Source organism: Delphinus delphis, chromosome 6 (genome assembly GCF_949987515.2).
Source record: "Delphinus delphis chromosome 6, mDelDel1.2, whole genome shotgun sequence".
Lineage (NCBI taxonomy): Eukaryota > Metazoa > Chordata > Mammalia > Artiodactyla > Delphinidae > Delphinus > Delphinus delphis.
Window position 1 is genome coordinate 74,916,292 of NC_082688.1, and position 576,716 is coordinate 75,493,007.

General features: G+C 41.7%; 6 protein-coding genes across 9 annotated transcripts; 2 read left to right on the forward strand and 4 right to left on the reverse strand.

Annotated features, from left to right (window-relative positions):
* Positions 1-29,206: 29,206 nt before the first annotated feature.
* TEK (TEK receptor tyrosine kinase) lies at positions 29,207-132,983 on the forward strand. Of its 2 annotated transcripts, XM_060014862.2 has the most exons (23): positions 29,207-29,371; positions 72,676-72,987; positions 79,973-80,083; positions 80,959-81,111; positions 84,376-84,507; positions 84,983-85,123; positions 87,822-87,950; positions 91,253-91,404; positions 93,371-93,515; positions 98,192-98,353; positions 100,162-100,296; positions 104,019-104,306; positions 106,100-106,399; positions 114,403-114,557; positions 116,093-116,303; positions 118,601-118,711; positions 121,052-121,242; positions 121,794-121,907; positions 126,948-127,018; positions 127,983-128,023; positions 128,900-128,996; positions 130,550-130,649; positions 131,492-132,983. In XM_060014862.2, the coding sequence occupies exons 1-23, from the start codon at positions 29,320-29,322 to the stop codon at positions 131,564-131,566; spliced, it is 3,378 nt and encodes a 1,125-aa protein (XP_059870845.1). In that variant the 5' UTR covers positions 29,207-29,319; the 3' UTR covers positions 131,567-132,983. The 2 variants fall into 2 exon arrangements, with proteins under 2 accessions (XP_059870845.1, XP_059870846.1); XM_060014863.1 differs by lacking the exon at positions 79,973-80,083 and having other exon boundaries at positions 80,977-81,111.
* A 966-nt stretch (positions 132,984-133,949) lies between these two features.
* On the reverse strand, positions 133,950-178,622 carry LOC132427422 (RNA exonuclease 1 homolog). Its single transcript, XM_060014865.1, has 12 exons — positions 177,500-178,622; positions 173,554-174,719; positions 173,037-173,126; positions 170,484-170,691; positions 169,888-170,006; positions 151,919-152,015; positions 146,971-147,071; positions 142,214-142,329; positions 139,538-139,676; positions 136,810-136,930; positions 134,536-134,756; positions 133,950-134,058 (listed from the first exon to the last, which is right to left on the reverse strand). The coding sequence occupies exons 1-11, from the start codon at positions 177,678-177,680 to the stop codon at positions 134,680-134,682; spliced, it is 2,415 nt and encodes an 804-aa protein (XP_059870848.1). The 5' UTR covers positions 177,681-178,622; the 3' UTR covers positions 133,950-134,058; positions 134,536-134,679.
* An 8-nt stretch (positions 178,623-178,630) lies between these two features.
* On the reverse strand, positions 178,631-187,818 carry EQTN (equatorin). The gene is given in 5 exon segments (XM_060015352.1): positions 178,631-179,302; positions 179,305-179,450; positions 179,928-180,081; positions 184,226-184,312; positions 187,716-187,818. Coding segments are annotated over 5 exon segments (630 nt in total). The 3' UTR covers positions 178,631-179,162.
* MOB3B (MOB kinase activator 3B) lies at positions 187,457-418,968 on the reverse strand. 3 transcript variants are annotated; one of them, XM_060014867.2, is made up of 4 exons: positions 418,668-418,966; positions 342,092-342,708; positions 248,673-248,875; positions 187,457-187,829 (listed from the first exon to the last, which is right to left on the reverse strand). In XM_060014867.2, exons 2-4 carry the CDS (start codon positions 342,507-342,509, stop codon positions 187,818-187,820), a joined length of 633 nt encoding a protein of 210 aa, XP_059870850.1. In that variant the 5' UTR covers positions 342,510-342,708; positions 418,668-418,966; the 3' UTR covers positions 187,457-187,817. The 3 variants fall into 3 exon arrangements, with proteins under 3 accessions (XP_059870850.1, XP_059870849.1, XP_059870851.1); XM_060014866.2 differs by lacking the exon at positions 187,457-187,829 and adding an exon at positions 215,417-216,848 and having other exon boundaries at positions 418,668-418,965; XM_060014868.2 differs by lacking the exons at positions 187,457-187,829; positions 248,673-248,875 and adding an exon at positions 215,417-216,848 and having other exon boundaries at positions 418,668-418,968.
* On the forward strand, positions 413,268-414,410 carry IFNK (interferon kappa). The gene has a single exon (XM_060014861.1). It carries the CDS (start codon positions 413,385-413,387, stop codon positions 414,006-414,008), a length of 624 nt encoding a protein of 207 aa, XP_059870844.1. The 5' UTR covers positions 413,268-413,384; the 3' UTR covers positions 414,009-414,410.
* Positions 418,969-437,679: 18,711 nt separating the features above from the next.
* C9orf72 (C9orf72-SMCR8 complex subunit) lies at positions 437,680-456,230 on the reverse strand. Its single transcript, XM_060014869.1, has 10 exons — positions 455,746-456,230; positions 454,557-454,616; positions 450,996-451,091; positions 450,212-450,276; positions 448,850-448,922; positions 446,971-447,087; positions 443,868-444,103; positions 441,460-441,517; positions 439,968-440,077; positions 437,680-439,862 (listed from the first exon to the last, which is right to left on the reverse strand). The coding sequence occupies exons 1-10, from the start codon at positions 456,187-456,189 to the stop codon at positions 439,676-439,678; spliced, it is 1,446 nt and encodes a 481-aa protein (XP_059870852.1). The 5' UTR covers positions 456,190-456,230; the 3' UTR covers positions 437,680-439,675.
* Between the last annotated feature and the right edge of the window lie 120,486 nt (positions 456,231-576,716).

Sequence of the window (576,716 nt, forward strand, 5' to 3'; positions counted from 1 at the left end):
ATTGTTTTCTTTCTTGACTGCTCAGAACCCTTAATGTGCTAATGTGCAATAAGTTCAAGAAGAGTATATACTATTAATATTAGGGTCTTTTTTTCTGAGTAGTGGGATTGTGGGTCTTTTCATCTTCGTTGGACTTCCTGATACGTTCTCAAAATTTTCTGTGATGAACATATAATACTTAGACATGCAATAAAAATTCAAATAAAGTCATATATACAGTTAGTACTTTAACTTGTAGAAAGGACATATGATAGTTAAGACAACTCTGTAGTCATTGAACTAGAACTGAACCAGTCTTTACCCAGAAAGGAAGTAGGAGGAAAACTGCCTATTCATTAGATACATGCATTTGCATTATAACAATGTGAAGTTTGGCAGAAAAAAATTTTGAAAATTTCTTGAAAAAAGCAAGTTTCTCAACTTCCATTCTAAATTACTCATATATGATATTTGGGGAACATAATTGAGCAGGATTTCTTTAAACTAAAACGTGTTATCTGAGGGAAATTCTTGACTAATGTCTCTTCCTTCCTCTCAGAGCTTTTCAACAAATCCAACAAGAATATTCTCTCTGCTAGGATAGACCTGGAGGCTACTATCTGCATGAACCGGCTCTTCCTCAGTCAGTCACATTGCTCAGTGAGTTTCATTCCTGTTAAAATAACACCTTGTAAGTCATGTGGAAAGAAGCTGCAGACTGAACAAACATGCTGAATAGTCTTACTAATGAACGTCAACATGGGAAAGCTAGCAAGTCTTTGTTTTTCCCATCCTTATCTTTATCAGTAAATAAACATGAGTTCTTTATACTCTTTTTCACTAATGGGAGTCCCTGATTTGGACCATATTCTGGTTTGTGTTAATGTATAGAATTCAGGCAGGGTGAGAGGATTAGAGCATGGAGTAATGCTGTTCACACTAGAGATGAAAGAAGATAGACGATAATAGAAGCTCCAGGGGCTCTTGCTGTCCCCCTGCCCAATTTCTCTGTTGTTCTTTCCTTTAGCTATATGATTCCAGCATAAATAACCTTAATAAATTAGAATGCTTAGGCTTGAAGTAAGAAGAAATCAAGATGGACTACTAGAGAGTACCTTTTTAAATAAAAGCAGGTTGTGTCTTTAAATTGCAGATTCATCGTTTGAGAACTGAGATTAAACATCTTTAAAAAGACCGGTTTTAATACAAAGGTAGAAAAGTTAGGAAAGACAGATAAACAAAATGAAGAAAATAAATTACTTCTGATCACACTAGTCTCTAGATGTGCATCTATGTGTCTTGTCACACATACCTATTTTGCATTATATACTTATGTATTTTTAATAAAATTAATATACTGTTCTTAAACTTACTTTTGCTATTTATAGTTTTGCAAACATTTGTTTGTGTCATTATATATTCATGTACAACAACATGTTAAATTGCTGCGTATTATTTTATTATAGGAATACTTTCTGAAAACAAACGCCATGTTATTGAATGAAGTTTAAGGGGTGGGGTTAAGTGTAAGCTTTGACTAAGGTAACTGAGATTGAATCACAGCTCCACTACTAACTTGTCATATGACCTTGGGAAGTTACTTAGTCTCTGAATTTCAGTTTCTTCATCTATAGAATGAAGTAGTAGTGCTTAACTCATAGGATTGAGTCAAAGTGTATGCAGGGTCCAAGGCTTTTGACACAAAAGGCTCTCAGAAAGGTGGCGTGCTTAGCAGTGTGCAAGAGTGCTTGTTTTCCTGCACTCTCACCACTACCTGCGTTTTCCAGGTTGACGTTGCACTACCTCATTTGTTTTAGTTTTTTTAAGTAAACCAAACTGCCTCCATTACTACAACTAGAAACCTTGTGTTTTAATCAAGAAAGCACAATGCAGAATGTGTTTTCATACTAAAAAAAGAAAACAAAATATTTTAAAAACTATTAAAAATATTTATTCATTATAACTTTGTAATAACAAAAGCTTAATGCTTACTGCTTATATTTAGAAGATAATAGATTATACTTTGCTGCCTCAATATCTTCTTTCATAACATATTGTAATGAATTGCTGCTCTGAAACCTGACTGTATAACCTTAAGGGGCATAGGAATAACCTGTGTATAAATAACCTAATCAGTAAACAAGGCTGTTCTGCCTGGTCACTTTATCCTCCTCGAGGTCAGAGTGATTACACATAAGGAGAAGCTGTGTCATGGGAGGGAAAATAACACCCATTGGAGAGTCTAGTATAGAACAGAGTTTGGAGGAAGCATGAGTCAGAAGGATTTGAGTGGTCTCCTACCTAAAAGAGGCTTAGACACACTAGATGAGCACTTCACAAGAAAAATATAAAAACTAAAATGAGATTTTCAAAATCAACTTGTTTTATTTCAAAATCTTTTTGTAAAACGGTATTCTTACCATGATAACAACATAGTAATACCATGGAAGAAAGCAAACTTAATTGATTAGAATTGTATTTGGCATAGGGTCAAGAAAGAACTGCTACTAGCCAAACTGAAATATTATTTTTCTGTTGTCACTTTCAACAGATAAACTCACCCTATTAGAGGAAGTCTCAAATGACATGACGGTGAAAATATTTGGAAGGCAGCTATGCTCATCACTATACCACCAACGCTAAAGGTGAAAATATTTATCTGATACAGTCCATGAGCTCAACCTGAATTTTTTTTTTTATCAAAGGAAACCACAGTTCATTTTTAAAAGCCTCTCTCAATCTTTAAACAGCTTCTTGTTAAAATGAACTTTCCCTCTGTTTACTGGAGTGAGGGAGGGCCACCTTAGAGGCCAACGATTACCACTCCATCCCCGCCCCAGCCAAGGACAAAGCAAGGACTTTGTGTCTCAGGATTAGGGGAAATGGTTAAGAAGGAGAGGAAGAGAAAATTGCTTTTCCAGCCTCTCTGACTTCCCATGTAGCCTACAGAGAAAAGCAAGCATCCCTTGGGAGGAAATAACAAAAGTGCCAAACAGTAGATGGATGGATGAAGCCTAAATCCCTGCAGAGTACCAGAGCTCTTGCCTTTGTAAGCCACATAAGCTCTGTCCCTTGCTCATGGTGGTTATCAGAAGGCCAAATGGACATTTACTACCAATTGGCCCTACCTCCCTGGGGGCCTCTAGCCTTGAAGATGTTCCTTGGCTCAGTTCCTTTTTCTGCCAGAAATATCAAAGTCAGAGAAGGGGGGCTGGTGAAGCTGTAAAAGTCCAGTTGCCTTGTTTCCTTTGTCTGTGGCACACTTGAGGTAGCCAGTTAGACCATAAGAGGTATCCATAAGAGACCCTACGAAACAGCTAATTGAAAGAGGTGTCAGGTAATAGATAAGCAAGCTTCTTACAAAAGCACTCACCACTGTATTATCTCTAAGGTGCCCCCACGTCAGCCAAAAAAAATGATAAAAGGCCTCCATAAAATAAACATTCAAAGTTTCTGTGATCCAGTATCTTTTTATTGAGCACAGATTAGATTTCCAGGACAGGTTTTCTGTATCACATACTCTGATTTGTCAGACTTTTGATTCCTAAGAAATTTCTTGACCTCACTGTGCACTGCCATCCCCCTCCCTAAACAATAAGCTCAACAAGCCATATCTCTTAATTATCTTCTCAGTAAGTATTAAGGTATGACCTGATGAAAAGAATTTTTTAAAGAGTATATTGGATTGATTGTCTGGAATTCCATACCAAGCTAATGTTTTGACATTATGTGATCACAGCCTCAGAAATGTAAACAGAAAGGACATTTCCAAATAAAGACTGGAGAGGAGATTTAGCACTAACACATGGCATCTCAGTAAGGAAAAATCGCTGGAATTTTGACTGCCACACGGGTCAGACCCTTTGTCCTGTCATCTGACTTTATCCCTGTTTCATCCATGGTGCTAAAAGCATCCACCATATAAGCATAATAAGTCATTTCTTTAACTTTCCTCATTGAAGCAGCCGTCTGCAAAGATTTTCCTCACTTACTAGAAGAAATAATCCCCCTTCATATAACCCAAGCTAGTCATACACTTCCTGTGGATCTTTCCTTCACACCTTTCTCTTCTGCTTGTACATAATGATTGAGGAATGCAGCATAATGGAAAAGGCATGGGACTTTGAGTTTGAAGAAGCACCCATGCAGCTCACTAGCTGAAGGACTTTGGGCAACTCATTCAGTCTCCCTGAGCCTATTTCCAGGGTTATTATGAGACTCACATGTATCTAATATGTGTGAAATTACGTTAGTGTATAAAATACTATATAAATAAAGTAGTAGTTACTATATTCCTTTCACTTGTACCACTACCTGCATGCAAACATCTGCATCAGTACCCATTCTTCCCTCTCAGAAGCATAATTGTCCCTTCTCAGAAGCATGTCTTAGAAGCATAGTTTCTAAGTCTTTCTAGAAGTCCCCTCTCTATTCAAGACTAGTTCCTACACTGGTGCTCATCATATCCAGTCCAGATTCCTTATGAATCTTCCTTTATTTTCTATCTTTCATCCCCTTCCTCCTATGGCTTTAGCCTTTCCTCCATTGATTTCATCCTCTCAATGCAGAAACACGTTCATCTTCCGCCCATTATTTTCACATTTGAAGTTCTTAAAAGACTAGTTTACTTCATACCCCAAGCTTTTTTCCAAACACTACTCCCTCTACTCCACTGAAATTGCTTTTGTTAACGTAACCAATGCTATCTTTTTTTAAAAACATCTTTATTAGAGTATAATTGCTTTACAATGTTGTGTTAGTTTTTGCTGTATAACACAGTGAATCAGCTATATGTATACATACATCCCCATATCTCTTCCCTCTTGTGTCTCCCTCCCACCCTCCCTATCCCACCCCACTAGGTGGACACAAAGCACTGAGCTGATCTCTCTGTGCTATGCAGCTGCTTCCCACTAGCTATCTATTTTACATTTGGTAGTATATATATGTCCATGCCACTCTCTCACTTTGTCCCAGCTTACCCTTCCCCCTCCCCATGTCCTCAAGTCCATTCTCTACATCTGCGTATTTATTCCTGTCCTGCCCCTCGGTTCTTCAGAACCATTTTTGTTTGTTTTTTTTTTTAGATTCCATATATATGTGTTAGCTTACAGTATTTGTTTTTCTCTTTCTGACTTACTTCACTCTGTATGACAGACCCTAGGTCCATCCACCTCACTACAAATAACTCAATTTCGTTTCTCTTTATGGCTGAGTAATATTCCATTGTATATATGTGCCACATCTTCTTTATACATTCGTCTGTCGATGGACGCTTAGGTTGCTTCCATGTCCTGCCTATTGTAAGTAGTGCTGCAATGAACATTGTGGTACATGACTCTTTTTGAATTATGGTTTTCTCAGGTTATATGCCTAGTAGTGGGATTGCTATCTTAATTACTAAAGTTAATGGACTCTTAGGTTTTATTCCAGTAAAACTTCTGTGTAGGGTTTAAAATTAGTAACCACTACCTTCTTGAAACTTTGTCTTCCTTTGCATTTTGTGACATCATTTTCACTTAATTCTTCTACCTTTTTGTCTACTCTTCATTCTTTTCCCAGGCATCTCTTCTGCTTCTACAGGAGGCTTAGAGAATTTTAACTTGCCAAATTGAATTCTTTCTTCTTGGCTATTGGAATTATCTCAAAGAGTCCTATGTGTCAGGCTGATTTCATACTTTGATAATGATTTTGTGAATAAGATAACTATATAATGAAAATTGGATCGTGACTACTTATTTCCCATAGACTTCTAAAGTGTCACTAGATGTAGATAAATTTTAGTACAACCAATGAGTTCAGTTGTGGCCTCATCTAAAGGTAAAAAAAGCTGCAGTAGCAGCAATGAAAACAACAAAAACACCATTATTAAACATTCCCTGAATGCTATTGTTATTGTAAAGTATTGCAGTCATTTGAGCATCTTGTCCTCATCTGGTACTATTGGGCCACAAGTATTTTCTTCTCTCTTTAAGGTAGGCACCAGGTGGTAGGAAGAACTTCTCACTCATTTCTACTAAACTATGAGGTCTTTCACCAGGCTGTAAGCTCCCTGCAGACAGGGATTATGTCTTAGTCATCTGCATCCTCTCTGCCAAGTGGACCACTTGGCACATAAGCTCACAGTAAATGCTTATCGAATTGAATTAGTTTGGGTGGGTTACACTAAGCCAAATTGAGAAGGCATGAGAGTCGCTTTGGAAAGCAGTTTGAAAGTGTCTTAAAATGGTAAACATAGAGTTACCATGTGACCGAACAGTTCCACTCCTAGGTATAGGTACCCGGGAGACTTGAAAACATACATTCACACAAAAACTTGTATACAAATGTTCTTAGCAGCATTATTCATAATAGTCTAAAAGTGGATACAACCCAAGTATCCATCAACTGATGAATGGATAAATAAATTGGGGTGTATAAATATACACAATGGAACATTATTCGGCCATAAAAAGAAGTGTAGGGGCTTCCCTGGTGGCGCGGTGGTTAAGAGTCTGCCTGCCAATGCAGGGCACACGGGTTCGTGCCCCTGTCTGGGAAGATCCCACATGCCGTGGAGCGGCTGGGCCCGTGAGCCATGGCCGCTGAGCCTGCGCGTCCGGAGCCTGTGCTCGGCAATGGGAGAGGCCACAGCAGTGAGAGGCCCGCATACCGCAAAAAAAAAAAAAAAAGAAAGTTTAGATGAACTTATAGGCAGTTCTCAATAGGGATTTATTTTAACAGCATGATTTTTTGGACACTTAGCAAATTATCAAATATTGTTATTTAATAGTGTGTGAAATAGGCTGGGTTACACAAAAAAACTTACATTGCAGTCTGCTACCTCTTGAGCTCTGCATGAAGCTCTCCCTGCCCCCTTCCCAGCTATACTCTGGCTCCCCAGGCCTTCCTCTCAACCTCACAGATTTCTGGCACTAGTATCAGCAGAGGAAAGACTGAGGATGAAGGCAAGTGGATTAAAACAATGGGGAAGGGAAGAAGACAGAGTAGGCGAAGTACCTTGTGACCTTAAAATAACGAGCCACATTTTCCTGTGTGTCTGGTGAACTGTCTTTAAAGACAATTCCAAAAAAAAAAAGCTATAAAAATGTTTAAAGGCAACATCCTTCAGCTAGGAACCTGCCCTACCAAGTTGGCTGCTTTGAAGCTCAACACACATCTGAATTTAACTGAAAAGCAGATTTCAGTACGTTTGGAAGGTGAGGAATGGGAGTGAGGTGAGGATTAGTCTTACTGTTTGAAAATCATTGTTTATAACTCATATTACAATCTATTGAAATAATTGATAAAAGAAGTAGTGTTCCCCCTGCTCTCAGCTATTATAAAAAATAATCAGGTCTTCTTGGTTGAGATGGAAATAAATTTCCAATTTTGTTTATTCAGGGTAAAACTGTGCTGTGTGCCTGTAAACTTTTCAAAAATTTTCAGTTTTTTACACGGAAGCAACAACATAGTGAATGAGCAGAGAGTGAAAACTTCATTGCAAGTAAGATTTCTAAGTAGCTGTGGTACACAGAATTAAGATTTTGATATCCTAATCCCCAGAACCTGTGAATATGTTACCTTAGATGGCAAAAGAGACATTGCAAGTGTGATTAAAGATTGAGATGGGAAGATTATTCTGGATTATCTGGGTGGACCCAGTGAAATCACAAATCTCCCTTTGAAAGGGAGGCAAGAAGGTCAAAGCCAGAGAAATAAAACATGAGGGTTAGAAGCAAATGTTGGAATGATGTACTTTGAAGGTAGAGGAAGGATCTATGAGCCAAGAAATGCAGGCAGCCTCTGGAAGCTGGGAAAAGAAAGGAAACAGAATCTCCCCAGGGCCTCTAGAAGGATTTAAACCTAAGACTTCTCAGACTTCTGACTTCCAGAACTGTAAGATAATAAATTTGTGTTGCTGTAGGCCATTAAGCTTGTGGTAATTCACTACAGCCCAGATTTATGCAACATATGCCACAACCCTCTGCAATTACTTTTTCACCAATTATAGTTTCCATCCTCATACTTATTTGTCATAATTTCATTGCCAATAGCAGGAACTTCTAATGGTGTGAAGTCCATCATATGCGGAAAGCAAAACGTATCTGTATATATAAAGCCAAACATACCAGCAAGTAAGGCTGCCTGTTTTCATTTATCAAATTCATTCAACTAATGCTTATTGAATAAAGAAGTGAACAAGACCAACAAAATTTCTGCCCAGATGGAACTTACATCCTAATGGAGGAATAAACAAACAATGCAAGTTCATGTGGTGATAACTTTTCCTGGTAAATGTCAATACTGGCTGATACTGGAAAATTAAAGTGTCTCTTTGTAAACCCAACTGCCAAGTTCATGAACCCTTTACTACCATAAAATATGTTTTTCCTGAGGCATTCAAGTAAAACCTCCAGGGGTTCTTCAAGACATCTCATCTATTTCATATCAACTTTCTCAAACTTTATGGGATAATCAATTTCTAAAGTGATTAAAGGCATAAGTGAATACCACAGCTTCTGTCCCTAGGATCCATCTCTAGCCTAAATGTGGTGTTCTGACCAACATCCCAGAATAACCCAGGACTGTTTAGTCTCACATTGGCTCCAGAATGTCTGTATGAGAGGGCCTTAAGGATTGTAATTTCATTGAAAGTGTGGCTAGGAGACTTGTCTTAAAGCTGTATTTGACTAGCAAGCACACTGTTTATTTGGGGAATAGTGATATAGATTGGGAGTGGAATTCAAAAGCTTCCCCTAAGCTATTCTTTGGTACTGCCACTACAACACAGGTAAATAGAGAGCTGAAGAAGATCTAGTTACTGCCATGGGCAACTTGGGAGAAGTTCTGGTCCAAATGAAGGGAAGGTTGAGTTCAAGGGAATCAGAAAGCATAGTTAGCTAGACATATGGCATGTACCAACCAAGTTCTCTTAATGTGCTGCCTTTGCATTACTTGGGAGTAGAGCACCTCCCAACAAAATGTGGAAGTATACTTTTCTTACCTTTATGCCTGAAATAATTAACCAGTAACTATCTCAAGTGACTATAAGTGATATTTAATGGAACTGCACAGGTAGTTTCATACTATCTATGTTTTTGCCCAACAAAATTAAACTCCAAGTAGGAAGTAAGTCTACATGCAAAAACAGATTTAAAATTAAGAGACATCGTTCAGGGACTTCCATGGTGGTCCAGTGATTAAGACTCCACGCTTCCAATGCAGGGGGCCCGGGTTTGAGCCCTGGTCAGGAAACTAGATCCCACATGACGCACCTAAGACCAGCGCAGCCAAATAAATAAATAATTACAAAAAAAAAAAAAGAGACAGCCTTCATTCCTTTATTTCCCTTAACTTTTATATTCAATTTAACAGCAGCTTCTAAAACTTTATCTCCAAAATATCACCTGTTTAGTCTATTTATTTTCATTTCTTTTATTATAATCCCAGTTCAAGCCACCATCATGTTTTAGTTAGACCTTAACTTTGTTCAGTTAAGGTCTAAGCAAAAGTTAAGGTCCCTTGCCTCTCTACAATCCATTCTTCAAGAGCAGCCATGATAATACTTTTGATTTTGTTGAAAAAAATTTAAAACTCAGCAAATACAAAGAATTTTACAACAAATGCTAGTGTACTCACCACCTGGAATTAGTAAGTTATTAATATTTTGTCTTTACATATGAATGACATTACAAATATGATAAAAATAGGTATTACATGTATGGTGATGTCGTGTTTGTTTCTTTCTTCAGCCCCATAGCCCAGAACTAATCACCACCTTAAATTTGGTGTTTATCCCTCAAGGCTGTTTTTATACCTTTACTTGATATATGTGTTTATAAACAAAATATAGAATTATTTTGTATGCTTAAAACATCTATATAAAAGCACCTTCTTTTTTTCGACTGAACATTACTTTGTTGAAAGCTGTCCATGTTTATTCTTACAAATCTTGTTTATTCATTTTAATTGCTGTGTATTGTATTCCACTGTATGAATAAAATACAACCTACTCTTCAGTTTTGCTACTGATTGATGTTTAGGTTGCTTTATATTTTTCTCTATTACAGTGCTCCAGTGAACATCCTGGTATGTGACTTTCTGTGCTCATGCATACAACTTTCATTACTTGGGTGTAGAATTGCTAGATCATAGGGTATGCATGCACATTTTCAGTTAGCTCTTTCCAAGGTAGTTGTGCCGATTTACAGTCCCACCAATCAACTCCTGAACTTGGTATTTTCAAACTTTAAATTTTTTCAAATTGTTGTTTTAATGGGATTTCCATGATGACTAGTGAGGTGAAGTATCTTTTCACGTGACTCTTGGATATTAATTTTTCTTTTTCTGTGAATTATCTGTTCATATCTATTACTTATTACTGTTTTGGATCCTAATTATTTACACCATATATAGTTTAGTTATATCTATATCTATATATTGATATGTATCTCCCAAATATCTTCTCTCAGTCTATGCCTTATCTTTTCACTTTATGTAAGATGTTATTTGTATTTCAAAATTTTTAATTAAAGTAATTTTTTAAATTATTTCATTTATTTTTTATTTTTGGCCATGTTGGGTCTTCGTTGCTGCGCGTGGGCTTTCTCTAGTTGTGGCTAGCGGGGGCTCCTCTTCTTTGTGGTGTGCAGGCTTCTCACTGCGGTGGCTTCTCTTGTTGCGGAGCACAGGCTCTAGGCGCATGGGCTTCAGTAGCTGTGGCACACAGGCTCAGTAGTTGTGGCTAGCAGGCTCAGTAGTTGTGGCACATGGACTCAGTAATTGTGGTGCACGGGCTTAGTTGCACCGTGGCATGTGGGATCTTCCCAGACTAGGGCTCGAACCTGTGTCCCCTGCATTGGCAGGTGGACTCTTAACCACTGCGCCACCAGGGAAGCCCCTAACGTAATATTTTTAAAACACAAATTAGATCACAGTCTTCCCCTACTTAAAACCTCCAGTGACCTCCCACTGCTAAACATTTTGCCTTGACCCACAAATCTGTTCTTCGTGATCTTGGGGAAGCCTTTTCTGATCACCCAGTCGAACACAGCCCCCCTCCTCCCACCCGGCAACACTATTTACATCATCCTGTTTAATTCTCTTCCCGGCACGTATGTTTTTATCTCTTCATGGTATGTTCTTAAGTGTTTGATTAATTCCCCCCACCACCACGCCCCGCTAGCCTACTTCAACCCAACTAGAATTTGAGCTTCATAACAGACGGGACTTTGTCTTTTTTACTGTGGTACCCACCAGTGCCTTGAACAATGCTAGTGCACACTTAGGTTTTTATTAACAAAATGAAACAATGACCTTACCATAATTCTGTACAGTTTGTAGTATATATTGGTATATAATAGAATGTGGACCCATCCTCAATAATGCTTAGAATAATGCTTTGTATATGGTAGGTTCTCAACAGATATTTTTTGATAAATGGATGATTGTTTTTGTCATTATCATAAAATTCTGAATTAAGAAACTTATGCTCAGTGTTAGATAATAAAAAAAAAGTGTTGCATAGTGAACAAAACTAGATAAGCAGCACTCATCATAGCATTTTTCTTGATGGGATTTCCTTCTTTCCAGATATACTGCATATCATAGAAGCCCTACAACCAGACTTACATCAGCTAAGAGGTTTGGGATATCACTACAACAGCCTCTCCAGGAGAAGAAAGGGTTACAATACAGAGGAAATCTGGTTTCAGAACAATGGGGAACACATATAGAATAGTGGTTAAGAGCATGGGTTCTGGAGGTAGTCAAATCCGGGTTTTATTCCTGGGTCTGCCACTGGTTAGGGTAACCCAGGACCACCTACCTTCTCTAATCCTCAGTTTTAGCAACTGCAAAATAAGGAAAACAATGTCTTCTTTATAGCATATAGATGAAATGAACTGATACAGTAAAGCATCTGCACAGTGCCTGCCACCAAAGTGCTCAATAAATAGTAACAGTTAATATTATTAAATGGAAGTTATTATATATTCCCAGATGTTATATAATGGAAATACAGAGATTTTAACTTTTAATGACATTTTAAGACTACAGTCTGGTTATAATGTACTGAGGAATACTTTTTCACTGTAAGAACAAATTGCCTTAGATGATTTACTTCCTGTCTTGACTTCTAGTTTTCATGGATGAATTATTATAGATTTGTGCAAATTTCAAGCAATATTGACTAAGCTTTTTATTTTTAAAAGTTCATTACTTTACTGATACATTTATATAAATGTACATAACATTTTAGATAATGCATAAATGTGATCATATACATGTTTTCATAGTGAAGTTTTTTTTAAATATCTCTCTCGCCCTTCTTGAGCCTCTTTACACCCCATTCCCATAGTAGCCCGTGTTAATAGCCTAATATGTATCCATCCATTTTTTTCTCTTGATTTATACAATTCTGTGCAAACCTATTAATTAATATACTTATATACCTATGCAAATACAGGGTTTTTTGATTATTAATTTAAAAAATGAGACCATATTCTCAAGCATGTTGCTTTTCTCACCCAGCAATGCCCAGAGGAACAATTCACTTGGGTATAATGTGAATTCATATTTTAATGGCAATACAATATTCTATGATTTAGATATAACATTATGTGTTCAGCAATCCCCCAACTGCTGAGCATTCATTTTGTTTCCATTTCTGGCACTACAAATTGTGCTACAATAAACATATTTATATGTCTTTATCTACTGATGTGTTTATTTCTTTGGGACAGATTCCGAGGAGAAGGATTGCTAGGTTGGAGGACATGTTTATTTTTAATTTTAATAGATACTGACAAATCTTTTCTACCAACAGTAAGAAATGTAAAAACATTTTGTGTCACTTTTACAGAAAATGGCACTTGTACATAGTAGTGTTGTAGCAATAAATGTGACATCTTTTTTTAAAAAAAGAACAATAAACTTCTGGTAAGGAAGTTTCAAACAAAAGAAGCATTCCATTGGGCTATGTCCTCCTTTTTTAATTACTGTAATTGGGAAGTCGAGTTGGGTAGGGGATGGGGGCAGGGAGCAGGAGACTTGAAGAAGAAAGGGTGGTGAAATAGAAATCCTTCCACGTTTACTTTCATCAATAGGTGACTTTCCCCTCCGCAAGTGGGCTGTCCTAAAACAGGATGTCTGAGCATCCTGGTAATACACGGTCATATGGCTGTTACACACTTTTTCTTGCAAGTTCAGTGGCTTCGTATTCTTTTGGCTAAATGTTTTGTGGTGTACAGAATGCTGAAATATAACACTTAAACATTTTTCACTAATTTCCTCTGGTAAGAAGATAGTCCATCATGTGAAAGTTTAGATGATGCTATCAAGTCCTTCAGGAAGTTCAAAGTTAATTGCTCAGTTCACTAAATTTATAGTGTATCTTTGTAGGGAGTAGAATAAAATACCATCATTTACTTATTGGAATGAAAAACATCTTGATAAATTTATCAAACTGTTCCTGTTAATAGGAAGAACACTAATAGACGCTAGTTAGCATTTTGAAAATTTCTCCTTTAGTAATTTCCATGAGGAAATGTGAGTTCTGTGCATAGTAGATATATAATGAGTACGAAATATTTATATACTTAATTTGCACATTTACTTTAAAAATATGATAGAAAGATGAAAATTGGCTAAAAAGGAAACTGGTCAAAATGGTAAAAACTTAAAACTGTAAAACCTCTTTCCTACATATCAGCAGGAAAAGAGCCTGATTAATTCATGGTCAAGTGAGCTAATGACAAAAGATAGCATGAAGATGAAATTTGAAACCAAGTAGATATAAAATTTAAATTATTGCAAGAATAAATCAAACGCTCCTACAAATATGTTTCATTAAACATGAAAATATAGTTTTCAACATAATTTTGTCGAAGTATTCTTAGCTTGCTTTCTCAACACATTGAGAAACTTAGATAATGAGAATACTACCTTAATTTCTTATCACTTTCGTTTTCTGGCTTCTTGCATTATTGTACTTAAGATGAGAGCATTCTGGAAAATATTTATATTTTACTGAGAAATTTGTCAACTTTTAAAAGGACTAAGAGTCGATTTTACAGTTTTTAAAAAATATAACATTAACTCATAATAAGTGGTGATATGTTCATGAAAAAAGCGAGAGATTCTTACTCTATTCCTGCAAAAAGGGGCAGGATATGTAATATTCTTTTTCAGTACCGTTGGGATTGTCTTTCTTCGTCAGCTCTAGGTTTGGATAAGCTCTAGGCCTGGTCTTCATCAGGTTTCCACTGAACTGAAGAGAAAGGAGTGAAGGTACAACCAGGCATATCTCACAGAGTGGGAGTGGCTAAGAAGTACCATATCTCTTCTTTTAAGTCTAAATCTGCAAAGAGGATAATGATTAGAGGGTAGTTTAAACTATCAAGCCAAGGAAATGCACACACCTAATACCTAACTGTCAAAGGGACGATTCACAACTTGGTTGCATAACTGGAGGAGAAAAAGAATATTTGGGATTAGAATAAACAAACATATATACAAACAGTTGTACGAGATCTGACAAAACTCCAAGCGGTTCTTCCCATAATTTGGAGGATTTTTTAAGAAGGGTGCCTAGACATCCAAAGCTTATCTAATAACAACTCAAATTCAACACAAATCAAGCAAATTATCTTCCTAACCTGCTCCTCTGCTTTTGACGCCTTTTCTGTATGACAGAGCCTATTAACTGTGTTCTATTTATAGTTTGTATTGTGTTATTCTATCTGTATTTTTAGAGAAATCAGAACAGGAAAACCTCACTGAATTAATTCTAACAAATTTTATGTAATATAACCTCTCCAGACTTCAGTTCCTCATTTGTAAATGAGGAATCAAGCCATGTAGGTCAAAAGAATATAGAACTTCAAAACCAGAAACATCTGTTCATACCCCAACTCTGCCACTTACCATGTGTGTTGTCTTGGAAAATTTTAGCAGCTTATCTGCATCAGTCTCCTTGTTTTTACATTTTTTGACTTAATGATTTATCTGATAATGTTTCCATGTTTGCTGACATATTGAAGAAAGTTAAATATTAGCTTTAAGAGAGCCATAAAATTAGTAGACATAGATTGCATAGCTTGTATATATTGTAGTGTTTAAAAAAAAAATTAGAGTTGAAAGGCTCCTAGGAAAGTGCTTCAATCCACTTGACTCTCTCCACAACCATGTTCCTGACTGCCTCTAGCTGCCTCCACCTGAAATGTCCTCCTCCCCATGTCCGTTATCTATTTTCTAGCCTCACTTCAAAGCCCAACTCAAGTCTCATCCTCTCACTGAAACCATATCTGAATATTTCAGTGAAAATTAAACAATAATTGAAATTTCTGTAATAACAATACTTAAGTTCATTATGTATTTCCACCCTTAGCAATGTATAATAAACTATTTGTTATCCACGCATGACTTGTGCTTAAATTATTCATTCTCTTATTTACTTCCTGTAAACTGATTGAAAGTCTACTACATACTCTGAGGTCTAGGACTTTATGTAATGTTTCTTTGTAAAATGGGAATGGAAATTCCTATTTCTTAAGGTTGTGGAAAATTGAATAAGATAACATATATGTAAGTGCCTGGCCTGTGTTATGATTTAAATGTCTTTTTTCTTTATTTTTTGTCAACAGCTATTTTCTGAAAATTTTTAAAAAATGGACTTCTTAACTTGTTCTCAAAAATTAAGGATACCCTATGAAGAAAGCAGATTTCTTTCTTTGTCAAAGGAAACATATTGTAACTACCCCGTCATTTTTATTAGAGTATTTCGGTATCTACTTGGAGATGTCCCTTGAAAAGGTGTTCTAACTTTATACATTAATAGAATTCCATGATCTAATGTCTGGAATACTGGGACAAAAATAGTAAGGAGACTCCTTTTTCCCCACTTCCTTATGTGAGGTTGTTTCATACAATTGTAATACAGTTCGATTCTTTTGTTACATTCTGTATGCATTCTGAGATCCCCTGGCCTTCTAAACAATTTTTAAAAATTTGCATGCAGTAAGGTTCACTCTTGGTTCAGTAAAGTTCTATGGGTTTGACAAATGCACAATGTCATATATCTACCATTACTATATCATATGGAATAGTTTCACTGCCCTAAAAATCTCCTGTGCTACACATATTCATCACTCTCTCCAAACCCCTGGAAACCACTGATCTTTTAACTATCTTTATAGTTTTGCCCTTTCCAGAAGGTCATGTGATTGGAATCATATAGTATATAGCCTTTTAAGACTGGCTTTTTTAATTTAGTAATTATGCATTTTAGATTCGTCCATATCTTTATGTGGCTTGAGAGCGCCTCCTTTTTATCACTTAATAGTATTCCACTGTATGGATGTATCTGAATGTTTAAAAAATAGCATCCTGCTCTTGCTTCATGCATGCAGTATCTTTTCATGTATTTCTTTTTTATTGAAATATAGTTGATGTACAATGTAATGTTACAGGTGTACAATATAGTGATTCACAATTTTTAAAGGTTATACTCCATTTATAGTTATTATAAAATACTGGTTATAGGTTTCCCTGGTGGCACAGTGGTTGGGAGTCCGCCTGCCGATGCAGGGGACGCAGGTTCGTGCCCTAGTCTGGGAAGATCCCACATGCCGCGGAGCAGCTGGGCCCATAAGCCATGGCCGCTGGGTCTGCGGGTCCGGAGCCTGTGCTCTGCAACGGGAGAGGCCACAACAGTGAGAGGCCCGCGTACCACAAAAAAATAAAAAAATAATAAAAAATAAATTAAAAAATATATATATTGGTTATATTCTCTATGTTGTACAATATATCCATATAGCTTATTTTATACGTAGTAGTTTGTATCTCTTAATGCCCTACTCCTATATTGCCCCCCTGCCCCTTCTCCCCACTGGTAACCACTAGTTTGTTCTATATATCTGTGAATCTGCTTCTTTTTTGTTATATTCACTAGTTTGGAGTATTTTTTAGATTCCACATATAAGTGATATTGTACAGTATTTGTCTTTGTCTGTCTGACTTATTTCACTTAGCATAATACCCGCCAAGTCCACCCATGTTGTTGCAAGTAGCAAAATTTCTCTCTTTTTTATGGATGAGTAGTATTCATATATATATATATATATATACATATATGTATATATAAAACACATCTTCTTTATCCATATATATTTCTGATATTCATATAATCCTTTAAAAATTTTTTGCCATTTCTTTCTTCCTTAGTAGTCTCTGTTTCTGCCAAGATGCTTTTCCTCTGGCCTTTCTGTAGGCCTGTACTTTTACATTAAAGGCTTTCTGCAAATATCTGTTTGTCCTGGCTGGCTGTTTAAGAGTGGGACGTCAAAAAACTGACTGGAAGCTCTGAGCATGAGTTCAGTGTGTTGCACCTCTCTGCAGCAAAACTAACGGAATGGTTTTGTTGGAGGTGCCCTACTGATATATCCGTTGGAGAAATATCAACATCTTCAGACTTATTCACTAGGGCTGGTCAGATTTCCCAGAGATCTGATGAACTCCTGTGTGGAGAATAAACTTGCCAGCCTTCTGTGAGACAATGGGTGAAGAAAGCCCAAGGTCTAAATTCAGTTCAGAACTTTAGCTTAATCCTACCTGCTGTCTACAACTGTATGGTCCAGAGAACCTCTCTTTTATACCTCCTCCAGAGAAAAAGACCTCTTTGACACCCCTGCCCCAGTCTTCTATGTGGTGGAAAAGGTATGTTTACTCCACTGTGTGGAGAGGAAGAGGAAATGCGTCAAGGATCTAACTGTTGTGTGGGTTTTGGGGGGGGGGGTTTGGAACGGCTTTATTGAGATATCTATGTACTGTACAATTCACGTATTTAAAGTGTATGATTCAATGGTCTTTATTATATTCACAGAGTTGTGCAGCCATTACCACATCAATTTCATTTCATTTATTATTTATTTGAAGTATAGTTGATTTATAATGTGTTCATTTCTGGTGTACAGCAAAGTGATTCAGTTACATATATATATTTTTTCATATTCTTTTCCATTATGGTTTACTACAGGACATTGAATATAGTTCCCTATACTATACAGTAGGACCTTGTTGTTTATCTATTTTATATATAATAGTTTGTATCTGCTAATTCCAAACTCCTACTTTATCCCTCCCCCACCCCCTTTCCCCTTTGGTAACCATAAGTTTGTTTTCTATGTCTGTGAGTCTTTCATAAATTCATTTGTGTCATATTTATTTAATTTTATTTATTTATTTATTTATTTATTTTTGTGGTACGCGGGCCTCCCACTGCTGGGGCCCCTCCCGTTGTGGAGCACAGGCTCCGGACGCGCAGCCTCAGCAGCCATGGCCCACGGGCCCAGCTGCTCCACAGCATGTGGGATCCTCCCGAACTGGGGCACGAACCCATGCCCCCTGCATCGGCAGGCGTACTCTCAACCACTGCGCCACCAGGGAAGCCCTGTGTCATATTTTAGATTCCACATATAAGTGATATCATATGGTATTCGTCTTTATCTTTCTGACTTACTTCACTTAGTATGATAATCTCTAGGTTCATCAATGTTGCTGCAAATGGCATGATTTCATTTTCATGGCTGAGTAATATTCCATTGCACCACATCAATTTTAGAATGTTTTCATCACCTCATAAACAAGCCTGAGTCCTTAGCAGTCACCTGCCCGACCATTCCTCTCATCCTCCACTGCCCCCACTACCCCAGACCTAGACAACCACTAATCTACTTTATTTTTCTATGGATCTGCCTAGTCTGGACATTTCATATAAATGGATTCATACAATATGTGGTATTTTGTGACTCGATGCTTTTATTCAGCATAATGTTTTCAAGGTCTGTGCATGTTCTAGCATGTATCAGTACGTCATTTTTTTTTTTGCCAAAAAATTCCATTTTATGGATATATCATATTTTATTCATTTGTCAGTTCATGGTTTGGGGTTGTTTCTACTTTTTGGCTATTATAGATAATGCTGTTATGAATAATCATGTACAAGTTTTTATATGGACATGTTTTTATTTCTCTTGGGTATATACCTAGGAGTAAATTGCTGGGTCACATGGTAACTCTGCAGTTAACCCTTTAAAGAACTGTCTGCCTGTTTTCCAAAGTGGCTGCACCATTTACATAATCACCAGCAATGTACAAGTGTTCCAATTCTCCACATCCTAGACAATACTTGTTATTATCTGACTTTTCCATTATAGCCACTCTAGTGTGTGTGAAGTGGTATCTCATTTTGTCTAACTGGCTTTTAAATATACATTCAACTAGTCCTAATTCCACCTTATCCTCACTTCCAGAGGTATAGGTAGTCACTAACTTACCATCTTTTAGAGGTTCTGCAGTGTATATTGCTTTCCCCTCCACCAATCACTAAGCAGTAGCATGTCTGTGCTTGTTATATCAGGTAACTCTGGCTCAACAGTTTTCCAGCTTCTGAAATGTTGTGGTTTCTGCCTTCTCTCCCATTTTCTTTGGCTGGTTGGCTTTATATCCTTGAAGAATTCATTTACTCTATTTTAATGATTTTGAGAGGGAGGAGTAGTTCTGCATATGATTAGTTCACCATCTCTAAACTGGAAATTCGTTTTCAATTCTATTTGCCTATTGAAGTTTTTTGTTTGACGTTTTGAGGAGAATGAGGTTTAACAAACATTTCTTGTTTCTAAAAGAGGCAATCGAGGCATAAGCCACACTTGAGTAAGACATTACGTTTGGGAATAAATGAAAACAGAAGTATACTTGAAGTATTTATGATGGTTCTTTTCTCTTATGATCATTTAAAAATTATATGCACAATTACTTATATTGTTTCATCTTTTAAATGAATCACTGAGATGCATTATTTCAAGCTTCATATACATGATGGCTATTAACTTCCTTTTTAAAGCTTTAAGAATATTAATAGTAATATTTATTTTGTACATACTCTATCCCAGGCACTGTGCTAAGCATTGTATATACATTATCTCATACAGTCTTTATAACAACCCCATAAGGGGAGTACTTTCAAACTGCGGTTACAGATAAGGAAGCAGAGGCTGAAATATCTAGTGCAACATACTAGGAAATGGTGGGCTTAGTCCTTTATGCTTGTTTTTCTTATCTCGAGCCTTGTTCTCAACAATATGCTGTGCTGTACTGGGGAGACCCTTGCGTATTCAACTTATAGACAGTCTAGGTTGGTTAAATCTGCCATAGCATGAATTGTGCGTGGGTCTGTAGGTATTATTAATATGTATCTACATTTTAAATTAAACATGTATACATGATTAAATAAGTTTTTGGTTAAACAGGATTTTTTCCTGCTTTGGATTTTCTGTCCTTTAAGCCAGGTTAAAGTATAGACAATTATCATCAATTAATATTATTAACTTAATGTGATGCGGGAATGCCAGTTTCAGAAGTCATTTCAAATATGGGCTTTCCGGTGTCAAGAAATTTATAGCACAGACAGACTCTTATGTCCCTGACTTAAAGCGTATTTTGCCAAATGCAGGGAAAAAAAGACCCCCTTACTTAAAAAAAAAAAAAAAGTTTCTATTTTGAGTTGTTTTTTTAAATTCTTCATTACAATTTTTGTTTGTTTGTTTCTGTATCTGACAAGAAGGACTATGATTGCTATCTCAGTGGGTGGGTGTGACTGAAGAGATGATCTAAGATAATCTAAGGTTAATTTTGTTCTCTTTCTCCATCTCTTTCCCATTTCACTGAAGTGATTAAGAGAAAGAGCTTTCAAGACAAAGGGAAAACTTATTATAAAGGCCCCAAGGCGGGGAATGGCTTATGGGGCTATGAGTTTAGAATATTCCAGGAACAGTGAGGAGGCCATTGTGCCCAAGTGCAGAGGGCAAGGGGAGGGCGGCTCCTATAAAATTGGAGAGGTTGGCAGGATGGCTCATGCAGGGTATGGCAGGCCGCGCCAAGAGTCCACAATACAGAGCCGATGAGTAGTCATGAGTCACAAAAGGCAGGGGCCTTCCATGGAGCAATGCCAGGCAGAAGAGAGTGCCTCATGACCCCACTACTTCATCCCCAAGGAAGCAAAGCGAGAGATTTGGGCCTGAGTGTCTAGCAGTTTTCCAGGCAGTTTTAGAAGTCAAAGAATTACGATTTAGTTATTTTACAGTGAGATGCCTGTATTCCTGACTGGCCTGGTGTGGGTAACTTCAGTTTCATCTGTGGACACATATATGTGGACATTATAAATCTTATATGCAAAAAACAGACTTTTCAGAGACCTTTTCCTGGACATTTAACCCATCAGTGCTAATGGCACTGAATTGAACAAACTTCTGCTTATGTAGGAACTAGTTAAACCACCTTTATTTGGTTTTCAAATAAAGGTATCAAAATAAATTTCTCCAAACTGGAATGTCTCCTGAATAGAGTTTAAAGGCTCTGTATTTAATGTTTCAACTCTATAAACCTTTGTAAAAATAGCTGCTGGAGATACATAGGATATGATTCCTGTTCTCAGGGAGCCCAGAGTCTAGTATAAGAGAAAGATGGGCAGACAGTTTTCTACAATGAAGCATGGTAGATTTATTTCCCAGTAGAGGCCAATTCAGCTTTTTCTACAGTTGTCACATGTGGTTGTTGATGTTTTTAAATCTGTAAAAAGTGTGGGTTATATCTGATGATGATGATACCGATCATCATTTTCAGGCATTATGCTAGATGCTTTACACAGATTAAATGTTATTTCCAAAGAGAAGCCCCTCCCCTACCTTCCCCCATTTAGCACATGAGGAAACTAAACTTCAGAGACCTGAGTTAGCCCAAGGTGAAACAGCTAGTGTGTGGGGTCTGTGTTGAGTCCTAGGTTGGCGATTCTAAAGCCCCATACTTCCTGCTTTTCTACCAACTCCTTAAAAATTGGTTTCTGTGATGTGTATATGGATTGAATCAGAGACAATTTGGTAAGTACTTTACCACCAACCCTCTAAGGACATTTGCACTGGTTTTGTTTTGAATGGTCAAACTGTTCTCTGAAACATGGACCCTTCTGTATTCATTTACCAAAACTTCATTAAGTATCTGTGAGTGAAGCACTGTGCTAAATACTGGAGATACAAAGATGACTACGACATGGTCCTTGCCTCTGAAGAACTCAGCCTAGAAGGGAAACAAGGAATTGTAAGGCAGATCGACAGTACTTTGCTAGAGTCATTGCAAAACCTCTCTTCCTGCCTCTCAGAGGCCTATCACACTCCTCTGCTCATCTCCTTTCTGCATCTACTCCTTATGGTCCAGGCTGCTCTGCATGCCATCTGGGTGAGCTCATTAATCCCCATGGCAATGCTCAGATTTCTCTCATGAGTTTCATACCAATGTATCCACTGCAAACAAAGCATCTATCTGGACTTGGCTATCCCATACCCAATCCAAGCCCACGTATCTATAATAGAATTCTATATTGAATATTTTGTATTTCCCCACAAAAGAACTTCATGTCCTCTGGCCCTTTCACAGTGAGTACTACCAGGTTCATATTGTTATGCAAAACAGCAACCTTGGACTTATCCTAGTCTCCCTCCTCTCAGTCAACCCCAAACAGTCATTAAAATTAATATTTCTATCACTTTAACACTTGTCATTCTTTCTACTTCTGATGCAATTATAGCCTTAATTCAGACTTAACGATCTTTAAATACCACACTGCAATAGTCATCTATCATGAGTTTTCCTGGCTTTAATCTCTGCAAATGTAACATGTCTATTGCTCTCAGAGTGATCATCCTAAAATGAAAATTTAGTCATAGCACTCCTTGATTTAAAACCTTCTATTTCCCTTTGTTATAGACCTTAGTAGGGTATATCAAACCTGGACCCAGTTTGTTTAATGCACCTCGTCTCAGGCTAAGCCCTTTCTCAGGCTTATTTCAGCCTTGCTCAATATTACATTTCCCCTAACATGGTATAGTATTTTATACCTTCATGTTTTGGCTCAGACTACCGGTCCATTTGTCAGAAATGCCTGTCCTGCCCTCCTCCATGCCATTGTCATGGTTCACCTGGTAAACACCTTAGCTTTCAGTACCTAGCTCAAAATTTACTTCTTCTGTATGGCCCTTTTAGGCTATGAATAATTAAGTAACTGTGAAGAACAGAGAATAAGTCTACTGTGATAAATTTCAAAAATTACCACAATATCAAAGTAGATTTCAGAACAATATTATCAGAGATAGAGATAGACATTAATTAAATAAATAAAGATAAGTGAGTCAATTTACAAAGACACATACAATCCTAAATATGAATGAACCTAACAAATAACCTTTAAAATACGTGGAGAAAAATTGATGGAATTTAAAGCATAAGTACAAATCCATAATTATAGTTGGAACCTTTAACATTCTGCTTTCAGAAACTGACATAAGAGGTAGAAAAGAAATCAGTGGGGATAGAGAGGACCTAAACAACTCTATGAACCAACTGGACCTAACTGTAATTTTTGGAATAATCCAACCACCAAGAGTAGAATACATATTCTTTTCAAGTGCACGTGGAACACTCACCAAATATACCATATTCTGGGCCATAAAACAAACCTAAACAAATGTAAAAGACCTGAGCCCCTGCCTAAGGGGCTTATAGTCTATCTGGAAAGATGCCATGTGTGCCAAGGAAATATCAGGAGAAGAAAAAAAAGAAAAAAAAGCCATGAGAATTGGTGCGTCATGTCCTCAAGGATCCCAAAGCAAAGACTACTACAACTTTTACTGCCAGTACCACCCTTTGGTATTTAACCACACAGTGTCTGATTTTGTTATTTAACTTTTCCTGTTTTGAGGCATTGTCACCATGGCTGGGATTGTATAATTGTGAGCTTCCAGAGCAGAGACCACATCTTCTCTCTGTGTCTCTTCCTACAACAATTAGTACAGTGCTTGCCACTTCAATGCTCAAAAAAAAAAGGTTTAGAGTAAATGGGGTTCAGAGAGGGTCAGGTATTTTCCATGGCCATCAACTCCGCTCCAGACCAGAGTGGGTGTTGCCACTTTAACTGTGGTGTTCTGGCTGAAGACCAGGACTTAATTGTTGATGACCCTTCCTTTTCTTCTAGCCACCGTTAGGTGCAGTGGTTTCACGAAAAAAGTTCACGAAAGTCCTTAAGAAGACAGATGTGATGACTCTGGAGCTTCAGTGCCCACAGCCCTGCAAAAGGCAGAGCGCCAGCGCTGCACTGCCAGAAGTCAACACCCCACCCTGTTTGCTCACCTCCTGGAGGCTGTGGTTCACCTGCATTCTGTTTCGTATTTGCCAATGGGTGTTTTAAGGTACCTCCTACTGCCCTGGGTCCACTGTCTCAAGGATTTCCCCCTAATCATCTTCATTTGTACATATATATTCATTTCTATAATGCTGAAATTCTAGAAATTATAAAGAAAATAAAAATGATCAGTTTTTCAATAACCCAGAAATAGTAACTTTTAACATTTTGTTGTGTATTTTATACATATATAAGTATATAATATATAAATATATATATAGAGAGAGAGAGAGAGAATGTATGCATGTGTATAAATTTCATGCTGTCCAAACTGTTGTTTTTCCCAATCAATAATACAGCATAAACATCCTTACATCTTTCCATGTCAGTATGCTTCCATCACAACATTTTGACATTTGTATGGGATTTCTCCGTGTACCACGATTTATATTAATAATCCATTTTTGTTGGCTATTTAGATTGTTTCCAGGTTTTGATTATTATCAACAATACTTCTGTAATGCCCTCACACATAAATGTTGGGCACATCTTTTATCTGGGCTTGGGTTATATCATAAAAGTGGATTTTCTGGGCCAAAGGATATGCATCTAAGACTTGCTACATATTTGTGATCGTGGCCTCTAGACAGGTGGTACCAGCTTATAGGAACATTGTATAAGTTATTTTCCACACCTCTTCACATTTTAAATTTATCCATTGCTATTTTGATTAATCCATCTCAAAGACTTTCAATGTTTTCTGTAGATTATTTTTTCACATATTAAGTACAAAGGGCAGAGACTAGAAAATGAAATATCAGCCAAGTGCCTTGTTTCTCTGAATATTTTGTTTGCTTGTATATTGGTTTGTTTTTCTTTTTTGTGCTGCTATAAGTGTGTCTGGAAAAATCAAATTAAAGTAAGCTGAGTAAGCTTGACTAACAAGGAAGCCCCTTTCACTTCCCTGGAGCATGGCAGTGGGGTGCCCCCAGATCCTGATGTTATTACCACTATTTCGGAAGCACAATGATAAATGTCTGCATTTATCAGTGTCATCAAACTTTTCCATTATCTGTCAAAGTTTCATTGCAAATACTTTCCTAAGGTCTGGGCATACCCTGTTGGTGTTTGTGATGTTTGCCACATTTCTCTTTATCTACTTTTTTGCACGTTGTGGTCTAAAGATGAACTATGAAAAAAAAGAGCCAACTTTGCAAAAATTGGAGGCCAAGAGACCAGGATTCTGATACTACCCAACACTAAGCAAGTTACTTAGCCTGTGTGGGACCTTGTTTCCTCATTGCAAATAGCTCTATATAACAATCCAGGGGTAGTGTGGTGGTTGTAGATGGGGAAGAAACCCATAGAAAGCCTTTATTAAATATGTACTTGTGCCAGATACTATGTATATATTATCTCATGAATTAGGCATTATTGTCTTCCATTTTAAAGATGGGGAATCTGAGGTTCAGAGATGTGAATTAAATTGCCCTGGTCATACAGAGAGTAAATTACAGCTATAACATGTAATCTAGGTTTGCCTGTCTCCAAAGCGTTCTCAAGGTATGAGTATATAAGTAACAATGGGAGTCTGTTCATTCATTTCTTTTTTTCTTTTTTTCTTTGCGGTACGTGGGCCTCTCACTGTTGTGGCCTCTGCCGTTGCGGAGCACAGGCTCCGGACGCACAGACTCAGCAGCCATGGCTCACGGGCCCAGCTGCTCCGCGGCATGTGGAATCTTCCCGGACCAGGGCACGAATCCATGTCCCCTGCATTGGCAGGCAGACTGTCAACAACTGCGCCACCAGGGAAGCCCTGTTCACTCATTTCTTAATTCATTAATTATCTATTCAAGACATACTGTGACCTTCCAGGCACTGTGGTCAGATCTGGGAATTCAGTGGTGAATAAATTAGATATGTTTCCTGCCTCATGAAGATATCAGTCAGCTGGGGGAAAAGAGACATTAAAAAGATGAAGACACAAATATATGATTACCAATAGTGATTAGTACTGTGAAAAAAAAGGACAGAGTGTTGGGATGGAATAACAGGGAAGACCTGATTTGGATTGAATAGGTCAGGGAAGACCTTTCTGAAATTGAGACCCAGAAGATAACTAGGTGTTAATCAGGCAAGAATGGGAAGAGCCTTTCAATATTTCTGGGTGGATGGAGCTGCTGAGGATAAAGAGCTGATCCAGCTGGTCCCCACCAAGGCTCTTCAGGGGATGAAGATGCCCTGATGATGACCACAGCCAGCTTTGTAGAGAAGGGTTGTGGTCATGTCCAAGTGTGTGGTATTTCCTTAATACATTATGTATTGGGGAAAGTCCTGTCCAGACATGGAAATGGCCTCTCCCTTCCCTTGGAAATCCTGGCATGCCATCCAGTTGTGCAACTTCCCAACCTGTTGCCAATCAGCTCTGCTGACCTATTGGCCTTGCACTTGGTAGTGAAGCTCATATTGTTATTCCTCAATAGGTTCTCCATGTTCTAAGATCCATAGGGCAGAAAGCTGGAGCAGAGCATGTCTGGACACTTTTGTCCACAAGTTATCTTCGCTTTACACCTGGAATTTACATGCCAAAGATTCAGACCTCCCACATGAAAGTTGCTTAGCCTTTTGACTAGCTGTATAATCATAGGCTCAGGAAATCCAGCAGTACTTGTTATATGGCATCAATATTCTGGATAACAGTGAGAAGGATTACATGGAATAATATTTCTGGATCCTGGAAGATGAAGTTAAGCTACATGGATCTTTGGGATAATGAAGAAATAAATTAAACTGAGCAATATTTCTGGATTACAGAGAGAAGAGTGAAATTGAGTCACTCAACCTGGATAATGGAGGGAGGAAGGACCTGACTCACAGTTCTGGGTAAGAGATCATTCTGGATGATGTGGAAGGATGAAGCTGGACTGCTTTTGTGGATAACAGAGGCAGGCAGTGCAGGAAAGGACGCAAGGTAACAACACATTCAGCCCACAAGAACCAGCAAAAAGGAGAGAGCGAGAGCAATGATGGCTTCCTTGTTTGCCCATCAAGCACAAACAGGGGAAGCTGTGCCTGGGAAGGCAGGTTCCCTGGGGTTGGTTTGTTTCCAAGGTCTTCCTTCCACAGCTGCTCCACATGGCCTGGGGCCGGTGGACCTCACAAAGTCCCAGATACAATGTGCTTAAGTAGATCACTTTGGTGACCCCCTCAGGCTTTCACAGTGACGGATATACAAAGCTAACATCTTCTTTGAACTGCCCAGATGAAAGGTCCTAGGAATCAACCTGGAGATGCTGAGAGTCGGACAGTTTAGTCATTTAGGCTATGAGGTGTTACAATCAGAAGGGAAATTAGTCATATCCAGTCTAAATCCTTCACTTTACAGTTGAGGAAAACGTGGCCTAGAGATGGGAAGTGAATGGTCCAAAGCCTCACAGGCAGATCATGGCAGAACTAAACTAGAACCCAGAATCCCTGACTCCTAGTCTGGTTCTTTACGGCCAAACTTGAAGCCATCTCATAGGAATAGAGAATGGCATTCTGGAGGAAGCTTTTAGGACTGAAATCAGAGACAGAATGGAAAGACGAAAGGAAGTGAATACGTTAACACAATTAATGAAAGCCTTCTATGAATTAGACACAGTGCCAGATGTTTTTACGGATTTTTAAACCTCATTTAATCCTCTCAAAATCCCCTTGATGGAGAGATTTTTGTCATTTTATAGCTGTTGAAACTGAGACTCACACTTTCAGTAACTTTTCTCAGACCACACATGGCTGAGCCAGTATTTGAACCCAGGTGTGCATGAAAACGCAGCCTGAGCTTTTTTACCTCAGCTGCCATCAGTTGGTTCTTGAGATCATCACTGATGTGATAAAACATGGGACAGAAATCAGGCAAGACTAGGAGCATCTGCGTTTTCCTGTGGTGAGTAGGAAAAAGGATCAGACAACTCTTTCCTCCGGCATGAAGGCGAGGTGATGACTGAAGTATCGGCTCTCTATGCTAAAGTCAGAATTCGTATTTTGGTGAAATTGTCATCTGGATAAATTTAGGGCCTCCGATTTCATTGCAGGTATGGTTACCCCAGTGGTTATTTTCCTTTTGGCCTATGTACTCTCTCTGCTCTTATGAATAATATTTTTATCCCAATCTAATCACTTATAGTATTTGGTTTTTACACAGGTTATTTTTAAAATTTTGGATACAATTTTCTTCTGAAAGTAAGTTGGCCAGTAACCACGAAATCCCTCTTAGTATTACTAAAACCCTTGTCTGCCAATTCTTTAAGAAATTAGATCATCTTCAGATGAATTGTTAATAAAAAATTAACACGATGGCCAGTAGCATGGATATCTTTGGGCTCTTGGCCAAAAGATAAGCCATCTGTGTGTAAGAAAACAGGCTAACAATTTTGGACTCTGGTCTCTGTGGCCACAGTGAGCATTGACCTCACTGTTAATTACCCAAATTAATTGTTTTTAGGGGTTGTGTTCTCTCATCACGAAAACTTCTCTTCCCAATTCAAACCATGTGGGTTAAAGCAAGAAAACAAAAGCCAAAACTGCTCCCCACACCCAAAAACCCCTTCTGTCAGGGCTCCCAAGTAGACCCGGGAGAGCCGTTAGAGGGCTGAGAAGGGCCAGTCATCAGCGCATACCATACATAGGTGGAGGGCTTGTTATTCTCAGTTTCCCGCCTAGGAGAGGATACCCCTATTGTTTCTGAAAGTGCTGACCAGGACCCACACTTCCAACTAAAATTCCTCTATCCCTCCAACAGCAGCAAAAGCAGCAGCAGAAGCAACTGCAATAGATAAGTGTTTTGATGAATTGCAAGATGGATAGGGCTTACAGTGCCCCCAGCCTTGCTGATACCAAATGCCTTTAAGATACAGCTTTTCCCATCCTAATCTACAAAGGAAACAGGAAAAAGGAACTTAAAACTCCCTGTGCTCAGACAGAAATGAGACTGTTACAGCCCGCTTCTGTGCTGTTCCTTCTTGCCTCTGACTTGTAAACAAGACCTAGTAGGACATGCGAATGGAAAGTCACAAACCTCTGGGTGTTTGAAAGGATCCTTGGGACCTCATGCACATCTGTGGAAACTGGATGGAGAGATTTGGGGAAGCATGGATTCTTTAGCCGGCTTAGTTCTCTATGGAGTCAGCTTGCTCCTTTCTGGTAAGGTTTGGCTTTATTATCTTTAAAAACTATATTTTTAACAGAGTTAGTGATTCTGGGCTCTCTCACCAATGCTTAGTGCTGGTTAACAAGGGGCAGCTGTGGCACAGGGATTGTTTCTCCATGAGTCTCCGTTTAATATATGTAAGGATTGACATGGAAAGTCCTTGTAGCATGAACTGATTTTTCTAGAGTTTCTCTTCTGGATTATTGCCCGCTGTGTTACCACAGACTCTGTGAGGACTGATTAGGTCACTTTATTTGAAGAGACGCGCTTACCATAGTGCATTATTTTACTGTTCCTCATTCTAGATTGTTTCCTTACTCTATAGACAAAGAAGAAACCTGGCTTTACCTGCTTCAAAGAAAATCTTCAGTCATTAAAAAAAATATCAAATTCATGCTGAGAATGATTCGGACTCACTTAAGGCATTGTACAGATTGACATTTTTAAATGAGAACAAAAATGCTTTTCTATAAAGATTTCGTATTTGTATCCTATTTCAATCAAAGCAGTCAAACGCTAGGCTTTTTGGTTTTTATCTTATAGTTGGGGTCAGGGAGATTAGGGCTATATAATTTTTGTTTTATTTAAAAAATATTTGGCACATAGTAATTTGTAAAGTCTTTATTGGCCCAATGAAATGAAAGTTTAAGCAATTACCCAGATCACTGGGCACAGGAGAGTAACAAAACCTATTGTGGGTTTAAGGAATGGTTGGCTTGAATGTTTTTAGATTTAGGTTGTCTGTTGTTCAGATTCTCTAGATGGCGGCGTGGCTTATAGTTCACTCACCCTATGAGATACCTATGAAAGTGGTATCAAATCACAAAATACAAATAACAACTATAATGGCCATCAATCTCTCCCCTTCAGTTTGAAAGCATTTGAATGATTGTAATGAAAATAGAATTGATATAGGAAATGAATTTGGGAAAATTTACTGAACTTAATGGTGTGGGCTATATTATATTAGTAGAATTTGATCCAAGTATCCATAAGTATCTGCTAATTATTTTATATTTTTCATATGTTTGCAATATTATATTATTAAATATTCAAAAAATTAAGCAAATAAGATAACAGAATTGCATGTTTGTTCATAGCTCTTCAGTTTGTTTTCAGTGATCAATTATATTGAGGATTTAATAATATTTTAAGACTAAGAATGTGTAAACTGCTGAAAATGAAAGATTATCTGAGATAGTTTCAGTATGTAGAAATTTTTTATATTCATGTAGAAATAATGTTGATTTCTCCAAAAATATGCATCTTGAAGCCAAATAGTTATCATAATTCCATTTTCGGTTTGCTTTTTTTCTGTGTGACATTTATCAGTAACATGAAATCTGGAACTGCTTCTACATCAGGGATTATAGTCATGCAAAGCCCAGGGGTCCACAGCTGCTCTGAGATACTTTTTAGGTTAAATAATATACACACACAGAGACACACACACTCTGTTCTAATTCATCTTTTTTCCCCATAGTGACCATGTTATGGCACTTTGCAATATAGGCTTAGAAAAGATGTCATAAAATCAAACAAAAAAGTTATGTGGCAAAATAGTTACTCTGTGTCTAAACCAAAAGCACAGCACTAACTTAAGCAGGGTGAAGCCCAAAGAGAGGGGTTTCGTGCTCTTGTTGAAAGGAAGGGTAACCCCGGCAAGGTTGGTTTCTGGAGTAGGTCTGTTGTGCTAAATCCTAACTTAGATTTTCCATCTAAGCCTCCATGAATATGAATACTGAAGGCCTGATAATTGCAACAACAAGAATCCAGCATGATTATGTCTACAGGCATAGGATCCCATTCTTCAAACCAAACTCCACTGGTAGACTACAGTAATGGAGCAAGGGGCTCATGACTTATGGATTTCTCTCTCTAGTCTAGTGGGTTGTTCGTCCTTCCTTTTTTCTGAACAAATAGAACTGAAAAAACTATCATATTTGCCTCAGTGAAGGTGACTCTGGGTGGTAGATGCTAACCTATAAAAGGGTTGGAGGAGGTATATAGTTTTTAGAAGGCTTCCCTCAAATCCACCTAGATTCTGGTAGATTCCCTTCCCAAGGGCAGATCATGGCCAATACCACCTTAGAAACAAGTTCTAAGAAACGTACTAGATTTTCTCTACTCTCTCATTCTCACCAAACCAGGCTGCTCTCTCAAAGAGAAAAACAAAATAAAACGAGTCACTCTTTCTGCTTTATCATAATATGTCCTTTGTGATCAACACTGATCCCATGTGAAGCCTCAAGTAGCATGCCTTCATGCCTCTTTCCTGTCTCATGTGACATTTTAAGTAACAACCTGGGTTCAGAGATAGTGGATATCTTGTCTGGAGTGGCAGAGGAAATTCAGTTATAAGGTCAGGGAAGTGGTCCCAGATGGAACCTCCTGATTAGGGCTGGTCTTAGAAGGCTAGTTATCAAGTCTGAGTAATCAAGGGTGGAGGCATAGAAGCTGGGAACAGAGACACACCTGGGAATTATTCTCAGAAGGAGGAGTTTTGCTCCCTTCTCAGATGCTCCCTCCTAAACTTTGTTTTTGTTGGGAGCTCTCAGCATTTCCCTTTCAGCCTTACCCTGGGAGAGCTTCCTTCGAGAGTCTAGTCCTTCTAAGACATCTCTCCAGGAGGGAAGAACTCTTCTAATTTCATCCAGAAGACTATGCTATATCCTCTGGGGGATTCAGATGGGTGAGGTCCAGTTTTTTCTGACATTATCAATTCATCTCCTGGAGCTCTGTGTGTGATTGTGTCACCAGCTTATTCCCTGTAGATGGCTTATTGGTAAGAGCACAGAATCAGGATTCAAATAGATTTGTCTAGGCTGGAAGGGTGAACCAAACCCAAAAGATAAACAGATAAATGTCAAAATAGATAAATGTCAAGTTATGCATTTGGATTCAATAAATAGATGACGTCTGTTCAATGTGAGAGAGACCTGGTTTGCTGAGAGTTCTAGTGAATGACATCCAAGTTTTGGTGATACACAAAATCTGATGAATTGCAAGGAGCCAATTTATAGGCGCCAAAACATGCTTTACTTGCTAAAAAGGTAACACGTAAGCTGTAACCGTTTGCATAGTAAAGATATAGGGTCAGAATTAGAGATGGTAATCACTTCAATCTGCTGCTCAAAGCACATCCATTAAACACTGAAGACACTGAAAAGCTTGACAGCAAACATTGTAGGCAAATGGGAAGGTAAGTGCTTTAGAAACTTTGTCATATGGGAACATTTAGTCAGGAGAGAAGAGATGAAGGAGCAGCATTTTCATGGGTTTCCACATAGTAGACACCATAGATTGACACTGTATTTTGTCAGGTCTAGGATCCAGGGGTGGAGGGAGTTGCACAAAAGACAGAGTTTAGCTTTGTTGATGGAAACCTTCTAAAAACTGGATCACTATCCCCCTGGGGAGTGAGTTCCCACACTGGGGAGGGTTCGGGCATGTGTTGGGTGATCGATAGTCTTTAGGAATGTGAAAAGAAAATCCTTTTCATTTCACTACCTGTGGCTCCTCACCGACCACTTAGCAGGTAGATAAAGGTCAGAAGAGCCACTAGATCTTTGCCCACTGAAATCAAACTGAGTTTGTTTTCTGAATGTGGACCCAGATATGGTCACTTTATGCTGAATTGTAACTCAGTTAACATGCCTTAGGAGAAGAAAAACCACATGCACCTGTGCTATTATGACTCACTTTTGAAGACACTGCTCTATGAGGCTGAGGTGGATCTCATCAAGAAGGCAGGAGAAGGAGTTAAGAGTATAGATTGTGAAGTCACACACCTGGGATTAAGCTCAAATTGGATGACCATGGGCCAGTTATTTGATTGTTCCAAAGCACAGTTTTCTCATCTTTTACATTTGAGAATACTTTTTTCCCAGAGTTGTTATAAGCATCAAGTGTGATAATGCATGTAAAGTACTCAGCCAGGAAGAACTCTCTTAGTAAGTGAAGCTAGTGTAATCAAAAGAGAAGAGTTGCTGTGAGGACCATTGGGCTCATTCAAGACCAGTCTAATGTTTTCCAGGTGTGGGGGAGTCACTTACTACTCTTAGAAGCATTCTCCTAACAGACTTCAACATAAGCCAGTTTCTCAAATTTTGTGCTGATCTCTCCCCACTCAACAAGCCAGAACACTTGGCCTACTCTCTAGTGCTTTCCTTCACGCATCCCTGCTCACGGCTCTTCTACTTCAACCAGGCCCATCTCCACCATCTATGCATACTTTCCCCTTGGCTCTTGTTCATGCTGTTCTATCCATTTGGAAATGACACCCACCATGTTCAGTCTGCAAACAAAATTCAACTTAGTTTGCCTAGGCCAACTCTTCCTCGTGTTCTTCCCCTAATTCTGAGTTCCCTTCCCACACAGGCTGCGCGTTTGAGCTTTAGACACATAGGTTTAGCCCAGTTAACCTCTAACATTGTTGACAACAGATATTATTTACTTCTTATTCTCCGTAGTGCATGGAGTTTGATATGCCATAGTAAGAAAATTTTGGTATACCATGGCAGACCTGACAAAAAGAGGGAAATCGATTGTTGTTGTACAAAGGGCTTTTAAACATTGAAAGGATAACAATAAGAATCAATTTCATATATATTGCAAGTAGTATTCACTCATATCTTAAAAGGTTGGCTTATGTTAAATATCTGATGTAAATAAGGTCAAAAGAAAATCCCTTATTTCCCTTAGGTGTGAAACGTAAAAGATATACTCATGAAAGTGGGTTTAACAAGATTTTACATAATATTAGGTATTGTATGATTGTTGAATATTACTTTAAAGATACACATAGTTTTATTCAATAGACATTTATTGAGTTATTGCCCACCTTTCATTCATTCATTCAGTCACTTAACTATCATTTCAATCAATGAAGACATACTGAGGACTTACTTTGCACCCAGTACTGTACTGGATACCAGGAATGAAAAAAAGGATGAATTATTTTTTCCCCTTGCTACACTCACATCTTAGTAGGAAGGATGACTATAGGCATATAAATTGTAAGATGCTATGATAAATAATGTAGTAGGGGTATATCAAAATCTAGCTTCTCAAGAGCTATAAAAAATGTTTATTGGCTTCAATAATAAAAGCAACTTTAAAATCCAAATTAAACATAAATGGCTAAAAACATATAATGTCAACTTCATTAATTGCTAAATTTAATATGAATAAAATTTATATTGAAAATAATCTGTATGATAGATTTTCCTCACTTTGCAAGAACTCCTAAAAATGAATATTGCCAAAAATTATGGCTAGTGTAGTTATCAGTTACTCATAGCCAAATGATTTTAAAACTAAGTAGATAAAAGGGAAAAGAGAAGAAAGAACTTCCCATCAGAGGGAGCAGGTGGTGTGAAATAGCTGGGCAAGCTCAGGGAAGTTGAGTAAGTCTGGAATGTAAGGAGGAGGTGGTGACTTAAGGTTGGGTTCAGATCAGGAAGGGCCTCATAGGCCATTTTAAGTCATTTGTACCTCTTTCTGTACACATGGAAATTTAGTATGGTGTTTGTTCTATCATATCTGATTTATGTCTTGGAAAATTCACTCTGATAATATTCTGAAGCAGGTATCGACATGGCAGAGAATTAGGCCTGGACCAATCTGGCTTCCCAACACTCCACGCAAGGGAGGCTTAGATGAAGAAGGGGTTTGAAAGTGTTTAGGAGGTGAAACTGTAGGGACTGGTAATTGGTTATATATTGGAGGTTGTGGGAAGTGGGGTGAATAAGCACTGCTCCCGGCTTCTGGTTTGGGTAATGGTTCTGCCATTCTCTGTGTTGGGAAACATGGCAGAAGGAACTGCTTGGTGACAGGCTGGCATGAAGCAAATAATTATTTTGTACATGTTGATGTTGAATTTCCATGTTAAAGGTGGATATGTAGCAAAATTTGGCTCTCTGGGTCTGAAGCTCAGAAGAAGAGGGTCGGGCAAGGGATTGAAACATAGAAATCTTTGTTTATGGTAAGCGAAGACACGGGTCGTGTACCAAGACTTATGTGAAAGGAAGAGAAAGAGCAGATAGCCAAGGGTTCTACGAAGAAGCAGTCAGGGAGTTGCCAGGAGAGGCAAACCCAATCAGATTCCTTCCCTGGGATTTCAGAGAATTGGTGTTGTGGTAGCTAAGGAAGGAGAAAGTTTAAAGAAGGGGACAGTAAGATGGGGAGAGCAGAGTGACAGCCTCTGGGCTTGGCATGGGGGCACAAGACTGCAGGTGTGTTATTTTACAGAGAGCCAGCTGCACTGACAGCATTACCGTGCCAGAACTGGAAGGGTGTCAGAAGATCAGCTAGCATCACTCCCAGCCTTCAAGAAAGGGAATGTCTAACGTTGCCTCCCTTATTTCTGGAATTTTAAACTGATAACTCGATTCCCACCGGTCTAGCCAGACTGTTCCTCAACTCGCATCACACGTGCAGAATGTTTTTTAGATTGAGCCTTGTGTGCTTTCCTCTACATCCTTCCCCCACCGCCTCCTTTTGTCCCTTCAGGATTCTGACCATCCTTCTCCCTGTGTTTCTTCCCGAAGGCTGCAGGGGCAGGTGTGGAGACATGGATCTGCCAGATGGGCAGAGTCCTGACTCTTTTCAACACATCTGTTGATTAGAGGGAGTGCGTTCCCACTGCCTAGTGGTACCATGTCTAACGTGGTACGCACATTACGTAACAAAGAGAGGGAGAAAACCTAAAGATGAGCAAAAGGAGCCCATTAGGCAGCCAGCTGAGGGGCATGTGGGTGGCTGCTGTTTGCTCTGCCTGCCCAGGGCTTGACCAGTGAGGTGTGTGTGGTGGTCACACCCATCTCAGCAGATCTGTCAGCTTTCCCGCTTTTGTTAGAGGGTGATATCATGCTTCCTGGGGGGAGCGCTGGAAGACAATGCTCGGCCACTTTCCTCCAGATACAATAGGCGGAGTCAGGAAGGCAGTATTGACATTGCTGGGGCTGGGAAGGCACTCGCTGCTCCGTGGCCGTCAGATGGTGAACCAACTTAACCTTGGCACACAGAGCCTGGGTTGTGCAAGGCGTCTGGCTCCAGAGCCAAAGGGGACTCCACCCTGGTGACAGGAGTGCTTTAGACATCTGGGAATCTGGGATGGGCTTCGAATTCTGATCCCTGTGTCAAAAACAACCGCAAAACAATAATAGTACCAGGAATAACAAAAATGGCAACCATCTGCCGAACGTCGCTATGTGCCAAGTGTTTAATATGATTTTTCAAAATTCTTCTCCTTTATTTTATTTTTAGTTTTGTTATTATTATTTTTGGTCGCACTGCGCAGCATGCGGGATCTTAGTTTCCCAACCAGGGATCGAACCTGTGCTCCCTGCAGTGGAAGCATGGAGCCTTGACCACTGGACTGCCAGGGAAGTCCTAATATGATTTTTAATATCTCACTACAATCTCACACAACAGGTATTATTATTTGTTTGTTTTGTTTTAAAAATACATGGTGACACTGAGGCTCACACAGGTTGTAACTTGACTAAGGTTAAAATGTTGTGGACATTCATTATTTGGGACTGCCTAACATTCCTAGTTTTCAAAAGCCACCATGCTTTCCCTCCATTGATGGGACTGCCAATCACTGATCAGAGTGTCCTGTCCATCAGAAGACAGCGGTCGGTTCAGATGGAGGGTGCATGACCCAGTAGGGCCAGATAGACTCTTCTCTGGGAATTTATGAGCAAGATGTTCTCTTTCTTCAGTGAAGACACTGTTTACCTGGAGCCGCCAGCTTCCCTTGGCACTTGAAGCTAGTATTTGATAGGAAAGAATGATGACAGAGACAGAGAGAACAGAACCCAGACAGGCACTCTGAAATTATCTGAGCCCTGGATCCAATGTTTTTAGATTGGAGACGCATCCCTGCCCCTTCCAGTTATGGGAGCCAGCTGGCTTTATTTGCTAGTGCTATTTTGAGTTGTTTTCTGTCTCTTGAAAATGAATAGTACTGAGTGACCACACGATCTCAGTAGGAATGATGGCAGCAAGAATTAAACTGAGGGCTTCTCTGGTGGCACAGCTGTTAAGAATCCACCTGCCAATGCAGGAGACACAGGTTCGAGACTTGGTCTGGGAAGATCCCACATGCCGCGGAGCAACTAAGCCCATGTGACACAACTACTGAGCCTGCGCTCTAGAGCCTGCAAGCCACAACTACTGAAGCCTGTGCGCCTAGAGCCCATGCTCCACAACAAGAGAAGCCACCGCAATGAGAAGGCTGTGCACCACAACGAAGAGTAGCCCCGGCTCGCCGCAACTAGAGAAAGCCCACACACAGCAACGAAGACCCAACGCAGCCAAAAATAAGTTAATTAATTTATTAATTAAAAAAAAAGAGTTAAACTGAGAATGACCTGAACCCAAATCCTGGACTCTTTCAAACACTTCACTGTGTTCCAGCTAGTGCTTCATGGTCACCTCAGGCTGGTTTCCAGAAAACGAGACTGATAACAATACTTATTTGTGTAGTTTTAGGGGAAGATTTTAAAAGATACTACTTAAAATTACTTAGTATGGTGTGGGTACATGATGTGCACTCAATAAAAATCAGATGTTCTTAAATTGTTTACTTCTAAACAAAGCTGGAGGATCTTATGTCACTTTATGCCAATCTTTTCAAAGCACATCTCCATCCATGAGGGCAGGCAACTCCTATTCTATGCCAGATGGAGCTCCCTGGCTTCCCTTGGGATAACTCAGCATTGGTACCCTAAGCCTGGCCTTGTCTCAGGGACAAAGAGAGAAAAACTTAGAGCTGTGCGTTCTTGGGTTTTTGCTAAAAATCTGGAGTGCAGGTGAGGGAATTCCTTCCCATGGCCCTACCAGCTGGCAGGATGGTGCTCCCGACTTTTCTCCTGCCAGCCCTCAATTTCCTGTTTTCTCAGGTCTTGACTAAACAGAGGCTCTAGGATGCTTTGCCCTAGATTGTTCCCACCTCATTTATTCCAAACCTATTAATTCCTAGTCCTTGAAAATTTTCTGTGGCATTGTCAATTCCCAGTGCAGTGTGGTTCACTTCAAGCTTATTATTGAATTTTTGGACCCGTCCTGGAGTACCTGTGTGTATGTGCGTGTGTGCGTGACCATAGCTCTGCTCATATTCCACCACCATCTTGCCTTTAATTCCTCCTCCTCTTAGTCTCAATTCCTCTCTGTGTTCAGCACCTCTTGAATCTGGAAGGCACTTTCTAATCTTCCAGAGTTGATTGAAATACCCCCTATTTTGCTATTCATTGCTACCACTCCAGAATCAAAGAGCAAGGTGGCGGTGGTAGTTGGTTGTGGTCAGCAACTTTTCAGGAGCCAGTCTTGCCCACCTCACCAGGCTCTTGTGATTCTTAGTCCCTCAGGCTACACTGGGGGTGTATTCCAGTCATTCCAGGATCTTTGCAGTTTCTAAAACTACACCTTCAAGCATCCAGGCCTTTGTTCGAGCCCTGGTCTGGGAACACTGTGTACCCTGTGTACACTGTCCCTTCTGCCCAGAATATCCTCTTCACTTTCTTTTCTTCACCTGACTTATTCATGCTTTGAGATTTATATCAAGTGTCATTTCTTCTAAGAAGTCTTCCCTAACCTTCTTGCATGGATTAGGTCCCCGCCTTAGCCTGAATTCCACCAAAACAAACAAACAAAAAACCCGTGGACTGAGGCAAAGGCATATGTGCAGGTAGATTTTTGGGAAGTGATCCCAGGGAGCAAGAGTGAGGGACTAGGGGAATGGAAGTGTACAAGCATGTGTTATCAGGTTGGCCACTGCCTCAAATGCCTGGTGCTCCAGACCTTTTGAGGAGCCTTATGAAATGAGACTCAAGGGCATTCATCCATTGCTCTCCTCCCCTTTATTCAAGGGTCATATAGATGCAAGAAGCTGATAAACTACTGCTGGGGTCCTATGCTGTTGTGCCAGAGAAAGTCCCAAGGGAGGAAGTGAGATATCCTCCCACGGGCTTTGTGTGAGTTACTTTGATATTACACCTGCTCAAAGCTTGTGGAGCTCTGTTTAGCTGCGGCTGCAGAAGCAGCTGAAGCAAGCCCTGGAATGGGGAAGATTTGCATTGGTGCCCAAGAGGTGCTGGATACAGGCACCCTTGTTCTTGTCTCTGCCATAGTGCTTAGAATATTAAATTACAATTTACAGTTTACTTGATGGTTTGCCCACTAAGCTATGGTCTGTGTTTGACATATCAGTAAGAGAAATGCTTTAATAACTTGTTTTGCATTGGATTAAATGTTCTGACCTAGTGCTTTCCTAAGTGTGCTACCTATACTACTGCTGGCCTGAAAGATCATTTAATGTGGTGCTTGGAAGAACATTTTTCATTATAAAAATTATTTGTCTATATAGATGTATGTGTGTATGTATCATATCAGTCATGTAATTTAATGAGTACTTTGGCATTATTTGAGGCTAAGGAAAAAAATAGATGAGTTAATTTAAAGAGAATGGTTAATAGAATAATTGTACAAGGCTCCTATAGACTCAGCAAAAATCATGAAAATGACATATTCATCAGTGCAGTTTAAGAGACACCGCTCTGTCACTGAATGACAGAGCCAATCCTTTTTAGGACTCTTTTGTGTGTGTATGTTCAAATAAAAAATAGAAAAGTAATTTGGGCACATAATTAATACTATCCTAGTGACATGGACTAAGTGGAAGAGAGTCTCTTGGTAATCAACCTGTCTCAAAAGACTGTCTTGGACTCTAATATTGCTCCTCTCAGGAAACCTGGAAAGTGGACATTTATTAATAAATTACAGACAAGACCTAGTTTACATGTTGGGCATACTGAGTGTTCCTCAGAAAAGGCCCAGGTGCTTCCCTGGTGGCGCAGTGGTTGAGAGTCCGCCTGCCGATTCAGGGGACGCGGGTTCGTGTCCCGGTGCGGGAAGATCCCACATGCCACGGAGCGGCTGGGCCCGTGAGCCATGGCCGCTGAGCCTGGCATCCGGAGCCTGTGCTCCGCAACGGGAGAGGCCGCGGCAGTGAGAGGCCCGCGTACCGCAAAAAAAAAAAAAAAAAAAAAAAAAAAAAAAGGCCCAGTAGTCAGCCAGGAAAATAGTAGGCCATGCCCAAAGTAGAGGAATGGATAGGTCAGTTATATGCATTCATTCAAGCTAACATTTACTGAGCTCTTTCTATGTTCTGGGAATCTGCTGGGCATTAGAGTTACAAGCATGGTTAAGAGAGGGCTCTGACTTCAGGTGGCTTTTAGTCTGGTGGGTGAGAAGCTCTGGTCTGTTAGAGGCAGACAGTGCATGTTGGAAGCATCGAGGCTGGAGGGAGTCATTCTGGAAGAGAACAGGAGTCTCACTAAGAGGGTGACATTCGAGAAGAATTACGCTTTGTGGAAAAGCAGGAGCGGAAGTGAGGAGGAAAGGTATTCTGGGAAGAGGAAAAAGCATGAAAAATGAGGAATAAAAAGTTTAAGAAATGTTTGTGCAGTGGTTCTATGTGGCTACCCTCTAGGGTACAGGGAATAAAGCTAGGGAGGTGGGCTGGGAAGAAGGTAACTTGGTTTGAGGTTGGCTGAGTGGGCAGGGCCAGAGTCAGTTATGGGAGTTGTCAGGATATAGGATGAAGCTGTGTGAGGGAATGACACTGCCCAAGAAGAGGAGAGAGGGTGGTTCTGGGAACACCTCTGTCAAGGGCTGATGCGGGTGGAGGAAGAGGAAACTGAAGGCATTCAAAGAGATAAGCCAAAGGAGGAGGGAGTTTCAACTATGTAAAAACTTACAGAGGCAGGAGCCAGCGTAAGGAGAGAGACTAGAGAATTTAGCAACTAGTTATTGTTGCAAGGCATTTTCAGTGGATGGCAGGGCTTGGGTTGAAGAGTAAGGGCGAGGTGAGGAAGTGGAGTAAGTAAGCATAGATTCCTTTCTGAGAGATGTCCCATGGCACGGCAGCTTCCTGTTTCCACGTGCTTTTCTGTAAGCCTGATTCTAGGGTGATTTGGCAGGAGAAGGGGTGAGGTCTTCTCTGCCATTGTTGGTTCAAGGTACTAGGAGAATATGCCAAGGTTTGAAGGAAGTAGAGAAAAACCTCTTCCATCACAGACATTCTCTCCTTCCCATGGATGTTGTCCCCAAGTTGCCTGAATTAGATAATTATTTTAATTTCACAAATACATGGTAATGGAGGTACATGGAGGTACCACACACTGTTACCTGGAATGAGAAATATTAGAACAGTCAAAGACTCAAAAGATGATCTAGTCCAGTGTTATTGAATTGTTTTCTCATAATACTAATTCCAAGAGAATCATTGAATCCCCCCCCTTTTTTTTTGAGTATCACATGGAGCTAATGTTTGATACCTTAAGAAATGCTGGTTTGATTCAACCTGCTCATTTTATAGATGCCGGCACTGAGGCCCAGGGAGTTCAGCACTTTGCTCAAGCTCACTCAGCTCATTAGAGGCTGTCTCTTCACTTTAACAGGGAGTGTGGAAGGCAATATAAATTAGAGCTTAATGCATGTACTGTTTGGTCAGACTGCCTGGGCTTGCATTCCAGTTTTATCATTGAATTGGTTAGCTATTGCCGTGTAACAAACTACTCCCAAAACCCAGTGGCTCAACCAACATTTATTATCCCTCGTAAGTCTTTGTGTGATTCGCGGCTCGCCTCATCTGTGTTGAGCACAGCTCTGAGGTTCTGCTTCAGATTGCAGCAGCTGGTGCAGCTCTGCTTCTTGCTGCACGTATGTGGGTTGTCTGGGTGACTCTGCTCACATGTATCTCATCCTTCTTGGATCAGCCCAGGGGATGTTGTTCTGATTGGTGATATTAGAAACACATCACCATTAGAAACAAAACAGCAAATGAGTCTTCTTAAGGCCTAGGCTGTGATCCAACACACTGTCATTCCCAAAGTCAAGGTTCGGGAACTACACTCTGCCCATGATGAGGCCAAAGCAAGGGTTTGATACAAGGAGGGCTGAAGAGCTGGGGCCAACAATTTGATCTACTATAGCCGCTACTAGCTTTGTGCTGTGGTGCAAGTTACTTGACTTAACCTGTAAAATAAGCATCGTAATAGCACTTACCTCTTGAGATTTTTTCTGGGGGTGGGTGGGGATTAAATGAATTAGTTCATGTAAACCATTTAGAACAATACTTAAACTTAAATGCTAGGTAAATATTAAGATCGTTACTAATTTTATCCATCCACCCATCACCATCCATGGGTGATGGAGGATATTTGGGGTGTTTGCCACCGGAGCAGCTATGGAAGGGTTCGGGTTGACTTGATACACTGGCTCGCATCAGCCATTCTCCACTAGCAGAAGGGCTCAAAGGAGTGACCTTCTGAAGGTCCTCCAGATCACTCATCTATAAATTCCTTTCTTTTGCTTATAAGTGCTTAAAAGGCAGCGTGGGCTGGTTTTGTGCTGCTTCGTTCTCCCAGCCCCCTCCACCCTGTGTCTCTCACACCCAGAGTCAGCAGACCTTTTCACACAAACCATCTGCCAAGAGGTGTGGAACTGGAGCCAGAAACACACAACAGCTGCAGGAGCTCAGCCATATTCAGAGGCCTGTAGTAATCTCACAACAGTCCTAGACACAGCCCTGACCACTGCCTGACTCTAGAGTACATAAACCATCAGCAGAGTGTAATTCCATCGTGAGTAATACGTGAATTCTGCCAGCTGCTTCTGGAATCAAACAAAAAACAGTGTTTTTGCCAGCTGGAGGGAAAAAAAATCACCATTAATTGCATCACTGTCTTCTCAGGAAGGCTGGGAGAGCCAGTGACTCAGCCTAACTTCGCTAGAGGCCCTCTTCCTCTCCTAGAGGTCCATGAGTTCAGAACCCTCACCAAGCCCCTCTTTCATCTTCACCAGGTGGTGTTATGAGCACCGACTCTGGGGGCAGATGAATCTGGGCTGGAGCCCCATTCAGCAATGTGATAGCTATGTGACCTCAGGCAAGTCATTTTCACCTTCCTGTGGAAGGGGGATAATAATGTTACCGCACTGAAAAGTTGTGAGGATTACATAATACATGTAGGTCAAATGCTTAGCCAAGCGCAGGTTCATAAGAAATGCTCAATGAATATTAGCTATCGTTATTTCTTCTGAATCTCTGTGCCACTAGCTCTTTGCTCCTAGGAGCATCCTGTCTCCAAGATGCTGTATAAACGTTACTATGTTCCATGCCATCCCATTTCAACCTATCTCATTTCTTCCTAACCCATTCTAGTCTTTAACAGTTTTTGAGCTCCTACTCTTTGCCCAACCCTAGGTCAGCAGATATAAAGTCCGTGCTGCTACGGAGGTTCCTGTTGGGATGTGAGTTGCAGATAGACATATAGTAGATTCTTGTTATTCGTAGTAGTTGTATTCTGTAAACCACCAAAACTGGGTTAGATTTCTACCAGCTGCAACATTTTTGTCACCTGATCAATACATAAACCAGTTTTGCATTTGTTTCTTCTGCCAAAAAAGCACAAAAATGTGAAAAAGTGGCACCAAATATACCATCCAAAGGACACTGGTTTACAGTATGAGAGCCCAGTAGAACGATGCGTTGTTTCACCTCAGTCTGGAACAGATGCATCTGAGGACTCAGGGTTTTCCCTGCTTTGCACATGTGTTCAAGTGACTGGGAAGGCACCGAGAGTGTGGATTTTGAGGCTGTAAATAAATTATAGGCAAATTCACAGATATGGAATCAACAAATGATGAGGATCCACGGTTGATACAAATGCCTAAACGGCTCAAACTGCAATAACGTTTCCATGGAAGTACAGGGGAAGCACAGGAGGGAAAGCAAGCACAGATTCAGTCTGGGGCAATCAGGGTCCTCTGGCTGGAATCAGACTTTCAGACGCAGGAGGGTGTTTCTGACAGCAGGCAGTAGAGGTGGAGGTGTGACGGGATGGAACCATGTGGCAGGGTGCAGCCAGCTCAGCCAGACGGGCTCGTGGGGGCAGGATTTCTGCCCCTCCAGCACTGCACTGTGTAGCCCAGATTTGACTGGATGGCCTCAAGCCTTTTCTTACTCTCATCCTCTTAGAAGCAAGACTCAGCACTCTGAGACACCAAACAAGGTCCTGAAACGATCCAACTTTGTCGATCAGCAAGTAACAGAGAGCTTTTGGTGGGTCAAAGGAGAAGATGATTTGTGTTGTCTAGTGTGCAGAATAATAAATTCACGAGCAGATGACTCTCTGGTCCTCCGGCTAAATTCCTCTCCAGCTCCTAGCCTCCTCGTTTCTCCTCCTTACCTCCCTCTGCCTCTACTCTTCCAGGCAATTCCACTTTCACTGCCGTTTGCATACAGCACTGCAAAACAACAGCCAGCTAGCCGTCTGGCCCCTTCTCCTCTGGAATCTTAGCAGAGGCCCTGTATTGTTACTCAAGCCTGGCTTTCGGGAGTTTTTACTACCCTCCATTCCCTACTCCAAGGGGATTATCCAAGTATTCATCCAGTAAACTACTTCCTCCATATTTTGGCACAAGCAATAAAGTACAAGGTCCCAGATGAGTTACCACTCCCTAACACTGCCCCTGCCGGTCATTCCTGACAGAATAAGGATTTTCTTATTGTGGACATATGATTCATGGTTTCTGCAGTTTTTAAAGAGCCTAGTTCAGGTTGTAGCCACAGTAGATATTCAATAACTGAATAGATTTCTGCTAATCTGATGCTTTGGGGGAAAAGATACATTTTTGTCATGTTTTCTTCCACAAAACTGATATGTAATGTTAATTACTGTAGTTTTCTTATATATTTCACAGCAAGGTTTTGTAATGTTCATCACATTAAGTTCTAAACATTTCTTCCTAATAATTCTCATCAAAAGATATTGTTTTCTAGAACCTACAAAAGAACGGATATATGTATATATATAACGGATTCACTTTGCTGTACAGCAGAAACTAACACAACATTTTAAATCAACTATACTCCAATAAAATTTTTTTTAAAAAATGGGGTTAGCATATACTGGTCTACCCTGAGTTTGAGGACCAAATGGAACTATTTGTGAAGATACCTGTAAATGATACGTACAATAAATATAAGGTAGAATTCAAAAAAAGAGATTGTTTTCAAAACTTAACAAAATAATTATGAATTTTATCATGAAGAATGAACAGGAGGAATAGTTGAGAAAGTTCTGGGGAAAAAAAGAATAAAGAGCTTGGGAATAGCTCTACTAGATCTTAAGGCAGAGTATAATAGTGTAATAACAGTGGGGTACAGGCCAAGGGTATAAGCACACAAATCAACAGACTGGATAGGCCAGAACCAAATCTGAGTTTATATAAATTTTTTTAAATAAATTTATTTTTATTTACTTACTTTTGGCTGCGTTGGGTCTTCGTTGCTGCACGCAGTCTTTCTCTAGTTGCGGGGAACAACTTGGTTGTGGCGAGCAACTTGGTTGTGGCGCGTAGGCTTCTCACTGTGGTGACTTCTCTTGTTGCGGAGCACAGGCTCTAGGCACGCGGGCTTCCGTAGTTGTGGTTCGCAGGCGCTAGAGCGCAGGCTCAGTAGTTGTGGCTCACAGGCTTAGTTGCTCCGCGGCATGTGGGATCTTCCTGGACCAGGGCTCGAACCCGTATCCCCTGCATTGGCAGGTGGATTCTTAACCACTGTGCCACCAGGGAAGCCCTATATAAAATTTTAATATCCTATAAAGGACACAGATCAGTGGAGAAAGGAATAATAGCTCTGGGAAAATTAGTTTTCTGTTTGGAAAAAAAGAATTGTTTAAAAAACCCATCTGTTACCATATACCAAATTCCAAATGGATTAAAGAGTAAATGTAAAAAAAATCAAGCCATCAAAAGAAGAAGATGGAAGTGAATATTTGTTGACTTTTCATATGGGAAAGGCCTTTTTATGTTTAAAAACAATGGAAGAAACCACAAAAATAGAAATCAATACATATAGCTTCATAAATATGTAAACTGTTAATCCAACCATAAGCAAAATTAAAAGGCAAAGAACGAAAGAAAAATACTTGCAACAAATATGCTCTATAAGAGATTAAAATATTTCCATAAAAGAAGCTTATTGGAATTGATAGAAAAATATCAAAACATCAATAGAAAAAAGAGAGGAACAAATAATTCACAAAAGGAGGAAATGCAAATGGCTAATAAGCATGTGAAAAAGTTCACCCTCTAAATTAAAATAAAATCAAAGTAAGATACTATCTTTGTATATCAACTTAGCAAAGTTTAAAAAACAAAAGAGAATACTTAATAATACATGGCTGGGGTTGGTTAAGTGTTCACTCTCATACACTGTAGCTTTTTAGATAAAAATGTGGCACTGTAAAGCAAAATGTTGTAATAAGATCTAAAATATTATCATAGGAGTAAGTAAAAATTCAAGATAAATTGTAGTTGGTTTTTACCATACAAAAAAATTATATATGTTGGTTTCTGCAATTTCTCTTTATATATGTTCTGGGAAAAAAAGAAAGGATGTATATCAAAATGTTAACAAGAGTAACAATGTTCCTTTCTAACCATTTCTCCTTTCTCACTATGTTTGGATAGGCCTGATCTGGTGTTTTAAGAAGGATTTCATAATAAGGAGATATATTTTAAAGTAATTTATATTCTGAATGGTCTAAAGGACCATTAAATATATTATTTTTGTGGTTTTAGAGATACTCTGTTGATTTTTATTATTAAATTGTTATCACCTAACAGGATAAAAATAAATATAAAAGGACCCATCTTTATCAGGACTGCAATCTATTTTGAGTCATAAAATGTTTGTGATTGTAAAGATGTTAATTAATGCTGAGTTATTACAGAAAAGGGATTCCAGAAACAATCTCTTCCTTGGACATTTTTATTGGGACATGCAGATGGCTTATTGAAATAAGGCCAGGAAAGACAATGAGAAATGTTTCTTTCACAGTATTCAGTTGATTTTTTTTTTACGTTTATTTCTTTTATTTATTTTTGGCTGCGCTGTGTCTTCGTTGCTGTGCGCGGGCTTCCTCTAGTTGTGGCGAGCAGGGGTTACTCTTCGTTGCGGTGCGCATGCTTCTCATTGCAGTGGCTTCTCTTGTTGCAGAGCATGGGCTCTAGGCACGCAGGCTTCAGTAGTTGTAACACTGGGCTCAGTAGTTGTGGCTCTCGGGCTTTAGAGTGCAGGCTCAGTAATTGTGGCTCACAGGCTTAGTTGCTCCACAACACAGGGGATCTTCCCAGACCAGGGCTCGAACCTGTGTCCCCTGCATTGGCAGGTGAATTCTTAACCACTGCACCACCAGGGAAGCCCTATTCAGTTGATTTTTAAAGTTTGGGAATAAAAACTACTATACAGATTAAAACTCTGGGTAGTTATTCCAAATTATAGCATTTGCTTTAGCTTCCTTAAAGATACATATTTTTCTGATCACAAAAATAATTCATGTTCATGTAGAAAAATTCGGGGACACAGAAAAACATTTTAAAAATCCAGCCACTATAGTTAACTCAACACACTTCTTAATGATATAGGATATATATCATATCTCTCTGTGTATATATATGTATGTATACATGTGTGTTTGTATATACAGAGAGAGAGACAGAGAGACAGATTTGATTGTTTGGTTTTAACATCTGTTAATTATCACCTTTAAACATAAACCCAGTTGTGCAAACTCCCTTTTGTCATGGGGACTGAAAGAGAAAAATAAAGGTCTCAACCACGGGATCATTGACCATAAGCCGGAAGAGACCCCATGGAAAGTGAAGTCACAGAGCTAACCCAAGTCTTCTGATGCTGCCACATTACAATCAAGTAGTGTATGAAACAAATACTTTCCTCTTATCCCTGGACCTCTTCTCATTACTTGACTTAACCCTGAGAGATGGAGTGAGGATTCAGGGAAGTGTGAGGGATGAGGATTTAAGTATCGGAAATGGGATTTGAGTGTCACACACACACTCTTTGTTAGTAAAGAAAAGCTATTATTTGTTAATAGAGAGAAGAGTCATGACTTGTTTTTAGGGTCATGAAATAGTTGGGAATGTCCAAGAATGCCTGGTGTCAAAGGGCATCTTTCAACGTGGTGTGACTTCTGGCTCTGTCTTTAGCTCTCCCGTCACCATCTTCCTTAACAACCTTGGGAGCCACCGTCAACTGAGATTGAGTAAGCTGAGGGATGCAGCCCACCACTGCTCTCCACAGTCTTCCACCATGGCTTCCTTTGTAATTTTAGTGGCCATGTGACATGTCCAAACCCGAGAGCCAGTATTCTCAGCTTATTGCTGCTCTTTGGTATTTATATCAAAACTAATTACCTGAGTACATCTGATTTTCTACCAATCTCCCACTAGGCTGTAGGCCAGTGGCTTTCACACTTGTGTTATAGAGCTCTGGGTGTTCCAAGGAGGGGCCATGCGGCTGCCATAGCTGGTGAGGGTGCAGACTGTGCCTGTCCGTCTCTGGGCCCTACGCCTCTCCTTTGCCCCACCTTCACCCAGAGTAACTCTACTCTATTTAGTTCACATATTATCTTCTCTATGATATGACATTTGTTAAAAGTATGTCTTACACAAAAGCACTTTAGGGAACCGCTGGCATAAGCTGTAGGATTTGCTCTGGCAAAACAGCCCAGAGCTGGGAGTGATAGACCGGTATCATGTATGAGGAATTATTGGCTAAATCAGTAGTGGCTCAAAGTACAGGTCTTGAAACTGAAGTATGAGCTGTGGCAAGCTAGTTTGTTTCTTCTATTTGTTGTAGACTGGAAACAGGATAATCATGCCTATGTAAAGGCTGGTAAGGTGTTGAATGGAGGTTTGAGACTCTTCTAGGAGTAAAAGGGATGCATCTTAAGTCATGAACTTTGTAACATTGATTTTTGTCAGTGTTATGTTGAAGTTTGTTTGCTAGAGAGCAGAGTTTTGGGTGGATGAACTGTTATTGCATGGATATTAATATTATGTATACTTGAATTAGAGAGTTAGCATCGTCTCATTTACTCTGTGAGATGTACTGCCTATAAACCTGAAGTTTGGGAATTCCTTGGAGGTCCAGTGGTTAGGGCGCTTCCACTGCAGGGGGTCCGGGTTCGATCTCTGGTCGGAGTACTAAGATCCCGCAAGCCTTGTGGCAGGGCCAAAAAAAAAAAAAAAAGAAAAGAAAAACCTGAAGACTCTTGGGGGAGATTATTGAATGTGTGATTATTTCTTTTTAAGTTGACCATTGGAGCGTTCCTCCCTTTCAAACGTTAAAATTTTGAAATTAGCCACACTAGCCTCAGCAATCAGGTTTTAATTTCAAGTACACGCAATAGAGCAAACATTCTGGCTTCCTTTGAATACATTGTACGTTCTACCGTCCAAGAACTAAAGTCAGTTTAATCCAATTTTTGACTCCTCTAGCAGCCAAAATTAGGAGAATCAAAAATTCTATTTGAAACCTAGGACTTTAGCAGATTAGTCACATTTTAAAATTCTGAATCCAGGGATTTTGGACTTCAGTTTGTAGAACACATGATCAATCTTGTTTCCCACTGATGACTTTAGACTATAAATGTGTGTCATTTTTAGATGGAGTCAGATTTCATCATTAAAAAAAAACCACAGATTAAAATTTTATGGCCTCTACTAGAAGTCAAGTCCATTTGAAGAGCTAACAAATGAAGATGGGAGCTTTAGCAGTGCAGCCCAGAATGCCAGGACTTGGATGGAATGTAGTTCCCGGCGTCCAGAGACCAATCAGGCTAACTGAGCTCATTTCTTGCCCATGTTTGTGTTGCTTCTCTCGTGTGTTACTACATGGAAAAAAGGATGTGAAATACATTTTAAAAAGGATCCTTGTGCTACTCCACCATTATTGTGCTGGGTAGTATTCATTAGCTCACTCTCGGGACCTCATTTCCTTTGGATATAAGATGAAAATAATACTAAAAATGTTAGCTTTTCCCTGTGATTAGCTCTGCAGGCAGGATCACACCTCAGGAGGATACAGTTGTGACTACTTTGCAGAGGAGCAAACCCCATTTCCTCTTCATTAGTCCCACAACTTTAGAAAATCGTAAATCATTATCCTCACTGTTTATTGACCGTTCCACCATTTGCCACACACATCATTCATAAAACTTACAAAAGATTTTTTCATAGTGTGTAGATCTATACATTTATTAATCCTCAGTGATGTGCTTGGAGGTAAGTATCATCACCTCCATTTTCCAGATGACCAACCCGAGGCACAGAAGGCTACGTAATTTGTATATGGTCCTGTGTTATACAAGTAATACGTGGCAGATCTGGGGTTCACACCCAAGGTGATTGATTCCCTAGCCTCTGACCACACACTGCATCTCTCTGCTGCTCAGCCATGCTAAGCTTCCCAGCGCTCCACTGCAATGTGATCTGCTCTGAGATAAACATAACCCTGTGCAGGGCACATGGACACACAGAAGGCAGTTCTGACACCTCAGCATGATGAAAGACACTACTGTAAATCCAAGGCTTAGTGTGTAGAGCACAAGTCACTTGCTTTCCTTTCAAAGAATTCAATTTTTTAAATGTTTATCTTGTAACTTTGTGTATACAGTATACCACCATCCAGAGATAGCCACGGTTAACATTTTCTAGATAAGATTGAATTTTATATCTCTCCCTGGGGAATTCAAATGCCCTCCTCCAGGTTTCCCCTGGAATTCCCAGTGCACTTACATTCCCATGGTTGCCTCCTACACTGAGCTCTGGCTTCAGTTTTGATTTAAGTAAATGCATGCACTCCCTTGCTCGCTTCTACACGTGTGGTCTCTGTTGAACTTGGTGTCAGCCTCGACATGTAGCTCAGCCTTTTACTTCAATTAAAAATAAAAATGGCAACAATTTTTTCTGCATGCAGACAGACACACAGGTACAGACAGACATAATCACAAACACAGAGGCATGCAGACAGATAAGGCATTGTGAGTATAACGCATGTAACTCCTGAGTTGAGAAAAAGATGAGGTTTGCACTGTGGCAATCCAAACGACTCCACCACGAATATCACACTAGCCTATTTATTAAAGTCCTTCAGCTGCCCATCATGCTGCTTGGCCTTTATCTTTTCTTCTTCTCTTTCTCTTTGTGTCACTCATTGGGTTTATGTTAAATTTATAAATTAATTTAGGAAGAATTATCATCTTTCCAAGATTGTGCTTTTCCCCTGAAGGATACAGAACATCTCTCCATGTCTTTAAATCTTTTTTATCTTTGGTAAAATTTCATAGATATTTTCATATAAGTCCTATACATTTCGCGTTGGGCTGTTAAGTAATAAGTGATATACTAAGGCAATTGTGATACACTAAACCATTCTTGCCTTCTGAGGATAAACCCATAGTATCTGTAGAAGATTCATTTAATAAACTGCTGAACTGATTTGCTAATATTTTGTTTGGGATTTTTTGCCTTTTCACAAGTGAGATAAGGAGTAGTTTTCTTTTTTCAGCTATTTTATGTTAGGTAATAGGATTTTACTAGCTGTAAAGAACTGGTAGCTTTCTATTAAAAAAATTTTTTTTTTTGCATTACATAAACTCATCAGCAAAACCAGCTGGCCCTGTGAATTTTTGATGAGATAATTCAGGCTTCATAAGTTTGAGTTTAAGGATTTATATTTCCTAATCATTATATATATATTTTTCAAATTTATTAGCTGAGAATTATACATGAGATTTTCTTATGATTTAAAGCATCTTTTCCACAAGAGCTATTTTACTTCTTGTTTTACTCTCAGTTTTAGTTTCTAAATAGATTTCAGAGGCTTGCTGTTGTAAATTTTACCCACACCAAGGACCAGCTCTCGGAATTCTCCTTTTTCTATTTTTAAGTTTATTAATATTCTTATTTAGCGTTAGTTTTTCTTTCTCCCTGACTTTCTTAAGTCTTGTTAGTTCTTTCACAAATGTTTCCTGAGTACATTTCTTGGTTTTTTAAATACTCATTAACAAGAAAAGTGTTTAAAGCTATAAATTTGTCTCCAAAAGTAGTTTTGGACTCATTGTAGCAGTTTTGAAAATAGGGTTCTTAACAAGTCATGTGCTTTTTTTTTTTTTTTTTTTTTTTTTGTGGTACGCGGGCCTCTCACCGTTGTGGCCTCTCCCGTTGCGGAGCACAGGGTCCGGACACGCAGGCTCAGTGGCCATGGCTCACGGGTCCAGCCGCTCCGCAGCATGTGGGATCTTCTCGGACCGGGGCACGAACCCATGTCCCCTGCATCGGCAGGCGGACTCTCAACCACTGCGCCACCAGGGAAGCCCCCCTCATGTGCTTTTCAGTTATTTTTTTTTGAGAATTAATGATTATTTAGAATACTGCTTTATGATTTTTAGCGGGTTGATTTTCTTTTTTGTTGTTCAGTGATATGTTGTTAAACTTGATTTATTGTGTGTGGTGTGGGATTGTTTTGTTGTGATTTGGGATTATTGCAAAGACAGTTTCCCTTTGTTGGACTTCACTGAGGGGTGTGTGTGTGTGTGTGTGTGTGTGTGTGTGTGTGTGTGTGTCTAGGATAGCATGAGTTACAGCAGGGCTGATATTCCACTGAGTAGTACTGGTTCATCTGTACCAGCTGTTAGAAGAGTGAAATACTTCTGTGCCATCTGGTAAATAACTGCTGCTTGGGTCTCCTAAGTTCCCCTTGATCTGCCACTTTGGCTGCCTAAGTCACTCCCTCAGGACCTCTGGACCACTTCACAATTCAGCAACTAAAGTGTTAATATCTGGCCCATCAGGGTCTTTCAGAACCTTTTTCACTACCCAGATCAGTGTTCATGGGCCCAGGTTGGTAAATGTTTTGAATATCACCTCTGAGCCATGCCAAGTTAAGTTAAGCAGGTTCAACTATACCTGTTTGGTCTAAAAGGTCTACAAATATAAAATAGTGCATGTGATTTCAGTTGCCCTTTCACTTCATAGACAGCTTGGTCCCTGTTCTGTGGCTTCTCATGCTCCAGTTGTGACCCCCGTGTTTGGAGGTAAATACTTTTTGTGCTGCCTGGTTCCTGAATTCCAGCCAACTGCTTTATCTGGTTCTAATCAAAGCAACAGTGATCTGTCCCAGTGCTGGAGGAAAACCTAGCTGTTATATTTGTGCATAGAAGATATACTTCCACATTATCCTTCATGACCGATTTAAAGGATTGTCAAGAGTAGTGTCATGTATACACAACTTTTACCTTTGCCACTGATCTTTAGGACTCTCACTCCTATTAAATGTGTTGCTCCATTGGATATACTCAATTTTGATAAGTACTGCAGGGGTGATTGGGGAAGAAAAAGGCAAATCCCATATTTTAATGTATAGAGTTATATATATCTGAAAGATACATATATAACTACACATATGTCTAATTATTACTAAATTGTAGTTTGATTTTTAGTCAACTTCATCAGTCAAAAAAATTTTGTTAATTAATTAATTTATTTATTTTTGGATGCGTTGGGTCTTCGTTTCTGTGTGAGGGCTTTCTCTAGTTATGGTCAGCGGGGGCCACACTTCATCGCGACGTGTGGGCTTCTCACTATCACGGCCTCTCTTGTTGCGGAGCACAGGCTCCAGATGCTCAGGCTCAGTAGTTGTGGCTCACAGGCCTAGTTGCTCCACAGCCTGTGGGATCTTCTCAGACCAGGGCTCGAACCCATGTCAGATTCTCAACCACTGCGCCACCAGGGAAGCCCCATTAGTCAAAATTTGAGAGAGGTATAAAGCACAGAACTATTGTGCTTTTCTCACATTCTTTTTGCTTTTACCAGTTTTTTTCTGTATTTGATTCTATATGATTTATAGCACAACGATGCATAACCACTATGCTTTCATTATGGTCTTTACTTTTTATCAGTCTATGTAATAGGTTTTATCCCATTCCATGCCTTCTATCCACTTGTCTGAAACTAATACTGTTACCTTTGTTTTCTTCTCTTTCATCATTTTTTTTCTTTTCATTTCTTGATAAGTTCTTTGCCCATATCTTTGTTTTCAAGGTTTTGTTTTAAGCATCATCTTGGAAGGTTTCATTTTTTCTGAGAGTATTTGTCATTCTATAGGTGATTTTAAATATCTTTAAATCACAGATAATATGTTTAATCTTAACGTCTGACATTTGGTTTTGTACTTTGATTTTTTTATATACTTTCCTGCTGTTTCCTTTTAGTCTTTTATTTTTTCCTGTCGTTTGCTTACTGGGTCTACATTTTGTTTACATTTATCTTCTCTAGTCATTTTTGGCGTATGCCTCCTGTTTTTTATTTTATTAGTGGTTTACCCTTATGTTTTTCAAAAACACTCTTTAACCTATACTTCTCTGTTTATAACAGTAAATAGTGAAACCATACTTTGAACATCAGTGTATCAGTGAGGGACTCAGCACATGTTAACTTTCTCTCCTCCTGCCTTTTCCCTTCAAATTCTTTGCCACCTTAATCCGGAATTTAAGATCCAAGTTACTTTTTACAGCATATATTTTTAATTTTAAGAGGAATTTCTGACATTAAAAATATTTTAACAATGAAAATTCATTTTCTCTATCTAATCCTATTGGTCTTTGTGGTTACTAGGTGCTGACAATAGGTAGATTGACAATCTTGGTTAGCACTGTAGGTATTTGAAATTCTCTCTCTCTTTTTTTTTCCCCCATGTCTTTAGGAGAAAGTTGAGAAAGCCTACATCAAAGGTGCTAGTCAGATGTCATTTTAAAGCTGAGATCCAGACTTCATTATTAAGATATACATTTCCATTTCACGATGTAATTAATTAAATATCACCTCACATTTGGGTACCTTAAATTCCTTTGTTTTCTTTAATTTTGTTCACTAAAAAAACAGGTGTAGTGGGTTTGAATTTTCAGTTACAACAGTCTGCCGACTTGAACTTTATTTTTTGAACTGTGCAAAATAATAGAAAATAAGTTCCTATTACCATTGAGATTTGAATTGAATCTTGGAAGAGATTGGAATTGAACAGATAAATATATGTAGGGAAGGTCATCCTCGGCAGAAGGAACAATGTCATCAACGGCTAGGAAAGGAAAGCCTGTAGAGCATTTGGGGCTAAAGAGACAATGGCACCAAAATTTTGCAGGAGTTCAAGTGAGAGAGAATGAGGGTGTGAAAAGGAGTTGAATGTGAGAGATAGTACTGAGCTAGAATGGGCAGAATATGGTGATTATCCAATCACTGTAAACAGTGAGGGAGAGAGGGTTGTGGACAATAACTCAGAGTTTTCAAGCATCTGTGGTTAGAAAGATGGAGACTTAAGAGATCAGGAGAGAGAGAAGGTGAAGAGAGGGGAAGATGCCGAGTTCATTCTAGACATATCGCAGTTGAGACGCCTACCTAGGTGAACAGGAGGCCTGTTTATAACATGTTTTATAGCTGGGAAGAGGTTGGAACTAGAGACCGAGACTTGGAACAGGTGATAACTGAAGTCTTGGGAGTTGGTGAGATCACTGTGAAGATGGAAATGGAGTCTTCCATAGTGCTGGTCAAGCTATAATCTCTGGGCTAAGGCCATGGCCACATGCTGAGTCTTGGCAAGAAGGATGAATGGGAAATTAGATCCAAAGGAAAACTGCTATTTAAGATTCATAGGCTTACACTTTTCTACTGGGATGATCAAGGTACTAAGGCAAATGTATACCCAATCAAACAGTGCATACATATGAAGAACCTACTGTGTCAAGCTCTCTATCAAGGAAAAGGAAGACATGAGTTCTAACACTGTTCCGGATGTTTTACATTTAAGATCTCATTTAGTCATCACTGTTGCTTATTTTGTCTAAGTCAGTTTCCTCATCTGTGATATGAGATATAAATGACTAATGCACATGGTCATTGTGAAAATGAGGTACAACAATGTATTTAAAGTATCCACAAGGTGGTAGGTACTTAATAATTTATAGCTCTTATATTACGACTGATAATTTTAGGAATTATTTATGTGTAACTGACACACTGCTATTGCAAAGCAGAACTAGCAAATACTTGATAGCAGTCATTTGCGAACTGTGCTTCTTAAAGAAATAGCCTGTCTAGGGAGGTGCCTGAGGAGCTGTCAAGGGTGGGGGGAGCAGGTACCAAGCTGGGCTCCTGTCTCCCTGCCGAGACACAGGAAGCATGGTTTTATCTGGTTAATTCTCAGACCTCAACACAAAATTTCATTTACATAAAGGGAACGACTGAAACATGAGCGATTCTTGAAACGCGTATAGACCTGAAGGTACAAGAGGAAGGAGTGGTTCTCAAACCCTGATAGAGCAGTGGCATGAGAAGACCCCCCACCAAGTTGTGGCTTCTGTAGATGGCTCAGTGGGGTGGTGGAGACCTGGGAGAATAAACACCCTGATCACACTCGCCTACCACCCTCCTGTCTCCATCTGGATCCCCCTTGTAGCTGAACCCAGCGGGTCACAGGTAACCTCCACAGTCCCAGAGCTGGGTGGAGGAGGTTGGAGAGCAGCTGGTGAAGGGCACCCCTTGTCAAAATGAAGAGAAGAAACGGAGCATGTCTTGGGCTTAGAAAGCGAGACTCTTACCCGATGGCGTTTACATTTTATACTAACTTTGACTTGAAAATGGACCCAGCCTATGCCAAGAGTATCTGACTCAAACATGTAATGAAATTCCCTCTTGGCTTTCATGTTTTTGGACTGTTTTTCCCTCAAATGACTGCACAGACAGGCTCTGTCTCCTTGCTGCCAGAAAAGTCTCAGTCGATCTTAGATTGTCTACTTGGGAAGATAAAGGAGGAGCTGTTTTCCTAAGCCATTAGTGATAAACTCCCAGGCAGCTGCTGTATGTAGGATCGTGGCCTGTCACACTGCCATGCCTACTAGATATCTGTGCAGTCTGTAAGACAACAGCCTCTGCCCTGTGGCATCTGGGAGGCTCCCCAGAGTGTGTGAGAGCATGAGCTAAGCCTTGGAGGCTAAGCAAGTGTTCGCCAGTTGATGGGGAAATAAAAGAAGCATTGGAGGAGGGCTCATGCAATGCAGTTAAGCAGTATGGCTTGTGCAGATTCCAAGGACGATTCCTTGAGAAGAGCTCCCAACATGTTTGGAATGATGTCATTGCCACTGTGGCCCAAGGAGATGACACTAACTATGATACTCAGGGTTTTTCAAGAAGCCTCTCTTAACAAAGACACATAGATTAGCACCTCTTGAGACATTCAGGCCTGCAGTTTGATAGGGGAAAAACTGACATAAATTTTATAGTTGGAATTCTACCTGGCAAATGAATCTGTACTTTGGAAGTACGCAAGATTTTTTTTTTTTTTTGATGGAGGGGAGGGAATATGGCCTCACAAGCTGCTTCCCAAATAGGAGACTTCCAGTCACAGAAATAATTCAGGTAACGCCCAGAGGACAGTAGATTCCAGAATTGTAATAAAGGAATTCCTAAACTAAATGAAATGAGGCTAGAGGGTCCCTGAGCCCTCTTTCACTACTGAGCTAAGATCATGACCCCATTGGTTAGTCAGTGGTGGGGGTGGTGCTTCAGAATACAGAGCTACTGTCCTGCTCTAAGAGTAAAGTGAAGCAAAGTAGAAGAGCTATAGACTGTGCAGAGGGTCACTTTAAAAAAAAAAATTTATCGGAGTATAGTTCTCACTTTTATTTATTTTTTTAGTACATGTATTTATTTATTTATTTAATTTATTTTTGGCTGCGTCGGGTCTTTGTTGCTGTGCGCAGGCTTTCTCTTGTTGTGGTGAGCAGGAGCTACTCTTCCTTGTGGTGCACGGGCTTCTCATTGCGGTGGCTTCTCTTGTTACGGAGCACAGGCTCTAGGCATGCAGGCTTCAGCAGTTGTGGCTCGCGGGCTCTAGAGCACAGGCTCAGTAGTTGTGGTGCACGGGCTTAGTTGCTCCGCGGCATCTTTCTCAGTTGCTTTCGCAACTAGGGCTCGGACCCATGTCCCCTGCATTGGCAGGCTGATTCTTAACCACTGTGCCACCAGGGAAGTCCCTAGTTCTCACTTTTAAAGATGAGGAAGAAAATGTAAGGAAGTTTCTCTGGTCCAGGGACATGGTGGGAGGCCTTTGGGCTAGGTCAGTGGTCTTCCCGAGGGTTAGCTGGCAGAGGGCCATGGAGTGACAGCTTGTGTCCATCTCTGAGTAGCCCCCTCATCTCTCTCTCCAAGGCTCCCTCCACACCACCAAGCTGGTTGTGAAACTGCTTTTCCAGAATCACTTGCATGTGCAGAGATTTGGTTTCCTGTTAAGGTCAGTCCTGTAAGAAAGGGGGCAGCAATCAAAGGATTTTAGAAGGAAACACAGGGAATCTTCCTTAGCTCATGATCAGCCTGTTTCCTGCTCATGTGGGTTTGAAGTGTGTGGGAGGGTGGTCACACAGCAGGACACAAAGCCATTAGAAGTTCTTCCTTCTGTGGGTGACTTAGCTCCAAGATGACTTAAAAATTAAAACAAACAAACAAACAAAAAAAAACCCTTCCTCTGGGGCTAACACAGACCATATTTTCATACAGATTAACTTGATCAAACTGGCTTCATGTCATGCTAATACAGATAGCTCTTTACACAAATGTCAATGATTTAGGGTTTCCCTGGTGGTGCAGTGGTTAAGAATCCGCCTGCCAATGCAGAAGACAAGGGTTTGATCCCTGGCCCGGGAAGATCCCACATGCCATGGAGCAACTAAGCCCGTGTGCCACAACTAATGAGCCTGTGCTCTAGAGCCTGTGAGACACAACTACTGAACCCGCGTGCCACAACTACTGAAGCTCACGTGTCTAGAGCCCGTGCTCTGCGACAAGAGAAGCCACCGCAGTGAGAAGCCTGCGCACCGCAACAAAGAGTAGCCCCCACTCGCCACAACTAGAGAAAGCCCACGTGCAGCAACGAAGACCCAACACAGCCAAAAATAAATAAATAAATATTTTAAAAAGTCAATGATTTAGAGGTTATTCTCCCATTTTACAGATGAGGAAAATGAGACAGAACGTCAAGACCAAAGCTCTTAACTACTCCACTATCCTGTTGATGGTGCCAGGCTAATAACAATTCACAGAATTGTCACCTGGGTTTAAGATGTACTACTTTCACTATATATAAAATAGATAATTAATAAGAACCTATTGTATAGCACAGGGAACTCTACTCAATACTCTGTAATGACCAATGTGGGAAAAAAATCCAAAAAAGAGTGGATATATGTATATGTATAACTGATTCACTTTGCTGTGCACCTGAAACTAACACGACATTGTAAATCAACTATACTCCAATAAAAATTAATTTAAAAAAGAGTCAGTAAACAAAGATCTTTTCAAGATAATTTACATCAAAATTTAGTCAAAGGAGCATTCTTGGACTTATAATTAAAATTCCAAAAAGAAAAAAAAGATGTTCTACTTTCAATTACTGTTGATTTCTTCAAATTCAACTTAAATATATTAAAAATATGCACGGTCTGTCAAACACAGTGCTTGGTGCTAGGAGCTAGAGATGAACAAACTAGAGGTCTTTTCTTCAGGGAGCTCACTGTCTAAGGAAGGAGACAGATGTGTAAATAATTAAGCAAAAAACTGCCATTAGGTTGATTAGTTGCATGTGTTTTTATAATAAAAGTCTTCATTTTAATATTACAAAAGAGAGACAATACTAAATATGTAAAACAATAAGTGAACATCTGCCCTTCCTCCTCACCCCACCCCTGATCCCTGAGCCTGGCAATTTCATTAGCCAGAAGTACCACTACTGGTGTGTGACTTCTAGGCTTTTCTCAATATTTTGACAAAAATGAGATCAAACATACTGTTCTGCATCTTTTCTTCACTTAATATATCAAAGGTATAATTCCATGCAAACATAATATTCAATTAAATGTATGAACCATCATTTATTTAGCCGTGCTCTCATTCATGAACTTTGTGTTGCTTCCAGTTGAGGCTGTAGGCTGCAGTGAATATTCTTGCCGTATCTTTGCATATCTGTATTGGTAATTATGGAGGATACCTTTTTACTATAATTTTAAAAATTAAAATACAGTTAAGTTATGTTGTGTGTACAGCTTTATGAGTTTTTGTTTTTGTTTTTGTTTTTGTTTTTTTGCGGTACGCGGGCCTCTCACTGTTGTGGCCTCTCCCGTTGCGGAGCAACAGGCTCCGGACTGCGCAGGCTCAGTGGCCATGGCTCACGGGCCCAGCCGCTCCACGGCATGTGGGATCATCCCGGGCCGGGGTACGAACCCGTGTCCCCTGTATCGGCAGGCGGACTCTCAACCACTGCGCCACCAGGGAAGCCCCAGCTTTATGAGTTTTAATGCAGCTGCCCCCAAGTTAGAATAGAGAACAATTCCATCACCCCCTGAAATCTTTTTTGTGCTGCCCTTTTTAGTCACATCTCTCCTACTCCTAATCCCTGGCAACCACTCATCTGCTCTTCATCCTATAGGCTTACCTTTTCCAGAATGTTATATAAAGGCATTCATACAGTATGTAGCCTTTTTATATTGGTTCTTTTACTCAGCATAATGCCATATTGTTGCAAGTATTAATAGTCTAACCCCTTTTTATTTCTGAGTAGTATTCCGTTGTCTGGATGTACAACGGCTGTTTATGCGTTTGTCTGTTGAAGAACATTTGAGTTTCTCCAGTTAGGGGTGATTATGAATAAATGGAGCTGCTATAAACATTCACTGTATGAACATAAATTTTCATTTCTGTAGGGTAAATACATAGGAGTGGGATTGCCGGGTGATGTGATAAATGTATAGTTAACTTTATAAAAAATGATTAAACCATTTTCCACAGTGACTGGACCATCCATTTTACATACCACCAGCAGTGATTGAGTTACAGTTGCTACATATTCTAGCTAGCACTTGGTATTGTCAGAGTTTTTCTGAGCCTTTCTAATGGGTGTGCAGTGGTGTCTCACATGGTTTTAATTAGCATTTTCCTAGTGGATAATGATACTGACCATCTTTCTGTGTACTTATTTGCCATCCACATATCTTCTTTGGTGAAGTGTCTCTAATCTTTTGCCCATTAAAAAAATTGAATTGTTTGTTTTCTTACTGTTAAGTTTTGAGAGTTTTAAGATATATTCTGGATGTAAGTTGTTTGTCAGCTATGTTTTCTCCCAGTCTGGAGTTTGTATTTTGATTTTAACAGTGTCTCTCATAGATCAAAGTTTGAAATCTTGATAAAATCCAATTTATCAATGTTTTTCTTTACAGATCACACTTTTGGTGTCATAGCTAACAACTCACTGCCTAACTCCAACATCATGAAGATTTTTCTCCCATATCCCAAAAGTTTTATAGTTTTACATTTTACATGATCCATTTTCATTTAATTTTTGTACAAGGTGGGAGGTTTTAGTTTAGGGCTTTTTTTTTTTCTGGCATATGGATGTCCAGTTGTTCTGACACTATTGTTGAAAAGACTAAACTTTCTTCACTGAATTGTTAGAAGATCCATTTTTGATATGAACCAGTGTAATATGTGTATAGTTTAATCATTAAAAGAGTGGGTTTTGAAATCAGTGTGCCTAAATGTGAATCTCAGTTCTACCACTAATTACCTGTATGACAATGACCAAGTATTTAACCTCTTTTTGTCTTAGTCTCCTTTTCTGTAAAATAATCTGTAAAAGATAATCATAGTGCCTATTCCATAAGGTTCCACGAGGATTAAGTTATTATGTTACACACATGGAAAAGTGCCTGACATATAATGTGATGAATTAGGGTTAGCTTTTATGTAACTTTACAACTATAGATTTGCAAGCATGTCCCAGAAATGCATTTCCAAGGAGTGTTAGAAATATCGTGACCCTTTTTTCCAATTTACTACAGTTGCCTATTTGTGTATCTTCCTCTGTGAATTACTACTGATTTATTAATTTATAGAATTTACTTATGTATTATACATATTAACTCTTTAAGTTTTATCCATAACAATATTTTTCCCATTTGGCCTTTTTATCTATTACACCAATGGTGTAAACCTTCCTGTTTATCTGCTAGCACTAGATATTATGACCCTCTCTATTGTTAGTTAATTTGATAGACGAATGATGAGATGTCCTTTTAGTTTGTGTTTTGGGATTTGTAGTCAAGTTAATTATCATTTCATATGGTAATTATTGTATCAGTTAATTTTTGTTGAGTAACAGTCATCTGAAAACGTAATGGTGAAACAACAAACATTTATTATATCTTAGATTCTGTGGGTCAGCTGGAAAGTTCTTTGCTCTAGGGTGGATTGGCTGATATCTGTAGTCAGCTGATGGCTTGGCTGGGGCTGGATGGTCTAGGATGGTTAATGCACATATCTGGCATTTGGTCTATTGGGCCTCAGCTGGAATGGCTCATGTGTCTATCATGTGGTCTCTCATCCTCCAGTGGATTAGTCTGGGCTTTTCCTCATGGTGGTCTCAGGGTCCCATAGAGCAGTAGGAGGGGGCAGGCCCAGGGGAAAAGCACTTTTTGTCACATTTGCTAATGTTTCATTGGTCAAGGATAGTCTCATGGCCAAGCCTAGATTCAAGGGGTAAAGAAGTAGATTTCACTTCTCAATGGAAGGAAATGCAAATTATTGTGACCATTATATTTCAATCTACTGCAGTTGGCTATTTATTTTAGAAAAGATTTTGGCATTTTCTATAGTGCAATCTGTCAGTGTTTTCCTTTGTGGATTTGTGTATATTCATGCCTTTGGATGGCCAGACTGTAAGCTTCTTGAAGGCAGAAACCATATTTTATTCTTTTCTTCGTCCACAGAAGGCAGCATAGGGCCCAGCTCATAGTACTTATTAAGTAAGTGCTTATTGAATAAATTCACTCATCGAAGGCCAGGCTTGCTTGCTTGCTTATTTATTTATTTATTCATTTATTTATTTATTCCTTCATCCGCGATTATTGAAGAGCTGTTATATGCCAGGCACGGTGCTAATTGCTAGAGATACAATAGTGGACAAAGGGCAAAATAGAATTCTCTTGTGGTGTTTGGAGTGAAGCATTGTGACGGGTTATGGAACTTAGTGAGACATGGGTTCAAATTCTATTTGTCTGTCGCTGGGCATATTACAGAACATCTGTGAGTTTCTTTTTTTAACCTATAGAATGGAATATAAATCCCTTCCTTCAAGTGCACAAAGAATTCAAGCGCACGAAGTTTGTAAAACACCTTGCATAGTACCTATTACGTAGTCTGTAATAAACAGTGTTATCTTTCTTCCCGACACGGTATAATCTGAAGCCTGCTGAGAACGCTAGCCCTCTTTCTTTGTCGGTCTCTTCTTAGAAATGATCGTGGTCCTGAACTTCTCCCATTACAGACTCACTTCTTTGGTTTGCTCTTCTGATAGCTCTCAGAGTTGTCACTTTAAGCTATTCTTAAATTCTTCTTCTCTTTTTTGTGCAAGCAGATCAACCCAAATTGCCTTCCTTATTGGGATCTGGAGAACAGGGAACTTAGGAGTTAAAGAGCTTGTTGAATTCTGTCTTGGACGATAGAGATATTTGGTTGTGGGAGTGAGTATGTACGTCTGTGCACATCTTTTGGCAGCACAAGGGAGAAGGGAAATTGGCAGGTGATTGAAGCAGAAGAACCCAGAAAGAGAAGGTGGCCTGGCTCCAAAGATGGATTCCTCTCACACCAGATAAATTTGCTGGCAATGGACAAATACGATTCAATTAGAGAGCATCCCTCTCTCGGGGCGAAATGACAGGAAAGATTATAAGGCAGCATTGTAAGGCTTGCGGGGATTTACGAGGTGGGCAAACCTCATTTCTGGGAATTCCCACTCTCTCTGTCCTGTACCCTTCCCAGCTTTTTGGCTGCCTCTCCTCAATGTCTTCTCTCTCTTGGCCCAGTTTCTGCCAAGCTCCAGGATTCTTCAGGTACCATCCTGTCAAAATGATGCACATTCCAAATTCCCTCACATTAAAGGTTTGTCCATTTACCCTGCTACCCCGGGGTGACAGAAAAGGCCCTGGGGAGAAATTCACACTTGAGGGCTGGCTTTGCCATTAGCCTTTGTGTGACCACTGGCCAGTCTCTTTTCCATGGGCCTCAGTTTGCCCTTTATAAAGTGGGAGGCTTGCACCAGGCAATCTCTAAAGTCTTTTCCAGTTTAAACAACCCTTGATTTGATGGTGCCATGCCTCCTCCAGCCCCGCCTTACAGAAATGGAGTTTTGCGTGTAAGTGTGCATGGGTGCTGGGCATTTAGTGAAGTCACACTCTGTGGATGCTGTGTCTACTCCTGTATAAAATAGAAACTTGCTTGCTGACTGGTGGCAATTCTGATGTTCTAACTAGAGCATGCGGTATTTATCCTGGATGGAAAATTTCTGGCGTTCACCGGGTGGTGGGGTGGGATGCTGTCTCCTCCGGCAGTCAGTCGACGAGGATCCTGTTTGTCAGGGAGGCGGGGATGGGAAATGGGCATGCCCTTGGGGCAAACAGGCTTGGAGCAACTCCTGAGTGAGAGCAGTTTGTTGTTAGAGAGACCCAGCCTAGTCATATCAAGGGTGTCCTTGCCTAACTCCCAACTGTGCATGTAAAAAGTTAGCAACTTCCTTTGGGTATTTCCAGGCTTGTGCATGTTGGTATCTTTTCGTTAATTGCCCACTATCTTCTCGGAAGGAAATTTGAGGATGAAGTTATTGCTCAGAGACTTATTACATACATAAAAGTATCCTAGAAACAAACAAACAAACAAACAAAAGATTAAAATATTGAAAACATGCCTGGGAACGGGATTTCTTCTGGGAACGCAAGAAGGGAGAGGAGACGCGAAAACTACTTTAACATAGAGTTGACACATAGAAATGGTGCCAGTAGTTCTTAGAATCCGATAAAAAGAAATTAGTGTCAACTTTAGGATGTTGACCTTAACCAAGAGAGAACATTCTAGTGGTGAGTCCTATTAAACACTTACTCATTCTTCAAATCCTGCTCAGTAGTTACCCTTTGGGGGAAAACTTTCCTGACTCTCTTCTCATATCCCTTTCGCTTTGTTCTGGTAATTCCAACTCTCCTTCAGGTGCCAAATGTCACTTCCTCAGGGAGCCTTACCTGATTCCTAAACCATTTCTCCACACCAGCCAAGTTTGATTAAGCTCACTGTTATGCTATCCCATAGCACCTTATAATCCTCTCTCATGGTACCTATCATGGTTCCAGTGTTATATTTATTTATGTGATTGGTTTGCCATATCTGTCTTCCACATTTGCCTGTAAATTACATACGGGTTGAGATCAGATCTGTTTTATTCATTGTTGTGTCTCCAGGGTCCAATACAGTACCTTAGCACATGGGAGGTGCTCAATAAATTTGTTAACAGATGAGTAGACATATGAGTAATTTAATGAGTTTCATTTTTTTAAACTGAAGAGAATTCTCCTTTTCTGGACACCATAAAAAATAACTAAACCAAAATCCAAACAGCTCCACCAAATAATCTTGGATAGTTTTGGGGATGTCTTTGCTTCTCTGCTCATTGTCAGGGCCTTGATTTCAGAAATGCTTTTGGCCAAGACCTTATCAGTTCATTGCCAATCCCCTGATTTCAAAAATACTTTTGGCCAAGGTGTAGTGCTCATTGCCATTTGACATATTGAGAACTCTAAGATATCTGCTGCTGTTAGGAAGCTGAGACAACCAAGGACACCTTGGAAAAATTTGAAACATAGTCAATGCCAAACTTCCAAGAAATCATACAGACAGTTGTTCCGAAGACGTGATACGTTGTTCCAAACACATATTAGTGAAACTCCACCCGACAGCACAATTCTGAGGTAATAAGAAGCGCAAGGGAATAGCCACACTCTGCAGTAATTTAACCTGCTTTTTCCGCTTGGCTGGCAAGTGCTTCAAAGGTTGGGGAGCTGTGTTAATCAGAACTTGCCTCTGCAGCTGTGCTGAACTTGAATGTGGAGGGAGGGGCGCAGCAGACTAATTGGAGTCAGCACCTTGTGAGGCAGGGACGTATTTTCATTGCTATTTATTCATTTAACCTTTCATTTTCTTCATCTGTAAAAGTAAAATTGTTAAAAGTGATGACCTTTGAGGTTTTATATGTTTTATTTAAGCAAATTCCTTTCTCCCAAATGAAAATTTATGTGGAGCTGAAATATAAAACAAACAGATGAAAGTTGAGCTGCTCAGTGAGAGTGTGTATGTATGTGGGGACATCTGGAATGCGCTCTGTTAATTTCACCTCCGTCACTCTCAGAAAGATCTGGAATACCTTTTTTAGAAAATGAGAAATAACAGCTCCTTGAAACACAGTTTGAAAAGCATGACTGTGTCTCTCATTTCTAATTCAGTTTGGTTCTAATTCTATTTGGTTCTATGGGTGTAGATTTAGGTCCAGAGTCCTTTCTATGACTGTTTTTAAAGAAAGATATTTCCATGTCTTAGATGATGGGTTATTATTCGAAGTGTCATCCTAAATTAGAAATCAATCCCAGGAAAGAATCAGGGTTATCTTGAAGCAAAAGGACAGTTTTTTTGTTTGTTTGTTTTTTTGCGGTACGCGGGCCTCTCACTGTTGTGGCCTCTCCCGTTGTGGAGCAATAGGCTCCGGACGCACAGACTCAGCGGCCATGGGTCACGGGTGCAGCCGCTCCGCGGCATGTGGAATCTTCCCGGACCGGGGCACAAACCCGTGTCCCCTGCATCGGCAGGCGGACTCTCAACCACTGCGCCACCAGGGAAGCCCTAAAGCACAGTTTTGTTGTTCTCAAGGTTTGCAAACCAGGGACGCTGCAGAAGCCACGGTTGGGAGAGTCATAAGGGAACTGGATGGCCCTTGCAGCCTGACCACAAGTTTTAGATGATTGGCTGTCATCCAAGCTTCTCATTAGGGGCTTTTCCAGGTAGGACCTTAGCAGAATCAGAAGTCCTTATAGGGTTTTTTTGTGTGTGGTTTTTCTAAGAAAGAATTACGTGACTCAGTCCCAGGTCTGTCGTGACTGCCTGGCTCCGTTTTATTTTTGGTCCCTGTCAGCCACACCTGGTCCATTTTCTGTATTCCTTCTTAAGGGATTTCTCTTATTTTTACGTTTCCTCAGGGGGTGTTATTTTATTTTTACAGAAGCAATACTGAGTATAAGGAAACCTATATGCAGGGACTTCCCTGGTGCTCCAGTGGTAAAGAATTCACCTTCCAGTGCAGGGGACGTGGGTTCGATCCCTGGTTAGGGAACTAAGATCCCACATGCTGTGGGGCAACTAAGTCCACGCAACACAACTACTGAGCTGGCGCGCCTCAATGAGAAAGAGAAAATCCACACACCACAACTAAAGAGAAGCCTGCGCGCCACAACTGGAGAGAAGCCTGTGCGCCTCAATGAAGATCCCGCGTGCCGCAACTAAGACCCAATGAAGCCAAAAAAAGAGAAAAAAAATTACTAAAATTAAAAAAAGAGACAATCTATACGCAAAAAGAAGATTTAAGCAGCATTTTGTGTTCACCACAGTGAGATTTAGTGAGAAAATGTTACTGCAAAATGTTAGATGCTGTTCAGTACAACACACAGAAAACATAATGAGCAGAACAATGTTGTAGGATATTGTTGTGCTTCAACTGTGATGAACAGTCATTTGTTAACCCAATAGCTGCTGTGTTACATTGGCCAGTATCTCCTTACAAACAAGAGACACTTTTATGCAAATATTGAAAAGTGTTTGTGAGATCTTTGCTGAGGAAAAATAATATCAATCCCCAAAACACGTTAAGATGTGTGAAATTCCATATGCATCTTACTTACGGCAGACTCTTAGTCTTGATGTTAGAAGTGTGAATTGAACTAATTAATGAATTTGATCCAAGCTCTTCAGGCTGTGGTTGTGGTGAAACAACTCAAAACCGGTCTGCAGTAGGACTTGGAGAGGAAGTTTTGTAGTGGAAGAAAAGGTGTTGGTGTGGGGACGGATAGCTGTGCCAGCCCAGGTGGGCTCTGTCTCTTGGCGTTTATTCTCAGGAAAATGTCACCAACAGCAGATTCCTGGGTAGCATCAGTCACGCAGTAGCAGTTACACCTCTCACTATGCCAGTAGCAGAACCCTTTTGAGAAGCCACAGGCTACAATTGTACCTGTGGCAGCAGGGCCTCTGCTTCTCTCTTCTTTTTGAAAGGTGAAGTTTGGCCACTCTCCTCCCCCCTTTTCTTTTCTTTTAACCAATTTTTTTCTCAGCATTGTGGAGCGATGTCACATTTTCTATTACTAGTCCAAAGTTGAGAGGAAAAGAAAATGCATTATATGGATGTGATCCAAAAAGATTTGGAGTGAGTGTAGGGATAAATGATGAGAGACATATATATTTCTCTGGTTCTAGGTTCCCTTGCAAATGCACCTTTTTAAGGGAAGAGCAGTTAACATTTACTTTTTTACATTTAATTTTTATGTGTAGATAATATTCCAATGGTTCAAAAACATTGTATACATTACGTATACAGTGAAAAGTGTCGTCCCCCCCCCACCCCCGCCCCGGTCATTGTCCCCCCCAATGACCTCATTCTCCCCTAATGGGTCACCCTTGTTCTTAGCTTCCTGTATCACCTTCCAGAAATTCCCTGGGGCATATGCAAACAAGAACAAATACTGATTCTTGTTTTAGGAAAGCAAAACAGATGATTTTTAAAATTCATTCCAGGAACGTGGTAAGTATTTCTTCCTGTATCTAAAACTCATGTACAAAATTCTTCTGATATTTTATTGTAAGTGGCAGTACAAAGGACAGAGAACTCATGGGTGGAAGAGTGCTTCCTGAAACTGACATGCTGAATAAGGGTAGCAAAGTGTAGTCAAATCCAGACTCTCAGAGTATACAGTTTCCCTTTCTATCCCTGAAAGCAAAGGGAGAGAGCTGGGAGGAACAAAAGGAAAAATAAACTAGACCCATACCTAGAAATAATTTACAGATGCAGTGTGGTTGTCTTTTCAAATCAACTGCTTTTTCTATCATTTCCTAAAGTCATTAAATAAACCACGGCCAGTGCTAATGCGGTTCGGTGAGTTCAGAGCAGAGCCCTTGGTTTTGGCAAATCACTCAGCTGGCCCTAGAAATGGGGGTGGATCCCACTGGAGCTGAAAGAATTACAGTGTTTCCTTCCTCTTGATGACTCTCTCTGGGAACATGCCTGGAAGGAGTGAGTGTGGGAGATGAGGTGGTACTTACTCAGAGGCAGGGCTGGATGTGTGTGTGTGTGTGTGTGGACGGGTAACTGTGCTCTGGTGTTATTTTTGGAGGCTGTAATTCCACAGCTAGGTTTCCTAGCTCATTCTCTCTTGCGATGCTTTTCTTATCCTAACCTCTGTTCCCTCTCTTGAAATCCTAAAGTTAAACCAATGAGGCTAGAAGCAAGATAGATGCTTGAGGGTCAGGCTTGGGAACCCATTCTACTCAAGATTTCTTCCCTCAGCGTACTGAGTTAATATTACAAGAAAAATATTGCAACACCAACTCCTACTTACATTAAGACTTGACTTTGAAATTCTTCCTAGTGAATCAGGTAAAATGTAGCTCCTAATAGGATCATCCTCAAAACATCACTGAATACATCAAACATTGGCAAATGCCGTCAAAAACAAATTGTATGAGGACTTCATGGCAGACACAGTGCTTGGCATAAGTAGGTCTGGTAAATGAATACCAGTCTGCTCCAAATCCTCAGCAACCACTGATCACCTTTCTATAGCATTTTGTAAAAGCGTAACATTTGCTTTCCCCCCCTCATAAATTCAGTAATTATCAAAACAGTCTTTTAAATATGGGCAAAGGGGTCAGTTTAGACTCAGAAGGGCACTTTCATTTTTTAAAAAAATTTTATTGAAGTATAGTTGATTTACAATGTTGTGTTAATTTCTGCTGTACAGCGAAGTGATTCGGTTATACATATATATATTATTTTTATTTATTTATTTATTTTTTGCGGTACGTGGGCCTCTCACCGTTGTGGCCTCTCCTGTTGTGGAGCACAGGCTCCGGACGCGCAGGCTCAGCAGCCATGTCTCACGGGCCCAGCCGCTCCGTGGCATGCGGGATCCTCCTGGACCAGGGCACGAACCCGCGTCCCCTGCATCCGCAGGCGGGCTCTCAACCACTGTGCCACCAGGGAAGCCCTATATATTCTTTTTCATATTCTTTTCCATTATGGTTTATCACAGGATATTGAATATAGATAGTTCCCTGTGCTATACAGTAGGACCTTGTTGTTTATCCATCCTGTATATAATAGTTTGCATCTGCTAACCTCAAACTCCCAATCCTTCCCTTCCCCACCGCCCCTCCCCCTTGGCAACCACAGGTCTGTTTCTGTTTCATAGACTGGTTCATTTGGGTCATATTTCAGATTCCACATATAAGTGATATCATATAGTATTTGTCTCTTTCTCACTTACTTCACTTAATATGATAATCTCTAGGTCTATCCATGTTGCTGCAAACGGCATTATTTCATTTTTTATGGCTGAGCAATATTCCATGGGGTGTGTATATATATATACCACATCTTCTTTATCCATTCATCTGTCAATGGACATTTAGGTTGTTTCCATGTCTTGGCTATTGTAAATAGAAGAGAACTTTCATTTTTAACCTCATGTTTCAACAAGTGGGAGCCAAGTGAATTGGTGAAACTGAACTAGATCTGGTATAAAATTTGTCCATCTGTCCGTCCATCCATCCATCTAGCCAACAAATATTTATTAAGTCCTCTATATGCTGAGAATAGGTAGAATATTCCTATGTAAATCAATGCAAATAAAACAGCTTCAATTCTCATTCTAATGGAATGTATCATCTAGGAGGAGAGAGATCAAATAAAATAATCACAGACTGTGGTAATCTTTATGGGATGAGAGTGTGTAGATATTATAGATAAGATAGGTAAAGAAGACGTCCATGAGAAAGGCATTTAAGCTAAGACCCCAAAGGATGAGAGAAATTAGCCATGAAAAGAGTGGGAAAGAGCATTCCAGGCACAGGGATCAGCATGTCCAAAGGTTTTGAGGTAGGAAAGGGCATGGTATAGCTAAGGAACTGAAAGATCAGTGAGAATTTGAATTCCAGCTCTGACTTCAATAGCTGTGGAAGATAGAATAAGCTACTCAATCTTTTGAGCCCTAATTTCTTTATATTTAAAAATAAGATCATGGCGCATACTCCCAGGAGAGAATTTGATGAATATTAAATAAGATAACATGGAACATACTAGAATCACTTTACATCTACATAAAGGTCCCTGAGACTCCATTAGCCCTCATCACCCGCTGTGCTTGACCTTTCTAGTCTCCTGATCATTTTATGTAGACTTGAGAAGCAACCATCACTGGAGCCAGAAAACAACCTCCATCCCTGGTATTTCCACATTCACCAAGAGGAGAGAATAGGCACAGATTCCATTTGCTTATCTTCAAAACTTTGGAAACGAGAAGAGAAAGGGAAATAGAGAGAGGGAGAGAAAGAAAGTGAAATGAGAGGGTTTTCTTTTTGTAAATGTGCTTTATCACTTAGTAAATAAATCTTAAAAGTCAGGTAGGATTTTCTTTTTACATTTGGGAAGATTTGAGGTTTGGGGCTAGGTGTTCAGAAGCAGAATAAAGAGAAATGAAATAATGGTCATTGAGTGTCCTGTATATTGCAGACACAGTGCTTGGCAGGTGATGTAGTTTAACTCATTTAATCTTTACAAGAATTCTGCAAGACAGGTCTTATTAGGCTCATTTCAAAGATGAGGGTCAGAGGGAAATGTAGACTTCACTCAGTCCCTCCCTTAGCTTGCGGAATTTAATGTGGAATCAGGCAATACTTTGATAATGATGAGAGTCTATAAAGTTAGCATATGGTGTATGTCATTGACATATTTCTTTAGAATACATTATTATTGGGGTAGAACCACATTATCATTAATTGATCAATAATTAATGATAAATAATGATAATGCCATTATCATGAATTTGTCTCAATTCAGCAAACACTTACTGAATACTTAACTATGTCTCAGGCACTGTAGTGCATAAAGACACCTAGTGCACATCTTGTTTTGGGAATGGAGAATAACCGATAGTCCATTACAGCTAGGGCATGCAATGGGGCAGCAGTGGTTAGCAGGGTCTAGGTGATGAAGAGTCTTGATGCCATGGTAAAGAGTTTGGGATTTTGTCCAATGAGAGATAGGCACATGATCAGAGTAGCATTTTAGAAAGACGGCTCACACAGTTATTTTTAGACAAGGCTTTGTAAACACCAGCTTATCCTGTGGGGCCATGTTAATAACCTTCCTCATACACTATGTTCCGTCTTTTCCTTTTAGCAACAGTGGACGGTGCCATGGACCTGATCTTGATCAATTCCCTACCTCTCGTGTCTGACGCTGAGACATCCCTCACCTGCATCGCCTCTGGATGGCGCCCCCATGAGCCCATCATCATAGGAAGGGACTTTGAAGCCTTAATGAACCAGCACCAGGATCCACTGGAAGTTACTCAAGATGCAACCAGAGAATGGGCTAAAAAAGTTGTTTGGAAGAGAGAAAAGGCTAGTACAATCAATGGTGCTTATTTCTGTGAAGGGCGAGTTCGAGGAGAGGCAATAAGGATACGGACCATGAAGATGCGCCAACAAGGTAACGTGCCCCTTGGTTGTGGGCAGGTGAGGTCCACTGAGACCCACACCCGCCTCTTGTCTTGACAGCTGCTCACTCAGGCTGGGGATGAGCTGCCTGAGAGCATTAGAGATGAGAGATGATCTAGTCCAACTCCCTCACATACAATCCTTTCACTAGACCTTGTGCCTAGTTCATGAGATGAAATGAAATCTATCACATGTTCTCCTAAGGACTCCATGGTCCTGATGGAGATAGGAACATGTTACGTGTATATAATATGATTCACAGCAATGAAGACAAGTGTCCACCGCCAAACTATGGGCTATTTTGAGTTTTCTCATTGATTTTTCATTTGATTCCTTATTTGTTTTCTTGGCCTCTGAGTATTCTTAACAGAAGTAAATGTTTTCAGAGGAGAAATATGGTAGAAATAAAACATTAAGGGAAACATCTCTCAATAACTCAATTTAATTAGTTACTTGGTACGGTGGTTATCTATTGACATAGTAATGCTGTGTAACACACGACCAAAGCCACGGTGGCATAATGATAATGACTCATAGCTTGTGAGTCTGAGTCAGCTGCGTTGATAGGTGGCTGATCTTGACTGGGCAGCTCTCTCATGTGTGTGGATATTGGCTGGCTCTAGGCTTATTAGGCTGGCCCTGGTTGGGCTACCTTGGCTCTGTTCCACGTGACTGTTATCCGTTAGCAGGCTAATGTAGATATGTTCTCATGGAGACAGCAGGGGTGCAAGAGAGCCAGCGGAAACACACGAGGCTTCTTGAAACCTAAACTTAGTACTGTATACTCTCACTTCTGCCTCACTTTTATTGCCCAAAGCAAGTCGAACAGCTGAGCCTAAAGTCAGAATGGGAGGGTATTACACAATTACATGGCCACGAGTATGGATACAGGGAGGGATGAAGAATTGGGGCCCTTTTTTTCAGGCGACATGATTTAATTTTAGAAGTGGAGTACCCAGGCCCAGCTCACAGAACACCAGAACTTTTGAAGGAGGACCTTGAGAGCCTTCTGCAAAGGAAGAGTATTACTCCTTTCGGTGCCTCAAAAAGCAGTGATGTGATGGAACCCTTCTCCCAAAATAGAAGTGGGTCCTAAGCTGTATCTTTGGGCCAGTCCACCAAACTCATGGCAGTTGGAGGAGATGTCATTGTAAACATTATTTAATGACTCTGTTCTGCCCTAAGGCTCCCAAGTGTGGACAGGCAGGTAGACTTCTGGTGCTCTTGATGCTATCTGCTGGGACGAAGGTACAGATTCCAGCAGAAATGACCTCTCCTTGTTCTGACGGAAATGATCTGGCCCCTCACCCTCAGTCCCTTTCTCTGGGTTGGTTATTACTAAAATGAAGGGGTCCTCACCAAATTAACATCATCATAACCACACGAGACTGTGGACTGAGGATGTGTCATTTCATGAGACAATGACATTGTGAGCTCTTTAGGATTTGATTTTTAATTGTAAAATTGATCCAGATAAATTATGCACCTCTGCACATTTCTGACTGTAAGCTTTTTATACAGGAATCTGTAGGTTTTTTAGATTACTGCTTCTCAAGGTTAAAAATGCTTATAAAATCACCCTAAGGGTCTTGTTAAAATGCAGACTCTGAGTCAGTAGATCCTTGGGGAGAGTCCTGAGATTCTGCATTTCTAACAAGGTCCCAGGGGATAAGATGTTGCTGGGCTGAGGACCACACTTTGAGTAGCAAGGGGTTAGAGTCAGCCCCTAGCTGGGGTCTACCTGAAAATATTTCTTTGAATTTGCTAATGGTGGTAATTAAAAAATTTGAAGGCAGCAAGCTCGTTTTAAGATCAAAGTGATAAAATCATTATTCATCACAAATGAGGGAAAAGGCCCTCTTAGCAAAACTATAACATTCACCTTTAAATGGCATCAGGCGAGTGGGAAAAGTGCACAACAGAAATTCCCAGGAATGCAGCTCTCTGATGAGGGAAGAGAGGTTGAACAAAGGGATGTGAGGTGTGCCAAAGCTATCGTGGCTGAAAAGTCGGCTCTGTTATTTTTCACATGTGTCATTGGGATCTGACTTGTGTAAAGAGTTATGTCCTTCTGCTGATATGCCCACATTCTGAATGAAGATGATCTGAGATTTGTGCCCCAGTGATCTCACAGGTTTGACATGAGAAGTGCCCTTTCTGGGCTGTCCTGAAAATGTATAAATAAGAATCCGTAGAGCAAATTAAAACAGAATATTGGGAGTCAAAAACCAACCGTAGGGCTTCCCTGGTGGTGCAGTGGTTGAGGGTCCGCCTGCCGATGCAGGGAACACGGGTTCGTGCCCCGGTCCGGGAGGATCTCACATGCCGCGGAGCGGCTGGGCCCGTGAGCCATGGCCACTGAGCCTGCGCGGCCGGAGCCTGTGCTGCGCGACGGGGGAGGCCACGGCAGTGAGAGGCCCGCGTACCGCAAAAAAAAAACCAAAACAAAACCAACCGTAATGATCCCGCCAAAGTGAGAGTCCAGGTCAGCACAGGTAAAGCATAGTTTAAGTTCAGTTAAATGAGGCTAAGGCAGGCATGGATAGTGAGGAACAGTGAAGAGAAGATGGCTTTTAGACTCAACTTCACCTGAGTTTAATTCTTTACCACTTACCAGCTGTATGGCCTTAAGCAAGTTATTCAACTTCTATTGGTCTCATTTTTCATCATCTGTGAAATGGGTATAATAATATCTTCAAAAGCGTCTTAGGTTTTAAATAAGAGTAAGATGGTATATACAAGAAGCCAGCTCCCATGAGTGTAAGATTTGATTTACACAGTAGATATGTTCCTGAAAGCTCACTGTAAAGTGAGACATTGCAGAACAATTTACATAATAATAACAATAGCAGTTTGTAAATGGTGGGAATAGGATTTAATGCCAAGCGGTCTGGCTTCAGAGTCTGTATTTATTGCACTACCCTCTCTATATCACTCTCACTTACTTTAACCACCCACCCCAATTCTGAGCACTTGTTTTATAAAGTACAACAAACTCTAGTTGAAACCCCAAAAAGCAACCTAGAGCACAGAGATACGGGAGTGGATGTTAGCCAGACATGGGTTTGAGCCTAGCTCTGCAACTGCTGGTATAACCCAGCGCAAATTACTTACCTGAAATCATAGTTTGCTCATTTGAAAAAATAAATGGGGATAGAGACTTTACCACGTACATTTGAGAATCAAATGAAATCACCAACATTATCTGGCTCACAGTAAATGTTCAGTAATTGTCATTATTTAGTGCCTTGGAATGAGCAGTAATTTAGTGGGACTATTAATTTTGCTACTCAACTGTGGAAAATGTTAATATCATCTTTTAACATAATTATGGAGGTTTAGACAAAATAGAAAAATAGGAAGTACTTTCTCTCCTGTATTTGAATAACAACATCATCTCAAGCTGTTGAACTGATTTTCTTTTGTTGACCATCCAATGGCTGAAATACGGTGTAAGGAAAGTGATATCCTTTATGGTGAGTCAAGAAAACCTCCAACACTGTGTCTTCATGACGCTCTTAACTCCCTGTTAAAACATCAGGGGAACTCAGGAGTGCCCGCCTAGGGACACAGCAGGATAGGATAAACATCACTATATCCCTGCTTTGCTGCTGACTCGTGCATCTGGGGAGGAAGTGGAAAATCCATTTGAGTTGTGCCAAAACACAGCTTAAATTGGCTCACAGGCTCCAAATGGCCAAAGGGATTTTTATCAATGGCATCATCCAAAAAAGTCAAAAGCAGTTTTTTCAAACCTCCCTGCACATTGCATTTGGGGATAGGGAGGTATAAATGAAGTTTGGAATGTTTTCACATCTGAAGATCTATTACAGAGTGTTCCATCAGAAGAAACCTAGGTTATTTTTCTTCCTCTTTTCATTTGAGAAATGGCTTTGCTTTAAGAACATCCAATTTCCCAAACATGATTTGTGAAGTTGACCGAGAGGAGCCATTTGTATCTAAATAACTCAAATGAGCATGTTAAATGTATGAAGAAAATAGGAAAATTTGAAATCAGATTCATTCATCTATTCTTTCATTCCACAGTATTCTTTTTTTTTTTTTAGAATATGTTGGGGGTAGGAGTTTATGAATTAATTAATTTATTTTTGCTGTGTTGGGTCTTCGTTTCTGTGCGAGGGCTTTCTCTAGTTGTGGCAAGCGGGGGCCACTCTTCATCGCGGTGCGCGGGCCTCTCACTATTGCGACCTCTCTTGTTGCGGAGCGCAGGCTCAGTATTTGTGGCTCATGGGCCTAGTTGCTCCACGGCATGTGGGATCTTCCCAGACCAGGGCTCGAACCCGTGTCCCCTGCATTAGCAGGCAGATTCTCAACCTCTGCGCCACCAGGGAAGCCCCCCACAAGTATTCTTAAACCTCTATTTGTGCCACACATGGGAAACACAACAAAGTTAACATTTCCTGAATACTTATTATGTGCCTGACATCTCCCTAGCAATTTTCTACACATTGCTATGTAATTTAATCATTACCAAATGCATATCTGATGAGGACTATTATGATTTCATATTAGTAGGTAAGTCTTATAACTATTGTAACTAGAAGCATTCATATACCTGGTTTCCCGTGTTGGACCTGGGAAGGTAAACTTGGGTCTGATCCCTGTGTTGCCTTTCAAAACCGCCATGAGCCTACCCTCCTGGAATGCTCAGCCTCGTATGAGTGGGGCTGTAATGGGGAAGGACAGGGTATATGGAGGGCAGTATGACGGCACTTAACCTGGATTCCAGGATTGCGTAAGGCCCCTGGAGAAAGTGACATCTAAATGAAGACCGATGAATGAGTAGGACTTGCTGAGACACAGGGGAAAGGAAGGAGCAGAAGAGAAGGGAGAAAGTTCATGACTTGGACGTGAGTGATCATGCGATCTGTTTGAGGGACTGAGTACAGTTCAGCATGGCTGGAAGTGAGAGGTAAGGATGCCGGGCCCGGAGTAGGATGGGTCTGGAGGGCTGATGTCTGGAACAAGTGTGGAGCTCTTGAGTTTGTGTCTCAACTTTCACATTTATTGTTAGAAGGCCTTGGGAAGGGACTTGGTCACCCTTAACTCCATCTCCACACTGACAGACTGTGGATATCTGGTCTTCACAGGGCTGTTATGAAATTATACAAAATAACAACGGACCTAAAATGACATTATTACTCTCAGTTTTTATTTATCATTAAATTAAAGGAGACAACTGAAATTTAGCTCAATTGTTTTTCATCCATGAGAAGCGTCTTTGTTTATAACTTTTACTACCTTCTAGTTTCTTCTCCACCGCTTAAGGAATAAGTGAATTGTGTTCGTAGTTAAGGTCTGTGAGTTAATTAATCAATCCAAATGATCTCAAGCAAGTCATCCCATAACCTAGGCCTCAGCAATCTCATTTCTAAAAGAAGGTGTTATATGACCTATGAAAGGCCTCTGGAGCTGAGCTACCTGCTTCAAATCCTGGCTCTCCTGTGAGCTTGCTGTGTAACCTTGAACAGGTTACTTGACCTCTCTGGACCTTGATGTCCTCATTTGTAAAAGTAGGATAATTGTAGTACCTATCTCCTAGAGATATTATGAAAATTAAATATGTGTGAAGTGCTTAGAACAATGCCTGGTCAATAGGGGCTTATTGTTTTCATGATCCAGTCGAGTCACGTGACTATCAGTCTATGCGTACTGTGTACAGGTCGGACTCCTGTGTCATCAGGAAGCCCAAGGTGCAAGGCTGGCTTGTGGATGCACTTTCTTAGTCCTCAGCAGAGAACGATCCACCTAGAGCCATGAATGCGGGAGGTGGCCAGCTGGGTGGCAGGGGAACTCTGGTGCAACTGTGTTCCGACCCCCAAAACAGGGAGCTTAAGAGGCGCAAAGTCTGAAATAATAAAAAAAACCACAGAATGGGGAAAACGTAAAGCCACACTGGAGTTGAGCCGAGTGGAGAATCTCAGTTCCTTTTCAGAATACAATGCTGAGCGAGAAGTCCCACGGTCAGCTAAACAATCTTCACACAAAGGAGCAGAAAATATAAACAAACCGCAGAGAAAGGAACAACAGCCTGAAATGGTCAGATAGTTCTCACAGGAGCCTGAGGGCATGTCGTAGAGAGCAACAGCTGTTCGGTTAGATTGCTAAATGAAGCACCTCCTCAGGTGAGAGGGAGCCCCAGAAGGCGGCCCCGAGGTCCCCTGCCTGCCTTCCCTGCCACTCATGGCCACACTGCACGTGTCACCACAGCGGCGTGGCCTTTGTTTATATTTGGGAAGGATCCTGACCTCTTCTAAGCACCCAGGGGTTTGGCATACATCATTTACTATTCCTAACAACCGTTTAAGGTAAATACTTTTACTCCTAAATTACAGATGAGGAAGCTGAGGGGTTCAGAGGTGAAATAACTGGGTCAAAAAGGTTCAGTAGGGCTTCCCTGGTGGCGCAGTGGTTGAGAGTCCACCTGCCGATGCCGGGGACACGGGTTCGTGCCCCGGTCCGGGAAGATCCCACATGCCGCGGAGCCTGCACGTCTGGAGCCTGTGCTCCGCAACGGGAGAGGCCACAACGGTGAGAGGCCCGAGTACGGCAAAAAAAAAAAAAAAAAAAAAGGTTCAGTAAGTGGCAGAGGGTGGCCTTAAGCCCAGGACTGTCTAATTCCAGGGCTCACGGTGCTCTTTGATCTCCACCACTCTCCCTCTGGGTCCACCCCATGTCACTATCTGCACCACGGTATCTGTGTGGGAGTCTTCCAGGGTACTGTGCCCAGGTCAGCAGGCGCTGAGGAAAACAAGCAGATGTACCCAAAGCTCAGGTCCTTCTGAGCATGGTTCAGAGGCATCTTCTGCCTTCACAGTGTGGCTCTCTAAGCTCTCATGAAAACCAGCTGACTCCTGCCAAGTCATAGGCCTCATCTTCTGAGTCAAGGTTCATTTGTTCCTGGAAAAGATATATAACCTCATTTTCTCATTTGTTTTTTCTCTCTCTTTTAAAAGCTTCCTTCCTACCAGCTACTTTAACTATGACTGTGGACAGGGGAGATAATGTGAACATATCTTTCAAAAAGGTATTGATTAAAGAAGAAGATGCAGTGATTTACAAAAACGGTGAGTATGTGTTTTGTGTCATTCTGACACTGTTGTGCGAGACATCAGATAGCGTAAAACATACTGGGTCATTATCTTATTGCAGTCTTGGGGGCAGATGTTTGAAGTAAAGCTACTATGATGCAAGCTAATCAGATTCTATGATAGAAGCTGTCTTAGGTAACATGTTTGGTTACTTAAGTAAATTAAAGTAAAGATTTTTACACATTGTACATTTACAAATATACAGTATGAACTATGAACGTACAAGAACTATGAACGTACAAGAAAGTCCCATCATGATGTAATATGTGGGGTCTCAAATTCTGCCATGTAAAATGGGATGCTGTTTGGTTGCAAGGCTAAGGAAATGACCAGAGTGAGCCTGGAAAGCCAACTGGCAGGGGTTCTGGGGGTCCAAGTGCGCAACCCAAATCTGTCTGGGTCTGACTACGGTTTGGCGCCACCTGGTGGCAGTTTCCTGACGCCGCTGGAATATTGATGGAGACTTCTGAGTTCTGTGGATGAATGACTTACAGGTTGGAGTAGTGATTCTAGTTATCTCTTAATTGATTAGTTGGCAAGTTTACCTGACGTTTTCCCCAGCTTTGTCGGTGTGCCTCTCCCTGCAGAAGATGAGAAATTTAGGCTACCCTCATCTTCATGTGTTTGGTGGTAGATCCTATAGACTAACCTATGTGCTCCAACACCATACTTTTCTCAACGTTTGGGAGAGCATTCGATAGTTCAGCCTTTTCATTCTTCTCCCCCCCATCTAATACGCTAGAGCACATTTTCTGTATCAGGCCAGGGAAAGCTGATCAAGTGGAGGGGGCAGACAAGGAAACAGGAGTGTTTGAGTGAGACCCATTGTTCTCCACTTTTCTCCCTTACAGGTTCCTTCATCCATTCAGTGCCCCGGCATGAAGTACCTGATATTTTAGAAGTGCATCTGCCTCATGCTCAGCCCCAGGATGCTGGAGTGTACTCGGCCAGGTACATAGGAGGAAACCTCTTCACCTCGGCCTTCACCAGGCTAATAGTCCGGAGTAAGTGATGGTGTGGTTGTTAGGATTTTTAGTTGGAAGTAGCAGAAACTGACTCTGGCTACTTAAGCAAAAACCAGGGATTAGTTGAAAGTATACTGAAGACTTTAAAAAATCGATGGAAAAGCTGATAAGCAAATTCCAGAAAAGATCTTCCAGGGAAGATCTGGGGCTCAGCACCGGGGAGGGTGGGTGGACTTTAGGAGGCTACCATGACCCTAACTTAGCTTCAGTGATGTTTCTTTTACTTCTAAATGTTGAACTCTCAGGATGAACAATCAGATTGGCCTGACACGTGTCAGGTGTCTACTCGCCTAGACCAATGAGCTATAGACAAGGGTGGAGCCACATACTACATACAGAATGGTAATCACTGTGAGCTGGACAGTCTTCCCAAAAGGTGTCTGCTACAGGGAGATGAGTTGGGCCTTCTGGGTTGGCCTAGTATCTAGTTAAACCTTAAGTCTCCTGTAAATCCCAACTTTCCAGATCATTTAACTCTCAAATGTGATTTCTGTTTTCAGGTTTGAAAAATGCAAGAGTTAGAACTGGTGAAAACTTCTCCCCCATTATAACTATCAAAGTGGGTAGTAACTCTCACCAGTGGTTTTTACAAAAATTGATCTATAGAAAGCAAAAAATTTGCCCTGAATTTTCTCCGGTTATGTTAGGTATTCATGATATTAAATGTTCAGGCCTTCAGGTCTGAGTACTAGGGATGCCCTGTCATTCCTCTCATGATTAGCATCGCTAACTTGTGAAGAGTACTTATTTTGCTTTGCATTATATTTATGCATTCATTCATTCATGCAACAAATCCGTGTTGATTCTAAGTCTCTGCCAGGCATTGTGCTGGTGTTGAGAATACAAGGATAATAAGATGAATCACTGTCCCTTGGGTAATTCCCAAGCAGAGCAGGTACATACATAAATAGATAAACAGATACTGCGATATGAAAATAGACATATGAGAAGTGTGGTTCATCTAGTTTGGGCAGGTGAAATCCCCTTTCATTCCTCTCTACTCTCGGAGAGTCTGAATGGCAAGGACACAGGTTGCATTCATTTCATTAAGATGGTCTCTCCAGTGCGATATAGCACCATGTACCAGGGGCACTCATAGTCTGGGGTAAATTGGCAGATTTTCCAGCAATATCAAAAACATCAAATGTCGATATGTGGTAAAAGGTTTAAAGCTTTTTTTTTTTAAATGACAAAACAAACGTGACTTATCATAGATTTGAATTTTAAATTTCCCTGAAATTTTAAGATAAAGCAAAAGACTTCAAACACATTTTGATCTGCAGGTTGTCTCCTTTTCAGATGGCTAGAAGCACATTCATTCTCTTTGGCTCTTATTTCAATAAAACTGTTTGAGAAGCTCTGCTAATATCCAAAATCATTCTAAGAAAGTTTGAGTTGGGCCACAACCATCCTATTTAAAAGTACTTCCTTCCCTTTGACCTCTTTGATGTTTACCAAGAAATGCGGTACAGTTGAAGGCATTTTGTTCATTTCTCATAACTGTAAGGTATCTCTCCAGGTAGATTTGAACCCTAGGAATAGTCAGTGCTTAAAGATGTGTATTAAAAATCATACTGGTTATATGTGTAGGATTTCTTTTCGGCGTAAATTCTCTCCATGGCAAAAGATTTCTCGAAAACATTAAGTTTACAGGATTTCTCTCTGTATGCCACGGGTCTATGGTTTCCTAAAATACAAAACCACGAGGATTTTGAAGAAAATAACAGAAGCCTAACTGCATACTTGTTGCTTATCAAGGAACTCTTTTCCTGTCTTCTGCATCCCTCTAAGAGATCACCTTAAGTATCTCCTTGAGCTTAATCCCTTCCTCTTTCCCAGGATTAGGAGTGAAGCTGGGACTGGTCTTCAGATCGGTGCAGGGTTAGAGACATACTTTAATGTAACAGGAGAACCCCTTTCATCTCCAGTGTCTGCCATCATTAGTTTTCATCATGTGAAGATAATCTGTGCTCTGGCTCTCCAGAAATCACTAATTGTGCAGAAGTAGTTTTCCCTTTATATATTAAGGCACGTAAAGAGTAGCTTTGAGACATTTTGTAGCTTTATCAATTAAGTGGTTGCCTGTAAGACTGGGTCTGTGTTGACAGTCTTCCTGATTATTTTAGAGAAAATACTGATAACTAGGAGTTCTTGGCAAAAATATTATAAGCTGTAGGCACAGGTCCAGGTTTACCACCGCGAGACTAATATTCAGGGACAAAGACATTAGTTCCTTTCAGAAGAAAAATTAAACTAAATTCCTGACCACAAACAGTCACCCTACCCCGCTCCCCCTGAGCTTTCCTTATCAGAAGGTATCCTAAATAACAATCTGAAATCACCAAGTGCTGGAGAGAAAGAACCAGGAAATACGAATCTAGAAGCATTTTACCATTCTCGTACTTTCAATTTTGTATCTTGCTTCATTTCTTATATGTTTTCTACCTGAAAAATATTTGGGGGCTACTAGCTCCTGCTTCCCCTTTTAGCTGTCTTCTGTCTCCACATTCTTTATTTTTTTTAATCTTTATTTTATATTGAACTATTTACAATTTTGTGTTAGTTTCAGGTGTACAGCAAAGTGATTCAGTTACATATATACATGGATCTATTCTTTTTCAGATTCTTTTCCCATTTGGGTTATTCTCCACATTCTTTACACTGGAGGCTCCCAAACTCTGGCACGCCTCAGAATTATCTGAAACACGTGTGAAGCATAGGTTGCTAGGCTACCTCCAGAGTTTCTCATACAGTAGGTCATTGATGGGAGTCTGGGATTTGCATTTCTAACAGATTCCCAGGTAATAGTGATGCTACTCGTCAGGGGTCACACTTTGAAAACCACTGCTCTTGTCTCTAACCGTAACTGCAGCTCTCCAAACATGCCGTGTTTTCCTCCCAACCTAGCCTCTGCCCAGAACACGCTCTCCAGCCTTATCTTCTTTGTCACTAGTGGGTCCTGCAGATTCAACGCACATACCACCTCCTCTGAGAAGCCCTCTTTTATGCCCTATTCCAACCCTAAGGCAGAATTAGGTACTTCTGTCTTTGTCGTTATCATTATTTTCTATCACATGTCTGTTTCCCACATTGGACTCTTAGCTTTTAGAGAGCAGAGATTGTGTTTTATTTATCTTCGTTCACCAGTGCCCACTCACATGACTAACATGTATCAGGTGCTCAATAAAGCTTTGGGGAATGAAGTTGCTCCACTCACCATAGTCTTGTTTTCCTTAAAAAAAGGATGTGAAGCTCAGAAGTGGGGACCTGAATGTAACCGTGTCTGCACTGCTTGTATGAACAATGGGATCTGCCACGAAGATACCGGAGAATGCATTTGCCCTCCTGGGTTCATGGGGAGAACATGTGAGAAGGGTAAGTCAAAAGTGCTTGATGAGTAACCTGTGGATTTAAAAAGCCATTGTTGCTGGATCTAGAATTTTAGATCTGGACCCATTTGGGAATGGAAGCTAAATGGCCTCTGTGAGCCCATATGGTACCTTTGAGTAAATTCAAAAAAAGTGCCCTTTCTTAAAGGCTCTTTATTGTCAACCACTGAAAAGTTGTAATAAGTATACAAATCTACGACATCTATGGTGTGAACGCCTCTCCCTAGGTTTGTGCAGTACGCAAACTGCACTACTGGGGGCTGTGCCTGGAGTATCCTCTCTGTGAGGCAGTTTCATTATCTATAAAATGGGCCATAAGGGTGTGTTTACACTGACAATTCCACAGCTTACGTTGGATTATTTTCCATGTTCACTGGTCTAGGAGAGACCCTTAAAAAGAAGAATCTGCATTTTCAAAGGGCTGCATATTTGCCTCTGAATCATCTTTTTCTCACCCACAGCTTGTGAACTGCACACGTTTGGCAGAACTTGTAAAGAAAGGTGTAGTGGACCAGAGGGATGCAAGTCCTACGTGTTCTGTCTCCCAGACCCCTATGGGTGTTCCTGTGCCACAGGCTGGAAGGGTCTGCAGTGCAATGAAGGTATGTACCAGTCACACCCCTAAAGAGAAAAGGTTCTAGCAGGTATACCAAGGAGATCCAGCTTGCTGGAAATCATCATGTAGGACATACCTGGACTGCTCACTCAACTGTCTATTGCTGAATTACAGGGTTTTGAATCAAAGATATCTTCATCCAAAGTTAATTATGCTTTCATGTTAAGACTCTGGACCTCATAGAAAGTGCTTCTCATATACATCACCTGGGGATCTTATTAAAACAGATTCTGATTTCATAGGTCTGGACTGGGGCGTGAGGGTCTGCATTTCTAACAAGCTCCGAGGTGATGCTCTTGGTTTTCAGACCACACTTTGAGTTGGAAACCCATAGAAGATTTGTTATCTTCAGTGCATCATAAATATCATTGCTTTTAGGTCAGATCCAGGTAAGATTTGGGATTTGAAAATCGAGGAAGTTAAGGTCTTATCTTCCGTGGACCTTACACAAGCAATACTAACTTCACCTACTCGAAGATTCCTTCTACCCTTTTAAATATATATTTTCCCATTTGGTGAAGCTCAGAGGTATGTGTTTCCCATCTACTTTCCAATAAGCTTTTCACATCAACTATCACACAGTAACTTAACATGAACCTGTGGCCAAATATGCTAGACCTTCCCTAATAGATGCTAACCTGGTGGATTAGGCAGAGCTCAATGGTTTTAGTATTTGCCTCACAAAATCAGCTTTTTCCACAACTGGCACTGTTGGGAGCTGTGATGGGGTCTCCAGCCACTTGATAACAGTGCTCTAGGACAGAGCAGTTCAGTAGAAATAGAAACAAACCACATATGTAATTTAAATTATTCTAGTATCCACATTAAAAAAGTAAGAGAAACAGGTGAAATAATTGTAATATTTCAGTTGAAATAATTGTAATATTTCAGTTAACCCAATATATCAAAAATATTACCATAGCAACACGTAATCAATAGAAAAAATATTAATGAGATGTTTTACATTCCTCTTTTCATACTGAGTCTTTGAAATCTCAATTTGGATTAGCCATATTTTAAGAGCTCAATAGCCCTCCATGGCTATCAGCTACCATACTGGACAGCATAGCTCTAGGGGCTTAGAGTAAGAGGACAAAGAGGAGAGTTACACAAAAGTAAGCTTCAACTACCTGCAAAACCTCAGTCAGTTCCCTCTAAATGCTGTATCTGCCCCCCGTGGAACACTGAGGGAGGCTTAGCCGTAGAGGAATCCCACATGGTCTCAGAAATGTACACCTTAAAGTAAAAGGTGCCACCGAGTAGGGGTAGATCCAGTTCCTCCTTAAAGACTATTAAAAAATCATACACAAATTTTAAAAAACATGTGCATATATGAAAACTTTGCTAGGGCCCAGAAGGGTTACGTGCATGTGAGGAGTCTAGAACATAAGCTTCATTAACTTCATGGTGAATATGTCTCTAGACCCAGATTTATAGGAATACCTTTATTAACATTCCAGCCCACATCTGGCTCAAGAAATCACTAAGATTTTATGAATTGAGATATTTTAGTGTTCTCCCAGACTCCTTCCTTGGACCTACAATTACACGTATGTTAGACCTTTTGATATTGTCCCTTAGGTCCCTGAGGCTCCAATCGTTTTTTTCTTTTTCCCTATCTGTATTCTTCAGACTGAATACCTATTGATCTAGCTTTAAGTTCATTGACTCCTCTGTCATCGCCATTCTGTTGCTACATCCATACAGTGAAATCTTTATTTCAAATATTATGTTTTTCAGTTCTAGAATGCCTTTTTGGTTATGTTTTATAGTTTATATTTCTCTGCTGAGATTTCTAATTGTTTCATTTGTTGTGAGCATATTTTCCTTTACTTCACTGAGCGTAGTTATTGTAGCTGCTATTTCCAACATCTGGGTCATCCAGGTTGGTCTCTGTTGATTTTCTTTTCCCTTGAGAATGGGTCAGAATTTTCCATTTCTTCTTATGTTGATTGTATTTTGGACATTGTGAATGTTACATTGAGGAGACTTGGAATATGATATATTTCTCTGAACAATGTTGATTTTGTTTCATTATGTCCTGTCAGGCAATCAGCTTGGTATGACTCAAACTGCAAACTCTGACTCTCAGGCATCAACTCAAACTCAGTTCATTCCTTTTAGCCGTAGCTGGGTTGCTTCAAGTCTGCACTTAACATGTGTGGTTCTGGGGTCAGCCAAAGATTTGGGACTTCCTCCCTCGGCTCTTCCTTTCTAGATTTTCCCTCCCACTTTCCAGAGGCTGTAGTTGCTTTGACTCTGTCCTCTAAGATTCCTCTGTCTGTAAGACTACAGGTTTTCTTTGGAGTCCTAGCTTCCCCACACAATGTCAACTGTACCAACCATTAGACTAAAAGCTGACAATGGGGAGCACACCATTCTCATCTTCCAAATTTCAGTTCCCCTCAGAACCTGTGTGGTCCCCTCTGTCCCTCCTCCCATCACTCTTCAGTGCTTTCAGGTAGTTGTTTTTAAAATAGAGTTGTTATTTTTGAGAAGGGTGACCTGGTAGGAGCTTATTCAACTCTCCTGGAAGCAGAATTCCTCAACCCTTTAACTTCTTGGTAATTCAGATAATTAATACTACTTGGTAGCTTGGAGAAAAAAAGTAAAACTAGCCACCTATAGCCTGAGTTTTCCTCCTTCCCTATCTTAACACTGGTTTTTGATGTCTTTGTTTACAGCATGCCAGCCTGGTTATTATGGACCAGACTGTAAGCTTAGGTGCAGTTGCACCAATGGGGAGATGTGTGATCGGTTCCAAGGATGCCTCTGCTCTCCGGGACACCAAGGGCTCCAGTGTGAGAAAGAAGGTAAAGCAAGGTAACACTGTAGTCAGGGTCAGGTTCAGCATGTCTGAACCAAGGTCTTCTGGCATAATTCTTGCCCCACTAGCCCAAGATTCTTAAACTCCTTCTGTTTCCACCCTGAAGTAGGGAAGAATATATCCCATGTTCTAAAGGACAGCTTTCTGAATCTTTTCTATGGACTCTCACACTGGCCTTTCCACTAAGGAATAAACCATGTGTTCTTTGTAGCACATTAAGTGATAACTGGCCAGCTGAGAACTCTGCCTACCTCTTTTGCTCTCTTCTCTAGGACCAGCCTTTTCCCTGGATATCCACAACAGTGGAAGAATTATGTGGAAGGGATTTGGATAAAAAATATTTTTTAAAAGAAAGATATAATGAAAGGAAAAAAATGAAAAGTATTATCCTCAAAATGAAGTTTTAAATAATTCTAGTTCAGAATTACCGTAGAGCAGAAGTCAGCAAACACCCACAAACCAAATCTGGTGTACTATTTTCTTAAAATAAATTTATTTATTTCATTTATTTATTTTTGGCCATGCTGGGTCTTTGTTGCTGCGCACGGGCAGCGAGCGGGGGCTACTCTTTGTTGTGGTGCACGGGCTTCTCATTGCAGTGGCTTCTCTGGTTGCAGAGCATGGGCTCTAGGCACGTGGGCTTCAGTTGTTGTGGCTCGCAGGCTCAGTAGTTGTGGCTCCTGGCTCTAGAGCTCAGGCTCAGTAGTTGTGGCGCATGGGCTTAGTTGCTCCGCAGCACGTGGGATCTTCCTGGACCAGGGCTCGAACCCATGTCCCCTGAATTGGCAGCCAGTTTCTTAACCACTGTGCCACCAGGGAAGTCCCTTGTGTACTTTTTTTTAAAAAACAGTTTTATTGAGGTATAATTTTTATACCATGAAGTTCATCCCTTTAAAACGTAAAATTGAATGCTTTTACAGAGTTGTGCAACCAGCACCATAATCTAGAATGTTTTCATTTTACCAAAAGAAAGTGTGTACCTATTAGCAGTAACTCCCATTCTTTCCTCCTCCCAGCGCCTGGCAACCAGTAATTTACTCTCTGCCTGTACAGATTTACTTATTCTTGATATTTCCTATTCTATAAATGGCATCATACAATACACGGTCTTTTGTGGCTGGCTTTTCTCACTTACCATACGGTTTTTGAGTCTTATCTGTATTGTAGCACATGTCAGTATGTATCTCATTCCTTTTTAGATAGATAGAACATCTATCTGTTCTCATAAAAAAAAAGTATTGGAATACAGCCATGCCCATTTGTTTACAATATATCGTGTAAGGTTGCTCTTACACAACAGGGTTGAGGAGTTACCACAGAGAACATAGGGCTTGCAAAGCTGAAAATATTTATTACCTAGTCCTTTCAAGAAAGTTTGCTAACGCTTACCCTAGAATATACTTTTTAAAATCCAAAGAAGCATATTTTCAAAATTTAAAAATAATAAACATATATTACTTTTTCAGTCAAATATAAGTAACATATGTCCAGTGAAATCTACACTCAGAATAATAAGACATTTATGGACTTCTGCCTGTGAGTTTTAAAAATCAGAGCAAATATGTGGGGAAATACCAACTGTTTTCTCAAAGACTTTAGCTTGTCAGCTTTATACTTTCTCCTCTTCCCCAGCGTTTGGACTTTGTTACAGGGCGGGAATCTGGGAGGGTCTAGGAAGGGAAGGAAAGGCTGTGGGCCAGAACATGGATTGAAAGTGGGCAATGAACAAGCTTAATGATTTGAATTTTCTGCACCACTTCCTCCTTTCTGTTCTAAGGCTGATGTTACAAAAAGTGTGAGAATCTCAAACTTAGAACCAGGTTCCGGGCTTCTGGGGAGCAGCTCCCTTTCCCTCACACCCTCTTCCACCCTCTAGATGTTCTTCCACCCCCATCCAGCTGCAGAAACTGCAAGGGGACAATGAAGGAAAGATATGGTTTGAAAATGTCAAAGCACTTTGAAGAATTCCAATGGCAGTAATTGTGTAGGCTGAACAGTCTGGCAAATTTTCTAATCACAATCTCTCCAAGTCTGCAGATATATCAAGGAATTATCTTTGTGGCTATTAGATCCTTTTCCCTCCTGTTTCATACACTTTACCTGTTTCATTCTAGGCCTGAGAAATAGGATATCAATATAAAATATCAATATTGATGTGTTTACCTTGACCCACCACTGATGTGGAGCAGCATGTAGGTGACGGCTGTTCTTTTTTGCTGGAAAGGACTAAGCCACTTTTCCAATGTTTCCCTTATTTGCTTTAAGTGCATCTCCGTCTCCTACATTCTTTACTAAGCGTTGGACTGTTTTCAGTCATGTCTTACATTTAGTTAAACATGTTCCAAAATTCTCTAAGACCTTACAGTTCAGAATAAAATTGTTACATTTCAGAATTATTCATTCTCTACTCTGCAGATAACAAGCAAGGGCTCCTGATACCTTTGTTGATACCAGAGACATTTTTTCCTTTCCGTATTGGCAGCAGTATTTTTTATTTGGCTATTGATGGGAAATTGATTTGGGGGAGTTTTATTCCACTTTACTTCTTCGATGTAAATGTGAATATAATTAATCATCGGCCACTTGCAGACTTCCCAATTAATGAGACATCTCTCAGATATCAAAACTTGACATACTGTTGATCGGCAGTATTGGGGGCTTGCAGAGTGAAAGAAGAACTTTTGTTTTTGTAAAAAAAATTCCCTTATAAAGCAAGAGAGGGAGTGGACAGTAAGATCTGCAGAGATGTGGTGCTGATGACCTTTTCAATATTGAGACTGTATCTCCTAGGTCCACTGAGAAAGTACATCATTATGGCCAAAGAGTGTGAATTCTGGAGTCATAAAGATCTGAGCTTGGGCTTCCTTGGTGGTGCAGTGGTTGAGAGTCCGCCTGCCGATGCAGGAGACATGGGTTCGTGCCCCGGTCCAGGAAGATCCCACATGCCGCAAAGCGGCTGGGCCCGTGAGCCATGGCAGCTGAGCCTGCGTGTCCGGAGCCTGTGCTCCACAACGGGAGAGGCCACAACAGTGAGAGGCCCGCGCACCGCAAAAAAAAAAAAAAAAAAAGATCTGAGCTTCAACCTGAACTCAGAGCCTCAGTCTCCTCATCTTTAAAATGGGAACCACAATAGCACCCACCCCACAAGTTTATTACGTGATGATAAAACAATATAATATTTGCCAAGTTCTTGCCCAGTGCATGGCTTACTAAATGGTAGCTACTTTTATTATTTCTATTTCTGCTGTGTTAAAGATTAGATTTCACAGTGCTCTTTCCTTCATTCAGGCATGCCAAGGATGACCCCAAAGATAGAGGATTTGCCAGATCACATAGAAGTAAACAGTGGTAAATTTAACCCCATCTGCAAAGCATCTGGCTGGCCGCTACCTGCTAATGAAGAAATGACCCTGGTGAAGCCAGATGGGACAGTGCTCCATGTAAGAGTTATTCTTTTTCTTTTTTTTTTTTTGTAGAACAAATTATAGCCTTTTTAAAAATTGAAGTATAGTTGGTTTACAATGTTGTGTTAGTTTCAGGTGTACAGCAAACTAATTCAGTTATACATATATATTTCTTTCAGATTCTTTTCCATTATAAGTTATTACAAGGTATTGAATGTAGTTCCCAACAACAGCAAATCCTTGTTGTTTATCTATTTTATATATAGTAGTTTGTATCTGCTAGTCCCAAACTCCTTATTTATCCCTCCCCTTCCCCCTTTTCCCTTTGGTAACCATAGTTTGCTTTCTAAACCATAAGTTTGTTTTCTATGTCTATGATTCTGTTTCTGCTTCATACATAAGTTCATTTGTGTCATATTTTAGATTCCACATATAAGGGATATCATACGATATTTGTATTTCTCTGATTTACTTCACTTAGTATGATAAACTCTAGGTCCATCCATGTTTCTGCGAATGGCATTATTTCATTTTTTTATGGCTGAGTAATATTCCATTGTATAAATATACCACATCTTCTTTACCATTCATCTGTCAATGGACATTTAGGTTGCTTCCATGTCTTGGCTACTGTAAATAGTGCTGCAATGAACATTGGGGTGCATGTATCTTTTCGAATTGTAGTTTTCTCCAGATATATGCCCAGGAGTAAGATTGCAGGATCATATAGTAGCTCTGTTTTTAGTTTTCTAAGGAACCTCCATACTGTTCTCCATAGTGGCTGTATTCTTAATCTGACCTCCTTATACTACTAGATATTTTCAGTGTAGCACTCACCCTGCTAAAGGCTGGATTCCATTCATGGCTTGCATCCTCCTAAGCTAGGGTGTTGTTAGCTTTGACAAAAAGCAGAGGAGAGTTCAGCATAACCCATTTGACTCTAGATAGACCTGATCCCACACCTCCAATCCAGAAACTGTGATCCACGGAATCCCTTAGGTCTGAATACATACCTTGGGTCTCTGCCTCTGCACTTTGTCCTCACTGTTGGTGTCTACCACTGGGTAGGGTGCTATCACAACGTTCTTCTTTGCTGGAAAGGAATAAGCTACTTTTCCGATATGTTTCCCTTCCCTGTTCCAACAATCCCAAATGCAGCAGAGACAGGAACGACCTCAAATTTCTCTGTGTCACAAGTGATCTTTGGGAAATTGATGTATTTTCTTACCTAAGATTTTGAAATAGTTATCTTATTTTTCTCTCAAAGGTGACTGAAAATCAACTTGACCAGAAGGCAGGTCCAAATGACCTCTTGGGGGCAGGATATGTAGAATGTTCACACGTCAGATGTCCCTGATTCCACTCCAACAATCCTTTCGGTAGCAGAAGCCAACTGACCGCTTCCAAAATCTTGTTGGAGTATCCATGAGTTAGTGGAAGTCACAGCTACCATCTAGTGAGGGCTGACCATACTATACACATCTTACTTTACATTACCTGTCCCCTTTTTGCAGAAGTGGAAACTGGCTGCGTGAAGTTAAGTAACTAAGGAATTGGTCAAAAGTGGCAGAGCTGGGATGTGAACTCAGGTCCACGTGTCTTCGGAGCCCTGACTTTTTCCACAATACCATACTCGGCAGCCCCTCAAACACTTTAGGAAGCCATTTTGTCTTCTCACCCAGCCATCTCTGTATTGGACCAGAAAGGAACAAATGTTACCAGAAGCAGTTTAGAAGGACTTTGACTCTTTGCTTGGAAGTGTTTGCCCCACTCTCCCAAACACACAAATACAACAGCAGGATCTGCGAGGGCATCAATCCAACATAAACTTTCAGGGCTACTACAATAGCTTTGGAAATAAGCCAATGCTTATACAAGCATTGCAATGATCTTCTTAATCTCCCCTAGAAAACTCCTTATTTAACAATGCGATGGGGTCAGTGTTCGGAACCTTTGTGTTTATACCTATCTAGAAGCTTTTTTTTTCTTTTGACCTTTCCAGCCAAAAGACTTTAACCACACAGGTCATCTCTCAGTGGCCACCTTCACAATCCACCGGATCCTGCCCCCTGACTCAGGAGTCTGGGTTTGCAGTGTGAACACAGTGGCTGGGATGGTGGAAAAGCCTTTCAACGTTTCTGTTAAAGGTAAGGTCCATTTTCCAGGGAAAGAGCTTGTAACCTTGATGGTGCTGTGTTTATGTATCACTGGGTGCTGCTTCTAAATAGAAATGCTCTCTGACCACTAAAATACCTTTTGGATGTTCTCCAGGACCCTAAGCCTTAAAAAAAAAATTATGTGCATTACAATGGAAAGGAGGGATTAAGTTTATGACCTTTGGAGTTACATAGCCCTGGGTTTGGTTTTCATTGCTAACAGCTAGTAAACTTGGGTGTGGCCCTGAGCAAATGAATCTGACCTCTCTGAGCCTTTCTTTATTTGTAAACACAGCTTAGTTTATCTACCACTCAGGGTTATTGCGAAGATTTGTTAAATAGTGGAATTGTGTCTGGCATAAAGTGTCTGGTAGTGATTTTATTTTGTAAAAAGTTTAACTTTATCATTCTCGTGACTTCCTATTCGCTGTAGAGAATAATTTGGAGAATTTTCATTTTGAGGACTACTCACTTAATATGAAGCCCAGGCTATGCTATACAATTAACATGAATGATTTTCTCCCATATTCAGAGTTCTGAATATTCTTCCTACTATGAATTAGTATTTCAAAATTCAGAGTTAAGTGGATGTGTGTACCTTTGAGGCTTGCAGGGAAGAAATAAAGTGGAAGTAAATCCAAGTTAGCTTGGTTGGTGTACAGAGATACAACAGGGAATTTTAAATTTGGAAGTTACTTTTTAATTCATTTAGAGAAAAACACCTAACAACTCTGTGGTATATATTCTAGAAAGGCACTGAGCTAAGTGCTCATTCATCTTATTTAAATTTTATGAGTACAATGTACAGTAGTATTGTTATCCCCACTTTATCATTCAAGAAACAGGTTCAGAAGGTTTAGGTAACTCGTCTAAGGTAACACATCTGGCAAACAGCCAAGCTTAGTTTTGAACCTGGTCTTGACTCCAAACCCTGCATCATATTTTGTAGATCATTTTGCTTTCTGAGACTCTTGTGTTACAGATAAGGAAGCAAGATAACAGAAGCTGATTAGTATGTAAACTACTTCACTACCTGATTAGGAAGCTTTGGTTGTTCCCAGAGGTAATTTCTGTAAATGAACTGAATGTAATTACCCAGAATATATATATTTTTAAAAAAGGGCAAGAACAGTACGAGCATAAATACAGCCCCACAGAGTTGGATTCTCTGCCCTGAGAACCCATATAAAACACCTCAGAATCTTTAATGTTTTTTTGGATTACTGGAAAATCCCAGATCTATTTTATTCAGTAGGACATTAACACGATCAAAATAATTTCTTACATCATACATGTTCTTGGAAGAAAGGAAATGGTATACAGACAAGACAAATTATGTTATTTTTAAGCTTCTTGAAATGTTTGCTGCCCATGGGAAGTAAATAATTATAAGTAAAAAACCATGTTGCCAAGATTCAGAAGAGTTACTGATTCTAATTTTTATTTTTTAAATAAAAGACACAGCACACAACATCAGTGCACAGAAACCTCTCTAGTTCTAAGTCACTGGTGCCTCTTCACGGTCATATTGACAGATATAAGATGGAAATAGCCATTAGGTAAATTAAGCAGTGTCTTTAATCATAGTATTTAAAAAAAAAATAGATACAGAGATACAGTTGCCCTTCAGTATCTGTAGGGGATTGGTTCTAGGACCTCCCTGGATACCAAACTCCATTGATGCTCAAGTCCCTTATATAAAACGGCATAGTATTTGCGTTCAACCTACGCGCATCCTCCTGTATACTTTGAATCATCTCTAGATTACTTAAACAATAATCCCCCCTTATCTGTGGTTTCACTTTCCAAGGTTTAAGTTACCCACGGTCAACTGCAGCCAAAAAAATTAAATGGAAAATTCCAGAAATAAACAATTCATAGGTTTTAAATTGTGTACTGTTCTGAGCAGCATAATGAAATCTCACACTGTCCCACTCCATCCTGCCGGGGATGTGAATCCTCCCTTTGTCTCCTGCATGCCACCCATTAGTCACTTAGACGATGTCTAAGTTACCATATCCTCTGTCATGGTATCACAGTGCTTACGTTCAAGTAACCTTTATTTAACTTAGTAATGTGATGCTGGCAATTTGAATATTCCCTTACTGTGCCTAATTTATAAATTAAATTTTACCATAGGTATGTATGTACAGGAAAAAGCATAGTGTATATAGGGTTTGGTACTGTCTGCAGTTTCAGGCATCCACTGGGGTCTTTGAATGTATCACCTGAAGATAAGGGGGACTATTGTAACACCTAATACAATGTAAATACTATGTAAATAGTAACTATAATGTAAATACTTTGTTAATAGTTGCTGGCACATGGCAAATTTCAAGTTTTGCTTTTTAGAACTTTCTGGAGTTTTTTAAAATTTTCCCCCGAATGTTGATCTGCTCTTGGTTGAATCTGCAGATGCAGAACCTGCATACAGAAGGCTGACTGTACTAGACTTTACTACCAGAGTACATACTGGAGCAACCACTCTGGAAAACTGGCAATATATATTAAAGCTAAGCATACACCTACCCTGTGACCTGATAATTCTACGCCTAGGTTTATGCTCAAAAGAAATGAGTTCATATGTTAAAAACAAATAATCTTCAGTAATGTTCTGAGGAGTTTTATTCCTAATAGTCCAAATATCCATCACCATTAGAAAGGATAAGTAAATTGTGTTATATTCATATGTAATAGTTTGCTAGGGCTGCTGTAGCAAAGTACTCTAGACTGAGTGGCTCAAACAACAGAAATTAATTTTCTCGATGTTCTGGAGGCTAGATGATCAAGGTAATCTCACCTTGATCTGAGATCAAGGTGTTGGCAGAGTTAGTTTCTTCTGAGGCCTTGCTCCTTAGCTTGTAGACAGCTGTTTTCTCCCTGTATCTTCTCATGGTCTTCCTTCTGTGTGTGTGTCCTAATTTAATCTCCTTATAAGGACAACAGTCATATTGGATTAGGAATGACTGTAGACCTCATTGTAACTTAATTTCTTCTTTAAAGACCCTATCTCCAAATACAGGTACTGTTTATAGAGTGCAAGGGAGAAAGGAACAAGTCAAAAGAGACAAATGATATTGGATGAGGTAGGAAGTATCTAACGTGTCCCTTCATGATCCCTGCCTTGTGGAATTCATGACCTTGTGTAATCCCTTCCCGTTGCATGTGAGCTGGACCCAGCAACCCTCCTCTCATACAGGAAAAGTGATGTGCAGGGCTGGCTTCATGGGTTTATGACCTGTCCACACAGGGCCCTGCACTTGGTTTAATGTTCTGTTGTCTTCAACTTGAAATTTTATCTTTGAATTTCGTAAGTGAAGTCCAGTGACACAATGGAGCGTGCGCATGAGCAGAAGAGATAGACTCACTCTCTGTCTTCTTTCTTGGCCACCCCATTCCCATAAGTGCTCTCGATGACCCAGGGCCCAGGATTCTGGTGGACCTCTGACTCACGGGAGCTCAGTAAGACTCAAAGCAAGTTGGGCTACTTCTACAGTTGAATAAATGGGGGTACTGACAGCCTGACAAGATGTCCTTTCCTTTCAAACCAGAACTTGCTTAATATTGTGGACATACTATAAATCTGTTTATATATTGTGGCCCTTAGGAAGGCCACAAACCATTGTAATATCCAAGAATTTTTCTTTCCCCAAGAACCAATTTTCACCTTGTTGGGAGTGCTCTTTCAGTCCCATTAGGAATACATCGTCTTTGACATGGGGAGATTATTCTGGATTATCTGGGCGAGCCCACTCTAATCACAGGAGTCTTTAAAGACTGTCAGAAAGAGATATTACAATGGAAGAAGGGTCAGAGACACATGACTCTGTTGTCTTTGAAGTTGGAGGAAGGGACCATGAGTCAAGGAATACAGATGTTTTTTAGAAGCTGAAAAGAAGGAAACAAATTCGCCCTTAGAACCTCCAGAAAGGAACACAGCCCTTGTTAACACCTTAATCTTAGCCCGGTGAGACCCGAGAGACAGACAGACAGAAAGACAGACTTAGTCTGGTGGTCTAGTAGGAAGACTGGTATTCAATAATCACACCAAATTACTAAGAATAATAAATTCTGAAAATTGCAGTGAAGGAAAATGTTCTGTGGAAGGGTATGACACGTGAGCCTAACCAAGGTTCTGGGATAGCCCCTGTGAGGAACTCACATGAGAGCTGAGAGATGAATGATGAGTAAGAATTAACTGCAGAATCATGGGAGGTCTACAGCATTCCTTGCAGGAGAACAGCCTCAACAAAGAACCAGAGACAGAAAGGAGCCTGGTGCATTGTTAGTTGAATGAACTGAAAGGTCACTAGGACTGGAGGGTATTAGGTGAGGGAACGAGGAAGTTGGAGAGGAGGCAGGGGCTCTATCATCCCTGGCAGGTCATGGTATGAATTTTAGATTTTATTCGAAACGTAGTGGGAACCCATTGAAAGGTCTTGAGCAGAGGAGTGCTTGTATTTTAAGAAAGTACTTTGTGGATAGTGAGTTGGAGGGGCAAGAGCAAACCAGGAGATCACAGAGACGGCAACTGCATGGAATCTGAGCAGAGAACTCTAAGAGGGCTTTGTTGGGAGTGTAAAGGCACTCATCCTCTACCCCCATCTCAGAACAGCAGTAAAACCCCAAAGTGTAAGGACTGATCTGATTCTTGACACTTTATTTAGTTCTTCCAAAGCCCTTGAATGCCCCAAACGTGATTGACACCGGACATAACTTTGCTGTCATCAACATCAGCTCTGAGCCTTACTTTGGGGATGGACCAATCAAATCCAAGAAGCTTCTCTACAAACCTGTTAATCATTATGAGGCTTGGAGGCATATTCAAGGTAAGGTTTGGAAAGGAAAGGCTCCAGCTGGAGATGGGGCACCAGGAAAAAAAAATTTTTCCCCAAATATAGAAATCCTCTCTCCCAGTCCCAACCCTCTACCCCCAGTTAGGGGCTGTAGCAGTGGATTCCATTTCAGAGTATTCAAGAAGGAGTTGGGGGGCGGGGGGGTGGTCCTCTGAGTTCTGGGGCTATCTTTTTGGAAGTCATGATGTAAAATGGGACACAGAACACACCTGTGTCAGGAGTTACTATCTGCATCAATATTTCCTTTCCAGGCTTCTCTGGATCTCTAATCCCTTTTTGACTCTATCTTGCTTGGTCATGGTGAAAGATACAAGTTTATGCCATGAATAGGGTAACAGGAAAGTCCGGGGCCTGCAGGAAAGGCAGAGACTTAATTTGCTTACACCTGAGGGGTGATTGTTGCTGCTGTATCAAGTTGTTTATTCTTTTTCGTATTTGAGTCTTGCCCTGCCTGCAGGCTCCTAACTCACAGAGATTTTGAGAGGAATTTGGACCAGAAAGTTTGGGCTGTGGCAGGAAGAGGAGGGGATGTGGGCAAAGAGAGGTACATGCCCCTCCCCCAACTTTTGGGGAAAAAAACCCAAAATGTAATAAAATGTCAAAAGTTCATGAAAACAGTTACATGTATTTATTTGTAAATTAAATTTATTTTGAAACACAAATGACAATTCTGTTTGTTGCATGATGATGCAAAAATCACATTTTTTAAAAAAAGAAAGCTGAGCGTCACCTATTGAACCAGCTGCTTTAATCGCACCATCTTATAGCGAGACCTGCCGCGGTCATGCTTGTAGGGAATGTGCAGCCCGCCACCAATACTTTAGTCTCACGATGGCTGTGATTTCCTAAAAAGCGCCCTCTACCCATGAGATGTCGATAATCAAAGTTACAGAAAAGGAGAAGAAAAAGAGGGGTTTGGGCTTAATTATACTAGCTGATTTGGGTATATTGAATAATGTCTTGGTATCATTACTGAGCTCTTCACATTCTTTTGAAGATTCAGCCAAAATTCAGAATCCCAGCAACATAAGGCTGATTTGCTGGACTGCTGTTTCTGTTGTGGATGGCTAGGTATTTTTAAAAAGCAGCTTTTTAAAAAAACATGGTGTTCATAAGCCATCCTCTCTTTGTGGACATCTACGAAGTGGTCTTCTAAAAACCCTTAAACACAGTCCAATACGTTTTCTTACCGACTAGGAATTTATCATATGGTAAGGCAAAAATCTACCTTTGCAATATCCACAGAGAAACAGAGAGGCAAAATAGAATAGCTAAGGAGAAAAGAAGCATGTGTCATTTGCTTACGGGATCTATTTTCAAGTACTTCAGAATGCTTCATTTGTTAGGACATGACCATCACAAGTTCACTGTCTAGTCATTGGAAGCATACCCTCAAAGAGTCTCTTCTCTTGATAGGTTGATTGCCATCACTGTAGGTACTTGAAAACAGAGGTTATTTTATAGTATTCTAATTGAGTTTTTCCCCTAAATCTGATTGGTATTCCATATAGTTGAAGATTTGCGTGGTTTTACTCTACAAATGAAAAGACAAACACACTAGAGCAGAAATGTGTAAGTGGCACAGAGATACTTACATGAAAAAGCCTTATTTTCCTTATATTAGGAACACTGAGGCCCTGAAGATGGGATTGCCTCTCTGTTCTACCCAGACATTGTATTTTTAAAAACCAAACATTAGTTCACCTCACAATAAAAACATTCCAGTTTAAAGAATGTAAAAGATTGCCAACTTAAGTTTCCTGAACTTTCCCTCTTCTCAGTGACAAATGAGATTGTTACCCTCAACTATTTGGAACCTCGGACAGAATACGAGCTCTGCGTGCAGCTGGTCCGGCGTGGAGAGGGCGGGGAAGGGCATCCTGGACCCGTGAGGCGGTTCACAACAGCTTCTATCGGTCAGTTGAAGCAAACAGGCATTTATTCAGGAGCTGGGTGGGTGGGGGAGGAAGGGGAAAGAGGAAGGAAGACCAGGAAGGGTGGTGGTGGGTGAGTGGGATGGTGGTGGAAAGGGGTTTGCTTTTGAATGGGTGGGAAAGTGACAGGAAGGCTAGCAACTTGGAGCCAAACTGGTCCTTTATTTGGGCTGCACTCCTGGTCTGTCTCCCTGGGGGAGGGAGTCTGCAGCAATCCACCGGGACAGAGAAGGAAGCAGATGACCCTTCAGGAAGGCAGGGACATCCCTTAGGAGTTGGGATTTACTTAGCAGCAACTGTGCTCCGTCTTGGCTCCCGAGTTTTACCACCAGCTTCCTGTTTCCATCTTAAGGGCCCAAGACAGGCTCTTGTCACATACGTACTCCAGAAATCCCAGTTTATTTACTTTCAAAAGTAATTTCTAGTTTTTCGAAGTCATTCACGCACATAGTGAAAACATCAAATAGAATGAAAGGCTTTTACCTATAGAACAGCAGTTCTGGGCTTCCCTGATGGCGCAGTGGTTAAGAATCCACCTGCCAATGCAGGGATCACAGCTTTGAGCCCTGGTCCTGGAAGATCCCACATGCTGTGGAACAACTAAGCCCGTGCACCACAACTGCTGAGCCTGCGCTCTAGAGCCTGCAAGCCACAACTACTGAAGCCTGTGTGCCACAAATCCTGAGCCCACGTGCCACATCTCCTGAGCCCACATGCCACAACTACTGAAGCCCATGCACCTAGAGCCCACGTCCCGCAACAAGAGAAGCCACCGCAATGAGAAGCCCACACACCGCAATGAAGAGTAGCTCCCCCCCCTCGCCGCAACTGGAGAAAGTAGAGTCCCAGAGGGGTTAATAACTTGCCCATGGTAATGCATCAGGTACATTGCCATACTAGATCCTCAGACTTGATATCTTTTTGTTTCTCCTGGGAGAAGCAAAATATCCAGGTATTTTTTACCCGGGAGTCCAAAGGCACGATGTCCTTATCCCAGTTGACGAGTTTTCCTATTTTTAGTCCATTTACTAAAAGCAGAAGGATATGGAATGATTTAGTGAGAAGCTAGGAAGAGCATCAGGCTCTTCTGCAGGGGTTGTGCATCCCTAACAGAGACTCTCCCCTCCACACTCCCCACCTAGGGTTCATCTGACCAGCAGCATCCTTAAAGAACCAAATGAAACTCAGTAGCTACTCTGATGCTTGTAGAAACATTGCACAAGTAAGGAATGGCTTCCTGGGAACCCACCAGGTAGTAGATACCAAAAATAACACTGGAGACTACATATGACTTAGAGGATAAAGGAATCTCCATGACTATGATCCCAGGGGCCCCTCATATGTCATCAGGTTGCTGCTAAAAGGCGAATGGTAGTTAATTCTCTCTTAGAGCGGTGCTGATGAATCAAAAGGGGAAGGCCATAATCTGACTCAGATGGAAAGTATTTATGGAACAGAACATAAAACACTTCACAGACCCGTACTGTGCTGTCTTCAGCTCTCAGAATATGTTCCAGCCAGGATGTATTTAGAGATGTCTTGGAATCTATTTCAAAGTAGTTCTCAGGGGTGGGCGGGAAGGGAATTCTTGAAGGTTCATCTTTTCCCAGCATTTGAATTTTGCTGATGTTTGTTTTTAAATTCATTTGGCAGCTGCACTATTTATAAGTGTGTTGGTTGAGTGATAAAGGCTGGGAAGGCCGGGAGGGGAGGGGAGAGAAGATACTCTGAACACACGGCAGAGAGAGGGCAGGTTGGGAGGGGTGAAGGGTAAGTCATGCTCCCAAAGGGAGGGAAAGGACCATTTATGGGGTTGCTCCTCTGTACCAGGCACAGGCTTAGAAGGTTTACATGTTTGCTGCACACCATCAGTCCTCCCTCTGTCTGCTGTCATCGTAAGCCTATCTACCCACTGCAGGTGGCTTATTTCGGAACTTAAACTTTAGAGAAGAGCAAAAGGAGGTGATATCACCTCTCTCAATTTGCAAAGGTTATGGAGAAAAGACCAATAAGACCTGGAGCATAATACCCAGCAGGTGGCAGGACCTGATTACTGGTTCTCCCTCATCTAAGGGTGGTCAGAACTGACCAGTGAGAGTCCCTCTCCCATTGGGTAGAAACAGACCCTTCCTCTCACCTCTAACCAAGTTTCTCAACCTTTTTATTTTATTTTTTAATTTTTTTAAACTTTTTTTTCATTTTATTGGAATATAGTTGATATACAATGTTGTGTTAGTTTCAGGTGTACAGCAAAGTGATTGTTATACGTATATTCATTCTTTTTCAGATTCTTTATCTTATTTTAATTTTTTAAATGATCACCCTCTAAAGAACTTCTTAGATAGTTTTGTCCTTAAGACAAAATCTCTGTTTTGTCTTAATGTCTCTTCTGCCATGAATTGTAATACCACAGATCTGTTTATATATTGTGGCCCTTCATAAACAATTGTCATTATCTAAAATTTTCTCATACCCCAAGAACCAATTTTTGCCCCCTTAGGGGCAATAATGTCCCCACCAAGAATGCATGAGTAGAGGATCACTATTCTGTGTTTTGAAAATACTTTATATCTGAAGTTTAAAATATCAATATACTATTATTAACTGAAAATTTACAGATTCCTCCACTGTCCATTGGCCTAATATATTTCATGAAGGAAGGAAGGAAGAGAGAGAGAAAATGTTGACAGAGCCCCTAACACCTTCCAAGCATTTTCACCTTCACTATCTCATTTCTCCTCCTGAGTCTGGAAGATGAGTATTTTCATTTCATGCTACATGTGAACTCGTAGAGGTTATGAATTTTCCCAAGGTCACAAAACTAAAGGGGCATGCTCCTGCCTCTTTGATTTCAAAACCCATATTGTTTCTATTCAGTTACCTCTCTGGTAGCCCAGGTTCTTGGGGTCAGAGTTGGCGTGTGGTCAGAGTCAAACCTTGATGTGATCAGAGCAGTGCGAGGCCTGGCCCAGCCATCACAGTGTTGTCATGTCTGAAATTGTCCTTGCTAAGGGGAAGTAACCCTGAAATTGCTTTAAAATATATTACTCAAAATGGGAACAGAAACACTGAACCTACAACCTCAGAACCTTGGCAAATCCAGTGTTTCCATTTTTATCAGTTTCCTTCCTTTTTCGCCAGCTGTAGACATGGTTTTTACCAAGTGGTAAGCAGAGTTTTTTCTCATGTGTTTTAAGTTTTGGAGGGGCTTTTGTACTTTTTCCAATAAACTTTTAATCCCTTGGATGGCTATATCATAATTTATTAGAGCATTTTCCTATTTTGAGCATTTTGGTTTCTTATGATTGTCTGTTATTATAAATAATGCTGTAATGGACATCTTCATGCACCTAGCTTTTCGCTTCCTTTGAGTTGTTTCTTCAGGATAAATCCTTGGTAGTCAGACTATACTCCCAAAGTATATGATCATTTCTAGAGCTCTTGAAAAATATTCCCAAGTTGTCGTTCAAAGGGGTTGTATTCCTGTCTTACAGTTACTCAAGCTACATACTAGAATATTTTAAAGCTTTGCTATTCTGGTAGGAAAAAGGAAAAGTATTACATGGCTCCTAGCATGTGTTTCTTTGATAGCTTGTGAAAGTGTATATTATTCTAGGAGCCAGAGTTATTCTATAAAGCTGTCCTTTGGGGCTGTTGTTACCTTCACCCTATATAAAAACAATGATTATTCTGGTTTCTCCTAGGTCTTCCTCCTCCAAGAGGTCTCAGTCTCCTACCAAAAAGTCAGACCACTCTAAATTTGACCTGGCAACCCATATTTCCAAGCTCAGAAGATGACTTTTACGTTGAAGTTGAGAGGAGGTCTGTGCTCATGAATAGTGATCAGCAGAATATTAAAGTGCCAGGCAACCTGACTTCAGTGCTCCTTAACAATTTACAGCCCAGGGAGCAGTACATAGTCCGAGCCAGAGTCAACACCAAGGCCCAGGGGGAATGGAGCGAAAATCTCATCGCTTGGACCCTCAGCGACAGTAAGTACCTCATGATGCCCCAGCCTTGCCTGAATGACACTTGGCTGCTGCCATTTAGACTTAACTCCCGTCACTTCAAGTCTGCTTCTTAGAAACCAGAAAAGGTAGTTAGCTGTGAATGGAGGCTCATTAGTGCCCCCACCAACACATCAAATCATTTTAGCAACCTGTAATATATACGAACGCTTCATGTGTTTGGATTTGTGATAATTCAGGCAGGACTGTGCTAAAATTTACCTTTCCTTTCTATAGAGTTACTTATTAAGTAAATTAATAACATGAATAAGGTTTTCTAGGGCTTGTTGAATCTGTTATATGACAGTTTTTAGGATTGTTGCACACAGATGATGATTCATCTAATTCATCTAATCTTAAAAGCCAAAGAACTCTGCTTGAAAATCTTCAAAACAGACAATTCTTGGCATTACAGTACATATATATATATATATATATATATATATATATATATATGTATGTATACTTGAGAGTAATATATATTTGAGAGTAATAAAACAACTTTTCTTTCAAAATATTCTTCAGTTCAGGCTTCTCTCAATCTCATATTGGTCATTAAAAATGAGTTGGAACTTCTAGGGTTTCTTTGTAGAATTGAAAGCTTTTTCGTCATGAGCCAGAGAGTTCTATTTTGATTCACTGCATTAGAACTGTCTGTGCATTTTGGAGTCCTTGGAAAGACTAGGTGTTTCTGGGTCACACCAACTGTCACTTATGCTAGGATCCTGTGGTCTCTTGCCAAATCCCAAAGTCTGAAGTTCTTTTCTGCAGCTGAGTTGCCACCTCCCCAGTAACAGGTGTGTCAACTGGCTCTTGTTTTTCCAGGCACTCTCTTCTTGTATCCATAACATGTGGAAGTCTCAACGGTTTTGTCTGTGTTTAGGGATGTCTTCTTCATCTTTAAAAAATTCTGACATTTAGAAGTTATAGGACAATGCAGAGAATAATACAACAAAAACCTACATTTCTACCACACAGAATTAACAACTCTTAACATTTTGTCATATTTGCTTTCAGCCTTTTTGTGGAAGTAATTCCACAATACAGATATATCAAAATCCTCTTTGACCATCATCCCCAATCTAATTCTCTCCCCCTCTCCCCAGAGACAACCAAAATTATGAGTTTATTATGTATCTTTCCATTCAATGTTGTATAATTTTAATACATTAAGTACATCCATAAGTGTGCACATGCATATATAGTCTCCATCTTGCTTTTTGAATATGTCTGCTAAGTGCTTAACATATTTTCTAACAAGTGCTTAACACGGATAGGCCCTATGGACCAGTGGCTAACTACAGACTAATAGGAATCTTATTTCTTCTGCTTGAATCTATTTCTTAAAAGCTGTGTGACCTCAGCCAAGTCACTTAACCTCTCTGAGCCTCAATGCTTACAGTAAGATTGTTATGAGGAGTCAATGAGTTACTATATGGAAGGGCCTATATAAATGTCAGCTCTCAACATTTTTCTGTTTTCCTCAGTATCAAAAACAGTGTAATAGCAGTTTGTGGAGTAACAGAATTTCCGAGGTCTTAATTTAGTTTAAGGATGGCAAATATGTGATGTGTGTGTGTTGCCATTTTCCTGTCTGCAGCCACTTGTCAAGTCTGCGTCGAGTCCACTACCAACTGATTGGAGTCACCCTCTGAGATAACACTTACTAGCCATTCATGGTTTATGAGCTGATATTAACTCTCTCTCAGAAGCATAATAATCAAAGAGATGGTAATATATCTTAAGTAATATATTGTTTGTTTGTTTTAAATTTCTAGTTCTCCCTCCTCAACCAGAAAACATCAAGATTTCCAACATCACAGACTCCTCAGCTGTGATCTCTTGGACAATCCTGGATGGCTATTCTATTTCTTCTATCATCATCCGTTACAAGGTTCAGGGCAAGAATGAAGACCAGCACATTGATGTGAAGATCAAGAATGCCACCATCACCCAGTATCAGCTCAAGGGCCTAGAGCCCCAAACAGCTTACCAGGTGGACATCTTTGCAGAGAACAACATAGGGTCAAGCAATCCAACCTTTTCTCATGAACTGATGACTCTTTCTGAATCTCAAGGTTGGTAGAGTGGACAGGTATTTACATAGAATTATTTCTGGAGAGTATCAGAAAAGCCCCACTGTCTTACGATATTTACCCCATATTCGCATCATGTGACATAATGGGCTGGTAGGCGTCACCGTCTCTAAAGAGGTCCTTGGAATGAAAATGCCCCTTGGAAGGATAACCCGTTGATCTGTTATCTATCATGAAAACTTAGGTGAACTTAGCCCATCAGCACTCCCCATCCAGCAACTGAAGCTCTGAGGGATATGAATGTGATTCCATGCAGAAGGAAGACAGAGGACCCAGCTTAGTGGAGACAGCCCTGCGTGGTGCAGTGGGCGCTCCAGGAACCACACTCCACTCTTTCTCAGAACGAACCCTCTTTTAGCTTGGATGACACTATGGTAGTCCGAGTTTTCTTTTACTTTTCAGATCCAGGTTATGATGTCTCCACATCCACCGTTAACCCCCGCTCCAGAGAGAATAAGCCCTTTGAGATAGAGATCGCTCAGAGTGCCAAGCACACGAGGCCCAGTGTTTGAGACTTTTTGAAATTGAAATATAGTTGATGTAATGTACAATATTATGTTAGTTTCAAGAGCACTACATAGTGATTTGACATTTGCATATATTATGAAATGATCACCACAATAAGGCTAGTAATCATCTGTCTCCATACAAAGTGATTACAATAATCTTGACTACATTCCATATGCTGTATATTACATCCCCGTGGCTTATTTATTTCATAACTGGAGGGTTGTACCTCTTCATCCTCTCCAGTGTTTGTGATTGGTAAAACCTGTTGAATGTAATTAGTGAAAAAGGACCCCGGGGGTGGGAAGAACTGCAGCTCCTGGAGAGCCTTCCCTCTGAGGTCTGTCTGAAATTGCACTTCCTTGCCCTCTGTGCTATACAGCTTGTGCAAGGGAATGTAGCTAGAGGGACATTAGAGGGAAATGGTGATTTCTGCAAATTTATAATTCAGACCAGAGTATTTTTACAGAAAATGTTATAGCACTAAAAACTTCTTGGTTCTCTTGGGGCCTACCTAGGGCTTAAGAAATAAAATCAAGCAAGCCCTGTTCTCAGTGCTGATTCTTTGGAACATGTTTGAAATATGCAAGGAATGATGGGTCTGCCAATTATAGAGAATTGTATTCAATAGTTTTCACCTGACACTCCTAATAAATGCATAATTTCAATAGTTACTTGTGTTTTGGTAAAACATGTACAGGCCCTAAATCCAAGTTATAAATAAAACACTAAGAGAAAAACTTTAAGACAAGAGGTAACAAAACTAAACAACCCTCATCATCCCATTTCAGACATCTCTTTATGCACGTATAAAACAGAGATAGAAGGAAAGGTAGCTAATCACAAAAGAATAATTGTTAAAAGATAGGATCATGCTCTACATGCTGTTTCTCATAAAAATACATTGAATTTATCTTTATTTGAATTTAAATAAGGGAAAGAAGTGGAGGGGTTATACCATAGTCTTTAATAGTTATTTTGACCTGAGCCCAAAACTTAATGGTTTTTCCTCTCTCTCTCTTCTTTCCTTCCTTCTTTCTTTGTCCCATTGGTATCCTCAGGTTTTCTCTATCAGCTTTTTTTTTTAACATCTTTATTGTAGTATAATTGCTTTACAATGTTGTGTTAGTTTCTGCTGTATAACAAAGTGAATCAGCTATATGTATATATATATCTCCATATCGCCTCCCTCTTGTGTCTCCCTCCACCCTCCCTATCCCACCACTCTAGGTGGTCACAAAGCACCAAGCTGATCTCCCTGTGCTATGCAGCTGCTTCCCACTAGCTATCTATTTCATATTTGGTAATGTATATATGTCAAGGCTACTCTCTCATTTCGCCCCAGCTTACCCTTCCCCCTCCCCGTGTCCTCAAGTCCATTCTCTACATCTACATCTTTATTCCTGTCCTGCTCCTAGGTTCATCAAAACAATTTTGTTTTTAGATTCCATATATATGTGTTAGCATACGGTATTTGTTTTTCTCTTTCTGACTTACTTCACTCTGTATGACAGACTCTCGTTTGTTTGTTTTTATGGCTGAGTAATATTCCATTGCATATATGTGCCACATCTTCTTTATCCACTCATCTGTTGATGGACACTTAGGTTGCTTCCATGTCCTGGCTATTGTAAATAGTGCTTCAGTGAACATTGTGGTACATGACTCTTTTTGAATTATGGTTTTCTCAGGGTATATGCCCAGTAGTGGTATTGCCAGGTCATATGGTAGTTCTATTTTTCATTTTTTAAGGAACTTCCATACTATTCTCCATAGTGGCTGTATCAAGTTACATTCCCATCAACAGTGCAAGAGGGTTCCCTTTTCTCCACACCCTCTCCAGCATTTCTTGTTTCTAGATTTTTTGATGATGGCTATTCTGACCGGTGTGAGGTGATACCTCATTGCAGTTCTGATTTGCATTTCTCTAATGATTAGTGATGTTGAGCATCCTTTCATGTATTTATTGGCAATCTGTATATCTTCTTTGGAGAAATGTCTACTTAGGTCTTCTGCCCATTTTTGGACTGGGTTGTTTGTTTTTTTGATATTGAGCTACATGAGCTGCTTGTATATTTTGGAGATGAATCTTTTGTCAGTTGCTTCATCTGCAAATATTTTCTCCCATTCTGAGGGTTGTCTTTTCGTCTTGTTTATGGTTTCCTTTGCTGTGCAAAAGGTTTTAAGTTTCATTAGGTCCCATTTGTTTATTTTTGTTTTTATTTCCATTTCTCTAGGAGGTGGGTCAAAAAGGATCTTGCTGTGATTTATGTCATGGAGTGTTCTACCTATGTTTTCCTCTAAGAGTTTTATAGTGTCTGGCCTTACATTTAGGTCTTTAATCCATTTTGAGTTTATTTTTTGTATGGTGTTCTAATTTCATTCTTTTACGTGTACCTGTCCAGTTTTCCCAGTGCCACTTATTGAAGAGGGTATCTTTTCTCCATTTTATACTCTTGCTTCCTTTATTAAAGATAAGGTGACCATATGTGCATGGGTTAATCTCTGGGCTTTCTATTCTGTTCCATTGATCTATATTTCTGTTTTTGTGCCAGTACCATACTGTCTTGATTACTGTAGCTTTGTAGTATAGTCTGAAGTCAGGGAGCCTGATTGCTCCAGCTCCTTTTTTCCTTTCTCAAGATGGCTTTGGCTGTTAGGGGTCTTTTGTGGTTACATACAAATTGTGAAATTTTTTGTTCTAGATCTGTGAAAAATGCCATTGGTAGTTTGATAGGGATTGCACTGAATCTGTAGATTGCTTTGGGTAGTATAGTCATTTTCACAATGTTGATTTTTCCAATGAAAGAACATCGTATATCTCGCCATCTGTTTATATCATCTTGAATTTCTTTCATCAGTGTCTTATTGTATTCTGCATACGGGTCTTTTGTCTTCTTAAGTAGGTTTATTCCTAGTTATTTTATTCTTTTTGTTGTAATGGTAAATGGAAGTGCTTCCTTAATTTCCCTTTCAGATTTTTCATCATTAGTGTATAGGAGTCCAAGAGATTTCTGTGCATTAATTTTGTATCCTGCAACTTTACCAAATTCATTGATTAGCTCTCGTAGTTTTCTGGTAGCATCTTTAGGATTCTCTATGTATAGTATCATGTCATCTGCAAACAGTGACAGCTTTACTTCTTTTCTGATTTGGATTCCTTTAATTTCTTTTTCTTCTCGGATTGCTGTGGCTAAAACTTCCAAAACTATGTTGAATAATAGTGGTGAGAGTGGGCAACCTTGTCTTTTTCCTGATCTTAGTGGAAATGGTTTCAATTTTTCACCATTGAGGATGATATTGGCTGTGGGTTTGTCATATATGGCCTTTATTATGTTGAGGTAGGTTCCCTCTATGCCTACTTTATGGAGAGTTTTTATCATAAATAGGTGTTGAATTTTGTCAAAAGCTTTTTCTGCATCAATTGAGATGATCATATGGTTTTTCTCCTTCAATTTGTTAATATGGTGTATCACATTGATTGATTTGCATATATTGAAGAATCCTTGCATTCCTGGGATAAACCCCACTTGATCATGGTGTATGATCCTTTTAATGTGCTGTTGGATTCTGTTTGCTAGTATTTTGTTGAGGAGATTTGCATCTATTTTCATCAGTGATATTGGCTTGTAGTTTTCTTTTTTTGTGACATCTTTGTCTGGCTTTGGTATCAGGGTGATGGTGGCCTCATAGAATGAGTTTCAGAGTGTTCCTCCCTCTGCTATATTTTGGAATAGTTTGAGAAGGATAGGTGTTAGCTCTTCTCTAAATGTTTGATAGAATTTGCCTGTGAAGCCATCTGGTCCTGGGCATTTGTTTGTTGGAAGATTTTTAATCACAGTTTCAGTTTCAGTGCTTGTGATTGGTCTGTTCATATTTTCTATTTCTTCCTGGTTCAGTCTCGGAAGATTGTGCTTTTCTAAGAATTTGTCCATTTCTTCCAGGTTGTCCATTTTATTCACATAGTTGCTTGTAGTAATCTCTCATGATCCTTTGTATTTCTGCAGTGTCAGTTGTTACTTCTTTTTCATTTCTAATTCTGTTGATTTGAGTCTTCTCCCTTTTTTTCTTGATGAGTCTGGCTAATGGTTTATCTATTTTGTTTATCTTCTCAAAGAACCATCTTTTAGTTTTATTGATCTTTGCTCTCGTTTCCTTCATTTCTTTTTCATTTATTTCTGATCTGATCTTTATGATTTCTTTCCCTCTGCTAACTTTGAGGTTTTCTTGTTCTTCTTTCTCTCATTGCTTTAGTTGTAAGATTAGGTTGTTTATTTGAGATTTTTTTTTTGTTTCTTCAGGTAGTATTGTATTGCTATAAACTTCCCTCTTAGAATTGCTTTTGCTGCATCCCATAGGTTTTGTGTCATCGTGTTTTCATTGTCATTTGTTCCTAGGTATTTTTTGATTTCCTCTTTGATTTCTTCAGTGATGTCTTGGTTATTTAGTAGTGTATTGTTTAGCCTCCATATGTTTGTATTTTTTACAGTTTTTTCCCTATAATTGATATCATAGCGTTGTGGTCAGAAAAGATACTTGATAGGATTTCAGTTTTCTTAAATTTACCAAGGCTCAATTTGTGACCCAAGATATGATCTATCCTGGAGAATGTTCCATGAGCCCTTGAAAAGAAAGTGTATTCTGTGTTTTTTGGATGGAATCTCTTATAAATATGAATTAAGTCCATCTTGTCTAATGTGTCATTTAAAGCGTGTGTTTCCTTATTTATTTTCATTTTGGATGACCTCTCCATTGGTGAAAGTGGGGTGTTAAAGTCCCCTACTATTATTGTGTGACTGTCCATTTCCCCTTTTATGGCTGTTAGCATTTGCCTTATGTATTGAGGTGCTCCTATGTTGGATGCATAAATATTTACAATTGTTATATCTTCTTCTTGGATTGATCCCTTGATCATTATGTAGTGTCCTTCTTGGTCTCTTGTAATACTCTTTATTTTAAAGTCTATTTTGTCTGATATGAGAATTGCTTCTCTGGCTTTCTTTTAATTTCCATTTGCATGGAATATCTTTTTTCATCCCTTCTCTTTCAGTCTGTATGTGTCCCTAGGTCTGAAGTAGGTCTCTTGTAGACAGCATACATACGGGTCTTGTTTTTGTATCCATTCAGCCAGCCTATGTCTTTTCGTTGGAGCATTTAATCCATTTACATTTAAGGTAATTATTGATAAGTAAGTTCCTATTACCATTTTCTTAATTGTTTTGAGTTTGTTTTTGTAGGTCTTTCCTTCTCTTGTATTTCCTGCCTAGAGAAGTTCCTTTAGCATTTGTTGCAAAGCTGGTTTGCTGGTTCTGAATTCTCTTAGCTTTTGCTTGTCTGTAAAGGTTTTAATCTCTCCGTCGAATCTGAATGAGATCCTTGCTGGGTAGAATAATCTTGGTTGTAGGTTTTTCCCTTTCATCACTTTAAATATGTCTTGCCACTCCCTGCTGGCCTGCAGAGTTTCTGCTGAAAGATCAGCTGTTAACCTTATGGGGATTCCCTCGTATATTATTTGTTGCTTTTCCCTTGCAGCTTTTAATAATTTTTCTTTGTATTTAACTTTTGATAGTTTGATTAATATGTGTCTTGGCATGTTTCTCCTTGGATTTATCCTGTATGGGACTCTCTGCACTTCCTGGACTTACTTTCTTTCCCATGTTAGGGAAGTTTTCAACTGTAATCTTTTCAAATATTTTCTCAGACCCTTTCTTTCTCTCTCCTTCTTCTGGGACCCCTATAATTCAAATGTTGGTGCATTTAATGTTATCCCAGAGGTCTCTGAGACTGTCCTCAATTCTTTTCATTCTTTTTTCTTTATTCTGCTCTGTGGTAGTTATTTCCACTATTTTATCTTCCAGGTCACTTATCCATTCTTCTGCCTCAGTTATTCTGCTATTGATTCCTTCTAGAGTATTTTTAATTTCACTTATTGTGTTGTTCAGTATTGTTTGTTTGCCCTTTAGTTCTTCTAGGTCCTTGTTAAACATTTCTTGTATTTTCTCCATTCTATTTCCTAGATTTTGGATCATCTTTACTATCACTATTCTGACTTCTTTTTCAGATAGACTGCCTATTTCCTCTTCATTTGCTTGGTCTGGTGGGTTTTTACCTTGCTCCTACATCTGCTGCATATTTCTCTGTCTTCTCATTTTGCTTAACTTACTGTGTTTGGGGTCTCCTTTTCACAGGCTGCAGGTTCGTAGTTCCCTTTTTTTTTGGTGTCTGCCCCCAGTGGGTGAGGTTGGGTCAGTGGGTTGTGTAGGCTTCCTGGTGGAGGGGACTGGTGCCTGTGTTCTGGTGGATGAGGCTGGATCTTTTCTTTCTGTTGTGCAGGGCCATGTCCAGCGGTTTGTTTTGTGGTGTCTGTGAACTTATTATGATTTTAGGCAGCCTCTCTGCTAATTGGTGGTGTTGTGTTCCTGTCTTGCTAGTTGTTTGGCATGGGGCGTCTAGCACTGGAGCTTGCTGGCTGTTGGGTGGAGCTGGGTCTTAGTGTTGAGATGGAGATCTCTGGGAGAGCTCTTGTCAATTGATATTATGTGGGGCCGGGCAGTCTCTGATGGTCCAATGTCCTGAACTCGGCTCTCCCACCTCAGAGGCTCAGGCCTGACACCAGGCCAGAGCACCAAGACCCTGTCAGCCATGTGGCCAGGTATGCGGGGGGGAGTTTCTTGCCTTTTGGGAAGTCTGAGGTCTTCTGCCAGCGTTCAGTAGGTGTTCTGTAGGAGTTGTTCCACATGTAGGTGTACTTTTGATGTATTTGTGGGGAGGAAGGTAATCTCTGGGTCTTACTCCTCCACCATCTTGAAGGTCCCCCTGCAATAGGAGCCTCCATTGAAGATGCTAAACTCCACAAGAGCAACAGGTGCAGAGGCTTTTTTTTCAGAGGTTTTGCAGATTGTTTTTGTTTGTTTGTTTTCCTTTGTGCTTTGTCTAGTTTCAGTTTTTCACAGGGTGCTTCATGCAGAGGCCTTGCATCCGGCACTTCAGATCAGAGTGCGTAGTAAGAAAATCTCCATCAGCTCCTTAAAACAAGAAACAAGCCAAAGCAGACACTATGCTCTTTAGAGTTGCAGAGCTTTAAAGCTTTTCTAGGTGGTTAAATTGTGCAGGGAGGTTTAGTCACTTACCCAAAGTCATAGATCTAATTAGCCATTCTCACTCTTGCTCGGTAATGTTCATCTGCTTGGGCCTGTATTTGGAAGTGAAAGTTGAACAAAGGACAACAATTAGTGATTAGCATGTTGCCATTTTAAAAAAATGCCTTTTGCACATTTCTTTGAACTTAGAACAGCCCTGTGAGTCATCTCCATTGAGTTCCAGAAAATAAACGAGTAGCCCAAGGTCACCTAGCAGGGCTCAGGCTGGGCTCAGGCTGCCATTACACTCCCATTACACTGTGACTTCTCCCGCAGATGGTCTTGGCCTCTCTCTCTACCTAGACTAACCTGCTCCTTCTCCTGTGTTCTCCGGCACAGCCCCAGCAGACCTCGGAGGTGGGAAGATGCTGCTGATCGCCATCCTTGGCTCAGCGGGAATGACCTGCCTGACGGTGCTGTTGGCCTTTCTGATCATGTTGCAGTTGAAGAGGGCAAACGTCCAAAGAAGAATGGCCCAAGCCTTCCAAAACGTGGTATGTCTCATCTTCCTAATAGTAATAAGTGCAAGCCCACATATATGCAGAACCTTCATTTTAAAGATGTGGGTCAAAAATTTTACCTGTAAAGCAAATATTTCCCTTAGGCAAGTTTCATCTTTTCTTTGTCTTCCATTATGAAATGGGAGATAAATAGCATGACTATATGATTTCTTGTCCAAATCAGAACAATTCTAAGAATGAAAAGGTTGCTCTTAATAAGTATGCAGGAGACCAAGCCTAAAGCAGGACTACTGCCCCATCAGAAAGAGAATACAGTCATACTAGTAATAAGCCACCAGCGAGGGTAACCTTGTAATAGAAGGAACTGAACATTTTTGGTAATGAAGGGCATAAGGGTAACCAGACCTCAGAGTGATAGGTGATGAAGATTTGCACTAGACCAGTTTTCCCCACATTTCCCTGTTTCCAGTTTCCATTTTGTACCTCTAATACCTCTTTCAATTCTATTAACCCTCCTATATGTATGGATTACATATATGTGTGTATCTCCATTCCTGTGCACCCTTCGGTCTGCAGCCATAGTTCGTGGTGCTTGGCATGGCCTCTTTCTTTCATCTAGGAATTTTGACCAGTAAAAAGTTTAGAAAATCCTACTTTACCTATAGGCACCCTAGTTGAGTCCTTTGCTCTACTACAGCCTGAACATTTCTCTAGTTCGTGGTTTCAAGCTCTGTAAAATTAATCTGTACCCAACTTTATTGATTCTGTATATGAAACATTGAGTACAATTACATATTCCAAATGAGGTATACCTTCCTGTACGTGAGTCCCTGAGATTCCCTTCAGTACAGAACAAGGGAGGCTCTGTAGTCCGACTCCTTGCCAGAGCTGGCTCAACTCAGGCTGTCCCTGTAGAGGAAGGACCAGCAAGGGGGTAGAGAGTGCTAGAGCGCATCATGGTACTGATGCTTTGTCCTGATACCATCAGCAGCCACTGAAACTCAGGAGAAAAGGAGACACCCTGTTGGGTTTTGCTCTAAGCATCAGTCATCTTGGGGCCAGTGTCTGCGCCAGAGTGGGCTTGAGAGATTCTGAGCTTTAGGAAAAGTTGGAGAGAGTGAGTAAGAGCCAAGAATAGACCAAGATGACGCTAGGAAACAAAGCTCTCACAGAGGTGTGTGCTGTGACTGACCCAGATAGGTCTCTGAGCTCTTTTCCAGATCAGAACTCAACACTGGCTCATTCCACAGCAGAGTAGAAACTCAAGTGTGACTAACTCAGGGATGTGCTATTTCGTGGCATACATGCTGTTATCCTCCCCTCCCTCACCTCTGCAGACATAACTAATTGATTGTGGCGTGCTTTGCCACTGAGGCCTGTGGTCGTGCCCATGCAGCTCTATAGGCAGCCACTTCATCTGAGTGGGCCTGTTCAATGAACCCTATTTCCGTTTTCATTCTAGAATTGGATACAGTATTTCTTTTTTCACCCAGTGTGGGTACCAATCAGGAGGTATTATGTATCTTAAAATTATGAAAAGTCCTGACACAAAACCATTATTTTTCTAGCGGGAAGAACCAGCTGTGCAATTCAACTCAGGAACTCTGGCCCTGAACAGGAAGGCCAAAAACAACCCAGATCCTACAATTTATCCAGTGCTTGACTGGAATGACATCAAATTTCAAGATGTGATTGGGGAGGGTAATTTTGGCCAGGTTCTGAAAGCTCGCATCAAGAAGGATGGGTTACGGATGGACGCTGCCATAAAGAGAATGAAAGGTCAGTGCTTGGACTGCTCGAGTCAGCATTTTACTAGGGTGGGGGGACAGCTTGACTTCCTGTTGAATCTTTCCTCTAAGGTCTTACACTCTTTAAACAAAAAATTGGCGTGGTGTCAGGTAGAGCTGTTATGTGCAACTGAAGGTGATGTTTCCTTTGAGGGTCAGGATGTAAACATGAAGGCATAAGCTATTTAGATACTACTGTCATGATTCCTTGGGATGTGAGAATACAGATTCTCTGTCATACCCTGCTGACTCTGGGGGAGCATTATTTTTCTTAATCCAGTGGTTCTCAAAACATCCGAATCACCTGGAAGGCTTGTTAAAAAACCAGATTCTTCAGCTCCACCCCACAGTTTCTGATACAGCAAGTCTGGCGCAGGGCCACAGAACTTGGATTTCTAATTAGTTCCCATGTGATGCTGATTCTGAGGCTTGGGAGACCACACTTGGCAAACCACTATCTTCATGGTTTATCAGCATCAACATTCCTAGAAATATGGTTAGAAATGCATCTACTTGGGTTTCTCCCCCTCATGGTTCTACTGTATTCTAATTTCTGGGATGGCGCATGAAAAATCTGTGTTTTTAAGCTTGCTCAGTGGCTCTTCTGTACACTCGAGTTTGAAAACCCTTGATGTATGGTCACAGGAACTAGATCTTTTCCAGTTGTGTTCAAGACTGCTTGGGGGAAGAAAAAAAAAAAAAGAGACTGCTTGGGGCCTATCCCTTTCATCAGATCTTCTGAGAAAGCAGAAAGACTTGTTCCCTGGCAATACTAGCTGTCTTCTCTTCCGGGTGAAACGACTGCGAAGCTGCACTGTTGCTTTTACAGCACACAGGCTTGAAAAGTGGCGTATTAGAGCCAGCAATGTAGTTACTAGTTTCATTGGGCAGCTCCATAGTAAGGACTCTCTGAGGTTGCTGATGGGTTTTCCTTCTTTTTGACGGCAATATTAAGCCTAAGATGACAATTAACCCTAAATCTTTTCAAATCATCGTTGTTTTCCACATTGCTAGAAAACACTATGTCAGAAAATGAACAAAACAGAATAAACACAGTATCATTTATGCTTAGAGACAATAATGTTTCTAACCCCCCCCCCCCCCCACACACACCTCTTGCTTAGCATCCAGAAATCCCTTTTTCATTTTGCTACTTTAGTTACAGGGAGCTTTAGGAAGCAGTAAAAATAGTGAGAGGAGAGAGGGTGCAGAACTTGGTAGCATCAGTGTTTATTGGCATCTGACCTGAGCTGATTGTCTATCTCATGCCCATGTGAAGAGGTAGAATAGCTTAACAGGGCACCAGGGCAGACACTTTTTGCAGGAAAAGTCATGCATGCAAAGAGGGCAGCTACTGACAACCTTATTATAAAGAGCTTTGTTTTTTAAATGCTTCCAAGGTATTGACCCTCAGGTCCCTGTGGTATAAACAGGGTCCTTGACTTGGAATTGCCTACTTGTCAGCCTTATGGGTACCCTTAGCCCATATGAAACAATCCCATCATTTCCAAGCATGTTCAGGGATGCACATGGCTACCAGCTCCCTTCTCACCCTTTCCCCCAATGTTATTTCTTCAAAAAGCCATAATAGCATACTGTCACCGACTCAAGGCTGATCAGCCAGTTGTGCACTGGCCAAAGAGCTTTCTCTTCAGCCTGACTGGTGGTTCTCCCTCTGATCAAAGTGCTAGCGGACAGATGGAATGAAAGGAACAGAAATAAATGCAACCGTTTCCTGACTACCAAGCAACTTCTATGAAAATGTCATTGAGATTTGAGTTTTTTCAGTAGGACTGGTTTATGAAAAAAGTAAAGTTATCATAATAAAGCAAGGTGCGTACACTACTGGTGATGTTTCACTACAACTTTGTTTTTAATCCCTGAGCATATTTGTCTCTGGACGGTAGAGTTAGCTGGGAGAGCCAGAGTCTAAGAGCCAGATCATTTCCCTGGGTATTTGAGAGCTTCAACAGGAAAACTTCAGAGCAGTGGTTCTCAAGCAGGGGTGATTTTGCCCCCGGGGGGACATTTGGTGATTTCCGGATACATTTTCAGTTGGGCTACTGGTATCTAGTGGGTCAGGTCAGAGGTGCAGCTAAACATCCTACTTTGTACAGGACAGCCCCCAACAATAAAGAAGCATCTGCATTATAGTCATCTCTGATTTCTATACAGTTTTCCAGACCTAATGGTGGCTGAGTGTACCTGAAGGTTCTGGGAAGCAGAGGGGGGACAGTTGTTTCTGAAGAGGTGTAACAGAAAGGGATCAGTACTCTACTTTCTTCCCAGAATATGCTTCCAAAGACGACCACAGGGACTTCGCTGGGGAACTGGAGGTGCTTTGTAAACTTGGACACCACCCAAACATCATCAATCTCTTAGGAGCGTGTGAACATCGTGGTAAGATGCTCTTTTCCTGTCTTTCCTGCCAGATTGTTTTTTTTTTAAAAAAAAAAAACAGGCACATTCCATATTGAAATTAGGAAAGACAGTCATGTAAGATTGTTATCTATTTTTTTTTTAAGTTGCAGTTTCAGTCTGAATATCTGGTCCCATTAATAGATCGTGCTGAGATTTAGTATCTTTTTGAAGGTAGATCCCAAGGCTGAATCTTTTGGCCTCTGATGTGGTTCAGCTATTACTGCCCCAAAAGATCCATGGCTCCTACATGCCTCTACCTTTGCTAATCCAGAGGTTTTCTCAGCTACTACTAAGTGGATGGAGGCAGCCCTCAGCACCAGGAAGAGTGAAGTCGATTGGTTCTTGTTAGTTGCCTACCTTTTCATTTTCCCTCCAAACCCAAGGAACTGATATTCTGAATGTTAAATCTGTGAATGCCATTAATCTACTGTAATGTGAAAGCACTGGTGATGCTTAGGTTAAAATAATAATAAGCTTATAGCTAATAGGATCAATACTTTGTTTTTATCCAAAACAATGTCCTGTGCAATAACACTGAAGTTTTACAACTGTCCTATGTCACACATACTCTTAAGTCCAACTTATATGATTAATTCAAGTATTTACTATTTCCTATTGTAATGCGTGTAATTAGCTGTGAGTGAGTAGGTAACAAGAAATCTTTCATGGCTTTACCTCTGCTTGCTACCTGGGTTTGTAGGTCTAAATCTATGCTTAATCTTAATTTCTCATGGAAAAATTTGCTCCAACAAAAAAGCTCCACACAGTAATTATTTACAAACTTGACAACCTCTTGTTGACTTTGCAGCACAAATACCAACAATGGAAAAGAGACTACTTCCTTTTCCTCAATTTATTAAACTAAAAATACTGGTACTTCAAACAATATATCATTCTGTGATCCAATAAGGGTGTAATTCTGAAAGCCAGATCATGTCTCTTAGGTTAAATAATGAAGTAATGTCATTTATTTTTGAGCTATTTCCTGAGAACAGTAATCAGCATGGGACAGCAGTAAATGAAAGTTAAAAAAAAAAGAAAAAGAAACCGACAACAACAGAAGAATGTACATCTTTTAAAATTTTGCTCTCTCGTCACATTATTGGTTGGCTCTTAAAATTTATAATTCAGTAAAGAAGTGAGAAAGCGCATTCACACCAGAATTGAAGTATATCTTTCCTTATAGTACAACAAGATTCAGTGCTAGATTATTTTGTTGTTGAGAATTTCACTTTCTTAGAATATCTTTGAAGTTTAAATTCATTCAACATTAAAAAAAAAAACGAAATAATTCACCTTTAAAAGACAGTAAAACCACTTTACTTTTCATGGGCTCCAAAGATCAATGTTTTTATCAAAGCAGCTTACATTTTATTAAAAAGGAAAAAGGAGAAAGCAATTTGGAATAAAGATAAGACACCGCACCATAGTTTCCTCTAGGAACTATTTTGTTTTATTTTTTTCCTAAAAGGTTGAGTTTTCTGGTTTCTGTAAGCAAAAATGCAATCCCTGACACTAGACTCTGCTGACTAGTGACCTACTCAGCAATATAGTGACTTATTCCAGATTTTAGGGAGGAGCAGAAGGCAGGAGAGAGAGAAATTACCTGGTGTGGGTCCTTCTGCTATGGATATTGAATCATTGTTTTTTGATTAAAAAAAAAAAACCTCGGGCTTCCCTGGTGGCGCAGTGGTTGCGAGTCCGCCTGCCTGCCGATGCAGGGGACACGGGTTCGCGCCCCGGTCCGGGAAGATCCCGCGTGCCGCGGAGCAGCTGGGCCCGTGAGCCGTGGCCGCTGAGCCTGCGCGTCTGGAGCCTATGCTCCGCAAAGCGAGAGGCCGCAGCGATGAGAGGCCCGCGTACCGCAAAACAACAACAACAACAACAACAACAACAACAAAACGTCAGGAAAAGCTAGATTCATATTGGAATAACATGCCTGGCTCATATTAGGTTCTTGATATTCAATATTGATTGAATAAAAAAATGAAAGGTGATGTGGACTAGCTGTCTTCGATCGTCTGGAAGCAAATGCTTTGATTTCATTCTACTAGTGTCACCGAGTAGGTGACAGGAAGCCCTCTATGTTTGGTAGAGGTGGGGAGGGGAACCCCGAGAGCAAGCACTTTAAGTATTGCAGGAATGATGTCACTTGTCTTCCTCCTGGCCCCAGCATTACTGAGGTTGGTACCACTAGATGTGTAACTTTACGATAAAACAGAGGTTTATAAGCGTTTCCCGAGAATCATAGCACATCTTAGAAATATCACAGCAGCTTAGGGTTACCGATAAAGTGGTGCTCTCTCCCTTCCCGCACAGGCTACCTGTACCTGGCCATCGAGTATGCCCCCCACGGCAACCTCCTTGACTTCCTGCGCAAGAGCCGAGTGCTGGAGACGGACCCCGCGTTCGCCATCGCTAACAGCACCGCCTCCACGCTGTCCTCCCAGCAGCTCCTCCACTTTGCAGCAGATGTGGCCCGGGGAATGGACTACTTGAGCCAAAAACAGGTTCGTCCTGAGGACCTTGCTTTGGACATCTTTCCTCTGAAATTCTCTCTGGAATCAGAGTTTAGATAAGTTTGTATATTTGTTTTTGGTCGCTCTCTCTTCCTTAATTCCTTCTTACAATCTTCTAACTTTCATATCTTTGCTAATATTCCATCTCTTTATGTAGAAGTTCATGCCCAACACTGACGGTATGTTTATCTAGTGACTCTCATCATGTATATTTGGTGAGGAGCCTTCACCGATCTTAGCTTGGCATGGCTCTAAATAACGCACAGTAGCAGAGGCCATTCGTGGCAGCTGGAAGATTTCATGACCTGGTTTTTCTCCCAGGTTGCTCCTCCAGAGACATGTGGGTCATTCGGCAGAATCCACTCACTGAGCATTTAGGAGAGGAACTTTAAGGGAACTGGATTCTGGTGACTTTTGAAAACCCCTTTTCACACTGACCTCTCTGTTTCCCAAAGCTCTTGCCCCTAGGCAAGAAACAAAATGGAGTGAAAAAGCAAATGCGATGCTGAAAATACATGATTTTTTTTTTTTTTTAATTTCAGTTTATTCACAGGGACCTGGCTGCCAGGAACATTTTAGTTGGTGAAAACTACGTAGCCAAAATAGCCGATTTTGGATTGTCCCGAGGTCAAGAAGTGTATGTGAAAAAGACGATGGTAAGTTCAGAACAGACGCCGATGAGATCCTTTCCGGGGCACCCCTCCCTCTCCTGATGTCGTTTCTCTTAGAATACCATCTTTCTGTGACGACTGAGGCCTCTGACCGTTTTCCCCATTGGATAATGCCCTGGCCCAGCAAACATCCTTTCTCATTTTTGATTCCTAAAATGACTGGAGGGTCCACGTTTACCAATGAAGAAGGCCCTGTCACATGTGGCCAAGTAATTGAACGTGCAAGCCTAGTGCTGCAGGGACCCAGGTCTACATCCAGCCCAGACCCTGAGGTCTGGTCTCACTCAGAAACCTCTGGAGAGTTCCCACAGTCCCCTTTTGCACAGCAAACTTAGGAGGGGGAAAAAGACACTTAACATACCTTCTAAAACATCAAGGAAATCAATTAATGAGGTTCCTAAATCCCAAGGATGCTCTAGAGAGAAACCCGTAACTTCTAAAGGCTCATATAAGATTTCCCTCTTTGCCAAAAGTTCTCTGCTCACTTTTCAAGCCCCGATCAAATCCACTTTCACCTAATGATACCTAGTCTCCTAAACATTCATATTTTATCTTCAAATACGAGCTCCCGGGAGAACCTCACCACAGTGTTAGAAGAGAGAAGCTGGACCCATTCTGCTACTTTTGTCCGCCCTAGAATCATAAAGCCCTGGACGTGCCACATTCCTGGACATTAGTGCTGTGCCGACAACATGCCACCACCCTCTGCTTGCCCTGAGCGGGTGGGCAATGCAGGGTGTTGGGGGTGGCACACCCTGTAGTCTTTGCACGTGTTGGGTAGGTCCAGTCCACTGGCCTGGCTCTCCCAGCATTACCCGGGCTCAGCTTTCTTGGGATGACTCCAGTTCTTATAACATATAGAGGGTCCTTTTACTTTTGTGGGTACCAAATTGCCTCCTAGCAAGGCTCAGGCTTCTGTGTTTATCCTCAAGCTCAGGTTTCCTTTCTCTTCAATATCCTTATTTTAGTTACTGACAAGATAACACAGAAATAATACTCAAGAATGCTTTCGAGAGGAAATGGTCCACAGTTCACAACCTGGACACGATTAATTTATTTTATTCTTTACCTATTGCCTTCCACAGGCATACATTCTTCTCCATAGTTACAATCACAGTGAACCTAACCACTTTGGAACTTTCCATTCCCTTTTTGGATGAGGTTTCGAAGGTAGTCTTCTTTGGTTCTTAGAGACCACCATGCCCCTGGTCCTGTATACTTATTAACATCAGCACTTTTTGGAAGCCAGAGATGCCTCCCTGAGGGCTGGTTTCCAGGAAATATTTTTTTTTCCCTAAACTCTTCAGATTTGCCCCACTCAAAGCAGACTTTTCTCTGGGAAGGAGCTGGGCTGGTCTTAAAGAAGCAGGACCTACCACCACTCACGCATCTACTCTGGCTCTCCCCACTCCTCCTTAGAATCCTCTTACCTCCATCACAGAATCCCTCTCCTTCCTTCACTCTGGCGTGGGTGGGGCGGGGGTTTGCCCCAGATGAGGGGAAAGAGAGGTTAACACAGTTTAGCCCCGTAATCCACGCATCTTATTTGGTTGCTTTCCTTAGGCCCCCAAAGCTAAGGTTGGTTTTCTCGGCATTTCATCAAGGGTAGGGATTTCTGTATCTTGGGGAGCTTAGGAGGAGTGCTTAGAGGGGCAGAGCACTGGTAGGGCTCAAGTCTATCTCCCAGTGGAAGGGCAAAGTGTGCAGTGGCAGCATGGGGTCTGGGGAGGAAAAGGAGAGGGTGAGGGTAGGGGAAGGAAAGAGAAGGGATTGGAGAGGAGCAACCTCCCTGCAAGAAGGGTGCAGTATAGCAAGATACCACCTGAGGGCAGAGGAGCCACTTTCTCGGGCTTTTTTTTTTTTTTTTTTTTCCGGTACGCGGGCCTCTCACTGTTGTGGCCTCTCCCGTTGCGGAGCAGAGGCTCCGGACGCGCAGGCTCAGCGGCCATGGCTCACGGGCCCAGCCGCTCCGCGGCATGTGGTATCTTCCCGGACCGGGGCACGAACCCGTGTCCCCTGCATCGGCAGGCGGACTCTCAACCACTGCGCTACCAGGGAAGCCCTGGCCTATTATTTAAGTCAGAGATTTTCAATTCCTATTGCGCCTAGAGTCGTCTGGGGAAATTAAAAAAAAATACAGATGCTGAGTCCTACGGCTTAGGTATGCTGATTCAATTATTCTGGGGAGGGCATCCTGCATCAGTTTTTTTTTTTTTTAATTCCCCCAGGCGATGCTAATACTGGAAGTGTTGCAAACTAATGTACTTAAGTGATTTGGGGTTTTACTATCGTTGATTAATATTATCGATGCCGTCAGCATGGATTTATCTATTACTATAATGTTTCATGCTTGTGCTGGGTTTGGGGATAATATTCAGACACAGTGTTCTCCTTCAAAGAGCTCAGAGACACATAATGAACAATCGTAACAGTGGATGAGGCTGAGGAAAGTGCAGGTGCCATGGGAACTCAGAGGAAGCACACTGAAGCTTTACAGTAAATGTCAAATAGATATCGGAGATGTAAGAATGAGGTGGGTGACCTGGAGGACGTGGTATATACAAAAATCGAGAGGCAAAGGAAAGCATGGAACCTTGGGCCATTAAGTAATTCAATATGGCTGGAGTGTGATGCAGAAAAGAGGAAGAGTTAAAATGCTAGGCTGGAAGTTTCCAAGGGAGTGGAAAGTTCCAAAACGGTTAGGTTCACTGTGATTGTAACTATGGAAAAGAGTGTATGCTTGTGGAAGGCAATAAGTAAAAACTAAAATGCAAGGTTGGAGTTAAAACGCAAGTGGGGATAAGGTCCTGAAGAGCTTTGGATGCCAGCTAAGGACTTGGGGACTCACCTAAGCATCGGGGATCTTGTGACAACAGGGACATTAAAGAACTTTAAGGAAAGGAACCACATGGTTGTACTTACCATTTAGAGTGATTGTGGTGTGGAGAACAGGTCATTAGGGGGTGAAACTAGAGGCTGGGAGGTCTGTGGAGAGGTGGTTTCATCAGGCAGGAGATGATGGTGGCCGGCACCAAGGTGATAGCAGTAGGGACAGACACATGTGGGCAGATCCAAAAGCAGTCAAATAAAAAAAAAGGAAGAAGTGTGCATGGAAATCAGTCATTAGGAGGTCCGGCGTCTGAGGTCAGCTGGTTGGGAGTAAATGAGAGCAAAGACCAAACAGGAAACGGAGACAACTCTTTCCATTCCATAGCTGTGAAGGGGAAGGGAGAAAACCAGGTGACAGATGGGGTGGGGTGGACATAGAGAGAAGGGAGGCGTGGATGTTGAGGAGAACACTGAAGATGTAGATGTGAGAAAGGATCCTTTTTTAAAAAAAGAGCAGTTTTAGGTTCACAACAAAATGGAGAGAAAGAGGTACAGCGATTTCCCATATACTCCCTACCCCACACATGCATACCCTCCCCCATCATCAACATCCTCTGCCACAGCGGTACCTTTGTTACAGCCAGTGGACCTGCACTGCCGCGCCATAATCACCCGAAGTTTATAGTTTACAGCAAAGCTCACTCCCGGTGTTGTACATTCTATGGGTTTGGAGAAATTTATAACGACATATGTCTTTAATGACGGCATCTTACACATTTTCACTGCCCTAAAAATCCTGTTTTCTGCCTATTCACACCCCAAACCCGACCCCACCCCTAGCAACCATGGATCTTTTTTTGAGAAAGGATACTTTTATATGTAAACCTTAAAGTACAGGACAACCATTTGGGATTTATGGTCAGAAAGAGCTTCAAAATAGTGCCAGTAAATAAAGAACTGGGAGAGAATTTCACATTCAGGAGTAATCCCTGGGATCCAGGTCAGGGCTGGTCTCATGGAAGGGGAGTCTGGGAGAATGCCTGCTCTGGTTTTGAGGGGGGCTAAGATCCCCTAAATACTCCTGATTTTGCCCCACCCACTGGCTAATGTAAGCTGAAATGCCACTGTTAGAGCTTGGACAGATCTCTGGGAGGGAGGGATCCATCTCTCAGTAGGGTTCATATATTCCTGGGGTGGGTCGAGAGGAAAGGAACTCAAATTCATAGCAAATTTGAGGAAACTAGGAATAAAGCTCAGAAGTCAAACTTCACATTTTCCAGTCCACATCTCATTTTCCCCAGCCTGGACTCAGTAAGCCAAGAAAGGGGGCAAACCTGGAGGGAGTCGGGGCCAGGCACCCAAAGGGTGAGCAGGTGTCTCTCACCCTGTCTCCAAACCCAGTGCACGTGGCACTGGCTAGAAGTCATCACCTCCTCTGTGAGTCACAGGCACACTCTTCCCTTTGGCCTGAAATGCTCTTTCCTCGCCCATCCACCTGATGGTGCCCACACATCTTACAGAACCGAACTCATGTGTCCCCTCCTCGGGAAACTCCTGCACAATCCCCTCCAGGCACACGCGGTCTCCTGGCATCACTTTAGCCTTTCCTGCGTTATAGCTTACTTCTCAGTTCCTAGGCCCGTCTCTCCTTTCAGACCTCTGAGTGCCTCTGACAGCCACAAAGGGAATAACTGAGTGACTAGCAAAAGGACACACACCGGCTTCCCTGGTGGCGCAGTGGTTGAGAGTCTGCTTGCCAATGCAGGGGACATGGGTTCGTGCCCCGGTCCGGGAAGATCCCACATGCCGCGGAGCAGCAGGGCCCGTGAGCCATGGCCGCTGAGCCTGTGAGTCCGGAGCCTCTGCTCCGCAACGGGAGAGGCCACAACAGTGAGAGACCCGCGTACCGCAAAAAAAAAAAAAAAAAAAAAAAGGGTGCACACATCGTTATTTTTCTTTATATGAAACTGTGGTATTGGCCCCTTGAGGTAAGTGGGACACTCACACAATTTGCAGGTCTTTGAATTTAAAAGCACACTTGTGGGTGGGACATGGGCAAAACAGTTCCTGAGTCTGCCACGCCTTCTGTCTGGGGGCCTCCCCGTGGACTTGGGTGAGCCCCAGCTTCAGGCCAGTGGCGAGCCTTGGGAAGGGGCCCTGTCCAGCCTAAGCGGCATCTCACCTCGTTCTCTCCAGGGACGGCTCCCCGTGCGCTGGATGGCGATCGAGTCACTAAATTACAGCGTGTATACAACCAACAGTGACGTGTAAGTAAAGCCTCTCACTGCTGAGGGATTTTTTTTTTTTTTTTTTTTTTGTCCCAGAAAAATACCCATTCGACAGAGGTTTTAAAGAGAAGCAGGAATATCGTATCCGTCTGGGGAATAAAGCTAATCACTAATCCCAGGAAATCCCAGACTAAATGAAGCCACAGAGGGGACAGTTTTCCCTGGTGGCAGGCTTTGGGTTTCTTTCTGCATGTCGAGGAGTGACCTCAAGTGGTGAATTCCTCACCTCCAGAGGAGCAAGGGGCATCCCAGCCTTCCCATGGCTCCACTCCCCAGACTGGCCTCAACACAAGGACCTAGATCAGAGGTGGCGGCCCACAGTAGCTGCTGGGGGTCAGAGGTGGCAGGGATGGAAAGCAGACAGACACAGTGGGCACCATCTCTGCTTGCAGCCTGCGTGACAAGTCTCAGGCTGGCGGGGGACGGAAGGGTTGGGATTGAGGCCTGAGCCCTCTTGCTCAGGTTTCCTCTTTTCAGGAGGAAGAACTGAGGCCCAGAGTGTTACTGTGTCTTCAGTGTGTGCCTTTATATGTTCTCTCACATCATCTCTGCATAACTTTAAGAAATGGGTGTCCCCACTTTTGGAAGAATACACTAAGAGGCCTCAGGAGTTCTAGTCACTTGTCTCAGGTCACACGAGTATCAGGTGGCAGCGATGGGATCGGACACAGGTCTGTCTGGCTTAGAAGCTCCTGCTTTCCACCTTGCGTTCTCTACCTAAAGCGAGTGGGAGCTCCGGCAGAGTTAACACTGTTTCCCTGTCATAATCCTTCCATTGGCCGAAGAGGAGATACATGCATGCTGTGTGCAAGGCCCTAGCCTAGGAAACGGACATGTAACTTTTCCTCTTCTGACCTAGGCTTAGTCGCCCTGGCTCTCTGGGCAGAAAGTTGACTGGGCAACATGCGCGCTGATTATTGGTTTCTCTTTTGTCCCTCTGCAGATGGTCCTATGGCGTGTTACTCTGGGAGATTGTTAGCTTAGGTGAGTATCCACGTCTACCTACCGCGTGAGGCTCTAGGCAAAGGGAGTGGGCCCCTCCCGGACTCCTTTACCACATACTTTCATGGATAACGTGTACGCGGTGCCAACAGACGCCACTTGGGAAAAGAACCTTACGGGTTTCCATGTTTGAGTGTGTTTATTCCTGTGGTTCTCTTTAGGAAAGCCCTGTGTCTAATGTCATATTTAATACTAATAACCTGGTGGTCAAGAACTTCATTCTGAGTTGTCTCTGCTTGTGCACAGATGTCACAGAGCTGTCATAAGTTTACTTCTACAACTTGAAGACAGTATATTATGAAAAGACATTTTCTAAGGCCATTTAATACCATGTGAAAGTGCATGCCCAAAACCAGAAAAAATTCCCATAATCCGTTTTATGAATATTACACATGAAAAAAACTGGGAGGACTACACAGGATTTAAAAAATGTAGTTTTCTGCATTATTTTTTGTATTTTCCACAATAAACATGTATTGCTTTTCTAATTAACACTGATAGATAAAATAGGAATTGCATAACATAAATACAGACTTCCAATTAGGAAAAAGATCCATGTCATTGGTACAGTAGATGTGCTATGTGTAGACAGACTTGGGGAAGAGGAATAGCACGGGAAGGAAGGAGACTGTGGTGGATCCTCTGCACTAAGGAGACGCCGCCCGGGAGCACGGTCTGTAGCCGAAGTCCAGCTGTGACGTGCGGTAGGCTTGCCCCGGAGGAAGATCACACCGGGCGCTCCGCATTGCTTGACACACCCCGTCTTTCTCCCAGCCCCTTGGCTGTATAGCCTCAGGGCAGGAGATGCTGCCTTCTGCATCCGAGGGGGCTTAGGGCGCACCGTTTCCTGTCTTCCAGGTGGCACCCCTTACTGTGGGATGACGTGTGCAGAACTCTACGAGAAGCTGCCCCAGGGCTACAGATTGGAGAAGCCCCTAAACTGTGATGATGAGGTGTAAGTCAGGCCTCGCCCGGGGCCATTTTATCCTAACTTTCCCCCTGTACCTTTCTTGGACTAACTCTAATGAAGGAGCTATATCTGATACATGTACATATGTTTACCTATATGTACACACAGGCACGCACACACGCACACCCCAGAGAGTCAGAAACAAGGGGGTTCTTGAAATGAAGACTGTGATGCAATGGGCAGGGAATAACAGCTTTCTAGGCATAGAAGTCCAGGAGGAATTTAAGGTGATGATTCTTGGTTGAATCTTAAGGTTGAAATGAGAAAGGGCAACAAAGACAGAAAAGATCTGAAATAAATTCATAAAATTATCCACGAATAAATGTATGAAACCTTGAGACTAACTTTGGGGACAGAGATTTCAGAGCTGTTATATTAAGGAAGACAGATTTTTCTTCATAAAATCTTACTTCTATGAGGATTATTTTCCAGGAATAAGTATTCTTCTCAGGGGAATAATGATTATCCTTAGTGATGTTGCCATTCCCAGAGCTAACCAATGTAGTTGCTGCCTAACTGGCATGATTTGAAGAGTGCAAGGCTCTAGGCTGAGCAAATCATTTACCATCCAGACCAAGCCTCTTCTAAGAGTGAAATAGGGTGTTATTATTGTTACGGTACAAGAGATATAAAACTAGACCATCCTGGGAAAACCTGCATGTATTTGAACCATCATTGGACAAAGTCCCTAAAATCCCACCTTTTGAGATTCATTCCCTAAGGAGTGATATTTTCAGCCCTTATGAAACTTCTGTTAAACTACAAACTGTTCTATTGATAGAATCTCTCACACCCCAGGCTGATGGCTGAGAGCGCTCTGGGCACTACAGTTCCCCTCAGTCACTTGGTCAGCATGTGAAATCTTGAGCCCCATTGCCAGACGTGATTCTGTACATCTAGGGTGGGTCCCAGGAATCTGCATTTTAACAGTACAAGTAGTTCTGGCCACATTTGAGAAAGTACTGACTTAGACCAGCACTCCCTAAACTATGTGGAAAGTGTGAGACGTAAATAAATGACACAAGAGTTCTGTGATCAGTTATGTCTGGGAAGCTTCTAGGTTAAACCTGGTTAAAAAGGTTGTTTGTTTTTAATGGATGACTTCTCACGATTTTCCTGGGTCGATCCCTAAGAGGAAGATGCAATGGGTGGCATTTTGCAAATTTACTTGAGCACGGGGCCATTTAAAAAAATAAAACACTGACATTTTGAGAGGTGTGGTATTCCAAGGGACATGCTGCCCTAGACATGTAACTCAGTTCTTTCCAGATAATCAGAATAGCTGAGACCAAGATCCTGTGGGAATGGTACCTAAAGCAGGCACTAGATCTACTGGGAGAAGAAAGGGGACTTGGATGGGGAGATGGGAGGCCTAACAGAACCTTCCTAGGTGCCGTACTTTTGTCTTTTACTGGCTAAGCATGATGACCATGCGTTGGGTGGCTACATTCTCTTTTTTGCCATACCCTACACCTGCACCTGGCTGTGCCTAGGCCTGAAGCACAGTTGTAGACTTAACCCTTTCACTGTTTTCAAAGGTATGATCTCATGAGACAATGCTGGCGGGAGAAGCCTTATGAAAGGCCCTCATTTGCCCAGATCCTGGTGTCCTTAAACAGGATGTTAGAAGAACGAAAGGTGAGTATGGAGATCAAATTCTACATAAGTAGAATTCATGTGTCCACTGTGGTTAATAAAAAGTTGATACAAGTCAACAGGTTCCCCTGAGCATGACCCTAGGTGCTATAGGGACATAAAAGATGTGGACCCAACTTTGAGGAAGTTACAGTTTTGGAGGAAATAAGATTCCTATATAAGATACAGTCACACACAGTAGAACAACATATAGAACTGGCTTATTCGAGCTAGAAGGAATCTTAAATCTCATCAGTCATACAGCCTGACCCTTTAATGTTATAGAGGAAGAAACAGACTTAGAAGGGTGAAAAGTGACTTGCCCAAGGACAAACAGCAGGTAGACAACAGAGCGTGGTCTACAGGTTACTACGGGGAGGGTCAGGAATTCTATCAAAATTTCTAGAAAGTAGTTGTCTATACAGATCTGAGGTTCGAAAGACAAATCTAGGTTAGGGAAGTAGATGTTGAACGTCATCAAAACCCAGTTGGTAATTAAACCAAAGATGTGGGTGAGGTCACACAGCAGGAGATGAGAAGCAGACAGAGAAAGGGGCCTTAGAGGATGTGGGGCATGTCAGGAGGGACCAGTGAGAGACCATGAGAAAGAGAAGCCGGAGACTGAAACAAGTGAGAGGAAGCAATCTTACTTGCAGAAGGCAAGGGATGCTTTTCAGGAAGAAAGTTGTTAAACACAACAGAGGGAATGAGGACAGAAAACTACCCCCCCAAGTATCTGCATTTGTGTTGAAACAAGCTAAGGAAACCGGGGTATTACTGTAACTGCCCCTGGCGGAGGCAGGACTGAGCCAGTTTGTGTCTCTGAACCACTCTTGTTCTTCTAGACCTATGTGAATACCACGCTTTATGAGAAGTTTACCTACGCGGGAATCGACTGTTCTGCCGAAGAAGCAGCCTAGGACAGACCATCTTCAGCTGTATATTCTGTTTCCGCTTCGCCGGCATGAGAGACCCTTGAGACCTTGATGCCAAGCAGGCAAGCCTCTGTCAAGAGAGGTGACATGGAATATGGACGTGTATATAGATTGCTGTCTGTCTGGGACATTCACCGTAAGACCCCTGTGTGTGAATCTATAGTACCCTCTATTAGGACTGTATATACTGTGTTGAGTAAGAATGTGCTGGAATCAGAATGCCTGTTTGTGGTTTCATATGCAATAATATATTTTTCTAAAAACATGGACTTTACAGGAAGGTGTGAGAGTACAATTACTGTAGTGCATAACTCATTGTCCCAGATATTTTTGATATTTTTGATATTTACCTATATATTGGATGTTATGTTTTGCTGTGTAGAAGAAAATATTGTAAACCTGACCCTGATAGCACAGGTGAGAAAAGTAGGGGAAACGTATGAGTTCTTACAGGACATGGATTTAAGTCTGTACCTAAGCGATATAAAAGAGCTTCTTCTATCTCTAAATTTTCCCCCTCACCTGTAGAAGCCACCCCAATTTCATTCCGTAATTTGACAACTTTGTCAGGTGTTTCCAGAGCCCACAAGTCAGTCCAGAATGCTAACACTGAAAAACAGATTTAAATCTCGTTCCTTAGAAGCCTAAGAACTTTGAGAGAAGTATAAGTTTGATAAATTAATAGGATTTAGTTTTAGTTTCTTTGATAACATTGATGTGTTTATTAAGAAATTAAAATAGGAAGCTTGGAGTTAGTTATATTTGGGAGACATGTGACATCATATCAGATTAACATCCCTACCTGTACTGCACATTGTAAAAAGTTTTAGTTTTGATCATTTGTGAGTTTACCGTTTATACTGTAGGCACATGCTACACTGAGATCATATAGTAAGTGAATAAATGTCTTGCCTACCCATTTTGTCCAGGAATGTGTCTCATAGGTATTGCCAAACGTCTGTATTATACTTTTGAGAAAAACACCTTAAACACCTTAAATTATCATCCTCTACCTTGTTGGTAATATGCAGAGAGCAGTTGGTGGGTATATGCCACCAGACATATCTCAAGCTCACAAGATTAGAAACGTCTTCCAGAAGTATCCTACAGTCTAATCTGTTTTCTTGCACCTCTGGTAGTATTCCAATGTGAACTGAGGGCTTAGAACTAGAATCCCTTTTAATTGTGCTGCAATGTTAATAGTTCACCATACCGCATAATGGTCCATATTCCTGCCATCTGCTCAACTTTATGCATCAGAAACAATGACCAGGAAACTGTATTTGTCCCAAACGCTCTTCATCCACAACAGCATATGCAGTGGAGACACAACAAAAGCAAGACTGCTGTCGCAGCATTTATTTCATCAACTAAGTAGGGGCTCAAATGAAGAGCCATTGAAAGTAGGTCCAAATATATACATATATATACTATTTATATATATATGTATATATATATACGTATATATGTATATATATATATGTATATATACATAAATAGTTCCTTTTTGCTTTTTACCCAAATGTTGTGGAGATACTCCTGACAGCTCTTGGTTTGCAGGTACATGGAACTGAACAAGAACAAGGATGATCTGAAAAATGTAGATAATGTCTTCAAATTTTGCATGTGGCTTTGGAATACACAATAACAGCTGCTTTTTCTATAACAGCCTGACCTTCTTGATTACATATATTGAAAATACTTTAAATTTACATCATTACAAATTTACTTCACGTCAGGTGTAAGAGATGACTAAGGAAGTACTTACGGTATCAAGAAAAAGGAACTGGACTTCCCTGGTGGCACAGTGGATAAGAACATGCCTGCCAATGCAGGGGACACGGGTTCGAGCCCTGGTCTGGGAAGATCCCACATGCTGTGGAGCAACTAAGCCCATGCGCGACAACTACTGAAGCCCGCGTGCCTAGAGCCCATGCTCTGCAACAAGAGAAGCCGCAATGAGAAGCCCGCACACCGCAAACAACGAAGAGTAGCCCCCGCTCGCTGCAACTAAAGAAAACCCGCGCACAGCAACAAAGACCCAATGCAGCCAGAAGTAGATAATTAAAAAGAAAAAAGAGAAAGGAATTCAGTGATACTTAAGATTTACTTGTAAATTCAAAGTACCAGAGCAGCAAACCTGAGGTGTTTACTGAGGGCACGTCATCACCATCAACTTGAATTTACTCCTGGCCCAGAGACCGTACGATTGACAGCTCTGGGTCTCACCCCTACCCTTGGCAGAGAAACCTTTGTAGCTTTGTAGCATGTTAACGGCATTGATATTAAAGATTCATACTTACGCAAAGGTCAGTAGTCAAATTGAATAAAGTCATGTCATTTCCATGGGCCAGTTTCCACATTATCAAAAAGCAATTAAGAAGGAAAGAACCAACGCCTTAAAGGAAATTAGACAATTCCAGTACTGGGTATATCGGTTAGATTTCAGTGTGTTTAGAAGAGCCGTAGGACACTGCCTTAAAAAAAAAAAAAACTCAGTGAGTTGTTGATATCAAAATCAAGTAAGAATACAACAGTTAGATTAAAAACACATTACACAACAGCCAAATGACCAGAGCTTTCATGTTAATAGTACACTGAAAAGCTTACATTTACTTCCATAGCTTTTGTGAGGAAAATCTCCACTTCTATTTCTATATAGATGATCTAAAGAAAACTTACAATTTTGTTAGGTAAAGATGTTTCTATCTCCAAGCAGTATAATGGTTCTAAGTATTTAGAGAGAAAAAGGAATTTAAGTAACCTGAGAAATGACCTTTGTGAAAGTCCTGGACCCATTACTTCAACTTCAAACCATCTTCCACTGTTATTTGTACACTGCCTACGAAGATGAGTCAAATTCCAAAAAAACCTAATTCCTTCCCCCGCTCTCCCCCAGTCACAACTTTAGAAATCACTGTGGAAATTTAACCTTTAAAATGTAATAAATAGACCTCAACAGTGCTTTTCCTTCTCCTCTTCTCTTTGAAAGTGTGGAGAAACCTCATGTTATTGTAGACCAAACTCTACTGCCAGCAGTGAAGGCCAAGTAGTCACGGATGCAATGCAGAGGTTTAAGATATTCTTGGGCAAAGTGGTTACTTCTTTCCTTTCAGGTCGTCTTTTACCTTCCAGAGTTCCATGCAGGCGGTTGCATTTTCACTTGAATTGTGACCTCCAAATAGTATAGAATATAAAATAGCACATTAGACATAGACAACTCTGTGATGTTACCCACGGATAGTCTCAAAACGAAGTCTTGAGTTTGAAACAAAATTACCACTGGCCACTTATCAATATTTCATTATTTCATACCTAGAACAACCCCTACTGGTTGCTTTAGAAATGTTTTACATAAATCCAGATGAACAAGCATCTCCCTTTTTCTATGTGACCTGTCCTCAGTCATGTGGTCACTACATTGCTATGACTGGATAGCACATCAGTACCTTCTCCATGAACCTCGTTTCCAGGGAGATACACCAACAAAGTGACAGGTACCACTGAACGACAGCGATCTGACAAGAAGCCAGAAATAAGAGATGCTAGAAAAAGTACACCTCTCTAGACAAAGAGTGACCTTAGATACAAAATGACGTGGTTTTAAAAAGTAGGTGGGACTTCCCTGGTGGCACAGTGGTTGAGAGTCCGCCTGCCGATGCAGGGGTCACGGGTTCATGCCCCGGTCTGGGAAGATCCCACATGCCGCAGAGCGGCTGGGCCCGTGAGCCATGGCCGCTGAGCCTGCGCGTCCGGAGCCTGTGCTCCGCAACAGGAGAGGTCACAACAGTGAGAGGCCTGCGTACTGCAATAAAAAAGAAAAAAGTAGATGAAATCTAGCCAAAATATCAAGCCTACAGTTCTGGTGAAAATAGTAAATGACGTCTGAGATTAAATGAGAAAAATCATATGGACCACACTTCTAAAATGGTGTATTGTTGTTTATTTGTGTTATTCTGAGAGAACGGTGCTATTATATAACTTTTCGAAGATTTTGTTTTACATAGGGTATTTTTTGTTGTTAGGTGAAATATTTTTGTGTCCATGGTTCCAGACTGTTTTCAGTAGAACACACTACAAATTTTATAAGGGCATTTTCTGGGAACTTGAGATACGAATATTTTTAACAAAGCAGATAATGTAAATTAAAGATTCTCTGCAAGATGGTTTTGGTTAGTGTCTAATAGACAAAGAATGAAAGAGTAAAGACCATAAAGTAAAATCTGTATTTTGTACAATAAATGACATGATCAGCGGAGCATCTGTAGAAACATACAGCATTATAACATAATTTTAACATACTCAAAATTAACTTCCTTCTCCCTCTTGTGCAAAAGTGGGGCCTATGTGGGTATACATGAAATGTACAGAGTAACTAACCTCCATTCCAAGCCAGACATGTATCTCGTGCATATCACAATGCCACTAACAGGATAGTTGGTGGCTGTACTTGTTGTATTTGATTAACTTGTTTAATGTTGGGTATTTTTCATCAGAAAAACCAAAAAGGAAAAAAGTTCTGAGAGCAAAACCTCTGTACCAATCCACTACAGAGCAAGTGCACGCATGAATCTATTGAATTTGAGCTGTACTTCTTACGCAACGCACGCTATTTACCCTGGGTGAGATAACTTGGACCCAATCAATTTTAGAATCTCTTTAGGCTTAACGAAAATCACATATGAAAGGAGGTACAGGGCAAAATTTAGAATGGAATTAGATCTCTACACCAACAAAAGTGTTTTTTTTTGTGGTACGCAGGCCTCTCACTGTTGTGGCCTCTCCCGTTGCGGAGCACAGGCTCTGGACGCGCAGGCTCAGCGGCCATGGCTCACGGGCCCAGCCATTCCGCGGCATGTGGGATCCCCCTGGACCGGGGCACGAACCCGTGTCCCCTGCATCGGCAGGCAGACTCTCAACCACTGCGCCACCAGGGAAGCCCCAACAAAAGTTTTATGCATGAATTCCAAGGTCAGGCAACTTGGTGAACCATGATGCAGTCACCAGTCTCAGTTTAATTGCTGTTTTGATGCCTGTGGAACATCTAGGACCATACCAGGCAGTGAGCATGGAACACTTTTTACTTAAGCAGAAGCTTTAGGATTCTCTACCCAAGAAGAGAACCCACAGGGCAGCATTTCAAACAGCAGACCTTTACCATGAACCTCCTGATTTACTCTAGTCAGACTTAGGATCCCGATTTTTATCACGAACAAGCAGGCTCTTACCATCATCCTGAATGATTCTCCACAGGTAGTCGGCCACTAGACTTTTAAGGGATCTTTTGTGAGGTGAGCCTAGCCGATGAGGAAACATAACTGTCGTGTCCACAGCTGAAGTATGAATTAACTGTCAAATGAAAGAGGAAAACTCTTTAGACGTTCTTCCCAAGGAATAAGGAAACTGATGGCAGTAACTGTAGCAGCAGTAACTATGCTACAAAACCAAGTGACATGAGCAGTTACAACAGGCCAGTCACTAGGCACTTAACTTGGATTATTTCACTACAACCTGCAGAGTAACCTAGCAAGGTAGGTATGTTATTGTCCCTTTTTACAGCCAAGGAAACTGAGGCTTCGAGAGGTTAAGAAAGTTGCCTAAGCTGAGTCAGCAGGGTAGAAGGAAATCCAGTCTCAGCAGCCTGACTTCCAAGTCCACGTTCCTACCAAGAGAGCACCACCAGGGGGAAGCATGAGCTCAGAGGTGTTCCAATAATTACTGGCAGGGTGAGGGGCGGTAAAGGGTGAGCCAGGCCCCTCCCACCTTGTGACTCAGCGGAGGCACGGGGACACCTCACTCTAGTGCAAGTCCCATTTCAGTGGTTTCTCTGTCCCTGGGGAGGGAGCATGGACAAGGATTAGTCCCATCTACGTCCAAATTCCCTCTGCTTACACATGGAAAAAGGTGAATAAATTTTTCCTGATATTTAATAAAGTAGGAAGTAGTGATACAATAAGAGAAGGGTCAGATAACTGAGAGCCTAGACTGTCAGGTACCAGTTTGGATTCCTTGTTAGAAGAGCTGTACTTTGAAAAAGCGTTGAAGAAGATTAGCCTCAGGACAAGAGTAATTTAAAGACTGATCAAGAAGAGAGGGGTTGGGGCTTCCCTGGGGGCGCACTGGTTGGGAGTCTGCCTGCCAATGTAGGGGACACGGGTTCAAGCCCTGGTCCGGGAAGATCCCACACGCCACCGAGCAAATGGGCCTGTGCGCCACAACTACTGAGCCTGCAAGCCACAACTACTGAAGCCCGCGCACCTAGAGCCCATGCTCCGCAACAAGAGAAGCCACCGCAACAAGAAGGCCACGCATCGCAATGAAGAGTAGCCCCCGATCTCAGCAACTAGAGAAAGCCCGTGCGCAGCAACAAAGGCCCAATGCAGCCAAAAATTAAATAAATGAATAAAAAATAAATTTATTAAAAAAAAAGAAGAAGAATGGAAGTTTAATGTTTAGCACCTACTACCCCCCATCCATAAATGCTTTAAATTCTCACTTTTAATGTGTCAGCCACCTCCTGGACACTGGTTCCTGGCTGCAGAATACTGAGCACATGAAAGAAGGTGGTGGGGGAAATAGAGAAAAATAGAGAAATCTACGAGTAATCTGGGTGAAAGAAACAGACTGATTACAAGGAATAAAAAAACACAGTGGTTTCAAATTTTCTGGTCTGGGAGACAAGTGAAATAGAACGGTTCCTGGAAAATGGGAGAAGGAAAGTCATGGTGAGAAACTGAGTCTGAGACAAGCTGTCGCTGAGGTGACAGAAGGCCATCCCTGTGAAGAGCTTTCTTACAAAAAGCTTACGTCCCCAACTCTCTTTGCTCACACTTGGGTGGGGTCTGGTGCAAGCACATTCCAGTCTCATCTGTCACATGCAGAGACAACAGTGCTGTGTGAAACAACTATCTATACTAGGGTACCAGCTTTGCAGGGAAAGAGGTGGATACTCAGGAAAATTAAATGGCCTTACTGACATTCTTACACTAAAGAAGAACTAGCCCTTCTCGGCATGAAGGTAAGTCCTAGGGGTGGCTGAAACAAATAGTCAAGGTCCCCAAAGTTCTAGAGTTGCGCTGTGCAATGTGGTAGCCACCGGCCACACGTAACTATTAAAATTAAGTAAACAAAATGAAAAAATCGTTTTCTCGGTCATATTAGACACATTTTAAGTGCTCACTGGCCACATGTGACTAGTGTCTACCATATCGGTTAGTGAACACGTAGAACGGAGAGTTCTGTTGCAGAGCACTGTTCTAGATCGGGGGTGGCCACCAAACTCTCTCTTCCGAGTTCTAAATAGTTTAGGCTTGCAGGCCATACCACTTCTGTTATAACTACTCAACAATGCCACTGTAGTATGAAAGCAGCGACAGAAAATACATCCATGAGTGGGTGTGGCGGCTCTGTTCCAATAAAAGTATTTGCAAGAACAGGTGGCTAACATGGACCATAGTGTGCTGACACCTGTTCTAGAACATGGAGCAAAGAACAGACCATTTTAACCTGGAGTATTAAGGGGGAGATTTTCAAGTCTATCATGCCAAGAAAAATGAACATGCCATTTGATTTTGAGCCTACCTTACAGGTAGGCTTTATAAATCTACCTGACCTAATATGAAAAAGTATCTTCCAGGACGTGACTATAATAACCTATTAGATAAACGTAGCTTTACCCACTTGAATATTAAAGACAATGATCTAAGACCACGTCAAAAGAACGATTTTGGTTTCATCACAATTGATAATGGACTTTCGTTCTGATCTTGTTTAGCCAGATGACTCGGGCATCTTATACTTCTTCTGGTTTGTAAGAGTTGGACAAAGTCATCAGCATAGTGATTCTTATCTTGTTTTGTCTAAAAGGGCAAATCAAGCATCAGTGATAACACAATGATAATGACTACCACATTAACACATACAGTTTTATAAGAACATGAGCCTTTAACTCTTTACCTTAAGTGCATAGAGACTACCTTCAAAGCTATGTCCAATTAGTACAGTGTCAGTGCTGAACAGGTTCAACAAGGTGGCTTGCACATCACGGATTGAGGTTTTCGTGTCCTTCGAGTCATCTTCAACCACACCAGAAAACCTATCCCAAGAAGACACACAGTGCATGTAAGAGTACAACTAAGTAGATTTCATCCGTTATAGTTAGAACACATTACTGACTCAACGTGACAAACATTTGATGAACAGAACAAAGATCTTATTGTATGTCTGCCAACTATCCCTTTACTAGGTTATATTGATAAAACCTAGTAAAATTTATAATTTGGATCAATCATGTAAGGCAGGGGGAGACATTATTACAAGTTCATAAAGTTCCTTTGTGAACTCTCATCTCTGTATAATCTGAGTTTTGTCAGTTACAGTTAAGTAGTCTATCTCCCATTAAGGCAAAGCTAAAGATGAAATGTGAGAAGCATGGAAAAGCAGAAGGAGCCCTAAGCAGAGTCTAGACAACCTGAGTTTGAGCTATGCTATGACTATGCCATTTACTTATTATAGTTGATTTTCAACAAGTTGCTTAGCCTTCTGGTTTCAGTCTTCTCATCTGTAAAGTAGGGTCAATTACCAATCTTAATGGCTTATAAGGACCCAATGAAAATACATGCAAACAGTGAAAATACATGCAGAAAATGGACTATCCTAGTGGTTTTCATGAAGCACATACTAAAAGTAAGTGTTCAGAAATGTGGCTACTGCTGTGCTTTACTGCAAATTAGGAGAAAAGAGATAAAAATACTGCAAACGTATTTTCAATGTAAGCTGTATGTTCATAGTACTGTCTCCTGAACAAAAGATACCTGGCTCCATCATCTGGCTTAGTTAAGGAATGTGATGCATAATCAAATATTTGAATTAAGAGGGCATTATCATGGATGGAGTACTTGGGTTCATTTTAAAAGAATGCAATGCATTGAATCCTTTTGACTTTTTTTGTGTGTGTGCGGTACGCGGGCCTCTCACTGTCGTAGCCTCTCCCATTGCGGAGCACAGGCTCCAGACGCGCAGGCTCAGCAGCCATGGCTCACGGGCCCAGCCGCTCCGCGGCATGTGGGATCTTCCCGGACCGGGGCACAAACCCGTGTCCCTGTGCATCGGCAGGTGGACTCTCAACCACTGCGCCACAAGGGAAGCCCCCTTTTGACTTTTTCTTTTAAGATTCAAGTTTTTAATTTTAAAGCAAGACCTTCAGTTCTCATTTTGCTGCTATGAGTATCAGTAATTAGCAAAGCATTTCCTGACTTGTTCCAAAAAGGAGTTAGAAAAGATTCCGCTAAACCCATGGAAGAACGAGAACCAATAAGAGTACAGTAACTTTAAATATAGTACAATTTTGTTTGTCAGTTATAGCTCAATAAAGTAAAAAAAAAAAAAGTAAAATATAAAATAGATGGGGCTATTAGGATATGGCCAAAATGAGTACAAAAAGAAATCAAATGAGGTCAGGAGAGAGATTAGTAACAAAATGCATTATCTGATAACAGCAACTTTTACTGAGTTTTTATGTATACAACCATTTTTATGAACCATGAGGAAATTTAGGTTAAAAAATACTTGTTAGCAGAATTCTTTATAATTATTCTCAAAATTTATCACAACAACTTTTAATTCACTTGACCACCTTGCCTTACTGTGCTCCAACATTATGGACGTACACATATATAATATATATTATGTATACTATATATACTATAATACTATAAACTACGTACTATAGTATATAATGCATATAATATACACGTGTATATGTGTATCAAGTCATATTTGTTCATCTATACATATACAAATGTATGTATATATGTGGGCATGTATACACACACACACACACACGTCATATTAAGTACCATTGGAGAATTTGTTAAAGAAAATTGAATAAATACAATCACACCAGTAATTAACACTTCTAAATTTTCATTGTACAATAAGATCAATGTCTTCTATTTTATATTTAAATAGATATATTTAAATAAATATATAAATATGTCACGTCATATGGCTTATGTGCCTTTAGGAAATCCAATTCAATTAATCAATGATATTGTTGGGTATTTTATACGAGGTTTTTAAAAATAAAAGGCACATCTGTATCATACTATCTCAAGTTAGCATTGCATTTGGATCAGAAACATGTCCTACTTGAATAATAATAATAAAATAGAATTTGCACTGAACCAGTGTTCTGTATGCTATATCAAAGCTATGTATACTCAGTGACACGTCTACAGGATTATAGAAATTTTCATCTAATGGGAACAGTATGGTATTTTCAGAAGAAACTGATTAATGATTGAATGAATAAATGAATGAATAAATAACTTGTTCAATATTTTTGTCTGTCTCTCTAGCCTCCTACCTACCATTCCAACATGTAAACACCGTGAGTGCTGAGGCCGTATCTCTCATTTCGGGTTGTTACCCAGGGCCTAATACAGGGTCTGCATAATTTTAGCAAGGTACTCAACAGAACATGAATAGTTTTGAATAAACAAATTAATTAAAAGAAAACAGTGTTAACTCATGCTCTAAAGTTGAATCAAATAAAAGTACCTAGGCTAAAACTCAAAGTACATGTTGAATGTTCTATAATTTCAAAAACAAACCCCTGTGTATAATGCATACCTAGTGTTATAGTCAATGACTTCTTCATCTGGTTTCACAGATGTATCATAGCCCACCTGGAGGCTGGGATCAACCACTGTCACTTGAGTAAGTTCCAAACCTTTGGCTGTATAGCGCTATAAAGACGGAAATATCAAATTTAAACATCATATTGGGCAAACATATTTTAACATCTTAGATATCTTAAAGGAATATTTCTAACTGGAATATACAATCTAACCCAATCATTCAGTTTTGGTAACAAAAGCCAGTGTGTGGATCTGACGGTCATATAAAAGATGTTCCAAGCTTTAATTTTTTCCTTAATGTTGGTAATATTTCTGCTAATAAAAATAATTTCATTTTCTTGGCATAGGCTTTACAATTATTTTCATTAGAGATCAGTGCTATCCAAAAGAACCTTCTGTGAAGATGAAATGTTCTATTTCTGTCCTGTCCAATATGGTAGCCACCAGCCACAAGTGGGGATTGAGTATTTGAAATATGGCTAGTATGACTGACGAACTAAATTTTTAATTTAATTTAATTTTTTATTGAGGTAACATTGTTTTATAACATCATATAAGTTTCATGTGTACAACATTATATTTTGACTTCTATAAACACTACAGCACGCTGCACCACCAAAAATTTTGTTTTCATTCATCACCATACAGTTGACCCCCTTTACCCATTTTGCCCTCCCCCGCTTCCCCTCTGGTAACTGCTACTCTGTTCTCTATACTGACACGTTTGTTTGCTAGTGGATACCATATTGAACAATGCAGTTATAAACCTTGTTGAATGAAAAAAAAACATTTGATTTCTAAGCCAGAAACAGCTTTCATTGTCTGCAATTAAAAATCGAAGCTTAGGGCTTACCTGGTGGCGCCAGTGAGAGGCCCGCGTACCGCAAAAAACAAAAAAACAAAACAAAACAACAACAAAAATCTAAGCTTAAAAAGTGAACACTTCCCTTCTATATCTATTAAAATTAAACTCCACAAATCTGCTTTCCAAATATGTCACAGGGAACAAAAATTTAATTTTATGTTTTGTTAAAGATGACTGTTCACATGATGTTTGACACATACAAAGCACTTTGCCATATATTAGTGTATCTGATTCTCACCATCACTGTTGGGTTATTATTAACCTCATAATTTACATATTGGAGCATCCGGGAGACTTGCCTGATAAGCAGTGGAGCTTCCGAGGTTTCATGATTCCAAGTTCTGTTTTTCCCCTACTGTTTAGTATTGATTCTCATATGGAAGAAGGTAACTCCCTATAAACATTTTACTGTCTCTATAAAAACAATAGCTTTTTAAAAATTAAAGCTTTTATGCTGATTTGGGGGATAACAGTAGTATTCATAACATTTTCCACCCCTGTAATTTCAGCAACGTAATGAGTAGGACAAGCAGTGATTATATATAAATAAAAATTAATAAGTAAAAGAAAGAGGATCGTGGGCCAACTCCTGGCTCCATCACCAAGTGCAGGTATCCCACCAAGTCACTTAACTCTTTTCAGCTTCAGTTGCTTCATCTGAAAACGTGTGAACAACATCGCAGCACTGTGTGGGACTGAGAGAGAGAGCCTGGGAACGTTCCTTACACATGCATAAATAAGGCAAAACATACCACCAACGTACCACCTCACAATTCACGGCAAATACAACGTGATTCCCGCTGCGGGGTGGGAACTTGACAAAAGTCTTCACAAAGCCTTCTAGGTTTGCTTTTTGGTCCTGAACATGAAGCTGAAACGAACACTGCCAAATAAGTTACTGTATGTTTTGGCAAGAGCAACTAAGCTCATAAAAATTTCATCAACTGAAAATTAGTGGATTATACCAAATGCTTATGGTTTCCCAAGGTCTGCGCAGGAGGCAGCAACTCTGGTTCTGAAACAAGCAGCATTCTGGGGAACAAGCCCTACCTTGGCGACCTGACACCCGGGGGATCGAAGGACACCTTCACAACAGCTGTACCGCCTTTCTAAGCCACCAAGAACTGCAAACCACACGAAAAGTAAAAATCAAAACAAGGAAGCTTGACAAGGCGGAGTGGCTAACTCCCAGAGCGTCTCACGCACAAGGATCTTTAAGACTGCACCATGCAAGCGATCTGATGTAAAGTCTAAAACTCTGCATGGTTGCTTTTCTAGCTATTATGTAACAAACAGGAAACACTGACTCCTAGAAGCCGAGTTCTCAGAGGCTGCACTTTGAAGGTGAATTATAATTACCAGTGTCTTGAATGCCTTTCTCCCCTTCCTCCCTTTGCTTCCCCATAACGTGGCCGGGCCCCTCAGCTCCTCTCCTGATATCACTTCTTTATCTTGCTTTAACTCTACCTCAACCATCCTTTCAAAATATTCTCCTCCCTGACCTGCCCTCTGTGCTGAAGCCCCTGGATGATGGGCTCCGGCTACCACCCTCTCCCTTCCTGCATCTGACCCGAGGACATCACCCAGTTACATAGACTGAGACCGTAACAAAGATGTTGTCTCCAACCTTGGCTGGACCTCTGAAATCCCGACACCCTCTTCTTCCACTGCCTTGGCCAGACACTTCGCACATTTTCACAGCAACAAGCCTAAGCCTTCATCTCTCTTTTATCTCTCTCACATCTTCCATCTCACCCGTACCCTTACCTACCCCAAGCCCTTCCTCCCTCTGGCCCAAGGTAATGTTCTCCCAACTGTTCCCTAAAATCCCCTCTGCCTACAGCAGGTTTTGCACCAGTTTTCCCATAAAATGTGGTTAGATTAATCTTCCTCAAGCACATTTTTCATTACATCACTTTCCTCGAATGCTTCACTTCTACATTGCTAATCAAATGCAGATTTCTCAGGCTGGCACTGAAGACTCTTGCTTAACCAACCTTCTATTACCCATCCAATCTTGACATCTCACGCCTTTATCTTACCTTCTCCTGTGATGAGAAAGGGAGGCTGAGAACCAGTATTAACAGAGCATCTGTTAGAAGCCAGGAATTGGACATGTCAGCTCACTAAACTGCACACAAAGCTCATTCTATGAATGTGGAAACAAAAGCTCAGAGAGCTTCCGAAACCTGCTCAAGGTCTCAGAGAAAGTAAGTGGTGAAACAGCCCAAAATCTCAGGTCCGCCGGCTCCAAAGTCCCATTCTGTTCATTATGCTGTGTTGTCTAGTTATTCCACACAGTAGTTAATCTGCTACTTTTATTCTCCTTCAGTGTCTTCCTATTTTTCTTCCTTTTTGGAATTTACAGTCTCCCCACCCACTAAAACTAAGCCCTAAACACTTAAGTCAAACTTGTCTGATTTACTTTACTATTGATCCATTATTCTTATATTGATTCTATAATTCAATCACATCCACTGTTCCTCTCTACTTCCTCTGCCCTGCTTTATTTTCTTCATAGCATTTATTATAATAGCTTTCATATTCATTTCCATATCTACATAAATAATTCATCTGTTCACCCATCTATCCACGCAGATACTGACAGCCTGTATGCGTTAGGTACCATGCTAAGTGCTGGGGAGACATTCGGTCCCTCCAAGAGCTTGCAGTCTTTTGAAGATGGCAGATAAATCACTAAATCATTACAAAATGCAGTTGGGTGCTGTCAAAGGCAGTGACAGTCAAAGGCCCTCAAAGGTTGTGATAGAAGAGGGAGGACCTATTTTAGGTCACGGGGTCACGAAAGAACCTTGAGTAGGTCACATTTAAGCAGAGACCCAAAGGATGAGAAGGAACCAGCTGCGTGAAAAGGAGACAGCAGGTTAGAAGGCTCCAGAAAGTTGGCCAGTGTGATAGGAAAGAAACTGTGGAAAGGGTACAAGATAGCGGGCAGAGGCCAAATTCGGCAGGGTTGACAAAGTTATTGAAGAATTTTCATTAAAGCAGGGGAGTGATGTAAACAGAACTGTGATTTAAAAATTATTCCGGGGGTTGTTGGGTGAGAAGTAGCTTGGGGCGGGGGAGTGTTAAGACTGGGAGGATGCTGCAGTAGCTTGGGAAGGAGATGAGGGTCTTGTGGCCCTGGTGGGGGGCAGCAGAGGTGGAGAAGAGACACTTTGGAGGTAACAGAACAAATGGGACCTGGAAACTGCTGAGATGAAAGGGCGCACCAGGGAGTTCCCTGGCGGTCCAGTGGTTAGGACTCGGTGCCCTCAAAGCCGTGGCCTGGATTCAATCCTTGGTGGGGGAACTAAGGGCGCTGGCATAGGCAGAAAAAAAGAAAAAGGGAAAAACAAAACAAAGGCCTTGAATGGGGGGGTGTGCACCGAGGGGAGACAGTGATGACTGCACCCAGGTTTTTTGGTCTGAGTAGGGAAATAAAACATCTGAGTTGACTGTAGGGAATTTACTGTGCTGGAGAAGAAATGGGGGCCGGGCTGGGGGAGAGGAAGCAGTTGTTCATCCTCACTCAGTGCAGGGCAGGGGCCAAGGAACTGAAGCCGTAAGCAATTATTCTAACGCTGGCCCGTGAAAAGCAGGTGAAGTCAGGAGGTAGTTGATTGACCTGAGGTCTTAAACAGGCAGAAGAATCATCACAGCCATACTTCTTGAGCCAGCGAGCTCCAAAGTTAAGAAGTGATGGTCGGGAGTAAATGTTTGTAATGGAAACTTTTGAATCAATACAGTTTCTCTTTACTGGACTGTATTTAACAAATACACATTGAACTGAATACTTTATTCCACTTTTCTCCCCATCGCTTTGGCACCGGCTCATCAAGTAAATGAAATGGAACGACCAGACACCTGCCTTTATGACTCACCAGTCGGCCAAAGTGGTAGTGACATTCCTCTACGCTGCTGTGTTTGCCTGCAGGAGTCACGCCATAGATCTTCCCACATCGACAGCACATCCTCCTAGAAGCTAAAACAGAACGTGAAGTAGAGTTATTCATGAATAGATTCGGGGCGGGAAATGAGGACCTGCATGCAGAGACTTGCCTTTGCATTCCTGATCCTGTCGTGAGCACAGACTCAGTGTGATCTCCAAGTAACAGGAAAAGGAACAGAATTATGCAAAGGGGTACGTGCAGGTGAGCTGCTTCCGCATCCGGGCTGCCACTGCTCAAACAGGCATTCTCCCACCTGCTTCCAGAGTCAGCCCAACGCCAGGGGATTGTGGTTTTAGCAGCACAAGTTGACTGTCACCAACTTGATCTGTCATCAACTCTAGTACATAGTAACTCCTGAATTAGGACCCATGTCTTCCTTTTAGACACATAGTGATCTGTTTATTGTCACTGAGAGTGTATCTGGGCTTTTCACTAGACCCGTTTATGAATACTTGTTTTTATTAATGACCCTCAAACTGGCTCTGATGACGATGATGACAGCAACTCTTTTATTTGGGTGTCTGTTATGCGATGACGAGGCAGGCACTGCACCAGGCACTTCAGATGCACTATTTTAACGGATTCTCATAGCTACTGATGGGGCAGCTACCATAATCTCATTGTTCAGAGTGGGGAAGCCGACACTGGGAGAGTGACTCATGACTTACCCAGCACCCAGACCCAGATTCGCCTTTCTCCTTCAGAGCCCTGGTTCTTAACTGTTAAGTGTACTGCCTTCCAATGAGAGGATTTAAAGAAAGGCCAATGAAAAATATTTCTATAACTGCATTTCAAACTCTGATGGACCTAACATTTGACAGTTGTGTTAATGTTAAATATTCTCTTGCTATCTCTTTTCTGGGGGGAGAGGGAGTGGGATAAATATATTAACTAACTATGCCCAGTATTTGGAGAAAATGCAAAATAGTAAGACTCATTGGAAGTCTTTTTATAAGAATTCCTAGTGAAAGGGTATGAAGTATACGGAACACAGCACTGCCTACATATGTCTAGGGGTAAACGCAGAAGCTCCAGAGTCAGACTCCTTGGGTTCAAATCCTGGCTCTACCACTTATTTTCTGAGAGACCTTTGATAAATTATTTGACCTCTCTGAACCTTAGTTTCTTCATTTGTATAAATGGAGGTGGTAACAGTACTTACCTGAAATGGCTGCTAAGATTTAATAAAACTGATTACATAAATAAAGCACTTAGATACTGGGACTAAAATGAAACGGAAAGGGAAAGAAAATGAGATGCAACCATGTTTTTACCTGTAGCCTAATGATGCGGCCATCATTTGTGGCCATGGCTGGCCACAAATCTTCTTTCGATTAGAAAATGTCAGAACACTGGGACTTTTATTTTTCATATTTATTTATTTGGCTGTGCTGGGTCTTAGTTGTGGCACGTGGGCTCTAGTTCCCTGACCAGGGATCAAACCTGGACCCCCTGCATTGGAAGCGCAGAGTCTTAGCCACTGGACCACCAGGGAAGTCCCAGAATACTGGGACTTTTAGGGCTCCAGTCTCAGCGTGTAGAAAGGATAATTTTTGGACCCATATGCTTATGATCATTTACAAGAGTTTTTGTCATGCCTGGGTTTAAAAGAATATTTCCTGGTTTGTCAGGGTTGGGTTGGGGGTAGTTATTTTCACAGAACTGTGCTTCAGTTAGAAGGGAGCCTTTAAGATGTCTTAAAGAATAATTCCTGTGAGCGCTAAGAGAAAAAGAAAAGCTGTCCAATAAAATTTAAATTGCTTTTTTTCCCTTTTTAAGTAGTGGTAGGGTTAGAGTCTACTAACCCTTTTATGAAATGCTAGGATTCTGATTAACATTAAGTAAGACAGTAGTCTAAAAGAATCCAAGTCTTCGTGTCCTTCAGTAACAGCCACAACAAATCAATATTGTTCCCTGGACCACGTGATGTCCTAAGTTTTGGGTGAGAGATGGGAAAGTTAAAATTATATCAGTAATAGCTGGTGCATATTAAGCAGGCCGAAACCTGTTCTAAGCATGTTGATTTAAACTTTACATTAAGCCAGAATGGCAAGTGAACTGACTTCATTTTTACAGATGAGTTAGATGAGGCTCAGAAAAGTAAGGACATATGACCAAAGTCACACAGCACAGTTGATACATAAACCCAGGCCTTCTGGCTCGAAATCTTGCGTAACAGTTCTTAATACTCACTCAGATAAGAAAAGTACAAAAGCTTACAAGCAGGAGACAATGGGAACCCTGACGACTCTCACAAAGGCAAGATAGCTCAAGGATCTCTTCCCAACACCAGTAACCCAGTCCCAGATCCCCTCACTCTAATGAGCTCTCGAGAAAGTTTCTCTAATTTATTACTTTAGCAGAATTTACTAGACATGCTTTAGCAAACTCTTTTGTAAAACGAAAAACTGTGTTATGAGAAGTATTAAGAGATTCTAAAAGCATCTACGTTGTTTCAATTCTTACATGAGGCTTTTTTTTTTTTTTTTTCGGTACACGGGACTCTCACTGTTGTGGCCTCTCCCGTTGCGGAGCACAGGCTCCGGATGCGCAGGCTCAGCGGCCATGGCGCACGGGCCCAGCCGCTCCGCGTTATGTGGGATCCTCCCGGAATGGGGCACAAACCCGCGTCACCTGCATCGGCAGGCGGACTCTCAACCACTGCGCCACCAGGGAAGCCCCTGCATGTTCTGTTTCTATGTGCTATATTTAATATGAGAAAAAGTGGGGGGAAGCTAGAATGCCATGAAAATACTAATCTAAGAGATCTCATATATTTTAATACATGTATTTAAGTCTACTTAAAGTGCTGTACATTAAAAAAATGCCATAAAGGAATTACAGATGAACAGTTTTTACATTCTTGAGAATGGAACAGACTTTCAAAACATGACACAAAACCCAGAAACCAATAAAAAAGAGATTGATTACACTTTGAAAATAACCTCTATATTATAAAAAAAAGTATAAATAAGGCTGATGCACAAGTGACAAACTAAAGAAAATATCTGCAGTATTATTAAAAGAGAATATGAATAGGACAAATGAATAGGACAATTTATAAAGGGAGGGCAGAAGGATACAAAGAGCAAATTTAAAAAGAGAGAGAAATAAACATCTTCAACTTCGTAGTAATAAAATATATTAAATTAACTTTATTTTTTTTAATATACCTTCACACTCTGAAATAGGATAAATAAGAAAGTTTGGCAGGGTGTGAGGAAAACCACACACTCCACCACTAGTGGGCGATGTAAATGGACAAACCCTTTCTGGGGTAGTTAACAATATTTACCAGGGCTTCCCTGGTGGCGCAGTGGTTAAGAATCTGCCTGCCAATGCAAGGGACACGGGTTCGAGCCCTGGTCCGGGAAGATCCCACATGCCGTGGAGCAACTAAGCCCATGCGCCACAATTACTAAGCCTGTGCTCTAGAGCCCGTGAGCCACAACTACTGAGCCCGCGTGCCACAATTATTGAAGCCCATGCACCTGGGGCCTGTGCTCTGCAACAAGAGAAGCCACCGCGATAAGAAGCCCACGCACTGCAACGAAGAGTAGCCCCCACTTGCCGCAACTAGAGAAAAGCCCTCGCGCAGCAATGAAGACCCAATGCAGCCAAAAATAAATAAATAAATAAAATTGGAAAAAACCACAATATTTACCAATTTTAAACATGCAGACCCTTTCTGCTAGCTTCTCTGTGTATAGGAATTTATGCTAAAGATACATACGCTCGGGTTTAAGTAAATGTTAACGTGTTAACATCCTCACACATATTTATCACAGAATTTATACTCAAAAAAAATGTAAGCAATCTAAATACCCAAAGGCATTTAGTTCATCTACATTATAGATTCCATATAATGGAATATGTATAGTATAGGTTCTATACAACAGAATTTCATGCAGTCTTTAAAAAGTACCATACAGATCTAGATATGAATGTGGATTCCAGGTTAACTGACAAAAGACTTCTATGATACCTTACTGAGTAAAAAAAGTTAGACACACTGTATATAAAATGATTGTATTCATGAATATTATATATATCTCTGTAGTCATGTAAAGGAGGGTCTATATAAGAGATCTGGAAGATAGCTGTCTTTGACTGTTTTTTTAAAAGATGTTTTTCTGGGGCTTCCCTGGTGGCGCAGTGGTTGAGAGTCCGCCTGCCGATACAGGGGACACAGGTTCATGCCCCGGTCCGGGAAGATCCCACATGCCGCGGTGCGGCTGGGCCCGTGAGCCATGGCCACTGAGCCTGTGCGTCCGAAGCCTGTGCTCCGCAACGGCAGAGGCCACAGCAGTGAGAAGCCCACGTACCACCAAAAAAAAAAAAAAAAAAAGATGTTTTTCCGTATTATTAGAACTCATGCCACGTATTCTCAACTGGGGTGGTACTGCCCCCAGAGGAGTAAGGTTGGCTTTTGAGGAGTGAAAAAAATCTTAGATATTACTATAGTATGTGGCTCTACAAAACCCAATTTAACTGATAAAATATTATCCCTCAGTACTTCATTTTACTGGGGGTGAAGGAGGTAGAAAAAATAGGTTTATTAGGGGGACAATACTGATTTTTAAAAAGTTGAGAAGTACTGATACTATTCCACATGGAGGTGAATTACTTTTATAACCAGAAATCAAATTTAAATATATCACTGATAACCTCCTTCAGTGAGGTTATATTCACAACTAAGTTCAAGGCTAACTTGTTACTTTCAACAAAAAAATGCCACCTGCACGTTCGACTCAACAGAATATTTAAAACATACATTTCATTGAATATCTAAAAACAACGCTGTTAATGAAGAAAACACATTCAGTGTCGGGTGTTAATCACAACTTTTTATCTTATCACTTAATTGAAAAGACATTACCTTGGTCTCTCAGCTTCTTCAGAGTATTTCTTGCTATGTTCACATACATATTTCGATGGCCACAGCATTCATAAATGGCCTTTTCTTCTATTTTAGCCTAAATCACAAAGTGAACAATTAAATGAAAATATTAAACCCAAAGTCTATGAACAATAAATGTCATTTGCTACATAATGGATAAATATGGCAAAATACTTATCTAACTCAAAAGATGGGGGGAAATGGTGCCACAAATAATAAGCAACTTATTTTACATTCTACGTTTATGTTTTTTGAGAAGAAAAAAAAAGCAAACTTAATCCCATGAATGTAATCCAAGAACCAGACACTTATCTTCACAAACTAGAGACCACTGTATGTTTGCAGACAGTGCATGGTGCAAAGCCTCCACAAGCCTACAGTGTCATGAACTCATTTGATTCTCAAAGCAAGGCCCTAACGTATCAGAGGCACATACTAGTATTCTCATTTAAAAGGTGAGGACGCTAAGGCTCAAAGTGGCTAAATAATTTGCTTAAGATCACACAGCAAAGAAAAGACATGATTCTCTTTTCATTATCTTTCTTCTATAAGTTACTTTCCTAAACCCATTCACTACTATTTTTACACCAAAACTCATTAAGATAGGTCAGTAAAAAGGGATGAAATGAGAGAATAAATAATAAATTTTATTTATTACATTGTATATTTATTTAATACATTGTATATTATATTACTAATTTATTGTGCACCTAGTATGTACAGGTCTGGAATAAGCTCGTTAAAAGTTTTCTCATTTAATCTTTATTGTGATTCTATAAGTATCACCAATTTATATGAGGAAACTGAGACCGAAGGAAAGTCAGTATCTTGCTTACCGTTGCAGAGCTAGAAATGGAATCCGGGTGTGCTCAAGTTCCGAAGCCAAGACTCTCCTCACTACACTAAACCATCACAGAGAGAACACCATAGAGAGGTTGGAAGACAGTACAGAAGACAAGACAGGGATACAGAAAAAGACAAAGCTGGAAGAAAAAGGGTAACATTTCTCTTTAAGAGGCTCCTTTTTTGTTTCTTTGCTTTGCCATTATTCTGTAACTTATACAGAATCCTAGAGGAGACAGACTTCCGGAATGGTAGGACAAGAACCTTCACAAACTGTCCCACAAAAACAATACAAATACTGGCAAAACAACTAAAACCAACCATTTCAAAACTCGGAAAATTAACCAAAGCCACAGAAAAAAACCTGAAAATTGTCTAAGAGAAACTACTGAACCTCGGTAAGACAGTGGTGTCTCTAACATTTTAGCTTGAGGCTATTCCCACCCGCCTTTCTCCCCAGCTTAGTGGCATCATAGCTGCAAAAAATTGGCAGCCTGATAGCCAACAGAAAGGACAGAACTCTTTTAGAGCTACATTAAAGGCATCATCCCCAGAGCACAGTCAGTATTTTGTCCGAACAAGCAGCTTCCTGGAAAAATCTCTATCCCCAGAGTGCTGTGGGTATTTGATTGGACTCAGAGCTCAGCTCATGGGAGGAAAAAAAAAAAAACCTATCCCCAGAGTACTATCAAAACAATAGTAAATGGGTGGCAATATGGCAGCTACCTAAGGCTATGATTTCAGGTGGGTAAACAAGAACCTGCCTAGAAATTTAAAAGGAAATCTTGGAGAACTAGATTTTGAAACTTTGAAAAGCTCTGACATATTCTTAGGGTGTCAAAGGTGACCCAAGAAAGATCTGGGAAAAGAGAAGCTCCCAATAACTCACTAGTGGCTGACCTTGAAACCCTGCAGGTTTACAGGAAGTAAAAGCTAAGGCTGTCTTATAAACTGCAACAAGTTTGAAGGCATGCCTTCTCACATAGATCCTCTAGTGGGAAGGGATAAAAAGGGTGGAAGACATACAGACAAGGCATTTAAGAAACTCTTCTAACCAGTCATTGGCTGACCACTAAATTGTACTGACACAGGATGACTCCTAAAATAAATAATAAAAGAACTGAAAAAAAAATGCCACCAGAGGACTTAAGTGTCCATACACTGGAAGCAATACAGAATCTACAGAATTAGTTCAGAAAAGTCAGTAAGCAAGTAAGTAGCAACAAGAAAAACAATTACAAAAACCTAGCAACAAAATAAATACCTATCTGACCCTAGAGTTATTATGATACATTATTTAACTGTATAGTTATGCCACTAACAGGAAGCAAAAAAGCAGTCAAGAGAAAATGCTCCTGAGAAAGCCGAGATTTGGGACTCAGTAGACACAGACTTTAAATTAGCTATTGTAAATATGTTTAAAAAATTAATGGAATGATGTCTAGAGAATTAAAGGAAAGTGTGAAAATGATGTTTCATCAAATAGTACCAATAAAGAGAAATAAAAATAGAAAAAAAATTGAAGTTCTGGAGTTAAAAAGTACAAAAATTACATGAACAATTCACCATAGGGGCTCAACCCCAGATATGAGCTAGAAGAAGAAATAATCAGTGAACCTAAAGATAGACCAATAGAGATTATTCAGCTTCAGGAGAAGAAAAAAGAACAAGATAAAATGAACAAAGCCTCAGATGCCTGTGGGACACCATCAAACAAACATACCTATATTCACATAATGTGAGTTCCACAGGAAAAGGAGAAAGGAGCAGAAAAAATATTGAAGAAATAATTGCCAAAAACGTCCCCAATATTATGTAAAATATTAACCCATACATCCATGAAGCTCAACAAACTCCAAGTAGAACTTATTCACAGAGAGCCACACTTAGACATGTCACAGTCAAACTGATGAAAGTCAAAGACAAAAAGAAAATTTTGAAAATATCAATAGTAAGAGAAAAATGACATTATGTACAAAGGATCTTTAATAAGATTAAAGCTGATTTCTCATCAGAAACCATGGAGGCAGTGGAATGACATCTCAAAGTGTTGAAAGAAAAAGACTGTTAACCAAGAATTCTGTACTCAACTAAACTCTTCCTTACAATGGAGGAGAAATGAAGACATTCCCAGATAAACTCTCAGGGAATTTGTCATTAGCAGATCTATCCTGCAAGAATTGCTAAAGGGATTCCTTCAGTCTGAGAAGGACACTAGACGGTAATTTGAATCCACATGAAGAAATAAAGAACACTGGTAAATGTAACTTCACAGGAAAATATATGAGAATAAATATGTATTTGTTTGTAATTTATTTCTTCTTCATCTATTTTAAGAGACAATAACATAAAGCAAGAATTATAAAATTGAATTACAGGTTTTATAATATATAACGATGTAATTTATATGACAGTAATGGTATAAAGGAGGGGTAGAAAGAAATATACTGGAGTAAATTTTTGAATACTATTGAAATTAAGTTAGTTTTAGTTTGAACCAGATTGTCACAAATTAAGATGGTAATTGTAATCCTTACTATAAACATTAAGAAAATAATTCAAAAGATATAGTCAAAGAAATGACATGGGCATTTAAATGGTATACTAGAAAATATTTAACCCAAAACAAAGCAATAATTGTAGAGGAAATAAAAAGACACAAGACATAAAAATCACATTGCAAAATGGATGATGTATCAATAAATCCTACTTTATTAGTTATGAGTCACTGCATTAAATGTGAATGGATTAAACACTCCATTTACATTTGGAAGAATGGGGGGAAATATGGGTCAACTGTATGCTGTCTACAAGACACACACTAAATTCAAGACCAAATAGGTTGAAAGCAAAAGGAAGAAAAGAGAGATACTTTGTAAGCACTAATTAAAGATAGCTGGAGTGGCTGCACTAACGTCAGACAGTATAATCTTTAAAAGAGAAATTGTCACTAGAGACAAAGAGAGACATTTTATAATGAGAAGAGTGTTAATCTATCAGAAAGACATAATGACTATAAACAAATATGCATCTTATACCAGAGCACCAAAATACACAAAACAAAAACTGATAGAATTGGAGAAACAACAATTCAACAATCAGAAACTTCAATGCCACACTTTCAATAATGGATACAAGTCAGAATATCAAGAAAAAAATGGAATACTTCAACAAAACTATGAAGCAATTATACCTAATAGACATCTATTGAATATGCCACACAACAAGAACAGAATACATGTACTTTTCAAGTACACATGGGACATTTTCTAGGGCAGATCCTATGTTAGGTCATAAAACAATCCTCAATAAATTTAAAAGGACTGAAATCATACAACGTATGTTCTCTGACCACAATGGTACTATATTATAAATCAACAGCAGGATATTTTGGAAATTCATTAATATGTGAAAATTGAATTACACATTCCTAAATAATGAACAGGTCAAAGGAGGAATAAAAGGGAAACTTAGGGGAGAGACCTGCCAGATGGCGGAAGAGTAAGACATGGAGATCACCTTCCTCCCCACAAATACATCAAAAATACATCTACATGAATCCTGGTAGGGGACATTAGACTTCCAAAAAGGTGAGAAAATCCCCATGTAACTGGGTAGGGCAAAAGAAAAAAGAAAAGAAGAGACAATGAAATTGGGACAGGACCTGCCCCTCTGGAAGGGAGCTGTGAAGGATGAAAAGTTTCCACACACTAGGAAGCCCCCTCACTGGTGGGGACGGGACGGGGGAGCTTCAGAGCCTCGGAGGAGAGGCAACAACAGAGGTGTGGAGTGCCGAGGGAGAATCAGTGCTGACCAGCACTCACCAGCCTGAGACACTTGCCAGCTCACTTGCAGGGGAACGTGGGAGCTAGGTGCTGAGGCTTGGGCTTCGGAGGTCAGACCCCTGGGAGAGGACTGGGGTTGGCTGCGTGAGGACAGCCTTGGGGGGGCTGGTGCACCACAGCTAGCTGGGAGGGAGTCTGGGAAAAAACCTAGGCCTGCCAGAGAGGCAGGAGACCTTTGTTGTGGGGTGTGTGAGGAGAGGGGCAGCCCTGTCAGAAGAGCTTCTCTCTCTGTGTGCTCACAGATGGTAGGGCAAAGCCTACATGGGCACAAGCGTGAGCTGTGGCTGTTATCTCGGACCCCAGAGGCTGCTGCCACTGCCACCAAGGGTCCTGTGTGCAAGGCAGGTACCTGCCCACAACTTCCCGGCAGCCGGTGCAGCCTGCCACTGCTGAGGGTCCTGCGAACCAGGGCCAACGTCCCCGGGAGAATGCGTGGCGCACCTCCTTAGGCTCTTGCAACTTCACACCAGCCTCTGCCACTGCAGGCACTCCCCACACATCCCAATTATGACTGCTATATCCCTCTCCCCGCAGCCTGAGCAAGTGAGCCCTAATCAGCTGCTGCTTTCACCCCCTCTTGCCTGGATGGGGAACAGACGCCTAAGGGCAGCTACATGCAGAGGCGGGGCCAAAACCAAAGCTGAACCCCAGGGGCAGTGCGACCAAAGAAGAGAAAGGGAAGTCTCCCCAGGCAGCTCAGGAGCAGTGATCAAATCCCCGCAATCAGCTGGGTAAACGCTGCATCTGTGGAGTACCTGAATAGACAATGAGTGTTCCCACAATTGAGGCTGTGGACTTTGGGGACAACTGTGGACTTTGGGGGCAAGTACACGCAGGACTAAGGCCAGGTCAGAGTCTGAGCTGGCCCCACAGTGCCCACAATAGGTCCAGAGACCCACCTAGAGGTACCAGAGGGCTTCCTGGGGAAGCAGGGATTGTCTGTGGCTCACTATGCGGCCAAGGACACTGACAACTAAGGCCACAGGAAAATACCACTACTTTTTTTTTTGGTTCTGTTCTTCTTTTTTTATTATTATTTTTTTAATTTAACTTTTTAATTTACTTTTCTTTTTATGCTTTTATTTTTAAAATATATTTTACTTAATTGTTTTACCTAATTCTACTGTACTTTTATATTATATTGTGTTTTTTGCTTGTGTTTGTTATTTTCTTTCTTTTGCTTTGTTTTCTTTTTTAACTGTATTTTATATTTTTCTATTTTTACTTTACTACTCTGTCATTTTGTATTTTTTCCTTTTGTTTTCATCTTTCATCTTTACATTTTATCATTTTTGTATTTGTTTTATGTTTTCAGTGCCTTTTTTAGTTTGCTTTCTGCATTTGATTTGTTTCTGCTTTTATGTTTTTGTTAGTTTTTAGTGTTTGTTTTGGTTTTGGATTTGTTTATTGGTTTGGTTGCTCTCTTCTTTGTTTTCTCTTCTTTTGTTTTTCTTTTTGTGAGTGCCTGTGTGTATGTTTCTTTGTGTGATTTTGTCTGTTTAGCTTTGCTTTCACCATTTGTCTTGGGGTTTTGTCTGTTTGTTTGGGTTCTTTTTTGTTTTTTCTTTATGATTTTGTTTTTCTTCTTCCTTTTCTTCCACACCGTGTGGCTTGCAGGGTCTTGATGGTCTGGCTGGGGATCAGGCCAGAGCCTTGCGGGTGGGAGAGCCGAATCCAGGATGTCAGACCACCAGAGAATTCCCAGCCCCATGGAATATTAATCAGTGAGTGCTCTCCCAGAGGTCTCTGTCTCAATACAAAGACCCAGCTCCACCCAACGGCCAGCAAGCTCCAGTGCTGGATGCCTCACAGCAAACAACTAGCAAAACAGGAACACAACCCCACCCATTAGCAGACAGTCTACCTAAAGTCATACTAAGCTCAAAGACACTGCAAAACACACCACCAGATGCAGCCCTGCCCATCAGAGGAACAAGATCCAGCTTCACCCACCAGAACATAGGCTCCAGTCCCCCCAACCAGGGAGTCTACACAAGCCACTGAACCAAACTCACCCACTAGGCACAGACAACAGAAGTAAGAGGAAGTATGACCCTGCAGCCTTTAGAAAGGAGACCCCAGACACAGTAAGTTAAAATAAGACACAGAAATATGCAGCAGATGAAGGAGCAAGGTAAAAACCCACAAGACCAAACAAATGAAGAGGAGATAGGCAGTCAACCAGAAAAAGAATTCAGAGTGAGGACAGTAAAGATGATCCAAAATCTTGGAAATAGAATGGAGAAAATACAAGATATATTTAACAAGGACCTAGAAGAACTAAAGAACAAACAAGCAGTGATGAACAACACAATAACTGAAATTTAAAATACTCTAGAAGGAATCAATAGCAGAATAACTGAGGCAGAAGAATGGATAAGTGACCTGGAAGACAGAATGGTGGAAATAACTGCCGCAGAGCAGAATAAAGAAAGAAGAATGAAAAGAATTGAGTAAAGTCTCAGAGACCTCTGGGACAACAGTAAATGCACCAACATTACAATTGTAGAGGTCCCAGAAGAAGAAGAGAAAAAGAAGGGGTCTGAGAAAATATTTGAAGAGATTAGAGTTGAAAACTTCCCTAACATGGGGAAGGAAATAGTCAATCAAGTCCAGGAAGTGCAGAGAGTCCCATACAGGATAAATCCAAGGAGAAACACACTGAGACACATATTAATCAAACTATCAAAAATTAAATACAAAGAAAAAATATTAAAAGCAGCAAGGGAAAGGCAACAAATAACATACAAGGGAATCCCCATAAGGTTATCAGCTGATTTTTCAGCAGAAACTCTGTAAGTAAGAAGGGAGTGGCATGATATACTTAAAGTGATGAAAGGGAAAAACCTACAACCAAGATTACTCTACTCAGCAAGGATCTCATTCAGATTTGAAGGAGAAATCAAAAGCTTTACAGACAAGCAAAAGCTAAGAGAATTCAGCACCACCAAACCAGCTCTACAACACATGCTAAAGGAACTTCTCTAAGTGGGAAACACAAGAGAAGAAAAGGACCTACAAAAACAAACCCAAAACAATTAAGAAAATGGTAATAGGAACATACATATCAATAATTACCTTAAATGTGAATGGAGTAAATGCTCCAACCAAAAGACACAGGCTTGCTGAATGGATACAAAAACAAGACTCATATATATGCTGTCTACAAGAGACCCACTTCAGACCTAGGGAAACATACTGACTGAAAGTGAGTGGATGGAAAAAGATATTCCATTCAAATGGAAATCAAATGAAAGCTGGAGGAGCAATACTCGTATCAGATAAAATAGACTTTAAAATAAAGAAAGCTACAAGAGAAAAGGAGGGACACTACATAATGATCAAGGGATCAATCCAAGAAGAAGATATAACAATTATAAATATATATGCACCCAACATAGGAGCACCTCAATACATAAGGCAACTGTTAACAGCTATAAGAGAGGAAATAGACAGTAACATAATAATAGTGGGGGACTTTAACACCTCACTTACACCAATGGACAGATCATCCAAACATAAAATTAATAAGGGAACACAAGCTTTAAATCAGATAGCTTTAAATCAGACAAAAGAGATCAGATAGATTTAACTGATATTTATAGGACATTCCATCCAAAAACATCAGATTACACTTTCTTCTCAAGTGTGCATGGAACATTCTCCAGGATAGTTCACATCCTGGGTCACAAATCAAGCCTCAGTAAATTTAAGAAAACTGAAATCATATCAAGCATCTTTTCTGACCACAATGCTGTGAGATTAGAAATTAATTACAGGGAAAAAAACCCGTGAAAAACACAAACACATGGAGGCTAAACAATACATTACTAAATAACCAAGAGACCACTGATGACATCAAAGAGGAAATCCAAAAATATCTAGAAACAAATGACAATGAAAACATGATGACCCAAAACCTATGGGATGCAGCAAAAGCAGTTCTAAGAGGGAAATGTATAGCAATACAATCCTACCTCAAGAAACAAGAAAAATCTCAAATAAACAACCTAACCTTAAACCTAAAGCAATTAAAGAACCAAAAATACCCCAAAGTTAGCCGAAAGAAAGAAATCATAAAGATCGGATCAGAAATAAATGAAAAAGAAATGAAGGAAACAACAGCAAAGATCAATAAAACTAAAAGCTGGCTGGTTCTTTGAGAAGATAAACAAAATTGATAAACCATTAGCCAGACTCATCAGGAAAAAAAGGGAGAAGACTCAAATCAACAGAATTAGAAACAAAAAAGGAGAAGTAACAACTGACACTGCAGAAATACAAAGGCTCATGAGAGAGACTACTACAAGCAACTCTATGCCAATAAAATGGACAACCTGGAAGACATGGACAAATTCTTAGAAAAGTACAACCTTCTGAGACTGAACCAGGAAGAAATAGCAAATATGAACAGACTGATCACAAGCACTGAAATTGAAACTGTGATTAAAATTCTTCCAACAAACAAGCTCAGGGCCAGATGGCTTCACAGGTGAATTCTATCAAACATTTAAAGAGCTAACACCTATCCTTCTCAAACCCTTCCAAAATATAGCAGAGGGAGGAATGCTCCCAAACTCATTCTATGAGGCCACCATCACCCTGATACCAAAACCAGACAATGATGTCACAACAAAAGAAAATTACAGGGGCTTTCCTGGTGGTGCAGTGGTTGAGTCCGCCTGGCGATGCAGGGGACATGGGTTTGTGCCCTGGTCCGGGAAGATCCTACATGCCGCGGAGTGGCTGGGCCCGTGAGCCATGGCCACTGAGCCTGGGTGTCCAGAGCCTGTGCTCCGCAATGGGAGAGGCCACAACAGTGAGAGGCCCGTGTAACGCAAAAAAAAAAAAAAAAGAAAAAGAAAAAAAAAAAGAAAATTACAGGCCAATATCACTGATGAATATGGATGCAAAAATCCTCAACAAAATACCCGCAAACAGAATCCAACAGCACATTAAAAGGCTCATGCACCATGATCAACTGGGGTTTATCCCAGGAATGCAAGGATTCTTCAATATACGCAAATCAATCAATATGATACACCATAGTAACAAATTGAAGAATAAAATCCATATGATCACCTCAATAGATGCAGAAAAACCTTCTGACAAAATTCAACACCCATTTATGATAAAAACTCTCCAGAAAGTGCACATAGAGGGAACCTACCTCAACATACTAAAGGCCATATATGACAAACCCAAAGCCAACATCATTCTCAATGGTGGAAAACTGAAACCATTTTCTCTAAGATCAGGAGGAAGACAAGGATTTCCACTCTCACCATTATTTGACATAGTTTTGGAAGTTTTAGCCATGGCCATCAGAGAAGAAAAAGAAATAAAAGGAATCCAAAATGGAAAAGAAGTAAAGCTGTCACTGTTTGCAGATGACATGATACTATACATAGAAAATCCTAAAGGTGCCAGCAGAAAACTATTCGAGCTAACTGATGAATTGGTAAAGTAGCAGGACACAAAATGCACAGAAATCTCTTGCATTCCTACACACTAACAATGGAAAATGAGGAAGAGAAATTAAGGAGACACTCCCATTTACCACTGCAAAAAAAAGAATAAAATAAGTAGGAATAAACCTACCTAAGGTGCAAAAAACCTTTACTCAGAAAACTACAAGACAGTGATGCAAGAAATCAAAGATGATACAAACAGATGGAGATATATACCATGTTCTTGGATTAGAAGAATCCACATTGTGAAAATGACCCTACTACCCAAAGCAATCTACAGATTCAATGCAATCCCTATCAAATTACCAATGACATTTTTCACAGAACTAGAACAAAAAATTTTACAATTTGTATGGAAACACAAAAGACCCCAAATAGCCAAATCAATCTTGAGGGAAAAAAACGGAGCTGGAGTAATCAGGCTCCCAGACTTCAGACTATACTACAAAGCTACAGTAATCCAGACAATATGGTACTGGCACAAAAACAGAAATATAGATCAATGGAACAGGATAGAAAGTCCAGAAATAAATCCACACACATATGGTCACCTTATATTTGATAAAGGAGGCAAGACTATACAATGGAGAAAAGACAGTCTCTTCAATAAGTGGTGCTGAGAAAACTGAACAGTTACATGTAAAAGAATGAAATTAGAACACTCCCTAACATCATACACAAAAATAAACTCAAAATGGATTAAAGACCTAAATATAAGGCCAGACACTATAAAACTCTTAGAGGAAAACATAGGCAGAACACTCTATGACATAAATCACAGCAAGATCCTTTTTGACCCACCTCCTAGAGAAATGGAAATAAAAATAAACAAATGGGACCTAATGAAACTTAAAAGCTTTTGTACAGCAAAGGAAACCATAAACAAGAGAAAAGACAACCCTCAGAATGAGAGAAAATATTTGCAAATAAAGCAATGGACAAAGGATTAATCTCCAAAATATACAAGCAGCTCATGCAGCTCAATATCAGAAAAACCACCCAATCCAAAAATGGGCAGAAGACCTAAATAGATATTTCTCCAAAGAAGACATACAGATGGCCAACAAATACATGAAAAGATCCTCAACATCACTAATCATTAGAGAAATGTAAATCAAAACTACAATGAGGTATCACCTCACACCAGTCAGAATGGCCATCATCAAAAAATCTAGAAACAAGAAATGCTGGAGAGGGTGTGGAGAAAAGGGAACCCTCCTGCACTGCTGGTGGGAATATAAATTGATACTGCCACTATGGAGATCAGTATGGTGATTCCTTAAAAAACTAAAAATAGAAGTACCATATGACCCAGTAGGACCATATCCTACTACTGGACATATACCCTGAGAGAACCATAATTCTAAAAGAGACATGTACCACAATGTTCACTGCAGCACTATTTACAATAGCCAGAACATGGAAACAACCCAAATGTCCATCGACAGACAAATGGATAAAGAAGATATGGCACATATATACAATGGAATATCGCTCTGCCATAAAAAGGAATGAAACTGAATTATTTGTAGTGAGGTGGATGGACCCAGACTCTGCCATACAGAGTGAAGTAAGTCAAAAAGAGAAAAACAAATACCATATGCTAATGCATATATATGGAATCTAGAAAAATGGTACTGATGAACCTAGTGGTAGGGCAGGGATAACAATGCAGACGTTGAGAACAGACTTGAGGAGACGGGGGGAATGGGTGGTTGGGATGTAGTGAGAGTATCACTGACATAAATACACTACCAAATGTAAAACGGATGGCTGGTGGGAAGCTGCTGCATAGCACAGGGAGATCAGTTTGGTGCTTTCTGACCACCTAGAGGGGTGGGATAGGGAGGGTGGGAGGGAGGCTCAAGAGGGAGGGGATATGGGGATATGTGTGTGCATATAGCTGATTCACTTTGTTGTACGGCAGAAATTAACACAACATTGTGAAGCAATTATACTCCAATAAAGATGTATAAAAAAATAAAAGGGAAACTTAAAAGTTCTTTGAGATGAATGAAAATGGAAACACAACATAATGAAACATATAGGATGCACCTATAGTGCTTAGAGTAAAATTAATATTGTAAATCGCTATATTAAAAAGATCTCAAATCAGTAAATTTGCCTTCCACCTTAAGCAACTAGAATTTTAATGGGAAACTAAACCCAAAGAATGCAAAAGGAATCAAATAATAAAGATTAGAGTGGAAATAAGTAAAATAAAGAATTAAAAATGAGATAATCATAAAAACTAAAAGTTCATTCTTTGAAAAGATCAACCAAATAGATAAAACTTTAGCTAGATTGACCAAGAAAAGAGAAGGCTCAAATTATTAAAATAAATGAGGGCTTTCCTGGTGGCGCAGTGGTTAAGAATCCACCTGCCAATGCAGGAGACATGGGTTCAAGCCCTGTTCTGGGAAGATCACACATGCTGCAGAGCAACTAAGCCCATGTGCCACAGCTACTGAAGCCCGCATGCCCTAGAGCTTGTGCTCTACAACGAGATGTCACCGCAATGAGAAGGCTGTGCACCACAATGAAGAGTAGCCCCTGCTCACTGCAACTAGAGAAAGCCCACACACAGCAGCGAAGACCCAATGCAGCCATAAAAAAAAATAAATAAATAATAAAATCAATAATGAAAGAAGACATCATTATAGAACTTTCAGAAATAAAAAGAATTATAAAGGAATACTATGAACAACTATATGCCAATAAATCAGAAAATTTAGATGAAACAGAAGGGACACGTATAAAAAACCCACAGTTACTATTGCACTTAATGAAGAAAGGCTGAAAGTTTTTCTCCTAGAATGAGGAAAGAGATAAGCATGGCTCCTCTTATCACTTCTATTCAATATCATACTGGAGTTTATGCCTAGAGAAATTAGCCAAGAAAATGAAATAAAAGTACCCACATTGGAAAGAAAAAAATAAAACTCTATTTATAGAAGATATAATCTTTCATAAAGAAACTTCCAAGGAACTCAATAAAAATGATTAGAACTAATAAACAAGTACAGCAAAGTTGCAAGATACAAGATCAGAAATCAATTGTATTTTTCCACACTTGTAATGAATAATTTGAAAATAAAATTACAAAAACAATTCCATTTACAATAGCATTAAAAAGATTAAAACACCTAGGAATAAGTTTAACAAAAGCAGTTCAAGACTTGTACTCTGAAAAACTACAAAAACTGTTGAAAGGATCTAAAGATCTAAATAAATGCAAAGACATCCCATGTTCATGGCTCACAAGACCTAATATTGTTAAATGGTAATACTCCACAAATTGATCTACTGATTCAGAACAATCTCTATCAAAATCCTAACTTGATATTTTTGCAGAAAATACAAGCTGATCCTAAAAGTTATATGGATATGCCAGGGACCAAAACGTTCTTGAAAAAGAACAACAAATTTTAATAACTCACACTTCTAATTTCAATACTTACTACAAAGCTACAGTAATTAAGACTGTGTAGTACTGGCATGAGGACAGAAATAGAGATCAAAGCAAGAGAACCAGAGCTCAGAATTTATGGTCAGTTACTCTTATATTTACAACTGATTTCTAACAAAAATGACACAAAAATTTAATAAGGAAAAATAGTCTTTTCAACAAATGGTGGTATAACTGGATATCCACATTCAAAAGAATGAAGTTGGACCCACTACCTCACACATTATGCAAAACTCAGCTCAAAACAGATCATACACCTAAGTGTAAAAACTAAAACTTTCCATCTCTTAGGAAAAAAAAAGAAATAACTCTTTGTGACCTAGTTTTCTTACATATGATACCAAAAGCACAAGCAACAGAAGAAAAATAAATTGGAATACATCATGGTGAAAAACTTTGTGCTGCAACTGATACCATCAAGAAAGTGAGAAGACAACCCACAGAAAAGAAAAAATATTTGCCAATGTTTTATCTAAGAGACTTGTATCCAGAATACATAAACAACTCTTATAACTCAACAGTAAGAAGACAAATAACGCAAAATATGGGCAAAGGATTTGAATAGACATTTCTGCAAGAAGATATACAAATGGCCAACAGGTATATGAAAGTATGTTCAACATCGTTAGTTGGTAGGGAAATGCAATTCAAAACTACAAATGAGCTACCACTTCATACACACTAGGATAGCTAGAAAGAAGACAGATAATAACAAGTGCTGGCAAGGATGTGGAGAAACCAGAACCCCTGTATGTTGTTGGTGGGAATGTAGTGATATAGTCACTTTGGAAAACAGTTTGTTAGTTCCACAAAAAGCTAAATGTAGAACTAGCATATAACCCAGCAATTTTACTCCTAGAAATATGCTTAAGGGTAATGTTACTATTTGTCCACACAAAAACTTGTACACAAATACAAATAAACATTCTGTACAAATGTTTGTTATTCATAATAGCCCCAAATGGAAATAATCCCAATGTCCATCAACTAGTGAATGGAGAAATAAAATGTGTATATCCATAAAACAGAATATTACTCAGCAATGACACATGCTGTAACGTGGATGACCCTTGACAACATTATGCTAGGGGAAAACATTACGCCAGTCACAAAAGAACCACATATTATATGATTCCATTTCCATGAAATGTCTAGAATAGGCAAATAAATAGAAATAGAGAGTAAATTAGTAGTTTCCTAGGGCTGGGAGATATGGAGGAGTGGGGGAATGGCAGATGAAGGGTAAACGGTGTCTTTTGGGGGCGATGGAAATGTATTTAAATTAATTGTGACAGTGATCGCACAACCCTGTGAATATACTGAAGTTACTGAACTATATATGTTAAATGGATGAATTGTAGGGTATGTGAATCATATCTCAATAAAGCTGTTAATCAAAAGAATCCTTAAATTGACCCTTCCTCACTCCTAATGCATGAATCTCCTGTTGTGATGACAAGTTAGCTTATATCCCAAACACTTAGCAACTGGCAGCTCACTGTTTTGTGAATCTGTTTTATGGACAGCATATCAGTTACAAAGGTCTTTTTCATGTCGATCTGAAATCTGCCTCTTGTTTCAACCACCCATGGTCTTTTAAAATAACCTCCAGAGTCATCTGAATTCACCTCAGTCAGAGGAAGGGCAGCACAAAGCCCAAATCTAGTGCTCAGACATGTATTTGTCTAACAGTGTTTTAAGTAGAGATTTTAAGATAAAAATTATTGGAAGATTAGAAATCTGTACATTTTGAACTTGAATTTCCAAACTGCAATAATCAGATGGAGCCGAGAGGTATCTGCCCACCTTTAGATGGAACTTATTCTATCTACTAAGCCACCATCCTCACCACTCCACATTGGATTTTGAAAATATGCATGGGGTGAGAGCTACAGCTATTGCCACTGATCTGAAAGGTTTCAATTTGGGAAAAAGGTTTTGAGTAGGAACTGCAAATACAGGTGCTGCCAAGAAACCAGGCATGGCTTATAAATGAGTGTAGCAGGTATGCCTAATAGGGAGTGGTGGGGACTGTGGCTCACTAGACAGTACATAAAGGGGGAGACACAACTCAGATTAATAAACTACTTGCTTTGATATGAAATCTCAGGACTAAGACAGTTTTACCACTAAAAGTAACCAGGGGCTTCCCTGATGGCACAGTGGTTAAGAATCTGCCTGCCAATGCAGGGGACATGGGTTCAATCCCTGGGCTGGGAAGATCCCACATGCTGCGGAGCAACTAAGCCCGTGCACCACAACTACTGAGCCTGTGCTCTAGAGTCCACGAGCCACAACTACTGAGCCCATGTGTCACAACTACTGAAGCCTGTGCACCTAGAGTCCATGCTCCACAAGAGAAGCCACCACAATGAGAAGCCCGCGCACCGCAACAAAGAGTAGTCACTGCTCGCTGCAACTAGAGAAAGCCTGCACATAGCAACAAAGACCCAATGCAACCAAAAATAAATAAATTAATTTTTAAAAAAACCTGATGAATCTCCAACATAAAGAGTTTAATTATTAAAAAAAAAAAAAAGTAACCAGAGTACTTTTTACAAATTACCAAGACCAGAAAAGTAATTCAAGAGGGAGAAAAAAACTAGGTCCACAGCCTGGCTTCAAAAAAGTAGTGGAGAGAAACTGAATAAAATTGTTTGCTAGTTGTGCCTCATGAGTTCTTTAGTCAAAGTAATAGTTACTAAGAGTGTGTGTGTGTGTGTGTGTGTGTGTGTGTTTTCTGATAAATTACATTGTTTAGTATTGACCTTGTTAAAAGCCTCATCCTGTTTTATAAACTCCCAAATACTTCTCAAAAAAGAGGTTGACATAGCATTGTCTTACTTCATCAGGTACTTTGGACGAGGATTCTGATTCTCCTATGGCCCTTTTCTGATGAGCCACTTAATGTTTCAACATCTTGTTAAATATAAAATTGATTAGAGAAAAGAAGAATACATGTGTGTTCTGTTTAACATTCCTACTATGTGTATGAAAGTATAACTATCTTAGCTAAGTTTTATATCCAAAATTAAATTTAAAAATAATTTCAAGTTTTAAATTCATCAGAAGTAGAGTAAATGCAAGGCATAAATTATCTATACTCACAAAAGGGAGAAGGGGGACAGCTGCCTGTATGTCCACCATTATTAAGGCTGATCTGATTACTCATCTAATCCCTTTGCTGTTTCCATATCCAGATTCTTAGAACCATGGTTTGGTCCTCTGATCAGCGTATAAGAAGGTGTGCAGTTTACTATTCTTTTTTTTATAAATTTATTTATTTATTTTTGGCTGCATTGGGTCTTCGTTGCTGCGCGAGGGCTTTCTCTAGTTGCGGCGAGCGGGGGCTACTCTTTGTTGTGGTGCGCAGGCTTCTGATTGCGGTGGCTTCTCTCGTTGTGAAGCACGGGCTCTAGGCACGCGGGCTCAGTAGTTGTGGCGCACGGGCCTAGTTGCTCCGCAGCATGTGGGATCTTCCTGGACTAGGGCTCGAACCCGTGTTCCCTGCATTGGCAGGCGGATTCTTAACCACTGCACCACCAGGGAAGTCCCAGTTTACTATTCTTAAAACAAATATATGTCCCAATGCCTTTCAGTTACCTTTTCATTAAGAGAAATGTTTGGACTTAAATTTATGACAATCTTTGCATGTTCAATATTAAAACGATCCCAGCTAGAAACAAGGTGAGCATTCCTTTTGACGGACTTAAAAAGACTAAGAATTCTAGGATGAGTTAATCTACCTCACTTTTAGGAGGGACAAAGCCTTAAAACTGACCGGTAGTTTTCTGCTAAAGAATATTTGGTAAAAAGAAAAAAAAATCATTGCCACAAGTAGGGGAAAATTGACTAAAGAGGAAAGGTTGTATTATCATATTACTAGTGGGCATTATTTTCTAAAGGTCTGTCTCTCTGTCTCCTTGTCTCTCTCACATATGTACACATATACACCCCTCACTGGATGTGGCTTGAAAGGCATATTCCAATGTAAAACTTTTCTCTGAAAAACTCTGAGGCAGCTTAAATTAATCATAGCTACAGATATTTTAGGTCTGAAAAAATGCCTAATGTTTCCAAGGATAGGAAAACCAAATTAACCAAAAGTGACACACAGGCACACATCCCATGATAATATGAAAATAACTATATCTAAGGGTAACCAAAAAAGGTTGAAATTTCTCTTCAATAGGTTTGGCATTTATCTGAATTAGGGGTCTTCGGAGAGAAGAATATACCCACTCTCCAAGGGGCTCTATATACAGGTATATGATGGTAATTAGAAATAAAATTCTTATCTTCAGACTTAGTTTATAGTACCTTTACAGGAAAAGAAGCAATACTTTCCACAGGAATGTGTGATCTGTTTGGCTTTGCAGTTGGATTTTCCTTTGAAAGAGCTACATCCCCATGAAGGCTGTCTGATGTACATGAATTTTCTAAGAAGTTTAAAATGAATGAGAGAAAAAGGAAAAGGTAAATTTTAATGTCATTAGTCTCAGATGATGAGTTTATTTCAATCATCAACTCAAAGTTTCACAATGCTTCATTTATAGGCTTGATCTCTCTCTCTCTCTCTCTCTATATATTTTTTTTCTTGAAGAAAACAAAATGCAAACACAAAAGGGTCCCAATAACCACCTCCAGTATAACCTAGAACAAATTTAAATAGTTTATAAAGCAACTTGCTCCATGTAAGAATGCATGCAAAATACAACCTTTTATTGCCTAGCGTACAGAGATAAACAATATAAATGATTTAGATATCAAGCTAATCGTATTATTTCATGTAAAGCTCTAGGTGATTGACTTAACTATAATGGGGAATATATGGACTTCATAAGAAACATTTTTAAAATAAGGTAAAACCTCATTTATTAAATAAGTGAGTTAAAAAAAAGAAGATTTTCTCATACCTCCTGAGGCTTTCCTTTGGGTCTGAGAGGCTGGACATGCAAATGTATTTTTTTCCTGTTCTGAAGTAGCAGCAACAAAAGCCTGCCCACCCTTAATGGCAGCCATTATCTGCACTGCCTGTTGCTGGGCCTGAAGGATTCCAGTGTGACTAATTAATGGTGGGACTGGTCCCCTGGATGGGCTAGTGATCTCTTTACTGGTTGGAACCTATAGAGCATCAACATAAAACAAAAAAATCCTGATTTTAAAAATGGATAAGATGGATAATTTCACTTTCCTTTTGCACAAAAGCTCTTTGGAATTGACTACATTCACAATACTACATGTAGTCCGATACACACATAATTGGAATATTCCCAGAAATAAAAAAACTGAACAATTTAAGCATATAATTTAAGACATTTTTTTCTTGAAATAACAGAAAATTAAATCTTATAAGAAAATGACACTTTGTATGCAGGTAAAAGTGGTAATAAGACATATCCTAATGAAGTTATTGAAATTCAAAGTTAAGAAAAGAATCCATTAGGTAACCTGGCAGACGTATCAGGTGACCCATACGGGGAGAAATAGCAGGCTAGCATCAGACTTCTCCACAGCAACGTTCATTATGAGAAAAGAAGGGAACATATGAAAAAATGTTCAGCTTCACTAGTAATCAAAGAAATGTAATATAAACTAAGGAAATAAAATTTCACTCAGATTTACAGGTTTAAAAAATGATAATACCCATTTTTTGTAAGGTTTGTGGGAAGGGAACCCTGGAACACTGTGTAGGACTGTAAATTGTCACAACTCTTCTAGAAGGCAATATGGTAACATTTTTGTTTTTTTTTTTTCGGTACGCGGGCCTCTCACTCTTGTGGCCTCTCCCATTGCGGAGCACAGGCTCCGGACGCGCAGGCTCAGCGGCCATGGTTCACGGGCCCAGCCGCTCCGCGGCATGTGGGATCTTCCCGAACCGGGGCACGAACCCGTGTCCCCTGCATCGGCAGGCGGACTCTCAACCACTGCGCCACCAGGGAAGCCCGGTAACATATTTTTAAAATCATAAAAATCTTTATCTTCTTTTGCCCAGTTACTTCTAGTTGTGAGAATGTATTCTTAAAAAATTGCTGATGAAACCGACAATCATTTAAATATAAGAATTTGGGGGGAAGTTATATAGCACAGTAATGTGAAAACTAACCACCACATCACTTGCAATTAAAGAGAAACAAGGTTACCCTCCTAAAAACCTGTTTCATAAGAGAGAAGGGGAGAGAAACTAGTTTAGTAAATATAGTATCTGACCCCGGGATGCGCAGGTATTCACTATCTCCATTTCACAGATATGGAAAATGAAATAGAGAAATTAAATAATTTGCTCAAGCATGTTCAACTATTCTGTAAAGAACTGGAATTCAGGGTCTTATTTGCGACTTGGAAGCATAAAGTCTTTTTATGCCATGCAGAAGATTCTGCTGTCAGTATGTACCAAGTAAAAATAATACAGACACTAGAGCAGAGAAATAAAGTTTGGGTTAAATAGCACTTTTTAACACAAAAGTGTTAAAGGAATAATACTCGCTGCAGTGTTTGTACAGTTTCTTTACATGTCGTAAAAGAACTTCAGCATTTATAATATAAATTTACAAGAGGTTCAAATTGCTTTGAAAAACTACCGTCAATTCCCCTTACTCACGCTAGTTAAGTTCTATAGAGTCCCGCAAACAATGAACTAGCAAATACTGAACCATTACAGGTGAGTATCTGGTCACAGCAGTTTCATCAACCAATGTTTCATAACCTTGTTATATGCGTGTTGCTGTTTAAAGATACTTCATTTAGTATATAATGCTGATTCATCAACACTGAATTTGTGGTCAACAGCACTAATAACTCGTGCCTGAACAAAGTTGTTTAACACACATACATTTTCTCTGTAAGGCACAGCACAGCCTTCTTGCACCAAGGAACACTAGACAGCACTATACTTGGGGACCATTTTAAATAACAAAATCACCAACAAAACACACATTAATGCAGAAAACATGGCACCAGACAGACGCAGGTAAGGACCTTGGTTAACAGTATGACAGCTGAACAAGAAGTCAGTGTTGCCTTGTTCAAACTTAGTTGGGAACGTGCATGTTAGGCGATTCAATTCAATTTTTTTGGCCACTGCGCCTGTGTACAGAGGACCACAAAAGCATGAGTCTTGATTTTAAAGTTACAAATTAATTTTACTGAAGAGGCAAATTTGCAAATACAGAATCTGAAAATAATAAGGTTTGACCATATTAATTTATAGTTAAAAGGTCATACAAAAACAACATACCTTCTCTTAATGAAAACGTTAGATAATGGGGGAGAAAAATGAAGGTTTCAGAAAATGCTTACAAGTAGGCAAGAGATTTATTGACTGCCCACTTGCGCCCCCTAGTGGATAATAGGATAACAAGTACTGGAATATACTTAAAGCTTGAAATGACAAGGTAGGTAGTTCATAAACTACTGAGAGAGACCGGGAGGGTGGGAAGTGGGAGAGAAAGAGAAACAAAGTGACTCACATCAAACTTGGCAGTGTGTGCAATCCTCCTTTTCGGTCCAGAAATGTTTTGGTAATATTGCATATCTAATTCCATTTGCTTTCCTGAAGGCTAATGGGAAAAAGATAAGACTTATCCAATTTCAGGGTAGTAAAAGCAAAGTTATGTTTCCTGAAGAGCCACAGGAATCCAAGCTACAAAATGCCAGGCAAATTATTAAAAAATAATTCAGAAAAAATAATTTAATTTGGATAATCTGACATGCATAGATTCCTATAAAAGATACCTCTAATTTGGGAAATCAACTGTAAGTTACTGTACATAATACCAGGGTCTCTGGAAAATGTCAAGTCTGCAAGACATGATGGCTGGCCAATTACCAAGGTTTTGCCTTATTTTAATACATTATTAATCATAAGTATTAGAAATATATATAATAGATGTTATATATATTCTATAGAGTTTAGAATATAGAGAATATATATTTAAGGGAAACTCCTTTAGATTTAGGAAAAGGATTTTTTAAAAAGTGACCAACCTGCTTAGCAGTCTCTCCCTTACGAGCTTTGCTTCGTGTGAACTTATTGAAAATTCGAAGACATTCCTTCACAGTGTCATCAGCCTCAGAGGGAGTGTCATCTTCAGTACATTCCTTACCAAAATCAAATTCAACTAATCTCTTGTCTTCAAAAGTAGTGAAGTCTTGACTGTCGTCTGGTACTCTCAGAACTTTGTCTTTCACATGATTGTCTGAATAAGAGAACTGGAGTTGGCTTGGTGAGTATCGCCATTCAGTTTCTTCTTTCTGAGTATCATCAATTGTATTTACATGTCTTCTGCTCTTTGGATAACTTTCATTATGACTTTCCTTCTGTATTTCTTTGTCACTGAGAGGTGCACAAGTTATACTTCCTCCTGAAATACAGACATGCTTTTCCTCACCACCGAAGCTTTCCATCTTAGAAATGTGGTCTTTAACACCCCACAAGTTTATGTTAGTTTTAGTATCTAGTGAGGTTTTCAGGTGTGATTTTGGTGGTTCGAACTTGTTACTGTCATCATCTGTTTGTGTGGTTAGCTGGGTTTCATCTATTTTTTCCTCTTCTATACCACTGATCTGAAGATTTCTCTCCTCCAGGGGCGATACTTGTATCTTTTCATCCATATTCTGATATTTAAAGCCTCTAAATGGTTTAGATTTCTTAGAAGTAGGAATGATTGGAGGTACATCCATTACAAGGTCATCTTCATCAGAATCTTGAAGATTTATTTTAATTCGTATTGGTGAAACATAAGGTCTTTGGCTCTCCAGGGACTTGTGGCAATTTCCACCCACAGATTTTTTCCAGAAGTGCTGCCTGTCAGTCTCACCCTGCTTTGCTTTAGATGCCCCAAGAAGCCCTGCAGAATAATTGAGCAAGGGATCATATTCAAGGTCAGTTGCTGGACATCTGTGGTCCATCACGTACTTTCTAGGCTGACTCTCTTTGCTCTTTGACGGTTCATTCCACTGTTCTTTTGGGAGCAGGCTATTTTCAGGAAAACCTTGTCTCACAATTGTGTCACTCAAGGAGGCCACGGGGCTTTGCGATAGCTCTTCAAGCGCTAAAGTAAACCTGGAGAGCCTCTTCCACTTTTCTGCAACCTCAGCCTTGACTGACTCGATTTCTTTGTTGATTCTTTCCAATTCTTCCATAGTTGTGCCTAGTGTTGTTAATGGAAGATGAGTTTATCTTTAAACATCACTTAAGATGAAATGTGGACTCCAGAATATCCTGGACAATGAGTTTCCTATCACAAGGACATTAACTTTTCCAAACCCAGCCTTAAATGCAGGGAATTGTTGACTAACAGGTCAGTTCCTGGAATGAGAATGTCAACGGCTATCACTGATTAAGTCTTTCAAATGTCTAGCTCATTCCCATGACATTAAAGTACATTCGTGTCTCATTACTAGAGTAACTATACATCTGTGAGATAGGCCACGTGTATACATATTAAACTGTGTCAAACATGACACGGTTTGGATATACACGATTCACCTTATTATTTACCAAGCAGTGACAATTTGGTAATAGTTCAAATAGTCGAATGCCTCTTACACAGAACTGTACATAGTCTCACACACCAATATATCTCCTCTGTCACAAGAAAGTTTTTTAAAAACATTAGTTTTCTTAATTTAGTGGTTCTTAACATTCTCACTAAGGTCCCTGATATTCTACAGAATGCCTCAAACACCAAATTAAGCAAAACACACCCTTCCACAACCAACCAACCGTTAAAAAAACCTTAAACAAAATAAAAAAAATAGAACTCCAGGCCAGTTGGATCCACACTCCTGAGGAAACCCAGGATAGCGACAAGAGATCAGGCTGCTAGTCACGGCTCTTCACAATACCTGGCAGCTCCTTTCCTGACTTTTCACTAAGGAAATCCCCACCTCTTCCCTCTCTCCAAGATATACTTTCCTATGGAAATTATGGGATAATTTACATACTTCTCTCTTCGCCCAAACAAGAAATTTCAGATATGAGATGTCCAAATTACACTCGTTAAAACTCTGAATTTATTTTAGATAACCTACATGTTTTGATAACACACATGTGCTTCCTCTTTACACAATGAGCTTTCTCCTGGCTCGCTAGCGTTTCAATTTACCATTTGTTTTCTATTAAGAAATCAACTCTACTGCAATCCAAAACAACGTGTGTAACAAACGTGCGGGGCATTTTGATGGAGTAGGAAAAAGGCGAAGAGCCGGCACAAGAATGAGGACTATTCTATGTTCCAAACATAAACAAATGGCGCGAATTGCTTTTTAAATAAACTTGGAAAGGGGAGTAAACTCTGGGTAACCAGCTAGAACTGCATTTTGGCATAAGCTGGGTTTTATCTGGTTGCCATGATTCAGGAAAGGCTATTTAAGCAGTGCGTTGGGATGCTATTGAAAAAACAAACAAAAAGCTGTACTTTCCCTCCATGTCAGAAGTTTAAAACTTTTTTGCTCCATCAGAAGCTAGATTTGGAGGGCAAATTTTGAAGTCTGAGGCACACTTACAACCTTCGCTCAGGCTACAGGTGATTGGAAACAGCTCCTTCTGACTTGTAAATCCTCTTCGCCACAACCGGGGTCCCACCCCACCCATCACCTTTCCCCAGAGCCCAGGAAGCTCCTTAGAGTAATTCCATACTGCGGATGGGTGACAGGAAGCGAGGATAAAACCACACAAGACCACGCACGTGCATCTTACTGTGCATGCCTTTCTAGGATCCCGCGTTCCCAGGAGCTGGCATCACCGGTCCGCACACGCCGGTCCACAGCACACTCCTCGCCCTGCCTCCCTGGCCACGTGACTTTGGCCCCGCCCCGCTCCCCCCCTCCGGAGCCTTGGGGGCGGGGTGGCCACCCACGTAGAGCCGGCCTGGAAGCTGAGCTCTCTGTTACTGGGGCGGAGATTCTCTGCGGATGACCCGCCTAAGCCAACCATCTTCCCGAATGTCCCTGGGACGCCCCTGCTCCACGGTTTCAGGAACTGTGTGACCACCCAAAAGGCTCTCGAAGAACGTCCTCAAACAGGATCTTGCATAGCACCCTCACTGCTCGGTATATGTCGAACACACTTGACGTGGGAGGGGCGAAGTAAGAGGGACTAAGGACTAGCCCTTAAGGCTCCTGAACCTGGGTGTGCGATGCTGGGAAGATTTACTCTTGGGAACTCTTAACAACTTGGTTCCTCGTTCGAAGGCAAGTGCTTGTTTTCCTCTTGCCCATAATAGCCACTCTATAGGAATTGCCCTTAAGTAGGTAGGTGGGAGTAAACAGCCCTTTTTGAGGGCTGGGGAAGAGACAGATTATGGGCATCAGAGAAAGGAAATGCAAGGGTGTTTCGGAATGGGGGGAAACGAGTTAAAAAGGAACTGGTTTTATTTTGTCCTTTAAGAGGAAACAAACACCTCAGAGGTCCAGACAACCTGTTTAGGAAATCCAGGTTTAGTCATGGGATGGAGGGTCAGCAGGGGACAAATGAAAAGACACTCCTCCTCCCAGCACACATACACACCAGCCTGGGCTGTATGACCCTCTCCTCGCTTCTAGGCTAGGGGAGGGGGCAGAAGAAAGCGAACTTCAGTAAGGACTACCTGACATTCTTCATGCCCTGCCCCCAACACCATGACTGCACTTTACAATGCTACCTACAATGGTATGTGCGAGTAACGCCAACTGAGGATGAGATACCAATTTAAAAAATATATATAGTTAACATCCCTTTTGGCCCTTTTAGGCATAGTAAAGCCATGTTGAGTAATTTTCTCAAGGTACAGTACATTAGTACTGGAGACAACAGCAACCCTTACACCTCTTTCCAAGCAAGAAAATTCGTGGTCCCTTCCAAGGGTGGGTGGAGTAAAAAGGTGGGAACGGTTCGTAGCCAACCCCTCCCCAAGCCCACCTGACATTCTACCCACAAGCCTTTTCTCACCTATGGATTCAACATGGCTCCGCTGCGCTCCGAGCACCTCCAAGCTGCTGCCACGAGCTGCCTCACTCAGTTCCCACCGCATTTCCCGGTGCCTGAACTGGCAGCACAAACGCTGGCACCGACCCCCGGGGCTGTCAAAAGGGCATGGAAAATGGCAAAAGTAACCCACGGAGGGCAGCATGGGCTACTGCTCAAGGCCACCTCCTCTGGCTTCGAAAATTGTGTGCACTGACGGCAAAAGCACGCAAAGCTTAACACACACCCTGCTGCCTCTTCTCCAGCCAGGGTACCGCCTTATATAGTCCGTTGCTACTCGAAGGCGGAGCTTCGTAGCTTTCCCAGCCAATGGGGAGGTTGGGGCTGGCGTCAGAGGAGAAAATAATAATGACCTAGAGAACAGATGGTAGGGCCGCATCAGGTGGGTGTAGTGTGTGTCTGTCCTCCATGGGGAAGAAGGTTCATAAAGACCTAACCTACAGGTAGAGAAAACAATTTCCCAAGAGCTGAAAGGACCCTTGGATTAAGGAATCTCCTGCCTTGTGGATGCCTACCTTGTTCCTAAACAACATCCTTTGACTTATAATAAGTTTGGCTATTAACCTTCATGGATCATGGAGAGAACCTCAGCTGTGAAGCACATCTAAACTTTGCCTCTCTCTAGCAGGTGATCTTAGGCAAGGTATCTGACTTACCCGAGTTCTCCTTTCTTGATCTGTAAAATAAACTTGTCTTTCATAGGGTAGTAGAATTCAGTGTGCTGTAGTGTACCAAAGTGCCTAGCATAAAGTAGGTGAGAATTTAGGAGGACAAGTTCTTTCCCTTCCCATCATCAACACATATCCACAAAGGACCTGGTACATGTCCCTAAAATCCTTCCAGTTGAAACTGATTCCTAAAAGGGAAACAGTTCCCTATTCCATTGTTCTTCTTTGTAAACTGAAATACTCCTAGGATAGATAGGCTCATAAGTCACTGATGACTTCAATTAGTCTTTGAGATGTTTGCTTTTCTTTCAATAGCACATGCTGAGCCTGGGTGCTTGGGGGAAGAGAGAAGGAAGGGTCCTCCAGTTCTAAAAAATTCAGGGTCCATGGATCCCCCTCTAGGAAATTACAGGCTGGGATCCCTCCTTCCTTTCTTTTCTTCTGAAAAACAATGTTATCTCAAATGGTTATGGATACTTTAGAAGGTCCTAAATCTTACTGTCCTATGAGAGGACCCTGATGACTTGGAAACAATTGAAGAATGCTAAGAGTCTCTAGTACTAGTTTTGTCTCTTGATACGGCGCACCTGTTTTGCCAGTAAAACATGAACAGGTGTGTTTTTTTTTGCTTTGGTGGTGGGGAGGGGCATAGTTAGTAGTGATTAGCCTGAAAGTCCTCAAAATGCCCCCAAGTAAGGTAAAAAACTAAATGTTCTCATTTTAAAAACAACCAGCCTAGAATGAATACTTTCCTTAAGTCACTTTCCAGGATCAGTTTTACTTGATGAAGTTTTCCACACCTTATTTTCTTCTATTTCTTTCCATTAAATAGTTTTTATAGCTGAGAGATTTTTTATTGAATATGCCCTCCTTTTAAAACACCAGAAAGTTCGAAGGTCTCAGCAGAGTTTCCAAATCATAACATGAGTGTCACCAAGCTATTTTTTATGACAAAAAAATTAAAGTTGTCTATTCATCAGTGGGTTCCTCTCTCTGTTCCTCACTCTGAAGTCTGACTCATCATTCATGCCTGTCTCATCGGAGCCTGTGGATACCATGTCCATTGTCCTAGATTTTGACCTTGTGTCTGATTTCCTAATTCTGAAGAAGTGGTGCCCCCAAATGTGCTGCTCTCAGCAGTCTTAGAGAAAGCTGTGTCTGATACGCCTTCTAATGGATGAAAGTAAGAAAGAGTTGCCAGCTCTGGGTTGATAGAGTATTCACCACTCTGATAAGCTTTTTTATATCTGAAAAAAAAATACATACATCAAAAATTGTTTTTAATTGTGTACGTTTGCAGCTTGGCTTAGAAAAGCATCTTAAAGTGATATATGAATTCTATCCAATGTATTAGCTATTTATTATAACACTATATAAATGAATGAAAAATGTTAGACCCTACACAGATGTGCTATTTAGAACAGAGGTCATAGCCCTTTTGTTTCAAGGCTATTAAAAGAGAATGCATTTCTAGATTCTCTATATCCTTTCCAATTGACTAGGGTTGTTTCTATCTCTAGATGACCATTTAAAATATTGGGGAAAAGTCCAAGTGGGATATTCCCTGAGAAACAGCCCCATGCTCCTTTCCAAATAGGGGAAATGGAGCCAAAATGAATACCTTATGAACTTGGGAGTCACGTTTGCCTAGCACTCTACTAAAGAGAGCAGGTTGGGTGTTTCCTCTCATGTGTTTTAAAGACTCCAGAGGTCTGTAGACTTACTTCATTGTCTTCATTTTGTACATCACGGCACTACAGATTGCCAAGAGGATGACAAAAAGGAAGAGAGTCATCAACAAGAGGCCCAGCATTAACTTTAATTTGGCTTCCTGTAGTTCTGCCAGGTAGTCTTCATCTGTAGCATTCACATCAGAGTCTGAGAGGAAAGAAAGAAAATGCAATGGGAAAGAGTGACTCTGTTCGGCACGTTTTCCTGGAGGAATAAGGATCGCAAAGCAACTGAAGAGAAGCCTTCACCACCCGGAGTCTTCACTGAATTCTCCCCGCTACCCTCATGCAATGCAAAGGAGAAGGCTATAGGCCACTCCCTACGGCCAAGTACTCTTAACTTTTTTACCTTTCCCCTTCACAGCAATCTTGGGGGAGCTGTCCTTTGCTCCATTTTCCAGGATCACAGAAGTTTATGGATTTGCCCTTGGTACATAGCTAATAAGTGGCAAAATTTGGTATCAAACCCAGGTTACCAGATGTTAAAATATGTATCAGACTTCCTCCCTGAATAATATAAAAGAAAAACAATTCAAGACTCTGAAGAGATTGCTATTAAAAATGTGATGAAATTACACACAAGGGATTAGTCCTTCAAGAGAGGAAGATGCAATTCTACTGTTGGGACATACGTTGACTTTCTTTTAAGCTAAAAGGATGATGTACTACAATGCTTTCTCCACAAGGCTTAAGAACTGAATTTGCGGGCTTCCCTGGTGGCGCAGTGGTTAAGACTCTGCCTGCCAACACAGGGGACATGGGTTCAAGCCCTGGTCCCAGAAGATCCCACATGCCATGGAGCCACTAAGCCCGTGCACCACAACTACTGAGCCTGAGCTCTAGAGTCCGCGAGCCACAACTACTGAGCCCGCATGCCACAGCTACTGAAGCCCACGCGCCTAGAGCCCGTGCTCCACAACAGAAGCCACTGCAGTGAGAAGCCCGCGCACCACAACGAAGAGTAGCCCCCACTCACCGCAACTAGAGTAAGCCCGCATGCAGCAACAAAGACCCAACACAGCCAAAAATAAATAAGTTTATAAAAAAAATGAACTGAATTTGCCATTTTATTACTGTGATCAAATCTAGTGTACTTGATGTTAAAGAAATGGAAATTTAGTTGAATTTCTAAAATACATTATATAATAAAAATCATGTCTGGATCCAGAAACGTCAAAAGTCTTTTTACTAAAGTAATGAAAATATATCTTTACTGCCAAATTTTATATCTTCCTAAATATATGTCTGACTTAATAGGCATTTAATGGTGACTTTAAATAACCATGTTGCTATTTCTCTCCTTTCCCCCAACCTCCTACCACCCAAAAGTTCCAACGGTTTTCATGATTTTCTAGGTAATGATATTTTGGTAATAAGCAATGACAAGCTCCCATGTCTAACTCTCTGATATTTAAAAAACTTGTAATTGTCCAAGTGCAATCCTAGGCCAAGGGGAGTGAAATGTACACAGTTGTCAATGACTGATATCTTGACCCTGAGGGAGATTATTTTGGGAATAAACAAATTAGGTTAAAATGGACTGTGCTCCTGAATTGCTTTGCTATTCCTTAAAAGGGTGTTTGTAAATAGGTGTACTTATAGTACATTTTGTTTATCAAGGTGGTGGTCAAAACTAGAGAAGGGTTTGAAATTCCTAACCACTGGAAATTATAGAAAAGCGAATTACAAGTTTGGACAGCTTTTTTTTTTTTTTCCTCTAAGCCTCAGTTTCCTCATCAGTAAAATGGAGATAATACCAACTTTCATGGAGTTGCTGTGAGGGCTGACATAATAATGTATGTATAGTGTAGTATGTGCTCAATACGTAATAGAAAATCAGTGATGCTCATTTTAATTACTTGAAAAGACAAAATATTTCTAAAGCATTTGTCATTACTGTATATCACTTTTCTAAACAAAGAAGACTGACTCTGTTTTCTTGATGCACTGAAAGGCAAGTGGCTGTACTTGTCAAATAATCCAGTACAGAGTTGAGGTGACAGGCCTTAGATGTATTATCAGATGCTATTTCTTTTTCAATGTCTTTTTGTAGGACAGAGGTTTGGGGAAAATTAATATATTGCCTTGTTATGAAATGGAACACCAATGGAAGATATCAATAACAGGGGAAACTGAGCAGGGGGAATATATGAGAACTCTGTACTTTCTACTCAATGTTTCTATAAGCCTAAAACTGCTCTAAAAAAGTCTGTCAATTTAAGACAACTGCATCCTAAATATTGTTCACTTGCCTACTCCTTCATTTGGTTTACTGTTTCAGGAATATAAGTTACAAAACAGGAAGATGGAAATAGTCATCTGCAATGTGGTCATTGAAGAACACTGTTTAGGAACCATAACTTTCCTAAAACTGTAAATGTCCTCTCTGGTATGATGTCAGCCACCATGCTACCTTGTTACATATTCTATACCTTACTGAGGAAAACAGTATCACCATGTAGACACTAAAATGTGTGAAAGTATTTATGTATCCCTTTAATTGAAGTATTTTGTTCTCACTTGGAATTGGGTGAGAAAATTGATCTCGTTCGTTGTCCTCATTGGTGGTTGTATTTATAGCTGTTAAAACAATAAATTGGTGTTACGGTAAACAAACTTCACTTACTTTTGTGTGTGAATATGTGTGTGTGTATACAGCTTATTCTCATTGTTCATGGTAGTCATGGTTAAGCTATGTGAGCACTGAATTAGTGAATACTGAACCATCATTGTTCCTAAGGGAAATACAGGGTTAGGTTCCTGTGAGCCTCTGGTCACTACTTTTCATCAACCAATCAATATCTAACCTTGTTTTATGTGTGTGTTTCTGTTTAGAGACACTTTATTTAGTATATACTGCTGACTCATCAACATTGAGCTCACAATCAACAGCATTATAACTCACACCTACATGAAGCTTATATAATACACACACTTTTCTCCTAAGGTACATCACAGCCTTCTTGTGTTTAGGAACATTAAACAGCATTGTACTACTATACTTGGGGGGCATTTAAAATAGCAAAATCGCCAACAGAAAGCACAAAAATGCGAAACACCCAGCACTAAGTAGACCACAAAAAAGGAACTTGTTTAAAGCATGAGAGCTGAAAAAAGAAGTCCTTTGTTCTACCTCAGCTCGGAACAAGAGCATCAGGCAATTAAATTTTTTTTGCTACTCTGTGTGTGTCCACAAATGACTGTGAAAGTTCTGCAAGTGGAGGGTTCCAGATAAATTTTAGATACAGGTAAATTCACAAATACAGAATCTGCAAGTTAGAATCCACTGAATATGGTATATATTTCACATTTATAACACATGCATATATGTGTGTGATAAATGAATTCTATTTATACATGTATGTATATATAGATGATATGCATGTTACATTTATACATGCATACATACAACTTTGACAATCCTTTGGGGACCTGAATTATAGGAAGACAAGTTAGGGTTTTGGAATCTTTTCCATGGGTCCTGTGGTCTTCAATAATCCATTTCCTAAGGGAATTTGAGGTACCTGGTCTGTTTAAGAATTGGCTCTGTATGTCTTATCCCAAATGGCTCAAGATGTTGTCTGCTGTGTGCAAGCAAAATTCCCATGAGAGGTTTGTCTAATTAATGTATGCCCTTGAAATGTCCCTATCCATTTATGCCCCAAATTTTGGAATTGCTCAAAATATTTCGTTATTGTCAAGTAGCTTTATTAATAATTAGGCATTGCTGAGTCTGGCTTTTCCCAATATTGAATATTGTCATAGCCAGAAATATGCTCTCTTGCCTTATTTATTTTCATCCCCTTTTCCTTGTCTTCTTGTCTTTCATAGATATGAGCTATTGACACTTCAAGGTGAAAGATGTGGTATAGGTACTTTAGAGACTTTTAATGGCCTCCAGAGTCACATGCTGGCAACAGTTTTATCGATCAATAGTTACACTTGGTGGAAAGATGCAAAAAAGAAATAACATTTGAAGCTGAAAGTGCAAAGCAGAAAGAAGTAAAAATGTGGGTTTAAGAAAAAACAATTTTCTAGAGTCCTAAATTTAGTTATTTCATTTTTCTTTCCACACAAACCAAAAATATGAGGCTAAGAAATATAAGAACATCCTTGCCTTCTGAATTTATCAATGCAATGGCTATGGTGGAGTCTCCCTATTTTAGGAACTAAGACTCCCTGACGACATTAGCTCCACTAAGATCTTTTTCCTACCCAATACTCTGTAGTGCTATTTTGAAATCTTGCTTTAAGGGTGCTTCATATTTGCAATGGTACCTTTCAGTACATACAGTTTCTTAGAGAGAAATTCAGGTCAGTTGCTGCTCTCACAGATATTTCAGACCGTGTGTCATTTGGATTTTGTGTTGTAAACACATCTAAAAACATACGATCAAAAATTATCAGCAGCTTGCTAAGTCACTTCTTGTTCCTTTTACATTTTTCCTTACCAGATTTTTTTTTCTTAAAACGTATGCACTAACTAATTCCAAGAAAAGAATAATAAAAGTATTTGAGACATTCTTCAGCTACAAAATAACAAGTGGGGCAAGGGTCAAAAATAAAATTCATGGGGAAAAAAGCCAAACTAGTATCCTTATGCTAACTGACTCTTTCTGAAAAGAAATTATTAAGGAAATTACAAAAAAACATATATAGATGTATAATAGGTCCCAAAGGATTTGTAGATGTGTAATATTATCACTGTTTGTATTAACATTGTCAAATTTTAGCCAAGTAAGAAGCACTCACTTGCCCTTGAACCTTCTGTTAGACTGTAATAGTTCAGCTTAAAAAGCACATACTTCAATAACAATCAAGATCTCCCCAATACATTCACATTTACATATGCACATAAAGAATCCTGCTCTTAAGAGGTGTCAGTGAGGCTGGTTGTAATTCAAAAATAATGGACATACCCACCCAACCAGAGTCAAAGTAAATTGGATCAAGATGCCAGACTGAACATTCATATGCATGTCTCCCCTTTCTAAAATCTCGTGAAATGACAGAAAATTTTACACACATGAATGTATATGTGTGTTTAGTATATAAATAAATATATTCATTTCCCCAACACACACACACACACACACACACACACACACACACACACACACACACTGCCATTAATTTTGAAGAATTTCTGGGCTAGATCTATGGAGAAATAAAAGGAAATCACAGCTCAATATTCATGTTATGAGTTACGAAAGTATAAAAATTAAAACACTATGGTATTTTTGTAGGGAAAGACAGATCAAAGAAACAATAAAAAGGTAGCAACTGACCAATTTCAAATGGAATTTAGATTATATTAAATGTGAGTTTCATATCAGTAGGGAACTAGTGTTAGACAACTGGCAATCCTCCTTGAAAAATGTAAAATTTTATGCATATTTTATGCCATATACAAAAATAATTGGATTTAAGACCTAAGAGTTGGGCTTCCCTGGTGGCGCAGTAGTTGAGAGTCCGGCTGCCGATGCAGGGTACATGGGTTCATGCCCTGGTCCGGGAAGATCCCACATGCCGCAGAGCGGCTGGGCCCATGAGCCATGGCCGCTGAGCCTGCACGTCCGGACCCTGTGCTCCGCAACGGGAGAGGCCACAACAGTGAGAGGCCCACGTACCTCAAAAAAAAAAAAAAGACCTAAGAGTTTTAACCAAAATATAAAATTATCCAAAAATTGGGAAATAATTTAATATCTTGGATTGGATAAGGCCTACCTAAATAAGATACAAAATGAAGAAGAAATTAATCAAGAATTGATCTCATAAAATTTTCTCTGTGATTAAGATACCTAAATAAGTTTAAAGATAAGCAACAGCTTGGGAGAAAATACTTGTTACTTTTACCATAGAGAAAAGATTAATATACTAAATATAAAAAGAGCCCCTACAAACAAATGAAAATACAACCTAATAGAAAAATGGGCCAAGGATATGAACAGGTAAATCACAGAAGTAGAAATAAAAATGCCCAATAAATACAGAGAAAAATTCTCAGGTTCAAAAGTAATCAGAGTGCAAATTAAAACAGTAATGAAAAATTCTCACTTATTCACAAAATACGATTAACAATATTCATTGTATGTGATGTGATATTGTGGTGCATTCTTGGGGGATGTAAATTGGTAGATAAGTTTTGGAGTACAATTTGTGGTATCTATCAATATTTTAAAAGATTTATCCTTGATTCAAAAATTCCAGTATTAGGTATCTATCCAAAGAGAGATACATCCAAGTGTACATGAGAAGAATGTACGAGGGAAAAAACTGCACATAATCTAACTCTTTAATAAGATAGTGGATAAATTATGGAACATATTTTATGGAATAGTATATATCCATTAAAAATAATGAGGTAGATGTGAAAAGAGCTCTGGAGTTGTTAAATGAAAAAAGCAAGTCATAATATAATCCTTTAGTGTAAATATATGTGTGTGTGTGTAAGAAAGATTTTTTTCTTTAATCAAAATAATCATCAGGCTCTTGATTTATTTACCCTCTGGTAATTCAAAATAGAGGTACATCCTGAAAAGGAAATAACTGCATCATTTTGCATACAGTAGAGGCAGCCTGTGGTGAACAGACTGGATACCACTCCTGACTCTGCTTCTTCGTAGCTATGAAACCTGGCAATTGACCTCTCTGAGCATCAGGGATTTTTTTAACCTACAAAAGAGGACAGTGATTCACCAAAGAACATACAGAAATACAACTTACATATTATAATTTTCAAAGTACTTGAGTGTATGTGTATATCTTAATTGTATTTCTATTTTTTCTTTGATTAATATTATTAAAGATTCCAGGATAATTAGATTTAATCTCAATTATATTTAATTTTTAACAAGAGTTTCTTATGAATTTTTCACATTTTACAATGGTGGACCTTGTAAGGACATGGAAAGAAAGCCCCATACGATGAACGGTGAATAAATTGAAGTTCAGTGGACCTTCCAAACATCTCAAAGTCATCTTGTTATGGGTTGAATTTTGTTTGCCCCAAAAAGCTATGTTGAAGTCTTAACTTTCAGTACCTCAGAATGTGACCTAATTTGGAATTTAAGTCATTGAAGATTTTATTAGTTAAGACAAAGTCACATGCGAGTAGGTGGGCTCCTAATCCAAAACGGTGTCATTATTGAGAAGAGGGAAATTTGGACATGGAAACACAGAAAGAACTTGTGAAGACAGATGCAGCGATTGGAGTTCTGCTGCTACAAGCCAAGGAACTCCTGGGGCTACCAGAAGCTGGAAGATGCAAGGGAAGATAGTCTCCTAGAGGCTTTGGAGAGAGGCTGGCATGGCCAAAGCTTTGATTTTGCATTTCTGGCTTCTGTGAGAACTGTGAGAGAACAAATTTCTTTTGCTTTGAGCCCCAGTTTGTGGTATTTTGTTTCAAGAAGCCCTAGAAAGCTGACACACACCTCCAAATAAATTTTGGTTAACTCACCATAAAATTAGGTCAATTGTTACTAATGTGAACAAATAACCATACTGCTAATGATAAACCCTATGTTAATTATAGACAATTACCAAGAGAATCTTATTAAACTTCATAACACCTCATGGAAAAAGTTGTAGGAGATAAGGATTTCATCTCATACGCTGAAACGTCTATACGGTAAGTTAAAATTTAAGTAGGAAATAAAATGATTATAGGAGTTTTAGAGTTAAAATAAATCCAACCAATCTAATCAAAAATAAATCAAACCAGTCCAATCAGCTTTTGTATATGTATTGCTATTAACTTGAAAAGCTTACATTGTTTTATACCTTTATAATAATTGTCAGTTTTCTCATTAGCAGGAACATTCTCCTTATTTTCTTCTTCCACTTTATGTGGTTGTTCAGCCACAGGCTGCTCAGGTAAGGGCATCATCTCAGGCCCTGAAAAAAAGTATGACCAGAGATCAGAAATATGTTGATTTCTTTGACCACTTTCTTTTTCTAACTGCATTTTTTCACAAAGGATTTGAGTCAGAGATTTAAAATCTAAGTTATACCATATTTCCAACAATCAACTTTATATTATCCTATAGGAAATTGCCGCGGATTGTTGGAGAGGGTGTGGAGAAGAGGGAACCCTCCTACACTGTTGGTGGGAATGTAAATTGGTGAAACTGCTATGGAGAACAGTATGGAGGTTCCTCAAAAAACTAAAAATAGAGTTGCCATGTGATCCAGCAATCCCACTCCTGGGCATATACCCAGAGAAAACTATAATTCAAAAAGATGAATGCACCCCTATGTTCACAGCAGCACTATTTACAATAGCCAAGACATGTAAACAACCTAAATGTCCACTGACATATGAATGGATAAAGAAGATGTGGTATATATGTATACAATAGAATATTACTCAGCCATAAAAAAGCATGAAATAATGCCATTTGCAGCAACATGGATGGACCTAGAGATTATCATACTAAGTGAAGTAAGTCAGACAGAGAAAGACAAGTACCAGATGATATCACTGACATGTGGAATCTAAAATATGCCACAAATTAACATATCTATGAAATAGAAACAGACTCACAGACATAGAGAACAGACTGTGGTTGCCAAGCGGGTGGAGAGGAAAGGATTGGGAGTTTGGGATTAGCAGATGCAAACTAGTGTATATAGGATGGATAAACAACAAGGTCCTACTGTATAGCACAGGGAACTATATTTAATATCCTATGATAAACCATAATGGAAAAGAATATGAAAAAGAATATATATGTGTATAACTGAGTCACTTTGCTGTACAGCAGAAATTAACACCACATTGTAAATCAACTATACTTCAATAAATTTTAAAAAAAGATTGCTACGGACTAATTTTCTAGGATAATGGATCATGTTTCTTATCTGCTATTTTGATGAAAGTTTTATATGCTCACCTTCATCGGTGGGATCCGTACCACTAACCTCTGGGTGAAAAGCCCTGCATAAAATAATAAACAATATAAAATTCATTGGGAAAATGACGTGATTTATCCAGTGATCTACTGTGTCTCAGAGTTTCCTTTCTGTTGCCCAGCAGGTCCTATAACTAGCAGGGACATTATGATGTCACTGCCAAATGGAGATCAGAATGCTGGGGAGGAATTTCCAAAAGCTTTGTGATTCAGTCTTATGTCTTTATCTTTGGTCCTACAATAGTTTTTAGGTGTTTTTTTTTTTTTTTTTAATAAACCACTATAAGATTTTCTTTGAAAATTAAGAGTTATGTTTTCATGAGGTAATGTAAATTTTTGGTTCCTGGATTTTAAAGAACAATTAATATTGCTGATAGAAAGATGAGAACAGACCTTTTTGGTTTTCAAAGCATTTACAATACCGTATGCTCTTTTGGATAACCACAAAGTATCTCCTAAAAAACTAATCACATACCAAAATGCAATCCAAATGCCCTGCAAATTCTGGTTCATGGTCTATCTTAACTGTAATTCTTTTTTTTTTTTTTTTTTTGCGGTACGCGGGCCTCTCACTGTTGTGGCCTCTCCCATTGTGGAGCACAGGCTCTGGACACGCAGGCTCAGCGGCCATGGCTCACGGGCCCAGCCGCTCCGCGGCATGTGGGATCTTCCCGGACCAGGGCGCGAACCCGTGTCCCCTGCATCGGCAGGCGGACTCTCAACCACTGCGCCACCAGGGAAGCCCTTAACTGTAATTCTTTAGGGGAAAGTTTTTTGAAACATCCTTTTGGGGGAGTTTAAGACCTATATTCTTTATAGAATATAAAATATTTGTTTTGTTAAAAACATTTTATCAGTGAAACCCATCTTTTACCTCACATCATACAGATTGAGAAAATTATCTAACAGTCAGAAGAGGACTTAGGCCTGGATAATATTATCTATACATTTTTCATATAATAACTCATATAATAAGCAATAAAGGCAAGAAATCAAATGGACAATACCACCAATATTGCTCTTCATATTAAAGGATCACCTAACATCCCCTTCCTCAATTGTAATTATTATTGATGGAGTCTCTCAGCTCTAGACAATATTCATAATTAAAATGACACAAGCATCAGGAGAAAAAGCGCACAAGTTTAGAAAGACTTGAACGTTTTTTCAGTATAATGAAGGCTCACAAATGAAGTCCAGCCAGTGTGGCACTGACTGGGCATACCTGAGGTACTAAAGAGGAAACTCGGCAGGAGTCTAATTGCTTAAGAGGGTGAGAGGAAGCAGAGTGGACTTGTCCTAAAGGAAAAGATGGTTAGGATCACAGCCTCAGTCCTCAGTCAACCAAAGGGAGGTGGTCCTGTGTGTAGTACTGTTTTTCTTTTAGGTCCTCCTGCCCATTCTTCCGTGGGTGCTGGGAAGTGGAGAAGAGATGTGAGTAAAGAGCTAGCAGGCTTCTGGAGTCCGTTATTTTGGCATCTCCCTAACAGGGTGCAACATAGAAAAGGGGAGGTACTTGGAGCAAGCATGCCCCTGGTTGCCCTGAACCACTGCACAGCTTTGGCTGATGGAGCTCAGCCATGATGAAACTCAGCAAAAGTCAGAAGTTCCAGGGTTGGGGAGGAGGTGGCATCCAGTGGAATTACCAGTTGTTCTCTCTGCAGAATCCTCTTATATCCCTAGAATAGTTATGCTTATTTTCAGATGGGACAAACCCTCTCTACGTGTAATGGAACTGGTAGAGTGAATTGGTAGATTTTTTTTTAAACATTCGATTTTATGAAACTAAGTTTGTTGAAAAATTGATTCTAATTTTCCTTTGTCCCATGACCAGTACTCTTTCTAGAGTATATCACTAGTGTTATGGGTTGAACTGTGGCTCCCCACCCCCAAGTTCATATGTTGAAGTCTTAACCCTCCAGTACCTCAGAACATGACCCTGTGTGAGATGGGGTCACTGCAGATGTAATTAGTTAAGATGAAGTCATACTAAAGTAGGGTGGGCCCCTAATACAACATGACTGCTATTCTTATAAAAAGGGGAAAGTTGAACACAGACAGACAGACAGTCAGACAGACAGACAGACACACACACACACACACACACACACACACACACACACACAGGGAGAATGCCATGTGAAGATGAAGCAGAGATGGGGATGATGCAGCAAAAATCGAGGAACACTGAAGACTGCCAAGAAACTACCAAAAGCTAGAAGAGAGTCACAGGACAGATTTTCCCTTACAGCCCTCAGAAGGAACCAACCCTACTAACACCTTGGTCTCAGATGTCTAGACTCCAGAACTGTGAGTCAGCAAATTTCTGTTGTTTAAGCCACTCAGTTTGTGGTACTTCTTTATGGCAGCCCTAGCAAACAAACCCTAGATAAACTCTTTGGGTTCTTGGGAAGAGATTATGGAAACTAAAATTGAATGTCTCCTCACTGTATATCATCAGTTTAGGCTGTAGTTATCATTTCCATGAATGTAAATATTCTATTACTCAATAGAGTAAAAACTTATCTTTAAAAAAAGTGTATGTTTACTTTCTATATATTAAACTATATTTTATGCCTTTGAAGAATGCCCTAAGAAGGATCCATTGCTAATACTAAGGATGTCATTAGATATACTTTCTAATCTATGATTTTATTTTATTTCCTGTTTCTTGACCATGTCTGGATCATAAGCCCCTTCCATTTCGGTGTCTTCTCCAACAAGAGCACTGGGCCAGGAGCAAGAAGGAATATATTTGGGTCTTAGCTCCATCACTTACTACCTATGTGATCATGAGCAAATCATCTCTCTAACCCTGAATTTCCTCATCTGGAAAATAAGTAAATTAGATATCATACCAAGTAGATATTCGAGGCATTTACTGGGTTGAATTTATTTCCTGAATTTATTTACTTCATAAAGAATTTATTTACTTTCTATACAGATAATTGTTTTTCATGCCTAAAAGGATTAGCGCTGGTGAGATTTTCATATACACAGCTTTTTAAGAGGCATGACACACCAGTACCCTACTAGGAAAGTAAATACAAGTAGAAAAAGTGATGTAATAGAAGACACACAAACATTAAGAAATGAGACCATGTTGTAAAATGACCCCAAACGTATTTTAAAGACTGTCAGTTGAGTCACCCTAATCTTCGAGAGACTCCATTAAACGCAGGTAGTTCCACAAAACGTACATTAGTTGTTGCAATCCATGAACATAAGCCTCCAACCTTGCTTAAAATATTAATTTGAATATTACTTTCCTTAAATCTAAATAGTAAGTTTACACACAACATAAAATAAAATAAATGATTGGTTATATCATTGTAATTTTGTAAAACCAAGAACAATGAACTCTGCTTCATCAGAATGGTTAGGGAACTGAGGTTCTTTTTAACAGACTCTCAAACTAAACAGAAGTTACCATTTCATTCAGGATTGCTAATTTTCAAAGAACTAGAATCTTTCAATAAAATATAAGAAAGTTCTTTTGAACAGAATGTAATCTCTTTTCTCTCTTTGTGGGACTGTCAAGAATTTATAGTGCCCTCTGGGTTAAGTGAGAACCTTGATTATCAATGTGTACTTTTGTGTATCATTTTGAGTATCTGAGCTTCTTTTCCCCAGGTCCAGATCCTTTTTATTTATATTATTATTTTTATTTATGTAAAGCTTTTTTTTAGCTTCTAGATAAATAGAAATATTGAAGTAATGGTATTTTACTAACATGGTGACTCATGTAGTAAAAGAGAAATATCTGCTGATATTAAAACGTTGGGTTTAAAACCAGATCCTTCATTCACAACTTAATAGAAGAGGCAAGGGAAGACTGCATGGAATCTGGCCAGGCTGAAGTTGTTTAATTAGGTTGCTATTTAAAAACTGCCACTTAACCTAAGTCTTAAGGAGGTTGCTAATTAATAGCTATCCAAAGATTCAGGATAACAGGGTGGATGCATTAGGACAGAGGGACAAGAACATTGAGGCTGCTAAGCAAAGAGTGGAAAAACTGATTTACAGTGAGGTCTGGAAGTTTAACACTTCAAAGCTCAACAGTGCTGTGTAATAACGAAGTCCAAAGGGCCTGGCTTCAGATTGCTAAATTAGATTAGAGGGGAAGAAGAACATTGGCATTGGGATGTAAATTAAGTAAAATGAGAGACCATGATGTGTTGTCTGGGGCCAATGAAGCTCCCTAGGACGTGTAAGACTTGGAAATGAGAGGAACTGTGGGAAAGTGGTACCTTGGTCTTTCGTGAATGAGACTGGTGTAGAGAATGACAAGAGATGATGGTGGTGGGTAGGGTGGTAGAGAGTGGTATTGTTAAATGGCATAAACCTGGGAGGATAGGTGGTTTTGAGAGCACAAAAGTCAAGATATTGAAGAGCAAGAATGCCAACCACACCTCAAGGCACTGATATACACTGGGGTACATGAGATATAGGAGAAGGGGTTCTAGAAGGCTGCAGGGAAGAACCAGATCTCGGTGAGAAGTTGTACTCATACTGAATCTAGATGTTGTATTTATAATTTAACATTATAATATAAGCATTCTGACACACTTAATTTTAATATCTGTATAACATCCAATTCAGTGAATATTTATTACTTTTTTGGGTCATTTACCTTATCATTGGTTAGGTTGTTTCCAGTTTTCCTTATTACACACAGTAAAGTAATGAGCATATTTATAGCTAAATTTTTTTCAGCATTTATAATGATTTCATTTAGATTGTTCCCTAAATGAGGAATTTCTACCTTAAAGCATATGAACATTTCCAGGCTCTTGATACTCACTGTTCCACACTCATCTTGGATTTTCCCAGCCCCAGCCATGGAACCAAAACGTCATCTCTAAGAATTCCTGGTTCCTTTCAGGGGACAATAGTATCCACATGCCAAGATCTGGACACTAGATGTGTTCATTGAATCAGAACACCACTGTGGTCAGGTCCTCTCAGTGGACAGAGACAGGAATACAGTGTATGTACAAGTGTATATGTGTATGTAATATACGCATATATATACATACATATACTTACATCTATATTTATTTCTATATCTATCTATAGCAAAAACATGGGTTCAAACAGTTACTTTAATTTCAGACCAACACCTGTTTACATATTTATAACCCCCTTCTTTGATGGTGAGAAACCTGGCTTCCATTATACTTAATGGAGTATATTTACTTGTTTAATTTCTCCCTCCTCCCTGTGGTAGAGAATCAACCTTCCATTGCTGCTACCTCCCTCCCGCTGCCTAGATGCCCTTCACAACCCACACAGGCTCTGACACCCTCTGCCAGGCTGCTCTCCCAGATAGATGACCTCCTCACCCCACTGGCCTCTGCCACCTCATGGTAGGCAGCCCTCCTACATACATGCCTGCCTCATTTCACCTGGGCTCTAATACACCATGCCAGGCTACCTCCCACCTCACCCCTGCATGGATTCCCTCCCGATCCTGATTCGGTTCCAGTATTCCATACCGAGCATCCCTCCTCCTACTCAGATGCCCTTCTCATCCTGCTTGAGCTCTGACACCCCATTCTGGGCCACATGGCTCCCTCCACCCCACCCTGGCACATATCCTACTGTGAGTGACCCTACCTAAGGCTTTGGGATAGTAATTTTCAGGAAGGTGAAGGGGGAAGTGACAATGTACCTACTTTCAAATTTAGTTGACTCAGAAACATTCAGAACTACTGAACACTGTTGTTTTTTCTTTCTTCTCAATGGTCACCCTTGCCCCAAATCCTGCTCTAATTCCTTTCTCTCTGATCTTATATCTTCTCATTCAACTTGAAGTGATGATCCATGTTCACATCTTCAAAAGGGAAATTTACACAGTAAAAAGATTAAAGACACCAGAATAGGGTTTTCCTGGTGGTGCAGTGGTTGAGAACCCGCCTGCCAATGCAGGGAACACGGGTTCGAGCCCTTGTTCAGGAAGATCCCACATGCCACGGAGCAACTAAGACCATGTGCCACAACTACTGAGCCTGCGCTCTAGAGCACACGAACCACAACTACTGAAGCCCATGAGCCACAACTATGGAAGCCGTGCGTCTAGAGCCTGTACTCTGCAACAAGAGAAACCACCGCAATGAGAAGCCTGCGCACCGCAACAAAGACCCAACACAGCCAAAAATAAATAAATAAAGACACCAGAATGAATGAAAACTTGGGGGCCTCTAAACATACACTGAAGTTAAATGATCTGCCCTCCACAAAAGTGAGAATGTGAAGTTCACCTTCAAATGCAACGGGAATTTGAGCAGTGACCAAGCCTGACTCAATGAACAAGTTACCATGATATTTACACTTATTTTATGTGAACTTCAGCGCATCTTATCCCAGAAAGGATTTTAGAAAGTTTATAAGAGGTACAGAAAATAACGGCATAACATAAAAATAATAAAATATGGGGTGGGGGAGATAGAAAAGCAAGTTCAGGGACTCAGTTAAGCAGGAATCAGCTTTAAAAGGCAACTGTAAAGTCCCATGACCATGTTCAAGGTTGGCATAGAATTGGGTCTATCCTTCATAGAAAGAGATAATACAAAAAAGAGAATCTTGTCAATTATATTACCCATGGTGTTGAGAGAAATAAGAAACTATTTCTCAGAGAGTGGACCCCTATTCTTGGTGTTGGAATCAGACAGGCTCATTTTCTGTGTGATCTGGCCCCTGTTTACTTCTCTGGCTGTGTCTGTGCCACCCACCACCTCCCTCCCGGGGCCCCAGGCACCCTAGTGTTCCTTCAGTGCTTCAAAGAACCTGTTCCTGCCCGAGGGTCTTTTTCCACCAGGCCCTTTTGCTTGGAGGGCTCTTTTCCTTCTATTTGCTTGGCTGGCTCCAGATAAGCCTTTGTCGGTTGATTTGTTTGAAAATAATTTCTCCCATTCTGAGGGTTGTCTTTTTGCCCTGTTTATAGTTTCCTTTGCTGTCAAAAGCTTTTAAGTTTCATTAGGTCCCATTTTCTTATTTTTGTTTTTATTTCCATTACTCAAGGAGGTGGGTCAAAAAAGATCTTACTGTGATTTATGTCAAAGAGTGTTCTGCCTATATTTTCCTCTAAGAGTTTTGTAGTGTCTGGTCTTACATTAAGGTCTTTAATCCATTTTGAGTTTATTTTTGTGTATGGTGTTAGGGAGTGTTCTAATTTTATTCTTTTACATGTAGCTGTCCAGTTTTCCCAGCACCACTTATTGAAGAGACTGTCTTTTCTCCATTGTATATCCTTGCCTCCTTTATCAAAGATAAGGTGACCATGTGTACGTGGGTTTATTTCTGGGGTTTCTATCCTGTTCCATTGATCTAATTTCTGTTTTTGTGCCAGTACCATACTATCTTGATTACTGTAGCTTTGTAGTATAGTCTGAAGTCAGGGAGCCTGATTCCTCCAACTTTGTTTTTCTTTCTCAAGATTGTTTTGGCTATTCGGGGTCTTTTGTGTCTCCATACAAATTTTAAGATTTTTTGTTCTAGTTCTGTAAAAAATGCCATTGGTAATTTGATCAAGATTGCATTGAATCTGTAGATTGCTTTGGGTAGTATAGTCATTTTGACAATATTGATTCTTCCAATCCAAGAACATGGTATATCTCTCCATCTGTTTGTGTCATCTTTGATTTCTTTCATCAGTGTCTTATAGTTTTCTGAGTACAGGTCTTTTACATCCATAGGTAGGTATATTCCTAGGTTTTTTATTCTTTTTGTTGCAGTGGTGAATGAGATTGTTTCCTTAATTTCTCTTTCTGATCTTTCATTGTTAGTGTATAGGAATGCAATAGATTTCTGTGCATTAATTTTGTATCCTGTAACTTTATCAAATTCACTGATTAGCTCTAGTAGTTTTATGGTGGCATATTTAGGATTCTCTATGTATAGTATCAGGTCATCTGCAAACAGTGACAGTTTTACTTCTTCTTTTCCAATTTGTATTCCTTTTATTTCTTTTTCTTCTCTGATGGCCATGGCTGTGACTTCCAGAACTATGTTGAAAAATAGTAGTGAGAGTGGACATCCTTGTATTGTTCCTGATCTTAGAGGAAATGCTTTCAGTTTTTCAGCATTGAGAATGATGTTTGCTGTGGGCTTGTCATATATGGCCTTTATTATGTTGAGGTAGGTTCCCTCTATGCCCACTTTCTGGAGAGTTTTTATCATAAATGGGTGTTGAATTTTGTCAAAAGCTTTTTCTGCATCTATTGGGATCATATGGTTTTTATTCTTCAATTTGTTAATATAGTGTATCACATTGATTGATTTGCATATATTGAAGGATCCTTGCATCTCTGGGATAAATCCCACTTGATCATGGTGCATGATCCTTTTAATGTGTTGTTGGATTCTGTTTGCTAGTATTTTGCTGAGGATTTTTGCATCTATATTCATCAGTGATATTGTTCTGTAACTTTCTTTTTTTGTAGTATCTTTGCCTGGTTTGGGTATCAGGGTGATGGTGGCCTTGTAGAATGAGCTTGTGAGTGTTCCTTCCTCTGCAATTTTTTGGAAGAGTTTGAAAAGGATGGGTGTTAACTCTTCTCTAAATGTTTGATAGAATTCAGCTGTGAAGCCATCTGGTCCTGGGCTTTTGTTTGTTGGAAGATTTTTAATCACAGTTTCAATTTCATCCCTTGTGACTGGTCTGCTCATATTTTCTATTTCTTCTTGGTTCAGTCTCGGAAGGTTACACCTTTCTAAGATTTGTCCATTTCTTCCAGGTTGTCCATTTTATTGGCATAGAATTGCTTGTAGTAGTCTCTTATGATGCTTTGTATTTCTGCGGTGTCCGTTGTAACTTCTCGTTTTTCATTTCTAATTTTATTGATTTGAGTCCTCTCCCTCTTTTTCTTGATGAATCTGGCTAAAGGTTTACCAATTATGTTTATCTTCTCAAAGAACCAGCTTTTAGTTTTACTGATCTTTGCTATTGCTTTCTTTGTTTCTATTTCATTTATTTCTGCTCTGATCTTTATGATTTCTTTCCTTCTACTAACTTTGGGTTTTTGTTGTTGTTCTTCTTCTTTCTCTAGTTTCTTTAGATTTAAGGTTAGGTTGTTTATTTGAGATTTTTCTTGTTTCTTGAGGTAGGATTGTATTGCTATAAACTTCCCTCTTAGAACTGCTTTTGCTGTGTCCCATAGGTTTTGGGTCATCATGCTTTCGTTGTCATTTGTTTCTACGTTTTTTTTTTTTTTTACTTCTTTGATTTCTTCAGTGATCTCTTGGTTATTTAGTAGTGCACTGTTTAGTCTCCATGTATTTGTGTTTTTTACATTTTTTTTCCTGTAATTGATTTCCAGTCTCATAGCATTGGGGTCAGAAAAGATGTTTGATACAACTTCAATTTTCTTAAATTTACAGAGGTTTGATTTGTGACCCAAGATGTGATCTATCCAGGAGAATGTTCCATGTGCACTTGAGAAGAAAGTGTAATCTGCTGTTTTCAGATGGAATGTCCTATAAATATCAATTAAATCTATCTGGTCTCTTGTGTCATTTAAAGCTTGTGTTTCCTTATTTTCTGTCTGGATGATCTGCCCATTGGTGTAAATGAGGTGTTAAAGTCCCACACTATTATTGTGTTACTGTTGATTTCCGCTTTTATAGCTGTTAGCACTTGCCTTATGTATTGAGGTGCTCCTATGTTGGGTGCATATATATTTATAGTTGTTATATCTTCTTCTTGGATTGATTCTTTGATCATTATAGAGTGTCCTTCCTTGTCTCTTGTAACATTCTTTATTTTAAAATCTATTTTATCTGCTATGAGTATTGCTACTCCAACTTTCTTTTGATTTCCATTTGCATAGAATATCTTTTTCCATCTCCTCACTTTCAGTCTGTATGTGTCCCTAGGTCTGAAATGGGTCTCTTGTAGACAGCAAATATATGGGTCTTGTTTTTGTATCCATTCAGCGAGCCTGTGTCTTTTGTTTGGAGTATTTAATCCATTCACATTTAAGGTAATTATCAATATGTATGTTCCTATTACCATTTTCTTAATTGCTTTGGGTTTTGGTGGGTCCTTTTCTTCTCTTGTGTTTCCCACTTAGAGAAGTTCCTTTAGCATTTGTTGTAGAGCTGGTTTGGTGGTGCTGAATTCTCTTAGCTTTTGCTTATTTGTAAAGCTTTATATTTTTCCATCAAATCTGAATGAGACCCTTGCTGGGTAGAGTAATCTTGGTTGTAGTTTCTTCCCTTTCATCACTTTAAATATATCATGCCACTCCCTTCTGGCTTGTAGAGTTTCTGCTGAGAAATCAGCTGTTAACCTTATGGGAATTCCTCTTTATGTTATTTGTTGTTTTTCCCTTGTTGGTTTTAATAATTTTTCTTTGTCTTTAATTTTTGTCAATTTGATTACTATGTGTCTTGGTATGTTTCTCCTTGGGTTTATCCTGTTTGAGACTTTCTGTGCTTCCTGGACTTGGGTGGCTATTTCCTTTCTCATGTTAGGAAAGTTTTTGACTATAATCTCTTCAAATATTTTTCAGGTCCTTTCTCTCTATCTTCTCCTTCTGGGACCCCTACAATGCAAATGTTGGTGCATTTAATGTTGTCCCAGATGTCTCTTAGGCTGTCTTCATTTCTTTTCATTCTTTTTTCTTTATTCTGTTCCATGGCAGTGACTCCCACCATTCTGTCTTCCAGGTCACTTATTCATTCTTCTGCCTCAGTTATTCTGCTATTGATTCCTTCTAGTGTATTTTTCATTTCAGTTATTGTATTGTTCATCTCTCTTTGTTCTTTATTTCTTCTAGGTCTTTGTCAAACATTTCTTCCATCTTTTCAATCTTTGCCTCCATTCTTTTTCCAAGGCTCTGGATCATCTTCACTATCATTATTCTGAATTCTTTTTCTGGAAGGTTGCCTATCTCCACTTCATTTATTTTTTTTTTCTGGGGTTTTATATTGTCCCTTCATCTGGTACACAGTCCTCTGCCTTTTCATTTTGTCTATCTTTCTGTGAATGTGGTTTTAATTCCACAGTCTGCAGGACTGTAGTTCTTCTTGCTTCTGCTGTCTGCCCTCTGGTGGATGAGGCTATCTAAGAGGCTTGTGCATGCTTCCTGATAGGAGGAACTGGTGGTGGGTAGAGCTGGGTGTTGCTCTCGTGGGCAGAGCTCAGTAAAACTTTAATCCACTTGTCTGCTGATGGGTGGGGCTGAGTTCCCTCCCTGTTGGCTGTTTGGCCTGAGGTGACTCAGCACTGGAGGCTAGAGGCTTTTTGGTGGGGCTAATGGTGGACTCCAGGAGGGCTCATGCCAAGGAGTACTTCCCAGAACTTCTGCTGCCAGTTTCCTTGTCTCCATGGTGAGCCACAGCCATCCCCTGCCTCTGCAGGAGACCCTCCAACACTAGCAGGTAGGTCTGGTTCAGTCTCTATGGGGTCACTGCTCCTTTCCCCTCGGTCCTAATGTGCACACTACTTTGTGTGTGCCCTCCAAGAGTGGAGTCTCTGTTTCCCCCAGTCCTGTCAAAGTCCTGCAATCAAATTCCACTTGCCTTCAACGTCTGATTCTCTGGGGATTCCTCTTCCCGTTGCTGGACCCCAGTTTGGGAACCCTGACGTGGGGCTCAGAACCTTCACTCCAGTGGGTGGACTTCTGTGGTATAATTGTTCTCCAGTTCGTGAGTCACCCACCCAGCAGTTATGGGATTTGATTTTATTGTGATTGCATCCCTCCTACTGTCTCATTGTGGCTTCTCCTTTGTCTTTGGATGTGGGGCATCTTTTTTGGTGAGTTCCAGTGTCTTCCTGTCATGATTATTCAGCAGTTAGTTGTGATTCCAGTTCTCTCGCAAGAGGGAGTGAGCACACGTTCTTCTACTCCACCATCTTGAGCCAAATCCAGGTTCTCCTGTTCTTATATAATGCCTTGAGCTTACCCTTGGAGGATTCATCCTGATGATAAGGAGTTATTTGCATGCAAATAATGTTTCCTGATAATCTCCCCTTGCTAGAATATAAGCTCTGTGAGACCCAGTGTATCTTATTTACTGCTGTATCTGCAGACCCTTGCACATAGTAGGTGCTAAAATAAATGCTGAAAAAAAACTTCTGTGAGGCTCATTAATGAATTTCATAGGACTGTTTCTTATAACAAACCATTTTATAAGCTGAAGGACTGAGTGATTTGGAGACTAAGTTGGGGATATTGGCAAAAGGCCATCCTAATAAAAACTCATGGAGAACGTGCTACAGGCCTGGTAGGATTGTGCTGCCCTGTCCTTTGTCCAATGGAACAAAGAGAGCCTGGAAATGGACCCTGGTGCATGGTTCTTACAGACCTGCCCACTCTGCTTCCTAGGGTTGTCCTTCCGTACAGTGAGGGCATCAGGCAGGAGAGGTGAGGCAGCACAAAACTGCAGGTGTATAGCTTATTGTTTACGTGGACAGTATCCTGCACAATAGGTCTGCAGAACCCAAGCCATCCTGAGAAACATCAACTTTTTAATACATAAGTGAAATTCTTTCCCTTAAGGTCTGATCCTCTATCTGTTACACAAACTCCTCCCAAACTCCTCCCTGACACTTTTGCTCTGCACCGAATTACTGTTTACTTTGTATGCATGTGTCTTTCCACATCATAATAACATTTTAATGGAAGGAGGTCCCATTGTCAGGGCAACCAAGGGGAGCACTTGCTCAGTTCAGGCTCTACTGTGACTTAGATTCCTGCTTGCTCTTGGCTCACCTCACTTGTGTGGTTGCAAGGAGGTCAATATTCTGCAGTTTCCTGTTCTTTTCTCCTGTGTCCTGATGACAAACACTCATGCCTCTGAATTAATTTACTTTATTACTCCTACTAACATTAATGCATTCCCTTCCTCCAGATGAATACTGCAGAATAGTGTGCCAGCTGCCTCCAGGAAAGCCTGGCCAACACTTACCTTGTCCTGGTTCCATTCCAGGAGCTCAGAATGAGCATCTATCTACTCACAAGCTGCCATATCCTTTCTCTGATACCATGAAAAGGCCAATACCAGGAGAAATATATAGTGGTTAAGAGTCCTGGCATTGAGTCTGGTGATCTGGGTTCACATCTCTGCTCCTTTACTTACTATCAGTTGGACCTTGAGCAAAATATTTCATCTCTTTGAGACTCAGTTTTTTCATCAGTAAAGTGGGGGAAATGATGGCACTCACCCCATGGAGTTGTTATAATCATTGAATGAGATGTGGCATGTCAATCCCTTGGCACAGTGACTGGCACACAGTAAACAAAGCTTAGTTGTAAAGTCTAATGTCTTATTAGAAGTTTGTAAAGTAAGATGTGCCTTGAGAGAGGTCTCATAAAGAGACCACGAAAAGGGAATACAAAATACTACATAATACGATACAGTGTAAAACTTCCTTAAAATATTCTTTATCCAAATTTCTCCCCAACACTCCTTTAGTGTTTCCTAAAATAACTCTCTTCTTTATCATCCCACAAGCTGCATCCAATCAGCCTTCCTCCACTCTTTAGTTTATTTCCCCTTCCACCTTCCCTCCCTCCCCTCAATTCATACCTATTTATTTTTTTGTAAGAAGTACCATGCCATTTCTTATTTAAATTAGTTTATCCCTCCCCACTCTGAGGTTATTTTAAAAATAAACCTTTTTGTCCTAGTTCTTTCACGATTCTTTTTTTCACACTTAAACCTATGGTCTAAAGCATAGATTGGTAAATATTCTGTAAAGACCAAACAGTAAATATGTAGGTGCTTTTACTAAACCTGTACCAGAGGTGCTGTTTAGTGCAATAAGGCAAGAAAACAAAATAGAAAACGTAAGGATTGGAAAGGAAGAAACAAAACTGTCATTATTCACAGATGGCAAGATGGTTTACTCAGAAAATTTAAGAGTCTACTCAGTATTAGAACTAAGAAGAAAATTTGACCCAGGCCTTAAGGGGCTGGCAGTTTCACTCCTGTCTCTTGGAATATTAGCTCTGAAGCCCGGAGCTGCCACGTAAGGGGTACCTTACTGGAGACAACCCACGGTGAGGACCTGAGACTACATGCGGAAGGAGAGGGGCCCGGCTGAGCCCAGTCTTCTGGCCGTCCCTGCAAAGCATCAGGCACCTGAGTGACACCACCTTGGCTCTACCCATCAGCCCAGCCACCAGCTGAACCTCATCACGTGACTGCCATCAGTGGAGCAGAATTGCCCAGCTGGGCCCTGCCTGAGTCCATGACCCACAAAATCATGAGACAGGATAAGAGAGGTGTTGCTTTTACATCACTGTGTTGGTGTATTTAGTTATTCAGTAACTAAATATTCCAATAAATAAAATTGGAACCTTAAATTCAAAGAGATCACTCTCTGAGCACAACCTTTTCTCCCGGCCATGCTCTAATTCAAATGCTCCCGCCCTCCTTGTTCTTCCACCCGATGGGACTCTCTCATTTCCTGTCCTCTCTGCTTCCTCTGTATCTGGCAGCCCTCTACCCTCTCAACTTCTTCAATATCCAGCTTAGATCCTATGAGTTTTATTCTGATCAAGGATTCAGTTCCAGGGATGGAGCCAATAATAGTTCCTCTGGAAACATTTAGAGAGAAACCCAGACCCAGACTCTGGCTAGCATGCAAACTATCCTTTTTTAAAATAAACTTATTTATTTATTTATTTTTGACTGCGTTGGGTCTCCGTTGCTGCGCACAGGCTTTCTCTAGTTGCGGCGAGCAGGGGCTGCTCTTCGTTGCGGTGCGCCGGCTTCCCATAATGGTGGCTTCTCTTGTTGCAGAGCACGGGCTCTAGGCGGGCGGGCTTCAGTAGTTGTGGCACATGGGCTCAGTAGTTGTGGCTTGCGGGCTCTAGTGCGCAGGCTCAGTAGTTGTGGCGCACGGGCTTAGTTGCTCCGCGGCATGTGAGATCTTCCCGGAGCAGGGCTCGAACCTGTATCCCCTGCATTGGCAGGCAGATTCTTAACCACTGCGCCACCAGGGAAGCCCCCAAACTACCTTTATTGCTGCCTGTCTCCTACCTGAGATCACCTAGGGGTGTGGGTGGGGCGTACGGAGGCTCCTTAGCCATAGAGGAGGCTTGATTCCAGTTCTTGGTCCTCTAGGCAGGGGTGGGCTAGTGGCAGGGAAGGGAGGGTGAGGCAATCTCAGTAATCTTGAGGGCCTCAGGTAAAGGGAGCCATTTCCCACCTCTGGGGGCGGCCACAGCAGTTCTGTCCTTCAGGTCACGTGGAAGCAGTGGTAGCAGGTAGGGCGGGCTGTGTGCTCGTCCCCAGGCTGTCCTGGAAGGCAGGCTCCCTGTACTTCTTCTTACAGATGGTCAGGCCGGCAGGATCACAGGCGGAGTGGCCAGGCATTGAAAGGTTGTGCTACCCAAGCAATCAAGTGCCTCTAGGCATTCAGGTCTCGCCAGGAAAACCTGCCACCATCAGCACCAAACAAACTCACAAAAACAGCACGTGGCTATTTCAAACACCTGCGTTACAACCCCAGCGCATCAGCCAGCATGCCGCTGCAGGTGTAGACGCTTTCACTACGCTAGGGAAACCTGAAGGATGGGCTTTTATTCCCAGATCTACTCTTTCTCCTCTTTGGGTGTTGAAATGTTCTTTCTTCTATGAAATAAGGGTGAGGAGAGATGGTGAGGAGAGCATCCCTAAATCACTCTGTTGTTTCATATTAAACTTTCTAGGCTACGAAATCCAAAAAACGGAGGATGAGTGCAAGGGTTGTTGGCCATTCTTTCTAACTTGTGAGAAGACTGCCTCGGGGCCTCGCTAAAGAGTCTGGTTCCTGCTGGTGGTGGTGGGCTGCCAGGGAAGAGCACTGAGGGGTGGGGGGAAGGGCCACAGGTCTGGGATTTAGAAAGAGCAGCCTGGCTTCAGTTTGTGAAGAGTGGGAGGGGAGAGGGGATTTGGAGGCAAGGAGAGTGTCTCCTGGCTTTTGTAGTGTTTGGGGCACGAGGAAGGGGAGCCTAGGGACAGGCAGAGGCCGTGCCAGTGGAGGAAGAGGGGCCTCTGTGACTCTGAGGCTAATTTTCTTTTTTTAATTAATTGATTAATTAATTAATTTAGGCTGTGCTGAGCTGCATGCGGGATCTTAGTTCCCTGACCAACGATCAAACCCGCGCCCCCTGCAGTGGAAGCACGGATTCTCAACCACTGGACAGCCAGGGAAGTCCCTAATTTTCTAATAAGAGTTTGGTCAAATCTTTCCCCTAAGTTGCTGAATCTTATCTGCTATTTTGTCTTTCCATAATCTCATTGAAATAAATCTCCCCTTCAGGACAATCTAAGCGTGGTAGAGAAAAGGGCACAGTTTGGTTTCCAATTTTTCTGAATGAACACTTGCCGTTTCTGCTAGCCAGACTACATAGTCTGTTTTGGCAAAAGCTTTCCATTGGAACTAGCTGCTTTGTCCACTCCGTATTCACGGATCGGCTGTATTTGAACTCTAGCAGTTATCAGATGTCTCCTTCGTGTCCATAGATCTCTCCCAGCTGGCCTTAAGGCAAATCACATCTTAGTAGTTATCAGACGCGATTGGTACAAGGATGGATGCTGAAGAAGTGCACATAAATGGGGAAAATTATTTCTTCTCTAAGGGCTTCTGAACCCAGGGATGGGAAAAAGCAAAGACAGATGAGGGCACCCAGCCCAAAGCAAAGGAGCTGAGGCTTCCGTTCTCCTGCCCCAGTGAAATCTGCAAAATGACAGCATCTGTGAGTCCGTTACTAGGTTGACGAAGGGCCCTTGAGAGCGCTCAGCACTAGCAGGGAGGTGCTCGCCTGATGACTTGGGCTGAATTTCCCTATTTTCCAGTCTTGCCTGTTCCTTGGTATGTACTAGTCATCCCTGCAAGACTAAGTCTGATCAGAAAGGAAACTGTTTGGGGGACAACTGGAAGGTGTGAACCCCTCTGAATCAGAGGGGCGATTGTACCCCTGGCTGCTCTTCTGAAGCTGGCAGAGGCTGGGCTTCCGAAGCCAGGTTTTCTTCCCCAGGCAGCAGCTGGCTGCGCATCGGCAGCCGCTTGGGCATTAAGCCCACTTGTTTCCTCCCTTTGACCCATCGGTTTGACGATCTTAACTTTCAGGGGCATTTTCATCAGATTCACCCTTTCTGTTCTGTGCAGCAGGCATTCATCTCACCTGTGTAACTTCCTCATCGCTGCTTCCCCAGATTCCTCTGGGCTTTTCAGGGGTGACTCATGTTTTGACCCTCATGGTGAAAGAAGCTTTGTCACCAGGGTAGCAAGTGAACAAGGGAAAAGGAGGAATAACTTTTTAATAGCTGAAGTGTGTGTGTTGGAGCTATGTAACCTAGTGATGAAGAGCCGGGGGTCTGGAGACAGACTGCCTGGTTTCAAATCCCAGCTCCACCACTAACTAGCTGCATGACCTTGAAAAAGATTCTTGCCCCTCAACCTCAGTTTCCTCATCTGTAAAATGGGAATAATAACAATAGTATCTACCCCAAGGACTGGAGTGAGGATTAATTCAGATAATCAGAGTAAAATGCTTGGCACGATGCCTAGCACTGGATGAGAGCAAGGCCTCATCCCAGCTCCCCAGCCACTGCGCTCGGTCACCACATCTGCAACAGATTACGGATAGCTGTTGTCACCAATAGTTCCCTCAGGGAACAGTTGTGAGAAGGGGATGGGAGGAGATATGTCAAGTACCAAACACAGTGCTTGGCACAAAGTAGATTCTCAGTAAATTAATTCCTAGCCCTTCTTCCCCCCAAAATGTCCTCCTAACTCCCTTGAAAGCACTCAGCACACCCATTTGTTTCTAGTCCTTTCCCACACGTAACAGGAATCTATGAGCACCAGAGAATGTTCATGTAAAAATTCCCTTGTTTATTTTCTCTTCCTCTCGGCAGTGGGTGAGGGGCTTGGGTACCTTCCCTTCACGTGTCTCTATCTGAGTCGCTCCGAAGTCCTTTTTCAGTCACTTAGGAGAGAGAACGCAAATTTCAATGCAATGCCACGAGCCCAAGGGCAGCACAATCTTTTTTCCTGAATGTTAACGTGGCAATAACTTACAGCTTACAGCTCTTAGGAACTTTCTGGACTTGCAATTGTTTATTTCTTATATTTCAAATCCATATGCTCACAGGGTTTTACTGAATTCAATGTCTAGATAATGCCCTGTTAGTACTTAATACCAAAGCTACACCCGGTGTTTTCTGCACAACCTCAGGAAGCCCACGCTAAGGTTGGAAATGTGTTAAAAATTCTTCCTAGGAGTGTGAAATGGGGTTCACCTTTTGAATGAATTTTCTTTAACTTCCTTGGTTCAATTATTGCTGAATCTAATGATTTACTATTAAAAAAAAATACTCCCACTACTCACTCTTTTGACAAATGCTGCTATGTTTGGAGGTTGAATCATTTCACGGATAATATCCACGGAGCCCTAGGAACGGCAAGGTAAACGTCATTCATCTCATCGCAGCATACTAATTTCATCCAGCCTTAAAACACAGGCCAGCATTATGTCCTGACATATTAAAGATCTCCCGGTGGAACCAGGAACTTGTAAACATTTATGCTCTGCACGACTCCTGGTGACCTCAGAGGAAGCTGCATAAGTCAGGTGGATGGAATGGAGGCTGCTTTTCAAATTCAGTGTGTTTCCTATTCATTTCTAAATTAGCCCATGGAATACATGCATAAATAAATCCCTCAGCCGCTCTTTGCTCTAGCCTCTCGGCTGTATATTTCTAATAGTTCCTGTAACCACATATTTTACATTATGGCTGGAGAATTAATGCATTAATTTTTTTCATAGAGAAGAAAAAGCAAAAATTAACTGTGATAGTTTCTCAAATTTCTTATTGTCAAAGCTAATCTTCTGCGTTGGGTGTTTCTGTTTATTAACTCTTTTTTAAAATTTATTTATTTTTGGCTGTGTTGGGTCTTTGTTGCTGCACGCAGGCTTTCTCTAGTTGCGGCGAGCGGGGGCTACTCTTCGTTGCAGTGCGCGGGCTTCTCACTGCGGTGGCTTCTCTTGTTGCGGAGCACGGGCTCTAGGCGCGCGGACTTCAGTAGTTGTGGCGCACCGGCCCAGTTGCCCTGTGGCACGTGGGATCTTCCCGGACCAGGGTTCAAACCGGCATCCCCTGCACTGGCAGGCGGATTCCCAACCACTGAGCCACCAGGGAAGTCCTGTTTATTAATTCTTAAAAGTCTTTTTGTTTTCCTCTAAGGATGAGTGAAATGCATGCTTTTATTCTTCCCATTTCACAGCAGGGAGCAAGACCTAGAAGTTTCTTATGTACCATTTCAATTGATCATAGGAACACCCTGCTCCCAACCTGGGTGATTCCTCCTGGACTTGTGTCCCCTGCCCACTCAGGGACCTCATCGTGGCCTCTGGTCTTGGCCTCACACCACTCAACACTCTGTGGACCAGTTATTCTGATCTTCTTGGTGTCCCCGTTAGATCTGTTGTCCCACCTGATCTCTGACTAAGGGTCCACTCTGTACGTGTGAATGAACATCTTGTGAATAGAAATGCTTTCTGACCACAGCTGGACTGGTCACAGAAGCACTGCTACAATCACATTAACAAATGGCCAGGAAAGAAACTGAAGGCTGAAGTGCTATATGACGTGGCCACGGTATCTATGATGCCTCACGGTGGGGGGGGGGGGGTGACTCCTTTAGTGCAGAGTGTGGGCTCTGGAGCAGCCCTGTGTGACGTCACTCTCTTGCTTGTGATCTCAAGCAAATTACTTAGGTAACTCTGACTTTAAAATGGGGATACACATAGATAACCCACCTCATGGTGGCATATCTCATCATAACCCACCTCATCATGACCATTAAATGAGATAATCCAAGTAAAACGCTTAGCGTGTGCTAAGAGTATGCACTCAAATGTATACGTTTGGTGTTAGTAGCATCTAATATTATCATTATTATACATTGCTGTTAATTAATCTCCCTCTGACATCAGATCTTAATTAGGCACTTGTCTTCCATGTGAATTCATTCATTCATTCATTCATTCATCAAAGGTCTATTGAGCATCTACTATGTGCCAGACACTCTCCTCTAGGTGCTAGGTATACATCAATCAACAAAACAGAGATCCCTGATGACATGGAATTTGTACTCTAGTTGGGGGAGACAGACAATACACAATAAACCTAGTAAATAAATTACACAACATAGATGTTATGGGAAAAAGAAAATTTGCCCAGAGAAAGGGGGACTGTGAGTCTTGGTGGGCAGGTGTGACCAGCAGAGGCCCCAGTGAGAAGGTGACATTCAAGCAAAGACTTGAGGGGAGAAGGAATTAGACATGAGGGTATTTGGGGGCAGAGCATCTAGGCAGGGGAATGGCCAGCGCAGAGGCCATAAGTATGAATGTGACCAGCATGTGTGACACCAGCAAGGAGTGGAGGGAGAGAGGGGAACTGAAGGCTTTTAATCCGAGGCTTTGAGGAAAGAAGGGACTATATTCTCATCCACAGACCGGGCAGGGGTGGGCGGCCCAGTTCCTCATGTCCAGCCAATGTTAACTTCTCCCACCAAACTTCATCCTGTCTAAAAGACCTCAGCATCTTTGCCCTAAGTGAAATAATTAGCCTTTAGATAAATAAAGAAGCCACAATGTACGATTTTTCTAAATGCTGCTGCCTCTTATGGATGGATGTCCGCATGTAGTTTTTAGCAATACTAAATATATCATTGTAGAGACGTTACATGCACAGTTATGGAGAAACAGTTATCCAAAATATTGTTTCTGGGTTAATAAGCAGGATTCTGTTGATACCTTTGTGCCTCTATGTTCTATATATTTCTTGAAAATGCTTACACTCTTATCTTTTGCTGATTTGGTTATAGGTGAGGTCACATCTCAGTGATATGATACGATTTCCTCCGGAGCAGTTATTCAACTTAATCTACTATGCAGTAATATTTATAAGCTCAATCAAAGTTTAATTAGATTGAATTGGATGTCCTCATTTGGGTTTTAATTTATTAAGTACTGGGATTTTTTTTTGTCTTCATTAAAACTCAGTTAGATGATGAATGCTGCATTAAAATAAGAAGTTTCCGTTAAAATAACGTGTTCTGTTAAAATCTACTTCACCACGAAATAGAAAACTCAGATAAAATATGTAGTTGTTATAAATGACACTACGATTGCTTCCCAATGACAGTTCTTTATCATTTTGGTCACTGTAGCAATGAAGTCTGCTTGGAAGCAAAGTTGAAATTTAAGAATTTAGGATATTGAAAGATTGCATAGATTTAATGATCAGCTTAGCGTCCACGGGAAGCAAACTTCTTATGGGAGTATCAATTTTGCTGTTGTTGGGTGGAAGGACTGAAGGCATCTGGTTTGAATTTATTGTCTTCTAAGACAGTTTTCCATTTATTATCATTAATACAATGTAGGTTACTAGGGAGAATATGATAATACACCAGGTATTCAATGTGTTTGGGGATACATTTGAAAATTAAAATAGTGGTTTCCTCAGGGGCCTCTCTAGACATGGTAAAGCAGGGGCTGTGACCTGACATGCCTTAGGGGAGTGGCAAGAAATGTACATGAGTGAAGCATCCCAGTGTAAGAGGACAGTGGTACATTAGAGAGAAACTCCATCAAAATGGGTCCGCCACTTCGCAGCCGATTCCTGAAAACAAAAGCCTTGTGTGGCCAGATTTTCTGATTTTGTGAGAGAAGCCAGAAATTTTCATGTGTCAAATTTTCCGATTTTTTTTTTTTTTTTTTTTGTGGTACGCGGGCCTCTCACTGTTGTGGCCTCTCCCTTTGCGGAGCACAGGCTCCGTACACGCAGGCTCAGCAGCCATGGCTCACGGGCCCAGCCACTCCGCGGCATGTGGGATCTTCCCAGACCGGGGCACGAACCCGTATCGCCTGCATCGGCAGGCGGACTCTCAACCACTGCGCCACCAGGGAAGCCCAAATTTTCCGATTTTTAAACGTCGGTACCAGTTAAACAACAACAACAACTACAATCTTCGTAGGTCCAACAAAACACGCCTGCAGGACAAATTCCGTCCATAGCCCGCCTCTCTGTCACTTCTTGGGATACATTTCAGACAGTGGAACTGAGAAACAGAGAAACCCTTATGTGTGTGATTGAGTTCCAGAAATCTCGTTCCTCACTGCCCTGTGTCTAGAAATCACCTCGTCACAAACAGCTTTCGTCAGACATAGTATTCTATTGTTGCTATTAGGAACAGGGGCTACTTTTGGACTCATTTACAATGATTACACAGTGACTGTAAATGTACTAATATCAATAATATAGAAGTATATAGAATTTACATGTTTCTGCTTTTCCAAATATGTTAATATTTTAATCGTACATCAGTGTCCAAAAATAATTATAAGCTACGTAGGAACAAATCTAGGACCCCAGTTGCAGTTCATAACAATTCAATATACTACCCAAGGTCATATAGATAAGGTAGTGGCAAACCTGAGATTAAACCTCAGGTCTGTTTACTCTGCTTGATGAGTTTTTTCTATAATCTAGACTTATTACCTTTATATGTCAGGCTGTTACCAAACTTAATACTGAATCCTACTGCCAGAAAAAAGATGTACAACATTAATCTGTTGAGAAGCTACAGGATAGGCATGACACCCTCCCGGGAAAATTTGTAATAGAATAAAGGAACTTCTGCTAAAATACGAATATGGGCATGTGTTCTAAAATAAATTTTGAATTAGTTTTGTGTAGCGTGAACCTTTCTTTTCATTTATTTGTTCCAGGATCATTGCAGGATGAAGAATATGCTTGTTAAAGAAATAAAACAAACACATAAAAAAGACAAAATAGAAGATGGTTATGTGTCTTTTATTTGTAACATTTGAATTCCTAAGCTCACATAAAACTGATTTCATAAATATCCTTTAGTTTTATCTTGCATTTTAATTGTTTTTCATTGTTAGTCTTTTCTTAGAACCAAACCCTTAATTTAATCACAAATGGAACTAAAAATATGCTAAATCTTTTTTCTGATGCAATTAGAAAAGATACTGAAAAACTTTGAAATTAGAACATTAAAAGCTAGTAAAACAGCTTAACTGTCAGATTAGAAATGGACTCTTCCCTCTAAAAGTTACAAAAATCCTTATTTATTCATTGAAAACTGCTTACCCAGAATTAATAACTGCCCAGAGGGAAACAACGTGTTATAAGTTTTTTTGTTGATATATTTTTAAAAGCAGGGAAAAAAACCCCATTAGTTCCAAAACACGCTTTGTTTCACTAATTCTAGGAGAGAATCACCTATTTCATTAAGAACGAAAATGATCAAAGCACAAAGGACAACAGTATTAACCAAGTGACACATCAGATTCCTTTTAGTGATTTTGCCTTTGTACACATTCCTTGGTGGCTGTACTTTTCCTATGATATTTCTTGTTCTCACAGTGTGATACCCATAGGGTGTGGAAGCGGTGTAAGGTTAGAGACCATAGGAAGTGATGTGCTTCCATTAATGACCAGAATGACATAATCACCACAAAAAGATAAAAGAAATTCTATCCACGTCCCCTAATGCTTTGCCAATTAAAGAGGGGATTAAAACAAAATAACTCAGTGTGATCTTACAGGGAACGCTAAAGGTAGGAAGGAAGGAAGCTAAAGAAGAAAAGCAAAATGGCGGAACAGAATACAGATAAGGATTTAGTGCGGGCAAATACAATAGAAAAGAACATTTATAAGTGTATAAAATCAAGTCAAGAGTTAGCAAAGACACAACATAGTTTGGAGACAGCGTGCAGTAATTTCTTAATGTTCACTGCTAGGTACATCCATAATGCACAGTGACATGGAGAGCTTTGGGAAGGTTTCAGGCTCAAGTACAGCAATGTTAGCAGTGGGGCAACGAGACTTCCAAGAGAATTCCACCATTGGGAGATGATAAATGGAGGAAGGCTGAAAGACAACTGGTAACAGTCTTCAAATATTTAGTGGCCATGCAAATAAAGCTCTCATTTAGTATGTTTTTACTTATACAGTCTTTGGATCTTAATGTGGGATACTAAAAAAGGTGAGCTGAAACGCATAGATGATAGTTTAACTCAAGTTGAATGGAAGGATTTCAGATTGAATCTGGTCTGTGGGTTATACCAGAGGATGCTGCAGAATTTCTGTGCCTGAAGATCGTTGAGAGGAGAATTGGTTTTTCACCTGGAATATTATTGATGTGGTTTGGGAGGGTAGAAGGAATAGCTTAAGAAATCTCTCGAAGTTGCTTCCATTCATCCTGGCGCTCAGAAATGAGCAAACACCCCAGGAAGAGAAAATGAGAAATCTCAGAAGTAGAAACTGACTCCAGATGGGTATTTCTCAATTTTTTAAAATTATCATCCTCCTACAGAGCCTTTTTAGACATTTTATTCCTAATCATCTCCCTATCCCTACGGAAATTTAATACGACATATATACTTCACATCTGTATATGTACTATGGTCAGGCCATGACCCAGTGTAATATATAAGATTTCCTCCCCACCCAAATCAATTGTTGCACCCTTGGGCAATCACCATCAATGAAAATGCACGCTCTCTAAAATAAACCATCGGTCTGAATGGGAGGTCACTGAGGATGGGAGAAAAAAAAGTTATATATGTCTTAACTCTGGCTTCAGGGACCGCACAAATTCTCATTAGTCAGCATACTCATGCATTACCTGCAGAGGGAAACTTTTTGTGTCCTCTTCTGTTAAATGGGAAAAGATGAATTCTCTGTCACTGATATCATCTAACTGCAATGGCTGTAATCTTTTGGAGATCCTGGACCTCTTTGTGAATGTTAGGAAAGGAAAGCACATACGTACAGTCTCACACTCTATAAAATGTATGCACACGGAACTTCAGATCTTTATAATGAATTATGGGACTTTATAATGAATAGATCAGGCAGACAACACCTCAACCCACTGATCAAGCTTAATATTTATCATAAAAAGAGACAACTAGACATTATATGCTTCCTGATATGATGCAAAAGGAAAGAAACACATCACTTACATAGTATTCTTGCTAAAAAATGTTTAACCTGAATCTAATAATGAGGAAAGAATCAGAAAAAAATGCCAGATTGGGGAACATTCTACAAACAAACCAGCCAGAACTCTTTACTAATGTCAGTGTCATAACAGACGCACATACGCGCACGCGCACACACACACACACACACACACGTACACACACACCTCACACATACATAAAAGAAGGACTCTAATCCATTAACTAAAGAGAATGACAACTACGGGTATATGGATGTCATTGTAATCTTTCCTTTTTGAAATTTCCACTTTGACATTTCTCAAAAAAAAAAAAAAGAAAATCATCGATACATGTATTACTCAACTAAAAAAAAAAAAAGTGGGAAATGAGGGAGAGCGAGCCAGGTTAGGAGGAAGAAGCAAGATGTCAGTCTCAGACCCAGAGAGTAGGAGATGCCTGAAGAGATGCCAGGAGCTCAGATCTCCATTTGCCAGGAGAGGTACTTAGGATGTAGTCAGGCCAAAGAGATAAAAGATCGTCTGTAATGATTTTCTTCAGAATTTGCCAAACAAAGTTCTACGGGAATAGGAACAGTCTGTAATTAAAACCTAAGAGTGGTTTGCCAGCACTTACCCTAGCAGTGCCGATTAGCGCAGCGAGCAATACAACCAGGGGGAAATTGTTCCAAGAAGTTTTAAAAAACTCTGGATTTTTTTTTAATTGAGTGGAAATTGCATATGCACAAACAGTTAACAGAAAATAACCTTCAAAAGACTTCATAACAGAAGTCTTCAGAGTCCAGCATCCTACTTGATCAGGCATTATTGAAATACCGGAACTTCGTCCACTTTTTTTTTTTTTTTGTGGTACGCGGGCCTCTCACTGTTGTGGCCTCTCCCGTTGCGGAGCACAGGCTCCGGACGGGCAGGCTCAGCGGCCATGGCTCACGGGCCCAGCCGCTCCGCGGCATGTGGGATTTTCCCGGACCGGGGCATGAGCCCGTGTGCCCTGCATCGGCAGGCGGACTCTCAACCACTGTGCCACCAGAGAAGCCCAACTTAGTCAACTTTTTAATGCAAAACTCCTGTGTTTTCCATTGTGCAGAGCTTCAGAGTTCCTCCCAGGGCCTGGGCTCCATGCTGTCATTTCTCTGTCTCACTGCTCAACACTCCCACGTGGCACTAACTGCATCGTGCACGGGTCGGGAAGACGGGCTCATTTGTCTGATCTCCAGATGCTTAGGACAGTCAGATATCCTTTCAGCCAAAAATGATGCTGAGAAAAATCTTCGCCTATCTTGTCCTCTCGAAGTTACTTAGGAAGCAAAAAAACAAAAAGCAAAAAAGGTACGTTTGTTGTTGATCAGAGCGCAACAATATGGAGAGAGGTAGCAGCACTTGGATTCCATGAGACAACTTTGACGAGATACAAAGCAAGGGTCGGTTTGCCGGGTTAGGTCAACACAGAATGCCACGGTGCCCAGACAGTTCACCCTTTCTGTTTGGACCAAGAAAGACGTCATGCCTTTCTAGGCTCTCGCAGCAGCTCCAAATGGTTTTAACACATTACATGCAATGAAACAAAATCAGAGCTGTTGAGTTATTCTTTAATCAGTATTACATTGAAATGCCCTAATACATTCTTATCTACATCCCTCCACCAACTGCTATTTTGTCGAATTCAAATGCTCACTGGAAGTATCATCACCCCCTAGTCATAGGCTCTCATGACCACCACGGTTTTGCGAATGAATCAGAGAAGGCAACATTGCTTCAGCTAAAAGTCACTTAGCTTTCAAAAGGCAGGATGTAGCACAGAATGATTCTGTCTACTGGGATAGAAACACTGGGAAGGATGGGAGAAGGAAGTTGGCTCCAGCTCCACCGTTACCTTGGCAACTGTGGCCCCAGCATCCTCCGGGCAGAAATTAACTTTGTGCCATAATATCATAAGGCAGAGGAAGGGAGAGCGCAGAGGAAGAGGAAGAAAACATCGGCTGGATCTAGAAGCTCAGAGGGCCGTCTGGGGCGATTAAGAATCAGTGGGCGGGGCATTTGAGCTACAGGCACCAAATGACCCATTGTACTTTTGTTGGGTTTTTTTTTTTCCGCTGAAATTTCAGTATTGTTCGAAGATAGCCACCACACCCTTTAATAATGAACAAACACTGCACTAATTTGGCTCAGGGCGTCTGCTGATCATTCTTGGTCATTTATAACTTCCTTTTATTTCTCTCTTCGGGGAAATCAGGGGAAAAAAACATCTTGAACGGAAGAGACAAGGAATGGTGTGGTTATAAAAAGCACATTCTGTTGAGGGTGAACTGGTAACTAGTTAGCCTTAGGCTAGAGACCAGTCTCCTCCCTGCAATGAAAGTGTGCAGACCCTATCTGGGGCAAGACAAGCCGCCCCGTGGAGTGGTCCCTGGTCAAACTGCTTATGGGGGAAACTGCACTGATGCTGTGGGACGGACCTCCCAGCCAAGACCACGGCATCAGGGCCAGAGCCTGCAGGGACCGCACAGGAAGGCTTGTTAGAGAAAAACTGGCTGTGCGTCCAGAGCTCCAAAATTCACTGGGTACTCAGAAAACACGTTACAGAAAAGGCAGCCGGCTGACGAGACAGGTAAGTGGAAAAGTACAGGTAAGTATCTCAGTCTCAAAACCTGAATTCCAGTAAAGCTTAGGTGGCAGGTCACAGGCAGAACTGCGACACGCATGTAAGTGCAGAGGCTTCCTTCCTCCAGGATGGGTGAGGGGCCGTCCTTCTCTCCTGGCCAGGTCCACAGGTCACGGCTAGCAGCGCTCAGACGGTTAAGAGCACACGAGGTGAGCGGGGAACATCTCTCAGGAGTCACCGCCGGTCTCCAGCATGCCTGCTCCCGGAAGTAGGTGCGCCTTTTCAGCCAGGGAGGTCTCCCTCCTGCCGGCCCGGGACTCCAGGAGGAAACAGCTTTTCCTCTTTCTTCCGTAGGGTAAGATGGGGCGTTAGTGACACATCCTGCTCGTCATCTCTTTCTGGAAAGCAGGGGGAGAAGGATGGTTAGGAGTAACTATAAGCAGAGCAATGACTTGTTGAAGGATTCTGAAAATACCCTGGCAACCTCTGGAGCCTTTAAGCCAGAGGTTGCAAGCATGGCCCAGGAATAAGGCTCTGCATACAGATGTGTTCCACTGGCTGCAGGCTTTTTTTTTTTTTTAAATCAAAGCAATGTTTAAAAACCTCAGCTAACTTGCCAAAATTCCAGGTTGCTCTGTGTTTTGGAAAAATTGCAAGATCTGGAGCCACTGGGCAGCTGAGTTGAGAATTGCTGTCCTCTTCAGATGCAGAATACACTCTCCAGTTTGCCCTAGTCTCCACCACTCCCAGCAGTCTCCCCATCAGGAGTGAAGTATCACTTACTGGTTGATATGATCATTGGATTTAGACGGCTGTTTTTCTTACAGTAGAGCACAATTTCTCTTTACGTAAGTTTCAATCAAAGATGAAAAAATGAAGGATAGGTACAAGTCGAGAAAAGTGGGAGGAAGGACATTTCTTAATAGAAATGAAGACTATCCCAATGTGTCTGACAGTCAACCACAACCAGCTGGCCTTTCTATAAATGCTCTTGTGGGCATTTATAGATCCCAAATGTGCCATCTGTTCTCCTTCTCTGGGGCTCTGCACAGGCGAGACCCTTGCCCGTGGCCTGCTCCTACCACGCCCTGCTCTCTGGGCTAATTGCCATTCATTTTCCCAACTCCAGCAAGATGACTCTGATCTGCCTGGGAGACCTTCAGGCACTCCCGCCCCTCCCACTGTGCATCAGCCACGCCCCCCACCTGTGCCCACCTGGAGGCCTGCGTGCAAGGAGCCAGTTTGTACACCTGTGTGTGTGTGTGTGTGTGTGTGCGCGTGCACACACATGGGCGACGGGCATGTGGGTTAGCTCTACTTGTGAGCTCCAAGGTGTCAGGAAGAAGAAACCCTCACTAGCACAGTGCCTGGCACAGGGCAGCAGCTCCTCTTTCATCCTTAAGAATGTCCTGGATCGCAGGCTGGGAAGGAGACTTGTGCCTTGTGGCATTTAGGAGGACACGTTTCATATATTTTAGTTAGATGAATGAGCCGCTTCTGAGGTCCACCTGCTGCAGAGCTGACGCCAGCTGCTACCTCTCTTGCACGCTGACCCCAGCTCACCCTCCAGCGCCCCCTATCAAATAGGAAACATCTGAGTAACAGGAGCTTGCGAATAGGCGTGCCAGCTGCTCAGAGACTCGATTAGAAAACGATACCAATGTGCTGGCTAAAAAAATAACCAAATATACAGAACAGAATCTAGGTACTTTTGCACCCTTATAATATTAAGCAAGGCAATTATGTAGAGATACGTATATTGAAAAATTAAGTGACCATTTACTTATGCTCCGTACTTGTGCTATGGACCAGGTGCCTGGGAGATGAGGTCACTGTTCTCAAGGAACTACAGTCTATCAGGGAGAAAACAGTATAAAATACAATGACATAAATGTTAATATCTAGAGGAGGAGATGAGGCATGGTAGAACCCAATCCACCCATCCCACTCTGCCCTCACTACCACCCTGCGTGACCTCCCTGAGCCTTTGGGTCTTAGCTGAAGTGGCCCCTTTCTAGGGATACCCTTCCGAACCTCCAGGATAGGGCATCACCTCCTCTTCTGCTCTTCCATAGCACCCTTCTCCACAACCAGGATAGTCTTTCTGTTTCACTCCTGCCTCCTGGATTCATCCCTTGTAAGAGCCTGTAAGACCCACGGAGAAAAGGGCTGTGTCTGTGGTCTGTGCTGTGTCCCCAGTGCCTGGCAAGTGATGATGGATAAAATGTTTGTGCAATCCAGCAATGAATGGGCTCCCAGTGTCCTCATCTGTGAAGCAGACCAGTGATGCCTACTTGAGGTGAGTGGGAAGGTTAAAAAGTATTCATGGACAGAGTATGCATTCATTCCCTTTCCTGATCTCTCCAGAAGCACAAACATGGCAGCAGCCACTGTGTGCTGGGAAGACAGAGCCTTGAGAAGACTTCTCTGATAACGTACCCACTGAGATGGACTCCACAACCTAGAGGAGGAAGAGTCTGACAGGTGAGGGTGGGAGAAGGGGGACTGGAGAACAGGGGCTGTGGCTGGAGGGAAGCACAGTCGAGGTGGAGCCCGCCAGGGATCTGATGCTGCTGTGGCTGGAGCAGGGGGGCCGGGGCAGGATGGGGACGCAGGGGTGGGGAGACAGGTAAGCGCACAACTATTTGAAAAAGGACCCACGCACCTGGTGTGGGGGGATGGAAATAGATGATGACAACCTGAAAAGGAATTTGCTGTTCCTCTGTTAAGCTTCCAAAGGTTCTTGTGTTTTTGGTTAACTTTTTGTGACAGAGATGGGAAAAATTAGGTGGGAATTAGGTGGGAATACAAAGTGTGTGTGTGTGTGTGTGTGTGTGTGTGTGTGCGCGCGCGGGGGTGTGTGGGTGTGTTTGAAAGAGTGAGAGCAAGAGAGTGAAGGAGAGATCATGGGATGAAGACAACTTTGCCTTCATAACTAATTCTCATCATTATTTGCAATGGGTCAGGATTACAGAAAGAAAGGAACTAGCATTTGTTAAGCCCCTATGAGTTGCAGGTGCTTCAGGTGGTTATATTACTATCATTGCCTCTGTAAAACTTTGACAGAAGAGGAATTCAGGCCTCAGAGCAGAAGTGATGTGCTCAGGGTGAACAGGTATGGTGGACAGTGAGCTGCCGAGCTTAAATGGTAACAGTCGCTTCCATCAAACCAAGGTTTGCTGTTGTTTAGTCTCGGTGTCCCTCATGGCTCTACAGATAACACTTCATGTAACCCTTACCTGATCCCGTGAAGTAAGCTTTGCCATCCCCATTGGTCTGATGAGGAAACAGGCACAGAGACAGAGAATAACTTATCAAAGTCACACAGAAAGTGGCAGAAGTAGAGATTTAAATTCAGATCTATCTGGATGCAAAGGCCAGCTCTTTCCACTACACCACATGACCATGGTTTAAGCCTCTGAGACATTCTTATGAATATGCATCTGAGTGATATTGACTTATATTAATTAACAATTAATTGCAATCGTTCCTGAATTTTCAAAATGCCAAAGAGATAGGTTTTCTTTATCCAGACTGATGCCACTTTGAGTTACAAGTGCAATCGGTAAATACTAAAACAATTATGCCACTAAAAGACTATAGACACAAGAAATATGGAAGGCTTTTTTTTTTTTTTTTAAGGAAAGCAGAAGAGGGAAAAGATTGAGAGAGGATATGGGACTTAAGCAAAGCCACTGAGTTAGTCTGTGAAAAGCCAGGACCAGTGCTTTCCTCACCACACCGTGCAGCCTCAAATGCAGGAGAAAAACTGTTTACTATGAGGCCTCTTAACATTCTTACAGGGAATGAATGGTTGAAATAGGTCTGAAACTTGAGGAAGGACGGCTCAGTTGGATCCGCCCTGCAAAAGCCCACAAGCCTTCACAGCTGCATTCTAGCGATTTCCCACTGGGTGGCGCCAATGGGCTGGCTAAAAACCAACTGGTTCTGAGGAAAAAAACCCAAACCAAAAAAAAAAAAACCAGACAGGACTTCCCTGGTGGCGCAGTGGTTGGGAGTCCGCCTGCCGATGCAGGGGACACGGCTTCGTGCCCCGGTCCCGGAAGATCCCACATGCCGCGGAGCGGCTGGGCCCGTGAGCCATGGCCGCTGAGCCTGCGCTCCACAACGGGAGAGGCCGCAACAGTGAGAGGCCCGCGTACCGTAATAAAACCCAAAACCAAACAAAAACCAGACAATATTGGGTTCCATGGCTTTCCTCTTCATCACAGCCCTCCTGCAGGCATCCAGCAGTGCCAACACACGTTCCTTCCTATCGGGGAGAGTGGCTTAAACAACTCCTATGCAGTTTGCTCTGTAGGGATGAATTTGCCATTGCAGGAGTTATCTGAACCCACCATGTATTAAGTCCACTAAAGAACTCCAGCAGGCGCTTAAGAGGTTTCTGCAGAGGTAGTGTGAATTTTCTGAGAAATGTTCCTAAAGGCTGTATTTGGCTTGTACGTGAAGACTTTTCAAGCACCCAGATTTTTAAAAATCCATTCTTAAGGAAAGAGTAAGGTCAGGTTTTGGTTGTGCTCAGTCGGTACCATTGCGGCAGAACTCGATTCTGCAAAGTCCCTGATTCCCGACTCTCAGCAGAACAAAGTCCACACTCTGCAGCCTGGCAAACAAAGCTGTTCTTAACTGGATCCACCCACCCTGCTCACCTCCTGTTGAAGCCCGGCCCACTCACCACACCCATCAGGCAAACTAGACTCCTCCCCGTTCTCCAACAGCTCCGGTCTGTAACGTTTCTAGTAGCTTCTCATCGGCTGTTTCTTCCATCTGGCAAATGTTTTCTGCCCTTCTATGCCTGGCAAACTTTGATATCCTTCAAGGTCAGAAAGGGTTAATTAGCTCCCTTCCCGAGTTCCTCCATCACTTTGCACACACCTGCATCACACTGCTTTCTACCAGCACAGGAACTCACCATTTCATCTTGCCTGAATCTGAACAGACCCTTAAAACTTTGTTATATAGTAATATACGATGAGGGATATGTTGGTCAAGTCACATAACAGTATGTATGGTTTGATCCAATTATATTAGGAAAAAATATAAAGTATGAGTCCAGCATGATAAGTTTACCTCTGGGTGAATGGAATAATATATGTTTTCTATTTCTGACATTTGCCTTTTACATATTCTCTAGCTTTTTAGATATTTTTAATATACATGTAATTTTTCCTAAAAAATAAGCTTCAGTCATTTAAAAAAAAAGAGAGAAGTAGGGGCTTCCCTGGTGGCGCAGTGGTTGAGAGTCCGCCTGCCGATGCAGGGGACACGGGTTCGTGCCCCGGTCCGGGAAGATCCCACATGCCGCGGAGCGGCTGCGCCCGTGAGCCTGCGCGTCCAGAGCCTGTTGCTCCGCAACGGGAGAGGCCACAACAGTGAGAGGCCCGCGTACCGCAAAAAAAAAAAAAAAAAAAAAAAGAGAGAAGTAGACCAAATCTCCACATTGAAATCATAGTTTTGGAAATGAAGTTAAAATGATTTTGCCTAGTCTTTGTGGGGAACGGTGGTGGTGGATGAAATCAGCATATCTTCTGCATAAGATACTCAGCCACTTCTGATCTAAAACATTTAAAATTAAAATAGAGATCTTTGCTAGCATTTGAAAGTTTTATTTGTTCGTTTGTTTGTTTTAATATACATGGAACAAACTTGTGTGAATTCTACGAGTCAAATCTTCCTCTTATCTCTCAGTGTAGCCATTTTGAGAACTGGCCACGGAGGGAATAAACCGTCCAGAGAAGTAAAATGATTTATTCCGTGTCACGCAAATAATTTCTGACCCGACCAAGACTACAAAGAAACCAACTGACTTAGCTTACTACACCATACCATCACACATCCCAGTAATCGAATTTTCACATGGAAGAAAGAAAGAAATGTGATGTCTGCTAGGTGTCAGTCATCATGCTGGCATAACCATATGAATAAGTTAACATTAGGAATGATAAAATGAGCTCCAAAAAGGAGTGACAAGATCACAGGATCACGGACTATACTGTTCAAGCTGGGAGGACACCTGGATGTGATCTAGTCCAAGACCTTCATTCCAGAGATGTGAAGACCCGGCTGTGAGGGAGGAAGTGACTTGCCGAGGGTGGGACCACTGATAAATGGCGGCGCCAGGACTCCTGACCTGTGGACCCTGCACTCCATGTTGATTTCAGAGAGGCAACCTGTGTACACAAGGATTTCTTAAGAGTCACCTCAGTGTGCTTCAGGAAAATCCCTCTTGCATTACTGGCTCTCCTCCACGTAGACCTAAAACCTAAATGGCTCTCCACAGCTTTCAAACTAAGTCCCAACTCTAGCATCTAGCATTGGTGTAGACTACTCAACCACTCGGCCGTCACTCCCCAACTCTCCTTCTCTACCGTTGAGCCCACAGCAATGCTCCTCTATACGCTTTCCTTTGCTCCTCTCTTCCCAAAACACCCTTCTCCCAACTCCAGCATCCTTCGAGACCCTTGACCATTTTCCCCCCTCAGGAACACCATCTCCTACCCTCCCCACCCCGTCCCCAAGAAGTCTCAGGTAGTCCTCTTCTGCTTTCCCTTTGTGCCCATAGTACCTCTCACATTGTTCTATGACACTTTATCAATTCCTGGTTCCAGCAAGAGATTGCTCTGGAAGAGATGAACCATATCTTGTTTCTGTTTGGACCCTGGTGCACAAGGCCTGCCACATACAAGGGGCTGTAAAAATATTTGCTAATTAGACAAAAATCCAATGAAGATGAACAATTATTAGGTCTTAAAGGCCCAGTAAAACGAGAGGTAGAGGAAAATACAAACTGAATACCTACTATGGTGGAGGCACCTATATTTATTGTGTGTACTTCTTGCTCAAAACTCTGTGAAGTAGGCATTGCTCCTTCAAATTTACAGATGAGGAAACAGGCTCAGAGAACTGAAGTAACATGTCCAAGTTCACGCGGCTAGCCAAGTGGAAGGATAAGGGTCAGATCTGGTTGCCTCAAAAACAAAAACGAGTAAGCAGACTAAATACATCCTGTTTCTATTACTCCACTGGGAGGAGAAATAAAGAAAGGACTGAGGTTCTTAGTTTTTCTAGTGTTTTAACATATATTGGGCACAGAAGTGCTACAGCAACAGCATTTTAAAGCCAATTTCTTGTTTTTAATTCACCAACTTTCTGCTAATTCTGAGAAACAAGAAGGAGAAAGGGGAGGAGGAAATATTGGAAATAAAGCAATGATTTAGGAAGAACAGGACACAAAGGGACGAAAGGAAGGTGGGTATAGAAGGCGCAGCAGTGTGATAAGAATGAGAACACTGGGCCCAGCGCTTCGTGAAAATAACCTTTGTGTAAGCGGGTCCTTCCCACCACCAGCCACCACGAAAACAGGGTAGCTTGAAACACACAGCATATCGTTAGATGTGGCAGAAAGGGGGAAGTATTCAATCAACAGCCTCTCATCTAACAGAACATAGGTACACACACACACACACACACACACACACTTTCCTTCTCCAGTAATGGAGCTCCACCAACACATTTTAAAGGCACTATGTTAAGGTGATAGTTGCCAAAAAGACAAAGGAAAACGGTGAGTCCACCAAAAAGGGCCAAGGTGCGGGGCAGGGAGAGGGGGGCCGGGGGGAGGGGTGCTCCTTTTCTAATGTGCTTCCTCATGACCAACCAGCAGCACAGCCTCAGGGCCCCCCAGTTCCCGGCAGCCCCCTAAGCTGGAGCACGGCCACCCCTCACCTCTCCTCAGCCTCCTATCAGATGAAGACAGATTTGGGAAAGTAGGTTTGAACTGCAGCGTGAATTACAGGGACCACATTTCTGGCTGGGCTGGGGGGATGGGATATGAGTAAACCCTGTAACTGAGAAGACGTCTTCATTCCCGACAACTTGGTTAGGCCCCCGGCGGGGTTGGCAGCCAGGTCAGCAAAATGACTTTCTGCGCAGCCTTGCATCCTACAGATTCCACTTCTTAAAGACTTTAAAACCTCCAAGTTGTATCCATATTATCCATTTGTTTCTTTTGCTATTGGCTCTTTTCCCCTCCCCTAACAAGTGTGTGGATTGAAAATGTTGACCATCTCGAAAATTCCATTTCTCAAGGGTCTGCTCTCCCCACCACCCCATTCCAAACAAAGAGCTGCCGATGCCCATGCTAGGATTTCACCAGAACTACCCCTAACCCACCCGCCCCCTGGGGTCCTCAGCTCCTGACCATACCCATTTCCCTCTGGCCATCTTTCTACACCAGAGGTCAAGCAGATATTTTGCTATTTCCTTATCTCGGGATCTAACCCACGGGTAGCAAAGCAAGTCCCTTTGGAAACGGCAGTTTTCCTGGAGGAGCAGGGAGGATGAGAACCAAAAGAAAAGCGAGCTGGCATCAGCAAGGACGCTATGATGGTCAGCTGAGCCTCATGGGGCAACGTGGGGTGATTCCTGAGTGCAGGCAGGGACCAGGGTTCAACGAAGACTCTTCTAGCATCATGACGCTGTGAGAAGCAGGGCCACACCAGTGTCAGAAGGACTCGAGGAACCGGCACAGGTGGCTTTAGGGAGGAAGTGATGCTGTGCAAGGTACTTGATGACGGGGATCAAAATCAGTTGTTGTCTTCGAATCATCCAGTTTGGAGGACTCAGAATTTCCCATGATACCATGCTGCCTTGTGATTCCAACGTGTAGACAAGGCCAAAGGCCTACACTCTCTAATCTCTGCTGGTATCATCAGCAGCGCAGGCTGGAAAGCTGCTGCTGAACATCCAGAAACGCACAAAACTTGTTTCCACTTCCCTCCATCTCCTACCAGAAAAAGTCTCAGCAAATTAAGTGACTGCAGGACTCTGGGACCTGCCCCCCTCCAGCCTTGCACACACCTTGCTTCTGTTTGTTTCTGCACGAGAGCCCCGTTTCCTTAGCCTGCCCAGAACACACCTGTTCATCCTTTCACGCCCTGTGTAAGTGTCTCCGGATGGGAGACAGAGAACTCAGGGAAAGGGAACAGGCCTCAGGGGAAAAGGAAAGAGAGAAAGACGATCCCGGACGGCCCCAGGGCTGGGTGCTAAGAATGTGGCCTGGTGGTTAGCTCTCCCTCAGAGAGCGTCTGCCTTAGCTCTGAAGGGCAGTATTTCACTTCAAGGGGGAGCCCAGTAAAATACCAGGCTGTTTGCTGCAGGGAAATCCCTGGAACAAGAGAGAGGAGGAGAAAAGAAAAGCAAACAAGCAGGTACAAAACATCCCCAGCCACTCTCCTGCCCAATCCCTGTGGGACAGCTAGTCTTCAGAAGGTAGAAACAGGGGGGCAGCTCCTGCCACCCTTGGGCACAGGGCGGCCATGCATCTCACCCACCCAGAGGAGGCCAGCTCTCCCCTGCTGCAGTGTTTCTCCTCTCGCTTTCTAGAATCCACAAAGCTGCACCTATGACATTGACCTTTTCCCAAGTGCCTTGACAATTGCGGGGGGGGGGGGGTTGGGGGGAGAGCAGGTAATTCCATGGGTGGGGCCTCCCAGGGCAGGACTCTGTAAGGAGCCCTCGGTTCTGCCCACACTGTGGGGCAGAGCCAGTGAGGATGATTAAGCCTTTGCCTACAGCAGGGCCACCCAACACGCTCCCCAGAAACGCGAGCCCAGTGTAATCTCCTTGGGTGAACTGGACCATTCAGAGCTGGTTCCAGAGATCGAGATCGCTGAGGGTCTTCGCTTGTGAGCTGCCCAGGAGTCTGCGTGGTCCCACCCCTGGGTGCAGAGCACTTCCTTCTGCCCTCAGGGCCTCGAAGCCCTGAGGGTGCTGCTCTCCCCTGTGATCCTGTGGGCCAGGCTTCTGGGCCCGGAAGCTTCTGTTCCTAAGAACAGACAGACCACGGAGCAAAGACCAGGTGCCTCGGGCGAGAGTTGCGCACCTGGCCTGAACATTTTTAAAAACTTTTTTTCTTAACGTCGTTGTGTCTGTTAGACGGAGAAAGAATTCCAGGGGGAGACTGACACCAGCCACCTTAAACGATTTTTGGAACAAGGCTTTATACATATGAATAACTTGATGAATGAATAAATGAAGTAGTGCCAGGTCACCAAAGATGGGGCAGTAGTATCCCAGCCTTAATGAATCAACGAAAGTGTATTGTGCAGCTCACAGAGCAGTAGCTACACTTCCGGCCCTTCTTTCTATGCGCCAAACTGTGCTCAACGCTTTATACTCACGACTTCATTCAGTCCTTACAGCAGTCTCATGGGGTGAGTGGTACTATCCTCATTTTACAGACGACAGAACTGGGGTTAAGTACCTTGGTCAAAGTCACATCATTCATTAGGGTAGCCAAGGTTGAAACTTGCAAACCTGTCTTCCTAACCAGTCTGCTATGACCCAAGGCATCGCCCTGAACGGATCTTCACTCGTATCTGCGTGTGCTTTCAGCTGAGTCTTCGGGTTGGCAGCCTTATAAAACCAGCCCCTGCCGCCGGGGTGGCGGAGGGCAGTGTGGACGGGCCGGGGCCATGACCGGTGGAGCCGTCCGTGGGAGGCCCACGGCCAGGGCTGCGGACTTCCCTTGCTGGCATCCCCAGGTCTGAAGTCCTTTAAGGCAGGCAGGGCAGCCAGACTGCAAACGTTTAAAAAAATTCTCCCCGATTCAAGTATACACGTGATCCAACCATCACACAGAAATTAAAAATGTGCCTTCTGCATTCTCTTAGGAATGTGGGTGGCACGTAAGCCAAAAGAAATAAAAATAGAAACATGGCAGGCCAGACCACCCTACACAGGAAAGAAAAATATTTATTTGATTAATTCTGTTCCTAAACAGCAGCCCACATCACTGCCACAGAGGGCGGACCCCACGCGGGGGTGTGTGTGCACACGTATGCACGCCCCCACATACATGTATACACATGTATGGATGGATAAACACAGAGACCTGCCACCCACAGAGAATATTTATTCATACTCATGCAAGAATCAAACTGCTCTTCTTTCCCCAAATCCTGCAAACATTAAAAATAAGTCACATTATGTAAACACATTCAGTCTCTTGATTTACGCTTGTTCTTACAAGGGCAGAGCTGCATAGTTTTGGAGTTCTCTCCTTTAACCACAGGAGATGGGATACGGACGCACGGCGGGCTGCCTCATGGCGTATCATGAAAGCAAGAGAATGAATCGAAAACATTTCGTCATCACTGCATTTCTCGAGATCAACTCGGCAGACTGCTGCCAGCCCCCGATCTGCCACTCCGTGCTTTTTAACATCCTGATTTCTCTGCAGATCTACCAACCACGTCTTCCCCCATCCCATCCCGTCCCATCCCATCCCTCTCGCTGGTGCAGTGCTAGTTAACACTTGACCATGGCAGTGCTTGGATCCAGCCTGATTTCTGCTCAAAGCAATGCTACCTATAACCCAACAAGGCACAGTACTGGCCCTCTCTGGTGGTCTGCTGCTTCTCCCTCCTCCTTTCCATCTCTGCCTGCCCACCTCCTCCACAGCCTGGCTTGGGGTCCACACAGCCATGAGGGGTCTGCCTCCCTGCCTCCCATGCCCTGCATCTGTCAGCACAGCTGGACTGGTTTCTGGTAGATGCTACTTAAGCCCCTTGTTTTGGGATGAGCCACGGGTAACTCAATGCACGCACGCCCTTGGAGGGATGGGACAGATTTCAGCGTGGCCCAGTGCCCACCTCTCGGGTTGCCCGGTTCTCTGAGGACTGTTTGTGGGAAGGCAGGTAAGGAACTCCCCCCGCTTTGCTTCTGTCACTTGGCCTTTTCATGGGAGGCAGGGGTGGGGAGGGAAGAACACAGGCTGGGAAAGCATTCCCAGTCTAGGTTAGGCTGCAGGCACAGACTTCTAGTTATCCTGAGAGAAGCTAAACGCGTCCAGCTCTGGACGACATTCAAAACGCCCTGACGAAGCATCATTTGTCATTTCGGGTGTAACCTGAAGTTCAAGGGCATGAGTCCCGGGAGGAAGAATGTACTGCCCCTGGGGAAAACAAAGGATTCCATAGAAGAGGGTCAGCCTGGCTGAATTCACCACAGGACAGAGCTTGCCATCGCTTAATAAGACCTCTACTGTGTGTCTGATGAAAACATACGGAGATTTTTCTTCCTCAGTCAGCCTGTAATTTAGGAAATTTGTAGTTTCTTAGCAATCTCATACTTTTGGTAGAAACAAAGTATTATGTGGATGGGGTAAATAGACATGAAACAAACTTAATTTTCATTTTAATAGAATAAGACCAATTGCTAGGAGTTTGACTACCACCAACTGAAACATGTTCTCAAGCTCCCAAAGAGAGAAATGTAGCCTCCCCAGAGCTTTAGGGCCTGATCGCCATTTTGTGCCCCACTTTGTAACTTTCGTCTCTATGGGGTGGTCATTGTGCTTCCCCTATGGAGAAACTGAAACTTGCAGAGGTTAGTGAGGTGCCCAAGGTTACATGGTTAATACCTGGCAGAGCGGGAACTTAAACCAGTATCTGTCATTGACATCTTGTCCATGGGCCTTGGAATCCTGTTTTTCCTCTACTTCAGGGACCTGGAAATTGCAGTCCTTGGCCCCAATCCAATCCACACCTGTTATGTATGGTCCATAAGCTAAGAATGACTTTTACACTTTTAAACAGTTGGAAAAAAATCAAAAGAAGAGTAATACTTCCTGATGCATGAACATTATATGACATTTAAATTTCAATCCTCATCAATAAAGGTGAAGTTGGAACCCAGCGACACCCTCTGTTTATGTGTTGTCCAGGGCTGCTTTCCCATGTCAATGGCGGAGCTGAGTAGATGTGGTCCACAGGCCCAAACACTCGATATCTGGATCTTTTCAGAAAAAGTTTGCTAGCACTGGTCTGCACCCCATGGGTACCTCGAGCAGTGGGACTCTATTGTTTTAAAGCCCATGTGGTTATAAACGGTCCCCCAGCTGCCTTTCCAAAATCGACCTGGTCATAAATATCTCTCCTATCCTGGGACAGCAGTAATGCTACATCAGTAAGACTATATATAAAATAGATAACTAATGAGTGTAACACAGGGAACTCTTCTCAATACTCCATAATGACCTATATGGGAAAAGAATCTAAACAAGAGTGTATATAGGTATATGCATAACTGATTCACTTTGCTGTACAGTAGAAAGTAACACAACATTGTAAATCAACTATACGCCAATAAAAATTAAAAAAAAAAGAAAACGCACGTGAGATAAGAATGGAGTAAACTCTGCACGTGCCTGACTCCCTGATAACTAAACTTCGATGGCTTTCAGCGTATGAGAGGAGGAAAAGGGCTTTTTTTCTTATTCTCAGATTCCCAATTAATGAACCATGAAAACAACATGAATTTTACATAAAGGGAATGTGTTTTATAGGAATAAAGTAATTTTTACTTGTTAGGCCTCCTTCCTCACTTGGTCTTGATATTTGATTATGAAGCTGCAATTTTAGACATTTTAGCAACAGAGGTCATGATGTGCTATTGTCCTCCCAATGTGTTTTGCTCTCAGTATAAGAGGAAGTTGCCCAATGTATTGAAAGGTGGTAGGTAGTACCACTGCTTCAGCTGAGGAGAAATGAAAGCAGATATCTTCTTCCTTTGCATACTTTTTGTTCCCCTTTCTGGCCTCTATTGCACATACTAAAGACCTGGCTTATATGTGAAAACAAAATAAAATAAAACAAAAATGAAAAACCATACCTATCAAGATGAAGATTTCTGGAGATGGATGGTGGTGAGGGTCGCACAACAAAGTGGGTTACTTAGTGCCCATGAACTATACACTCGAAGACAGTTACGATGGTAAACTTTATATTATGTGCATTTTACCATAATTTAAAGTAAAACCAACCAAACAACAACAAAAAAGACCCCACAGATATCAGTTTTAGAAAAAAACAATTTCAAAAGCTTCAAGGAAGATTTTTATAGACAATTCCATTAAGAAAATGGAAAATAAAAAATCCCCAGGGAAGGGGTTTTGAAAGATTTGAAGCTTTTTCAGGAAAAAATGATCATTAGTGTGTGTTTGTGTGTGTGATTGCACACTTATGCTTGTGTGTGTGTGCTTTCAAGAAAACATTCATGTCAAAAGATGCTCAACATCATTAGTTATTAGAGAAATGCAAAGCAAAACTACAGTGAGGTACCACTTCACACCAGTCAGAATGGCCATCATCAAGAAATCTACACACAATAAATGCTGGAGAGGGTGTGGAGAAAAGGGAACCCTCCTACACTGTTGGTGGGAATGTAAATTGGTGCAGCCACTATGGAAAACAGTATGACGGTTCCTCAAAAAACTAAAAATAGAGTTTTCATATCCAGCAACCCAACTCTTGGGCATATATGTGGAGAAAACTATAATTTGAAAGGATACATGCACCCCAGTGTTAATAGCAGTACTATTTACAACAGCCAAGATGTGGAAGCAACCTAAGTGTTCATCAACAGATCACTGAATAAAGAAGATGTGGTATACACACACACACACACACACACACACACACACACACACACACACACACTCACACACACACACACACACACACACACACACACAATGGAATACTACTCAGCCATAAAAAAAGAATAAAATAATGCCATTTGTAGCAACATGGATGGACCTAGAGATTATCATCCTAAGTGAAGTCAGCCGGACAGAGAAAGACAAATACCATATGATATCACTTCTATGTGGGATCTAAAATATGCCACAAATGAACTTATTTACGAAACAGAAACAGACACACAGATATAGAAAACGAACCTATGGTTACCCAAGGGGAAGGGGGGGAGGGGTATAAATTAGGAGTTTGGGATTAGCAGATATAAATCACTATATATAAAATAGATAAACAACAAGGTCCTACTGTATAGCACAGGGAACTATATTTAATATCCTGCAATAAACCATAATGGAAAAGAATATATCAATATATATATAATATACATATATTATATATATATATAACCGAATCACTTTGCTGTACACCAGGAACTAACACAACATTGAAAATCAACTATACTTCAATAAAAAATAAACTAAAAAAAAGAAAACATTTATGTCCAATTAATTATATTCCCTCTGTTATTGCTATCAATATTGGAAATCAAAATGTTTTCAAGAGTCCTTCTATGTAGAATAATCTCAATCTATTAATGCAAAATACCAAGCACCCTTGCACCAGAAACAGAAATCAGAATAAGGAGTAACTATGTCTGGGAACCTCTTAGAGCTCTAACATCTTTCACCAGTGACACCAAAGGAAAGAAACCACACCCAGTGAACACCTATTAAGATTCTCCTGTCGTGTATGTACAAAGGCTGTTGTACCCGCCAGGGAGAGAGTGAGCTCCAGAAAAACAGCAAACCACAACAGAAACCTTATCCTAAAAATGGAATTGAGATCTGAGTAGGAGTGCCAACCTTAATAAAAAAGTCTTCCTCTTCAATCATTAGGTCGTAAAACTAAAACCAGCCTATGTTAGATGTGGGCAAACTTCGTATTTGACTCCTGTGCATTTGCCAATGTTTTTCAAAGATTAATAAGATAAAATCCTTTGAGCGTGTGCTGTGAGTACTGTGGGACTTTCTGCCAGTTCCCCAAGCTGAGGTGGTGTGTGGCGGAGTTTCTGAAGGCTCTACTGTTTGGAGGAAGCACATACAATAACAATAGCTGCTTACGGCCCGGGCCTGGCAGCGACAGAGTCAATGAGCTAAATGCCAACTGGAGATGACACTGGTCACGTCAAGTGAAGCCAGCGACAAAGGGACAGATGTGCTCTGTGTCCTTGCTGCCTGCTGCAGTGCAGTTGCTGCCAACCAGCCATGGTGATGGAGCTCAGAGCGGCATGGTGTGATGCTGACACCAACTCAGTCAGATGCCCACTGTCTCGTCTGCTTCAGACAAACCCTGTACACCCCCCAACACACACACACACACACACACACGCACGCACTGATGCTTCACTTCCTATGGTTGGAAGTGCTGGGCTTTCAAGATAAGGGAAAACTCTAAAAATAACTCTGGAAGTGTAGACACTGCCGATGTGTGTGTGGCCAGGTTGTAATGCGCCAGACCCCTCCTGCCCACTGCAGAATCTATATAAGGCAGGAAGGCAAAAAGATGGCGCCTAGGCAAATGGCACTCGTAGAAAGAGCTTGTTAGGTCTGTAGATATAAAAATAAATAAAATAGGGGCTTCCCTGGTGGCGCAGTGGTTGAGGGTCCGCCTGCCGATGCAGGGGACACGGGTTCGTGCCCCGGTCCAGGAAGATCCCACACGCCGCGGAGCGGCTGCGCCCGGGAGCCATGGCCGCTGAGCCTGCGCGTCCGGAGACTGTTGCTGCACAACGGGAGAGGCCACAACAGTGAGAGGCCCGCGTACCGCAAAATAAATAAATAAATAAATTAAATAAAATACAAGAACTGTTTGAATCAGTTGCCACCGTTTAAAATCCTGGTGAGGGACTTCCCTCGTGGTGCAGTGGTTAAGAATCCGCCTGCCAATGCAGGGGACACGGGTTCGAGCCCTGGTCCGGGAAGATTCCACATGCCGCGGAGCAACTAAGCCCACGTGCCGCCAACTACTGAGCTTGCGTTCTAGAGTCCGCGAGCCACAACTACTGAGCTCGTGAGCCACAACTACTGAAGCCCAGATGCTTAGAGCCCATGCTCCGCAACAAGAGAAGCCACCGCAATGAGAAGCCTGCACGCCTCAATGAAGAGTAGCCCCCGCTCGCCGCAACTAGAGAAAGCCCATGTGCAGCAACAAGACCCAACACAGCCATAAATAAATAAATAAATAAATAAATAAATAAATAAAATCCTGGCGAGTTCACTAGGTTCTTTTGATTTGGAAACAACGGGTTTTTACCCTCCACACACCCCGTACTCTCCAGGGAAACCATTAGCTGGCGTTGCGTGGTGGCTCCTCCCACAACTTGCTTTTTCTCACTACCTGCTTGTTAACTCATCTTTGCTACCTGCCTGGCCTCTGAAGGCTTTGGGTTTGGGTCATCTAGAGATATGAAACTTCCTGAGGCAAGGGTGGTGTCTTTTGAGCTGCGCCAACACTCAGCACCACCTCTTCATGCACTGTCATCTCATTTGAGTCATTCAGCAAAGCACGTTCCTCGGGCTCAGAGAGCTGAGGTATCATGACATTGGTCTCACAGCTGGATGCTGTTGAAAGATGGACAGAAGCTTGGGAATCATCCCGCTGCTGCAGATCATCAGAACCCATTTGAGTCACTGAGACCTCCTTAAGCAAAAATCCACCTCGAAAGGATTTCCTCAGCAGAGGCTGTGTCTGGGATTGGAAGTCAGACTGCATACGTTCAACCCCTGCCTCCCCAGACCTGTGTGACATTGGACAAGTTGCTTCACCTCCTTGCCTGACGTTCCTTCTCTCTTGAGTGGAGATAAAAACAGTATTTATCTCATAGGACTGTGTGCAGATTAAACGAGGTAATATATAAACATATCTCCTACAGCACCTGGGTCATAGCTTTACCCAAAATATTTCCCTATTATTATACCTTCAGAAGCTGAACATACCAAATTTTAAAAGTATATAGTTATTACAGACCATTACAGCATTCTTCTACGCTGAAATACTTTCATAAGACATAGACATAAATCACTACCGTAAATCTCTGTTTTAAAATAATTATACTATGAGAAATAAATGAAGTAAAGGGAAGGGCCGTGACAATCTATGTCATTCTGGATCCACAATGTGCCAGAACTGGAAGGAAAGCTAAGCCTTCCCTAAACCAGTGGATTAACAACTTCTTTTAGCAGCAGAAACCATTTCTTCAAATGCAGTCTCACACCGAAGCCATTAATGAGAGCAGTGTGGCAGCTCTGAGACCAAGACTGGCCTGTGACTGTATCCCCAGCACCTAGCCACGTGCCTGGAGCACAGGACCCTAGTAGCACTAAGGCTTGCGTGATGGGGGCTCTAACACAGGTGAGGTGCCAGGCTGAAAAGATGAAGTCTGGAGGGATAGGCTTCTAGGGTATGGTGACGATTGCTGCCAGTACGGGGTGACAAAAACACCATTGTGGTCTAGACAGGGTACTGGGTGTGGGGTTGATTCTGGGGGAAGGAATGGGGTGGGGAATAAGTAAGCCTGACTTAAGTAAACAAAAGTAGCAGGGCTAGATGCCATCTAAAAAACCCAAGATGAAGGAGCCACTTTTCAGCCAAGCATCTTGTTGAACTCCAATCCTGCCCAGAAATCTGGGAACAGATAATGTTCGTTTCAAAGTGTGATGCCTGGACCACTTGCATCAGAACCGCCTGGAAGCTTATTAAAAATGCAAATTCGTGACCCCCAAGAAGAATTACTCCATCAGAATTTCCAGTAGTAGAATCCATGCATTTACATCCTCCACGAGCTTCCCAGATGTTCTTGTGCAAAAAAAAATGTTTGAGAAGCACCATACTCCATCTCACTGGGGCTCCGCCACGGTGTCACCGAGAGCCATCGGGAGAGCTCTACTCTGCTTGGGCCCTACCCTTGGAGATTCGGATTTAATAGGTCTGAGGTGGGGCCTGAGAATTGAGGTGCTTTCTGAAATCCACCTTCCCCCCACCCCGCCCCTGGGTTGTAGGGCAGAGTGGTTTATAATCATTCACAACTGATTGCCAGAGGGGAGGGAGAGCCTCCTGTCTCCGTGACATGAATCACTTCCGTTATTACAACCAACTGAAAATTGCCGATATTCTTATTGGCCCTTAGAGATAAGTTGCTACTTTTCCCTTCGGTTTGTCTCTTTAACCACTCAGGCAGCAGGAAGACAAAAGTTTTCAGCAAAGACCTGTCAAAACATTGCTCTCACAAACACTGAAGTTGCTTTTAAAATATGCTGGGGATGCATTACCAAGCATACTTTAAAGTTTATCAAGGTATATTTTGTTTTTAATAAAATGCTTTATTTAAATGCACAGTTTGATGAGTTTTGATGGATATATGCTTCCAGGTACCACCTCAATTAAGATACGTAATATTTCTACCACCTCCGAGAAAATTCCCTCTTTACTCCTTTGCGATCAATCTCCCAACCCCACCCTTGGCCCAGGCAACCAATGATCTGCTTTCTGACACTGGATTAGTTTCGACTGTTCTAGAATTTGATATAAATGGCATCAAACAGTATGTACTTTATGCTGGGTTTCTTTTGCTCAGCACAATGTTTTTAAGATTCATCCATAACATGAATTATTAGTGAATTATATTGTTCATTGTTTCTTCTCTGTTTTAAAAATAAGTGCATAGGGCTTCTGGGTACTACTTCCAGAGAAAGAGCAGGTTTCCGGAACAAATTGAAAGGGAAGTGAGAAAGTAAAGACCATGGGCTTCCCTGGTGGCACAGTGGTTAAGAATCCACCTGCCAATGCAGGGGACACGGGTTTGACCCCTGGTCCGGGAAGATCCCACATGCCGCGGAGCAACTAAGCCTGTGCGCCACAACTACTGAGCCTGTGCTCTAAAGCCCGAGAGCCACAACTACTGAAGCCTGCGCGCCTACAGCCCGTGCTCCGCAACAAGAGAAGCCACCACAATGAGAAGCCCGCGCACCGCAACGAAGAGTAGCCCCCGCTCGCCGCAACTAGAGGAAGCCCGTGTGCAGCAAAGAAGAGCCAATGCAGCCAAAGATAAATGAAAGTAAAGACCATTGGCTAGATCGCCTTCTTCAAGGAGCTTGGCCAGGAAGGCGAGGAGGAAATGACCACACTGAAGTAAGGGGAGTTTTCACCTGGGCAGGTGATGTCTGGAGGAAGGAGCATGTGGGGGAGGTGGCAGTCCTGAGCTGCAGGATGTGGGAAATGAGAGAAGAAAGGGAAATAAACTCAAGTGTCAAAGACAAACATCACCAGTTAAAAAAAATGTTGGTCTCTGTGGTGGTTTAAAAATATGTCCATTTTTAAAAAAATTTTTATTGGAGTATAGTTGCTTTACACTGTTGTGTTAGTTTCTGCTGCACAGAAAAGTGAATCAGCTATATGTATATATATATTCCCTGTTTTTTAGATTTCCTACCCATTTAGGTCACCATAGAGCATTGAGTAGAGTTCCCTGTGCTATACAGTAGGTTCTCATTGGTTATCTATTTTATACATAGTAGTATGCCCACAAATTCTTTTCTTTTTAAAATAAATAAATAAATAAATAAATAAATTTATTGGCTGCGTTGGGTCTTCGTTGCTGCACGCAAGCTTTCTCTAGTTGTGGTGAGCAGGGGATACTCTTTGTTGCGGTGCGCGGGCTTCTCATTGCGGTGGCTTCTTGTGTTGCAGAGCATGCGCTCTAGGTATGCAGGCTCAGTAGTTGTGGCTCGCAGGCTCTAGAGTGCAGGCTCAGTAGTTGTGGCGCACAGACTTAGTTGCTCCGTGGCATGTGGTATCTTCCCCGACCAGGCCTGGAACCTGTGTTCCCTGCATTGGCAGGCAGATTCTTAACCACTGCGTCACCAGGGAAGTCCCATAAATTCTTAGATATTCCTCTTTTCAAGAGAGAGAAAACTTAATTTTCTTCCCCTTTCAGTGTGGGCTGGACTTAGTGACTCACTTCTGATGAATGGCAAGTGGTGGAAGGGTGGTTTGTCACTTTTGACACTAAGCCTTAGAGGTACTGTAGCTTCCATCGTGGTTGCCCTCTTTGGGGTCAGGGAGCTCTGGGAGCAACTGGCAGGGACCTAACGTGGTGAATAGTGAAGGGACATCATCTCTCAAGGAGAGGAGGCTTGCAGGACGAGCAGGACTTAGGAGATGTGGAGGCCGAGAGACTGGCATGTACTTATAACCTGGAGGTGAAGGGACATGGCTCTTTCAGGGAACTCTAGGAAGCTCCCTTTTGAAGCCATCTGTGTCTCTCTCTTCATCCAGATCTACCTGTATGCATTTATTCTAAATTACTGGTCCAGTTACACTCAGATTCACAACACAGTAGGAATCTACTAGCACTAACCTCATGAAACTCATACTGATTAGTACCGTGTTCTAGTTTGACATTATGGCCTAACTGGCCTTGTTGGTGGCTTGGATAGCTAACCTTTATGCACAAAATTATCTCATGGTAAGAGATGTCCTGAAGACCACACAGTGACTACAGAAGTCCTTAGGATAAGGACTGCTTATAACCTTATCCTCATGCTTTTATTGTGGTAAGAGAAGATATATTGTTATATTTCAGTAAGTAAAACCTTCCTGAATTCAAATCCCAAGCTAATACTCATTTGACAAAGAATCTACTCTTGTCTGCCGGGAAATTTGAACTAGTCTAGACCACACATAGCAGACAAAATTTGGCAGGCTTATTTATATATGGGCATCAAGCCATACTGACTGTTCACACGTTTATTCAAATGCTCACGAAGATAAATTAATTCCTGCTGTGACTGACATTCTGCAGCAATTTCCAAAAATGCAGACACAGTGAAATGTAATTACGATTTGTAATTGATTTGTAATTTACGAGCATTCCTGAGGCGCTGAGCAGCCGGAGATGGAGACCTAGTGAGAAACACTGAGCATACCGTTCTGAGTTTTATCTGTTTTTCATCTGTAAACTGGGAGAGAAGTGGTCTAGCAAAGAGAAGCAGACCATAATCAACGCTTAAAGAGCTAAATGGCAATGCCTCATTGAGGCAGCAGGGGGACAATTCTGAACACATCTGGCAGCCACTGGTGGGACAGGGTATTAACAGAGTATTGTAGGAGGTAACACGTGAGGCTGGAACCTCTTAGTCAGTGGTGTCCGACAGAACATTCCATGATGATGGAGAGGCTCACTATCCAATACAATACCCACTAGACATACGTGGCTTTCGAGCTCTTGAAAAGTGACTAGTAAGATTAAGAAACTAATTTTAGTTTTTATTTAATTTTAATTAATTTAAATGTAAATAGCCACAGGTGACCAGTGACTACTGTATTGGACAGTGCAGCTCTAATGAATGTGGTTTCATGGATTCTTTAAAACCAGGAGCTTCTTGAAGAATGGAGATGTATCTTACACTGGTGCTCAGCACATGTCTGACATATAGTAGGTTTTCAATAAATGCTTATTAACAGACCCTCAGTAGCTAGAAGAGGGCTGCCTTTATAATACGGAACGTAGATTGTTTAAGACTGTTTAGTTAGTATTTCCCAAAGGGTATTTCAAAGCCTTAGACCCACAAAATGCTCTGGAAAGAAAGAACTCCGTGATCAAATGTATCTGTATGTTCTATATCTTGCTTGGGGGATTAGGATACATGACAGGGTACTAAAGAAACTGGAGGGCTTCCCTGGTGGCGCAGTGGTTGAGAGTCCGCCTGCCGAAGCAGGGGACACGGGTTCGTGTCCTGGTCCGGGAAGATCCCACATGCCGCGGAGCGGCTGGGCCCATGAGCCATGGCCGCTGAGCCTGCACTCCGCAACGGGAGAGGTCACAACAGTGAGAGGCTCGCGTACCGGAAAAAAAAAAAAAAAAAGAAACTGGAATAGCTTTATTAACTCACTGTTTCGCCTAGTCATTTGACCATGAAACCCCGTTTTCACATAATACCTTTGACATCCCCTAGAACTAGTAGATTCTGGGAAAAATACTTTGGAGGATGCTGAAATAATGACAGGGTAAGAGGAAGACTTCCAATGAATTCCTTGAAAAGTAGGGACCCCGATTTCTAGCACATGGTCAGCAGATAATAAATATTTATTGAATGGTCTAGAAATGTCTCACTTCCAATCAAAATCAGAAGCAGTCTACAAACCATTCCCGCTCAGCAAAGGTAAAGAAAGAAGGCAGAGTGTGGCTGGCAAACCTAGGTATTCTCAGGCGGCCGTATTGGGTACCTGCCGAACTAGAAGATAATCTGACATGTATGAATTAGGGGTATGTAATAGCAAATTGGAACAGAAATAATAAGAGTTATTGAAATATACTAATATTTTAAGATCCTGTACTTTAAAAATTTAAACCAAGCAGCTAAACACTGAGAATTTGCTGTGATTTAGAATATCAACCCCCATAGAAAGGAATGACCAATCCAGAGATACAGGTGGTGTAAACGAGGATGAAGCATGGGTCCCTGGGGATAGGAGAAGAGAATGGTCCTCTCTGAGAAGAACAATGATAAAACAAGAACCTGACTGAGACCAGGACAGAAACATTTTCCTTAGTCACTTCTGGTCTTTAGTTTTGCTAGTGCCTTAGTAAGAAGGGATTGGAATTAACTCTAGACCCACACCATAGTTTCAGCTAAAAATTATTTGTAGTTATTGTACATACACTTACGCTTAAGTTTAATAAATTATATATAGGGCTTCCCTGGTGGCTCAGTGGTTAAGAATCCGCCTGCCAATGCAGGGGACACGGGTTCGAGCCCTGGTCCGGAAGATCCCACATGCTGCGGAGCAAGTAAGACCGTGTGCCACAACTACTGACCCTGAGCTCTACAGCCTGTGAGCCACAACTACTGAGCCCACGTGCTGCAACTACTGAAGCCTGCGTGCCTAGCGCCCATGCTCCGCAACAAGAGAAGCCACCACAATGAGAATTTCGTGCACTGCAACTAAGAGTAGCCCCTGCACGCTGCAACTAGAGAAAGACTGCGCGCAGCAACGAAGACCCAACGCAGCCAAAAATAAATAAATAAATAATAATTTTTTTTAAAAAAAAAAACACTGTATATAGACCATTCTTATGGTATGGGTTAATCTCTTTTCAATAAATCCTTCCTATTCTCTTTTGAAACTTGAAGTTAGAAAAAAACAAGAATCTCTTCAGATCTAGTTAGGTAAAGGAATCTAGATGGGAGAAACTCCAACCAAAACCGTCAGTCAAGATCATGGTACCCTCTGCAGTGAGGTGCCCAGACAAAGCCTGTCCCTGCAAGGCTGGATGCGTTCCATGTGTGTGATCCACAGACTTCGTCATGTGCTTTAGATCTGCCCACTTAAAACAGAGGCTTCAAAATGAAAAAAGTGTACCTATTATAAAGATAACGTCACCTCAGTGTTTACAAAGATGCTGAACTCCCCACTCCAGGAGTGATCACCCCACATCCAGGGAAAGCTTAATTGTTTAGCCCATGTGATTGTGCACATCCGCCTCCAACTACATTCACAGAAGGGATGCACCAACGCTAGCCTGTTCCTCTGAGCATCTCTGTCACCTGCGGACCGCCTTGCTCCTCTGAGCATCTCTGTCACCTGTGGACCACCTTGTTCCTTTAAGCATCTCTGTCACCACAGCTCTGAGAAGGGGGAGGAGAGGGCGCGGCCAGAGACGGGAAAGAGCTCACTCAAAACCCTTGGTCCTGGGCACACAGGCCACTTGTCATGTTTAGCTTTGGTCTTTGTTGGTAAGGCCTTTTAAAGCATAAGGTTTGATTTTTCTGATTATTATAAAAGTGATGCATGTTTGTTACAGAAAACTTGAAAAGTCCTAGTAGACACATATACAAAAGTATCACCCAAGAGAGTACTCTTGACTCTTTTTGCCATATTTCCTTTCTCTATGATTAGATGATTCTAGTAGACATACTAATAGACAGACATATGATTAGAGTGATTTTCCAATACGGTTTTGAATCTTGTTTTTATTACTTAATATTATGTGTTGTGATTTTCCCATGGGCATCGTATTCAACTCTAATTGATTATATTTTAGGCCCTGAAATAAAGCAGACCACATCTCACCCCTGACCCAGTTAAAAAACAAAACCAAACCAAAAACCAAAACCCAAAAACCAACCATCTCCCATCGTACAAACCAGAAGCGAAAGCTCACTGGACATCAGCAAAAGATGAATAAGTAGAACTCACAAAGACATGCAGCTGACATTGCTCCATTCCCGCTAAGGCAGCACAATGCCGTTCATTGAAAATAATCCCACATTCCTTTGCTATTTTTCAAACTGACGCTTTAAAATATGTCTGCCAAAGCTCCTAAAATGGTCTCTGGCAGGCTCTCCCATTCAGCTCTGGGCGTTTCGGTTGCCCTGAACGACCACCCCCAGCTGATGCCATGCTGGAGACAGACAGACAGATACACACACACGCACCACCTCACTTGACAAAGTCCCACGAATGCAAACTCAAGTCCAGCGACCCTCTGTGCCAGGTATACCCACTCTGCTGGCGTGGCGGGCTTTCATTCATGAAACTTCACTAAGCAAAAAGGAAAGTCACCTTGGACCAAAGACAATAAGGCTGTTGACATCCCGTGTCAAAGATCATAGTCTCAGTAAGTCAAGCCGGGGGGGACTCTTGATACGATCTCGTTCATATGTGGAAGACTGAGGTCCAGAGATATTAAGTGCCTTGCTCAGCATCAGACAACGAATGTGGTAACATAATAGTGGAAGCATCCTTGCAAAGGCCAAACTGCCAGGCTTCAGACTCCCAGGCTGAAGCTCTTTCTTCTTCAATGCCTGGGTCCATGTTGGAACCATCTGGCTGAAAGTGAAAGAACCCGCCTGACAAGAAGCAGCCCAGAGGCCTTTGCACAGATGGTGTTTCAAAAGAAAAGATCCTTTCAAAAGCCCCACAATGGCTCTTCATTGCTGGCTATTTGGGGGAGCAGCTCTGGCTCATGTGACAGGCTCTGCTTCTTTTCACCGTCCTGACCTGATCTGGCCAATCCTGGCTACTGCACTCACCCAAGCAGCTCCAAGGGAAGCGTGGGCACGACCTGGCCACCTCATACGGGAACGCAAGGTCATCACATGCCTGGGCTTAGATGGGCTGTGCTGGGTCTTTATGAGACAAGGCTTTCCAAGTCTTTGGTCTGCAAACTGTTGTTCATCCATCTGGCCCTGAAGTACCCATTTTTGAAGCAGTGGTTTTGGTGCTGAAGCCTAAGATCATTTGGTGTGTGAACCTCAGTCATTAGCCAGCAGGCACTGCCTACAGACTGGGGGGGGGGGGTGGGGGAAGCTTGGGCGTGATAACATGGCAGTAACGAGAATAACGAGGGAGGTTGAGAAACTGCCCACCACACCTGTTTGAAGTAAAGGTAATAAGTGTGGGGAACAGAGGAAACAATTTACGTGAAGAATGTAAGGGAACACCTGGAACTCAAGAAATGGAGCTATCGTTTATTTCCACAGCCACATGGTAAAAACTCAGTGATGGGGTGTCATACAGGGAAGTGGGAGGGCTGAGGAGTGAAGATGAATGAGGCTGAGTTACTTTTCTTTCCGTGAAGCCCTCCCGTATGAGGAGTCTCACTTCCTTCCCGTCTCCCTCTCCAAGGCTTCTTTCTTCCTTACCCCATGCAGCAGTGGGGAGTGTACGGCTGGGGCCAGGGTGGAGGCACGGAGGGAAAACTCAAAATCCAGAAACACATCACAGAGCTGAACAGTGTTGTCCCCGCTTTGTTCCACAGATCACAGTCTCCATAAGATGTCAATGAGTGATGACAAAAGAAAAAAAGATTTCAGCAGCTAAATGGGGGGCAGGGGGCGCTACACAAAACCGAACCAGTTTCTTCACTGGATGACTTCGCAAGGCCTTTGATCTACGATTGTCCGTCGTGAGTCTTCAGGGGTGGAGATGATGTAGCATTTCGAAAACTCATTTGATCAGGAAAAGAAAAACTTGTTTTCACTGGTTATTACTCGGGACTGACATTTTGAGGAATACTCTTGGCCAGTGCTGGTCCTTAGATCTTGCTTCTTTGCTTTACTTTCCCACCTCACTGAGCTGACCCCACCCCCCATCCTAGAGACTAAGAAGGGATGATGTGCTAACAATAGTAATTTTCAAATTTGAGAGTAATTGTCATCTAGAGTCGCGCCCCTCAGAGAGTGGTCTGGGAACCAGAAACACTGACATCACCTGGGAGCAAAATGAATTGCGCTGCAATCAGGGGTACCGGATCAGAATCTGCAGTTTGGCGAGATGCCGAGGTGATTCATACGCACACTGAAGTTTGCGATGCAGACCGAGGGTGCTTGGTACTGGGCACTAACCTCAATAATTCTGATTTGGGGTATCCAGGGTGAGGCCCGGGTACGCACATTTTAAAATACCACTTCCAGGACATTCTGATGCAGCTTGGTGTGTGGACCCCTAATGAGAAACACTGACTTAATTAAAAAGCTCCTATGGCCCAAGTGCCCTGCTACAGGGTAACCGAACAGCCCTGTGCTGCAGCACCTCTCCAAGCTAGGTGATGGTATAATCACTTTCATTGTTAGAAATAAGGAAATGGATCCCTGGAGAGAGAAGGTGAAACTGCTGGACCAAGGTCACCCAGGGGTCAGCAGGTGCCTTAGGGTGAACAAGGACTCTCCTGTCTTTCCCCCCCTGCCTCGCCAGGCTCCCTCGTCTTCCTCCTCCCTCATCTGCTCAGTATTTGCCAGCTTCTGTGTCGCTAACAGCCCTCTGAATCTGCTTTTGTTTTCAGTGAAAGGCTAACAAAATACTGCTGCTCTCTGTGCTTGCTAATGATAATCCTGATTAGCTCCATTCTGTCAGCTGACTCCCAGGCTGCCCAGGGCCAACAGCAGCCTGCTTATTCAATCAGGGCCTGGCCCATTTGCTAATTATCATTTGGGCTCCTTTTCTCCAACTGTGAACTTGCTCGAGTTCAAGTCATCTTCAGCTGTTGCATTTACATGAAAAATAGATCATTTGTCACGTCTATGCCTGTCAATGCTCCAGCCTCCCCCTCGCTGTTGGAGACCAAATGAAATCATGTATTTCTCTGGGTTCCCAGGCTGCTGCTGACCAGCAGGTCCCAACGGGAGCCATGAGGCAAACCCTGTGGACAGATGGACGTGCTGGCCTTCCTCACTGGGCTGCCAGGGTGACCTCTTCCCAGCTTCTGAATTCCAAGCTGTATTTCCCCTCAGAGGCCTGATAGGGTGACCAACTGTCCCCGTTTGCCAGGGACAGAGTTTTCCCAAGACATGGGATTCTTCTGTGCTAAATCTGGGAGGCTTGGTCACTGTACACCTGGTCCACCAGGACACAGTGTGAGAGCATTCAACATCCTCCTAGGTGATATAGTTGGAATCTGGATCGGGGAACTGACGGAGCTGGGGTCCCAGCTTTCTCTGTCAGGCCTGAGGCTGCACCCCTTTACTGCTCTGCACCTTATTTTGCTTTTAATCTCTACTGCTAATCTGCTAGCACGAAGCTTTATTTCCAACTGTGGATACGTGGAGGTCTGCAGGCATGTTCTGAGATGAGGGTGGCACCAAAGAAGGAATGACTAGTGTGTAATCCCTTTGAACGGGGATCATCCTCAAAGTACTCTTCCGGATTCAAAAACACACTAAGCATTTATTAGGTGCTTGGCAACACAGGCAATACAAGCGTATGTCCCGTTTACTCCCAGCCCTCAAAGAGTTGACAATCCTGTGGGAGACACTAATACAAATACAATGAACTATATCTGCTACAAGGCTACCTAGGGGATCCCCAAGATGGCAAAAGGCCATGGGAGCTGGGGAAGGGAGAATTAGGGTACCTCTGCTTACTGTATGACAGCCACTGTACACGCGTTATCTCATTTAACAGCCAACGTTTCTTAAGCACCTATCGTGTGACTAACCCATTTAGTTTTTACAATTCTATTATTATACCTATTCTACAAATGAGTAAAATGAGGCTTTGGAAAACCGTGCTCGAAATTGCGAGTTAGTGAATGAAGGGTCCAGGGTTTGAACCCAGAGAGTCTGAGCCTTGTGGTAAGCACTGTCTGAGACTGAATCTCCTACCCCTGTGGGGTGCTGTACCCTCAACACAACCAGTGCGTTGGGCACTCAGCCAACATCAGACAAAAGTAACAGGGCCGGCTGAGGAGCATGGCTGTGCGTGGCGGGAACATGGCGGAGAGAAACATGATGGGGGGCTTCTGCATCCTACACTGCGGAATCCCGAGGCATGAGATCGGGAATGTCCCACTGGAGGTGTGGCGACTCTGGAGCTGCTGAGGAAACTGGCCTGACAAGTGCTGCCCTTCTGACCCCTAGCTGCATTAGATTCTAAAGAAGGTACTAGAACATGAAGCCAAATGCCTGACTTTCATCATCCTTCAAGGACCAAAGATGAGTGACAGTCATTATTTTATATTTTTTTAGACTGCATTTGTCAATTCTCAAAAGCTTATCCTTCTTATACAATTAGAACATCTGAGCAACTTGCCTTGCATATATAGGGTACTTGATATATGCAAATCAAATACATATGTATTGATTTGATATAACAGGACTGATTTTAATACTACAGCATTGCAATAGTAGACTTGGAAGTTAGGTATTCCAGCACTTTCAATATTCTTAGTGGACATTGAACTGTGGTAAGATAATGACTGTCTTCGGAAACATTCTCAATCTTTTTCTGTTACTTTATAGGTATTGATTTGTGTAAAATGAATACATAATTTCAGACAGTTAAGCATTAAAAGCACTTGTTATTAATATGTACAAGCATTGAAATGAATCTCCCTGTAATTAAAATGAACAAAACATAAAAGTAGGCTGTTTCAAGCAAAATTTAAAGAACTATAAGCTTCTGGGAAAAAAATTGATATCCCTTCTTGCTCACACCTACTGTTAATAATTCCTGGTTAATCCAATCATAGTTTGTTCCCCATTCCCCAAAATAGGCTCTTATCTCTTGATAGAGTAAATGGGTTGTTCCAGCCCTTTCTGTGACTCAGACTTCAAGTCAGTTCCCAGCACTGCCAGGTGTTAGAATCCCTGGGGCCCTTCTTCAGTTGTAGAGAATACAGTTGACCCTTGAACAACGTGGGGGTAAGGGGCCCCGAACCCCCATGCCATTGACAATCTGAGTATAATTTATAGTTGGGCCCTCCATGACTGAGTTTCCTCTGTATCTATGGGTCCGCATCCACAAATTCAACTAACCTTGGATGCAGTATACAGCGTATAAGTGGACCTGTGCAGTTCAAACCCATGTTGTTCAAGGGTCCGCTGTAACTGAGAGTGCTCTGATGGCAAAGGAAGGCTTTATCTACTTGTTAACTTACACTCGGCTTTGTCCTCCAATGGCCTTCTTGCTTCCGTACGTAGATAAGAAATTAACATTCAGCTCTCTCCATCAGATGTTTCTGCTCCTTTAACTCAGAGAAACCCAAACTTGAGTGCTGAGGAGAGCCTCTTCCTTCCAGTGGACCTTTAGGGAAGGTGTCCCCCCTCCACCTGAACATGTCAACTGAAAGCAACTGAACCAAACTCCCCAGAAGGAGACCCATGTTCTCCTGGAGATCAGAGTGTTTGCTCCACCCTCTTCATTCACCTGCCCCTATCCACTCTGTCCTTAACATTTTCTGAAATTAGCTTTATCAACTCCTTTCAGGCCTTTAACTCCCTTTTGCTGTTTGCACAACCTTTTCTGTTTACCCACAACAGCCTTTATACAAGACAAATGAGCAAAACCTCACCATGATTATGTTCTAGTTTCTTTCCACACTACTCGTCCAACTGAATTCAGAGACAACTTAGTTCTTGCCAAGAGCTTTCTAGAAAGTGGTTGTGAAAGAAAATGAAGAAAATAAATGCTTTAGCCAATGATATATCTCACTTGTACCCAGCGAGTCTTGCTTTGTTCCACAACTCTTGAGTGACACACAGAAAAAATGGGTTTTTTGCCATGTATTCGCAAAGTGTAATTATAGATTTCAAGTTGAGAAACTCTAAAGGTGATATGTAAAATTCCCCAACATCTTCTTTGCCAGATACAGGCACTCTACTGTATTAAACATGTCTTTTGGTTTTTGCGTTTTGATTCTTGAATGCCCCTTCCAGGGCTAACCAATTTCTAGAGATAGTAGACAACTCATCCTTGAGCTGTTTACTCACCAATCAACACAAACCAACCAATCCAGAACGCACTTTCCCAACCACCTCTGCTATGGCCTCTTAGGGCTAAAATCCCTTTGGCCTAATCACCATAGCACCAGGTGATCAGCTAGGGGTAGCCCCCCTGCCCCAGAACCTGCTGAAATTACTCAAATTAGTCCATGTTTAGCCTTCTTACCCTGCCTCGCCCATTCCTTCCCAGGGAAACCACAAGAAAGGCTCCTGCCCGTGTTGTCCCTGACTAGTCTGCGTCCTTCCCCATGTGGTCCTCATACCATGGTATATACCCCCTTCTCTTGGGATCTGTCAGTAAAACAAACTATCTTTTCAATGGCAGTCATGTCTTTTTTTTTTTTTTAATTAGTTTTTATTGAGTAGAGCTGCTTTGGCAGTCATCTCTTGACCTGTTGGCCTCACCATACATAAACAATTTAGAAAACCTATATTTTAAAAACATGTACTTCAAGAGAAAGGAAGACAGGCTAGCAAAAGACCGGTCTGGCCCCTGTGCTCAGGCCGTTGTTCAAATGGAGTTGGATGAAATTTAGTTGTTCTGTCAGTTATATTTAGCAAAACTGCCACTTTTAACTGTTTCAGGAAAAAAGCATGATTTTACGATAAAGCACTGATTATACTGGATAAGACGGTACTAGATAGAGTTGCTAGGGAGAGCTGTGATGAGGGTACCATAGTATGATATATGTCACAAAAGATGTAGGGTTTCTAGCGGCCCTTGACTTCCAAAGCACAGTTTGAGTCCTACTGTAAAGATAGTCTATAAAGAAAATGAAAGGACTCCCCACTCACTTAAACAATAATAGTAAAGTTTTTTTAACCAAGTGTTCTAGATTCTCATATATTCCATTAAAACTGCATTGCAGGAGTTTCAGTATGAAAAGCAAAGTCCCCATGATACTGTATTCTCATCTCGGGCTCACCTCTCTCTATATCTCTGGAGTAAAAGCTACTCAAAAATAGTTTAACTTGACTTTATGTATCTAGAAGGTGCCTCCCAGTAGGTACTGAATATTTATTCACTGACTGAAGAAACGTTTCTTACTTTCTTTGGAAAACAGTGTAAGAGATGACATAGAGCTCAAAGATGCCCATTTAAGGGGTTAAGTGAATAGGTGACTGGTTTTGGAGCTGAGAATTAAAGCTACTTCCTCCGGCCCAAACCATGACAACCCCAGGGAGAAATGTAAGACCTCCGTTTGATGGCCGCGCACATCTTGGCATCTCCTGCCCTTTAGCTGGCCTCTAACTCCTGTCCAATTCTGCAATCCTCTGGTTAGGAGCTGGCCATCAGTTTGCACGGGCGAGGCAGTGTTCTGTGACAAGTGGCTGAGCTCCTGGGGTGACCTGGGTGCCGCCACTGCACAGTGACACTTACCAAGGGCTCCAGCTCCTTGCGGTCTATGAGGTTCATCTCAGTGACGAAGTAATAGAAGTGTTTGTAGCAGGTGTTGACGTGGGCCTCCGCGCCCATCACAATGACCCGGTCGAAGTGGTGGATGTAGACGTGTACGAAGACCCGGAAGAGGCGACACAGGATCTTCTTGCAGATCTGCAGGAAGTTCTTTGGGAAGGGAACACCTAGAGAAAGGGAAAAAGGGAACAAAACCATGATGGGGAAGCTCTGGCAGGCCCCGAGCACACGTGTGAGGCTGGAGAACAGTCCTGGACCCGGGCTTCTGGGCCAGCCTGCAAATGCCCAGCTGCATTGGACATTGTCTGAAAAAGTGGCTAAAATGGTGTTAAATTCAAACACCAACAACCACGAAAAGACCAAAAAAATGAACAAAGAGGGCCAGGTTTGTTTCTTTGGTTATATCTTTTTTGGTGCAGATAAACGCACAGAAATATTTATTTTTAGATAGAAACAGGCACTCTCGCTTCTTGCTTTTTTACTTTTCCCACTTTTTAGAGCCCAGGGAAGTTCCTTTTCCTCTTATCTCTAATGTAAGAAAACTGGTAGAAGGAGGGCGATGATCCAGGGAGACTGGCACTCCTTGACACAGAGTAATAGGGAGCAGTGAGGACTGCAGCAAATTAGAAAGCCGTTTCTCATCAAAGGAAGCAGCCGCTGCACAACTCAGTCAGTGGTGGCCAGATGGCGACAGAGGTCCGGGGCTACGAGATCTGGTTTTGCAAGATGATTCAGAAATCTGGGGTTCTGTATGAACTATCTGGAGTTCTTTTCTTTTTTTTTTTTTTTTGCGGCACACGGGCCTCTCACTGTTGTGGCCTCTCCCGTTGCGGAGCACAGGCTCCGGACGCGCAGGCTCAGCGGCCGTGGCTCACGGGCCCAGCCGCTCCACGTCACATGGGATCTTCCCGGACCGGGGCACGAACCCGTGTCCCCTGCATCGGCAGGCGGACTCTCAACCACTGTGCCACCAGGGAAGCCCTGGAGTTCTATTTTTAAAATGATAGCAATTAACCTGACATTTAAAAAAGAAAAAATACAGCAGGTCAAAACAAAACATCTTCCTAGGATAACTCGGCCTGCAGACTACCAGTTTGCAAATTCGGATCCAAACGTTTTCTGAGATACACTGTTTCTGAGGTGCGCAAATGCAACAAAACTTCATGGAAACTTTGCATTATACTTATTGTCCCCTCATCTCCTTGAGGGAAGGTAAGAGTTGGGGGTTGTTTTTCATAACACAGACTGGGTGAGGGGGCAGAGGAATCTCCCAGATTTCCTGTCTGATGACCACTACTCCCAGCTTGGTCAGAGCAACAAATAGGAGAATCCCAAGCCCACTTCCTTTCTGCCTCTCAGACACGGCTTAAACTCCTGGTCTTTACTCTGTTCTTAAGTAGTGACGTCATGGATTCCAAAGTTAAATACCTTTGAATTCCTATTCCGCTCCTTTTCCAGCCGTAGGACCACAGACAAGTTATTTACCCTCTCTGAGCTTCAGTTTCTCCATATGTAGGATGCAAGTAAAATTGCCAATTGTCCTGAGGATTAGAAGTGACACCCCTGTGACTTTTGTTTTTTTGTCAGTTAAGGAGGAGTCAAAACAAGGCCTTTTTTGCATGGCCAGGAGTGTCAGCATGACTAAAACCCTCCTACAGCGCCCAGGACAGAGTAAGCGCTTGCTAAAGGGAATGACACCTCCCCGGCCCCCGCTCTCTGCTTTGTAGATCTGGAACATCTAGCCGTTGTTATAAGGCAAGTAATTACCCTTATCAGGAAAAGGCAGACATGACCACCAGCCTCTTGGCAGAATTGCAGAGCTGCGCTCAGGGCATGTCCCTGGTCCCCAGCAAGCCTGGAGTTTTGCTGTCCGTGCCTCCACAGGGTCCCAGTGGCAGCTGTCTGGTGAGAGACACTCTGTAACGGGATCACCTGGGACACCGAGGACAGGATGAGCGACGGAACACAGCTGGCAGCTGGCAGAGGCAGGAATCTGCCTCCCCAGGGTCCGGCACTGATATTGGCTTTTCTTCCAAAACAAAGTGGCAACATATCAAATGAACCCAGGGAGAGACTTGGGCACAGCTTGGCAGCTGGCTGTCTGGGCAACAGATGCTGGGGGTTGGGGGTGGGGTGATGTAAAGCTGGCCAAAGGTGGAGGGCAGCTCCCCCCAGAGCGGATAGGTGTTTTCTCTGCTGAAGGAGGGGCCAGTGAAAACCACTGCTGCCAGCCTGGGAGACGGTCTAGAGGCTTCAAAGAAGCCTGAGATCCAGAGGTGATGGAATCCCCCATTATCCATATTCAAGTGTTGATTATGTTCCCATCAGAAGGGGAGTCCTGGAACCACACGGACGCAACAGCAGAGGTTGACATGTGTTACTTTTGCAACCTGTCCGTGATGTAGGTTTTACTAGTCCTGTATCACAGATGAATTAACACCAAGCACAGATTAACTCGCTCCAGGCCACTTAGGTAAACAGTGGCAGGGCTGGGATTTGGACCAAGTCAGCCTGATTCTAAAATCTAACAGATCTGGTTATGTTTGGAGTGTGACTCTCTCTGCCAAGGATAAAAGCACAGCTTAGTGCTAAATGCAACGAGGCATCTAGAGATTACTCTTTGGTGGCACAGAAACATAATTTTAAAAAAGGAAAGGGGTGAGGAGAGAAGGGTGAGAGAAGTCCAAACCCTTGGGAGCCACAGATGCGAGGTACTAAGCGGTCAGCTAATATTCTGAGGCCCCCAAGCAGAGATGTGTTTTCTCTGCTGGTGCCTTAGACCATGGACCTGGGACTAAGGGTAAAAGCCAACATTTACTGAGCGCGTAACAAGTCTAGGTACTATTATTGTTTCCATCTCATAAATGAGGAAACAGACTCAGAAAATTAAGTAGCTTACCCGGGTCACGCAGCTGGCAAATGGTGGAGGGGTTTGGACCCAGGATTGTCTAACTCCAAAGCCCATGAGTACCCGCTACTCTGAAATCTGGAGATGTTGCTCTGGGACTCTGCACACACTTCCAGCTCCCAAGCCCTTCCTTCCTGGGTGGCCTGAATCCCCCCAGGGGCGTTCACCTTTCACGTCACCAGCTGCTAGGGGACACCGGGGTGGGGGGTTTCAGCTGTGCCCTTTCGTCTGCTTGACCTTTAAAGCCGGTGCCCACACCCCACACACACTGACTGAAGGTAAGGCAAGATCTTGGACACACCAAGGATGTTCATGGCACTTGTTGGGTCCCTCTAGAGTGTCCCCAATCTGCATCCCCCCCACACCCCTCAAGTCCCTACGTCTGACCAGCTTTGAGCTCTTGGCTCTGCCCTCCATTCCACACCTGGTCTCTGGCCTTGCCTTTGACCTTGAACTTGGTTTGCTCTTGCCCCTCGCATTTGGGCTCTGGCTGGGAATGATCTTCACGGTATAGAGAAGAGCTGGTTTTAGAGTCTGGAAGACCTAGATTAAAATCCTAGCCCTGTAACTTACTAGCTGTGTAGGCAAGTGACTTGATCACTCTATTTCATTATAAAATGGAGAAAAACATTTACTCTCTAGGGTTCTTATAATAGTATCTGTAATGTGTCTGGCACGTGGTGGGAACTTTTGAGATGAAGTCCTACTTTTGTTATTTCCCACTTGAACTCCTTGGGTAGGTAGGACCCCAGCCTCAGATCTCTTGTCTCTGGCTGTTAAGTTGGCCCTGACTCTTCCACCATCCCCTTCCTTACATGTAATTCATTCTTCAAAGGTGAACATTGCAGGGCTTCCCTGGTGGCGCAGTGGTTGAGAGTCCACCTGCCAATGCAGGGGACACCGGTTCGTGCCCCGGTCCGGGAAGATCCCACATGCTGCAGAGCGGCTGGGCCCGTGAGCCATGGCCGCTGAGCCTGCGCGTCCGGAGCCTGTGCTCCGCAACGGGAGAGGCCACAACCGTGAGAGGTCCGCGTACCGCAAAAAAAAAAAAAAAAGTGAACATTGCAAATGGTTCAAGTAAGGACGTGCTCAGCATGCACCACAGTCACCCCCAGGCCAACTTGGGAAGCTGAGAAGTCCTAGGCTGGATTCGCAGGGAGCCTAAGAACCCTGGTGGGTTCTCTGCTAAGCCAGAGATAAAATCGCAGCTCATAGAGTGTGGGGTTAAGAATAAGACAGCTATGTGGCATTTGGGAAATTCATTCAATATTATTGATGGTTCAGGGTCCAATTCTACAGTTTGTATACTATCTTAGCCCTTTTCTCCCTTTCTCTCCTGCCTTCCAAGTGTTCAGATTTGTGTGTGTGTGTGAAAACTTTAAATAAACCATCAGAAGGTGGGAAGTGGAAGAGATCACCCCTCTGGATGTCCACCACTTTGGTGGACCCTGGAACTCTCATCCTGTGTAACTGGCCTCACGGAAGCAAGACAGGGTAAGACTCAGTGCTGATCTACTCCTTTCCCTGACAGGCTCCAGAGGGACCAGTTCATGAAAATTAATTTATCTGAGGGTTTCTTGTCTTCATGGTGCCGGTAAGAAGTATCTAATCTCCATTAAATAGCCACAGAAAAATGAACCCTGAGAGAGGCCAGATATGTGTATGTGTGATGTCATTTATTCCCAGTGAAATCCTGAGCAGTGATATTATTATTTTATTTATTTATTTATTTATTTATTTATTTAATGTAACTGTGGCTTAGTTCAGCTAAAGTGTTTGCCTGTCCCCACAGGTAAAAGGATGTAGGGTAGAGGTTTGGCTCCGACAACTCAGGCCCTTTCTTTGGTGTCCTGCAGTTACAGCTCCATGGCACAGCAAACCTCACTGTTAAGATGACCATTTTTTGACCTCCACTGAGCTCAGTACCTGGCTTGCAGAAGAAGCTCAAAAAAAATGTTTGCTTGTTTTCGATAAATCCAGGCTAACGGTAGGAAGAACGATAGGCTGATGAACCATCTCAAATGGACACTGGACTTGTTATCACGGCAGCCTGAACCTGAGGAGAACATGCAAGGCTCTGGGCAGAGGGCAGCCTATGTGTTCCAAGGGGCACCAATGACGCAGCTCAGGACTGTATCCAACCCCGTCCTTTTGTCCCTTCTGTTTCTTTGAATACATTAAGACACTGGGGACCCTCCACTTTTGTACTTCCCAAGGTCTGTGTTAAAAGTGACTAATTCTGGGAGGTCCTTAGCTAAGAAAAAGAGGATCGTGAGGTCAGGTATACTTGTCGAAATGCTGCTTTTATAAATGTTTGCAATACACCTAAGCATAGTAAAGGATCTGAGCATTCCTGTAGCCAAAAGTCCTATTTAACTCTGGAAGCTCCTTTTTCCTGTAATAGCTATTGGTTTAAAAGAGTCTGTAATCAGACTTCCCAGGTTTCATTTCTGGCTCTACTACCTATTAACAAGGTAACCATAGGCAAACGGCTTAGTATCTCTAAGCTGCAGTTTCCGCAACTGGAAAGAAACAGGGATATTTATGTTATCTGTAGCTCAGGGGGTTGTCGTGAGGATTAACTACACACACGTAAAAGGCTTTGCTAATACTTTGCAGATAGGAAGCACTCCGGTGCACTGTTAGTTTTAGTATCTCATTGACCAAATGTTCTTTGTAACATACTTTGGGATTAAATTCCTCCTGCATATTTTTCTTCAGGAGGGCAGTCTTGGTATTAATCCATCAGTCCTGAACGTGCAAAGAATTTAGAGTGGTAGGTACTCAATTAAGCCCTGGATGATATTTGGCTTTGCATTATTTTCTACAAATTTCTCATATTTATGTCTTGTATTACTGTAAGTTCCCTGAACAAAGGGACTGTTTTATACTTTGATGCCATCTTTAAAAGCACCTGGCACAGGGCTAGGTAGGGAACACTCATCATTCAAAGTTGAATCATAAGAGAGCAGTGATCTTATTTAGTCAAGATGTGAATCCATCATCGCCTATTTGGGGGAGGAGAAAAGCCTACAGCAGAAATGATAGCTTTTGCCAGAGTCTTGATATGGTCCTGGCTTGCAAGGCTACACAATGCTCTTCTATGGAGGGGAGCTCTGAGATGAAGAACATTTTCATCTAGCCTAGGGGGCGGGATGAAAGAATCTGAAACTCCTTTTTTTATCATTAAAACCTCCCTTTTTTACCTTTCAATATAGTTCTTCGGGGGGGTGAGAGTTAATTTTCAGTCACTGTACTCAATTAGAAAGTTAATGCCAGACAATATTAACCAGAGTCATAACTGAAATAGACGGCATATCTGAAGGGTTTGGAGTTAAACTTTGACTAGTCTTATAATAACCCAGACAAACCTTCCGACAATAATCTCAGACAGATATGTATTGATCATATAGAAAACAACCTTTAGAATAGGTTAGAGAGGCTTTTTTTTCTTTTTTTGGCCATGCCATGCAGCATGCGGAACTTGCCAGACTAGGGATCGAACCCGTGCCCCCTCCATGGAAGCGTGGCGTCTTAACCACTGGACCGCCAGGGAAATCCCTATAGAAAACAACCTTTGAACAGAAGGTCTCGACATGATTTGCAAGCACGATTGATCTCAGAGCCTCCCCTTCCTCTACCCTACCCTGAGCCACAGCCCCTGACTCTCAGATTCAAGCTGGGAAATTTCAGACTCCAACAAGCTGGCTCGAGATGAGAAGACGTGTTCAGATGAGCTTCACAAAGAGGTGATAGACATCTGGGTGCTCAAGGATAGATCTGGATGGCTCGGGGCAGGCTGTGTGGCTTGGTCTCTGCAAATGGGATCAGTGTGCTGAAAACGGGACCAGGCTGAACTCAGATTCCAGAATGAGCCCAGGGAAGATGCCTGGGCAGAGGTCAGAATCCCAAACCAATCACTCACATGTTCCAGCAGGAATTTGCTCAACAATTAGACTCAAAGCGAGACTAGAGTTTGCTAAGTTATCGGGCCAAGGAGGAGGCCAGCCAGAGAGTTGGGGTGAAGGCGGAGGGTGCAGTGAGCCTGTGGGGCTTGGAGCCCCTCTTGAAGGCCCGACCAGGCAGCTTCACGGCTCTGTTTCTGCTGCTGGGGAGGACCTGGTACTCAGCCGGGAACCAGCATCTGACAGAGCCCTGCTGAGTTTATGAATGTGTCTAACCACAAACTTTCTCATCTCCAAGCCACATTGAGTGCGAGAGCTAAATTGAGCATGGAATATAATCATTTCTCTGGGGCCCCATGCGGATTTGCCTTTCATCTCTGACTCGGTAACTATCCTTTCTCCCAAACAGAACTGAATAAAAATTCCAGTAATTTCTGAGCTTCAATCCATTTTCTTTCTTCCTCATCCCCTCCCCTCCCCTCCCTTTCACTTAGCCCCCAAATGCCCCATTCAATCCTTCCTTTTCAGGCACCTCTGGAAAAAAAAAACAACAAGAAGTTGTCTAAATGGCTTGTGTTTTTTTCTTTTATCCTGTTATGGAAGCTGCAAAAGGAGAGAGTCCCTCAGAGAATGCAGAGATGCTATGACAGGGCCACAGTTGGGAGATGGAGGTCCCAAAGTCAAACAAGACCCAGGCGGCAGTTTCCAAGCTAGCTGCTGCCCATTCTTGTTTTCATGGTTTTTCTCTGTTTTCTTCTGCAGAGAAAGCCAGATGCTTAGGGCTGAGCACCTGGTCTCTGACGACACTGGGTTGAACCTGGGCTGTGGAGCTCTGGAGAGCACGGCCTCAAAGCCTGTCTACAGGGACACCAGAGGACCGGCCCCAGAACATCCCAGGTTCCACAAGCAGCTGGCAGACATTCCCGCCTGTCGTTCACCTAGCTAACGCCTCTTCCTTCTGTACAGCTCAGCTGAAAGCCTCCCATCATCCCCAGACTCAGGTTGCCTGGCATGTGCCATCTGCTCCTGTAACTCTCCTGACGGCAACTGCACACTGATGCGTGTGGGTACCGGCTCAGGTCTGCCACCCGCTCCAGACTGTACGCTCCCCGAGGGTAGGGAGTGCATCCATGCTCCTCCCAGAAGGAGGCTTAGTGCCCAGAGCGGAGGTACACCAAAATCAAAGCTCAGAAAGGTGCGGGGACTGAATGGCCCGGGGTTTAGAGCTAGTCTGTGATGAAAAGGGGTCTGAATTCAAGTCTGTCTGATTCCAGAGCCTATGCTCTTTCCACTCTGCCAGGAAACTGGATGGGATTCTTACGGCTCGTTTCATCTCTTGCCAATCCAATCGGCAGAATTGGAGAAGCCAAATCTGTTAAAAGACGAAGGTGGAAAAGGGCATATTGGCTCTTACTTCCCCAAGGGCATGTGTCATTCGTGGACACTGGTTAAGCGTCTGGCTCTGGTGTCAATCACTGGTTTCAGATTCCAGCTGTGGAACTCCCCTGATACTTGCCCGGGAGTGAGTTTGCTAACTTCTAAAAGGCTCGGTTTCCTTATCTGAGGAATGAGGATAATTATACCTGGTATTTGGTGAGACTGGGAGGATTAAACACGGAGCCCAGGGCCAGCAGGCTTTCAGAGGCATTCGGCAAAAGGCCGCTGATGTTATTACTGCTTTAAAAGGTGAGACTCTTCCTCACTAGAGTCCAGGGTGGGGGAGGGCTAATGAAACGGCACAGATGGAGCTGCCTTTTCTCTAAAGGACAAACTCTTCCTGGAAAGCAGATTTGGAGCCAAGGTGATATATGGAAACAGCGTGTGAACTGTCCGAGGAGCTTCCACGTGACACGGGATGAAGCCTAATGCCTTGGCTAATCTAATCCCTTGGGGACCTCAATGGCATGTCAGTAACAACAACCAGAAATGCCTATCTTGAGCTCCTTCACACTGTCACTCCTGTCTGAGAGCATGTGTGCTGTCCTTTTGGTCTTTGGACGCCAGTACCAGGAGTGTGCATGTGAAAATCCCTCTACAAGTCATAAAAACCACTCATTCTCAATAGCTCATGAATAAAAACAACATCCCACACACGTGGGAAAAGAAAACAGGCCTCCTCCGGCAGCGTGGCTGAGAACATACCATTTCCAAAATACTTGCAAAACAAAACACAATTGGATCACAATGAAGAAAGAAAAAGAAAGAAAAGAAACCTTAACAACATAGACCCATTTCTTAAAAATCCTCTGCTCATAGTTTATTCTCTCGACCATTCCATCCACAGTCTCCTGCCTCCTGCAAAACGTATATATATATATTTATCTAAAGAAGCCTCATACTCTTGCTGATGAAAATTCAGCTTTGGAGGACCGATCCTTCTAAGCAGATGTTTTGTGTTATCTCAGTGCATTCCTCAAGAAAGTGTCTGTACACCATGCCAAGGAAAACAATCCTGTGTAGCAAGACTTTGTTCCTCTGCCTGAAAAAAAAAAAAAGTCCCCAAACAAGCTGACAGCTGCAAATGGTTAGAAATAAACTGGCTACTACTCTCTTCCCCAGCTCCGTCTGCCCAGTCCCAGCTGCCCCTCGCCCCAACCCCGAGTTACCCTCGGACCCATTATCACACTGGCTGGACCAAAAGGAGGGAAAACAGAATAGCAAGTGATGATACGTTCTAAACAGACTGTTAATTCTTTCAGACGTGCCATTTGCGAGGCGGAGGAAGTGCTGTTTCAGCCAGCCAAAGGAGCCTGCCTGTCACCTGCCCCTTCTTGTCCCCAGTGCCACTTCTCTGCTGCTGGAAGCTCCTTCATTTTTTTTTTTTTTTTTTTTGCGGTACGCGGGCCTCTCACTGTTGTGGCCTCTCCCGTTGCGGAGCACAGGCTCCGGACGCGCAGGCTCAGCGGCCATGGCTCACGGGCCCAGCCGCTCCGCGGCATGTGGGATCCTCCCGGACCGGGGCACGAACCCACGTCCCCTGCATCGGCAGGCGAACTCTCAACCACTGCGCCACCAGGGAAGCCCTGGAAGCTCCTTCTTATTCGCATCCCCATCTCCAGGTTGGCTGGCTGCCTTCCCTCGCTCTGTCCTGGCGTGGAGGTGGAAGTACATCAAGAGAGACCCAAGAAGACCTGAGAAAGGCATTCATTCACTATGGATTGGCAATAAAAGCCATTAAAGATGAACTCTAGCTAGTTCAGACCTGCCGCGTTTGCTGAAAATCAAATGGCCCAAATGAGACAGAGTGAGCTGAGAACATGGTATTAATGAACCTCATTAGAACTGGAAAGTCAGACAGAAGCACCAGCACTTTGATCATGAGCCCCAGTCAGAGCTTGCAAATGACTCAGCCTCCTGGTCGTGGATGATCTGTTGTGAGTATTTTCACAAATAAAACTTTTCTTTATTCACCAGCAGAATCTTTCTTCCATTATGTGCAGGGCAATGAAAACCCAGCCTTGTCTGAGATGTGGTGTATATGTATATATGTACGTATATATACACATACGTATACACAATGGAATATTACTCAGCCATAAAAAAGAATGAAATAATGCCATTTGCAGCAACATGGATGGACCTAGAGATTATCATCCTAAGTAAGTCAGACAAAGACAAATACCATATGACATCACTTATATGTGGAATCTAAAAAATAATACAAGTCAACTTACTTACAAAACAGAAATAGACTCAGACATAGGAAATAAACTTATGGTTACTAAAGGGGAAAGCAGGGGAGGGATAAATTAGGAGTACGGGATTAACAGATACACACCACTATATGTATAATAGACAACAAGGATTTACAACAAGGATTTATTTATTTATATTGAATATAGCCCAGGGAACTATATTCAGTATCTTCTAATAACCTATAATGGAAAAGAATCTGAAGCTGTACACCTGAAACTAACACAATATTGTAAATCAACTCAGGTTAATTTTTTTTAAATACAGAAAAATACCCACAAAAAATACACACACACACACACACAGAATACCAAGTCTTGTCCAAATAGTTTCTAATCTATAAACTTCTCTCCAGCCCCACTGCCGCTTCCCTAGCTCAAGCCACCATCACCTCCTGCCTGGTTGGCTGTGGCTCCCCCTTAATGGAGCTTCCTTTCTTTACTCTTGGATTTCTTCTCCTGTCCCCAGGCAGTGGCCTCTGAAAACCACTGTGCTATGGAAAGATCCCCCAGGGAACTGCTATTGGCCCACGTTTAACCTTGTCAAGTCCAAGGCCATAAGGCTGCAGTGAAAATTAATACCCATTTAACTCTTCACACCTAGCAGATCTCAGATGCATCTTTCTATTAACTTTTCACCCATACTGGGAAAGAACACCTCCTCAAATTGTATTTTATGTTTATATCGAAGCACCTATTTTCATATAAATAAAAAACTATCACGTAGGTCATTTTCCAGAGTTACTAAAGTTTGAAATAAGCCAGGATTGATTGAGAAACAAACAATCCTGGGATACATGATTGGGGAAGGCAGGGGAGAGGAAAAAGATAGCAAAAGTAATCCATCCTTTTGAGAAACGCCGGATCCAGAAAGAACAATGATTGGATCCAACTTGAGGGGTGCTTTGCAGAGCCAAAAGGGAACAGGAAGAAATTGATCTGAGGCAGGGATGTAACTGTTGGGGGATCTTCTCCAGACAGAAAAGGTGTAAGAAAGGAAAACTTGCCAAAGAAGTTCAGAGCAGACTCTGGATGCAAAGACCCACCCTGCATGAGGCTGAAGGGGATGAAAGTGGATGCAGATGACTCTTTGCATCTGAGCTCGAAGGGTTCTGGCAGGGACTGAGAAAAATTGGTGAGTCATCGCATTTGCATGTAAGACCCAATGAAGGTACGTTAGTGGGTTAGGGATGAAACCAGAAACGTAGCTTTTAAATCTGATCACTGGGTCAAAGTAGAGCTAAATTCATGGTCTGAACTGTATATCTGTAAAGTACTTACTTGAATATGGTCTTAACCAGAAATCACTTATTCAAATGCCTTCAAGGGTCAGAAAGGGACATAAAAGCGTCAAGTAGGCTGGCTGTAATACAATAGGGAATGGCACAGACTGTGACAACCTGGACAGTGCTTTATGCAGGAAAGAAAAAGTGTCTCAGCCTCAGCTAACTGTGTTGAGCAGGAATATGGGCCCAGGATTGCCAGAACTTCTGGTCTTTCAAGAGAATCGGAAGTCTAGATTCTAATGTGAACTCTCTTCATAGTTAAATGTTGGTAGTTTAAAAACATGAAAAATTTTTAAAAAACATTTTATTTTTAGTGTAATTTATTTTTACATAGTTAACTCAGCTTGGAAAAGTTGACTGTCTATGACAGCTTAATTTTTAAATTTTACGTTTAAAAATTTTTAAATTTTACATTACATTTTTAATTTACATTAAATTTTTTTTAATTTAAAAAATTTTTAAATTAAAAAATGTCTTGGTAGGAACGCGCACCTGCAACCTCCAGAGCTTAGTGTCCAATACCATTCTTCAAAAAGGGGAATCAGGGCCCCTTGGAGAAACAGCTGATTCTAGGGCTGGGGCAGGAAATGCAACAGAACACTTTGTAGTGCCAGAAAGAAAGGGAGTCCTCGATAAAAACACAACAATGGAGGTGTGTCCAAGGGACCCTGGAGGCAACCTGAAAGAGCTCCTGCAAGGCCAAAGCTGGAATTTGAGCAAGAAAATAAATGGAGTAGTACTAGATTATAACCGAAGGTATAAAATAAATACCCATGAGTCCAGACTGATAGAAATAAATGATTGAATAAATAAGTGGGGAACAGACAAATTGCAGCGGAATTCCGAAAAATTTACGTAGTTACTTTCCCCTGAAGAAGGTGGAACTCCTTTCCGTAGCCTTGACTGTGGGGTATGCCAGGTGACTTGCTTCCAAAGAGTGCAGTTTGGAAAGGGAGGTGGGAAGAGTAACTTTAAAATGGAGAAACCTGGCAGACACAACGTTGGCCAGGTAACTAAGGTCAATGCCATCACTGATTAGTTTCTTGGCATATACCTTTGATATGATGTGAGGAAAATGTCACTTCGGCTCTGTGGACTTCTGACCCAAAACCCATAACCCCAATGGAACCATGAGAAAAATATTAGACAAACCTAAATTCAGGGACGTTCTACAAAACATTTACCAGCACTCCTTTAAATTGTTGAAGTCCTCAAAAACAAGTAAAGTTTGAGAAAACGTCAGCTCAGAAGGGTGTAAGGAGACCTGACAACGAAATGTAATGTGGTATCCTAGATGGAATCCAGGAACAGGAAAAGGGCATTAGGGAAAAACTTCTAAAATCTGAATACTGTGTGGAGTTTAGTTAATGAAAATGCACTGATGTTAGTTCCTCATTTGTGACAAATGTCTTATACATGTAACATAAGATGTTCCTGACAAGGGAAACTGGATGAGTTATATGTGGAACTCTGTCTTATCTTTGCAACTTTTCTGCAAATATAAAACTCTTCTAAATACAAAGTTTATTTATATTAAAAAAAGATAACCACTCTGTGGGCCAAAAAATATTCAATAGGGTCCAGGGGCCATGAGTTTGTACCCTTTGGTTTATGCACTGACAATTCTACGTTTCCTGATAACACTCTCCGATCAGAACTGGCTACAAAATTTGCGGAGGCCCTTTTTCAAAAATTATAAAGAATTTCAAGATGGCGACAGCAAATATTAAACCAAGCATGGGGCTCTTCTGCGGGCAGGTCCTGTGTGACCATACAGGTTCCATGTCTGGGAAGCCAACCATTTCTGATACACAGCATAGCCCAAACAGAGCTATCCAGTTAGTAGTTATCCTTGCCAGATAAAACTCCCAGCACGTACTCTATTTGTCCATTAACTGATGTTAAAAATTAACAAACACATATATTTGGGGATGTGCTAGATATTAGAAATTTAGCAATAATCAGAGGAGCTAAATTAGACTGATAAATTATAAGGTCCCCTTATAATATAAGTGAACCCTGGCACTGATTGGACACTCTTGAGGTTCCTCCCCTCACTCTCTCTAATTTCTCCTGTTTCAACTGCAACACTATTTACTATAATGGGACTTCTGAAGAAAGTGCATTTTTAAAATTATAAAAATGTGGAAAAGCTTCATGAGGTTATTTTATAACATTTGCAATTAAAAGTTTCCAGTAAGTTGGCTCCTGAGAGAAACTTAATTTCCTGAGCACCTAACGGCACCAGATATTAACATATGTTAACATCATTCATTACCAATCAAACAAGCCAACAAACTCAGGAGTTGTTTCCCCTACTTTGCAGATGAGAAAATGGGAATCACCTGTAGCCAAGTGACACAGGTACTAGGTGATGGAGCTGGAATCTCAACCCAGATCCGTCCCACTGCAAAGCATATAACACACCCTCAAATAATACAACTAATACACCCTCTACCTTCATAATTCCTTTAAAATTATTTTAAAAAATTAACCTCACCTTCAAGAACGTACCTCTGAATAGTTTTACAAATCCTCAACTGAAATAAATTACTGTAAGGCCATTAGCCAATTTTAAGGTCCTTAATGAAACATGACTTTTGAGAAGAAAAGTCTGAGAGTTCAGGACATTTGTCTTTTGGAATTTGGTGGAGGTGGACAGGAAGAGGATGCAGGTGACTAAAGCAATTGCCTCTCTTGGACTTGAGATTCTGAAGCAGAGGTGAGAAACTGTCGGCTGCAGGCCAACCTTAGCCAGAAGGCATGTTTTCTTTGGACTACATAGTATTTTTGAAATGCTGCCAACATTTAGAAATTGGGAACTATGATGCAAATATTAAGAAGTCTGGCTTCTCTTGGAAAAACTCGAAAGACCTGGCACTAGTGGACTGAAATTCTCACACGGCAATAACTAAGTGATGTCTGCTCCCTGTAAACTGGAGATGCTGTACTTCCCTGGGCAGCTCCATTCATTTCATTCATTTACTTTGCCAGCCTAGACCCTTTAAAGAAAACATTGTGTTTCTCTGTGTGGAAGCAGGTAGTTAATACACTTTGTTTTGTTTTGTGAGGCCAGGTGAGGCTTGGTTGCATAGAAAATATCTATTGGCTATACTAGAAAACCATTACCCTAGGAACACCATCCTAGGGTACGTAATACGTCCCTGAGTACGTAATACTTTCAGATTCCATCTTCCTTCCAGGCCCCTCTGAGCCCTGCAGTGGGACCGTCCGCTTTCTAAAGTGCTCCATTTGACACGAATGTGCAGAAGGTATCATTTGCTTTTTTTCTGAAGGCAACACCACTGGGCACATTGATAGACAGACTCCTGGGGGTGATGGAAGCAAATGGGTTTGTGTTTTGCAACCCTACATCTTTTCTTTGGTAACCTTCCTAGGTGGTCCTCAAATTATGCAGGCTTGACTTTCTTACTGCCTGCATATTTACACAATACATGGACACCGCTAAACCCCCTTGGCATGGCACATTTGGTCTATTCTACATTTACTACCTACTGTGGTACCTTGGTGATGTCACACAGAAACACTGTCAGCCAGCTGTCACTGGAGGAGAGAACAAAAGCCCCACCCCATGCATCCTGAGAGGATCCTAGAAGCTCCCCCCGCCCGACCACTGCTGCCCATCCCCATGACAACCTTGCAGAGCAAGTGTCCCCTTGTCCAACGGCACCTCTCCCCATTCCTAGGAAGGTTCTCACATGTCCTGGCCCCAAAGGCATTAGCACTCTTTGGGACTGTAATTAGCAATTCTTATATGTTTTCGAGTTCTCTGAAAAAATCTCCTAACTTATAAACCTATGGTTTGTGTTTCAGACAGGTATTTGGGAACATAAGTTTATAAAAGTAGGTGACTGCCTCATTTCTTTTGCTCTAATCATATGAGTAATGTTTAAGAAAATTTAGAAAATGCTGTCAAGTAAAGATACCATTACAACCCATAATCCCACCAAGAAATAACCACTGGTAATATTTGGTATGTAACCTTCCATTCTTGTCTCTTTGCATATATATAATATATAGTTTTTAAAAAGTAAGATTAGGGCTTCCCTGGTGGCACAGTGGTTGAGAGTCCGCTTGCCGATGCAGGGGACGCGGGTTCGTGCCCCGGTCCGGGAAGATCCCACATGCCGCAGAGCGGCTGGGCCCGTGAGCCATGGCCGCTGAGCCTGCGCGTCCGGAGCCTGTGCTCCGCAACGGGAGAGGCCACAGCAGCGAGAGGCCCGCGTACCGCAAAAAAATAATTGTGGTCCCTGGACCAGCAGCACCGGCAGTCACTGGGAACTTGTTAGAAATGCACATTCCCAGACCCCAAGTTAGAGACACTAAATCTGAATCTTTGGGACTAGGGCCCAGCCATCTGTGTTTTAAGATGCCATCCAGATAATCCTGATCTGTGCCGATGTTTAAAGAGCACTAGCCTAGAATATTCCTTTGTGCATATTCCTGGCTCAAGGATACACAGCCTGCTTAACCAAACAGGGAGGCTCGCTGAAGAGTCACAGAATCTGGTTTCAGACTGGAGTCTAAGTCTCTTGCCTGCCACTTGCTAGCTACGTGATTTTGGGCAAGGGAATTAGCCTCTCTGAGGCTCAGTCTCACCTCATTAGGTTGTTGTGAGGATTAAATCGGGGGAAAAAAAAAAAAAGAAAGGTGTTTTCCAACATAGGTACAGCTTGATAAATATTTGCTATGATCATTGCCCATCAGAAATACCATGATAGTTTTCAGGAGGTCAGGAAGGCAGCTTTGGAGGTAGAGGAAGCCAAATGATCTGGAGGTTGACCATCCAAAACAGATGTTTATTCCCCGACTTTTCTCTAGTACAGTCTTGGATTTAGATCACACCAGCTGTTGGTGTGAACAGATGAGTCTCCCAAGATGAGACAATAAATCATTCTCCCAGGAGATGTCTTCAAACCGTGGAAGTGCTGAAGATATATGGCTAGAGACATGGGCTTGTGGACCTGAAAACTGCCAGGGGTGGGAGGAGGGGCACAGGAAGGGGACCCCGCCACCACCTAAGCAATGTTTTCAAATGGCAGCCATAAAAGCATCTGAAGGGCTTGTTAAAACACACATTGCTGGGCTGCACCCCAGAGTTTCAGCGTGTTTGGAGTGGAGTCCGAGGTTTCATGCTTCTAATAAGTTTCCCGGTGATGGTCATGCAGCTGGTCGGACCACACCTTCACAGCTAAATTGAAACCTAATGGAAGTGAAAGGCAACACTGAACTCTGCCCTATAAAAGTTTAAGAAAGGAAGTAATGTTCTCCAAGACTTTCACATTTCCTCTGTAAAATTTAAACTCCCCTGATGTACTATTTAGATTTGCCTCGGACAACTTTACAGACATGCTGATGGCCACGTTTTCATTTGAACGCTAGGTCCTTCGCAGGGGATTGGAGAGGTGGATGCACGGGCAGCCTCAGCCTTTGGTCCACCCTCATAGGCAGTGGGAGGGTGAAAAATCAATCATTCAGTTGTACCTCCTCCTCCCAAGAAGCCGACACATATTAATCACTTAGTATATACTAAGTGCTTGTATGCACATGTCATCTAGTCCTTTCTCCAATCCCGTGAGGTAGGTATTACTTGTATCTCAGTTTTACAGATGAGGAACTGAAGCTCAAGAGAAGTTAAATGTTGGACTTCCCTGGTGGCGCAGTGGTTAAGAATCCACCTGCCAATGCACGGGACACAAATTCGAGCCCTGGTCCAGGAAGATCCCACATGTCACGGAGCAACTAAGCCCGTGAGCCACAACTACCGAACCTGTGTTCTAGAGCCCACAAGCCACAACTACTGAGCCTGCATGCTGCAACTACTGAAGCCTGAGCACCTAGAGCCCGTGCTCCACAACAAGAGAAGCCAACACAATGAGAAGCCTGAGCACTGCAACAAAGAGTAGCCCCCGCTTGCTGCAACTAGAGAAAGCCCACGCGCAGCGACGAAGACCCAATGCAGCCAAAAATAAATAAAATAAATAAATTTTTTAAAAAAAGAGAGAGAGGTTAAATGTTCTGAACACACACAGTACTAAAGATTTTCAGAACTCAAATCTAAAAACCTTTGCTTTTCTCTTTCTGACCCACACAATGGGTAGAAGAGTCCTTGCTTGTAGGCTGAAAACCACGTGCACGGTTGGGAACGAACCAGGCATTGGTGGATCTGAGCTGGAGTGGGGCTGAGGTCATGGGAATGGACTTAGCATCAGGAAGTGGGTAAAGGGTGCACAGCCTAGATTCCTGCTCACCTGCCCTCCAGCAAGCTCTGGTCGCAGCCTCTGGAAAACTGAACAGGAGGGAGAGGTGGCCTTGACCCCATCCAGTTCCTCACACACTACCCTCAAGGATGTGGCTAGGATGATAACATCCATCCCCAGTGCCACTTCCAAAGGGATACTGCCAGGGTTTAGTTCCAGGAGCATCAGAACCACGGGTCAGCTTAGGTGAATGACTAGGGGGATGAGGGCTGGGGATCTGGTGTGCCAGAGTCTCTTCCCCTCTCACCCTGCTGGCTCACTCCCTGGTTTTCTGGTCCATTCCTCCAGCCGCTGCCAGTCCTGATTCACTCTCTGACCCAGAACCACACCTGGGGACCCACGTGCGTCTTTGGGGATTATATGATTGGGTAGGGACGGAGCCTGGTCATAAAGTGATAAGGGAAACTGAGGTCTTATCATATCGGGAGGCCAGGAGAAAACTGGAAAGATCAGGTTCAAACACTGAAAGGCTGTCATTTGGAAAATGAATGGGAGAAGAAAACAGCAAGCCACTCACCCAGGGCCACAAAGCTAACAAGTGCGGGAGAGGAATTCAAGCCCATTTCTTTCCGACTTCAAAGTCTGTTCTCTTTCCACTACTCTATTCTCTTTTGATGGCTGAAGGCAGTCCCTTTCTTCTTCCCTTCCTTCTTAAGATCAACAGGAAGACACACTGTTGTACTGCCAGAGGTGTCCAAAAGGGGGATTCATTGCCTGGGGTGGTGGTGAGTTCCCCACTCAGGGAGATGTTCAAGTAGAGGCCACTTGCTCGTGTTGTTAGAGGGGATCCAGGTTAAGAGAAGGTGGTTTCCACTACTGGTTGCATATGACAATCACCTGTGTTTGTTAATAGGCCAGATTCCCAGTCCCCCGTCTAGTCCCCTGGGTCTCAGGTGCAGCTCAGTTATAGCTAATTTTTCAAAGCACCTTTGGGGGCTCCAATGCAGCTTTTGGGAATCGTTGGGGTCTCCTTCAACTCTGAGATACTATGACCATAGTGACCGTGGTCTAAGAGAGGGCCAGCTGTGAGGTGTCAGTGCTGGTGTTAACGGCGACAACTATACTAGCTAAGTGTTGAGTGTTGACTCTGGTCCAGGGCTGGTGCATTACTTCATTAAATACCCCACGAGGCAGGCACTACCTTCATGCCCATTTCACAGATCAGGAAGATTAAGTTTCCTGCCCAAGGTCACACCACAAGTGGGTGGAGGAGCTGGGCTGTGAGTTCAGGCAGGCTGGCTCTAGATCTTCTCCTCTTAATCAGAGGAGGGGAAGGCACCAAAGGTGACCTGATCCAAAGCCATCCAGTCCACAGGTTCCATCCAGTCCGCAGGTTCTGAATAAAACCCACCAGCAGCTAATCTCCCAAATCACAAAAGTTCCACAGCACAGAAATGACCAAGAGAGTGAAATAGACTCTCAGACTATGAAATGACTATAACAGCTAAAAGTGTTGCAAAACTCTCAACGTATAAATGATAGGCATTTCTTTGGTCTTTGGTGTTGTATTCGACTTTTAACATTTAAACTTTTCAACACAGCACGAGTGCACCCCAGTAATTCCTACTGCTATTCCTTCACTCAAAAACAAAACGTGCTCCTTAAAAATGGTTTTATTGGGTCCTGGAATGTTCAAACAAAATGACATTAAGTATATTGACACAGTTAAAACATTAACCCTAGTGAAACTCCTGATGTGCTAATTCAACAGAGCCTGCCCAAGCCTTTCTGGGAAAAGCTGGGTCACCTGCTGTACCTTGGCCAAATCCTCACCCACCACGTGGCCTGGAGGCCAGCTTTAGCACCAGGAGTGCGACTTTAGTGCAGGGACTTTCTCAACCAAATATGTTCTATTTCCTCCCTCAGGGTCATCTCAGTCTTAGGAGAGTCAAGGGCAAAAAAAGGAGATGTGATGTCTATACTCTGAGTGCTGAACTCACAGGGGACTTTCCAGGTTACATGCCCTATTAAACTAACCCTCTCATTAAAGTTGACTCTGGGCAAAACTTTGGGAGGAACAGAGGAGGTCTTCTTACTGCCAAGCTCCTCTCCCCGCAGCATGGCTAATTACCCTTGTTCTTGCTTCCAGCCTAAGGTCCTTAAGCTATTCTTGCTTTTTTTTTTTATTTTTCTTTGTGGTACGCGGGCCTCTCACTGTTGTGGCCTCTCCTATTGCGGAGCACAGGCTCCGGACGCGCAGGCTCAGCGGCCATGGCTCACGGGCCCAGCCGCTCCGAGGCATGTGGGATCTTCCCGGACCGGGGCACGAACCCGCGTCCCCTGCATCGGCAGGCGGATTCTCAACCACTGCGCCACCAGGGAAGCCCCTATTCTTGCTTTTTAATGATCCTCTCTCTCAAAGTTCCTAGCGCTTTGTGAGAAAGGTTAAAACTCACTGGAAAGAGTTGTAACAGCTTGAATGGAGTCAACCGGTCGAGACGTCTGGGACTTTCCCCTCTGCCTAAGGAAGCTCAATTTATCCTGGGGCTGGGAAGAGGCAGAGCCGAGGTCACCTTTTCAGACCCAGAAATCACCTGGGAAACCAAGTCACAACCTCTCACCAGGCTCCTGCTCAATCGGGGTGACCTTTGGAGAGGCTCCTCAGCTGACATCCACGAGGTGTGGCTGAGATCAGTGTGTCTCAAACTCTTCACTGCGGGCACTGAGGTGCTGCCGAGCTAGCAGAAGGAATAAGAGATCTCTTCTCCCACCTATCCATCCCTGTCGATGTTCAAATTCTATGTAGGATTTCACTGGACAAAATTGGGTGACTTTCAAAGTCCCTTCCAGACCTAACATTCTATCATTCTGAGACTCTATTTCCCACTGAAATAGACAGCTGTCTCCCCAGCCCATGCTGATCTGAGGACTGCTAAAGGGTGGACACCTCTTCCCTGGAGTCCTGGGGGTATAAGTCTGTCCCTGCCAAGTGACTAGGAAGATGCCTCATTTTCTGCACATCCTGGCATCACACGGGACCCTCAAAGTCCCTGGAATTCTGCCAAGTGCCTATGAAAACCAAGCCAGATGCAGACAGCTGGGGTCTGGGTGGAAAAGCCACTTCAAGCAGCATACCCCAGGCTGGGCGCCTCAGGGCACTGGCTGATTTGTGATGGAATTAAAGACGTTTTCCAAAATTTCAGCCATGGCCCCAGAATGTTCCAAGCCCATGAGAAGGTCATGTGAAATTGGTGAGGGCTGGGCATAACCTGATAAGAGTGGATGTTCTCTAGTCTGAAGCCTTGGAGTCAGAAAGCTCTGAGTTCATAATTCTGATGCCCCTCATTCCAGCTCTGTGGCCTTGAGCACATGATTTCATCTTTCTGAACCTCAGCTTTTTCATAGGTCCAATGGACAATGAGACAGTTTGGCACAGTGTCTGGCACTGTAAATGTTCTTACCAGGTCAATGCCTGGGCTGCCTTAAAATGTGATGACTAATAAAATAAGCCAAAAAATTAAGGGGCTCAAAGTTACCCAGCTGTGTGGATGGATACCCATTGCTTAAGGTATCAGATCAATTCTCTTTCTACGTGGGCTTCTCTGCCTAAAGTCCCAGGCTCCCCATAACACGTGACACAGATTCAAATGTTTCTAGCTATTCCCAGGGGCCTGATTCACTCTTTGCACCCAGAAACTGGAAAGCGTGTGTATTGTTCAGAAGATCAAGACTAACCATCCCCCAAGTCCCCCACCCTCACTCCTGTGACTCAGGGCGAGACAACCGCCTAATAAATCAAGGCCCGTTATGAGCTCCTTCAAGCTGATTCACGCACATAGCTCCTTGGCTCCTACCTGGGCAGAGAAAAGACAAGACTGAGAATTCCCTGGACCTTGCCCTCCCAGGACGTGATAAAAACCTGACACGTGAGAACTTGCCGTGATCTGTGGTTCTCCAGTGTGCCATGAGAGATGAAGGGACCACTCATAATGTTATTCACTACAGGGCAGAACTGGCAGAAGGAAGGGTGCTTCCTGACGTTCCCCAGGGATGTGACATGACCAGTGACCCTATCACCCCCCAAACCTATTCAAAGCCCCCAAACAATATCATAGACTTCTAGGGCTTGGTGCTGTGTGGTCTTTATGTGTTAAACATACAATTAAACGGGTAAAACTTTAGTAAGGAAGGTACTGGGGGAGGGGAGAATACATTGATGAATAAGACAATAAGAGAACAGTGGAGCAGATGGAACAGATGTGGAGGGAGAAGAAAACGTCCATCAATTTCACCTACATGTGCCCGGAACCATTCAGGTCCTTTACAGCAGTGATCCTCAACCTTTTTGGCACCAGGGACCGGTTTCGTGGAAGACAATTTTTCCACGGAAGGGGGGTGGGTGGGCGAGGGGAGGGTTGGTTTCCGGAAGATTCATGGGCATCACGTTTATGGTGCACTTTATGTCTATTATTATTACATTGTAATATATAAGAAAATAACTATACAACTCACCATAATGCAGAAGCAGTGGGAACCCTGAGCTTGTTTTCACTTGCCACTCACTGATAGGGCTGTGATATGAGTCTGCGAGCAATTGATTTATTATGGTGTCTGTGCAGTCAAACCTCTCTGCTGATGATAATCTGTATTTGCAGCCGCTCCCCAGCGCTAGCATCACCCCTCAGCTCTACCTCAGATCATCAGGCATTAGATTCTCATAAGGAGCGCGCAATCTAGATCCCTCGCGTGCACGGTACACAGTAGGGTTCGAGCTCCTATGAGAATCTAATGCCGCCGCTGATCTGACAGGAGGCGGAGCTCAGGCGGTGATGCGAGTGATGGGGAACGGCTGTAAATACAGATGAAGCTTGGCTTGCCGGCGCTCGTTCACCTCCTGCTGTGTGGCCCAGTTCCTAACAGGCCACAGACCGCGACCTGTCCGTGGCCTGGGGGTTGGGGACCCCTGCTTTACAGGAAAGGCGGGAAGGTGAAGACGTAAGAGTGTGGATCTGGGATCCAGCCTGCCCACATTCACATCCCAGCACATGGTCACTTGGACGAGTTATGTGATCTCTCGGCGCTTCGGAGGTAATAAAAGAACCTCTCCCACAGGACTTCATGAGGATGAAACAAATTCATATATGCTGGCGCTCTCACTACAGAGCCTGGTGGGTAAGCTTTCTTGTTTCATCTCTCCATCTCATTTTGATCTTCATGAGGCCGGCGGGGTCCAAATTTTACAGTTGGAGAAACTGGAACACAAATAATGTATCTAGGGTCACGGGGCAGTAAGTGGAGGTTTGCGAATTCAAACTCGGGCTCCAATGATTCCAAGTCCCTTAGACAAACAACAGTGATTGACGAGGGTTTTGTGACAGAAGTGAGACAGCCTGTCAAAGGGGTGGACACAATGGGCCGCGGAGTCTCCAGAGTCAGGTCCAGAAAGGCAAGCAGGTCATTTACATGTGGGTGGGGGTGTAGAAGGACACCTAACTGTGGAAGCCGATTATTCTCCTTTTTAATCAGGACAGAGCACCTCTGTAAAGCTAGTAAGCTGGTACCTTTAAAGAGTATCTGGGAAATAGGTACCTAGGTACCTCTCTTGCTCAGGTGCTGGCGGACTGCATTCTTGATTTGCTATTGGGTAGGCCGAAAAGTTCGTTCGGGTTTTTCCGTAATGGAACTTTTCGGCCAACCCAATATTTATACTGTACTCTACCCCAAACATAGTGGGCATCTAGCAAATTGTTATGATTACCCATATTTGTTACCTTATGCTGGCCTGAGCTTAAATTTACATGTACTGCCCAGCCTTCCTTAAAGTTTGTCCTCATGGGGTTAGATGCTCCTTAAAACGATAATGTAAAGCAGGGGTCCCCAACCCCCGGGCCGCGGACCGGTACCTGTCCGCGGCCTGTTAGGACCCGGGGACGCACAGCAGGAGGTGAGTGGCAGGCGAGCGAGCAAAGCTTCATCTGTATTTACAGCCGCTCCCCATTGCTGCCCATCACATTACTGCGTGAACCATTCCCCCCACCGTCACCCCTGCCGCTCCATGGAAAAATTGCCTTCCACGAAAGCGGTCCCTGGTGCCAAAAAGGTTGGGGACCGCTGATTTACAGGACACCAAAGTTAAAGGAAATGCTGTGTATTCTATCCCTTTCCAGGAAAATTTCCAGTGTACATAAGCACCATAAAGGCTCTGAGAAATTCAACACTAAAGAAACCTGCTCTTTTTAATGCAGGGTTTCCTAAACCTACTTGGCCACAGAACCCTTTCCTAGATAATAGAAGATTTGGGGAATACTGAAATTGCTCAACTGAATTTTGACTTTCCTGCAAGCAGGGGATAATTATTCTCACTTTCCAGGTAAGGAAACAGAAACTCATCCAGTGGCTGGCAAAGCCACTGACACAAGCCCAAGTCTTTGCCTCTAAAATGAGAACACTCACATTTCCAAAACACCACACTGGAAAAGTCACCATCCCAGACACCATGTCTTTTGCTTTTCATTTTTTAAGTCTATAGGTAAAACTTAATGTTAGAAATAAGTGACTTGGCCAAAACCACAGAGCTGCTTAGGAGTGGAAAAGGGACTACGCCTACGTTTGCTAACTTCTTAAAAATCTCTAAACATAGAAACAAGCTACCATCAGTTGCCATGAATGGTTTGAGTGCACCCCTGCCTGAGCTAAGACATGGACCAGCAGCTGACATGCTGGCATTCAGGGTTAGTTCCAGGAATGGAACTGGGAGATCCTGTCCTTTCAGAGTTCAACAGCACAGATGATATCAGTCCATTCTTCCTGGCAATCAGCTGCTCACACTGGACTGATGAAAAAAAATCTGGTCATTGGGTAATAAAATCATCCTCATTAAAACGATTGTTCTGCCTTCTTCCATAGGAAAAAACAGTGGAAGCCAACGTGCTTTAGCACTGGAACTCACCCACAGCAACGCCCTCTCCATCAACAACTCCCTCCAGCATTTCCCTGGCACAGCTGAGCGTGGGACAGAAGCCTCCCCCAGGCCTGCCAAGTTCCTCCTAGCAGAGTCCCACCCCAGAATTCTGCCCAGAAGTAGCATCTGAAACAGAGGTGAGTCCTTCGGGCCATACTGCACAGCCTGTGCCCGGGAAGGGGAGCTTTGGTGAAGGAGGGAAGCTGACCCTGGTCCTCAGCTAGCAGCCCCCAGCCTCCAGCCCCTCTGCCAGATGATGTGTCACAAGATATGAAGGTTAATCAGGCAGCCCCTGTTAAGAGCAAGCGGGATGAGCATCTGTGGACCGCTAAGGGATGGAGACAGGCATCTTGCCCTAGAAATTACCATCAAGCCAAGACCGTTTAATTTCTGCTGCACAGACCTGCCACAGGGCAGGAAGCAGGACGTGAAGGGGAGGAGAAGGGAGAAAAGGGAGAGTCTTTAGAATATGTTTCCCTGAAGGTGTTTTCTAGCTGAGTTTCGTCCATGGGGTTTACCACACTCCTCTGAATTCTTACGTTCACATTACATTTTTTACTTTTTTAAAAAAATTTTTTCGCCATGACACTTGGCACGTGGGATCTTAGTTCCCTGACCAGGGAACGAACCCAGGCCCCTGGGTTAACCACTGGACTGCCAGGGAAGTCCCTCACATAACATTTTTTTAAAGCAAAGTAGGACATACAAAAGGACAGTGATTATTTTTTTCCCAGTTCATGTTAACTCAATAAAAAATGTACTCATCACTTCCAGAGTGTCAGGCTCTGCGTTAAGGACCGTGAGACAGTGACAATAAGATGAAGAAGGTAGGCCAGGACTGACATGGTTTTGAAACTGTATTCTGCAAGTGTTACAAAGGTGCCTGAGGGGCCGCAATGGGGTGTGGGGTGGTAAGATGCTGAGAAGCAGGGTCCTCTCGGGCTCACCCGCCCTCTGGCCTCATTCATCCTCTCCCCAAATTAGGTAGCTCCACTTTGATCTGTTCTCTACGTTTCTTTGCAGGGAGAGCTGTTGGGAGACCTCATTTCCTGATGTTTAGAAGCCCTTGGGAATATGTGAAGGCCCTTCCTGCAGGACCAGTCCGGGACCAGACTCTTATTAAGCATGCAAAGACAGATGCCAATGTTGATTGCCCTAAGGGGTTTCTGGCAGAGGAAACATACTTATGGTTCAGGGTTTGCTGGGAGCTAGGAGCAAGCTCAAGTGCTGGCTGGCCAGGCCTGGCACGGCCTTAAGCACCTAATTGCTTCCCTAGACAGTCTGCTGTGGCAGCTGTTGGGATAAGCCCCAGGGCACCGTGAGGTTTGGGTGCTTCTGGTGTCAACCATTTAATGAAGGGTGTCTCGGGCCTAGTAAGGTTTTCAACCTTGCAAGCTCCAGACACCTAACTGCTGTACAGACAAGCGCAAGAAGTAAGTACACGGACAGTCCATCCTGATGCTGCGTTTCCTTAGGCACGTGATGGTCACGGGCGGAAGACAGCACGTAGCGGGTGTTAGGGGCCCAGCAGAGTGTGGGAAATTCAAGTCCTGGCCCCGCTAGTGCCTCACTTGTGACCTGGGGCAGGTGACTTCTCTCTTTAAGCCTGTATTTTCTCAACCGTAAATCAGGGGGCAGTGATTGTTCCCATCTCATGGGATCTAGGTGTTAGATTATCCATGTAAAGTGATAACATAGTAGCTAAGTACCCGATACATCTTGGACATTTTTAGTATTATTATCATTATCATTGACACATCTGAGAGGAACAGCTCAACAGCGCCCAAGGAAATGTCCCTTCACAGCCATAGCCCATTTGATGGACAGGATCCGCAAGCAATGCTTGTCAAAATGAAAACGAAAGCAGATTGAAGCAACTGCTGTGTTGATGGGAATTCTCTGTCTTCTCAAGAACAGCATGAAGATTTTTTTTTTTTCTGATCCTAAGATGCATAAATGCAAGAAACTCCTCTCCTTAGAGAAATTCACCAGATGGAAGTTCTTTCCCAAGGAATTTCAGAATCTATCAATGTAGCACAAACGGGGTCAGGTGTTAACCCTGTATCAACTGTCATCACAAACTGTCATCACATTCTTGATGGCCCCGAAGGCCCAGTCAGCCCGAGTTTCACTGATGTTTTATTAGTTACAGGAATTGCATTTCAGAACATGTTTTGAAGGGAAATGTCATGAGCTTATCTTTCCAGGGACCAAGGCAGCAGTGAAAGAATCCGCTCATGACTCGTGTTACATCCTTCATCTAAGTGCATTTCCCTCTGCTATTGACGTGCTCCTGGAGGAGTTTTGGGAAAGAGTGTGAGCATTCATCCCTACTACATCACGAAAACTCAGCACACCTGTAATTTCACAGCTGCCTGCAGTTGCTACAGTGACGGAAATGTTTGTGTTGGCCTCTCCAGGCAGTTTGGAAATAGCAGCAAAAAGTGGAGGAGTTACTTCTGGGTACCAAAAATAAAGTTACAAGCCTGTGAAAATGAATCCCTGTGACTTAATGAAATCTGTGGCTTAAAGGTGTGTTTGCTAAGAAAATTGAAGTTAGATGCCTTCTTTAAACAGAACGAAAGGGGGTAAATGGATGAATAAATGAATGACTGTTTACTTGCGGTATTTATCATTGGTGGAAATTATAATTTCTCAAATACTTGAAACTATGGGAATTTTCTACCAAAGAGACTTTGTAAATTTAAAAGTCTAATTAATAATAAATATTAAAGATGATGCATCTTAGCAGGCAGATCATTTTACACCCACCTGACCCCGTGTTCTCTCCCATCAGATTCCCCATCCCCATTCCTTTGGAAAAACAGTCAAGTTATGAGGATGGACTTGGGTGGGGGTTAGAGTTCCTGGGTCTGAACCCAGCTGTTACTTAACTATCTGTGTGATCTTGGCTAAACCTTTACACCTCAGTTTCCTCATCTATAAAATGGGGATGATAATAATACTGCCAAAGTCACAGTGTTGCTGTGAGGATTAAGTGAGTTAATATTTTTAAAATCTATAGATCTGTGTGTATGGCACATTTCTGTATATAAGTTAGCTGCTATTACCATTATATTTATCATTATCATAATTTCCATCAGATTCTCCCATCCTTCCTCCTACAGGCTGCCCTAAAGTTCCCTACGTCAGCAACATTTACAGGAACATTTTCAGGCCAGAGGCGTCCTCTCCAGAAGATCATTACAGCAGCTCCTTAACCAATGACCTGTATTAACATTTCAGATTGATTGAAAGTCACCTGGAAAGACAGGGAGTTCTGAGAGGCTGGGATAGAAAAAAGTCCTATTCAATTAGGAATACAGTTTGTCCTGTGGCAAGAGGAACCACAAAGTGGTTAATATGTTGAAGGAGGGTCTTCTTAGGGGAGTGCTTCTCAACTGAGGATGATTTTACACCCGGGGTGACATCTGGCAATGTCTGAAGGTATTTTTGGTTGTCACCATTGCGAGGCCAGAGATGCTGCCTAACTCTCTACAGTGCTCAGGACAGCCCCGTAGCCCCAGCAAAAAGTTATCCTACCCGAATGTCAATAGTGCCAAAGTTGAGAAACCCTAAACTTTGGTAGATCTTGGATCGAAAAGCACCTTGGCCGCCCAGAAGCTTCCATCTTGGTTGGATATACTATGAACCTCCAGCTACCCAAGAGGTAGTCTAGTTTCCAAAGGCACCTGACCTACTTTAAAATGGTTTACAGGGGATGGTGCTCCTATAGTGCAGGAGTAATTTATTACCAAGCACTCCGGGTTCCCGGAGAGAAAAGGCTGAGGAGTGGGCTGCGTTCCTGAGCACCTAGAGAGTTTTCATTTCAGCACCGACCAGGAGGCTGTGGCCTTCAGTCATTTTAGTTCAAGCACTGAAGCATCTGCACGTAGTAAGTCCTGAGCCTTCAGAGATGGTTCTTCTTCAAATTTAACATGTCTAAAGCATGTCCAACTAATTCCTTTTCTCTCCCTCCCAAACATGCTCCTGCCCCAATCCTCCCCATTTTCGTAAATGCCTTGACCACCTTCCCTGCCTCTCAAAAGAGAAACTCCAACAACATCCTTCACTTCTCTTTCCCTCGCCCATCCATTCAATCTTCAGGCAGATCCCACTGCTGCCACCTCGATACAGACCTTGAACGCTTCCTCGCCTCTTGACTGCCACTGCCCTTGCCTGACCACTGTGAATAACTCCCTACATGGCCTCCCCATTTTCATCCTTGACAATTTCTAATTAATCCTCCATACAATGGCCTGAGTAATAAAATAATAATTAAGGGCTATGACTCTTGACATCCTTTGATAGCTTATCACTAATGCTTCAAATAAAATTCAAACCCCTGACCATGGCCTGAAAAAGCCTTATAGGAGGGGTTCTCAAAGAGTGGTCCCCAGACCAGCAGCATCGGCACCTGGAACTTGTTTGGAAACGCACATTCCCAGGTGCCACCCCAGACCTACTGGATCAGAAACTCTGGGGGTGGGGCCCAGCGATCAGGGTTTTAACAAGCTCTCTGGGGGACTGGGATGCGTGCTGGAGTTTGAGAATCATTGCTCTATGTGATCCGGCTCCTGCCTACGTCTCCCACCTCATCTCGTTCGCTTTCCTCCTTCCTGATTACACTCTGTCAAATGGGCATCTTGTCAATTCCTTGACCGTGCCAAGGTCTTTTCTCCTTCAGGTCCTTACATAGCCTGCTCTTGCTGCCTGGAACACATTTCCCATCCCTCTTTTCATATCTCCTACTCGGGTACTTCCTCTGACCACTCTTTCTAATGCAGATTTCTGTTTCCACCTTTAATTCTCTGTGGCTCAGACCTAATGGTTTTCTTCCCAGTACTCCCTATCACTAGTTGTTTCCTATTTTTATTTTCTGGTTTACTTGTTTTTGTTTTTTGGTTGTTTTTTGTTTTTGGCTGCATCCCATGGCCTGTGGGATCTTAGTTCCCCGACCAGGGATCGAACCTGTGTCCCCTGCAGTGGAAGCGTGGAGTCCTAAGCACTGGACCGCTGGGGAAGTGCCCTGGTTTACTTGTTTTTATTTGGCTCCTCCACTAGTTGTAACCACCACGAGGACAGGGCATGTCTGTTTTGTTTGTTAATGTATACACAGTGGATACTATAGTGCTTGGTACATAGTAGATGATCGATATGTTAGAGGCTTGAATTCACGCATTACCACCCTTAAGGTCTTTCCAGCAGAGTACAGGAAAAGAAAATATGTGGCATCTGTCCTCACTCCACCATCTGAATGAGGCAGACATGGCTATGTGGTCTCCAGACTTTTTCCCTCTTACACCTGGATATGGCCTCAGAATTTTTTATGATACCTTACTCTAAGCATCCAGTAAAAAAAAAAAAAAAAAATCAAAGTTGTTACTTTCAATAGAAGTGGAAGAGACAAGTATATCAAATCTCTAAACAATATTTCAAATAATTTAATTACTAGTATTATTTATGTACCAGACACTGCACTAACATTTCACAAGCACTATCTTAAGTCACATGAACACTACGTAGAATAATTATTATTCCCACTTACAGACGAGAAAATTGAGTTGTAAGATAACGTCATGTGCCCAAGTTCCCACAGTAAGTGGTAAAGAGAGGCTTTAAACACAGGACGGTCTGATTGTGACACCTGAACTCATTGCGGAATCCTTTCCCTACGGTGAGCATAATAGATGGTACAGGGCATGATATACCATACAGGACTGAGGGCAAGCACTGCAGCCAGGTTAAGGTAAAGGTGTCAAAGGGGGTTCAGGGGGACTTCTGAGGCATGAGTGAGTCAAAGGTGTGGAAAACAAAGAAGCAGGGAAGCAAAGACTCACCCTGTTCTCACTTACTCCTTTCCTAGAAGAAGTCTGAGCTGGGAAGAGAAGGACTCCAGTGAAATGTGCTCAGATCACAGGAAGACGTTCAGCTGAGCATGTTCTGTTCAGAGCTGCTGCTGCTATCCTCTCTCATCTCGGCCAATTCTTCAACAATAATCTGTTTTGACTATTGACAGGATACGTGCTCTCTGGAAAGTTTATTTGTACACATGCCTACTGGAGTGTGGTGGGCAGTGCTTATAAATTCTCCTGGGGAAGGAGGCAGGGCTCTTTTAGCTACACTCGAGCCCCAGCTAATCTGATTCATCTCTCCTGGGTCAGTAATCGCTTCATGTAATGAGCTAGGTTACTGTTAAGAAGTCTGAGTTCATATGAAAAATGGGATGGCAAGAAAACGTTTGGAAACCATAAATTATTAAAGTATTTTGAGAAAAGTAAGTTTATACTAAATATCCTCTCTGAGTGTGATCCAAAAAAAAAAAAAAAGAGAGAGAGAGAGAGTTTCTCAGCTGATTTGCACTGAAGGGAAACCTGCATCGAAGTAGAATTTATAGCACAACTTTTAGTTCCATGGTAACTGACTGATGTCACATACAGGATGGAGACTTCCCCGATGGGCCCAGGATTCAGCTTTGGACGTATCATATGTTTAGTTAAGCATAAAAGTGATTTCAAATTTAGGAAATGAGTCTTTTTTTTTTAAGATTAATTTTACTTAAATTGATTTTGGAAGGAAGTGCTTGAAGCAAATCAGATGGTTCTTTTCTAACACTGTAATCAGAAATGGATGTAGAAATCTCATATAATTCACAAAATTGAGCTTGACAGGATGCCATGTCTCTATGGAAAGAACAAAGAATTCTCAGCGCGGAGAAGAGATAATTTCATATGATCCAGTGCCTTTATATGAGAGTTCCTGCAAGTATTATTCCCAGATGAGTAGAATCAGCGTCCCCTCAAAGGCTGCTAAAAACTCAAATTTGGGTCCTATCCAGCACTACTGAGTCAATCTTTCGGGGCAGGGCTCTGGAATCTGCAATTTTAATGTTTCCCAAAGAATTCTTAATAGAAACCATTTCTGGTGGAATCTGAACAAAGAAACAGGAAATATTCCTTTATCATATCTGGGAGCACGTCATGGGAGCATCATTACAGCCTGATGAGAAATAAAGGCCATAATCACATACGGCCTAATGGCCCATAGCCTATGAGGAGTATAACAGGGTGCAAACAGGGGCATTTAAAATATTTGCACGTTTTACTTTAAGGGAAGCAAAATGGTGTAGCTAAACTTCTGGGTGTCAAAATCCAGCAAAATTGTAAAAATTGGGCAAGGGGAAATCAACATAAATTGTCTCCTTTATTTTGTCAACAAGAGCAATTTGAAAAGCCCCACCAACTCTATAATTTCATAAAAGAAAAGGCGCTTTTAACACCAAAAAAGAAATAAGCAGGAAAGACGTAATCTCAGAATAAAGGACAGCATGAGGCATTTGATACGATGTCCTTATTTTCTTCATTCTCATTTTGTCACAGAGAACACTGACTCTGGCACTGACATTTGGGAAGCTCTCAGGTAGTGGAGAGACCAGGGTTTCATAAAGACAAATACCAGTGCTAAGCTCTGTCCCTTGCTAACTGTGATTTGGGCATCACGTGCATGACCAATTTGTCTTTTGTCTTTGTTTGTTCATCTATAAAACAAGGATGAACATCATTGTGACCATTGCTGACCTAACATGGATTAATCAGCTGCCGCATGGAAAGGATGGAAGGGACTCAAAGCTGCCCTCCTCCCTTGGATTTCTCTTCCTATGGCTTTGCAATCTACCAAGAAGCCTGTTGGATGTGAGATAAAAAGACTTGAGATAAAGACTTGCTTGAGATAAAAAGGAGGAAAAAGGCCTGCTTCATTAATTGTTCCCAGCTTTTATGTCCATTTTTTCTTTTTTAGCTTCTCTTGCTTTCGATTATGACGGAATTTCACATTAGACAGATGCTCTGTTACTTGACTGTTACCAACAATCTGAAACTGCAGTTCTCTGCTTGGTTTGTCACAAAATGCAAGGGATGCAAGTAAATCCCTGCCAAACATCTCTGAAGTGTCTTTTTCCTTTCTTTTTTTTTGTTATGCCTATTTATGAGTAAATTATTTCTCCAAAGCAAATACAGTCTATGTGTCTATCTAGAAAGTGTGCAGAGGTGTGTGTGCTGAGAGACAGCGAGAGCGAGAGAGAGAGAGACAGAGAGAGAGACAGAGATAGAGACAGAGAGAAGTGGAGGGTGAGAAGGAGGGCTGATGTGCTGCATGACTCCAGGACCCCAGTCACACTGTATCCTCTATAAATGATGTCCCATTGTCAATCACGTCCCAAGGGGTTGTACAAAATGATGGACCCAGGCAGGGGGACACACACAGATAAATATTACTCCACCAACAGCTCAAACACAGCCCTCCAAAGGATTTAGTAAAATAGTTTCATAGCTAACGCTTTTTGAGTGCTTTCGTACCAAGCATTGTGCTAAACACTTGACCTGCACTATCACATTTTATCCCTCACGATAACCCTGTGATTATGATCCCCACTTTCTCTGTGAGGAGACCAAGTCTTAAGTGGTCTCCTGCCTACGATCACCCAGTTAGCTGGTCAATGGCAGAGGAAGAAATGGAGTCCATGTCTGGAAATCCAGAGCTTAAACTCCATACCAGTTTGCTAAACCACCCCTCCAAGCAGGAGAAAACAGAGAACGGAGATCTTGTTTAAAACTTGCAAATCTGAAAGGAGGGTTGTTTCCTCTTCTTTCCTTCCTGTTAAAAAGCAGTTGGCCAGGGCTTCCCTGGTGGCGCAGTGGTTAAGAATCCACCTGCCAATGCGGGGGACACGGGTTCGAGCCCTGGGCCAGAAAGATCCCACATGCCACGGAGCAACTAAGCCCGTGCGCCACAACTACTGAGCCTTCGCTCTAGAGCCCACGAGCCACAACTACTGAGCCCACATGCCACAACTAATGAAGCCCATGTGCCTAGAGCCCGTGCTCCACAACAAGAGAAGCCCGCACACCACAATGAAGAGTAGCCCCTGCTCGCCGCCCGTGCACAGCAACAAAGACCCAACGTAGCCAAAAATAAATAAATAAGTAAGTAAGTAAATAAAAAGCAGTTGGTCAGCTTTGGCTTATGGTTTACCTCCATGAACACAGAAAACAAAAGCTTTTTGGTTGTTTTTTTTTTAGGTAATTAGTGAGCATTTAACACATGTCAGCTGTAATTATAGCAGAGTGTACCAATTTATATTTCCCACAACAGTGCACCCATTTTTCTGTGCTCTTGTCTATGTCTGGTATTATCACTCTAACAAAAGCTTTTTGGAATAGCTCGTTCCTCAGTCCCCAGAGCAATGATGTCTCTGTTTTCCGTGCAGGGGCCTTTCGTACTTGAGGCTCTCTCAGAATAAGTTAGTCATTGTATTTCCTAAAGGGATGACCTCTCTTTCTTCAAGAAGTAATCGCTCCTGCCCTGCTGAACTGGACAGAGGGCAGTAGCCAAATATCCTGTCGTCAAGCGTCCTCCAGGGCAACGCTGGTGCGTGGTCCTTGTGGAAGTGGCTCTAATCTGTCACCGTATGCAGCTTTGCTAAGACTCACTTTATGAGCTACCACCAAGAGCTAATAAAACATGTCAGGAAGTCCCTGTAAGCTGTAAAAACATTTCCAAAGGTCACTGCCAACACTCTGGACTTCAATGACTTTTGAAAGGAAAAGAAAACAGAGGCAGAGGCGTAGAGTTCCAAAAGACAGAACTACCAAAAGAAGTGGCCCCAAATGGACCGTAAAGGCCGACATCTCCACGCTACATTGGCCATTGAATAAACTCTGCCCAGAAGGTGTCTCGATGAAAAGGTTCCAAAGCCAGCAAAGGGTGGTGGGGATAACGACAAGGAAGGAAAGCAGGACATCCCAGGCTTGATCTCACAAGAGGGGACTTTCCTTTCCTTCGTTATTTAGATTCAGTGCGTGGGGCATCTAACAGCCAGATTTACTTACATTTCCGGCACCTACGATAGACTCCTTTATAAGTAATGGTGTAAGTGACAGAAAAGTGATGAATTTTAGATTAACCCTAGCATATCAGGCATTTTTCTTAATAAATGCTTTTTTCTATTATAAAAGTAAACATACTTTTAAATGAAAATACTAAAAAAAATTAAAAAGGAGCAATAATCATGTCATGTTAAAAGTTTCACATTTTATGTTTTGGGAGCCATGCTTTGACATTTGGGATGACCAAGAGTCAGTGGTTCTCCTAGTCTAGAAATATTAACCATCATCAAGCATTCCATTTACAGCTGATGAACAGGGCCAGGCCCAGAGGAGACAATAATATTTTTATCCTGGCTTAGGAAATTTTAGACTTGAAATCTGAACTCGGTTTGGGGGGAAAAGGTCATCCGTGGAATCAGTAAGTCAGGGCGTCATCTTGTAGAAGCTCAGCACAAGAAGACCGTCGATTTGCTAGTCGCCCCAGAGTGAGGGGCAGGTTCTGTCCTGCTTCGGAGTGGCAGCCAGCCTGCTCTCGTGCACAGACTGTAGGTGGCTGTCCTTAATATTTTATGACAGGTTTCAATAGGGAGTGAACGGGAGTCAATTTCCTAAACATTACGACAGCTCAGGGAACTAGTCAATAACCGGAGATACCAAAGGGCTGAGCTGATCCTTCCCATTTGTCTTACTCTGTTTTCTTTCTTCTCTCTTATTTGCTAAGACAGGTAACATAGACCAGTAACAGGACTCCAGGCCCTGCAGCCAAATTGAGCAGAGCCGACTCCTGCTCTGCCCTACCTGCTTCCTGACTTCAGGCTGGTTCTCCTGCTTCTCTTAGTAGCACCTACACAGTGGAGGTAATGATAGGACTGGCCTCAAAGTGCACTTGGACAGTTCAAGGAGATACGCTTTTAAAGCTCTCAGCAAGCAGCTTGGGACCCAGTGAGCATTCAGTAAATGAGGGGTTCACCACATTGCGTGGCTGAAATGGGAGCTCTTGGAGCACAGGGGTCATGTCTCTTATTTCAGTTCCTGAGCACCAGGTGACGGGCACCCAAGGCGGGCATGGGAGGTGGAGGACTTAGGCTCAAGCAGGAGTGAATTCGGTTTGATTTAGTTCACTTTCATTTCCTGGTATAGTCTCCCTATTTTTTTCTTTTCCAAAATAGTAAATCACGTTTTCCCTTGATTCAAGCAGCTGTATTGTTGACAGCTAGTTGAGGCTGTCCAATTCTTTTATTTTCTTACTTGTTCTAGAAGTATTTATCTTTCTTATATTAGTTTTGAGAAGCAGCATTCCTTTCTCTCTTCCTCTTTTCATAGCTTTCCTCCCGGGGAGAACTGCTCTCCCCTCAGTTACTGGGGTTCTGGTGAGTCTGTCAATCTGTGACCCCCCAACCCCATGCCTACCCACCCCAATTGTCATATACGCAGGATCATCATTTCGCACTAGGGTTACCTGTTTCCTAATAAATCCTTTTTCCTACTCTGGTTCATCAGAGTCCGTTTCTGTGGCTTGTAACTAAAGGGCCCTAACTGATAGCTATCTTGTTCCTTCCTTTCTACTCAGGTTTCCTTTCTACTTCATGGATGGTTTCCCATATGTCTCCTTGACCATCTACCAACCAACTTAATCTCCTTCCGTGCAGAACATGGCAGCATTTAATCCATACAGTGATAAGGGTGACATCACCCCTCTTCTAGTAAGTTCAGCCTTCCTCTTAACTAGCACAGTGGCTCCATGAAATTCAGTTACCCTCAAGCAAACCTGAGTTTTTGCTGCACAAGATGTTAATGTTGGCATCCTAAGCACGCTAAGATGTAACTATTATCAACTTAACATGGTAATGCACAAGGAGAAGTAGCCGTCAGCTGCTCTATTCATTTTATAGTGGCAGAAAAGGAGGAGAGCCTTTTGTCCAAGGCCAAACTACCAGAGAGAGGACAGATGAGAATGCAGTCTCCCGATACTTGGTAAGGTGCTGTCGTCATCTTATTGGGCCACCTATAAGGAAATACTATTTTGGACCCAATCCAAATAAATGTTCTTTGTAAAGTAGAAAAGGCCTTTGTCACAGGACAATAACATCTACAAACCAGTCTCATAATAAAGACGTCTAAGAATGGTTCAAAAGAAACGGCAGGTAGGGAAGAAAGGAATGCAGGAAGAAGGGAGAGGGGTGTTAAGGAAAAACGCCTGATACTATTTCTTCTACAGGGAGACGCAGGATCCTCCAAAACAGAATCACTCCAAGTTGTCTGCCAGCCAACACATAGTGAACTTTTATGTGCAGTGAGCTGTTTTAAATTTGAGGGTTCTCTGCACACACAAAAGTAAGCATTGGATAATTGACCCAGAGCAATGAACCAATCAAAGAGTTCTTTATTTTAAATTCATATATGAAAAGTATTTAATTTTCTTTTATCCCCAAGGAACAAAAAATCATAGTCTCTGAAAACTCCCTGAATGATCAAGTGAAGGAAGTGGGAAGGGATATACACAAGCTTTAGAAATGCTGTGCATAACACATGCATAGTTCCCCAAATTGTTTGTTGATAACACTATAGAAATGTCATTATCCCCAAGTGTGACCACTGAAGGCACATGGAAATGATATGTGTCTTTAAATTTCTATGATCTAAAAATCTGTTCTGTTGCAAATATTTTCTAGACAGAAGTGTTGGTCATCATAGCATCTAGTGTATTAATTAGCCTAAAAATGAATGAAATTAGATCTGTACACTTGACTTCAACCATAAAATTAAATGTCTGTACAAGACAGTTGTAATTGACAAAAGGTAGGGCAGATACAGCTCTCTGAATTTTTTTGTTATAGGATCTAACTCAGAGAACTTCTAAATTCAGGGCTTTGAGAGATGTGGTTAACTGTTAAACACATAAACCAGGCTGGCTGTCAAAGACATGTCACCAGGCTCCCACCACACTTCCAAAGCAGACATCACCAACTGACCGCAGTGCTCATTTCCACTTAAGCCAGAGTCCCAGAGTCTTCTCAACACAGTAGAACAAACAGCCATAGCGAACAGGGAAACACAAAGAATCCTACTTACCATTTCTCTATTAAACTACGCTGGTACTCATGCCTGCTTATTCAGTAGCTGGAATTTCCATAGTTGTTATTTAGTAAGTTCATTAATTATGAACTTACTAAATGTATAATGAAGAACCACATGCATCAGTTACAAATGGCTCTAAAAATGTGCAGAATGCCTGGGCCATTCATTTCCTCTGATTCTCAAGAGTACACAGCTGGGCTCTGAGGCTCCCCAAACACTTCAATTATCTACCCTAGCACTTTCCATAACATCTCACCCAACCCCACCTCTACAACTGGAGTAAAAATATCATCAAGTAAGAGAGAGTAATCGTTTTTTCCATTTTCCAGCTCAGAAATGGATTTCTTTTCCTCTGTTCAAGACATAGCCCCTGACCTCTCCAATTTCATATCCTCCCCGAAATAAAACCCGCATGGCTGGTCTAGGATGAGACACTATGATTATGAGTCTTATAGGATTATTCAGCCTCCTCCACCCCAAAAGGTAAAGATTGATATCTTAACAATCTCATTTAATTCAAGGTTTTTCTTGCATTGAACCACAGCACATTTGGAGCTAATATATGCATTAGAAAGCAATAACCAAATAAATGAAAATCAATAGGATCTCCACTGATTATTACGTAAAGCAATACATTACAAGGGAATAAACCAATAACGCTTCAATATTTTGAATTTTCACTAATTCTGAGTGATTATCTCCTCTCCTTGCTCTGATGAGTATAAGTGTGTAAAATTTGACTACATCCTTTTTCTTGTTAAAATACACTTTTTAAAAAGTTTATAGAACCCTCAGAAGAAAATAATAATAATAGAAGCCTCCTGCTGAGAATTGCTTTTTATGACCAGATATTTTATAATTTATAGTAATTCTTTATGTGCAGGTAAGGGCTTCCGAAAGACTTGATATTTCATGAAATTAACTTGTTCTTTTAGAGCAGTTTAAATGTTTTCCCAGCAAGTGTACTTTATACCAGAGTTTCTCAGACTCGGCACCATTCACACGTGGGGCTGGATAACTGTCGCGAGAGGCTGTCCTGTGCACTGTGTGGACCATTTAGCAGAATCTACTTACTAAATGACAGAGCAGCCTCCCAGATGTGACAACCAAAAACTGTCTCTAGACATTGCTAACTGTCCCCTGGGGTGCAGAATCACTCCCAGTTGAGAACTCCTGCTTTAGGGTATTCATCTATTGCTTACTAACCTCCCCCATTTTTTGATAGATGATCCAAAGATAAATGTTATGGCATACCTCCTCCCTATTCAAAAGATTACCCTCCTGGATTATCTGAGTACAAAGCAAAGCAATTTTACATTCAATCACACAGCATCCCTGGGAGGAGTTCGTGTGTTATCTTCAATTCATTGTTGAGGAACAGAGTCCAAAGTCATACAGTGAGACAGGGACATGAGGTGTCTCCTGAAATGTATTCCCCTCCCATCCTCCCTCCCAGTATGGGCAGAGGGATCATCACCTCATCTATTGCCTTCTTTCCTGGGGGAGGCAAAATGTGCGCTGGAGGATTTAATAGTTCAGAGCAAGAACTAACAACAGCAATCAAGTCCTAGGTAATTTGGGGCAAGTTATCTCAGCTCTGAGAGCCTCAGTTTTCCTGTTCATAAAAACGAAGATAGTAATTCCTGGTTCTCGAAGCTGTTGCTCAGACTTGAAGAAAATAGTGCACATAAAGCATTTAGCACAGAATCTGGTATATAGGTGTGCATGACAAAAGCTAGGTCTTTCATTCCCTATTTATGAGGAATCTCAAACCAAGGCCACCACATGGTCCCATCTGGAAGCCACGTTGGAGACCAGAAGAGCTGGGTGCAAGGGCACATGTGCCCCCCTCCACGGATTTGGATGAACTGGGGAAGCTCAACATGTCTGAGAGGCAGAAGACATCTTTGAAGCGGAAATACTCTGTAACACTGCCAAGTCTTTCTACAAATAAATAATTGCGTGTCACTAAATGTTCCGAGGACTTTTTAAAGTCATGTACAATCTGAATTAAGGAAAAGAGACACCTCACATAAAATTTCTCTTATTGGGCTTCCCTGGTGGCGCAGTGGTTGAGAGTCCGCCTGCCGAAGCAGGGGACATGGGTTCGTGTCCTGGTCCGGGAAGATCCCACATGCCGCGGAGCGGCTGGGCCCGTGAGCCATGGCCACTGAGCCTGCGCATCCGGAGCCTGTGCTCCGCAACGGGAGAGGCCACAACAGTGAGAGCCCCGCGTACCACAAAAAAAAGAAAAAAAGAAAGAAAAAAAAAATTTCTCTTATTTTCACCTCGCCATCCCCATCCCTGATGCCAGTAGGTTGAACCGCATGGAAATTGCTGATATTCGACTATTTTTTATCTGCCAAATGGCACTTTCTTAGGGATGAGTCTAAATTTTTGGAGCGGGGGGAACAGACTACTTCAAATACCTAAAATGTTAGGTTCTCAAGTGGAGCTCAAAGAACTCATTCTTGGTTACGTTTGGAAAATTCCGAAGACGCCAAGCCCACGTGAGGTGTACTATTATTACGGGTGAACATTCTATTCTTCATCTTTCTTTCATAAACCCAAGAGGCTAATTTACAGAGCTTTCAAAAGACCCTCCAATAAAAGAGGCAGGTGCTTGATCCCAAATCCCAGCAAGGCTCTGAATTAATCAGAAGAAGAAGGAAGAACTCACCTGAAACTAATGCTAGGCTGTGACATAAAAGAGATGGCATATGTATGCTATCCTAGGGCAGGACAGGGAAGGGGTCACACGGCACACGACGGCAGGCAGAAATACAGTTCAGACCATTATGGGTTTGGGAGTAGTGAGCATCCCATCCTCCAGCTCACCCCTACCTGGATGCCCACGAAGGAGCAGAAAGTGCTGGAAAGTAGGATTAGAGCTCCAGGGAGTTGGCTGAAGGAGGCAAGTCACCGGATGGTTGTTCGAGAGTACTGCATATGCCGACGGTACCATGACTGATGTGGTCTGGAGACCCTTCCAGTAATACAAACCTTGAGAACGGTCTTGCACACCAGTCAGGAGGACAGAGTGATAGAAATGCAAACCTGTATATTCCATCCTAGTCCTTTTTCCAAGCCTCACTCCCTTACCTGACTGCCCGCAGATCTTCACCTTGATCTCGTATCAGGATCTGAAACTGAATATGTCCCTAGGCGAAATCATGCCCTCCTGCCCATTCCTGCCCCTGTATCATCTATCTTGATCAGTGCTATCACTACTGACTCCACCTCTAAAGTGGAAAACTTTCAAATCGAGCTCCAGGTTCTTTTTCATTCTCTGCACACATTTAAATAATTTTGTTCCAAGCGTGGCTTCGGCTCAGCCGCTTCTCTGGCTCCCAGAGCCACCACCCTGCATCAGGTACTTATGGCTCACCTGGACAACTGCGGCTGCCTCCCGCCTACCCTCTTCATCTCCCCTCACACCAGCCTCTGCTCCAAACTGCCTCGAGTCCTCGTCCCCAAAAATGAGCCTTAAAAACTTTACATTGGTTGCACGTTGTCCACAACACGTTTCCTTGGCTTTTTTTTTTTTTTTGGCCACTCCACACGGCACGTGGGATCTTAGTTCCAGGGGTCGAACCCATGCCCCCTGCAGTGGAAACGCAGAGTCCTAACCGCTGGACTTCCAGGGAATTCCTGTTTCCTTGGCTTTTAATTAAATGAGAATAATACATATAGATGACTGACTTTGTCTCTGGTAGAGAATAATGAATAATACTTATAATAATTATCAATTACACTGTTAATTGTAGACACAGATATTCAAAATCTGGCCCCAACCTAGTCTTATTACTGCTGCTCACCCAAGGCATTCACTTCCCCAACTGTACCGACTTCTAGTTCCATGAACTCAACAGACCAGTTTTCAATGCCATGATTTGCACATTCTGTTCCCTCAGCCTGGAATGCCTGCCTCCCTCCCCACTTTCTTCCTGAAATGCCAGGCAAATAGTTACTCATCTTTCAAGACTCAGCTCAAAAATCACCTCCGAGGTGAAACCTTCTCCAAAATCCTCAGGTGAAATTAGTCATTCCCTTTTCAGAGGAACACTTTCATGTCTCTGTTATAGTAACTCCCACATCTTACGGTGATGCATTGGTTTGCTGTTCTGTCCACGGTACAGTGTGCTGCTCATCTTCATATACCCAGGACCTGGCACGGAGCCCGAGTTTGAGAAGGTCCATGTAATGCTGGGTGAAAGGGATGGCCAGTGGCTTGAGCATAATGATGGTTCTTCTGGTGGTACATTAACTGTAGAAAGACAATTACTTAACGGGGGCAGCTCTTCTTGTATGCTTTCTATTCCCTCTTTCAGTGTTTCTTTAAGGATAGAATGACATGAAATATCTAGCTTAGCCTTCTGTGGAGAGGGCAGATGAATCTGAGGCCTAGAAGTAGGACTTCATGGGGTTCCTCTGTTCCCTTTAGCTGTGATACAAATTACCTGCTTTGAGAACTTGTGTTTTGATCTGTCCATTACAAGGAAGAGAAACCTATTCAAGCGACTTAAGTAAATGAGGCACACAAGTCACACAGCACAGGCCAACCATTGGTGGGCCTGGCTCAGGTCAGGTGTCCATCCTGGTCCAATCATCTGTGTCAAGGAGGGATGGGAGTCACATGGGCAGATGCCCTCTCATCTGGGGCTTTGAGCAGGGATGCATGATCTGAGAAGAGTCACAGGCATTATAGCCGTCTCCAAAGGTATATATCCCCAGGCCCCCTCTTGCCCTACACCTTTCTGTCTCATCCCTCATCCTCGATACCTGCGGTCTACTAGCATCCACAGTGCCAGACAGAGCACAATTAGGTGCAAAAAGTTAAACCCTCTTAGTACAATAATGAGGAATTAAAACCATGAAAGAACATCAAAGCAAGGAAAGCAAAAGAAAAACATACTGGTAAGCCGAAAGTTAAAAACGCACGTTGAATTTAGCGATCTATCTCTTATCTGATAGCAGATTTTGAAACATGGCAACCACAGTGATGCTGGGGGCTAAACTTTATTCCATCTCTCCTCCACGTAACAGGTGGGCATCATGCTCTACCGCCCCCCTCCAATGGCCTGGCACACAATATACAGTATTTCTATACCATAGAGAATACAGCACGAAAACTAGAGTCAGACAGACTGAATTCTGCCACTTCTCTGTGACCAAGAGAAAATCACCTAACCTCTTTATGTCAATGTATACAATGGATATAATAAAATCTATACAATGGATACAATCTATACAATGGATATAATAAAACCTACTTTGCAGGGTTCTTTTGAATATTAATGTTGATACTTACAAAGTACATCTTCCTATGCTTGGTATATAGGGAACAATCAATAAACAGTATTATGGTGAATCATATGAAGTTGACATTTTGGTAGATCAAACTGATATTATATGCTTCCTCTCTCAGAGGACTTTTTTCATAATTATTGTGTAATGGTATGTTTCCAACGTTAAACTACGAGCTCTTTGAGAGCACAGACTCTGCCCACCTCACTTCCCACATAAGCACTTGCCAGACAGTAGGTGTTTCATCTCTATTTTTTTAATGAATGAATATTGGTGACGATTGTTAAGACTGCCTCTATCTGGGACAATATAGTTCTTTATTCCATTGCCTGGCAAACAGTAGGGACACAATAAATGTTCATTAAAGGAGTGAATGGGCGAACAAGCAAATGAATTTCAAGCCTAAATATAGAAAGTCCAAAGAGACTATCAATCAAGTAAAACTGCTAGGAAGCAGGGTGCTGGTCGTGGCCGTCACAAAATACCAAGCGCCTTGACTTCCTTTCCACCTTTCCAGCAGGCTGTTTGGTGCTGTGGAGACACCGTCAGCATTCACTTGGTCCCCTGGGCCTCCAGGCAGTGAGAGAGGCAAAGTGCTGAGCTGCAGCCTGACAAGCAGGAAAGTTTAGGACCGTCGTGTGCAGCTTCCAGAAGCCTGCTGGCTTCAGTCTGCCCAGAGACAGCCAACAGCTCGCAGTTGTGCGATAAGCCTTTGTAGACAGAGGAAAGCCCCCCAGCCCCTCCACCCAGGCACTCTGTGTGGCTCATGCTACCTAAGGCAGTTTTTTGTCCGAAGAACATGCTTAGTTGATTCCCTGTACCCCTCATCCAACATTTAATCTTCTCTAGAGGAAAACAGATTAGAAGGGAGAATAGTCCGGGAAGAAAAACAAAAGAAAAGAACTGGTGTGTGGCCCTAGTGACAACCAGGAGAGCAAGAAAGAGCCTGGATTGATTGAGAAGAAAGGAAGGAGGGAAGGGAAGGAGGAAAAGGAAAAGAAAAGAAAGGAAAGGAAAAAAAGGGGAGGAAAGGAAAAGGAAAAGAAGAGGGAAGAAAAGAAAAAAGAAAACTAGTTACAGTGAAAACAGAAGATTTCACCCAGCCATACATCCACCTTTAAAATGTCAAGTTATATCTCCGGATTTTAGAATGAAGTCACTTTTAGAAGAGAGGAATGTTCTTCCTGGTTTTGACAACAAATAAAGGAGGAACAATAATATGAAAGGTAGAATGTAGTTACATTTGGAAGAAAATCAGTCACTTTCAATTATTTAAACTTCAGGAAAGCACAAATACACAAGCGTGGGGAGAAGGCAAGAAGTGAAGAATAGCCAAGGTCCACAAAGACAAACACACCAACGTTATCTCGAAGGTTCTCCGACACGCTTACTGCCTGATCCGCACTTTGTGTCATCTGGTCTGGGGAAGACAGAAGTGCCCGGCATTTCACATCTGAGATTAGAAGAAAGCCTAGAGCAGAACATCAGGGAACCCTGCCCAGATGAGGTTAAGGATTGTTGCTGTTTCTCAGGATTCGGGAGCTGGTCTTTTCAGCTCAAGCTACTGTTAACAGAAGTGTTACCACAGGATTATAATGATGGGTTTTGTTTGGTTATAAAGAGGGTCTGAGTCGTCCATCAGAAGAAGAGGAAACAACTCCCTGAGAGGTGTGGAGTGACTCACGCTCCCGTCTCGCTGGAATTCCAGTGGTCCATGGATGCAGGCCAAAGCGGGGCCCTGGAGGCCTGGAGAGCTTTGAGATCCTGGAGGGCAGGAGGGCCAGTGTTGGACCCTGCCTCTCCCTCTTCTTGGAGAAGCGCTGGGGGTGGGGAAGGCAAGGACGTCTTGTGCTCCCCTGGCTGCTCTCCCACCCTGGCAGACTTCCTTCAGCTCCAGAAGCACTGGTCACTTTCCCCTCTCCTGCAGAGCATGAAACCGGAAGTGCTCAGCTGCACAGAATGGGGACTGACTGGGCAAGGGGAATGTGGGGAAGGGCCCCAGGGACTATCTCTGGCAAGACACTGGGACCCTGGGGATGCTTACTTGCTTCCAATATTGCTTCCTCTCAACTTCTTTCCTCGTCTTTTCTCCCATTCTTGGCTCTGATCCTGAAACGTGAGCTCTATATTCTTTGACAACCTGTCATACCTACTTCTGGCTCCAGGGCCCCAAGCCCTGCTGCTGCCAGCCCTAGCTGGTACCCTCGCTGAGTGCTCACAGGCTTCCCCATCTCTAGAGGCTGTTTCTGGGCATTGAGCATGGTGCCTGGAAGGCCGACAGCTGACCAGTGCCCCAGGGCGTCCGGGTGATCTCTGGTCAGGGTTTACACAGCAGGCTTGAGTCTGAGCTTCTGAAAGAATGTGGTAAGCACAGAGTAGGACTTGTTAACCTTCTACCCCACGACAGCTGTACAGATCAATACAGAGGTGACTCGGCCGCTGGAATAATGCATGCATCACTTCTGAAACATCCCAGCAGGCTCCAAGTCGATAAGACAAACCACGCCGGGGGGAAAGCAAAAGTTCTCCTCCTCCTAAGAGAAATCTGCTTGACACTAGCCAGCATCCATTCACTAGACACGTAACAGAACAAACAGGATGTAGACTCCAGCCTGCCTGAATTCCCAGGAATCTACATTTCTGCCCCCAGATGGAGATGCATTTTCTATCAACACCTGAGCAAAAGGGGAAATGCCCAGCTTTCCCCTCCTTCAGTCTACTTACTCCTGGACCTGGGATGTTAGGGTTCCGTTAGCATCTGGTTACATGAAGCTGCATTTTCCCAATGTGTTATTACGCGTCGTGAAAGCATGTGGGAGCTCTAGCTGCAAGACCCACTGTCAGTCATGGGTCAGTAATCTCCACTGAGTGTTCCTCCTGCTGTGAACTCTCTGTGCCTGTTCTGGCTTAAGGTCCTGCTGGATGGGAGGCATCGAGAGGATGCCTCCCGGTTCTTCTCCCTCTGCCTGGCCCCCCAGCATCGCTGCCGGGGTGCGCATCTGCTCTGGGGAGCTCTGGGCTTAATGGATTTTTGCAGCGCTTCCCCTTCCTTCCTGCTACAAAGCTTTGGCTTAGCACCAAAGCTGCCCAGATCCCTGAAGACATGGCACCCTACCTGCCTCTTGAAACTCATCACCATGCTGCAGGCAGTGCTCAGCACTGGCCTATGTATGAAGCCCCCTGCTTAGTCATAACAAGCATCTTACTACCATTTACAGAGTGTCTACTTTGTGCTAGGCAGCGTGCAAGTGCTCTCTAGGCATTGCTGCATTTAATCCTCACATAACCCTGGCATAGGGCACTATCTTTCTTCCCATATTATGGTTGAGGAAACAGAGATCTAGGTTATTAACTTCAGTCAGGTCACATAGCTAGTAAGTGATGGAGGTAGAATTCGTCCATTCATCAGGTAACATTAAGCTCTTATTATGTGCCAGTCACCGTTGTAGGGACCAGGGATATATTATTGAACAAAACAGCCTAAAATTCCGGTCCTCATGGAACTGATTTCCTGCTGGGGTTTAAGCTCAAAGCTGTTTGATCTCAGAGCTGGGGTCAAGCTAGGGTTAAATTACACGACACTAGTTCAGAGGTGGTCACAACCACACAGAAAGAGTTGCTTTAAAAGGTTTGATCATAACCACAATGAGATAACACTTCACACCCATTAGGATGGCTATTATCAAAAAAATGGAAAATAACAAGTGTTGGCAAGGATGTAGGGAAATTGGAACCCTTGTGCGCTGTTGGTGGAAATGTAAGATGGTGCAGCCATTGTGGAAAAGAGTTTAGCAGTCCCTCAAAAAGTTAGACAGAATTATCACATGGCCCAGCAATTCCACTTCTAGGTATATCCCTCAAAGAATTGAAAGCAGGTACTTGGACAGATACCTGCACATCAGATACCTGTACACAAATGTTCACAGTAGCATTATTTGCAGTAACCCAAAGGTGGAAATAACCCAAATGTCCAGCAGCAGATGAACAGATAAACAAAACGTGGTATTTACATGCAATGGACTATTATTCAGCCTAAAAAAGGAATGAAATTCTGATACATGCTACAACAACATGGAAGAAGCTTGAAAACATTAGGCTAAGTGAAATATACCAGATGCAAAGGAACAAATATTAGATAATTCCACTTATATGAGGTACCTAGAATTGGCCAATTCATAGAGACAGAAAGTAGAGTAGAAGTTACCAGGGGTTGAGGGGAGGGAGGAATGGGGAGTTAATGTATAATGGGTACAGGGTTTATGTTTGGGGTGATAAAAAGTTCTGGAAGTGGATAGTGGTGACGGTTGAACCACACTGTGAATGCACAACACAGTGAACGCACTGATTTGTACAATTAAAAATAGTGAAAATGGTAATTTTTATGTTATGTGTATTTTACCACAGTAAAAGAAATATCAATAGATTTTTAAAAAAATTTTGATCATGAAAGAAATCAGCCTAAGAACGAGAAGACATCCGCCAATTATTGGGGGTTCTCAGGGTCTGGAGCACATGCCTATTCATTTCGTCATTTGATTTCAAAGTCAACAAACATTTCTACCCCAAGACACGTAGGAAAGAAAAGATGCCAGCTTCCCGCAAGGCCTCACTCACCTCATCCTTATCCGGCGGGGGCCATTTATCCCTAAACGTACAGGCAGTATAGGGCAAATGTAATAAATACAGTTCGACGAAGATGACAGCAAGGGAATACTGGAAACGGGCAAATTCGAGTCATCCGGTTCAAAAGAGTTTTTAGAGGCACCTGGCTAGGCAACTGCGTAGAAAAGAGGATTTTTGAATTTCTGGAAATTCTTTCTTTTTTAAGAGCACATTTGCTCTTGTGATAAATGCATATTTTGCATCTTTCTGGAAATAAGTACAGGCAAGCTGACTACTCAGGGGTTAACACTCTGACCCCAGCTTTGCACCTCCATTGTTGCCTGGTTGGTCTCTGGGCCAGGCACATCTACAAATAACACACAGATGTTTCCAAATCTTCCACATTTTCTAAGGTGAACATCACTAATCTGTAACCAGGAAAGAAACATAATAGCTTCATTTTAAAAGAAAGCCTACTGGCTTGGAGGAAGGGATACTACTGCAGTGGAGAAATCCAGCTCTATCTTGGTCCCAAAGAAGGTTCAAAATTTCTAGAAAGGAGCATTTAAGTGGTGAAATCAGCACCCTCTAATTTTTCTAGCAAAGCGCTTGCAGATTTGAACTAAACTTTTGGGATTAAAGTGTGGAGATCAGAAGCCAGTGTGAGGCCTTGAATGGGCAAGGGAGGCTGGAGGCGCAGGACAGTCATCATCAGAGTACACACTGTACCTATTTTTACCTATTTTTAGACTTTAAAAAAATTTATTTATTTATTAATTTTGCCTGTGTTGGGTCTTTGTTGCTGCGCACGGGCTTTCTCTAGCTGTGGTGAGCGGGGGCTACTCTTCATTGTGGTGCACAGGCTTCTCACTGCAGTGGCTTCTCTTGTTGCGGAGCACGGGCTCTAGGTGCATGGGCTTCAGTACTTGTGGCACGTGGGCTCAGCGGTTGTGGCTTGCGGGCTCTAGAGCGCAGGCTCAGTAGTTGTGGCACACGGGCTTTGTTGCTCCGTGGCATGTGGGATCTTCTTGGACCAGGGATTGAACCCATGTCCCCTGAGTTGGCAGGCAGGTTCTAAACCACTGCGCCACCAGGGAAGTCCTTATTTTTAGACTTTTAAAATGTCTGTGTATACTTCCTCGCTGATCGCCCTCAGGATTTGGCAGAGTCTTTTGAAAGTTTGAAACCATGCCAGTTGTATTAAATGAACCCACAGGAGGGGCCTTGCTCACACTTGAGGTGTGACAAATATAAATCAGTAAGTAAGTAAAGGAGAAGGATGAAAAGGCAGAGTACAGGGGAGTTTCAGGGCAGTGAAACCATTCTGTTTGCTACTGTAACGGTAGATACACGCACTATGCCTTTATCAAAAACCATAGAACTATAACATAGTGAACCCCAATGTAAACTATGGACTTTAATTAACAGTAACAAATCAATTTTAGTTCATCAATTGTAACAAATGTAGCACACGAATCCGGATATTAACAATGGGATAAATTGTGAGGCGGGGAAAGGGTCAGACCAGAACGCCCCGTATTATCTGCTTAATTTTCTGTGAGCCTAAAACTGCTCTAAAAAAAAAAGTGTTATTAATTAAGGGGGGAAAAGGCTGCCTATTAGCCCCAAGTAATTTACTATTCATGGTGTTTTATGCAATCTAACAAAGTAATATGAAACAATTCAGATAGTATGTGGCAGGATACCATGGAGTAAAGGTTATGAAAAAAAGTCAGCTTTGCCTTGAAATCTGCCTTTTTGATTAAAAATAAATAAAAACAATCAAATAAAACCAAGGAGGAGCAGAACCCTTATCCATGTCTAGTAACTCAGAATCCCAGGGAGCAGAGACAGGCTGCTTGGCCAGGTTCCTTTCCTCACTTTTTCCAAAGCAACGTCTTAAAAAATCCTAGTTGGGCTTCCCTGGTGGCGCAGTGGTTGAGAGTCCGCCTGCCGATGCAGGGGACACGGGTTCGTGCCCCGGTCCAGGAAGATCCCACATGCCGCGGATCGGCTGGGCCCGTGAGCCATGGCCGCTGAGCCTGCGCGTCCAGAGCCTGTGCTCCGCAAGGGGAGAGGCCACAACAGTGAGAGGCCCGCGTACCGCAAGAAAAAAAAAAAAAAAGTAAAAACTCCTAGTTAATGTCTAATAAGTGAGGGGACGGCTTCCTGATGAAGCCCCCATCTTCCCAGATTTAAAAGCATTATCACCACACAACAACCCCTTCTTGACATGTATTCTTTTTATATACTTCAGTGCCATGAGGAAACGTTCAGCACCACGAGTCAATTTTCTTTCTGTTTCTACAGCTTTTAGGGCTTCTTTCTTTACCTTTCCTCTGTTTCCTCTCCTTTCCTTCTTTCCTTTCCTCTAAGTTAAAGTACCAACTTCCACTTTCCCCAGAGCAAGTCTTATGGACTTACAGCCGTTAATCAAAAAGGAAGGCAAAGTTTTTATTTCTGTCACAGGAAGAGAATGAGGACGATCAGTCCTGAGGGCTAATGCAGCATCACCTCAGGATAAAAGTGAGGGTTACAGCCATCCTGCTTTAAACAGAAACGGTAACCCTGGCAGATTACCTTAGCTTATTACAGCCAGACACTAAGTCATTAGCCTGCAGCTGTCTATTCCTTAGTTAGATTCTGAGGACGCACATACACAGCCCATTGGTATATATACTCTATGGCAGCCCTACTTTTTGGGGAAATCACCCCTCTGTGGCTACAGTTGATGGAACCACGTACAGCAAAGAATGTTGCTCACAACCTAGTTCATTAAGTCATTAGCCACTGCAGTCACTAACCGACAGTGCACCCGAAAAGGAATTCAGGATGAAAAACAGGATGAGGTACTCTGTGCTTTGGAAAAATAGACCCCTCAGACAGGTGTATGTATATCTCAGGAACAAGTTGTTTTAAATAAATTTATTTTATTTATTTATTGTTGGCTGTGCTGGGTCTTCGTTGCTGTGCGCGGGCTTTCTCTAGTTGCGGCAAGCGGGGGCTACTCTTCGTTGTGGTATGCAGGCTTCTCACTGCGGTGGCTTCTCTCGTTGCGGGGCACGGGCTTCAGCAACTGTGGCTCGAGGGCTCTAGAGCACAGGCTCAGTAGTTGTGGTGCACCAGCTTAGTTGTTCCGCGGCATGTGGGATCTTCCCAGACCAGGGCTCGAACCCGTGTTCCCTGCATGGGCAGGCAGATTCTTTTTTATTATTTATTTTTATTTCTATTTAACATCTTTATTGGAGTATAATTGCTTTACAATGGTGTGTTAGTTTCTGCTTTATAACAAAGTGAATCAGCTATACATATACATATATCCCCATATCTCTTCCCTCTTGTGTCCCCCTCCCACTCTCCCTATCCCACCCCTCTAGGTGGTCACAAAGCACCGAGTGGATCTCCCTGTGCTATACGGCTGCTTCCCACTAGCTCTCTATTTTACATTTGGTAGTGTATATATGTCCATGCCACTCGCTCACTTCGTCCCAGCTTACCCTTCCCCTTCCCGGTGTCCTCAAGATCATTCTCTAGTAGGTTTGTGTCTTTATTCCCATCTTGCCCCTAGGTTCTTTATGACCATTTTTTTTTTTTTTTTAGATTCCACATATATGTGTTAGCATATGGTATTTGTTTTTCTCTTTCTGACTTACTTTGCTCTGTATGATAGACTCTAGGTCCATCCACCTCACTAAAAATAACTCAATTTTGTTTCTTTTTATGGCTCAGTAATATTCCATTGTATATATGTGCCACATCTTCTTTATCCATTCATCTGATGATGGACACTTAGGTTGCTTCCATGTCCTGGCTATTGTAAATAGAGCTGCAATGAACATTGGGTACATGACTCTATTTGAATTATGGTTTTCTCAGGGCATATGCCTAGTAGTGGGATTGCTGGGTCCTATGGTAGTTCTATTTTTAGTTTTTTGAGAAAACCTCCATACCGTTCTCCATAGTGGCTGTATCAATTTACGTTCCCACCAGCAGTGCAAGAGTGTTCCCTTTTCTCCACACCCTCTCCAGCATTTATTGTTTCTAGATTTTTTGATGATGGCCATTCTGACCAGTGTGAGATGATATCTCATTGTAGTTTTGATTTGCATTTCTCAAATGATTAGTGATGTTGAGCATCCTTTTGTGTGTTTGTTGGCAGTCTGTATAACTTCTTTGGAGAAATGTCTATTTAGGTCTTCTGCCCATTTTTGGATTGGGTTGTTTGTTTTTTTGATATTGAGCTACATGAGCCGCTTGTAAATTTTGGAGATTAATCCTTTGTCAGTCGCTTCATTTGCAAATATTTTCTCCCATTCTGAGGGTTGTCTTTTCATCTTGTTTATGGTTTCCTTTGCTGTGCAAAAGCTTTTAAGTTTCATTAGGGCCCATTTGTTTATTTTTGTTTTTATTTCCATTTCTCTAGGAGGTGGGTCAAAAAGGATCTTGCTGTGATTTATGTCTTACAGCGTTCTGCTTATGTTTTCCTCTAAGAGTTTGATAGTGTCTGGCCTTACATTTAGGTCTTTAATCCATTTTGAGTTTATTTTTGTGTATGGTGTTAGGGAGTGTTCTAATTTCATTTTTTTTTTACATGTAGCTGTCCAGTTTTCCCAGCACCACTTATTGAAGAGGCTAACTTTTCTCCATTGTATATTCTTGCCTCCTTTATCAAAGATAAGTTGACCATATGTGTGTGGGTTTATCTTGGGCTTTCTATACTGTTCCACTGATCTATATTTCTGTTTTTGTGCCAGGACCATACTGTCTTGATTACTGTAGCTTTGTAGTATAGTGTGAAGTCAGGGAGCCTGATTCCTCCAGCTCTGTTTTTCTTTCTCAAGATTCCTTTGGCTATTCGGGGTCTTTTGTGTTTCCATACAAATTGTACAATTTTTTGTTCTAGATCTGTGAAAAATGCCAGTAGTAGTTTGATAGGGATTGCACTGAATCTGTAGATTGCTTTGGGTAGTAGAGTCATTTTCACAATGTTGATTCTTCCAATGAAAGAACATCGTATATCTCTCCATCTGTTTGTATCATCTTCAATTTCTTTCATCAGTGTCTTTTTGTTTTCTGCATACAGGTCTTTTGTCTTCTTACGTAGGTTTATTCCTAGTTATTTTATTCTTTTTGTTGCAATAGTAAATGGAAGTGTTTTCTTAATTTCACTTTCAGATTTTTCATCATTAGTGTATAGGAATGCAAGAGATTTCTGTGCATTAATTTTGTATCCTGCTACTTTACCAGATTCATTGATTAGCTCTCGTAGTTTTCTGGTAGCATCTTTAGGATTCTCTATGTATAGTATCATATCATCTGCAAACAGTGACAGCTTTACTTCTTTTCCTATTTGGATTCCTTTTAATTCTTTTTCTTCCCTGATTGCTGTGGCTAAAACTTCCAAAACTATGTTGAATGAGAGTGGTGAGAGTGGACAACCTCGTCTTGTTCCTGATCTTAGTGGAAATGGTTTCAGGTTTTCACCATTGAGGATGATATTGGCTGTGGGTTTGTCATATATGGCCTTTATTATGTTGAGGAAAGTTCCCTCTATGCCTACTTTCTGGAGGGCTTTTATCATAAATGGGTGTTCAATTTTGTCAAAAGCTTTCTCTGCATCTATTGAGGTGATCATATGGTTTTTCTCCTTCAATTTGTTAATATGGTTTATCACATTGATTGATTTCCGTATATTGAAGAATCCTTGCATTCCTGGGATAAACCCCACTTGATCATGGTGTATGATCCTTTTAATGTGCTGTTGGATTCTGTCTGCTAGTATTTTGTTGAGGAGTTTTGCGTCTATGTTCATCAGTGATATTGGCCTGTAGTTTTCTTTCTTTGTGACATCCTTGTCTGGTTTTGGTATCAGGGTGATGGTGGCCTCGTAGAATGAGTTTGGGAGTGTTCCTCCCTCTGCTGCATTTTGGAAGAGTTTGAGAAGGATAGGTGTTAGCTCTTCTCTAAATGTTTGATAGAATTTGCCTGTGAAGCCATCTGGTCCTGGGCTTTTGTTTCTTAGAAGACTTTTAATCATAGTTTCAATTTCAGAGCTTGTGATCAGTCTGTTTATATTTTCTATTTCTTCCTGGTTCAGTCTCGGAAGGTTGTGCATTTCTAAGAATTTGTCCATTTCTTCAAGGTTGTCCATGTTATTGGCATATAGTTGCTTGTAGTAATCTCTCACGATCCTTTGTATTTCTGCAGTGTTAGTGGTTACTTCTTTTAAATTTCTAATTCTATTGATTTGAGTCTTCTCCCTTTTTTTCTTGATGAGTCTGGCAAATGGTTTATCAATTTTGTTTATCTTCTCAAAGAACCAGCTTTTAGTTTTATTGATCTTTGCTCTCGTTTCCTTCATTTCTTTTTCAGTTATTTCTGATCTGATCTTTATGATTTCTTTCCGTCTGCTAACTTTGGGGTTTCTTTGTTCTTCTTTCTCTAATTGCTTTAGGTGTAAGGTTAGGTTATTTGGGATGTTTCTTATTTCTTAAGGTAGGATTGTATTGCTATAAACTTCCCTCTTAGAACTGTTTTTGCTGCATCCCATAGGTTTTGGGTTGTCGTGTTTTCATTGTCATTTGTTTCTAGGTATTTTTTTATTTCCTCTTTGATTTCTTCAGTGATCTCTTGGTTATTAAGTAGTGTATTGTTTAGCCTCCATGTGTTTGTATCTTTTACAGACTTTTTCCTGTAACTAATATCTAGTCTCATAGCGTTGTGGTCAGAAAATATACTTGATACGATTTCAATTTTCTTAAATTTACCAAGGCTTGATTTGTGACCCAAGATATGATCTATCCTGGAGAATGTTCCATGAGCACTTGAGAAGAAAGTGCAATCTGTTGTTTTTGGATAGAATATCCTATAAATATCAATTAAGTCCATCTTGTTTAATGTATCATTTAAAGCTTGTGTTTCCTTATTTATTTTCATTTTGGATGATCTGTCCATTGGTGAAAGTGGGGTGTTAAAGTCCCCTACCATGGTTGTGTTATTGTCGATTTCCCCTTTTATAGCTGTTAGTATTTGCCTTATGTATTGAGGTGCTCCTATGTTGGGTGCATAAATATTTACAATTGTTATATCTTCTTCTTGGATTGATCCCTTGATCATTATGTAGTGTCCTTCTTTGTCTCTTGTAATAGTCTTTGTTTTAAAGTCTATTTTGTCTGATATGAGAATTGCTACTCCAGGTTTCTTTTGATTTCCATTTGCATGGAATATCTTTTTCCATGCCCTCACTTTCAGTCTGTATGTGTCCCTAGGTCTGAAGTGGGTCTCTTGTAGACAGCATATATATGGTTCTTGTTTTTGTATCCATTCAGCCAGTCTATGTCTTTTGGTGGGAGCATTTAATCCATTTACATTTAAGGTAATTATCCATATGTATATTCTTATTACCATTTTCTTAATTGTTTTGGGTTTGTTATTGTAGGTCTTTTCCTTCTCTTGTGTTTCCTGCCTAGAGAAGTTCCTTTAGCATTTGTTGTAGAGCTGGTTTGGTGGTGCTGAATTCTCTTAGCTTTTGCTTGACTGTAAAGGTTTTAATTTCTCCATCAAAGGTGAATGAGATCCTTGCTGTGTAGAGAAATCTTGGTTGTAGGTTTTTCTCTTTCATCACTTTAAATATGTCTTGCCACTCTCTTCTGGCTTGCAGAGTTTCTGTTGAAAGATCAGCTGTTAACCTTATGGGGTTCCTTTGTATGTTATTTATTGTTTTTCCCTTGCTGCTTTTAATATTTTTTCTTTGTATTTAATTTTTGATAGTTTGATTAATATGTGTCTTGGAGTGTTTCTCCTGGATTTATCCTGTATGGGACTCTGTGCTTCCTGGACTTGATTATCTATTTCCTTTCCTATATTAGGGAAGTTTTCAACTATAATCTCTTCAAGTATTTTCTCAGTTCCTTTCTTTTTCTCTTCTTCTTCTGGGACCCCTATAATTTGAGGGTTGGTGCATTTAATGTTGTCCCAGAGGTCTCTGACACTGTCCTCAATTCTTTTCATTCTTTTTTCTTTATTCTGCTCTGCAATAGTTATTTCCACTATTTTATCTTCCAGGTCACTTATCCGTTCTTCCGCCTCAGTTATTCTGCTATTGATCCCTTCTAGAGAATTTTAAATGTCATTTATTGTGTTGTTCATCATTGTTTGTTTGCTCTTTAGTTCTTGTAGGTCCTTGTTAAATGTTTCTTGTATTTTCTTCTTTCTATTTCCAAGATTTTGGATCATCTCTACTATCATTACTCTGAATTATTTTTCAGGTCGACTGCCTATTTACTCTTCATTTGTTAGGTCTGGTGGGTTTTTACCTTGCTCTTTCATCTGCTGTGTGTTTCTCTGTTTTCTCAGTTTGCTTAACTTACTGTGTTTGGGGTCTCCTTTTCGCATGCTGGAGGTTCGTAGCTCCTGTTGTTTTTGGCGTCTGCCCTCAGTGGCTAAGGTTGATTCAGTGGATTGTGTAGGCTTCCTGGTGGAAGGGACTAGTGCCTGTGTTCTGGTGGATGAGGCTGGATCTTGCCTTTCCGGTGGGCAGGTCCGCATCTGGTGGTGTGTTTTGGGGTGTCTGTGACCTTATTATGATTTTAGGCAGCCTCTCTGCTAATGGGTGGGGTTGTGTTCCTGTCTTGCTAGTTGTTTGGCATAGGGTGTCCAGCACAGTAGCTTATTGGTCATTGAGTGGAGCTGTGTCTTGGAGTTGAGATGGAGAACTCTGGGAGATTTTCGGGCAGGCAGATTCTTAACCACTGTGCCACCAGGGAAGTCCCAGGAAGAATTTTAGTGAACCCAGATCCTTACATCTTCCCATACATAGAAAAGGACTAAAATCATTAATTGAGATATCTGTTCCTTGTGACTAGCAATCATCTTTTATTGAAATGCGTGCTTGACTGCAAGTATTCTGTGGCCAAAAATTGTATATATACTAGCTTCTCATCCTACCTCTTTGGAGCAATTCTCTCAGAAGCTACTGAAAGGCTGTTTCCTGGGCTATTGTCCTCAGCAAGGACCCTGAATAAAACTGAAACTCACAACTCTTATACTGTGTGTTTTCCTTTCGGTTGACAGCCATGAGTGGACCAAGATGGACCGTCCATTCATGGTTCCTCCTTTGAAAGGGTCACTCTGAAGAGTTAGCCTTATCCATTTGTAGGGCCAAATAGCAAGAGTCTATTGGCCTTCTAACTAAGTGATAACATTCCTATCTTCTGTCTCCTGTTCCCTTCCTGTGCTTTGACCCTGGCAGGGTCCCAAATGGCAGTCAGTAGTGGGAGAAGAAGTAAATGCCGGAACAGGAGTGGAATCCTGCTTTATTTCTATTGATCCACTCCCCTGAGGCAAACAGCTCAATTGTAACTACCTTAGCATGGCAGAGAGGTGGGGGCAAAGCTAGGGGCAGGAGTCTTATCTTTGCATGTTATGATTACCTTGGATTGGACTCATTCTCATTACAGAATTGGGACTTTTTTGTGTGTGATCTAAACTGATGTAAGATTCTTATCACCTGAGAGAGACTAGAAAAGCCACGGCCTGTAAGAATTTTATCCAGGAACAATGGGAGGACCACCATACCGAATATATTTTTTTCAAAGGTGAAAAAGAATAAAGTCACATTTGGGTTACAGCATGAGTTATACCCACTAGAGAACCAGTTATGTACATGGCTTTGGTTTGTTTTAAAAAACTTACTCTTGGCTATTTTGAAGAGAATGGATTGGAGAGGGGGCAAGAGTGGAGTTGGGAGACTTAAAATTGGAGGGCACTGTAGTATTCTGGTTGAGAGATGATTACAGAAATGGCAATAAGGAGAGAGAAAGAAACCCGACACACATCGGAAGGTACAAGCAGTAGGACTGGAGGATAGATTCAAAGTGGGGGCAAGGGAGAGGGAGGCATCAAGGATTTGTCTAGGTTTCTGAGCAACTGGGGAGAAGATCTTGGCCGAACTGTGAGCTGGAGAACCCTGCAGGAGAAGCAGGTTTGGCAAAGGAAGGAGAGGAGGGCCCCCTAATAAATCCAAACTTTAGCAAGTTGCTGAGGCTAGTTTAGAACAGTCTTCCAAAGAGCTCTGGTTTCTTTGAGGTGTCTCAATGAACAGAAGGCCAATGCTGGAACCTGAGATGCATTTTTAAAACTGACATATGTGTTGGCTAGAGTCAAGCTTTCATTTAGCTTGGGAGCCACAAAGTATGCTGTGACATCTCTGCACCCTGCTTTGCTCTATAAATCTGGGCTGGGTTCTGATGGAGAAATACATATGATCTCTCTCACTGCTGCTTCCCAAGGGAAGGTCTTGCTTTTCAAAGCATCAAATGTTGGCTTATGCTTGCCGACAGAGGCCAACATCTACAGGTACCATTTAATGGCTTCAGAGGACCTCAGAGCATGACTGGGAATAACCATCATCCCTGGCAACAGGCAGAGAAACTGTACATTCATTTCCCAGTGTTCAGGGCAGAAACAACTGTCTAAAGCTACAAGGTCTCGGTGGATGCAAGCAGCTGGGAACCCGTGGGGCTCATTCATCTTAACACCACATCGTTACAGATGCTTGCAGCTGCTGAGAGCCCAGTCCGACACTCATGGCCTCCATTCATCTAGCACTGGGCAGTGGGATGACCCTGAAGATTCCCCACATGAGGCAAGACCCACCTCCAGCCTCAGCAAAGCTAACATGGGGATTAGGTTTAAAACATCATTCTTGAACGAAGGGCAGTTTTTCTTGGCTCCTCTACTGAGGTTATACTCCCTATGGCCTTGGATTTGGCGATAAAGAACCAGTTACACATGGTGTGATTTTCAAAGTGCTGCCTCACTACTTAAATCAGCAACATAAACATGAGATGACCTAGTCACAAGTTTTCTTCCTCCTCAATAAGTCAAATGCATGTAGGCCTTCCAAGCATCTGTTTGTAGGAACTGCTGTTCAGATCTCCAAAATTCTTAACCAAAATGAGGAAAAACAACAACAACAACAACAAAAACCTGCGAGAGACTGAACCAGTCTGACTGCCAAGGCTGAACAGTCCTCTAAGTATGGTTTTTAAGTCCTTTAGAATGAAGGAATTTTTATAAGACTGCTTTATGTGTACGCACAATCTGTAAAGACAAAATACCAGTTTTTTCTCAAACCTAGGCAAAAAGTGAAATTTTACCATTTGCTTTCAGAAAAATTATGACTTCACTAATGTCAATTTCCTTGGTTTGAAAATTGCTCTAAGGTTATGAATATGTCAACATTAGGAGAAGCTGGGTGAATGGTATATGGAAACTCTATGTCCTATTTTTGCAACTTATCTGTAAGTCTAAAGTAATTTCACATTAGAAAACAAAATTTTAAAAATTAGAACTTGGTTCTGTAGTCTCTGAATTTTCCCAACTATGACTTCTTACTCGAAAAGTGTTCTAACCCATCGGTAAATATATATTTATATATGACCATCTTTGGACGGGATCATGAAAAAATAAATGAGGTGGGCACATACATTTTACGTCAGTCTAAAGTTTGCAATAATTGACCCAACATGCCAGCAGAGCATCATCAGCTAACTGTGTAAGAAAAAGTCTCATTTTTCACTTTCAGATGGAAAAGGTCCTGGCTGATTCCAATGGATTTGGCTTTAGATCTGAAAACCACTGCATCCTCTGGGGAAAACCAAGCAGATGTGTGTCTGCTTTGCTGAAGTGCTGCCTTGCTGAGAAAAATACAGTTTCATCACATCTGGTTCTAAATCGCAAGATGAGTGGATTCTATCACTCATAAAGATTTTAATCTTCCGTTTCATGCACTTATTTATTTAGCTAACTCATGATACAAATATAGGATCAGATTTACTTTTCATATGCTGTCACCACTGAGTTATCTATATTTAAACTTGGTTGATATTTGGACTTGCAATATGTTTTTATCCTCTAATTATATGACAAAAATGTATTTTGTGTTAATACGCTATACTGATAGATAAAACTATTATGTAGCATATACAAATATTATTGGATTCTGAATAAATTTAATAAACTGTACTCACAGAAAAAAAATCAAGGATTTCTATTAAGAATTAAGATTTCCCTTCATGACCCTGAAGGACCTCGAGACTTATTCTAGGTATGCTTAAGAATCAGTTAATAAGAGAAATACAGTAAGTGGCATATCAGAGAAAAATGCTTTTCTTGGACTTGAATACAAGCAAATTTGGTGAAATGGCAATAACAGAGGGACCTCAGAGAACATTTGGTCTAATCTCCATGTTTGGGGATTTTAGGAAATTTAAATGACGGATGCTGAAAATCTGGGGCTGGTGTAGGTTACTAGACTTCTTTGACAATCTGATAAAGCTATAGACATTCTACCTAGAAAGTGCATTCTTAAACACTTTGAATATAATTTGGAGGGGTTTGTGGAACCCATGGAGTATTTTTTTTCTTTATTTTTGCAAAACAAAACAAAAGACAAGCACCACCATAAATCTGTAAATGTGTTTTTGACTGAATAGGCAAGGGAAAACTAAAGAAAGATATACACTAAATTGTTATCTTCAGTTACATCTGGAGTTTGGGATTGGGGTGGGTTGGAGAGAAAGAAAGAAACTTAATTTTATTGGAACTTTAGACACTGCTATTGGTTAACTTATTAGTACCAGGACATATTACTTTTGAAACACAAAAGCAGGAAATGAAGGAGTGAAGCAGGGAAGGAGGGGTGGGTGGAGGTTGGAGGGAGGGAGGGAGGGAGAGAGAGACCCTCTTTGGAATGAAATGATAAAGTTAGGTTTGAGTGATCTGATTGCAGCTCCTCTGCTGAAAGCCTTGTACCCCAGGCTCCAGGACCCAATAGCTCTTTTCTTTGGGAATTTACAAAACACCCTCTAAGCCTCTAGACTCCTTCTCAGAGTCCCCAGTGAGAAGGAAGAAGCCAGTACTTTGGACTCTCTTTACTATTAAAGAGATGGTGAAGGGAGCCATGTGTACTGAGCTCCAGCCAGGCACTTCGCATATATGATCTCCTGTGATCCTTACACAGACCCTTTGGGGAGAGAAAATAGGAAGGTCAACAACATACATCACTGACCCAGAGCCTGACGACAATAATAATCTCATCTATTCTGGGAGGCCTTTACCATACATGAGGGGTAACCTTGCACCCATTTTCCCTTCACAGGAACTAGAGGTATTCTCAGCTCCATTTTATAGGTGAGAAGTTGAGATTGCAGTCAAAGAGCTAGTTGAGAGCAGCAGAAATCACGCCCATCTTTTTGCTCACACCCACTGCTCCTCTCAAAACATGCTTGTTCCCCACGCAGCAGCTGGAGTGGTTCTTTTAAAAATCAAGGGAGATTACTTCACATCTCTGCTTAAAACCCTTCACTGACTCCCCATTGCCCTTAGAATAAAATTCGAAAACCTTACTGAGGCCTTAGATAATCTGACTTCCTTCAACTCTCCCCATCTCGTCACTGTAGCCACACCTTCTTGCTGTTCCTCAAACTTTCCAAGCATGGTCCCACCTCAGGGCCTGGGCACTTGCTCTTCCCCCTGCTTGGAGCGTGCTTTCCCCAATGTCCAAGGACTCTGTCTCTCATGCCATTCAGATGTTGTTCCAATATCACTTTCTCGGAGTGGCCCTTCTGCCATTATAAAGCAGCATTCTGTCACTCTCTAGTTACTGGTCTTCACAGCACTGATCACCAGCTGACATATTATAAATGTGATTACAGTGTGCCTCTCTCTTCCACTCAGCTATAAGCTCAAGGAGAGTGAAAACTTAGTGTTCATTATTCTCTGAATATTTATTTATTTATTTAGCTGCGCCAAGGTCTTAGTTACGGCACGAGGGATCTTCGCTGTCACATGCGAGATCTAGTTTTCTGACCGGGGATCGAACCCAGGCCTCTTGCATTGGGAAGCGCGGAGTCTTAACCACCAGACCACCGGGGAAGTCTCATGGGACCCTTTACTGCAGTGCTTGCACCTGGATAAATGTCCCCTCGAGCAACAGAATGCAAAGAAACTGTAAGGGCGTAGAAATAACTGCACGCATGCACAGTTGGGCCAAATTATGAACAAGATACAAAAAGGCCAAAATCCAACTGCCACTTCTGAGGTGCCAGGAGAAAAGCCAGGTACCACGCACGATCCCTGTACACAGCACCACCAGGGGGGTGAGCAGACCACCAAGCCACCCCTTCAGTCTTACCCATTGATCCGCGCCACCCCCAACCCCATTTAAGGCACCAGCTCACCCCAGCTCCAGGAGTGAGCAAGGGAACCCGTTACACGTTTTCACTCCCTCCTGCTGCAGCATGAGTCTCAACAAAGCCTTGTCTGAATTCCTCATTTGGCCTTTTATCCATTTCTATTGATTAAAGAGTCCAAGAACCCAGGTCGGTAACATCCCCAGTAAAAGTCAAAAAAGTGCCTGGAACCTGACAGGGGCTCAATCAATATCTGCCGAGTGATTGAATGAATAAATGCATAAATCAGTGAATGAACGCTACCTCTCCTCGGGGCAGTAAGTTACAAATGGAAAATGGTGGGACTGAATATTCAATTCAGCTTCAAAAACCTAAGCCTGAGCCTGCTCTCCAAATAGACGGCTGGCTGAGCGATTTACACTTAGCTTTCATTTCCCAACATTTCCTGAGTTCATTCATTTAATCTTTTCTGCATTAAAATAAATCAAGTGCCCGTCATTTCACGCATAAATTAAATTCAGTCCAACTCTACTACTTACTTATAGAGACTTTTACAACAGAGGTATTTGGTGAATGTGAAATACGCTGCACACTTATCTTGGTGTCGTTTCTCTAATTCTGCTGATGTAGTCTGACCTAGGTTAAAATTGGGCACCCTGAGAAGTTAAAGATATTGGTGGAATAGAACCAAGGCATCATATTTAATCAAGACAGCTGAAGACAGATTTTATCTTTTTGTTTTCACGCTTTTGCAATATGTAGTTTTATATTTTGCCAAAAAATTCAGGGGGAGTGATGCACTTCTTAAGCTTTTTGTATGACAATCCTTGTGAGATCAGCCTCTGATGAATATTAATAGCTTTGAAAAGATTGGATCTAGAAGAGATAATCCTAGGACTGGTTGAAGGATTCAACCGAGGACTTCACTAATTCTACTCTGTACATCACTAATTCTACTTTGCCTGTAAATTGCAGTTACAGAAACAATTTGTCAAGAAACACTGTACATGATTTTTTTTTAATTATTAAATGTACTTATAAAATTTTAAAAGATGTACCTTGAAAATTAGTTTTCTATGTCTTGAATCTCTAGATAGAAAAAAGATGGAGGTAAACTGCTGCTGGGTGTTGACAGGGTCAAGAAAACAGTGCTGTTCAATTACCATCTGCAAAGAAGTAGTATAAATAATCCTAATACTACTAAATAAGCATGAAATCTGAAAATACTACAGAGTTGAGGTCTTGCTTGTGTTCTGCATAGAACCAGAGAGACGACATAGGGAGTCAGAATGCCTGGATGCCATTCAGTCCAACAAGTATTACGGGAGTTAATCACGTGTCAGGCACTGACCCTGCCTGTGACTTGGGGTCAGTCATTTTACTGCTGTGGGCAGTTTCCTCATCTGTAAATTGGGCGTAAATCCTGCTCTACTGACTACATCTTAGTGATGAGAATCAAGAAGAATGAACTGCTAAGCATGACAAGTCTTCTGGCTGTTGTTGTTGTTATTATTATGATTGCAAGTAAATACAACAATTTCACCTGTTCTGTAGATATCTTTGGTTCTTACACATAAGATAGTAAGGACAATAATTTTTTTTTCTTTTCTTTTTTGTTTTGGTTTATCATAGATTTAAATCACTTCGTGTTCCAAGCAAGCAACAATTGATCTGACTATTGCTTGAAGACACTCTCACCTCTACTTATGCCCTGATCTTTGGAGAATATATGAAGTACTTAGTACGCAATATTTAAAGAGAAAAGACAATAAAGTTGGATTTATTATTACTGATCTCTGTTCTTCTTTTTAGAAAGCATAATGCTTGGGTCATAATACTCATCACATGTGTAATATCTTGTTTAACATCTGTCTTCACCACTGAGACTAGAAGATACGTGAATTGTTCACCAGCTCAAACACAGGGGCTTCACAAGGTAGACACAAAATACACACAATAAATACTTGTTTAACGAATGAGTAAGAATCTAACTCAGACTCTGTGCTTATAAAAGGAAAGTATCAAATATGAATCTAGAACTTACTACATGCCACCTACTTTCTAAGTGTTTTTGTATATATTAACTCACTTAATCCTTACAACAAATATATGAAGTACGTGCCAGGATGGCCACTTTACAGGTGAAGAAGTGAGGACCCAGAGAGGTTAAGTAACTTTCCTAACGTCCTATAGCTAGTAAGTGGTAGAACTAGGACACAGATCTAGAAGGCTGCTTCCAGAATCTGTACGCTTTACTCACTGCACTGATACAGGGTGAATGTCTGTGGACACTGTCTGTGTATGTGTCTCAAAGCTCCAGCTTCCTGACAGCTGATCATCACCCACATTGATTTAGCCTCTTGACATTCCCTATGTCTATGTATGAATGTCCTCTTAGATAAGAGAAGGAAAATGGGAAAAGAACATTTAGAAAGGTTTTTGTGGCTTATCAAAGACGCTAAGACTAAAGGAAAATGAGTAGGCTGATTTAGAGCTTCATCCCAAACAGTCATGACCATGTAAAGCCAGGTCCCAGGGCATGATGGCCAGGGAAAGACAGTTAATGTGGGGTGAGCTTAAACTGAAGGTCCAAAACCAATACTGAGGAACATGTTAAGTCCTGAGTGAGTCCTTCTTTCAAATGGCTTTTTGCCATCTTTCTCCCATTCTGCTTCATTTCTCATAGATTCTGATGTGAATCAAACCCCACAACTCTAGGAAGATGAACTCCGAGTGATTTCTGCCATTGCCAAACCCACAGAAGGAACCACCAGGGATTGGTCACAAACTGCTTTGGAACCCAGGACTGCAGCTCAGAAGGCTGGGAGCACAGCAGAGTCTTGGAAGATCATCATATGGAAACCTACAAAAGTCAAATTCTGATTATGGGCTTAGTAAGAACGTGCAATCTGGGTTGGCCACCAAGCAAGGCACATATCAGACTGGAAAGCCAATCTGTGAATTGATACGTACATGTTAAGTTCCTACCACTTGCCACAGATTGGGCCTCCAGGGTTATAACTGGTATATCCATGGCAGCCATCCATGTTCATGCCCATGAGAACCAGAATTCTAGAGAGGGCATCCTAGGCTTCCCAGGCCTGCTTCCTGCCGCGCTTCTCACTACAGCTGCATTTCTGCCCTGAGTTTCTGCTCACCAGCCTTGAAATAAATTTCTCCCCCACCACCTCCAACTTATTGTTTGTTGGCTTAAACTGCTTCAGGATAGTGTTTCTTGTTACAAAAAAAAAAAAAAAAAAATCCCTATTCAAAGTCACTGGGGACAGATTTGGTTCTAGAAGTCAAAATTTTTCAGAATTTAGAATGGTAACATGGTACATATACTGCCTGTTACATAACACCCCCGGCAGGGCCAGGGACAGCATCTTGGAATCAAACATGTTAATATCGTCACAGTGAAACATAAGAATGTTCATGCTAAGTTAAATAAATAAAGAATATAAGTAGCCTCATGCCAGATGAAAACACTTGTGGTTTTCAGACCTTTTCTGGATTCCAGAATGGCTGATAATGGGTTGTAGACCCATATTTATAACCCGAAGTCCAATACAGTGGGCTTTACAAACCTGGAAGTGGTCAGGGTGGAGTGGAAGACAGGGTTCAGTGTGTCTGTCAGAAAGCCTGTGGGCTTTTTCATCAGCCCTCTCCTCACTTCATTTCCCTTTCCTCAGCATCCTCCCCCCAAGGTATTCTCAAACTTGATGGATTTCAAGCATATATCTTACCATCTGTTCATCAGTCAAACTGCAGCTCAAAATGTGGGACTAGAAAAGGCACAGAATAAGGAAGGAAGACTGATGGGAAACTGACTTGTCCATTAGACAGCAGAACACTGGTACATCCAGCAGGAGGAAGAGGCTGATCTGTTTCTTTATGAACATCTTTTAAAAGTCTGATATTTACTCAGTGCTTACCGTAGCAAAGGACCACGTTAAGCCCTTAAATATAAAGCCTCATTTCATCTGTTCAGTAAATTTTAGGGGGTAGGTGTTATTATTACCCCATGTGATCTGTGAGGACACAGTGACTTAGTAAGTTTAAATAACTTGCCTGTAAGCGGCAGAACTGGGATTCCAACCTAGACTGTGTGGACACCGGATCCCACACTCATCATCTGTTTAATGTTGTGTAAATAAAGTCATCTACACTGAGTGGGTACTCAAATCCAGTTTCCTCAGTTACAAGCATCACTTAGGGAGGAAAGAAGAGTCATATGCTTTGTTGTTGTTTTGTTTTCATTTTTGCTTGGTATGAACAGGACAGGAAGGTGTGTGTGTGTGTGTGTGTGTGTGTGTGTGTGTGTGTGTGTGTGTTTGTGTGTGTTCATAGGTGGGGAGGAATCTCATGGAGAAATAGTTTTTCAAACCCTCATTGGTTGAGATACCACATATACTGGCAGCACTTGTGCACAGAGATCCAGGCAGGTGACCAGGATGCTGTGAAGTGAATCTCTCATTTGGGCACATAATTCCACTCCTGCGGGGTTCGTGAAGCTGACTTGAGAACATCAATGCCATTGCCCATCACGGACCTCTAGTTCATGTCTAGGCAACAGCTGCTGCTTCTTCAAAAGAAATCCAGGCTCAGCTGAATTCCGATCTCAGAATAATACATGACACTTTCCACTCCCAACTCAGAATTCAAGGGGAAAATGAGCTGCTCCAGGATCCCTAAGATTCATTTCCCAGCGTGCACTATTTCCTCTTCTGCAGCCTCCTACACCTAGAAGGGAGGCCTGGCTTCAATCAGAATAGTCTCCCCTCCCCCAAGAGTGCTTTGGAAACAAGCTCTCCAAGTTCATTACAAGCTCAGAGAGGTGGAGGGGAATGGGCAGGGACACTTGATTTTTCTTGCAGAATCCCATGCCTGTGTAGGCAAGACAGAATCTGCAAGCACACACTGGATTATCCTAGATGCCAATTTCAGCAGAGGAGTATCCAAGTTTGCCACAAGCAAGGGCAGAGTGAGTGCTACATGCTCCCCTACAAGCACATCTGGGCATTCCAGGGCAAGGAGAGCAGAAAGCCTCCAAGGTTTGACTTCTTGCCCATCTGGAAGAGTGGGTAGGGCAAGGAGTGGTGGAGTTCAAGGTCACTTGATGCAGCCCTGAGACATTGCTGCTTCCTTTTTTTTTTTCCTAGATCCAAAGCTAAGCCTCTTTGGTACAATCCACAGACTTCATGTTCCACAAAAGAAGAAACTTCAGTAACTGATAAGGCACCAATGTGCCAGCATCCCAAAAGAGCACCTGGTTATCTCCTAGGTAAAAGAAAACGCCAGTAAGAGTGAACACCTCACCTGCCAGACAATTCCTAGGTGGCCAGCGTCAGACATTCCCTCAGAGTGACTGATTTGAAGAGAGATGTCTACACAGACAAGCATGACCTTTTCACAGGCAGCTGCCTTTCTGCCCCAGCTCCTCAAATGGTGCCTTAATGTCAGTCTAGGAGTCGTGTCTTCCATAATTAGGTGTGTAAAAGACACTAATAGGGACTTCCCTGGTGGCGCAGTGGTTAAGAATCCGCCTGCCAATGCAGGGGACCCGGGTTTGAGCCCTGGTCCGGGAAGATCCCACATGCTGCAGAGCAACTAAGCCCGTGCGCCGCAACTACTGAGCCTGCGCTCTAGAGCCCGCAGGCCACAACTACTGAGCCCACGTGCTGCAACTACTGAAGCCTGCGCTTCACAGGGCAGGAGCCCATGCTCCACCACGAGAAGCCACCGCAATGAGAAGCCTGCGCAACGCAACAAAGAGTAGCCCCCCACTAGCCACAACTAGAGAAAGGCCGTGTGCAGCAACGAAGACCCAACGCAGCCAAAAAAAAGTCGCTAATAAAATCTCAGGTTTCCTAGCTAACTTGAGAGATGAATTTAATCCATTTGCTGGCTCTTATCCCTCTACCCTCAAGTTCAAATGCATAAAAGGAATGCAGAGAACAATAAAGATTCTGTTCATATTTTTTGCCTTGTCTTTGATCTAGTTGGGAATCTGTGTTCCAACACTGGGTGGGAAATGAATGCCACTGGAATTTCAATCTACCTGTCCAAACTTATTTCCCGTCATGCCTTTCAGGAACACTCACAGAGGTTGCCCTACCCACTCTTCTGCTTCGTTGGTTCAGTCTTTGCCCTCCCTCCTGGGGTCAGGCTCTCCAGCGGGCTTCCCAACCTAGCCCACCTGGCCCCATGTGGCCTAATAAGTTGGTTATTACATCTGTGGGCGTGGCCACCTAGCCTTAGCCCAGCCCACCATTTCTGGCTCACAGAGTCGTACCCCAACCCACCTCCAGTTTAGTAGCTCCATGTCACACTTTAGGTAAAATCCATCCTTTAATAGCAGCCACTGCAAACTGAACGTTTGGTCTCTATCCTTCTTAAGGGCTATCTATGCATTCAGCAGCTATTTATTGAGGGGGCCATAGAGTAGGCACTGTGAAAGGAGACATCGTGATGGAAAAACAGTGACCTTGTGATCAAGGAGCTCATGACCCAGTAGGTCTGTGCCTCTCACTCTTTGATGTGCACAGGAGCCACCTGGGGATATTGTGAAAATGAAGATTCTGTTCTAGCAATTTGATATGGGATGGGGTCTGAGATTCTGCATTTTTAACGAGTGACCCCAAAGCAAATCATACTTGGAATACAAGGTAACAGGAAAGTGAATGGGCAGGCAGAGGGGGTGCCCACATGGATACCTCTAACTTGGTCAGTGATATTGCAGCTGAGATTCAGGGGATGAATAGGAGTTGGCCCGAAATAGATGGGTTTGGTCTGTGTGGGGAAATGAGGGGTGGCAGAGGCAAAAGATAAAGTAAAAATGTCCAGTTTCCATTCACTGCAGTCCTAAAGGCTGAACAGAAGGAAGTGTTTCAAGATGATTTATCGATATGACTTATTGTCAGGGGAGATGCAACCTATCAAAGGTGATGGCTTCGGGGCACGTCTAAAATGACTGGGTGGTAGGCTCCAGGGCTCCCGTGCCAAAGATTCCTGTGCCCCAGTATTGCCACATATGTAGCATACTTAAGGGCACCGTGTGTGCTGGGACAATGGGCATAGCAGGGTAGATAAAGGACTGGCTGGGCTGACTTTGGCCCTGAGTCAAATCCTGGAAGCTTTGCCAAGCTCTGAGGAAGGATAGAAAGTCTCAAGAATGTCTGCGGCTAGGTTTCCCACCACCTGGTAGAACGGGGACTGTACTCAGATATAATTAAATTAAGGAAAATAAACATGACATTCCATGGATACTCCATTCACACTGAAGTCTGTGATTCACACACACTTAAGAAGTTTAAGGAATTCAAAATGGTTTAATCTGTAGGTGACACCATAAGCCGTTAGGAGACACTCTGGCTTTAGGTTCACACTACGGATGCCAGGGCACAAAGGGAAAGGCCCAGAGTAACACTCTGAGTGATTCTCACCAGCCCTAGGAACACCTCTGCTACACTCCCTTCAACTAACAGGTCTTGGTTGAGTTTACAACTTCAGAACAACGTTCTAAAATGAACCACTTGGAAAGCCCAGTTCGACACAGAGGTCAACACACCAATGAACTGCATAGGCCCTCAATGAGATGTGAGATCTTTGAAAATACCCCCATGGGAGGAGGTGGTATACACAGAATGACCAGCAGTCATTCTGGTCACTGTAGACATCCGCTGAAACCTGGTCTCTGAAGTCATCGGAGAGGCAAATAAGGGGGGAAACTCTTCTGTAATATTCTAAGCCCACTCAGAGCAATTCAGAACGGGAAACAGTTAAGAGAACGATATATCTTAAAACAATGAAAACCAACAGAAAACATACTCTTGGCAGCCAGAACATGATCCGTTTTCTCAGTCCGCCGTGGCAGTCTGTTAAGGGCAGGAGAGGGCTGGCTCTGGAGGGTTAGGACTCTGGGAAAAGGTGCACTCAGATGGATGTGGTGTCTGTTTCATGGATTCAAGCTTAAGCCAGCTCACCAGTGTTGCCCCTTCGCTGCAACAGGATTCCCTGCGGGGCCCCAAGAGTGTCACTTGACTTGTAGGAGCTCTGCAGAGCTGTTCCTTAAACTACCCCACCTGATCAACCTTTCTGGCTGTAGGGAAACATCCCTACTTACTCCCTGACTAGGTACCCTCACCATCCTCATCTTCAGCCAGGCACACCTTCTCAGGGTAGATGGTGAGGCTTGGAGAACGTGCTGAGACCACAGACCATGAAGGGCTGGATCTGAGCCCCCCCCACCCCCGGCCTCTTCTTTCCTTCTCAAGCAGCCTCTCTTGGTCTGTGACTCCTTCCTGACTCCCAAACAACAAGAAGGAAAGCAGGCCCTAGGGGAAATTATAGGCGGCAAGTGTTTACGGAGCATTTCAAACTGTGTTTCTTGAAGCTTTAAGGTTCCACTTCATGAGTGAAAGAAGCTACTTCATCTTGGAGGAGTGGGGGTGAGACTCTGAGCCTTTCACCCACCACGGCAGCCAACGCAGATCCAATTTTACTCATCTTATTTAAGGTTCAAGGCCTTTTGTTGGTTGGTTTGAAAAATATAAAAAGGCTTGAAACCAAGAAAACGGTGTGTCTGTATCAGTAACATCACACCATATGTTTTGTAGTTACAACAACTAAAGGGTTGAAGTCAAGACAAAAGCAAAGTGGGTCCAAGGTGGAATTCAAAGGAGATGGAAAATGTCTACAAGAGGTTATCACTAAATACAAAAGCTCATTGGACCAATGATTTTGCCTATTAAGTGAGGGGTTTTGTGGTAGCTGTTCTTAAGTATTTTGTGTGAAAGTAGGCACAATGACTCCTGGTTCCTGCCACGAACCCCTCCCCACTTCAGAACAGTAACTTTTAGCTTTCGGAACCCCTCCCCACTTCAGAACAGTAACCACATGGGTTCTGTCCCACAGTTTGTTAAGCTGCCGTCCTGCCTGCCAGAAAAAAAAATTTCCCAAAGATCAGATTTCACCTGAGACTCTTAGGCCCCAAGAATTTGGCCCCTGCTAATTCAGCAGTCATTTCTTCAATAGGTTCCTCCAGTTGAAAATGGCTGGGATTTTGTGCATGGCTAGCAAAACCGACTTCCGGGATAAGGGGAAAATTCAACTTTTTTTTTAAAGAGAGAAATTTTCATTTTTTAAGATGACTTTTCCACCCCGGAAAGGACATTCTCTATATTCCCAAAGGAGGAGATGCTGGATCACCCAACAATGAGAAGATAAACAAACAAATGCCAGGAATCACGTCCAAAGAATCAAAAGTTAAACAAACAACATTATTTTCCTCACTTTACTAGAGATTTGTGGTTTTATTTCAGTTGTGAAATCGAACTCCTGATCTCCTTAGAGATCTAAGTGATTTAATCACCACGTTTGCAGAGAGATCCCAGAAAGAACATGGAGACGGGGAAGGGGACAGATTAATCCTCCTGGCCGCTCCTTCCCCAGGCTTCACAGAATTCAGAGGGAGTGCAACCCCGTAAAGAGGACAGTACTTTCTAGAAAGACAAGACTTCCCTTGGGAAGGAAAGCTTGACCTCGAGTGGCAACAGGAGCTGACTACTGTGGAGAGAACATGAGGGCTAGTGATGTAAATCTTCCTTGCACACCAAAGTGCAACACCAATGACTGACAGCCACACAGCCCCTGGGCCTCTCCTCCCCACTCGCATCTTCTCTCGGGCCCCCTTCTAGTCTGGGTGGCGGTGACTGGGGGAGGTGTGAAGCTGGAAATGTAGTGATTTTGAAATGCAAAACTCTTGAGGCAGCCCCAGAGGAAGAGAAAGAACATTCTTTTCCAAATGACACCAAGCAGCCTGAAGTCAATTTATTTGCTCGGAAAAGGTCAGTAAAGTCAGGCTTTTCCCATTCAAAACTGTACACAACCGATCAACATGAGAGATAAACACAGTTCCATGTACCAAGAGACCCAAAACATGCACAAAATTCCCCCCAACTCTCTAGGGTGCCAGGCATGTGTCACACACACAGAAGAGATGAGTCTTTGGGCATCACAGTGCAGGGCAGTTTAAAACCGAGCTAAATCAGTTTTTTAGGACTGGAATAAATGAGCCCTAGACTGGAAAGAAAAGGTAACATTAGGAACAGTCCAACATCCTTTAGGTAATGTGCTTCACAAAAGCAAAAGACATCAGGCAATCAGCTGCCGTTTTCAGAAAAATAATGCTAGGACTTGCACAGCTAAGAGAGAAATTAATTAAGGGTGGAAGGCAGTCTATTCATAAAAACCGGTCCCAGAAGAAAGCAGTGGAACGAAGCTTTTACTCCCAGTCATTTCTGTAAAACTTATTTTGATCAACCAGCCAGATAGGAGCCCTCCTTCCGTTGCAATTCTATAAGATTTCTTTCTCTCTGTGAACTGAATTTCTTCCCCTGTAATGCAGAGGGAGTCATAATTGCATAACAGGATTGTTGCCTCATGATATACTAGAATAACCTGTACACCGAAGAGTTCTATTTAGTATTGTCATATTGGTACAGCTTTTATTTTTAATTTTCACTTTGAGGTGGTTAAGTTCAAGGGCAGGGAGCGCTTGGGGCAGTTCTGTCTGTGCCCTGCAATGCCTCACCCGGGCCCGGCCCATCGTAGGCATTCAATGCCTCTTTTGAAATGAACTGAATCCCAGCCAGGGTTGCACACCCCTGACCCTTGTCATGCCCTCAGAGCAGGCACTGTCATTGGCAATCCTTTTCCATAATCGAATGTCAGCACTTGAGAGGACCCTGGAAGTCGTCTAGTTTCATCCCTTTCTACCTAACAATACTGAGAAAAATGCAGAGTTCCCAACTTTTAAATAAGGGTGGGATTCAATTCTAAGCTATGCATTAACCGTTGTCCCTGGAGGATAACCTTCCTCCGCCCTCTCGACTTTATACTCTTTTGTGCAGGAAAAGGGGGTATCTCCAATTAAGGCTTCAAGGAGATGAGGGAGGAAAAGGAGAAAGGAGGCTAGTTTCCAACCTGTGCCCAAAACGCAAAAAAAATTCCCGATTATAACGAATGCTCAATTCATCTGGGAGACAGAGAATAATGCTAGGGAACAGGACCAGGGACATCCTTTTCTCTTCTCTGAGAATATTATCTTTCCTTTAAGAAAAATCAACACTTTCCTTTCCTTTCAGAATTTTTTTTTCTAAGTCACATTTGCTCTACAGACATAGAAAACAAAGCAATGGTTACCAAAGGGTTTGGGATTAACATATATACACTACTATATATAAAATAGATAAACAATAAGGACCTACTGTATAGCACAGGGAACTACACTGAATATTTTGTAATAACCTATAAGGGAAAAGAATCTGATAAAAATATATATATATGTATAACTGAATCACTTTGCTGCACACCTGAAACTAACACATCATTGTAAATCAACTACACTTCAATAAAAAAATAGATAAATAAAATTAAAAAAAAATCAGATTTGCTGATTTTTCAACCAGGCTTCTCCAAAATTTTAAATCAGAAATGGTTCCAGTCCCTCTCTCCCTTCTTTTCTAGCTCTAAACGCATTTTCCACCCACGTCTATCCCATTGCTGTGCCCCTCACCTGTCTTGAGCGGCAAGATGATTTTAAACTGAGAGGCAGCCACACATCTGGACACATAGCGGTGAAATCTCTGTCAGCTGTTCAGTGGGAATGGGGGTGCAAAGCCCACTGACTGTCACAGAAGTCAGAGATGCGAAAAGTCTCTCAGAAAAACCAACCTTATGCCTTCTGCCTTAAAAAAAGAGAATCATTCCTCTCACTTCATCATACAGCCAAGGATACCAAAAAAAGCCTGCAAAGCCCCATCTCCACCCTTCCAGTTAATCAAGTCTGAAAAAATTCCTGGAAGCAGAACAACTAAGGGAGGTTGCACTATGAATTGTCAAGGGCTTTAGAATTCCTGTGATTTACAGGGGAGAATGAAGCCGTTCTGCGCATGTTGAAGGTGCACGGGGTTCTTAATTTATGGTTTAGGAGTTGCAGGCTGTACTACAGCAGTAAGCCTACTACGCTACTGAATCACTGCCAAAGGTGACCTTTAATGGAGCCTCCAGAGGTCAGGCAGTCTTTTCTCTGCGAGGCAAAGAGTTCTTGGCTTCTGAAGGCTCTTTTCGTTGAACACAAAAGAAAACCACTTGAATGAGCACAAACTAATGCAGGCAGTTTGATGGAAGGAAACAAGGGCAGGAAATGTCATCCAGCATCACGAGGGAACGGCAATGGAACTGGCAAGTCAAAGCCCATAGTGTTTTCTTTTGTAAATAAATTTATTTATTTGCTTTTGGCTGCGTTGGGACTTCGTTGCTGCACGCGGGCTTCCTCTAATTGCAGGGAGCGGGGGCTACCCTTTGTTGAGGTGCGCCGGCTTCTCATTGCAGTGGCTTCTCTTGTTGCAGAGCACCGGCTCTAGGCGCGCACACTTCAGTAGTTGCGGCACGTGGGCTCAGTAGTTGTGGCTCACGGGCTCTAGAGCGCAGGCGCAGTAGTTGTGGCGCACAGGCTTAGTTGCTCCGCGGCATGTGGGATCTTCCCGGACCAGGGCTCGAACCCATGTCCCATGCATTGGCAGGCGGATTCTTAACCACCGCGCCACCAGGGAAGCCCAAGGCCCATAAGATTGATCCATCCTCTCTGAAGACGCATGGTAGCTTCCCGTCTGCTCGCTCCTTCTCCTTCTGTAGACGGATGATGAAATAAAAATTCCTATTCTAAGGCAAGTCCAGGAAAATGTAAAACATAAAAATTTTTCTCTGCCCTTTGGCCTCCTCTCTCCCCTCAACTGTGCCATGTGTGTCTGCATTATGCATTGACCGGACCCTCCCACTGGCAGAAACACCTGCTCAGCCATAAAGAACAACCTTCTCGTAGCACCACCAAGATAACTCCTTAGAAGGGAACCTTTCATAATCTAGTAAGGAGCCACGATGATCCAAGACTCACTACTTACTTTGTACACATAGACCTGGATTGTGCAAACTATCTGTGTCATTTAATGCACAGCCCTCTGTCTCTAAAACCTATGTAGATAACCGTGTGTTGACCTCTAACAGGCAGAACAGTTCTCGGGGCTTTCTGAGAAGCTGTTCCTGGGTTATAATCCCCAATTGGGCTCCAATACAATTTTCTATTTCTTTCTTAGATCGACTGATTAAATTTTTGTCGACTCCGACCTTCTCTGCTTTGGGAACTAGGAATCATGGGAGCTGGCTGGGCTCCGTGGGCCCAGACGTAGATCTGAATGTCTGTGGGAGGACAATGCTGCCTTACAAGTGTTTCTGACTCCCCTGGACTGTGGCCTGCGCCTCTCACTACGTTGATCTACGAAGTGCTTGTCTTTTCTGTGCTGAACTCACTTAGCCTTTCAGCACCCTACTCTCTGCAGCACTCTCTTTCCTCTGCTCCTGTGACACCACTCTCTCCGGATTTCCCTCCTAACGCTGACTTCTCCCCAGACTCCTTTATCAACATGCCCCCCCACTGAGTGTGATGTCCCTCAGGGCACTGTCCTAGACCTTTGCTCTTTAGACTTTAGACTCCCCGCCCTAAGTGATCTCAGCCACACCTACAGCTTCAATACCCTTTACTTGCTTCACCTCTTTCCTAAGTTCCAGACCTGTACATCCAACTTGCCCGGTCCATATTCCTACTTGGATGTCTCAGAGGCACCTCAGAATCAACTCAGCCAAACTTCCCAGCCCCTCAAAACTCCTCGTCCAACATTCTCCACTCAGAAAACGGCTCTACTTAGTTGTTCAAGCCAGAAACCTAGGAGTTACCCTCTATTGCTCCTGTTCCCTGCTTTGCCTCCATCACCCATTCTCCCTCCTACACCTCTCCAATCCATATAACCTCACACTTGCGTTTAAGCCCTCACCATCTCTTATCTGGACCGCTGCAATGAGCTCCTGGCCGGTTTCTCTACATCCATTCTGCCCCTCCCTCGTTCACTACTTTGAAATTTTGAGTCTTACCACGTCACTCAGCTGACTTCAGAGGCTTCCTACATCAGTAAAATGAAGTCCAGAGCTCTTCTCGGGACCTCCATGATTTCTTGCATGGTCTCCAAGGCCCCACTACCTATGTGAACGCATCACGTGTCACTCCTGCCTCACTCACTGGGCAGCCCTCACATTTCCCTTCTTTCAGTTCTTCAGAGATACCAGGCTTTTCTCACCTCAGAGCCTTTGCACGTGTTGCTCTCTCCTTCTGCCCACACCACCTCCCTACCCTGCCCTTTCCACCTTGCTGAGTCCCACTCACCCCTCCAGTCCCATCTTAAATGCCCCCTCCCTCTAACAGCTCCCCCGTTAGAGATGCCGTATGTGTGTTCGAGAGTATTTGTATGCCTTCGTATTTTGTATATTTGGCACACTGCATTTCCCTCTGCCAAACTTTCACACTTGTAATGATTCATTTCACTCGTTCATTCATCAACTTACACAGAGTCCCTGCTTGTGCCAGGCACTGTTGTAGGCACTGGGGTTGCAGCATAGAATGGGAGAGATTCCTGCACTCAGGGAGCTTCCATCCTTTGTAATGTTTCCCTCCACTATGTGAGTTTTAATTCCTCCAGGAGAAGGTCATGCTTGTTTTGCTGGCCGCTATGTTCCAGTGTTCAGCACACTAGCACACTGTCATGTGAATATTCAGTAGACATTAGCCAACTGTCTGATTGGCTTACTGAAGATACTACTGGGCACATAGTAAACAAATACATGTTGAATCAGACAAGTTCATTCAAGCAATCATGTCCACAGAAAAAGGTAATATTTCAGATTTATCGTGATGGTTTTCATTGTATCATTTTATTTTTAGTAAGGAATTATTGGTTCTCTTATTCCTGTTAACCAACATAAATGAATAAGACAAATTATTTCAGAATGAAAATAAAGTTAAGAAAAGCTAGGATGGCTGGAGTCCAGTGGGCAGGGTAAATGGTGCAAGAGGAGGTGGTCAGAAGCCTGCTCACAAAGCAATGATTTAGGACTTTTTTGTGGTTTCAGTGGGGAGATATTGGGGGTTTTTGTTTGTTTGTTTTGCGGTACGCGGGCCTCTCACTGTTGTGGCCTCTCCCGTTGCGGAGCACAGGGTCCGGACGCGCAGGCTCAGCTGCCATGGCTCACGGGCCTAGCCGCTCCGCGGCATGTGGGATCTTCCCGGACCGGGGCACGAACCTGCGTCCCCTGCATCGGCAGGCGGACTCTCAACCACTGCGCCACCAGGGAAGCCCAATATCGGGGTTTTTAAAGCAGACAATAAACATGATCTAATTTATGGTTTTTGAGAAAATGACCCTCTGCTATGTGAAAAATAGGCCAAATACTTTTGGCCCTCTTGGCATTAAGACCTCTTAGAAGACCAAAGACCACTATAGGAAAAAATAAAATTGTTTTGCTGTTCACAAATCTGACTTCATTGGGGGTTATTACATAATTTAAAAGGTATATGTTGACTTTAGTTCTTTTTGGTGAGTTTCAAGTCCTCACCTCCAGCAAGGGGACAAGTCTCTCATTGTACTGGACATTAGCCAGTTAAGGGGCCATAACTCTTATCAAGTCTGTTTATATATTAACATGAGATCTATTTATTTACTAATCATTGATGAATATGATCCGTTTGATGGACACTTAAAAAAAAACCAGTAGGCTCATTTCTGATAAACATCTCCCTTCAACGGCTACAAAGTACGTAATATTGTCACCAGAGCCTTCTTCTGAAATTCACCGATGCATCTGACATTTGTCACACTCATTATTTATGAGCAGTGATCTATGCAATAGAAGTGAGAGTCATCCTTAGGGACACACCTGCCAGTCTTATATTTGAAACTGCTTCTCTCCAAGGAAAAAGAAGATTTCTGTTTTCTTATGTCATTAAAAAAAAATGTATTGAGGTAGTTTTAGTCCGGAGCCCTCTTAAAGCGTGGTATAATGACTCTGCTAAATCCTACTGGAAATAAAAACACATCTAGAAGCTATGGAAGAACAGAAGTCACAAGTCTGTTTCTTAAATTAAGGAGATGGCCTGCTGGACCAGATGAATAGGGGCCTCTTGATAAGATGAAAGATATACCAGATGCATTCTCCTTTTCTTATTTAGTTGCAACACCATTAAGACATGGTGATGCAAGTCAGTTTACCTTTTAGAAGCCACATCCATAGACAGCAGTTAGCAGTAACCGTGTACAGAGCCAAGAGCACTGAAAATTCTTTTAAGTTGGTGCTTTTAAGGCACCGACTCTTAGCCCCTCAGCCTTCTGACGCCACTTCAGCTTGGGCAAAGGAGCAGGCCATTAACCTTAGAAAACACCTAAGCAGTAAGTTCAGGGCATTAGTGGCTAGAAGGGAATGGGATTCAAAGCCCTCTTCCTGCTGGAGTCTGGGAGCCCTCACTTGCTCCCTGCTAAAAGCCTCCCAGCCGGAGGCTGCAGCTGCAGAACTTCTGCTGCTGCATTCGTGGGAGGAGGCCCTCTTCAGTGGCAGGAGGTTGAGGAGCCCTGATAGACCCACGGAGACGAGGCAGGTGCTTGAGGCAAACTCAGGAGGAGGTAACCCAGGGAGCCCTGGCAGATGGCAGGGTGCTGGGGCAAGAGGGGGACTGCAAGAGGAATTAGGGGCTGGCAAATGGTCTGCATGGAAGGGGCTAGGATCAAATAGTGGGGACCCTGTTCCTGGTCTGGACACCAGAAGTAAGACTCTAATACGGCACAGCTGGGCGACAACGTGGGACACCAGTTTACAAATATTGGGATACCAGGTAGAGCCCTAGGTAAGAATCCACTTCCCAGTCTTGGAATTCGGGGTATGGGGTTGGCCCAATAAATAATACTGGGAGAGTCCATCTTGCCACTAAAACCTGTGAAGAAGGTCAGAGCCTCTGGTGGGTCCGAGCCTGTGGATGGGGTTAAACGCTCCAGCTGTGGGAGCAGAGCACTCTGAGGGGTGTGGAGGGGCCCCCAGGGGGCAGGCACAAGGACCAGGCAGGTCAGTCTTTGTATCCCACCCCTTAATACAGTACTTGGAATAGGCAGATGCTTAATAAGTAGTTATTGCATTATAACCCCGAACCTAGTTCTGAAACGTAGCTTTTTCAAGAAACTCATCCTTATGGATCTATTTATTGGGTCATTAAAAAGGTTCACTTTGGGGCTTCCCTGGTGGCGCAGTGGTTGAGAGTCCGCCTGCCAATGCAGGGGACACGGGTTCGTGCCCCGGTCCGGGAAGATCCCACATGCCACAGAGCGGCTGGGCCCGTGAGCCATGGCCGCTGAGCCTGCGCGTCTGGAGCCTGTGCTCTGCAACGGGAGAGGCCACAACAGTGAGAGGCCCGCGTACCGCAAAAAAAAAAAAAAAAAAAAAAAAAAAAGGTTCACTTTGATAACATCCCCTTTTCAAACTGTCCTGGAAAAGGTGACACTGTTTTATCTGAAAAACTTGAGCCCCACATTTGGCCGTATTTCTCGCGAGCCGACAGTGCCCCATGGGCCTTCCTCAAAGGCCAGCTGCTGGGGAACACGGCGGGGAAGAGGTGAAATGTACACCTGTGGCACCTGAAACAACATTGAGCCCAGTCAACCCTGTGAGTCATCACAGACTGATAAGGGCAGCCAGATTCCATGACTATTTTAAGAGTCAACATGTTTTACAGCTAAAACAATTTCATGGGCCCCAAAGTGTCAACTGTCTGAGGGATGGCAGAGAAACCATGGCTGAAAAGTCCACCCCTGCAGCAAGTCCAGAAACCTGCCTCTGACCCTGCCTGTCGAGGGCTCAGGGCCTCCAGGGTCCTAATTTCTGAGAGCCTCAATCACTTACTGGTATGTGCAGCTTCTCATATGGGAGAAAAAACATAGTAACTACTATGCAGAAATACAGTATTGACAATATTGTTAGTAATCATGTTAGCTGATATTAATCAAACGTTTTCGACATGCCGAGCCCCATGTATTACTGAGTCCTCACAGCAACCTTATGACCTAGGTCTCGTGGTGTTACAGGAGAGAAATAGGGTTAACAGACCAAGGAGTGGAAAGGGAAGGCAGTAAAAAGGGTCAGAGGGACTGCACACTGGACTGAAAGGTAGAAGTTGAAGACAATTATATTGTTCTGCTCATTTTCTCAATGTGGAACCCTAGGGCATTATAGGTAGCTAGCAGGCATACCCTCATATTCTTTTATTTTTTCCTTCTTTTCTTCCTAACCAGTGAGATTTTCACCTTGGGCACACACACACACACACACACACACACACACACACACACAATCAGTCCTCACTACACACATGAAAATTATTGAACCACCTTATCTGTCTCACCTTATTTCTTTTTTTTTTGGCTATGCATGGGCTTTCTCTAATTGTGGCGAGCAGGGGCTACTCTTCATTGCAGTGCATGGGCTTCTCATTGTGGTGGCTTCTCTTATTGCGGAGCACAGGCTCTAGGTGCGTGGGCTTCAGTAGTTGTGGCACGCAGGCTCCGTAGCTGTGGCTTGCAGGCTCTAGAGCGCAGGCTCAGTAGTTGTGGCGCATGGGCCTAGTTACTCTGGGGCATGTGGGATCTTCCCAGACCATGGGCTCAAACCCATGTCCCCTGCATTGGCAGGCGGATTCTTAACCACTGCGCCACCAGGGAAGTCCCTGTCTCACCTTATTAATGGGAGTGTTTGTCCCAGTGACAGTCTCCCTAGTTTCAGCAGACCATGAGTCAAACCCACATATTTAAGGCACAATGAGAAAGGAGCAAAGCCATGACTTGAAATATCTTATTTCATCCAGGCAGGATTTCTTCTGCAAAGGTCTCATGCATTGGTGTCATACAGAAGTCAAACGTTTTCCTTCTTCCAATTTATCCTTTCGTTTTTCTCCTCTCTCACTCAGTCTTTGAATATATTTCTGTCTTTGTGTTTATGCAAAGACATGCATGCACATGCCTAGAATGTGATATCTCAGAGGTCCCTGGGGTAGGGAAAAAACACAGTGGAGTCAGAAAGACTTGCTACAGGTCTTTATAAGCTATATGACCTGGGCCTCTCTGAGACTCAGTTTCCTCCTTTGGAAAAGAGGTAAAAAACACCTTTCTAAAGTGGTTGTAATGCACCTAACATATTATAGATACTCAGTAAATGGTAGACATCATTATTACATCAACTGCATAATATCAAAGCAGGATACGATATAATTTGCTCAGAAAGGCAGGTATGAGATTTGCCTCTGACAATCAGCAATAAAAACACATTTCATTTGGCCTAAGATGTTGTATAAACCCCATTCAAAAACTAGTCTGTCCACAGAGGGTAATTATATCTGTCCATTGGGGGTCGAAGCAATGTGGCCATGTCCATCTAAAGCTGATGGGTGGTCATCTCCATCAGTGTCCCTTGTCATGGAGCTCAGTTAATGCTGAATTCAATTATTCACACTGATGGAAAGAGCAGAATCACAGATAATCCAAAAGAGCAACTACTGTCTAAATCATTCATTTGCTTTCTTTTTCGTAACAGCTACCTTACATTATTACTTAGATCTTGGCTAATGTCAGCATTCTATAAGAATATGTATCAGGTGATGGTGAAAAGAAACTCATAACCTCTGTCACCCAGACAGAAAGCTCTCCTTAACTTAAACAGTACCGCATAAAATTTGCAAGGCAACTGGTGGTGGTCTACCACCTTGTATTGTATAGCACAATAATTATATCACAGCAATTCCACTCAAATTTTAAAATACTTCCTATGTACACATCAAGGACCACCAGTTAAGTCTAGTCTAGTCTGAACTAGCTCATTAGGTTAGTGTGGTCACAGTGTTAAGGAAATCAGAGGGTGCGTTTTTTTTTTCAGAGACTAATTACCATCTTTCTTTTGGTGGTCCTACAAAAGTCTGTGACAGGGCGCCTGCATGACTCTGAACACTAAGGTGAAAAGCCATCAGTACTGCTGGGTAAATGCCACAGAGACATGTGTCCTACCGATCAATGTGCCCTAAGAATCATCTTGTCTAACTGTCTTATACTATCACAATGTCACCAATGATACAATCATGATACAATGCTGTACAAGGGACACTGTGAAACCCTCAATGCAATCTTAATTTGTGTTCATTCAACCAAAATCGTCAAATGCCTACTAGGTACAAAGGACTGGCCTCCTCATTGCTTTACCTACAACAGTGGTTCTCAAAGGATTGTATGCGTCCCTGGGGGTCCTTTCACAGGTACACAAAGTCCTCCCCTTCCCAACTACATATCTGTGCAAAGCTGGACTTGAACCATAGATTGAAATGCAGAAGCAGATAAGAGAGTCCAATTGTTTTCTATGAACTTAGACATTAAAGAGATTTGCAGGGACTTCCCTGGCGGCTCAGTGGTTAAGAATCCACCTGCCAGTGCAGGGGACATGGGTTCGAGCCCTGGTCTGGGAAGATCCCACGTGCCGCAGAGCAACTAGGCCCATATGCCACAACCACCGAGCCCACATGTCATAACTACTGAAGCCCACGTGCCTAGAGCCTGTGCTCCGCAACAAGAGAAGCCACCATGATGAGAAGCTCTTGCACCGCAACGAAGAGCAGTCCCCGCTCACCGCAACTAGAGAAAGCCCGCACGCAGCAATGAAGACCCAACGCAGCCAAAAAAACAAATTAATTAATTTTAAAAATAAATAAATAAATAAAGAGATTTGCAAAAAGTAAAACAATGCCACTCTTCTTACTCATTTTTTTGTTTGTTTTGGGAAACAGTTATTTCTCATTAAAATGTTATTTATGTTAATATGTGGTGCATTTATTATTTTTTAATGAATTAATAAATATTTTAAAACTTCCCTAGTTTTAATTTCTAATATGATAACAATTGATAGCTATAACCCACATAAAACAAAAGATCTTTAGAATTTTCAATAATGTTTAAGAGTATGAAGGAGTTCAAAGGCCAAAAAAATTTGAGGCCACTATTCTACATCTATCTTACTTAAATCTTACAGCATCCCAATTCCCTTTCCCAACGTTGTCTTTACAGAACTCATCACTACCTAAAATTATTTCATACGTTTGTTATTTATCTGTTTTCTCCATATGCCAGTCATTCACTTATTTGCTCTCAGATCCATTCCCTACATAGGTTTCCCAGGCCCCTTTACCCCGGCAGGAGACTGGAGGAGGGAAGCAGACACCCAGGTATTTCTCCCATGGTCCTCCTTGGCCTCCAGCAGTGCTGCATCTTCTCCTTGGTTCCAATTCTGCTGAACAGGCCATGCTCCCAGCTCCTGCGGCACAGCCCCAGCTCCCAGGTGCTAGTCATCTCCTCCCCTCACTTGGTCTGTCCAATCCTAGGGAGTAGGAGCTTGCAGCTCTTGTGATTACACTGGTACCTCACCATCCCACTTTGACATTTCAGCTCTCCCCACACTTTGGGGAAAGGAACTTACCTCAGTTTCTTCATTTGAAAATAGGGAAAATGATAATGTCGACTGGGGCTGCTTTGGGGATTAGAAATAACATACACACAGGGAATGCCCTCAGAGTCCAGTGGTTAGGAATCGGTGCTTTCACTTCCAGGGCCCAGGTTCAGTCCCTGGTCGGGGAACTAAGATCCCGCAAGCTGCACAGTGCGGCCAAAAAAAAAGAAAAACACATAAAAGACCTCGCGTGCTGTTGGGCCCAGAATAGGTAATAAACGTTAGCTAATGTTATTATTATTACTGTACTTAAACTTCGGAATTACTGCCTGACATAAAATATGGAATCTGTTGATCTCAGCGAGGTATTCAAGTCTTGATTATTAACTGGCATTCTAATGGATGTGAAAGATTATTCTTTTTCCAAGATAACTACTGTAATTATGACATGATCAATAGCTTTTCTCAATTTTTATTCCAGTTGGAAAAGAAATTTACAGCGAATACTGCAGGAGAAATTCTCCTATGTCATGAAGCATTACAAACTGCAATAAATCAGTGGTCTTCCCTTTTTATATCACCATGAAAAGTAATAAAGCCCAAATGTATTCAGCACTTAATTCTCGACCAGGAACTCACTAAGAGCCTTGTGTGCATTATGACACTTAATTCTCACAACATTACAAAGTGGGTATAACTATTAATACCCCTACTTTCCACATGAGGAGACAGGCTCAGAGAGGGTCAGGGCTTCCCAAGGTCCCAAAGCCATGAGAGGAACAGATTTGAACCCAGGCTGATGATGAAACCTTACCTGTATACTATTTTTAGAAAGCAAAATAAAGCCATCGTAACACAGTCCATGTGTTAGGACAGTTACTGCTCACAGGGACTCTGGTACATATCATTAACATATTTGCTCACACTTCTTTTCAAAGACACAGAAAGACAGATGCCCTCAGCTGTAGGCTTGCCCCCACCCCCCACTTTGGGATGGTGAAATATGAATGGTTTATCTGAAGGCTGAAACTCGTAAATCCCCAACGTTCAACAACTTTCTTCCCTCTGTTCCTGGAGGCCATGGTAGGATTCCCTGGCTGGGCCAGGCGACCCAGAAATGTTGAAGGAGGTCACCCACAAGTAATTCTTGGTGGTCCTAAGCTGCTGAGGTTCCATTGTACTGCCACACCAGGCATTAGGGCTCTCTCACTTCAGCTGGCCCAGAAACCAGGCAGGAGCCAGCTGTTGCCGGCAGAATCCCGGGGGTGACGGCAGAATGAACGCTTGACTATCAACTGGAGATTCTCCCTTAATTCACCACTGCTCTCCAGTCCTAGGATCCCGGGCCAGACAACATAGAAACACTGAAAACCTATTGCTTAATGTGAAGAATGTTTCCTTTCCCTGAGAGAGAACTAACAACTCCAGTTCGTCTCTCCATGAAGACAAACATTTTAACTTCCAAAGGCCTGCTCTAAAGATCAATTAGACATTATCACTAAGGAGGTATTCACACACTAAAAGGATTCTTTGCCAAGCTGTCTTTAAAATTCTCTCTGAGAAATGAAAATATCAGCCAAATGACAGAAATTCAACTGCCTCACAATTTTCAGGAAGCTTCTGTTCTGTAATATGAACTATACAGCATGAGTCAATCAATTTACACTTACGTAGTAGTAATTAGTTCACCATGTGTCTACTTGATGCAGAGCGTTATGCCGGGTGCTGCACCCCGTAGCAGAAACAAGAAGGTGGGATTGGCTTTGTGCAGGCCTCATATGCTGTTCATGTGAACATCTTCTCAAGTTCCATCCGGGACCCACCTGGTTCCAGCCGTCAAGGCCAAGCTAAACATCCCATGAATGTTTACTATTTCTTCTAAAGGTTCCATAAGATATAGCAGAAGATGAAGGGCATGTGAATCGACTCCACGGCCAAATACTTGAAAGAAGTATGGATTTTCATCCTACCTTCTTTCCTTTCTTACCTTAATTCACCTGACGAGTCTAATTCATCACACTGATACCATGTGATACTGAGGGGATAACATCGAAAGCATACCTAGTCTCTGTCTCCACACTGTGCTAAGTATTTTAAATGTAGCACGTTATTTAATTATCTCAACAGTCCTATGAAGTAGATCCTTTTATATGCATTGTACAGATGAGCAAACGGGCCCAGAGAGTGAAAATTTTCTACTAAAAGTTGATAACTGGGATTCAAACTCAGGTCTAACAGAGACTAATGCTTTTGATCCTTTTTACCAACACCCCACCTTCCCAAACTGGCTCATCTTCCCACAGCATCCATTTCACCAGAAGACTTAAGAGAAAGACATGATTACATGAAGGAAAACATGGATAGAATTATCATTCAGAATATGAATTTAGCATGAGTTTTTTTAAGATGAAACACCAAAACGTTTTTATATGCAGAGGCCTTAACAGATACTACATGTCCTAAAACCTACAAAGGTCTTTTAAAAGAAAAGCTTGAGATTCACTCTCCACACGTGGAGATCTAGGGCAGGACAAAAACTCAACCTCTCTTCAAAATGACACTGTTTAAGGGTACCTTCTCTATCTAGAGGAGAGGCAGAGACTGGTGGGGAGGGCAGAGAGAGAAGGCCTCTGGTGTCAGGGCCGTGCTGATACGCCCTACTCAGATAAACAAAAACCTGTGCTCTTTAAATGTCAGCTGGCACATCAGTGCTCTTGGGCATCTCATCCTCACTTCAAGTGGCTTATGCAACTGTTCCTTCCAACTCCATGTCTGTTCTGGACAACAGTTCTGGTTAACTCATTTATCTCCATCCCACTGCATTGCCGGATGCGTTTCCACATCCCCTAAGGCTTAGGTGCTGAGCTGGTTGCCTATCCACGCAGCACTGACCTCCGCAAGGCAGCCTTCGTTGACTAAGGTAGGGCACCATGTCCACAAGCACCAACCGAGAGAAAGCAGCATATACCCCCCAACCCCCATTACAGCCTTTATTTTTCATCTCTGTTTTCCACTGAGTATCATATAGCCCAGTTCCCTTCCCAGCTGATGCTGAGATGTAACGACTTGTCATTTGAGATATGGCTCATTAAAATTACACAGCACGAGTAATGGAGACCTCAGTGCAGGTGGGGACAGCAGGTAACTAGCCTTAACTTACAGGGCAGTCTCTAGGCCCTCTGGGCTCCCCTCTCCACTCCTTTTCTCTACTGCTTCTTAGCACACTGGTGGCCCTCACCATTTTCCAGAGGTATCTCTTGGGATTTGTTGAGTGGGGTGGTTATTTACCAGTGTTCTTATTAACTCAGCCACCAAGTCACTGCAGTATTGGGTTAACAAGGCGGAAGTAGGGAACTGTGTCCCTCCACGAGACCATCAATTCGCCGGCGGCCAGCGGGGCTGAGGAAGAGTGGAGTCAGCTGTTTCTGCATGGTTTCCATGAATAGACGACTGAATACACTAGGGTAGCATCAGAATCTAGAGAAGGCAAGTTCTTACCGCGAGCAGAACTTTAAGAGTTCCCATCAGGGCTTCCCTGGTGGCGCAGTGGTTGGGAGTCCGCCTGCCGATGCAGGGGACACGGGTTCGTGCCTCGGTCCGGGAGGATCCCACATGCCGCAGAGCGGCTGGGCCCGTGAGCCATGGCCGCTGAGCCTGCGCGTCCGGAGGCTGTGCTCCGCAACGGGAGAGGCCACAACAGTGAGAAGCCCACGTACCGCAAAAAACAAAAAACAAACAAACAAAAAAAGAGTTCCCATCAGTAAGGACCCAGTTTGCATCGGATGCACCGCCCTGTGTGTTTTCACATCCTTCCCTGTGAATGCTGGGTTTATCGTAGGACATTTCCTAAAGAAGATTTAACATGTGATGCAACAGGTAGGGGTAAATCAAGGGTATTGTTGATTCTGAGCGAAGAACATCACAGACACAAGATGTTGGAGTAGCTGAGAGCACAGCCTGTAGAGTTGGGCTACTTTGGGTCTGAACCCTAGCTCTGCTTGTGTGACCCTAGGCACGTTACTTCATCTTTTTCATCTGCGAAATGGACCTCATAATACCTGCCTTACGGGGTTATTTTACAGATTAAACGATATGATGCAGGTAAAGCGTGGAGGGTAGTATGTATTCAGAAAATTGTAGCTTTATTATGATGCCTTCCCAACGAGTAAATTCTTAGGGGGCCAGTTTATCAGATCCCAAAGGCAAAACATGTTTCCAGAGTCTTAGAAAAACTTGCCAGTTCAAAAGGCGATCTTGGAGGCTTCATTCCTGGGCACTGAGAACTATTTCCCCAACCTCTTGAGAGGTCAAATCCAGGGCAGCTCACCCAGCACTGATTTTAATGAATGGCTTGTGTCAGATGTGACTAGTAAGCTCTCTCCCCTCTTCCCCAGCTAACCTGCACCCAGTCTCTGCTGAGGTTTGCCGGACTGACACTGGACGTGGGCACATTCAGTACGCAGTCTTCTGAAAACCAAGCAAAACGATCCTTCCCAGTAGCTTTCTGTCTAAAGGGTTAAGTGTTCATCCCTGACACCAGGAGTTGGTCTAGCTCCTAGAGAAACACTGAAATTTCCCAAAGTCTTGGAAGGTATTTATGACCCCCCTCAGAGAGCAATTCAGCAACGATTTTTTAAAAATCATGTTGATTCTCTTACAATGTGTCTTGCTTTTTTCTGGGGATACCGTTCAGAAATCATCTAGTGGGATCCAAGAGTTTTGGTTGACAGTTAAGTAGAAACGTATGCAGAGAGAGGCAGCTGACACACGTTTGTTTTTTAGCACCTCTTATAGGGGCTTATGGCTCTGGGCTGGGTGTTTTTACTCACACTGCCTCATTTAATCTTTACAACAGTCCCGTGAGATCAGAATCTTTACACAGAGAAACGCAAGCTCAGAGGTTACGTGTTTACCAATGTCACACAGTATCTTGTAATAGCAGAGCTAGTCTCTGTCTACAAGCCCAGGGCTAGTCCTACCACACTGTAAATATATTTTGTTGACGTACATGCTGTCTTACCAGTGTTACATAGATTTATATAAAAATAAAAAACCAGGAGGGAGACAATAGGAAAAAAAAGTTAAAATTTAAAGGCTAATTATAGACTCGGTTCCCCAACATCCCATGTCTGAAAAGCTCATCCCTATGGACATTTTTATAGCCTTATGTTTCCTGCCACAATATTTTGAGAGGATGAAACTCAGCTGTAGTCTCATGGACACACTCCTCAGGCATTTCAGGGGTGATTATTTAAAATAGGGGCAGGGCTTCCCTGGTGGCCCAGTGGTTAAGAATCCGCCTGCCAATGCAGGGGACAAGGGTTCAAGCCCTGGTCCGGGAAGATCCTACATGCTGCAGAGCAACTAAGCCCGTGTGCCACAACTACTGAGCCTGCACTCTAGAGCCCGCGAGCCACAACTACTGAAGCCCACGTGCCGCAACTACTGAAGCCCACGTGCCGCAACTACTGAAGCCCATGCCCCTAGAGCCCGTGCTCCACAACAAGAGAAGCCACCGCAATGAGAAGCGTGCGTACCACAACGAAGAGTAGCCCCCGCTCACCGCAACTAGAGAAAGCCCACGTACAGCAACGAAGACCCAACACAGCCAAAAATAAATAAATAAATAAATTTATTTTAAAAAAGAATCTTATTTAAAAAAAATAATAAAATAGGGACAAACAGAAACAAAGAAAAGAATCAGTTCTTTAAAATTTATACCGAAAATCAGCTTTTCTGAATTTTTTCCCACCCTAGACAACCTCCTAAAACCATGATTGAGAAGCCTTTCACCACGTGAAGGAAATTTGCAGAATACCGATTCATGCTATAAATGGTAGTGGGTGACAAGGGCATAGATTTTTGGCCACTTGAGCTCAAACCCTGACTTCTAAATGACTGATTAGCTGTACAACCTTGGGAAACGCTTTGCTTGTTTAAATGTCAGCTTCCTAACTGGTAAAATGGCATATTTAATTCATTCAGTTATTATAAGAATTAAGAAAGATTAACAGTAGCATGTATAGCGCCTGGCACTTAGCAAACTCAATACATGTGAGTTCCCTCCTGGCTTCTCTCCCTTCCTTTGCTTCCTCTGCTTGCTCTCCCCTTCCCTGACACCCATTTATTCTAAAACCATAGAGGTAGGTGAGATCATGTCATTATTTTTTAAATTCCTCCTGCTCAAAGACTTTTTAAAAACATGAGTTGGAGGAGCGCTAAGTTTTCCACTCCTTTTTTTCTGTCAGATGTGAGATTTAAGTCCTATTATATAACAGAAAAACAGGGAACCTGGGGGCTAGAACATAAAAATTAATGTAATTAGACAGGCAATGGAATTTGAAAAAGTGGGTGGCTGTGCTTTCTATTTTTCAAACGTTACCTCTAAAAGTGGCTAAAGAGATACAATCAAAGAGGAGGTGGCCCTTGCTTCTGAAGTTACTGCTGTCTTGGGAGCTTTTGCAGGAACATCTGTTGGCTTTTTAACAAAGGAAGCTGGGAAGGATCAAGGGAGACTGGAGGAGACTCTGGTTCACGAGGGAGCCACATCTGTTTGGTATTCTCCCAACTGAGAAGGCTCGACTTCTGAAATAGCCCGGGTATCCGAGTTAAACCAGAATCCAGAAACAGATGAAAGTTTTTCTTTCCTCCATGTTTCAATGGTAGAGATCAACAGCTGTTTACATCCTTTAATACCTAACTAAGGGTGAAGCCTTCACATCTGTCTGTATTTTCCGGTTCTAGTTCCTCGGATCACAGTGGGGAGGAGGGGAAGTTTCAAACCCTCCCAATTCCCAGGCAAGAAGACAGAAATATGCCCAGGATTCAACGCCGTAATGTGAAGCAGAACTCCCAAATTTCTCATCCACCCAGGGTCTGCTGTTGGCTGGGAATTCCTCTTTTACTTTATCCTGACAGACATCTTGATCATTTCCATGATAATGACTCATGGCGGCAGGAAGATCAAAAAGAAGGAAAGTAGGCTGGAATCAGGGGGAGGAAGAAGAGGAGGAAATGAATTCTCATAGAGAAAGCGGCTCCTACAAGGCAAGTTCTTGCAAAGACAGCAACAGTATTATTGTCTGAGGACGAATAGCAGAGGTGAGCAGGATACGAATGAAGACCCTCAGGGTGATGGTGGATGGTGGTGGTTTTTACTGACCCCTAACATTTTAACCTTGGAAAAGTTAAACAGACAAAATTAAACCCTGTGGAAGGCAAGGTACGGGAAATACCCAGGAATGGTGATAAAGAGATTCAGAGACATTTGTTTAACTTCACTTTGATCACCAGCACCATACACTTTATAAAGATTATTTTTCCATCCATCCATCCATCCATCCATCCATCCATCCATCCATCCAACAACTTATAAGGCACCAGGACAGGACTTAGTGCTGGGATATTCAAATGCATAAGACATATTCTATAATTTGAAGGGGCTTATATTCTAAAAGATGACAGTCTTCACAGAGGAGATGGTATAAAGTTCATTTTTTTAAAAAAATTTTTGGTCATGCCACACAGTATGTGGGATCTTAGTTCCCTAACCAGGGATCGAACTCGCGCCTCCTGCATTGGAAGCACGGAGCAGTCTTAACCACAGGACCACCAGGGAAGTCTGAGATGGTATAAAGCACGCATAAGAATTCACTAGAAGGGGATTCCAAAGGAGAGAATGACATGGATAAAACCGGAGAGGTAAGAAACAAACTGTTCCTGGGGAGGATGAAAAGCATTCTGGGTGGTTACAATAAACAAGAGGGGTGGGAGGAGCTTACCAAAAGTACAGATTCTTAGGCCTCACCTAAGAGATTCTGATTTAGTTGTTGAGGGGGAGGACCAAGGAATCTGCATTTTGAGAAGAAGGTCCAAGTAATTCTGATACAAAGAAAAGTTTGACAACTCTATATAGATGAACATTTCCCAAAAGATGCTAATAGTGTTCCATTAAAAAAAAAAAGAAGAAGAAGGTACCAGGTTCAAAATAAGATACACTACTTACTAACATATTCTTTTCTTGGAGATGTATAATGTACATGAGTATATTTAAAGTCCTGCAGTAAAGAAATCAATTTCACTCTGCATTTCCCAAATTTATTTTTCCATGGGAGAAAAAAGAAAATCACAGTGCACCTATTAAGAGCTCCCAATACACTTTTGTACTGTGCGGCACAGATTGGGAAGAGCTGAAATAGAGGATTCTGATCAGGTGAGTGTTCCCCAAGCACGCTGAATGGCTAAGGAAACCACCTAGAAAAAGAAAGCGAAATCAATCGCTCTGGGGGATCTGGCGGCATCCAGTGATTTCCTCCAAGCGAAGTCTAAAATCACCTATGATGTTCTATTTTCCAGGGAGATGGCCAGAAGCTTCCTCACTCTTAAGTAACACACCAGGCTCTGTGATGTTATTTCTGGTCAGCAACTCTATGTGGTAACCACAACTGCCAGAGAGAACAGAAGTGCCCAGAGTTCAAAGCGTCAAAGAAACAGAAGGGGAAGGGCAGCAAGGAGGGATCCTTGCCCACATTTATTTACCTTTACTGCCGTCGTATGTTCTGCAGAGTCATGGGCAGTTGCCTGTAATGCTTTTGGAAAAGACAAATTCCTCCCAGCTCCAGAGGAAGCCTCTGACAGTCAATGAAAGTGCAAAAAGACATGAACCTAGGAAACTGCTACTCCTCCAAGGCGCCAATTATACAGCCAGGGGAGTTTCTGAAACCTTCCTTCTTCCTCATATGCTGGTGAGCCAACCAAGGGGGGTTGTGCGGCCATACACCCCAGTCCCTGCCCTAACAAGGGCAGCAGAAAGTATGTGAGGAAACTGGACAAGTCAACACGAGGATTCTGAGCAGATTGGTTTGTGTGCTGAATGTTTCAAGATGGACATACTGCCCTAATCAATTTATATACATTTTTTTTCTGGTATAAACATAATTACTTCCATACAGCCCACTTCAACTTTCCATATGCCACATGGGGACACACATGCCCCATCTAAAGGTGATTTCACCAATGTGTTTCAAACACTTTTTTTTTTAATACCCCAACTATCTCAGAGCTTTTCAATAATATTTTCCAGCAGCATAAGTATTTTTTCAACCATTCCACAAATAGTTCCTGAGTGCCTAAAAGGTTCCAGGGCACCATGCTAGGTATCACAGGTACATCAGTGCAAAGAAGAGAATGCTCACCCTTAGTGAACCTAAGGCCCTAAAAACTGAATTCTGAATTCAACCTGCCAGGCTTGCAGATTCAATGATCAGCAGCATAAAGAAATATAAGAGATAGGAAAGGTCTGGTCTCTCCCCTTGAAGAATTTTATGGCTCAGAGCACAAAGCAAACAAAAGCATTTGCATTTCAGGTGTCCGGGTTGGTCTAGCAGCTACACAAGCGTCCAGAGTTAATAGTACAGACTGAAATTAATACCTATGATCAGGAGAGGGGAGAAAAGAATGCCAGGATCTTATTTCTCCAAAATGCTAACTGCCTGTTTGCTTGATTCCCAAACAAATCCACGGATTCTCACACTGGGATTTCTTACCCTGAGAGACGAGTACCAATAATTGCACCAGAGTTAATGTAACTAGCTAGTTACTTAGCTCCAAATTAAAAATTTTACCAGGAGCTCTGGGTGGGTTCGGAGTCTAATCCTAATGAAGCCAATAAGATCAAATCCAACTTTTCATCAAGCCAGTGTTTCCCACTATTTAGGTCTACAAAATAATTCTAAGTGGTCTACGAATGATTTTTTTTTTCAATAAGGTCCTTAGATCCGGAAAAGGAAATTGCTGCTATGTGAGTGATGGAATTTAGGGAAACACTGATATAGGTGCTATCCGGCATTCAAAGGCAGTCCCAGAAGCAGCCCCTGCAAACCTTCCAAGCTTGGGTGGGGAGTGACAAAATAACCAGGAAGCTGGTCATGGACTTACCCACACACGTTGGAAATATGTCCTCATTGTTGATCTGGACTTCAATCCAATCCATGAGAAGGTTCATGTACTGGGGGGCTGGCAGTGCAGTCGGCTTCTTGTACTTGAGGTCATCCTGCCACCGATACTCGTATTTGGGGCCCCCTGACATCACAGGGCAGGTCCGCTCAGTGCAGAACTCACAGATGGTACCGTAGATGAGGTTGATCCGATTGAAGAAGTCCACCACGTGCACCGCCACCCAGTCATTCTGGTCCTCCCCGCTGGGCAGCTGCACAGCTGCCCTCAGGTCCACGCCTGAGTTGAGGGATGCCTGAGCCCGTTTGTGGAGTTCAAACCTCTGCGTGCCAGGTTCAAATTTCCTCTTCGGCCGGAAGGTCTTGTCCTTGTTGAACACCTGCTTCAAGGCTATGGACATGGTCTTCTCCTTCTCTTCCTTCCCCCTGCAGGAAGCAAAAAGGCAACTGGGACTTTTCAATGAGAGATCACAACCCAACAGGGTTTTCCACTGCCAGCCCTCTGGCCCCAGTCTTGCGGTCTGCAGCTTTCAATCTCTTTTTAGACAGCCCCTTCCATCTTCCTCTTGAATGATTTCCAGGGGAACCTCATGTTTCTTCCTAAAGGCAGGAGAGAAAAGGGTCTCATTAGTGTCCCGTTTGCATTTAAGAAATGACAAAGGCTTAGACCTGACTTCCATCTCACTTCTGGCTGTGCCCACTTCCATCCAGGTATAAGGACATGGAAGTGAAGCCAAACCCCTGAGAATCCGGATTGGTGATCAAATCATATGACCAAATAGCCAAAGGAGGAAAAGTATCACACCCTTTTTCTTCATGGCCTTGATCAAATCTCTGGAACTTTTCCCTGTGTGATCATAGTTTCAATGGACTGCTCCAAGGTGTTAAGGATGAGCATGTTAGTCAATGACACAACCCCATATGCTCCTTTTTAGAGCATCTGCCCCCCCTGCCACTTGCCCCTATTGAGTAAGCATAAGGACACTACCCCCATCCTCCTGGATACAGCTGATTGGAGCAGGGTGGCTATCACACCCAGCAGGCTTCCCCGGGAATTTCGAATCAGGATCCAGCCTTTGTTAGGCTTTATCCCTGAGAAGTGATGAAAACTGGGTCTGCCTGACGCTATTTGCAATAGCCAAGACATGGAGACACGGAAACAACCTAAATGTCTATCGACAGATGAATGGATAAAGAAAATGTGATATACACATATACACATATATACAATGGAATATTACTCAGCCATAAAAAAGAATGAAATAATGCCATTTGCAGCAACATGGATGGACCTGGAGTTTATTGTACCAACGGAAGTCAGTCAGACAGAGAAAGACAAATACCATATGATATCACTTATATGTGGAATCTAAAATATGACACAAACGAACTTATTTACAAAACAGAAACAGACTCACAGACATAGACAGCAGACTTGTGGTTGCCAAGGGGGAGGAGGGATGGGATTGGGAGTTTGGGATTAACAAATGCTAACTATTATACATGTATAACTGAATCACTTTGCTGTACACCAGAAACTAATACAACATTGTAAATCAATGATACTTAAACAAATTTTTTACAAAATTGGGTCTGCTTGAGCCCTATTTGGACCATGTGTAGTACAGTTGAGAAAGCTGGTCTGCAGAGAGGGGAGGGAGGAAAGGGGGAGGTGTTGAGGAGAAGAGGGGGAAGAAGTGAAGGAGGAAGAGGAGAGAAAGAAAGATGCCATATGCACAGACAGAGAAACAGAGCCAAGGGCACAAGTGACCACAGGCAGAGGAAGACAAGAGAAAGAGAGACAGTGGGGAGAGAGTAGCTTCTTTTATTCTTGATAGCCTTATAGGAACTGGTTCCATTTCCTCTTGAAGCCTAGATGTGTTTCCAACCCTTGGGACATATACATTTTTCTTGAATTAGTCAAATATCTCATTTTACTCCAGCTAACTTGAGTGGGTTGTTTCTTTCTAAGAACCCCTAACTATGACAGCACTTATCACCCTTACAACATGCCATCCTTTACATCCTAAATAGTGCTTTGAGGCACTATCTGATGCAACTTTCTGTGATAACGCAAATGTTCTGCATCTTTTTTGTCCAGTATGGTACCCGCTAGCCACATGTGGCTACTGAGTACTTAAAGGGTGGCTAGTGTGACTGAGAAACTGAATTTTTCCTTTTATTTCATTCTAATTAATTAAATAATTGATTGACTTAATTAATTAATAATCCAAAAAGCCACATGCAGCTAGTGGCTACTATACTGGACAGGGCAGCTTTGAAGTCTTCAGTGCTCTCTTCTCCATCACCTCATTTGACCCTTTTAAAATTCTGGTGTGATTTATAGCAGATTCAGAATAGGTGTAGTAGATTTGTAGTAGGTATCATTATCCCTGGGTCTCCAAGAGATAAAATTACTTGCTGAACAAGGTCCCATAGTGAGTAGGGACACGGCTAGGATCGAAATTCACTTTTTGATTGCTAGCAAATGCTCTTTCCACGTAGCCTTACGTTCTAAAAAGTGATGCTTTTCAACCTGTCCCTCCTGCTGGTTCATGAAGCCCCTTTACCTACAGCTTCCATCCACGTATTCCCCAAAGACCACAATTATCGACTGCCTGGAAGTGCAGACGATGTCCTGTGGCCTGGAAACAGAGAGGAGATCACTGATCCATTCATGGGTCAAACCCTAGCAAAATGAGCCAACAGCTGTGGCCGGAGTCAGAAGAGTCCATCGTGGCATCAGTTAAAGTGGACTTGAAGCAGGATCCACTGATCCACTCCTCTGCTACGCCACACTCAGACACGGCTCAGTGATGCATTCAACCTTAAGTTATTCCGGCAAAACAAAAACCAAAACCAGCTAAGACATTCCGACTGCCTCTCACAGGCTCTGCGCTTCACTCAGAACTGCTGATTATTCAGCTGAATGCCTCTTCTGGCCACTCCCTGCAGCCTTGGTCGGCTCCCTCCCTCCCTCTTAAGCCCACCCTTCTTCCTATTAGGTTTTCACTGCAAGGCCATATTATCAGTGAGGTGTTCTTGTCCCTCCTCACCTGGCCTCGAGTGTACACACCCTCTCAAAGAGATCGGAAAAGCGGGTCATGTGACACCCTGCCTTTGGCTGTCGGTGAAATCACATTCATGGTACTTCAGAAGATCACCAGGAAGGTTATCACCACACAAACTCTGCACACTGTAGCAATCTCTTCTTCAAAAGAATACCATCCCAGGGGCTTCCCTGGTGGCGCAGTGGTTGAGAGTCCGCCTGCCGATCCAGGGGACACGGGTTCGTGCCTCGGTCCGGGAAGATCCCACATGCCGAGAAGCGGCTGGGCCCGTGAGCCATGGCCACTGAGCCTGCGCGTCCGGAGCCTGTGCTCCGCAACGGGAGAGGCCACAACAGTGAGAGGCCCGCGTACCGCAAAAAAAAAAAAAAAAAAAAAGAATACCATCCCAAAGCCTTAGCCTGCCTGAAAAGAGACTTAAGAAAGCCGAGGGCCTTCAAAGAGCATTTCCAAAATAAAAATATAAGCTAGAGGTTGGGAAGATAGGGAAAGGAGGACGAGAACGTTTATTTTCTCTTAAAAGAGACAAGTCCCTCTGTATCGCAAATGTTTAATTACCCAACAGCCACCCCCTCATGTCTCCAGTAAATAAGACTTGCTGTTCTGTTATTCTGATAATGAGGGTACCATCAATCAATTCCCACGGTGCTCAGAGCAATCTCATCACCTTACATGACCCTCGTTATCACTAATTCTGCTGTTTCCCCGGGACCTGGCATGTCTGGGTGCACGGACACCAAAGTGGAAACCTTCCTCTGTACCAGTGCCAGGCTCTCATGGACACTACCAAGTCCCTCTGGCACCTCTGTTGAGAGCGTGTGAATGAGACAGATAATCATAGCAAATCCCCCTAATCCCAAAACCCACCAGTGGCTGGTACTCACTAATATTTAAATGTAAAAAAAACCTTGTTTGAGCTTTGGGAATTTTTCTTCCAGAGATACTTAGAAAACAAACTTCAAGACATCAATCTCTTGAGATGGATGGGTGTTTATTCAAACTTTTAACCAGCTTTAAAGTCACTCTTCCTTTTTGCTCCTGTATAACAGGCTTACCTGAGGGAACAGTCATCTTTGTAAGTTTATTTCTCAACAAAGTCCCTTAATGTGCTGCTCTTGGCTACCATTTATTAAACTCTACTATGCACCAGATTTTTACGTATATTATTAACATTTTAATCCTCACTACAACTTTGCATGATGGATGATTTTATGACCGTTTTATATAAAAAGAAATTGAGGCTCAATCATATGAAATAATTTTGCAGAAATCACAAAATTAGTAGATGGTAAGGCTAAGTGTTGAATCCAGACCTCTCCAGTACTGAAATATATATGATTTTTTTCTCACTAAAGTTGCTTTAAAATCTCATGAACATCCTTATGTTTTCAAAGCCCCTTCACAGGTAGATGTCAAAGCCCCTCACAAGCCTGTAAAGGAAGCTAGAACAGGTGGTATTATTATCTGCATTTTACAGATGAGGAAACAGAAACTCCCATCTCCTAACGCTGTCCCCAATGTGTTCATCATTCTAACATGCTCAGACACGTCTCTCCCGGTCAAACTTTTCTGTCTAGAATAACGTTTTCTGGAGAAGGGATAGGTTGGTCAGTGGGCCCCTGTGTTTAAAGACAATGGCACTCCAGGATGGATAAAAACAAATTCATCACACCACTGAATGACTGAACAAAGAGGCATCTGTCCGTGTCTTTATCTGAGCGTCCGACGCTCTACTGAGGCAGGTACACAAAAGAGTTTTGAAGTAAAAAGGCAACAAGAAATCCATCTATATGGGGATATATACGTATACATATAGCTGATTCACTTTGTCATACAACAGAAACTAACACAACATTGTAAAGCAATTATATTCCAATAAAGATGTTTAAAAACAAAAAAAGAAATCCATCTAACCTTACTTTCAACCCAGAGCCCCAGCAGGACCCTTGCCCATAATTGACACTGTAGGCTTATTACATGGTTAGAGCAGTGCTTCTCAAATGTGAACATGGGATCTTGTTAAAATGCAGGTTCTGGTCCAGTAGGTCTGGAGTGGCGCCTAAGAGTCTGCGGGCCTAACAAGTTCCCAAGTGATGCCAAATCTATTGGCCCACGGATGACACTTTAAGTATCAAGGCCTGATCTAACTAAGAGAGCTTGCTAGAAATGCAGACTCTCAGGCCTCTCCCGAAACCTAGTACATCTGAACCTGAATTTCAACAAAATCTCAGAAGTATATGCTTTAAGGAGTACTGGGTTAGTGGGCTGCCCTACTGGCTGGGAAAGGGGATGACTAAATAAACTTCCGTTTGTTGTTTTGTCAACAGTTTGCTTCATAAACCTAGTTATCAGCTGAGTGTGCCTGCCTGTATGTGACAAAAACAATGAGAGACTCAGTGTTTTGAATACAATTGCCTTGACAGATAGTGACAGTGACCAGGTCTCTTGATCTGCATTGATTTGGAGAGCACAGCCCCAGAACCCAGGAGCTTCCCAGCGAAGACCTTGTCATAAATGCCAGGTGAACTGTGGCTGCTGCTCCTGCCATGGCAGCCTCAGGCACAAAAGCTGCTTTGGCTAAAGAAAACGTGGGACTAGCAACGGCACTGTCGTTATTCTCTGTCTTTGTCCAGTCTCCAGAAAGAAAAGAACAAGTCACCAGCTTTGCCCTGTGGCTAAAAACTATAGCAAATTCTATGTTATGAATAACACCCACTACAATGCTGGTTCTTAAGAAATGTTTGAAGCTAACTGCTCATTCAACCAATAAACCTTCACTAAAGGGCCAGGCACCAAGGACACAAAGTTAATTAAAACTTGGGCCCTGCCTTTGAAAAGTCCACAGCTTGCTGTCTAGTTTTGAGGTCAGTTCATGGGCTTTTGCTTTTTTAGCTGCAAAATTAAATGCCCCAACATGGATCATGATGGGATTCCTTCACGGTATTACTCAGGTTAGGAATGAAAAAGACAGTGAAGAGAAAAATTCTCTTAGATTTCAAGTAAACAGCATACATTTATTCAAATAAACAGCATAAAATTGACAGGCGCTCCATGTGTTCTCCATATTTTCTGCTAAATAGATCAATTATAGCAATAAAACATGTGCACTATAAAAATATGCAGAAAGCATTCAGCTGGGCTGCAAGGGAATGTTGACAAGGTAACTAAGCAACACTGGCAAGAAAAGTTCTTATTTTTCTTTTCCTACTGATGTCTTCTGACTTATTAGTTGAAAAATCAAAGACTCCTCACCAAGGATAAGGAAGAAATGAAACAGCTCTCCCATCCACTCCTGAGAGGTGCGTCTTCTTCAGCTGTGACCACCTCTAGAGACGTTGGAGGTACAGAAGGGCAGGCAGGACAGAAAGTAGAGGGCCCAGAGAGATATTAGTGGGGGAAAGGAGGTTTAATGTCTCCTCTGTGGGATGAAGCACTCCTCCTGGCAGGGCAATTCACTACAGGAAGGCCATGAGGAAAATGGGGGCCCCAGAAGGACCCCACATGAGGCAGTCCATGCCATCTTCATTGCTGGGGTCCCAGGAGCTAGGATGGTGCCTGGAACAGAGCCGACTTCACTGAATGTTTGCTGAATGAATGAATAAATGACAGTGAATGAAGAACCCTTTGCATCAAAGTGAAAGGACAAAGTGAAACCACATTGGACCTCCTACCTTTCATTATTTGGGGACTCCACCTCAAACTGTAAGTTCACTGCCTACGCACTGAGGTCAGATATTACCAACTGCTGGGCTGTCCTGAAAAGTCAAGACATCTGTCCAACTTCTCTCTCAAATGGGCTGTTCTTTCCCATGTGTTACCTAAAATTCCAGCTCTTCAGAATTAAAGAATAACTCACCTGATTTATTATCTTCCCACTATTTTTTTCTCTTTATGGCTAGAATAGTCCATGGAACCCTCCTCTCACACTCCAAATATTGAATAAAAGTAGATTAGGTTTTTATTTTAGAGGAGTGTGTGTGTATGTGTGTGTGTGAAAATAAATTCAATATCATCTAACCTTCTCAGGCTCCAATAAAAGGACTGTGCCTAAAAAGTGACTCTATCAACCTTTATGTAGTGTTTTACTCCTTCCTAGTCATTAGGTACTGTCTTTGCTCACAAAACAATCCAAAAATTGGAGAGATTCCTGCCTGAGAAGCCGTCTTGCCTTTTTCCTTTTTTTGGTCCAACTAATCTACTTCCTCAACTTTGAGCTGCCGTACTGTTGCATTTTAGACTAGTTGGGAGAGATAGCGCTGCCTCATTTTAAACTTCAAAGGCATGTATGATTTCAGAGCTTTAAAATGCCCAGGTTATTTCTGAACACAGATGAAATCAGTACAAACAGGTGCAGCCTTACAGAAGTCTGTTGCATAACCATCACTCCCCATCAATTTCTAGCTCTTCAATATCCATTCAAGTTGCATTCTCATTGTTTCATTTGCATATTTTAGTCACCAGGGTGGACAGTCTAGCATTAAAAATAGTAGTAAATATTCCAAAGATGAAAATATTGCATGCAAGCTGGTATACTGCAGTGGCAGCAACAACAGTGATTGATCAATGCACAGGTGTTTACAGCAGAGACCCACAAGGATTCTTCATTTCACAGACTCAGAAACATCACCATTCAGAAGAGGACATTTGGTGGTAAGAAAGAGTAAAAAGAGTGGAAGGATAGAAAAGGGTGGGATTTAGGGAATTTCCCGGTGGTGCAGTGGTTAAGAATTCACCTGCCAAAGCAGGGGACATGGGCTCGAGCCCTGGTCCGGGAAGATCCCACATGCTGAGAAGCAAGTAAGCCCGTGCGCCACAACTACTTAAGCCTGCGTACCCAGATCCCGTGCGCTGCAACAGGAGAAGCCACCACAATGAGAAGCCCGCGCACTGCAACAAAGAGTAGTCTCCGCTTGCTGCAGCTAGAGAAAGACTGTGCACAGCAATTAAGACCCAACGCAGCCAAAAATAAATAAATAAATTTCTAAAAAAGAAAAAAGAAAGACCTATTTGCTTAGTTCACAGTTTTTTAAAAAAAAAAAAAGAAAGAAAGAGAAGAAAAGGGTGGGGTTTACTTGGTGTGGTTAAATTTACCATATACTCACACTGTGCTGAAGAAAAGACAGACTTTTAAAAATATATTTTCTTAAAGAGAATAAAGGTCTCTTAAATAAAGTCCTTCCTGAGCCCAGCAGAGACTGGCTTAGATTCCCAGTAATGAGGGAGATGGCAAATCTCTGGTTCTACCTTGCATAGGGTTGATTCAATTTTACCACAGTTTTAAAAATAAATAGTGAAAGCAAAATTATTGCAAGATAAATGCTCAGTTGACCCATTTAATATTCATGAAAGGCATCCTAATTATTTTAATAATTTTTAAAGAAAAAAACTTCTCCAAGTTAGTAACCACTTGCTCTCTATTATTTCCAAATCTTTCAGCTAGCTAGAGAATACTTTTGTGGTTAGAAAAAAAATCTTATGATTTGAGACCATAATACTTAGGCAGGTGGCAGTAGAGAAATGGAGGATGAGGCGGTAACTACAGATAGAGTTAATTTAATTGCTGAAGTAAAAAAATAAGGCAGATAAAACATGTATTTTTACTTTGTAAAGCAAAGGTGTATACCAGCTGGTGTGATGTCACTCAGAACCTCCATCGGATACTGGGATAAAGGTCATTGTCAATTACCATTTCCTTCTTTCTCTTTGAGACAGGATATGCCAATTCTTTCTTGGAAAAGTCTTGCTTTAAAGGAAAAACATTCAAATTCAAGGAAGTTGGTTCCTGTAACTATCAACAGACTTATTTACTTTTAGGCACTCTAAGTGAATTTGAGTCTCAGGGTCTGGAAAATTTTTATCCCTGGCACTATGGAAATTTATGTATGACATCTGGAACCACTGCAAGAGATCTTTGAAGGGGGTTAGAGAACACAAAATGCGCTAGAAGACTGGAAATTGGAAAATCCATTTCTAATTTTCAAAAGAATACTATTTTAAGCTTGGTGGGATGGGTAAAACTAACACCAACTGCAGGCAAAATTTGGAGGCAATATAGCCCAGTAGCTAAGAACATAGCATCTGCAGGGTTGCTGTGGGAATTCCAGAGGGCACATTAGTTAAATGTTTGGAACACAGCAGGCACTGAGTAACGTGGTTGCTGCTATCATCGTCATCATCCTTTGAATCATATTATGACTCAAGTTTTAACAGAGTCAGATTCTAGAGATAGCAAACAGCCAATGAGAATGTTAGAATGGTTAAAATTCTACTCAACCTAATTACGTAAGAGTAACAATAACTAACATTTATTTATTGTGCAATTTATTTAAATAGAAAATTATGAGTTAGGTATTATTGTCCCCATTTTATACTCAGGGAAACTTGAGATACAGTGAGAGTAAAACTTGTCCCAGGTCATAGAAACAGTAAGTGGCCAAGCTGACTCCAAAACTCTCAACCCTAATTTAGACTGCCTCTCTAGACAGGTAGCTCACAAAAAAGACCAGAGGAACTTCTACGGCACATCTAAGGGGTTAGGGAAGAGGATGGGAGAAACACAGACCTAGCCCTATGTAAACGGTCATGTGCCAACCCCAATGATACATATTTCTTGAACTTTTGTGGTCTGGAGTCAGGTCCTGGCAATGACTCTGACTGGCTACATCTTTGGACAAGACACCCTTTATGAACCTCAGTTTTGTTTTCTTTAAAAATAAAGGTAAGGGCTTCCCTGGTGGCGCAGTGGTTAAGAATCCGCCTGCCAATACAGCGGACATGGGTTCGAGCCCTGGTCTGGGAAGATCCCACATGCCACAGAGCAACTAAGCCTGTGCACCACAACTACGGATCCTGCGCTCTAGAGCCCTCAAGCCACAACTACTGAGCCCACACGCTGCACCTACTGAAGCCCGCACGCCTAGAACCCGTTCTCCGCAACAAGAGAAACCACCGCAATGAGAAGCCCGCGAGCCGCAACAAAGAGTAGCCCCCGCTCGTGGCAACTAAAGAAAGCCGGCGCACAGCAACGAAGACCCAACGCAGCCAAAAGTCAATAAATAAAATAAATTAAAAAAAATAAAGTTGTGCACCACAACTACTGAGCCTGCGCTCTAGAGCCCCCAAGCCACAACTACTGAAGCCCGCGCACCTAGACCCCGTGCTCTGCAACAAGAAAAGCTACTGCAATGAGAAGCCTGTGCACCGCAACGAAGGGCAGCCCCCGCTTGCTGCAACTAGAAGCAAGCCGTGCACAGCTAAGGAGACCCGACGCAGCCAAAAATAAAACAAATAAAACATTAAAAAAAGATTCCCTAATACTTATAACACACTTAGCTTTAATATTGTGAAGAAGTTCTTGTATTTCTGCATGTAATAAAATTTAGTGCAATATTATTTCATGAATTTTGATATACCAGGGCAAATTACATGCTGCATGCCCTCCCAGTAATCTCTCAAACACTTGTTTTGAATGGAATATAAAAGTTTCTCATTTAAAATTTTTAAATGCTTTACATTTAATACAATACATTTGGTTTTAACCCAGCTATCATCTCTGTGTTGGTAACAGAATAACTTTCTCAACTGATTAGAACGTTACTCTTGTTATCAAACAGTGATCCAGCTGGAGGATTTAGGCTGCATCCCCTGAAACTCTCGAGAGGGAAAAGACAAACATCTACCTGGGAGCTTTTCAACTCGAGAGGGGAAACAGATGGACAGGAGGATAATGCTGCGATAAAACTGAGACAAATAATTAATGATGCTATCCTCTCTACGTTCTTGAACACATCCACAGCTAAAAAAGAGGCTGGAAATAAAACTGAATCAAACAAGTAATTGTAAACGATGTGGCCACCTGGAGGACGGCACAGAGCCCTACCTTTAGAGTCAGAAAGAGGTGGGCTTGAGTCCAGACTCTGCCCCTTAACGAGTTACTCTCCTGGGCTAAACCCTCTCTCTTTGAGCTTCAATTTCTTCTTTGGTTAAATGAGGGTACTAATGCAATATCACAGTGTGTTTGGGGGATAAGTGAGACAGTGTGAGTAAAGATAGACAAATTTCAAATGTTACATTTATTAACCCAGATTTCTCATAGTATTGGATTTCAAGTGGCTTCATGATCAATAGGGGTCCCAAGTATAACCTGGGCTGTTCTTTGACATCTTCTCCATAAGACGTGACCCTCAAAACTGTACAAAATCTTGGAAAGTTTGAAGGAGAGATCCATTTCCCCATTCTTGGTTTTTATCAGGAAGAAGTTCCCCTAAGGATACAACTGGCCTTTCTCTGTCCTTGTACTAACGTTACCCCAGGGGAAGTGGAGGTACTAACTCAGGTAACTGGTGAATTTGAGAAGAATCAACCGGCCACATGCTCAGCTGGCGCAGCCTTCCCTCCTGAGAGATGCCTGCCCTCAGGGAGTGTGCTATTTACTGCTTCCCCAAAGCCCCTTGTCTCCAGTGCTGCATGGGAAAAGGGGGGTAAATCTAGGGTTTTGATGTGAGCAAACAAAGTTCACTAACAGACCTACAGCTACGTCCTATAAGCAGTAAGGCTGATCTGTTGTTACTTCAATCAATTTCTGCAGAAGCCATTTAGAGAAGACTGGTATTATTTGTTTCGAGGGCCCTTATGGAGATCCCAATGTCATGTTGTGCCCACAGGCTTGCCTATGCAAACGTAGCTGTTTTTTAGTAGAGCTGCACTACGACATCAATTCAAGGACGGCCCTGTTTAAGACGTACCTTATTTATCTGCAGAAGGTCTGTGTCTGCACACCAGGCATCCACAGTCTCCTCAAGTGTTGACTCAGACAAGAGAGACCACCCATCACAGGGCTCATCTCTCCCACATACTGTGCAGCCACAGCTGTGGACAGTGAGAATGCTAACAGAGGAACCTCTCATCTGCGAGGTGTTTCTAAACATTCCACAACAGTCAGTGAGTACCGGGCGTGACAGCCCCAGGTCGAAGGTGGCTACCATCCAGGAACAGTATACGGCCAGCCTTCTCCACGGGGAATCTAAACACCTCCACCCAGATAAGGCTTCTCCCTTGTCCAGCCTCATGGCCTCAAGCTTCTCTCTGGATTAACTTCAACCTCTGGTATAGTAAAGGGAAAGAGGTAGAGAGGAAGGAAGAAAGGGACGGCTCACCATCTCTGTCCTGTGACTTCTACATCTTGTACCCACCTCTCTCTCACACTCACACGGTAACCTCACACTACACTGCCTCCCTGTGCTCACACATCTGGCCCCTCCATCGGTCTGGGAGGGCTGGGATCCCACCCTAGACTTCATCACAGCACGAAGACCTAGCGCAGGACGGGGCACAAACAGAAACTCAGTAAGTTGTGTGATTGAACTGTGTGTCTAAATTATTGCTAATCGAATGGTGCACAGATACAACAGTTCCTTCTCCAGGTGAGAGGGCCACGCTCCCAGAATCATGATGAGAGGATGATCAACAAGAGAAACCTTTTCAGAAAACAGATACTTCATTCGAAGATCAATAGCAGCTACCAGATGTGCAGTTCCCCAGGCCAATCTAAACTGTGCCCACGTTTTCATTTTCCAGCATCTACTGAAAAGTCAGCTCCTTTGGAAGGATGCCCAGCCTTAAAAGAATGTTTCAAAACTCATTGTAGATCTCTGTAACCATCTTTGCATGGTGCTGCAAAGTCCTTTACCTGTGTGCTTTGTTTAAAAACTAAGTTTAAAAAATATACCTCAAAGGAAAAATAATGGGGAAGAGAGGAGAGCAAGCAGCTTGGGGAATTTTTTTTTTTTAAATATAAGAAGAAAACGTATCACATCACCTCCTTTAGTGCCAACTCTACTTCTGTGACTTTGGTGACCATCCCCAAGCTTCTGCCTCTGCTGCATCCACCCTTTGCTGCCCTTCCCAGTGGGACGTGGAAGCAGGCATCCTGGCCCCTAAACTGTCTCCTTAGATCATCCTGCACAATACCTTAAACTCACGCTCCTCAAGCCATGACCCTGCCACCCACCCCACGCATATGCTGGGGAGGCCTGCGAGCGAGATCACTGCTGGGAGGTTTCATAGCGGGAAGAAGTCTCGAAAACCACTTAACTCAATTCAACCTCTTAATGTATTAAACACAAAAACAGAAACAAACACACCTAATGCCCAGAAAGGTGCCAGGGTTCTTTCCACTAAGGCAGGAATCTCTTAAATGTTTATGCAGACCTGACACCTAGCTGCCCTTCCAAACTGCCCCCAAGTTCACAATAACTATCTCTTTCAACACTTCAACACAAACCATATATATATATATACACACACACATATTCTATATACATATATACCCACACACGTGTATATGCTTTTATGTATAGAAAGTATATATACATGTGTGTATATATAATATATACATGTGTATGTATATATTATACATACAGTTTTTTTAATTCCCCTGGTAGTTATTAAGTCTTTTTTTGTTTTCTTTAGCAACATAGACGTTTTTCCCCACATGAAGTCTTATGCAGGACACAATTATATAAAAATAGAGAAAAACTCTCTCTTCTTCAGCTGAAGCAGGGAAAAGGGCCCTCACTCTTAGTCTACCCACCCTCAACAGGCGCTGAAGGACCTTCAGGTGTGGCTCTATGAATCAGATGACTCACCTGACCCCTAAGGCCCACCGCACTTGTCAGGGACTAAATTTCTGCCCCAGGCCTCTCCTAGGCTTGCCCACCTGCAGTCAGCCTTCAGCCTGCAAGGCCCGGACATCTGTCACCCCTCCAAGCAGCCTCTCCTGACTATGCTGTTAGAACTGACTGTTGTTACTCCTTTGCTCCCAAAGTTTTGAATGTGTAACTGTTCCTCTGTGCCAAACAGTCTGGACCATTCTTTATTCTCACACCTCACCCCCACCTCCCTGCCCATCTACCATGAGGGCCCACCCATCCATCTGGCAGCCCCTGCAGGTTCATCAGGACAAGTTTCAAACCCAAGCTGCCACGCCGGGGAAGGCTCAGCCCACCCCTTTGCCTCCTCTCCTGACCCTTCCCAGATCTGACTTTTGTTTCTGCTCATCCTTTTTCTTTTGCTGTGGGAATTTTTTCCCCTTTATTTATGTATTTATTTTTTATTGAAGTAAAGTTGCTGTACAATATTACATAAGTTACAGATGTATAAAATAGTGATTCACAATTTTTAAGGGTTATACTCCATTTATAGTTATTATAAAATATTGGCTATATTCCCCATGTGGTACAATATATCCTTATAGCTTATTTTATACCTAATAATTTGTACCTCTTACTCCCCTCCCTCTGTATTGCCCCTCCCCCTCGATTGCGCTCATTTTGAACACTTGATTCTCAACAAATGTTTATGGATTTGACTGGCTTTTCTGTATTCTCCACTGTTCCCCTGCACTGCCTCCCATTTGTTCTTTTTCTCTTTCATTTTTCCCCTCTTGAGCCCTGGGGACTCTGGTAGAGGTGGGTGACTGCTGAAGAAGAAAATACGACCCCTACTTGCCCAGAACCGTCTGTCCACTGACTATTCAGTTCTCCCTGGGCCTCCTGGGCACCCTCGGAAAAAAAAAACAGGAAGACCAAAATAACCCTGGGTGCTTGTTTAAAATGCAGACCCTGGGGTCCCACCCCTCACTTTGCATATACTGACTGATGCACTTCAGTGTTTGAGAACTCCCTGAACTGGAGAGTTTCACACACTAGGCCTGGCTTACCATGGAGTCCACATGGGTCAACAGCCATTTATTGAGGAGAATGGGTAGGACAGAAATGTGTTCACCTGAAGCACTGAAGGTCCAGCAATAAGAACGACAGAAAAAGTCCTTAGGGGAAAGGAGGGCTAGCTGAAATCACACTGAGCATGGAGAGTGCGGCCCTCCCCCTGACTGGTCCACCAGCTACACCACTGATGGCGAGCCTGGTTAGATTCACCACCTCCTGTGTTCTGCGTCTGTGGGCCCCCGTATGGTGCAGAACGGTGGTGAAGTCAGTGAGTCTGAGATCAGACTGCTGGGTTTGACTCCCAGGGCTCTTGAACTTATTATATAACATTGCTAAACTTTAGTTCCATATGAGAGCTAAGCGACATTATCCAAAGAAAGCATTTGACCCAGCACGAGGCACAAGGTAAGTTTGTAATAAGCACTAGCTTTTCATTCCTATCATTAACATAACGCTTTCTTGACCTTATGCATATAGACATGTGTCCCCACTTCTGGACAGCAAACTCCATAGGCTTTCCACCTTCCTTCTCTTATAAACACACTCTTACTAGATTACACCTCGAAGGATCGCGGTGGTAATGGAATAAGACAGGAGGTGAAAAGATGTCGGCAGTGGGTCTAGCACACCGTAGGCTCTCAGTAATGGCAGTGGCTGTTGAAGAGGCTGACCTACCTCGACCAGTTCTGGAAGCGAGGAACAGCAGGAACTTCCTCCTCGGGTCTGATGCTCTGACACCTCCTTCCACTCACTAGGCACAGGAGCCTTTCAGGAGGGCAGGAGCCCTGTTCAGGAGGCTTCTCCAGGGACCACATGGAGAAAAGCGGCCAGAAAGCCTGTGTTGATTGGACATTTATGCCTATTATGATAGGAATTCGAACTCTCTCAGGGCAGTACCAGAAAAACTCATCCTGAGTCCAGGGGTGCTGTTTCAATACCAAATATCTTAATTCTGACTTTCTTATGTAACCACAATGTGTAGACTTGCCAACAATATAAAAATAGAAGACAACCCAAAAAAAACTCAAAAGAAAAAAATCTTCTTGAAGTTTCTAAACCAACTTGCATGGAAACATTTACCCCACAAAAGGGTGACGGGTATAAATTTTTTCATTCATTTAGGGGAGTGGTTTTTGTTCTTCCGGTTTTATTTTTTGGGTAGGTTTATTTATTTATCCCACACTATTCTTTAATGACAAGTGAGGGTGACACCACTCTTCTTAAAAACAATGAAAGCGCAGATTTAAAAAAAAAAAAAAAAAGCCCTTAAAAACCTCCAAAGGCGTGGGGGAACTTTTGCTCTGAGACGTGTGCTGCTCAGGCCAACGGCGGAAAACAAAGGCCTTCAGCCAAATGCCTGCGGTGAGGACTTGCTTTATTTCTGGTCCAAGCACAGAGGCCAAGAAGCCACATCCACTGACTCCTTTTTCATTTAAGATTCTACATTCACCAGTATGTCTCGTTGAGAAACCCTCCATTAGAGATTTCCTCTATTTGTTCAAAGAAAGAAGAGGAAAAACAGAAACACAGCCACCACTCCTAGAAAAACAGCACCCGCCTACCGCCCTGCAAGAGACCAAAACAGGTGTTTGATACTATTGCCTTAGACTGCATTTTATTTTCTTTAAACTGCGTTTTATACTTAAAGAAAAAAAAAAAAACAGCCGAAAGCAACTCCCTGAGTTTAAACAGTTTTTGATTTTACATAAGAGCTAAATGACTCAAATTCCTTTTGGAAGAAGGTGATGTAGCAATCTATAAAAACCCTGATAAGCATAACCACAAACATTTCTCCCACCAATTTTAGCCAATTAAAAAATATATAGTAAGTCTTGAATCCTCTTCAATAAGTGGTGCTGGGAAAACTGGACAGCTACATGTAAAACAATGAAATTAGAACACTCCCTAACACCTTACACAAAAATAAACTCAAAATGGATTAAAGACCTAAATAAAGCCAGACACGATAAAACTCTTAGAGGAAAACATAGGCAGAACACCCTATGACATAAATCACAGCAAGATCCTTTTTGACCCACCTCCTAGAGAAATGGAAATAAAAAAAAAAAAAAAAAAGACAAATGGGACCTAATGAAACTTCAAAGCTTTTGCACAGCAAAGGAAACCAAAAACAAGACGAAAAGACAACCCTCAGAATGGGAGAAAATATTTGCAAATAAAGCAACTGACAAAGGATTAACCTCCAAAATTTACAAGCAGCTCATGGAGCTCAATACCAAAAAAACAAAAAACCCAATCCAAAAATGGGCAGAAGACCTAAATAGACATTTCTCCGAAGAAGACATACAGATTGCCAACAAACACATGAAAGAATGCTCAACATCATTAATCATTAGAGAAATGCAAATCAAAACTACAATGAGATATCATCTCACACTGGTCAGAACGGCCATCATCAAAAAATTTAGAAACAATACATGCTGGAGAGGGTGTGGAGAAAAGGGAACCCTCTTGCACTGTTGGTAGGAATGTAAATTGATACAGTCACTACGGAGAACAGTATGGAGGTTCCACAAAAAACTAAAAATAGAACTACCATATGACCCAGCAATCCCACTATTGGGCATATACCCTGAGAAAACCATAATTCAAAAAGAGTCATGTACCACAATCTTCATTGTAGCTCTATTTACAATAGCCAGGACGCGGAAGCAACCTAAGTGCCCATCCACAGATGAATGGATAAAGAAGATGTGGCACATGTATACAATGGAATATTACTCAGCCATAAAAAGAAACGAAATTGAGTTATTTGTAGTGAGGTGGATGGACATAGAGTCTGTCATACAGAGTGAAGTAAGTCAGAAACAGAAAAATAAATACCGTATGCTAACACATATATCTGGAATCTAAAAAAAAAAAGGTTCTGATGAACCTAGGGGCAGGACAGGAATAAAGACACAGATGTAGAGAATGGACTTGAGGACACGAGGAGGTGGAAGGTTAAGCTAGGATGAAGTGAGAGAGTGGCATGGACATATACACACTACCAAATGTAAAACAGATAGCTAGTGGGAAGCAGCTGCATAGCACAGGGAGATCAGCTCCGTGCTTTGTGACCACCTAGAGGGGTGGGATAGGGAGGGTGGGAGGGAGACACAAGAGGGAAGAGATATGGGGATATATGTATATGTATAACTGATTCACTTTGTTGTAAAGCAGAAAGTAACACACCATTGTAAAGCAATTATACTCTAATAAAGATGTTAAATATATATATATATAAATATATATAGTCAAAGACTGAAAAACAGAGTTCCACAAAAAGAAGACTGTCACATTAAAAAAGGAAACACATCTGATAGCCACTTCAGCACATCTTAAACGCAGATTTTTACATAACTGATCAAGATAGAAACCGTTTGCAAGTATTTATATTTTAAATCACAAGATGGCTGGTCCCAGACCCTAGAAATTGAGAGTGATTATGCAATGAGCCGGACCGAATTTCCTCTCCCCTAATTTGCCTGAACCCGGCAGGGTTTCTAGAAAAAGACAAAACCTGACAGAGCAGGGCAAGGATGGCCAAGGAGCCCTGATTTACTGCAGTTTGAAAGGCCGCTCCACTCGGGTTCTCATTTCTGCAGGGAGTGCAATCCACAGGACTGGGCTCGCTGTACCGAGTCAGCCACACGTTTTTCTCATCTAGCGGAGTGATCTTGTGAAATGTGATCACAGCCTGCGCAGGCGCCTGAGGGGAGGGCAGAGGGGCAGGGCAGTGTTGCCCCAGCACGAGGAATCACTCCAAGTTTGTTAAGCTTTGCTCATGCAGCACCGGGCTCGCAGGAGGGCCCAGACAGGAAGGAGGCAGGGCCTTGGCTCTCAATTTGTCCAGTATGAGAAGCTTTCCAAGCGGGCAGCACAAGCAGAGGTGGAGTTGCTGCCCTGAGAGCTAGGCCCCTAAACTGTTCTACATCCAAAGAGGGCCTTGTGGCTTGTGGGGACCTGAAAGTGGAAAATCAGGCCGGAGCATGGGGAATTCCAGTCCCTTCTCCAGCCAAGGGGCTAGCCACAAACAGGGAAGGTCCATGACGGCCCCATCAAGATGTTCCCTAACATCATCAGAGGTCTGGTACTCCCCCCAGCTCCGCACCCAAGCCCACCCTGCTCACAGGAGGAAGGCACCTGCGCCTGCATTTGGGAAGCTGTCGAGAGAGCCTAAGCTTTCCGCGGGGGCACCCGCCCTGATGGCAGCCATCCACACTTGGCACACCTTTGTTTGGTCTTTATAATAGTCTCAATTTAGAATGTACTTAATTTTATAAAGCCAGCTAAAATTGTGTGGGAAGGAGATAAAGCAATTCTCCTGATATCGCTTTCCCTCCAACCTATCCAAGTAAACATGATGGTCCTTTTTTTTTTTTTTTTTTTTTGCGGTACGCGGGCCTCTCACTGTTGTGGCCTCTCCCGTTGCGGAGCACAGGCTCCGGACGCGCAGGCTCAGCGGCCATGGCTCACGGGCCCAGCCACTCCGCGGCATGTGGGATCCTCCCGGACCAGGGAACGAACCCGCGTCCCCTGCATCGGCAGGTGGACTCTCAACCACTGCGCCACCAGGGAAGCCCGAGGGTCCTTTTAAGTAAAGGTGCTTTCGGACTAATGAAGAAATAAATGTACACATCATCATTCCATGGCCTACCAGAAACTCCTGAGGACAGAGGATTTAGAAGAAATGATTCAAGTGGAGTTTCCGTAGTCCTCATTGGCCCCGTCTACCCTCCCCTGGTCTATCACTCTTTCATCTCTCTCACCAAGGCTGGCTGAAAAAACCTCACTCAAGCCAGCAAACAAGTGAAGGCAATGACGTTTCTCAATGGCAGCATACCCAGGTCAGCATACCCTAGACTAGTTGCCATGATGATGAGAATGGCATGTATCTGCTGGTTAGAACCTTCCTATCATTTATGTGACAAGACACACAGCTATTTCCTGTTGTGGGAAATTTTGGAGGGGTGAGAAAAAGGAAGACAGGAAGGGAAGAGAGACTCCTGACAAAATCTGGCAAAGGCTCTTTGAGGATTTACAACCTGTCCCTCTCAGGCAATAGCAAATAGTCCCATCAAAATGAACTTTGGAGTAACACTTTTGAAAAGAAATCTTAAGTGTTTTGGAATTTTATTTTATTTTATTTTTATTATTATTTTTGGCCACGCCATGCGGCTTGCAGGAATCTCATTACCCGACCAGGGATCGACCCCGGCCACGGCAGTGGAAGCCTGGAATCCTAACCACTAGGTCACCAGGGAACTCCCTATACTTGGAATTTTAAAATATGCATACTTCTTCATTCAGCAAACCCACCTTTAACAATCGTTCAAAAGACAAATATGGGGGCTGTTGCGGTAGGCAGACTTCTAAGGTGGCCCCCAACGATCTAAGTAAGCCTCATGGTATCGACAGCACTTGAATAATCCTCTTTGCCTGAGTAAGGGACCTACTGACTTACTTCTAGTGAATAGAATACAGCAAAAGGGATGGGGAATGCTGCTGAGATTAGGTTATAAAAGACTGTGACTTCCGTCTTGCTTGCAAATTCTTCCACTCTCTTCTGCCTGCCTACCTTGACGAAGCCAGCTGCCATGCTGTGAGCTCTCTTTTGGAGAGGACCACAAGGCAAGGAACTGAGGGTGGCTTCCAGTCAATAGCCAGTGAGGAGTGAAGGCCCTCAGGCCAACATTCCATCAGGAACTGAATCCTCCCCACAACCACTGAGTCAGCGGAGAAGCAGATCGTTCCCCAGTGTATCCTTGAGATGACTAGCCCCAGCCTACACCTTGCTTACAGCCTTGAGAGACATCTTGAACTGGAGAGCTCAGCTAGGCTGTGCTCTGACTCCTGACCCAGATATACTGGGAGATAATATACGTAGTTGTTTTTAAGCCACCAAGTTATGGGGTGTCTTGTTACGCGGCAAGAGATAAATAATATGACTTTTAAGCATCACCGTTTACAATCACACACAAAAAAGGGAAACAACCCAAAAGTCCATCCTGAGGGAGCTAGTTCAGTCAAGAATGAAACATCCATACAAGAAATACTGGGCAGCCCTCAAAATGTAATGAGGCAATATATCTGTATTGAAATGGCAAGAAGTCCACGAAAAGGAAAAAGCAAGTTGCAAAACAACATGGAACTTTTAAAACATAGCAGAGATCTAGATTTTGATTCCTGGAATCTCCAGACAAGCTCCTCATGCAGTGTTCCCATCTCAGAAAATAACAACTGTAGTTATCTAGTCGCTATAGGCAAACAAACAAAAGCAAAAAAGAAAGGCGAGATCATTCTTGACTCTTCTCTTTCCCTCTAACTGCTTATCTAATCCATCAGTAAATTACACAGTTTACCTTCAAATTTCCACCCCTCCCACACTTCTCACCACCTCCACAGTGACTTCTCCCATCCAAGCCACCATCCTCTCTTTCTCAGGCAGCTGCAATGGACCTGACTCGTAGCCCTTGCTCTTCTGCAATCTATTTCCAGATAATAGCCAGAGTGATACTTAAAAAAGATGAATGACATTAGGCCACTCCCCTCTCTGAAGCCTGTAAAGTTCCCTATCACAGTCAAAATAAAAACCAGAGTTGCTATGTTGGTTCACAAAGTCATGATCTACAGATCTGGGCCCTGGATATTTCTCCTTCCTCTACAAGTCTCCCTCTCACTTATCTGCTGGGTCCCCACTGGCATCCTTGATGTTCCTACAACACACCAAGTTCATTTCAGGGCTGTATTAGTTGGCTAGGGCTGCCATAACAGAGTACCACAAGCTGGATGGCTTAAATAACAGAAATTTATTGTCTCATGGGTTTGGAGGCTAGAAGTCTGAAATCCAGACGTTGGCAGGGCCATGCTCCTTTTGAAGGCACTAGGGAAGGGTCTCATCTATGCCTCTCTCCTTTCTTCTATGGTTTGCTGGCAATCTTTGGTGGTCCATGGCTTGCAGACACCATCACTCCGATCTCTGCCTTCACCTTCACATGGTGTTCTTGTCATGGGCGTGTCTGTCTCCAAATTTCCTCTTTTTATGAGGACACCAGTCTTAATGAAGTAGGGGCCCACCCTAGTCCAGTATGACCTCATCTTAACCAACTGTATCAGCAATGACTTTATTTCCAAAGTAGGACACATTCTGAGGTGCTGGGGGCTTAGAACTTCTACATATGAGTTTTGGGGGCATACAATTCAACCCATAACAAAGAGCCTTTGCAATCGCTGTTCCCTTTTCCTGGAAAGCTCTTTACTCAGTGTGGTTGCCATGAGGACGTGCTTCACAGCCATCCAAATTACAAGGAGCATAACTGACCAGGAGTCATGGCTACCATGCTCTGAAATCCATCTCTGCATTTGTGATAAAGTCATACTGTCCACAAGCTACTCCTGGTCCGTGACTGGGCAGGGCAAGATTGCCAAGGCAAGTCTATTCCTGGGAGATGAAAAATTCACCTGATAGGGGACTTTGGCTCAAGCGCTCTCCCCCAGCCTTGCCAAACTCTCTCAGAACAGCATAGAACTCTAGGAGGCTTCCCCTCAACCTTCTGTCCTCCCTGGTCTCAGACTTGCATCATAATCTGACACCTGGTCTCAGACTTGCATCATAATCTGACAGCGCTCCCAGATTCTCACCAGGGCTCTCCTCATTTTCCCTCCTAGTCTGAACAGAGCGCTCAGAAAGGCCCTGAACTTGACTGAATGCTTTGCTGTACCTGACTTGAAATCCTTAATCAGTTAGTTTTTGAAAAAGAAGACCCACATTTGCACTTTGTACTGGACACTGGTCTTGTTCACAGGGGTTGCTTTAATAAATCTCTTGCACAGCTAATCCTGCATTAGTGTCTACTTCTTGGAGGACCCAGACTGACACCCCAGATATCAGCATGACTCTTTACCACTTCATGTAAGCCTCTGCTCAAATGTCACCTCCTCAGAGAGGCTTCCTTTGCTGTCCTAAATATAGCACACTCCACCCAACCCAGTCTCTCTTTCTCTCTCATTATCCTGCTTTTATTTTCTTCATAGCTCCCTCTGATTTTACTGCATCTTCTTATTTATTGTTTGTTTTGTCTTCCCCTTGAGAATGTAAACCACACAAAGACTTGTTTTGTTTAGTGTTGTACCCCAACACCTATAACAAAGCCAGGCTCATAATAGTAGCCAAAATTGTGATAAATTAATAGAGTTTAAAAATCATATAAAAATCACCTAGATCTTCTTTCAGTTCCAAACATATATAAAATATAACCTAGTGCGACCATCTTGAGAATGTACTTCACAGACCTATAAAATATAACTTTTTAAAAACACAGGCCATAAATGAAGAGAGAATCCGAAGCCAAAGCAGGAGGCATGAGAGCAAATGCTGCACTCACCCATAGGGGGGCTGAATCTGGATACAGCTGCATAGGGGCCTGGGGCTGGAATTTTAATGCTCAGGTGAGGACAGGTAATGTGGCCTGGGCCCAAGCAAGGTAAGGGACTGGAACCGACATAACTGCATACAGTCAGAATTCTTGAAAACCTGCCTCTACATGAAAGTAGGAGCAGAAAAACTACCACCACTCCCTAGTAACTCAGGAAAGAGGCCAGTAAGTGTGTATTCTGCCCTAGTCTCAGGGTGAAAAAAACGTATCTCATGAAAAAACAAAACATCAAGCGTGTGCCATGTACAAGTGTGCTACCCAGATATACACTGTTTAAATCGTGCAAGAATCCTGAGCTGATAAATTACGATAAAAATGTTCCCAGGACCAGAGAAACCTTTGCAGGAGCAAACTCAAATTGCCCTGTAGAAATGTCTTCATAACTCAGGACTCGTAAGATTCCTTCAGAATAAACAAGTCCTGATGAACAAACCAGACAAAGAAACAAACCAGTCAGAGGGAGAGGCCACATACATAACAAGCAGAATGATTAGCACCTCAAGAACTGATGGTAATAGAATAATCTGATGGAACTATAAACTAAATACGTTTAAAGGTATTTTTAAAGTAAAAGAAGGAATAAAAACTATACTGAAAGAACCAGCCTCTATGAAAAAAGAAAGGACAGCTTTGGGGAAAAAAAAGAACTAAATAGAATTTTTTTTTTTTTTTTTTTTTTTTTTTTTGCGGTACACGGGCCTCTCGCTGTTGTGGCCTCTCCCGTTGCGGAGCCCAGGCTCCAGACACACAGGCTCAGCGGCCATGGCTCACGGGCCCAGCCGCTCCGCAGCATGTGGGATCTTCCCAGACCGGGGCATGAACCTGCATCCCCTGCATCGGTAGGCGGACTCTCAGCCACTGCGCCACCAGGGAAGCCCCTAAATAGAATTTTTAAAATGAAAAATACAGTGCTAGGTTGAATGTTAGTTACAGCTAAAAAGAGAACCAGTATCATGGAAGATGGGTCTGAGGAAAGTACTGATAATGTAGTAGAGAGAGAAAAAAAAGAAATAGAAAAATGTGAAAGAGAGTAATAAGACATGGGGAGTATAAGACATGGAGAGCATTTTATTTGAGAAAATAAAATATCCTTTTAACTGGAGTTCCAGGAAGAAGAAGTAGGATAGGCAATATTAAAAAGATAATGGCTGGGAATTTAATAGAAAAAGTAATACATGTGATGTTCATTGGAACCATCACAAGTCCCAGGTAGGATTCAAAAGAAACACACACACGCATACACACACACACACCTCAGAACCAAAGAGAAAGTCATGAAAGCAGCCAGATAGAAAAAGAGGTTACCAACCTAATAATGGCAATTAGATTAGCACAGGAGTTTTCATCAGTGACACAGAAGCAAGAAGATACTGGAATAACATACTCAAAGTGGCAAAAGAAAATAAATACCAAACTAATATTCTATAACTAAATTCCTGCTCAAAAATGGGGGTGAAATAAAGACATATCTATACAAAGAAAAGAATATCCAATTCACAGAGGCTCCCTGAAAGAAAATATTAAATAATAATAATACATTTCAATTTAAAGTAAATTAAACTAAGAACAAAGTAAGATAAACAATGAGCAAAGAAGATAATAAAAATAATAATAAATTTATAAACACCCATACTATTTAAATTTTTTAAAGATTAATGGAGGAGAGAAGTTATAAACACCTTGGAACTAAAATATTAGATAGCAATCATATGGAAGTATGGTTACCTTAAAGTATTTTAAGGTCCTTGTGTTGTTTGGTAGAAGAATAGCAATTTTGAAGAATAAAAGATTTTAAAGCTAAGCATCATATTATAATTTTAGGGGAGATGAGAGTGGGGATGGGGAAGAAGAAATGTAATGTATAACTTCCAAAGTAAAAGTGGGGAGGAAAAGGAAAAAAAAGAACACTCATATGAGATGTGTACAGATACATAAAATCAGAAAGAATTTGCCATGGGCAGATCCTCATTAAAGGAAATTTAAAGACTGTAGTTCAAGCCAAGGAAATTGATCACAGATGAAAGACATATAAAAGAAGCTAGAAGAAGGAACTGAGCGGATACAAGAAGATACAAGATATAAGATCCCAAGCTATAAGGAAGTTAAGAGGACAGAAAGTGGTCAATATATAGGCAAATCGATACAAGCATTGACTCTATAGAAGAATAAAAGAAGCAATACCTTGTGGGATTTTTAAAAGAAAAGAAATATATAGACTCAAAATATACAAAACAACTAGCATACAAGGGGGCAGAAATGGGAAAGGTGTTGTTCCGAGTACTGATCGCTTTAGATTTTGGTAAGTAAAAGATACAAGCTATAATTACTAGGTTAACCACTAAAAGGATAAAAAACAGATGGTATAATTTTCAAAGTGGTACAGAAAAAAAAAAAAGTGGAGTGAGACAACAAACTCAGTCAACCCAAAAGAAGACTGGAAAAGAGAAAAGAAACATAGAACTTGGGGGACAAATAGAAAGCACAAAAGACTCTGGCAGACATGAATTAAAATATATCAGTAACGACGACAAATGCAAGGCCATTACATTTTCCAGTTAAAAAAATGGTAAATTTGAATAACTCCTGGGGCAGGCGAAGTCACATAAATGAGTAAACAGCAGGTACAGGAAAGCCACAGCTCAAATGAAAGGGTAACTGATACCTCCTCAGGGCAGGGGAGACAACAGAGTATAGTAGGGCCTGCGGTAAACTGGTGAGAGAATATCTGTCTGAAGAAGGCTGTTCTCCCGGATTGCTGCCATGTGGGAATATAGCCCAGTGCTATGTATGTCAACTTTCAAACAAAGCTGGAAATTCTGAGTTTTATGGGAAATCTGATTTTTAAACATAGGCTATTACTTTTTTAACAAAGCAATCCTTGAAAAAAAAAAAGAATATCCTATTAATTCAGTGAATGGAAGAACAGGAAATAAAATGAAACAAGCAACCAAGCAAAGAAAAAGCACAATAAATAAAAGGAAGAAACAAAAACATAAAACAAAAGAAAAAAAGGGCCACCTCTGGAAGCCTTTGCAGCACAAATGGAAGTGATGGCTTCTACTAAACACCCACTGTGATCCACACCCTGTAATTTCCATCCTGTTCAACCTTATCATTTGGCTGAAGAGACCTAACATTAAAGGATGGGAAAAACACTGAATAATCCAAACATAAAGTACACGGAGCACCAGTGGTGACTGAAAACTCCAAATAATGTCTAGATGTTTATTCCATCAGTTCTGCTTACACCAAGTCTCCTCTGGGGCTTACTGGATACCTGGGCTCATCTATCTGTTAATAAAAATAGTGATGTTAAAAGATACCTGAAAGGATGGAGGAGGAAGCAGAGAAGGGAAAAGAAGAATCAAGGACGTTCACCTTATGTGACTCTGAGTCTGCTATTTGAACCAGTTCCTGGAATGTCAGTTCTTCCCCATGGCCTGTGAGGTAAGGGCCCAAATGTCCAGCGTGGCTTCCAAGGCCTTTCAGACCTGGCTTATTGCAGCCCCTGTCTCCACACCTCTGCCCAGGCTGCTGCCCCTGCCAGGATTCCTGTAGTCTCCCCGTTCACACATCAGACCAAACCCACTCCCAAGTGAAGCATTCTCTAAAGGTTGCTTAAGGTGCCTGATGAAATCCCTGCATGAGGAATACATCGCATGGCTATTTTTTTTTTTTTTTTTTGCGGTACGCGGGCCTCTCACTGCTGTGGCCTCTCCCGTTGCGGAGCACAGGCTCCGGACGCGCAGGCTCAGCGGCCATGGCTCACGGGCCCAGCCGCCCCGCGGCATGTGGGATCCTCCCGGACCGGGGCACGAACCCGCGTCCCCTGCATCGGCAGGCGGACTCTCAACCACTGTACCACCAGGGAAGCCCCTCATGGCTATTTTTAAACTTAGTCGGGCTCTGCAAAAATATGTGGAATGAGACAAAGACAATTGTGTTCATCATAATTCCAGAAGGCCTGAGGGTAAATGCATTGGCCTGATGGGGCTGCTCCCAGCAAGGGATGCCGCTACGGTTGGGACTGGACTCTTTTCCTGGAGGTTCTTGCCTGTGGACAGGCCTCCTGCTGAAGCTGTCTCACCAACCGGAAAGCAGAGCTACAGTGCCTATGGTCTAATCTCTATGGGCTGTACCTAAATATTCTAAGGCTTAGAAGAGAATACAGGCCTTCCCTCATGGCGCAGTGGTTAAGAATCCGCCTGCCAATGCAGGGGACGCGGGTTCGATCCCTGGTCCGGGAAGATCCCACATGCTACAGAGCAACTAAGCCCGTGCGCCACAACTACTGAGCCTGCGCACCACAACGAAGAGTAGCCCCCGCTCGCTGCAACTAGAGAAAGCCCATGTGCAGCAATGAAGACCCAACGCAGCCAAAAAAAATAGATAGATAGATAGAAATTCACCAAGACCTAAATAAAAAAAAAGAGAGAATACAAAAAGAAAAGCATACAAATTAGCAAATGCTTAAGTAAATGTCTATAAATATATGATTTTTAGTTGTTAATTTTTAAATCTAATATTCAAAGATACTTTATTCTATATGGTAAATTACATTGTCTCACTTTTTTTTTTTTTTTTGCGGTACGCAGGCCCCTCACTGTTGTGGTCCCTCCCCTTGTGGAGCACAGGCTCTGTATGCGCAGGCTCAGCGGCCATGGCTCACGGGCCCAGCCGCTCCGTGGCATGTGGGATCTTCCTGGACCAGGGCATGAACCCGTGTCCCCTGCATCGGCAGGCAGACTCTCAACCACTGCGCCACCAGGGAAGCCCCATTGTCTCACTTTTTAAAAACACGTGAATGCGTAACTCCTGAGAAATCAGAGCAATCATGAATTGAATGACTTAATTATAGTCAGCTTCAAAAGCCAAATTATAAGAACGCTTTTCATTTCTTGCAGCAGAAACTACACTTAACGTGGGCTGTGGGCACACGTTGAAATGTTCGGCATGTGTGTGGGCAGAAGAGGACTCAGGGCCTCAGAAAGAAGGCCATGAAGACCTGGTCCCGTGCACAGTTGGAAGGGACGCGGAGGGCTGATGGGACATGAAGCAGGGCAGGGGGCATGGCAGAGGGCTGGTCATGGCTGAGGTGGGTCCCTCCTCTGCCCCCCACCTCTCATGAAATCATTAATAAAACTACAGGCCCAGGAAAATGCTGATTTCCATTGGATTTCTTGCAGAAATGGAACAAGGGTAAGGCTCAGAATCCAGGTAGGATTCTGGGTAAAAGTGAGGAGCCTGCATGATTCAGCAGCAGGGGCAGAGAAGGAAAAGGGGGGGCAGAGGAGGGGTGAGGGGGGCAGAGAAGGAAAAGGGGGCCAGAGCAGGGGTGAGGGGGGCAGAGAAGGAAAAGAGGGGGCAGAGGAGGGGTGAGGGGGGGCAGAGAAGGAAAAGGGGGGCCAGAGCAGGGGTGAAGGGCCATGTTGAACTCACAGTACCAGGAACTGGGGTTCAGGCCAAGTTCCCCCTAAGCCTTTGAGGGGCAGGAGTGCTCCAATGAGACATGTTACCTGCATTTCATGATGGACGCTCTTCTGAAAAAGCGCCACCAGTCAAGATTGTCTGGTGCTAAAGACAGATTGGAAATAAAAGTGATCAGGCGTCCTTCATAAGGGCTCACCTTCAGAGTCAAGCTAATGAAGAGAGAAGGGGGAGGGGCTAGACAGCAGAAAAGCTCTTGATCCAACAAGGTCTCCCAGGGCTTCCACGGAGGCCTGCTGCCTACCAGGTGCGGGCTGAGGAGGCGGCCTTCATGTTTCCAGTTAGAGTGGACCAATATTAAAACCAAAGTGGAACAAAAAACCTGGGTGGGGCAGGAAACCATAGGAAGTGCATGTTTCTCCCTGTGCAAAGCTGATGGGTGGGAAGCAGAAAACAGAGTAGACTAAAGTCCATTATTGTGAGCTTATTTTTACTTTAAATAAAAAACATAAAGAACTTGGAAACTATTTGCTGTCAGCCTCCAACTTCGAAGTCACTCTAACCCATCCACATTAAAGGGCCATCCTAAAGGCTCCCCTGCAGCAGTCCCAGGAGGATTCCCTTTTGTTTGGTCCAGAGGTTGTTCCTGCTGCATTTCAGGCCTGCCCACCTCCTGAGCCCTGTACCTGCCCTGTGGGCTCGATACCTGCACAAATCAATCCCTATGCCCCGTCCATACATTTCTTCTCTTGCTCTCTCAGAACTCAGGATCCCATGCATCCTGGGGCTTTGTCTGCAGGCACTCATATCCAGGTATTGGGCTCACGAGGGGACCAGCCAGGTGGTCCCCTATCAATACATCCACACAGCCAGGTCCAGGTGCCCACCTTGGAAGGGCTAGCCTGGGACTCTGAGACATACAGTGACAGTGACCATACACCTCAGCCCATGAAAACTTGACTCAGCCTTTAACAACACATGAACCACCCTGGAAAGTCAGCCTTGCTGCTGTGTTTTTGAACAGAACACTCATCCAAGCTCTAGACTGGCATTTTCCATTGCCAGGTGGACAGTTTCAGCGGGATGTCTCGTTGGCATCCAGTCCGCATGTTGATAACATGCCAATAACAATAAGGACCATAGTCAATACTCCTATATATCACTTACTCTATATTATTAACTATTGTTAACCATAAAAGTACAAACTCCCTGAGCTGTTATTCAAGCCTCTTTACAATAAAAGGGTCCAAAACCTACACTTAACCTGTCTAATCAGTATTTCTTGAGCACCTGCTACGTCAGGCTGGGTTTGCTGGGGTGAACAAAACAAACATAATTCTTATCTTAATGGAGCTTATAATCTGGTGAGGGAAAAGCCATTAAACACACACACACACACACACACACACACACACACACACGATATATAATTACAACTTGTGCTGTGTGCTAAGAATAGCAGAGCAAGTGTTACAAGAGAGTACAGTGGGGCAAGGGCTAGTTTAGATGCTGGGCCTAGAACTCTGGTTTCCAAGTCAATGCTCCACTAAGCATCCTGGAAGCAATGAAGAGAAATAATTTCCTGTATCATGGGCAGTCACGTCCCAGAGGAACAGAAGCAGAACTGGATCAAGCATAATTGATGCTAGTCCCGTGGCATCCAAGCATCAGGGTTTCATGTTTGATTATACCTTTCACCTGGCCTTCAAGGTCCCACATTCTGACTACAACCTAGTTTTCCAGCTTTGTGCCGGTTCTGCAGTTCTAAAGGCGAGGAGTAGAAAGCCAACGGGGCTAGTGGAAGAGGAGAGTGGTGCTTTTAAGAATATAACAGCAGTAAGGAAAACGTAGCACTTGGTCTGTTTGAATTGGAATGAGAGCCAAGGCAGCTTGAGAGTCCTCAGTGTAGGGAGACAATTCTCCATGTTGTTTCTGCAAGTCTGATCCCCAGACTATCTCTTCTGGAATGTTCCCCTTAGCAAACGACCTAGGAAGCTAGAGACAGTGTCCCCCTGCAGATCAGAGGGCACATTTGTTTCCTGATCAGCAGAGTAAAGACGGGGAACAACCCCAGCCCAGAGAAGATCTGTCTACACTCCAGGGTAATAAAGATAATGGCACTGTCTCTGGAGGGGAGGATGGGTGGGTCCCCCTACAAAATTGGGGGTTTCCTAAGTTCAGTGCTGCTGAGCTGGGGAATAGGCCCCTGTGTGCACAGCACCCACCTGGGCCCACATCCGCATCACCCCCATGGGACCTGAGGGGCAAGGGGAACTCATGTGAACAGGAAGTTCACACTGCCTGAGGGACCACGAGTCGTCAACTACCTAGATGCTCGTGATCTAGTAGCTCCCCTCTCTAGTCTGCTACTTAGGGACTTTTTGGTCTCTTGACCCTTAGGAGCACGAGTTTGAAGATCTCCACTCTTGTGTTTGCTGTTGATGACTCAACTATTTCCACAGGTTCTCCACGTACATCTTTCTCACTTCGATGCTGTGTATCTTTTCTCTGCCTTATAACGTGGTTTCTGCCAAATCACGGTTTCTGTCTTCTCTGATTTGGTTTGCTTATGGCCTTTTAGGTGCATCCTTTCAGCTTTCACTGCTGTCTGATAATCTTCATTTCCAAGGTCAAATTCCTGAGGAAAATAACCTCTTGCGCCAACCTGTCTCTGATGGGACAGAGATTTTCAAGCCAGGCCAGTCCATAGGTCTGTTAATATGCAAACTGGCTCCCCTTGAGTCAGGGGATGATTATTTATCTGTTGTCTTTCAGCCTCACAACCGCCCTCCTTTACTCTGCTCTGTATCACCCCTGGGGCTGGAAGTCTGCAAATGACTTTCCCAAAGTTCCTTACCAACTGGTTTCCTATTATGTTGTAAGCATGGGAGGAGAGGAGGGAGAGCATCAGGTAGAATAAAGACAAAGTCTTCCTGAATTTAGTTCTTACAGGATCCTAACCATCCCACCTAACTCGGCTCAACATTCAGCCCAGCAGTTATCAGGGTACCGTGCAAACATGATTTTTTACACAGAGATTCAAGATTGCTGTCACATCTACAGAGAGTTCATAATACACCCACTGAGTGGCACTGACTTAATCACACAGGGCGCTCTTTTGCATACCCAGCAGAACTGCATGACATCGTGGTGGGCACACTGGGGGAAGCCCAGCTTACAGAACGCACGTTTCAAGGCTGCCTGTGTCCGCTTACTCACGCCAGGGTTAGGAGGAGGACTGGCCTAGGGTCGTAGCCATCCTATGGCAGGGGCTCAAAATCATTCCTACTTATTCTGGAAAGACTGGTAACTTGCACAGACTAAAGGGGCGAGCCATGATGTTTCAAACGTCTGGTGGGGATTTCAGATAATTTTGATTCCCATCTTCATTTTGGAAAATTTAGATGCTGCCACCAGGTTTTCTTTCCAGCCATCTTGGGCGTGTTTTTCAGTTCTTCTCTGCTGTTTCACACTCACATATATCTTTCTGCCCTAGCACAGACTTTTGTCAACAGTATTCCCTTTTACTCCTCCTGGTCTGTCCTCCTCTTTCACTTGTGAGTTTCCTCCCTTGTCATTTAAGCTTTCTCAGCTAAGCACAGAAACCCAACAGAAGCCTTTTGTGTGTGGGGATTCCCTCCCTCCCAGGCAGTTCTGAAAGCAACAGGTGCCCCTGCAGAGGCTTCGGTTGGACCTTAGACCTATACCCAGCAGCTGCTAATCCTGGGCTCTCACTCTTTTTTAAAAGCAGTAAAATGGACTTCCGTCAAAACCAAGTGTGCTGGAGGTTAACTCTCTCATCTTGAACTCAGGCCACTCTTGCCTCGAAATTTTCCAAAAACACTAAGCTCATTTCTCTCACCACGGGAGGAGAAAGACTATGCCGCTGGTACAGAACACTGCTTACGTTGGAGGTGGCATGGATTTCCCTAATCAGCAGATACATGCAAAGGGCATGTGTGGGTGGGGTGGGAGTTGGAGGGTTCTTTGCAGGGTGCCAGAGCTGCAGGTAAAAGCATACATTTCCCTAGCTGGGAACAGGCCCTGGAGAGGGAACAACGCCACACCAGATGAGAATCTATTTCCCCTTTGTCCATGAAGGCATTAAGGCTCAATATCGTAAGAGTAATGTCCACCTGTAAAAGAATACACAAACTAGATTCTCTATACTATCAACACAGATGTATCTCCAAAACAATCATGAAAATTAAAAAAAATATATAAAACTTGATTTTATGTTGTTTATGGACTCATTCATATATACAGTAAAAGTAAAAAAAAAAAAAAAAATGCAGGGGATCGATGCTTACCAAGCGCAAGAGTTGCTACTCTGGAGAGGAGTAATAAAGAATGGGGGTGCAGCTTTAGATGTATCTGTAATGGTTCATTTCTTTAATAAAAAGAGAGATCTAAGCTTTTGCAGCAAACTGTTTACGTCTGTAGATGTAGGCTGTGTGCATTTAGGTGTGTACCATATTATTTTCTGCATATTTCGGTTTGTTTGAAATACTTCAAGACATAAATAATTAAAACATGAGAAACGAGGATTGTACAGTGGCATTCCCCAAATTACACACCTCCCGTTACGCTCTGGAAGATGAGACTGATAGAGAAAGTCATGAAATCACATTCACTGAAATGTAATAGAGAACAAAAGACAGAAGTAGGCACACATCTGTTTCAAAAATTATTTAGGATCCACAGATTCAATGCAATCCCTATCAAACTACCAATGGCATTCTTCACAGAATTAGAACAAAAAATTTTACAATTCGTACGGAAAGACAAAAGACACCGAATAGCAAAGCAATCTTGAGAAAGAAAAACAAAGCTGGAGGAATCAGGCTCCCTGACTTCAAACTATACCACAAAGCTACAGTAATCAAGACAGTATGGCACTGAAACAAAAACAGAAATATAGATCAATGGAACAGGATAGAATGCCCAGAGATAAACCCATGCACATATGGGCACCTAATTTACGACAAAGGAGGCAAGAACATACAATGGAGAAAAGACAGCCTCTTCAATAGTGGTGCTGGGAAAACTGGACAGCTACATGTAGAAGAATGAAATTAGAACACTACCTAACACCATACACAAAACTAAACTCCAAATGGATTAAAGACGTAAATGTAAGACCAGATACTATAAAAATCTTAGAGGAAAATATAAGAAAAACACTCTTTGACATAAATCACAGCAAGATCTTTTTTGACCCACCTCCTAGAGTAACGGAAATAAAAACAAAAATAAACAAATGGAGCATTTTTATCATAAATGGGTGTTGAATTTTGTCAAAAGCTTTTTCTGCCTCTATTGAGATGATCACATGATTTTTATTCCTTAATTTATTAATGTGGTGTATCACATTGATTGATTGGCATATATTGAAGAATCCTTGCATACTTGGGATAAATCCCACTTGATTATGGTGTATGATCCTTTTAATGTGTTGTTGGATTCTGTTTGCTAGTATTTTGTTCAGGATTTTTGCATCTATGTTCATTGGTGATATTGGTCTATAATTTTCTTTTTTTGTGATATCTTTTTTTGGTTTTGGTATCAGGGTGATGGTGGCTTCATAGAATGAATTTGGGAGTGTTTCTCCCTCTGCAAATTTTTGGAAGAGTCTGAGAAGGATTGGTGTTAACTCTTCTCTAAATGTTTGATAGAATTCGCCTGTGAAGCCATCTTGTCATGGACTTCTGTCTATTGGTAGATTTTTAATTATAGTTTCAATTTCATTAGTTGTGATAGGTCTGTTTATATTTTATAATTCTTCCTGGTTCAGTCTTGGAAAATTCTACCTTTCCAAGAATTTGTCCATTTCTTTGTGGTTGTCCATTTTATTGGCATATAGTTGTTTGTAGCAGTCTCTTATAATCCTTTGTGTTTCTGCAGTGTCAGTTGTGATTCCTCCTTTTTCATTTCTAATTTTATTGATTTGCATCCTCTCCCATCTTTTCTTGAGGAGTCTGGCTAAGTGTTTACCAATTTTGTTTATCTTCTCAAAGAACCAGCTTTTAGTTTTATTGATCTTTGCTATTGTTTTCTTCATTTCTATTTCATTTATTTCTGCCCTGATTTTTATGATTTCTTTCCTTCTATTGACTTTGGGTTTTCTTTGTTCTTCTTTCTCTAGTTGTTTTAAGTATAGGGTTAGATTGTTTATTTGAGATTTTTCTTGTTTCTTGAGGTGAGACTGAATTGCTATAAGCTTCCCTCTTAGAACTGCTTTTGCTGGGAACTGTGTCCCATAGGTCTTGGGTTGTGCTGTTTTCATTGTCATTTGTTTCTATGTATTTTTTTTACTTCTTCTTTGATTTCTTCAGTGATCTCTTGGTTATTTAGTAGCGCACTGTTTAACCTCCAAGTATTTGTGTTTTTTACAGTTTTTTTCCTGTAATTGATTTCCAATCTCCAGCACTGTGGTCAGAAAAGATGCTTGATACAATTTCAATTTTCTTAAATTTACCAAGGTTTGATTTGTGACCCAAGATGTGTTCTATCCTGGAGATGTTCCATGTGCACTTGAGAACAAAGTGTAATCTGCTGTTTTTGGATGGAATGTCCTATAAATATCAATTAAATCTATCTGGTCTATTGGGTCATTTAAAGCTTGTGTTTCCTTATTTATTTTCTGCTTGGATGATCTGTCCATTGGTGTAAGTGGGGTGTTCAGGTCCCCTACTATTATTGTGTTACTGTCAGTTTCTCCTTTCATGGCTGTTTGCATTTGCCTTATGTAGTGAGGTGCTCCTATGTTGGGTGCATAAACATTTATAATTGTTATATCTTCTTCTTGGATTTATCCTTTGATCACTATGTAGTGTCCCTCCTTATCTCTTGTAACAGGCTTTATTTTAAAGTCTATTTTATGGAGCTCAATATTAAAAAAACAAACAACCCAATTAAAAAATGGGCAGAAGACCTAAATAGACATTTCACCAAGGAAGACATACAGATGGCCAATAGGCACATGAAAAGATGCTCAACATCACTAATTATTAGAGAAATGCAAATCAAAATTACAATGAGGTATCACCTCACACAGGTCAGAATGGCCATTATCAAAAAACAAATGCTGGAAAGGGTGTGGTGAAGAGGGAACCCTCCTGCACTGTTGGTGGGAATGTAAATTGATACAACCACTATGGAGAACATTATGGAGGTTCCTTAAAAAACTAAAAATAAAACTATCATATGATCCAGCAATCCCACTACTGGGCATATACCCTGAGAAACCCATAATTCAAAAAGAGTCATGTACCACAATGTTCACTGCAGCACTATTTACAACAGCCAGGACATGGAAGCAACCTAAGTATCCATCAACAGCTGAGTGGATAAAGAAGATGTGGCTCATATATACAAGGGAATATTACTCAGCCATAAAAACAAACAAACTAGAGTCTGTCATACAGAGTGAAGTAAGTCAGAAAGAGAAAAACAAATACCGTATGCTAATGCATACATATGGAATCTAAAAAGAAAAAGAAAAAAAAATGGTACTGATGAACCTAGTTGCAGGGCAGGAGTAAAGATATAGACATAGAGAATGGACTTGAGGACACGGGGTGGGAGGGGGAAGCTGGGGCAAAATGAGAGTAGTATCCACCTATATACACTACCGAATGTAAAACAGTTAGCTAGTGGGAAGCAGCAGCATAGCACAGGGAGATCAGCTCGGTGCTTTGTGATGACCTAGAGGGGTGGGATAGGGAGGATGGGAGGGAAGCCCAAGAGGGAGGGGATATGGGGACATATGTATGCATATGGCTGATTCACATTGTTGTACAACAGAAACTAATAATTGCTTCACAGTATTGTGAAGCAATTATACTCCAGTAAAGATCTATTTTTAAAAAAATTATTTAGGAATGGTCTGAGCCATCCTGCACACAGAGTACCCAGAGTGCTCTTTCTCAAGCCCAGATCTGATCAGGATCCCATGCTCAGGGTCCTCAAGGGCTCTCTATTGCCTTCCAAAGCATGTCGCCATGGCCTAGAGGACCTCTTCTGATCTGGACCCTGCTCACCCCTCCTTGAACTCAATGCCACCATATCCATTCCTTTGAACTCAACACCCAGTCAGAATATACTTCTCAGGTGCCCCCAGAGCACCACTGTCTGATTCCTGGGTGTTTGAGCATGCAGCATCCTCTGTCTGCCTTGAGCACTGTCCCCCTTTGGCACTCCCTGACCCCTGCCCTTGGCTGCCTCCCACCCACTCTTCGGTTCTGACATAAGACCCACTTCTGGGAAGCTACCCCTGCCTCCCCAAATCTGAATTAGGTAACTTTATTCTGTACTTCCCAAATCATAACTCTTATCACGATGGAAGCCAACTGCCTGGCGGTCTCCTTTCCCACTAGAGAGAGAGCTCCACCTCAACAGGGACTGTATTCTGCTGTCCTCTGTATGCCTCGCACATGGCGTAATGCCTGGCACCCAGGAGCTGTCCGTAAATATTTGTCGGTGAGTGGGAGAGTGCATGAGTGACTGGATGAATGAATGGATCTAGAAATGGGACTAATTAGCTTTCCTAGTCACTTCCAACCCAGTGTCAAAGGGCCCAATAATCGGTTCATTTTCTGACAAACATAATAATCTTAGTGAAAATCTTTCCACCATTTTTTGTTTTCTTAAAATGATCACGTTTTAGTTCATCAAATCTCGCAGGCCAGATTAAAAGCTATCACGGGATTATTCAAAGCAAAGGCTATTCAAAACTGGTAGACATTGGGGCAAAGAATAAGATAACATTTTACAAATTTATTATAATAATAACCTCCCAGTGATTACTCTATTAATTCTTTACGGTAATGTAACAAGACATCAGGACCAACAGCACAGCTAAAGCTCGAAAGAGGGAATGTGTGTCTTGTGCTCACCATTATGAAACAGGAATGCAGCCAAACTTATGCCACTGACACACTTTCCCTCTGTGCTGTACATAAAAAGTATCACCTGGCTGGGCCTCTGCAGACCGGGGTCCTCTTATTTAAGGTCTCTGACCAACATAGAATTCCATGGCATTGCTTTGACACCATCTGGTCCAATCCCCCTACTGCAAGTGACGAAACTGAGGCCCATGTCTTAGTGAATAAACAGGTAAAGAAGACCTACTATGTGTCAGGAGACGTTCTAGGCCCAAGGGAGACAGGATGAATGAGACACACAATCTCTGCCCTGAAGATGCTCGTGGTTTAGTGAGGGTGGTTTAAACACAAACACATACACACACGTGCACAATCACAATCACAATGACATATTGAAAGTATTATCTTGTGTGTTTGCAGAATTATGAGTTTGCTCAAAGAGGAAGAAGCAACTAAGAGTATTTAAGAGGACTCAAGAAAAGCTTCCCAAAGGCGATGAGATTTGAACTTGGTCATTTAAAGATGAGTAGGAGTTTGGTAGGAGAAAAGAAAGGGCATTCAGGGCAGAAGAAAAAGCATATAGACAAAGACATAGTGTGAAAGCACTTGATCTGCTGGGGGAGAAGCTAGTGGACTTACCGGATGGCAGTACAGAGTGGGGAGAGGAGGTTTAGAGAGATTACATTATGGCCCTAAGGTTTCATAGTAGAATAGCTCCAAGGCCCACCTAACCTGGTTTCTTGACTCTCCTTCTAGGGGTCTTTTCACTGGACCTTGAGGCCTTTACTGCCAATGAAATGTAGCCATCTGAAACTACGGTCATATTTAATAAATACCATCAGATGCTGTGGGCACAATGGGAAGCTCAAGGGGAGGCCAGATGGAAGCACAGAAAGTGAAATAGGAGGAGGATTATAACAACAATGACAACAACCAGCACAAAAAGATTATTTATCGAAGCCCCAAATAGCACATCATATAGCAATTTTTTTTAATTTAGAAAATTAAGATTACCTGGGCAGAGGAAGATGATAATAATAATGATAATAATTGCAACAAATATTCCTTGTACTTTACACTTTTAAAATCCTCTTTTACCTATATTATTTCATCACAAGAATAAGCTCATTATATAGTATGAACAAAATTAATATGTGGTCCATGTAAAAAGAAGATATATTAGATATATTATTTGTAACTGTTCATTTGAGGCTGTCACTGCTGTGAAAATATAAAACGGATGCCTTTATGCTGAGAGATTTGGCACCAACTCCCAGTAAACCAGAAGGTTAGAAAAACAGAAAACAGAAGTGTATCTATGCTCTTTATTAAGGAAGAGAATGTTTTCTTCTCAAATGATGAAGTTGTGCAAGAGAGCACAGCAACAGGCTCAGAAAAATAACTGCAGCATCTTTTTAGGACACTTTAGGTCCCACTATAATTTTGCCAGAGTAAAAGGCATATTTTCTTTCTAAGAATAGTCACTGCCCATCAACCTGCTTTTGGAGAGTGGGGGAAAAGACATGTATCAGGATGAACCATTCTTTTTCTATATGCCAGATTAGAAAGGTAATTCCTTAAAGATCAATATAAGCATTTTTATATTTTATAAGTATCTTTTTTTGTTTGTTTGTTTGTTTTGTTTTTTTGCGGTACGCGGGCCTCTCACTGTTGTGGCCTCTCCCGCTGCGGAGCACAGGCTCCGGACGCGCAGGCTCAGCGGCCATGGCTCACGGGCCTAGCCGCTCCGTGGCATGTGGGATCTTCCCGGACCGGGGCACGAACCCCCGTCCCCTGCATCAGCAGGCGGACTCTCAACCACTGTGCCACCAGGGAAGCCCCCAAGGGAACCCCCTATAAGTACCTTTTATTTCACATCATCACTTTTATAGGCATACCTCCTTAAACTCCAGTCTGAGATACCTAAACTGAACATAGTCTTCTCATCCCCCTGCCCCTCACCACCCCGACTCAAATTGAGAATCCCTGCAGCGAAGAAAAAAGAACTTTGCAAATGAGATTTGAGAGCGGAGGAAGGGAAGCCCATGACCTATCAAAGGCACATTGCAGAGTATTTTTTTGTAAAACTGAAAACACTGCATGTGCGCATATCTGTTTGTGTATGTTTGCATGAGGAAGGAGAAAGGTGTGGAACAATTCGGGCCAGTCCATGGAGGAAATGGGAGGAAGGAAGTGGGAAAGAAAATTAGAGGAGAGATTATTAACTTTTCTTCTTGTATCCTCATAATGTTCACACTTGTTACAATGGTCATAAAATGTCATACTTTTCTTTTAATTGAATAGAAAAAAACTGGAAAGAAAAATAGAGCCCATGGATTTTTTTAAAAGTCTTTAAAAAGTTGATTCACTAAGCATTCCCTGAGTAAAATGTATCCCATAGCAAACAGTCTCTTAAGGCCCAGGTATCTGACAGGTAATCTGCCAGCCAAATACCACCCAAATGACCCCCAAGGTGGAGCCTACCAGAAGATTTTCGGAGACATAGTTCATCTACTATCCAGCCCCGTAAGTAAGCAGACCAGTGGGGTTCGACCACTGACCCAAACTGCATTTGAGAACTGCAAGTTTAGAGTACTTATTAATTGTATTTGGAGTGGAAGAGTATTAATTCCAGTTTTAGACTGTTTGGGTTAAGTGTACCAAATTTCTCTTATGAAACTGAAGTGACAGACTAAAAAAACGAAGTGTAACACAAGCTTTCAGGGAGGTGTGTCTACAGTACTGGGGAGTCTGTGTGGGTCCTGCCGGGGAAGGAGCAAGCCTTTGGAACCAAGCAGTCCTTGGTTTGCGTTACTACTTGCTGCGTGGCCTTGGACACATCCCTTGGCCTCATGAGCTTCTGTTTCTAATGTGCAAAACAGGGATAAGTATTCCTTTCTTGTGGGTTGTAGAGAGAAGTAAGATCGTATACTTAAGTCACTTAACAGTCACACTGGCAAGCCACAGACACAAAAGAAAGGGAGCTATATTACTAAATTATTTCATCATTCACTGAGCTCGTGTGGGCTCTCTCTGCTCAGACTTTTAAGAATATACATTTGTAATGGTTCCCCTTCCCCATTCACATACGAGTTTAAATCATGTGACAAAATTTGGATCCTGGAGATCTTGTTAAAATGCAAAATATTGGGTTGGCCAAAAAGTTCATTTGGGTTTTTCCATAAGATGTTATGGAACATTTCCATAAGATGTTATGTGTTTCCGTAACATCTTATGGAAAAACCCAGATGAAATTTTTGGCCAACCCAATACTATTCAATAGGTCTGGATGGGGTCTGAGATGCTGCATTTCTAACAGACTGCTAGGGATGTGAATGCTGCTGGTCTGGGTACCACAATTGGAGTAGCAAGGCTCTAGGGTGAAGCAGTTATAAACTGAAATAAAATAAATTAAGCTGAGGGAGATGGGATAGACTTTGAGGCAGTATTAGCTACTCTATCCATGTGCCTGTACACATGGAGCACACTTCCACTGCAGCACTGAGCACACTATCGGGATTCTCCTGTCTGCTCTATGAGTCGAGAGCACCCATCCTTACGGCCTCAAGTGTTGCTGCACTCAGTTCAGATATTCAATCCAGTTATGCATCAATAAGTGAATGGATCCATGAATGTGGTGAATGAATGAAATTCAAGGAAATTGCTGTTGGTTAATATATAAAAGTCTATATGAGTCTGAACTTCATACTTCTTAACTGCTGGGCTAACTTCACTTAAAACTAATGTTGTTGGGATTAAGTACTTTATCTAGTTTGATAGTCATGCAAAAGAACCACCAGGAAAGGTTAATCCTGTGCATTCACCCTAGAAATATAAAGTTGAAAGAGTTTCCTTTATGGTAGAAAAGAAAAATCCAGAACTCCCCTCTCTCAAGGGAAGTCTCCTGTCCTCCGGGAACAGTAACTACAATTCCAAGTACCTCAATGGGACAACATCTCTTACAAAACCATCATGCTGGTAACACATTATATTATAATGAGCCTAGATTCTCTTTTAAGTCATGTGATAGCTTTATACCTCTACTACTCTAGGTTATAGGTTTTCTAAGTAATTAAGGATCACTAAAAACAAACAAAAAGCCTGCATTGCTTTTATTACAAAATACAACAAGTTTTCCAACTGGGGCTTCACATCAGTATCAGCTTGTACAATCAAGTCATGTAGTCTTTACATTGTTTATCTTACTGCACAGATAACTGGAGATTAGATTTGCCAAGGAAACGACTGTAGCAAAATCTGGTTTTCTTGCTAGGAGTTAGAAACCTCATTAAACCAGAAGGACCACTAAAAATTTAAGTTTCATTAGACAACACTTGGAAGCACTTGCCCAAATTTGATGTATTTATATAACTGATTTTTGTTTTTGTTTTTGTTTTTGTTTTGTGGTACGTGGGCCTCTCACTGCCGTGGCCTCTCCCATTGCGGAGCACAGGCTCCGGACGCGCAGGCCCAGCGGCCATGGCCCACGGGCCCAGCCGCTCCGCAGCATGCGGGATCCTCCCAGACCGGGGCACAAACCGGCGTCCCGTGCATCGGCAGGCGAACTCCCAACCACTGCGCCACCAGGGAAGCCCTGATTTTTGTGTTTTTTTTAATCAGAGCCTCAAGTTCTAATTCAATTGGTCAGCTCAGGCCTGTCTTCTTAGGGCTCTTTTGTTGCAGATTGGGACATTGTGTGTGTGTGTGTACAGTCGGTACAATATCTACTTCTAAACGTCTCCAGATATGTTTAAAATTTTAGTTCTACAGCCAAAATGTTCAAAAAATTGGGTGTGGTAAGCTGTGAGTCATCTTCTCAATAGAATAATGGGATTTCTATAAATATGGTACATTACATTTACAATAGGGAAAACTGTAATTACGCGCATCTTTAAAATTTAGCTCTGACGTAATCAACTCACTCCAGGTTGTCAGAGGTACTAGTTTTTGTCAGTACAGGAATCCACCTATTCTAAACTGAATCTTTCTCCTGGGGAGCCTACAGCACACACTCTCCCTAAGCTTACTGGAGAACTTTTAAGTCATTCTTTAATTAATGCTTTCAGCACCCCTGTGACCTCATTATGCCGTTGTTATTAAGCATTTGATTTTCTTGGTCCCAAGAGTTCTCAAAGCAAATACATGCTCCCCAGCAGACATCTATCTTTTCTTACAGAAGAGTTGGTTTCCCATGCACAATATAAAACAAATGCTAAATAGCATGATGGTTAAGAGGTCCCAGACTTTTTCCAAACATTTTCATAGTTGGCAGCATTCCCCTTTCCTTTTCCTGAAAGCCGAGAAACCTAAGTGGTTATTCTTCTTCATGGGGTAAAAATATCTAGGTAAAAGCAGTCAAAGGATATTCAGAGCAGCCTCCCCATACGGCATCCTTAGAAAAGCTCCCTATTTGGGGCTCCCATAAAATGCCATTGGGAGATTAAATTCCTACAACCTTTCTGGAGGTCACCATAAGCCCAGCTATACCCTTTGACTCCCAAGTCACTTTTGGGTATTTTTCCACAGAAAAAATCATAGATGTGCAGAGAGCTTGGATGTGAAAGCTTGTGAATGTCTGTATCACAACACTGTTTATCACTCAAATTTGGAAAAACCTATCTTTCCAAAAATAGATCAGTCATAGGGTATCCATATAGTGTAATTCTATAAAGATTTTAAAAAGCTTTAATGTAATACGTGATATGAAAATATGTATGATTTAGTATTACACATAAACAAGTAGATAATGAAATAGCATATCTAGAGTTATCTCAATTTCCTAAAAAAATATACATATGTATATGACTGAAAAGGAATAAATGCAAAAGTTAACAATAATTAAACAGTAAGGTAGGGTGATGTTAAATTTCTTTGTATTTTCATGAATTTTTGTAGTTCAACATTTACACTAAATATGTATTATTGTATAATACTTTTGTAATTAAAATATAAAATGTTTTCCTCATTTTGTTCTCTTATCAGCATGACTATATAGCCTTCATACATGTGAAATAAATTAATCACTAGATTCGTAGGAAATAAACGGGAATAAATAAAAGTCAGTGAAATGAAGTTAATGTACTATATAGATTTGGCATTCGCTTCTTATATTTATTTATTTTTTATTTTTTTAACATCTTTATTGGAGTATGATTGCTTTACAATGGTGTGTTAGTTTCTGCTTTATAACAAAGTGAATCAGCTATACATATACATATATCCCCATATCTCCTCCCTCTTGTGTCTCCCTCCCACCCTCCCTATCCCACCCCTCTAGGTGGTCACAAAGCACCGAGCTGGTCTCCCTGTGCTATGTGGCTGCTTCCCACTAGCTATCTATTTCACATTTGGTAGTGTATATATGTCCATGCCATTCTCTCACTTCGTCCCAGCTTACCCTTCCCCCTTCCCGTGTCCTCAAGTCCATTCTCTACGTCTTTGTCTTTATTCCTGTCCTGTCCCTAGGTTCTTCAGAACCTTTTTTTTTTTTTTAGATTCCATATATATGTGTTAGCATACGGTATTTGTTTTTCTGTTTCTGACTTTCTTCATTCTGTACGACAGACTCTATGTCCATCCACCTCATTACAAATAATTCAATTTCGTTTCTTTTTATGGCTGAGTAATATTCCATTGTATATATGTGCCACATCTTCTTTATCCATTCATCTGTTGATGGACACTTAGGTTGCTTCCATGTCCTGGCGATTGTAAATAGTGCTGCATTGCCAACACACACATGAAAGGATGCTCAACATCATTAATCATTAGAGAAATGCAAATCAAAACTACAATGAGGTATCACCTCACACCAGTCAGAATGGCCATCATCAAAAAATCCACAAACAATAAATGCTGGAGAGGGTGTGGAGAAAAGGGAACCCTCTTGCACCGTTAGTGGGAATGTAAATTGATACAGCCACTATGGAGAACATTATGGAGGTTCCTTAAAAAACTAAAAATAGAACTACCATACGACCCAGCAATCCCACTATTGGGCATACACCCTGAGAAAACCATAATTCAAAAAGAGTCATGTACCGCTTCTTATATTTAAACAAATTTCTCCCTGTAGATTCTCTACCAACTAGCTCCAATTTCTAACAGCTCATCCTTTTTCTGAAGCAGTTCAAGGATTCTTCGTAAATCCAAGACAGTCAAGGAAGTAAAATGTGCAAAGGAAGCTGGCCTTGGCACAACGGAGAGGGGTGGAAACCATGAATATGAATGGACGGAGCTTTCTGACAACAGGATAATGGGAGGAGGGAAATGCTATTCAGATGCCAGCTGCCAGCTCCCTCTCCCTGCCTGTCACTCCCCTGCTGCCCACCGTCTCCTCCCAGCCTTGATTCTCAGCCCATAAGTACGCTGCGGTGCTTGTAGCCTTTGTGGCGTTCTCACACTCCAAAAGCACAGAGGATAAAAAGCCACAGTGTTGAAAGCTTGTGCTTCAGGGAGTAACAACAGTGCTAAAAGTGCTTAAGAATACCTTGCTACTTTTCATATCAATCACAGCATTTGCCACGCTACTCCCCAACCTACTGGGAGGTACAAGGGTGAGCTCTGTTTAATTAGCTTCGGGAATCTTACGAGCTGTGCTAGACCATTAATTAGCGGAGTTGTAGGAATAAGTGTGTGATTTGTGTGATGTGTGTGTTGGGGAGGAGAGGGCAAGTTAGGCCACGGTCTTGGGAGACCATTTGCAAACGCACCTTTGGACAAACTTAAGAGAAAGTAGGAAGTTAGGAGAATTCGCTTCTTACTAAAAAATGTTGAAGGCAGCAGTACCCTAAGTTTTTGTTCTGGTACTCAATCTCTTTGAATACAAATACCACTTAATGATGCTTAAATTATTTATTCTCAATGCCAGAATTTTCTCATCTAAGCCAACAGAGAAAACTGTGATTTGTACGAGCAGGGTCTCATACTCAAATGCTTTTAGCTGTCAGGCAGATAAAGGACAAACAGGGCCAGGGCTCATGTGCCAGTTAAAAGTGGTCAGGGACTCAGTACCAGCAGCAGTTGCTAATGTGGGCATAAAGACCTAGAATTGCTGGATCTTCTGATTTTCCAAGAGTAACTGGAAATTCAAATGTTTATGGAAAATCTGTGTATTTTTACAAGTTGACAACTAAAAAGAAAAATCAATGCTTTCTAAGCACAGACAAAACATCTCTGAGGACCAAAATAGGCCTGTGGACTGCCAGTTTGCAATTTCTGATTCCAAAGAACAAGATCTTCACATAGGATTTTTAAAGTGTATATTACTAAATTTCTCTGTATATGTATAAATGACCATCCAATGAACAGACTAGAAAAGAATCACGAGGGAATGTCCCTGGTGGTCCAGGGTTAAGACTCTGTGCTTCCAATGCAGGGGACACAGGTTTGATCCCTGGTCAAGAACTAAGATCCCACATGCTGTGCAGTGCGGCCATAAAAAGAAAATTAAAAAAAAAAAAAATCATAAAAAAAAAAATCATGAACTTAAATTCTAAACTGCCTGACCAACTTACCCTAATCAACTTCCTAAATTCCTCTGGTGTGTGTTTTCCTCCTTTTGTTAAAATAGGAGTAATGGGGTTTCCCTGGTGGCGCAGTGGTTGAGAGTCCGCCTGCCGATGCAGGGGACATGGGTTCGTACCCTGGTCCGGGAAGACCCCACATGCCGCGGAGCGGCTGGGCCCGTGCCTCATGGCCGTTGAGCCTGCGCATCCGGAGCCTCTGCTCCGCAACGGGAGAGGCCACAACAGTGAGAGGCCCGCGCACCGCAAAAAAAAAAAAAAAAAAAAGGAGTAACGTACTAAGGTTTTACAATTTAAATATTTTACCCGAGAACTTACAAGAGCAAATGCATTTATTTTTACACCTCAGAGCTACTAATGACTTATTTCTTTGGGGCATTTAAAAAAAAAAAAGGAGGAAAAAAGAAAAATCACACAGAAGCCAAGGGATGAGACTGGAGTTCTGTCTCCTCACAATTCAACAATTAAGAACCTTCTCTAGGGCTTCCCTGGTGGCGCGGTGGTTAAGAATCCGCCTGCCAATGCAGGGGACATGGGTTCGAGCTCTAGTCCAGGAAGATCCCACATGCTGTGGAGCAACTAAGCCCATGCGCCACAACTACTGAGCCCGTGAGCCACAACTACTGAGCCCGCATGCCACAACTACTGAAGCCCACGCACCTAGAGCCCATGCTCCGCAACGAGAGAAGTCACCGCAATAAGAAGCCTGCGCACCATAACCAAGAGTAGCCCCCGCTTGCCACAACTAGAGAAAGCCCGCGTGCAGCAAAGAACACCCAACGCAGACAAAAATAAATAAATAAAATAAATTTTAAAAAAAGAAAGTAAAATTTAAAAAAAAAAGAACCTTCTCTAAAGGGATGAGTAAGAAAGCAAGCCTATTAACCCTCTAGGTTCATGAAGCAAGTCATCATGTCAACCAAGTACTATTCTAATTGTCTTGGCAAGACAAACTCAGGTCCTTACTTAAAACACATGGAAAGGAAATGTGTCAGGTTAAGACATTTTTATCTCTTTAATAACTGGAATATTAATCACATCTAATCCAAAGTGCATATTAAGATGAGTAACTCAAACACTGTCCAATTTAATAAACATTCTCAGTTTCCTAGGACAGACACGTTATTATTTACAAATTTGCTTTCCACTCATGCCATTTCTCATTAGAAAGGCGACGTCCGGTCTGTGAGGGAAATGAGTCATACTGGGCCACTATCCCACCTTCTGAGGGACAAGTCAAAGCAGGAAACGATTGGCTTTCTGTGTGTGTGTTGGTGTCAGTACAGGAAAACTGTGTATTCTAATACTGAACGATCTCAACATTGGGGCATCATTGTTTTCTAAATATTGTTTGCAACTTTCAGAACCATCTTATATTGGACAGAATTATAATTTTGCCCTTAAGTTTGATATTGAAGTGATTCATAACATACAGCTATCACTGAATGTTGATGATGAATTTTTCATCGAAAGTCAAGCTTTTAAGATAGTCTCATGTTAGATTTCTGTTTATTTACACCTAACTTAACTTCATCTTGTTCTGAAATGCTGTGGCATACTTGACCTGACCTCAGGATTGTGGAGAACTTCCAATGATTGAAAAATCACCATTAAAGGGAGTATACCAGAAACCAGACATCCAGCACTGAGTTGCCAATTCCCTTTAACTGAGTCTGGTTCACCTTCTTTAGTTTCTGCCTTTCTGTGTCTCAAGTTCTCTGTACTGGGAACAAAACTGTGACTTTTTACCTATAAGGTATCTTGCGAGGAATGCCAAGTTCTTTGCAAAGCTGCCTTATTATGCAATCCAAATAACAGAAAGCACAAACAGGAGTCTTACTGAACACATGGAAAGAGTCCTCATTTAAAACTCCAATTACAGCAATAGGACCTTTCTATTAAAAAGGCACTATTGGGACTTCCCTGGTGGTACCGTGGTTAAGAATCCGCCTGCCAGTGCAGGGGACACTAGTTCGAGCCCTGGTCCGGGAAGATCCCACATGCCACGGAGCAACTAAGCCCCTGCCCCACAGCTACTGAGCCTGCGCTCTAGAGCCCGCGAGCCACAGCTACTGAGCCTGCGTGCCACAACTACTGAAACCCACGTGCTTAGAGCCCCTGCTCCACAACAAGAGAAGCCACCACAATGAGAAGCCCGCACACTGCAACAAAGAGTAGCCCCCACTCGCCGCAACTAGAGAAAGCCCGCATGTAGCAACAAAGACCCAATGCAGCCAAAAATAAATAAATAAATAAATTTATTAAAAAAGAAAAAAAGTCACTATTTATGAGGACTCCACGTTGAGCAAAGTAATGTACTTCCAGCAAGGGAAAGTGTCAGAGAATTGATTGCTTTAGGGCAGCCTTTCATTTTTTGCTTTATAAAAAGAGATGCTGCTAGACAAAACGAAATTGTAAAATTGCAGTTCAAGTTTTACCTTTAGCCCCCAAGGCTCTTTCAGGAAATGCACACCCTCAACCAAAAGGACAAAGACTGGAATCTAACCCTGTTTGCCTTCTACTCGTCTGCCACCAGTTCAGCTCTCTTGTTTCTTCCAAACATACACCATCCCTCCCCTACCAAGTCGGTAGATCTCTGGTTTCCAATCATTTGCTAAGCATTTTGTTGTAAGCTCTTCTTTCATACTTCACTGCCTGCCATCAGGTCAAATGAGGTAATGAGAGAATTCTCCACTTCAAACCCAAAACAACCTTTATATCAGCAGGTCTAGCCATATAGGACCTAGACCTACCTTGGTGGAGTCACTGGTCTGTGTCTCCTATACAATATCAAAACCAAAGAATATTTACACATTCTAATTCCACCAACTCTTACCCATTCAAGAATATGCTTGTTTGAAGATTTAACTGTCCTTCATTTTCTTCCTGAAGTATAGGGTCTGGACAGACAATTACCTCTTTAACTTGCCATGTTACATTCAGCCTGAATAACTCAGTACATCCCACTGGATTAAAGGTAACTATTGAATATCTTCTAAAAACAACAAACAAACAAACAAACAAAAACCACCCTTCAGACAAATGAGGGCTATTGGTGGAAACTCTAGTCCAGAGATGGCCAAACACACACCTTCCCCGGTGCACAGCCATCAGCCAATCAGACAGAGGCTCTTTCAGAATCTTCCCTAACTCAGCGTCTCCAGGTCACTGCTCCTGATGGGTCAGACTTGGTTCTCTGGATGAAAAGCCTTTGTCAGGTGGCCTCCAAACCCTCAGTCCACCAGGATGCAAAAACTAAATCCTTATTACAGCCAGGAACATCTTTAGTCTTTTAAGGAGAACATCACAAGGAAGTAAGCACAGATCTTTTTCTTTTTTTTTCTCTCTTTCTTTTATTAAAAGTGAGTGATGTTGGGTTTTTAAAATTTATTTAAATTTTGGCTGCACTGGGTCTTTGTTGCTGCACTTGGGCTTTTCTCTATTTGAGGTGAGCAGTGGCTACTCTTTGCCGTGGTGTGCAGGCTTCTCATTGTGATGGCTTCTCTTGTTGCGGAGCATGGGCTCTAGGCACGTGGGCTCTAGAGCGCAGGCTCAGTAGTTGTGGCTCACGGACTTAGTTGTTCCGCGGCACATGGGATCTTCCCAGACCAGGAATCGAACCCGTGTCCCCTGCATTGGCAGGCAGATTCTTAACCACTGCACCATCAGGGAAGCCCCTTTTTCTTTTTTTAATCTAGTATTTAAGCCTAAGCATTGAGATCAGCAAGTATAAAACATGCTGACAGCCCTTTGTGACAAAGTCCTCTATTATCCTGTTCATCTCTCTGCTGATTTCTTAGCAGCCTCCCTCAGAGATCTGCCGACCTTTTTTTTTTTTTTTTGGAAGGGGTGGGGTGTCTCAAAGCCCCTAAGTGTGAGCTGATCAGTTATTTCAGAGAATGACAGGTGCTGACCCCACTGTTTCCCAATTCAGGGAAGTGGGAGCCAGACTCCAGGCATCTAATGGTTTATGAATAAAGAGCTAGGGGTGACTAAACTGGAGAGAGAACCTGATGTATGTGTGGGGCCTAAGAATCAAAAGGAAAAAGGAGGGCAGGGGAGGAGCAGGGAGTTGACCAAATTTCACTTTTCTTTACAAGGTACCTACATTTTACTAGAGGGAAAACTGACCACAAAATGTCAGACCCAGCAACTTTTTATTTCATGTTTTTGTCATTTTCTCCATCTGCTCCAATTCAGAGTCCAAGTGCCCTAAAAGGCCAAAGCAAGACTAGAACAAGACTTCAACTTCTCTCAAATTGGCAAGTTACCATAAATGAACATGCAAGTGGAGGCAAACTGGGCCCAGCAGCCTGCTGCCCTTCACTCTGGGAAAAGGGGGGTCCTGGCTCAGAAGGGGCCCCGCCTGCCCCCTCCAGCAGTCCCAACCTGGCTCAGCAGCCTGAGAGCTCTCCTGTGCTTCGGTCTCTTCTTCCTGATTACTTTGCCCCAGATTCCGACTTGAGCATTGCTAAAAATAGTGATCAGACTCCTCTAGAGTTTGGCCGTCTGGTGGTACCAGAATCGTAGGCTAATCATTTAGTGGACCCTATAATGTGCTGCCCAGATGCCTTTAGGGCAGGAGCATTTATTCCCACAGTTGCAGGGAGTGTTGGAGGCTGCCAGCTCTCAGCCTCTTCAGGAATTACAGGTAGTTAGAGCCACCTTGCTGGAGGGAGTTGCTGGCTAGGGTCTGAGCAGAGCACATCCAGTGGCTAGTTGGCGGAGGGACATAAGGCCTGGCCCCCTGCCTTCGTGCAGCCCAGTTCCAGAACCCCCATGCATCTCAGTCAACCTCTCCCTCTGCCCAGTTCTGCTGTTCTCACTTCTCTGCCAGGCGTTGTTGTCATAAGCAGTTCCCCATAAATCCCCTACATGCAAATCGCAGGTCTCAGAATCTGTTTACTGGAGAACTGACCTGTGGTCATCAGAAATGAGGTACAAAAAGTTCCTCACTAGCCTCTGCTGCAATTTAAATGCATACATTGTTTACTGACAGCCCTAACCCTGTATCAGCCACATTCAGTGGATGAATGAAGGCACGGCCAGGCTGACCGCCAGTCCAGCTGTAACAACTACACTGCAGAATTTGTGCTATAAGAGCAACAAATGCAGTCCTCGTTTTTGCACAGTTCTGATATGCATGCATTTCAATGACTACGGTTTGGTTAAACAATACCAGTCCCACAATAACCCAGTTCAGATTTCAGTTACCACAGTATCTTATAGCAGTAATTGCATTAAGGACAGAGAGGGCTGCTTGCTTTTCCATCCACAAATCACAATGTAAATAACAGGTGCACATCATGACCAGTGAGCCATCACATCATTTCATCCAAAGCTTGTCGGTGATTGGTCACTGGACATCTAAGCAGGACAAGCAAGAGCTGGAGTGATGTTTGGGCCCAGGGGGTTGGGGAGGTGGAGGAAGGACAGCAAGAAAGCAGGGCCCCCTGGCCAGAGGGTGGCTACTTACAGGCCTCTCCCTTGAGTGTTAGTGTCCTGAAGGTCTGAGAAGGGTAAGGCAGTATGTTAATCCATCCACCTTCAAGCACAGGAAGGGTGGGCCCAATATCAAATCCCAAGTATTAGTGTCCTATTGTTGCTATAACAAATTTCCACAAACCTAGTTGCTTAAGACAACACAAATTTATTATATTATAATTTGGAGGTCAGAAATCTAAAATGGGCGGCAAGGCTGTGTTCCTTCCAAAGGCTCCAGGGGAGAATCCATTTCCTTGTCTTTTCCAGTTTCTAGAGACTGCCCACATTCCCTGACTCACTGCCCCACATCACCCTGACTTCTGATTCTGTCCTTGAATCTCCTCAGACTCTCACCCACCTGCATCCCCCTTATAAAGCCTCCTGTAACTACCTTGGGCCCATCCTGATAAATCCAGGATAATGCCCTTTCTCAATATCTTTAATTTAACCACACGTGCAAAGTCCCTTCTGACATGTAAGGTAACATATTCACCAGTTCTAGGGATTAGAATGTGAAAGACCTTAGGGGGCCATTATGTGGCCTACCACACCCCATCAGGCTTTTCCAAACGATGGGTGCTCTCATGAACAGTGACCCCCATTTGGCTCCTGGAAAGGCAAAGCTTCCTGCAAACATCTGTGTCTGGAGCTGGACCCCCTGGGAGAGGGCAAGAACAAAGAAATGATTTAGCCTGGTATTTTGGTCCTGAATCAGCTTTGCTCAAAGACCTGCTCAAGCCACTAGTCCCTAGATACCTTCTACATCAAAAGGTTCCCCTTTTTTTTTCCTGAGGTATAATTTATTTAAAATATACTCATTCAGAATGCATAGTTAAGGGTATTTAGACAACTATATACACCATGTAGTCATTCCACATCAAGATATAGAACATTTCATTTTATAATTTGTATGGAAACACAAAAGACCCCAAATAGCCAAAGCAATCTTGAGAAAGAAGAATAGAGCTGGAGGAATCAGGCTCCCTGACTTCAAACTATACCACAAAGCTACAGTAATCAAGACAGTATGGTACTGGCACAAAAACAGAAATATAGATCAATGGAACAGGATAGAAAGCCCAGAGATAAACCCACACACTTATGGCCACCTAATCTATGACAAAGGAGGCAAGAATATACAATGGAGAAAAGACAATCTCTTCGATAAGTGGTGCTGGTAAAATTGGACAGCTTCATGTAAAAGAATGAAATTAGAACACTCCCTAACACCATACACAAAAATGGATTAAAGACCTAAATGTAAAGCTGGACACTATAAAACTCTCTGAGGAAAACATAGGCAGAACACTCTTTGATATAAATTGCAGCAAAATCTTTTTTGATCCACCACCTAGAGTAATGAAAATAAAAACAAAAATAAACAAATGGGACCTAATTAAACTTTTGCACAGCAAAGAAAACCATAAACAAAACAAAAAGACAACCCTCAGAATGGGAGAAAATATTTCCAAAAGAAGCAACCAACAAGGGCTAATCTCCAAAATATACAAACAGCTCATGCAGCTCAATATCAAAAAAACAAACAACCCAATCAAAAAATGGGCAGAAGATCTAAATAGACATTACTCCAAAGAAGACATACAGATGGCCAAAAAATACATGAAAATATGCTCAACATCACTAATTATTAGAGCAATACAAATCAAAACTACAATGAGGTATCACCTCACACTGGTCAGAATGGCCATTATCAAAAAAATCTACAAATAATAAATGTTAGAGAAGGTGTGGAGAAAAGGGAACCCTCCTACATTGTTGGTGGGAATGTAAATTGGTGGAGCCACTATGGAGAACAGTATGGAGGTTCCTTAAAAAACTAAAAACAGAGCTACTATTTGATCCAGCAATCCCACTCCTGGGCATATAGCCAGAGAAAACCATAATTCGAAAGGATGCATGCACCCTGATGTTCACTGCAGCACTATTTACAATAGCCAGGACATGGAAGCAACCTAAATGTCCATTGACAGAGGAATGGATAAAGAAGATGTGGTACATATATACAGTGGAATATTACTTAGCTGTAAAAAGAAATGAAATAATGCCATTTGCAGCAACATGGATGGACCTAGAGACTGTCATACAGAGTGAAGTTAAGTCAGAAAGAGAAAGACAAATATCATATAATATCACTTATATGTGGAATCTAGAAAAATGGTACAGATGAACTTATTTGCAAAGCAGAAATAGTCACAGATGTAGAAAACAAACTTATGGTTACCAAGGGGAGAAGGGGGGCAGGTAGGATGGATTGGGAGATGGGAAGACTCATTTCCTGGAGAGCTGAGTTGTTGTGGGGCTTTTCCCCCTTCCTCTCCTTTCCCTCTCCTTGACTTGGCTCTCAAAACTGAAGGGAAGAAAAATGACCAGGAAATAACGTGTCACCAAATACACTCATGAGCTTTGCTTCCCTCTGTTACCTGTCAAATCAAAGACTTGGGCAGATTGCCACATGAAAACTACAACGCTTTCTCCTTCTGGCAAATGGGTTGTTATCATCAAAGCAGACAAAAGGGTAGTCATTGCCTCGTTATTCGTGTGCTCCAGGCTGTAGTTCTGGAGCTCTACTGCCTGGGCTTTTTGAGTCACTGCGGTCTGTCTCAGGAATCACTGGAACTTTTGGGGGAATCACAGAAGGAGAGTCAGAAGGAAACGTGGCCATCACCCATTTGATTTTCTCCCAGAATCCTGGAATCTTCCTTTAATAGCTCTAATTAAGAGACTCTTCCTTTAAATGTCACGTATTTTACAACCAGCATCTACCTTTCAACCATTACTCACCTGAACAAATCTTCTGTCCAAGAGGACTGAGTAACTCGCCAAGCCCAGACCAGGCTATGTGCCTCCTCCATGTGCCTGAGATGCCTTCTCTCATCTATCACATTTTCCAATAATAATAACAGGAGACATTTACTGCACGCCTACAGCATGGTACGCACTGTGCCGGGTCATCCTACTGCATCTTGACCACCGTCCTATGACGTAATACTGCTACTCTGTAGACAAACGCACCAAACTATCTACTGGGCGTCTGTATTTACTGATATCATTTACCGAGTGTTCTCCGTATTTCAGACACTGAAATGCCAAGCACTTTACATTTTTATTATCGCATCTAGGAGTAGAAGTTATGGTTACTCTTTTACAGGTAAAGAAACTGAGCCTTTTCATCTATTAAGCTAAGGAATCCAAGTGTAAGGATTGACCAAGAAGCCTTAGCAGGACTGTAGGGGAGACTAAAGGGGTACGTTCCCTGGGAATATGGCCTAGACACGTCTAGAAGAGTAAATTCATAGAGGGGGTCTGCATCATGAAGAGCAGGAAATCAAAACTTTTATTATTTCATGTTGAAGGCCATTTTTCTAAAAATAAATAAATAATAAAGATATATTAAACTATTGACACATACAGAAAACAATAGAGAGATAAGGCATTAGATACTCCTCACTAATGCATAGAAGATATCAAATGGGGTCTCAGATGAGCAGGCAGAAAACTGTGCTGAGTTTAAATTGAATTTGCCACCAGGATAGCTCTTTGTAGGCAGAAGAATAATACTAATATAAATCTTAAAACCATACAGTATGGCGCAGTGGTTAAGAATCCGCCTGCCAATGCAGGGGACACAGGTTCGAGTCCTGGTCCGGGAAGATCCCACATGAAGCAACTAAGCCCGTGCACCACAACTACTGAGCCTGTGCACTAGAGTCCACAAGCCACAACTACTGAGCGGGCATGCTGCAACTACTGAAGCCCACATGCCTAGAGCCCATGCTCCGCAACAAGAGAAGCCACCACAATGAGAAGCCCATGCACCGCAACGAAGAGTAGCCCCCGCTCGCCACGGGGGAAAGCCAATGTGCAGCAACAAAGACCCAACACGGCCATAAATAAATAAAATAAAATTCAAAAATTAAAAAAAAAATCTAAGTCTACACAATCAAAACTGTCGAGTGACTAATACAAATGTTTTTAGTTTTTTGGGTTTTTAAAAAATTTTTATTTATTTTATTTTTGGCTGTGTTGGGTCTTCGTTGCTGCACGCAGGCTTTTCTCTGGTTGCAGTGAGCGGGGGCTACTCTTCATTGTGGTGCACGGGCTTCTTATTGCAGTGGCTTCTCTTCTTGCAGAGCACAGGCTCTTGGTGCCCAGGCTTCAGTAGTTGCGGCACGTGGGCTCAGTAGTTGTGGCTTGCAGGCTCTAGAGTGCAGGCTCAGTAGTTGCGGCTCACAAGCTTAGCTGCTCTGTGACATGTGGGATCTTCCTGGACCAGGGCTTGAACCCGTGTCCCCTGCATTGGCATGCGGATTCCCAACCACTGTGCCACCAGGGAAGCCCTTCAGCTTTCTTAATGTTCATTATTCACATAAAAGATACATTTATTCATCCAATTAAAAATACATATACACACACACTAAGAGATATTGAGTTTTGTAGTTCTAATGCCAAGCCTTAATATCAATATATATTTGCTACACACAGGCAGGCAGGAAGGAAGGAAGGAAGCGGGGATAATTTCTAGTTCCCCCAATTTAAAGAAACATCAAATAAAATTATCAGCCCAATAAATTTATGAAACACCTTTTAGTGACAATATGTACTTTATTAATACCTTTATCCTCCCTTCAATGGGATTTTAACACATCTTGTGAAAAGAATAAACATGAAAATTTCAAGTGACTTACTTGAGGACAGCAAGAAGTTTATGTAATAATAGAAAAAGAAAAGGGAGAAGAAAACAAAAAAAGAGGGGCAAAAAGCATTTTACAATATAAAAGATATGAGTTTTTCATACTCCTGTTTAAAACGAAAGAAACCACTGGGGTTATGATGCGATCATTGTCACTGTCTATGTTGCCTAATAAAAGAGTAATCTTATAATCCTCCACAGATACGATGTTTCACTGGAATTTGGGCATTAGATTTACATATTTTCTAGTATTATCTTCTTTTTTTTTTTTTTTTTTTTTGTGGTACGCGGGCCTTTCACTGTAGTGGCCTCTTCTGTTGCGGAGCACAGGCTCTCGATGTGCAGGCTCAGTGGCCATGGCTCACGGGCCCAGCCACTCCGCGGCATGTGGGATCTTCCCGGACCAGGGCACGAACCCGTGTCCCCTGCGTCGGCAGGCGGACTCTCAACCACTGCGCCACCAGGGAAGCCCGTATTATCTTCTTTTTATGCCCAATTTAAATCACAAAGTACATTCCCCTAAACACTGGCTCCTCAGGATATTAATAAGTGTGACATATTTTTTTTAAGTACGTGGTCAAATAAGTTTGTTATGCCATGGGTTAAACAAGCTTAACAGGTGTCTTGCTGTAAGACTGTAGAGACTTTTAATATGCTCATGTACACTGTGAGTCTACATTGAACATACAAAGTTTCCTAAATTTCTTGAACCACAGTACTTCTTGTAAAATTAGTGTTTCATGGAACCAACTTTGGGAAAACAGATTTGAGTCCTTTCTGCACCTGAAGATGCTGTGTTGAAATTGCTCCAGCCCGTCTTCTAACAGCAGGATGCTCTGGGCCGACGCAGAGCCTGTCTCTGCATCAGGACCCCTCTAGCTGACTTGAGCTAGGAGCCTAGCTTGCTTGGTGCAGCCCCAGGACGCTCGTCATAGTCTGCTTCTCTGCGGAGACCCTGCCGGGCCCCAGCTCTCGCCCCTTCTCACAGGGCCAGCAGCGCTTTTCCCTCCCTCTGCCACAGAAGCCAGAAGTGCATTCCAGCCACACCCTAGAATCATACTTGCCTGGTCTTCCACGTCCAGTCAAGTTGCAGGGACTCATAAACAGCATCCAGAATCTACACTGACCACATGGAGAGGGAAAAGGTCTTGCCCTCCACAGGCAGGAAAAGGGACCCGAGTGTGTTCGACTTATTTTGTCAGAAGTCAGGAGCCTTGCAAAGTCTTTTCTCAAAGAAGCCTTTAAGACGTTAAGGCTATGACAAATTTTCTTCTCTATTAAAAAAAAGAAAGAGGGCTTCCCTGGTGGCGCAGTGGTTGAGAGTCTGTCTGCCGATGCAGGGGACACGGGTTTGTGGCCCGGTCCAGGAAGATCCCACATGCCGCGGAGTGCGCTCCGCAACGGGAGAGGCCACGACAGTGAGAGGCCCGCATACCGCAAAAAAAAAAAGAAAGAAAGAAAGAAAGAAAGACATGATATACTCAAGACACTTATTTTCACTTAAATACAGTCTAACAGAAAATCAGGCAGACCTTAGTTTTGTGTGGCCCTTGCCAATTATGTAACTTTTTGTAGCGTGGGTTCCTCAAAACTATAAAATGGGATCCTGTTGGATTCTTTTGATGTTAAAATGAAATAATGTATGCAAACACGGTAATACCATGCTTGATGGATGGTTAATGCCCAGTGTAGTGTTAGCTGTGGATAGTACTGAAGGATTGTCTTCTACATGTTGGCCCCCATGGGAAATAAGCTCCATTTGCTTTTTTTTTTTTGGCTGCATTGGGTCTTCGTTGCTGAGTGCGGGCTTTCTCTAGTTGAGGCGAGCGGGGGCTACTCTTCATTGTGGTGCATGGGCTTCTCATTGCAGTGGCTTCTCTTGTTGCAAAGCACGGGCTCTAGGTGAGCAGGCTCGGTAGTTGTGGCACATGGGCTTAGCTGCTCCGCAGCATGTGGGATCTTCCTGGACCAGGGCTCGAACCCGTGTCCCCTGCATTGGCAGGTGGAATCTTAACCACTGCGCCACCAGGGAAGCCCTGTTTTTTTTTAAAAAAAGCAAATGACAGTATCTTTCTACCAAAATAGATTTCTTGTAAGGAAAGCATGCTTTTTTTAAAGACACAAATTAATCATTTTTCTTCTTCTTTGTATAAGCCTTAGGGGAAAAAATGAAAATCTTCTATTTCAACAGTACTTCTTCTACTCTTCAGAAAATAAATAAATAAATAAATAAATAAATTAAAATAGAATAATAAAATAGAAAAATAGAAAATAAAAAATAGAAAATAAATAAAAAAAATAAATAACAGATTAGAATCTCTTTCTTAACTTCAGAATTGTATGATTATATTGATTATATTCCATTATGATTTGACTCTAGATAGTAATCCATGATTTAAATTGATCATGAAACACATGATTTTATCTAAAAATGTTAAAACGTACAGGGATATGTATTTGTTTTGTGTATCAAGGGACACTCAGAAACTTAAGCCTCAAGCTAAACCTGCGAAATTCAAGCTTCAATCCCAACCCAGGTCTAATTAAGTAAATTATTTATTTTGTTGTCTGAAGTATAAGGGACTTACCCTAGTTTAAGGCCATCCAGTTAAAGATGTAATGCCAAATGAGATTACTTACTGGTTATCAAAAACCTACCGGTGTTATTTCAGTAAGGACCTTATAATGGCGTTTCTGGAAAACGGCCTTTGGTGATCACAGATGTTAGCCTGGACCCAAATACCTCAGAAGCAGCTTCTCTCAAATCATCTTATTCTCTGGAAAGATGAATGGTGTTTCTGGAAAATGGCCTTTGGTGATCACAGATGTTAGCCTGGACCCAAATACCTCATAAGCAGCTTCTCTCAAATCATCTTATTCTCTGGAAAGATGAATGGCGTTTCTGGAAAATGGCCTTTGGTGATCACAGATGTTAGCCTGGACCCAGATACCTCATAAGCAGCTTCTCTCAAATCATCTTTTCTCTCCATCTCCACTGCTTCTACCTTTATTCGGCCACCACAACTCTCACCCAGCCTGCTAAAATATCTACTCTCCACCCGGGTTCCCTGCTTCCATTCTTGCCCCTTCTCCAAACTGCTCCCAACAAGGAGGCCCCAGAGTGATCTCTTTAAAGCACAAGTCATATGACACCACTCTCTTGCTTAAAATTCTTTCATGTGTCTTCACTAGTCTTAGAATAAAATTGGAACTCCATCATGGCCTGCCATGTCCTACCCAATCCCAACATATCCTAGGACCAACCTCCCCACTCCCTTCACTCCAACACAACCAGTCTCCTCTGTGTTCCTTGAATATCCCAAGCTCTTTCCCATGAGAGCTTTTGAACCTCCTGTTCTCACTGCCTGAAATGCTCTCCCCTCCAGCTCTTTACATTGCTGATTTTTCCTCACCCTTCAAGTCTCAATTCAGTCATCACCTCCCCAGTTACCCTCTTACCCTGTTTATTTCCTTCATAACACTTATAACACCCTGAAATTTTATTCTTTATTGTCTGAAAATCTGGACACTCTATGAGGACACGAACCGCTTCACCTCTTTTTCTTTTTTACTATCTTGTTTCAGTCATCATATCCTCAAAGATGAATAGATGGATGGGTGGATGAATGGATGGATGGATGAAATTATAGGCAATAGATAATTACAGCATGCTTTGTCCCATGGACCATTCATGAGAAACTGTTTTATCACATTTGGCAATGAGCGTTACTGCACTCTCCCAATGGGGATGGGTATAGGGCAATGCCAATTTCTGCTCTCTTAACGGTATCACTCCTGGAAATACAAAGTTTTAGCTCTGAGACCACCCATATGTGAGTTCTTTTCTTAAATAAAAAATGCTTGAGTTTGCAAAATGAATAGTCCCAAGAGGATGTCTTAACGTTTAATTATCTATAATATTTGGGGACACAAGGCTGTCTTCACTTTGAATGTTAAGCTATCCAACTTACGAAGAAGCTCTTTCAGGAGAGAAAAAAGTCCCCGCAATGCAGAGTAAAAACCACAGGCTGCTTGCTTGGATTCCCACATCCAGAACGAGCTCCCTTAGAGGAGTGCAGCAAACCAAGCCCACGACCATGTGGAAGCCCAGCGCACACTTCACTTTTGTTTATGGCACTGGGTCAATCTGACAAAATAGTTGTTTTCCCAGTTCTGACTAAATGGAGGAGAGTCAGGCCTGGAAATAGTTTTCCCCAAAGTTCCTCTGTACATATAATAGGAAATGCAGGATTGGATCTGGGCAGGGACTCTGGAAATGTCAGGGCAGTCTCTCCACACTGAATGCCCTGAGAATGCCAACATGTGTGACTATCCTTTTCCGTCCTTTGAGCCCTGATGAAGAAACACTGTCCCAATCCAGAACTAATGAACTCCTTCTGCAGCTCAACATGAGAAAACTCAACAAGCCCCTGCAGAAAGCCTGCAAGAACTGTGGCCTGGCAATGTGACATCTGCCTACACGGAGGGAGGTTACAAGACTCAGCCCTGCAATACACGTGGTGGTGATGGTGGTGATGGTCACTCCCGTAAGGAAGTTGCTGGGGTCTTTGCCCAGGATGTCCCACAGCATTCTCTTCCAGAAGGCCTGCAGGACAACTTCCCCCCAGGACTCAGTATCAAGAAAAGCTTTGCTTCTACTGAGGATTTAGCTTTGTTTCTAGTTTGTTTTATCTTTTGGATACTGTGGTTACTTTAACAGGTCTTCTTTCCCCTTTGCTTCTAGAAAGCCCAGGGACAGATTTGCAACTCTCTGCCATAATGACACTAGACAAGCATGCTTATGTTCAGACTGTACCCCTGATTTCATCTTGTTTTCTTGCTCTTGTTTTCTCTCAACTCTAATTTCTTTAACCATTTTTCTTTTTTTTTTGCTGTACGCGGGCCTCTCACTGTTGTGACCTCTCCGGTTGCGGAGCACAGGCTCCGGACGTGCAGGCTCAGCGGCCATGGCTCACGGGCCCAGCCGCTCCGTGGCATGTGGGATCTTCCCAGACCAGGGCACGAACCCGCATCCCCTGCATCGGCAGGCGGACTCTCAACCACTGCGCTACCAGGGAAGCCCTAACCATTTTTATTCTCTTGTATTATATATATTTATAAGCTGCTTCAAATCCTTGTGGGAATGAAATACATACAGACGGTGGATTTTACACCAAAACTTTTACAACCCTAGACCTCGTAAAAATACAGTGTGGCCTCAGACAGACCTGGGTTTGAAACCTAATTCTGTGGATTTCTAGATATGTGATCTCAGGCAAGTCATCTAATACTTCCAAGCTTCCATTTCCTCCTCTTTAAAATAAGGGTAATAATACCTACATTGTGTAGTGGCTATGAGAATTAAAGGTAAATTATATAAAGAGTTGGTACTTAGTAACTGCTACATAAATAGTTTCCTTTATTATTATTAATAACTATGCGGACTGTTACCGAAGAATACCTAAAGGCAACGTCTGGAAGACATAGGGACAGACAAAAACATGGTGAATGTCATGGGACTATGGAGGCAGACACTGGAGTGATGCTTCTCCAAGACATGGAACACCAAGGATTTCCAGCAACAACCAGAAGCTAGAAGAAGCAGGGAAAGATTTGTCCCTAGAATGTTTGGAGGGAACCCGGCCCTGATGACACTTTGATCTTGGACTTCTAGACTCCAGAACTATTAGAGAATAAATTTCTGTGTTGTAAGCACATTGTTGTTTTGTTTGTTTGTTTTTTTGTTTTGGGGATTTTTTTGGCCACACCACGCAGCACGTGGGATCTTAGTTCCCTGACCAGGGATCCAACCTGTGCTTCTTGCAGTGGAAGTGTGGAGTCTTAACCACTGGGCTGCCAGGGACATCCCAGCCACGTTGTTCCTGGAAATTTACTACAGCAGTCCTAGGAAACGAATACATTCTCCAACTCCTGTAGCCCCAAATGGCAGAAGTGAAAAAACCAAGCCAACTTTCAACGCAGTTGACATCTGCCGAGAACTTACAGATACACACCTGGCAAGTTCCATGAGGGCATATGCTAGAAAAGAATAAAGGGGGGAAAGCGGGAGGGAGAGGCTTTGGTTTCAGGCTTAAATGAATGAATTCCCCTCTCTGAGCTTCAAGTATCTCATCTATAAGATGGGGTTAGGTCTAGATTAATGATGGCAAATACAGTTGAGTTGAGAATGGCTGTCTTAGAGAGCCATTATGAGGAATTATCTAGGTAGAGAGGCAGATAAAGAGTCAAAATACTCCATCCTCATTCTCCTCATGCCTCTGTGACCATCCTCTTCAGTTTCTCCTTCCACTGCCCACTCTTTAAATGCAGGCTATGCTTAGGGTTCTGAAATTGGCTCACACTTCTTTTTGCACTCTACATGTCCTCTTTAGACAGACAGACCCATTGATTCATATGGTCTTAATTATCACCCGCAGCTTCTAGTGATAATTTCAAATCCCTCTCTCCCACCTGGATCAGTCTCCAGCCCTCATCCAGACCCATATATCCAACTGCCGAATGGACATCTCCACTTGGCCATCCCATAGACAACTCAAAGTAACCCATCTATAACAGAACCCACCAGTTGTTCCCCCGTAAGCCTGCTCTTTCTCCCATATGCTACCTCTTAGTTGGTGGTACCACTGTATACCTAGCTAAAAAAACGGGGCTTCACCCTGGTCTATTTCCTCTTTCTCCCCCTCCCACTCCAAATCAGTCACCAAGACCTGCCAATCTTACCTCCTAGATAATTCTCTTCCTCTCCATACCAACTATCACCATGCTAATTCAAACTCCCACCAGCCTTTGCCCTTCAAGACTCAGCTCAGAACAACAAGGTCCTACTGTACAGCACAGGGAACTATATTCAATATCCTATTATAAACCATAATGGAAAAGAATATGAAAAAGAATGCCTATATATATGTATAATTGAAGCACTTTGCTGTACAGTAGAAATTAACACAACATTGTAAATCAACTACAGTTCAATAAAATAAGTTTTAAAAAAGACTCAGCTCAGATATCACTGCCTCCAGGAATCTCTGCAAGGACAGGGACTATATATGTCTTTTCTACTCCTGTACTCCTGGAATTTAGCATTGTCTTTACACTCTAGGCAACAGATAATGATGATGATAACGATGCTAACTATCATATTGACCGCTTACTATGTACCAGGCACTGTTATTAGCAATTTACATCTCCACAACCACCCTTTGGGGTAGGTACCCTTATTATCCCTATTTACATATGAAGTTCAGGAAGTTTAAATGACTTGCTCAAAGTTACACAGTTCTACCAAGAGGTAGAGTTATTGAACCGATCTCATACAGTATACTCATAAGATGAAATAGTGACACACATACTTAATTGTTCAATAAATATTTATTAAGCATATGCTATGTGCTAAGCACTGGAGATATGATGGAAAACAAAGAAAATAAGTAAATGAGTCCAGAAATAAATTTCAGACATGGGGGAAACCTCTCAGGAAACCCATTCCAGGTTTCTCTAGGGCAACCACTTTAGTCCTGAACTGACCTAGGAATCTGGGAAGCCTAACAGTCTTTATCTGCAGAATTCTAAGTAACTTTGTAGAAATATTAGGGGTGTCAGACAACTCAGGGTTTCCTCCTTCGCTAACTAATACCTCCCTCACAGAGCCAAAAAGCCCTTGTGAAGTACCAGAAAGAGCTTGAGTTATAGCATCCTTGTCTGACTTCAAATCAGAGAAAGCCTCCAGAATCCCCTTTCTTATGGCTGCCGGAGGGCATCTCCTCTCAGTGGAAGCAGAGCGAAGGGAGCTCTCTGCTTACTGATGAAAGACTTGCAGTGACGGCCTTGAGGCCAGAGGACCTGGGTCTCAGCCTGACTTTGCCCCCAAATATCACTCTGACCTTGGGCAAGTCACTTTACCCCTCTGACCTCAAGAGTCTATCTCTCAGTGTCCTTCCAACCCTACATTCTATGATATAGAGTCTGCACTTCACAGGCTACCTAGGGGCAAGGGTGTTGTCAGGAAGAAAAGAGGCCCCTCCCCACTGCCCATAGCTCTAGTAGATTATTCCAGACACTATCCTCAAACCCAGGCATTGCTCAGACCAAAAAAAAACCTCCTAAAATTTGGGGCATGTGAATCTTCTGTCAGTCAAAGAAAAGCCCACTCGGGACTTCCCTGGTGGCGCAGTGGATAAGACTCCGCACTCCCAATGCAGGGCCTGGGTTCAATCCCTGTTCAGGGAACTAGATCCCACGTGCATGCCGCAACTAAGGAGCCCACATGCTGCAACTAAGGAGCCCACCTGCTGCAACCAAGCCCCAGCGCAACCAAATAAATAATAAAAATTAAAAAAAGAAAAAGAAAAGTCCACTTAAATTTTTCCGTAATAATACCTTTCTTTGCTCTTCATAAATGTCAGGAAACCTTATGACCACATTCAAACTGATAGTTATTAAAAGAAGCCACAGTCCTCATCTCTGCCACGGCAATTCCTTTCAAAATATTTATCCAAGGGCTTCCCTGGTGGCGCAGTGGTTGAGAGTTCGTCTGCCGATGCAGGGGACACGGGTTCGTGCCCCGGTCCGGGAGGATCCCACATGCCGCAGAGCGGCTGCGCCCGTGAGCCATGGCCGCTGAGCCTGCGCGTCCGGAGCCTGTGCTCCGCAACGGGAGAGGCCACAACAGTGAGAGGCCCGTGTGCCACAAAAAAAAAAAAAAAAAAAAAAATTTATCCAAGACAAGAGGACATCTCTGTCCATCACTCACTCCACTCTTGTTGTTTTTCCAGACTACAGGCACACTCAGATATGGTCTGGGAAGAAATCCACATCTACTCAGTGGGTAAAGGGGAGCGTTATTCTGGTAGGTGACCTCGCTCATCTGAAATGCTTACCACCATCTCAGAAGTGAAAGCCCCATTAGGGTTCAAACGGACCAAGAGAAACAACAGTGGAATAGGATTCAGATGGAAGCCGTTCTGATAAACCCCAAACTGAGGGTAGGTTTTACTGATGGTGCATATGTATTTACTTACATACTTATTCCACCACGTTAAATCTCTATTTACCTGGGGTCATCTTCTAAAAGGTAAAATTATTCCTGTGTAGGAAGTTACTATGTGCATAATCTGAAGCTGGGCTATAAAAGCGAAGCAGGGGTAAGTCTGTCCACTGAGCCTTCAAAAGGGTGATATAAAATGACAGTTACCAGGAGCAATTAATACAGAGAAGGGGCAATATTCAGAGGAGCGGGGGAAGGGATGACTTTGGAAGCGCTCAGTTTTTTCAGCACAGGTTAATACCCGAACTTGAGAACCATAAAAAACAAATCACACAGCCTTCTTTTATTCAACAAACATTTGATGTCTTTATGTAAGAGGTGCCAAGTATACAAAACTGAGTAAGACACACGTCTTGTCTGGAGGGGAGGATGTATGAGTTAACCAATCAACACAGACCTGGGACTTCCCTGGAGGTCCAGTGGGTAAGACTCCACGCTCCCACTGCAGCGGGCGCAGGTTCGATCCTTGGTCGACGAACTATATCCCACACGCGTGCAATCACCAAGAAGTCCACATGCCGCAACTAAACATGCCGCAACAAAGATGCCACGTGCCGCAACTAAGACCCAGCACAGTCAAAATAAATACATATTTTTAAAAGAACAACTAGAACTACGTGATACTACCAGAGTAGAGGTACGATGGTGCTCATGACCTAACCAGCCTCGGGGAATCCCAAAGACAAAAGCAATGGAAGTAGGAGGGGACACTGAACGAATGCTTGAGCTGCCATCTACCATTCTGTGAACTTCTCAAGTTTCCCCAGCACCTGAATTTGTCCTCCCCGTATCTCTACACCAGAAGAACTAAACCACCAAATAACTTCCCCGTCACTGAGACATGGCTTCATTATCTTCCCTTGATCATCCAACAAATAACTATTGAGCACCTACTATGTGCAGGGTGTTGTGAAAGGCACCTGGATCTGTCTGATCCAGGTCTGATGAGCCATTTATACTGGGCTTCACATTCGCAAAGGGTTTATAACATAGATTTTTCAAATGATATCCAAATGATATCATATATACAGTCACAGGAATACACTTCCAGGCTTGAACTTCAAAGCATATCACAATTTTTATAACCCTGTTTCGGCAATTTTTAAAAAATACATACAAGTCCCCCTACTCCCATGCCACGTATCACCCATGGAAGTGGTCCAGATGTCTCTGCATCTCTGTGAGCCCTGTGGGCATTCAAGAACGAGCAGCAAACAAGCCAGTTGTTGGACATGCGCTCACGGAAATTAGTGTTTAGTGGGGAGACAGATATCAAGTAAGGACATACCAAACTGATAACTGTTGTTACCGCAGGGGAGGAGAGAGGCATGACGGGAGGCAGAGCTGGCAAGCAAAGCTTTCACTTTATCTGAAATGTTTAAATTTTTACTATATGGACACATATCCACGTATTACTTGTGTAGTCACTATAAATTTCTATATCAGGTACGTCATTAAAAGAAGAACAACCAAGTAAAGGGACTAGAGGACCAGGGGAGAGGGGACCCCAATATGGGAGGCAGTGGGAATAAGTGAAACACCCAGTTATTAGAGCTTCAGGGTTGGTCTGGGCTAAAAGAGCTGCACATGACTTTGTGGTGACCGCTGTCTGCACGCCATATGGAAAGCACTGACAGGTATGGACACAAGGCTTCCCATCTCTGAGCTCCTTCCCGGGCTCAATCATCTTCTGACCCCACAAACAGAATGACTGACTTTCATGCCCTTAGTCACATGGATGACCCACATGTTACTCTCACCCTGGTTCAAAACTTGCCTTTTCCCGGAGAGCTATCAATCTTAACCATACGATGCCAAATGCCTGTGAGCTGAGTCACGGCTATCTTGTCTAGACTGAAATGTCTCATCTCCATTTTGTCAAACAAGTTGCGTCTTGCCCATTACTGTTAACCATGTCATCCACATGTCAAATTCACACAGTTCCATTGACAACAGGGCAGCCCCTGCTAATCAGCTTTCCCCCTGAGGAAAGTGTGACCACATAGAAATGATCGAGAGAAATGAGAGCAGCTACCATGTTAGCATGTGAAAATATAGCCCACAGTTTCAGACAGGGCAGCTGTGACAGACAAATTCTGGAATAAAAACGATTCCTTACACTGCCATTCTTTTCACCTTTCTAATTATATTTTGAGATAGAGTCAGATGGCTTTTACAGAACAGAGGCATGACCAATACTGATCATGCAATAATGCTTCTGATCACAACAATTATGTGAGAGAGTACGTGTGTGTGCTATTCTGTCTCAGTGTGGCAGGTACCCTCTTCGGACTGTGCACAGTTTTTGGGGATGTGTGCACAAGTAAAACCAGCACAGAGAAACACAATCGAATGCCCCCCTGCATAAGGTGGACAGCTAGCAGAGGAAAAGCTTCCTGCAGAGGCCTTCATGTCTGAGTTCTGCTCTAAGAGGTCAATGGGAGCCGGCATGGTGGACAGGGTTGCCAGATAAAATACAGGACGCCCCATTAAATTGGAATTTTAGATTAAAAAATTAATGATATTTAGTAAAGGTGCATTCCAAACATTGCATGGGTCTTCCATATTGTTGTTTGCTAAATCAAGCAATTCTAATGGTGGAAGAGGGGACAACAGGCATGTCCATCATCTTTCCTTTTTCGTCATGAATATGGTACATGAGGAATGAGGTACACGCTATAGGGAGGACCTATGAATTACTCCTGTACCTAAGACACTCAGAACATACCTACTTCTCCAACCGTGGACTCCTTGAGATCAGGGACTATACCTTATCCCTTCTTCAAGACCTAGCCCAGGGATTGGCATGCGGTAGACGCTAAAAATAGTTTTGAATAAATGAGGATACAATATGGAATGACAATAGAGGGAGGGAATATGGGGTGAGGGGGATAAGATGACAAAACTGTACATGGCAGAAAATACAGGGACCTTCAAGACGGTTGACAATGGCCAAATCTCCAGCCACCTCCATCACCCACAGGCAGAACCTCTTAGCACAGAAGGTCAACTGAACAATCTCTTAGCTTGGTTAGTACGTTTGAACTGTCTCAAGCACGAACTATGCTGAGCACCCTGGGTGGGTGGAGGTGGGGGGCACACAAAACTGGGAGATCAACACTTACACAATTATTTACTTTACAAAGCCAGAATTAAGGAGGACAAAGTACTGTAGAAGCCCAAAGAGGAACAAGCAGTTCTGACTGCGACAATTCAAAAAGCTTTAGGTATAAGAAGTTAAGTGAGGTATGTAAGAAGGTCTGGCCCTCAGAAGAGATTTGCATTTTATAAACTCTGTGTGTGTACATATGTGCAATAATAAATATATGTATTTATTATTAAATATATTAAATATATGTATATAAACCTATATTCTTTATATGCAAAGTTGTAACAATACTACACTGAACTCCCACGTAGTCTATATTATTCATATCAACTGAATTAGAACTGAATCTCAGAGAAAATTCACATCTCCTTTTTAAAGTACCCTAGAACGGAAATGTTTACATAAATAAAGTAGCATTGATCCTGCTGCAGACGTATAATATCTCTTTTTTTCAATATATTTTGTTGAAAAATAGTTTGCCTTATTAAATAAGAAATACTTGCTGCCTATAGAAAACTTTAAAAGTCTAGGTAAATAAAAATACAAAACTAAAAATCACCCATTATTTTTCTAGTCAGAGATAATGACTCAATATCTGTAGCATATATACTTCTAGATTTCTTCTGTACATATATGCATATGTTTATATTTAACAAATAAGACTATATACTACCACGTAAACTTGTTTTTAAGCTACGAAGTGTATCCATCCGAGTAACCAAATATATTCCCACAACATAATTTTTAATGCTTGCACAGATGTCTTCTACAGATGGTTTACTTAACCAAGTACCTACTGCTGAACATTTAAATTGTTTTCAGTTTTTTGCTGTGATGAACTTCCTGACAGCTAAGTCCTTAAAAGACATCCACCATTATTTCTTGGAGATAAACTCCTAGAGGGAGAATTGCTGAGTCAAAGATTATGTACGTTTTTAAGGTTTTTGATACACGGCACCACCTTGCTATCCAGGAAGTTTGTGTCAATTTATATTCCTGTGTAAAAGGGCCCATTCTCCTAATTATTTTTCTAAGTTAGTCATCCCACAAAGTATCTCTGTGAAATCAGAATTTATACAGAGAGAACACATAGAGTAACATTATGTAGCAGGTTTTCTTCTCATAGTAAACCAGTCCAAAAAGCCAGGATTTTAAGAAGTCTCACTTGTCTACAATTAGCCTTTGGTGTAGCCAGCTAGTTTAAACACAAACATTTTAAGCAATTTTGCAGTCCAAGTCTGCCATATTTATGGAACGGTGGTTGCTTACCATTCTAAAATGATTTTATTGAAAATTAATGCATTTCTTTTTTTAAGGTGGTAATTAAAGCTAACCTTATTTAATGACATCCCATTTCACATTCCTGGAGAAAGAAATTTTCTTTGACCATAACCAGAAGAAGGTTATCTGGTCAAACAGGGTGAAAACCATAAGTGGTGGACAGCCATTATTACCACAGTGATACTGATCCAGGTGGGAATTAGCTTGGCTAAAATGGGTGATCACCTACTCATATACCTCCTCAAAAACAAACAGGAACAAACAAAAAAAAATTTTCCAGCATGCAGAACCTCTAAACAAGAAGGAAAGACAGCTAAGTTAAAGTTCTAAAATACTGTCTAAACCATATCTAAAAGTTAAAAAAAAAAATGCATGATACTACAAGAGAGAAGTTAATGAGGCAGAAAAATATTCCCCAATATACAACCCTCTGGAGACTTCTAAGAAAGAAATCAGATCATACAAAATGCTATGCAGGGGTGGTAAGCACTGGTTCAGGTTTAACTAAAGGACAGGACAGTTGGAGAGTTTCAACATTTCCTAATGGCAACAGAAAACTAAGCTGGCCTAGTCTGTTCTGTGATAAGTGCCATGCTCAACGACCCACTCTGTTTTTCATCTTTTTTGAGGCCCAGAAAAGTCAAATAAAAAGAGAAAATATCCAAGCATAGAAGTTTAATTTAAGGACTTCCCTGGTAGCGCAGGGGATAAGAATCCGCCTGCCAATGCAGGGGACAGGGGTTCGAGCTCTGGTCCGGAAAGATCCCACAGGCCGCGAAGCAGCTAAGCCCTTGCGCCACAACTACTGATCCTGCGCTCTAGAGCCTGCAAGCCACAACTACTGAGCCCATGTGCCACAACTACTGAAGCCTGCACGTCTAGAGCCCATGCTCCGCAACAAGAGAAGCCACCGCAAGGAGAAGCCCAGGTACTGCAACGAAGATCCAATGTGGCCAAAAATAAAAATTAATTAATTAATTATTTTTTAAAAAGCTTAATTTATCAAGATTAGAAACAACCTAACCTATGTTATGTTCCAGTGGTCTTGCAATCAAATAATCATAGTTATTTTGTCAACGTCTATGATTAACTCAATGAGAGAAGATGTTCGGCTACAGGGTCAGGTAAAAATATTTCCTTGGAGGATTGCTCGCTCTTATGTAATAGTGTTAGGTAAGTAAGTGTATAGAGTCCCAGTTTTCAGTTCTTTCTGAAACAGTCTGCATCAGGCTGGTTCTGATGATTCTATAGTACTGGGATGGATCACCCAGGCACCTAAGATAACACAATGATAATGCTTTGCTCACTTCTCTGAAAGAAAAAAAAAAAAAAAAGATTGCATTTCCAAAGTCAATGTAGTCACCCAAAGTCAAAAAAGCCTCAGAGGCAAAGGGGCTGAAACCCTTAGTACCATAAAATGACGAATGAGAAAACTCCTCCCCACTGAAGATACCCAGGTGTATAAAAGGCACACGAAGTAATACTTAAGACCTAAAACCTCACTCACTGTCAACCTTGAGTCTTGTGGATTTTTCAGCTAAGGGGGTGAGGAAAAACAATGAGCGCCGAGCCCGATGTGATTAGAAAGTGTATGTGGCCGGTGTGCCTCATGGGTCTGTTTGTCACCGGCATCCTCCCTCTGGACTGTAACTTGCTGAATGTTCACCTGAGGAGAGTCACCTGGAAAAATCTGAGCCTTCTGAGAAGGATGAGCAAGTCATTTCCTATAGAGTGTCTAAGAGAAAGCAAAGCTTTTGAGTTGCCCCAAGAGATCCTCTCACACACCCAGCCTCTGACGAGGGACATCAAGGAGACCTTCTATGAAATGTCCAGACAGGCCTTCCACATCTTCATTCAAGACACCTTCAAATCCACTTGGGAAGAGAAACACCTGAGACAAGTCCAAATCGGACTTGATCAACAGCTGCAATACCTGGAACAATGCTTGGAAGAAGAGGAGGAAAACGAAGACATGAGAGAGGTGGCAGAGGATGAGCGGACACAGTCAGGAACTCCAGTCCCCCAGCTGAGAAACCTAGAGCTGAGGAGGTATTTCAACAGGATAGACAGGTTCCTCAAAGATAAGAAATACAGTCACTGCGCCTGGGAGATCGTCCGAGTGGAAATCAGAAGATGCTTCTACTTCTTTAATAAATTCACAGCACTACTCAGGAGGAAATAAGGTATATTCTTAGAATTCAAATTCCATTTCTCTCCAAAATCTCCTTTTCCTTCTCTTCCTCCTTCATCCTCTGTTTAAGGATTACTGTGCTATTCCAAGGCTCCCCTCGGTTGGATTGGTGGTGGTTTAGGTAATGTTCACTGTTTCTGAAGTTTGGCAGAAAGAAAGTGATGCTAACCACCTCCTGGGTGACCAAGAGTCTTGTTAGGAAGTCCTGAAGACAGTTTTAAAGGAGGATTCCCCCTCCACCTTCTACTCTCTGTTCCTCTTTCCTTTTGCTCTTTCGTACTTGCTTTGCTCTGTCTCTCACCTTTGAACTCCACCAAAACAATGGCTAGAGGACACGGATCAGAGAATATTGAAAAATGGAACACCTCAATGACTTAATCCTCTTGCTGCCAAGGTTGTTTATTCTAGGAAAGTTCAGCACGTTAAAAGAGCTTATACACGCTCCCATAGAGTTAAAACCCTTCCTGTCTCCCTACTGTTAAAAAAAAAAAAAAAAAAAAAAAAATTGAAATTTCTGGCCCATTTGCTTCTCAACTTGGTTTAGTTAAAATGATACAAAGTTTGTGGCTTGGTATTTTATTATTTTAAGAGAGTGAAGATCCATGGTGATATTGGATGGTTGAATTAGATGCCTATGATTTAATGCAGAGAGCATTGTTCATTCCTAATGCATACAGTGTGATTTTTATATCTAAAGGCATGGAAAATGCTACAGAAAAGTTTAATATCTGCCTTTCATTGTTTTTTGTTTGTTTGTTTTCTGCCTGGAATGAAATGTCTACAGTCAGACTATGGAAGAATTTCAGATTGGATTTTCCCAATTAGAAAGCCACTTTCTATCTGTTAAATCAATTTAATAATACATGACACTTTAATAGACTTTATCTTTTTGAAAGTTATTTTGTACCTAGATTACCCAGATTGTTTACTTAAATTTTCTTGTGTGGTCCTTCATCTGTATTAATTCATCTTCTAGCTGAAATGAATCTTCTCTTCCTCTCTCTCCTCTACCCCATTTCAGAACCATCTATCTTCAAGCAAGAATTAACAGCGACTGTGGCTACCCAAATGCATCAAAGAGGGTGAAATGTACCCGGTTCAGCTCTTGGAAGGCTTCTCCTGATATTACTTTAACAGCACGCTGCTAAACTGTTCAGATTCAAGATTCATCCAAGTACAGGGCTCCAACAATGTAGTCAAACTGAGAAAGTCTTATGATAAAATTGAGGCAAATTCAGTCCAAAAGTTAGAAGAAATGTTTAAAGGCACAAGAACTAGATACTGGTTATCAGTGGAAGGATCAGACAATAAAATGAGTTAGTATAATCCATTTAGAAAAAACAACTCATCAGTAGTAGTTCTAAATTTTAAAAAAGCATTACAAGCTATAAAGGAATTAGGGCATGCAAGCTACTGAGCAGAAAGTATACACTTAATATTTTCCATGAATGTCTCTAATAATGCCTTTGCATGGTCTCCCTTGTAACTCCACTGGGACCGTGTCAGTTACTTCAGCAAGTTATGGTTGCAGTCTTGCTAAATGCTTGCAATGCAAGAAGGAAGAGAATTGGCACTTCCAGTCAATAAAGATTGTCTGATTGTACTGGCAGGGGCAGGAGTCAGACAGGATGCTTTAATTACGAGCACCATTAGTCAGAAAAAGGAGAACACTCTCACTGAAAAATAGGTAAGGACACAAACTGGCACCATCACAAAGAAATACTAACAGGCGATATGAAAAAATGTTTAATCTCATTTATGATTAAATAAATTCAAAAGAAGACAATAAGATACTCCCCTCCCACCATTCTGGCAGAGATAAAAAAGAGTGATAATATAGACTATCGGTGGGGTATAGGGTATAGGGAAAAAAAACTCCTGTGTATTGATGGGGAGAGGTTAAACTGGCAAAAGTTTCCTATGGGACAATATGGCATCTTAAATATCCTTAAAAAGTACATTAATTCCTTTAGACCTGGCTATCCTATCTCCAGAAATTTATTCCAAGGAAATACCTGGATAAGATTGTTTAATGGAGCCTTGTTTATAATATCCCTCCTTCCTCTGTTTTAATTTTCACCTCTCTGTATTTTCTGGTTTTTTCTACAATGCTGGGGAGGGTTTTCTTTTAATTCTAAAATTAAAGAAACTGTACAAGCTTATCTTTCACTGCAATTACCCTGTTTTCCTTACTGGAGTAGACTGGGACAGACACTGCCCTTTCACTTTGTTAATGACGCCCTTAGACACTTCTTGAGCAACTCAGGTCCTTCTTGTTTTTCTCCTGCTGCTGCTGCTACTAGTTTCAAAGGAATCCTTCCTTGGGGATCACTTTCATAATGAAATCTTTGTAAAGTGCCTTCTGATGCTTCAAAGATTTTGCTTGCTTTCTTTTGTTGTTCCCACTGGTAATATTCAGAAGTCACTGGAGAAAGTGCTGTATGTGTCCACTCTCCTGACTTAGTCTCCTTTGTTCTTCTTTATTAAATGGAAGCTCAAAAGTTCTAAGTCCAGTAAAGGGAAAACTTCTGGAACTGGGCAGAGGCCAGTGTGCAGTTTCTACTTAAAATGCTTGAGTGGGTACATCGGTCACGAGTGTTCAGATGGAAGCTTCCTCCCTCCCCTGTCTTGGGGCAGGGATCAAATGGTGGAGGATAAAAAAAGGGTGTAGTTGAGTCTCCTTGGAAGGGGACTGATGGGGTGTCAGTCAGACAGAAAAGGCTGACACCAGTATATGTAAGACTATGTGCAGGTATAGATTCCAACAGGTATACAGACAGTCTCCTCTCACAGTCTAATCGACTCTAGGGGCACCAGCTGGGGGCCCTGCCCTCTCAGAGTGTCTACTGTGCTTCGGCCCTAGCTCTTCCCCCACCCCGCCCCCGCCCCCGAGGTATAGTTGATTTACAATATTATATTAGTTTCAGGTGGTAAGTCCTAGTTCTTTAATAATCCACAGTCATTAAGAATAAGCACCATGTGTAAGCAAACAACTTGATAGGAAAGGCAGAGAAACAGGGCCACTATAATCTCACAGGCGCACTCACAGGAGAACTCTGTCTCCAGACACCGATTCACAAGGCCTGGGTATCGTGAACTCGGCCCTGGCAGCGTCTGCACTGGGTCCTCCGGGTCCGCTTTTCCTAAATGCCGAGAGGGGACCGGGACTTTACACTTGGAGCCCTGTGCGAAGACAGAACTCCAGGTTCATTCTGGAGGAAGCCACTTCACTCCTGTTTCTAGACAAAGTCTCGAGGCTTCCTAGGTTATTTGCATATCTCCATTCTCTTTAAGGCGACTCGCCTGCCCTTCAACCCTTGGAAACTCGCAGACCTCAGAGCCTTAAAGCTGTCTGCCTACCAGAAGTGCCCTGATCCCGTCCCGCCGCCTGGCAGCGGGCCGGCCACACGCCTTTAGGCGGAGATCGGAATCCACTGGAACCCAGCAAAGGACACCCAGATTGGGGCGGAACCTCGCTTCCACTCTCTGCCGAAAGAGGCACCCATCCCGACCTGCGCTCTTCGGCGCGCTGGGGATAAGACCTGAGAAATGCGCCCAGGGCCACAGGCATCCGAGGAGGCGGGGAAGGAACAACTTTCCCTCCGCCCTCTAACCGCAAGGCCCGGGTGGGGCGGCCCCGCTGGGGTCGGGCTCCTCTCCTTCCCCAGGCGGGCTCCCGGGCGCGAGCTGGCCGGGTGGCTGGTGTGGAGGCGGGGGGAGGAGGACCCGAGGGGCTTCCTTGTCTCCCGAGCCCCGCCAGATGTGAGAAAGGCAAACAATAGGGGAAACGCGGAGAAACAAAAGGCTATTCGCCACGGTCTCAATCGGCTCTGTCGCGTGGTCCCTGCGGGGCGGACGTCTGGGAGGGGTCAGGAAGGTGGGTGAAGGGGGATCTTGAGGAGTTTGGGGTCTCTGGTACTTACTTGCCAGGCGCCGGGAGTCGGCCCTTTACCCTTCCAGGGGGGTCCAAAGGCAGGGAGGGGCAATTAAAGGAAAGTTGAAGGGTTTCCACCTTCTTCCTCAGTGCAGGGAAAGGGAGGGGCTGGGATTCCAGATATTTGACAGTTGTTGGCTCAGGGGTTCGGCAGGATTTGTACGTACTTTTCACACCCTCTCCCTCCAAAAAGCAACCACAGTCCCCGGGGCGACCTCGCCGATGGAGCGGAGTCCCCCTTCGCAGACCCGAGCCGAGCCTCCTCCTTCAATATCAAGACGCCCTAAACGTGGTCCCCCTGCCCAGGCGCACTTTTGTAAAAGTTTGTCTTCCCGCCACCCACTGCCCCGCACGCACCCTGCAGTCATCTGCAACCCGGGATGGATTCGGGGACAGACTTGTACCCCGAAGAAGATCGATATTTTTGACAGATCTTTTAAAATCAAGGCCCCGGAGCCCGGGGTGGACTCTTGTTCACACCCGGGAAGGGCGCGGGAGGAGCCGGCCAGAAGCCAAGACGCGGGCAGGGGTCTGACGCGGATTCCAGGCCCGGAAGCCAGCGAAGGGCTGGCGGGGAAACGGGGTCCGCCGCCTCCCGCCCTCCTGTTGCACCCGCCCCCAGGTGCGCCCCGCACCTCTACCCTCCTCAGCGCGACCCGGCGCGAGCGGCCGCGGGCTGCGCCACCTCCCCTCGCTTGAAGGGAGCTCTCACTCACCGTGGGGTTTTTACCTTCTGCCCCGGGGCCCTGCCGGCTCCCCGCGCCGGGGCAGCTGCAGGCGGCGCGAGAGGAAGAGGATGAGCTCGGGGCAGGAGGGGCGACGCTCGCGAATCCAGCGAGGGGCTCCCGGGCCAGCGCGCGCGGTCTCAACGAGCGCGCGGGCGAGCGAGCGCGGGACTCCAGCTGCAGACGCCGCCGCTCCAAAGCAGCCCCCACCGGCACCCGGCGCGCGGCTACCATGCGGACGCGCGTGCGGGGACCCCCTGGCGGTCGCCCGCGGAATGGCAGCTCCGTCGGAACGGGACGTTAGGTCGCCTTTGGGTCATCTTCCCTCCGGAAAGAGGTGGGGAATGGACAGTCTGAGCAGGGCTCCCGGCCTTGCGGAAAAGACATTGACCCTGTGGCCAGGGCGGGGAGTAGGATATCAGATCAGAACGGGTGCGTTCTGGGTCCACCAGGGCCACATCCAAGGCACCTAGAGAGGAGGAAATTGCTTACCTTCTCCAGGATTTTCTGACTTGTTGAAAAATGCTGTGGACTGCCCGACTGAGGAGAGCATTAGTCGTTGGAAAATACTTTGAGATTCTAGCAATTTGCTAGAGCAAGCTGGGAGTAATGGAAAGAGCATGGACTTCGAAGCCCAACCCACAGCCTGCCACTTTCTATTTGTGTGATCTTGGTCTATGACCTCTACCTTGTAGTATCTACCTTGCAGGGTGGTAGTAAAGGGTAAAGTAAACATAGAAAGTATTCCTAGTTCATAGTAGGAGTCATTAAATATAAGCTTCCTGAGGAAAAGAATGAGTCTTCCACATCTTTTAATTCCCCGTACGATAGCATCTTAGTGCACATTGAATGAGAAGTACCAAATGACTAAGTATTGCATTTTACAGTTCTTACTACACACTTTAAAGAAGTATGGAAATATATTGAGTAGAAACTAGAATACACAGAGAAAACATCCCTCCCGCAAAAGTTGTTTCCACAACCACCAAGTGAGACCCTCTAAAATCACACCCATCCTTTGCAATATCAAGTCAATTCTGATATTATAAGAAATATTTAATAAATAGTCATGGTCTAATGATATCAACCCTGGATTGAATGATTTAATTCTGTGTCATTTGGCAATGCAAAGATAATGAATATTGTGAATATAAAACTCAAACAAGAGAAGAAAAAATGGTCAGATACAAAAACCCAGCCACTAAGCAATGTTTCTGTTCATTGTTGAGTCATGCAATCTCGTTTCCAAATTGTCTCAAACCCCATTCACTGCTTTCAAGTTCCTTTTGTTCCTGGGCTCCATGGCAATCAGACAGCACTTCATCATCCATAACAATCAGGGTAGAAGTGTCTCTTAATTACTCTAGTTTACCTTTAATAGTCCTCCTCTCGTACTCACTTGTCTCTAATTAGGAAGAGGCTGTTGCCTGCCCCAGAATTCTCATTACGTGGTCTTTTCTGTTCTGTCAAGAAGAGAGGAAAAATAAGGCTTCCTGTCTCAGAAATTAAAGTCGAACATTGAGATCCAACTTCTGCCCTCGAAGATAGGGTTCAAGCTCCAGCGCGCAGATGAGCAGGGCATGTGCAGGGCCAATAAGGAATTGGATTCTAATCAATAAGCATGAATGGAAGGGTCTCTGCCTCTCTCTTTGGGTTTCAGCCTTGCCTGTAGGGAAAAGAGAACTTTCATCCCACTTCATCCCTTTAGTGGCCCGTTCAGTGGGGAGAAATGGTGAACCTGGTGGTTGGGAGGAAGCCTTCGTTATTTCCTCGGTAACTTTAACCAGTGAGTGGGGTCAATATAATGAATCACATCCTATCTCTCACCCACCCTTGATCTAGCTTCCCTGCCTGTGACCTGGTGGCTGGAAGAAGATGGCTCAACCTTCAGAATCTGCTCTGAAGGGCCAGCATTTTAAATTCAAGCCTTCTTTGGTCCTGTTTCTTAGTCTATTCAGGCTACGAAAACAAAATGCCGTAGACTGGGTGGCTTATAAGTAGAAATTACTTCTCACAGTTCTGGAGGCTAGGAAGTCCAGGATCAGGGCACTGGCAGATTCAGTGTTTGATGATGGGCCGTTTCCTCATAGACATCTTTTCTCTGTGTCTTCACATGGCAGAAAGGGACAAGGAAGCTTTCCCAGGCCTTTTTTATAAGGGCACTAATCCCATTCATAAGGGCTCTGCCCTTGTGACCTAATCACCTCCCAAAGGCCCCACCTCCCAATGCCATCACCTTGGGGGTTAGAATTCAACAAACGAATTGTGTTTGGGGGGACACAAACATTCAATCTATAGCATCTTGGGCTACATCTCTTCTCCAATCTGGCTTTTATCAGAGCCCTGTATTGTACAGCAAACTGGCCCCATCATGATGTGAAGTAGATATTGTTTCCCATCAGCTATTATTCCTTATGTGTATGTGTCTTTGCTCGTCTGGAAAAGTACTCTGAAGGAAAAGAATGGGGGAGGGAGAGGATTCAGATATCAAAAGTTCACCCACAGTGAATGGATTCTCCCTGTCAGACTTGCTCACACTGCTGTCTTCCCCCAACTCAGGGAAGGGCCAGTCCAACCTTTCAGTTGCTTAAGGCCCCGTGGAATCTTCTTTGACTTTTCTCCTTTTCTATTCCACCTCTACTCTATCAGAAAAACTCATTGGTTTTATCTTCAAAAGATATCCAGGGGTTTCCCTGGTGGCGCAGTGATTAAGAATCCGCCTGCCAAATGCAGGGGGCACGTATTCAAGCCCTGGTCCGGGAAGATCCCACATGCCGCGGAGCAGCTAAGCCGGTGCACCACAACTACTGAAGCCCACGTGCCTAGAGCCCGTGCTCTGCAACAAGAGAAGCCACCGCAGTGAGAAGCCCACGCACCACACACTGCAACGAAGAGTATCCCCTACTCTTAGTTGCTGCACTCGCCACGTGCAGCAACTAAGACCCAGCACAGCCAAAAATAAATAAATAATTAAAAAGGGAAAAAAAAGATATCCAGAAGCAGACCTCCACCCACCACCTCCACAGTTACCATCCTGGTCCAGCCACAAATACCTGCAGCCTGGAATACTGCAATAGCTTCCTACCTGGTCCCCGTGCTTCCTCCCTGCCCTGCGTTTGTTTTATTCTCAATACAGCCGCCAGTGTAATTCCCTTAAAATGTATGTTGCCTTTTGTCACTCTGCTACTCAAAATCCTCCTGGGCCTTCCTTTCTTACTCAGAGTAAAAGCAGCACAAAGGAGTACCCCTTTATCTCTGACTTTGTCTCCCATTACCTTCCCCATCACAAATTCCGCTCCATCCACACTGCCCTCTTTGGTTCCCACCAATGCCAGGTAAGCTCCTACCTTTATACTTGCTGTGCCTTCTGCCAGGAACACTCTTTACTCGGATACTTCAAGGCTTACTACCTCACTTCCTTCAGGTCTTGGTCAGAAGTCACCAGAGGGTCCCCCTTTCTGCTCTATTTAAAATTACAGTCAACTGCCACCCTCAACACTCCCTCTCCACATTCCCTGCTCCAATTTTCTCCATAGAATTTATCGCCATGTGATATACAATATATACACTGCCTGTTTTCATTTTCTACGGCTGCTGTAACTAATTACCACAAACTTGGTGGCTTAAAATAATACAAATTTATCTTACAGTTCTGGAACTTAGAAGTCCAAACTTAGGTCTCATTGGGCTAAAATCAAGGTGGCAGCAGGGCTGCAATCCTCTTTTAAATCTATGGGGGAAAATCAGTTTCCCTGTTTTTACTAGCTTCTAGAGGCCACCCGCATTCCTTGTCTCATAGCCCCTCTTCTCCTTCTTCAAAACCAGCACAGGCAGGTCAAATCCTTCTCATATTGCATCACTCTTGTATTTCTGCTTCCTTTCTTCTACTTATGGGGAAATGACACTGAACCCATCCAGATAATCCAGGATTATCTTCTTATGTTAAAGTCAGCTGATTAGCAATGTTAATTCCACCTGCAACCTAATTCCCCTTTGTAGCTTAACATATTCACAGGTTAGGGAGATAAGGAAGTGGACATCTATGACAGCAATTATTCCCTCTACGCACTGCCTTACTCTTTCCAGCAGAATATAAACTCCATGAGACAAAGGTTTTTATTCTGTTCGGTTTATTGCTCTATCCCTAGACCAGCTCAATAAAAGTATAGAAAATGTATAGATACTTGCTATGGACTGAATTGTTGTCACCCACTCTGTGCCCATCTCCATCCCCCCCCACAACCTACCGCCCAATTCATATGTGGAAGGCCTAATCCTCAGTGCGATGGTATTTGAAGATGTGGTCTTGGGGAGATAAGTAGTGTTAGATGAGCCCTCATAGTGAGATTAGTGGCTTACATGAAGAAAAAAGAAAAGACAGAGATTGCTGTCTCTCTGCCATGTGAGGACATCAGTGAGCAGGGGCCATCTGCAGGACAAGAAGAGATTCCTCACCAGGAATCAAATTGTCTGGCACTGTAATCTTTGACTTCTCCGCCTACAGAACTGTGAGAAGTAAACGTCTATTCTTTAAGTCATTCAGTGGTATGGTATTTTGTTGCAAGAGCCTGAACAGACTAATACAGCACTCAATAAATATATATTGAAATAATTAATGAAAATACCTCACTGTAGGCATTGCAAATACTTAATATCTAGTAAGCAACTACAATATGCCAGGTACTTGCTAAACACTTTACATGGAATATCTCATTTAATACTCAGAAGATCCCTAGGTAGTAGGTACAGGTGAGGAAATTATAGGCTAGAAAAGTTTGAATTAACTTGCCCAAGGTCATGCAGCTAGTACATCATGTAGGCAGGTTTTAGACTGGGCAGTGTGACTGAAGCCCATGGCCATAACCCTCACACTTTCTCGCCACTATCACATGGCAATGGGCAACCCTGGCTCTTGCCCTCGAGATGCTTACAGTCTAGTAAAAGTGACAAGAGAAACACAAATAGCAATAGCACTAATTGGAGCATAGAGATGGGACAGATTCATTCTGGGTGGAGCTGATGGTAGGGAGCTTCAGGGAGGACGTGGCATTTGAGCTGCACTTAAGACGGTGGACCTTGCTGCAGTCAGATGGAAAGGCTGTTTCAGCTAGAGGGAGCCACAGCAGTAAGGACACAAGAAGGGAGAAAATGCTAGGTGTGCTCTGGAAACCAAGATACAGCCAGTTTTCATGCAGTTAGAGGATAAGGGCTGGGATCCCGAAAGCTAGGCTAGAGAGCAAAGGGATTTAATGATTTCTGTTAACAGTGCTTAATGGAGAAAAATCACCTCAAGGAGCTTCCAAAGTAATGTCTGAAGCTGTAACTCAAAAGGCAACAAGTAGAAGAGAAAAATGAACTTTTGAGAAGAGAAAAATCAACTTTTCTTTTGAGTATAATGTTTTCATTAGACTGTTAACTCTGTTTGCTGCCTTATAAAAGGGCAATCATGGACCTATAAATTTGAGTCCAGGGCACAGACTCAAATATCTGAGACTCAAAAGGTTCTAAAAGAGGGCAAAAATGGATAATGAGAGCAACCGTCCATTCCCGACCTTCGGACAAGTATGGTTTTCACCACTTCCGTTTCACAGATAAAGTAACTAAGGCTGGAAGGATTAAGTGACTCACCCAAGATTACACAACTAGTAAAACTGGGACATTGATTCTGTGTCTCATGACCATTAGTGTTCTGTGTGTCCTGATACCTAAGTGGAAAAGGCCACAAGGGTGCATTTGTCCCAGATGACGTTGTCAGCGTTTCAGCTGTTTCAGATAATCCTCTCCAGGTTCCTATGGGACAAGACTGAGGCATTTTGATGGGACCACTCATGAATCTCACTTCCAAGCTTCTCTTGGGAAAAGAGAGAAGCCAGGATCATCTGAAGGATGAATTATAGAGACAAGGTGCATGGTAATTAAGAGAACAGTCTTCAGAGTCTGAAAGATCCATGTTAGCTGTGTCTAGTCTCTCTGAGTCAGCTACTTCATTTTGTAACACGGGGTAAGTAATATAAGTAATATAAGTAATCGTATGGACTCAGTGAAGGGTTGTAACGTGCTTGGCAGAGTGCCTGTCACTGTAAGTGCTGACAGATAAGTGCTCGAAAACACTACCTTCTTTTCTTTCCAGCATGTCGTTCTCACACCACCCTCATGTAGCCCCTCCCCCTTGAGGGTAAGAGATCCCAGCACCCAGCATGTGTTATATTCCACACTGAATCCAAAAGACTCACTGTCCCTTGGGATGACATCTCCTGGAATTGGGAACAAAAAGAGACTATTTCTGGTTAGGTTGATACAGGGTGAATAACATTCACATTCCTTGCTCAAGTCAGTGCAACTTATTTTTCATCATTTTCAGTTCACACTTTATACATTCTTGGGAAGAGGAAAGCCCTGCTGGTCTTCAATCACGTGTGAGAAAAGTCCCAGAAAGATTCTGTTGCCAAACCACTTCGTCACAGCTTCCTCTGAGAGGGTACCAAAAAAGCGAAGGGATATCGGGAAGGTGTCCCATAGCAACGTCACAACAGTCAGATTGCAATAGAGTAAAAATGGAGAAAGCATGTTTGCCTAGTCATTGATGAACTTAGACCCATAATCATGTTGCTCTGCAGAGCAGAACTCAGAGTTCAAGGGCTACTCCAGTTAGATCTGGTGAGAGGTAAAATTTTGGGAAAATTCTATTCATTTTGGCCGAGTCTGATTACCCAGTGTCATTGTGCCGCTAACTGCGATTATTACAGGCAGCTTACTAACAAACAGTAGATGTTCTCAGAGTCTTTCCTTTCATCCCAAGCAAAGACAGTTTGCAAATCTAAGTGTCTCTGTAACAAATCAAAAGTAAGGAGCACTTCCGGCTTACCTACTTTGATTTTGTTTTCAAAATTCTGACTAGTCACAAGGTTGGAGGAATTATCTCAAAACTTTGTGGGATCTGTAATACTAGCATTTATGTTAATGGACGTTGGGTCCTGGAAATAAATGTGCATGGCTCCTCCTAAGCACTGAAATAATGGTAATTCAAACAATGTATATATTGGGTTGGCCAAAAAAGTTCATTCGGATTTTTCCGTAATATCTTATGGACAAACCCAAATGAATATTTTTGGCCAACCCAATATTTCAAGCAATTTCAAACCATGACAAGAAGCCATGTTACACATGTTATCTTTATAATGACACTAGATGTCTATAGTCATTTTCGGTGAAATCCACATTAGACCAATCCCTTTTTTTTTTTTTGCGGTACGCGGGCCTCTCACTGTTGTGGTTTCTCCCGTTGCGGAGCACAGGCTCCAGACGCGCAGGCTCAGTGGCCATGGCTCATGGGCCCAGCTGCTCCGCGGCATGTGGGATCCTCCCGGACCGGGGCACGAACCCGTGTCCCCTGCATCGGCAGGCGGACTCTCAACCACTGCGCCACTAGGGAAGCCCTAGACCAATCCCATTTTATAGGAGTGGGACTGAAGCATAGAAAGGTCATAGTCTGAGGACTGGAAAGAATCTATGATACTGTTCAGAGTTATATCAGTGCAGCTGAAACAAAGATGCAGTTTGGAATCATAATGGACAATTACCTGCAACTCTATACGAATAGAGTGCGTATTCTTTCCTAAGTCGTTTTAACATCAATTTTATTGAAAGGAGACTGTGATCTTTCTTTCTGTTTTTAAGATCTGTTTGTACTTTTCACAGTGACCCAATACTCTTTCAGATCTTCCTAATAGACTGTGGGTTTGGGGTTTTTTAAATCATTTGAATCTTGAGTGAGGAACTCTTCTTCTCAGGACATAAGCTTGACGTTTTTGCTGTGGCCTGACACAAGCCAGGTGTGGTACACTTGTGGTTGGCCTCAGCACTTTGAGTAATTGAGAGGAACTGTCTCACCATTAAACAGGTCAGCTTAGATATGATCCAAGGAGGGAGAGTTGCCACGAACACCAGCATCTAATGTAGTCTTATCTGAGGACACCGTACGTAGTCTGGATCCCCAAAGTCAATTTAAGAGTAAGATTTGAGGACCTTTCTCAAGTGGGAAAATCAGACCGTTGTGTGCTCAGTGGATTTGGGAAGTTGTGCTTCACAGTGATTCATACAAAAGGGCACAGGAAGATAGAGAAGAGGCTGCTGTGTCATGGGTGCTTCAAACTTGATCACAACCCCCTTCCCTCTTCCAAACAGGAACATAGCAAGGGTCTCAAATAGACTTTCTCTTGAAGGGGGGAAATCACTACAGTACCTTTGTGTTCAGTGCCTACCCACTACCATGGTTGATAAGTCAGTCATTAACTCCCAACTGCCTTGTATGGCAAACCAAGAAGCCGTCTGTGACTATTCAGCTCTCCTTGCATATCTGTACAAAGAAATGAAAGAAGTAAACTTTCCACTGTCAAACGGAAGGTGCGTGGAGGAACCTCTCCCAACCAACCCCTGCCCTCCTGGCATCAAAAATCAACAAGATTTTCCTTTTTACATCATAATTAAGGCAAAAGGCAAAACACAAAACTGAGGGCATCACTCATTCTGCCTTACGTTAGCCCCCAGATGTTTACCTACTCAGGACCCTATTTCCTCAAGATTCCAATTAGATGTGATACACTGTTCAATATTTAATTTCCTCCTAAGGAGCTACCTCATCATCTGGAAAGCCTCTTGGGTTGAATAATTATTTAATTTCTCAATGGCCTCCAGCCAACCTCAAATGTGATAGTGTTTCATGTCCAATTAGATGAAAGAGACTTGCCCTGGGCATTGAACAGCCCAGATGATGCTCTTCTGAGGAAACACATCTCTCTGAAAGGTTTTCAGGAAAGTTTCATTTTAAACTGGCCCTGAGTCTTACGGTCTAATTCCCAGCAGAGTCCCTGCTGGATAATTTCCTTCCTTCTTTCTTTTATTTATTCTTTCCTTCTTCCCTCCCCCTTATCCCTCCCTCTTCCCGTCCTCCTTTCTTTCTTTCCCTTCCTTCCTGTGTTACTTTGTTCCAGAGAGGATTTATGACAGCTAGGTCACTCAGCAAGATTTCCACCCAACGTTCCAGAAGAACAAATCTCCTTTTTTATAAAATTGAATTACACTTTCATTCCCTTTCCTTGGCTTTTTGCTTTCCTGCGTTCTTTTCTGTTTATCTCAGCAGATAAACACTTGAAGTGGTTCCTCACTGCTACTCAGACTGGGGGTAGAGTCCTCACCAGAAACCCAAAGGAAAGCACAAGTGAAGAGTGGGAAGGACCTTAGAGCTGGTTTGCCTCAGCGTCTAGTACAGCTCCAGAACTTTCACAGGAGACGGAGGGCAGGGGATTCACATTTATTGAGTGCCTATTATGTGCTAGGAGATGTGTTGGGCATCTTCAATTATATTAGCTCCTCTTATCCTCACAGTGACCTTGGCTGGTAGGTATGAGTCAGCTTTATACTGGCCTTTCCTCTTTCTCCTTTCAGTCAGCCTGCTCTCTCACTCCTGCTTGCAATCACCTCCCAAAGAAACTGACTGCCCTCGAGTCCTTGTCTCAGGCTCTGATTTGGGGGAGATCCAACCAAGATCCTTGGGTTCCTGGTAGACTGGAAATGAAGACCATCTTGTGGGCTGATTAGTAACGGAGAAGGTTATCGTTGTGAGGTCTGTAAGAAAATGGGCTAAACCAGAGAGAGACCGTGAAGCAGAGTAAACAATTCCAAGCCAGAAATTCTATTATGAAAATTTCCCTTAAGTAGAGCTTTCTTTGCGAAAATCTATGCAAAGTGTTCATTCAACATGCCTGGGAGACAATACATCAGAACATTAACTGTTTTTCTCTTCTGAGTAAATTGTCAATAGAAGTTCCCCTCACTTCTTTTTATCTCAGTCTTCACTGCGCCCTGGGGAATCTCAATTCCAGTCATTGGAGATAATGACCTTTTTTTCCTTCTCCTTACACCAGGTAGAAGACACAACCATCATTCTCTACCTGGAAGGTAGCACAGCATGTTAGTTAAAATAAGTTGTGGGCAGTAGAGGCAGGTCAAGTTCTAGTCAGCTGGGTGACTAACAGGTTTCGCTGCAGAAACAATCTTCCGAAGTTGGTGGCTTAAAACTGTAAGGTGAAGGTCTCGCTCATGCACCATGCTCACGTTGGGTGGATAGGAGTGGGTGGGGGACTCTGCTCCCGTGGCTCCCACTGCAGGACCAAGGCTGGGGAGCGGCCACTTTCCAGAACGTTAATGGTCACTGTGGCAGAGTGAGAAGGAGGCAAAGCTCACAGCGGTTTTCTTACCTTCCATCTGAAATCGACACACGTCTCTGGCTCAAATTTCGTTGGCCATTCGGGTGGTCATGCCTGAGTTCCACGGAAGGCGAAAGTACTATCCAACTCCTCAGTGAGAAAAAAGAGAGAGAGAGAAAAGCAGAATACTTGTGAGAAATGTCTGTCACATTTGGACAATCATTTAACTTAAGTTTCAGTGTCCTTGTGGTGGACCTTGGGGATACTCTATCTCCAAGGTCGTTGTGAGGGTTAAATGAGAAATTAGCACGTAGCCATTACTCAATAAATGTGGCTTATTTGACCATGATCCTTTGTATACCTGAAATATAGTATTAAGTTTTACTGCAAATAATAGCAAGTTCTTTAACCCTTTTCCATAAATTGCATTTTCTAGTCTTTAAAAATGATTCCTGTGCCCTTTCTCTGAATTTCTCCAAGTTCTGTCTGTTCTAAGATGCGGATTCCAGCACAGTGCTCCCAGCATAGAAAGGACCTCACTACTACTAAGAAATGAGAAAGTACTTGTTTTTTCTTTGTGGAAGGGGAGCTATTCAAATATAAAATGATGATCACTGTATTTATTATTTATAGCAAGTATTGTTCTAGAACAGAGATGAAACTCTGCATAAGTTCATTAGAACAGTACGGGTCTCATCAGAAAGAACATATTATTATGATGTTCGAAAAACTCAGGCTGGGAATGAAGTTACTATAAAAGGATGGGCTAAAAAAAAAAAAAAGTATGGGCTTCTTTGGCCAGTATGTGATTACCGTTTCAGTGGAACCATTATCTTGTCAACAGACACATGGTAAAACCTGCAGGGTCTTCCTCTGACTTCATGAGAGTGAGTAGCCTCTGACTTTCCCTAGGGAAGGCAGGGTCCTGGTAGGGTCTGAGCAGGGGCCTGACGCACAGGCTGTACTCACGCCCCGCCCCCGATCCCTCATCATTCTAGCTTTTGGTTGGGAAAGCTGGCATTTTGGGTATCTAGTCATGAGACTTTCTCATTTTCCCACCCCTCCCACCTCCCCCACCTTTTTTTTTCACATCATGGCCATCGACTCCTGCTTTTATAAGGTATTTTTTTATTCTGGAAGAATTTGGGCCAGGGACTCTTTCTGTTCAGCAAATGGCTTGGCTCACGTGGACTCTGGGTTTGTTTACGTTTTTAGGACCTGCTGTTGCGAAACCCTAGTTTATGTTATGTAGCTGGGTGGCTTTAACCAGAATGAATTCATTTGCTCAAGTTATTTTTAAAATGTGCTTTTTCCTTCCTTAGCATATTAGAGAAGCTCTAGTCTCTTGTTTGTGTGGGTCTAGGTCAGAAAAAAATTTCCGAGTCTATTGCTGGAAGCCAGAGAAAATGTCTAGCCAAAGTGGTTTAAGGGAGGCTCTCAGCTTTGAACAGAAAAGCCTCTCCTCCCTGAATGCTGAGTTGAAACACGGAGTGAGTGGCTGGTCCCGGGGCTGAAATCCTTGATGCTTCCAGAACCGAGAAGGTCCTGCAAATGAGTCTCAAACTGCTCCTACAGGTGTGTGGGAGGGGGCTTTCAGGTGGATATCCACATGGCAAGAGACAGCGGCTGCAGCCAGGTGGAGCCCCCACCGTCCAGCAGCAGGGAGACTACTTGAGGCGCTGGGGCTGTAGAGACACAAGCCCTCTACCTCCTCGGGCCACATGGGCTTATTCATCAGACTACCTTGGAAACATCTTTTGTGCATGCATGGTTTTTCTTTACTTTTTAAAAAAAATATTTATTCAAGTATAGTTGATTTACAATGTTGTGTTAATTTCTGCTGTACAGCAAGGCGATTCAGTTATATATAAGTATGTACATGTTTTTTCATATTTTTTCATTATGGTTTATCACAGGATATTGAATACAGTTCCCCGTGCTATACAGTAGGACCTCATTGTTTATCCATCCTGTATATAAGAGTTTGCATCTGCTAACCCCAAACTCCCAATCCATCCCTTCCCCTTGGCAACCACAAGTCTGTTCTCTGTATCTGTTTCTCTTTCACAGATCAGTTCATTTGTGTCATATTTTAGATTCCACATATAAGTGATATCATATGGTATTTGTCTCTTTCTAACTTACTTACTATGATAATCTCTAGGTCCGTCCATGTTGCTGCAAATGGTATTTTCATTCTTACTTATGGCTGAGTAATATTCATATATTTGTGTGTGTACATATATATACCTCATCTTCTTTATCCATTCATCTTTCGATGGATGGTTAAGTTGTTTCCATGTCTTGGGGCTATTGTGAATAGTGCTGCCATGAACATACGGGTGCATGTATCTTTTTGAGTTATAGTATTGCCCAGATATATGGCCAGGAGACGAATTGCTGGATCATGTGGCAACTCTGCTTTTAGTTTTTTGAGGAACCTCCATACTGTTTTCCATAGTGGCTGCACCAATTTACATTCCCACCAACAGTGTAGGAGAGTTCCATTTTCCTCCACACTCTTTCCGGAATTTGTTATTTGTAGACTTTTTAAAGCTGGCCATTCTGGGGACTTCCCTGGTGGTCTAGTGGGTAAGACTCTGCGCTCCCAGTGCAGGGGGCCCAGGTTCATTCCCTGGTCGGGGAACTAGATCCCACATGCATGCCACAACTAAGTCTGCATGCTGCAACTAAGACCCGGCAGAGCCTAAATAATAAATTAAAGAAAGAAAAGAAAAGAAAAAGATGGCCATTCTGACCGGTGTAAGGTAGTACACACATTGTAGCTTTGATTCCTTGCAAACATTTTATTTCACAACTGGTTTTTACATATAATTCTTTAGGACATAGATTCCTACCTTTGAGGGGAATCAGAAACCCCTCTGAGAATCTGATGAAAGCTATGACCCCACCACCCAGAAAAATATACATATGTACAAACTTTTGCTTAAAATGTCAGTGGTACCATTGGGATAACACCCAAGAACTGCCAAGAGGGGTCCATAAATCCTATTGCTTCAGAATTTGGAGAAACTTCAAAACTGAGATTAACGGTATGTGGATACCATTCATTCTTTCAGAACCTGCTGAGTTCCTGTTTCATGGCTGGTACTATGCTGGAAGCTGGGGACACAAGGATATATAAGACAAGGACCCAACCTCGTGTGTGAAGCTCACAGTCTAATGGAGACAAACAAACCCATGATAATGGTGATAATAATGAGTTAAGTGTTATGCTAGGCCTATAGGCATAGAGACCTACAAGAGCCCTGAACGGAGGGTAACTAATTCAACATATACTTAATAAACGTATTAAGTGCCAGACAATTAGGTGTAACCTAGTGCACAGACATGGTCCTAGCCTCAAGGAGCTTAAAGTCTGGAGGCTCTAAATCCAAACTTGAGGGAAGGGACTGGAAGAACAGGACACCAGACACAGGTAAATCCTGATGGACAAGTAAGTCCATCCAGGTGAAGGGCAGCGAGAGCAGTGATGAGAGTAAGGTGGGTGGGGAAGTACAAACCTCATCAGGGCCCCTGAGTGAGGGGATGCGCGGCGAGAGAGAAGGGTGGAGAGGTTTCCTGTGGTCAGATCCCAAAGGCCCTTGTGCTTCACCCAAGGATGGCAGGCCTTCTATTGTGTCAAAGCTTGTCACGGAGGATTTTTTTTTTTTTTTTCCGGCACGCGGGCCTCTCACTGCTGTGGCCTCTCCCGTTGCGCAGCACAGGCTCCGGACGCGCAGGCTCAGCAGCCATGGCTCACGGGCCCAGCTGCTCCGCGGCGCGTGGGATGTTCCCGGACCGGGGCACGAACCCGTGTCCCCTGCATCGGCAGGCGGACTCCCAACCACTGCGCCACCAGGGAAGCCCACAGAGTGTTTTTTTAAAGCAAGCGAGTGAGGCCAAAGAGGAGATGATATTAGAAAGATCACTCTGCCTTCTGTGGAGAAAACGGATTGGGGCGGGGGAAGGGCATGGAAAGGAGGGCGGTTAATGGGTGAAAAGATCAGAAGTGGGGGCTGTTGATTTAACGTGGATGAGAAATAACGGCAGTGGAACTAAAGCGGAGAGATTTGAAACACAGGGTGAAGCGTCCAGATAGTACCTTTCATGGCCCAGAATGACCTTCTCCGTGGGCGACACTCTACTCTGTGCGATCAGGCAGTGATGGGTTCACAGTAATAAAATAATCTGGCTACTAAGGTGGTATCACCTAGAATCACAGCTGTAGCATTGTTGTGGTTTAAGAATCAGATATGGGAACTTTATATTCAGTTGCTTAATGATGCTGATAATGACACGGATACCACTGACAACAGCTGCAACTAGATTTTATTGTTCACTTGCTCTGTGCCCGTTACCCTTTCAGGCGTTCTGCATGTATCAACCCACTTATTTTTTCAAACAATCCTGTGATGTAGGTTCTTTTATTCCTGTGGAATAGAGGAGGATATTGAGGTAGCACGGAGACGTTCAATACCTTGCGCAAGGTCACACAGCCAAGAAGTGGAAAAACAGGGATTTGAGCCTTGAGGTCTGGTTCCAGGACTCACGCTCCTATCAGCTCTACTCTCTGCCTATAATGATAGCTATAGTGTCTTTTCCCATAAAAATCAGTATGAGCATTAAAAAGGAGTTTTTCAATTTGCTCTGAACACTGTAATCACAAAAAAAGGTTTCCATGCCACTCATGTCCTCTAGAAATGTAGTAGAAGAGGTACATGAAGCAAAATGCTGGGTGTGAACGTTTTTTGCAGATTCAGGTTCCAAAGAACAGAAAAGGAGAAAAAACAAACAATGGTGTTTTTAAACAATGAATGCTGTTTTCCTTTAGCCACAAGAGAGTTTTAAAACTTGACAAATCCATTCAGCTTTCAAAGCATTCCACATTCCCCACCCACAAGCAAATGCCAGAAGGTGCCAGTTTGAGCCAACTCTGAGCTCAGGAATGATTTTCTAAATACTGGATCAGATTTCTTGAATGTCCACGTTCCACAAATGGATACTTACCACTGTCCTAATGGGTCTGATGAAAACTGCTTAGCAATTTATCAAGCTATTCATTTAAAAAGAACATTTCAGCAAGAGATGAGATAGTGAGACACAAATGCAGAAACAGAAAATGACAAGGTCTTACTACTTTGAAGGGACTGAAAATCACCGCCTTAAGATCTTTGAAATTTTAGAGCTGGGTCGTGCATAGGCTGAGTTTTAATGGACTCTCTGGGGGAAAAAAAGCTTCTGATTACAAAAAGAAAGTAATTTCCTTATTTTGCAAGAACTAATTGTTTTTGGAGAGGACAAAGAAAATAATATTTAATAAACTCAATATATTCATTGAAGTAACTTTTTTAGAAGCACGCCCTGTGCCCAATACCATGCTAGACACTGAGATACAAAAATGAAGACATGTATCTTGTTGTCTAGCCTAGTGGTGGAGAAAGAGAAGCAAAGAAATGGTATAACAGACGCAACAAAAGAATGTACTAAGAAGTTAGAAGTAAGACAGTGAAAAGTGAGGTTAGAGGGATGAACAGAAACTGTGTTGCAAAGATTTGGGACTTAGATTTGTGAGTGATGTACAGCCACTAAACAGAAGTGATCATCAGATTTAATCTTAGAAGGATCATGCTGTTATCAATATGAAGAATGGGTTGCAGAGGGGAGACGTCAAAGGCAGGATGAGTTCCAGTCTTCATAAAAATCACTCCACTACATTCTGATACATCCCTTTCTGTTCTCCAATCCATTTCCTCTTATCCCCCAGACACATGATTTAGAAATTATCTAATCTTTTAAAACTACTATTTAGTTTCCAACTATTTGAGGTTTTCCCAGATATCTGTTATTGATTTCTAATTTATTTCCACTGTGGTCAAGAGAACATACTTTGCAAGACTTGAATCCTTTTATGTTATGGAGACTTGTTTCATGGCTCAGAATGTGGTCTATCTTGGTACACATTCCATGTGTTCTTTTTTTTTTTTTTTCTTTAAATTAATTTTATTTATTTATTTTTGCTGTGTTGGGTCTTTGTTTCTGTGCGAGGGCTTCCTCCAGTTGTGGCAAGCGGGGGCCACTCTTCATCGCGGTGTGCGGGCCTCTCACTATCGGGGCCTCTCTTGTTGCGGAGCACAGGCTCCAGACGCGCAGGCTCAGTAGTTGTGGCTCACGGGCCTAGTTGCTCCGCGGCATGTAGGATCTTCCCAGACCAGGGCTCGAACCCATGTCCCCTGCATTAGCAGGCAGACTCTCAACCACTGCGCCACCAGGGAAGCCCCTCCATGTGTTCTTGAAAAGAATGTGTAATCTACAGTTGTTGGGTATGGCTATGTTCTATAAATGTCATTTTCATCAAGTTGGTTGATAGTCTTGTTCAAGTCTTCTATATCCTTACTAAGATTTTTTTTTCCTGTTAAGTCTTTCATTAAAATTGAGCCTATGCATAATGTAGCTCTAAAATCTGTCTTCTTATTCTATCAAACATTGAAAGAGGTTTTCAAATCTTCAACTATAATTGTAGATTTGTCAATTTCTCCTTATAGTTTTATCAGTTTTTACTTCAAGTATTTTGAAGCTGTTATTAGGATTTTTGTGTCCTCGTGCTGAATTGACTCCTTTAGCATTGTGAAATAATCTTTATCCCTGATAAAGGGATTGCTCTGAAATCTACTTTGCCTGATTTTCTTAATTTTTTTTTATTGGGGTATAGTTGTCTTACAATGTTGTTAGTTTCTACTGTACAGCGAAGTGGAGTTCCCTGTGCTATACAGCAGGTTCAGATTAGTTATCTATTTTATACGTATTAGTGTATATATGTCAATCCCAATCTCCCAGTTCATCTCCCCCCACCCCTGCTGCTTTGCCCACTTGGTGTCCATACATTTGCTCTCTACATCTGTGTCTCTATTTCTGCCCTGCAAACCGGTTCATCTGTACCAGTTTGCCTGCTATTAATATAGCCACTCCTGCTTTCTTTTGATTGGTGTTAATATGGTATATCTTTCTCTACCCTTTTACTTTTAATCTGTCCTTTATTTTCTACATGTGGTTTTTGTTGGTAGCATATAGTTGGGACTTGTTTTTTTTATCCAATCTGACAAGTTCTGCCTTTTAATTGAGGTATTTAGAATATTTATCTTTAAATCTCTTGAAAAGATAATTGGCTGTTTAAGCAAAAATAGTAAGCGTGCAGCTTATAGCATATGTAGATGTAGAATGTGAGGCCCCAACAGCACAAAGGCAAGAAGAGAGAAATAGAAGTTTTTCATTGTAAGGTTCTTAAACTGTACGTCATGTGGTATATCACTTGAATGTAGACGGGTATGTTAAAGATGTATATACTATAACCCTAAAGCAATCACTGAAATAAAAGAGTTACAACTAATAAGCCAACAAAAGTGATAAAAGGGAATCATGAAAAAAATACTCAATCTAAAAGAAAGTAGAAAAAGAAGAAAATAACAAAGAACAAATGGTACAAATAGAAAACAAATAGCAAGATGATAGATTGAATCTAACCATATCAATAATTACATTAAATGTAAATGTTCTAAACACCCTGATTAAATGGTAATGATTGTCAGATTAGGTAAAAGAGCATATGAAACACTCATCAGGTACTGAGCTAAGTACCTTACATAGTCTCACTAAGTCCTCTTTTTTTCTTTTAATTTATTTAAATTTATTTTTGGCTGTGTTGGGTCTTTGTTGCTGCACGTGGGCTTTCTCAAGTTGTGGCGAGTGGGGGCTACTCTTCGTTGCGGTGCACAGGATTCTCATTGTGATGGCTTCTCTTGTTGCGGAGCATGGGCTCTAGGCACATGGGCTTCAGCAGCTGTGGCATAAGGGCTCAGTAGTTGTGGCTCATGGGCTCTAAAGCACAAGCTTGGTAGTTGTGGCGCATGGGCTTAGTTTCTCCGCGGCACGTGGGATCCTCCCAGACTACGGCTCAAACATGTGTCCCCTGCATTGGCAGGTAGATTCCCAACCACTGCACCACCACGGAAGCCCTCATTTAGGTCCTCTTAACAATCATGAGGTTATCATCATGTCCTCATTTCAAATATTTAACAAATGAGCCTCAGAGAGGTTAAGTAACTTCTCCAAGTAGCAAAGCAGGGAATCACACTTGGGCACTGCAGAGTGCTAGTAAGCCTGTATGTAATACTTGCTTCCTTCCCCTCCCTCCAATGCAACAGCACTGAGTACCTGCTACATGGAGGAACTGTCCCAGGAGCTGTGCCACAGGACAACTCTGGTAACTGTTTGGGATGAAATCCAGCTTAACCAACTGAGTGACCACAGGCTGTGTATTATACTTCCTTAAGCTCTAGTCTCCTCATTTGTAAAATGGAATTAAACATACCTGCCTCATAGTGTTGTTGCGATGATAGATTCAGAAAGTCCAGTGGATAGTGTGTGTCACGTGGGGGTGGTGAACTGCTTTTGGTACTTTAACCTGCACCCTGCAGATGACACAAGAAATATCAATTGGTACAATTCCATGTAAAAACCAAAATAGTATTAGAGAAGAGTGACATTCACTGTCTTCCTGTTTGACCTGCAGCACTACAGAGATAGACCATAGAGGTCTCATTTTTAACTTCCAGCATTATATGAAGTTTGGGTTTCTTCTCTGAGAATCTTAGCAATGCAATGAATCAGTCTTCTTCTAGAGAAACCTTTCAACTCAACTATTACATTTATGAATTAATTTTGTTTTCCTGGAGTAAAAGTGTCAATCTTATTTGTTTTTCAGATTAAGGGGTTTAGATTCCTTACACTTTCACTTTCATACTGGACACCTATACTGGGGACCTGGAAGGAATAACTTCAACTTAGATTGTATTAATATTATTATAACAATAATTTAAAAAAAGAATTTACACAAGTATTATCTTATATCTGATATATTAATATAGAAATTAAAAAGTCAAAATGCAGTCCTGGCAGTTAAGCAGACAAAAAAATAAAAAACAAAACAATCAAACCACATATAATTCCAGCATCACACAGAACCTTTAAATATATTTTCTTTCAAAAGAGAAAATCAATTAAAAAAATTGTTTAGATACAACATGACTGTCAGCAGAGCAGGAAGCCAATCAGTCTTTCAATATCATAGCACTGCTTTTCCAAGTAAATAACTGAAAGACACAAAATTTCAAAGATCTTTTATTCAAAATTCTCCATCTAGGAGAAAAGATATATAACAATGTGCACACATGCTTTAATAACTTATTTCACTGTACAACTTGCATCCCATACAATGGTACAATAAATCAGCAAAAGAAAATAATTAGCACTTAAATAATCTATCATGTAAATAGCACTGAATACAGCGTTCAACAAGGTGGAATCTGTACATTTTTTCATGACTGAGCCAGAGCATCTGTCAATCTAGTTGAGTATGTGTCTAAAAATCGAGATGTCTACACCTTTATTAGTGATGTGAAAGGCTATTAGGACCTATGTTGGTTTGGGTTAAATTTGGTGGGCGAGGGCAGAGGGGCTCTATCACTTTTATCCCTTTCTTATAAATACTTTTTCTCTTTAAGTTACTTCCACAGTTTTAAATAAAAATATATTTTATGCTTGTGTATACTATTTTGTCAATACTGTTCTAGCACAGAATTATGTTAATTGGTTATTTTATAGCTAGCAAAATGGTCCAAGCACATTAAGGAAACAAAAGAAATTGACCACTTAGTTCTGCCAAAGTAGCACCTAGTAAAATAGCATGTCAGTAACGTTTCTCCTGCTAGTCCTCCTACGATGCAGGCAAAGAGACGTGGCAACAACTTCAAAAACATGGGCAGAAATTTAAGGAAGAAGATACTATTCTTGTTCCTGAAAAAAAATCTTACTAGTTAGTATTTCTCTATTGCATTTAATAATCTCAGAGTTATAATGACTACTAAATCAAAGGAAGACTATACAAGAGGAAAACAAGATAAAAATGAGAGACTAGTGAAATCTGAACTTCTTCCAAGAGATTATATTTTCCAAGAAAAACAAAAGGCACAGGAGGTATACATTTCAATTTGGCTCAAAAATAATGAAAATTAACTGAAAAACTTGGCAATAACTACTGAAACATAAAATCCAATTCTCTACATTTTCTGTGACAGAGCTCAACAAACAAACAGAAAAACACCCTGATTGTGGTTCACCATAATCGGGACTATACATACTGCCTGACGTTTCTACACAGACTGAATCCCAAGGACTAAGTCTGCAAAGTAGGATCGAACAATTGATTTCAATAAAACATCTGCTTGATCAATATTTTCCTTCTAAAACTTAACCTATGTTCAAGCTAACTTCCTTTTGTGGAACTGAAATGATTTGAATGCTCTAATTTTTAGCTGATTGTAGAAGTATTACAGTAATCCCCCAAACCAAGGAACACCAAGAGATGGAAAGTCAACTAGTATTATATCTGTGAAAGCTAACTCAGATTTCACTTGGATACTTGTAAACCATGAATCATAAGTTTCAAAAAACAGTAGCTGTGGTCAAGTTTATATCCTATATCTTTAAAAGATAGCAATAATATTTATTATAATTGTAAACATACGTCTGTCTCCCAAGAGAGCACATCTAGGAAAAGGTGCATTTATTGTAACTGCACCTAACATCCCCTTACAGGCTTTCTGTGACAACTGCAGTGTAACTATCATTTGCTGAGCAGGACTCTAGGGCATAACCCGAGGGAACCATGTCTCCCAATACCACGGAGCTACTTTACCAGCAATTATGATCGGGACGCAATATTAACAAGTTACACATTTAAAAAGTCATTAGAACATCTCGTTCTTGGACACTAGTATAGAAAGGTCTTCCAAAGATAAAGGAATGGAGGCCTGGTTTAATTTTCTCAGCTAGAGCCATTATTATGTTAAGATCGCCCTCTGCTGTTAAATCAAGGTCTATCTTCAGGTTCCGAAGCGATTTAAAGGGCTTTTTCCCCTTCTGCCTACAAATAATAATAAAAAAGAAATTATAATACAGAAAATGTCCAAAGGGAACAAAACAAAAGCAACGTATGAAGGTTTTTCTTCCATTTAGGAGTCTGACTTACGTATCATCTTCTATATATTTTATTAGTGTCAAGGCTTTTCTGTGAAGGACGAGCAGAAACTGTGCAAGGAAAGTACTCCTGAGAGATAGACCGGGTTTCAAATGAAAGACCTGCAGGATAATGAAGCGTTTTTATAAATAATTTGCCCCGTTCTACTTATACACAGCATGTTTCTGTCTCAGCGCTGACAGTGCCTGGCAGATAACTCACGTTAGAGCAGCTAACCACTTCCACAGATGCGCCCTGACACACAGGAGGAGGTGGAGGTACGGGTCTAGGAGTGATCTAACAGTTCTGTTTATCTTTAAGAATTGACTCAAATTTTTCCTTCTGCCTTACACTATATTCGTGTTCATTTTATTTATTATTAAAAATCATGATATAAGTTACTTCTAGCTGTGTTAAGTTTTCTCTGCCCACATCTTCAAATAAAATTGGAGCTACCAGAGGTGAGCCATGCTTAGACTATGGGGTTTTTAAAATTTATTTATTTATTTATTTATTTTTGGCTGTGTTGGGTCTTTGTTGCTGTGCGCGGGCTTTCTCTAGTTGCGGTGAGCGGGGGGTACTCTTCGTTGCGGTGCTCGGGCTTCTCATCGTGGTGGCTTGTCTTTGTTGCGGAGCATGGGCTCTAGGTGCGCGGGATTCAGTAGTTGCGGCTCGCGGGCTCTAGAGTGCAGGCTCAGTAGTTGTGGCGCACGGGCTTAGTTGCTCCACGGCATGTGGGATCTTCCTGGACCAGGGCTCGAACCCATGTCCCCTGTGTTGGCAGGCGAATTCTTTACCACTGCGCCACCAGGAAAGTCCTAGACTATGGTTTTGAGATATTCATATTTTTCTATTCTGGGGGGGTGGGGGTACATGTGTAGTGGTAGAAGGATTTTATTTCTGCTTGGGAAGCATGGAATTACATGACTTGGAATTATCCTTGAACTTTGCAATATGTCACAGACCACAGACCTGGATCCAAAATTCCTAGTCAACCTAACGATTATGTTATTTCAAAGCTACATCTATGACACTATTTCTTGGCCTGATCCCCAGAAAGATAATTATGACAAATCTCTGTTACCTTAAGAAATAAGACCCATATAATCTAAAATTTTCTTCAAAATCTAGACTTTTTTCAAAGGAATGAGACAATAAAGATGCTATCATGTAAATAAGTTTTAAAGACATTTTTTGCTCAATTAAGGCAAATAAACATTTGTACAATATCCCCCTTACCAAAAGAAAACACCCTTGGGTTATAAGTTAGTGCTTAGAATTAAAACATTTATTATTTGAACTGGGGGATGCTGCATCTTTAATTGTTAATATACAGGCTACTCCCCTCTAACAATTCAGAAGAAAAATAATTTTGACACTTTAGAAAGATCAGAGACTCTACAAAAGGACTTAATTCTAAATTATATTATAGGCAGTGTGGGATATATTGAAAAAGAAAACATGTCATACCATTCACTCTGACAATCTCAGGTTTAACATTTACCTGATCCAGGAAGGCTTTTACTAGAGTGTCTCTGTGTAAGACATCTTGAAAAATATTCCTATGAAGAAAACAGGACAAATGTTGAAATGATTTCCACAACCTCTCACACCAGCCAATAAATTAAATTCTTAGAAGTGGGATTATAAACATATTTATAAGAATTAGATATATATATTTGAAAATATAAAATACATACTCATTTTAACTCAAGGATACATTTGTCTATTACTGGAGTTTGTCAGGCCACAAAGTAATTATTTTCTCTTAAATAGTATAAGCGGTCCCAGGAAGGGTATGTATGTATCTATCATACACATTATAAAAAAATACCAATTGCCTTAGGCAATTAATAAATATAATTACCAATTCCTGCCATCTCAAAAATATAGAACAGCAACAAAAATAAACACATACCACTACCACCAAAAACCAAAACAAAAGGTTAACTTCACATACTAATAACTTCGAATAAGCAGTTTAGGAAGAAAAAAAGGTAGGAGGACGAATGCTGGGAAACATTCAGGTGGGATTAAGGAACACACACAGATGGTTATCTGCAACGTCTTGATCACTGGGTTTGTATCCACAAGCCCATCATCTGGCAAGTGACATGAACCAGCTACCTAAGAAAATGTTAGCTACACTGGCAATGAGCAGAGTAAGAAGTTAAGTTGTAATTCACAGTGGAGATAATGTTTATCTACCACACAACCTAGGATATAGTAGGTTCTTGAAAAAGACTGTCCCTTTCCCAACCCTCTTTGATCTTTTCTCTTCTTCCTTCCCTTTCCTTGCCTTCTACTTCCCTAAGGAATTTACTGGGATGCTAGGTTATACTCAAGTCAGAGGGTAATATAACATTTACTAAGGTAAGTAATTTTTAGCTGAAAAGAAAGACTGAAAATAGCAGGGATCATCATATAACTGACAGGAGTAGCAGGGAGGGAGGTGTGTGCGCAGAGGTAATAGGAAAGTACCTAAAATTTCCTAGTTTTAGCAGATGGGTGTTCCCTACTACAGAAGAAGGAAACTCAGAAGGGGGAAAAATCAGCATTTCACAATTACTGGCTGTCCAACTGGTGGCCAGTGTGGGCACTGACAACAACCTTTCTCTGGCTTTGGAGAGAGAATTCAGCTATTTAAGTCTAGTGTTCTGAATATATCTGTTTCATAAATTGCTTGTATTGGTCATATGTGAATTAGGTGAAGCAAAGTGTTAAAAAATTCCCCCAAAAGCGCTCTCCAGGAGCCCACCAAAAAATAGAAAAAAAAAAACCCCAAACACTTTAGGAAAGAAGAAATGCTTGAAGGATCAGATTAATTTTGAGAATTTTGGCACGTGTGCCAAAATTACCTATATGTGAAAACTTCGGGACCTGAAATTCTTATTGTTTTGTTTTCTAAACCAATTCCCCTACATCTTTCAAAGGACTCAACAAGAACACCAGAGAGCTGGGAAAAGCTGGGTCCTAATGAAGCCATCTTTCTGCACCTAGAGACACACGAGGCTGGGGATTCCTTGGACATGGTGTTTCCTTACTATGCTTTTGGGCAACACCTTCTGTCTGACTATTGGTGCTTCACATGTCTGTTGCCTCAGCTCAAAAGTTTTCTTCAAGACACAGGACAGGGTTGCTTGCTCCAATTTTACTGCTGCCTTATACACTCAAACCTGGATTATACTAGTTAACATTTATTGAGCACATTCTATGTGCCAGGCATTTTAAACTGATTAAAGAGAACCATGATAGTATACTACAATTTCTTTTCCTGATTTCAGAACAACATTTAAGTGTTTTATAATTCAGATTTATCATCTTTTTTTTTTCTAGTTGAGTCCACATTCAACATATTATCATTACTTTTTTTCTTGTTAATTTACTGATCAGACTTTATGGTAAGAAATGAATAACACAATATAAAATGCAAAGTAAAAGAATGCTCTATTAATATATTTTGACAGTTTTGCCATATTTTATATTTATATATCAAGGAAAAACAGACTTAGAATTACCTCTTTAGTTAATAAGTTTCAGTTAATCAGCCTTTTATGACTCTTACACACTAGTCTATAAGCAATGTAAGGAGCTGGGGCTGTCTGGCTGGCCACTATTAACCTTAGCACCAAGTACTGCGCCTAGGGGCTCAATATACATTTGTTAAATAAATACTTAAATACTTATTTTTAAGGACTAATCTAACCTATCTTATGGGAAACACAATTATATTAAGAAAAGCTGACATTTAAGAAAAAACGCTTGATTAACCAAATACTTCTTCCAGTATAATTCTCCTAGTAATGTTTCTTTCCTTTTAAGCAACAAATTGTTTGTTTTCTTTCTACTCATAAAAGATACAGTTTCCTAATATTGCTTAATGACAATATCAAAAAGCAAGGCACGACATACAAATCAGGAGTGAAGCTTTCGTCCGTGTAGATGATGGTATCCTGAGCCATGTCTTCTTCTGAAGTGGCTCTCCAGAATGCTGCCAGCTCTGATCTCATGTATCTACGCTGATTATAAATATGTTCGTGACAGGGTGGCATCTGCTTGACGGTGTTGACGTCCACATCTATGTGTGTGGTGGGATAGGGCGCGTACATGACTTGCCGGAAGGGAAGCACAAAGCTTCCAGTTGAATCCTGTTATAAACGAAAAGAAAATTTACTGAGAGAGGAACCAAGATGGCGGAGTAGAAGGATGTGCTCTCACTCCCTCTTGCGACAACACCGGAATCACAACTAACTGCTGGACAATCATCGACAGGAAGACACTGGAACTCATCAAAAAGGATACCCACATCCAAAGACAAAGGAGAAGCCACAATGTGACAGTAGGAGGGACGCAATCACAGTAAAATCAAATCCCGTAACTGCTGGGTGGGTGACTCACAGACCGGAGAACACTTAGACCACAGAAGTCCACCCACTGGAGTGAAGGTTCTGAGCCCCACGTCAGGCTTCCCAACCTGGGGGTCTGGCAACGGGAGGAGGAATTCCTAGAGAATCAGACTTTGAAGCCTACTGGGATTGATTGCAGGACTTTGACAGAACTGGGGGAAACAGAGACTGCACTCTTGGAGGGCACCCACAAAGTAGTGTGCACATCAGGACCGAGGGGTAAGGAGCAGTGACCCCAGGGGAGACTGAACCGGACCTACCTGTTAGTGTTGGAGGGTCTCCTGCAGAGGTGGGGGGTGGCTGTGGCTCACCGTGGGAACAAGGACACTGGGAACAGAAGTTCTGGGAAGTACTCCTTGGCGTGAGCCCTCCCAGAGTCTGCCATTAGCCCCACCAAAGAGCCCAGGTAGGCTCCAGTGTTGGGTTGCCTCAGGCCAAACAACCAACAGGGAGGGAACCCAGCCCCTCAGCAGTCCGGTGGATTAAAGTTTTACTGAGTTCTGCCCACCAGAGCAACAGTCAGCTCTACCCACCACCAGTCCTTCCCATCAAGCCTCTTAGATAGCCTCATCCACCAGAGGGTACACAGCAGAAGCAAGAAGAACTACAGTCCTGCAGCCTGTGGAACAAAAACCACATTCACAGAAAGACAGACAAGATGAAAAGGCAGAGGGCTATGTACCAGATGAAGGAATAAGATAAAACCTCAGAAAAAGAAAATTTACTGTCTTTTACGCCAAAAGGTACGAAGAGCTATCTTTTAATTAAAAAAAAAACAACTGGCTTTAACTTAGCAAATACAGCTCTAGAAATTTATCCTGGACAATGAATCATGATTGTGTGCCAAATTCCAGTGATGTGTGTGTTACAGCACTGGGTTAGATAGTAAAACGCCAGAAACAACCTAAGTATCCAAAAGAGAAGTGATATAAAAATGTTTTATTGTTTAGCTGCTAAAAATTAAGTTGCCAATGTTTATGTGTTCCTATTGAAAGATGTTCACAATACAGTGTGAAAAAGGAAGTTAAAACATGCGGAGTATAATCTAATTTTTTTGGGGGGAGGGGAAGATATGAAAAAAACACTAACAGAAGAAAAAAAGACCAGAAAGATATATGCCAAATATTAACAGGGGTTATTCATTGGATTATGAGATTACAAGTGACTTTTTACATTCTTCTTGATTATCCATATATTCTGTTAAGTCTCAATGAATATGTATTTTTACAGTAAGTAAAAAATGTACTTCTTTCCAGGTATAGTCACTTGGGTAGCCAGCTGCCATATAACAAGTACCTATTGTTATAATGTCAAAGTATTCTCTGGGAAGCTATACAATTTAAACTTGCGTGGAAAACTCTTAACAAATATTTTTTCATTAAATTATAGTTTCAAGTTTTCCACTATGCATTTGGTATAGGTCCCTTTTAGGGATAAAATTATACAATAAATGAGATGATGCTGAGGAAATAAAAGTACTAAGTACCTTATTATGCCTTTGATAGGAGAAGTTCTAATTTTCAGATTTGTACAATTCAAATCAAAAATGAGTTCCCTTTAAGTAGTTTCTGTATTTAAACAACACTATTATTCTCGGCTCAGAGCACGCACATTATTGAAAATGTAAAAGCTGAAAATAATTTTTATTTGCAACAATTTTTAGGATTTTTTTCTTTCATTTTACTATGCCTATATCCTCAAGAAAGCATTCACTCTGAGAGACTCACATAGCCATTAGGAAATCTACTTCTTCGCACCTTTGACTATAATTGAAACATCAATAACAGATTCAATAAAGTGAAGAACAATTCCCCATAATTATTGAAAATAATTGCTAATTTATCTGTTTTGCTCCTTGAAGAGCAGACTCAAGTAAATAAAGGAAAAATATAATTTTTTCTTTTGCATATATGTGTGTGTATACACACACACACCCCTACATACATCCAGGAATTGCTTGAGTCCTGTACACTGTTTCAAGATAGGAAGCAGCTTAACATTTTTTTCAATAAATGAATATGGTACCTTAAACATAAAATGGTAACACAAAAATTCAAATCCGTTCAGTAAAAAATGAAATGTTCCCATTTAGTTATGGAACCTGATTCAAGCACATATTAAAAAAAAAAAATCCTGAGGCCAGACAGGCAGCTACAGGAAACCAGAGAGAAACACAAAGAAAGCTATTCTGTGATGTTTCACAGATACTAACTATAAATTCATATGACATATACTCCATGTTCAGACCTGTGTAAAGGAAGTCAGCTCCTTGGCATATAAACATGAGACACATTAAATGCTAATGTTCAAAATATATGTATAAAGATTCTCAAAAATGATTTAAAAAAATTGGGTTCGGGCTTCCCTGGTGGCGCAGTGGTTGAGAGTTCGCCTGCCGATGCAGGGGACACGGGTTCGTGCCCCGGTCCGGGAAGATCCCACATGCCGCGGAGCGGCTAGGCCCGTGAGCCATGGCCGCTGAGCCTGCGCGTCCGGAGACTGTTGCTCCGCAACGGGAGAGGCCACAACAGTGAGAGGCCCGCGTACCGCAAAAACAAAACAAAACAAAACAAAAAATTGGGTTCACCCGTGATAAATGGAAACTATACCTTTAGTAGGCCTTGTACAAAGAGCCCTGACTCGTATTTAAATGATGATTCTGCTTCACATAATCTGGAGCATTTTCTCTCTGCTGGAGTCAGAAAAAGGCATAATGTTCTTACTATCTGTAAGTGAAAATATTTTAGCATTAAAATATGAAGTAAAAAGGTCACTGGTTTGCTTATGAAAGAGATCTGAATAGAAATTTCAATTGTTATTGTCAATAAAATCTATTCTGAGAAATAAGTATTCCACAGTCACCTGGAATAGTCTATGGGATATCACACTTGTTGCTTAAAATAGGTATTCTGTGGTCAAGTAAGTTTGGGAAATGTTAGTAAATTTATTGTATGGTATCTCAAAACCTTTAACATTTGAATACATATTGTGACTCTCCAGGTGACTGAAACAATATGCAGACTTTTTCAAACTTACTTGACCATGGAACCCTTATTCCTAATCTTATATTAGGAAATAATGACCTAATATAATTATTGATTGTATCTCCACCCAGCAACAAGTGTATTTCAAACAAGTAAACCGTTTGGACGAGAAAACTAAATGCAGTTAAATCAAGGAGAATTATGGCTTCTGTTAATAGTTCTATATGTAAAATCCCATTACAATGAATATCTAAGTGTCTAACTCCTTCAACAGAATGAGAATTAATTCTTTCAAATTTAATTTAAAACAAGCAAGCCATTGGTTGGGGATTAGAAACCTGTCATTCTAACAGGATTTGATCATAGTTCTATTAGGAAAAATAAAAAGCCATCTAACTACCTTGGAATTCAGACTATATTCAGAGTTTTTATATTAGAACAGTGGTTTTCAAACTAGTGATGGCAACCTTTTCTTAAATTAAAAAGAGAAAAGATAAAAGAGAAGTTATTAAGCTAGAAGAGGATGTGGGATGAGAAAAATGTTTGAAAAACAGAGCCCCAACCATAGAGGCTTTCTCCCTCCAAGAAGCAACTGGGAAGGCCCTGTGGAACCTGAAGGCTTTGGAGGACACAAATTGAAAGCTACCTTCCTTGGGTAACAGAAATAATAATAAGTCACTAGATGCAATATAATAACAGAGGTAAGCTAACCTGTCATAAATGGTTGTACCAGAAATATAATTTTGGTAAATCAAGGGTCAAGTAATTATACAGGGTAGCTTATTATATTACAGAAAAAAATTATAAATATATTTGTCAAGCAAATAATCATTCCTAATATATTTCCTGTGTAAAACTTAGAAAAATTAGGTTTGCTTAAATTGATAGATATGTGCACTTTTCTCTCTCTAATTAATCATCAGTGAAGAAAAGTACAAAATTCCTTAGTTTATTACCTAATGCTTGGAAAGGTAACTGTTCATTAATTATTTATTAACTCATATAGCACTAAAACAAATGGTCACAAATGTTACTGAATAAGATATAACCTCCATCGATCACTTAATAGCAATAGGTCCCTAAAAGGAATAGATTTAGGGGGAAAAGCAAGATAGTGAAATCAAGATGAATGATCAGATACCATTTCTTTGTAATTAGTACCAAAAGTACATGGCTATCTTCACATTTATTAAAGATAACATTAGGAAATAGAAGACAAATATTTTTAAAAACATCTGACCTTAAAATATTCTCAAAACCATTTATACAGTACTGAGACAAGTATTTATGAATTACCACAATGAAACTGATAAATGACTTCCTATTCAAACAGTTTACTTTAAACTCATTTTTGCCACAGGGTGTCACAGTAATTTGGTCAGATTATATTGCCTCCTTATACTATTAGATCATCTTGATGGCAACCTAACCTTTAAATTACAATCCATAATATGTTAGCAGTTTTAAAAAGTCAGATCGTTTGCTGGTTTATAAAATAAATTACCTTATTTACTTTCTCCGCACTGCTACCTACTACGACAGAACAGCCACACGTCTGCAAGTGGGAGCTGATGGCACTATAAATTGAAAAAAAAAAAAAAAAAAAGATTAAAGACACTGACTGTAAAACAATTTCACAAACTAAAAAAAAAAAAATAAAGTGAGCTTCAAATAACTCTGAATAGCTTTACATGATGAACACCAAAACTCTGATTATAATGTCACCTTTTATTTCTATAGTACTTTGCATTTTCCACCACATGCCTCTCACAGATTCTATTTGAACCTTAAAACAATGCAGTTAGTAAAATATTACCATTTTATCGTGGAAGAAACTGAGGTGTAGAGAGGTTAAGTGGTTAATTTAAAGTCAAATGGGATTAAAAATAACATGAATGGCTGACACTGATCAGAATCAGGACTAAAGAGCTCCTGATTCAAGCCATGTAAGGCCTGGAGATTAAACAAACTCACACCTCTAAGACTCCATCATGAACCTAAAGGAGAAGACTGTAGACATAAAAGCAAACACTTTATCCTTTCACTCCTTATTTTTTAAAATAAAATTTTGTGATAATCTGTAATTGTAAAGAAACACTCAAGTAGGAGATGAGATTATACATGTAGACGCAGTACTCAGTTAAGGGACTTAGCACATAGGCACTCAATAAATACTGGCTATTATTATTGTTATTATCATTTTCTTAGAAGAAATATAAATAGAAAATGTAAGCTATTAGCTATTATTATGTGCTTATATGTGCCATGCACTGTTTTAAATGCTTAATATGATTTATCTCACTCAAGGCTTACAACAATCCTATGAAGTAGGTACTACTAATATTCCCATTTTATAAATGAGGTAATGGAGGAACAGAGTTCAGGTGGCTTGCCCAGGGTTACACAGCAGTAAGCCAGGAAGTCTGGTTTTAGAGCTCACACTTTTAAGCACTGAAATCTGTTGTAAAATGGAAAGGATCAGTACAAATATGAATAATTTTCTTTTCTAGGCCGAAATAAGTCTATCCACAATGCAACTTAATTCGAAAGGATTCTTAGTTTCAGCTCTAATGAGAAGAAAAACAAGAAACCGGAACCAAACAAGGGTCCAAGAATTCTTGCCTGAGTACTACGGAAATTCAACTTCTTTAAATATTAAATACAGTAACATCAAATATATCATAGGCATGTGATAAGTAAAGAAGTAACACAAAACTAAGCAATAGTTCAAATACGCATTTTTGACCCTAGAATAATGAAGGTAGGCATTCTGTTATTATTTTCTTCCTTCCCAATTTTGTCACAGGTGAGCGTAAGATGTGCATCTGCTTCACCCAGCTTTTACAAAAAGAAACAAAATTCTTACTTGAGAAGAAAGCCTTCATGACAACTGTCACCAATATCATCATCATTGAGAACTGTATCAGCTATCTAAAATGAACCAAAAAAAAAAAAATTTATTCTGGCTGTAACAAAACGCTGAAATAACACTTTTAATAGACAAGTTTTCTGAAGTCTAGGCTCAATATAACACACTGCCCTCATTTCTGAGCATCACAAATCCCCATAAAACAATCTGCATGCATCACTATAAACTTGCAGAACAAATGATGTGAAAGCTGGTCAGACAGCTTAAGCAACAATGTTTACAAGAACAATTTCCTCTTCTGAGCTGTCACAATCAGGAGACACATCTTAATTACCAAGTCAGGGAGCAACAAAAATAGTTCCCTAAAGATTTCTCTATACATGCATAGTGTGTAATTTCTAATGTCCTCAACAAATGAATGATTAAGGAAATCAGATTAGTGAAGGTGAGTGAACTTCCATTAACTGCCAGTGATTCGCACACTGCTTTGTTACAAAAAGTACTGCATTAAATACTGACTGATTCTCTAAGGTCTGAAATTCTCCCGCTTAGGAAATGCAAAAGTGGAGAAATTAACTTCATGAATTTAATTTTATCATATTACCATTACCGACCAAAAAGCCTCTGGCCATAAAATTCGGGATTTTAAGTGTGTTTGTTAAAGTGGCTAATAATTCATATGAACAGTATATATGACAAAAAAATGTATATTACTAAAATTAGAATATTACTAATACACATCATAGTAATATCCTATTTAACGTTACAAGTGAGAACTTACATCTATTTCTTCAGGGACACTGTGGGATTTCATAGATGAGAGCAGTTCCATGACAGGAATTACCTCTCCAGTAAGCATTGGAATAATACTCTGACCCTGCATAAAAAAGTAAAATGACGTGAAGAAAAATCACACAATATAGGATAAAGTGGGCAATAAAAAACTGAAAGCAAAGAATAACACCCTTTGATAGAAATACTTGATAACTTGTTCAAACAGCCCCAAACAAGTCTACTACTCCAAAATATTTCTATTTCTAAAGGATTTACATGCTGTTTAAAACTCCTTTTCATTCTTCCAGGAATAATTTTCTTTTTTTCTCTTTTTTTTTGGCTGCACCATGCGACATGTGGGATCTTAGTTCCCCAACCAGGGATCGAACCCATACCCCCTGCATTGGGAGAACGAAGACTTTTTTGTTGTTGTTAATTAAATATCTTTATTACGGGAAAGTTTCCCATATCCCATAGTATGCCTAGAATATGTTACTCATTAAAAGTATACAGTTTTTTTTTTTTTTTTTTTATTGGGGCTACAGTTGTTTTGCAATGTTGTGGGAGCATGGAGTCTTAACCACTGAATCGCCAGGGAAATCCCAGGAATAATTTTCTTTAGTCAGAATGGAATCATTGGTTTATCATTTACACAAAATAATTAAATCACCACACCAAATTTAGAAAGGTTCTCCTTTGAAATTTTGAGATATAAGAACTTTTGTTAATCAAAGGTCACTGATGCATTTTATATTAAAAATAAGGAAAGCCAAGCATAAAAAGGCTTTGAAATCCTCAGCAGATAACTCAGTAGTAAAGTGTGAATCAATACTCAATCTCAGGACTTCCATGGTGGTCCAGTGGTTGGGATTTCGCCTTCCAATGCAGGGGGTGCAGGTTCGATCCCTGGTCACGGAGCGAGGATCCCACATGCCTCGCGGCCAAAAAACCAAAACATAAAACAGAAGCAGTGTTGTAACAAATTCAATAAAGACTTTAAAATTGGTCCACATCAAAAAAAAAAAAATCTAAAAAAAACCCCTCAATCTCTACATTCATAATAAGGTATAATCTACCCAAATGCAAATCAAAGTCATAACATATATTTTTAAGAATCAATAAGGCAGACAAATTTCCTTCAGTGTTCTTTCAAGGTAATGCTACTACTTATTACATCTCAAAGATGTAATTTTAAAACCTGCAGTTTCTAGAATGAAGTTGAAAATTCAGTACAGAACACCACACACATAAAGTGTCTCAAATACGGGTGCTCCCTCATTTATTCACTGCCACCACCACTCCCCCAAAATGTTTTGCCCATCCTGAATATGTAAACTTTTAGAGGCAGATGAAATTGTCATATGTCTATCAATCTTTAGCTACGCATGTTTTAAAATCACCTATTATTTAAGATCTAACAATAAAACTTTACCCCTCATTCACGTTTTATGAAATGATTATATTCAAACTCTTTACATGCATATTCAAATTAGAACCTCTGTCATCCTTGCAGTCAGTCCATTTTTTGAGTGACCAAACCTAGTTTTCAGAGCCCCTTATCATATAAGTTGCTTCAGAATTTAAATGTGATGCTGTCTCTGGAAATTTTATCCTAATAGGCCCCCTTGCATCACACAGGAGGTTTTATTATTTAAAAAAAAAAAAAATCCATCCCTGTAGTAACTTACAAACATAAAACCACTCATTGTTTTTGCTTTTCAAAGTGATTTTTTAAATGTCTGCTTACAATTACAACAATCGACACATGCAATTCAAGAAGATTAATAACTGAAGCTGCGTTAAATTTGCTTCCTTGTAAAATGATTTTACCAGATGACAGCTATAAGCATCTACAACTAGCACTGATTAAAGTTGTTTTAGACTAAGTATCCTCCTCAAACAGTATTTATTGTTCAAAATAAAGTCACTGCAAGCACATGATATGAGATTTGCAAGAACTCGATTATCAGGTGACTCCTCCTTTTCAGAAAGGATAGTTATGGGAAAATACCTCCCCTTAGGTGTAGGCATATATAGTATGTCATACACAGCATCTCAGACATTTATCATCATAAGCAAATGGCTATGCGCATTGAAGCTTAACAACAATGACAAATCCTAGACGGCTGAACACAGAAGAGGCTCTAAAAGAAAATGCTTCCAGTTATTTCCTCCTTGGACTTCTCTAACTTGAACTTTTCAGCAGGTAAACGTTTCCCCTTTAAAAACCTCCAGTTTGTCCAAGTATACTTTCCTCTTGACATAGAAGGGATAGGATAACATTTTCAAGAAAAGCCCTTAAATGAGAAATAAACCTAAATGTTAATAGTGGTCAACTTTATAAGTACAGGTTTCTGGTTTGAAAAAAAATCCCAGAAAAAGTAGAATTTTACTGGGTCTTAAATTTCGTTATTTTCAGATAACTCTACTAGTTACTCCGTAACTAGCAGGTACATCTAGAAGTTGGTGAAATTCATCCCATTCCTTGGCACCCTGCTTACTGACCAGCAAGCAAAGGCTGGGCTTCTCTGAGTAAAGGGAAACATTTCCTTGTAAGTCTTAGAACTTGCCCCATAATTACCTCCTTCTGACTTTTGTAAAAGTTATTTACAAAAGTACAAACTTAACAATTTTGTAAAGAAGATCATTTTATAGGGTTTTGTATTTCCCTTGTTCATGTTCCTGTATTTTGACAAACTTTTAGAAAAAGTTATTGTTTAAAATATCATTTGTCTCAGGCAGGCTAAAGAGAACCAGGGAGAAGGCTTGTTTAGACTGGAGTTTTAACAGAGGAGCAAGGAGGGTGGCCAGAAGCAATGAAAGTAAAAGCAAAGAACACTTTTTCCTTTGGGGATTCGCCTTCCAAACGCCTCTGCCCTAGGCTGAAATGTTTGCAATTAATTTCCATAAGGGAAGCCATACCCTTGCAATCATGCTTCTCAAACCCTGGTGCCTGCTCCCTAAGGATGTTCAAAACCATGGGATAAACACAGCATGTTTTCCTGGAGACTTGATACCACTGGAAGCCCAAGTGGTAAGAAGGTGAGGAATATCACCGGCAAACTGTAATATTAAAGCAAAAAGATATATCACGGAATACAATGAGTTTTAAAGATACAACACGAGACTTCAAAGAAATATTATGCTTAGAGCTGTGTCTGTACCCCCAGATACTTTAGGGGCACTCACTCTCCTGTTACAACTACTTCTGCGGAAATGTTTGAGAAGGAATACCTTAAAAAAAAAATAAAACTCATATAGAATTTTAAATTTTTACTATGAACAAGTTATCCAAAACTTATCCCATGCAAACAGAAAAAAAGGGAAGCAAAATATTAATTTGTGGATGCAATTATTATTATCCTTTACTTATTTAACTCTTCAGGTCTAAGATATGGAAATTTTCATCCAGTTTATTCCATTTATCTCCATAAAGATTCTGTTCGTGCTCAGGCTCACTCTGTCAAACTAGTATGTCTTCAAGGCCTTAACAGAAGCAGCCCTTAGCTTTATACAGACATATGTAGTGGGTTTGGCAGTGTCTTGTAATATGCAATCTGCACCTTACCTGATCTTCCATTCTCTCTGTGCCTTCCAAGATGATCTTCTGGACATTTTCTTGCCTTTCCTGAGAGAGAGAAAATTCATTAAAATAAAAAAAAAACACAACATTTTGATACTTGTTTATTTTTCACAATACAGTTAAATGGCAGACATCTTCTTGGGTAATTTAGTTCATGGTAACAACATGTTCCACTTTAGGGCAAAAAAAAAAAGGGGGGGGGGATTAACCCAACAAATCCATGCTCTCACAGACAATACGAAATAAAATAAAAACACCCTTTTTATCTGCAGTTAAAAACAGATAATGTGACAGAAAGAGTCAATGTAACATCTGTGTAGTTTCACAAAGGAAACTGATGATTTGTACTTTTCAAATTAGATAAGATCCAGACAAATCTAGTGACTATACAGCTTCCAGATTTTAAATGATTTTCATAAGCACGTGAGAAGAAAGGAGGCAAGCCTGCAAACACAGTAAAAAAAACTCTTCTTTTAAAAGATACTATTTTTCCTTACTATTTGGTAAAAGCCTTATAAAATCAGTAAGGCGTTAGTGGACTTCCATGTTAGTATCAAACTGCAAAGCAGAAAGGAGAATTAAATTTGTTCTTCTCATCTGCCAAAATTACAGTATATGGAAATATAATTATCATTATATATTAAACTATAAGATTAGGGGACAACAATGATTTCCTCTACCTCAATCTACAAAATTAAAAGGAATATCTCCTGAAAACCACTTGGTCCAACGTCTTCATTTTACAAATTGGGAACTTGGCAAAGAAATTAAAGGGACCAAAGGTTATTTGGGCAAAGGCTTATGAAACTATTGTTCTGAACTGCTTACGCCCACACAGTGGTAAGCGAAAGACAGGGTCATGCAATGCAGAAACAAAAAGCTTTTAGAGTCAAAGGCTCCCAAGACAAATCCAGACTCTAAAACTTATGTTTCCTTATTTCTCTAAGCTTTGGCTTTCTATTTACAATGTGAAGCTATCATCTCCTACTTTGCAGAGTTAGAAGACCACAGACATCAGCCTAAGATCTACCGGTACCTAATAGGGTAGAAGCAAATAACAGCTCCTGTTTGAACTTAATTGCATATAATTTCTAAAAATTAGATAAAAATGTATCAGGAGGTAAACTTTCAGTAGCTAGGTTGGCATGCTTAATACGCTTCCAAACCCACTCACCTTGTGCATCCATATCCTTCCCTTCCGGATAATGTGTGTTAATCTATCCACACACACTCTGTGAAGTGGGAGATAGAAACTCAGCTCCGTCTGGGGAAGTATAATTGATAGTCCATAGGTGCTCCTATCCCCATTCCAGTTTCCATCGAAGATTAATGACACAATAATTACTCCTTTTTCAGACAAGACAAAAAACTTTACGTCTATCGCCCCACTCTCTGCATTTCGAAGGATTTCTCCATTGAGGGTATGGTTGGCAAGAAAAGTTATTTCTCCATCGCTTAGAAGTAACTGTTCTGTCTTTGGAGCCCAGATGTGCCTTACTCTAGGACCAAGAATATTGTCCCAGTAAGCAAAGGTTGCTGCTAATAAAGGGGATTCACCACTTAAAGCAATCTCTGTCTTGGCAACAGCTGGAGAAGGTGGTGGACAGAGAGTCGACATCACTGCATCCCAACTGTCACATTATCCAAAAGCTCCAAGGTTATCTAAACAATGACAAACAAAATGAGTGATTAGGTTCAGCGATTTTAAGCCATCCACCAAAAACGCATATTTTGGGACTGACATATACACACTACTATATATAAAATAGATAACTAATAAGAACCTACTGTATAGCACAGGGAACTCTACTCAATACTCTGTAATGACCTATATGGGAAGAGAATCTAAAAAAGAGTGGATATATGTATATGTATAACTGGTTCACTTTGCTGTACAGCAGAAACACAACATTGTAAACCAATTTTACGAAGAAATAAAGGGCATTCTAAGGTCAAAAAAACCCCAAACCCTCAAATGATTTACGTATATGTGGTTTTCTCCTCTTCAGTCAAAACGATTTGGAAGCACGTCTCCTACACGAAAGAGACATTAAACTAGCATGGCAGGTGCATATGAAGTGTTTGCGATATGATGATAATGTACTACCATACATAGTAACATGCCACTTATATTCAGGGCATACACTTAGAAATCCAAAATAATAATGGCCTTAAAAAAAGCCTCTGAACATTAACATAAAATATTATATACTAAAGCTCATAGAACAGATCCTCACTGTTTCTAAATATCCAGCCTATATGCAATTCTAATATGATTGGATATTTGTTTCCTAAACCATAGGAACTAAAGAGAAACAAATTGAGAAAGGGAGGGCTCAGCTAGAGACCATGACACTTCTTGTGGGCTGAACTATGTCCCCCCAAAATATATGCTCAAGTCCTAATAACCCCCTGTATCTGTGAATGTGACCTTATTTGGAAATAGGTGTAATCACGTTAAGATGGGGTCCTAATCCAATGGCTGGTGTCATTACAAGGAGAAAGATTTGGAGACACACAGACAGGGAAAACAGGGCCATGTGAAGACGAAGGCAGAAACTGGAGTGATGCAGCAACAAGCCATTAAAGTAATGTGAAGGATCGCTGGTAACTATCAGAAGCTAAGATGAGGCAAAGAACGATTCTTCCGTGGAAACTTTAGAGGAGCATGCCCTTGCCAACACCTTATTTCAGACTTCTAGCTTTCAGAACAGAGAGAGAATACATTTTCCTCATTTTTACATCACACAGTTCGTGGCACTTTACTACAGCAGTCCACACCTGACAGGAGAAAACCTTAAAAGCTGCTAAGAAAAGGAAAAAAAAAAAAAAAAAGGCAAAAGCTTGCAAGAATACAACAATCTAGAACCATAAGAGAAAATAAGCAAAAAGTCCTCAATGCACTCAATGATGCTCTTTGGGTAAAGCCCAATACTGGTGTTTAAAATGACAGATAAATACATTTAATATGCTATTCAAGACAGCAGCGTAGCCTTTTATCATTGCAAAGAGAGTTATACTAAACGGGTAAAAAAGCTTTAGTTATTTAAAACATGTAGAGAACTAAATGATTGGATGGGCCCGGTCAACCTTTCAATCTACTGAGAAAACAGAGAAGAGGAACTGCCCAAGGTCACCAAGCCAGGCTGGAATCCAGGTCTCTTGTATATCTTAACCCACCCCATTGTATCACTCTGAAAGTGTACATTCAATGTGATGTTAATGTAAAATGAATCATTCCTGCCTAGTGTTAAAATTGAATACCTATGCATATTCAATACCAATTTCATTTAAACAAGTCTAAAATTGTGGAATCTATTCGTCATATAGTGGTAAAGGATAGTAGTTAATAATAGGTGAACTATGATATATCTATCTTTGCCTGTATGCTTGCTTTGGGAATTAACATTTTATCTGTAACTAAATTCATGTCAAAGTAAACCATTTTACTTAAAATAAAGAATTTGATCTACATCTTGTCAGGAGAGTTCAGAGACTGATGAAAAGCAAAAAAAAAAAAAACCCAACAAAAAACGACTCTAATTTTAGAGTACTGTATGAGCACTTTTATCATGATGTCAAGAACAGTTATACAGTGCTTGGCAAAACGCTTTACAGTAGGTATGTGGATATGTGCAGAAATGGCTTAACACAAGAACAGTTCTTGTGTATTTTTTATTTTAGAAATTCACTTAGGAAATATTCACTTTTTTAATGTGTTATATCAATTTAATAGATTTAAGAGACTATACTGGGTATAAGTTGTATAGTTTGTTTAAAATATCCACTGTTATGGATACAATTTAAACAGTCAGTTTATAATGACAGAATATAGGAATATAATCTGAATTGAAACCGTAATGATGTTATGATAGTTAACAATAGCAAACTGGAGGCCAAGGAGACGAATTAAGTAAACACAGAGCTATAAAATTATATGGTAACATATTCTTCTTTTGTTCTTCCTTTTTGGATAAAAAAGGTGAATAATCATAAAGGCAATACTGCTACTCAAACATTTCATCATTATGTTGAAAATAAAAACACTTCCTTAAATGGAATTGAGCCCTGGAGCAAATATGGTTAGATTATGGGACAACTTTTTACCTGATTGTGAAAACTCAACTATTATAGACCACTAATTACATTCAATCTCATTGCTAGTATCATTAGAAAGAGAATAAGGGACAAAGGCTATGTTGAATTGTTTAGCTTTAAATCCTGCCAAAAGTCACAGAGGAGTACACTTAGGAGAGTAGTAAAATGAGTCTACTAACACTTAGAGTCATCATCTTTGGTAAAGACAATCCATACATACAGACATGGCTCAAAAAAATCAGTTCAAAACCAAGAGTCTTTTATCTATATATCTTATTTACATGCAGTGCTGGCTACACCAGACAGTTATCAAACAAAAGCCGTAAGTGTTTGAGGGAAGCCAGGATTCAAATTGGGTGACACAGTGGCTTGCCACACTCCTGTAAACAAAAAACAGGGTTCATGAGGATGTACCCAATATACTTGCTGAAAATCATCCAACATATGCAGATGTAAAGATTATACTAATTATCATCTGTTAAAACTGTTAGCACAGGGGTAGTTTTGAAGTTTTGCTTTTTCTTAAACCTTTGCTAAAAATCAGCCATCTCTTCTCTGATTGATATTTAGAAAGTTGGTTGGTCCACTGCTGTTGCAAATCAGAATTCAACCATCATAAGGCCCACACTTCTTGTAACCATGTTTTCTGTTTATTTTCTCCCAGCTCTAAGAGAAGCAGGATCCTAAACCAGCCCACCTTCCAAAACAGGAGCTGCCCAGACCAACTATTAACAGTGATCTGCTTGTAACACCAGATAGTTCGCAACACTTCAAGACTCAGAGGTTAAGTTCATCATATCACTATCAGGCCATCTCTCACAGCTCCAGTTTCTCAAACAGGCAGGCTAACCTACTACTCCTTAGAATTCCTTAATTAAAATAGAGCCCAAGGGCAGGCTTGAAAGATAGGCGTCTCCTCTGGTTTTCTCTCTCTCTGAAAGTAAATTCTGAACTGCTAACAGGGCCAAAGAAAGACACTATTTTATCAACTTTAAAAGGTGGGGAAAAAACACTTTAGCCCCCATGTAACTGTTTCCTTGGAGCAGGTTAGTCCTGGCATAGTGCACAATCTGCAATGTGGTCTATCACTTCTCTTGTTTTTGTTTCATATGTGTAAAGAGAACAGGCATCATGAGGTAGTTTCCAACTGATTCAGGGCTTTCCTAGACTGCCAAGGTGCTGGCAACAGTGTCTGTGTCACATAACACCATCATACTTCAAGTATTCTGACTCCATATTATTAATTCCCCATATATTGTATTCTTGCTTCTGTGATGTTCCCTTTATGTTAAAAGTTTTCCAATGTCTAAGATCGTATCTAACAGTATTTTCCAATCTCTTTGTACAAATTAAAGTGCCAGATGTATTGTGTCCCCTTGCTCTGAATCACAAGAGAGATGAGAACAGTTTGAATTGAAATTTATCCACTGGCCACAACCAGACTGTTTTAACGAGAGCCTAACAAACTTCATTGTTTCTGAAAGGGCCATGTCTCTCGGGCAAGTGCATGACCTCCCGGTCTCCTGAATACAGAAGCCTGGTGGAGTTCACTGGGGCCAGTCAGACCCTGAATGGTCACAGCAGACGCGTAATCAGTGCACTTCTTTTTGCAACCGATACCATCAGTCAAGTGATGCCCAAGTCATAATGGTCAATTCTTTTAAGTAAGTCTGTGTATCCTCGGAGAAGTGAAGTAAGCAGGTCATGAACCACAGAACGGGAGCAAAAGACAGTCTAGAATTGCTGCCCAAATTTACAAGACAACAGCAATCCTTAGAAACTTCAACTTCTGTAGACTAGTAGTATTACCCCACGCCACGCCGCTTCATCCCCTCTCGGACCCCGACTTGGTACGGAGCAGCCGCGCGCTGCCCGCCCTCTGGTTTTCCCCGGGCCAGGCCTCTCGGTGCCCGAGGCTCCTTTCCCTTGAGCCCGCGGCACAGGGGGTCCGACGGGTCCTTCTGAGTGTCACGCCGGGACCCCGAGAAGGAGCCAGCTCGGGGACTGTGGGCGGAAAAACGGACCGACCCCTATCCCCCTGCCTCTGCGCCGCCACTGCCAGAAAGCCCGGATGAAGGCAACTCCACTGGTCGCCGGGCTGAAATTTCCGATGCCGGCTTTCGATCAGGGAAGAGAGCGGCAAAGAGAGGACCAGCCGAGCAGAGCCTTGGCGAGAGCCTCCGCCGCCGCCCCCGCGCGGTCCAGGTACCCGGAGCCCAAACAGCCACCTACACGCCGGCTTCTCACTCACCTACGCGCCACCGCCTGCGCCTCCACCGCCTCCGCCGCCGCCGCCGCCGCCGCGGGCATAGAACCGCAACCGCAGTCCCGCCCCCGCGGCCCTGGCCCCGCCCCCGCGCGCGTTGCGTCCGCGAACCCGCTTCACGCCGTGGTCGTTTCCCGCCTTGTGCTCTTCTCCTGGTAAATTTTATCAGTTCTTTCCTCATTCACCCTCAGCGAATACTGTGAGAGCAAGGGGAGGAGAGAAAGGGCGGGAAAAACAAAGCCACACACCTCCTAAACACACCCCCTGCTCTCTCTAGGCCCCGCCCCCCAAGGAAGAAACCGGGCAGCAGGGATGGCTGACGCGCGAAGCGCCATCTTTCACGCGGGCGGAACAAGTCGCTGTTGCTGCACTACCATTTCCTCGTGGGACACCGTAGGTACGCCTTGGTGTTTTCGAGATGCGATTATACGTAAACGCACGAGGTCTGCGCAAGGCGGGGTTCGGGGCGTACTTTCTCTGTCCCTTTGCTCAATGGCGCGGTCGGTAAATTTAGCGTAAGCTGATAACCAAGATAGTTCCGTTCTTAACGGGGAGGACTTCTGGGCCCCAAGAAAGCAAAGAAGAGTTGGTGGTTGTGAATGATTTTGTTTGTGCTTGGCAGGTAGCAGGCGCTCAACAAATATTTGATGAACGAATGGATTTGGGTTTTTTTAATGACACAGTTCAGTACGCTGTAACTTCACCCCAAGCCTCGTTAGGTAATTTTCTTTCCCACAATATATAGTCACGACAATTTTGTCTTCTTTACATGTAAGCATTTTCTCAAGGATGATTTTCATGTCTTTAAACATCCTATAAGCTAGTTGCACAATGTGGATGAGTTGGGTGGGTTTTTTTTTTCACCTTTGAAAATGTACTTTATTGTTTTGTGATGTGCTGTAAGATTTTTTTTTTTAATCTCCAGTTAAATCAGCCTTTTGGTCTGCAAGTGTATTTTCAGGTTATTCGCTACAGATGAGTGGCACTTAACATTTTTCATCTTTAAAAATCGCGTAGGACATCTTTATCATTCAGAGGAAGAAATACACAAAATAACTCTCTCAAACCTATACCCTCTGCAGAAATAGACCCTTTACCTATGCTTTATGCTTATATCAAACACCAAAAAATCTACCATTTATCTAGTTCCTACTGTGTCTTTGGTATTGTGCTTCTCAGCCTACATAAAGAATTACGCTCGGGGCTTCCCTGGTGGCGCAGTGGTTAAGAATCCGCCTCCCAATGCAGCGGACATGGGTTTGATCCCTGGTTTGGGAAGATCCCACATGCCACGGAGCAACTAAGCCCATGCGCTACAACTAGTGAGCCTGCACTCTAGAGCCCACGAGCCCCAACTACTGAGCCCACGTGCTACAACTACTGAAGCCCACCTACCTAGAGCCGGTGCTTCACGACAAGAGAAGCCACTGCAATGAGAAGCCCGCGCACCACAAGGAAGAGTAGCCCCCGCTCGCCACAACTAGAGAAAGCCCGCACGCAGCAACAAAGACCCAATACAGCCAAAAATAAATAAATAAAATAAATAAATTAAAAAAAAAAAGAATTACACTCAATCCTCCTAACACATTTAGAATATAGATATTATCATCCCTGTTTTACAGAGGATATGACCAAGTTTCAGAGAGATTATTTACCCAAAGCCACTTAGCTAGCTGATTCAGGCCAGTTTTGTGCAGTTCCAGAGCCCACTGGGTCCTGAGGACACCAGGCTGGTACTGAGTGGATGACAGCCTTTCTCAGAATACCTATGGGGGACAGTACCAACACCTCCAGTTCAGAGTAAGATTGGGACTCAGATTAAGTGCCTAAGAGAGGAATACAGTGCCAAGAACAGTTTTTCCTACTTCAAAATTCTGCCTAGGGACAAAATTTCCCTTGTCTCCAATTCTGGTTTTGTGCAATATCAACCCTAGAACAACTATGCTTCCTAAGAGAGAATCAAACACCAAGGTCTAAATTCTGCATGACCATGAGAATAAGATACATATTGAAAGTGGCTCTGCATGCATGATGCTTTGTAGTGAGTGAATGTGCATTTTCCCCACACATCTAACTGAACAATTGTTTAGGCATTGTGTAGCAGTAGCTTGTATGTCTTTCAATGGATCAGAGCAGGAAAAATCCAGTCGGAGGGAAAAAGTAGTTGTGACTTAATACTGTGGTTCAGAGTATTTTCATGCTCAAAGGTGTAAAATAGGAAGACAGGTATCCTAGCACACATTGCTTCTTCAGGAAACCAAAAAAAAAAAATGATGTTAAGTATGTAGTCATGTGATCCACACTAGCAGCACCAAAGGATGGCTTGGGAGGACTTTAACCCTTAACCCCTCCAAATTCTGTTCATCAGTCCAAATAAACCACCCCAAATAACTATACTGTTTAGGTGAAAATAGGTTTTGCTATTGAAACATATCTTCAAGCAAGAGCCCTAATTCCCCATTTCCAACCAGGATGATAGGCCTAAGACCCTATTTAGAAATGTTTGAGCTAACCACCAATCCACATATAATTAATGAGCAAATACACAAAAAGGCTTTACCCTAGGGGAGCCGTGGAGCACATGTTGAAGAGCTTGGGCTCTGGCATCAGAGTTGTTGTAAGTATTGTCTCTGCCCTTGATTAGTTATGAGACTTTGGGCAATACTTAACTTCTCTGTGCCTCAGTTTCCTCAGCTGCAAAATGGCAAGCAGAATAATTTCCGGAAGGGTTGTTGTGAGGCTGACCTGAGATCAAGCAAGCTAGTAATTTAAGACAGACAGTCAAGAAATTGGGGCTCTAATCTCAGTAACTATGCAGGGATAACAGAAGCAATAACAAATTACAAACCACGTAAGCAATGTACGTATTTATAATTCCAACAAATAGAATGTCAGAACTCAGAGAACCTTCTTGCTACATCACGAATGTCAGTTATGGTCAGAAAGCCTTTTCCCCATCCTCTTTTTATTAATGTATTTCAGAAATGTGTTATGTGTTGCTTCGGAGCTGGAGCTGAGGACTTGTTGATTACCTCCTATTTACCAAGATTACAGCAAATTAGATTTAACTGGTGAACAATCTGACTTTGGACATGGAGGAGGAATATTGCTGAATAAACCACAGTGAGTTTAATTTCTTTTAAGTAATAAGATTTTATGTGGTTGCCTTAATCATTTCAGACTTATCAATATGCAATTTATGTTACCTTTTGGTTGGAATATGAATGACCCAACACCCAACTGAGGTACTTCCAGTTGGAATCTTGGTTCCTGGATATATCAAGTTAGTGAGTTAGTGTGATATAAATGGTTTAGAAAGCTGTAGTGGGTCCATGATTGGAGCTAACAGTCTATAGTTCTAATAATGCTCAATGTAGGCAGTGCCCCTGCAAAGAGAACATCATTAGGATCCAATATGTATTTCTTTTAGGGTCCTCCTGGGACTCACCATTCTATAAACAAGTCAGTAAGCCCCTCAGTGGGAGGAATCACATTCTTGGCCAGGTATTAACCTCTGTTCCTTCCATACTGGTGATCTGCAAGCAACAGTTGTGAGTGATCTAAAGCCTCAGATAAAGAGTCTTCAGGGGAAGAAATTTCTAGTTCACTGCAGCCCCATGTAACACACAGCAAGAAAGACAAGAAGTAGGAAGACAAGCTGACCATTTTCGAAAATCTTAAGACAAGATCATTAGCTAATTTATTATAGAAGACAGATTATGAAGTTTTAGCTTGATGAGTTTATCATATGTTTATGGAGTTTGGGTGGAATCAGCAGTGCGCAGTGGTGGTGTTGGTGCTGCCCTACTGGAGGCCTGAGTTGCAGTGGACCAGGAACAGATGAGCAAAAGCGCTCTCAACTGCAATGACTCACTCACTAGCCATAAGCTTCCCAGACCCACCTCAGAATGTGCCCCGGAGCACATCTGCCTGTGGTTACCCCTCTGCTTGCAACTCTCAGCATGTTTTTGTGTTTATACCTGCACTTTATTGTACTTACTAGGATGTTGCTTTGTAAGTAGGTTCCTTATTTCCCGTGTGACTTCTGCCTCTCAGCTTTGTCCCAGGCTATCTGAGACCCAGGGCAGTGTGCTTACAGTTTCATGTTCCGACTCCTTTGTTTTTAGCTCATATCAGATGATGGGCAAATGCCAGGTGGCTGATTGAAGCTTCCCTCCAACTGTTATTATCCTTAGGTCAGGCTCCTGTGGTGTAAGTGCTTCTTTTTGAAACTAGCTTTTGTCTTTGTTTAAGAGTCGGGGTCGTTCTGTTTAAGGATCAGGGTCACTCTGATTTAAAGTGGATGAGGAGCTGTGAAGGAGACCGTTTCTTTTTTGTCATCTGTGTCATTTTTCCTATCTCCCTTCTCCACACTATTTCTTTAACCCAACAAAGAAATATAAAACCACAACTAATGTCTCTGAGCTAAAATCACAGGTCACTAAGTTTTTTTTTTCAATAAGTTACAGGTGTACAATATAGTGATTCACAATTTTTACAGGTTATACTCCATTTACAGTTATTATAAAATATTGGCTGTATTCCCCATGTACAGTATATCCTTATAGCTTATTTTGTACATAATAGTTTGTACCTCATAATCCCCTACCCCTATCTTGCCCCTGCCCCCTTCCCTCTCCCCACTGGTAACCACTAGTTTGTTCTGTATATCTGCCTCTGTCAGGTCACTTAGTTTTAAAATGTTTTAACACCTGGGCAGTTTTGACATTTATTCTTTTTCTTCTTCAAAATCATTTTGACCAACTTGGTCATTTTTCTTCTGTGAACTTGAGGACCGACTGGCCTGTAAACTTCCACAAATAACCTTTGTGAGATTTTTATTGTTGTTGCATAGAATTTATAGATCAGTTTCTTGTCTTTCCATTTATGAACATGGTCTATCTCTCTACTTACAACTTCTCTTGTACTCGTTAATTAGGTTTTATACTTTTCTCAGAAAAGACACTTTACATCTTTTGTGAGATTTTTCGGAGTTATGTTGTAATTGTGTTGCTATTGAAAATTGTTTCTTCTAAAAATGACATTTTAAATTATTTGTTGCTAGTGTTCAGTTTACACTAGCTTTGTATGTCCATCTTGTTTTTGGCAACCTTGCTAAATGTTCTTATTGGTTGTAAATAATAATTAAAAACAACAAAACAAAGAAGTAAGCCTCAAACAAAAAGGTACTAGTCATTTCAATTTCATGGTCTTTAACTTTCAGTAGCTGCCCATATTTTTTATAGTGTCCAGGGTCCTTAGTATGGCTCTCAAGGCTCTCCCCAATCTGCTTCCAGCTGACTTTTCAAGCCTTCATTCTTACTGCCCTTTCCCCTCATTGCTTTCTGATGCACGAGTGTTCACTGTTCTGTAACCACTCAGTTCTCTCAGCCTGGAATACCCTTATCCTTCCAATTCTGTGCGAGGAAATCTTGTTAATTGCACCACATGTTGCCTCCTTCAGGAAGGAAAAGATGTGTCTTGTGCACCCTTAACTTCCACTATTAATATAAAAACTAAACACCTTGTATTTATACTTTACATGTTTAGGGCAAATAATGGTCATATAATATTGAAGTTAGAAACTTTTGGAGATGGTTACAGCAACACAATGTAGGGTTTAAAGGTATCAGCTTTTAGGCTTGAATCAACCAAAGCTTGAATTCTGGCCCAACCACTTTGTAACCTTGGGTGAGTTACGTAACATCTTTTTTTGCTTTTGTTTTTTGAAAAAGGGTTTCAGAAATAGGTTATAGACTAAGAATTGGAACAGGAGATTTTCAATATCATCCCACGTCACAAAAAAGCATTGTTTCCTGACATCATGAATTTGGCTCTGTCACAGCAAACAGCAAACTGACCAAAGTCAAACAGGTGAGGAGGACTTTGTGCAGGCTACTGCAATAGGGAAGAGAGACAGAAAACTCCATTGAAAGAGAAGTTGGGAACTAAGGAGCCGGCAAGCCACAACGAAGGAGCACATGTGCTGCAACTAAGGAGCCTGTGGGCTGCAACTAAGGAGCCTGCGGGCTGCAACTAAGGAGCACATGTGCCACAACTAAGAAGCTGGCAAGCTGCAACTAAGGAGGCCACCTGCCACAACTAAGACCTGGGGCAACCAAATAAATAAATAAATAAAATATTAAAAAAAAAAAACCAAACTGACATGGTACTTGTAGAAAAAAAAGAGTTGGGAAAGTTTTTAAGAGCTGAGGTCTTTAAGACCTGAAGGGTAATCTTAGGTTACCTATATTTGTTAACTGGCAAAAGGAAAAGCAATCATTCCCTTATCTTTATGACAGGAGGTAGTTTTACAACCTGGAGCAAGGCTGCCTGCCTACTGAAGGTGGGCTCCTACCCTCCTACAGAGACTGGGAGATGGGCTGCTATCTTCCTTGATGAATATATTTCAAAGGTATGATCCCAGAAAGACATTCCGTGTTGTAAAACTTGCAAGAGGCTTTTAAAAATTTACATCTCAGAAGGGAAGATAAAGAAGTGACAAGTTTTCTAATGTAAAGACTCTAAGAAAAGGGAGATCGGGGCCTAGAGTTAGAGAGAAGCCAGTTTGAAGTTTAGTCGAGCTGATGGAAACATTAAGGCCATCTTCCCATCTTAATCAACTCATAACAGCATTACTCCTTCAAAGTAGAATGAGGGAGATGGAATCCAGTTATGTTCCTGCAAAATAGACTGTTTCTGAGTATAGGGGTGTGTGTGTGTGTGTGTGTGTGTGTGTGTGTGTGTGTGTGTGTGAGAGAGAGAGAGAGAGAGAGAGAGAGAGAGAAAGGGAGAGAGAATGAGATGGAGATAGAGTTATTTTGAGATAATGGGTACTGCTTCCAAATAAATATAAATCAGAATGTTAGTAAATACCAGCAAACCAAAACAAAGCAAAGAGCCATTGAAATGATTAGAATTCTTGAGATCCAGAAAGACTTAAGAAAATTTTCCTTTATATGTACTAGATCTGATTAAATTAATTACTAAATAATGTATTTGTCAACAGGTATAAGTTTTTCCAACAATCTTTTCAAAAAAAAATTACCATTTCTTTTTCAGTCTATCTCCAAAAGAAATGGTGTGTCATCCAATCTTAATGTAAGCACTGACTATACCACAAAGAAGGAAGTAAATTCAATGTCATTCTTTTTATTCCCCTCTGTGGAAATGTGTGAAATATCTCAACATAATATTTAGTTTGACAAAGATGCAAACATTTTCATTGTTAAAGTACGTCTATTTTAAGTGATGGTGACTTTTTTTTGCGTATGGAGAAAAGTTGATTGTTTGAATTGTAAAAGTAGAACTTCTTGATGATAGAACACCAAGGTTAATGACATTATCCTTTTTACAGACCTCAGTTTATATAGCAACACACACAAATATGTTTGTTTATTTATTTGTTATAGGTGATGGTCACAATTTACTAGGCAATAGTACACTATTTTCTTATGTTTCTTAGTAATGCACTGTGTTTATTTAATCCTTTTTTAACCTTCAACCCACTTCGCCCATTTCTCCCACTCTCCCCCACTCACCACCTCTGGCACCCACATAATCTTTTCTTTGCATCTATATGAGCTTGTTTGTTTGTTTTTTCCAAGATTCCACATATGAGATATAATACAGTATTTCATTTAGTATAAGGCCCTCAAGGTCCATCCATTTGTTGCAAATGGCAAGATTTCCTCTTTTTTATGGCTAAATAATATTCCATTTTATATATCCACAATTTCTTTATCCATTCAGCCATCGATGGACACTTAGGTTGTTTCCATATCTTGGCTATTGTAAATAATACTGCAATGAACATGGGGGTGCAGATGTCCTTTTGAGTTAGTGTTTTCATTTTCTTTGGATGAATACCCAGAAGTGGAATTATTGGATTATGTGATAGTTCTATTTTTGATTTTTTGAGGAACCTCCATACTGTTTTCCACAGTGGATGCATCAATTTACTTTCCCACCAACAGCACAGGAGGGTGCCTTTTTCTCCATTTCCTCATCAACACTTATTTCTTGTCTTTTTGATTACAGCCATTCTAAACAGCTGTGAGGTGATATCTCATTGTAGTTTTGATTTGCATTTCCTGATGATTAATGACGTTGAGCATTTTTTCATCTACCTGTTGGCCATTTGTGTGTCTTCTTTGGAAAAATGTCTATTCAGATCTTCTGCCCATTTAAAAAATCAGATAGATTGTTTTGCTATTGAGTTGTATGAGTTCTTTATATATTTTGAATATATACACATATATTTATATGTATCTTAACCCCTTATAAGATATATGATTTGCAAATATTTTCTTCTGTTCACTAGGTTGCCTTTTCATTTTGTTTATGATTTCCTTTGCTGTGCAGAAGCTTGTTAGTATGATGTAGTTCCACATACTTATTTTTGCTTTTGTTGCTTTTGCTTTTGCTGTCCGATTCAAAAAATCGTTGCCAAGACCTTTGTCAAGGAGCTTACCACTTGTGTCTCCTTGTAGGAGTTTTATGGGTTCAGGTCTTATGATCAAGTCTTTAATCCATTTTGAGTTAATTTTTGTGTATGGTATAAGATAGTGGTCAAGTTTCTTTCTTTTTCATGTGGCTGTCCAGGTTTCCCAGTACCATTTATTGGAGAGACTGTCTTTCCCCATTGTATATTCCTGGCTCCTTTGTTGTAAATTAAATGACCATATATGTGTGGGTTTATTTTTGGGCTCTCTATTCTGTTCCATTGATCTGTGTATCTATTTTTATGTCAATATCATACCGTTTTAATTACTATAGCTTTGTAATAGTCTGAAATCAGAGAGCATGATACCTCCAGCTTTGTTCTTCTTTATCCAGATTGCTTTGGCTATTCAGGGTTTTTTGTGGTTCCATACAAATTTTAGGATTATTTGTTCTGTTTCTTTGAAAAAAGCCATTAGAGTTTTGATAAGGATTGCATTCAATCTGTAGCTTGCTTTGGGTAGTGTGGACATTTTAACAATATTGATTCTTCTAATTAATGAGCACAGAATATCTTTCTGTTTGTGTCTTCTTGAATTTCCTTCATTAATGTCTTATAATTTTCAGTATACAGGTTGTTCACCTCCTTGGTTAAATTTATTCCTAGGTATTTTATTCTTTTTTTTTTTTTTGCGGTACACGGGCCTCTCACTGCTGTGGCCCCTCCCACTGCAGAGCACAGACTCCGGACGCACAGGCTCAGCGGCCATGGCTCACGGGCCCAGCCGCTCCGCGGCATGTGGGATCCTCCCGGACCGGGGCACGAACCCGTGTCCCCTGCATCGGCACGCGGACTCTCAACCACTGCGCCACCAGGGAAGCCCCTTTTATTCTTTTTAACGCAATTATAAATAGGATTATTTTCTTTATTTCTCTTTAAAAAAAATAAATTTATTTATTTATTTGTTTGTTTATTTATTTATTTTTGGCTGTGTTGGGTCTTTGTTGCTGTGCGCAGGCTTTCTCTGAGCGGGGGCTACTCTTCGTTGCAGTGTGTGGACTTCTCATTGTCGTGGCTTCTCTTGTTGTGGAGCATGGGCTCTAGGTGCGCAGGCTTCAGTAGTTGTGGCACGTGGTTCACGGGCTCTAGAGCTCAGTCTCAGTAGTTGTGGCACATGGGCTTAGTTGCTTGGCGGTATGTGGGATCTTCCCGGGCCAGGGCTTGAACCCATGTCCCTTGCATTGGCAGGCAGATACTTAACCACTGCACCACCAGGGAAGCCCTCTTTATTTCTCTTTATGATAGTTTGTAATTGGTGTATAGAAATGCAGCAGATTTTGTGTATTGATTTTGTATCCTGCAACTTTACTGAATTTATTAGTTATAATAAATAATAATGAGACAAAGATGGCATTACATGATGATAAAGGGGTCAATCCAACAAGAGGATGTAATAATTGTAAATTTTTATGCACCTAATATTGGAGCACCTAAATATTTAAAGCAAATATTAACAGACTTAAAGGGAGAAATGGTTAGCAATGCAATAATAGCAGGAGATTATAATATCCCATTTATGTCAATAGATAGATCATTCACACAGAAAATCTATAAGGAAACATCAGCCTTAAATGACATGTTTGAACAAACCTATATAGAACATTCCATTCAAAAGCAACAGAATACACATTCTTTTCAAGTGTGCATAGAACATTTTCCAGGCTAGATCATATGTTAGGCCACAAAAAGGCTTAATAAATTTAAGAAGGTTGAAATTATTTAAAAAATCTTTTCTGCCCACAATGGTATGTAACTAGCAATTAATTATACAAAGAAAACTGGAAAATCCACAAGTATGTGGAGATTATATAACATGCTGCTGAAAAACCAATGGGTCAAAGAAGAAATCAAAAGAGAAATGTAAAAAAATACCTTGAAACAAACAGTGGTAGAAATACATCAAAATTTGTGGGATGCAGCAAAAGCAGTTCTAAAAGGGAAGTTCATAGTGATAAATGCCTCCCTCAAGAAACAAAAAAAGACTCAAATAGGGCTTACCTGGTGGCGCACTGGTTAAGAATCTGCCTGCCAATGCAGGGGGCATGGATTCGAACCCTGGTCCAGGAAGATCCCACATGCTGTGGAGCAACTCAGCCCATGTACCACAACTACTGAGTCTGCACTCTAGAGCCCGCAAGCCACAACTACTGAAGCCCATGCACCTAGAGCCTGTGCTGTGCAACAAGAGAAGCCACCACAGTGAGAAGACCATGCACCGCAGTAAAGAATAGCCCCTACTCACCACAACAAGAGAAAGCCCATGTGCGGCAACGAAGACCCAACACAGCCAAAAATAAATAAATAAAATTTAAAAAAAAAGACTCAAATAAACAACCTAACTTTATACCTCAAGGAGCTAGAAAAAGAAGAACAAATGAAACCCAAAGTTAATACAGGGAAGGAAATAACAAATATTAGAGCAGAAATAAATGAAATAGAGACTAAAGAGACACTAGAGAAGATTAATGAAACTAGGCGCTGGTTCTTTGAAAAGATAAACAAAATTGACAAATCTTTAGCTAGACTCACCAAGAATAAAAGAGAGAGGACTCAAATAAATAAAATCAGAAATGAAAGAGGAGATGTTACAACTGATATCACAGAAATACAAAAGATCATAAGAGATTGCTATGAACAATTATATGCCAACAAACTGGACAATCTAGAAGAAATGAATAAATTTCTAGAAACATATAACCTACCAAGACTGAATCATGACGAAATAGAAAATTGGAACAGATCGATTACTAGTAAGGCGATTGAATCAGTAATCAAAAACCTCCCAACAAACAAAAGTCCAGGACCAGATGGCTTCATGGGTGAATTTTGCCAAATATTTAAAGAAGAATTAATATACCAATTCTTTTCAAAGTCTTCCCAAAAAACTGGAAGAGGAGGGAACTCTTCCACCTCATTTCATAAGGCCAACATTGCCCTGATACCAAACCTAGACAGGGTTGCTGCAAGAAAAGAAAATTACAGGCCAATATCACCGATGAACATAGATGCAAAAAATCCTCAAAAAAATATTAGCAAACCAAATTCAACAATACATTAAAAGGATCATATATCATGATCTAGTGGGATTTATTTCAGGGATGCAAGGATGGTTCAACATCTCAAATCAGCCAATGTGATACACCACATTAGTAAAATGAAGGATAAAAATCGTATGATAATCTCAATATATGCAGAAAAATCATTTGACAAAATTCAATATCCATTTATGATAAAAACTTTCAACAAAGGGATATAAAGAGAACATACCTCAACATAATAAAGGCCGTATATGACAAGCTCACAGCCGACATCATATTCAATGGTAAAAAGCTGAAAGCATTTCCTCTAAGATCAGGAACAAGACAAGGATGCCTCACCACTTTTACTCAACATAGTATCAGAAGCCCTAGCCAGAGCAGTTAGGCAAGAAAAAGAAATAAAAGGCATCCAAATTGGAAAGGAAGAAGTAAAACTTTCACTATTTGCAGATGATATATTATATGTAGAAAACCCTAAAGACTCCATCAAAAAACTCTTAGAACTACTTAACATCTTTGAATGTCGTTTTTTCCTCTTGAATATGGTATTGCTTTGAGGATTAAAAGAGATGATCTATGCAAAATGTTTACCCTGATACCTGCCACATGGTAATTGCTCCTTCAGGTTGGCCACTAATATCATATGGTAGATACTCAATTGGCATTTGTTGAATAAATCTATTCCCAATTCCTAGTTTACAGATGCAGATATTGAGAGGGCAAAAAAGAGACCTTCTCAAGGTCATACCTTTAGTTTAGGGCAGATCTGTAACTAACACTTTTGTGTGCTAACAAGTAGGTGTGGGCTCTTTCTGCTTGATCAACATAAGGTGAACATAAGTTTATCTCCTCACTAGACTAAGCTTCCTGAGGGCAGGGAGCTTCTCTGATTCACCTTCGTCTGCCCCTTGCCTGCAAGCACAGTGCCTTGCTCATGTTAGATTCTCAGTAAATGGTGAATACAATTTAACCTAAGAAAATTCCCATCAGGAACAAGGATAAATTAAGAAGATTCCTTTAATCAGTGCATAGATTTGACTTTGAAGAATTTTGCTAAGCTCCAAATATAGCACATTATCAGGTGATCTTAATAAGGAAAAGCTTAACTTGAATGTTACTGCATTTTTAGGTGACACAAACAGGCCACTTGCATCAAGATTTCTAGATAAACATTTCTTATACTGCTAAGTGAAAAGGATGAGAAATTCAGACACGTCATTTTTAACTGGTAATTGTGCCCATGGCATTAATCACCAGTTTAAAATTTGATTATGAAAGATGAGAAAGTATTGCCTTTACGGAAGTAATGGAATTTGATGAGTTGTTATCATGAAGGTTAATTAGGAGTCTTTGTGAGAGCAAATAACTGAGTCACAGGCAGTAAGTCTGTTTTCAAAAACATAAAAAGGAATGAGTTATCATGTCATTGTTTTTCATCTTAAAATATGTAGAGAGATATTTATCTTTTTAGTAGCTTGCCTGGGAAATTACAGTGTCTTTTATTTTACCATAATTAAGATTTTGCAAATTTTCATATAAATTATAAACATACAGACATGCATAAATCATTTAGTATAGAACAATAAACTAGATGGATAGATGAGAGGTAAGTTATTACTATGAAATCAGAGTAGTAGTTCTCTCCAAATTTATTTTCCTGCCCCAAAGTGACATTATTTGCTTGCCCACATTCCATGTGCAGGGGTATAAAAGAGAAATAGTGCTCAAACATTGCTCATTGCATCTCTTGACTATCACCTGCTTTTACAAATAGTGCTTTAAGAATGAAAATGCTGTATGATAAATGGCATAAGGATCTAATTCTAAAGCACTTTTTCCACTAATGAACTGTACATTATAAGTCAGGCGATATGCACATTTCTTTTCTGAACACAGGGGAAAAAGAAAATAAAAACAAGTGACCCCTTTGATGAATAGCAAATACCTAATACCCTTCTGGTTTTGCTATACCAAGATCCAATTATCTCCCACATTTCTTAACAGTTTTTACAAACTGCTTGTGTATTCAAGTAGAATTACAAGAAAAAAATCCAAATGAAAAAAAAAAAGAACAAAAGTAAAGTTACAGTCTGTATGATTTTAAAGGCCTAAATAATGTCATTGTGGAAAAAAACACCATAAAAAGTGCAGTTCAAATTCACAGTTGGTCTAGGGTACCTTGTATATGGGCCAGCTCAGTCTGCCAAGTGCTTGTTAAATTAATTATCATACAGCAGCTTTCACTCTCTAAGTGGAACTCACAGAAAATGTGCTTAGAGTGGAGAAATGTAAATTGGCTTATGAGGTAATTTTATACTCTAGGGATAGATTTTTTTTTCATTACTTCATGTTGGAAAAGGTTCATTATTATTTATAAAGCCCCAAAGCCAGCCCATCTCCAACCTCATTGTCACTTTCTGCATTCGAAACACCACTAAATTCCCAAATGAGTAGGCTAATTCTTTCCTGACAGAGCCATAAAACTTGCTTGGGGTATTACTAACTTAGGTGACAGCACTTTATTCAAAATAATTCTTATTCTCCAGGAAAAGCATTCATACACTTTATTTCTATGTGGCCATAACTCTGGTGGAAGATAAGTAGGCTTGTCTCCTGATTATCAATACTGAATATTGTTTCTTTGAGCACCTGGGTCCTACGATGATGGGAGCTACTCAGGTACTTCAGAGTGCATGCTTAGAAGACAATTAGCATTCTACTTATCATTTTACGTGTTTAAGATGCACTACTGAAAAATGTTATTTTTCAAGTGAATTTGATCAACTAGATGATTAAATGGTACATTTAATATAGTATGCTGTAATGTCCTATTTTGCAATTAATCTAAACATTGTTAGCTAATTAATTATTTTAAATGCAAAAGTGACAAGGTTTGTTTAGAACCCAATAACAACAACAAAAACATTACTCATTGTCTTGATGAGTTCAGCAATGGGACGTTTTTCTCTTCTGATCTAGAAGTAATTTTCCTTCAGTATTTATTTAGCTCTATTCTACACTATTGATAGTTATCTCTCTTTTTTTAACTTCTATATCTGTGTATGTTTTATTTTTTAAATTAATGTATTTATTTTTGGCTGCGTTGGGTCTTTGCTGCTGCGCGGGCTTTCTCTAGATGTTCTTCGTTGCGGTGCGCAGGCTTCTCATTGCAGTGGCTTCTCTTGTTGCAGAGCACGGGCTCTAGGCACGCAGGCTTCAGTAGTTGTGTCATGCAGGCTCAGTAGTTATGGCTCATGGGCTTAGTTGCTCCATGGCATGTGGGATCTTCTCGGACTAGGGCCCGAACCTGTGTCCCCTGCATTGGCAGGCGGATTCTTAACCACTGCGCCACCAGGCAAGTCCCAGTTTCAGTGTTTTGATTCTTTCTTTGATAGTTGAATTGCTTATGTATTTCCATGATGCAAAAAGCTATGTTTTAGCATAAACCTAAAATAAAACTGCATATTTTCAAAGTTATCTGTTAATCCCCAAAGTCTCCGGGGCACGCCTATTAGGCTGTGGTAGGTCAGGAATTGGGGCACCTGCGGCCGTGAACGGACAAGCAGGATCATCATGGGGCTAGGTATTGAACCTGTGAATCTGTGATAAGGTGTCTATGACTGTGTTGCTCAGGCCAGGAGGTGACGCCAGAATTAGGAGGGGGACTGAGGTCTTAGCCAGGTTGAATGGGAGGGGCATCCAGTGAGAACAAATATAGGACTTTGAATGAAGTATAAGACACTGCTCACCAAAAAGCAGGCAGGTTATTTCCAATGTTTTAGCAAGTTAAATCTGAGAACAGCATGCTTTAGAAGAGTCTAGTCTATAAGTGTGGACACAGTCCCTTCTGCTTGAAGCTGCTGTGGGATTGTATGCCTTTAAAATTTAAATTAATAGCATTCTTTTACAGTTTGCTTTTTTCCCATCTCAAGATGCTTTTGAGATATGTCAGGATAATACATATTGTTTGGGCGTAGAGAGAAACAAAGTAAAAGAATAATGCAGACACATACCCACTGGGAGATGGAGGGGAAGGAATACAGAGGGTGGGAGTGGAGCTTTAAATCTGGGTTTAAATTGGTTGCTTTAGTCTCTGGACTTTCCTATATATTTTATATCTTTTAAATTTTTATTTTTAATTGTGGTAAAATACACATAATATAAAATTTACCATCTTAACCATGAAGTGTACAGTTCAGTATTAAGTATACTCACATTGTTGTGCACCCAATCTCCAGAACCTTTTCATATTACAAAACTGAAACTCTGCACCCATTAAACCAGGGGTCCCCAACCCTTGGGCACGGACCGGTACCGGTCCGTGGGCCTGTTAGGAACCAGGCTACACAGCAGGAGGTGAGTGGCAGGCGAGTGAGCGAAGCTTCATCTGTATTTACAGCCGCTCCCCATCACTTGCATTACCGCCTGAGCTCCACCTCCTGTCAGATCAGCTGTGGCATTAGGTTCTCATAGGAGTGCGACCCCCTACTGTCAACTGCGCATGCGAGGGATCTAGGTTGTGTGCTCTGTATGAGAATCTAATGCCTGATGATCTGAGGTGGAGCTGAGGGATGATGCTAGCTCTGGGGAGTGGCTGCAAATACAGATTATCATTAGCAGACAGGTTTGACTGCACAGAGACCATAATATATCAATTGCTTGCAGACTCATATCAAAATCCCATCAGTGAGTGGCAAGTGAAAACAAGCCCACTGATTCTGCATTATGGTGAGTTGTATAATTATTTTGACTACCTTCATCCAATTCCCCCTCCCCCCCACACCCCTGCCTCTGGTAACCACAAATCTGATCTCTTTTTCTTTGAGTTTGTTTGTACATTTGTTTGTTTTTGAAGTATGTTTGACCTACAACACTATGTTTGTTAATTGTTTTGTTTTTTAGATTCCATATATAATTGAAATCATACAGTATTTGTCTTTCTCTGACTTATTTCACTTAGTATAATACCCTCTAGGTCCATCTATGTTGTTGCAAATGGCAAGATTTCATTCCTTTTTTATGGCTAAGTAGTATTCCATTGTATATATGTACTACATCTTCCTTATCCATTCATCTATTTATTGGCACTTAGGTTGCTTCCATATCTTGGGTATTGCAAATAATGATGCAGTGAACATAGGGCTGCATGTATCTTTTCTAATTAGTGTTTTTCTTTTCTTTAGATAAATACCCAGGAGTGGAATTCTTGGATATATGGTAGTTTTCTTGTTAATTTTTTTTAAAATAAATTTATTTATTTATTTATTTATTTTTGGCTGTGTTGGGTCTTCGTTGCTGTGCACAGGCTTTCTCTAGTTGTGGCAAATGGGGGCTACTCTTTATTGAGGTGCACGGGCTTCTCATTGCCATGGCTTCTCTTGTGGAGCACAGGCTCTGGGTGCGTGGGCTTCAGTAGTTGTGGCTTGCAGGCTCTAGAGTGCAGGCTTAGTAGTTATGGTGCACGGGCTTAGTTGCTCCGCGGCATGTGGGATCTTCCCAGACCAGGGCTCAAACCCATGTCCCTTGCATTGGCAGGTGGACTCTTAACCACTGCGCCACCAGGGAAGTCCCTCTTTTTAATATTTAAGGAACCTCCATACTGTTTTCCATAGTGGTTGCACCGATTTACATTCTCACCAAGAGTGCAGGAGGATTCCCTTTTCTCCACATCCTTGCCAACACTTGTTATTTTGTCTTTTTGATGATAGCCATTCTGTCAGGTGTGAGATGATATCTTATTGTGGTTTTGATTTGCATTTCCCCGATGATTAGTAATGTTGAGCATCTTTTCATGTGCCTGTTGGCCATGTGTATGTCTTTTTTGGAAAAATTGTCTGTTCAGATCCTCTGCCCATTTTTAAATCAGGTTCTTTGTGTTTTTGAAGTTGAATTGTACGACTTCTTTGTATATTTTAGATATTGATCCCTTATCAGATATATTGTTTACAAATATCTTCTCCCATTCAGTAAGTGGCCTTTTCATTTTGTTGGTAGTTTCCTTCACTGTGCAAAAGCTTTTTAGTTTGATGTGTTCCCATTAGTTTATTTTCGCTTTTGTTTCCCTTGCCTGAGGAGAAATTTCCAAAAAATATTACTAAGACTGATGTCAAAGAGAATACTGCCTCTGTTTTCTTCTAGAAGTTTTATGGTTTCATGTCTTACATTTAAGTCTTTAATTCATTTTGAATTTATTTTTTTGCATGGTGTAAGAGAGTTGTCCAGACTGATTCTTTTGCGTGTAGCTGTCCAGTTTTTCCAACATCATTTATTGAAGAGGCTGTCTTCTCATTGTATATTTTTGCCTGCTTTGTCATAGATTAATTACCCTTATAGGTGTGGGTTGTTTCTATTAATTTGATTACTCTAGATGCCTCATATAAATGTAATCATACAGTATTTGTCTTTTTATAATTGGCTTATTTCACTTAGCATAATGAGTACAAGGCTCGTGTGAGTAGTTGCATGTGTCAGAAATGCCTTTCTTTTTAAGGCTGAGTAATATTCCATTGTATGTATAAACTACATTTTGTTTATCCATTCATCCATCACTGGAGACTTGGGTTGTTTTCACCTTTTGAAAGCTATTATGAAAATGCTCCTATGAGAATAGGTGTACCAAATATCTCTTTGAGACCTTGCTTTCAATACTGAATAGTGTAATTGCTGGATCCTATGGTAATTCTGTTTTCAGTTTTTTTGAGGAAATGCATACTATTTTCCACAGTGGCTGCATCATTTTACATTCCCACTGATAGAGCACAAGGGTTTCAATTTCTCCATATGTTTGTCAACACTTATTATTTTCTGTTTTGTTTTGTTGTCTTTGAATAGTAGCCATTGTGATGGGTGTGAGGTGATATCTCATTGTGATTTTGGTTTGATTTCCCTGATGATCATATATCTTTTTTGAAAAGACTGTGTTGTGGACTAGGGTGAGGGAGATGAGTGGAACTCAGCCAGTGCTGAGGAAGGGGTGGAAGAGACATGGGCCCAGTTGGGCAGGGAGAGGGGAGAGAGAAAGGCCGAACCCTTCTGTGTGCTCAGCAGATGCAGAGGTCTCTATGAGTGATCAGGACCAGAGTGAGCTGAGTGAGGAAAGAAATGGGGCAGAGACTGGAGGCATTGCCTGAGATAAGTGAGAAAGAATAGTGCTGATGCAGGAAGGGCCAGGGAAGCACTGTAATTCCTGGTCGTTAGTTATATTTTCAGTGAAATTGAGTTCAAGGGTGTTGCTTGGTAACTGCCAGTAACAATTAGGCTCCTTTCATAAGTAGAAACCAGTTATCATCTACTCTGGGGTGCTTGGATCCATCAGACTTGTATGATGATTAAGTTAATGAAATAGTTTGGAGGATAAAAAGGTGTGTACTGACACCCTGTCACAGGGTCTGTGCGTGGGGGAGCTGGGGCAATGACTTGTCCCTGGTACACGCTCTGTCTTCTGTGTTCTCTGAAGAGATACACTTCCACTTGTCCCTCAGAGACAAAATAAACGCCTAGAGTTTACCAAAGAATGAGTATTTTTCAATCAGGAGGGAATTGGCTGCTTCTTGGTGGGCATTGTCTCTAAGGGTTTAGGAGTTGTATTATCAGTTGCTGCTGTAACAAGTTACCACTAACTGGATGGCTTAAAATAACAGAAATGTATTCCTTCACTATTCCGCAGGCCAGAAGCTCCAAATCAGGGTGTGGACAGGGCCGCCCCCACTCTGAGAGTCTCTAGCGGTGAATCCTTTCTAGCTACTTCCAGCTTCAGATGGCTGTTGGCATTTCTTGGCTTCCTTGTCTTGTGGTCACATGGCTCCAGTCTCTGCCGCTCCAGTCCCACATCACATTGTCCTCTTCTGTCTTTTTAAGGGTCATTTGTCGTTGAATTTAAGGACCACCTGAGTAATCCAGGATGACCTCATCTCAAGACCCTTAACTTAATTACATCTGCAAAGAACCTTTTCCCAAATAAGGGAACATTCTTAGCTTCCAGGGATTTTGACATGGACGTACCTTTTGTGGCGGAGGCATTATTCTACAGGAGTATAGAGCCTTTGGGGGGAATAATAGCCCTTACCCACTGACATAAATATACTCACTCTGGCAGTGGGAAGAGATATTGGGGCCTGCATGCCTTTGTTCAAATCTCTAACAGACATCACCCAAAGTCAGTGGTGGAGTAAGTAAATTTGGCACCTGAGTCAATTGAATGTCCCCACACATGTTGGTAGGTGGTAGAATTTCAAACACATGTTTGCAGTGCTCCCATTTTGACTGATTCGCAGGGACATAAGGCTTCTTCTGCTCCATCCTTTACTCATCGCCCCTGCCCAAAGCCCTACCCATTCACTGTATCCTCTCAGTTCTGTGTTGGGGGCAGGAAGCGTGTCATACTTATTGAGCCTTTCCGGGTCCTCAGTAACCAGGGAAAGCTGAGACAGAGGAACCCAGCATCGATACTCTTGCAGTATCTCATTGGAACCTGCGTAATGAAGAAAGTCCTTCCCAGTTGTGGGTGTCTTCTGAATGCTGCCACGCCAGGGCCAGTTATGTGTGTAAGGACAGTAAGTCTACAATTTTATAGAAATGATTTCACATCAATAGAAACATCATTATACAGCACAAGATCCATATTTCTGATTATCATGCTTAGTGATATTGTCTGAGAATGACCATAAATTGTCCTTTATATAGAGCTGTGTTGCATTTTGATAATGCTAGAGAACAGAGAATGACTTGGGAGAACATCAAGATGAATGTTTCTAGGGTCAATATTTACCCCCTAGTCAATGTAATATCAAATCCACTAGTACAGTTTACTCGAAGGGAGACTCAATCCTCCCAACCCCATTTTTTTGGTCAAAAATAATATATTATAGGGAGTCCTATGTGTGTTTCATTTACTTTGTAAACTTTTTAAATGGAAGAGTATAACACATATTCAGAAGTAAGCACAGTTCATAGATGCACAGCTCAGTGACTTATCACAAAGTAAGCACACCTGTGTAATCACCACCCAGGTTAAGAAAGAATATTAGCGGCCTCCTCCGCTCCAGGAGGGACCTTCAAGCCCATTCTCTGTCACTAACCCCCTCCCGTCACCTTCTCACTGAAAGTAGCCACTGTGTTGACTGCTAACAGGTTTGTTTTGCCTGCTTTGGAATTTTATGTTGCATATATTCTTGAAGCCTTTTTTAATCAAAGCATCTGGAAACTATTCCTTTCATGACATCCCATGTCAGAGGTAGAATAATTGTTTCTTTGTAGGTAGCTCTGTCAGGAAGATGAATAGCTAACCCCATAAATCATTATCATAAAAACATTTATAATTTACATGAGACGTCAGCATTGAAGAATAACATCATGACCTTGCTATCTAATACATGAACACAAATGGAATTATTAAATACAAAGATAAATGAGCACCGAAATTTTCAATTTATGAATTAGCTGGTTTTCCTCGCTCTAGACTTTCTCTCTTGATAGTAAGGTGACTCTAACCCTAGGGACATAGTAGCATTCTTTTGATCATTTAAAAAATTTTTTTCTGGGGGCTTCCCTGGTGGCGCAGTGGTTGAGAGTCCACCTGCCAATGCAGGGGACACGGGTTCGAGCCCTGGTCTGGGAAGATCCCACATGCCGCGGAGCAACTAGGCCCGTGAGCCACAATTACTGAGCCTGCGCGTCTGGAGCCTGTGCTCTGCAACAAGAGAGGCCATGATAGTGAGAGGCCCGCGCACCGCGATGAAGAGTGGCCCCCGCTTGCCGCAACTAAAGAAAGCCCTTGCACAGAAACAAAGACCCAACACAGCCATAAATAAATAAATAAATAAATAAATAAAATTAAAAAAAATTTTTTTTTCTTTCTACTAACATGTTCTCTTGTTCAAACGAATTTTCCATAACAAAATGTTTTAGTATTTAACAGTTTAAAAAAGAAATGACTTCAAAGCCAATAATATGTAGAGAGGCTTATATTTGGTGACATACTTCTAAAATGAAGACTGACCCTAATTCCTGTGAACCCATGTGAGCATTATATTTACTCAATTCCAAGGGGAAATCAGGTGTGAGATGCAATGAAGAAGGAAAAAGAGTGACCACATGGAATGTACCAGTCAGGTAGAAGGTATCAACCAGTTTCAGAAATGTTGAAATGTGTGTGCATTGGCGGAGAAAGTACATCTTGGAATTCAGGAATTATATCAGTGCCATTTGCTGATGATATCAGCAGATGATATTGGCCAGAGGTGGTTTGATGTTGGTAGAGTTTCCTCTAGAAATAAAAAATTGGAAAAAAATCAGGAAGTCACTCTGGAAATTTGTATTGCTGTCCATCAGCTGCCACTGAGGGTAGGAATGAGATACCCTTTAGAGGTAATGGGGACATTTGTGCGAAGTGTCATTTCAGGAGTTCTACAGAAATGCCACTTGCCATCAAATGTTTGTCTTACTGTCTACCCTTCTTTCCTGCCACCTTAAGAACCATCCACCTTTTGAGTCCTTCTTTGAGTACTGTTTATATAAGATGTCTGGGAAGGGAAACGGGCTCCCGGGTTTCTCCCCTAGCTTTCTCTTACTTCACTTGCACGACTTAATTGTATGTGTTTGCTAATTGTCCCTATTAAAAGCACAGATCCTGACCTTGAGGGAATGAAGTGCACGATAGATACCTCTTAATTTCCTGACTGCTGTCTTAGTTTACCCTCCAAGTCCTGGGAGTGCTCCCTTAACACAGAGGGAGTTTCCCAAGAGTGTCGAAGAGAAAGCCCAACAGGCCACGTAAGCTATTTCCCTACGCTGTAGGTCTAAGTTTGAGTACTACCTCTTTTTCATGAGCTTTAAGGAGTGATCAGTACGAATAACTTATCTGAAGCTGTTTCACTTTGACTTACCAGTAAATGGATGTATTTAATAGTGTCATTTGCCATATTCTTGTAAATATCCAAGCTATTACTTTCTTAATATTTTTCTTTAAATCAGTGTTAGTTTTTCAGGAGTAATTTGTTTTCAAGGAAGATTTTATTTCACTTTTATAAATGGAAAAACACTATCACTTCTCATAAATAAAAGTTACATATTAAATAAAGGCATATCTTTAAACCATCTCCTACTTTGGGAAATGGCTTAGAAGAGTGAATTTGGGGTTTTGGAATCAGAGGGCAAGAGTTCTCATCTCAGCTCGGCTACTTACAAGTTCTTTGGTTTAGGGAAAATCACTTAACTTCTTAGAGTACCAGCTCCTCAACCAAAAAAAAAAAAAAAAAAAAAAAATGGGGGAAACAATCCTAATGCCCTTTGCAAAGAGTTATGAGGATTAGAAATGACACATAATAACTGGCACATTTTAAGGGTAGTGACTCAGAGGTCGACAACTGTTTTTATAATTACGCCCTTGGTATTATTAATCTATGAACTGGTTGTTTATCCTTGCTTTCTTCTGCATCTTTGCCTTCTTTCTCTAAGCAACATGGGCTAAATCAAGTTACAAAGGAAAACAGGTGATTTCTTTTACTTTTAAGCCTAAAGTCAAGCAAGTATGTGGCAAATGGAGTTCACCTGAAGTGCAAATGCCCATTCATGCGTAGTGGTGCCTGGATCACTTTATCAAGAAGGGTTGTGATAACAGTGCTGTGATTGAGTAACGCTGGCTGTGTGCTCCAAGCGTGGGAGGGGAGAAGGCTGGTGCTGCATATCTGACAACCCTCAGCTCCTGCCTCCTTTTCACCAAGCCCTCATGGCTTGCCGGAATCTAGATCTTGCAAGGTTCCTCTATTTCAGCCTGGACTGCTTTCTCAAAAGAGCCCCCAAAGTCACTTCAAGTACATCATACTCATTAAGTCTATTTTCGACCCTAAAACAGTCTGCTAGAACAAAGCCCTCTCGGGTTCTTTTGATTCTATCACCTCTTTCCCAAAAGAACTCACCTTCCAGTCCAGCTAATTCTTGTTGATGAGAGAGAAGAGCCACCCGTGTAATTATGGCTGTTCTATCACTTTCCTCGCTCTGTGATAATCATAAAGGTTTAGCAGGGACTTGCAGTTCCCCCTTGCTGGGGCAAAGGAGAAGTTCGTGAAGCCTGCGCTCCAGTTAGTGCTGAGGTCTCTGCAGCAGCTTGCCGAATGCTCATTTACTAGGCTCTGCAAACAGTTTCGGGCAGTGCTACCAGGAGTGACACAGTGGAAGATTATGGAACATGAAGAACTACTTAGGACACTTCCCTTTTTTCCAGCTCACACTCTGAAATGAAGCAGTACACAAATCATTAAAACAAGAGCAAAATTCTTCTTCTGGGGTTTAAGACTCTGTCCTAGTAGGAAAAGAGCACTCTAGAAAGAAACTTGTCAAAGAATGCTTAGAAGAACTTAACTTTTTTTTTTTTTTTTGGTACGCGGGGCTCTCACTGTTGTGGCCTCTCCCGTTGCGGAGCACAGGCTCCGGACGCGCAGGCTCAGCGGCCATGGCTCACGGGCCCAGCCGCTCCATGGCATGTGGGATCTTCCCGGACCGGGGCACAAACCTGTGTCCCCTGCGTCGGCAGGCGGACTCTCAACCACTGCGCCACCAGGGAAGCCCCAGAACTTAACTTTTAAATGATATTTTGATGCCAACAGATTCTAAAAGCTGACATCGACGTTTCTATATTTGTCCATTACTGTTTAATACGATAGGTTAAGTGTTTCTTCAGGGAGCTTGGGTTGTTCACTTCCAAGAAGTGAGAAGATACTTGTTATTTTCCTTACTACTTCTCTTTAGAATTTGCATTGCTCTTATTGTCCAAAAACTGCTCCTTGGTAATTTTTATTAGTAACAAACTCATAACCTGATTGGCTTTTCTTGAAATGGAGGGTATTGAGAAGTCATTCAGGATATAGATATGGTGCTGATGGGATCAATTAAAATGAGTCATAGCCCAGGGAAAGCTGTTTTGTGGAGCATTACAGTGTGACAAAGATGAATTTAGAAATAATCTCTTGTTTTATGACCACATTTCACAATCTTGTTCACCCAGATATTTGTGACAGTCACATTCTGGGCCAACATAAAGGGCGAGACAGAGGAAGACAAACCGTCAAACATTACGATTTAAAAGGAATTGATGTTTATGGATGAGCGCTTCATCATTTCAGAGGGCTTTTAAGGAAAGGCATCTTCTTTTATAGACGATGAAAGAGGACTGTTAATTCAGATGGCATCATCCAAAAGCTTTTCCACACCTCCTACTTACTCTACTTTCCATTTTCTTATTCTCCTCCCTATTAGAAATCACAGCACCTCTGTGCAATTGCATTTGAAAATGGCAAAAAAAAGGCCAAGGTTAATTGGATGTGTGAGAATGTGCTGTTATTTTTTTATTGAATTGAGTGGCTGAGCTGTATAGTTTTGTGGTATTATTTGGGAATCTGAATTTAATGACTATGTGAGAATGTTCTAACATGATGAGAGGTTTAAGTAACTCACTATTGGAATTTTCTTCCTTAACTTCAGCTTTCATCCAAAATCTTCTTTACTCAAACTCTTTCAAGGGGTTGCCTTATTTCTGAGGAACTCCGCCTGGCTTTAGAGACTCAATCTCCTTGCCCCCCCTCTGTCTTTCTCCTCCTCCATCCTCATCAGGCTTTCTCTGTAATCTTCCCCAAAGTGCATCTTCTCCTCCTCGTGTTCCCTTTCTTCCTTCTCTCTCCACTTTCATTCCAGCAAGCCATTTCCCAGATTTGACTTGCCTTCTACTCTCTCTGCCTCTCCAAATTCAGCAAGACATATTCAAGGTCCATTTCTGCCAGCGGACCCAGATTACTCCATCCTCTATAAGTTCCCATTCCTTTGAAATACAGCTTTTAAAGCCATGTTATCTAATAGAAATAAAATACAAACCCTATATGTCATTTTACACTTTCTGGAAATTTAAATGAATTTTAGTAATACATTTTATTTAATATTTCCAAAATATTTTCATTTCAGTCTGTAATCCATTTAAGATTATAAATGAGACATCGTCACTTTTTTTCCTGTCTTAGGAATCTGGTTTATATTTTATTCTTGTAGCACATCCCAGTTTGGACTAGCTGCATTTCAGGTACTCTGGGTGGTGAGTGACTACTGTATTGAGCCGTGCAGGTTTTAGAGTCTGTACTATGTTCTCCAGCTCTCAAACGTGTACCTCCTTATTTCATATCTTTTCACCTGGACCAAATTGCAAACAACTCCTTGGAGTTGGAGGCCACATTTTATACTTCCTCTGCCTTCATACTTCATTCCTGAGTGGACTGTAAGCTGTTAGTAATTGCCTATTGATGGATTGGTAATATTATTCTTATCTTTGACCCCTGTTTAGTAAAACTTACTTCTACTACAATGTCCTCATGCTTGAAATTTCCTTCCTCTTTCCTATATATACATGATTCTATTATCATATTACCTCTGTTTTGTTAGATTTGAAGCTTTGGGGGTATGTTGGATGGGATTATAAGAAATAGATGTGCATTTTTTGCAGTTCTATTGCAGTAGAGAGCAGCATTTTCACAGAATACTCATCATTCCGACAACTCAGGCAAAATAGGATTTATAGCTGAAATCAATGGAATTATTGTCCCCATTGTTCTGTTTTACTTTCCTAGCAGAGACTGGCCAAAAACTCACAAGAGCCTCCTGGTCACGGGACCCAGCCAGGATGCAGAGGCTCTCCAGTTTGGTTACATGATGGCAAAGACACAGTTTTACAAGCTGAAACCAAATCACCAGGATGGAAATAGCTCGTAAAATTGCAGGGAGGGAAGGTTGTGGGGAAGAGATGGAAACCCTAGAGAGTACCAGGGACAGATGGGGGATCTGAAGTAGGGGACAGGATGAGGACGGTTCCAAACTCTGTCAGGGATGCTAAGATGGGGGGCAGCAGCAGGAGATGACATACCTTACCTATTCCACGATTTTATGAACAGTGTACTGTTGTGTATTATTTCTAGACCTCTCATCAGTTTAATTCAAGGCAAAGGTCTCAAAGATAGAATGCTGGAATTATAACTCTAGAACTGTGCCAATAAGCAATAAATCAAAGCCCACGATTTTTCTCATCACATAAAATTGTCATATTAAAGTTACAAACGTTATCTCCATGCAGTCTAATGGTTAACACGTCTTACAGTCTTTATTAAGAATCTGTCAATTGGTTCCTACATGACCTAGTTATTTAATTCTAAAGTCTTGTTTCTGTTTCTTATTGGTAATATCAATCTTAGTTCCCTGTTGAATTTCTCTGCATATGATAGCAAATGTATCTGCTACTGGACAGAATTGCTTCGCTGGGCTTAATTTTACATTTTAAAAATTTCCACATTTCATACCTTTGGTACCTTCACGTGTTAGTAGAACTTTGACAATAAGGTCTTACTATCACAGCCAATTCCATGAAAGCAGAGGTACAAGTCAGGACCCCCATGGCTTCAAATCAGGGGCTTGGGAGTTTACTGTGACTGTCAAGCTTCTGTTGCTGACATTTTTCTCCCAGGACTGAGCATGCTGCCCATGGCCTGGACGACTCTCTAATCCAGAGAACAGGCCTGGACATGTGTACGCTGACGTCTGAGGGGCCTGGGAAACACCCCTGTCTCAGTGCATACATACTAGCCACCTGATGCCCGGCGCTCCTCAAAGGCAGCTGTCCTTTCACTTACATATTTTGTCAATGGCAGTGGAAATGCCCACAGGTGAAAGGTTTGGCTTCGTAGTAATTTATGCCCGTGTTTGGTAAAGCATAGTCTGCAGACAGAGCCCTGTGGTGATTATCTTTTTCTACATTATGTTTGCTTCGATCTTACTGCTTGAAATGTAATTTTAAGTTTCTTAAAGCCAATAATAAAAAATTAGGACTCGTATTTTGTATGTCTTTGATTTTTAAATTTCATTTTCTAGTAATTTGTTTTTATTGTGTTTTACGAAAGTGCTGGTCTTCTTCTTGGTCATAGAGAATTTGAGAAACACTGATTTTATTCTTTAGTGCGTAGAGGTGACACGAGATTTTTTTTTTCCGCCCTGAGAGTAGATTTTGATACGGGACAGGAGAAAGGTGACACAGAGCCCTGGAGGGAATAAAGGAGAGAGAGTAATTGTTTCAATGAAAAACATGGCTGCCCTCATTATTTTGCCTGAGGCTAGCCCCTGCATCTATTAGCAAATCGACCGTTCTGCAAGCTTTTATTGAATGTGGAATGTGTTCTATATTCAAGGCATTGTCCTTGGTGCTGCCTTTTCCTCTTGCTAAAGCTCTAGGCCAGTGGTTCCTCCAAACTTGGCTGCTGTACATCAGAATCGCATGGGAAGCTTTATAATACAAAGTATAGGTTCCTGGGCTCCACCTGAAAACCCACTGAGTCAACATCCTGGTGGGCGGCGTCTCTGAAGTTGTATCTTCAAAAGGTGATTTTGATGCTTGGCTTGAGTTGGGTAGCACTACTTTAGCCCTTAGTCATCCCTTGAAATGAGGTAAAGAGAGATCAGCAACTACTAGAATATGAAAAATGTAACAAAGCATTTATTCAGTACTTTGTTCTCCACATGATGAATACAAAGAAGTTGTACTAGCCAGAAGAATACTGCTAGATGCTATAACCAGAACACTCACATCTCAATGACTCAATATAATAGAACTTGATTTCTTGCTCTTACGGCATCCAGTACAGATGTTCCTGGTCAGCTGTTCTCCTGGTGAGTACTTCTCAAAACAGTGAATCAGAAATCCAGGCTCTTTAAACTTGGTACCCAGCCATCCTTAGCACATGGCCTCTAACTTGCCCATGAAGGGGAAAAAACAGGAGGATCATGCCTGAGGGATATTTTTTTTTAAGATCAGACCTGCAAGTGTCATGTATTCTTTCCTCTCACATTGCCTGTCTAGAAGTAGCCATAACACCTCAATTAGGTGAAGGGGAGCAGAGAAATCTTCCTAAGTATCCAGGAAGGAAAGGAAATGTTTTGGTGAATACATAGTGTTGTCTCTTCCACAGAAGTGTAAAGTGTAGTCTTTGTTAATACTTTAAGCAGTTTTATTTCTTCCAGGGTAGTAGGAAATAAGACCACTGAAGAGACATAGTTGAAACAAATACAAGCTCATTTCAGTAGTTTCTATGAAGAGATCTACAAAGCGTGCTCTGCTCTTAATTTGCCATTCCAAAGAGTAAATGGTAATACAGGCATTTGATTTTGTATTGTAAATTATATCATCAGTACCTTTAATAAGACATGTGTATTGGCCACCTCCTCTGGGGTCTCCAAAGGCTGCTGTGGCCATCATTCTCCATTCTAGATATTTTGAGGTCAAGTTCTCTTTTGATCTACCTCATACTGTCTTTGATCAAGATTCCTCAGTATACAAAAGGATAAGCAGTACTGTTAGAGAAATCAGGGAGTCTAACTCTGTAAAATCTGATTAAATCATGTAAAAAATAAAATCCCCAAACTTGAACTCATGAATTTTGTAGTATCTCTGGGAGATAAGTCATCATACTTGAAATAATAAGTGTATAATATTGTATATAATAAAATACTAGTATGAAAGTTGGAAGAGCTTACAATCCCAGGAGAGCATAGAGAAAACAGAGGTCTGTCAGGCTTGAAAGATCTTGGAAGACTTTATTGACTTTATGATGACTAGTGACAGTACAGGAGCAAGCTAGATCTTAAGTCTGAGCACAAGTGACTTATGCAAAGTCTTTCCAGATGATCTCATACATTATCTTCCCCAGTCTCCTCAAAGTTCTATCCTTTCTCATTACCATTACATTCCATCTCCTATAGTAAGGTCCTCAGGAAAGTTTGGCTGGGAGAGGGTAGGAATCTTTATTTGTATGTTATATTCCATAATAAACAGTACTGCCCGTATATTTATTTGGATTTGAATATCTTCAATTATTCTAATTTTCTAGGTGCCCAATATTTTAAGATTAACATTGAACCTTGTGGACCTAAGAACCAAAAAAAGAGGAAGAAGGGAGAGGCCAAGACCAGAGTGTCTTGCCTTATAGTCTGAAGCCCTTGAGTTGGGTATAAATATTAGTTTTCTGTAAGACTTCTTTAATATTAATTTTCCTCAGACTTATGTAATATCAGTTCTCACTGATACTTTCTCATTTTTATTCTTAATTATTCCTGAGTTGTTATTTACTTTTGGACCAAAAATCTGGATTCTAGCTGCATCCTACTGAAGGGCTCTTTCTTGAGCCCATTTGCTTCCAGCCATTAAAAAGTCTAGTATGTTAGCCCCTCCCAGGGCCATCATCTCCTTTACAAATCTTGACTGCTAACTGATTCCTTACTTGAGCAGACACCAGGTATTTGGGTGTTTTAATATGTTCTTTCGGTAAACTTTTTTTCCCATTAATCCTCTTATCTAGTGCCAGATGACTCTGGTCTTTCAATGGCACGTCCAACATATGTTGTACTTCTTCCATCAGCTCATCAAAGTTGGTCTCTGGTCACTGCATGCATGAGGACACTTGAAGGAAGATTGTCCTTTTAGACCTCATAATAAGAAAGCCTCTTGTGAATTCACTTTTCTAGTGTGGTGGTTGATATGTAAGTCTGAAGACTTGGCACACACAATCCAGTCTTGTCCAATATAAAGGAACTTAAAGCTCAGTGAAGTTAGGTGACTTAAGCAGTCACTTAGCTAGTTAAAAAGTTAGGTGAAGCTATAACCACCAGGCAGTCTCTAAATCCAGATGTAAACATTTTATCGGGTTAAGAAGATTGGCTACTTAAAATGGTTTTCTCTTATTAAGATTGTGTGCTGAGTAATAATTACCCTTCTGAGTAATTATCTTTTAAAGTAATTACACTCCTGGGATATATCCCTGGGAAAATATAACTTAACAGAAAAAAAGTTACATGTACAGCATTATTCATTGAACCATTATTCAAAATGGCAACAATTTTTAAATGACCCAATAGCCAATAAGAGATGAATGATTAAATAATTGATGATGCACTCAAATGATCGATTATAATGTAGTTGTTGAAAATGATAATTGATGACTTTATAGCAACTTGAAATAAAGTCTGTGATACAATGTGAAATTAAAATATCAGGATACAAAGATGTGGGTTTTCCCACCTAGTAAGACAAAGATTCACTAGGAAAGGGAGGAACCATGGGAAGCAATCAGAGGATGATGAGGTAAGGCATAAAATCTGTCATTTCCATGAAGCTTGAAATATGGACAAATGAAAGGCAAGAGAGGCTGGAAAGGTTGCAGCGTGATCCACTCATTAGCTTTAATGCACCAGCATTGTTGTAGATCCTGTGAGGAAATAGAGAGAGAGGGTTTTAAAATTGTTCCTCCGTGGATACTTGTCTATACAAGATCACGATTTCATCGAGAGCTCTTTGTAAACTTGGGAGCATTTCAGTTATTAATATATTCAGTTGATATTTGAAATTCCTCAGCAAGGTGCAATTTATCTTTTAAAATGATAGTCTTTTCTAGAACACACATACTGCACATACAGTTACCAAATATTTGAGTTTTAGCAGTTTTTAGGCCTGCTTTCTGCCCTTGAACTGAGTTTTGGTTAAATTGAAATCTATCTTCTTTAATAGCAAAGCAGAGGCTAGGCATATGCCAAGGACTCATTATTTTGCCACTAAACAAGTTACAGAAATAATATTTATTACGCTCCTGGGAGCATGTGTTAAGAACAAAATAAGTTACTCAAAAGATGTTGTGGTTTTACAAGTAGCATACCTTGACTTTGGAAGTGGACGGGCAAGGTTGTAGCACAGAATCAAAGGTCTAAAGGGGGCTTGAGAAATCCTATTTTCCATTACCTGCTTTCATGCAGAACCTCAGCTAACCCATCCAGAAAAACAAGACCCTGGTTTTAATGATACTCAGCGAGGCATATTGTAATCATATTGAGGGATGGCTTTGTGAATGGACAATAAATATGTCTGCATATCGGTGTTACTGCATTTGAAAAAAACATTGCTTAGCTATCGAAAAAGGCTCAAGGGTTAAAAAATGCCTCTGTTAGGCACTGGCTCTGGGGTGGCAGCTTGTTTTTCAGGATTTCTGTGGTCTATGTGCAGGGAAGCAAAACAGACTCATATCACAAATTGTGCATACTGATAACACACACGGATGCTTATTATTTGTATTAATAAAAATAACAAAACTGCAACCATTTCTACACAGGACTCCATAATTAACTGTAGTTTTATCACCAAATAATGTGTTAAGTATCTTCAGAACAGCTTAGAAAACCTAGTAATCTCACTCATTTGCTTATTTAATAAACATCTATTGAGGCTCTTTTATGTACAAAGTATCATCTTAGGTACTTTGAAGCTTATATACCACAAAAAAAAGGGCCCTGCCCTCAAACAAACTTGAGGTTGGGGAGGAGACACAAATAACACAAACCAAGGAAATGTGTAATAGAGGACTGAAAAGAGAAGCAGCTGAAGCTATTAGGAACCTTGAGATTGGCCTTATAGGTCAAATGTTCTCCTGGTAAATATAATACATTCATTCTCTCAACAAATACTTATTCAATGACTTGTGCCAGGCCCTGTGTTGGTAATGAGTGTATAATGGTGAAGACAGATTTGATCCAATTCTCTTTTCACTTACAGGAGCTAGGCCTGAAACAAATGATCACGAAGTAAAGCCAAAATAAAATTATCTCAGGAATGCTCAGCTGATTTCTGAGAGTGAGAACCTCACTTATCGTTGCCAGTGGATTGGAGACTGAATCAACTTCTCCCTGAAGCCTGGCAAGGATGTAAGTCTTTTGTGCAACAAATTTTAATTGGAAAATGATACTTTAAGGCAGCTTCATAAGCACTAGCTTTCTGCCAAAAGTTACTATTTAAGCTGTTCTACTGCAGAGAAAAGGGGAGAAAAAACCCTTCAAGGTTCACCTTTGTTATTACTGTACTTTGATCGCTTTACCATTAGAAAGAACCTATCCTCTTTTTGACATTGTGGCTGATTATATAAGTAAGTCTGGAAAACATTCAATAATTCTCATTGCTCTAGTCTATTATACCATACATTATTGGCCTCTTCCCATGAACGATAATATGTGAAAGTCTATGTCATTATCTATAGTGTCCCATTTAGTCGCATTATCTGTAGCATCTCCTTCTTACTATAGCACCACTTCATACTCCTGGATGCTGATTTATAGTGGATGCACTGCAATGAAATTGTATTTAAAAATAATGATCAAAGCCAGGAGCATTACACTTCAACGCCTCACCTCTCAGAATACCTGAGCCTCTTCCCTTTCAAGATGCTTCATTAGTGTGTATTTATTATTCCCAATTACACTGCTCGCAGCGATCATGTATTAGTTTTTGATCCAAGTAATTTGCCGCACAAGTTATCTCATAGAGGGATTTGAGACGATCCCCAATGTAAACTTAAATAGTTAACTCTGGGTTATCTGTATTTATGGTGATAGGATAGCGTGAATAAATCAAACTCAGAGATAATGACACAAATGTAACCCTGAATCATTGATTCTCAAACTCTGCATCAGTCTTGGGAACTCTTTTCATGCCCGATGCTGTGCATTAGCCTGATGAAAGGGGAGCTACTTTGATTAAAAGGAGGGTGGAAGCTGGAAACTCCTACTTCTCTAGGCTGCAAGGAACCTCCAAGGAGCCTCAAGGCTTCTCAAAGTTCTGAAGCCTCTACCACCGGCCAGGGATCCTCAAAGCATGTGACCCATGGGTCCCAGTGGGCCTTAGGCTTCCTCCTGATGGGTTGTGAAGTAATCATTTTCACAAGAACATAAAGCACGTTTCTGTAGATTTTAATCTTCCCTGTATGTCGCTAAAAGCTACTTAATTGTGATCTATCCCTGTGTTATTATAAGATACAAAAATTTGGTACTGTGTACCCTCTCCATTATTTTTGCCTTTTTTTCTTTTTAAATTAAATTAAATTGTTGAAGAAAAATAACTGAGTTCTTTCTCTATTCAGAAGTGGAAGCCCAAATTGTAGGTGGATCTCAGGTCTTTTAGCCACAAGGAAAAAATGTTTGAAAATCTTTCCCATCAAAATACATTCAATTTCTTCACTGTCCACTCTTGGCAACAAGTAGACAAATGAGCATGTTTTCATTCCAGTACATTTTTTTCCCTCTGGAGGGATGGAGGTGTGAAAAGCCAAAATGTGGATAGCTGGAGGGAAAAGTAGAAATAGCAGCAAAGGGCCCTATTAATGGAAGTAGTGATACGTGAAAGAGCTTTTAGATGCAGAGGACGCAGATGTTGTGTAGCAGTTTATTGCTCTTTGTGTTGTGCAAATTCAAAATCAGCAGGATGTCACGGTCCAGTTCCTGCCTATCTCCTAGCCTCTGTAGTCCTACCCTTTGCATAGCCTAAGCTTCCTGGACCCCCAGACACAGTATCAACCCTACCCTCATCTTAGGAAGCCATCCTGAATATAGCCAGGCGGGGCATAAGTGGCTGCCTCATACTCTGACATCTGCATTACCTTACTCTTCAAATTCTTATCCCGTTTTGCCACTGATCTGAAAAGTGGAGCTTCTCTTTGCATAGTGTCACAAACCTTCTAGAACCCTGCTACTCAAAGTATGGTTCAGGGACCAGTAGTGTCAGCATCAGCTGCAGTCTTCTTGGGAAATGTAGAATCTTGAAGCCCCATTGCAGACCCACTGAATCAAAATCTGCATCTTGACAAGATTTCCAGGTGACTCCTATACACATTAATGTTTGAGAAGTACTGGTATAGAGTGCATTTCCTTCTCTTTCCATCCTAGTGGCTGCCTCTAGCCTTAAACCATTCCCAGGGATGCACACCTCCCCAATGGTGGTGGCCAGTCCACCTGCTTATCTGTTCTTCTCAGGACTGCCTACTCCCAGATTGGCCATGAGGATGTATTGGGCTCAGCTCTTTCAGTACTTTGCCATCTTGCCTCAGATAGTGTTTCCCCTGGTTTGCCTTCAGGTGTCTGCCTTGATGACTTTCAGGAACTATTTATATGTCCAACTGGAATCTCTTCCAGTACCTGGAGCTCTACATCCACCCAGTGCCTGCCTACCCAGTCCACTGCTCCTGAGTATGTTAACCAACTCATACTCTTACCTAAGAAACGTCTTTAAGCCAGTTATTAACCTGAAAAATTCCTTTAAAATGATTTTCTGAAGTTCTGCAGTGATTATCACGTAAAAAGGACTAAATAAAGTTTCATAAGTTTTTAAAAATGTGTTTCTCAGGGGGCTATTCAGAATGCAGATGAAATATATGTATATGTAGAACTTGGCTTTAAGGATATTAAAGTAACTTAGGTATAAGATGTAAATAATTAAAGAGTAAAGCAACATAAAGATAAAAATTAAAATATCCGTAGGATGAAAGATAACAAAAACAGAGATAAACAGACAAGCATTAGTCTGGGAGAAAATATTTGCCACATATATAAAAGACAAATTATTAATACCCTGAATAAAGAGCTCATATAAATAAAAAAGAAAATGATAACAGCCCAAGAGCAGAAAACCGGAGATGAATAGGCAATTCACAGAAGAAGAAAAGCCAATGACCCATAAAACAAAAGAACAAATATTTAACTTCATTAGTAATTTGGAAAATGCAAATTAAAACAATGTGATGTTTTTATCCCTCAGATTGGCATTAATTAAAAGTACTGATTGTAGAGGGAAGAGATCAAGATGGCAGAGTAGGAGGATGTTGAGTTTACCTCCCCCAGTGAACACATCAAAAATACATCTACATGTGGAGCATTTCTCACTGAAAACAACCTGGAGACTGGAAGAAAGACTCATATATAACCAAGCCTGTAAAGAAGGATCCACACAGAGTCAGGTAGGAGGGAAGGGCAAGCAATCAGGTTGGGACCTGCACCCCTAGGAAGGGACACAGAAAAGGACAGGGTTTGCATGGGCTCAGGGATCCTCCCTGGGATGTGAGCAGTTTGAACCATGTATTGGGCACCCTAGCCCTGGGGTCCAACACCAGGAAGATGAGTCCCCTTAGCTGGTTTGAAAACCAGCAGGACTAACAGGAGGGCTGTAAGAAACCTAGATTCCACTTGTGAAGAGCATGCAAGTGCTTGCTTACTCCCGAAACAAGTTGAAGGAAGCAGATTGAAACAAACTGCCGGGGACTCCAGCCAGTTTCCTGCAACCATCCCAACATGTGCTCAGCTACTTTTGCTTCGAGGAGCAACTCCCCGGTAGGGCAAAGGTGCCCATTGGCAAGGAGAGTGCATATTTGTAGGGAACAAAGCCAGCTCAGACCTGGCACAGCATCTAAATGGGGTGAGGGCAGCCATTACTGACATTCATGGAGATGACAGATTGGGAGTGGTCTGGAGCTCTAACTGGTGTGCTGGGACCACCTCAGCACATGCCCCAACCCATGCCGAGTGCCCACTCTGACCTCTCTTGACTCCAGCATTGCTCCCCTCTGGAACAAAGGTGTGATGCTGGAAGGGGAGAGAGCACATGCTTAGAGGGAATGGAACCAGCTTGGACCAACCCTTAGGGCTTCTGCTTCAGCATCTTGGGACACACCCCTGCCCCTGATAGGGTGGTGTCGGCCACTGAGCAGAGGAGAAGGCTGCACTCACACCTGGCTCTGGCTTTAGTCCCTCCACCATGAGCCCCACCTCCCACCAAGGAGATAGCTACCAGCACAGCCTGAAGGAAGATAGAATTTATGCTCACATCAGATCCAGGTCTCCCACCAAAGCCAGTGGGATGTGCAGACAGTATAGGGATACTCCCACAGAAGGACACCCCTTCAAGATCAGGATAGGTAACTGTTTCACCTAATATCACAGAGACAGAGAAAGTTAAGTAAAATGAGAAGACAGAGGCATTTATTTCAAATCAAAGAACAAGAAAAAAAAAATCCCTGAAAAAGTAACTAATGAAACAGAGAAAGATAATTTACCAGATAAAGAGTTCAAAGCCATTAGTAATAAGAATGCTAACTGAACTAGGGAGAAGGATAGATGAATACAGTGAGAATTTTAACATGAAACTAGAAAATATAAAAAAGACCCAATCAGAAATGAAGAATTCAGGACTTCGCTGGTGGCACAGTAGTTAAGAATCTGCCTGACAATGCGGGGGACATGGGTTTGATCCCTGGTCTGGAAAGATATCACATGCCACAGAGCAACTAAGCCTGTGCGCCACAACTACTGAGCCTGAGCTCTAGAGCCTGCAAACCACAACTACTGAGCCTACATGCCACAACTACTGAAGCCCGTGCGCCTAGAGCCCATGCTCTGCGATGAAGAGTAGCCCCCACTCGCCACAACTAGAGAAACCCTGCATGCAGCAATGAAGACCCAACACCAAAAAAATTAAAACAATAAAAATAAAAAATAAAAGAAATGACGAATTCAATAGCTGAAATAAAAAACACACTGGAAGGAATGAATAGCAGACTAAGTGATACAGAAGAAAGCACAAGTGATCTGGAAGACAGAATAACAGAGATCATACAGTCAGAAATGCAAAAAGAAAAACAAATTAAAAAAATGAAAACCATTTAAGAGCTCTCTGGAATAACATTAAATGTACCAACATTTGCATTATAGGGGTCCCAGAAGAAGAAGAGGGATCAAAAATGTATTTGAGCACTTCGTTATAAAGCAGAAATTAACAACCATTGTAAAGCAATTATACTCCAATAAAGATGTTTAAAAAAATGTATTTGAGGAAATTATGGCTGAAAACTTCCCAAATCTGAAGAAAGAAACAGACATCCAAGGACAGGAAGCACAGAGTGTCCCAAACAAGATGAATTCAAACAGACCCACACCAAGGCATATCATAATTAAAATGGCAAAGGTTAAAGATAGAGAAATCTAAAGGCAGGAAGAGAAAAACAAAGAGTCATAGACAACGGAATCCCCATAAGAGTATCAGCTGATTTCTCTGCAGAAACTTTGCAGGCCAGAAGGGAGTGGCATGATATCTTCAAAGTGCCGGAAGGAAAGAACCTGCAACATAGGATACTCTACCCAGCAAGATTATTATTTAGAATAGAAGGAGAGATAAAGAAATTCTCAGACAAGCAAAAACTAAAAGAGTTCATCATTACTAAACATACCTAAAAGAAATGTGAAAGGGTCTTCTCTAAGTGGAAGAACTAAGAGTCTGTAGGAAAGGGAAAATCCCACTAGGAAAGGCAAATATGTACTAAGGACTGAGGATCAACCACCAAAATAAGCCAGTATGAAGATTAGAAGACAAAAGAAAAATTGTAAAAGCAACTATAATTACAATAAACAGTTAAGGAAGAAGCATGGAGATGTAAAATATGATATCAAAAACATGAAAATGTCGGGGGGGGGAGTTAAAAATGTAGATATTTTTAGATTGTGTTTGAACTTATATGACTACCAGTTTAGAACAAGTAGCTATAGCTATAAGTCAACATATATGAATCCCACAGTAACCACAAATAAAAATAAAAAAATACAACAGATACACAAAACCAAAAAGAAAGGAACACAAGTATACTACTAAAGAAAATCATCAGACCACAAGGGAAGAAACAAAAAGAAGAAATGAACAAAGAAGAACTATGAGAACAACTGGAAAACAAGTAATAAATGGCAATAAATACATACCTATCAATAATTACTTTAAATGTCAATGAACTAAGTGCTCCAATCAAAAGATAGAGTGGCTGATTGGATAAAAAACAAGACCCTTCACTTCCTTGGTGGTGCAGTGGTTAAGAATCCGCCTGCCAATGCAGGGGACACAGGTTTGAGCCCTGGTCTGGGAAGATCCCACATGCCACAGAGCAACTAAGCCTGTGTGCCACAACTACTGAGCCTGCACTCTAGAGCCCGTGAGCCAGAACTACTGAGCCCGCATGCTGCAACTACTGAAGCCCATGTGCCTAGAGCCCATGCCCCACAACAAGAGAAGCCATTGCAATAAGAAACCCGTGCACTGCAACGAAGAGTAGCCCCCGCTCACTGCAACTAAAGAAAGCCCATGCACAGCAATGAAGACCCAACACAGCCAAAAATAAATAAATAAAAATAAATAAAAAATAAGACCCTTCTATATGCTACCTACAAGAGACTCACTTCAGAGCTGAATAGTGAGGGTATGGAAAAAGATATTTCATGCAAACAGAAACAACAAGAAAGTGGGGATAGCAGTACTCATATCAGACAAAATAGATTTTAAAACAAAGACTATAACAAAAGACAAAGAAGGACATTATATAACGATAAAGGGATCAGTGCAAGGAGAGGACATTACACTTGTTAACATATATGCACCCAATATAGGAGCACCTAATTATATAAAGCAAATGCTAATAGACATAAAAGGAGAAATTGACAATAATACAATAATAGTAGGGGACTTTAACACCCCACTTACGTCAATGAACAGATCATCTAGACAGAAAATCAATAAGGCAACAGTGGTCTTAAAAGACACAATAGGGGGCTTCCCTGGTGGCGCAGTGGTTGAGAGTCCGCCTGCCAATGCAGGGGACACAGGTTTGTGCCCCGGTCCAGGAAGATCCCACATGCCGTGGAGCAGCTGGGCCCATGAGCCATGGCTGCTGAGCCTGCGCATCCGGAGCCTGTGCTCTGCAACGGGAGAGGCCACAACAGTGAGAGGCCCGCGTACCGCAAAAAAAAAAAAGACACAATAGGGACTTCCCTGGTGGTGCAGTGGTTGGGAATCCGCCTGCCAGTGCAGGAGACACTGGTTCGATCCCTGGTCCGGGAAGATCCCACATGCTGTGGAGCAACTAAGTCCATGTGCCACAACTACTGAGCCTGCACTCTAGAGCCTGTGAGCCACAACTACTGAGCCCATGTGTTGCAACTACTGAAGCCGCATGCCTAGAGCATGCGACAAGAGAAGCACCAAAATGAGAATCCTGTGCACTGCAATGAAGAGTAGCCCCCACTAGCTGCAACTAGAGAAAGCCTGCGCACAGCAACGAAGACCCAACACAGCCAAAAATAAAATAAAATTAAAAAAGCAAACAAAAACATGAAACGTAAAAAAAAAAGAGACAATAGATCAGTTGGACTTAATAGATGTCTACAGGAAATTCCATCCAAAAAACAGCAGAATATACATTCTTTTCAACTGCAATGGAATGTTCTCCAGGATAGATCATATGCTGGGCCACAAAACAAGTCGCAACAAATTTAAGAGAATAGATATTATATCAAACATTTTTTCTGACCACAGTGGTGTGAAACTAGAAATCAACTACAGAAAGAAAAATGGGAAAAGAACAAATATGTGTAGAATAAACAACATGCTACTAAAAAACTGTTGGGTCAATGAAGAAATCAAAGAGGAAATCAGAAAATACCTTAAGACAAATGAAAATGGAAACAGAACACTCCAAAATCTGTGGGATTCAGCAAAAGCAGTCTAAGAGGGAAGTTTATAACAATACAGGCCTTCTTCAAGAAACTAGAAAAATCTTAAATAAACAACCTAATCTGCCACCTAAAGGAATTAGAAAAAGAAGAACAAATAAAGCCCAAAGTCAGCAGAAGGAAGGAAATAATAAAGATCAGAGAGGAAATAAATAAAATGGAGATAAAAAAGTAGAAAAGATCAATGAAACCAAGAGCTGGTTTTTTTGAAAAGTTAAACAAAATTGGTAAACCTTTTTCCAGACTCACCAAGAAAAGATAGAGGACTCAAACAAAATAAGAGATGAAAGAGGAGAAATAACAACTGATACCACAGAGATACAAAAAAAAATAAGACAATGCTATGAACAGTTATATGCCAACAGATTGAACAACCTAGAAGAAATGGACAAATTTCTAGAAAGAAACAATCTGAACAGACCAATCATGAATTTGTAATAAAAGACTCCTAGAAGAGAACATTGGTAGAACACTCTTGGACATAAATTACAGCAACACTTTTTGGATTTATCTCCTAAGGCAAAAGAAATAAAAGCAAAAACAATCAAAATTAAACCTAATTAAACTTAAAAGCTTTTGCACAGCAAAGGAAATCATCGAAAAAATGAAATGACAACCTATTGAATGGGAGGAAATATTTTCAAATGATATGACCAATAGGGGTTAATATCCAAAATATATAAACAGCTCATGTAACTCAATATAATGACAACAACAAAAGACAAAAACAGGGTTTCCCTGGTGGCGCAGTGGTTGCGCGTCCGCCTGCCGATGCAGGGGACACGGGTTCGTGCCCTGGTCCGGGAGGATCCCACATGCCACGGAGCGGCTGGGCCTGTGAGCCATGGCCGCTGAGCCTGTGCATCCGGAACCTGTGCTCTGCAACGGGAGAGGCCACAACAGTGAGAGGCCCGCGTACTGCAAAAACAAAAAAGACAAAAACAAATCCAATCAAAAAATGGGCCGAAGATCCGAAACAAAGAAGATATACAGATGGCCATCAGGTACATGAAAAGAATCTCAACATTGCGAATCATCAGATAAATGCAAATCAAAACAATGGACTGTCACCTCACACTTGTCAGAATGGTTATCATCGAAAAGACTACAAATAACCAATGTTGGTAAGGATGAGAAAAGGGCATCCTCATACACTGTTGGTAGCAGCCACCTTGGAAAAATAATTTACCAGGTAAAATACCACAGCCACTGTGGAAAACAGTATGGAGTTTCCTCAAAAAAGTAAAAATAGAATTACATATGATTCAGCAATTCCACTCCTGGGTATATATCTGAAGAAAAAAAAACCCCACTAATTTGAAAAGATACATGCCCTCCAATGTTTCTAGAAGCATTATTCTCCATAGCCAAGATATGGAAGCAACTTAAGTGTCCAGCAACAGATAAATGGTTAAAGAAAGAGTGATATGTATATATCATATGTATATACATATATATATATATTCAATACAACGGAATACTACTCAGCCATTAGAAAGCATGAAATTTTGCCATTTGCAACAACATGGATGGACTGGGAGGATATTATGCTTAGTGAAATGAGTCAGAGAAGCACAAATAATGTGTGTTATCACTTATATGTGAAATCTAAAAAATACAACACATGAATGAATATAACAAAACAGAAACAGACTCAGACACAGAGAACAAACTAGTGGTTACCAGTTGGGTACAAACTATTATGTGTAAAATAAATAAGTTACAAGGATATATTGTACATCACAGGGAATATAGCCAATATTTTATAATAAGTTTAAATGTAGTATAATCTTGAAGAATACTGAATCACTATGCTGTACACCTGAAACTAATATAATAAACCATCTATACTTCAATAAAGATTCATTGATTATAACCAGTGAAATTAAGGAAGTGGTAAAACAGACTCTTACACTGTTGATGTGAATGTGAACTGTTACAGGCTTTTGGTAGGTTATTAAATTATAACTGTACTTATCAAAATAAAAATATCAAAACCCTTCGACCTCTTTGCAATTGCACTTCTTGGAACCCATACTAAAAAAATTCTCATACATATTGTACAAAGATGTCTGTATGTTAATTGAAGTATAGTTTTTATTATGAAAAATTAGAATAAACCTAAATGTCTGTCAGTAGGGGAATGAGTAAATAAATTATGGCCCATCCATATTTTGGATTACTCTACAACTTTTATAAAGAACGAATTTTATATATATATAGAGAGAGAGAGAGGAAGGTGTACTGGAGGTTATAGACAAGTTCTTCCCTAGGCCTCATTTTATATATTTATGTGTTTATGTTTTTCTCTTTCTTGATTGAAAGAGCAAGTCAAAGAATAATATTTATAGTGAAATTCAATTTATGTTAAAAAGTCACACATGTCTGCCAGCCTATCTATCTATCTATTTATCTATCTGTATATACAAGCATGCATATAGGTAAAAACATTGAAAAAGAGCTAGAAGAACATTTATCAAAGTAATATGATGAATTATTCTCATGAGGAGATAGGAGTTGGATAGGGTTAGGATAAAGGGGGACTTTCATGATTTATTCAATTGTCTTTGTATTATTTATATCTTTACAGTGGGAAAATATATATAATAAATATATCTAATTGAATAATAAGGAAAGCAATAAAGAGAGAAAAATACCCACACTAGACAGCTGATAATAAGGGTCATGGTTATAATATCACTAAGATAATAATTGCTGTGGGAAAGCTCTAAGAGGATACAGGCAAATTCCCCCTTGATCCACATTTTCCTCATCCGGAAGTTCCTCAGCATCAAGAGACAGGGAGGGGAAGTACATTTTTTTCCTAAGATTTTTCCAACTCAGAATTCCATATAAGGGTTCCCTGGTGGCGCAGTGGTTGGGAGTCCGCCTGCCGATGCAGGGGACACGGGTTCGTGCCCCGGTCCGGGAAGTCCCCACATGCCACAGAGCGGCTGGGCCCGTGAGCCATGGCCACTGAGCCTGCGCGGCCGGAGCCTGTGCTCCGCAACGGGAGAGGCCACAACAGTGAGAGGCCCGCGAACCGCAAAAAAAAAACCCCAACCCCCGCAAAATTCCATATCAGTACAGCTGCTTCCAAAGTGTTTTCCAAAGTGGCAGTGACATTTGCATTTCCACCAGCACTGTATGAGAATTTCAGTTGCCCTTCATCCTTGTCAGCACTTGGTATGCTCACAGTTTTTTTTTTTCTTAATTTTAGTGTTTAGTGGTACTTCCTTGTGGTTTTGATGTGCATTTTCCTAATGCCTGATGATGGTGAACATATTTTTATGTGCTTATTTGCTATCTGAAATGGATCAGAGACCTAAAATCAAAACCTAAAAGTATAAAATGGCTAGAAGAAAATATAAGAACTAAGCCTTTTGATTAGTTTGCTTAACCTTGAGCTAAGCAAAGCTCAGCAAAGATTCCTTGGAACAAAACCCCCCCACAAAACCAAAAGAAAAACATTGTTAAACTGGACTTCATAAGTGTTACAAACTGCTCTGTGAAAGACACTATCAAGAAGATGAAAAGATAAGCCACAGACTGAGAGAAAATATTTGCAAAATGCTTATCTGATAAAGGCTCTGTATTCAGAATATATAAAGAGTTTTTACAACTCAACAAAAAGAAAACAACTGAATAGAAAATGATCTAAAGATTTGAATAGGTGCTTCATCTGTTTTTTTTAATGTTGACTGAAATAAAAGATGAACTGTTCTTCTCTGGGCATTGATTAGTCAATAGCTGGTGATTAGAGTTCTAGTGCAGAGGTAGTTATTTTTGCTATAATGTCCTTTTATGATTCTTATCTAGAATTTGTAATAAAAAGTGATTTGCCTGAGAATGGCTCATTTTTCACTACAAGTAAATAATTAACAGAATTCATAAACACTATGTTTTAAAGTTTAACTAACTAGACGTTCTATACAAAGTGTGAGCTAGCTTTGTCATTCACCCCTTGACAAGGAATTAGCAGACATTCTGTGGACTGAGTTGATTAGGTAATAGTCTCAGCTCTCAGCTTAGCTTTCTTCTTCTCCATGTTTAATAAAGTAGGAAATTTACAATATAAACCCATCATTTCTCCCTTTGTTTTGGAGCAGGAGGTGGTACAGTCTAAAACAAAATGGCACTACCATTTATTGGTCAGCCACCTACATGCAATCAGGGAGAACGTTTTAGGGGAACTTTTGGTGGGTGATATTTCTTAACCAACCCGGAATCCACAGAGTAGCATCAATTTGGGTGTGGATTCTCTGGTCTCTTCAGCTTGTTCCTGATTCTCAGCGACAACACACCCTCTGGTATTAAGAGCAGAATTATCCTCAAGACCCTCTAGCTTGCATCCTCTCTCTTTTCCTCTCCCCAGCAGCTCCTTCTTCAACTATTTGCTCCCTCCTCTAGGGAACCTCTAGGTTTTGTCTTCCTTTGAATCCAGTTCTAATGAGGCCCAGGACCCCCAGGACCTGTGGGTGGAGGAGAGGGGAGGGAAAGGGTCTGGTCTCAAGGTGAAGCTGACCTACCCCTAATATTTCCAGATTCCCAGCAAAAGTGCAAATGGAGACTCCCATATAGTCTCATTGTTTGGATTGATAATTAGTCCTCATTTAGTTAAGAATGTGAAGTTGTTGGAATTTCGTTTGACCTTTTCATGTCATGAATTCAGTGTAAATAATTCGCTTGCTTATTTTTATTGTTTAGATCAGTAATTAAATCTCCATTACATAAGAAATTTGTAATGCCCTGTTCACAAATTTTAAGTGTGTCATGCTCAACAGATGTCTGTTCACTCCCATTGTTTTTAGTTTTTAAAAATTTAAGCAGGCTGTCTCTTTCAAGATTTTCAGTTTTCTCTTCACCTTTTTTCTTTTTGAGCTTCATGTTCTATTGCTGTTATAATCTTGTACTCATTCTCAGTTATTGTGGTAGGTAGAATAATTATCCCCTAAAGATCTCCATGTCTAAACCTCGGACCCTTTTTTATGGTGAAAGGGACTTTGCATGTGTGATTAAGGTTAAGGGTCTTCAGATGGGGAGATTAGCCTGTATTATCCAGGTGGGCGCAATCTAATCACTCCCATCCTTAAAATTGGAGAACCTTTCCCAGCTTTCTCAGAGAGAGAGGGAGTGAGGGAGCAAGAGGGAGCAAGAGGGAGCAAGAGGGAGCAAGAGGGAGCAAGAGAGAGAGGGCGTGGGGGAGAGGGGAGAGGGAGAGAGAAGGAGAGGGAGGAAGAGAGAGAGAGAGAGAGAAATGAGGACACAGAATAAGGGTCAGAAAAAGAAAAATGTGGTGAGGAATCACTCTGCTATTGCTAACTTTGAAGATGGGGGGAAGGCTGCCACGAACCAAGGAAAAGGCAAGAAATGGATTCTCCCCTAGAGCCTCCAGAAAGGAACGCAGTCCTCGAATTAAGCCACGCTGGATTTCTGGCCTACAAAAGGGTAAGATGATAAATTTGTATTGTTTTAAGCCACAAGCTGTGGTAATTTGTTATAGTAGCAATAGAAAGCTAATGGTAAAGGATCGAACTCTTAAACACAATTAATTACATTTAAACTGTAAAAAATTTAGAAACATTTTCATCTAAAATTTAAATTAAAGTAAAATTTTAAAAATAAAATTTCATTTTCAAAAACCTTTCCAGTAATATTTACTAAATATTTGATAATCCTATCAAAATTTTACATGAAAAGAAAACATACAAATTATAATGTAAAAATTTAAATATAATTAAAGTTTTGGATTTTTAGTTTATTATAAATTTAATAAAATCTTAAGTATTTTCATGATAATAAAAGTTTTTGCACTTCTCATGTTCAATTTCCACCTAATTGCTAATACTTAAATCCCATTACATCTGAGCTTACATATACATGAATTTAAGACTAATATGAAATGTTCAATATTGCAAAATGTTCTTAAGCAACCACGTTTAATTTTCAAAAACTGATCTAATTCATAAGTACCTCCAGAACTATGAATCGGAACATGAAGAGAAGCAAAAAAAAAAAAAAATAGATGCATGTCACTCTTGGGAAACTATATTTCCTTATGCAGGCATCTATTGCATTCACATTATCTGAGAGGAAGGATTTGACAAGTTAATTTGTCTTTTCCCTTACTTAAGCGCTTCTGCCATTCAAACATTCCCCATCTAAATCAATGTTTGTATCTGATTTCAACCTGCACAATTTACAGAATTCAGGTACATTTGCCTTTGGTGTTGAAGTCATAGGGCAAGATATGTGGAGAAGCATCTCTCTGGGGCCTGAATGGTGTGAGTCGTGAAAGCAGATCTTGTGGTTGTCAGTTGTGCTGTGCCAGTGCTGAGCATTGGATCCCAAGTGACAGAGGCACATATGTGTTCTTTGATAAATGTATTTGTTTACGTCTGTGATATGCCAGGCTCTGTAAAGCACAGGGCACAGAGGAGTGGCACCTCTTGTGGGCTTTAGGGCAGTATTGAAATATCTAACAAACCAGAAGTTCTTCTAGACCATGAAGAGTAATCTCCAGCTCATTGTGCTAAAGGAGTGTTTCCTTCAGGGTTGAGTTATATCACAAATGGTCCCCATTTAATTATCTTAGTACCAGAGGTGCTAGGTTCCAGAAAGAGTGAGAGTAGGCATTTAAGAAAACCCGTTTCCTCATACTAGTGAGTATGACTCACTTTACTGATTATCTCCAGTATTTCATTACTGGGGCTTTGCCCTGTTGGCTCCAAATCCTTATGATTGAATTTGTCCCCTGACTTTCATAATACACTCATTCTTTCTTTTCTTTAATTTCTCTCTCCTGCTACACATCTCTCCTGTGACTGCACATCAGGCATTGGCAGTGGTCTCTGGCATCTCTGCTGTCCTAGCTTTCCCCAAGACAGCTCCCTGTGCCCTAGGCTGCCCTCACTCCATGTTGTCTGGCTCATACCTCACTGCATTTACTTCCTTATTCTGCTGGGCTTATTTTTATTGCATTGAGAAACAAGGGAATGAGTCCCAAAGAAGATCCTTGCAATCTAAGTTTTCATTTGAGAATTCTTTCCAGTGGTGGAATGAAGGTGGATGTTGTAGGTTTTCTACAGCAGAAAAGAAAGGAAAGTATCGTCCACGTGCAAGCGTTCACCTGAGAGCTTTAGTGTAAATGATACAGCAGGGCTAATCAGCAGCACTGCTCCTTGAACACCGGTGAGCATATTGGCAATCACTCCTTATTATAAGTCATAGTTCCTTACCTAGCATTTATTTCAACAGGACTTAGTGACATTATAAAAAAATACAAGGATTGTTCAACTATTGTAGGACAGATAGCAATGTGGCCTCAGCTCAGCCATTAGTAAGCATCACTAATGCTAAAGGCCCTCTTGGTACGACCTGTCTCTGCACTCAGTTTGCATACTCTGACCACACATTCCATTTGCACAGTCAGAGGGTTGTGTTATGCCTTGTGGAACTTTTCCAGGAAGATCAGGCTCAGTAAGCAAAGAAAAGCTTTTCTTTAGACTGCCTCTAGGTTGTCTCTCTCAGAAGAGCTTGAGAAGCAAAGACTTGCCTGCCTTGGAACTCCAGAGCAGGGCAGCAGGCTGACCTGTAACTCTTTACTGCCCACTCTGTATAAGATTTAGGAAAGGCAGTCATGATACTATTTTCAAATATTTGAGGAACTGCTAATGTTCCCAAGCAATAATTGGCAATCTCAAAAGACAAGCATAAGAGAAGGCTTTTAAAAAGTGAAAAAGGAACCAGCAAATGAAAACTTCCTTTTTTTTTTTTTAATGACAAAGAAAATTTAAAAAAAATCAGGAGTTCTGAAATTTCTCAGTTCTTGTTTCTGTTCCTTTTTCTGTCTTGCAACCTTATTAATATAACCACAGCATAAAATTCTAAGACTGCCAAAAAAAAAAAAGTGCAGCTAAAACACATTATATTGGGGTGAGTGGATGTGATCTGCCAAACCTAGTCGCCTAGGCTTTTCAGCAGTTGAGGACATTTGATCCACCTCTGTGAACTCAGCCCTGAGCCCTGTCCCATGTTTTAAGAGTGATCCTTTTGAATAAATTGATAGTATTTGTCTTTTTCTCCCCAAGTCTAGCTCAATGGTTCTCAGCCCTAGCTGCATCTGAAAAACAGATAAAAAGCTTTTACAAAATACTAGTGCCTAAGCTCCACCCCAGACCAATTAAAGCAGACTCTTTGCAGATGGGGCCAGGGAATCAGTGGTTTTAAAAGACTCTCAGGTTCTGCTAATGTTCTACCAGGGTTAAATACCACTCTTCTATTCCAGATCAGTGGCTCTCAACTAGGGGTGATTTTTGCCTTCCAGGGGACATTTGGCAATGTCTGGAGACATTTTTGGTTGTCACGACTGGGGGGGTGCTACTGGCATCTAGTGAGTAGAGGCCAGGACTGCTGCTAAATATCCTATAATGCATAGGACAGCCCTCTACAACAGTGATCTGGCCCAAAATGTCAAAAATGCCAAGGTTTAGAAACTCTGATTTATCACATAAAACAGGAGAGACAGACCTGCTACAAAATACATCAGGGTTACGTGGGTGGCTTTCTCTAGGATAGACAAAGGTGAAGTTGAATGGGTTCTTGTAATTTAAGGGTTATAGTTCTGCCTACTTTGGATGGTCCTAGAGTTTCTGCACATGAAGTAATTTATTTTTCTGAGACAGGAACTTGAGCCATAAGTACTGCGGCGAGGCTTGTGGGCAAAATCATGCAACTAGTGAGTAAACCTAGCTGACAACTCAGCATCTGAATATTGGTATTGCTGTGTTCATTCATTCATCAGGGAACAGTCTAATCCTGGAGATTCAGAGATTAAGAGACCTTGCCCTCACAGAGGAGACATAATAAACAAGTAAACAAATAATTTAATCTCAGGTAGTGATAAGTACCACAAAGAAAAATAAAGTGGGATGAGGGATAATTGTACGTTATGATGGGAAGGAGGGTGCATTTAAAAAAATTTTTTTTTAAATTTATTTATTTTTGGTTGCATTGGGTCCTCATTGCTGTGCAGGCTTTCTCCAGTTTCGGTGAGCAGGGGCTACTTTTCGTTGCGGTGCACGGGCTTCTCATTGCAGTGGCTTCTCTTGTTGCAGAGCATGGGCTCTAAGTGTGAAGGCTTCAGGAGTTGTGGCACGTGGGCTCAGTAGTTGTGGCTCACGGGCTCTAGAGCACAGGCTCAGTAGTTGTGGCGCAAGGGCTTAGTTGTTCCGTGGCATGTGGGATATTCCCGGACCAAGGCTCAAACCCGTGTCCCCTGAATTGGCAGGAGGATTCTTAACCACTGAGGAGGGTGCATTTTTAATATGATGGTCAAAGAAGAGTTCTCTGAGGATGTGGCATTGGATAAAAACCAGATTGATGGGAAGGAGTAAGCCATGTTGCTGCCTGAGGGAACCAAAACAGAGAGAACAGGAAGGGCAGAAACTTGAGCTCAAGAAGCAACAAGAAGGCTGTTAAGGATGGAAGTGGAGTGATGAAGGAGAGTGGTAAGAGGTGTGTCAGAGGTGAGCAGAGGCCAGATCAGGAAGAGGTGTAGTCCATGAAAAGGAGTGCCATCGGCAGCCATTGGAGATTTTGAGCAGGGGCTTGACAGGATCTGAATTAAATTTTGAAACATCGTCCTGGCTACTGTGTAGAGAATTGACATGGGGGTGGGAGGAGGGGAGTTGTAGAGCAAGAGTGAACAGGGAGAACAGTTAAGAGTCTATTGAAACAAAACAGGCAAAAGATGTGGGTTCTGGACCCGAGCAAATGGGAAAATAGAAATGTCATTTGTTGGGATGGAGAAGACTAGGTAGGAACAGTTTTTTTGCTTGTTTTTGAAATATTTTTTGTAACAATCTTAAATTTAAAAAATGGTTGTGAATATAAGTAACTTTTTTTCCCTGAACCATTTGTAAGTTGCCAACCTGAAGCCGCATCATCATCTTTGAATACTTTAGTATACTTTAGTGTTCAAGTTATTTAGTAATTCAAAGTATGCAGGGGCTTCCCTGGTGGCGCAGTGGTTGAGAGTCCGCCTGCCAGTGCAGGGGACACGGGTTCGTGCCCCGGTCCGGGAGGATCGCACATGCCGCAGAGCAGCTAGGCCCGTGAGCCATGGCTGCTGAGCCTGCGCGGCCAGAGCCCGTGCTCTGCAACAGGAGAGGCCACAACAGTGAGAGGCCCGCATACCGCAAAAAAAAAATATATATATATACAAAGTATTTATACTCAAAGTGTTTACTATTTTTTTTAAATAAATTTATTTATTTTTTGGCTGTGCTGGGTCTTCGTTGCTGCACAGGCTTTCTCTAGTTGCGGCGAGCAGGGGCTACTCTTCATTGCGGTGGGCGGGCTTCTCATAGTGGTGGCTTCTCCTGTTGCAGAGCACGGGCTCTAGGCACGTGGGCTTCAGTAGTTGTGGCATGAGGGCTCAGTACTTGTGGTGCATAGGCTTAGTTGCTCTGCGGCATGTGGGATCTTCCCCGACCACGGATTGAACCTGTGTCCCCTGCATTGGCAGGCAAATTCTCAATCACTGCGCCACCGGGGAAGTCCTGTTTGTTTACTATTAGTATTTTCACTAACAAGGATAGTCTCCTAAATAACTGTAAAACATTCGTCAAAATTAGGAAAATAACACTGATATACTTCTACCATCTAATTCTCAAGCGATGTTCAAGTTTTCCCAGTTGTCCCAGTAATGCCCAGAAGGATCCAGTTCAGAATCAAAATGCATTGCATTTTGTTGTAGTAATAGTTCTTTTGTCTCCTTTAGTCTGGAAGTTTCTCGGTCTTTTATCGACTTTAATTACTGTCTTAGTTTTCTATGCTGCCTAAAATATTAACACAAGTTAGCAGCTTGAAGCAACACACATTTATTATCTCAGTCTCTAGAGGTCACGAGTCCAGAAAGGACTTAGCTTCAGGGTCTCACCAGGCTGCAATTCACATGTCAGCCAGTGCTGTGGTCTCATCAGAGGCTTGACTGGGGGAAGATCTGCTTCATAGCTCCTTCACATTGCTGGAAGAATTCATTTCCTTGCTGCTGCAGGACTTCCATTATTGATGGAGGCCACCCTTAGCTCCTGCAGTTTCTTGCCATGTGGGTTTTTTCAGCATGACCACTTCATGGCAGCTTCCTCTTTCAAGGACAGTGAAGCTGAGACTCTGCTGGTGTGATGGAGTCTTATACGTACTGTAATGTAATCATGGGAGGGACATCCCATCACCTTTGCTGTATCCTACTGGTTTTGCTCAAACGCAAGGGATAAGATTGCACAAAGGCATGAACACCAAGAAGCAGAGATTATTGGTGTTCACTTTAGGGTCTGTCTGCCACAAGGACCTTGATGCTTTTGAAGATTACTTTGTAGAATACTCCTCAATTTGGGTTTGTTTGATATTTCATCATGATTATAATAAAGTTAAGAATATTTTTCCATGATATTACAGGTATGATTTTGAATTGTTCTCATTGCATTGTGTCTGGCAGCTCATGATTTCAATTTGCCCCATTATTTATGTTCACTTTGGTCATTTGAATTAAAAGATAATCTGCTAGGGCTTCTCTGCTGTAAAGTTAGTCTTTTTGAAATTAATAAGTGTTTTGTGGAGAGTTACTTGAAAACTATCCCATTACTCTCCACACTTCAGTCAACAAATTTATTCAGTATGGACTTATGGTTTCTGATTAAATTCAATGGATTATAATCCATTACTATACTTATTTATTTTGATGCTTAAATTATCCCATACTTAACCATTGGAAATCCCTTCAAAATGGCTTCTGTGTTCTTTTGACATATCTCCATCATTCTTTGAGTGCTTCCTTACTTTTGGGAACAGGTAACACTGGCTCAAGTACTTTCCTTGCCCCAATGCTGAAATCACCCATTACTCCAAGGAGCCCTGGACCAACAGAGAAAGGCATATAGAAACCCAGATCTGGAAGCTAGTTGTTCTCCTTGGTATTGGGGATTGCTGCTCTGAGGCCCTCTAAGTGGTCAGAGCTAGGGAGTATTTGTCTTTCTGTCTATCTGTCCTCACATTTACATCTATGTTTCCGTTTCTATATTAAAAATCATGAGTTTGCACCTATACCTCCAATTTCAATCCAATACTACAAAGTTTTAGTTTTTTCCTTTACATATTTGTAACTCCCTTCTTCAACAGTGAGAAACTGGCTCCCATTAGCCTTCAATATTGTCTGATCAGTTATCCTATATCTGACCAGTCTACCATTGTTGCTGCAGTATCCCATGGAGGCACCCTTCTTACCCAACACAGGCTCTGACATCCCTAGCTGGGCTGCCGTTACCCACCACCCCTCCCCCTGCCCAAACCATGGGCACCCTCATCAACTTCCTCATGCTTCAACAATCCAGTCTGAGCCACACCACTGTGCTGATCTTCCTTACTCTGCTTGGACGCTGAAACCTAAAATCAGGTGTTTGTTTTAATCAGCTTTTGTTCCTATTAATTGTTGCAGTTCTTTAACACAAAGTGACAGATTTTTTTTTTCTTTATGGAAACAGCCACCAATATTATTATAACGTCCCTTGATTATTAAGGATCAGCTATATTTGTTGATTAATGATGTAAATAAAATGAATACAACAAGAGAAATCATGATGGACAAGTATTCCATGACTCTAATGAGTTGTGCATTCCACGTTCACATTTGCTTCTTGATGTCATGGTGCTAATCCCTCTTGAAAATTTCTAGAGAAGAGAAAAAATATTACAAAAGATAAGGAATCTTTTTCTTGTAGCAGCTGCCTTCCAGAAGGAAAGGATGCAAGAAACAATAGACCCACATAAAGTTTGGATTGAAATTCTTTGTTTGTGAAATAGTAATAAACTTTTTTACTAGAAAACAGTGAAGCTCTTTAAGAAAATTAGTAATTGGGGATCATTAAGTCTTCAGAAGTGTAAGGACTGATACTTGAGGGTGATGAATCCTACAGAACTCCTTGTGGTTGTAAAGCCAATTTCTTCAAGAGACACTGCAGCTGAATAAGATAACTTTTTACCATATACCCTGGGGGGAAAGTATATTGGAGATTCAAGGTACATCTTTTGTTGAAAAGTGCAAAGGAAAGCAAAAAAATTAAGAAACAAGGCACATTTTATTGTCAGCCATTTTATGATTCTGCTAATCTTTTGTAGCTAATTTCAACAGCAGAAATATAAGCAAAGCAAGCTCTGCATTTGATTGGATTACAGAGCCAGGTGCACACTGAAGACAGTTTTGGAAACGTACTTTCAGTTTTTACAAGATCATTTTTTTTGTTTTTCTCCAATATTTCTAACATGAACAAAATATACTTTTAAAATCAGCATCCTTTCCCTTTCTCGTCACAAACAGACAAAAACGGTTACAGAAACAGAAAGACATTTGGGCTTAGTTCCAGGATGCATCTAGTGGTGTGCCCATCATACACCTCCAGCAACGTTGGGACAAGGGTAAGGGATCAGCTACAGCTGAAGAAATGAAACTAGTTAGACCAATAGTTCTCAAATTGTGTGTCAGTATTACCTGGGAATTTAGAAATGCAAATGCTCTAGCCTTACCTCAGAACCCCAGAATCAGGAACTCCAGTGATGAGGGCCAGAAATCATATCAGGTTTGAGAATCACTGGGTTAGATTAAGCTACAATTGACAAATGTTGAATTCAATAGATTGTCTTTTATTCCCCCCCTCTTATTTGCTTTTCGGGACATGAATAGTTTCTATAGCTCTTAACACCATGGAAGCTACTAAGTTTTGAAAACATAACTTTTTCTTATGTATTTAAAAAAATACTTTTCACACTCTTTTCTCACACATGGCCTATGTACTGCTTAATACAGAACTGGTGGGTAGTAATGACTCAGTAAATAGTAGTTTTTCTTATCATTAACCAAAAGAGATGGAGATATGATATTGGTACCCCTAAATCAACTGAAGGTAAATTCACTGAGTAAATTAATAATTATTCTTTACATAAACTGTACTCTTTAATATTCCAAATACGATAATTCTAAGAGCAAAGCAAATTAAATATATTCTTTATCTTCCTAAACAGCCAACATGTCTTTATGTCAATAGAGTGATTTAAAAATAAGGATTAAGCATATATCTCATTTTTTTCTGCCATTTTTATATTTTTCCCTTAAAAGCAGAAATTAAATACCCCTGTCCTCATCATCATTTCAAAAATTTCTAGCACTTTCACTTCTTTCATGGGAAGTACCTATATGAAGGCTGTGGATATCTAGAGGGTATTTCTAATGGTCTCCAATATCTGCATCCTCTGACAACCCCCATTTCAGATAAATGTCAATAATGCTGATTTGGCACATTCTGTTTACTAAGGAAGAACCTCCAGGATACACGAGAATACCCACATTTTGCATATCAAGGAGTTTAAATTGTACCAGTGTTTATCTCAGCTTACCTAGCAATGGTTCTTAGTCCTAGATCTGTGTAAAAATCGTCTCATGCTCTTGTTTAAAAATTAAGAATCTGGGGCTTCCCTGGTGGCGCAGTGCTTGCGAGTCCGCCTGCCGATGCAGGCGACGCGGGTTCGTGCCCCGGTCCGGGAGGATCCCACATGCCGCGGAGCGGCTGGGCCCGTGAGCCATGGCCGCTGAGCCTGCGCGTCCGGAACCGCAAAAAAAAAAAAAAAAAAAAAAAAAAAAAAAAAAAAAAAAGACTGTTCACCTATTCAGATTATTGATTTCGTGTTTGAGGAGTGAAATCCAGAGGAAGAATATGTATTGTCAATAAGCACCTAAGCGTTCTTTGTAGGTCTTCTAGGGACCACACACTGAGAAAAACAGTCTGGGTCTCTCCCTTGGTATTGTACCTATTTACAGTCCTGTTGGCTTGTTGCTAGTGCAGAAGCCCTCATTCCTACCACCATTCAGACATCACCCTATAGGCGGCAGTGGGTGGAGGGGTTAGGAGGGTCCTGTGAATGGATGGTACCTTTCCAGGACCAGGCTCCTTGAACTGGTTTTCAAACACTATGGAAGAATGACGTAATGTCAGGAGCTCACTTCGTGAGATTCTGAACACAGTAAGCCCTGCAGAGCTCTGTGACAAAGTGTACCACAGACAAGGAAGAAAGCCGCCTTTTCTCATTCTAGGTGCCTTTAATTGGAAACTCTGGGAGTATCCAGAGACATCCTTTGTGTGGACAGTGCTGTTCTCAGAATGGCTAATGTGGGTAATTAGTCGGCTAATGAGGTTTTTCTAGCTGACTCTGGAAACGTGATATGGTTGGTGGGGACTGGATCAGAAAAAGGAGAGTCGGGGCTCTGAGTAGGGACTGTCCTAACTTGAAAGACTTCTTTGGAGAATATCAGAAATAATAATGGGATAGGTTGAAGGGAAGGCTAAGTTCTTCGCATTATACTGGCTTGGTCTATTAAGGCAGAAGATACTTGGGCCTTATATTTTATGAACACTGGCCTGTGTTTTTTAATCTATCTTAGGGGAAGCCACTGTACTGGAGGAGCACCATTCTCTGAACTGGGTGTTGTTAGATGTTCACTCAGGACAATTAAAACCTGTCAGGTACCATACAAAACATGGGCAGTATTATTTCACTGCAGGAGCTGTTATCATACCTGGACTCTTGAGGAGGTGCGTCAATGACCGACATGCCAATCCCTGGCCCATAGGTGAATTCAGCCATTCTGAAGCCAGCAGTGTCCTGGCTGCAGGTGGTCCACCGTGTTCTTTATACCAGCCACCAAAAATCAATAATCATACTGTGTTCCTGAAGTATTTTATTAACATCATAGATCAGTTGAGACAATTACCTGGGGTTGATGAAAAATAACATCCTCACAAAATATAGAGAAAAATCCTTGTGCTATAAGAGAGATCATGAGAAGGACAGAAAATTTGCATCAGAATAGAAAGGACCCAAAGCTTTTGACTTTGGAAGAATGCAGCTTTCTGACACAAATAAGAGTTTCTTTCACTAGAGCTACCTTGGATCATTTTTGTCCTGGTGGACTCATTAACATATTAGGTGGTGTGGATGGTGGGGTAGGGCATTCATAGATGCCTGTTATCATCAGGTGATGAATCATTGAGCCATTGCAGTTTCTTGGAAGTTTCCTGGAGACCAGGAAGAGATTCCTGTGATGGAATATGGGATTGCTTCTACCCTTATGTACATCAGTGATTTCTATCTGGGAGAGAGAATGGGCTGCTATGGCCCCAAGGGCATTCTTTTACTTTTTTTAAAAATGAGTCCTTGGCTTTCAAGTAGACATAACTAAGCATCCAGAGAAGCTAAGTCATAAACAATAAAATGTATCTAAAGTATATGTACACCTGTGAACTGCTTAATAGTTTAAATTAGAGAAGAAAAATAACTAGCAAGTTACGCCTTTTTTTCTCTCTTCAAGGTCTCTCAAACTTTTATCCTTCTTTCTTGAGAACTATATAAAAATGATGAGTCTTTTATAAAGATGAAGATAGTAAATGTTTTCCTAATACAACTAACGATGACATATGAGTATAATAAATTACTAGATTCCATTAGATGATGACTAAGTTAATTTAGGTAGATGCATGGGGAATCTATGTTATATAATGTTAAATAAAAAATAGTTTGAGGGCTTCCCTGGTGGCGCAGTGGTTGAGAGTCCGCCTGCCGATGCAGGGGACACGGGTTCGCGCCCCGGTCTGGGAGGATCCCACATGCCGTGAAGCGGCTGGACCCATGAGCCATGGCCACTGAGCCTGCGCATCCGGAGCCTGTGCTCCGCAACAGGAGAGGCCACAACAGTGAGAGGCCCGCGTACCGCAAAAAAAAAAATAGTTTGAACACTCATGTAAATGGTGATTTCACTGAAGGCCAATGATGTCTCTATAATGATATGGATTGGGAGGGGCCCAGCTTTATGATAAACATATTGTTTTAAAATTAACATTATTGCAGTATAATTAATATGCAATAAAATGCACCAGTTTTAAAAGTGTTCAGTTCAGTGACCTTTTGCAAATGTACACAACTATGCGACTGCCATCTTAATCAAGACCTTCGCATTATCGCAAGAAGCCACCTCATGCCTCTTTCTGGTCAGCTCTCCCCACTACCCCTGACCCTAGCCTCAGTCAACTACTGGTCTGCTTTCTGTTACTATAGGTTAGTTTTGCTTTTTCTAGAATTTCAGCCTATCTAGAATTTGCTTTCTCTAGATAGGCTGAATCATATAGTATATTCTCTTTTGTGTCTGGCTTCTTTCAGCATAATATTATTATTCATTTGTTGCATAAATCAGAACTTCGTTCCTTTTTACTGCTTGAGTATTATCCATTGTGTGGATATGCCGCAGTTTGTTTTTATATTCTGTTACTGATGGACTTCTGGGTTGTTTCCAGTTTTTGGCTATTATGCATAAAGCTTCCACGAATATTCTTGTATAAGTCTTTTTATGGACACATGTTTTTATTTCTCTTGAATAAATACATGGAAGTGGAATTGCTGGGTACATTTTTTTTTTAATTTCTTTGTATTTTGTTTATTTTGCTTGCATATTTTGTGATTTGGTCTATTTTAGCCTCTAATAAATACCTCCTTATTTGTATTACAGCCATTTGATCAAAGTTCTTCTGATAGAAAAGAGCCATTGTCTAATTTTCTTTTTATCTTAGTTGTTTAACTTGTTAGGCTCTGGAAGTAGTCCAGATCCACTGCAATTTCTTTTGTAGTGTTGCTTTTATTTCTGGAAACTGAAAACATGTCTTAGTTTATAAGGGGAAAAAAAGAAATACTCTCTGTGGTAAAATTCAGAAAGACAAGAACTGGAGACAGGGGGACAGTTGACTGCCAGAATCATCAGCATATGAATTGGGTGGAAATACATGGTTGGGCCAAAGGAGTAAGATGAGCACAGAGGAAGGAGACAAATCTCTTGACTAAACACCAAAGTGTAAATGCTGAGCATGGAACAAACTTCACCATCATCCATCTTCAAGACCTTTCCATCTTTTAAAATACCAACATGTCACTTTACCCTGGGTTCTTTAGAAGCTCTCAGAGATGAAAACTTTTAGGTACATAATTCTTTCTCACAAAAAGAAAAGCAGACATAGGGTGTTTGTTTTTTATTTATTTTTTGAGTTATCTTTCTTATTTACTTTATTGGATTTTTCCCTCAAACTAAAAAGCAATACATACTTTTATTGCCTTTTATTACAAGTCCCCCCAAATCCTAAATGTATCAAAGAAAAACCCAACAATATTTGCCTTCCCTATGACCCTCACTCCCACCACCACCTCACCCTGAAGAGGATAAATGTTAACAGCTTAATGTCCCCATTCTTCGCCATGTTCATAGCAATGCACCCAAATGAAAATCTTCACACCAATACAAGGTTTTTCTCTGATTTTACAAAAATGGGTCATGCCACACACATTTCTCTTCAACTTGTGGCTTTTCCCACAGGTCAATACATGTAAATCAAACTCCTCCTTTTGAATAGTTACGTAATATTCCAGAAATAGGGACATGTCACAGCTTATTCAACCACTCTCTAGTGTTTGTTTTTTAATAGCACATTATGTTGGGTGTTAGAGAATTCTTCCTTATCAGGATGCTCAGAAGTTGTTCTTTTTTCTACAAAACACATTTTTTTCTTTCCTTATATTAATTCCAGATATAAGCTAGTTGATTTACTGCTGTATCTTGAAAGCATCTTTTAACATGGTGTTGTAATCAGCACTTGTTTTCTTAAAAGGCACACTCATATCAGTTCAAGTATAAAAGAAGTACACGGAAAAAATATAAGGTTATATCACTAAATTCAGGGTAGGAAATATGGCCAACTTTCATGGGCACTGGTCCAAGAGATGGAAAGCCAGTGGGAACTCAGGAGTTCTCTCTCGGACTCTGCCATTCTCTGAATCTCACTCTGTCTTTATTTCTCCCTTGCCCTGTGTCTACTGCACAGTGTGTTCTTTCAACTCTACCATTCCCTGCAAGTCTCCTTCATTCTCTCCTCTACTGGATGGTTTAATCTGCTGATGCATAGGCTTATTAAGGTGACTTTCCTTGATACCAATTCTGATCTCAACTCTACATGGCCTTTCAGCTTTTCCTGATAATAATCTATGTGTTTAAGAGTTTAACTTCTTACTGGAAGTGGTAGAAGAATTGTCCTATTAGGCAGCAATCACCTAATGCTTCTCTGAAGTCCAGTAGATGGACAAGCAGCCAGCACTATCAAACTAGACAGTCAGTCATACTTTAAACTTCTTAGTCATTTTGAAAGAACATTCTTTCCTCAAGTCTAATCAAAATTGGCTAGATTGCCAGTGGCCTGCTAACTGATTTGACTTAAAATGACTACCGTTAATGCATATTGGATAAAACGTGAAGAATAAGCAAAGAGGTGCTTTGTGGGATAGTGTCTCAGAATCTGCAATAGCATTGAAGAAAATATCTGAATTTTGTTATATTTGCTGAACTACCATCATCCCATCTAACAGTTTAGGGTCCAAGCCATGAACCTGAAGCCTGTATTTTGACTAGTGTAATGTGTCATACTACTTGGATTTAATGGAAGCCAGCTATCAGTTTTGAGTTACTTTGTCTTTAACTCATCAGGGTGTAAACGGGCTTCAAGGTAATTTTTAATCTATATGTAAATTAGCTATTTCTATAACAGCCGTAGTATGAATATGTGTGCAGAAAAGAAGAATTGGGTGCAAGCAATATTTTGAAAATAATGTCAAGAAAGAGGCTGTACAAACGATACATGACATTCAGTGAATTTGAATAGAGTTTATATTAAGACACTTTCGATGAAATTATTGTCACTGAGAATTTTCTGGGGCTGATAATGCATGAAGTAATGTATAGAACAGAAAATGAAAGTAAGATTTTATTGTAGGTTGTTAAACTGTGCTAAAGGTCACACAGTAAAGAGCTTCCATTTGGCAGATTTTTATACAAAATTTGATTGTATTTTTACTGAATTCATTTTTTTACTCAGAGAGTAAAGTGACTTAAATTCAAATTGATTAAAACTCATTTTTTGTTTTGTTGATATGAAAATGGCATGCTTTGTCTACTATTTAAATCTAAGTTTGGGGCTTCCCTGGTGGCGCAGTGGTTGAGAGTCTGCCTGCCAATGCAGGGGACACGGGTTCGTGCCCCGGTCTGGGAAGATCCCACATGCCGCGGAGCGGCTGGGCCCGTGAGCCATGGCCGCTGAGCCTGCGCGTCCGGAGCCTGTGCTCTGCAACAGGAGAGGCCACAACAGTGAGAGGCCCGCATACCGCAAAAAAAAAAAAAAAAAAAAAATCTAAGTTTGTTAGTCAATAAGCTTGTCTTATATTTATATCTGTAGTGTGGCATGCTGAAAATCATGAAAACCCTATTTTTTTCCTAATTTTAATCAATGTGAAAGCTGCATTAGTATTTGGTCTCCTAAATCATCTAATCAATTATTTCTTTTTTAAGGAACAGTGTAGCACAGAGAAATGTTCTGAAGGATGTTAATAAAAGTTACAGGCATTCAAAATTCATTCCAAAGTTCAGAGAGTATTAGTCTCCAAAGCAATTGTCAATCACAAGGAACAGAATAGAAAGCACGGGAAGTATAGAATGGATACTATTTTCTACTCTCTAATAATTTAGTTAAATAGAAGGTGGACTATTATGTCAGGGGTGGTGTCTATACTAAAATTAAGTAGTAACTTCAAAATAGAACTCAGACCATACAACTTGAGTTTTTTTAGTTAACAACTGGCTTTAATTCAGTATGCTTTGAATTTATTTCCAGAGGGGAATAAATACATTTGTCAATGATTTGAATCATTGTCATTAGGATTGATCTAGATCTAAAATACAGATCATTGTCATTAAGATCAATATTAAATACCCTTAGGATTAAAGAACTTCTGTACTTATCAAGTTAGTATTTTGATTGTCCAGAGATGTTAAATACCCTTGCTCTTGAAATATCAGCTCAAAGAATTGTAAACATTCTGACTTTATTTGTATTTGTATAACCCCCTGGCGTTTAACTATTGTGCTGGATGGTTCTCACTGTGAAGTGACTCTCATGAAACTGTATTCTTGCTGGGAAATGATTTTATCACATAAGAAAATGAATGTGCAGAGACCAGTGAGCTGCGTCCGCTGATGAACTATAATTTACAGACTGTGATGTCAAAGCAGATTTAAGATTTGTGACAACAGTTGGTGATTGCACCGCTCTACAATTCTGTGGCAGCAATGAACCATGCCATGCACAACCTCATTCCACGTTTTGCATACGTAAGTTCAGTTTACGTAGTCATGTGTGGAGAGCTTTCGTGGGCATAGGAAATATTAGCAGGGATTTATGTGTTGGTACTGCATGTTGCATTACAGTCCTGGTAGCACTGAAATGTATTTCTCCATTGTCCAGAAGGAACAATTGTATCCCATTCTATCAAAGAACTGAGAAAGGGGATGCTCACAACTGCCTATATTAAAGGCTATTTACTACTGAGCACAAAACAGTAGCTATTATTATTACTAAACCTACTATCAATGTTTTTTGATGACTTTGCCTTAAAAATAAGATGTGTTTTTTGTTAACTTGTGCATTATTAAGTACTCTCTTTCACAGCTCGAAACAGCTTGGTGTAAAACAAGTTGATGGGTTACCTTCCGAAGAAAGAGGCACTTCTGCATAGGGTTCTTTTCGTACTCAAAATTTGGAAGGTCGCCTGATGGTTTTGGCAGCCACATTCTTTTATAGAGCTTTTGTGAGCCCAGGTTCCCCAGGAAACAATGATACAGGTGGAAGGCAGAATTTTGCCCCCCATGAACTCTGCCCTCTGATGGCATGCTGTGGTGACGTTATGTTAAATGGCAAAAGGGACTCTGCAGATGTCGTTAAGGTTAGGATCTTAAGATAGGAAGGTTAGTCTCGATTATCCAGGCAGGTTCAATCTAATCACATGAGGCTTGAAAAGTGGAAAACTTTCTGGAGAGCTTGCTGGAGTCAGAGAGAGAGATGGCAGAAGAAGAAATTGGACCGATTTAAAGCATCATAGGGACTCTACTGTCATTGCTGGAGGAGGCCACATGGAAAGCATGAGAAAGGATGTGGGCAGCTGTTAGGAGCAAAAGCTATCCCCTTTCCCTATGTACGCAGGGTTACAGCAGCAAGGGAATGGGAACGTCAGCCCTGCAACAGCCTGAATGGGCTTGGGGCCAGATTCTTCCCCAGCGCCTTGAGGAAGGAATGCAGCCCCACCAGCACATTGATTTTGGTAGTGTGAGATCCTCAGGAGAGCATCCAGCCCAGTCTACCTAGACTTTTGACCTTCAGAAACTGTAGGATAATACATTTGCATTGTTTCAAGCCATTAAATTTGTGATAGATTGTTATAGCATCAATAGGAAACTAATACAGTGTCCACCCCTGAGAGATCCGCAGATATAGGTCTGGTATTTCCACTGGTCAGATTTCATCTACTGCCCTGGTGATGTATTCCTCACCATTTAAATTCAATTCTTGTAACTCCTGGTCCATCCTACAACTTCCTATAACAATCCTGTAATTTGGTATAACATCCATTAGTATCCTGTAACTTCTGTGATACATACAAGATTCCTATAACACCTGTAATAGCCTATAACTTCTATGACATACACAAAATGAGTCTACAAAGATAGGAAGCATGGCTGGGGAAACCACTCATCTGATCCAAGTAACCTGTATCTCTGGAAAAATGACTGAATTATATCAAAATCTATTTTTAAAACATGCTAACTATCTCTTTCCCACCTTCATACTTTCTGCTGACAGCCTCTTTCCCTCTAAGCAATTGATTTTTAGTGGTATGTAATTTGATTTAGAAAACTGAAATTTATCATATGAGACCATAATGTTGGGCTACTTCAAGGTTGTCATTAACAAACTCCAATACTACTTACTCAATAGAGAATTGCCTCTCCTTGGTCCACTTTAGCTCAGAGAGCAAATTAACTCATTTGTTTACTCAGAAATTTGCTTCTGGAGTTAGACGGGAAGAATATGAGTTTACAGCTGAGTTCACACAGCTATGAGAGCCCTTTCCATTAATTGCTGGCTATTGCAGGAAGTGTGTTATGGCCATTATTTCTGTTTCCTTTGCCAAATTTTGAAAACACTCGGAGGTTTAATAAATGAATGTGCCTTTGCATTCTGAAATAAATAAGCAGGACAGCTAATTGAGGATACATGCATATGAATCAAAGAATTTTTTTCCACGTTTGCGCTTGCAGAAAAAAAAAGTTCTAGAGGGCATTTGTAAAATTTCCCACAAAATGGGGAGTGTTGGGAGGTTCAGTCGAATTAGGAATGGCTACTCATTTCCTTGGCTTTGGAGTCACAGAGCTGGGATTGAACCCCAATTCCATCACTTGCTGACTGTGTGATGTTGAGTGAGTTACTTAGCTTCTCCAATCTTCAGTTTTCTCATTTTTGCCATGGAGATAATGACACATATCTTGAATCTTTAAAGTACTTGGTATAGTTCTCCCAAATGATCATCAATTCGAGGGCCTTTTCTTTGCTAGTTCTCCACACACAGCGCATTCTATGTAAAACTTTAATCAAATGGAAATCTCAGCTCATTTCTCCCCCTAAGCATGGTTAAAGGTTTTCTATACCTCTCAAAAAGAATAAGGATGACAAAATGAAATGGACAAGAAAGAGAGGACATAGGGAAGGAAAGGAGCATCATGAGGACAGGCTGTATATGGATACTATCCTATATAAGCTCTTGGAACAATTAATGTTTAAATATCGCTGATATTTGTCCCCTAGAGCCAAATTATTTTGAAAAGTCTTTAAATATATTTTTTAAATGTTTTGTTTTTCAGGCACCATGTATGATATGTTAACATCATATCTTTCAAGTCAGATGTCAGACTTGAATCTGAAGTTATTTCTTGAGCATCTGAGAATAGAAATTGAGCTTCTATGTGCTGTGTTTATGATGGTAGTAGGGCGTGTCAAGACAGGTCTGAACATAAAAGGAATTATTATTTCACATTTTCTGAGGATCCCAGAGAACTGTCTTCTTAAATAGAGTACTAATATTTTTCCTTTGATAGAAACTTAAATTGCAAAAAAATTCCGTTTGTTAAAACCTACTTTCTTTCTCTGCTTAGATATCCGGCCAGCGGCCATGTGGGAATTTCTTCTTTATCTTAGTAGAGGACATTATGCTGATCATTTTAGGTAAAAAAAAAAAAAAAAAAAAGGAAAAAGAAAAGAAAAAACAAACAAACAAAAAAACCCCCCAAAAAACCTTCCTAGTCTTCTAAACAATAGTTTGTTAGAAAAAGAAAAAAGCATATTATTTTCTCTTTAAAAATAACTTAAAATATGAATCAGATGAGTTTTTCTTAGCTGGCAGAGAAGGTATGTTAAACTGTTTGTAATAAATAAAAGACATTCTTTTATATGAGGTGGAAAACCTTTCCATATCGGAAGTACTGACCCTACAGTCAAAAGTCATAAAAACCCAGAATTCACCCTAAATCCCCTATCTCGCTTACCCTGAACACTCAGCATCGTTAAGTTCTACACCTTTTTCCTTCTTCCCATCTATTCAAATCTTCTTTCTTTTTTTCATAAATTCATTTATTTATTGGCTGTGTTGGGTCTTCATTGCTGTGCACGGGCTTTCCCTAGTTGAGGCGAGCGGGGGCTACTCTTTGTTGCAGTGCACGGGCTTCTCATTGCGGTGGCTTCTCTTGTTGCGGAGCACGGGCTCTAGGCACGCAGGCTTCGGTAGTTGTGGCATGTGGGCTCAGTAGTTGCGGCTTGAGGACTCTAGAGCGCAGGCTCAGTAGTTGTGGCGAAGGGGCTTGGTTGCTCCGCGGTATGTGGGATCTTCCCGGCCCAGGGCTCGAACCTGTGTCCTCTGCATTGGCAGGCAGATTCTTAACCACTGTGCCACCATTCAATCTTTTTTCATCTCTCCAACCCCACGCCCCCTCCATTTCCTCCTGCCTAGACCTTGCAAGTCTTCTAACTGGTTTCCCTGTTTTCAATGTTACTCCTGCCCCTTCCTGCCATCACCACCATTCACCTCTGTAATTCTGTTGATGTGATCTATCTGAAATGAATCAGATCAGGTTGCTCTCCTACTTGAAAGCTTACTGGTCTCTATTGCTTAGAGAATGAAGTCCAAACTTCTTGCTTTGCTCTGTCAAGGGCTCATGGTCTGGCCTTTGGCCATTTCTGTTTTTTCAACCCTACCCTCAAGCCCCCCACTCCCATCCCCACCCCCAGCTTTTTATTTCCAGCATCTATCAGGCTGTTTAATTCTCTGTATCTTTGCTCAATCTGTTTTGATTAACCTCCCATACCCCGATTTTCCTTATAAACCTTCATCTTCTAGACTGAGCTAGCTGACTCTCCCTGTCCCGCCCACATAGACCTGCCTTCTCCCCACTTCAAGTCTCCCCTACATTCTGTAGAGACCTCTGGGCACAGTGCCTGCCATATTTTTTTGTATTTGTTCACATGGCTATTTCCCAGTTCTAGACCTAATCTAACTGAGATTAAGGCTGTGTCGTATCTAGCAAGTAGTAACGTGCTTGGCATCTAGCATGTACTTAACACATATTTGTGGAAAGGAGGAAGGAATAGAAAGATCTGGGATGAAGTTGTATGCTTGCCAGGTATAAGAATTCTGAGAAGACATGTAACCTCTCTGAGCTTAATTTTACTTACTTGTAAAGTGACAGTAATATTTCCAACCCTTTCATTGAACTTAAAATAAAACCCTTCATACATGGCCAGTTAGTCCCAGGCTTAAACACTGTCTGCCGTCTCCTTTCCTCTGTGACCTCATTTCAGGCCTCTATCTCCCTCCTTCCCAATTTTTTTCAGAGGAATTTACTTTCTGAGAGTTTCCAAAACGTGCCAAGCTGTTTGTCCACCCTTCACAGCCCCCTTGCACACACCACCTTTGACCTTGCTGATTCCTCTGAATGGGAGGTGCTACCCCAGCCTTTGCTGGGCTGCCTGCTTCTCATCAGACAGCACCTCTTCGGAGGGGCCTTGACTCATCTCCTCTCTAGAGTAGGTCTCTCTATGTCTGTCTGCTTAGTTTTTTGCTTTATAGTACTCTTGTTTTCTTCCCCTTTATACGGTACTCTGTATTTAAAGTATTTGTTTACTATTTTTTTTGGTTGTATTTCCCACTGTAATGTCAACTTTAGGTGGGTGGCAAAGATCATATTCATCTTGTTCACCATTTCTTTCCTAGGGCCTGACACAGAGCAAGTTCCTCATAAGTATTGATTCCTCATAAGTATTAGTTCATTAGTATGAACTAATCTCCAAGAATGGTTTTGAAGACCGGGTACAGTATGTGAGTAAAGTTTATAAACCAAAAGTGCTATACAAATGTGAAGCATGGTTATTATCACAACTGGAACAGACATAGAGGAACCTGGGAAAACATGTGCCAACTTCCGTTCTCCCAGGAATGAACGTACAGCTTGATAACCAGTAATGACTCATTTTCTGAGTGTGGACTAGTCCAGCAGGAGAGGGTTCTTCCAGGCCAAGCGCAGGTATTTTTTTTCTTAACACATTTTCTGCCATAAGCTGACTAGAATACTGGAGATAAAGAGGGGATACTGGTATTTTTTCTTTGTTTTAAAAAAGATACTCAAATATGTCTTGAATTTTAACTAGATCCTCTATACACACATTTATTTGCTACTGAAAATTGCAATAGCACATGAAAAATTTTATTACAATTCAAATTTTTGAAAACCAGAGAATATAGTTAATACATCCTGTTCTAATTATTGGCCAAAGTACCCAATGTGTTCTTTACATTCCTTCCATACAAGTTAATTTGCTTCCAATTCTTGATATTGTGTTTCATCTTCCTAACTTCAGCCTTCTGAAACCGGCAGTCCTTGAGACCTATTAGTGCTTCTTTTGGTCAAATCAAAAAGTGGAACTAAAGTATATTCAAGTCATTCAAAACCAAACTACACATATTCTTTATAAGTTACCTGTACTGAGGTAGAAAAGAGATGCAAGAGAAGACATCTTAGAACTTATATCATAGGTTATCAAAATATTGGCACACAGTCTGTCCTAGCATAAAGTAGCTTTCCCAAGCTGCTGCACAGTGATCCTAAAATTACTAGCAAGAAAAAACAGTACAAGAATAAGGTTTATGGCTAAATTGACTGTGTCATAATTATTCTCCATGTTAATATCCTCAGAGAGATCTCTATGATATAGGCGATAATGATAGCTACATCTAAGCCTTTCCATTCTTGATTCAATCTCAACTTCCTTCTGCCGTGGTTCTCTTTGAAGCAGAGGAAGTTAGTTGAGGTAGCGGTATTCAATAATTCACATCATCTTTTTTCCACCCTTTCTTTCCAAGTAGTTAACAATGTCCTCACTCCTCTCTTCCTGTAGGGTATGCCTCCACCAAACCCTTGTAAGTTCTGTTCTCTGTCCTTTCTACCCTGTTCGGGTAGATATTCCTCATACTTTCATCTACTAATTTTAGCATTCATCTGTGGATATTGCCTACAACAATTTGTGGTGTTTTAAGAGTGATTTTCTATTCCTTCATTTTTTTTCACATTTATGAATTGGAATTCATCTGAAGAAAGAGCTATCTCTTCCCTTCCATTTACTTATTTATTCAATTATATATTTATATCAGTACAGACCCATATATATCAAATTACTTTATTCTGTGGGTCATAATACAATGCTATCATTATTTTCTTGCTCAAATTGTTTCATTGTTTGGCCATTGTGAGCTCTTTCCGGTTGGCTCCTGCGCCCTTTCCACATCCTGCCATCCTTTTCTGAACACTTGTTTACTTTTTAGAATTATAAGATGCTCCAGACTCATCTGGTATTTTCCCTGCCTCATCCTTGGAATTAACCACTTATCCAAAGAAACCCTCTGGTTTCTTTCATTAGAGAATGGTTTTTAGAAACTAAAATGTGGGTGATGACTGTGCTCATTGCTACTTGGGTATCATTTTTCTTCCTTCTTTCCTTATTTGTAACTTCTTTTCTGAGCATGAGAAACTTGGTCCTTATTATCGACAATGTATTTACCTATTTTGTTCAACTCTAGTAAAAGATAAAGTGGTTTCAGAATTGATAGCCCATATCTCTGAGAAACAAAATTACTGACTAGAGTACAGTATTAGTTCATAATTTTAAAAAAGTTCATGATACGTTTTGTGTTAAATCACACTCACTCTCTGAATGGTAATCATTGTTATGATATTTGGCTTCTGTTTTTTTTTCAAGGGAGGAAAATCTTTGCAAAGAGCATTCCCACATAAACTAGAGGGTGCTTCACCTTCTTCATTTCCTAAAAATTTCAAAAATACTCTTTATCTAGTAAGTTTGTTTGGAAGTGAAGATTGGGAAAGTTTTTTGCGTATATTCACACTTCACTGTTTTAGAAAGTTTATAGTTCTAACTAACAAGTTGTAGTTGTCACATAATTCCTTTAGTTTAGTTTTTTTTTTTTTTTAAGTCAGGAATAATAGCATCCTTCCCAGAATGTGAAGCTATAAACTTGCTGTAGGGAAGCATTACAACCGTACTCAAGATTCAGGCTCCCAGATGAACAGACTCGGTAAGTAACAGCTCTTACAGAATGAAGGCAATTCCTGTTTGTGGGTGGGTCCACACACATGTACATATGTGGAGGCACACACGTGTGCACACACACACACATGAGCACATATGTAGTCTAGACCAGTGGCTTATTTTGCAAATCAGTTTCCTCATCTATTTAATGGAAGAAATGTGTTCTTAAAATTGCTCTGTGTTTTAAACATCTACACATTTTGAGGAAGGAGCCTTGTGAATGTGTGTGTACAGTTATCTAAAATATTTTGGAATTCTCTTTTGCCATTGTGTTCATAAGTGGCTTACAAGTTACTCAAGATAATAATGTACTTTATTTTATTTTTGACTGAGTCGGGTCTAGTTGCGGCACCCAGGATCTTCATTGTAGCACACAGGCTTGTCTCTGGTTGTGGCATGTGGGCTCTGTAGTTGCGGCGGGCGGGCTCCAGAGAACGTGGGCCCTACTGTAGTTGTAGTGCGTGGGCTCCAGACCATGTGGGCTTTGCAGTTGTGGCACGTGGGCTCTCTTAGTTGTGGCTCACGTGCTCAATATTTGCGGTGTGTGGGCTTAGTTGCCCCGTGGCACGTAGGATCTTAGTTCCCCAACCAGGGATCAAACCCATGTCCCCTGCATTGGAAGGTGGATTGTTAACTACTGGACCACCAGTGAAGTCCCTAAGGTACTTTACTTTATAGTCATATCTTATATGTTGATAGTAAAGGATATTATCCAGTTTGATCCCTCATTTTATTTATTATCCTTGGCTCTGAATAACTTTTGGCTACTTCAGATATGATTTTAAAGGTAAAATTTTCCTTTAAAATGAACCCTCGAGGATGTTAAGAATGTTTCCCAGGGTGATGGTGATTCCAAAGAGGACTCTCCCCGCCCCAGACCGCCCCTCTCCCCTAACACAAGATTTGAAGCAATTGCAGCTTTGTTAAAATATGTAGTCATTAAAAGCTTATCCCTTGTCCAAGGATACATGTTTATCGATGGTTTGTTTTGCTGAGTCACACCTTGGATGTAGAAGAAATCTCAAAAGGGTGCAAAGTACTTAAGATCCTTGACCATATTTTTGTGAGTTGACTACGGATTCTCCATTCTTGCTCAGTTTCATTTAGAGAAATGGGATTCCCAGAATAATAAAAGCATATGCCTTTAATGGCAAGCCAGTGACAAGCCATTCTACATACCAGCGAGGCTGCCACTGCTCCTGTACTTCCATCTAACCCTCAGAGACTTGATGACAAGGCAATGACAAAAGATTGTGATTGGTGGGATGCATACTAGGTTGGAATCAGAAGACCAGGTTAGGAATCCGGGTGTTGATCAAATGAGGCGGTGCTTTTGAAAGCACCTGCACAGTATCTGACACCCAGTTGGCCCTCAAATGTTGATTTATGAATCTGAAATTTAGAAGTAAAAGGTATAAAAGTCAAAGCTTACTATATTTTATATACACAGTTTAATAACGGGATAAAAATATGTACCATAAGAGGTCGGGTTTTTAATAACCCAATACAGTGAATCTCTTAATTCTTAATTTAAAAAGTGTAAAAAGGTGAAAGAATCTAGCCTATAATTATTCTGCCAGGTTATGAGGTATAAGGAGGTAATTTTAGAATACTCTGTAATTGTACTTTAAACTATAGATTGCATTAAGTCAGAGTAGTAATTTTTCAGGTCTCCTATGGCAGGATTTATTTTTCTCAATATAGATTCATCATGCAAAAATGTGTATATAGGTTAGACCTCTTCTCCATGCCCCCAAGTTTCCTTGCTTCCATCTACTCACACTCATCCACAGTATACATGCAATGCACATGTGCGTGCATGTTCATACACACACGCATGCACACTGGCGCGCACACACACACACACACACACACACACACACACTCCTCAGTACTTACAAACTAAAGCTCAGCAGGCATAATTGGTCACCTTTTGCCTTACAATTTGGATTAAAAAAAACCCCTCTCTCTTCTATTTTTCTCCTTTTGAGAAAACTATGGAGAAACGTATTAGCATCCTCAAATTCACTGGCCTCATGCATTCCCTTTCTTCCCTCGCCTTTAAGCCTTGTAGTCTTGCCAAGGTTTTCTACTATCTGCCTGTCAGATGCAGATTACAAGCCCCCAGGGGCTGGATTCACACTGGCTTCTTGGCATTTTACAGAACCTTACATAGCCTTGTCACTAGCTTGTTGTTGAAGCCAAGAATGCCAGCATCCTTAGTAAGGCCTGTGCACTGAAAGCCGAGGAAATTCAACCACAATAAACATGCCGAGAATAAAATCAGGCAGTGCTGTAATTATTAGGTCAGAAGCAGGTAAGTGCAATTATTTCTGTACTGAACAAAGACAGGTGGGGAGTAGCTGGCTGTACCACGAGAAGGCAAGGTGGGTGAGGCCTGGGGATGCTCTGTCGATAAGCCCACATGCGTCCAATGCCCACATGCTGCCTCCTATGTATTTTTCCCATCTATGCTATTCTTTCTCTTTGTTTTTAATGGCAGTCCTAAATTGCTTAGCTTTTTCCCCCCTCTTCACACTTTTGTATGTGCTGTGGGCAAGGACAGTAAATTAAGCATATCTAAGGATTTAATGTTCAAAATCACCTTGGATAATTGGCTTAAGGAGTTGAAGCACGATTTTCGCTCCATCTCCTAGTCCTAAGACTACTTCTCCTCCGAGGGTGCATCTGTCAATAATTGATGGCGCTTTCTCGGGTAAATGAGCTGTTGCTTGGGACGTTATAAATCATATTTGGAATCAAGTTTATTTTCAAGCTGCTTTTAAAGTCTCGATGCTGTGCTAACTGAATAGAAAATGCTAAGTGATTGAGGGAGTAACACAAACCCTCAAGCGCTAAAGGCATGCATGAGATGGACTTAAGGAAACAAATGGAATTTGTACCCTCAGAGAAAACAAGAACACATCTGTTGTATCAGAAAAGCACATAGGTTTGGCAAGGGCCTTCGGGAAGGAAACTGCTTGCGTACCTGCTGGGTGCTGAGCACCGTGACCCATGATTCCCTGATGGTGCCTGAGTTGACCCTCAGAACTGACTCACCTGGCAGGTGTTGTGATCACTCCTGTACGGATGAAGAAACGAGGCTCAGAAAGGTTGATAACATCCTCAGTGCATGAAGTGAGCAAGTGGTAGACTCGAAACTGGAATCAGTTGGACTGTGAAGTCCTTGCCCTTCTTACTCCGCCCAAAGTCAGACATACTCTGTGACAGGGTCTTCAGTCAGTGGCATCCTGACATTCTTTTCATGTTTGACGTTGAGACTGATGCTAGTGGCCCCTATCCCCAAACCTAACAGCTCTCTCAGCTCTGCTCCAAGCAGTGCAGCTGCACTTTGATCTATATTTCATTTTATTATTTTTTAATTGAAGTGTAGTTGATTTACACTGTTTCAGGTGTACAGCAAAAGTGATTCAGTTATATATATGTGTGTGTGTGTGTGTGTGTGTGTGTGTATATTCTTTTTCAGATTCTTTTCCATTATAGGTCACTACAAGGTACTGAGTATAGTTCCCTGTGCTATACAGTAGGTCCTTGTTGGTTATCTAATTTTATATATAGTAGTGTGTATCTGTTAAACCCAAATTCCTAATTTATCCCTCCCCCCACATTTCCCCTTTGGTAACCTTAAGTTTGATTTCAATGTCTGTGAATCTACTTCTATTTTGTAAATAAGTTAATTTGTATCGTGTTTTTTAGATTCCACATATAAGTGATGTCATGATATTTGTCTTTCTCTGTCTGACTTACTTTGCTTAGTATAATAATCTCTAAGTCCATCCATGCTGCAAATGGCATTATTTTATTCTTTTTTATGACTGAGTAATATTCCACTATATATATATATGCTACATCTTCTTTATCCATTCATCTGTCGATGGACATTTAGGTTGTTTCCATGTCTTTGCTATTGTGAATAGTGCTGTATGAAGATAGGGGTGTGTGTATCTTTTTAAATTAGAGTTTTGTCCAGATATGTGCCCAGGAGTGGGATTGTTGGATAACATGGTAGCCCTATTTTTAGGTTTTTTTTAAAAATTGGAGTATAGTTGCTTTACAATGTTGTGTTAGTTTCTACTGTACAGCAAAGAGAATCAGCTATACGTATGCACGTTTCCCCTCTTTTTTGAATATCCTTCCCATTTAGGTCACCACAGAGCATTGAGTAGAGTTCCCTGTGCTATATAGTAGGTTCTCATTAGTTATCTATTATATATATAGTATCAATAGTGTATATATGTCAATCCCAGTCTCCCAATTCATCCCACCTCCCCTCCCCCCTTGGTATCCATATGTTTGTTCTCTATGTTTGTGTCTCTATTTCTGCTTTGCAAGTATGATCATCTATACCATTTTTCTAGATTCCACATATATGTGTTAATATATGATATTTGTTTTTCTCTTTCTGACTTACTTTACTCTGTGTAACAGTCTCTAGGTCCATCCATATCTCTACAGATGATCCAATTTTGTTCCTTTTTATGGCTGAGTAATATTCCATTGTATATATGTACCACATCTTCTTTATCCATCCCACTGTTGATGGACATTTAGGTTGCTTCCATGTCCTGGCTATTGTAAATATTGCTGCAATAAACATGGGGTGCATGCGTCTTTTTGAATTATGGTTTTCTCAGGGTATATACCCAGTAGTGGGATTGCTGGATCATATGGTAGTTCTATTTTTAGTTTTTTAAGGAACCTCCAGATTGTTCTCCGTAGTGGCTGCACCAATTTACATTCCTACCAACAGTGCAGGAGGGTTCCCCTTTCTCCACAACCTCTCACACTTTTATCTGTTCTGTATAGAGAGCTTTGGCATGACATTTATCAAAAATTTTGATTAAAAGATTCTGCTTCTAAAAGAAGTTTGAAAACCACAACTGCATGAGAAAAGTAAAAATCTATCTTATAAAGACATTAGTGTGTGTAAGAATATGTCTGATATGTAAAAAATTGGGAAATATTTTACTCCTTTCTCTGCTTCAAAAGACACACCCAAAGAACAGTGTAGCTGCAGGGCGAGAGCTAAATGCAGACTCAAGATTCTAGGTTTTCAGTTTTGATCAGACATGAACATACTGTGTACTGATACTTTCCTCAGTTTTCACATCTGTGGGCTGGAGTGATAACTACTTGCTCAGAATCAAAGGAGACCAAAGATAAGTAGTTCAAAAAAGAAAGAACATGGCTAAAATATAAGGTATTTTTACTACTTCATTTTCTATTTTTTAGTAATTGATCTGAATATTTTAGTTAAGCTTTCAAAGACAAAATGTTAAAAGAGCTGAGGGTATTTTAGTATGGGACAGATGGGGACATAAAAGGCATGAAACCATTTTTAGAAGCTCATTTTAAAAAAACAATTATTTTAGAGATAATGGTTTATTAAGTTCATAATATCTGCCCTTGAGTTTCAGTTATTCACAGTCTTGGCTATTGCTAATTTTTAAACATTCTAGTGAAAAGGTACAGTATGAATCAGTCTGCCTCTTTTTCTCTTTCCTAATTGTCAGGGCAAGTATATACGAGATTTGAAAGGATGAAATGGCTGATTTGAGAGCAAAATTACCATCTGACTCAAGGTGATTGAGATGAGGAGTTGCTTCCTGAATGTCTCTTGCTTGTCATTCTTTTCTCTTTCCCCTCCCTTCCTCCTCGTTTTCTTCCCTCCTTTCCAGCAAACATTTATTAGGCACCAACTATACGCAACATGAATAGAATACAGTCTCTGCTCCAAAGGCAGTCCAGCATCTAAATAAATACCTGCTTCACTGTGATCAGTACTATGTAGGTCTGCCTTCCCCTTACGTGACACCACTGCAAACATCAGGGGAGCCCAGAGCACAAGATGCTCTGTGTGCCTGGTAAGGTTGGACAAGGTTTCTTGGGGAATGTTTAGCTACTAACAGAGTGGGTGATTTCATCTCCACATTTCTTCACTTCTTTGTTTCTGATTACTATATTTCAACCCACTTGAAACCTACTCACTCTCTTGGGTCTTATCAATATACAAGGATATTCCTCTGCTAAAATCCTGAGAACTTCGTTTATTTCATGCTCCCTCCGTTATCCCAGCTACATCTCTTCTTTGACCTCACAAAGACCTCAAATCTGTAGACACCTACCTCCCTGATTCTTCTTTCCTTTCTTCCTCTGTGCCTTCCTGCTCTCCCACTCTTCTCCTTCCCTCCCTCTTCCTGCCCTCCCTTTGAGAAATTAGAAACAGGAAGGTTAGGTTGGTTGTGTTAGGAGATCTGGGGAGAATGGGTGGAGATAGTTGAGAAGAAAACAAAATTGAGAACCAGTAGTTGAATATTTTAATCTTTTTCTCATTCTTTAGCAAATCCTCTTCGGATTTTCTGTAACATTCTAGAATTTGATGTTCAATTATTTTGGCCCAGAGAAGAAGCAAATTGTCTCCAAGTAGTACCTATGGGGGCAAGCTCTTCTGCTTACAGACAAGATTGCCATTGACAGTGCTAGTCTGGGTTGTGCAATTAATGTCCCCTGGCACAACCAGACCTGTCTCTTAAGGATTCTGTTTTTTGAAGGCGTTCTGTGTTTCTGCCAGTTTAGGACAATAGCTCCAACAAGCACTTCTTACAGCAGAGGGCCGATCTTCAGCACACTTCAGTTTAAGGGGTTTGTTTGCTATGAATTAAAATGAGAAATTACAGAGGAAGAGTGAAATGAAAATTGCACAAGCCTACTCTATGCAGCCCGGTACCTAATCATGTCCACTTTTCCCTGCAGGGCTGTTTTTCTTTCTTGAATCCAGGTGGCAGGCCCACGCTGTCACGTCAGGTCTGGGTCAGGGAGGACAAGTCCTCAGGTCTCGGAGGTCAGCTGGCTTTCTGTAGAGGTACACAAAGCGCACAGCCTTTGGAGCCACACTGCCCCGGTTCAAATCCCTGTTCCATCACTTACTGTCAGTGAGCTTGGACAAGTGACTAAATCCCTCCAAACCTCTTTTTAAAAGAAAATTTGTAAAATGGACAAATAAAATGATCCTGTTCCAGGGTTGTGTGAGGATTAAATGAGATCATGATAGCTCTCTGTAACCCACGATAATGATAATACCTGGCATTTATTGTAGGTATTGCAGCTCCTACGGAAATCAGTAATGAGACTTAGGACACTAAACAAAAGCCTTTCCTGATTCACCTGAAGTGAGGTGTTTGTCCGGGTAAATTTATATAACTCCTTTTAATGTTTATTTTTCTTAGAATATCACCAAATAATCATAGCAGCTGACACTGAGTCAGATGCTGAGATTCTGCAAGGAAGGTGAAAGTGTTCCCATTCCAAAGATGAGACTAGTGAGGCTTAAAAATATTAGGTAATGTGTCTGAGGATTCCCACCTAGGTCTGTCTGCCACTAAAGTCTACATTCACCTCCCACACCACGGTTTTTGAGCAGCCAGTTACTATCACCAGGTAGCCTGTCTTTTCTGAAATCACCTGCCACTTCCTTACTAGACTTTGAAATGTCCCCTTTTCTGCCTCCTTGGGCACTTACTCAAAATTCTAGCTGTGAAACATTTGATAATGCAGTCTACTAGAGAATTTTCGAGGTGACAGGCACCCTCATACATCGCTGCTGGGGATGTCCCATGGGAATTTGACATCATCTAGCAAAATCACATGTGCATTTACCCTTGGATGCCATAATCCTACTTCTAGAATTTATCTCAAAGACACACAAAAAATATAAAAGGATATATACACAAAGTTATTAACTGCAGAACTAAAAGCTAAAGACTGGAAATAAGAGTCCCTCAGTAGCAGACTGAAACATCCATCCATGGAGTTGTAGGGGCAGAAAATTTTTCCCTTCTTCCTTTCTAGGCTTTTTGTCTGGTCCAGTAATTAAACTGACATGAAACAGATTAAAAGGACAAAAACAAATTTAAATTTCATACATACGCGAGCTGCATAAAAATGAGACTCAAAGAAGTGACCAAAGCAGGAAGCTTTTATGCGTTTTTAGACAAAGAAACAATAAACTTGTGAAGAATTGAAAAAAAAAATTCTAGCTGTTCATTTATTCATTCCTGTGTCTTCCATGAATTCAGGGATCCGTATCCTTCTGGCTGTTTGCCCGTAGCAGATGCCCTTTGCAGATCTAAACCTATTCTTTCTCTTAGAACTAGGACATATCTCTAAGAAATAGCTCCCCTGTAGTTAAGATGAATACTCTGGGGCCACATTGCTCTCCCCTTTTATGAATTCTTATTTGTGCATTATAAAAAGTATAACATTGAATGGCACTTAGTCATATTTTATTTTTTTTTAATTTATTTCTTTTTTGTGGAACGCGGGCCTCTCACTGTTGTGGCCTCTCCCGTTGCGGAGCACAGGCTCTGGACGCGCAGGCTCAGTGGCCGTGGCTCACGGGCCCAGCCATGCCGCGGCACGTGGGACCTTCCCGCACCGGGACACGAACCCATGTCCCCTGCATCGGCAGGCCGACTCTCAACCACTGCGCCACTGGGGAAGCCCTTAGTCATATTTTAAATTGAAATAGTAATCATCATCATCACCACGTTTATTGAACGCTTGCTTGGTGCTAAATTGTTTACAAGCATTATCTTACTTTATCTCATGTGAACCCTACTAGTTAGGTTCATCTGTTATGATCCTCATTTTATAGAGGAAGAAACTGAGATGTAGAGAGGTTAAGTGACATGCCTAAAGCTACAAAGACGATGGCTCCAGGACTCAAATATTCTCACTCTGGAGCCCAATCTCTTATTCACTACCTTTGCCATCCACTTCAGTACTGTGCTCTCAAATGCAATGTGAGGTGGTCCCTAGAGTTAATCCTGTAGGACCCGGCACCTAATGAAGGGAGTTACACTGATTGGTTTGTCAGTGGATGTTTTGAGTGCCTATATTGTTCTTGGCATTGAGGATGATTCAAAGGCCAATTCTAACCCTCACCTGCCTGTCTGCATGGGAGCATATCAAACCACATAGTCCATAGGAAGTGCTTCGAAGTCCCCCTGGCCTGTAGAATGAGGGACAAGGAGATATTGACTTGTAATCAGAGACAGGGAACAAATCAATGGATGGGCGTCCAATACCTTGAATTGATGATATTACGTTTCCACTACTCCATTTCTGATGGTCAGTTAGATCCACTGATCACATTTACCTTTGCGACTTTTAGGAGAAAGCTTTTCAGTTTCTTCCATGTCTGAAGAGAAATGCGTGCAACTATTTTCTTTTTTTTTTTTTTTTTTTTTTTTTTTTGCGGTACGCGGGCCTCTCACTGTTGTGGCCTCTCCCGTTGTGGAGCACAGGCTCCGGACGCGCAGGCTCAGCGGCCATGGCTCACGGGCCCAGCCGCTCCGCGGCATGTGGGATCTTCCCAGACTGGGGCACGAACCCGTGTCCCCTGCATCGGCAGGTGGACTCTCAACCACTGCGCCACAGGGAAGCCGCAACTATTTTCTTGAAGATGAAGTTGTGCATAAATGAGGAGATCATTAACAAGGAGGTTAAGGAGACAAAGGAAATTGCAGTCAATGTAACCTGGTTCTCTGCATGTAAAATCAACATAATCACAGCAATTGCTCGTATGTTTACTGTACGTCAGGCTCAGCTCTAAACAACTTTCATGTGTTTCGCTTATTTAATCCTCACAACCACCCTACAGGGTAGGAATAGTTTTCTTCAGATTATCTTAGATTTATAAATAGTCTCAGAGAGATTAAAGAATGTGTCCAAGTTCACATAAGGCCAAGTGTTATCACTTAGTTGGCCTGATACCAGTGGCCAAATTCTAACCACTTTACTGTCTCTGGCCAGCTGGAGCTGGTGGGTAACTTCTCCTTACGGGTCTTGGTGGGGAGGGGACAGGAAAGAGAACAGAAAGACATAGGACCTGTCTAGCATTTGTTGAACTCCAAGGACCATGAAGGCACTTTATATACCTAAAACGCCTTAAGATAAGCATTATTTCTTCACTTTACGGATGAGGAAACCGGACTTCAGAGGGTAAGTGCTCTTCTCAATGTCACTCTGTTGGCAAGTGTGGAACTCAGCTTTGGATCAGTCTGTGCTCTTCCTGCCACCTTGGAAGGCTCAAACAGGAGACCCTTCTTGTTTCATAAGATATCTGTGATCCACGGCAACATTTAAATTCTATGCTCATTTCCTTTTGATAAACAGCTTACTTCTCGGAACCCTATTTTGGTAGAAAGTATATTTGCTGAAAAAAATGATTTAATAAAATTTGGGTTGTATGGTAGAACAAAAGGTCACTCACTGGATCAAGTTTGATAGATGGTGCTTTTCAGGGTTTTCTGTCCTGTCCTCAACTCTTTCATCAACTGGCTATTTGGGGAAGTCAGAAAGCCACCGCCTCTTCCTGGGGTTCATTTTCTACAATGGAAAAGCTGGATGAGATGGTCTCCCTGTCCTTTACAGCCATAGAATTCTGTGATGGATTCAAGGCCACACTGCATAGAGTTTGAGCTTTGGAAAGGCCCTTGAGAGCCTCAATTCCATCTCCCATACCTAACGCAGGCCCTCATATCTCTTGGCTTCTTACTGCAGTCTCTTAGTTTTCCTTTAGATTTCCAGTCTTCCTTCAACATCCCAACCAAGTATCCTGTTTGAGACATTTTTGTATTACACATGACTAACCCATTGCAAAAAATGTTGAACTGTTATGAAGTTCTTTACTTACTGGAGGAGGTACAGAACTATCACGAGTATGGGATATGGGCCACCAGCTCTCACCTCAAACATTTCAGTAATGATACGTCTTTATCTAAAGCACAGATCTGACCAGGGTACTTCTCTGCTTAAAATCCTTTAACGGCTTTGTCCAAAGGATCACATCGAAGTTCTTTTCTCCCTCTCCTCTGCCTTGTCCTTCACGCCCAACACTCCTTGGACACAGCATGCAGTTTCTGACCTCTGTGCCTGTGCCCTCTGCCTAGCCTGCTTGACCACCTGGCTTGTTTCTCTTCATCCATTATGTCTCAACTCTAGTGCCACCTCCATCAGGCCACTTCCCTCAGGCTAGGGAGGTGCCCTGCCTTGTTCTCCAGATGATACAATTGCCTCTGTTTATATTGCAATTAGTATTTTCTTAGTTTCTTCCTCCAAACTGGGAGCCTGTTAAAGGAACAAGGTCTGTGTGTTACTCATCTTCATATTCCCAGTACCTTGCATGGTCTCTGGGGCAGAGTAGATGCTTGATAAATGTTTGCTGAGTAAATGAATATGTTGATCTTCCAGTGATAAAGAAATATCAGCTTTTAGTTGCTAAGAATTCTTCTTTATATTCACCTGAAAGTTCTTTCTCTACTGGCCCAAATTTTCACCCCTGGGATTATTCAGAACAATTCCTTTTCTTCCACCACAACTTTTTAAGTATTTGAATTCGGTTAAATCATCTGTTCTTTAGGCTAAATATACTTAGTTCTTCCAACTAAGCTAACTATGATTAGTTCTTGCATGTGTCTTCCTATGCCTAGAGTGCACATTCCCTCCCATCCTGCCTGGCCTCCCGTGCTTGTGTTCTCGCTGTCCCTTGTAACATGAGATGCCCAGATCAGAACTCAAGGTTCCAGGAATTATTCCAAGTGGCAACTGATCCCAGGGGAACAATCCCCTCTCTGCCTTGTATACTAAACTTAAAAGTTACTGAAAAGTTGCATAAGGTAGCAACTGACTTGGCCAATATAAAACATATGATAAAACATACATATGACAAAATATATTACCATATTTTCAATGTAATAAAAATATAACAAAGATACCAAAAAGTTCTGGTGCTTTATCTTGTGAATCACTGACAGTAACCCTGGAGGGGGGTAGGTAATGCTATTGTTATCACCGGTTGAAAGATGAGGAAACTTCCATCTTTCAAGCAGTGATAATGTTACTTTTTGAAAGGCATAATAAGAAAGTGAGTAGTGGAGACAGAATTGGATCCTGGACTGACTTGAGATTCATTTAGAGCAAGTCGCATGTTCTAAACCACCAACTATACACTGATGACGTATAGGCCCTCTGTGAGCTTCCCAACTAAGTGCAAAGTGTACTTGTTTCTAAGGTGAGGTACTTAATTTTTATCATGCTCTCAAAGGAATCCTCGACCCCAAAAAGTTAAGAATCATTGTGTTAAATAAAGGTAGACTGACACTGAGCTTGTAGCCAAGTTCATTTTCCTATACGATATACCACTCTTACTTATCTTCCTGTAACTTGTATAACCGGTTTCCTGGGTCTACCTTTAGCATGGTACACTTATCTCTGCACAATTTCCTCTCAGTAGTTCCAGCTGTCCCAAGGCCATTTCTTTTCATTATCACACTTCTGTTAATGTATTTGCTATTTTAAAAATAATCTGATGAGCATTATCTCTTGATCTTTATTGAGATGACTGCTGAAAATGAGGGCTTACCCAGGGGAGGGTAATGGCTATGAAAATGGTTTACCAGCCTTTGTCTCCTTTGCATTTATTTTTCTCCTCAGATTGCTCCTCGGGAGAGCAAGAGTATTAATGTCTAAATAATCTGTTGTTCTCAACCAATGGCAGCCTTGCTACATCTCTGATTCTGTATTTCTGAGAGTCCAGTCGCCATGTTTTGTACACGAGACTTTGTCTCGCAGTAGGGTGTTACTCTAGCATTCTTTAGAGTATGAGCGTTCCACAGGCCCTTCCATCAAAGGCCTTCCGATTAACCGGGAGTTGTTTTCTTCTTGTAACTCTTTTGAAGTATATCCCATCTTCCCACTAATCCCCCAGTCATTTCTTAGAAACCGGACTCCTGTGTACTATCAGCCCCAATTTCTTCCCCCAAGTTTTCAGGTCATTTTAAAGAAAAACAGAACTCTGTTATTAAGTGTGGGACAGATTCAAGTCTTCCTGTTTATTTTCCAACGAATTTGCAATATTGGCTGCATCTAGAGATAGCAGAAGATCCCTTCAAGTATACATATTTTCAATTCTGGAAGAAAAATGATCAGTGGCTTTAGATTTTTCTGCAGGTGTTAAACTGAATTTTTTTTTCTTCTTTGTGATTGGTAATAAACTACATCTTTGTACTATTTTTAATCTTGTAGGTCTCCTACCTACATTTGTCATCTCTGATTTTCCTCCTTATTAACAAGTGTTATATTCATGATTTTTATTTATTTTGCCCCGTTTTTCAAAGTGACCTTTTCCGATCAAAGGCTGATTGAGTCTGATTCTCCCATTGAACTTCCTCTCCCCCTACCTTTTCTAATAGCATTTTGAACCATTTTTTTCCCAATTTGATGTGAATCGTGTTATGGTTTTGTTACTACTTAGAAAATATGTTAAGTGTTGGCTTATGATTACCTTTAACTTTTAATAGCTTTCAGCATCACCCCCAACTTCACAAGCAAGGAAGTGTGTGAGTACCTCCACAGCAATCACCGATTTGCTCATCCTTTTCTGAGTTGGATGACACTTGGCTCTTCAGCCTTTATACTAGAGTATTATGGGGAAGATGCTTTAAATATTACTGTTTCAAGGCTTGCTTTACAAACGTTTTCATTATATACTGGAAAAAAGAACTAGACTTCAGCACTAGTAAGACTGGAGCACTTACTAGTTTTGTTCCATTGGGCACCTCACTTTACTTCTGCAGTCTCAATGTCCCCACATTTAACATGGGGTAGCAATGCCCACCTTGCACTGCACAGGGACTATCGATAGGACCGAGTGAGATGAACAGCGTGAAACACTGTAAATCGCACAGCCCTCCATAAAATGGAAGGTACCGTGTTTACAGGCAAAGTAATGCTACGAATGACTGTATATGCTCTGGTCATTCTCACTTATGCTAATAAGTCTTTTAATTCTATAATTATAGGATTTTGAGTTCCTGTTTCTGCTCATACGTCTCAATGCCGTATCCCATTTCTTCACGATAATTTGTGAAGAAGCCAGTAGTTACACAAGCATTTTGCTGGCACTTGCTGAAAAGGAAAAGAGGGAAAATAGAAGTAAAAATATATTCAATTTCAGACTAAGGAGTTCCATACAAAACTTTTAAAAGTGATGCATTCTGGGGCTTCCCTGGTGGCGCAGTGGTTGAGAGTCCGCCTGCCGATGCAAGGGACACGGGTTCGTGCCCCGGTCCGGGAGGATCCCACATGCCGCGGAGCGGCTGGGCCCGTGAGCCATGGCCGCTGAGCCTGCGCGTCCGGAGCCTGTGCTCCGCAACGGGAGGGGCCACAACAGTGAGAGGCCCACGTACTGCAAAAAAAAAGAAAAAAAGTGATGCATTCTGAATAGCCTAACACTTGTATGAGGCTCTGCTTCCACAAATCACAATGCCACAGTCACTTCTCCTTAATGACTGAAGGTGATTCAAGAGATGGGTTACCCACCGGAGAAGGCTCTTCATGCTGAAAAATCTGTGCATTTAAAAATACATTTAAGACCACGAGTATGAAAATTATCAAGCAGCAAAAGATATGGAAAGACTCAGGAACTGTCACATCTTGGAGAAGACGAAGGACACAGCAGCTATATGTAATGTGGGATCCTAACTGGGTTGTGGAACTGCAAAGGGATATAAGGGGGAAACTGAAATTTGAAGAAGTCTTTAGTTCAGCTGATAGGAGCATACTAATATTAATTTCCTGGTTTGATCATTGTACTGTGGTTTTGAAAATTATAAACTTTACGGGAATCTGAGTGAAGGGTACGGGTGAACTCTCCGTGCTATATATTTGCAACTTTTCTGTAAGTTTAAAGTTATTTCAAAAAAAAGGTTTTATTATAGAAGAAAAAAATATATATATTTAATAGCATTTTATTCATTACTTCCCTAGACCTCTATTATTTATGAAACTTCAGTTTTGCCTGTCATGGTACTTTTCAGGATTATTAACTCTGAAACTAGTGTTCTTAAAGACAGGGTTTAAAATCAGGTGGTTATGACATCTACTGTATCCATTTTCTACAGCTACAATTAAAATGTACAACCACAAAACTTCAGGGGCGTACAACAGTAAATGTTTGTGTTCACATTCTCGGTGGCCAGAGAATGGCATCTTGGTGGCATCTGCTCTACTGATCTTGGCAGGGAAGTTTACATATCTGAGGTCAGCTGGTAGTTGGCTGATAAAGGTTGGCCTCAACTGGGGTGACTGTAACATTCCACTCTAGCCCACATGTCACTCTTCCTCCTTCTGGGACCTGCAGTCCAACCTGAGCATGTTCACACAGCATTAACAGCCCAGTCACACGATAGTTTTCGGGGCTCTGCTTCTGTCACATCTGCTAATATCCCATGGGCCAAAGCAAGTCCCAATACTAAACCTGGAGTCAGGACAAAGAATGGATGTAAGGAGACATGAAGAGTCCAAGTCAAGTCCTGCTATTTACCACACCTAAGACTCTGTCTATGGAGAATGCCTGGGCAGGGCTGAAGCACTGATGGGCCTGGGCACTAGCAAAATGCCGAATGGAATTTAAAGTAGGGACCAGGTCCTGAGTCCTCAGTGAGAGAGATTAAGAAATGGAAAGCTTTTTTTCCCCCAGACTTGTTCTCTGATCTATGTATTGGTAAGTTAACATATTTGATTTCTCTGTCCAGCCTCTGTAGACCCACTCACCGTGGTCTACAGAAGGGGAGAGCAGGACATGGTCATTGGGTGGAAAGACAGTATGGAATATCACCTACTTCTACCTCCTTTTAATCCTGTGACCCTGCCCCGTTTCATTATGTGAGAAAGCACGGGAGGCTGACATTCCACATAGAGAGGGCAGTCAGGGAGTACACAGGATGGCGTGTTTGAGGGGGTTTGTCAAGGGGACAGAGAAATAGATGTCAAATTTCTGAGTTTTAAAATTACGAGTCTCAAATCATCTTTCCGTATTTTTCCTTGATCTTTCCTTTCTGTCCCCCCTCCCTCACTAGATAAAGATGCTCCCAGCTGAAGAGGGGGAAGAAGGTTGGAAACTAATAAAGAGAGATAGACACTGAGTTTAGGGCTGAATCTACATTTTGAGCCAAGTCCCACTTAATGAGCTAAGTAGTGGGCAAAGAGACTGTGAGACCCCCAGGAAGTGTAAGGGCAGAGGGAACCGGAGCTGCAGAAGACATTGCTACAGTGCGCTAAGATTTGGGCCCACTCTTACTCTAGGCATATGGTCATCGTACTTCCCCTCTCCCTTGGAGCTAGGCATGACCCTGTGGCTTGCTTTGGACAATACATTGTTACTGGAAGTGACATTGGTCACTTTTTTTTTTTTTTTGGCGGTACGCGGGCTTCTCACTGTTGTGGCATCTCCCGTGTGGAGCACAGGCTCCGGACGCGCAGGCTCAGCGGCCATGGCTCATGAACCCAGCTGCTCCGTGGCAGGTGGGATCTTTCCAAACCAGGGCACGAACCCGTGTCCCCTGCATCGGCAGGTGGCCTCTCAACCACTGCGCCACCAAGGAAGCCCGACATTGGTCACTTTTGTGTTGAAACATCTAATTGCTGGTGCTAGATTTTCCAGTCTGCTTCTCTCTTCCTAATCTGGAAGGCTGAGCCAACGTGTGGAAGACAGCTGTCAGGGAGAGTATTCTTTTGAGTGAGGAATGAAATTTTGATCTTTTGGGCTTTTTTACTACGGCATAACCTACCCTATCCTGAGTAGAGTAAGTGTTCTGTTTTCCATCTGAATGGCTGGAAGAGAAATCACAAAGATTCTCATGCCATTCAGCATGGGGTGTCAGAGGTAGAGGGGGCTTGAAGACAGGCCCTAGTTGTCCCATTGCCCTGGGGAGATGTGGGGTAACAACTGAACCTTCCTCAGGTCTGGAATAAGGATGTATATTTTAGTGGAGAGAGAAATCCAGGTATCCAAAGAGGTCTCAAGGTCAAGACAGGGGATGCAACTAGAAGTGGCGGCATGGGCCATGCAGTCTGAGACCAGCTGTGTGGAAGCCTGTTGGAGGGTGGCAACATGAAGAACCAGATATGATTTCATATATATATATATGTATATGAATGGATGTCAACTCTGCATAACTACAGAGACACTCTCTCATAGATATTACATTACTGTGTAAACAGTTGAGTTACAATCAAACCCAGAGAGAAAGGAGAAACTCCATAATTTGACTGAGTATAATACAGATATAACTAAGAAATTACTGAAGTGGTTGAGTTTACTTGGAAGTGACCTGATTCAGTTTTCTATCAGCAAACACACAGGGCTTGTGGTTGAAATTATTTCAGTTATAAAGAAAAAGCTCTAATATTTGCAGATCTGAGCCTGTGGCTATGAAAATCAGGCACACCTCATATTTCTGTAAGAGGACTGAACTGAACAAAAGTTTCAAAGAATGGGATTTAAGGATTTTATAGAAAAAACACAAAGCCATGCTAGTTTACAACTTTGTTGTGGTGGTTGGTGAGGAATTAGTGTGTGCCCTTACCCAATTAGAACCCTGCTTGGCCTCTTGAGAACCTGGGCCATTGGATATTGGGCTGTACCTACCCAGCTGCCCCTATGTGGTCAGCCTCTGCGGCTCAGGCATTTAGCCCCTGGCTTCCTGTGGTGGGTGGGCCTCTAGCCAGGTGCTGGCTTCCTTAGGGATAAAACCATGGGATCAGGCCACTTTGCCAAATGATCGGCCTGCCCACTGCCTCTGGGTGTTCGGTGGCCCATAACATTGGGCACTGATGTTGGATGTGTCAGGTTCTTTTTGTTGGTTAACACTTCCTTGTTGATGTATAGACCTTGCCAAAAAATTTTAAAAATCTACATGTGAGATTAAGATACAAAGGCACAGAACAACGCCATCGTTCCTATCATGCCACACATTTGAGAAATACTCCGAAACATAAAATTAAGCTGCAAATGCTCTTAGATTAACTGGTTAAAATAATCCTTCAAATGCCAAGAATGTGGCAAAAAAGGAAAATAGCATGCCTGGAGTGATGTAAAAAATCTCAAAAGAAGTTGAAACATGAGAGCAAACTGTTTCGTAACCATATTATTTTATTACATCTACTTAACAACATTATGAGAACGATTTATGTGGATAGATGAGAAAATTGAGATGCAGAGAATAGCTCGTTAAGGATTATGTAACCAGTAAAGTAATAGAGCTGGTTTTTGGTTTGTTTTTAACCATCAAATCTCAGCTCCTTCTAATTTAGTGCCTTTCTGTATAGATTTCGTACCATCTCGTTTAATGGTTTGGAGCATCCTATCGGTGCTCCTGATAGGTGAGATTGCTTTAGATAGACTTGGACGAATATTATCAAAGTATTCATTTACTTTTTCTTGGAGGGACTGTGGTGTGGAGAGGCAGCTTCAGATGCTAAATAAGGGAAACAAAATTCCCATATGAGTTTACTTAAGTCAGTGTTTCTCAGCCTTGGTTGTGTGTTAGATTCACCTGGGAAGGTTTTTTTAAGCGCTACTGATACCTGACCCACTTCAGTCCAGTTAAATTACAATCCCTAGGGAATGGAGCCTGCACATTTAAAAAGGATCCTAGGTGGTTCTCATGTGTAGCCAGGCCTGAGAACCACTGGCTTACGTTAACATTTCGACGCATTGAAAATCAGATTCTAACAGGATAAAGCAATTAGAACAGGTGCTAAGTCAACCCGCTAAGCGATCTGTGATATCAAAACAAGTAATCTTCCATAGGAGGTAAAGAAAAGAACTCTAATCAGTCATTAAGAAGGGCCGATGGGATCTGTACCTCAAGGTGTTATTCCAGAACATGAGAAATGAGTGAGCTCTCAGTTTCAGTATTGGCATTGAAGTCTCTTACTAGTTCAGATTTTAAAAATGAGAAGAGGGAAAATAAATGAGGAAACTCTGTGGGGACTGATGCTTTGGAATTTTCCCGTGCTTTCATATTTGTGAAGCAGTGTCTGATCAGGAATGGCATGTCTGCATATTAATAGAAGTGCAATCAGAGAGGAAGCCTCCTGTACCAGGCAGGTGCGCGGGGCTGGGGACACACCGAAGCCCATCCCTGCCTGAGAGAATTTACAGTCTATCTGGAAAGACTGGATATGTATCAGGAGTGACCCTAAAATAACGTGATAGAATCCTCCGAATACATTTAAAACCTGACTCCTCATTTAAAGTCATATCTTGTGGTTAAACGATGTTACAGTTAATCATTGGAGGACATCCTAAATGCTAAATGAGTGTTACCTACCACAAATCATATCATATTGTGAAAAACATTATCATCACCTGTTTCCCTTATCTGTGCTTCCATTGAATACCAACTCGTCAATTTTACCTTTTTAAAAATTTTTTGAAGTATAGTTGAGTTAAATGCTATATTAGTTTCAGGTGTACAATATAGTGATTTGATATTTTCATAGCTTATACTCCATTTAACGTTATTATAAAATATTGGTTATTTACTTTGCAATATGACTCAATTCATCTTTGCTTTATCTTCAGTGTCTTTAGTTTCGGCATTTCTTACTTGGACCATAGGAAGAGTCTTGTGCCGGCTTCTAGCTTTTTTGAATTCTAGTCACTCTCAGGCTAGAGAAACCGGAAGGTGGCTCCCCATTGTCTACGGGAAAAGGTTTAAGACCTAAAGCATGGCACACAGCCTTATTATTCCAAGATGATTTTCAGACTAGCCGCATTTGCCTCATCTGGCAGCTGGTTAGAAATGCAGAATCTCCGAGGCTCTATTTCATACTGCTTCAACCAGAAACTGCATTTGAACAAGATCCCTAGATTACTGGTGCATATAATAAAGTTTGGGAAGCACTTGTGTGTCATAGAGCTCTTATGATCTGGCTTCAGCCTACTTTTCTTTCCTTCTTCTGGCCATTGTGTGTTCCAGAAGTATCAAACATACCTCACAGGGACCTTCTCAACACTGTCCTCTTGGCAAATACCAACTGTTCTGTAAAGATCTCTCTCTGGAGTAATTTCCTCTGTCAGATGTTCCCTATCACTTTCTAGAGAGTCAATCCTACCCTATTCTGATGACTTTCATTGTGTATGGGAGACTCTAGTGGTGAAATTGCTCTGTTACCTGTTGCTTTCACCCACCGGATGGTTATTGCCTAAAAAGCAGCGTTATGTGTTTCTCACCTCAGTATCTCTGGTTTGTAGTACAGCAAGCCACATGGCACTCAGCATTTCAGATTTATTGCTCAGAATTTGGTCTGATAAAAGCCTTTACCTGCAGTTGTAATTCTGCTTCAGCTTCTGGGATAGTCAAGCCTGAAGAGTATTTTAAGCTTTCTTAGTCCTTGTAAGTTGAAGATTAGTATTAATTTTCTTCAGTTAAAACCAGTGGGTATCCATATTTTTCCAACTTAATAGCTTTCCTCTTTATCCACAATGCTTCATTTTGGCCCAGCCTTTTGAATTGGGCTTTTAGGTTGTATCTTAGTTTTATAAATTGGAGTTGTAACATAGCTCCAACATCAATGGGAGAGTAGGGAACAGCTGGTCAAGGGTCATCTGTCCTCACTGCCCTCAGGGCTGGCAGCCCTCTGCTCTCTCCTTGCTACCTTGGACCCTGGGGTCTTTTGCCAGGCTGCTTATGGTTTCATCTGCCTAGACACTCTCCCTCCTGCTTTTTCTAGGATGCTTTGCCTTTTGTGTGAATTTCCCTATACCTTTTACTTCCTCCATAAACTATCCAAGTTTTCCCAAGGATAGGGTTGCCAGGTTCAGCAATTAAAAATAAAGGATACGCAGTTAAATTTCAGATAAACAACGAATAATTTTTAAATATAAATATGTTCCAGATTTTGCATGGGATATGCTTATAGTAAAAATGATTTGTCATTTATCTGAAATTCAGATAGAACAGGGGATCTGTTGTTTTATCTGCAGCTCTTCCAAGGGCTTAATCTTTGAAAAACTCACACCCTTTATCTTCCTGAAGTGAGGAAGTAGAACTGTTACCAGTTTGAAAGAGAAAGGGAAAAATCCAGGGGGAAACAGTCACATGTTAAGATTTCATGGTATTACCCAGTTGAAATAACTGTATTGAGCGTATATAACGTACACATTTCCAAGCAAAAGAGAAATCTTTAGTGGTATACAGAAACTTTGGAAATCTTTCATAGGTAATTTGCATTTTCAGTGAAGTTGGCTTCAGTAAAGTTGGGCGGCAGCAGAGAGTAGCAGAGAAGGGTGCGTGTTATGGACTCAACCCCCTGCATTCTAATCCTGACTCCACCACTTACTAATTGTGTAAGTGGGAGGGGAGGTCATGTCTTCTGGGCCCCTCAGTTTTCCTCATCTGTAACTGTAGATAACAATCGTATCTGCCAAATAGGGATGTTTTTGAGGATTAAATGAGCTAGTCTATTTTCTCTGGCACATGGTAAGTACTCAATAAAAGGTTGTCTGCCGGTACTACTCCTACTACTAAATGGTTATCTCTAGTCAGTGTGCTGAGCCTGTTTCTAGGAAGCACTTTTTATTCGAATACCAGTACATTTGAGAAGAATAGTATGGTGGGAGCAGGACTTCAGGCACAAGTGTGGTCTGAAGTTTGCCCCAGGTGATTTAGATAAAGTGCCTCTGGTCTTCCCCAGCCCGGTTGACTACCACTGACTTGAGGTGTTGCATAAAACAAAGTCGCACAGAATGTCTTATACTCCTGAGATCCAAGTGAATAGATTCTATTCACATGTATTCAGCATCTTCATCAAAATGAAATGTTTTCAACTGGCTTTTGCCTTTTAAGAGGTATACAGAGGACAGGGTAGAGGAAATAGAGTAAACGAGGCTTTCTGGTTGTGTTAACCTTATTTTCCAAACAAATTAAGAGAAAGATGCACTGACAAAGGCATATTTTATTTTTTTAAATATTTATTTATTTATCTGGCTGTGTCAGGTCTTAGTTGCGGCACACGGGATCTTTGTTGCAGCATGTGGGATCTTTCGGTGTGACGTGGGCTCTTTGTTGTGGCACGTGGACTTCTCTCTAGTTGTGGTGCACAGGTTCTAGAGCACGCAGGCTCCAGAAAGCGCAGGCTCAGTAGTTGCAGCATGCGGGCTCTCTAGTTGTGGCGTGTGAGCTCTCTTGTTGTGGTGTGTGGGCTCCAGAGCACACGGGCTCAGTAGCTGTAGCACGCAGGCTCTCTAGTTGTGGCACATGGACTCTTTAGTTGTGGCGCACGGACTCTAGAGCGTGCAGGCTCAGTAATTGTGGCACATGGGCTTAGTTGCCCCTCAGCACGTGGGATCTTAGTTCCCCGAGCAGGGATTGAACCCGTGTCCCCTACATTGGAAGGTGGATTCTTAACCACTGGACCACCAGGAAGTCCCATATTTGATTAATTTTAAATGCATGCTAAAATGTGTTCATTTGAACAATTTTAAAATTAAATTAATATATGCCTTTTACTTAGGATTTTTGAAATTTAAATATATAAATAATCCTTGATAGTTATAGGAGAAAAGGCAGTGAAGATAAATAAAATAGGAAAAAACCCCACAAAGATGAGATGGAGATAAGCAGTGGAAATATTTTGTTGTAGACATGTGATGTTTTAAATAACTAGATTATCTGTACAGTGTAAATATATATATAAAACCAGTGAGCTGTTTTATATGTTTTTTTAGCCTGATTTTATCACTTAACTTGGTCTTGCAAACATAAGTTATTTTTTATATGTGTTATTAATGCAAAAGACTACAGTAGTCTAAGATAGTCTGAAGAATTCTGAAATGCATAGTTATTACATGGGTGAATTTGATCATCATGTTCCAAATGATCTGCCTAATATTTTAGCAAGTAACAAAACCACTAGAATTTTCACAAGACAATATGCGAAATGGTCATAATTTTGTAATGCTAAAATAATTAAGGCAGTTTTGATTATTTAATGTTTCTGTTAAATGTTAATACCCTAGCTCATTCATGTATTCATTTATTCTTTTATTCGGTTATTCAGTCAATCATTTAAGTATCATTGAGGACATTATAGCTGCTAGGTCTATAGTGGTTAATGAAATGAACATGGTGCATGCCCTCCCAGAGCTTAAAATCTAATTTGACAGTAGATAATAAACAAATATACAAACAAATTAATGTATAATTGAAAATTTTGATAAGAAAAGTCATGTGTTTTGATTATAGATAATCTAGCCTAAGATTAGTGATTAGGCTTAGACATAGTATGAAGTGTAAGAAGTACTGTACTTGTTGCTCAATATTCTAATTCTCATCAGAAGAATTCTCAACAGAAACCAGTGAGGAAGGTTTTATTATATCCATTTTGCAGATGGAGAATGTGAGACTCAGAGAAGTCACATAAACATACCAAATTATGCTACCATAAAATCTAATCGTGGTGTGGGTTTTTGTTTTTACTGCTTACCCACTAGGGCTATTCCTGTTAATTGGGGTTTGTGTAATGCCAGAGTAGCCTGGAATGATCACTGGAGGTTAAAGTCACCAGATGTCCATAATTAGTAGTCACAGGCTCCATTCAATCTTCATTTCCCATCTTTTATTTATTTAGGAAACAACTCTGAAATGCATTTTAATGACAGAGAGAACTAGTGGCTTTAGGACAAATTTTAGAATATTTGCAGAATGGATACATGAATGTATTTTAGCATCTTTCACAAACATGAATTTGGGCAGCTGAGATTTTGGGAAGAATAGAAGAGGGTAGTTCAAAGTCATCATTGCTACCAAGCACCTGGGTTATGGTGACTACTGTGGAGGGCAGATCCCTGTGCTTGGACAATCAGTGGTGCAGCAGACAGAATCAAGGTCCTACAGAAAGAAAAAAACAAAAAACAAAAAACTCCCCCAAAACAGGAATCTAAGATATGCACTTGAATGGGTGCTCACATCCCATACGTTTAGAAACCAGCCTCAGAGCACCTGCAATCAGGACTAGAATCTTCCTCAGAAAACTGTCCTTTGTCTGCTTTAACACGGAAGTTTGGCTAGGTAAAGGAGTGCCAGTGTTTTGCTGTGTATCATGGCATGGTCATAGTGTATTTATCTTAGATAATTTCCCATACAGGCATTTTCAATTTTTCTTCCATGATTATGAACAAAAAGAAAACCCAATCAATAAGGCATCTAATTGAATAGTATATCTTGTTGAACCTGGAGGAAACAAAATAATTAGCTGTAAAGGGCTGTTGGCTGTAAACCCTCTGAATGTTGGAGAATATTTTTCCACCTGGAGAGGTCTTGGAAAGGGTAGCTATGGATGACACCAGAGGACTTTGTCCTCCTCCCTTTCTATAGTTAGAGAGATTGAGAAGGGGCCGCTGATACTCACCTTGGCCAGAAGCTTACCCCTACGGAGAAGTCCCCTCCATAGCAGAGTGCCATCCTACCGCCACTGTGAGGAATGTACAACAATTTATTAGCCATCGGACCCACTGAATTGGTTTATATGCAACTGAGACACCTTCAGCTTAACTCCGAAATGGTTAACTAAATCCGTAGGGCTTGGGGTGTGTCTTAGATCCTCTCTAAACCTTCTTAATAGTCAAGGGCAGGGGGCAATGGGATTTTGACTGGAACAGGTCTTGAGAACTGAAAGACCATTTATTGGTACAGTCTGTAAGGCAATTTAAGATTAGCTGGTAGAATTCTCTGTGTCCCAGTAGAGAAGTTGGATGTTAAAAAAAAATAGCAAATTCTGCAGCAGGTCACCTTTGAGTACTTATTATGAAACTTTAAATACAAGTTACTCTCCTTCCTAGTGGGAGGCTGCTGAAAATTGCTAAGGTGACTCCCATTTATAAGGAGCTGATGTAGAAGATCGCAGCAGCTATTGTTCCTGGTAATCAGTTGTTTATCTCCTATCCTGAAATTACTTTCAAGGTAGTTCCTGAACAGGTTGACAGTTATTTTGTGGCTTGCTGTTTAATAGTACCTCCCCAGTCTGAATTTTCTCAAGATATTTTACCTTACCAACAGGGCTTAATTTATTGGCTCTATTAGACACGGATACCAAGTTAGAGAAAGCTTTGAAGTAGGTGTTTTTTTGGTAAATTACACTAATAAGTGGATTTTTACGCTCATATCTGTTCCCTTGCATTTGGCAAGAACCAAGTCTATATTTTCCTTGAGAAAGAATAAAATGTGATTTAATTCCAGTACCTAACCTAGTACCTGGTATATAGTAGACACCCAATGAGCACCCAATGAACATTTGTTTATTGACAATTTATTTAAAAATGTATTGGTTGCTTACTTTGACCAGGCGCCACGTCTTACTCATAAAGTCAGTATAGTCAGTGCCCCGTACTTCTATAGATGAAGTCTATAGGTCTATTCAAGGTCATTATTATCCATGGAAGAAACATCTATACAAATAATGGTAGAACTAAGTGGAGTAAGGTGAATGTTTGATGGCTAAAACCAAAGTATAGAGAAAATATTCAGGAGGGAAAGATTACTTCTCTCTTAAAGTAATAATGATAAACTTCATAACGAGAATTATCTCTGTGCCCCTACAATGTATGTTGCCAAGTTTCAAGTGTAAATGACATCTGTCACCTCACTGTGACACCTAGGCTAAAGGAAACATTTAATATTGGAGCTATCCATGTTTATTTCCGCAACATCATGAAAGTTTGAAAAACTTTGATGTTTTTAATCACAGAGCTCTTTAGTCTGAGCTTCAACAGATCTGTCCCAGATGCTCACAACAGTGGTTGTTTTCTCCACAGAATAATGTGAGTCGTTAAAAAAAAGAAGAGGAAAGTGAGGGAAAGGGAGAGAAAACCCGCTTTGTTGTGACTTGAGGAGTTCTCTAAATCAGTGGTCCCCAACCTTTTTGGCACCAGGGACCGGTTTCGTGGAAGACAGTTTTTCCGCGGACAGGGTTGGGGGGGGATGGTTCAGGCGCTAATGCGAGCGACGAGGAGCGGCAGATGAAGCTTCGCTCACTCACCCACCACTCACCTCCTGCTGTGCGGCCGGGTTCCTAACAGGCTGCGGACCCGTAGCAGTCCACGGCCTGGGGGTTGGGGAGCCCAGCTCTAAATGAACAGCAGTGATAGAACATCATACAGAACTTGAAAAAATGATACAGATGAAGGTTATGCGAAATCAAGGTCAATTACTTCTGATCTAATTAATCACAATTGCTTTAGGGTGGAGAAACACTTTTTTAAAAAATTTCAACAACATATTTTAACTATAAAAACATAAACTTTATTTTTTAAAGATAGAGTTGACATTCAGGAGAGACTGCCTTGCAGGGAAATGGATCCCCTTCAAGATGGCGCCAAGGAGGTGAGAGAAGATCTGTTTACTTAGCTTTAGACATTTTGTCGTAGATGATGGAGAAATACTTTAGCTCCTAATCATGGTGCACTGTTGTTTCCATTTGATGGGTGCTTATAATACCGAAGTGTTTTCTGAGAGTGTTCTGAAACCGTTCTAGTCTTAGCGGGTTCGAGGTCTCACAGTTCAACCTGGGATCCGTGGCTCATTGGAGGCAGGTTAAGGAGAGCACACAGAGCTGACTGCTCACGGAGACATCCTGTTATTGACACAGACAGAGCTCAGTCAGCACTATGACTGGCTGATGTGAATTGCAGAGAAGGTAGCTAGGAATAAACTTCTCCAGCCAAAGTACCCACTAGCGTTAGAAATCCTCAGGGATACAAGTCTGCCTAAAGTCAGTCAGTAACACTTTCCAAGTGTTAAGAAGATGCTGTGTTGGGATGTTGTATCATCTCTTTCCAGGATATGGCTGACTCTGCATTAGGATAAAACAAACACAAAACAACCTAAATTCCTTTTTTCTAATATATCTTCCAGAAGAGCATACCAGCAGTTAAAACTTCTCACTAATAAGTCCGACTTACAACACATAATAGATTTATAATATAGGTTATTTGTATAGTAATAATAATGATGATGATGGCCAGACTCCGTTCTTAGAGAAATGGTCTATTTATAAAACTTTCCCTTTATGCTTTCAGATCTAAATTAGCCCTTTTATGTTACATGGCACAGAACTCTAGAATCTCAACTCATTTCTTGCTGGAACAGATTCAGAATGCCCTCTTTGAGCAGAACTTCGATCTTTATTTTTGATCCCTCTGAGACACGCTTATATATGGGAGTCTTAATCTTGTTGGTCCCAACAAGGCTGACTTGTACTAGGACTTCAGTACCTGTGTTAAATGAAGTAAATAAAGGCTGATTTCTTTCTTTCTGTCTCCATAGCAGCTGCGTGTTGACGCTCCTCCACTGCGGTTGTGTCTGAAGTGTCTTGGTGGCTTGGCCATGGCAGGGGTCACTGTCATGCCCCTTTAGGCTCCCTTTCTCTTAGGGGAGCCAGCCTTCACTTTTTCCTCACCCTTCTCACTCTGCATTCCTGCCCCTTCTCTTTACATCGGATTCTGTTCTCGGCATGGTCTTCAGCTATGATGCTCTTGTGTGTCTCTGTGGTTTGAGTACCTTCCCCCCTTCTTTCCCTGGAGGGGACTTTGGAGGAAATGTCGGCCCAGTTTCATTTCTGAAGCAACTGGCATCTCAAATTCTGCCTTAAGTCACCTTAACCCAATTTAAAGCTTTCTTGTCCTCACAGCTTTTATAGGTCAGCAGCCTATGTATTGCCTAGCCGTCAGATCTAATAAGAGCAGACAGTCTTTTCTCTCTGAAGGTTCCTGTGCAATTGTCCTGCATCCATGTGTCATCTAGCACAGAACATTTTGTCAGGTTAGGAAAGTGAAATTCAAGAGTTTAAAAATAGAGGACATCCTCAGTGGAGTTGCAGCCATGCCAGAGTTACACTTTGTTCAAAAAGGGAATGCACCAACACTGCCTAGCTGGCTGGAGCAACACAGGACGTGTTGTTGACTCCCTTAGAGGCGATGTCTAAGACCACTGGTCCATCTGGCACTGACACCGGAGTCTTGACCACCCGTTAGCACATTTCCCGGGCTGAACATTGCCCTGTGGCTGAACCCTCTAGCCACAGTCTAAAGCTGCTGTTGTTTAGACCCGAGTGTCCTGTCAGCACTTTCTGTTGTTATTGTATTGGCCTCCTTTGGTTCAGATGCCACAGTACTATCCTGATAAGAGAAAAATAAGCAAAACTAAATGAACAGGCTGGAGATAATTATGTATAGCATAATTACCATTAGGTTAAAAATAGGTCCTATGTTAGAAGGTTGTATCACCTCCTGTGAGCACAGAGCTAACTCTGAATTAAGATAAAGCAAAAACAATAGCTCTTAAAATTCTGTTTTCTAATATGTCCTCTGGAAGAACATACCAGCAGTTAAAACTTCTCATCAATAAGTTCAGCTTGTAACACATAGTAGATTTATAATATAGGCTTGTTTTAATAATAATAATGATGATGAGGATGAAGGTACTTACAAGGTTATAAGAGAAGCATTTAACTAACATATAACTCCTCCTTCAATACTCTAAAGAGGCCTATAAGGAGGGAATTATTACCCCCATTTTACAGATGACAGAACTGAAGCTTAGAGAAGTGAATTCCATGACTTCACTCAGCTAGTCAGTGCAGGAAAACAGGTGGTCTAATTGCAGGCTCTTTGTGTATCAGTTAGTGTTTTATCAGGGAAGCAGAGTAGCTATAAGTAAAATTTATTATAGGGATTAGATCTTTCTGAGTTATGGGAGCTGGTGAAGTCTAAGGAAGCCATTGGCCCTGCATCTCTAGTGGTAGGTTTGAAGTCACTGTTGATAAGTCCTGAGAATTTGCTAAAAGGGCATAGAGATATTTTATGGAACTATGGGCCCCAATAAGTGCCTACAATCAGCAACTGGCAAGGCATCATGAATCTAGGTGCTGGTTGGTTCTCTGTCTGTCTGTCTCCTTCACTCTCTCGGCACAGACTTTTGTCTCCATTTCCTTCTGAGCATTTGCTGCATCTTCTCTTTCCCAAGGTTGACTTTTGTTTTTCTCTTTTGTGCATATGGTAGAAGGCAGACACTTGTATAGCTCTTACATCAAGTGATCAACAGAGAATGACTTAATGCTATGAATCCTAACACAGATTCCAGGAATCTCAGTGACCCCGCTTGGATCAAGGGTCCAATCAACTGTGACTAGGGAGGAGTAGAATGAAGACACGGAAGGTCATGGGTGGGCAGCCTCCTCCAAAAGTATGTTATGACTGGGATGGTTCTGGCCCTATGTAAATAGTGAATAGCAGGAAGTGGTAACGGAAATGAGGAGGACATGCTTGCATCCACTCATTTCTGTAATTTGGGCCAGTGCAGTAGTGTTGGAGGTGGAGAGAGGTGGTCAGATTTTGGACATTTCTGAAAGTTGACAGGCTTTGCTACTTGTTTCTGAGGCTGAGTCTCCTGAAACTGATCGGACAAGGGGGTTGACATTTTACTTTTTAAGCCAATGTATTTATTTCCAAGTGGATGTGAAAATGAAAACTACCTTGGAAGGGTTACATTCTATCTGGATTTTCATGGTTTTCAGATAATTGTAGAATTTCTATAGAGATATAACCCAACTTCCACTTCCTGAATTTGTGACAAGAGATCAGAGATACTGAGATTACAAAATCTTTTACATTTAATTATATTTTTAACCACAATCCCTCATCCAAATTGCATAGATCCTCTTGGAATGTGTTTAGAAAAGAGACTCATTGATCAGAACTCCACTTGACAGATTGGGTTAATCTTTAGCTTTGCAAGCAAATTGGGATTAAGCTGAATTATTCTCACTGTACTTTTAAATAACTACTCTCCCTCCCAAAAAGAACATGCATTTAAGTTGACAATTTCTTGGTTCTGATTCTGCAGATGTCTCTAGTTTGAACATACGGTGATTGTACTTACCACCTGTGCTGAAATTCTTGCAAACACTGGGGATTTGAGACCAAATGTCAGCTCCAAGTTTGATATTTATTGGCTTCAGTAACTCTTTCCTCATAACCTTCATTCAACCTTTAAATACTTTGAGATTATTATATTTGTTGGAGTGTTAGTAAAAAAGTCATTACACTGTTGTGGAGAACGGTATTTCAGTAACTGTGATGACTTGTTTCGATTCTAGAGTATTATACTTTTGTCATTTGGGGGATTTCTAAGCCAGTAACTCCTCTCCTTAATATATTGTAATAAATATATTTTTGTATTTTGTTATTTTCATTTTTTTAATAATTTCATCATCTTAAGTGAGTTTAAAGTCATTTACAAAAGGAAAAAGAGTAAAAGACTTTCCTTAGGCTCCAACGCATTTAACTTTCAGTACTGAAACACTCTTATGCTGTTCTTATTTTATTGCACCTATTAATATTTATGTATAGTTAAATTCCTTTATAATATTTTCCAAGAGACCAATCTTTAATATTATAGGCAGAACAATGTGAAATGTATAATATAGTGAATACTGAGACAATTTACAATAGTTAACCTGCAGGTAAGACACTTCTTAGCATAATACATCAGAAAAAATATATATCTTGTCTTATTTCACAGACTCGAAATGGTCACTATAGCAAAGCAGGTTTGAAAAGAAATGGTAACAAGCTTTATAGGAAAGGGTGGAATAGAATGAATAGAATAATCAAGGGCTGAGGTGGACTACATTGACTTGATGTTTATGGACTTATTTTGGTCAGATGTTAAAAATTTTTATATCTGATCAAATGGGTACATGTGGATACATTTCAATTAGGTGATTTTTTTGTTCCTCTTTCATAAATGTTGAACATGAGTCGTAGACATACTAAGCAGCTTGTCCAAAGTCGTTTAGCAGTGAACCACTAAAGGAACTAACATAAAGAACAAAGCATCACATCTTAATCCTTAGCTTTGCCATTACGTACTTGTCCCACTATAGGCAAATGACTTATACGAACTTGGCCCGTACTAGGTACTAAGTAAACACTTGTTGATTGACTAAAACACCAAGCCTCAGTTTTCTCATCTTTAAAGTGGGAATAATAAATTCTACCCATATAATGGAGAAAAATTATGATTTACATGAAGATCCCTGAAAAAGTTTATTAAGAAGGCAAACAAGAGCTCACTTGCCATATTATTATTTTTTTTTAAAGAGATTTTGCTTTTTTTAAAAAAATTTTTTTTTTTTAATTAATTTATTTATGGCTGTGTTGGCTCTTCGTTTCTGTGCGAGGGCTCTCTCTAGTTGCGGCGAGCAGGGGCCACTCTTCATCGCGGTGCGCGGGCCTCTCACTATTGCAGCGTCTCTTGTTGCGGAGCACAGGCTCCAGACACGCAGGCTCAGTAATTGTGGCTCACGGGGCAGGCTGCTCCGCAGCATGTGGGATGGTCCCAGACCAGGGCTCGAACCCGTGTCCCCTGCATTGGCAGGCAGATTCTCAACCACTGCACCACCAGGGAAGCCCTGCCATATTATTTTAAAACAGAATGTAAAGCCCTAGGAGATGTGTATCCTTGTGATTAGTCAGCATGTGGTCGTAAAAGGAGAATATTGAAAACATCATAAAAATTATGGAGAAGGAAGAGAGGCCATGCAGACAAAGTTAACCTTGGGAAGAACAGAGGGTGACAGGAGCTAAGGATGGCAAATGCAAAGGCACTGCCCTTTCTCTGCACTGGGAATCGGGGAATAATGTTTCCCCTTTGCTTCTGAGTTCTCTGTTGCTCTGCTTCTGTTTCTGCTTTTCACCTGCACTTTTTTTTCCTAAAGCATGCCATCACGTCATCCCAGTTAGGTTGCGGGTTCACTGGTCGGTTAGAGCGCTGCCTTCATATCTCATTGCCAGCATATGGTCTATGGGGAATAACCCCTCTATTATTTGCACAGCTGTTCAGTAATATTACGTTAAAACATTACATGCACAATTATGTTCAATTATATAAAATGAATCTATTTTACCTACTGCTTATTCTCTAGGGTTTGTGCATCTTTAGTTACAGGAAGTTTAGCGCAGAACAGCAGATGGTACAACACAATGTTTGTCAGCTAATAAATTTAAATGTCATGGCATGCTACATTTTTTAGCATATATCTCTCTATATCTCAGTCAAATGCCTCAGCTTGCTTTTGAACAACTGTACCGAGCTTCACGCGTTTATATCATTCTTCGGTGTGATGATGTGATTTTGGGGTAGGAGGGAGGGTGGCAAGAAGCCGTAACATTTTCTCCTTTGTACTTTGGCTTGTCCCTCTTCCTCAAGGACTCCACCTGTCAGAGGCACTTCTGTGCCATCGCTCTGTCCTTTCTCTAATAGGCTTTTCCAGTCCCTCACTTGCCCGATGATCGTGACACTGCCATCACGTCCATCCCTCAACGCAGTTTCCCTGCCCTGGCTAGGCTGGCTGTGTGCTCTGCTTGCAGTGATTCCAGCAGACCCTTTAGTGTTGCCCTGTAGCACGGCATGTTTACTCTGCACCTTGTCGCTTTGGGAATCTTTCCGTTCTACTAGCTCACGTGCTGGCTGGGGAGACAGGTTGTTTGTATTTGACATGCAGACCATGGCACAGGTATAGGTGGTCCCTCTCTCACTGAGAAGGCAGAACGCCTCTCCTCCGGTCCTTCCCTCCTGCCTTCTGCCCTGAATGGAAGCCCGCTTTTCTGGGAACTTGGTATTCTTATGCCTTTAAGGGCATCTGTTCTGAAACTGTCTGGCCAATGGGATTGTTAACCAACATTTCAGAAATGGACAACTCATTGAAATTTTAAAAAGGGCGTTATTTGCGGTTCGTTAGGACCGCAACCCGGGAGACACAGATTCAAGGGCACTTGAATTGTGTTCCACTGCACTACAAAATGGGAGAGGCTTACAAAGGCAAAAAACTGCAAGGTTACAGTTAATTGCATGAATTTTTTATCAAGAATTATAATGGGAGCTGGCAAGAAGTAAGGGTGCTTATTAAGTAAGGATTGGTGGGGGTCTGAACAAGGGGAGACCTTGAGACCATAAGGTTGCTGCTGACGGATGTTGTTCTGAATGCCGCCAGTGGTGTCCTTGGGTCTGGTACAGCTCAGAGAAATTTCAAGGTTTCAGTAGTACAGGGATATGTCTGGTACCAGATCCTCAATGGCTGCCTGATTCCATTTGTTTATACCTGAACTGTGGTTACTCCGTTATAATTTCAATTTGTCATCAGGACTCAGACTTCATTTCTTTGAGACTAAGGGTTCACCTTCTACCTGGATCTGAAAACTCCTGTGAGAGCATCATGCTTTTGAAATCATCCTGCTTTCTGCCTTCCGATTTGGCAAATTCCTGTGTATGTCTGGCTACATGGGCTGCAAACTTTCAGAGCTTACATTGCCTTACATTACAGAGGATGCCTAATGCCAGTGCACCAGGGTTTGCACTGTAGACAGTAATGACATACCTGAACCCCAGGCTGTGCTAGGTGGTCTGCCTGTGTTGAAAGTCTATCTCCGTTCCCTTTCCGTCTCTAAGACCTTGCACCGAGTAACTGCATGGTGAGATCCACTTTATATGAAGAAGTTCACCCCATCGCCCCTTCTCTTTATCTACAACACCTGTTCTGATTTATGGATTATAAATCAACCGAGTTTCATTGGCGACTGGGGGTGGGGAGGTGAAGGGCAGGACAATGAAATGATTAAGAGCCCAGACCATGGGGGTCGAGGTCTGTGTTTGAAACCTAATTCTGTCACATGGTGATTTTCTAACCTGAGTCAAGTTTTTCCTCTTTCGGAGTCTCCGTTTCTTCATTTGTAAAATGTGGATAATAAATTTTACTTCAGAGAAATGTTGTGGAAATTAAATGAAATAAATCATTTCAAGCGCTTAACCGTGGTGCCTGACACAGAGTAAACACAAAATAAATAGTAGCTATTATTACAATGGAGTGAAACTAATTGGGAATCCAAATTTATTTATTTACTAAATGAACATATTGGGCTAACAATGGATAGCTAACATTTATTGAGCATGTGTGTGACCCATACTCTTTTGATGCTTATATTTTTCTGTGGAGCTTATGTTCTAGAATTTCTGCAGTTACCTCAAGTGTTGACTTCAGTGGACTTCTGTATGTGAATCCAGCTGCGTGGGGTGGGGAGAAACTGGGTCCAAGTTCAAATGTGGCTCCGCCACTTATTTTTGCATGGTTTTAACAACTCACTTATCCTTTCTGTTTTTGCTTTCCTTATTTTCTGATGGTGAAAATAACAGCTTCCTAGTAGTGCAATAGTAAAGGTGAAATGCTTGACCCATGGTAGGGAATAATACTGCCTCCCCCCACCCCCATTCCTTTTTCTTTACTTCCTCACTTTTCTCTATTAAACTGACTTCCATATTTCTGAAATTCCTCAAATAGAGCTGCAGGTTTCTAGACTTTAAGTAGAAATTCCATAGTCTTCAATTAAAGAGATCAATGTTTATCTACAGCATCAGGGAAACTGAACTTGTTGCTCAGAGAGGGCAGAGATTTGACCTTGATCGTGTGTCTTTGTCCAGTGAGTTGTGATTCTGAGCTGAGTGCTAGAGGAGAGTAGTAAATGCTTAACTGGGAATTGCCTTTTTTTGTAAATCTGCATCTGCATCTTCTTACTCTTCCTCTCAAGTCCTAGAACATGAATTTCTGTGTGTTTTATCCACATTCTAGTCAAATCCTACCAAAGAAGACAAGACATTATTTTTAACATAGATGAATTGAAAAGAAAAAATAGGGGCTTCCCTGGTGGCGCAGTGGTTGACAGTCTGCGTGCCGATGCAGGGGACACGGGTTCGTGCCCCGGTCCGGGAAGATCCCACATGCCGCGGAGCAGCTGGGCCCGTGAGTCATGGCCGCTGAGCCTGTGCGTCCAGAGCCTGTGCTCCGCAACGGGAGAGGCCACAACAGTGAGAGGCCCGCATATCGCAAAAAAAAGAAAAGAAAAGAAAAGAAAAAATAGATAACCATTGTTTTTTTTTTTCCCCTTTTTAAAACAAGTCTGGATAGCTGCAGTCTAGAGGTTTGAAGCTTAGGCACTGTCTTCTCAATGATATAGAATCATCTAGAAGTCTACTTTGACTTTTGCCCCAAACTGAGTACTGCCTAAGCACTGACTTATGCCACATCTCTTCTCCTATGTCAGCAAGCTTTTGATTTTGTGTGTGTCCATCAGCTAGGGTATGATGGTAGAACATTTGTGGGGAGTCTCAGTTCAGGTGACCTTGATGCTTAGAGCTAATCCTCCAGGGCTGTCCAGTATCTGGGACTTCTCGCATCTGGCAAACATCACTAGCTTGGAGTTGCCTCCGCTGCGTGAACTTGCGTTTATTAAACAGAAACCTAATCTTTAAACTTAATAATTTTGTTGAAGGAAGGAAACATTTCTTTTTCCTGGCTGGGGCTTTGGGAGGGTGTGCGTCTTGTTATTGTTCCTCTCAGACCTTTCTTGCTTTATGCTTTTATTGAGAGTTTGAATAATACTTTCAGTCTCCTCCTCTCTTTCCTTTGGGAAAGGTCGTTTTTTCCCCCGCTAAGTCTTAAAACTATGAAATAATGGTGATGGGGAGGCATTGGGACGTGAAGAAACTAGAGAAGCTAGAAAGAGAGCGGTTCCATTTTAGGACATCAGGGGCTCAGTGAGGTGATGGAGTTGTCCGGGCAACTGGAAAGAGAAGCTGGGTCTGGACCGAAAGGAGAGGAATCTACTAATCCTAGCAGGAAGTAATCAGTAGTAGGAAGTAATCAGTCCTGAAAAGTCAGGACGTAAAAGACCCAGACTTAGAAAAAACTGCCCTCAGAGTGCTGGTCAGAGTCGTCCAGCCTGTGGCAGGAGCAAGTGGGTATCATTTTTCTGATGTTGGATCCTGGAGGGAGAGTGTAGGAATGACCCATGAAGTATAATGTTAGAAAGGCATTATCTGGCCTCAGTAAGGATAGGAAGGAAACGGAAGGAAACTGATTGAAACTGCCTTCTTGGTTTGGGGCTTGGGTATGAACCTTTGGTTACTTTTTTTGAGAAATAGTTTTTTCATCTGTTTTAAGAGTTCACACTCAGATATTTCCCCCACTCTGTGCTCATAAATTGCAATGGCAGGGGACAAGAATATTGCCTGATTGGAAGGGGATATGACAAAATATTTTAAGAGCCATGAAAGGTTTATGCTTTGATACAGGGATTTCTCTCCTGGAAATTGCTCTTAAAGAAGTAATCCGATAAAGGGACAAAGCTTTATGCGCCATGATATGCGTTGCAGTATGGTCTGTCTTGGAGAAAATCTGAAAATTGCCTAAAAGTCCAATATTAGGAAAGCATGGAATAAGCTCAACAGATCGATGGACTGCTCTATAACCATTAGGAGTTATAATTGAAGACTTTGCAACAATAGTGGAAAAAAATGTTTATAACCTAAAATGAAAGAAAACCTACAAATATTGTATGAAAACTACATCCAACTGGGCAGCATTTATTTTCATGTATAGGCAGGGATTAGAAAATGAAAATAAAAACTTAGTGATGGTGATGGGAATGTAGGTGATTTTATTTTTTATCTTTTCAATGTTCTTTACTACAATGTCCGTGCAACTAGAGAATGTTTTTTTGACAATGCTAAGGAGGAAGTGGCTTCTAGTGATTCTTACTTCCTGATAAAGGTGACCTAATTGAGATTTTGTTTACTCTGTTCAGTAACTCCTTGCTATTTTCTTTTGCAAGAGGCTGGGGTCAGTTATTGGGGGGAATTCCAGTGAGTTAAAAGCAAAATCTCTTGAAAAGCCAAGAAAATATTTGTGTTGAAATGTAGTTGCAGCAGAAAGACACCGAATGTGGGTCAAGGAGCAATTTTCCAGCGGAAGAAGTTGTTATTGTTCTTGGAGATGCTTATGAAAATATCAGGTCTGCTGGATGTCAGCTTTCTCTGGGGACAGTATCATGGATGAGGTTGGAGTGTTTGACCTTGAATATCCTTGAGAATGCACTGAGACTGAAAGCTATCCCTGGCTTGATGTAAGTGGGAATTCTTGTAGAGATTTTGCAAATTCTAGTTATCCCATGGTCATGGTCAGATATGCCTCTGGGCTAAAAGAATACACCAGCTCAAGGACAAGACTAGGCCTTAAGAAACCTAAGAAAGGCTGGTGCCCAGTCCAATCAGGAAATGTTGTCGAAAGTGGAAGCAACTGGAAGCAGAGGAGGTGAGAGAAGCTGCCCTAGAGGTCAGCACTGGTCACCTTCTTCAAATAGGCGTGAGTGGGGTGGACTGAGTTGACCCCTGTTTAGGAAGAGGGTTGTGATAAGAACCTGGGCCCCTCAGCGTGGGGAGAAGGGAAGCATGGCAGGTGGACATGGTGGTGGGACTGTTGTAGCTATGTATTTCCTGAGGGTGCAAAATATGCTCTCAGGGCCTTATGTCTGCAATCTGCTCCTGCAGAGTCCCTGGACTAGAGGTCTTTACCTCTACACAGCCTGCACATGTGTAAGTGCACAATATTTAAATGAATTCCTTCCTTTTTCTGTGCTTCAGTGTGTGTGTGCCCACTAGGGGAACAGAGAGGAGGGGTAATTAGATATCATTTGGTTTAATATCTTCCCTTTTTAAAAGAAACTGAAGTTTAGTAAGAGAAAACATAAAAGCCCTTCCCCTTCCTGTCCTGGGTCTCAGGCAAGCCAATTCTCAAATCCTCGCCCACTGGCTGCTTGCCTCTGCCAGGCTTTGATGCCAGCCTGATGGCCACCATCAGGGGTTGGCATCAGTAGTTGTGTTTTCTGATTAAAAATATGGCTTAGGGAAGACTGGCAGAGGTCTAATGTACTGGGATGCGATTCGACCAGGGTTTTGGATGAGATTGTGAAGATCTGTATTATCCCAGGATGAAGCACAATGGAGGTATGAGACGCAGCCAGGTGATCTGGGGAGAAGGGGTGGGGAGAAATTGAGAGCCTGGTGAGTCCAGGTGAGGGTGCGTAGAATCAAAGCACCCACCGGAGCCTAAAACACTGAAATACTGATTGCTCAGGTTTGTGGAAAATGCAAATGGTCATGAGATGGTCAAGGGGTCAAGCACCCTTATCTCATGGTGTAGAAAGATTGTGGTCCAGGCAGTCTGGTTTATAATCCTGAAAACTCTCCTCTTCATCTGAGCTCCTAGGGCCTGGGGTTCTGTTGGCACCCTTGGTGATGTGTACTGGTCTTCAAAGTAGGAAGCACTTCAGAAATAACATCTGATCTCCTTTGTCTTTTTAAGGGAAAACATTGCTTCTTTTTTCTTTTCTTCTCTCTTTTTCTTCCCTCTTTTTTTTTTTTTTTTTTTGGTACGCGGGCCTCTCACTGCTGTGGCCTCTCCCGTTGCAGAGCACAGGCTCCGGACGCGCAGGCTCAGCGGCCATGGCTCACGGGCCCAGCCGCTCCGCAGCATGCGGGATCCTCCCGGACAGGGGCACGAACCCGTGTCCCCTGCATCAGCAGGCAGACTCTCAACCACTGCGCCACCACGGAAGCCCTTTCTTCCCTCTTTTTTATCCTTAGCCTTGCACCCATTTGTTCTTCTGATGGAGACAATCACAGATGGGGCCAAGATCAACCATAGGCAGGAGGCCAGAGTAGATACAGGGGAGGGGAGTGGACCTTTTGTGGGAAATGGGGAGCCAGGAAACACGGGTCATGTGTGGCTGAGTTTCCGTTTCCTGAGTTAGGCCACTGAATCCCATCAAGGAAAGGTGAGTTGCAGACTTGGTGAGAGCCCCCAAACCCTGGGCTTTTTTAGTTAGGGCAGGACCGAGTTGCCTGTTGGCATAGTCGAGTGGCAGCCTTTGGAAAGCCAGTTTCAACAGCAGGAGAGAGAAAGCAGTGTGCATTCAGAAGATGAGAGCCACCTCTGGAGCTTTGCACAAAGGGCCTCGTGTGTCTTGAGAAGGCACGTGGACTTTATTTGGATGTCGACGTGGACCCCTCTGGCATCAGCCTCCTGAGTGGGATGGGCAGTGGATTGGTATGCCTAGGACAGAGGTGGAGGGGAGCTAGAGCTGGATGTTGTTAGGAGGCTTAGTGGAAAGCCGAGTGGGAAGTACAAAGCCCTGACCTGAGGCAGAGAGAGGATAGAGAGGCAGGCTGTGGAGGGGGAGAGAGGCTCAGGGCTTGTTCCAGGGTGAAGGAGGGGAAACCTGACAATCACTCCCCACCCTCCGAGGATGAAAATTTCCTCCAAAATAATTTATTCATAAGAAACCAAAAGGTGTGGAATGAGTAAATGCTATCCCTCATCCCCAAACTGAAGTTTTAGATGAGTTAGAGAAGAGATGAGGAAAGAAAGTGGAAGAAACCAGAAGGAAGGGCTGTCACTTCTAAACAAAACCTGAATCTTTGGTGGCAAAACCCTTCTGGGGATTATGACCACCTTCAGTAGGTTCTCAGGCCAGGGGTGTGGCACAAATGTGCCTTTCTTTAACAAACCAGGCCAGATCCAAGCGAAGATTTAATGAAGCCAGGGAGAAGCAAAAGGGAAGTAAATATATGGTGATATGCAATCAGAGAGTCCAGTTTACAAGATATGGTTGCCTGCCAGGGACACGGAGTCAATCACCTCAACTCCACAACATCCGGATTTGACAGGAGACCCAGAGCGAAAAAGAGGCCAGTCCTCCTGAAGACAACCAGTGACCTCTTTCCAGTAACCCCCTCTTCCCCAGTGACTGACGTGGAGAATGCACAATAGCAATTTTCTACCAGGGTGACTAGATAGATGGATGATAGATCCATAGGTGATTGATGAATAGATACAAGGGACTTGCAGGAATTCTTATGTTTCTTGGCCCTGTTACATCTTGCCCCAAATTCAGGGGAGCCCAAAGTCTCAGGGAATGGGTCACTTCAGAACAAGGGAGACATCTAACTGTGATGTTTCCCAGTGTCTCAGTGACATCCATCGATTTCAGGAAACAATTTGTAGCATCGCTTCTGACCAATTAGCAGAGGACTAGGTCTAAGTAGCTAAAGGTGAGAAATGGGAATTCCACAGGTACCAGTGGGATAAGCTGTGATGTGACCTCATCGATGAATAGGACACATGGGGGCCATGCAGATATGGAGCAGCAGAAGGTGAAACATTGAGGGTTGGTCCCACTGTGCTCTGCATCATGTCTGAACCCCACTCCTCCTTGTGAATGCAACTGGGATCCTGGTATAGACAGAGAAGATCTCCAACGTGCAGAGAAGGAGACCCATTCCTGGCAGGAACTGAGCTCTCCCAAGGATGTAAATCTAACACACCAGGGGAACTGTGTTTATTTTCCCTTCTCACCAGCAGGGGAACAGGGAGAACAGCTTTAAATCCAGATGGCTAGGACCCTGCTGGAAAGAAGGGCCAACAGCAAACCATAAAAAGCAATATAGACCTTTTTTCCCCCCAGTCCAATCTGGCCCGTGGACACTCGTATAGTACTAACAACAATAATAGCTCCCAATAACTGTTCTCTTAATTTGTGCCATGCTCTTTACGTGTAGTACTTCACATAATTTCACAATGACCTGATAAGGAAGGCATTATTATCCCAATTTCACACATGATGTATCGGGACTAGAAAGAATCTATAAGTTGTTCAAGGTCACATAGGTAATAACTGACAAAGTGGTTGTTAGAACCTGGTCAGTCTGACCCCAGAGTCCTTGTTACCTGCCCCAGTGCACAACCCTGGCTCTCTTAGCCATTGATGTCCCTGCTTGTCTTGGCTACAAGGAAAGAAGTAGAGTAGCAATTCAGGGACAGCAGAAGCCCTTCTGTGCACTGGGATGACCGTGTACCCCACTACAGACCCAGTCACCACACTTCTCAGGGGACCCTGAGACACCAGAGCATGTCCCCAGCATTGCAACTGTGATGAGAGAAAGCCCAGAAGTCGTTCTTAGTTAGGAGAGAGTAAATCAACCAGCCGGTGTTGACGCTGCCTGTGGGAACTGTCAAGAAGGAATCGTGCAAGTACTGGAAGGACTTTCCAAGGAGAATAGGGGTTTGTCTCTGGTCTGTTGTATAGATTTCGTTTCACTGTAGGAACATACTGTCAAAGAGCTGGAGTTGTCCGTGGGGGAGATGGGCTGCCTCTTTTCCAGTGCCCATCAGACATATTGGAAAGATGATTTCTGTTATAGCTAAGAATCTGGGCAGATAGCCTCCAAGGTCCCCCTAACATGCAAATTCTAGTGTCCAAAGGTGTTGAAAGAGGATCTGTTTTATGCCCCATCTAGCTGAGTGCTTTGCTAGATTTGTTGCTTGAGTGGATGGGTGAAGCTGGCCCCCGGGTGCTCTGCAGTAGCCTGGAGTGTGCCTGTAGAGTGCATTCTCCCCACCCTCCCCCCACCGTCTGTGATCTTGCTTCCAACAGGCAAAGCTGAGACTCTCTCGCTCAGCCAGCCCTGCAGGCCTGCAGGGCAGAGGTATCCTCAGGCATTCATGCAGACTCTGAGAAGTTCAAAGCAAAAGGGCCAGGTGCGTATTGCAGCTCTGCTGGGATGCAGTTGCCCTGTCAGAGGCAGGTTCCTGCCCTGGGGCAGAGAAGAGAAGTGCAGCCTCTGGGTGAGACAGCCAGAGGCCAAGCCAACTGCATGACAGGAAGTGATGGCAGCCACAGGTGGGGTCAGGACCTTATTGTCCTTGGGGTGATTTCTGGGGTTCTGGAAAGCTCTTTACAGAAACCTTCATCTCCCCAGCCTCCCAGGGGCTGAGGTAGGTTATGAAGGGGAGAAATGGGGAAAAGGTGGGAAGATTCTGCACGCTGAAAAAAGGGGCCGTGGGAGAGGGACTGGGCTGCAAGATGACAGGAGCAACTGAGGCTTCTGAGGACTCATTTTTCTTGCCTCAGCTAGAGGGAGAAGGTGGCAGTACTCCCAACTTGAAAAAGGTCCCATAAAATTGACTAAAGAAGGTAGAATTTATAAAATGCTTCATGCCTCAGGATTTTCTCTGAAATTTTGGCCTTGTAAACTGTGCCTGGGAGATTTTGGCCAACCCTCAAGTATGTCCTGAGGGATTCTCAAGAGCTCTGTACCCAAAGAGCATCTTCAGCTGTCTTTGGAGACGGCTCTTTCTCTGCTGCTGCTGCTTCTCATCGGAGCCACTCTGAACATCTGCCAGAGGGACCTTCCTCAAGGAACACCTGCCAAGCACCATCGGTGGCCTTGTACTGCTCACGGAAGCAAGTGGAAAAGCTCGGCCCTGCCAGAAGTGTTAATTTCCTTGGAAAATGGAAATGTCTCATAATAAATGCTTTTTTCTAACAATTTTATTTTTGCTTTTTATACATAGTAGAGTCACAATTTCGATGCGCAGGCTCAGCGGCCATGGCTCACGGGCCCAGCCGCTCCGTGGCATGTGGGATCTTCCCGGACCAGGGCACGAACCCGCATCCCCTGCATCGGCAGGCGGACTCTCAACCACTGCGCCACCAGGGAAGCCCGAGTCACAATTTTGATTGGTGTGGATATGAAAACTCTACACATGATAAAAAGTATGATTATGTATTTAAGCAGACATTTTAAGTGGCTGGAATTTTGGTTTCCAAATGCATTCATTCCAGAGTAAGCCTGTTACTTCCGGCTAAGGAACTTCTAAGGCTTCCTGTTGTGTCCAGCGTTAAGCCCTTAGCTGCTCAGATTGGCAGAAGCCTTCCATTTCCATACTCCTCTAACTCTCCCCTGTCCTTCAAACTGCACTGCTCCACTCTGGTTGGCTTTTATATTTATCAAGAATATCATCTCTTCATCTTTTTGCTCTTTATTCTCATCCCTCTCATTCTACCTGAGGTCTCCCTGCATCTGAGAAGCCATCCCTTCCCCTTTCCTCCCTTTTCATCCTAGAACACTTACAGTTTTACCACCCAGTACAGCTTGACATTTTTTTTGTTGTTTTCTTTTTCCTTTCTGAATATCCTAATCAGTGTTTTTGTCTCAGTGGAGCGAGGGCACTTCTAACCTGGAGCTTTGGACTTAGTACAGACATGACATTTTCTTTAAGGTGAAGAAGATCAATTAATCTAACTCCTACCCATCCTTCAGCCCCTTTATTCATACAGATGTGGGAGGGGAGTGATTTATCTGGTTGGTAAGTTTGGGAAGAATAAACCAGGAGCAAGTAGCCTAGTTCTCTCTACCCCCAAATCCTTCCTCTCCCCCTTGGGAAGCTTTGCTGCAGAGAATGTTAATTCTCCACTGTTCTTTCAGAAGAGTCTTCTCCACTTCTACTGGGAAGTGTGTGCAAATTAGCCTAATTCTGTGTTTCACTTCCTAGCCTATGTGGCTTTCTCACTAAGTTACATCCTTCAATTTGACCTGCATCAATAATGAAAGTGAGGGCTTCCCTGGTGGCGCAGTGGTTGGGAGTCTGCCTGCCAATGCAGGGGACACGGGTTGGAGCCCCGGTCCGGGAGGATCCCACATGCTGCGGAGCAACTGGGCCTGTGAGCCACAATTACTGAGCCTGCACGTCTGGAGCCTGTGCTCCGCAAGAAAGGCCACGATAGTGAGAGGCCCGCGCACCGCGACGAAGAGTGGCCCCTGCTTGCCGCAACTAGAGAAAGCCCTCGCACAGAAACGAAGACCCAACACATCCATAAATAAATAAATTAATTAATTCAAAAAAATAATGAAAGTGATCTTTTGAGCCTCAATTGCCATTCTTTGTTTTATTTTTCAAAGTATTTAATGCTCAAATGAGGAAAAGATCTGAGATTATTTATTAGAGACCCTAAAACCAGGCAGTAATGGCTTTAGCATAGGTGGGTTGAGGCAGGAGGCATCCATCACCCATAGTGCATGGCTGTGCTCCTCCGTGCTGCTGGATCTCACTGCATTTTAGACAGGCTGAATCTCAGGATGAGTGGACCCTCCGCTCCCAGGTTGGGTCATCAGCAGAGCTTTTGGGTGTAATTTGCTTGGATGCTTAAATAGCCAGGCCCAAAGAAGCATTTTGGTTTTAGCACTGTGAAGGCTTAATTCTTCCTTCTGTTAAAAAGTGGTCAAGAGGTTCGGCTGCTTCTGGAACCTGAAATTGGCCCAGGTCAGTGGGAGATGCTGGCCTTATAGTTTACCATGGCCAAAGACCCCAAAGTCCAGCCCATCTCAACACTGGACCCCAAAGGTAAGTTCCAAGTTAGAAGCAGAGTGATCAGGATCAGATTTCACATGACTAAGGATATACATTTTAGAGAAAATATATCCCCAGTCTATAGCCTTCGCTGCCTATTTTTCTTGTCGCCCGTGTACAGAGTTAGGAATTCCCAGAGAAGCCCAAGAGCCCTGTATCTGGGTTCAGGTATTGCTATTAGGTCTATAAGAGCTTTAACGGGTTTGGGATTAGAGTCTGATAACAGCAACAACAACCCTGTGAAATGTCCTAGGTTGTCCTTAGGGGATTTAGTTACCAGATGGATCAAAGAGCAGCAATGGCTACAGGGAGAATGATTAAGCTTTATACCCTCCGGTATTTCAGGCAGAGCAGTAGATTGAATGACTGCAGACCAGCAGATGTCTGAGAAAACCTAGTACCCAGGTTTTGGGAGACTTTGCAGCAGACAGATGGGTCTGTAATTTAGAGTCTCGTGCATGGTTCTTTTAAGAGGCTGCATGGACAAACTCTGCTTAGGTCCCTCCCGTGGGACTGTGCCTAAGAAGTGAAATAAGTGTTTGACTCTCAGAGAAAGCTTTTCACTTGGATCTCCACATATCCCCTGGGCTCCAGTCCTGCATTCCCAGCCCTAGGTACTAGAGTCAGGTGCTAGAGCGACTAACTCCTCCTAGTTTGCCTGGAATTTTCTAAGTTTTAGCCTTGAAAGTCTGGCATCCTGGGAAACCTCTCAGTCCTGGGCAAACCAAGGTGTGACATATGAATGAGTGGTCATAAAACGTTTCTTGAGAGGATGAGGACGTATGAGTAAGTGCCAAAACACCAGAGCAAGTATCATATAGAGGGAAAAGCACAAGCTTTAGCCCGAGATAGACCTGGGTTAGAATTCTCACCCCCACTTAGTAACTGTGTGACCTTCAATGTCAGGTAATGTATATAAAAATCTGAGATAGTGCTTTAATATCAGGTGTTCAATAAATGGTGGCTATTGTATGATTTGAGACATAAAAGTGATAATTGCAAGAAGATTGTGATCAGATGCTCCTCATTCTGAAAGTACACAGAGACCTAAAGAGGGCTGTGAGATGAGGGACCTCTTTGAGGTCTTTGAGGGTAGTTTTATGATCTGAGTCTTTCTAGGTTATGTAGATTTGGAGGTATCTCTGTTTTGCTCTTCATGTCACTGTGAAGACATTTAGAAGAGAACGAAGGACGGCAGGTTTCCCTCTACTCTTCCAAAAGCTTGTCCTTTATGAGTGCCGGTTTCTTGGGGGCTCATGGCAGCCGATGGTAAGCTACCATTTGGTGTGGTGTGGACAGAAGGTTAGCAGCCCATGCTGTGGGGGACATAGTTGCATAGGCTTGAAGAATCTTGGAGACTGGAGAGGTCTCAGAGTTTATCTAGTTCAACTCCTCCTTTTTATATGTGAGTTAACTGGGTGGGACCCAGAGAGGTAAAGTGATTTGTCTGATGTCATACATTGAGTTAGTGGAGAGCCAGGACCAGAACTGAGGTCTCCTGGTAGTTGTTGAGCATGTTCTCCACCATACGCATGTCTTCCTCTTGCACCACGGCCCTATCTTCCTTCATTTTCATTCTTGTTCATAGCAGACTTGGAGACTGGAATTGAACTTTGTACTAGATTTTTATTTTTGTGTAACAAGTTGCCACAAACTTAGTGGCTTAAAATGACACACACTTGTTATCTCATGGTTTTTGTGGGTAAACAGTCTCAGCATGGTTTTAGTTAGATCCTCTGCTCAGACTCTCCTAAGGCTGTAATCAAGATATAGGATAGGCTATGCCCCTTTCTGGAGCTCAGGGTCCTCTTTCAAGTTCACATGCTTGTCTAAACCTCAGTTGCTTGCAGTTGCAGGATTAAGTTCTGTTTCCTTGCTGGTTGTCAGCCCAAAGCTGCTTTCTGCAACCAGAGGCCACTCACAGTTCCTTGCTATGTGACCCTCTCACAATATTGTAGCTTACTTCTTGAAGACCAGAAGATTCTTTCCCTTCAGAAAGGGCCCAGTCCCTCTTTTCTAAGGGCTTGCATCTGATTAAGTCAGGCCCACCCAAGAGAATCTTCCTTTTGATTAATTCATGCTCAACTTAATGACATCTGCAATATCCCTTCACCTTTGCCAGATAATATAACCTAATCACAGGAGTGAGATGCCATCATACTCATAATCCATGAGGGTGTCCTGCCCACTCTCAAGGAAAAGGGCTTATACAAGCTGTGTACACCAGGGGACAGGGATCTTGGAGGCCATCTTAGAATTCTGCCTACCACAGGGGTAGAGATCAAGGAAGACTGCTCATGAGGAGTGATGCCTGAGCTGAGGAATGGAAAATGACAGAGATTTCTAGTTTTCCCATTAATTTGCAAGTTTTTGAGGATACATTGCTCATGCTTCTTTTTAAAAAAATAAAGTGACCTCGATACAATGTTTCCTGCAGTGCTTTGGTGGAAGAGTCCAGGGTTTCTACTGCTGATCCGGTTAACTATTTGCTGCACAGTCACTGGGTTTTCTTCACTCCCAGATCCCTCTGTATCCACTGAGGTCCTGAGACATATGCATTATTACCCCAAGAATCAAGTGATGCCGTTTTTATCATTTCCTGAATCTTTGAAGGAGAATCGGGATTACAGTTACTATTCTTTAAGCTTAGAATGAGCTTCAGTCAAGAGGAGGAAGGAAAATTACTTAAGTCAGACCCCACAGCTAAAGGTAAAAAGATGCCTAGAGTCTTTGAAAACTTTAGTTTGACTGGTTTCTAGTGTCCAGCTCAGCTAAAGGGAAGGGTGCTTTGTTACAGAATACAGTGACAGTTCTGGAAAATAGCAGCCTCTATGGCTTGCTGACACCGGGAACATAGATGTAGGAGGGGGAATAGTTTTGTTAAAACCTACCTCATTTGAAACAAGTCTTGGTTTAAGTGACATAAAAAGGGCCCTGAGCTTTGTAAGTTTAGAAATAAACAGAAACAGATATTCCTCAGCAAACCTACTTAGTGTGTGTATGTGACCAGGATAAGAGGGCTGTGTTGCACTTTTTTTTTCTATACAGGGTTGAAAATATCTAATTCTGATGGATATTTAATTTAACTGTTTACCCACTTTCCATTTTTTCCTGTGTCCCTTATTCCAATTATAT

What these genes read in the sequence shown, in the direction of transcription:
- MOB3B (XM_060014866.2), bottom strand. Translation starts at nt 342,509, where the DNA reads ATGTCCATAGCCTTGAAGCAGGTGTTCAACAAGGACAAGACCTTCCGG. An exon ending in CATATTTCCAACGTGTGTGG is followed by an intron (nt 248,876 to 342,091) that starts GTAAGTCCATGA and finishes CCCTTTCTCTAG; the next exon opens with GTGTTCCCTTCCCAAAGAAC. An exon ending in GCAAGGAGCTGGAGCCCTTG is followed by an intron (nt 216,849 to 248,672) that starts GTAAGTGTCACT and finishes CCTGCTTTCCAG; the next exon opens with AAAGAGATGACGAGCAGGAT.
- IFNK (XM_060014861.1), top strand. Translation starts at nt 413,385, where the DNA reads ATGAGCGCCGAGCCCGATGTGATTAGAAAGTGTATGTGGCCGGTGTGC.
- TEK (XM_060014862.2), top strand. Translation starts at nt 29,320, where the DNA reads ATGGATTCTTTAGCCGGCTTAGTTCTCTATGGAGTCAGCTTGCTCCTT. An exon ending in AGTCAGCTTGCTCCTTTCTG is followed by an intron (nt 29,372 to 72,675) that starts GTAAGGTTTGGC and finishes TTTTCCTTTTAG; the next exon opens with CAACAGTGGACGGTGCCATG. An exon ending in TGCAGTGATTTACAAAAACG is followed by an intron (nt 80,084 to 80,958) that starts GTGAGTATGTGT and finishes TCTCCCTTACAG; the next exon opens with GTTCCTTCATCCATTCAGTG.
- C9orf72 (XM_060014869.1), bottom strand. Translation starts at nt 456,189, where the DNA reads ATGTCGACTCTCTGTCCACCACCTTCTCCAGCTGTTGCCAAGACAGAG. An exon ending in GTGTCCCTGAAGAAATAGAT is followed by an intron (nt 450,277 to 450,995) that starts GTAAGTTCTCAC and finishes GGTTCATTTTAG; the next exon opens with ATAGCTGATACAGTTCTCAA. An exon ending in GAAAGCTTCACTCCTGATTT is followed by an intron (nt 441,518 to 443,867) that starts GTATGTCGTGCC and finishes TTTTCTTCATAG; the next exon opens with GAATATTTTTCAAGATGTCT.
- LOC132427422 (XM_060014865.1), bottom strand. Translation starts at nt 177,680, where the DNA reads ATGCTGCCCTCCGTGGGTTACTTTTGCCATTTTCCATGCCCTTTTGAC. An exon ending in CCAAAGGAAAGCCTCAGGAG is followed by an intron (nt 170,007 to 170,483) that starts GTATGAGAAAAT and finishes TAAACTTCTTAG; the next exon opens with AAAATTCATGTACATCAGAC. An exon ending in GTAGTCTCTATGCACTTAAG is followed by an intron (nt 136,931 to 139,537) that starts GTAAAGAGTTAA and finishes TTCATTTGACAG; the next exon opens with TTAATTCATACTTCAGCTGT.